The sequence below is a fragment of the Ciona robusta genome, chromosome 9 (assembly GCF_009617815.1).
Source record: "Ciona robusta chromosome 9, ASM961781v2".
Taxonomy (NCBI): Eukaryota; Metazoa; Chordata; class Ascidiacea; order Phlebobranchia; family Cionidae; genus Ciona; species Ciona robusta.
This window is the reverse complement of record NC_143243.1, coordinates 695571-1265012: the sequence shown is the minus strand read 5'-3', so window position 1 is coordinate 1265012 and position 569442 is coordinate 695571. Positions and strand designations below refer to the sequence as shown.

Sequence of the window (569442 nt, the reverse complement as noted above, 5' to 3'; positions counted from 1 at the left end):
ACATGCGTTGAACAATGTGTTCAGACTGCAGGAGACATTCTTGCCTTCAGATCTCTATGACATGACCAATATTCCTCTGGTAAAATATGAAATAAAAAGTGTAGTTATTATGTTATTACCTTATTATATGTGGTTGAGGTTTTGTTATGAACATTTTTTTGGATTTTGGCTATATTTATAGTTATTACTTTATTACTTATAATATATATATATAAAAGATTGCTAAACTTTATTGTCAGACCCAAACGCTTATGAATAAAGTGAATATGTGCTTTTAATCAAAATATATTTATAGCATATTAAAGTCATGAACTTTTAACTATTACATTTCTAATAAGCTATATTTGAACTCATAAGTTCTTAAAGTTTACAACAATTGTCATTTTGCTGCTAATTTCCTTCTCTTTCGCTGTTTTAATTAATCTGATCTTTGTAAAAGTAGAATTTAAAAAATGACTTGCTCTTTATTATAATGTTATGTGTTTCGTTTGTTTGGCTTTAAATTTTAAACCATGTTTTAGGTTCTTCAAGTTTTATCCTTACTTTCACAAACCCCAGCATCCCAGTATAAGTTCAGGTTTGTTGCTTTTCTATATTACATAAACTAACATAGGCTCAAGGCTGTATACAGTGGCGCAGCCAGAAAAAAAAAAGGGGGGGGTTAATCAAAAAATTGTTCACATTTTTTTTTTTTCATTTTTAAATAATTTTTTTTTTGTTTTAAAAGGGGGGGGGGTCACGACCCCCGAAACCCCCCTGGCTGCGCCACTGGCTGTATATATGGGATGCGGTAAAGGCTCGGTTTGCTGAATCAGCGATTTTATGCCATTTCGGTTTTCGTTTTTTTGGATTATATGAGCCGGTTTGGCAAAAGCTTTTTTATAATTCTGAAACAGATCTTCTAGCAATAGTTTGTTATTTTGGTTGTTATTGGTTCTTAAAAGATTGAAAAAAAACAAAACTATTTTCAGAAGGTCTATTTTAGAATTATAATACACCAGGCTTTAACAACCTATACACATTTTATTCTTGTTTACTTACTTCACCATACCAGTAATATTTCATGTTTTTCACTTGTTTAGAATTTGAAACTTGTGTTTTCTTAGATATCTTCAACGGTTTGTATTTCAATTTAATAAAAAAAGTATCTTTGTTGAAAAGTATCAAATTGGCTGTAGCTTTAACCTTTGGTAGATTTAAAGTATATATATATATACAAAATACAATATATATACATTTTAAAAATAAACCAAACTGTATGTAATGTAACACTGCATTGCAAATGCAAACGAGTTGTAGGATCAGTGACCGGTCTTTTGTTAAGATCATTTTCTCGTTCAAAACGAAAGTAGATTTTGTGCGCTCGGTCGTAATTTATAGATATTTCTTGGAAAAGCAGCAGTCCGGTTTATTTGTTAATAAATATACTAAATATTTGTACAGTATATAAACCAATCTTGTAACACACATGTGCATTGTTTACTCAGCTAATATCTGTTTCCTAATTTCCCTGTTTGTCTGATGTATTTATGGAACAAAAATGTATATATATATATATATATATATATATATATATATATATATGTGTGTGTGTATGTGGTATATATGTCTGTTGTTGTTTTTGCATGAATATCCATAAAGTCTCATATCTTAGCCTTTATTTGATTGGGACCACTTTCAAATATACTCATATACGTCCTACTCCCTAAAAAAATCCCCTAGATTTGTTTATTACGCCTGTTATATTATTCGTTTCTAAAAGTGCCAAAGTCATAAGCAGAGGTCTGCTTTTCTTCCACAATGTTCTGTCTTTTGTCTGTTATGACTTCCTTAAGAAACCACTGTGGTCAGTTAAAAAAAAACCTGTTTTGTCATCAGGAGTTTCAGTTTAGAACATAATTGTGATGATATAAACATGGAAACAACAAATATAATCGAGTTTTGTAACTCCTAAAAATTAAACCATTGCCCATTAACTCGTTCAGTCTTTAAGCACTAAACAACAAACACACCAATTTTCCTTTCTCCATAAAATAGTTTATAACATTGATTGGAACTTTGTTTTTATTTGAACGGTAGGGAACATTTACCGTTACGCTTTCAACTTCAATTAAATTGATACAAAATTTCAATTTAATGTAGAAAGGAAAACAATGACAGCCCTGTATATTATTGCTTGTGGCATACCATAGTTTAGTGTTAGGCACATTGTGTCATCTGAATGAGGAAGTCCTGTAACTGAATAGAGTTTCTTATTCTCATGTTATCATGTAATACACTTTGTATAATACACCATGTATGTGTAAACCTACCTTATGCCTCCTATTACAATAGGAGAAAATAAATAACATTTTTTCCTACTATGGATAAGTGCGGCTTCTGACATAGTTACAAAAGAAGTGTAAAGTGTGCTGTTATATGCTTGACACAATCATGTCTATAATGTTTGTTTGTAGGCATTACATAAGATCATTAGATCACTTTATTTTACCTAAGTATAAATGTAGATTAGCATAACAAGCATACTTATAAATGATGTGCTTAAATAAGTTGAGTAAGTTATACAAGCTCATTTTACTCTAAGTAAATATGCAACATATGAACATACCGCCGGAGATTCAAATACCTTATTGAAGACGCTTACAGTAATACTGTACTGAGTATACTTGTTTCCTTGAGCCTTTATTTTTAAGATACGTTAACTGCAAATGGGAATAAAAATAGAAATTTTTAAGAGATTTATTTCATTCTCAAGATTTCAAGAAAATATTATGATTAACAGAATTTGTTGAGAAATTGCATCACATTTAATGTTTGCTGAAAACTCAGCCAAAGGTTTGTCAGGGATAAAAAATGTTCTGAAAACAGTTTTAGCATAAAGTCACTGTGGTGTTTAATATTCTGCTCCTATGTTGCAAATGTTACGGAAAATTGAAACTGCTGAGAAATTTTATTTAATTTGAATATTTAGTTAAAATTAAATTTTTGGATAAAGTTTCAGTGTAAATATACAAGCTGGCGTGTGTTGTGGTCCCACACTGCAGCCTACACAAGGAAACACGCAATGAATCATTCTGTTGTGTCACAAACACCTTTCATTGAACTGCTGTATCTACTTACCTTAACATAAATAAGTTAAGTTCAGCTTTGTGAAGATTTCTTCACGCTGAAACACTTTAAACAGTTTTCCAGAAGATTAAATAAAAATTTAAAAATTGACGAAATCACAAAATTTGAATTCTGCAGTTGGTTGACTTAGTTTCATATCATAGTTGCTTTTATTGTATGCAGTTTAACCATTACACTAACAAAATTGTATGTTAAAATCAGATGTTGTGCAACATCCCATATACAGTTTATTCAAACAGTTTGTGACAGTAAAATATATTGTTTACTTATATAAGAACTCAATATTTTATATCTGTAGATTATAGACTGTAGCAATCTTACGGTTATTTATATGGGTGCTTATTGATTTCAAGGCATTTAAGTTTTACTGTGTATTAACTTGTACATTCACTCTAGTAAATTGAATGGAACAAAGCTTTAAAGCTTAGAACTAAAACCATATAAGTACACCACACATGATATGGTATAGCATAAGTGCCTATTAACTTGCATTCCAAGGTTTAAAGGACTTATAATTATAGTGTTTACGTAATCTGACTTTCATATAACTATTATAGGTTCACTAATACTCAGTTTAATTTTTAAAATTCCTTTTACACCAAGTTGGTGTATTGATCATGTGCCAGGTATTAACTAGGAAGTAATCATTATAATTTCATTGTAGTCTCCCCGCTTAATTTAGAAATGAGGTGATTTGTTGAATTTGCATATTACTGAGCAGTGTCACCGCATGAATCAATGTTCTTATAATGTAATTGACTTGTGGTAAAGCTTAAAGGGCCAACTGCGGTCTACATCTCAGGTCCCATGTTGCCGCAAAACCTCATTTATATAAATTAATAAATATATACATAATTGACTGTAATTGTTTTTGAAAAGTCTGTGCGATAAAGAAAAACCACACTGCTTAAAATATATCATGAAGTTTTTAAGTTAAAAGCTGTTGTTGTTGAACTTATACTAGTAATTGAGTTTTCTAAGTTACACAACTCAAAAAATAATATATAACTCCCAGTTGCCATTCTTAAACTGGCTCTTCCTGCCAGGCATATCATCTTAATAATTATTGATCTTTTGGATTTTTATTGTATAATACCCTTTGTCCTAATGTTTTAAGTTTTGAGGTCACACTATATATAGTTAAGCTTCCTAAGTAATTTCTATTTATCACATTAATCAATAAGGTTTCCTATGTTTGACAACTATGGGTTAAAATATCACCTCAGGTTTTACTAAACACTAAAAAACGGCTATTTGAGGTTTGAATACCGATTTAGATACAATTTAGCAACTTATATGTTCAGTTACCTGCCCACCAGTTTAAATATCCAACCTTTTAAAGATATTGAATTAGGTATGAGTCCGTATAACTGAATAAAATTTGCTATGACTAAAAAAAAAATTAAGTATAGGAGAATAAAGTTAGATATAAGTGAATAAAACTTCACCTATTTATTATACAGGCCATTCCCAGAAAGCCATGTTGGTCGTAAACAAATGTACAACCATGAAGAAGAAGAAGATATTTACAGTAACCTTGCTGATATGGCTAGGTGGGTTGTGTAATAAAATAAGAAAAAGAAACATAAAATAAGATTATTTGTTTCAGTAAGAACATTTTTCTTCCTTTTTTCTGATATTTTTGTCCATTCTTTCGCCAATTTCTTTATTCTCAATTAGACAATTACAAATATTTTTTTTACTTTTTTAATCTTTTTTTCATTAAACTTTGCATATATAGTAAGGTTGGGTAAGATGGGACACCTTTTCATTCTATCTTCTCATTCCATTTGGTGGGAAACATTCAAGGAATTATGAAAACGCTTTCTCACGGACTCCCATTTACTGTTGTTTATTGTTTAAAACAGGATCAGGATATTTTGATACTAAAGGTGTCCTATCTTCCCCCATCCTTACTTTTATGTTACCTAGTTACATTTTACCTTTTCTTGATTACAAACACTTTTCCACTTTTTTTAGATGTTTTTTTCATTAAACTTTACATCACTGAAACACATTTTTAACTTAGTGAGCATTGAAACTAACTTTAACTTTTCCCACCCTACTATATATCGACTATTCATATTTTACTTTACTCCAGTCAACGAGACCTTGCAGACGAGGAAGAGAATTTATACGACTCCGTACCCGAGGACGTTGATGAAGGGATCTATGGTTCGCTTATCGCTGTCAAACAAGCAACTGGAACCTTGAAGGTAAGTTGGGATGTTGTGGCTGTTAATGTTTTGATCTAAGTTCTGAGTTTTTTAAATAAACATACAATAACAAAAAAACAGATTATATATACATAAAAAAATAGGTACTACTGTTAAGTGTTATCCTAAGGTCTGACTTACACTACATTAAATTGCCCAAACTACAATGACATGATATTAAATTGCCCTTAAAGTAAGTTGAATTTAATACAAACTACTTGAGCTATACTTGTAGCAAAAAATTACATTTATATTTATGGTCGAGGTAAAACCAAATGAGGATTGAAACACACACACACATATTTTTTCAAAACACACACACACACATTTTTTCAAAGTGTCTTTTTTACAATTTTGCCTGTGGTAGGGCAGCGGACTCACTTTTGTAACGTTTGAGCAAAACTCAAAAATGTGAAATAAGCTGCTTTGGTTTTCCCTCAACGATATAAATATGTATATAATTATTATAGTAAAGTAAGAAATTTTTAATACATCTTTTATAAAGATTGTTACATCCAACAGGACAAACGAGGTTATTGCATCACTGAGATAATTGAGACAGAGAGAAACTACGTTCAACACCTAACTATGATGGTGGGAAAGTTCATTGAACCTTTCCGACAACACCAAGGGATTGATGAGAAAGATATAAGGGCAATCTTTATGAATATAGAGGTAGGTATCATGTGACTTAGTATCTTAGTTGGGCATGAAGGCATCATACAAGGTTGACTATTCAATGCCTACAGTTTAAAACAGGCGTGTCCAACCTTTTTTGACCCAAGATCTACTTTTCAACTAACCAATTGCACGCGGTCTACCAGCTAGCGTCAACGTATGCCGAAATATCTCTTGTATGCGTTTATTCCCTGTATAAGCAACTGCAGCGGTTCAATGAACCATGCTCATGGTTTTAACTTATCAAGAACAAAACTACTTTAATTACTACACAAATTTTAATGACTTCGTTACCAAAACTAACTGAAATGTAACAAACGAAAAAACGTCACACATACAATTGTTGCGTCACACGTCATCTTTAGCGGAGCTTATCAAAAGTCGGAAAGGATCAAAATTTTTTAAATATAGTCAAAAATACTTAGTTTGAAGCAGAGTTACTAGTGTACAAATCATGCAGACCAGGTTAAGGAAATTATTGTAAAATAATCGCTATTGTTCGGATTGTTACGTCATAGTAGTCGTCATTTTGGATATTTTGCCCGCTGCCATACAGGTACGCCCTCTTAACACGGTCCGTATTTTTTGTACAAAGTATTGATAAAATTAATGATTTGGCAATTATAACGCCACAGCAGTTTTTTTGATTTTTTTTATTACACCTGTCGCGGACTCGTGGTCGACCTGAGATAGGTCCGCGGACTACCGGTAGACCGCGGTCGACGGGTTGGGCATGCTTGGTTTAAAACCATTATTTATGTGTCTTAGTGTCTTAGTAGTTTCTATGTATTGGTAATGCTAGGTTGACTATTCAGTGTTTAAGGTTCAAAGCTTACAATTCCCTTAAAATTGAAGACTAGGTGTCAGTCTGATCTGACTTCGAAGCTAAAGCCTAAAAAGAGGACAAATTATTTCTGGTTTGCGTTATATTTTTAAGACTGTTTGCTGCAAAGTGGTAAATAAAATACCAGATCTGATGGTATTACAGTGGAGCAGGGTTTTTTTCAGTGTTAAATGTTCTAAAAGAGGGCCATGAACAATTAAAGGCTAAAAAAACATTGCCTTTGACCCTCTTAACATTTAACTTTCTAAATTTGTTGGCTTTAAAACTTTGTTTCAAAATACTGGAACAATCTTGCTGTACACAAGTTTCGCCACTTTCTATAGTATGTAACTAATTATATAAACCTTAACTATTAACTTCCTAAATTTGTGGCTTTAAAACCTGTTTAAAAATACCGAAATGATCATGTTGTACATGAGTTTCACCGCTTACTGTGGTATATAACTAAATAAATAAACCTACAGGATCTACTTCCAATTCATCAAGATTTTCTTCGTGAGTTGGAGAAAAGTTCAAGTGAAAGTCCCTCCACATTAAGCAGGCCGTTCCTTAAGTTTAAGGTTGTTTAGTTTTATATTTTTATGTACAAATCCGACCAATGTACAAATCCTGGCCCAAGTACCCTATGTTCAAGGCCCACCTACTGCAGTAGCGTGTGTTAAGATAAGCTAGAATAAAATCTAAAATTGTTGGAATACTTTTTTATTGTAAGAACACCTATACCTGCCTACTTCCTGGGGTTCCAGCACTGCAAGCATGGAAATTATAACAGAAATATTGTAATTTTCATGATGTTTCAATTTTAGGACCGTTTCCTCTTATATGGGTTATACTGCAGCAAGTTAATTGATGCTCAAGATCATTTAGAAGATGTGAAGAAAATGAACCCAAGGTCTGGTATGTTTGTTGAGGTAAGATGGGTGTTTCATGTGAATCCAAATTCCAAACATTGACCATCACCTCTGGGGGGTGGTATAATATATACTAAGCTGGTGAGGTTATATTGCTACGCACACAATGGGGTCTGAGGTTTAGGCCAGAGTTGGTTTATTACTCCAACACCCAGGGTGCTATAACCCACTAGTAACCACAAGGTTGAAGCAATTACTGTTGAGTGTATTGTCGAAGGACACAAGGACGCATACCTGCCATAGAACTCAGTATCTTTTGTTATAATGCAAGTACCTAGCCACAGCCAGACTGTGCTTAAACAAGGTAAACATTGACTATGACCTTTGAGTCTGTTATGTTACATGTAATATGAACTTGCAAAACTGGGATTGCATCTAGAACGTATATTCCTGTTAAAGACTGCTCGTTTTTGCGCTTTTCACATTCGTTTCTGTTTTCTTAAAGCACCAATGACATTGTGTTAAGCACTTTTTAGTGTTTTTCGAATGTAGACATTATTTATGTATAGGCCATGTACTGTATTTAACTTTGACAATAAAAGTCCATTAAAATTAAAGTGAAAGTAGTTGCTTAAGAACTTAACAACCATCTGTTTGATCTTGTTTAATGTACTTGTGTTTCTGTATTTGACTGTATGTAACTATGCATTAAAATAATCTTAACCCATACTTTACAATGTATGTACTTAACTTAGCAACACAACTTAACTTACCTTGGAGTTCATCTATGTAAATGACATTGTATATTACGTTGGGGGAAGATGGGACACCTTTTCATCCTATTTTTGCGTCCCATTTGGTAGTAAGCAAAGAAAATGCAAAGAATTATAAAACGAACCTTCATGACACCCAGAAGCTGTTGTTTATTGTTTAAAACACGATCAGTGTATTTGAATATTATGTGCTAAAGGTGTCCCATCTTACCCTACAGTACTATATTATAAAAGCAATGAGTTTGGCATAGGAAAGTGAAAGTATATGTCATAATATTACTACGGTACTTATACTTACAACTTATGTAAACATAAGAGCTCATATCAGACTTTCTGTTGCGTGTATGGTGGGTGTATTAACCTTACACAAAACACTGCCATACAGTTTATTTGCCATGTACTTTTACTGGCACTTATAGTATTTTGTTTGTGTAAAATATCCTAGTATGTGATATAGTATCTTTGTGCGTTTAGTAGGGTTGGGAAAAGGTGTCCCATTTTCCCCCACCCTTCTATATATAGAATCTTAGAATGTATATGTAATACCTTGGTATTGTATGTACTGTCTTATTGTATATAGTATGTTACAATGTATATAGTATGTGATATACCATCTAGGCATCATCCATACCTTATTATTACCGGTTTGTATATTATATCTTACTATTTGATATTAAACTTAACAAATACAAACTTCCAGGAATGTGAAGCAAGAGCCAGCCCAAGTAAATTCAAGTTACGCGAGTTACTATGTGTTCCTATGCAACGCATACTGAAGTATCAGTTGCTGGTTAAGGTGGGTGGGTTTATGTTATGTGTGTTGGAATATATTTAGTTTCCAGTACAAGCATACAATATGTGGGTGTTTGAAATATATACATGTTAGTATAATATACATGGACGCCAAACCTGTGGTGGCAGGGTAGGCATATCATGGAGTTTTTTACACTGCATTAGTCAAGGAACATAAAAACCAATAAGCATCACTGCTTCATCAGTGTTGTTAAAAGTTACGCACGCATGCGTATATAAATATTTTAAGACTAATCTAAGTTAATTAGTATTGGAAAAATGGTGTAGTTTAAATGAAGATAAAAGTACACAATTTATTTGTTGCTTTTTTCTATTTATTTGTAGGAATTAAACAAGCACATTATTTATTTGTAGGAATTAAACAAGCACACAATAGATAAGCATCCGGACAAAGGGGAGCTTGCTGGAGCCCTGGAGTCAATGCAGGTTGGTGAAAGTTTTAAACAAATGTTTTATTTGAAGCCATGTGTAAGTAACACAAGGATAAACATGCATGTCCTGCAACTAATTATAATACTCTATGACTCGATGTTATGTGAATGATATTGGCCTGGGTGTTGGGGTAATGGACCACACCTGGCATAAATCCCTGGTTCTTATTGACATGGTCCTCACCCTCAAAGAAAGGAATGGAATAAATGATATTGGTACATATATTATAGTAACGGGTTACTTATAAATTAAAGTAATAACTTCAACACATGGGGTTAGGAGAACCCTGGTTTCCAAAAGATAGGCCTATTGTTGAAAAATAGGCATGTTGAAGGCAAAATGAACTAACCTTGGCGAGGAAACAATGGCTCTTACCAAGATCTGAATCATTTATCCCAGATTTCCCAAAAGATTATGTCCCATAAGTCAAGCTTGTTAGCAATAGCAGTGAAAAGAAATAGAAAAAAGTCAATAAAATAAGAACCCATTCCATAAGTTCTATATAAAAATTCATGTCTGTCCAATGTTTTACTCCTTCATGGCTGTAGGCAGTTAACACAGCCCCATTAATAAGTGCATTGTATGCTTAACTTGGTATATTTTATTTATATTATTTTGGTTAATTATAAATATTATTTTAACACAGGAGTTATCTCATTATGTGAATGAAGTGAAAAGAGACAGTGAGATGTTGATCACAATCAACCAAGTCCAGTCTTGTCTAGTTGAATATTCAACAGTAAGTATTCGTATATAAACAGAATTATATCAGTTGACAGTTGATTGTGTTTCTTATTTAATGTAGTGGTTGTTAAACTATAAAGCAGTACCACTTCATAAATACAACTAAAATCCCTAAGAAAATGGTTAAGCCTTGTATGAGTACACACATGAATATTACTTTATAAAACAACAAAAAGGCACTTCCTACTAAAATCCCCACTACAATGGTTTAGTATATAGTGTACTATTGTCTGTATTATTTAGACCAGATAACTGTCTGATCTTTATTTTAAAATAAAAACAGCATGTCATAATGGTTTTATATTTTTACTCCCAATCTCTTACCCCCTATTGCACATAACCTTTTGTTTTGTTGTCTATGCATTGCCGGTCTTAAGTTCCAGGTTTTGAATAATTATTTTTCCATTCATTTTCAAAGAATCTTCGCTGATCAACAACGAATCATTATAAAGCTTATGACATCATAATACATGCACAAAACATGTTTTCATATATTTTTTTCTGGGTTTCGCAGCCATCCTTTTTTTGTCATTTTTTCTCAAATAGTTTTATGTCAAGTCCATAACACAGTGTTAATTATTTGTTAAACCCACACACTAGTTGTTAAATAACCAATTTCTTTGAATCATTGATCCTCGTGTAAACAATATCAAACCTGCAGCAAATACCATTGAACTCGTACGGACGACTGCAGAAAGATGGAGAACTTCGTATTAAAAGTACGATGGATAAAAAAGCAAAATCAAGAAACACATTCCTGTTTGATCAAGCACTTTTCATGACCAAAGAAGAGGTATATAGGCCTACCATAGATTTATGTGTATATGATGTGTATGAAGCAATAATAATATATATATATATATATATATAGGTACATGTTGTTCTAAAAATTAAACCCTGTTTCGATAGTTTATACGTATGTTTAGTGTCTTTAAAAATATAGATTATAAAAAATTTATCTAAATAAAATTAGGTCCTGGTTTTTTTTATACTGGCCTGCATGTTTTTCTAGTTGTAAAACACTGCTGTAAACCACAATCCTATTTAGAACGGGAATTACCATCTAAAAGATCTTCTTCGTTTGGAAGAATATAAACTCGAGGAAATTCAACAATCCAAGGGTGGAAAGGTATAATGTTTCTATGTTATATATTAATGCTATTTCTATTACTGTCTTGTTATATATTCAATTTCTATTATTTTCTTGTTTTGAACCAGTTAAGTATCAATTTATTCTATAATGTTGTAACTCCTAATAGAAATAATATACTTAGCATTCTAAAGGAATGAAGGTAAGAATAAAATTTGATTTCTATGTTTATGCTGTTTTATTTTGTTTTAGGAGGTTAGAATTAATTTTTAATCTAATTATTTAGTGGTGTATGGGCAAACTGTGGCCTGCACCCCAAACATCTTAGTAATTTGTACAAAGCTTTTACTTCAAGGAATAATACCGAATATAATTGGTCACATAATAATATTTTAAAAGTAAAATTTTCGGCATTACCATGTTTTTCAATCAAGATATTGTGATGCGTAAACACGCATTGTATGAATATATATATGTGTGTGATTCTACTATTTAAATTTAACAGTGGACATGGAACTGGTGTTTGTCAGCCACAAAGAATGGATGTAACTCATACATGTTGTATGCAAAGACAGCTATGGATAAAACTAAGTGGATCGAAAAACTCAAGGACTCATTGTAAGAATATCTACCATTATAACAGTGTATATTGGAGTGTTTATAACAGTGTATATTTTACTACAATTTATGCATTTATGTTCTAGATAAGTTTTTCTCAACCTTTTTAGCTTGCGGGCTGGTAAAATTTCGAAACAAATTTTGCGGACCAGTGTACTTTAACTCCGGCCTACATCTTAGTTCTTGATCGGTGTTTCTTAACCTTTTCAGCTCGCAGGTGGTAAAATTTCGAAACAAATTTTTTGGGCCGGTGAACCTTTAAAAATCAACCTAAAATGTAATTAAATCCAAAGTAGATCATGAACTCAATGTTCCGTCACAGTGCTGCAAATTACGGAAACTGGCGAAGTTCTGAATCAGTTTAAAATTTGATGTTTTATTTCTTTAATCAATGGACAAGACTTTACCATTTTTTATTTTGCAATTGAGATACAAAATTGTAATATATTTTGCGGCCCGGCAGGAAGGTTGACGCGGGCTGGTGGTTGAGAACCACTGTTCTAGATTGTAGACCCCACTCATATAGAATAAAATTCCAGTTTTATTTGGGGTTTGATTAAAGCGGCAAAGAATAAATAAAAATGATTAGCAGAAATATGAGTTAACCAATTGTAATAACTGAAAGATAAAAATATTTGGTGTTTAATTGGAAAATAGATTTTGTTAAACTAAATATTTAAAACCTCTGCTGTTGTAACATAATATTTAAACGACACCCTAAACCCCCCTGGCTGCGCCACTGCCTATGTTGTTGTGTCATAACTCCCACCATACTCCCATACAGTGACAACATCAGTCCACGAGAACTGAAGAACAAATCCCACAACTTCAAGATGCATTCATTCTCTGAGCCTACTTACTGCAACAATTGTAACAAGTTGTTACTGGGGACTTTCTACCAGGGATACTGGTGTCAAAGTGAGTTTCATGTTCACTGAATTTAACTTGCTTTATCCTCACATAAAAAAAACGACAGTCGTTATAACACGGGTGTTCTAATTCAGACACCTCGTGCCAGCTTACGAGTTACCACATATGTAACTTTGTGGGTGACACCATTTTTATTGGTTGGGTCTATTCTATTGTACTATCATGACTACATTTTTTTTATCATGACTACATTACATTAGGACCGGTGCCTTTGATCGATGGTTAGGAGTTTGCATTGTAACCAGGCGGGTTTGAAAATAATAATAAACCTATGTATCCTTGGGCAAGACCCTTTAAGACAATGCTTCAACCCAGTGGTCATTAATGTACCATGGAATGTAGCACCCTGGGTGTCAAAGTTAATAGGCCAAACCTCAGGTCCCATGGCACGCCTCACTGTAGTACCTCATCTAAATAGAACATCATCATTTACTCCATGTTGTTTAATATAAGGTACAAATGCTAAATGTCACAAACATTGCCTTGGAGAAATTCTAAAGAAACTCGATTCCAAAGCAGTTCGAGCTTCACGACTTTACCCGCCCAACGCAGGTAATTGTGATGTCATAGTTACATTATATGTGTCATAAGCACAAAAAGCACTTTTTTATTTTAAGCTAAATCTGTGGTGATATTATTAAATGTAGTTTTGTTCATGGTTGCAAATATAGGAAATCTCATTATTTAATGTTTTGAATATCGTATAATTAGCTCGGATTGTTTGTAGAACCACTTAACATCAGGTTAAATCTGTGTTAAGGTGTAAAACTGGAGTGCTAAAACATATAACGCCATCTTCATTTTAAAAATTAAAGCCTTCTCATATCTTTAAAGCCTTCTCATATTTTTAAAAATTAAAGCCTTTTCTTGTTCATTTCTTTGTGACTTTACACATACCACTGTGACATCATAATATTGATTGTCAGGTTCATCAGGACCTGAAGTTCCACAGCGAGGCAAAAGAACTCGTCCTTTTGATAAAGTAAGTTGTTATGTTATGTGGATTTCGTTTGTGTGTGCAGTGGCGCAGCCAGGGAGGTTCAGGGGGTCTGGAACCCCCCCCCCCGCCTTATAAACCAAAAAACATTTTAAAAAATTACAACAAATTTAAAACCACCCTCTTATTTTTTTTCTGGCTGCGCCACTGTGTGTGTGGTTCCATTTTTTAATTTTCAAAAAGTTGTTAATTAAATACCAGACATGGAAAAGTAATATATTCCTATTCCCAATATCATATGTGAATATTCTTGCTGCATATTGCAACAGGTAAGTTGCTAATAAGGCATCAATTAATAACTTGAATATATTTTCAAATAGAAACCCTGGTTTTTCAAAAGATAGGCGTCTCTATATCCAATAACATTATGATCTAGTATTAATAAACTCCACATACAACTCAAATAATTGCATTTCACATTTTCACAACAAGACTAACATGTTTTGGTTGAAAGTTTGTTTCTAATAGTGCGCGCATACACTATGTGTTCAATTTATTCGAACACCTGCTTTTTAACTATATTATGTTCATTATGAAGCAATTATTTTTTCTATTCAGCCTATTAAAGCTGGCTGCAAATAGGCTCGAGTTGCCCCTTTGTTATTTAAATAACATACATGGAAAGGCTCGGTGATTATTTTGTACTCGTGCTACACAGTTGGTTAGTGCAGCAAATGGAAGGAATATTTTAGTTTTTAATATTATTGTTAATAATAATTTAAAATAACAAGATGCAATTATGTTATTGTAAACATTTTTAGTTTAGATTTAATAAATGTGAGTTGAAGTTTAGAGACTAAGTTACAAAATTCAGTTTTTGAGGTTTTTTTCTTGTTAGAAACAGTTTTGAATGAAGGCAAAGTCGTTTCATTTACAACTTTACTTTTTTTACAACCTTTTATTCAGGTCACATGATAGATATTACTAAACAAGTTTGTTTTTCCAGAAACCCATGGAAGCACCAAGCATACCACCAAGTATACCCACTCAACCTTTAAAAGCTGGTGAGTTCGTTTCTTCACATGTTATTGGTATAAAAGAGAATTCAGGGGGGTCAAGAGGGTTTAAATTTCCCTCTTTTTTGTTAAAGGGGCATACCAACAAAATTTTGTGTATTGATAGATATGCTCAAATGTGATCTAAAGCTACCGTCAAAGTTTCAAAATACGAAACAGCTTTTGGAAAAATGTGTTATAAAACCAGCAGTAAAGAAAATCTAGCTTAAATCCTAAATCCTCAAGACCCCCCACCCCCTTTATAGAGTAATACTAACCCCACCTTCCCACCCCAGCAGCAGCAGTACCGCCCCCAACCATGTACCGGGCCCATCGTGACTATAACGGCAACCCCCGACCTCCCTTTCCAGGGGTAATGACAATTTCATTCTCGAGTCACGAGTACGTCATGGTGGATGAAGAAGTCAATTCTGATTGGTGGCTGGTAAGTATCATGTGACTTATAATCTCCAATCATAATCCTGAATCCTGATGTTTAGAAATATTAGAATTATATATTCTTTTTTTTTTTAGTTTTTATTATTGCTTACGGCTGATTTTTATACATTGTTGTATTTTTGGCAGCCATTCTCAAGATTTTTTTACTGTTACATTAAAATAAATGGTGTATACCAAAGGATCCCATTTATGTGATACATTTTGCCTGCTAGCAATAACAGTCTGCTGTGAAGCTTTTTTGAGCTTTGTGTTAATAATTGTGATATGAGACATGATGCTTGATGTCATAGACACCTTTGTTACATAACAGGGGCACACAACAACAGATCTCGATCGGAAAGGTTATTTCCCAGCTTCGTTTGTTAGTCCTGTGGTAAGTTGTCATGGAAATCTTAGTTTTTTTTAATTTATTCTTAAATTTTATTCGTTTTATAAGGTCTTACAACTAGGCATGCCATGTGGCCTGGGATTTGGTCCAAAGTTGGTCCATTATCCTATTATTTCATGAACAACAATTATTTTTCTGATTTTAATTTTTTTTTTTATTACAACATATTCTCCCATGATTTTTTCTTTAATTAATTTATCTGTCATGAACACACTAAATCTTGGTTAACCGAAGTTCATTTTTCCGAGGAGGTTATTTCTCAAATTTCATTATGCCTGGTATTAGATTAAATTTTAACAGCAGCTGCTTTTAATGAACTGCCATGACCATGACTGCAGTTGTAGCTCCTTTGTTTTACTTTCGCAGAAACAAGTAATTCATCCACTAAATTTTAACCACAAAGTTACATATATTGCCACTCGTAAGCGGGCACGAGGTGTATGAAACAGAACACCTGTGTTATAACTAAAAACGTTGCCATGCCATGCGAGGACAAGTAAGTTACAATTATTCAATCTTAATAAGTTACATTCAGTTGTTCACCAGTATCATGCCAAGATTAGCTCAAATAACTCCCTATAGTTAATAAATAAAGGCAGTGTTGAAGCTGTCTTAGACAATATCCACTTAATGTGGTTTATATTTTCTTTCAAGAAACAATGAATCAGTTTTAGCTTCAAGCTTCTCTGATTTTTGAAAGCTGCGTATCTAAATTCTTGTGATCCAAAATATAACTTGACTTGTGATCCATTTCTTAGTTTAATTTTTTTATTTCATTTTTTATTTAAGCAGTTTTTAATCATAATTTCTAAATTATCGCAAAACGAAAAATCAAAATTCATCATGAAAATTTGTAAAGCAAAGTTTAGTTAACTGCAATTTCAACCAAGTTTAGTTAAATGCAATTCCAACCAAAACATGGCAGACTACTAAATCATCACGGCCAGAACGCTCGAACAATTATATACAGAGCGTACCGGGTGAATTTCCAAGGCGATCCAATCACCCCCCAGTTACACCACCACAACAAGCAATACCATTGGAAGAGAATATCTGGTTTGTATTATTTAGGGGCTCCAAAACCACATTTTTGGGCATGGATTTGTGTTTTTTTTTGCATATAATTCTTTTTATTAGGATTTTTACACAAAACTATGCCTTTTTGTGCCATTTTTGCACAATTGTATTTATGATACCAATGATTTTAAGTTTGGTATTATGAATTTATTTTCAAAGTTTTGATCATAATTCTAATGACTATTTTCCCCGTTTTTTTTCAAACACAAACTTAAACACTACAAACACTTTCACTCATATTGAACTAAACCACAACACCCCACAACCCCACTAAACCACAACACCCCACAACCCCACTAAATCACAACACCCCAGAAACCCAGACATAGCAGACAATCTTCAACCGACTCCGGTTACAGCGTCGCTGAACCCATGCCTTCAACACCCCAACAACTTGAGCAGTTCTATTGGTATAATATGCGCATGGTATATTCATATTTCATGAGCCTTTATGAAACCCAATGCTTATCATGTAATTTCATAACTTCTCATGAAGTATATTGGTGTGAATGCATGGTTTTCCCATGATTTCATGAGTTATCATGAATTTCATGATGTCTCATGAAATTTGATGAGCAAGAGTGACTGTGAATGCATGATTTGTGAATTTTCTTGAAACATATTTTCGTGAGTGACTGTTTTATTCATGATGTATCACGTTAATTCACGAAGGGGCATTAATAGCCATGTAAAGTAAAACAATTTGAGATTGTAATGTATATGATGAAATATAACAAAGAATAAAGTAACATAGGAATAGAAACTTAAAGTAGAAAATTATCTTAGCCTAGATATGGGTCCACCTTTATAAATAAAACTAATTTTACATAAAAAATGTATACCTCGCACAAAACAGTAAACTGTAATTCTTTGCATGCCTTGTGTAGAAAATTCCAGGGTGGATTTGCCAACCTTGCCACCCAAGGTTTGGTGCCTATGATTGCCCCTATACATCCCATGTGTGTATCAGTTGTATGCTGTTGTGTGTGGTTGTGCATGGTGTTTGGTGTTGCACATCACTAATATAGAAATCATATAAATTCTAACACAGAAATCATATAAAAGCTAACTGTAGACACAAATCATGAAATACTTATTAAAATAAGTGTTTCATAACAATCAACATTGTTACATACCATTTACAAAACAATTAAATTAGTTTTAGTGTAGAAGTAATTTTAGTGAATAAATATTAAACTATACCAATAATTATAAAATACAAAATTACTTATAAAAGTTAAAGTTAATATTTTAAAATACAATCTGTTTAAATCACACAAAGTAAAATGCAAGACTATGTTAAAGGAACTGTTTTAAAAAGCGCAAAAATCTGTTTTATTGTTGCTATAAGTTAGTATAGTAACAGACTGCATACAGTTTTGTTATGACATCATAATAAGCATTATATCATAATACAAGGTATGCTGGAACAATGGACAGAGGTGAGGCTGAGAATTTGTTGCACGATAAACCTTCAGGAACCTTCCTAGTTAGAACCAGGGACGGACATCTGGCTATAAGTCTCATGTAAGATGTTTAGTTAACAATAGGTGAAGTTATATGCATGGTATCTGCATTGAAAAATGTTTTTTTGTTTGTTTGTTGTGTTATTTGAAAGGATAAGTAAAATTTATGTTGCGTCAATTTAAATAAGTAAAATTGTGTCATAATTCTAACTTACTCTTGTTAAATACCAAATAAAAACAATGGTTTTAATAAAATAGATAAACATCCAAAAGCATTATATAGACACTGTAAGAAACCCTATGCTACTCTTGCTTTTTGATCAATATTTTGATGTTTGGACATTTATGAACTCTTACTTTTGTGGTAAATTCAAATTACATGCAATATTAATAATGTTTTGTGCTTTACAGATATTCCAAAGAAATGAAACATATTCGTATAAATAGATCAAGTGAAGGATTGTATTTTGTTGCTGAGTGCAAGAATTTTAAATCTGTGCAGGTAATTTAATACAAACTTAATTAACACATTTTTACCTTATTCTGAAAAAAGTTTAACATTACAAACTTAAAACGTAACTAGATTATATCAGATTAACTAAAACAAAGAAGACAATAAAACTAGCTCATATCTGCTCCTTGTATTTATTTAATAAACATCTTGATAAAATTAACACATCGCTTCGAATACAATAAAAAAAATCAGATTAATTTATACAACGAAGAGAACTTCCCAAATCGCAGCAAACAGCTCTCAAGTAAACTAATTCATAAAATTATCTCTTTAAATTAAGTGAAAATCGGTCAGATTTATAAATACAACCAAGAGACGGGAATTACAGCAAAACAACAACTTTTAACTAAACTTAAACATCCTCCAGGAACTGATTCGATATTATCGTGAAAACTCCATGTCATCATCCTTCTTGGGGTTGGAAACCTCGCTACAAATTCCGTATCGTGACCCCAACTTCTTCCCAGGAATGCCGGGGCCCAACACGCGTAACTTCCCCCCACAACCCCAGGTCCCACGTCAAGGACATAGACCCAGTATACCCGGACCCCAACAAATAGGTGAGTGGATCTATAATTATAAATTAAACAATTATTAAAAGCAGGGAAGATATTGTTATTTAAACACACAATACTGAGCAGTGCGTCCATCCACAAATTGTTTATATATGACTATATATGGTTTACATCAATACAAGCAATCATATATAAATTGTTTGAAAAGCATCACATTCCCATGTTATTTGATGAGGTTCCCTATGTTTAAGAAATATGGGTGTACCTGCATTTTAACAATGTCACCCAAATTTTTCTAAAAGTTTAAAAGTGTAGCTTCTATAATCGCGAAAGGATCCGGTACAAATATGTAACAGATAAAAATCAATCATTTGTTTAATACAGCATTCTATATTTCTATGTTTTGACTTCCTCATACGCGCCTACTAACCCCACCCCCCCCACAGTTGCGGCGAACGGCACCCAATACGAAGTGATCAGCCGAGCCGTCGTTCTTTTCAACTTCAGTCCCCGAAGCCCCCAGGAGCTTGGGTTAAGAGAGGGGCAACCTGTTAACGTGATAAGCACAGCGGGAGATGCACATGGGTGGTGGAAAGGAGAGTCGGAAGGACAGGTGGTTATGATGTCATAGTTTGATAATATCATTGTTTGATGATGTCATAGTTTGATAATATTATGTTTGATGATGTCATAGTTTGATGAGGTTATTGAGTTCTGATGTCATAGTTTGATGACGTAGTATAAACTTAAGGCTTCTATAGGATAAAAAAAAATCAGATTTAATTCTTCCCTTTTTTATTATAACGTAATTTCTACGGAACTTCTAATGTAACAATATTTCCACCAGGTGGGGTACTTCCCAGCTACATTTGTTGAGGAGATTCGTCAGTGATGTTGATTGTGATGTCAGATATTTTAATTGTGTCAAATGGAGAGAACATGCTTTAGTTCTCAAAAGATTGTGACGTAACAAATATCACTGTATTCGATTCTTCACGCATCATGATGAAATTTTCTCAATTGTTGGAAATTCTTTATTTATTTGGATTTTCTTCGAATTTTTTACTTTTTATTCGCGCTGTGCAAGATTTTATGATTACCGCCACCCGTTCATATGATGCCCCCTTCACGTTTCGCACTTATATCCACTGATCACTAGCTTTCAATATAATCAGGACACTCAGCAGCACTCCTTGCATGATTGACCGCCGTGACGTCATCACGTTTGTGACGTCATTAAACTCGTGACGTCACCAAATATTATGTGACGTCATCTTAAATCAGCAAGAATCATAATCACTTGTAAATATACCCATTTTCGCCATGAGAGTTATCAGTCATATGACGTCATGTTTTACGTCATAGTAAGTTTAAAATGTGATTCGTTTTTTGGTTTTTAACGTAATTTGTTTTCGTTCTTTTAAAACGCCATTCCCAGAATTAATTTAAAAATCACCCAAATCCGTTTAAAAAAGCTGAAAGTTCCAGGACTTTTGTCTGCTAGGTTGAAATATGTTATTTGGTTTAAATTTTGGTGACAGACAACGGGCATCAGACACCCTCAATCTTGCCTCTTCGTTTCATTGTGTTGGTTGATAATGCTTCCTTCGACAGTATTTGAACCCGTACTCTTCCGTCTGCGTTGTATCCAAATATATTGTTTGGAATATGTATATCCACTTCTTGTTTGTGTGTTGTGGGTATAAGGTTCAAATCCTTGTTGGGGTAGTACTGCAATGAGTATTTAGGCAATCATTTGCGTTTAGGCACATTTTATGCCCTATTTATGTATATGTGTATATATATCTATTTATGACTGTTTGGTGTTCAGTCCCATATAGCCTATCGTAACCTTGCATGGTCTCAAAATATATCCTTGAAAGGTTGCGAACTGGCTTACAGTAGGCACGTGTCCGTTATGAACATGTATGCCATTGGGAAATATCTCCAGTCGATTGGTTGATAAATTCACACGTTAAATCGAGACCGGACACGAGATTGTATTGAATAAGATGTCCGTACTTTTAAAGAAATCTCTCTCTCTGAGAACGTCGCAAACAACCTGATGCATTGGTTTCCACACTGGGTGAATAGCAAAGGTGAGTGTAAACTACATAATCACCCACTAAGTAACATACATGGTAACTCGTAAGATGGTACCGGGTGTATAAACACCCATGTTTTCCGGCCACGCGAGGATAAAGTGAGTTACATTTATTCATAATGAACAGTGTATATGCAATACGAATAATCCATTTATTAGGCAATGTATGTAATGCGAAAACGGTTCAAAATTTAGATCCTTGTTTACGCCTGATTAAGTAGCTTTCGCTGTATGCAAGCGTTTTCTGATCCAAATCTCAAGGTATATAAATAATAAGGTGTGGCAGGGTAGAGGCAGTATCATAGCATAGTTATTTTAAAAAGTAACATCAGTTGGTTCGATCTGTTTTTAAGATAATATTTGTTTGCTGAAAAATAAGAAGAGAAAACATGTCCCATCTTACCCCAACAGAGTCTCTAGACATACTTCACACTGCCTTGTCTATGATTAAAATGGTTTGTTTATCTTATATAAACACATGGGGAGTTATAGCTTTGATACGAAACCTACTTTGGTCGTTACATTCCTACACGATTTACGGGGTGTGGTTAAAGAAAATGGCCCTGTCACGCTATAAACAATTACACACCCCTCCAGGCAAATGGGTAGGGTTGCCGCAACCTATGATAGCTTCGGGGTCGAGTTTCACATAATGATAACTACGTACTTGTTATAACATTATGCCGAATCTGTAATTTAAGCTTTGAGAACGGAAATGAAATACAGGTGTATAGAGTTGGCTGGGTGAGTAGTTCTCAACGTTCTATGGTATCGGGGTATATGCTACTTCGTTAGATGTGTTAGTGTTTTCTAACACACAAAATTTTACACGGCACATGCGTTGCAAATGAGTCGTTTGGTTCCATTTTTGGATCACTTAATAAGTATATAGACGTATTTAAACAAATCAACATAGTCGTTGCGTTACGAGAAAATCGACAAATATTTAGTCGAAAAGGTACACACACACACATATATATATATATATAAAATAACGTGTAAGCGAACTTGAGCTGTATGAAACAGAACACCTGGCAACGACAATATCGTTGCTCCGCTTTGCAAGGATCAATAAGTTTTATTATAGCCTTTAATGCCCTGCCTTTTACAAATGACTTTATTTATTGCTAGTTCTGTTTAACTTATAAACAAACGTTATTGACAAAGACGTTGGGTTTATTTATTGCCCTAAATTTATTGGTTCAATAATTTTTTTTCTATTTTGTTATTTTCAACGCAACAATTCAAAAACGCTGACTCGTTTTTTTTCACAAAATTTAAAACTTAATTAAAATTTTACACGATATTAGATTGGAAGAAAACAACGCACAATAATCGCAATGAACTTTACTGTATTAAATAATATGCGGCATATATGTGTGGTTGGATATATAGTTGGAATATGGCTTAGATGGTTTAGTTTTTTTATCGTCCCATTTGATAGTAAAAAATGAAAATTAATACATTTAAATAATCGTATCTTGACGACTTGAAACAGACTTATTAATGCTTACGAAAAATGGGATATTAATTCCTAATAAATAGTAGGGTGGGGAAAGATGGGACACCTTTACCACGTAATAACCAAATGTTTAGATCGTGTTTTAGGGAGGATACAGTTCTGTGATTATTTGAATTTTCTTTGTTTGCTACTAAATGTTAGGAGAAAATAGAATGAAAAGGTTTCCCATCTTTCCCCACCCCAATATAGTATCCATTTTACCCCCCAGCACTATACATTGTAGTTATATTTACTATAATTTAGACAACACCAAAAAAAACGTATATTTGAGGCAGCATATTTTGAAGTATAGCATTGAAAGTGAGCAGAAAGTTAAAGTTAAAGTTAAACAAATCAGACTTGATCATGACGTTGTATCTACGTCAATTGTACCTGTTAGCACAAGGCGCGAACCATACTTGTCGATAATAAATAACGATGTTAAAGAGAAAATTCAGAGTAAAAAAGCGCCAACAGAAAAAACGACACAAAGTCCAATAATATTATTTCATGATACCAAGTTCTATTTTCGCGTTTAATTAAAATAAAAATCTACGGTCGGAGACGGAAATTTAGCGATAAATATGATTTTTCGGAGAAATAAATATCGGCCTTGCAATAAAAGCATCTTTGCGGACGTTAATCGCTTTAATTAACTTAATTATCTTTATGTCCAGCATATATCATTAGCGAGAATTTTGGGCGGATATTTCTCTCCGCTATATTCTGACAATGGGTTGACTTTTGGTATCCTTTTGTACAGTACATGCTGTTTATGTTGTGTGACGTCATTAAATATGTCGTCACATATGACGTCACTATCCGGCAAACACACCGGAGAAGGCTCCACATCTGTACTTGTATCGACAGAAGAAGCACAGCACTAAAAATAAAGATAAAGCGGTCAAAAATAAGGATTCGACATTTAGCATATTAATACCTACTATACAACTTATTAAATTTCCAAAAAATTGTTATCCGAAAAATATTTGCTGGCTTAAAATTACGCTAGAAATTTTGCGAAAATCTGCAGATTTGATTTACTTTGAACCAAAGCGCATAGTTATACTGATAATCGTTGGACTTACAACATTTAGGTTTTAATTCTTTTTAATCCTGTTATTTAACACGCAAAGTTTTTCCATTTCCATTTTAATTTGGTTTATTCCGCAGCAACTACTATGAGTTTGCTGTACTAGCGGCCACGATTTCTGACACTTTTTCACTCTATTTTCTCGTCCCATTTGGTAGTAAACAAAGAAAATTCAAAGAATTATAAAACCCCATAGACCGTTGTTAATTGTTCAAAACTCGGTAAGGATATTTGGATATTATGTGCTAAAGATGTCCCATATTTTCCCATTCTACTACTATGTTTTCTGCACACAGAATTCATGACTTACTTCTCCGTCTCGATTGATGGCAACCCCCAATGAACTTCCTCGTTGTTAAACTCCAGTGGCAATATGAACTACATACAGTCTGTTGAAAAAGGTTAGAGGTAATTCTCGTATACTTTTTAAAGAGAGCATATTATTGCAAACTTGTCAACTGGTCTGAATGCTTTACTTACGCTATAACATAAATATTAATTGAAAAATCGACATAACAGAATGGGTTTAGAGCTCGGTTTGTGTAAAAACTGCCTATATTTCTTGTAAAATAATAGTTTGGTACAATTAGTAAATAAATAACTGACAGTAATAATATAAAGTTTTTCTTACTAAAAGTATAAAATATATCGTTTGTAACCTCAGTGCACAATAGACAATATACACCAACATGGCTCAAAAAGTTCGTATCTTTTCGTTCAAAACTCAATGACTCTGTTAAAACTTAACTTAATGATTATATTATCCAAATAAAATGAAATCACAAAAACAACAGACCGTTATACTTTTACGTTTGTTTACCTGCTACACTTTACCCTCACATGTAAGATACTGCTTGCCAACTTTTTGTAATAATTAGTGAATAGATGGAAGTTACCTTGACAGTTGGAGTAGATGCTACGTGTGTTCTTCTTCGTTGTGCTTCTGTTCTTCTGGTTGTTGTTGTTGTCGTCGTTGTTGCAGAGGCAGGTGTTGTGGTCGTTGTTGTTGGGACAGTTGTTGTTGTTGTTGGCTGTGTTGTAGTTGTTGTTGTAGGAACAGGTGTGGTAGTCGTAGTTGTTGTTGACTGTGTTGTAGTTTCCGTTGTTGTTGGCTGTGTTGTCGTCGTTGTTGTTACTGTAGTTGTGTTTGTAGGTGTAGTTATTCTATCCGTTGTTACTGTTATCTCAGTTCCGTTGTTGGTTTTTATCTTTTTCGTAACAACAACACGTCTTCTTGTTGTTACGGATTGTGTTGTCGCACACTTTGGTTTTTCAGTTGTGGCTACACTTGTTGGCAATACGTCAGTTATCCCGTTTTCCGAATCCAAGTTATTCCTGTTCACCATAGATATATGCGCACCTATGAAAAATAAAAAATATTAACTTTTTGAGAAAATGAAAAAAGATTAACATAATCATACTAAACAGCCGTATGGATTACTGGACAAAATATCTGATTATTAGATGACACAATAGTAACAGCGACGAGCCTTGAACTCGTACCACTAGGGTTAGAGGCAGGCGCGCCAACAAGTTAAAAGCAAAGATAGCGTTCGTATAACGTATGTAATTTAAATTACGAAAACGGAGAATCAAACAGTCACTAAAACTATTAATTTGCCAGGTTTGCACCAAATCCAATTTATAATATATATCTTACTATTATACATATACGTTAGGGATTAATTTTGTTTCTAAGAACTTATTGCTGTAGCAACATATGTTCAAAACATAAAATAATTGCAATATATTAAATCATATTCACCTGATGCACACGACACTAAACATATCGCGAGCAAAAATAAATTCATGTTTTTTTGTTTTAGCGTTTATTTTAACCTGAAACGAAATCACAGAGCTTTATAAACGAAAACAATATTCTTCAACGATGTTTCTATAATTTATATTTTGTCTAAAATCCCTCATCTGTTAAATGCCCGAGCACTTTCGATATTTCTTTTAAATTTTGCCACTGCTGTGCTCCATATACTGGCCTCTCTGTGCTACTAAAACAATCCAACTGGACGTTATATCGATCAGACCAGCTTATTTTAACCGCCCGTATAATGTTTTATAGCTTGCGGTGCCCAGGGGTATGCGGTACGACCTTTTTCGTGTGCACAAATTGTGACGAAGATTAATCATTTCAACGTTAACGACGGTACGTGACGTATGTATTAAAAAGTTATTTTAATTTGCTGGCAAAGCATTTCTCAAGTGGCCATTCAAGTTTCGGTTTTAACGTGAATTTTATTTTTCTATTCTAATACTATTTCATTCTATATATGGGAGCAGTTCTACAGCGGGGCACGCTAACAGACTTGGGATATTGGCCAAAATAGAGCCGTTGCCCCAAAATATAAGATGGCGAAGATAAAAAAAACAACCAAGAAAGAAAAAATAACAACAAAACCCGACAGCTGTTAAAACACGCTTCAGATAAAACCATATTAAGTAAAGTTATTAATTAAAAAGTGGGGTGCAAAACGTATTATACTTCCCTATGATGAAACGTTGTTTAATTTAAAAAGATCTCTCATATAACTAAGTGTCATGTTAAATTAAAACAGACCGTGGACTTATATTCAAGCGGTTTTGGGCAATAAATCAGATCATCGCCTTTACTAAGCATTTTCACAATTTTTTATACCAACGTTAAAAGGCTGGTAAGAAATGCTGACAAGAGCCATTGGTGTTTTGTCCAGCGTTATAAAACACAAATTAGTTTTTTTTGAAACATGAAACAGACAATTTTAACTTAATTCGCACTTTCGTACAACTTTCTGCTTAAACTTATAAAACGAACCTGTAATAACCTACATATCTCATCAATACGTAGCCTAAATGGTAATTATATAAAATAAGAATCAATTAGTGTTTTTTTATAACTTATAACAACCAATTTTGATTTTCTTTCCACGCTTTGTGGTTAACCTTTTAAAGTCCTAATATATCACATACCTGAACAATCCGTATCATAGATGGCAATTTGTAAACAAGAATCAGTTAGTGTTTTTGAATAACTTAAAATAAACAGTTTTAGGTTACCCCACTTTTGCTCTAACTTTGGGGTTAATCTTCAATGTCCAATGTAATGCATTCTTGGCACATAAATGGCTGGGATGCAAACCGCAACGTATTTGGCATTCAGTTCAAACCCATTGGCCAATATCATGCACCCTGGGGTGTATTTAGATTAGTGTAGGCGGTGCCAAAATTAGACATGCATTATTGGTTCTTGATTTTTCAAGTTGCAAATATTTTGCTGATCTTTCAAGTTTTGGTCGCATAAAAGGTCACAGGGCGCAAAAGTTTGCAAAAGCACAAATAGAACCCTGCTTTAAAACATATCAGGATAAAGGTTATTTACGTTTCATATAATATAGTAGGGTAGGGGGAGATGGGACACTTTTAGCACATAATATCCAAATATCCTGATCTTGTTTTAAACGATTAACAATGGTCTATGGGAGACGTGAGGATATAGTTTTATAATTCTTTGATTGTTCTTTGTTTACTACCAAATGGGACGAGAAAACAGAACGAAAGGGTGTCCCATCTTCCCCCACCCTACTATAATACGCTTCTATAATCTATTGTTATGTGCAGAGTCCGTATATAAACATAACATAAATGTTTATATACAAGCGTATTATAGTATAACATAAATGTTTATATACAGACTCTGGTTATGTGTATTGAAATTGTAACAATCCACCATGTACAGACTACAGTTTGTGCGTTTTTTTAATATAATTTGGAATTTTTCGATTATTTTTAAATGCATTAGTCTCCCTATTAACTCTTGCGCTAATATTTTTAATAGTCACCACTTTTAGAACGCTAATTATAACCAACAAGTCATTTTAAAGCGAAATCAAACGAAAACTTTTTTAATAGCGTCTTATATTTGTTCATACGTGACATAGGGCATGGGATGTTAAAAGTAATTGCTTTAAAATTGCGTGAAAGACGTAACCAGAAACCACAAACACAACAATTGACGTATAAACGGACATTTGATATTAGCATTAAAAATTTGTGGAATTTGGTTTCGAAAGTTTATTTATCCTTACAGTTATTTCGAAAAACATGAAGTCGACGACATAACAATGTCGTATTACGATGTGTGTTTACGGTTTCTGTATTTTTCGTGTATTATGGAGAAATGGGTCTTAATGTCGATGTCATAGTACTTCTTATGATGCGTCAATAGTAATAATTATGACACAGCAACACGTATTTTACCATATATGACGACGATCTGATGTCCAGTCAAATGAGGCAAAGTAATGACCTAATGATTCACTGTACTTTTTTGTGACGTAACCACCATGACGTCACAGCTACGTAGTACTACCAGGATCAAGCATTTATATAGCAATGCAATTTACGATAAAGCATTTATAACATCGTAGCAATTTCCCCATATGCAACTAATTAACGTATATAGGGCTGCAATTACAATTAATGACGGCACCAGCTGTATTTTATTGCTAGTTTAATTACGGTCGGGGTTTCCGATGTTTTCAAACATATGCATTCCTTTCAGTTGTAAAACTCTACGGCAAACATAGTAAACCCGTATAACCTTATGGAGAATGACTATAGTTTGTCCTCGTCAACACTTACATATGCACGCAAACAAAACTTAAACATTTAACATATTTAGGAAACTTGTTAAAATTCAATATTTTCTACCACTAAATTTGTTTTCCGTTTTTTCTTGAAACCTATGTTTCAATGTTTTAGATTTTAACCAGCTTTGCCAAACACGCCTTAACAAATTCACGCCCCATGAATCCCCTAAATTTTAAGAGCATTTATATAAGTCCTTACAATACTCATTTTATGTTATTATTTATAATGCACAAAGCTGACCGTTGTTAAACTAAACCTCCTATTTATTAAGTTCTACGCAGCAAATTAGGCAATACGTTAATAACCATTAGTTTAAAAACTGCTGCATTCCGAAATGAAGCGGCCAACATGTATGGACGTTCCTATAAGCATTACATGTGTAGCGGTTGAGTGGTAACTGTATCGCTCAATCATAAACATAGTTACGCCAGATGTAATAGTTACGCAACACGACTGTTTAATATTCGATCTTTATGCATTAAGTTAATTTGGAAAACTATGATATACATCTGTGCTCGAAACACACTCAACCGCTATACAAGTAAGCACGTTAACTTTTTAGTTTTTGTCTCATAATTTTTCCATTCGATGATTCCGTAAGCCCTTCATGAATTCAACTCCTCCGTGTAGTTGCTTGTAGTCAGATAATCGACCTACGAAACATTGGCATAATATTGTTATCGTGTTGTGGGGGAAGATGGGACATCTTTAGCACATAATATCTAAATATTCTGATCGTGTTTTAAACAATTAACAACGGTCTATGGGAGTCATGAGGATATTGTTTCATAATTATTGGAATGTTCTTTGTTTACTACTAAATGGGACGTGAAAATAGAATGAAAAGGTGTCCCATCTTCTCCAACCCTAAACTATATACCCCATTAGTTAATACATCCTCGCAATGTAAGCATATTTAGCTACCAATTAAGTGATAAATACAACATTATTTTGATACATTTCCCCCATTTGCAGCACTCAGTAAGTCTTTGCTGAATGAACAAGTTACCACTTGTAACAAGTCACCACTTGTAACTCTGTAGGTATTTTTTCTCAGTATGGCTGTCGTTGTATTTTTTTCATTGTATGGCTGACGATTTAGCCAACCCTTGCCACAAGCCATAAAGAAACAACGGGTTGGAGAAGTTGCTATCAATGTCTTAGGACACATATACCAACAACAGTAACGAGATCGAGTCTCGAACCGCTTCCCCTATGGCAATTTACTTTACACACACTATTCAGTAATGTACATTCGCGCATAGACCAGGTAACAGGTCGTACGATACCTTTCATATACCGATGCACGTCTTCCTCATTCAAGTCATTACCAACGCGAGCCACGATGAACGCTTTTGGGACTTCCCCCTCGTACCCTACTACACCTGTAACCCCTATAACCGCAACGTCATCGATTTGTGGATGCTTGTGAAGCTCAAACTCAAGCTCTGTCGGGATAACCTGTGAAGAATATACCTTAATATACCTTGTTTTAGTTTTAAGGAATGTAACTGATTATAATGCAGACAGTTTAACTTTAAACATTTATGGGTAACCACTGGGTTGGAGAAATTGTCTTTTTAGTGTCTTGCTAAAGAAACGTACACTTGTACTGGGAACAGCTTTTAACATCAAACTGTCAAACTCTGTGCTATCAGATGCAGGCGGTAAATATATTTACTCCATACCACTATTCCATTGTATTTAATAAGATGTTTAATCCTTCCTCTGACGTAAACATTGCCATCGTTGTCATAGCAACCATAGTCCCCTGTCCTCAACCAGTTGTCGTCATCGAATAAAGCTTTATTTGCTTCTTCGTTTCCAAGATATCCCTTTGAAATTATCTAAAACATACATGAGATATAGTGGGGTTGGGAAGATGGGACCCATTTTCATCCTGTTTTCTCGTCCCATTTGGTAGCACATAAGGAAGATTCAAAAAATATAAATTCGTACTCTCACGACTCCCATAGCCCGTTGTTAATTGTTCAAAGTACGGTCATGGTATTCCCCTACCTTACTATATATATTGTTGCCACCAGTCGTAATATATAAGTCTTTTTGCAATTGTTTGGCCTGCAAGATCAGCAAACAGTAAACAAGATACATCGCCCTAACCTTGACAAGGTGGAACACCTTTGGCACATAATATCTAAATATCTTGATCGTGTTTTAAACAATTAGTAACGGTCTATACAAGTCGTGAGGATATGGCTTTATAAATCTTTGAATGTTCTTTGTTTACTATCGAATGGGATGAGAAAAATGAATGAATAGTTGTTCCATCTTCCCCTCCCTAACTACGTTTACCTGCGGACCTTTGAAACGTAATTCTCCATACTGTCCTGGCCCCAAATTATTCCCGGTATCGCAATCCACCACCTGAAAACAAACATTAGTTGATTCTTATATGTCATCACTACGTCATCGCATGACATCACCTTCAACTTAGTGTTAGGAGCAACCAACCCGTGCGAGCCATCCACTAACAGAGCTTGGTTTGCAACCGTTAGAACATATGCTTCTGTCATTCCATATTCTGCGGGGATATCGTAAAAGTTACGCCATGGTTCTGTGATGATCATACACCCGGCGCCGTCACAATGATGGTTGATATATAGCGCCTGTCGGGTCGTTCGCGGCTCTAAGCTGCTATTATTGCAGGTTTGTTGTACCTGGACAAGAGACTACCCGGCAATTACTCTAACCCAGTTGTTCCGTTTCAGACATATAAACATTACAACAACGATAAAAAAATATGAAAGTTACACACATATAAACGGGCACGAGATGTATGAAACAGAACACCGTGTTATAACAACTGTCGTTGTCTTGCTACACGAGGATAAATGAGTTCATTTAAACATATAGTATTGTTACCATCAATAATGGAAGCATTTTGAAACTTTGTTTTTAAACGTGAAATCAATTCTTCCGCAAAGGAAGCACCAGATACTGAGATGTAATTCAAGGTTGTGAGGTCATAATCGTTTGCTACGTCACTGTTGATGACGTCAACTAGTATAGAGGGTATCCCAAATATGCTTGTTACCTAAGAACACAATGTTTAAACTGACAACTTTATGATATATAATATATAGTATATGTAATATATAAGAAAAGCAGAGAGAAATGGTCAGTCATATATAATAGGGTTTTAAGATGGTCCATGTTTTCATTTTCTTTTTTTCGTTCCATTTAGTAGCAAACAAAGAGTATTTTCAGAATTTTGTAACTGTAGGCTCTAAAAAAATGTTTTAATTGTTAAAAACTCGATCAGGAAATAGAGGTGTTAACGGGAACCCATCTTACCCCATAGAACCATATCAAGTTTTACCTTGTATTTTTCAATGGCAGCTAACATTGAATGAGCGGTAGGGTTGTGAGTGAAGACAAAGGTGGAACCTTGGATAAGATACTCAGGTATATTATGCAACATACTGATGTGATACATTGACCCCATTGAGTACAAGACGTTTGACCGGGACGGTTTGTACGATAATCTGAGAAAAAGAACAGAAAGGCTTTGATATTTCACAAGGATAAAAAATGTTAGAAAAGTTTCAAAGGAGAAGCAAAACCAAGTTGAATGTATGAATAAATGAGAATGAATGTAACTTATTTTATCCTTGCGTGGCGGGAAAACGACAGTCGTTATAACACGGGTTTAACACCTCGTGCCAGCTTACGAGTTACCATGTATGTTACTTTGTGGGTAATTATTTTTCGGGATTTTTTGTTTATTTTTTATATATTGCATTAGTGACCACTGGGTTGGAGCAATTGTCGTTAAGTGTCTTGCCCAAGGACACATACGCCCACAATGGTAGCAGCGACGAGCCTTGAACCCATTACCTCTGCGCTACAGGCAGGCGCGCTAACCACTTTGCCACGGCGCCGGTAGTTATACAGATTTATAAATTTTAGAAATTTAAATAGATGAATACCGTAAGCACATTATTATGTTTTATATTTCCTGATCGTGATTTTACAATTAACAACAGTCTTTTGGGAAGATACGGTTGTATAGTTATGTAAATATTCTTTGTTTTCTGCCAAATAGGATGGTAAAAAATGAAAATATGAACCATCTTACCCCAACCCACCATACAAAAACATGATACCGTTAGAAAATAAATTATGCAGAAATAGCAAACTTAAAAATTATCGAATCACTTTAGCATTGCCAAACTAGCTTCAACAGAATAACTGTTGATTTGAGTTATCTTCGGTGGGCCAGTAGTTCCACTAGAACAAGCTAGCATGATAATTGCATCTTCTGCGCTGGTAGATATTCTCGAAGCTTCTGCATGAATAGTTAAGCTTTGTGACGTCGCATCATTATGTCGTCATAACTTTGTGACGTAACAACTATGACGTAACTTACCGTCAAGTGATCCATTGTCAAGTAATACGTCTTGTGCTTGCTTGATTCACCTATGACGTATATCTGCGTAGAATGAAAACAAATGCATGAAGGAATAAATGCGAATATTTAATCCTCAAGTCGGGAGTCAACGACAGTCTTTTTATCCACATACACCCATTTAAAAGTTACCATATAAGTAACTTTTGACACATGCCTCCACAATGGTGGCAATCTTGAACCGTACCCTCTGGTCTGGTTCATAGATGAGGATCGGAGCTAACTATTATGCCACGGCGCCGCGGTCGATCTGTGTTTTTATTGAATGACGTCACCTACCTTATTGTCGGGTACTTCCCCTCTGACGTCATTCAGTATTTCAAAGCACCATGTATCGACAATGAATACATCTGGTTTCTGTATTTTGAACCGTCGTCGCAGTTCTTCTGCGAGGGGTAAATAACGCATCATAAGTTTAGCAGCCACGCTTTTTACCCTCGCCTGTTTTAACGGTTGTCGATTTGTTGCTAATTACATTCTCTTCGTTGTTGTATTCGAAGAGACAAGATTCATGTTATGTTACCAATAGTATAGACCCGGCCAAATACTTTTTTTATGATACTCATCATAATAATCGCTAATGGTTGGTTTAAAAGCTATGTGATTTTAACATAAGTTGCATGGGTTTATGTTTGTTTAGTGTAACCTATAGAACATGCTTTAATGTTTCATCATTTTTTTTTACTTTGATATATCGTACCTGCTGAAGACAGATAATTACAAGGGAACACCACCGCCCCGCAATACATGGCAGCAAGTATAAGAATTCTTTGCTCTGGTTTGTTCTTTCCCATCACAACAATCACGTCACCACGACGAACGCCATCTTTGTGAAACGAGTCGCTGCATTTTAAAACCGATTCACGAATCGTAGTAAATGAATAAACTTTTCCATCGTTGTCGTCGTCAATCTAAAATAAAGTAACCAGCGTTAAAGACAACGAAGTAACCACAAATAGTTAGCGTATCCGAATAAATCATAGGTTTTTCCAATAACCACACAAAATTACATATGGTGTTGTTACTCGTAAGCAGTTGTTAGATCAGGTCCCGTCGTACTCCTCTTCGCGCATACTAGATGATGTATCTCGTTCATTTAGGGATCGATTAGGGCCAGATCAACCCCCAATTAACTCTGACTCTTACAACAACTAACTTGACAGTGCCGCAACGATACGACAACGATATCAAAATTTAAGGTAGCTATACAAAGAATCCGTTTCGGTCCGTTTCCCTTCGTATATGCACATACCAGCACACTACGAAAATACAAACACAATGGCTGGGTATTGTGCATAGTTTACAAACAATGGCAGTCGCCACGAGCATTAATGAAGAAGCAGCTAGGAAATTGATTAGGAAAATGTGGCAGTTTTTCGTTATCATACAATCTCGGTGAATGTGGACTGACAAAGATAATGCTTTAATCGACAGCTTTCACACGTTACTACAAAAAGCCACGAGCTGTATATGAAAAAAAACGCGAGTTGCATTCATTCACCCATTTTTTAATTTATAAGTTACATTCTTTTTTCATTGATTCATTTATAAGTTACATTTAGGGATCCATTTATTTTATACTCTTGCCAAACACAGTAATGCCAAACATAATACCGCCTACCCAAGCCGCTGAACTTCCATATTCTTCAATTGTTTCCAAAATATACTTTACAAAGTTTCGTTTTGGTATTTCGATATCTTGGTACGAACTTTTTAATTCCATTTTTAATTTCTGCCTGAAGTCAAATTCCTATAGCAAGGTGGGACAACTTTTCGTTTTTTCTCGCACCGTTTGGTATACAGTAAACAATGAACATTCAAAAAATTATAAAACTGTATTCTCACAACTCACATAGACCGTTGTTAATTGTTTAAAATACGGTCACGATATTTGGATATTATGTTCTAGGGGTGTCCCATCTTCCCTCACACTACTATACCACCTGTTGCTAATAACTCTCTTGCAAAACCTTGTTGCGAGTAGCCGCCATAGTAGAATAGCGTGTTTGCTCAAAGTAGCATATCGAATGAATACTTTCTATACGAGTTATCCTTGCGTGACGAATAATGCCAGTCGGAATACTGTGATATTCTCATGGGATCACTATTTGAATAAATGTAAATTACCTTATCTTTAAATTCTGCCTGTGGTAAAATTCTTATATCTCCTTATTACTTCAATGTACAAGACGACTGACTCTCTTTTTACACCAAGCGCGAACGCGAACAAGTCACTAAATTGAATAATATTGCATGTTTGTACAGTACCAATGCTGTGGTGCCTATGGTGTTATTGTTTTCACCAATTGCTAGGCCCTGCTGTTGCGGCAATATCCTGTTCGTGTGTGTGTCAGGATTCAACATCGGGTACGCCTGTAGAGCAACTACATCACTGGATTGGAGTAATTGCCGTTAAATGTTTTTCCCTGCGATACGCACTCGCACAAATGCACTGGTAAGGGCTTCGAACTTGTTTGAATTTTTGGCTTCGAACATGGTATCCTCTGATCTAAAGGCGAACGCTGTTATCACTATGGGTCCATCATATATAACTACTATGGTTCCATGGAACAAAACAACTAAACATATTAACAGTCTGGATTCGCGTAAAAAGTACGGTTCGTCGGTAATGTTAATATTGTCGTTTTAGCGTTAATTTGTTGATCTAAGTTATTCTAAATTAACACAATCTTCGTTAGCGCGATTAAACATTATCGTAAATAATACAAGTCTATGTTATGTTTATGCGTCGTGCTTCGATGACTACGCCAAAATCTTGTCGAGATGAGGTGTCATCCATTTTAGTTGCTACTTGTCTATGTATTTTTTTGCGCGAGTATTTGTATTTACTGTTTTGTTGTAAGAGTCAAGTTTGTATGTTTTACCTTCAATTTACTCTAATATACCAAATAACCATTGATTTTAGATACATTTCATGCAGTTTAGCTATAAAATACCGCTTCAAGAGACTACTGTCGCTGTGACTGCACAAAATTAGGTGTTTATCTGTCATAGCGTTGTTAAAATGTGGTAAAATTAACTAATCGGTTAAACTCTGTATCAAAATGTTTACTTTACCTAAATGTTTTGTTGTGTACTGTTCTACTTTTAAAACGGTAAAATTTTTCTATATTTTGTTGGTGTAACAGTTTTAATGCTGGTATAACAGTTTTAATGCATTTGGTTGATTTGAATTTACAGTTGTTGCATAAAATGATAGAATTAAAGCAAAAAATGGAAAGTAGTGACACAGGTTGGGCCGGCAGCATCTTTAACGAGTTTAATTCTTCTAAAGAAGCCGTGAAAGATTATATTAATGAATGGGAGAAGGAAAATGGCGTCAAGTTCGTAACCTATACCAAGGATAAAAATTATGGAAACACAGGTATTTGGATTTGTAAGATATTGGGTGTTATGCCTATGTTATATGTGTTATGTTATGTGCAGAGTGATGTGAATGATCTATATACTAGTGTACAAACTTATTGTTAGGTATTTAGGATTTGAACGATATGGTGATTACGCCTGTGTTATGAGCAGTATATGATACAAAATACGCAATGCAGGCATACATATTACACTAGGTTCTATACTCAATATAAATTTACAAACATACTAAACCACCTGTTGTCTTGCAGATATGTTTATTATTGTAGAAACAAACTAAACTTACGGATAGGGATGCACATTACAGAATTTCGAATCTATGAGATTCGAATCCTTTTGTATTCGAATCTAATTACGGGATTCGGTATTCTGTTTAATGACGTCATCACTCGTCATCTCATACACTATATTAACAATTTTTGAAATTTAATAATTAAAAAAAAAAAATTTTTGTGTTTGTGGGACTTTCGAGAGTAAACGTTTTACAACGTCTTTTCATAGCCTGCTATACGTTTCATGACGCAAAAACTACCCAATAGTACAATTTTTGATAATTTTACAGCTCATGATCCAACAAGGCTGCTATGAAAGAGTCAATAAACTGACTTATGTGGGTAAAATTATTTTTTCCTATAAATACAAAAAGATTCGAAATTCTAGATTCGGAATTCTAGATTCGAAATAAAGTATTCTAGGATATCCTAGAATACCTAATTATTCTGTAATGTGCATCCCTACTTACGGACACTTGTTTAAACTGAGTTTGGTATAAATTGTTTTATACATTTATATATATACGCCTTTACTAATGAAGTCTTGTCGGATGGCAGATGAAATGTCGGAAATACACTACGTTTTTTCATGCTGTATAATGCCTGGTAGCCGAAGTAACAGAACACACACATATATATATAAAATTATATATTTTTATTCAAGTAAATGTATTTTGGTTTACATCAGATTGGAAGCCGAGTGCAAAAGAGCGAATATACTGGGAACACCCCCTACCAAATGGTTCAGTCAGTATTCCATTCGATGGTTTTCCATTTATGTTTGTGGGGAGGAAAGTTTTACTTTGTCAGTTTGGTAAAGACATGGAGAAAGATAGAAGAGACAAGAGATATAATGAGCTAGAACGATTAAGGGTAATGCTCTCATATTGCTTTGTTAGTTATATTACATATTTTGAGAAATTTCCTGTGTATTTATCATACAGTCTATATTTCCCCAACTTGTCCCAACAAACCCAAAATTTTCAATGACCCTGCACAGTTTTAATTTGATTTTTGGTATTACCTTAATTATGACATCACATTTAAAGTTTTAACATCATAATCATTACAGTCGGTGAATCCAGAAAATTATCCGAAGAAACGACGAAGAAAACAATCAATTAAAATCGGGTGTCCTGCTACTGTTAATCTTGTTCAAATTGCAAAGTTTCAAAGTTATAAATATCATGCAAGTATCAATACAAATATTATATAATTTGCAATATATCAAATTATTAGCTTATATAACCCTGTCTTTAACTCTGATGAATTCTGTGAATTTAACTCTGTTGTCTGTTCCTACGCTCATACAGTTGGACTTAAAGTGATACGAAATACGTAACAGGCAAAAATCAAGTTCAACATATAGTGTATAAGATCTAGTATGGTAACCCTACCAAGTTGATTGGTGCATTAGTCACCAGCTTTGGTTTGAGTTAAGCCATGCTTTAACAATTGATTTAACCGTATTATCCACACCAGGTTGCAAAGAATTCTAAACGACAAAGAAGAACGGCCGCCGATAAATTACGTCAAGATTTATTAAATGGAGCAGAAGTTGACGTTAAGATGATGTTTATCAAGAAAGCATCAGCACTGTCTGAACATGAGGGGCATCTTGTGTGTGTCGAGGTTGGTTGATCTTGAATGTACCTTGTATTGTAATAATGGAAACTAGGTTTGAATTTGTTATACGTGGCTGTGAGTGATGCATTGGTTCAATATGTAAAATATCAAACATAACAAAGATTTAATAGTTATATGTATATCGACAGTAGGTTTACTAAGTTTAGGGTACGAGGGTTCATGCTTTAGTTCTATTTTATCATCATACAGAGGTTATTAAACTGCTGTTTTCAATTGGAATTAGTAGTTGGGAAATAAACTGTATATCAAACTAACAATCAATGGTATATTAGTTAAAGTACCATGTATGATAATGGCTTAAAAACCATTAACAAATTTTAAATGTGATGTTGTAATACTTATTATTGCAAATTCACACATCACACTAGCAGTAGCAATCTCAACACTTTGTTGGTGTTAATATGAAAGTCTTTACAACAAGCCACACTTGACATACACTACTTGTATATTCATATGATAAATACCTAAATATATTAACTATAACTCCCAGAACACTCTCGCATCCGCACGAATCCAAGGCGACAGAAATATCCTTGCTTTTGATTGTTTACAAGAAACAGATGAGATGGAAGATCTGATCAAGGAAATCTATGATGAAAAGTATCTTACTGAGTTACTTGTAAGTTTTAGCACTTCTGCTCTGGGCCAAGTTTCGCGTCCCCAATTATGTTTTGCTGTAGGACCTCAACCATATAGAATAGTAGAGATTTTACAGGGTTGTTTTCATTTAATATTTTATACATGATCCTATACATGATACATGACTATTTAAAATGTAGTTTAATGTTGTTTTTGTCTGTAAATTATGGTTTTCTTATAATTAGACAACAGTAAATACTGATTATTTAACGCGTAAATATATTTAAAAATATAAATTATATATATATATATATATACAAACAAACTTATAGATTGAACTGCGGAGGTTTAAAACCTGCATCAAATCCTTTGTACACAACGCCCCTATCCTTCAACATGACCAATCAGATAGAAAACGTAAACTTCCCATGGAATTATTGGACAAAATAATGAAGTATCCGCGATTTTCACCTCCGGATAGGTAAAGCTGTTCATATAATGTTCGTTCAACTTTAGTAAAACTTGGGGTGACGTTGTTTAAAGGAGCATACCAATGAAAAATGAAAATTGTTATATGCATAGAGATGCCCAAATGTGATCTAAATTTCCCACCAAATTTACCAAAACTAAATGTTTTATACTTCTAGTCATTAAACATATAAAACCTCATTTATTTATATGGTAAAGTATTGCAATATGCTTTTCTACTTGTTCGTAAGTATAAACACAAAGTTGCAGAGTAAAAGCTGTTATAGGTATAAATTTGGGTTGCTAAATTTTACCAATACATAAATACTTTTAACAATATTTACCACAGAGACCTGATTAACAACCCTGGTGTATTTGGCCAAGATTTTGTTGTTCCTGACCCTCCTGAGGATGTTAAACCAACCACTACTGTATTTGTCACCATGGACCCTTCTAATGGTGATAGTAGGACAAGTGGACAATTACCAACTAAAGATGTTTCATCTGATGAGGAAGACTCAATTCCTGATGATAATGCACCTCTAGACCAGTCTGCATTAGACTATGCACAATTTGACCAAAGCCCGTTCCCAGATGCTCCTTTTGGTAGTCAGTCGCCTTTAAAAGACAATTCCGATGGTAATTCTGACTTAGAACCCGAGGCCTTATCTCATATTAACAGTGTTGACCAAATAAGTGATGTGTGTGGGGTGGGAGCTGTTATTGTTGATGTTGATAATGTAGTTTAGGCAACACTCGCCAAACAGTTGCTGAAGCTATTTTCAGCAAGTTTGCAAAAGCACACACGCTGGCACACCCTATAAATTGTTCTAACAGTTACATTGCCACAGAATATGACATTTATCTCTGGGAAAAAAGGGGTATTGTTCCTAAGATTTACAAAGTTGCCAGCAATGTGTTTCTCCTAAGACTAATAAATGAACATTCATTAGATCATGAATTTTGTTTTTCCGAAATTTAATAAATTGTTTTCTAGTTCTCTACGGAATAAATTATCGTTTCTGTTTGTCAGGCAGGTAAAATTTGTAACTTGCTTTATCCACGTGTGGCAAGAAAACGACTTTATACACCACGTGCCCGCTTACGAGTTACAACTTCTGTACACTTGCACATTATTTTTGATAAGGCCAAACAGCAAAGCATGCAATGGGATGCCAGAGTTACCCCACTATTCAAAAAGCAATATTTCAAATTGCTGTCATTTCGAAAGTCATACCATTTACTCCGGGAGACGTCAGAAAACCTGTAATTTTAACCCGAAACGTAGTTTAGTCAGACCAATCGGTTTCTCTTCCGAAGCACCTGTGAAGAGTCTTTGTTTCGAAAATATTTTCAAACGAATTCTACTCGAGTGTTTGATAAGAATTTTGAAGTGGTTTTAATTGAAATTTGAACGGTAGTTTGAGGGTGAAAGATTGAAGTTTACCATTGAAAAGTGAATTAAACTGCAAAAGAGTCGCGCTGTAATGTATCGGGTGTTGCCGAATTCTTTTTTCAATCTTGAGTGACATTTTGCTCTTTAATAGGCAGAGTTATTCGCTATAAAATATTTACTCGTCGGTACATACGAAGCTTTATTATTACTGTTAAAATGGGAGCGTATTTCCGGTCGCTGTTGTAGCTTATTAGGTACTTTTAGGCCAGCTGTTTTCAGATTTGACGCAAATCAAACACAGCGTAAATCGTTTATGAGACGTGCTAAAGATGACGTAAGTTTTTACGCAGCGCAGACGTTTTAACGTAAGGTTCACAGGTTAACGTAGCGGCATGACAACAAACGGCTACGCTATGTTCTTCAACGGAGCGTAACGGTAAATAAAGACAACGCGATCGCGCCGGTTTCAAATGATTTAAGTAACATTGTTGGAATGTTGCTAGCTGTAACAAGCCTTTTGAGCGGTTAGTTTTGTAAACAACGTCATTCAGCCGTCCCACTATTAAACTTTTGAAAACGGATAGCGGTTACAAGGGCACAGATTAAGAGATAAACTTATGTGTTAGGATGGCTCTCTGTACACCTTGTTGTGTTTATGGTCAGATTAATTTTTAAAGGTATTATGTATTTATGTGCATTTAAATAACAGCAAAAATTAATTTTTAAAATGTGCCATTTTATATATTTGTTGCAGTTCCATGTTTTGATGTTTATTGTTAAAAATGAATATTTATTATAAGAAGACACTTTTCATTTTATAAATCACAATACATAAGCACAGCAGTTGTATTAAGAATACCTCAACCAAGCCATAGAGATCATAACAATGAAACGAAGCAAGCACACGAGAGGTGGAAGCACAGACGACTCGTTTAGCACGGCCCAGAGGAAGTCGGCGACGCCAAGAAGCACGTCGGTCCCCTCATCCAGGATACCGTCACCTACTCGTGTTCCTGCTGCTGTTACAAGTCGTAGCAGCAGGGCATCTACACCTCAAAGGTTTTAGCTTAATATGCTATGAGCCTATATATGTATATTTACCCTTTATTGTGTTGGTGTTACTATCAGGAACAATGTAAATATGTAATATATATATACATATGTATTTGAAATTGCTCTTCTGGTAAAAACGTAACTGTTAGTCTGTTAATATAACTAACATCTTTTCTGATGGCAGACAAAACATTGGTCTAATAAATGTTTCACCCACATTGGTAGCATTGAGCCTTGAATCCCCAACCTTTGAGCTAAAGGCAGACTAACCACTATATATATATATATAGCTTTGTATTTAACATTTTATTCTTTCATCCTAGATCCCGATCCTCAAGCATGTCCCCAACAAGAGGTGGAGCTGTTAGCCCAACATATTCAGCTAAAAGTTTAGAAAATCTAAGTCCCATCCGTCCACCTCGTAATACACAACTGATGGATTCAGGTTGATTAATTAAGCCACTATTGCTAGCCTTATACCAATCCCACTTTTTTTAATGGGTATATAGGGTTTACCAGCTTACTCGTTGGTAGGTTATAGCATAATACACAACTGATGGATTCGGGTTAATTATATATATTAAATCTCTTTATAAATTACTAGCCTTATATTTGTGTTGTAATTATTAAACCCATCTTTTTTTGGGGGGGGGGGGCATAGGGTTTATTAGCTTACTCCTTAGCACAAAAATAAGTATACCAACTATTAATTATGCGTGATATACCAAATCAATTTGTAATCGTATCTAAGGAGTTCTGGTTTCAAAAGTTAGCTTGTAATTCTATTCTATATGGGTGTAGTCCTGCAGAGTAAAAGCCAAGGTACCTATGATGTAGATTAAGTTGGCACATTATTCTAGCTTGCAATCCATAGTGTGCATACTAGTAAACCACTGATTTAAAATACCTGTCAACTGTACAACAATTTAAAATACATGTAAACCATGTAAAGTCAAGAATGTGCATGCCACCGATTTTAAATACATACAAACTTTGTAATATTTCAGGTGGCTCTGGTAGAAACTTGGTCCGATACATAACACAAGACTTGATCAAAAGGTTGGCAAAGGAAGATGTTCTTGAACATATACAGCAACTTAATTTCACATTGACTGGTGAAAAAAGAGTCCGGGTAAGATAGTGTTGCCACTTTTACCCTGATAAAACAACCTGTATGTATAGGGCATCGAAACAAATCTGGTAATTTTATTATCACACATAATGCAAAGGAGCTTTTTTTTCGGTTGGTATATAAAACGTTTATTTCAATTTTTCACTGCCATTTAGAAAGACTTCATAGGATAATGGAATATAGCCTACCATTGAAAACTATGTATAATCTTAACTTGTTTATATTTGTTTCCCCAGTACATTGAGAATCTTGAAGGATTAAAAAACTTGAATTTATTGAACCTTGGTGGAAATGTAATTCAACGTATGGAGAAGCTCGACCACTTGACAAGACTACGACATTTAAATCTCTCACACAATAAGATAAGGTATTAAATATTGTGTGGTTTTCTATTTTATAATTACTGTCTTAACTATGTTGTATGGAGCTTTAAAACATTATAATACCGAAAAACTACAGGATACTGTTTGAATGAGACTAATATCTGATGATTTAGGCTAAGTTGGATACATAAATTTTAAAGTACACTGTTTGTTGGGTTTGATTTTTGTAAGTCTGTTATTTTGTAGCACTTGATTGAGTACAGCATATTATAATTGAGACTCTAATCAAACGGGAATTACCAGCTTGTTTATGCTTTACTTATGTTTTTTTGTACATGGGTACATTTTTGAACCACTGCGCTAATAAACAGATGTCTTATTATTTTTAATATTTAACTTTTGCAAACATGTGTCTGATTTCCTTAGGTGAATGAAATTTAATATAATGTTTCCCCCACAGTAAACTTGAAGGCATTGAGACATTGGTCCATCTACAAGTCCTCAACATTGAGTCAAATTATATAGAGAGGATTCCAACATGGCTTCCTAAGAAACTACGAGCGTTACGAACTATACGATTGGCTGAGAATAAAATTGAATCGGTAAGATTTTAAATTTTTGACGTATTAATGAAAAATATCTCTTTAGTATAAGGCTTAAAACTAAGTTCATTTTTTTTAATTATAGAAAGGTTGTTAAAAAGATTGGTTATGAACAAGTTTCATTACTGGTAACTTGTAAGTGCAGGCATGTATATGGCATTAACATGCTTGGTGCGCTTTATTATAAATAAACAATAAGCATGATGTGCATGAAATAACCATGTATAGCTGCAATAAGACATCATATCAAAACTTCTATACGTTTTTAAATATTTTATTTTTTAATAAATAATATTTCTGTCCAGTTAAGCGATGTAACACGTTTGCGTACTTTGCACGATCTTCACATTTTCACGATTGCTGGCAACGACCTCTGCGGGATTCCCCACCATAGACACTATATTATCTTTCACTTGAGGTCACTAGACCAACTTGATGGGAAAAACATTTCATCTTCGGAAAGAAACGAAGCTTCGTCGCGATTTTCACAAGGTAGTATATAATGTGGTATTTATATTTACCTAAAATTTTCTTATGTTTTTTGGTATGTCAAGGGTTTTAGCAACAATGGAAATAAGCAACCAGTGTGTCTATCTTAAAAGTGACATTAATGCATCACTATGTTAAGTGAGACTGTGGTGACCTGTTTTTTTAACAGCATTATATATGAGACAACACATTACAAATGGGTGTTTTACTGCGCCATAAGAGTACAGCATAGTCTTCTAGTAACACATTATCATGTTAAGTGAGCCTAAAGTGACCATGTCTCGTTTTTTTCACAGAGGAACTTGACAGGTTGTCGAAGGACCTCAATGACACCATGTATAAGTTGGAACAAAGCCAAGAAGGTCACAACCAGTCACTAGAGGAGATAGAGATCCTCGTTGCTAGGGAACGGGAGTCACATGATCGCGAGAACAGGGGGAAGGAGAGTAGGGAAGAGTTGGAAAGGGAACTCGACTCGAAAGATGATTTAGTGAGGCTTGTTGTAATATAAGACGGAAGGATTCTATTTGTTGTACGGGGCAGATGCGCCAAACCTGGGCTGGTAGTTTTCTGCATCGCAATATTAAGTATACATTGGTATAATAATCTTTGTTATGAATGCATGGTTACCTTTTCCTATGTGTGCCAATAGGTTACATTGTGTTTAATTATCCATTCCCCCCCCTACATTTATGGTTTGTCACCTATTTAATGATCAATTATAATATACTGTATAATCATTAAGAATATAAACATTTGATTTACAGCTAAAGAAGAAAGCAAAAGAATTACAGAAAGCCCAAGCCAAGCAGTACCAACTTGAACAGGAGCTTGCTTTTATTAAACTTGATGCAAAGTTCGAACCACTGAGTGTAAGTGTGTGGTTTGGTAACTAAAGGTTGTAGCACCATGGGTGTCAGGGTGATGGGTAACTTTAGCTTAAATCTCAGGTCCCATGGCGTGTCATGCTGTAGGAACTCATCCATGTATAATAGGGCTTGGTAGTACCAATCAAAATTAAATAAAATTTCGTTTTTATAAGAATCATTACAGTAAGTATTTGTGAAAGTGTATCTAGTGTACAATTCATGTGTTCTAACCACGTATTCTCAAAGTAAATATTACACAATTATAAATAAAGTTTTTCTCTGTTACATGCCTTTGACCCTGATTTTCAAGTATAATTGCTGTTTCGATTATCTCGGTTTATGAATTTGTTGATTTCCTATCTAGATTTGTTTAGTTCAGGCAATATATATATATATATATACATATATATTTTCACATGTTTATTTTTTAACATACATATATACATATATATATATATTTATTCTTTTCTTCTCCAGATGCCAATAGGTGAAAGTGATGGAGAAGGGGACAGTCCCTATATCGGGAAGTCTCGTTACAAACGAAATGAGATGGCGCTAGAGAGTGAGATGCAACCTTCCATGCATCAGGTTTGTGATGTCATTATGAACATTGTGTGTTCTATGTGGGCGATGGCTTTGTTCGGAACATCGGGGGAAATGGGATTTGGGCATGAGTTGGTCCATTACTTCAGTTACTCAAGTAACTAAAAGATAGCAGTTTAATGTTCTTGTTGCTACCAATGTGGTGGTATGTGTTTTTGACCCAGATTATTCTTATTACTACAAACCCAGTGGTCACTAATGAAGAATGGGTTGTATGAACTGCCAGCTATACACCAAAACCATGCATATGAATTGTGTTTTCAGATTAAACCATTAAACGATGAGAACCGTCGAAAACTTGATGGACAGATCGCTGAAAAGCAGAGACAACTGAACGAAGGTGAATGGCTGTTACGACTGTTTTATTTTTTATTTCATGTTTTAAAGTAAACTGTCTGTTCATTTATTCTACATGGGTGAGGTTCTCAGTAGGGCATGCCATGGTTCTAGGCCAGAGTTGCCCCATTACCCCTTTTGTTCGAGTAACTGTACACAGCAAAATATATTAATGCGAGTATGCACTCTGGTGTTAAACTGATTATACATAAACACAGCTGCGGAGAGGTTGGCGAGTTTACAACGCGAACTCCGTGAGACGCAGAACCAGGTTGTCACGGCAACACAGGAACTGCATCGACTCGAGCATGACACAAATGCACGAAAATTATCTGAAGCGGAAAAAATGAAAATTCGACAAAGATTAGCTGCAAAGATTAAGAAAATAAATGAGGTGAGGTATATTTGGTTCTATGGTAAAAATTACATTATTTTATTCCAACATTTCTAAACGTTTTTATTCCATTATGCCCGGTAGCAGAAGTGACAAATCAAAATAAATTTTAATCTAAACACGGATTTTAATGAATTATTTGTTTTTTAACTTTAGCTATTATACACTTGTTAAAGGCACGTATATAGTATTTATTTAATTTCTACATTTAAAGATAACAAGACATTTAACTTATTCTTTTTCATCCATAAAGATAAAAGATGAAGCTGAAAAGATGGAGGATTTGTTGAGTAGGGGTCGCGCAGAAGTTCAAAGGTCAAAGTTGGAATACGACCGAATACGAGCGAACCTTAAACATCTGGATCCAAACGCCCCTGAATTTGTGAGTTATTTTAGAAGGAAACTAATTTATTTTACTCCTAGTCCTTTTGTGTTTCAATAATTGGCGGTTTTTAAGTTAGTTGTTTTTTAGATAACAATGGTTTTCCTGATGAAAACTGTGAAAGTTTGTGTTACTACTTTTAATCATGCTACTTTCACACACATTGTAATTTGGCCAACTATATACATCATAACCACAAGAACAACAATAAAGCATACACCATCAACAAATATGCCCAAAGTAGCCAAAATATAACTTCAACATTGCCCTTGCATCACTATACAGAGCCAAGCCAAGTCTGACATGAAATCCAAGGAGCAACAAATCAAGGAGCTTACCCAACAAATCAAATCAAACGAAGCACATTTAGATCGGTTGTTGAAAAACATCGCAATCGACACGGAAGCTATTAAACAACTGGAGGAACATTTAGAAGGCGGTGAGTGGGGGTTGGTTTATTGAAACTTATACAACTGGTAGCCAGCAGCGTGGTAAGGGAAAATAAAGGTTAAGTCTCACTTTGGTTGGGTAAGCAAATTTGTGATACAACGTTAAAGCTATTTTATTTTACAAAAAATTGGAGAATACGCACAAAACATAATTATTTCAACTGGTGGTTCCTTATGGACTGTCTAAATTGCTCATACTCATGGTAACTCATTCAAACTGTTACCTTATCTTACCTGAATATAATTGAAGTTTTCTCTTATTGTATATGTTACTACAGTACCAAAATTAATATAAAAATTAAAATATGAAATTGTGCTCTAACAAACCACGTCACATGTCTAAGGAAATTATTTCACACTTTAACATATCAGGCACAGCAACATCTGATGATGCATTACGACAAGAACTTGAAGATATAGTTGGAGGCTTGCAAGATTATCTCATCAATGTCCGACGAAAAGCTGACGCGCAACGTAACGAGTTCGACGACCTTTTGCGCGACAAGGAACGACTTGTGCGACGACTTGCTGCGCTTGAACAAGAGAAGTCCATCTTAGCTGCAGATGTGGATGACTATGGTCAACTACAAGCACAGGTAGCTTCAATATCTTATTGTCATTCGCACTTATTATGCCAGTAAAATATTTTCCATATTTACCACTGAATGGTTCTAAAACCTAACCTAATTTTATAGTTTTATATTTATATATATATTGTTGTTGCTCCCAGGCATAGTGTTAGTCGGAAAGAGATCTTCTGACATTTATTTGTGATAAAGACATTTTTAGAGTTTTAATCAATACCTTAGTAATAGTATGTTTTAACCCTATTTTGTTTTTAGGTTTAAGTATTTTTAGTTTACTTTTCTTGAGTTTTTTCCTAGTTAATAAGAAGCAGTAAAGTTTGTTTTCAGGCTTAATTTTATATACAACACAACTATGTATAACTGCTTGCACTATACACATATTTTAAATATTATATAATTTACTCCACGAAACACGTCAAGTGCTTCAACATTATATCCAATGTACATTACCCACACAATACAATAAAACTTCCTTCAAACCCCCAAGATATCAGTACTTGGTGAGCTAAACGACTTGCTACAAGCCACACAAGATCTAAATGAATCAATACTTGGCGAGAGAGGGCAAGACCCTGTCCCCTCTGATATAACAACTGCTATAAGGGAAGGGATAGCTTCCCCCTTGCAAGTGGAGAAAGCAACCAGACTTACAGTAACTCACTTGGCCTTAGCTACAGCACTGTAGAGAAAGCATGGCTGTTAATAAAAACCTTAAAAAACTGTTCCGCTAAATAACTTTTAACTTTTATAATTCAAAATGAGATTTGCACTCACTTTAATGCCTGTAGTGGCCATTTTTTAAAAACATTATGAATTTAGATAAATACTTCAAATGACAGTATCACCTAGCTACAAATTCCTAAAAAGTTCCTTTTCTTGCATTGAGCTAACTATAAGCAGATACATGCAAACTGTTACTTCCCTATTAAGCCTATTAACGTTCTATAGCAAAAAGTCGCATACCTTTGAGTGCAAACTAGCCTATATAGCCCCATAATCACTTTATATCCTACAACATTTTAAACTGTACAAAGCACAATAGTAATTCGGCACCTATAAACCAATTATTCAAACCCAAAATTATTCACAATTTTGATTCTGCTATATACCAAGTTAATTTGCATATTTTGCTGAAGGACCTTACCTATATAGGATATATTTCTTTTTAGGCGATAATTATATTTTTAAAACAGCCAAAACAAAGTTGAGAGCAAGTATGTATGTATGTAAACATAGTGTATATGGGTATGGGTGGCCAGATTACATGATGGATATACTGAAGTGCATATTCATCAGCAATCTATGTTATATTGATTATTTACTGTATGCATAAAGTTCATTTTAGATAAAGGGGTTACAAGTTCATTTAATAATCAATCACCATAATATTTATATGCTCATATTTAGAATTAATTGCAGCAATAATTACACTTGTTAATTACTGCACAGATTAAACTTATTCTCACAGTAGAAACTATTGAAATCATCACAAATTTATCAAATGTAGTACGTTTGTTGCAATATTTTTCCTAAATCTGTTAAGAAATCTTTCAAAAATTTATTGAAAAACATTTAAAATAACAATCTTTAATGACTATATATACGTATAATAAACTAAATAGTTTGTCATAAAGCAAAAAATTATAAATAACAATGAGGTAATAAGATGCTCTATTTTTGTTAATCTGTTAAATAATCCCTAAAGTATGTTTAATATTAGTTACCCAGCCCTTACCCCATGTTTGGTCCCAGCTTGATGCTTTGAACAAATCAATGTCGGACATGAACAAACAGAACAGCGCCCTCCAGAGGGAGGCTAATGAACTTTCCGTTCATGAAGGAGATTTACAACGACAGCTGGAGGCAGCAGAGAGCAGAATCCAAGAGTAAGTTAATTCGCTAATGTTGCCAGGTCCAGGCATCATATATATATACCAAAACTATTTTTTAGCACAAAAACAAGCAAATTCTGGCCCAAACAATTTTTTTCAACAGAAAAAAATAGAAAAACATTGGTTTTTGCAGATTTTTCTATCAGTTTTTAAAATTTGCAATGCCCTGCCTTGTCTCTGTCCAGTCTTTAGTTTACAACATATTTTACATGTTTCATCATCCAGACTCCATGGAGCGATGCAGGATTCGGAGCATCGGGGCAAGGAGGGTCGGGAGAAGCTTGGGAAGCAGATGGAAGAGATTGCTCGCCTCCAAAATAAAGTTGGGGATCGTGAGGAGGAGGCGAGAGCTGTGAAGAAGGAGCTTAGTAGGATGAAGGTAAGCGTGCATATCATGTTATTATATCTTACCATTTTTTAAATAAAGACTAAGATATACGTCTATATAAAAAATCAACAAAATAAAATGCCATTGCATGGGGAAGTAGTTTACTCTGGCGTCTCAACCAGTGGCTTCCGTAACATCTGTAACATAACCATAGAATAGAAGCAGCTTTGACTGTAAAGTGTCTTGCTCCTTAATAATTTTTGCATGCTTCACTAAAAGGACATGTTTCAATAAATTTCAATTTTTTTGTCAGAACAAAAACCAGAATTTGGCGAAAGAGCTTGAAGCACGAAACTCCGAATTCAACGATACGATTGGTTCGTTACTTCAACCCGATGACGTGCTTGAGCGATTAAATGGAATGCAGGAAGCACTAAAGCGTGGTGATCGCTCAGCTGTGAAATTTGACAAAGATCCTGTCGGAAATGCTCTGGCAACACTGAACGAGGCTATATTTGATCGAGTTGGTGAGTATGGCAACACTGGTCCCATAATATCTGGCAACACTGGTGAATATGAGAAATAAATCTGACAACACTTGGGATAGGTCAGAAAAACTGACAACACTGGCCAACATTATAACTAAATATATTTAAACGTTGATTAAATACAGAACTCTAAAATATTTGGCCCATTTTTACCCTAAATCCCAGTTCCTTGACAAAAAATCTCACCCACGTAGTATAGAAGTACAAAATGTAAATCTCAAAAAAATGAGCCTTTTTTCCTGACTGTTGCGTAGAATTGTAAATATGTTACTTTTAATTAAAATAGCCTAATGCAAGAGCTAAGAAATGCCAGTTTGTTTCACTGTTTGATTTTCAATTTTAAACCGAAACATTTGAGATAAAAATCATAACATATATACGTAAGGTCATGTTTGTATTGAATTTTTTTGTCTTCAACAGACAAAGGCAACCAGGGTAAAGCTGAAGCTGAAAAGAAGTTAAATTCACTTGAGCAGCATATGTCTAACCTTAAGAAGAAACTAATGCAGGTGATGGTAATGGGGACAGCTTGGGGAACAATACTGTGTTCCAGACTCGATAGTCGATACTTATATTGATCGGCATTTGTATTCTTGGGCAAGACATTCCATGGTCGAAGCTCCAACTCCAGGTCACTAATGGGTTGTAGGATCATGGGTGTTTGGCCAACTCCAGCCTAAGTCTCAGGTTCCATGGCGTGCCTCGCTGTACCAACTTATATATATATAGAATGCAATAATCCCACTTGTAATTATAGATTAAACATAAGGGTAAGGGCCACACCGTGGGACTTCACCCACAAGGACTAAAATAGAATACAGACTTATGGAGAGTAAAACGTAGTTCTCTGGACTTCATTATTGAATCTCAATATTGATTATGACATCACAGGCACAACAAGAGTATCGTGAAACAATGGAAGCAGCCACGGCAGCGAAGATTGGAGCTGAGAACCATGCCCATGAGAGGGCGCTGAAGAGACTCGATGATGAAATGAAGAAAATGAAAGAAAAATTAATCGAGGTATTATGATGTCATTTTTGGTTTATTGTGATGTCATTATTGATTTATTGTAATGTCGTTATTGGTTCATTTGTATTCTTGGTAATAGAATTTTTTAATTTTTTGGATTGTGATTTTCTACTAAACATGTTATAAAAAAATTTACAAAGTTTCTACCAGTCCAAAATTGTAACAGCCTAGGAATGTCCTGCAAATTTTGAGTTGATAAAAAAAACGTGACATATCTGTTTATTATTTGTTTTTTCAACTTTCCCTTTTTCCTCCACACAGGCTGAAGATGATGTAGCGTTGATGAGAGCAGTTGCTCATAAAGAAAGAGAGAAACTGGAGGAGGATGTAAGAGCAAGGGAGGAGAGAGCAAGGTTAAGAGATGCAAGGTGGGGGGTAATCATTGAACAATTGTTTGCCAAACTTATATCCTGTTTTTCAGTTTCTTTTTTTTTAAATGTGTGTCGATTTTCCATTTATATCATAAGGTTTTAACTTTTTCAGACATACCTCTTTGTTGAAATCTGCAAAACCTCTACCCTATATAGCTCATACGGCAGTGGACCTTTTCGGCTTTTTATTTAAAAATTCTGATTTGTTTGTTTGTTGATTGAAAAATACTAAACGTATAACGTTTATAAACTCTTAACACAATTCATAGATTAATATGTGAGAGCCCCCCGTGTTGTAACTTGTAACTCATTATCATTATTCTTATCAAGGTTACAAGCCACACTGCGAGACATGGAACGTGAATTAAACGAAACAAAACGTAAATTACGTGAGAAGGAAAACGAGGCTGATCAAGAACTGAATGAAAAACAAGCATTGGTTGACACCCTTCATGATAAACTACATAAGATGGTAAGATGTGATTGGTATGGTACGGTGTGTTTAGTTAGTGTAATATAATAGGGTGGGGAAGATGGGAAACCTTTTCGTCCTACTTTCTAGTCTCATTTGGTAGTAAACAAAGAACATTCAAAGAATTATAAAACTGTATCCTCACAACCCCCAATGGAACGTCGTTAATTGTTCAAAACACTTTTAGGATATTTGGATATTATGTACTAAAGGTGTCCCATCTTTCCCAACCTACTATATAATACATGCTTATATGAACGTTCTTTATGAAACTATTCTATATGGATGAAGGTATTACCAGGGACCTGGGATGTTAGTCCGTTTTTACGATACTGGTTTAAAATAAAATATAGTCTTGGCAATTATATTTTCTGTTCGATCACGGCGAAACGACAATCGTTATAACACTTAGATAAAACTCACGAGTGAACGAACATAGCGGCAAATCCACAGTCGTTCAAGCGTTTACGCAACTTACTGGTTAACAATTATAGCAGACAACGTTTGGTGCTTGTATCTGTTTACAAATCGTTACAGTTTAAATTCTGCCGTTTAAAATGTTAATCAATAACTATATTGGAGGTCCGCCCGTACAGTAGTAACAAGTGCCACTCATACTATTGTTTAGCTTTTTTCCTTCACCCACCGACGCTCCTATAGCGCGCTCTGTTATTATTCGGTCCAGGATTTTTATGAAAGAAGTTTTAAACAATGGCGCGCGAAGTTCACGTACCGCGGTTCTAATTGTTTCCAATTGTGACGTAATAATAAGCGACAAGCGACGCCTATAAAGTGGGAACAGTTTTGGAGTTTAGTTGTTTTGAAAAAAAGACATGTCAGAGTTCTCGTACAGTTCAGGTGTGTCAGCTTGTTCAAGATCATCATATAAAAGAAACCTCCCGCATATCCGGTTTAAGGTTTGTGTATTTTGTGTTTCTTATTCTATTTGTTGGTTTAAGCAGAGATATAGTAGGGTGGGGGAAGATGGGACATATTTAGCACAAACTATCCAAATATCCTGATCGTGTTCTAAACAATTAACAATGGTCTATGGAAGTCGTAGGGATACGGTTTTATATTTCTTTGAATCTTCTCTGTTTACTACCAAATGGGACGAGTAAATAGATTGAAAAGGTGTCCCATATTCCCCCACACTACTATACATTGTTTAAGCGTTGTAGCGTACGTCGTATGGACAGAGGAGGCTAACATATAGAACTTCTAATAAATAATACCAAAACGTTGACAATTTTCGAGCGCCATACGTATACGTAACCCTCAGAGTAACATACATGGCAACTCGTAAGCTGGCACGAGGTGTTAAACCCGTCTGATATCGACTGTCGTTTTCCGGCCACACGAGGATAAAGTAAGTTACATTCATTCATTCATAAAACACCTATGTTATAGCAACCGTCGTTGCCGACTTTTATATTCCTTCGATCTCAATAACGAAGATTACATTATTTAAAACAACGGATATACGGGACTGAACATTAAACGACGTTTGTTACAACACCCTATGCATAAGCGCATTATGGTTAACATCTTTGTGGCTGTTTTACAGTATCTCGTAGGAAAATTGGTAGTGTTACATATTAAGTTTTAACGATTGTCGTTTTGCGGTTAATTTCCTTTTTTTGTGTCATTTGGTACGATCTTGGTTAGCGTGTTCGGAAAATCGAATAGGAGTAATGCGTTATCAGCGTATAAAAACAGCGACGTTCATTCTACTATCCCCTTTCACGAATTATATACGCGTTGTTACGCGCGCGACGATATAGCGATTAAAATAACATGCTATTCTTACCGAACAATCAAACGCTTTCGCGGTCTTTGGATCAGACGTTTATGTCGTCATAGAGAGATCGTAAATGTTCAAGAATTGATCTAAATAAACGCGGTTTGATCTAAAGCGATGCCAGTGTTGCAAGATACTAAACTTTAATGTTTCCAAGTTTGTTTTGTAACTATCAGTGTTAATAAATATATTTTAAGATTTAAAAACATTAGTGTTTCAAATAAATTTGATTCTTTTGGAACTTTAGTATTTTCCTAGAAAGTTTAACTCTGTAAGTAACATCTACAGTGTTTCCCCATACATTTGACTATATAGTAACTTCAGTGTTCCCAGATAAATTTTCGATTCTGTCAAAACTTCAGTGTTTCCAGTTAAATAATTTCAGTGTTGCCACAGGATGAGCGTTCCAGAGGTGATGTTCCAGGAAGAGCTCACAGGGAGCTTGCAAGAGCAGAGGAGGAGATTGCTGCTCTTCAAGAGCTGCTGCGTGCTCATGAGGGGGATGAGGTAGATTTATAGTGTGGGAAGAATTTGGGTTACTTACCTTTTTTATAATACTTACTCTTTGGAAATTTGGGAATAATTACTTTTTCTTTTCTTTTTGGGAAAAATTACTTTTTCTTTTCTTTTTGGGAAAAATTACTTTTTCTTTTCTTTTTGGAAACAATTACTTTTTCTTTTTGGAAACAATTACGTTGTATGGGTGCGTTCCAAGCAGGGCATGCTATGGGACCCTGAGATTTGGGCCAGGGTCCCATTACCTTATAACCCAGGGTGCTATTACCCATTTACTGATCAATGTGTTAGAGCAATGCTCGTTAAATACATACATATGTTTTGATTATATTTCTTGTGTTTACCATTTTTTTGTTGTGTATTTATTATGTTTCTTATAACTTTTTTGTGGCACCTACAGGGTGGCAGAGGTCGCGGCACAATGAAGAAACTCCGTGAAACCTTATCGTCACGCCAACGTGAAGTGGAACGACTGAAGAAAGCTTTGAGGTCGATTAAAGATGAAAACCAAGATGAGGTGAAAAGTTTTATTTATTTATTTTGAAGTATACACTATTTTTTTGTGTAAGAAAATCAGTTATGGAAAAGGTTTTTAAATAAAGTGATGTTTTTACCAATTACAATATATTTTCCAGGTTGATAGTTTACTTGCCGAGATAGATGCTTTACGCAGAGCTTTGGCTTCAAACAACCAACACATCAGGGGTTTGTGGCCGGGACAATGGATATTTACCCCAAACCAACCCCCTACCCAATCCATGAGACCCCCAGTGTACCCTGGTCCACCCCCACCTCCCCCACCTCAAGGGACTTTTGTACAAAGTAAGTAATAATAGAAATATAATATATGAATATAGCGTCGGAGTAAAACCTAAGCAGCTTATTTTACATTTTTGAGTTTTGCTCAAACATTGCTCAAATGTATCTTATGTCCCACCACATACAAAATTTAAAAAAAGACACCTTAGAAAAAATGTGACACAAGCTACTTTGGTTTTACCTTGACTATATGAATCATTTTTGTCAAGAGATTGTAAATGTTGGGCTTTCTATTTCGGACAATTTTGCGAATAATACTCAGTTTTTTTTTAAATGTTTCGCATGGAGGTTAAGATTTGTTTTATATTTTTTTTGTACATTTACACGATTTTTGCACCAACTTATCAATAGTTAATTTGATAGTATTGATTACAAACAACTTATGCACACATTTTGTCCTGTATTAAAATTTTTTGTTGGAACACCCATAATTTTTATCTTTTTTAATTTGGTTCCCAATCACTGACCATCACTGTTACCTTAATCTTCCAGATGTTGGAACCGCTGATCTTCAACCAGGAACCCCAGGTATGATCGCGCTACAGGAGGATGGGAGTTACATACTTGCTCCGTTTGAAGGTTTATTCTGTAACGTACCAGAACACCATCATCTGGAAGATGAAGTTGCCGAGTTACAAGTATGTGGAATGTTTGGAAATGGTGATAACTTTGAATAAATGTTACTTATTCAACTGTGGGTGGTTGTTCAAGGACCTAACATACAGTAACTATTGGTGAATTAATGATTGTGTTGATAAATGTGACTTCTTTATCCTCGAGTGGCAGAGCAACGACAATCGTTATAACAGGGAGTTCTGTTTCCTACTTTTTGTGCCCACTTATGAGTTGCTATGCATGTGATATTATAGGAACAACTGGGTAAATACTTTGTCTACGAACATACACTCTATTACTCCAGCGATGTTAGGGGTATCGAGCCTTAAACCCATAACCTGGTGGCCCACTGTTTTGTGCTTTTATAAACCTTAACATTGTTACATCACAACATAGGAAGCTCTAGAAAAATGTAGAGAAAAGAGAAAAAGTGATCAAGCGGAACTTGAGGAACTCCACAATCTGATTGGTCCGTTGGAAGAAGGCGGGGCAAGGCTGCATCATATGAAAGAAGTGATGAAGAATCATGAAGAGATGATTGAAAAGATGAGGAAGGATGAGGAGAGGATGTCTAAGGAGAGAGTGGAGGTGGCTAAGGAGTTGGCCGACCTGAAAGACACACTTGCTAAGAAACTTGATCGAAAGTAAGTGTTGTTGGGTGGTGGTTAATGTGTGGTTGGGTTCTGGTGGGGTATTTTGTGGTTTAATAGGTCGGTATAGTAGGCTTGAGTGTAATATGTAGTTATAGCTGCTTATGTGGTGTTATATGTTTTAGCAGTCCAAAATAGACATGTATGCCCAATATAGATGTTACTATTATGTGAGATGGCTGTACGAGTGGCCAAATGCATTAACTGGCACTTAAACACGATTACTGCCAGTCATATGTCAAAAACTGTTATTAGATCTTCTGTGTAATCTGTCAATCAAATACCATAAACTGTCATTAAAATGCGAAACTTGTCAATCAAATACAAAATATCAATAAATATAATTTCATTATTCCCTCCAGGCATCAACTTGAAGGCAGAGTTGAAGATCTTCTTGGTGAACTCCGGACTGAACAAGCTCTCCTCCAGCAAGATGAGATGCATGAGGAGTTGTCTTCCTTGGAGCGGATGTTGGGGAAGAGGAGAGGGGAGTTGAGGGAGGCCGATGTTTTGCTCCGTGAGTCCAGGGAGGAGGCAGAGAAAGCTGAAGAGAAGGTGAGAGGGAGGTGGGAGGTTATATGGGTTGGTGGGGAGAGGGTTAGGAGGATTGTGGGTTTAAGATCAACGGTGTAAAGTTATGGGTATCTTGTGAATGATTGGGGTCAAGTGATATAGAGTAGGTTTGGGTAAGATGGTTTTCATTTGGTCTTATGATCCCATAGTTATTCATTGTTAAAAACTCGATTAGGATATATGGGATATTACATGCTAATGTTATCTATCTTATCCAGCAGTAATATAAATCACAAAGTAAAGTTTTATTATCATTGGTTTCTGTCTTTTATAATGCTGAGTTGTAACTTTAGTGTGAGGCGATGACTAAGCGCTATGACATCACAAAAACTGCCCTCACTGAGGCGGAACAGGACGCTGAAGAGTTGGAGAGACAAGCAAGCGAAACGGGGGCAAAGTTGGTACGAGCTCGATCGGAACTCCGGATGTTGCAGGAGCAAGTGAAGGAGGCAGAGGGGAGGAAGATCAAGTTGGATGATCAGTGTAGACAACTTGCAAGGGTGAGTGTATAAGTGGGGCTTATCGGGTGTATAGGATTGTGGGGACAGTAGATAAGGAAGAGGGCCAAACCTGGCTTTAGTTTGAAACGCGTATTATGTTTACATTCTGCCAGAATATGCCTAACTGTTCTTGTAATGACCATAAACATCTTATAATATACTACAAGCATTTTATAATACCCATAAATATCTTATAATAATCCACAAACATCTTATACAGCTTGTAACGAACAAAGAAGCAGAATACACAGCATTGGAACAGAAGACAGGTCACATGACGGGGAATCTTGAGCGACTTCAATCGGAACTTATCCTCGCTGAGGAGAAAGAAGCCGAGAGATTAGGGGCGTTAAGGGAAAGTGAAAAGGTGGGTTGTGGGGGGTTATACTGGTTTGATTGCTTATGACTTTTAGGGGTTAACCTATTTGAAAGGTTGCCTTCTTTTTGTCGGATTTAAATGATTTACTCTGCTTTGATTGAATTTTACTTTGGTTTGGTTGCTTTAAAGAATGGAACCCCATTACAAGCCACTTTTTTATAGTAGCTAACAACGGAGTTTTATTTATATGATTAAGGTGAATTTAGAAAGAGAAACTTAGAATGCATTGTTTCAAACCTTTTTTTATTCTTTGTTCAGTTTTTAAGGGGGTTAAACCTGGATAGATTTACTGCATAATCCCGAATATAGATTTTGTTCATCACTAATCCTTCATACTTATCCCCCACCAGGTGTTAGCAGAGAGGCGAGAGGAGCTAAATAAGTTAAAGGACCAAGCTGTCAATCAAAGGGATGAATTGGAATCATTGGATCGATTGATGGGGAAGAAGAATACTGAGTTACAACTTCTACAGGTGAGGAGTCGCTTTAGTTGTTATACTTGGTCTCAAAACATACAGCATAACACAACTTCAATTTTATTTATATCCTGGAATATAGTAGCAAAGAACAAAATAACTATTTTAAATGTAGTAAAATAACTATGTTAAATGTAGTTTTCTATATTGGGTCGCCAAAGTTTGCATTAAATTGTGCTTAATATCTGTGTGGTGCCGTAAGCAAGCGCTGCCTAACACCTCAGTCATTTCAATCCACATTTTACTCCAGGAAAACATAGAACAACATCAGAACGAGCTATCCACTGTGTTGAAAGAAGGCAAAGCAGATGTGCAAGAGAAGCAGAAACAAATCAAACACCTGAGACACGAGGTGGATGATCTAACTTCATCCAGGAATGAACTTGATGCACAGGTAAGTTCTGCCCAATAGAATGTAGATACAATGTTGGGATAATTGGATAAATCCCAGCTCCAGGTTCTATGGCATGCCTTGCCAGAGAACTAAAGCCATGTAAAACATACTGTAAGTAATTCTTGGTACTTGCTATTCTGAAATATAATATATGGGCAAATTCTGGCTGCCAGGTTCCTGAAGTGTCTTGTAGAACCAGACCCATATAGAATAGAACTTTATAATAATTGTCTCTGTTTTTAATATAAAATTGTGCAGTACATGGCCATTTATTAGAGCTGTGCTCTCTTGTCACTCATGCTAACTTGTTCTTGTAATTCAGGTGATTCGAAAACGAGAAGAAGTTTCAGAAATTCGTGAAATGAGCGACAAAGCTTCTGAAGAACTACAGAACAAAATATCGGAAGTAAACAAGTAAGTACAGGGGGTAATGAGACAGCTCTGGTCTGCATGACTTCTGTTATAGATTTTTGAAGTGCAGTGCTTAAAAACACAAATTTTATAAGTTTTATTGGAGCGACATTATTTCTTATCTGACCGAATGTCGGCATAATGAACCCTTACATTTTTTCGGAATAGAAAAACCAAGTCAAAAATTAAAAAGCAGAATTTGATAGCCTCCTATAAAGGCAATTTTTAATAAAAAACAAACAATGTTTTGTAATACAGGCAGAAAACTGAGTTGAAACACGTGCTTGAAATGTTGGGTTTGGAACACCAAGAGTTGGAGAGTTTGCGAAGACAACACGACACAAAGTCATCGGAACTTGCTGAAGCTCAGCGTAGATTGTTGGAGGAGAAAGCAGAGTTGGAACGAATGACTTCGGATGCTCAGAGGAAGGAAGTCGACCTCGCTCGTATCAAACAGGTGGGTGGTTGTGTATATCTTGTTTTGTTTATATAGTCTTTCTATATAGATGAAATAATATGATTGAACTGGAGGAACCTTTTGGTAAATATAAAGTTGATTATCACTGTGTTTATGGTATAAAGATGCTTTTATGGGCTCCCTGGTATATGCAGTAGCTGGTTATTTGGGGACATGTAACATTCCTAATAGGGTATAATAAGGTGCCTACAACCTGTAGTATTTAGTTGGTAAAAACGAAATTGTTATATATGCTTTAAATGTTACTTACCTTAATGGAGCTGACTAGTTTTAATAAATTAAATTTGTGCTAATTATCCAACAGAATGTTGAAAAGCTTCGAAGTGATGTAGATTGTTTAACAATGGAGCGATCAACGTTAGAAGATACCGTCACCTCATTGGTCAAGGAGAAAGATATGTTGACGTCATGTGCGGTCAACCTTGATGATAAAATACAATCTGGAAAAAAGGTTTGTGATGTCATAGTTCATATTATGATGTAGTATTATTTTAAATTTTAATATTTTAAAAAATGTACTGTATAAATTAAATTATTTTTTTCTAACTTTAAGTAACTATTTTTTCTATAGAGTAGAAAAAGTTATCATTACATAAATTCCAATAAAGCTCTTCCAAGTTTCACTCAGGATTGCCCGCACGAAAGTAAATCTTCCACCAATTTGGTTTTCCCACCAAAACCAAAAGTCTAAAATTCCATTCTTTTACCTATTTTAAGTTTCAGTGTTGACCAATTTATTTTTAACTCAGTCCTTAATGGAGATACGAAGTGGAATCGATAAATCTGGGGCAACACTGGACCAACTTGAGCAGGAACTCAGCAAAGTTAGAAAAGAAGTTTTTGAATCAAACCAACAGAAGAATCAACTGAACAAAGAGGTTTGTTGCATAATAATGTATTTTGGATTGCTCGTACTAGAATATTTTAAACTTTGATAAGAATTAATTGCAGTATTTAAGTATCAAGTGCTTTAAAATAACAATAGAATCAAGTTTAACAAATAGAGTACTATACGAGATATATATTTGGCTGGCGCCGTGGTATAGTGGTTAGCACGCCTGCCTGTAACCCAGAGGTAATGGGTTCAAGGCTTGATGCTGCTACCATTGTGGGCGTATGTGTCCTTGGGCAAGACACTTGACGGCAATTGCTCCAACCCAGTGGCTAATGGGTTGTCTAAATTATCAGAAATACATAAAATCCCCCAAAAAAATCCCCCAAAAATAATTACCTAAAAAGTAACATACTTGGTAACTCGTAAGCTGGCACGAGGTGTTAAACCCGTGTGATAACGACTGTCGTTTTCCGGCCACGCGAGGATAAAGTAAGTTACATTCATTCATTCATTCATTAATTTCACTAAAAATAGCAAGTCTCTTATTCAAAAGAATTTAATTAGTAGTCTCCATACAACATAATAGATATAAATATACCTTTTGTTGTCACTCCAACAGATTGCATCTATGAGAGGATTGGCAAAGGATTTAAAATCTGATGTTTCAACTTTCAAAACAGAGTTAACCGACACCCAGGAACAACTACAGATACTTGAGCAAGTAAGTTGGGAATGTACAGAGTCACCATAAGTGGTATAAATCAAGACTCATACTGTTACATTGGCTTTACCTATTGGTTGGAGTGCAGTTTTTATCTTCAAAGGAGTGGGTGTCTAAGAACTTATGATGTTTAAGAACTTATAATGTTCATATAATACAGCAATTTTGCACTTTCGTGGTAGTCAAGAAATGTTCTGGGTAAAATGCTTCATTATTGGTTGATTTAATCGGTGGATACTACATATTTTTTAATTGTTTTTTTTTAATGTTACATTTTTGCTCCCCAGGATTTAAGATCTGTGTGCAAACATCGTGATGATGCGTCACTGGAGGCAGCAAAGATTAACGAAGAACTACGTGCCAGGAACCAACAGTGTGATGTCATAAATAGAGAAATAAAGAGGAGAAAGGAAGAAAATGAAAGAGAAGAAGAAGAGGCAAGAGCAAGGAGGGAGGAGGAGCAAGAGAAAGAGAAGGTGATTGTTTGTTAAACAATGGTAATATTTCTTTTGATTAAAATTTTATATTTGTTTGCAAGCTGCAACTAATTTGTCTGCAATGTTTTAAGGGATAAATGGTCAATTCTGGCCTACATCCAATGTCATGCTCCCTCCCTGTAGGTCATCACCTATAAAACAGAACAAAAGATTTTGAATACAATTATCCAAGGTAGTCTGTTCTGTCTTATAATGGTGAGATCTTACAGGGCACGAGAAATACGATGTTTTGTTTCAAGTAACAATATTGTTTATGACATCACATGTTTATGACATCACAGCAACTGCAGCGATTATCGCGCGAGATCGAGCGAGAAGAAGATCGTTTGTCGAGAGTGGTTGCTGAGCTCAACAGCGACATCCAGCGGTTAAATACGGAGCTAACGGAGAATCGAGACGAACTGGAAGCGATTGTCATCAAACGTGACGCAACAATGAGGGATATGGAAAGGTCGGTACATAGATTATTTACACTTTAATATTTGTTTTTCAAAGTTTTTGTTCGTACTATTCATAATTTGACTAAATATTTCCTTTAAGTAATAATATCTATTTTATTCCATGTGGATGAGGTCCTTCAGCATTGCACACCATAAGACCTGAGATTTAGGACAAGATTGATTTATTAGCCTGAAAAGCTTCTGCCAGTTTTTATCTTACACTGCAACTCTTTTTTAGGTTTATTGATTTTTTTAAATTCTTATTTCATTTTTTTCTCTTCAGACTTGGAAGAGTTGAATCTAAGTTCGAAGAAACGGAATCAAGAATCGACCAATTAGAATCAATGGTCGCTGACCGTGACCTCGAGGTCACTCGCTGTCGCCGTGAATGTTCGGACCTCAAGGGGGCGCTAGCAAGCACCGATGGAGAATTACGAGCAACAAAAGTTGAAAACGAGCACGACATGAAGCGAATACAACAACGGGTGAGTGGAAAAGTTTTCGAAATACTGAATGAAAGAATTTATCCATGTATGGCAACAACTACATTAATTATACAACATGGTTGTTCTATTTTATACACCTCAGAGACTGTACTGTTAAGCTAATAATTAGATTCTAATGATTCATACAAACATAACAGCCTATGTATATGACATATTTTTCTTCATTTTCAATTGTTTCGGTTTGAACAAACCATCTTCAGGTATGTTGGAAGTTAATGTAAACATTGTGAAGAATCTGACCAGAAAATTCTTGTGTATCTACAAAGGTTTAATTTTAATCTAACCATAATTTCCCAGACCCTTGAATTAAAAGAAGAAATGGAGCAGCAGAAGCAAAAAGATCGTGATGAGATATCTATGTTGGAACGAACAGCGCAAGATCATTGCGAACGTGCAGCTCGTCTTTCGAGGGAACTTAACCATTTGAGAGCAGACTTTATACAAGCGAAGAAAGAAGTCAAGTATGTTTTTCTATGTTTTATGGGTTTAACGAAATAATTGTTTAGAATTTTGGAAAGTTGTTTTTTTGTATAGGTTTAATGGCATGGTTGGTTATTAACTTAAACTAAGTTATTTCTTCTATTGTATATGGGTAAGATCCTGCGTCATAACACTCCTGGGCAACAGGGATTTGAACCCGTCACCCCAATACTTTATGTTGCTAAATCAAATTTTTTAGACGTGCAATTAAATCGAAAATATTTTTTAATTCAATCAAATTTTATTTTCACCTAAATTTCTTTTCTAAATTTAGTTTTCTGACGGAGGAGCGAGCCCGTCACACGATGGAGATGGAGAGGATGGCTCGTCGAATCAGAACGGAGGTTGACACCCGAGTATCCGAGGGAGTTGATCTTCTTAATGAATCTCACTCAGATGCGGTTGCGGAGATGAAGATGTTGTATAAAGAGAAAGAAACAGCGGGGAGGAAGTTACATACTTTAAAAGAGGTTTGCTCTACTGTGTTTTAAATATACTTTGAAAGAGGTTTGATCTACTGTGTTTTAAATATACTTTAAATAGATTTGCTCTAGTGTGATTTGTAGTTACTTTGAAAGAGGTTTTCAATACTGTGTTTTTAATGTACTTTGTTTTAAACGTTTGAAGTTTTATGATGGGTTTTGTTCAATTGGGGAAACGTTGGCACATATGACATTAGTGACCGCTGGGTTGCAGCATGTTCGTCACTGTTTTGTCCAAGGGTACATATGAATACACCCTTCAGTACCAAGCATTAAACCCAGTATCCTTCCCCAGTCATTGCACCAGGCCCAGCTTTTACAATTAATCAAAAATTCAATTTTCTTTCACAGATCCAACGGGGCAGGTCACCCCCCAGGTCGGGGATTCCCCATGTGACATCATCACCGTCACATGACTCAATGAGGGCGCTACAGAGCGAGTTACAAGCCAAGCAGGAAGAGATAGCAAACCAAATCCGAACCCAGGTGAGATTTTCATTAAAACAATTTTAAAAAACGAGGGACACTTAACCAAAAATAGCCCCAAACCTGATTGATGGGTTGTATAAATTGTCAGTCCACAATAAAAATTTTCAAAAATGAGATATATGAAACAGAACACAAATGTAATAATGAGATTACATGAGTTATCTTAAAGATGTCATAATGTGTTTATGATGTCACAGATGTCAAGACACAGAGAACAATGGAATGCTCGTAAAATACAATCGGAGGGAAAGCTCCGATCCTTGAGGAGGAAAGTTGATAATCTTGATGAACTGGTAAGTGGATGATAATAATACTTGGATTCACCGGGATCACGCCCCATTATGATATAAAGTTTTACAGCCAATCTACATAATCTATCGGTAAAAAAACAATTTATTTAAAGTTGATAAACTGGTAAGAGCATGATAATATTGCATGGTTCCACCTCTCTAAGTTTAACAGTCAATCTAGTAATCTTGATGAACTTGTAAGTGGGGGTTCACAGATTGTTTTTTATGATTTGTACTTTGGTCATTATGTAAATTGGTGTAAAAAACACTTTATTTTAAGTTGGAGTTGAACCAATTTTGAAATCCCAATGGTGTCTAGTTTTTTTAATGTTTAATTTTAATTAGAATTTTAATACAATAAAAACAAACTTACTTTTAGAATATGACAGGGGTATTTCAACTGCTATAACCATGCTGTTAAGCCAATTTTAAAGTTGAAATAAAATGATTTGTAATAACTGTTTACTTTAAATCACTAGGTGAGCAACACGTCAATGGACTCTCTATCGCACTCTAGAGGCCGTGAGCTCAATTTTGACGATTCCAGGATTTCATCAACAATTGAAGAAGAACGAGAAAACATTGTCCCTTAAGTGACGTAACAATGCTCATTGTTTACCTCCCTTCAATCCGTCCAATAGAAGGACCTGCACTCATGTTTTACAATTTTTAAATTTTTATCCACTTTTTCTAGAATTGCACTGTGCGTCATAAAGTCGATGCAGTAATCCATTGTTCCATTGTTCTTCTTCATGACGTGATAGTTACTTTTGTGACGTAATGTTACTGTTGCCGTGTGTTTTGCATAAACGGAAATATATTTTTATCTGTGTTTTATGGTATATCAAGTCATCAAACGCCAATTTTGACGTCATCAGCACTAGGTATGACGTAATTAACATTATTCATGACGTCATGCTTAACAGTTATGACGTCTACTGGAATTTGAGTGCATAGAGTTTTGATTACCTGCAAACGCTCACATGTTAGAGATAAGAAACGAAACAGCTCGTCCGATTAATATTCCCCATTGTGACGTTTCGGTGTTCTATTCAATAAACTGAATGAGACGACGAAACGTTATATGAGAATAGATTGCCGGAAGAGCTGCTTCCATTGTTATCCGACAGGTGTAATATATACGTCTGGGTGCAAATTTTATATATACGCAAACTAGAGGTAGACATAGCATTGTAATGTGTTAGCGATGACGCAGATTGTATAGGGTAGCATGCAATTGTTTGCTCACAAATACACATTGTATTTTTGTCTAGGCTACAGTCTTACACGTAAACCGAACTGCGACGCGTATTCCGGTATAATTTTTGTGCATTGTAATCTGCGCTTCGCTATTGCCTACGCAATATGACGAGTATAATGCACCAGAGTTTCCTATAAAGATAAAAGCAATCAGATTATATTATGAGGCGGCTGGTGTTTTTGCCGTTTACATTAGAATCAATAATATACTTGTACGAGAGGAAAAGACAGCGTATTAATGTAGTTTAGGAAGTGCAAAATATAACAAAACAACATGTATATAGATATGACTAACCCCAACACACATGTTTTACGCAGGTAAAAAATAACATTTTATAATATTTAACTTTATAAATGCGTCAAACCTTATTCAGCCCCAGGCTTTCACATTGACTTGTTTGGCCCATATAGTATGTGTCAGTGCGTACTATGTAGTGTCCATATATATATACACGATCTAATAGGTTTATATATGACTTTGTATTGTTTACCTTTTACCGACTTCACCTCACCGGCGAAATAAAGAGTCAAGTAAAGAATTACGGATAGCTGTTCCGTCTTTTTGCAGGAAATTCGCTATTAGGGCATAGTTTTTGTATTATCTATGATTACCGGATTGTTATTCCGTTTTTAAAACCCAGTAGAAACATGATGCAGCAAAGTACTTTACATATGTAAAGATTTGCAAAGAACATCTGCGTATAACGTAGGCTGTTACGGTTAGATAGCATGTGTTACGGTTCAACAGGAATTTTATCGAGCAGATTTTTCCCGTTTCCTATACAGCTGTTTTATTCCGGATATATAGTGAGTTAGGCTTTGCTGCTGCTGTAGCTTGTATTATGCAAAGGCAGTGCGTATATATCTGACTCGTGTACTCTTATTATTCAAGCGCACATCGCGCTATAGTGTTTGATGTATACAGTAGGTGTTAGCTTATTTTTAGATAATATACAAAGTTAAATAGGACTGTCGGTTGGTTTGCATTTATTCCGCGGGATCGTTAACCCGAGTTCCCGCGTAATATTACTGAATCGTCGGTGTTAGAATACGCATAAATGTTTGTGCTGGCTTTATAACCAGGGCACAGTAGCATTTGGTGCTAGTGAAGAATCCCCCGCTACATAGCGATAGCAGAATAGGCTGATGGAAAGTGTTAGAGGTTGGTGGTTAGTGGTTATAGGGGTTAGTAGTAAGGGGTTAGCAAATATCAGTGGGGGGAAGATTCTTCACTAGCACCGTGCCTGTGCAATTGTAATATGTTGCTAGAATTGTTAATTTTTATTTTAAAAGTAAAATGTTATGAACTAATACATTTTAATTACTGCTGACATGCAGTGAACAGTGCTTACAGTTACACAATATAAGCCTAGTTTTCATATTTTACATAATAGATGTAATGAAACCATCATGGCCTTCACATACGCTGTGTTTTCTGGTGTTTGTTCAAGTTCTGTATGTATCTGGACACCAGAAACCAAATATTTTATTAATTGTAGCTGACGACTTAGGATTTAATGACGTTGGTTATCACAATCCAGATATATATACACCAAACATTAACAAACTTGCTAAAGATGGTGTTATATTGGAAAGTTATTACGTTCAACCTATTTGTACACCAAGCCGCAGTCAGTTAATGACCGGCAGATACCAAATACACACCGGCCTCCAACATAGTGTTATATTTGCACCACAACCTAATTGCTTGCCAGTGGATGAGATTATTTTGCCACAGAAGCTGAAGGAAGCTGGATACACAACTCATGCTGTTGGGAAATGGCATCTTGGATTTTATAAGAAAGAATGCTTGCCTACAAGTCGAGGTTTTGACACTTTCTATGGTTACTACTGTGGGGCGGAAGATTATTATACAAAACAGGTCCATGCTAATTTTCACTTTGGCAACAAAACCAGAAGAGTTTCTGGCTTTGATTTCCATGATAATAGTAGAACTGCATGGGAGGCAAATGGAACGTACTCAAGCTATTTATACAGAGATAAAGCTGTAAGGATAATAAAATCTCACAACTCCTCTATACCTTTGTTTATGTACCTGCCATTCCAATCTGTTCATTTCCCATTGCAAGTGCCTGCAAAGTATATTAAGAGGTACCGGCATATTAAAGATAGGAAGAGAAGAACTTTTTCAGCAATGGTAACGGCTATGGATGAAGCTATTGGCTCAGTGGTTGATGCTTTGAAGTGGAAGGGGATATGGGAAGATACATTGGTGGTGTTTACTACTGATAATGGTGGGCAGACTTTATTCGGCGGTAATAACTGGCCTTTAAGGGGAAGGAAAGCATCTTTTTGGGAGGGTGGGGTAAGGGGGGTGGGGCTGGTGCGTGGGTATGGTATACGAGACAAGGGAAGGTCTAGTAATGAACTTGTTCATATTTCCGATTGGTTTCCTACATTGCTCTATATTGCTGGTGCAAATGCATCAGGCACTAAACCCTTGGACAGCTACAATGTATGGGATGCTATTGCAAATAAAGATGTGGTCTCACCACGTGTGGAACTTCTCCATAACATTGATCCATTATTTACACGACCTTATACACCAACACCTAAACTTATACCTTACCCAAATAAGCATGGGGTAAATACAACTAAAGGTCACGCTGCTTTACGTTACAAACATTGGAAGTTACATACAGGTGATCCAGGATATGATAAATGGGATTTACCGCCCACAAAATCATATTGTAACCTTAGTGGTATGCATACAAACACTAACAGTAAGTACAAGTCAACACATTTAGTACCGAGTGTCCATCTGTTTGACATCGAAAACGACCCACAAGAACGTAAAAATCTTGCCCAAATTTATCCAAAAGTTGTGGACTTACTGCTGGGAAAGATAGCAATGTACAATAAATCTGCTGTGCCAATAAATTTCCCACCTTATGACCCTAAAAGTAACCCATCTCTTCATGGAGGAGTTTGGAAACCCTGGGAATAAATATCTTGAACTGCCGTTTATCAGATTTAATGCAGTGATGAATCATTAAATCCTACACGAAAAATGTTGGGTTTTTCGAAAAATCAATTTTGCAAATTCGATTCAAAGTTTGCTAACATGTCATTTTTAATCAATACTGGTCCACCAAAATCTCACAAAATTTTAAACAAAAGACCATACAAAAAAATTATTTTCATTCCCATTAGGTGTTACATTGTGCAACACATTATGAATGTACTATATTAGGTCATTGCATTTTCCATGTTTTAAAATCAGTGTTTCTTCTATTTTTGTTTACATTACTACGCAACAGTGTCAGTGAGCATTCAGTTTTATTAATATGGTTGCCATTTTTATTCATTTGGTTACCAGAATAAAATATACATAACCAGTAACCACATAATACATCTAAGTTGCATTTGTTATGTTACATTTTCAGATATTCTGGTTTGGTGGTTAAGTTTGCATTGGATAAAATAATGCCTGCTTGTGATTGGACTGCACTGGTTGTAACATGCAAGACGAAAGATTATGCCGATGCTATCCAAGCACAGCTGGAAATGCGGCAAAAACTTGGGGAGTTATCCAAAGATCTCATGATTCTGTGTATAGAAGACCCACAGGAAGGGTTGGGTAGTGGAGGTGCCACTCTAAACGCACTGCTTGTTGTTACGGAGCTTCTTTCAGCAAAAAACAATTACACTGTTGTAACGTCAGACGTGCTGAAAGGAGCCAAGATTTTGATTTTACATTTTGGTCGTTACTTTCCCTACAATCCACTTGGCCGTGGGTTTGTATCTCTTGCATTGAACCCAGAGGTTGGTGAGTCTGATTGTTTAATGACCAATTTTGACGCTCTTTTCAAGACAGTGTCCACAAACCTTGCTCACAATTCACCACCAGGATTATGGGTGTGCAGCAGTGACATGCTGATTAGTTTTCCTCACAACTATGCAATAAATTGGGACAGTGTAAATATCAATGATGGAGCTGTATGTATATCTGTCCCCAGCACCAAGCAGTACGCCTCATATCATGGTGTGTATAAAATAGGGGCTGACAACAAAGTAAAAGATTTAATTTTTCGTGGTGATGACGCACAGGTCTCCGCTTGCACTATAAACTCAACTGATGGTGTTGTGCCTCTTACGACTGGTATTGTGTTTTTTTCCACTTTTGCTACTGAGCGTTTACTGACCACTCATAACACTCCACCTCTGGATGCTTGCACATATATGGGCATTGACAGTGGGATGGATCCATTGTGTTTATCTCTTTTCTTTGACATTCTTCTTCCTTTGGCTACAGACGTAAACGAGAAAGAGTTCATAAAAGGTCAACGATCTGGCGCTTTTGGTCAGGAAGATAAGAAACCGCTGGGAAAAGATAAGCAACTCATGCGAAATGCACGATCTGTTCTTTGGAAGCATTTACGCGACCTACCACTTACTGCAGTGCATATTGATGTAGGTTCACATTGTTATTTAGATATGTCAGAACCTCCGTCAAAGTACTGCGATGTTTTATTGAACCAGTGCCCTGAGATTAGTGGTTTTAAACCTTCAAAACAAGTGCATTCCTACGTTCATAGTAACAGTGTTATTGGAGATAAGGTTTTACTTATAAATAGCATTATCGATTCATGTGTGACCGTGGGATCGAACACAACCATAATTCATTCTCATATAACAGAAAATATGATCATCGGAAAGAATTGTTATTTATGTGGCATAGACAAGCAATCAAGCTTTGTTGTGCCTAATTCCAACATTCCCAGCAACAGTTCTATAATAGGAACTTATGTCAATTTACCTACTACCGCCCGTGTGTTTGTAAGCATGCATAGTCAAGGAAAACTTTTATCCGATAACGATAATGTGGAAGATGTAACCATCAACTCAATGGGTGAAATCATCTCCACACAAAGCAATGTCATAAAACCTGAAGTAGAACACGCCAAACTTCTGCCATTTAGTTACAGAAATGTTCTTGCCAAAGCAAGTTTCGATGAGCACAAATCAACTTTATTTATGGCTAAACTTGTTCCAATGCTACATTCCAATCAGGCTGTTAATATCTCTGACTCGATGGTCTTGCTTAAAAAGCACATCTCGAAAACAGAGTATGAAAAATGGCTTTCTAGTGTCCGATGTTCATTTTGTGAAGTTTTGGAAAACGTTAATCATATGAAAGAGTTTAAATACGGGATGAACATGTACTTTGATGTGGCGTGTAAAAAAGTCTCTGAGATCCTAATGCAGAACCATGATATCAGCCTTCTGCCTTTTTTCAAGATGTTTACAGTTAATGGGGAACACGGGAGGGTGTTGGAGTTATTGGATCAAATTGCTATTGACTCTGTAAGTGGGAATGTTGGATTGAAGAAGAGGCCAGATATATCTGCTCGTGCCTTTGCATGTATCGCAGATGTTCTGGGATTCATGGCCGGTGCAAAAGGTGGCTTGCGTAGTGGGCCTGCGTCTAACAAACAGTGGAAGCAACCGTTACATTACTTGGAAGAAGGCAGGATAGAGGAAGGTGTAAGAGCATTGGCAAACATCAGGAAATCTTGGATTAATCATCCTGACCAATTAACAAGGGCAGCAAGACATTATGAAGGTGCTGAACAGATTCTTATCCGGCACGCTGTTATGAGTGTTTCGTCCTTTGTGAAATTGGTTCCATCTGTACAAGCACAGAGCAATACATGGTACATAGCTGAGTGTCCGGCCAGGATTGATCTATCTGGTGGATGGACGGACACTCCACCAGTGTGTTATGAACATGGTGGCGCTGTTGTTAATGCTGCAATATTACTTGATGGTAAGCGACCTATCGGTGCAAGAATACGCAAGCTAGACACCCCTGTGGTTTTACTTACTCTGCTTGGACAAGATGACAGCTCAACTCAAATCATTGAGTGTACGTCAAAGGAGCAGTTCCTTGACTACTACCAGCCACAAGCCCCTGCTGCTTTACTTAAAGCTTGCTTTATATTAGCAAAGATAATTGACCTGGAGTCGGATGTGAGTCTTGAAAATCATCTTAAAGATGAATTCGGTGGTGGTTTTGAACTCCAGACGTGGTCCATGCTTCCCAGAGGTTCAGGACTTGGTACAAGTAGCATATTAGCCGGTGCTGTTATGAGTGTTTTGTACCGTGCAGCTGGGTACAGTGCAGATGCGGATGCCATCATTCACTCTGTGCTGCTTGTAGAACAAATGCTAACCACAGGGGGTGGTTGGCAAGATCAAGTGGGCGGGTGTATTGGTGGGGTGAAAATTGGTCGGTCGGAGAAAATTCTTCCCTTGCGTGTGACTGTTGAGATGCTCGTACTCACTGATGAACAAGCTGAAAAATTCAACAAACATCTGAAGCTTGTGTACACGGGGAAGACCAGATTGGCTCGCAATCTACTTCAGAATGTTTTACGTAACTGGTACGCAAGGAGGACTGAGATATTGGATATTTGTAAAGGGTTAAAGGAGAATGCAGAGGATTGTGCTGTGGCATTCAGTGAGGGCAGTGTTGAGCGTGTGGGAAAGTGTGTGGAGACTTATTGGAAGCAGAAGAAGATGATGGCTACTGGTTGTGAGCCAGAAGTGTGTGCGCGTATGATGGAAGCACTGAGACCTTACTGTTATGGCCAATCACTTTGTGGAGCTGGGGGTGGCGGCTTCATGTATGTTCTAATGAAAGAAGAACACCCAAATGACTTTATACGAGATATATTGAAAAATATTGAAGGAGCTCAAGATGCAGTTGTGTATAATGTTGAGATTGATAGACTTGGAATGGTCTGTCACAAATCCCCTATATCTTAATAGAGTCTAATAAACTGTACAGCATATGCTGCATATAACATTGTATCATGCACCCATGGTATCTAGAATGTAGCCAGAGTAGGCTTATTACCATTTTTAGCGCTAGCAGCATGTATGTTGTAATCATAATGAACTACATACTTTCAGCTTGCTTTTTAAATATCTTTATTGTTGTTCAGTAAATACCTATAAGACCAAAATATACAACAGTATTTTGACTTTATTTCCACATGTTCCCATCCATTGATTCACAATGCAATATTTTGTTATTTTGTAATGATAAATCTCTATGTTGAGATTATTGCTTATGCCTATTTAGTTTATTTAATTTACCAGTTCCCTGCTTCTGTCTAAACATTTAACAATCACCATATTTAATATTCCTTTCTTATAATTCATTCTTCTTTTGAAAAACAATTAATCCTTTATTTGTTTTAATTGTGATACCAGTTAAAGTACACCTTGCATTAGATGAGAAAGGGATTTTAGTGGCCCACACAGCCTTTTATTATTATTAGCCTATTATATATATATATATTAATATGTATATATATATATATATATATATATATTGTAATTGGTGATGTATTTTGGAAAGTTGTGTTGCTGAAGTTTTGGTATTTATTTATTTTTATTTGTGTTTCCCAAAAGAGTTGAGACGCACCAATGAAAACAATGTCTTAATAAATTCTTCAATCTATTTGTATGAAAATTTCATTTTTTATTTAACATTTGCAATACCTGATGTGAATATATATGGGCTACCTTGGTATATCCTGGTACTGTAATAGAATCATGTTTCTTGTGTTACAACCTAGGGCTAATTTTATATGCATGTCTTAGCACTTTTACAAATCCCTCTAGTCAACCTGCAAATGGGTAAAAGTTTTGTTTGTCATTTATTTGAAGCTTGTCTGTAAAATTGTGTTTCTGATTTTTCATTTGGGATTTTAAAAGAAATTTGTTGATTTCCAAGGAATTACCGTTTTACTGCATTTGCCTTTAATGAACCAATTTGTTGATTATTTTTAATCATTCTTAGATGTAATTTAGAATTAAGTTTACTTGTTATTATGACTTCTGTTGTGGCTCAAGGCCACCAGGAAAGCTTGGAGAAGAAGTTTTTTGATTTGGTTATTCAACCAAATAAATATGAAGTTCCAATTAAACCGGAACCGAACTCAAAAAAAGTCCCAACTTATTCGGATAAAGTAAAATCTTCTGTTCGTAAACAAAAGGCAGAAAACAACAAGGAAAATGCAATAAACCCGCCAATTGTGAGTTTTCTATATCTATTATTAAACCTTCTATAAAGTATATAGGTTTGTGTTGTATATTGTAGGCACACTACAACACGTGAATAAGATATTGGCAATTCATTCCAACCTTTGGAAAAATTTGTTTGCGCAATTATATACCAATACACTGGTATGCTGGGCCCACCCATGTTATAACAACTGACGTTGGCCCGCCATGCGATAATAAATAAGTCGCATATGTCTTGACTCTTAACTCAGAAACGGGGACGAGGTGTATGAAATAAATCACTCGTGTTATACCGACTGTAGTTTTCCTGCTATGCAAGTTAAAATAAATGTCATTCATTTATATTTATCCCTTTATTCGCTTACATGAAGTATTTCATCAGAACTTTATTATCATTACTACAATATACATATCAGTTAAAATATTTGGTCATGTTATTATTTTGCTAAATTAACCAGTTATATTTTTTCAGATTACCCCTGACATGTTGTTGAGTCCACTCCACATAACTATGGTTCCCAACCCTTCTACATCTATTCTACAATCTCGGGTTCAACAAGAGGTAAATACATGAACACTATGTAGCAAGTTACAACCATGTTTAGCCTTCATGTGGTTTATATTTAGCGACCCCCATCGCCATCAAACATTTTTAGACTTATTGAACAAACTCCATTTTTATTCCTGATTACAGGTGGCTGTACACAGTATCCGGCATACGAATTCGCTTGCGAAGTCGTATACAAACCCATTACCGAGTTCCGCATGCGGCAGCGAAATCGGGACAAAACAGACAAAACGGATGAATTCCGGATACTGTACACAGCCACCTTAACACAATGTAGCCAGCTGCATCTATGGTTTGATAAGCTTGGTGCAATTACTGTTTCAATCTTTATGCAGCACACCTGAATATTAAGCGGAATTTATATCAATGAAACTTTTGGTTTTCAAAGCTGCATTAACATAGCTTTTTTTGTTAATGCAACAAAGAGCGTTCAGCCTTATTCTAAATTAAAGACCTCTTGAAGTGCTGCAGCACCTCGTCCATTCACAAAACATTTTATCAAAAACTGAAACATTTTATCAAAAACTAAAACATTTTATTAGCAACCAAACCAAATACAACAAGAATGCTTTTTTTTATCATGACCCAGGGGTTGTGACAGTTTATGGCAACTGTAAATTCTATTTCTATTCATTATTAGATCATTTCCAACAAATAAAATTAATACAACTCCTACATTAGGTGAAAGATGCAGAACACAAAGCATTGCTGATCAGCAGAAACCATAAGATGATGGTTAAAGTTAAAAGTGATGATAATAGTGAGGTTGAAACCGAAGTAAAGCAAGTGTCTGTTCCACAGGTAATTGGGTGTGCAGGAATGTTGATGTTAAAATAAGCAGTGTAGCATCTAACCAGCGGTGCAGGCTGTTAATCTCCCATTACTTCTCAAACCATTTTGTTGTCTCCTATAAAACTCCAAAGGTGTCTATATGTTGTCCCTTTAAGTTGTATGTTTGTGTCCCATTTAAATTCCTTAACTCTGTCTGTATTGTTTTTTGTATATATGTTTTCCATGTTTTATTTTATAAGTATATAACCTAAGATTTGTGGGTTTTTTGGATCGTTACAATTATGTGCTGCTCATTACAATTATGTGCTGCTGGTGTCAACATCTTTTTGAACTGAGTGACCTTGAGACTTTCACAGGCAAAGGAATGGTTGAATATTCATACCATCTCATGTGTACTCCAATTTCCTTTTGTTAAAAGGTTCAATGAGTTGGAGCTGAATGCTGGCGTTGATATTATCATTGTGGTGTAACGGTAATCCAGGCGTGTTGGGAAGGGTTTTATGGTCACGTCAGTTTACTTTCATTGCCAAATTCATTTAAATTCATTGATACAAAACAAGTCTATTAGTTTTTGGGAATGGCTGGGCTACTAGATTGAGTGTAAGCAATAAGCAGTGATCAATATTAAGGGTATATGTCGAAAACTTCATGCAACTTTAGAGTTCTTTCTCTTTTCTATTAATTTTGTGCACTTGTTTTCCTTCCCTTGTGTTTCAAGCAACTCACAGAAACAAGGTTTAGATTTGTACCTCTATATAGCAGTGAGGCATACTGTTACATACATTTCTCCAAACCTTGCCTATTTTTAGATAGGGTAAACTGATGTTTCTGACAGCCAAATATATACAATCTCAAATATATAAAAATTGAAGAAGAATAACTTATCATGGCTGCACCACTATTATACTTCAGTAGATCAATGTTTAACTCCTATTACCACAGCTGCAGGCAGTGGCGCACCCAGGGGGGGGGGGTGGATTAGGGGGACCAGGCCCCCCCTTTTTGATATCAATAAATGGTTAACAAGCGTCACAGTGTAAAATTCGAGAATTCGTTGATGGGAACGCATCGGCTCGTGCACTCGTCTGCCTGAGTGTATGTGTGTGCGTGCGTGCGTGCGGGAGGTTACGTGTGTTTTGGCAGGCATGGAATCAGTTGGCGTTAAACGGCCGCGAACTCGTCCCTCGTTAAACTATGCTACATTACACGACCGCGAACTCGTCCTCCCATTAAACGACGCTACATTACACGTCCGTGAAATTGGCCCCCCCCTTTATTTCCGTCTGGGTGCGCCACTGGCTGCAGGGCAGATAATGTCCTATTTCTTATACATAGTAATACCTTAAATGCATTTCCCTTATATTTCCACAGGTTATTGAGCTTGGTTTGGTTGGTGTGTTTGAACTTATCCGCGAAACTTCCAGTCAACATAAGAAGTTATGTTGTAAGGCGCTTCGTGCATTGTTAAACATGCTACAGGAGCAACAACTTGGTGGAATGAGGAGCGAACCACGACAAGTTTTGGGTAAGAAGCTGTTAAACCAGCGTTTCTTAAACTGGGGTAAATTTACCCCTGGGGGTAAATTCCTCATATTTAGAGGGTAAATGAGCTACGAATCTAAATTCACATCAGTTGACGAGACAGAAAATTGAGCAAATTCTAGTACTTTAACAGATGAAAACACCTCGTTGCAAAAAAGCTATCGCATCCGTTGCATAATATACCTGATTTGATTAGCATTTGGTGCTTTTTAATAAATGAGCACCATGTTACATATTGTGGGTAAATCTGATAAGCATCTTTGTTGAAATGGTCAAGCATACAACGAAGTTTAAGAACCACTGTGTTAAATGAAGGTGTCAAGTTTTAACAAAATCAAGGGGAAAATAAAGTTTAACCCATGTTTAAGCCTGGGTTGTCATCGCTGAAATGCAGTGTAAATCATGTGGGATTTCTTAATGATTAATGTGGTGGATGCAATATACTTGGCTCTGCTTATTTGCAGATCATTTGCTTGTGTTTGTTCGTGTAAACTGCTTTCATTTTTGTTTTGCTTTTAAACATTCTCATTATTTATTTCACAATCCTAAAAAAGTCAATTTTGTTTCAAACCCATTTATTGACCTCAACGTAAGTTTATGTTTAATTTTTTTGCTCTAGAAAATTTGTTCACAATGCTGTTGGAGTTATCTCGTTTGCCTGATGATGATTTTGCGAAAGAAGAAGCGGAGAGCATTTTGTCTTCAACATCATTGCCGGGGATTGGACCTTACATGGACGGGATCAGTGGTATGCTGGGTTATGGGCGCCAAACTTGTTTATTTTAACAAAGTAGAATTTAATTTTATTTAATTTCTAGTTTTATTTTGTTTTATACTTGTCAATGTCACTTTTAAATTGGGAATTTTTCATGTTGCTCATTTTTACACTTTTTATCAGTGTTTCCTTATTTTAGTTGCAGATTCTATTCCTTCCCTTGCAAGTTCATGTCTTCTTAGTTTGGTATTTGCGTGGGGCAACACTGCAAAAATGATGACTGTTGTTTCTGTGTTTGTGGCTGAATGCTCAAACCAGAAATATCCTTTGCTTATTCAGGTCAATAAAGTTTTTACCAAAGTTTTGATGTTTTTGTAGTTTGTTTTTATCACAGTAACTTTACTATGATAGATAAAACTATTGATAAGCATATCCTGAAAGTGGAAATGAATAATCCATTTGCCGACAGACTTTTATCAAATATCTAATTCTTTTACATGAAAAAAACAAATTTGTTTTTCACGTTGGACTCAGTAGTTAAGAACTTGCTACAGAATAAAAATAGTTGAGTAAAAATGTTAAAAATAAGTGTGGCCGCTAAACCCCAAGTTTTTATCATCACTAATATTTATATACCTGTTCAAATCAGGTCCCCAGCAACTTTGTAGAGTTACAACGAACAGTATTGGCAGCTTCTTTGGGCAATATGAGCGTGCCTTCACCGCTACAGAACGGAATCAACAGAACTGCTGTGTTTGCTTCTTGGAAAATTGAAGGCACGTGGATCAGATTTCTACTTGTTTTGTTGCTTTGTTCAATCTATTTGACTTCAAAGTGTTAAGTTTTTGTATAACACTGGTTTGTTAAGGATATGTTGTAACTTGGATGTGGTCAAAAACAGTTTACAAAAACATAGTTTGAAAGAAGTTTGGTAACTTATACAAAGACATGAATATACATTTATAATAATATTTACATAGTAATCTGTGGAAGTGTTATTCTATTTCCTAGTGTGGTGGGGTAACTAAAGTCGATATAACACAGGTGTTCTGTTTCATAAACCTTTTGCCCGCTTATGAGTTGCCACGCAACTTAGTGTGCTCAATTATTTTAAGGGGATTGATTCCAGGGTTGGCCTATAATTCATCACCCAGTTGTAAGCACTTATTGCAACATGTCTATTGTCTAACACTCTTATTATATTTCCTTTCAGAACACACCAGACTTTTCCCTACAAGACCCACCCCCATATCAATCCAGTGTGACGGGGTATATTTATACTGCTTGTTTAGTGATGGGACCTTAGCCAAGATAGGCTCTGGTTACCAAACCACTCTACCTGGCAAAGTCTACAAGCTATCATGCTTGTTTAACTTGGAATCTTTTCCACAAGAACACCACATTCCAACCAAAATCTTCTATTTCAAGGTATGCCTCATATGCCCACTTATTCTTGCTTGTGTAAGTACCAAACCTGGAAGGCAGGGTGGGCAGACGTCTGCTAAAATATTTTGTAAAATTGTTTAAGCAAAAAAAAAAAACAAACAGAAAACTTTTGGAAAAAAAATGTTCGAAAGTGTAGTATTACCCAAGACACTTAATTAGTAATTACAATACTGTTTAAACCAGTTGGAACAAACAGTATAATCAATCAAATTTCATTTGATGAAGACAATTGTATGTCTAACTCTGCCTTCCTTCCTTTTATACCAGTTTGACAGCTATCCCTGCTTGCCGTATTATTTAATATTAAAACCTCCACCCACAGGGAGCCCTTCATGTGCTAACGATGGCTTCAAAATTATTTGTGATAAATCGTTCAACATTTGAATTGACTTTCCTGATGGATTTTCCACAAACTGGCTTGTGGTTTTGTGATAATGAAGGTCCATGTTCACTTCTGCCATTGCCGGATGAGGTAAAACTAAACTGAACAGTTTATGCAAATTTTCTGTGTAGGTTTTCTAAACTGTTGGCTGCGGTTTTCTAATTATTTTGGGAAAATTTAAAAGCACTAAGTTTATAAACAAGTTTTGACGTATTGTGTGAAATTATAAACTGTTAGTTTTCAAACTTGGTTTGCCATGTACAGATCCATATAGTCCTTGTTATAGTGGTTGAACAGCAAATACTTAAGCTTTAACCCACTGTATATATTAAGAGTGAAGAAAAGGTCTTGTGTAAACAACCTTTAATTGCATATTTTCCTTTGTGTTTAACTGTTATTCTAAAGTAAAATGAAATGTAGTGTTAACCAAAATATATATTACATAAATACACTGTGCTGAAAATCCACAACACTTTAAAAAATTAGTTTTAAAATTTCACAGAAAACATATTGCTTGTCATTAAACAATACATATGTCAAGAAATTATTTTCCCCATCGTGTTTTGACCGCTATTTGAAAGTAAAACGCACTGTTTTCTGTATGCTAATAAATAAATGGACTGTTTAATGCTAAAAATTCACAATAATGTATAATTTAATTAAGTCTCAATATTTTGTAGGACGCATATTGTTTGTTTTTCCATGAGTTGGATTCAAACCGAATAAACTTGAAATATCAAATCAAGACACATCCAACAAAGAAACATCTGATATCTATGGGTTCCCATCTAAGTTACAACCCTATACAAGATGCTGGCCATGGTAAATATATGTTTTGTAAAACAAGCATTGTCACGTTTAAGAGTGACGGATGGATTTCAGTTGGAATTAACTACCGAAAGTGTCTCGAAGCTGGTCCCGTTTATCACCATAGCTAAACTTCTTGCTTTTTCTTCTTACTCACAACCACGCGTAACTCAGTTCACTCTTGTATATCATATGCAGTGGCGCAGCCAGGGGGGTTTAGGGGGGCGCGACCCCCTCTCCATTTAAACCCCCCAAAAAATTAACAAAAACATTTTTTTGAAAATTTTCACTGATCATATGTATAAGGAATAGCAACACTTTACCCATAAGAGCATGAATTCGTGACAAGTATATGGCTGTGGCAAAGTTAACGTTTAACCAGTTAACCGAGCCTATTCAGTTAACTGCTAACAGAAAGTTCAAGTCGTTTACAGAATTACGACGTCATAGGACATACTTGTGTATTAATTTGTTTGACCTGGCAATTGATTACAACAATATAGCAATTTATAGGTGGATTGTTTGCTTCATAATTGCAATGCACACATTCATTATTTAGCCGGCAGGTGCTTTAAAACAGCCGGCAGGTGCTTTAAAACAAGTTGAATACGAATAAGAAAGCATTACTTTGACGTTAAGAACGTTTGCGCGAGTAATCATGGCATTGTAATTGTCCGTTGTAAAGTTGCCTTTAATTCGCGAAAGAAAAGCGATAAACAATACGCTTTTATTAGGAATACACTTGTATTGGTTAACCGGTTCAAACTGAACGGTTAAACAAAAGGTGGAAAAATCCACAGCTCTAGACAAGTATAATATTATATTACGACTGCTACCAGGCTTAATATAAATATCATTTTTCGGTTCATCTTGTTTGTAGAAAACTTTAATTGAGTTTCACGCTTGGTCTGCCATTCGGCAAGACACGGATCGCTGCCTGTCTGCACCTGCAACAAGTTTATATTATATATTCACATATATACTATAAATACATGTGCAGTTTATGTACTAATGTAATAGTTTTTAACTACAGTTTCAAAATGCTTTAAAAATCTTTTTAAGTGGTTGGTAGAATTGGTCAACTCTGGCTTGCATCCTCCCATTAAATATCATTTGACCTCACCTGTAAAGAAAAATAACAGTAAAATGATATTTCTATACTAATACAGTGGTAAAAATATGTAATTGCGATTTCTAATAAAAAATCTAAATAAATATATATGTATATTAAATATGGCAGTAAATATTTACTTGAATATTAAAATACCACCAATGTTTCAGACTCCAATGAAATAGTCGAGGTAAAGGTGGGTAAAGAGTTTTCTCTTTCCCTCAATAGTAAAGGTGAAGTGTTGTATGCTGGGAAGTCCGATGCTTTAGGAATGACTAAGGTCAGTGCTTGTTTGTTTTTAATTTATAGTAAAATATAAGTGGAAAGTGCTAAAGTTACACTCATAGTTGTCAAACATAGGGAAGTTATTGATTAATGTGGTGAATGCAATATACTTTGGCTCTGCTTGTATAGACACCTAACAGCAGAGTAAAATCTGGGGTGAAATTGTTGAAATACAGTTACACTCATAGTTATCAAACACTCATAGTTGTCGTACATAGGGAACCTCATTGATTAATGTGGTTTATACAATATACTTTAGCTCTGCTTGTTTGTATGGGCACTTAACAAAAGAGTAAAACCTATTTTAAGGTATAAAACTGGGTGCTAAAATATATGATGTTAAATGATATTCTTGCTATGGTTTTTTACTTGATTTGTAATCTTTAACTCCTTAGGGACGAGTAGTGCAAATATGCATTTTGAAACAGGTGTTCACATAAAAGTTCATAATTTTGTTTATAGTAGGTAAAATTTCTTACAGTTGGTTTTATTTGAAAGAGGAAGGAATTATCCACCAATATAACGTTTGAAAAAGGCATCATAGCATTTAAAAGTTTTTACCAAACTTAATTTGAAAACCGTAATGTATTTTTTAAGAAGATGGTCTATATTCTGCCCAAAAATCAAGGTTTTAACGTCATTCTGTCCAATAAAAGCGATTTTATTTGATCTCTATGTTGCTCTGGGGCTTCCCCGTCTAAGTTACCGGTTAAAAATGTGGTTTTGCGTAAAAACGGCTATGTCAGCTGTTTTTGCAAGTTTTTTAGGTATTCTGAAGCAATTTTTACATAAATTATGTTTTTGTGTGTATAATCTAACTTCATTTTGCTTCTGCATGTTGTTTCTACCTTTACATTCATAATAAATCGGGTTTGGCAAGTTTTGTTGCGATTTTAGCGAAAATGAACTTTCAAAAAATGACGTCATCAGGTTATAAGTGACGTAATTGACCCCTTTGACGTCACCAATTCAAACAATCATTTTAGTTAGGTAGTAAACAAACCAGGAATCAACTTTGCACTAGATTCCTTATGTATTTTTACCTAAAAACCCAAATTACACATAAATACAAGATTTCTGATGACGTCATTCAAAATTTGATGACGTCATCAAAAAAATCAAAATACAATCTTGTAGCAATTTTTCCAAAGAACAAAAGTCTAATTGATCTTATTTCGCCAGCACAAACACCTGTGTCGCTAGAGAGGAATATGTGACAGTCGGTCAAAAATGAAAATTTGTTAAAATATATCTCGTCCCCAAAGGGTTAAAAGGACCAACATTTCTTATGACAGACAACATATAATTCCTAAAAATGCAAATTCTCCTGTATAACTTCTACACATACCCCTCAGGGTCGTAGCAAGAAAGTTGGGTCACCTAAACCCCTCCCCTTACCTTCGTCACCCGTTATAACCCAGATCTCTGTGGCTCCAGACGGTGGCCATGCAGTGTTGATTTCGGAAAGTGGGTCGGTTTATTTTGTGGGGACGCCACAAAGGGGGGAAGATGGGGAAGCAGGTTTGTAAATTATAAAGGCTCTCTGTACTTGGCTGTTATTATGGCTGCGAACCTATGATGAGGTGTGCCAAGGGACTTGATATTTAGTTCAGTTGGAATTTGGTTTCTGGTTTTATTTATACACCATAACCTCTTTTTGGTTAAATCTTCTTGAATTTTTTGAAGTTCTTTTTATGGGTGAAACGACATGGCGAGGTAGGTTTTCAACGTCTGGTTCAAGGAACCTGAGGATCCCTGACCATCTTACAAAAACACAAAACCTGAATATACGAATCACACAATGCAGAAATGCACCCTCAGAATTAATTGCTGCAAAAAATGGTTTCTAACTTTCTACCCCTTGAATATGTTGCTCTGATTGCATTAGATATTATTTGTATCAAAACATCATTATATGTTTTTTTTGTTGCAGTTACAAGCAGACTGAGACAACCCGCACCTCAGAAACCCAAACTGATGAAATGTGTTGATGAGAAACACATAGTTAGTGGTTATTGTAATTCTGGTACGAGTGCCCTTGTATCAAAATCTGGAGAACTTTATTTATTTGGAAAAGATTCAACTCAGGCGGATAAATCTGGTTTGTACTGGTTTCAACTAGTTTGATCTAGATTTAACACTGCCTTGTTTAAAACTGTTGTTTTAGGATTAAATGTAAATTTTGTGCTGATTTTAACAACTTTTGTTTTGCTGCTAATCCCCTTATCTAAGCTGTTTTAATTAATCCGATTTCCGCTACTATATTCAAGGAGATGTATAAAATATATGTTATGTTCAGTTGTAGGAAAACATAATGATAAAAAAAACAAATAGCATAAGTAATAAGATAATGAGCCAACTCTGGCCTTTCCCAATTTCCACGGTCTCGGACCTCACTCAACCATATAAAATAGGGGGTGCCTTGGTGTTATGTTATACCAAACTTACTCCATGTATTTCCAGGTTTGGTGTCTTCACTGAGTGACATCCATGTTGTACAAGTATCCATGGGTAAAGCACATATTGTAGTTTTATCCAGAGATGGCAGAGTATGGACAGCAGGGGTGAATAATAAGGGACAATGTGGAAGACAAGAAGGTGTAATGTCTATTGCTCAGAGGATGGCAGAAGTGGAACAAGAAAAAGATGGTTAGATAGTTAAAATTGCTTTGTGGGATTTATACCATAGGGTTCTATTTAGGCCTAATTTAGTTATAATGTGTTGGTTGGTCAGTGGGACATATGCATTATTGAATCTCATGTTTTTGCGTCTGTTTATAGTTTACTAAAGATATTTATATAAGTTTTTATCATTCGTTTTCATATTTATTTATAAGATTATGTTTTTTTTGCCTGGAAAATGCACGACCTTTTTTAAGTAAAATCTAAATTCAAGCAACATTTAGTATTTCTCCATTTAAACCAATAATTAGCAATTAAAAGAAATTCTTTTTAAATAAGAGACTGAAGTTGCCATTTAGGCGAAATATATTTCTCAATTACTACTAGTGTTTCGAATCCTTTGGACTTGGTTTTTGTTTGTTACGTTTTGTAGCACCAGATCATTAAAATCGAGCCTGTTCGATTAAGAGCAATTGCAGCTCTACTGCAGCTTCAGCAGCTCACATTTCTATTTGTAGTAAGAAATTTAAAGTTACAGTAAGGAAGTGTTTTGTTTCATTTCCGCAAATGATTTCATATGTTTTTCAATGAAGTTGCAACTGTTGTTAAGTAGTCCTGTTTAAAGTAATATAACAACTCTGGCCCAAATTTTAGGTCCCATGGTATGTCTTATTGTGGGACTACACTTACAGAACAAAATATACTTGAGTTAACCATTAATATAATACAAACTAACACTCGGTTACTGTTTACGTATTACAAACATTTGGCCTTCCCTGTTTAATTTCACCCACACCTTAACCATTCATGTTAGGTTAAGTTTAATGTTAATGAAAAACACCCAAACCAAATCCAGCACATGCTTTGAGCCCTTTAAGTTTAATACACACTTTCACATGTAGTTTCCATATACCTTGATAAAGATGAACTAACACCCACCTAACTTCATTAGCTTAATACCCCACCAACCAGCTGCAATTGCAGTTTATAATTTGTCACCTTTACCTTTTCCCGTCTCCATTTTCCCATGCATACCGACACTATCTGTATTTAAAATTCACATTATACAGCAGAATGTGGGAGGATGGGACACCTTTTTATTCTATTTTCTTGTCCCATTTAGTAGTAAACAAAGAATATTTAAAGAAATTTGAAACTATATCCTCATGACTCCCAAAGACCGTTGTTAATTGTTTAATACACAGTCAGGATATTTGGATTTTATGCGCTAAAGGTGTCTCATCTTTCCCCACTGTACTATAAATGTCCCGCTCACACTTTACCAGTTGTGATTGCAGGTAGTTACTTAACTTAATTCGAAACCTGTTATTTTTTACTTTAGAAAATGCAGTTTTTTTATTGTGTTATTTTTCACATTCCTCCATACTATCTTTCCAGTGTCGATGCCTGAAGATAAATCCATGGATGATTTCCCCCTTGCTGCGGGGTTACGAGGGGATGCCCCTGTTGCCCCCATATGTTCACCCGACAAACATAAATGGAGGAAAGATGTATGTTTGGTGTGCGTGGTGTGTTGTGAGTGTACAGGGTACGGGTCAAGTTGCGTCAACTCAACTTTAGGTGGAAGGTATCCTGGAATGTAAGTATTAATAAGTCATACCTACTTTTCATGATATTTTATTGTTTAAATATAATTTCTTTTTTTTTATTCTATCTGGTTAAGGTGCAATAGCAGTATGCCTGGGTTTTTGAAATGTAACTTTTCATAACCAGGATTCTGTGATGTTTCATAATTTATAAATCTTTTGTTCTTATATATATGGTTAGGTTCCAATGGCAATGAACTCAGTACCCTATGTTAGAACTAGTTTCTATGATATTTATTTGCTTAATATAACTTTTTTTATTCTATTCTGTATAGTTGAGGTCTTATCGTGCAGAACGCTAGCGCTTTTGGAATATAAACTAAAATTATTAAGTCATCTTCTTTGATGGTTTTATTGTGCATCACCTCAGGAGACCTTGGGAGCAAAGTTGTCTCATTACATTTTTAACAAATGTTTGGACCTCTCCCATGTAGAAATACACTTAAAACCTATAGGCCATGTATTTATATAAATTTATAAAAACACCCTTATACAACAATTAGCATTAAACCCTGTGTATATACATTCATATACACCCATATATAAGTAGCACACATATACATATAACATTCCCACCCATCTATTGCATATTATCCCGCCACAGGACGTGTGGCTGTGGTGCCGGTTGGTCTGCTTGTACCGAGTGTGGTTGTTGTCTCACTTGTGCTGGGGAGTTTGACCTTATGCAAGGGGGGAAGAAGAAAGGTAAATATGAAGGAAAAAAAATAAATTATTGGGGGTGTAACTGTTTAATATTTTGCACCCTTATAAATTTGACTCTTTTTAAATTTTGTCTGATATTTTGAACTTGAGATTCATTTAATAGAAATGTTAAAAAATGGAAATATGAAACTTTAAAATGTTGCTTAAATAATATTTTATAAATCCAACAAACGAGTTTTTTTATTCCCAGATGACCTGGAGTTCAATTTACCCCAAGCAGAAGGGGAATTCCCGGGGCGTGCTGACCCATCTTCCCCCTTCTTAAACAAACTTGGTGCTTTATATCAACAAAGCAAAGCTTCAAAGAAGAGTGTTAGTCCATGTCTGAGGAAAAGTAAATTATCATCAAAAAGTAAGTGCGCTGCATTAGCAGGTGAAAATTCTGTTGTATTTTAAAAGTTCTGTTGTACTTTGAAATAATTGTTGTACTTCCCAACATGGAAACACAGAACTGATTTCTTTCTGCGTATACATTTAAAACTGCTTAAATATTCTAGTTTGTACCAAATTTCTTTAATATTAAAATAATGCTTTGAAATCAAATAAAAACTGTGGTACGTCAGTACGTCACAGGATCTTTAGATTTAGGCATGGGTAGAGTTAGAAACTGTTGGCTTTGAGCTAACAAGAAAGTAATTAAAAAAACAAACATATTGTTTAGATGTTCCAAGCAGATCCGACATTGTTAAAGAAAGAAACAAGATGTTTTTCTTACCACTACAACAACTTAAACTATCAGAAGATACAAGGAAAGCAATTCAGGTATTCTTATTTTGTTTCTGGAGTTTGTTGTTACAGACCTAAAAACATTTTAAAGCAGGTTCAAGATAGTTGTATTGTGATGTTATGCAACTGAAATTGACTGTTTATACAACCAAAAAAGGGTTTTAACTTTAAAACAAAAGGTAAAAAATTAATGTGTTGCAACCTTAAAATCAGCCTAAAATAACTTCAAAAAGATTTATTGTACCAATATTTTGTCTGTCATAAGATAAGACTTTATCAAAAATCTGTTATATTTCCTTCCAGATATCATGTGGGGCCCACCATACACTGGTGTTAATGGATGATGGATCAGTTTGTGCCTTCGGTCAAAACAACCATGGACAACTTGGTGTAAAAGGGTCAAGTATAAGGTAATGCCAGGTGTCTTGTTTTGTATTCTATGTGGGTAAGGTGTGGCACGGAATAGAACCTGAGATTTAGACCAGAATTGGCCCATAGGCCCAATATAAAGCGCCTTTTATTTTTATATGGGTGAGATCCTGCAGCTTGACATGGCATGGGACATGAGATTTAGACCAGAGTTTGCCCCATTGTTTGGACCTATTAAAGTATCTTACTTAACCAGGTTATTTTAAGATGGAATCATAAGCATTGCAAATATGTAACTTTTGTGAAAACTGTCTGATTTTTTTAAAATACATGGACTGTGCATATTCTTGCATTGTGATAAGCAAAATAATGTTGTTTGCACAAAGCCATCAAAGATATCCATTCAAATCTTTATTGACAGTTCCTGAACAAAATTTAAAAATATTTTACCAAAACAATTTCAAAATATTTCAAGAATTTTGTATTACATATGTAAAAAGGTTTAATTCTACTGGTAAACATTATTATCATATCAGTAATCTGTAACCAGTAGTCAGTATTCTATAATTAGTAATCGGAAATGTATTTGATAATCGGTTAATGGTTAAATTCTGTCCGTTTAATAATGTGGTTGCCTATGTCACCGAATGGTGACTGGTAGTGATTATTTATTTAATTTATATTCAAATATTTGTATTGCTGTGACATTTATTTAATGGTGTATGCAAATCATAAATTATAACACTTTGTAACGTACCTTGGTATAATATATTTGCTCTGCTCTGCTGTCACTATTGTTATTATGATTTATATAATACTGTGGGGTAACATATACTGTTACTACATAATACCCTATGTTTCCCAAAAATATTTTTACCAATCATCAAAATAAATGTGTTTTTTACAATTACTCTTTTAGAGTCATGAGGATATGGTTATAGTACATTTTATGTAGATCTTCTTTGTTTACTACTTACTACCAAACCGGATAATAAAGAAACAAAATAAAAACACAGACCATCTTACCCCAACCTACTATATAACATGTGCCATCTTACCCCAACCTACTATATAACATGTACCATCTTACCACAACCTACTATATAACATGTGCCATCTTACCCCGACCTAATATATAACATGAATACCCTAACCTAATATATACATGTACCATCTTACCCCAACCTACTATATACATGTACCATCTTACCCCAACCTACTATATAACATGTGCCATCTTACCCCATCCTAATATATAACATGAATACCCCAACCTAATATATACATGTACCATCTTACCCCAATCTCGAATAATAAAAATAGTTTTCACTTCAGAACAATTCCTACTTTCCTTGATATTGATTTAAAAGTTGTGAGGATCGCAACTGGAAGTTACCACTCGTTGTTTTTAACCGATCATGGAATATTGTTGGGGTGTGGTGGCAATGCTGTAAGTATATGGATGTAAAGTGTGTGTGCATGACTCATGAGGTGTACAATGTGTGTGTCTAGTCAGTGTATAAGAATACACTCAGGTTATAACTGGACAGTGAGCATGAGGTTTATAAATACACCGTGTGTGTCTTTTGTATAGGAAGACACTCATGTGGACATTGAGCATGAGGTGTATGAATACACCATGTGTGTCTGGTGTATAAGAATACACTCAGGTTATAACTGGACAGTGAGCATGAGGTTTATAAATACACCGTGTGTGTCTTTTGTATAGGAAGACACTCATGTGGACATTGAGCATGAGGTGTATGAATACACCATGTGTGTCTGGTGTATAAGACACCATGTGTGTCTTGTGTATAAGAAGACACCCATATTATAACTTGACAGTGAGCATGAGGTGTATGAATACACCATGTGTGTCTGGTGTATAAGAAGACACCCATGTTATAACTCGACAGTGAGCATGAGGTGTATGAATACACCATGTGTGTCTGGTGTATAAGAAGACACCCATGTTATAACTGGACAGTGAGCATGAGGTGTATGAATACACCATGTGTGCCTGGTGTATAAGAAGGCACCCATGTTATAACTCGACAGTGAGCATGAGGTGTATGAATACACCATGTGTGTGCTGTGTATAATAAGACACCTATGTTATAACTTGACAATGAGCATGAGGTGTATAAACACACCATGTGTGTCCGGTGTATAAGAAGACATCCATGTTATAACTCGACAGTGAGCATAAGGGTATAAATACACCATGTGTGTCTGGTGTATAAGAAGACACCCATGTTATAACTTGACAGCGAGCATGAGATGTATAAATACACCATGTGTGTCCGGTGTATACGAAGACATCCATGCAATAACTTGAACACCTATGCTATAAAGAGATTGAACACGCTAACCTTTATCTAGAAACCTTACTAAACACAACCCCACATTACAGGATGGCCAACTTGGCGATAATGTTGGTGCAGCTGATGTGTTGACACCTACAGTGATATTTTTATTCCAACAACACACCCCTAACACCTTGCACCACTACCGCCCTCGTGTGACGTGGATGGGAGCTTCACATAACAACACGTTCGTTAAATATGAAGAGGTAAAAAATCTTATGTGTGGTTGAGTGGTTCTAATCTATATGGGTGAGGTTTTTGCCAAAGACCTAGGATTTAGGAAATGCTTTACATTATTTAATACATTTCCCCCACTACACCCAGGCGAGAGTTTCAAATAAAAATTTTGGTTGCTAAACCGGAACCTCATTTTCAAGTTACAAAATATTGAATTACTTAAATTTTTTAACAATTTTTAAAATATTTTCCAGGTCTTGCTAGACTCCTCCCGGTTAGACGAGACAAAGGTGTTCGGCAACCAATCATATGTCGGTATTTCGTATTCATCGAATGAACCACAAAGTTCAACAGAGGTTTCTATGATATGATATTATGTTATATTGTTATATATGTTTGTATGACACGGTATAATATAATATAATCTCGTGTGGTAGGATATGGCGTGATTATGTTTGATGTTATATGCTTATCTAGTTATTGCTATAACTGGACCAACTTTTGATTACATCTGGAATCTACACATCTGTGATTTGTTTCTATATATGTTTAATGTTGTTATTTATTTAACAAATATGTTTTGGATAGTTAAATGTAAACAGTTTTTGCCCAACCTGTTCTATTGTATAGGGGGGGGGCTAACCTGAGATTTAGGCCCGAGTTGGCCTAATCCCACCCCCTACTATTAGTCATATTAATATTTTCAATTTCCTATTCTTTTCCACTATAGAGCATGCGGAAGTCAGACATGTTGCTGATAGAGAAACAGAGTGGAATCTGCCGACATTTTGATCAATCTTGTTCGATAGACACAAGTGGTGACATACAAGTGTGTATGGATGCTGCGCATGATGTTATATGGAGGTATGTGGGGATATAAAAAATGAAGTAAAAACGCTACAGATTAAAGTTTTTTTAATTTATTTTCCAAGTGGGTGAGGTCCTACAAAATTGCAAGTCATAGGACCTGAGATTTGAGCCAGAGTTGGCCCATTACTCCAACACCCAGGATGCTACAACCTATTAGTGACCACTTGGTTGAAGTAATGTCTGTTTTTTAAGGACTCATACTGTGTCAAAAGCATCATTATCGAACCCAGTAAACTAACCCTCCATAAGCTAATCAAAATTAAGTTTCAAAAATACTATGATAGGTTTTTTAAATCTATTTAATTCTTTTATTTGTTCTTTTATTTAAATTTAAACTTTTTAAAACTTTTTTGTTCATTGTTTTATCTATATTTCAACTTGATGCCTTAATGATGTTAAAGATTTTATATTTCCTTCATAGTATGAACCCCCACACATGGACAATATCAAGTCATATGTTGTCTGGATATCAAACAAACAATATGAGTGGGGATGCTATGTCTCCTTTTTCACCACAGGTTAGTTGGGTTTCAGTAAATGAACTTCTTAAAAAGGTTGTCTTGTATATAGCAACACCTATGGAAAATACACTACATTGTATATAGCAACACCTATGGAAAATACACTACATTGTATATAGCAACACCTATGGAAAATACACTAGAAAATACACTGATTGCCAATTTTTTAAACAGGAGTAATAAAATTCGGTTTAGCACTCCAATTTTAAATAAGCTTTTATCTTACAAAAACAATGAAATAAGCAGAGCCAAAGCATGTTGTATTCTTTACCTCATAAATCAATGAGGTTCTATTTGTTTGCAGACTGTAAGTGTAACTGTATTTTAACAATGTCAGTCTGGCAATGTGGCAAATATAAATGTAAGCAAAATTAATGTAAATCCACATTATAAGTTACAACCAACTATCAAGTAAAGCAAATTTAAAAATTTAAGCACTGACAAAATACAATTTTAATTTTGAATTTATACAATTGTGTAAGCAATGTAAGTTCAAATACATGTTTAGACATTAATTGTCATTAATCTCACAACACAGGTAGCTATCCCACTATCAAGTAAAGGTTACACCACACGTACATTAGCCGGGCTCAACCTACTCGCTTGTATTGATACTTTGGCCACTAGATGTCCTCATGGGATGGAAACGGACAACGAGGAAAATTCAACAGATGGGAGGTAATAATGGACACTGTGATGTCATAATGTATTAAAATGGCGTAGGCAATAAATCTAATTGCAGCAAGTGTTTAACAACACCTGTTGAAACTTGTTCAAGTTATTGCCAATTAGAGACAATTTTTTATGGCATATCTAAACCGTCTCACAGCACATTACTGTGCCAAGATACACATTTAGGAGCCTGTCTATTCTATTCTTTGTGGGTGAGGGCCCACAGCGTGGCACGCCATGGGTTTAGGAACAGGACAAGGTGTTCCTACACGGGGAATCGAACCCGGGCTGCCTGGTTTAAAGCCAGGTATCCTAACTAATAGACCATGTACAACAGAAGCATGTCACTCGTTTTACATGTGGTAGAATTAGGATTATTTCTAACATAGTTATCTAATATCCATTATTCTCCCTCCACAGTACAAACACATTGAACACAAAGGGTAAAGCTGACCAACATACTGCAGAGGAATACAGCATTGTCAACAGATTTAAAAGTAAGATTTTTATAAATTTGGCAGACTGTTTCACTTTAAGGTAAATTCAATTATTCAATGCAAAAACACAAATTTTCTGTCTTTTAGTTATGGCTAACTTTGAATTCACGAGACTCAAACTCGTATCATCTGGTTTAGAAGCAGGCGCACTAACCACTGTGCCATAGACAAATTTACTGCAAATAGTTTGTATACAAAGACATAGCATTGAATGTGAAAAATGGGGAAAAGACAAATTAATTCTCTAATAGCCAACTTTAAATTTACTGAGCAAAAAAATATCAGAGAATGCAAAAAATAACCTAAAATACGAAAAAGACAGATTGAGTCTGTAACAGCCAACTTTAAATTTAATAAACATATTTTAAACCCCTTTATTTTTAAAGGTCATGGTGGTGGGTGGGGTTATTCTGTCCATTCAACTGAAGCGATTCGTTTCATGTGTGACGCTGATGTCTTGCTTGGGGGTATCGGGGTGTTTGGGGGTCGGGGTGAATACTCGGTTACCGTGTGCGTGTATGAAGAAGTGGGGGACGCCGAAGCACCCGGGGACGGAGATGTTCTGGTGGAGACGGATAGGATTCCTTATGAATGTGGATCAAGGTGGGTTGGTTGGATTTATAAGTGTTATTAATTATTATTATGTTGACACTATTGGGTTTGGTCAAGGTGGTCTTATTATTATGTTGACACTATTGGGTTTGGCCAACCTCTGCCTCTGGTGAGGTTCATGCAGTAGCACGCTGGGTGCTGGGGTAATGAGCAAACCTAAATCTCAAGTCCTTGCACGCTTTCACAAATTTTGATATTTAATTTAAGTTATAACCATGAAGTAACTGTGGTCTCGTTATCCACAGAGAGAAATTCCATGCCATATTCAACGAGCCAATCCCGGTTACTGCTGGGCAATGGTACACGGTGACTGCCAAGGTAACTGGACCTTCAAGTGACTGTGGGTCACATGGGGAACAGAACGTTACAACTTCTGATAAGTAAGGACTGTTAAATTAAATTGGTAATAGTTTTTAAACTAGGTATGGCAACCGCTTTGGAAGTGAGTAAGATGTTATTGAATGATCTTTGGTTGGGAAACATTTTTTGTGAGAGACGTTTGAATTCACACAGGGGCTTGAGAAATGGGGTCATGGGCTGAATCTGGCTTAAATCCTAGGTCCCTAAAGTACCTCACCCATATAAAATAAAAAATAACAAACTGTTTTAGAAAGTATGGCTGCTGTCATGACTGAGTGTAAAGGATGGTGTCTCATATATTGTTAACATATTAAAAATACTAACATATGAAAAATACTGTATATAAAAATACTGTATATTTCACTTAACACTTATTTTTCCAACAGCATCAAATTTACATTCCGTCGATCAAAACGATCCAACAATGGCACAGATGTATCCGCTGGTCAAATACCTGAGTTGTTATATTGTTTACCTCCCCCTGTCACCAGCAATGAAACGGAGGTTGTAACTAAATCTACGTTCGGCACGCCGGTACAGGTTGTCACAAGGGATTTCTATATGTCTTTCACTGAGGTGAGGGTTTCTGTCTTCTGTGTTTAGTTATGTATAGTAGGTTGGGGAAGATCAATGTTTTTGTTTTTCTTTAATGCCCCATTTTGTAGTAAAGAAAGAATAATAATGTTCCATTTGAAAGTGAATAAATAATTGGTGGTAACCGAAATAACCAAAGGATATTGGGTTTAATGCTTGGTAACGATATGCGTATATGTCCTTGGGCAAGACACTAAACAGAGGGGTCGAGATAATGGGCCAACACCAGCCTATCTCTGGTCCCATAGTGTGTCACACTTGTGTAGCATGGAATATGGAACAAAACCTAATGTATATCAATCTCACACAAACAACCTTTGTTTTCCAGAGTGTGTTTGACAGCCTTCCCTACCTTATTGAATGGACACGAACCTCACTATTTGAAGACATCTCCAAGAAAGCTTCAAGATTCGAGAAAATCTCAAAAACTGATGAAACATCTTCCAACGCAGAGGAGGTGTTAACCACAGAAGTGATCCGAGATCTCGCCTTCGTGTTCGCTGTCTGTCTACGCTTGCTACGAATTACGATTTCCCAGACACTATCAATTAACAGTGAGTTTTATTAAAACAATCAAAGTGAAATTAAAATAAACACACAACATAGGTAACAGTAGGTTTAAATTAAAATACACATTAAGAGTAAATTAAATTGACATATAACATTACCTATATTCAACACCTTTCAAAATAAAACATTATTTATTTTCAACATGAAATAATTGTATTTGCGAATTCTTCTGCATTATAATTCCTGATTAAGAATTTGTTCGGCCATCTTTGCTCCCAATACCCCCATGTTCCCAGATAATGAGTCTGGCAACTTACCTGAGTTTATCACACAAGCAACATCACTCATAGAAATCATATTAACGGATGGTGAACTAGATGCAGCTATGGATGATGGTAAGAATGTGGATGAATGAATGTAACTTGTTTATCCTCACATGGTGGTGCAGTGTCCATAATTATAACACGAGTATTCTATTTCAAACACCTCGTTTCTCTGAGTTATTACCACATATATGTTTTGCACTTTTAAAGTATGCTTTATCTTGGCCTGGCACAACAGCAACAGAAATTATAAATATATACACTGTGGGGCTATGGCGGGCCTAAGTCGTTATAACACAAGTGTTCTGTTTGATAAACCTTGTGCCCACGTACGAGTTACCATAAATGTAGCTTTTTGATGACATGGGCCTTTAGGTGCATCCTATTTTAAACCAACTATATTGTCATTTACTAATAATCTTTATCACATTTACCATAAGTAGTTAAAGTTTGTTGTGAACAGTAAATTAAATCTTTAAAAACCTTACCAGTAGAATTAAAAATTATGTTTATATTGTAAAATAAAATTTCGATACCCACAGCCCAAGGTATGCCAGCGTTGGACAGAGATCTTGTGATGTCATCAGCTATTACCACGGTAACCGAGTGTCATCAAATAATGTTGGAATGCATTGAAACATTACAACCAACCCCACCAAGGAAATGGGCGTATCTACATCAAGCATTGGAGAGTTATAACATGGTGAGTGGATACTTGTAATGGTTTTCTGGTAATTCTGCTACTAGGCATAGTATAAATAATATATTAGTGGCTCATCTGATATAAAAACGTAGTTTATTTTCAACATTTGTCTGCCATACGGCGGGAATCTTTTCCTGATGAAGTCTCGCCGTATGGCAAACGAAACGTTAGATATACACTACGTTTTTATACCAGATGAGCTACTAATATATTACTTGTGTCGGTTGACCAGTAATTTTTGACCACTAGAACCTAATATGATTTAGTAATTTCAAATATATCAGATCAACATTGTCTACTCAAACAACCTTATCCCAAAGGGCGCTGTTTACATGTGTTCTTGATAAAAGTCAAACAACAATCTCTATACTTTACTATTGCTGTAATTATTGTTGTAATTGCCAAATAAAATAATGCTATGCCACATATACATGCTACATATATCATACTCTGATCTACATACTCTACACTCTATAAACATATCCACGAATAAACACCAGACATTAATTCATATAAATTATATAAATATCAATAATAACCCCCCATACAGGCGTCACCACAGCAGAAGACAAGACAAGCCCGCTTACTTGTCCTTGTGCTTGATGCTCTCTGCCAACCCTCAGTAGATCTGGTGCAGTGTTTACCGCTATTTCCACGAACGTTGTCAAACCTTGCCAGTGTTGCCTCAGCTGCTCAATCTCCTAATGTTGATGCAGGTGAAGCAGTTGTTCTGTAAATATTTAGGAAACACTAGTTTGTAAGCATCAATTAATATTTTGCATCAAACTAAGTAGGAATTCAAATTAAATTACTTTTGCCACCAGAAATAATGTAATATAGACTTTTTTGGCTACTCTGGTATATAACTTATTTCCAATCTGCAACCTGCAAACCCTATTAGGACATAAAAATAATATGTTTTTTAAAATGGAAAACAGGTAAAGGAAACAGTTTGATTTTTTTAAATATGACACAAAACGACATTAACCAGTATTTTTACACCCAGTGGACCACCACCCCACCCACATAGAGACTCCCGTGTCATCTGCTGCTGGTTTCTACGACGTAGCTCACTCATTGGTCGAAATAGCTTGCCTCTCCACCAATGAGAAGACAGAACAAAAAAGAAAAATTCCTTTACAGATTTCACCGAACAAAAAGGTTTGTTTTTAGTTTTCGGTACTTTTTTTCACATTGTGGGCAAGATACCTAGCCGCAATTGCTCCAATCCTTTATGGGTTGTCTTAATTGTTAACCAAACACTAAGAAAGAAACATCACCCACAAAGTTGCGTATGTGGTAACTTGTATATGGGCAAGAGATGTATGAAATAGAACACCTGTGTTATAATGACCTCACCCATATATAATATTTGATAAATAATATTATTTTATTTCCAGTTCAATCGATTGCTCCTTGATCCACACGAGGCAGTAGTGAGCAGCACATGTAAACTACTCGTCACCTTGACCTCTGACCTTTCATACAGAGCTGTTGAAACAAACAGTTCGTTATCGTTAACCGATGACACGTTTAAATCGGATAAATCAATATTCACAATATACAGGTAACAAATTTCAAATTTATCTTTTTTTAAAATATTATTTATAATGGTATGTCTGTTCAACGTCACTGTTGCATCGTAACCAATACCGGTGCTTTGTCCGGCGCAGCGGCAAAGTGGTTAGCGCTTGCCTGTAACCCAGAGCGCCAGAGGTAATGAGTTCAAGGTTCGACGCTGCTACCACTGTGGGCGTATGTGTCCTTGGGCAAGACACTTAACAACAATTGCTTCAACCAAGTGGTCACTAATGGGTTGTCTAAATTATCAACCATATAAAAAATTATTTAAAATAAATGGAATGCTGGCACAAGGTGTGTGAAAACCTGTGTTGTAACAACTGTCATTTTCTGGCCACGTTGGGATAAAGAAGGGTAAAGTTCACATTCGTTCATTCGTACTGATTAAGTTGGTATATGTATCATTGAACAAGACAGTTACGGAAATTGCTTCAGTAGTCCCTTATTGGTTATAGCCCTCTGGGTGTTTGGGTAATGGGCTTTTATGTTTGTATTGATACTGATCAAATCTTTTATATAAACCTTTACATATTATTGCTAACTTTGTATTTAGATTGGACCTTCATAGGTTTAACAAAGTTGGCCCATTACCACAACACTCAGGGTGCTACAACCCATTTAGTTGTCACTGGGTTGTAGCAATGTCTTTAAGTGTATTTAAGGACACATTCATCTACCCAATAATATGATGATTCAACTTTGTATTTAGATTCGACCACCCTCCTGTCCATCGTAACTGGAAGACAGGCAACGGAACACCTGATGCCATTTGTTTCAATGTAGAAGCCACAGGTGTTTATGTCGTTGGGTTTGGTGTGTACGGGGGTGGGCACGAGGATCATAGATATGAGATTGAACTTTTTGAACAGGTGGGTTGTGCAGCGATGTTTCTTCCAATTTGTATGAATTAGAATAGTTAGAATTTACAATTGCCTGTGCAAAACTATAAAGATAAAAAAAGAATAATTGTGAGTTTATAGACAAGATGCAAGAACGCGACAGTGTTTATGGAACACCTAATATGACTGACTAATTTGTATTCGCCACAGTGTCTTGATTTGTTTTATGTGATGTTTATTCTTAGTAGGGTTTATAGCATGTTATAATCGACAGTGAGCATAACTGTATGAATACATCATGTTTATAAAAAGATACCTATGTTAAAACTCAATAGTAAACAGGGTGTATTATTACACTCTTATTTTCAATACCTATTTTTATGCTTTAATCTCTTAAAATATTTATGAATTTGGTGAAAGTGTTTCCAAATTATTTGTTCACCTATTTATATTCATTGCAACCACCAGAATGGAAACGGTGGTTGGGAAACACTGGACCTCATGAAAGGAACTTATAGATCACATGATTATGGGAAGGATCACGTGATAAATGTGATGACAAATAAACCAATCAGCATCAAGGTAAGGGTTGGATGATACGATGTGGATGTCTATGGGTGTATAGGTGTCCGTTTGGGTATCTATGGGAAATAACATTACATTTTTAATTCGAATACAAATTAAAATTAAAAACTATTTTTTAAATACAATATTAAAGAAACTAGTAAAGTTAAAGGTTAAGAATTAACAGCAAAACGTCAGTTGTTAAAACATGATGTAGATCAAATATATATTATTCTTTTAAAGGGAAGAAAAAGTAAGATTATTGTTATATGTTTACTGAAGAGTATGTTCGTAGAGCAACATGAAAACATAATTATTGAATATTTTCCAAAAACATTTGCCACATTAAATGCAGCAAGCTTAAAAATTATTGCAGAAATCTCAGATATATTCGATAAGGCTTCGTAACTACGGCGGACGTACATGTAATGGGGTACATGGGAAAGCATCAGTGAAGGGGCCAGATGGGACAAAGTTTAATTTCACCCACTGCCCACAGTCAAGTAATGGAACAACTGTGAGAAGGGGGCAGTTACCTTCAATTCTATATCGCAGGTGAGTTTCTTTGTTAAGATAAAGTGTGAAAATATCATTCTAAATTGATTGATTGAATAAAGTTGACATCAGATATGGAATTATTGGTTTGTTGAAACCACGTTTATAAAGCGTGTTCAACTTCTAATTTTAAATATATTTCTATGTCTCCTAGTTTTCCATATTCTGTTTATGTTTCTTTAGTATAAAATTTGTTTTCTGAATAAAAACTTTTTACACCAACTCCTCAGAACTCCGTCAGATGATGAGCTCCCTGCCTCCCCCGGTGACAAGTGGGTTGGCACGGCAACCACCCCGGCAACAGCGGGATTAGCTTACCAACGACACGCGCTTAATATTCTCGCACTTGTCTCCGAATCAGCCATAGAAATCTTCAACACTGTTGGCTCGGAAGACGAGAACGAGATCGCTGAGCTCGAAAACGAGATTGAGAACTTGCAAGTTGATTCTGATTCTGATAATGATCTGGAGCTTAATCAGGATGCATTACATGGGTCCTCCGGAGCAATAGTGAAGAGGAACATCTCCACTGAGAAGATGACTTGCAAGAGAATGCTGGGTTCAAAGCTTGTGTCGTATCTTCTGCCAAATTTATTCTCAAATATAGGTATGTAGAATTGATAGTTATATATGCAGAATTTTTATATATTTGAATAGTTTCTGGTGTTTTGTTTTGCTACAATACTGTTTTTATATATTCTATTCTACCTTAGTGATTTAAGCTTGACCAATCACCCTGACACCTAGGGTCAAATGTAGGTATGTTTGGTAGAGGTTTCAATATATGGGTAATGTGCATGTGTTTGATTACTTTCTGTTGTTGCATTGTTACCAAAGTATTGCTTAAAATAACATAACACATACCAGGTCTCTATTTTCTTTTTTGTCCCTGAATTAATAAAAAGTGATTTTTAGTGGACGTAGAGTATTAAATCTTAAAATATCCGTATTATTTTCTATTCTGTATGAGTGAGGTCCGTGAGGACCTGGGATTTAGGCCAGACTTGGCCCATTACCCCAACACCCTTGTACGTCCAGAAGTGACGTGCTCGCGGTAGTGAAGTTCTTTCTTCATGTTCCGACTATAGTGTTCCGACCAAGTTCCGTTTTCCGTCCCGATTTCTGACTTGCGGGACCCCATCTGCGGACTATATCTTTTAACTCGTTCTCACACTATTCGCGAACATCAGTAGTATTATTTCAGTATTATTTGCAAAAAGTGTGCAAAAATTTGCAAAAAAATTTGCTCCTGGTTTAAAACAGTAATAAAATTGTATTAATATCAATTATTTATCCCCGCTATATCATCCAGGTGTCCTAGTGAGAAGGAACGCCCATTGCTCCGTTGAAGTCATGGATTTGATCCGCGATCTTCTCCCTCCTCTCATCAACATCCAGAGGACCGTTTCCGATGAAAAGAAGAAATCGGATCCCGAGAGTTTCACGTTGGTGGTTGAGAGCAAACATCCATACAAAGCTGCGTCTGTTATTGAGCATAGGGTGGGTTGTTATTGTTTGTGACTATTTGTATTCAAAGATTCTAACTATAAGATATCATTGTGTATGTTTATTGTTACTTATTTAATTTTTACTGGAACTTTTGCAACTGTAATTACTATTGCATATTTTTTTGTGACTTTAATATTTTATAGGTCTTTTGATAATCAAATATAGAAAAAGGAGTTAATTTTAAACAAAAGAATAATGATACGATTTGAGTGAAATATTTATCTAACATTTCATTAGATTTTATGAGCATTAGGTTCACAGAATTTATCACAGTTATTACAGTTGTAAAAACAAACCCCATATTGTACCCTAAACTAATGGTTTGTTTATTGTTACATGCACCATTTATTGTGAAATGTCACCTGAATCTAGATTTTACCAACCACTATTAAACATTAACCACTATCTATTTAACATTATTATTACCATAGACTAATAGTTTATTAGTTTGTTATTGTTGCATGAACATACATTGTGTTCTTTAACCTTAATTTAAATTCCATAATCCACTGCAATATTAACTCCTCAAACACTATATGCTAATACATTGTGTATTGTTGCATGCACCATATATTCCATAATGTTGCTTACCCTGTAATAACCCCCATGCACCCCAGGCCACCTTCCAACCGTGTGTAAGTTGGATGGTGCTGGAATTCAACAACCGGTGTCAAACTGGTCAACCAGAGGATTTTCTCCAACTATATTTACCACCATCCAACACTGAACATACATTGAATCCAGTGCTTAATAAAATGAGCCAGGATAAAAACTGGCCACAGAATTCAATTCTATTGCCAGGTATGGGGAAATGTACTCTGTTTTTGCATTATATTAAATAGTTTGTTAGAACCTCTTATACATTGTTTTAGGCCTAATTTATATATTATAACAGATAGTGAAGTTATAATATATAAACTAAATTAACAAATTATGTGTGGTTGAATGCTTTAAGTCTGTTAAATTATACCATAGATAAAGAATATATTCATTCAGCCCTTTGAAGCTTTTTTAAATTATAATTTATCAGCACTTTCTAATATTGGTTGTGTTTCACCTTTGTCTTATTTTCCCAGGGCATGAAGTTGTATTCAGGCTTGAAACAGCATCAGATTACACCAACTCTAGTGAACAGAAGCCCCACTTATTCTATGGCTTCAGATGTGTTATTACTGGTATGTGTGTTTAGATTTATATATTCTATTCTACAAAGCTAAGCAGCAACAGAAAATGCACCCAGGCATCTGGGGAACTTGGATAAAAGTTAATTGGCCTATTTTATTCTGTATGGGTAAGGTCCTTTTCAAGGACATGGGATTTAGACAAAATTTGGCCATTATTTCAAACACCCAGGAAGCTTATGTAAATCGTTCATTCGACCATTGTGACTCCGTTCGTGATCCCATCCATAACTCAGTTGCTCCCCATAAAATATAAAAATGGTTTAGAATAAGATTATCATAGTAAGTTTGGAAATTTTCAGCTACCCTACTAAGTATCAACCTAATGTCTCACCACACCCCAGGTTACCAGACCCTCCCTGATAGTTGTGCAGACGAAGGTTTATGTTTAGTGAGCGAGATGATCAACGTAGCAGGTTTTGCTTCCATTAACCTGATGAAGGTTCATTTCCAGCTGTGGGCAGGTGGGTGGGTTTGTGTTAAACAGGATATTTCGCAATGAAAGTTGTTATAACCATGCATATAGATAATTATTTTTATATATACAATAAGGTAACTAAAGGTGTTATCAAAAAAGCCACAGCTGTTAACAACACAAAAATAAGATGCTCTTATATACAATATACATTTCCTATTTTTTTTTATGATTTTGTTATGATTTTTTATGATTAAGGTGGAACTAGAATTTGTTTTAACTATGATGTCATAATAATCATTCACAGAGGATGAGAGTGAGAGCAATTTCTCCTCGCTCTCATTAGATGAGCAAGAGGACCGTCGTGAACACTTAAAGGCGATAGAGAGCACAGCATCCGTTACATTAGAACATCATCCATCGTTATTCTTACCTGGTTTGCATTTGGATAGTTTCCCTGGTGCATCAGAAGCTTTAACAGGTAACTTGGGGCATTATTTTATATGTCTACAACTACATTTATGTTTTAGAAAGAGTATTTTTGAATAATTTTAAAGATTAATTTATGAACCAACGACATTGCAAATATGACTTTTCTGAGTGTGAAGCACCCATTTTTAAATTTGTTGCTGTTGTTGCCAGAAATAATTTACATTTTTCCAACTATATAGGAAACCTCCCAATAAGCGAAGGATCCAAAGAACGAACTTTCCTTCTTGATTTTGTATCGGCAACACCTGAGACAAGTGGTGGAAGATTGGCAAGGTGAGGGGTTATATTGAGCTGGGGGGGTATATTGAGCTGGGGGGTTATATTGTGCTGGGGGGGGTATATTGAGCTGGGGGGAGGGGTTATATTGAGCTAGGGGGGGGGGGGTATATTGAGCTGGCTACTTGAAATTTGGTTAGTTTCACTTCCATGTAGTGTATGGTAGGGTGTTGGTATTTGGTTGGGTTATCTGCATTTTAACGAATGACATTTAATATTGGCTTGGTTTGGGTTTTATGTGTTGTGTATGTTATTACATAATATTCGTGTTAGCTAGAATACATCAATGATTTTCGGAAAAAATGTGAAAATTGTCTAATAACTCTTTACAAAATTTAAGGGTCCTTGCTTTTTTATGTTTAAAAAATATAAGGTATTGGTCAGCATATAACATTTTGACATTTTGTCGTTATATCAAAGTCAAAGTATTGTACTTGGTCTAACATTTACTTTGTTTTTCCATTCTGATAATAAAAATATTTATATATTTAACAACTTATATATTCCCCAATGTTTATATTAACTTGTAAAAATATGAATGTACATAAACTTGACCACTTACATCCAGATGGTTACAACCCGATTCTTACGTTGATCCTTCGAACTGTCTCCTTCGTTTGAACACCAAGACACTGATCCACACACTGCCAACATCTATTACTATTATTACAAGGGACCAATATGGAAAGTCAGTCCATGTACCAACACTTAAAGTTGAATTGTCAGCCAGACCACATTCGGCTGCTAATATGCACGCCAATGTTGGTGTAATTGGTGAGTTATGTGAAGCTGTGAAAAATATAAGTTCCACAACTTATTGTTGCCTGGCGGCCATTTTGTGTCAAAAATAACTTGGTGGGTATATGAAAAATGCATATTTTTGGTAAATTGAAAGAACAGTAAGACTTATTTATTTTAATGAATTCAAAGTATAAAAAAAGTTGTTTGTTATCTAGTGAAGCAAAAAATTAAAAACAAAATATAAAAGCCGTTATTTTATGACATTTTGGCTAGATAATAGTGGTAATTTTATACTTTTATGTAAAAAAATGTTGAAAAACATTATAAGCTTAGCTGTATTTTAACAATGTCACCAAAGATCTTACTTGGAACGTACAAACGTTTCATCTATGACTTCTTATAAATAACTCTTGTTTCTTCCTTTATATAAAAATGTTTGGAAAACTATGAACTGTATTATAGCAATATCATCCTATTTTTTTAATCAACAAGTCTAACTTTCTTATATTTTACTTTGTACAACAACTACACATAACCCAGGTCCCTTATACGCAGCCACCCCCGATATATCACCCACCACGCCGACCCCATCGTTTGAAGCGAGATATGAAGTCACAAAACACCGGGATTCCAAATATCATTCAATCACTATGATGAGAGCTTATAAGAAATATTCATTTGAAGAACTAAGGCTTGCGTACCCACTCAAGAAAACTTTGAAAACTGAGACAATACTTGTGGCTGGGGTGGGAGATGGTGGGTAGCTTGTTGTTGGTTTGTTTGTAGTTTTGGATGAAAATTAAACTGTTATTATTAGTAAACTGTTTTGCCCAGGCGCCGTGGAATAGTGGTTAGCGCGCCTGCATGTAACCCAGAGGTAATGGGTTCAAGGCCCGACCCTGCCACCAATGTGGGCGTTAGGGCGTTAGTGTCCTTGGGCAAGACACTTAACGGCAATTGCTCTAACACATTGGTCACTAATGGTTGTCCTAATTATCGGCTATACATAAAAATATTTTTAAATAATCCCCCTAAAAATAATCACTCACAAAGTAACATACATGGTAACTCGTAAGCTGGCACGAGGTGTAGTAGCACCGGTATTATAACGACTGTCATTTCCGGCCATGCAAGGGTAAAGTAAGTTACTTACATTTATTATGAGGATTTAGGCCACAGTTGGCTCTTCCAAAAAGTACTTCTTATAAGAAATGCTTAATTAAAAAAAGCTACAAAAAGGATAAGAGACTTTAATAACATTAAGTAATATAAGAGAAAAAGGGAGAAATCCCCCATATAGAATAGAAGGAAAACCGGATAGGGTAATAACATTCATAATGCGTGTGTACACAATACTAAAGCTACTATAAAATAAAGGGGTATTTGTAAGAACAAAGGAAAATATGAAAAAAAAGTGTAATACATTCAAAAGATGCTTGTACCACTAAAAACTTAACAAAATTTTCTTCTCACAGGTGTATAAAAAGTTGTAAATGTGCAAAATGCTTATTTGAATAAAACATTAAATGGTTTAGTTATAAAAGTCACTTTAATAACATTATATAATAAGAAAATTGATAATATTTAAAATGTATGTGTACAACATAAATCGATAGGCAATGGGGAGCTTTAATAACATATCTCACAGGTGTGTACCGCGCTACATGGATTCCATCCCTAGTATCAACATACACGTTACAAGTTACACTGGATCAAAAGTTGAAAGGTCCTCGTCATATAGTGGATGTTGTGGAAGCTCCTCATGGATGCACGGAACAACCTCGGTTACCTACCAACCACTTGGTGGAGGCATCAAGCACCAAGTTACGAAGGTTTGCGACGAGAAATAGTAGAGGATTGAGAATAAGAAGCAACCCTACTCTACAAAGCCCACAGGTGTTTAGTTCTGTTCTACATAAATATCGTAATTTTCACCTTTAGTATCTGTTTACATGGCTAAGGTCCCGCAGCGTGGCTTGCTATTTGTTCCATATGGTTAAAATCCCGCATCGTAGGATGTTATGGGTGCCTGGATTTAGGCCAGAATTGTCTCATTACCCCTGAATAGAATAGAATGGAATGCTATGGCTAAGATTGATAAGTGGATTAGTGTAAAATAAAGTAGTGTGAAAAGTAGCGAAAAGCAGTACATTGGTGAAAGTAGTGTGAAAATGCGAAAGTAGTGTGAAAGTAGTGAATTGCAATCTATAAATGTCATGTTTCTGTTAATAAATCTGGTGTAACATTGTTGGGATGTAGTTGCACTTGGTGTATATATATCTTCTGATATTCTTTGTATGTCTAATTTAGTATAATACAATGAGACAAGATAAATGCCCTTAGCACAAAACATTTCTTATTTACACAGCGTGTTTTAACAAAAAACTAATTAACCTAATATACCACATATAGTGTTACCCCTCCACCCCTCTTAACAGATTGGCTTGTTAAAATATGATGACATCATTGAGTTTACGGAAGAGATTCGTAACACCGATGGTTCGTGGGTTAAACTCGGCAAGGTAATTTATTACTAACATTATACTTTTTTGTATTTGCTGTTGCTGGCAAGCATTTTGTTAGTTCAAAAACGATTTTCTGGGATTTTTTGTTATTGTTGTCCCAAAGTTGCAAGCAATTTTTATGAAAATAAAAGGACAGTTGTTTCTACATCCTATTTTGATTGGACTAAACTTGACCACTGTGCTAGCGAAATGACCTTTAAGTGTCTTGCCTAAGGACACGTACACCAACAATGCACTTCTTGCTTTATCCCCAATTTCTTTTATTAATACAGTATATGCAACAATAACAATACAATACAGATATGAGAATATTAAAGGACTTGGCGGTAAACAAGATCTGAGTTGACCCAGTAACGGCTGATAAGCAAATACAGCTATACATAACACACAGTTTAAGAATTAACCCCAATTTCATTCCCCCCACCATTATACACAGGCAAGTTGTGATAAATACTGCAGTGATTCAACCATAGTAGACGCATGGTGTATCTCGCATCATAAACATAATGGGAGAACCTTCCTTGTGCCTGTTGAGAAATCAAGCCCAAAAATAGAAGAAGTCGATAAAAAAGATGATCCCACGAAACCTCCTATTGTAGTGGTGAGTATACGTTGTGGTTGTCATATATGCAGGTTCTATGCAGAGGCACTTATGAGGTCCAGGGATTTAGGCCAGAGTTGGCTTATTAACATAAACCATAGCATAGTTTATTGTATATGGGTGTAATCCTACAGCAAGCACACCATGAGACTGATATTTAGGCCTAAGTGGGTCCATTACTGAACTCCTAGAGTGTTACCACTTCACCAGATGCTTAAGTCTGTTTAAAGGGTTTTAAAGAGGTAGTGGAAAGGTGGCCGCCAATGGTAATTTTCAACACAAAAAAAATTACAAAATTTTAAAATTCAAAAATTTTAACTTTCAATCTGTACCTCCAGGATCAAGCTTCATCCGCCCAACAACATCCCTCCTTCAGCTCCTCTCTCTTCGGAGCATCTTCATCCACTCCATCCAAATCCTCCGATCTCTTCCCCACCCTTTTCAGCCCAACTGCTCCGAAGACAAAGGACTTCAGAGGATCAGGGGAATACCAAGTGATAAAGTGTGGGGTGGCGGGGCATAACATTCGATACAATCCTAATATTAAATCCCCACCAATAGGTAAGCACCTTTGATTTTTTGATCTGGATTGAAGCAATGCATAGAAAAATATGAAAAATATTGATACCTGAAGGTTCATAGGTGATAACTTGTAAGCGTGGTTTATTAAACAATAACGAAGTGTATTAAACAGAATACCCAACTTCTGAATTGCCCTGCCATGAAAGGACAAATAAGTTACGTTACATGATAACTTGTAAGCTATCACAGGTGTATAAACAGTACACCTGTGTTTAACTTCTAAATTACACAGCTAGGCCAGGATAAACAAGGCACATTTCATGGTCAATCTACATATTAATATATACCGCACGATATATATATACAACCAGTGGCGCAGCCAAAAAAAATAAGGGGGAGGGTTTTAATCAGAAAATTTTTCAAACAATTTTTTTTTTACATTTAAAAAAAATTTTTTTTTTTGGTTTAAAAGTGGGGAGTCACGACCCCCGAAACCCCCATGGCTGCGCCACTGCATACAACCATGTATATCATCCACAGGTAAACTTGTATCAGGGAATTCCTTCATGTCTGTTGATGTAACCACAGATAAAACAGGAATCTGGCTTCTTATGCATTCAACACAACTTACTAAGTAAGTTATAGATATCAATACTGTTAATAATACATTACATTGTTAACTGTGAACCTGGCATCTGTATTCCATGGTATGTGGTAAATAAGTAGCTTGTTTAAGTGTATTGTAACATCAAGTGTAATAATATGCAATGAAGTTCCAAATTTTATGGTAATTATTTAAGTAATATGAATGCACTTTATAAAAGATGATACGGTCAATTCCGACCTAAATATCAGGTCTCGTGGCACGCTGTAGGACCTCATCTATATAGTGGTTATGGTTACAGACTTAAGGGTTATAAGGGTTGTCTTGTGTAACTTTTTCTGGTCCCACCAGAATTCTTGGCTTTCCATCCACACAGTTTCCTAAAATTTCCACGTACTCCCAGGTTCTGTCTCGAAGCTCAAGAAGCTGGTCATGGCTGGACGCTCGCAGTCACGCATGACGGCACGCAGTACCTTCAGTCTGTTTCTCGCAAATCTAGATCTTCAACAAACCTCAACACCCCGGAAACAAGCGTGAACCTCAACGTTAACATGTCTAACGGATCATTGAGTGAATCAGCCATCAGAGGAGCAGCTCTTGCTAAACTTACCAACCCTTTCACTGATCCTCAGTCTAAAGATGGAGATGCAGTTGATCTTCTCCTCGCATCCAGTCCCAGCTTCAAGGATCATCCAGAGGAAGGGAGGAAGTTGGAGGTTGATGATCCTTCATCTCACTTAAAGGAGAAGATAAAGAAACATCATCGATCGTCTTCAGATTCGGAAGTCCAAAGATCGCTCAAGAGCAAAACTAATGGTAATTCAGACTGCTATTATTGTATTCTACTTGGGTAAGGTCCTGCAGTGGCCACTCCATGAAACTGTGATTTAGGCAGGCACATTATCCAAATTGGGGTTGTTAAGTTACTTTTTTATTAGTTGATAATGTATCTAAGTGGTTGCTCTTTCCAATCATTCTCCAATCTTTGCATACTAATACTATGCTAAGGAAAATAATAGCATAAAAATTTTAAATTAAAACATATAATGTTATTTAATGTCCCCTTGTTTCTAAAAATATGCCTTCTCAATTTTATATCTATGTCTAGGTTTTTTATATCCGACTTTTTTTTCTTTTTCCAGGTGAAAAGAAACTACCGGACCCTCTCTCGTCTCTTCGTGGTCGATCCTCCAGCGCAACTTCCAACACTAGGAGTCACTCTTCACCACGAACGAAGAAAACTTCCCACAATGCTCCGCTGCAACGAACTGCATCCTCGCAGAGGTTGGAGCGCGGGGGGCGTAAGTCGAGTTTAGGAAGACGTGATTCTGGGTCCTCCGATGGTGCAAAGAAGAAGACATTGAAGAAGTCTCCCACTAAGAAGACGACTGCATCCACATCAAAAGAAGTTGCAAAATCATTGAAGGATCATCCTAATGATGGGGCGAGATCGAAATCTATTCGTGGGGGAGTAAAAAAAGTTGAGGTAGCCCACATGAACGGTGGTGAGGATATCCCGTTCATTGATGATGTCGTAGACGTTGAAGGAAATATCTTATCTCCGAGTAAACAACCTGTCAATCAAACCAAGCTCTCTACTGCAGCTAGTGGTGCAATTCCTAAGAAGGAGAATCCACGTTCAAAGATGTTTCATTCACAGTAAGTAACAGGTTTTAAATTTTAGTAAAAGGGTGCTGTTATAAATATATATAAAATAGTGACTTATATATTCTGAAAAACTTGATAATATTTGTTTATTATTCACTTTTATTAAAAACTTTTAACTTTGTTTTCAGATTAAAGAAAGAAACTCCAGTCAAGTTGACGAACCAGCAGAAAACTTACCCTCATAAAATAAAGTAAGTAATAAATTTTTTTTCATAAATCCCAAAAAATGTTGTACTTGTAGTTATGTAACCCCAAATTACAGTCAAAATAGTTTAACTAAACTAAAAAATAAAATACTTAAGCCCAAATTAATGATTTTTTTAAAGATTTTTAAATTCTAAATTTTCCCAAAATACTTGAACCAAAATTCCTTACCAGTCGTTCGGAGACTAGTGAAGCTCTATCTCCCCTAGTGGCTGAATGTGCGAGAGCAGTATTTGCAGCGTTTGTATGGCACGAGGGAATTGTACACGACGCTATGGCTTGTTCATCATTCCTTAAATTCAACCGAACTCAGCGTTCACAAATCATGAAGCATGTTACTAATGGTAAGTTGTTGTAAGATCATAATTCTATATCATGAGAGATCATATGGTGTGACATGCAATGGAACCTGGGATCTAAGCCAGAGTTGGCCCAATACCCCACTGTGGGGTAGTTATGCTTTTCACAGGAATTCCCAATTTTTCATCTAATATAACCTTTCGATAGACACTATATCCTATTCTATATGAGTGAAGTCTTCGGCTAGCATTTTGACTAGTGTTGTTGCCTGTTACCTTTGTTTTAACAAGGTTTTACTGTAAAATAAACAATTTAAACTCCATTTTTGTTCCAGTTGTAACTGAAGGGACTTCAACTCCTCGTAGATCAAGTGATACGTCATCTAACACACAAGGTTCTACATTGTGAACTTAACAACCTATATTAAGATTTTTATTGTATTGGCACAGAAAAATTTTAAGTCCTTGTTATAATAATGCTGCTTCAGTTTGGCAGATAACTTATGTAAACAGTAGGCCATTATTACATTTTATCCAGGCTTTATTTTAAAGTATAGCATGGGTAATTTTAATATAATAACATGGTTAATATGTGTGTACAAAACAACCTCATTTTACCGAATATTATATAAATAAATAAAGCCTGTTTAAAACAACCTTACAGAAGGCTCATCAAATGAATGGAGTCAACCACCTGGTACACTGGTGTATCTTGCCATGATATGGGTCAGTCTGTCAGAAACCATCACTAAACTGGCTGTTCGAAACCAGGTAGATATTTATAAAATGTTTTCCGAAACAGCTCTCATGCTGTTTTTTATTCTACCTTTCTATAGCATATTCAGGTTGTCGTCTGAATGAATGTTGGGTCATAACTTGCATTAAGCAATAGACGTTCTGCTTTATACCCATTATGCCGCTTACTAGTTACCACACATTTAACTTTGTGGGTGTTTTTTTATGTTTTTAATGTATGGCGGACAATTTTAAAAAAATGAAAGCATCATCACACATAGGGCTAGATGCAGGTGCTAACCACTATGACATGCTGCCAAAGAACTAATATATAAATACGCTGATGAAGGCATTTTGAATTGGTCATCAAATTGTTGACGCAGTTTTGTCGCAATTACAACAACTTTTCGATCTTTCAGAATTAAATTAATAAACGTATTTGTTCCAGAACCTTCTACCCCCTGTCCCATCCACACACAACCTGAACAGCCAGAAAGACGCGACCACCCCCCCACCATCGAAAGCACCCAAGCGAAAACGAGCCAATATTGTTGCCAACGGTTTCAATGATTTAGAGGTATGAGGTGTAACAAGGGTGAAGTCGTATATTTGCACAATACAGGTATATGGGTCTGGGTATGGGTATAGGTTGGGTTGGGGTATTCTGACATACATCTTACGTCATAACTTACAGAATAAATAGGAATAGAATGTCTAAAATCTGCACACTTATTTTTTGCTTTAAAAAATGAAAAGGGATATAAAAAACCTTATAAAGACAAAATAAATAACAAGTTTTTTTATTTCCCCAAAAAATTTTTCTAAAAATTAACTATTTTCTAAAAAAGAATAAAAATCACTCCTAAACCACCAGTATGATGGTAAAACTGGGTCTCCCTCAGTAAATAGTAGGCATTTAACTTAAGAATAAGAAATACAAAGACATGATGAGATTCCATGATGTCACAATTCAACAGCTTCGTCAGAGAAGAAACAATCAACAACCACCAGCCATTCGTCCGTTTATGCCGTTCCCTACTGTACAAGGTAATGCATTTGATATTATACTGTGTGTTTATGTGTGAAAAATGAGTTTTTAAAACACGCTCTTGTCTGCATGCTGTAACTCGCTGTCCGTTCATGCCCTTTCCTACTGAACAAAGTGATATGTTAGAAAACATTGCACTTAAAGTGAATGTATATGATGGCTAAGGTGTTAGATTTCTCTTATAAAAAAAGCAATTGTCTGCATATTGTAACATACTGTCTATTTATCCCGTTTTCAACTCGCACAAGGTAATACATTAGTAGTTCTATAGCATTTAGATAAATAAATAAATGTATGGCAGCCAACGTTATTTTTGCCCTTATTTTTATGCTACATTAAATATACCAACATTTTTATTAAAATATTATTCTTAGACGGCAGAGGTGACCACTTCAAGGACATTGTGTGCGATCTATGCGACAAGATGCAGCCATACCCAGTTACTTATCATATGAAACAGGTGATTTACCTATTGTACAGTGTTAATTCCCTTTATGTAATTATTACTTTAATACCCATATATACTTAATGAGCGGTTGTATGGCATCGAAGCTTTACGTTTCATCTCATTTCTCTCCCTATACATATACATATATATATATATATATATGTATAGGACTATAGGTAATGGTCTTTTTCTGGTTCCTCTGATATATAAAATATTAAATTACTGTAGAAGCTGAAAAAATAATATTTGACGTAATGCCTGGTAGCAACAGAGTAATTTATATGTATATATATATATGTGTATGATAAGGGTTTATCGTTTATTTACATATGGAATAAAACACGCTAACAACAATCGTAATACTCACGATTCCCTGCATGTAATACATAGTGGAAACCAGGTACTTCCCCCTACCCCCCCATCTCCGCAATATATGTATATATATATATATGTGTTATCATTTATTTACATATATAGCATAAATATGATAGAAAAAAAAATCCTTATCATATATGTATATAAAAGATAAACCCTTTTGTTTCCCTGACAGAGTCACCCTGGTTGTGGGAAGTTCGCTGGAGGTCTTGGTTACAACAGCAGTGGTCATTATTGTGGGGGTTGGGCGGGTGATTGTGGAGATGGGGGGGTAGGGGGAAGTACCTGGTTTCTACTATGTATTACATGCAGGGAATCGTAAGTATTACGATTGTTGTTTGGCGTGTTTTATTCTGTTCTTGTTTAATTTTTCTTGGGTTTATATATTTAGTTGTATTAGTGTTGTTTCTTTGTTAGATTGTGTTCTTGTGTTTTTTTATTATGATAACATGTTCAGTGCTGTGACACAGTGGTTAGCAAGTCTTCCTCTACTCTAGAAGTTACGAGTTTGAGGCTTGCCGTTGCCGCTATGTGGGCATTAAAAAGAAATATATCCTAAAAGTAATCACGCACAATGTCACAAAGTTACATGCGTGATAACTCATAGGCGGCCACGAGGTGTATGAAACAGTAAACCCGTGTTACAACAACTGCCATTGCTCCGCCGTATAAGGATAAATAAGTTACATTTATTTTATGCCTCTTATATAAAACAGACATGAGACACCTGTATTATATTCACCATCTTAACCCAGATATTTGACCAATAAGAAATCAGCCACCTCACCCAGCACATCTAAGAACACCAATGTAAAGAAAGGTTCAAGTAATTGGGCAAATAAGCTGCACAAGTTGCTGCTACAACCAACAAGTGCCCATCAGGTAAGTAGATTTCATTCCTATTGTACATTTATAAAGTTGTACAAATCGATATGCCAGTGATGGGATGTCAGTCACAGTTAACTTGTAGCAAGAATTAGCCTAAAAAAGTTTTGGTTTTTTTTCAAAATTCCAATTTTTTTGGCTCATATCATCTGTAAAGTTCATAAGTTTAATAATGTAGGACTTTAATCATTTTAAATAGAACCATGTGTGTTTACTTTAATTTCACCGTTTAAATAAAGTATTGAATCACTTTAACCTCCCCCCTGTATACCATATAGTGCAGTATATCAACTTAACCGCCATACAGGTTATGAAAGACAATGCAATGTTTCTACTCAACCTTGTAAGTGCAGCACGTGGACCACATCGACTGTTTGAACACAAGAATAAGAATCTATTATCTGGTGAGTGAAATTTAAAGTAAACCACCTACCAACCATACTGAGATTTAAACTTCGTAATTTCTAGTTGGTTTCTAACGATTTTTTTGGCAATCTAATATTATATGCTTAGAGGTTAATACAGTTGTGTTCTGTATTTTGATGGTTTTGTGTGTTTATGTTTCCCCAATACACATATTCTATATGCTTGAAGCCCTACAGTCACGCCATGGAACCTGGGATTTAAACCAAAGTTGTCTCATTACCCCTGTGTTGTACACTCAGTTATATGCGTCAGTTTTATTTTTTCATAAGCTTTTACATTCCAGGCCATTCATCCACACAACAAGACAAATGGTTGGAAAATGTTGGGGCCAGTTTAAATGATGATGATATGTGGATAAAAACAGGTTTGATAAACTAAGTGTAAATATAACAGCATAGCAACAATATGTTAAGCAAAACACCATTTATATGAAACTTTCCTTAAGATGTTTTTACCTCTGCTAAAGTTTTACGACTGTTGTTTTTGCTTCTGATTTCCTTCTCTTCGTCGTTTTAATTACTTGGATTTTCGCTACTGTATTCAATGTGGTATATCAAATTGATGTTATGTGTGTTTCATATTGTATTATCCCACCATGTTTACCCCACAGAACAACCCACGATGAGCCTTGCACATTCCCCTTTCCCCAACCATCCTTGCGCTTACTTACAAACTAATGGGAAGGATACAGTTTCACCAATCACCAATACTATGTAAGTGGTGGCACTGTTTCAATACATATATGTTCTTAACAGCACCATGTACGTGGTAACATAACATATATCATAAAATATACATGTTGTGCAAACAAGCATGTGTTTACGTTTAAAATATAATTTTTTCATTAATATAAAACATCGCATTATTTAGAAAGGTGTATATTAAGATTTAACAGCATTTATAACTAAATTGAGGGCAATAGTTCGCTTGCCAAAATCTGTAGTCCTATATAAATGTTATATTTATTTTAACTATTCAACAAACAATAGTTATGATACTTTTGTCAATGATAGTTTTGGTCTTTTAAACTATATTACCCTCTTCATATTAACCTTTAAATAGCCCACCCATCTATACAAACAGTAGGAAACTGCACAGTGGAGCAGAATACAGGAGTCGTTCTTTATCCAACCAGCTGCAAACTTCAACCAAGTTTCTCAAACATTCAATCAATAGATTGTCAGTGACACCTGACAGCTCACCACAAAAGGTGAACAACTCCTGTCAGTAAAATATGTTGCTTTTTGTAAAACAACTTTTGGTGCTCAAAAGCATATACTGAAGATTATTTTTCTTTAAAGTTGTACAAATTCACAGACCAATGTTACAGGTTTATAGAGTAATGACTAATGATTAACTTCAGAACAGTTAAATTTTGTATAAATTCCTAAAATGACTTTGAAAGTACTCTATATAGTTAAGGTCAGTCCTGAGATTTATGCCAGAGTTGGCTTATTTCTCCACATGCTAAAAGTTTTTTCACATGACAGGGCCCTAAGTATAAGCCACTCTAATCAAATATTCTATCCTCACAGACCGAATCATCCATGTTTTTACGTCGTAATCGGTTAATGAGGTCGGTTTCAACTGGTTCGCAGCCGAATAAACCGGATCGCCATCGTATCAGCAGCAGTGGGGAGGCTTCTATTACAGGTTTGTATTTATTACGCCTATTTTATATTTAAACACACACTGGTAAACATAGAGTATTCTAATTTTATGCTAGACAAAATAAAAACATAACAGAGATGCATTCACAGTCTGACATAGTAGTAATTTGCTGCTTGCATAGTAACTTAACAGTACCGGTTAAACACGGAGTGCTTATACCATTACTGCTTGACGTATGCATCTTTGAAAAAAACACTTAACGGACAATGCTCCCAACACAGTGAATGAATGAATGTAACTTACTTTATCCTCGCGTTGCCGGAAAACGACAGTCGTTATCACACTGGTTTACCACCTCGTGCCAGCTTACGAGTTGCCATGTATGTTACTTTGTGGGTGATTGTTTTTTGGGGATTGTTTTATGTATGGCTGATAGTTTGGACAACTCATTAGTGACCACTGGGTTGGAGCAATTGTCGTTAAGTGTCTTGTCCAAGGACACATATGCCCACAATGGTAGCAGCGACAGGCCTTGAACCTATTACCTAATGGTTACAGGCAGGCGCGCTAATCACTACGCCACGGCGCCGGACACAGTGTTAACTAATGGAGTAATAAATTGTAAGCAATATCAAAAAATTCCCTTAAATCCTAGGCCTCTACAAAGACCTCACTCACATAGATTATAAAATGAACGGTCGTGATTTAACCAATGGAGTTAGCAATGTTACTTATAGATGCTTAGCAGTATGCACCCTATCTGATGCATAATACTCATCCTATACTGGTTTATACTGGTATTGGTATATAACATGTTACATATAGATGCTGTGTGATATATATTATTCATTCTCATACAACACCTCTATATATGAATATATAGAATAGTTGCTTAATGGTATGTACCAAACAGAACTCATACCAACCTATCTAATAACTAACCCTTTGCCCAACACATCACCTCCAGCCCAAGCCCTCACCCACATAGAATATTAATAGAATAGTATTTAAGCTTTAACACCTCCATCCCAGCCTCACCATCCGGAACGTTCCTCCTCCACCAACCTTCCGCATCCATGAAAAGATTGATGCGGGGAGGATCCGGGAACAATAATGACATCGCCGGGAGGGCGGTGCACGGGTCAAACGTTATATCATTTGTTACGCAACGTCATGATCTTAAGTCGTTGCAACTTACGCTACAGATGACACTGAGGAGAGCTGCATTGAGGGTTTATGTGTTGCAGGTTAGTGGGTGGTGTGTTTGGGGTTAATGTTGCGGTTGGATTGGATTAGGTTTAAGGGTGAGAGTGTGTTAGTGCCAAGCATCAAACCAGGTATCCTTTGGTTACAATGCATATGCCCAACTAATAAGGTTGAGCCATGAGGCCATGAGGCCACCTGTGTTTTTTTAGAGCGCTGTTTACATTTAAAAAAAAATACATTTAAATAGAAAAAAGAGGGCAGAACTCTTGTCTTAGGGCTATAAAACACAGGTGTTTTGATCAGTTTTAATACAAACAGCTCCAATAATACGTTAACATAGGTTTTGTATCTTAAGCTCTTTGATTTAAACTTGTCCGTAGTTAAAACAAACCTAATGTTAATTAATCTGCATCCATTTTTACTTGTATTTATCCCCAGGCACTGACATGGTTGCTACGTACAGTGATCACTGAATCAAGCATCCATAACATTCTGTGGTACTTTGTCTCAGCTCTTACTGAAGCCAACCAACACCCAGGGAAAGATGAAAGCAAGAATAAAATTAATGATGAAAACAATGATGATGAAATGGAGGTAAGATGACAGGCAGCATTTTTTTAAACTAAATCTCAAGTGACATTCTGTACACCTGAACTGGGTATCATGTTTTTAATTTATATAAAAATAGCAAAATTTCACCAAACATAGGAAACCTCATTGATTAATGTGGTTAATACAATATTTTGGCTCTTCTCGTTTGTGCAGACACTAAATGCAGGGTAAAAGCTGTTTAATAATGCTAAACAAATGAACTCCTGGTATCTCCAGACATCCCTCATGTTACGTTTGACAACAAACCTTTAAAAACAATACCTTATTTTTCTACCACGTTTTACAGCAAGAAACAAAACCCTTGTGTGAGCACCCCGTAAAAGATATGGCATTGGCCGGCATTGATTCAATGCAGCCACTGGTTGAAGCATTCCATGGATTTCTACAAACTGTATCCGATATTATGATGCATCTCCCTGCTAACAGTCCAGTTCAACTTATGGCGATTCGGTAAGTTAAGCATTGTTACATGAACTAAAAGATGTATATTATAATACAAGTCGATTAGCTAAAATAGGGGAAAACTGTAAATTTTCGTAACGTTGTAGTTACAACGCTTAACTTGTTACCACAAGGTACCGGGTTTAAGGCTCGATGCAGCTACCATGCAGGCAGGAGATTTATTAAATAAGACTCTTGTACACCTGTGTTATAACATCTATAGTTGCCCAGCCATGTGAGGATGATCTTTATAGGTAAAACTGAATCTATTATTTCATCGCATTAAACATGAAACCTGAGATTTAGGCCACAGTTTCCCCATTACCCTAACAAACAAGTAAAATGCATTCATAATGTTAAAAAGGCCTTTGAGAGAATAAAATAACTTGCCTGAGGATCTCTATCAGATTTAATCATTTATAATCCTGTAGCTCACAATAATGATGATCTTATCCCCCAGATGTTGGAGCTTGCGTGTTCTCCCATCAGATCATCAGTTCCTCCATCAAAGCCAGGTCTTCTCACATATCAGCCAAATATTATCCAAAGTAGATTGCAACGAAGAAAAACAAGCAAAGAGGAAGAAATTGATAAAAATTAAACCAGGGAACTCTGCCCCCAAAGAGGTACAATTTCCGAACTATGCATAAAAAAAATGTTAGTTGTTTGAAAATGTCTGTTTTTTTTTTATAATTTATAAAGGTAAGCTTGTAATATTAAAGGTAATAACCTAAAATAAGATATAACATGGTTTCTATGCAAACCTGGCAGCCCATATGTATGAGACGATTAATAACGTATTGTAGCGTTTATTCATGTGTGCGTGTGTGCGAAACGCCCCTTTTCATTTGCCTTCTTTTTCCAATCTCCTTCGTGTTTCGCGTGCGTTTAAAACTGAATCATTTCATTACAACCAGCAATAAGCATTGTCGCTACAGTATTGTATAAATAGCACCCAGATTTCCAAACGATAGACACCTATGTAACAAACCAATCCACACAGGTGGAAAACCCTGACGGTAAAGTAACGAACACCCGTGATATAACGACCCACATTCATATAAAGACATCAAGCCATCCTTCCATTGCTAACAGTTTAACTGATGGTTCAACTGAAACATTCTGGGAATCAGGTTTGTTTGTTTTTACTATCTTTATAAGTTATGTAAGGTTTTACACCTCATGCCCACTTTCTTTTTTTTCGTACCTACTTGCAAGAATCCACAAACATGCAACTTTATGAGTGGTTATAAGCTTATTGGTTGTGTAAAATAACCAAGTCTGGATCAAACGAAATATTCGGGAATTTGGTTAGTTTGTTATTCTATCTTTACATAAAGATATATTCTGTTACATTGAGGTAAAGTTTAGACCTTATGCTCACTTGCTAAGAATGAATGTAATTGTAACTTAAGTGTCTTGCCCAAAGACACATACAACCACAATGATAGCAGCGATGAGCCTTGAACCAGTAACCTCTGGGTTGGAAGCAGGTGCTCTAATTTACTTTATACAATAACACAAGTGTGATGTTTCATGGTGGCAGTATGAAGCATCAAACACATTGGTTTAGTTATGGTTTGAGCTTTCAAACCACTGTGCCATGGCGCCGACATTTTAAAAAGTTCAATACACGTTTTCTGCACCTGTAATGAAATGTATATGAACTTAATATACAATCCCACCCGATATAACAGGGGATGAGGATAAGAACAAAGTGAAGAGCATCACATTAAACATGGTGTGTGATAAAGATGGTAGAAAGAAGGAGATAAGAGATGTCTTACCTCATGCTCTGTATGTACATATTGATAACACACGAGATATACAGGTGACTTATATTCAATATTATGTCATTATTTTGGAGCAATGGTGCACCTACGACCTAGAGCTCAGATCCCATGGCATACTCTGCCATAGGTCCCTTTCCATACAGTATAGAATAGTATACCCTAGGTTTTTGTGGCAGTAGAACAACTCAATTTAAGTTAGGTAATAAATTAAATGCATGAAACTGAATTACCTACCTTCGGGGTAGTGGCCAACTTTACTTCTGGTAAACGCTTCATACTTACCAAACGAAAAAGTAACTTTGCTAATTTAACCATTATCAATTCATTTTTCATGATACTTTAAGTTTAAAATGTCAAAGCTACAAAGTACCATCGAAACTAACACTTCACATACTTTTATAGAAAAAAGTGACTTCGATTAGTTTTTCCTCGGAAATATTTGACGAAGATAAAAAGAAGAAATTACAAACTCGTGAATTGTCCTCACAATACGCAGGGTGGGTGCATTGCCCTTTGAATGAGGATATTAATGTAAGTATTTGATGCATGTGTTATCGTATGCTGTGTGACTTGGTACTTGCTATCTTGCATTCATCCTGTGTTTATTGAAAAATAACATTTATTGTGATAAAGGAATAAATGAAGGTATATGCTGTTTGTCAGGTCACAAGGTGTATTATAAATCTAAAACCATTTTTTATCAATTTTTATGTTTTTATGATCATTATTAAAGTTGGTTGTTTTGTTCACAAATATAAACATAATTAGGGTGTGCTGTTAGGTATCTTGTGAATAAATAATAATGTTACTTTTAAACCAATACTGTTGCATTAGATACTACAAGTTGAGTTACGTGGTCCCGATAACGGGCTTCGTGTGCGACAAATTAAGTTGCTTGGAATCCTTGTGGGTGAAGGTATGATGTCAATACAACAGCTACCATCTAACACACTACGTGCTCAAACTTGTGAAGCTGAGTTACTCAAAGTTTTCAAGTTGTTAACTGCAGAGGTATGGGTTGATACATAGCTTTGTATTTATAAGGCTGGGAATTGTCTTGTATTGTGTACACCTCATGCTCACTGTCAAGTTATAGAAAGGGTGTCCGTTATACAGCTTTTACCGTACTGTTAAGGTTAATTCAAAGGGGCCAGATCATGAGGTTTCCTAGTTTCGCGCTACGAATGTCACTGTACTTTAACAATGTCACCCCAGAACATATTTAAAAAACATGACGCCTATCAGTTTATTCATACACCCCAAGCTTACTGTCAGGTTATAACAAGGGTGCCCTCTCATACACAAACGGAATAAATCCACACACCTCATGCTCACTGTCAACCCCCAGGTATTCGGACAACTACTTTCCGAAACCACCCCAACCTCGAACAACGGTAGCCCCGCCATCACCCCACCAGATGAAGTGGGTGAGGGCGAAACATCAAAGGTGGCGGACCTCACCCCATCAAGCCCCAGGGACGTGGATCCCAACTTAAGGGAACATATGGTTGGGATCTTGTTCAGTAGAAGTAAACTAACCTCACTACAGAAGAAGGTATGTTGTAGGTTGGTTCTACTTTATAACAAAGTAGAGATTAATGGTTAAGCCTAATTTCCTACACAATTAACTGCTGGGCGATAAAAGGAAAATTATGTTTAGCTAGGATGTCTTATCGAGCTAACAGTTTTAGCATTTATAATGTTTGAAAAAAAATAAATATTATCACATGAAACTAAAATAGCCATAAAACGTATTGTAAAGCAAAGCTTTTTTTAGTAGGGTGGGGGAGTGGGGACACCTTTTCATTATATTTTTTCGTCCCATTTAGTGGTGAACAAAAAAAAATTCAAAGAATTATAAAACCTTATCCTCATGACCCCCATAGACCCTTGTTAATTGTTTAAAGCACGATCAGGATGTTTGGATATTATGTGCTAAAGTTGTCCCATCTTCCCCCACCCTACTATATATTATATTAGGAGATGCATTGTATATGTAAATGCATGGTGGTTTTACACATCCAGGTATTTGAACATACAGTGCATGCCATCCACACTGAAGCAGCCCATATAAGGAAGGTTTGGGAGAATAATCTACAAGTTACATCAGTTCAGGTAATGTTTATTGTATGTATAAGGTAATGTAGTGCTCTGTTGTTGATATGTAGAAATGGAAAAGTTGTATATTGTTCAGAGAATGTTTTAAACATAGGTGGTATAAATTCTATCTTACTTATAATAGTTATAAAGTATCTGATGTTTTGTGTACCGGATGTTTTGTGTTTTGCTGTCTGTGTGCAAATCTATACGTAAAAAGAAAAAGAAGAAAATTCAAAAAAAATTTGGCGATTATATCTGTCACGTATTTTACCTATAAGTATCTTTATCACACCCTAAACTAATTAATTGAACCATTTCCATCCCCAGTATTTATATAAAGACAAAGGTACCACACTCTTATCTATTTAACAAAACCGCTTCCATCCCCAGTGTGTTAAATCGGCAGAACAGAGTGATACTTACTGCTTTGAACTTCTTTCCATGATCCTTGCATTGAGTGGTTCAGATGTTGGATGTCATTATGTGGCTCAACAGAGTTTACTTGTACAAGATATTGTGTCCTTGCTACATACTGGAACACCAAGGGTGCAGAGACAGGTGAGATGTTTTGTAATTTTAAAGTAACTCTCCTAAGCATTGCAACACTTAACTTGTGCCAATAACATTGGAAACTTTTAGCTCTGTTTGTATCACCCAAATGTTTGTAAGGTAAAACAAAACTCTGTCTTTTTGTTTAAAAAATATTCAGACAACCTATTAAGAGTGTTTGGCACATCTAAGTCTGTTCTTTGACCCTCCTATGTCTTAATAAAAGTGTACAGTTTGTGCATTTTTTGGATGATTTTTAAGTTGTATTTTTTATTGTTTTGTGCTTGTTACCAACAATGCAGTTTATGACAAACACTCCCTGCAGGTCACTTTACTTTTACGGAGAATTTTATCAGAAGTCCCCCCCGATCGACTTGCATCAATTATATCTGCCAAGGTTCCAACACAAGATAAACTGAGGGAATCCATTACTGAGGTCAATATATGGGTTATGTGTTGTTGTATTTAAATATATCTTTATGGGTTGTGTGTGATACGCAGGCAACTAAAGACTCAGCCACGACAGCAGACAATAATTTAGAGGCAAAAAGAACAGGAAATGTATTTAACTAACAAAACATTGATTTAGAAGTGCCTCGCCTGGGAACAGATAAACTAAATTCACACAAAAAGACATTTCTAACACAAATGAACTATTTAGTATTTAATATATGAAACAAACTATTCCAACACAATCACCATTATCCCAATATTCAAACGAACCAATCACCATCCAGAGCTCCTCCTCCTCCTCATTTTCCTCCCAAGATGCTCCTCCCTCCATCCGAGTTCTCGATCCTTTCTTTGCTTGCATAGCTAAAGCTCTTCATGTACAAGTGAAAGGGGGTTCCCCACAACTGCAATCTGCTGACTCAGCAAATCAAGCCAAGAAAGCACGAGCTGTAGAACTGAAGACGGTGTTTTCTGGAAGGTAAAATAATTCACACCGCCTAAAAATACAGTTTAAAATGTTGACTAAACATTTTCAGCTATTAATTTTAAATTGTAAAAGACATGGCATTGGCCGGCATTGATTCAATGCAGCCACTGGTTGAAGCTTTCCATGGATTTCTACAAACAGTATCCGATATTATGATGCATCTCCCTGCTAACAGTCCAAATATATATAACCATTTGCGATGTATTTAAACATGTTTTTATTTTTAACTAATGTTAATATTAACAACAATACAGGCCAGAGAAAGACAGTCCAACGTGGTGGATGCATGGAACAATACAAGATAAATCTATTGTGGAGTCTGTTATCAAGTTACTTAAAGATATGTCTGCTGTAAGTATATACTGTATATCTACATTATAGTGTCAATGGCTAAATCTCATTAAATTTCAAATGTTAAAATACCTCGGTTTTAAAGTGATTGGGCTTAAGCCAATTCTTGTATAGTAATGAGGAAACTCTGACTTGAACCCAAGCTTCCATAGCTTAACTAACTCTTGGACTTACCCATGAAAAAAAAGAAAATTTGTGAACAACATGTTTAAAAGTATAAATGCACTCATAAACACTATATCTGTGAAAATAGCACTAGCACAGGTAGCACTTTATAAAAATGATAACTCATTAAATACACTATACTGTACAAAAGCTGCTGTGTATAAGTTATAACTATATAAAAAGTTTAACTATATAAAAGGCGTTGTATATAAGTTATAATTGTATAAAAGACTATCTATGATAAACAAGCTTCAACTTACAATAGGATTAAATTGGTTTAAACTGGGATAGCTCCTAAATAAACTGTAACGGTATATGGCACCGTTATAATTTATAAAAAGTTTAACTGTAGAAAAAGACAGTATAGCTGTGTTTGTGTACATAGAACTTTCAAACTCATTTTTTTAACAATGCTTTAACGTACAACAGGGTCAAATTGGTTTAAACTGGAGTTCGGTCACCAAGTGTGCGGTGTCCGAAGCCATTCTTCCTCTGACCAGATTATCGGAGATGGAACGTGAATCGGAGCATTGTCTCGCTACCCCCACCCTGTGGCAAGCACTAGGAGCCTTGTGTGCGTTGGACCATGACCATGTCGATAAGTTGTCGTCAGCTCGATCAAATCAACAGAAAAATAAGGTAGGATGCATTTTACAAAAATTGTTATTAAAACGACCAACACTAGTATAAGGTTGGCTTGTTTGTAATAAAAAAATGTTATAAAAAATCCATTATGAGTAGGAGTTGTTTTTTATTGTCTGTTGGTTTGTTTGTTACTGCTTGACAGTGGGCATAAGGTGTATAAATATGCCAGCACTTACTTTATAACTTAACAGGAATTATGGATGTACGTTTGTTGTAAAAATCGACTATCAGTAAAAAAGTTTTTTTTATTGTTTATTTATTTGGTGTTGTTTTTATAACTTGGCAGTGGGCATGAGGGGCGTATGAATACATCGCCACTCATTGTATAACTTAAAAAGGATCATAAGGTCTATCGTGTATGTTTTCCTATGCTAGCAACATTACTGCTAATTTAGTATGCATAGAAAATACATATCTAACATAAATTTAAAACATTTCGATATATCCTAACATATAATAATTTGTTTGACTTTCCATAGGGTTATATATATTGCTCAGTTATTGTAATCACTTGTCTGTTTTTAAAATGTTGGTTAATGCCAAAATTGTGCTTGGTTTTGACATTAAGTGATATGGATTGTAGCATACACGGTACAAACTGATGTATATGAATGTATAGTCTGTAATATCCACACTGATGGTTTGTATATGTGATTGTCAATGTTTTATAAACCCAAATTTGCTAGACTTTTTAATGCAAGAGTATGAATGGCTATATATTTTAACCATATATATTATGATAATGCTTTGAAATATTGCCACATTACAGCAGGGGACAGTGTTATGCGCTGTTCAAATATTATGGACAGTTATAAGTGTTTGTGAGTGTCCATGTTATTTACCTTATCCACTGCTGTGATATTCTGTGTTTTAAACAAGTCAGTTTGAATAGCTTTTAGCACAAACTTACTGAAGTGCTCTTGTAATGTTACATTGAATTGTTTCCACTTATCAAGTGATTGACATTAATATGGTGCTTACAATTAAATTAGATCTGCTTTTTAATGGCTATGGAATATTTAATTTAATTAGGTGTAGGTTTTCCGTATTTCGGCGACCGAAAAGTTGTTGAATGTACAATTTGTGCATGCAAGAACTGTGGTAGTGGTTTATATTATAATGAAGTACGTATATATAGCTATTACTGTGTTAGAAAAGGTTTTTAATTGCAAAGCAGTGTGAAGATAGTTAGTTAGCAGTAAACAATATTATTTAGGATGAAGATTTTCATTTTGTTGCAATCATACAGTATAAAAAAAACAGAACTTAAATATTTTGTTAAACACACCTTCATAGTGAGATTTTAGGACTAAATACAGTTACAATAAATTTTGGGCAGGTATGAGTTGTATGATTAAATATTTAAATACAGACTTCAAAAAGTTCCAGAGTTTAAATGTAAGTTTAGTTAATAAACCACAATGGCGCCTTGCATACAATTGCATCGGTTTCTTGCCCTGCAAGATAAAGAACGAACCCATATTTTTACGTTTATCGTTGAAAACCCGCAAGAAATCTCGAGTTTTGACGTTCGTTCCCGCGAGTTTCACTTTGCTGGACATCGATGGTACGTTTATACTGGGAAACCTAATAATGAATATTTCAGGTGAGTTAAACAAACAGTTCTCCATTTGTAATAAGATTTTTGTATCTGTTTGGAATTTATATAAGAAATTGTAGAGAAAATGCTTTTTTAGTAATTTTATTATTTTTTTAACAAAACAAGTTTTGGTATTTGTGTTTTTTTTTAATTTAAATTGTGAACTTTGTGTAAAATACCATTATCAACACAAATACACAATTTAATACTTATGTGGACATTTAAATATAAATCTAATATTAAGACAGAAATGCGCAAGTAAAATTTCCTTTTCTTTCAGTTTCTATCTTCGCATAGTAAATCTTGGCAAAGAGGTTCGGGTACACACCGTGTATTCGTTCAACGTTGTTAATCTTGTCAATCATCAGAATAATTATTCATATCATAGTCCCCCTAGTGGTCGGATGTTCTCACGTGACGAGGATGCTTTATCGTGGGGGTGGAAGGAATTTATTAGGAGGGAGGTGGGTTGAAGTGGTTGTGTTGGTTTATAATATGCTTGGAAAATATAGTGTATTTTGAACAGCAAAAAACTGTCTTTCTATTGACTGTTGTAAATAGAATGAATTTTTCTATGAAGCTGAATTTCTAAAATCCACGTTTATGTTTTTTTTGTATGTGGCAGCATAGAAAGATGTAGGTGTCTGGTATATATAAGTCACACATACTACACTCTCAAGGTAACAAGTGTACAAAAGTTAGAATTTCCGAACTTGGAACTTGTGCGGAACTAACCAGGCCTGTGCAAATTATCCTTTTATGCTAGCCTGACCTAAACATGTTTTCGTTTTTTTCCAAATTTGACGCAAGCCCAAACAGTTGCAAACCTGGTACAATGTATAAAGAGACACCCATGTTATTACCTTAAAATGGCCACATATTTCTTAGTGTATACAATTGGGTAAAAAAATGCTTGTTTCTTCCCAGACTTTATTAAAACCCAACGGAGGTTTTATATTCGATAGCAACAAAGTGTTGGTTGAGCTTGAATGTAAAACTTACAAGACAGTATTTGAAGACACTGTGCAACTGCCGGTAGTTTCACCCGACCATCCATTTCCAATGGTCCATACATCACCATTTAGTGTGGGGGGGTTTGCATGGCAGGTAAGATGCAACTATCTATGCAGTGGCGTAGCTAGGGGGGTGTTTAACAGGTTACAAGTCCTCTAAAATTAAAAAATTAAGAAAAAAATGTGTTGTTGGGCTGTAGAATTAACACGAAAAACTGACTTTTTTTATTACTAATATATAGTTATATTAGGTAAATATAAAGGGTTTTCGCTCTAAAAAATACAATTGTTTTTTAAAGCTAAGTAATTATATACCTTGTCAGATTCGTATTTTTCCTGATGGTCCAGATGAAGAAAACAAAGGGAACGTTGCGTTATTCTTGCACTGTACAACTTCTAACCATCTTGCTAAAGTGAGGGCAAGGTTTCTTATTGAGGGGCAGGTGGGTGGATCTTTTATATTAATAATATTGTATATTATTTATTCCACTTTTAAAGTTAACTCTTTTTATATACTTGAAATGAGAAGTGTTTTGACCCAAAGGTTTATATGTCTGTCACTGTTACAGAATAGTTGGGGTGTTTTCCTTTAGCCAAAAGGTTACGGATTAAGACTTGGTACCACTACCATTATTGGCGTTTGTGTCCTTGAGCAAAACACTTAATGGTAATTCCAACCCAGTGGTCACTATTGGGGTTGTCCAAATTATCAGCCATACAGAAAAACATTCACCCACAAATATAAATATGTGGTAACTCGTCAGCGGACACAAAGTGTATGAAACAGAACACCCATGTGTTAACGACTCTCAATGCCCCACCATGAAAAGATAACACTCATTTTTTTACACCCAGCCCTCCCCTGTAGTGTACGAACACACCTTCTCAGCGAACTGCATTAGTGAGATGCCAAGCGGTGTAGCTTTCCCTAATAAAGGAGAATTCATTAATTCATTGAAGGAAAACAAATTAAAAGTTGGGATTGAGTTCCAATCTGTTATTGAGGTGAACGGGAATATTTCTTTTATAGTGAATCTTGCATTAAAACATGTTTTATTGTTGTATTAATGTTATTATCGCAACATATTTTAAATTTTTTTGCTGAATTTGTTTTTATTATTCAATGTACTTTTATAAGGTTATTAAAGTATTATTATACTAACTTGGACCACAACTGTTTTTTGCATGGTTTTATACAAAGTTTATCTAACTTCCCCACTTATATTAACAGAGTGTTTTAAGCATTTATTCCAGAATAGTTTTTTCCATCATTATATCAATTTCAAGCATCTTTAGGTCTTGTATATCTTTACTAAACTAACAGCAAAATTCCAACTCATGTTAATTTATTTTAATTCCTAAATAAATAGCACCGAAGACTTTAAGGTAACGGCATTATTTAAACAATTTGATTAAACTAACACTACCACCAACCCAACAACAATATAAATTGCGTTTTAATGCAAAATTTACTGTAATGGCAAAATTGATGTTCTATGTATTATTCTACCATAACTAACCAACACAAGCCCCACCCAGGTAAATGAGGTTCATGTCACGTTATCGGAACCCAACTCATACCCCACTGTATGCGTCACACCATTCGAAGATCTAAATGGATGTCCATGGGTGTTGAAGACATTACAAGCTTCTAAACTTAAACTAAAGATGGATCAGAACGATAAAACTACATCCGGTAAAGTGTTTAACATTTCAGCATTTGGATTTACGTTTTTGTGATTATTTAGTAAGGTGTATTTAATGTATTGCAAGTACTCTGTCCTTTAGACAACCATAAAAACAGCCCATTCCTCTGTTTTGCAACGTTTAGGTCTTATAAACCCACATCAGATAATATTTCATATGGATTCATGTTTTTGTGATTATTATCAAAAATGTATTAAATAGAATAGTTTACTCTGGTTTTACATGACCACAAAAGCAGCTCCTTATTCTGTTTTGTAAGGGTGTGTTTTATAAAACTACATCGGGTATAATGCTTTAACATTTATGTTTTTTTTCTAATTATTTAGTGAAGTGTATTATATAGTGTAATGTACACTAGTCTTACATAACGATAAAATCAAACCCTTATTTTTATGCAAGGGTAAGAAAAACTACATGAGATTAAATGCTTTGACGTTCATGCATTAAATTTATGTTCTGTTTGTTTAGTCTTGGTACTACAGGGTTAATGGGAAACTCTGACCTAAACTCAAAATGTTTTGGTGCCATGACATGTCACTGCACCTTACATATGATATTAACTATATACATGTTCGGGTTTTAGGTTTAATGGAGTTTTACCATCGCCACATAATGTGGAACGCCACCCTCATATGCCCGGCATCTGAAGATGTTTCAATGAATGTCCCTCTCAATCCTAAGGGACCTTTGATTGGATATTTTGGTGAGAATTGGTCCGACGCTGATGTTATTAAGTCGGACCTTGCAGTAGAAGATCTTGCGTTAACGGACAACCCGTACAGAACGGACGTTGATGATGGATATGACAGGTTAGTTTGGTTTGCTTAATGTTAAATATGGTTGCAGTTGGTTATAGTGTTTTGGGGCATTACAGGCTGTGATTTAGTATGGAAGTAGAAAAAACGGCGGCAGTTTAATTTGTTGGGGGCGAACATGACTTCAGGTCCCGAAAATCTTAGGTTGTGAGCTTACCTGAAATTGTTTAGGTTTTGTCTTATACTAATGGTTGATGAATCTTCCCCCTCCCCAAAGCTGTAAGTTAAGCTCTTGGACAACCAAGCTGTTTTTCTGCTTTTCCTTTACATAGTAGAAGGTGACCCATGGCTACTAGTTAAACTCTAACCCAGTGCTCTTCAACCGGTGTGCACGGTGCACCCTAGGGTGCATCAAAATTTGCCAGGGGTGCACCAGTACAAAAGTGTATACAAGGGTGCATCACAAACTTCAACAATTTTCAGCAATAATACTCATTTCTGAATTTTTACAAATTTAGCCATTTTTCTACAGTTTTTTTTATATGAATTCTATATCTTGCATCACAGGGAATTGCGAAACGTCATTAGTTTTACGTTAAAGCAATCAGGGGTGCATAAGTTTGTCGCAACAACTTTAGGGGTTCACCAACCCAAAAAAGGTTGAAGAGCACTGGTCTAACCTGTTTAGCCATAAGTGTAGACATACTATATTTTTACTATATGTTGCTAATTGCATATTCACATAGCCCTTATAATAAGAGATATTTATGTTTTCAATCTCCAGATATTCTTATGTTTCCATCCATGTTGAAATTGTATCGAACCACCTCTTGTATAAAACTCCAGCACCTTCACCTACAGGGGATAGGGAGAGGAAGTTGTTGTATAATGCAAGGTAGGGGTTTAACATATATAATGTGCATGTAACATACAAAACCTCATTGGCCAATAAATTGGTATTTTGTTGAAGTAACCCTAAATTTCTTTTGTACTAATCACAAAAGTCTTGATACAATAAATCATCCACAAAGTTACATACGTGGTAACTCGTAAGCAGGCATGGGGTGTATGAAATAGAACACCCATGTTATTACGACGGTCGTTTTCCTGCCACGCTAGAATATATAAGTTACATTCGTTCATATTGATATTTTATTTCTTTTATAGAAAGGACCGATCCCAAATCTACAGTCGATACCAAGAACTACTGAAACAAAAAGTTACTTTGGAAAGCAAGTGTCAAAACCTCACAAGGGAACGAACGCGTCTGATTGGTCCAGAATCGGCCAATGACAGCTTTAGTCAGATTGTTCCGGGATTTTCAAAATTTTTATTTGACGTCATGAACGACTTGGCTGAGAGAGGGTCTTCGAAAAGTAAGTGTTTATATTTTATGTTTATATTTAATATTATAGTTTTTTTAGTTGCATAATTTTTTGGTTCCATAACTTTTTAATTACATAATTTTTTTGGTCACACAACTTTTATGTTCAGTTTATGTATAACCCATTCAGTGACCACTGTGTTAGAGCAATGTCTGTAGGTGTATTGTCCAGGGACACATACGTCATCATTATATTATTACGATAACATTATGTTTTTATATTGATCTAACTTCGTTATATTCAGGTAAATGGCAAATAGAGCAACGATCAGGACGACCGTATCGACCTTTACCCCAACCAACGGAGAATGAAAGAATAAAAAAGTTTACAAAGTACAGAGAAGACTTTAGTTTGTAAGAAAAACTTTCTGTTGTTTGTATTGATATGGCTATTGTATTGGATGCATTGGTTTGGGTATTTTGGGTATTTGGGTTAGATGCTTTTTGTAAGCTTATGTTTACCATTGCTGTGGCTCAATGGTTATAGCACCCTGCCTCTTAAGCAAAGGATATTGGGTTCGAAGCTCGGCGCTGCACCCATTATGTGCATGTGTGTTCATATGCAAGACACTTAACAGTAATTGCTTCAACTCAGTGGTCACTTATGGGTGTATAAATAATTACCTACAAGGCTACACACATGTTAACTTGTAAGTGGCCACGAGGTATATGAAACAGAACACCCGTGTTATAACTTTGTATATACTGAGTACATTGTTACTGTACAATCCCTGCACTTTCCCCATACTATTGCATCATGATTACATCACAATGCTATTATTACATCACAGGTTATTATCTGAAGCAAGACCCGACCCATCTGAACTAGCAACTGCTCATAAAGAAATAGATCAACTTAAAACAACTCTGTCCAAGTTTATTGAAGCTAAATCAGCAATAAGAGTCACCAATATGATAGTGGCAGGTGGGATAATATAAGTTTATACTTATTACTTTAAAGCTTGATCAGTATTGCACATAAATACATAAAATTTCTATAGAAGAGCTTTCAATGCCTTTAAACTGAAACATTTTCTTTCACTGTTGTAGCCGATTAATGTTGTAGCCAATTTGTTATACTAAGATAATACATTACTGCAGCTTCAACAACCTTCTCCTTACTGTAACATTTAGAGATATATGCAATATTCTAAACTAACAATTTATTAAATGTTTATGCTTAGATGGATTCAAACCAATTATCTCAATGCATTTTCCCACCCCAGGATCCCTTGGTACGAACACATTATGCAGCAACAGATGGGACGTTGACTTTGTTCTTATGACACCAGACCTGCCATACAATGGTCATATAATGTGGATGCCCTCATTTGTAGTTGCTTTGTGTAGGATGCTGGTGGATGGGGCAGAAGAAGGAAAACTGGAAGGTTGTACCGATTTTGTTTACAGGTAAATTCCACAAATGTACATTTTTAATCGTTTAAAAACCTCATTTCCGGTATTAAAAATGAAATCTTAATGTTAAAGTTGTTACATATTGAGATTTGGTTTGGTTATATAAATATTGTGCAGTTTCAAAGAATGAGCTGGGCCATTACTCCAACACCCATGTTAAAGTTAATAAAATAATCGCCCTTTTATTTATAAACGGTTTGCTTAACAAAATCATCTATATTTTTTGTATCCTTTCATATTCAAAGGCTTTAAAAAATTACTTAAATTTTACTTCTATAGTATTTCTGAATTTTTTTGTATTATCCCATACCCTTTTTAAATATTTCAGCTCGTATGCCGTACAGTTCATATTCAAAGGCAAAATCGAGGTTGATTTAATGACAAGTTACGATTGGCAACAAACTGGTGATAATGGATTCGATTCGTTGTATGATGAGTTGCTACGACAACGAACATCCGAGAATCTTACCTGGTTTTGCCCAGCAGCTGCTGAACGACAAATAATGTTTATCGAAGAACAACCTGATCAGGTTAGGGTTATTTTGTTATTTTGTGTTGAAAGTTTTGAAACTGACCAGAAACTTTAAAACCTTGTTATTTTGTGTTGAAAGTTTTAAACTAACCAGAAAATCTGCTGTTTTTGTACCTAGTTTTGACTTATTTTAAATTGACTACTGTTAATCTAATTTGATCATGAAAAATTAACTTTTTTTAAGCTTTTTTGGAGGTTAAAGATTAGGATTTTATCTAGTAGTCCTTATTTTATTTCACCTTTTTAACGTTATATGCAAAACGTTTACTCTTTCCCAACAACAGGTAAAAGACTTGATCAAGGTTGTGAAATATTGGCGCAATGCTGCAGATTGGAATGAGAAAAGATGGCGACCATCATCGTATCTCTTATCATTGTTGCTTATACGAGCATATGAGAACGCTTGTCATATTATTGAGGGAAGTTTACCAAGTAACAGGACAGTGCTAAAGTGTTTTGTTAAACTGGTGCTTTCAACTGCAAACAGCAAGTAATGAGTTCTTTAATGTGTGAAATAATTTGAAATAAGTAATATGTAAAATTGTATGTGGAAATTAGAAAATTAATCCGTGATATTTACAAAAGATAATACAGTACTGTGGGGTAAGATGGATACTGTTAACATGCAATATCGCATATTTCCTAATCGTGTTTTTCACAATCAACAATGTCCTTGTAAAAAGTCGTGAGAATACAGTTAAATAAATCTCTTTAAATACTTTGCTACTACCAATTGGGACAATAAAGTAAAATAAAACATGGATCATCTTACCCCAACCTACTATATATCAGAAAACTTACAACTTGTACTGTGTGAAATTATATTAACAATTTACAAAAAAGTAATATGTTAAAAATTTATGTAAAAATACTCCAAACATTTATCTTTTACAGGCCAGCTCCTGTCCGTATCTCCTGGAGCAGATTCTACGAACCCAAGGATTACAATATTGAATACAGCAGCTCAGGAAACACTGAGTGCCCGCCCATCATACAGGACCCTGCGAACCCTGCAAATAATGTGGCAGAACGTCCTGTATCGTGGCATCCATTTCATCAAATGTTGGAAGTTTGGGCTCATGATCTTGGAATGATGGAAGAAGGGACTTTGCTGCCGATAACAACTGGAAGAAGATGATTTTTTATGAAAAAACTTGTTTTGTTTTAGTTGTGAAAAATACAACTTTTTGTTTCTTTGCGATTTTTTTCTTAACACACTGGATGTAGTGCTTTATTGATTATCTGTACATGGTTTAATTAGAATTATACATTCTATACGGATGAGGGTCTAATACAGAAAAACACGCTAGGCATCCTATATGCTGTTTATTTTTGCCTGCAAATTGTATTTGCATTGTTTAGAAAAATGGTTATTAGAATTTTATTTTAGTTTCTCTCTATGTGAATATAAAATAAACTGGTGATCGCCTTGCACATGCGTCTTTGAACAAAAATATTGTATTTTTTATTTTTAATATTTATCAATCTAAAGCTGTTTTTGCAGTTTAATCTTTAAACCTACGTTTTGACTTTTTTTTGAGTCAATTTTGCCAAAGTAAACTGAAACTTGCTACTGCATATTTTTATATAAATTTATTTTCTAAATATATATACAATTTTTTTGTCAATATTTTTCAAATTGACATTTCGGCTTTGTAAAAGCTCTTATTCAGGTTTTTACTTTGCTTGTTAATTACATCAACAACACTATGTTAAATACCGAACCATCTAACCTCTCCTTACCCCACCTCTAGCTAACTTGTGCCAACCATGATGATGGAGTAACACAAGCCATCGTACAATGTAGTGATTGTGGCAACTTATGTTCAGAATGCGACCGATATTTACATTTGCATCGTCGCACACAAGATCACCAGAGACAGGTACGCATTATTTTTTTTAAGGAACAGATCCTTTTTACAAGTCGTTTTGTCTTTTTTGAAGAGATAGGTATTAAAAAACGTGTTTTCTTTTTTGAAAAAAATGTGTTTTTGAACATCACCAGACATAATTTGTATTATTTATAACTTTTTAAATGAAAATGAAATAAAAACAACCATTTAAATGAATTCCTGTAAATTAAAAGTTTAAGTCTTGTCAATCTGCTTTCCAAAGATATTAACTAAACTACAGTGATGAGATATAAAAATATTCCTTGTTCCTCCAGGTATTCAAGGAGGAAGAGGAATCGATCCGTGTTGATCTTCACGAAGGATGCGGGAGAATCAAACTCTTCTGGTTGATGGCACTCGCTGATTCAAACACGATGAAGGCAATCGTGGAATTTAAAGGAAGAACACCAGGTTTGGGAGGTTGGGTATTTTAACTGTTGGTATGTGGTAAATGAATTGTTGGTTTTTTATATACACAGATTTATATACAGAATATACATATTTGTTGGTTTGAACATATAAGCTGTTGCTGCCGGGTTAATGTTACAGTTGGCACTTTGCATTATACAACTTTATTATAGACCTAAAAATGTCCGAAAAAAATTCAAAAATGAATATAAGTTTTTTAGTTCATATGGTTATAGGGAATTGTTACGGCTTTTGAAGGTTAAGGTTTAACAAAAATTTGTGCATTGCTGGAATAATGACTGATTATCGTCAGTATAGAGCGTGCATTTCTAACTCCCTTATTTTAACCAAACTAGACCAGTATGTTCATATTTTTAACCAATGTAACATCTCATTAATCTACAGGTCAGCGACAACCAGCAAGCACAGGTGTTTGTAGATTCTGTGGCAGCACATCAGATAGTGGTCAACTTGCCATTAACAATGTTTGCCTGGATGAAGCTTGTCAAAGCCACGCTGCTATGGTGGGTGGTTGTTGTTTACCTTATATTTTAATTTATATTGGCCTGCCTGTAAGATGGATACCAGTGACATATAATATCCCATATTTCCTAATCAAGTTTTTAGCAATTAACAAACTCTTTTTAAAGTTCTGAGAATAAGGGTAATACATAATTCTTTGAATATTCTTTGTTTGCAACTAAATGTGGCGATAAATGAGAATGCATGTCCCATCTTGCCCCAACCTATTATAAAATATGAATCATCTTACCCCAATCTATTATATTCTATAAATTTGTCTCACCTTATAGTATACTATAACATCCACATAAGCATTCAACCATTACACTAAATATACTGGCGATACACAGGCATTTGGTGACGATATTATGAAAACACAACTATATATATAAACCTTACAAGCATTCAACCATTACACTAAATATACAGGCAATACACAGGCATTTAGTGACGATATAATGAAAACACAACTATATATATAAACCTTACAAGCATTCAACCATTACACTAAATATACAGGCGATACACAGGCATTTAGTGACGATATAATGAAAACACAACTATATATATAAACCTTACAAGCATTCAACCATTACACTAAATATACAGGCGATACACAGGCATTTGGTGACGATATAATGAAAACACAACTATATATATAAACCTTACAAGCATTCAACCATTACACTAAATATACAGACAATACACAGGCATTTAGTGACGATATAATGAAAACACAACCATATATATAAACCTTACAAGCGTTTAACTATTACACCTAACACACAGGCTTGCTCTAAGAGTCATAGTTGTGGTCATATGTGTGGTGGTGTTCGTGATGAAGATACATGTTTACCATGTTTACATACTTCATGTACACCTTCACTTAAACAAGATGGTGATGATATGTGTATGGTGTGTTTTACTGATGAACTATCCGCAGCACCAGCTATACAGGTTATCTAACAAAACAATGTTTATAACTGTATCTCGTTTCATGGTTTAGTTTATACGCTCATAACTGTACATTTTGAGATTCAATTATATTTTGCAGTTATAGTTATCATTGTTGCCCACTATATTCTATTCTACAAGGGTGAGGTCCTACAGCATAGCGCGCTGTACGGCTGTGGGACCTAAGAATTAGTCCAGAGTTAGCCCATTACCTTAACACTCATATTGTAATTTTTGCCTATTATCTGACATATTTTCAAATTTTCTTGCTGTTTTGACATTTAATCCTAGTTCGATTCATGTTAAATCAAAGTCAACTAATAAAACCATAAATTGGATAAACAGTCTGTAGCTGCAAAACGTCTGTCAAATCTGTTAAAGAGTTATTTATGATTTCAACTATACTCTTCATTCCAGTTGGAATGTGGTCATATATTTCATTATCATTGTTGTGAGATGCAACTTAAGAAACAATGGGCAGGACCAAGGATTACATTTGGTTTCATGTTGTGTTCAATTTGTAAGGTGAGAGCAGAGTTTTGGTTGCTATATATCGATCAATCATTATATTTGACCAATTTTGGCTCTAAAATATAACTAAATGTCTTTTCTGGTGTACTTATGTATTATGTTATCTCTGGTAACAGCCACAGTAGAATAATCACTATAAAAAGAATCACTCCCAAAGTTATGTCAGAACCTGTAAGCCGTCATGAGGTGTGTAAAACAAAACACTTGTGTTAAAAGGACTTCTGTTACCCCTTGGTGTATCAATTTAAAACCTCTTTTGTGGCATGTCTATCTTATGCTCAAAGTTTTGTAATATGTACACGCTGCATTAAGCTAACAATCTGTATTTGGGATTCTATCTATTTTTCCACAGACTGAAATAAAGCATTCGTCTTTGGCAAAATACCTGAATAAAATAGAAGACTTGATGAGCCAAGTTAAACGTAAAGCTTTGCAACGATTAGAATATGAAGGATTGAACGAATGTGAATCTATTACTGCTGTTGGGGGAAGATTTTACCAAAATCCCACTGGATTTGCATTGAATAAATATGCATATTACATGTGCTATAAATGCAATAAGGTAAGAGCTGCTAATCAAATTGAAAACTTATGGTAGGGCATGCCTGGCATTCCTTATAAGTAAAGTGTACCAGGCTTTTATCTATAAAGATTCTGTAATTATATTAGGCTCAGAAACATACCAATTTAAAGTTAACAATAGCTAAGCACCAGCAAGCTTCAATTTGTCTGAATACTATTTATCTTTTTCTTTATGTATAAAATTGTAAGCATAAAATGCCAGATTAACTTGAGTTTTAACCAGTTGCCTTAAACGAAGTTTAAATATCTGACACAACCAAAGTTTTTTTCTGACAAAAAAAATAAATTTTCTGACACCACACAATCCATGCAGGCATATTATGGAGGTGAGGTCCGTTGTGATGCAGAAGCAGGCGTGGAGGATTTATTCGATCCCAAGGAACTCATCTGTGGGGCTTGCTCTGATGTTGCATGCGCTCAAATTTGCCCAAAACATGGAACAGACTTTCTTGAGTATAAAGTGAGTGGTGACTGGTAATATTTTCATGAGAAAATGTACACTTTTCTTTGGTTATGTTCGGATTATAAGTTAATTTAAATAATAAAGAATAAAATAATATTGCAGTCTAGGATTACATTCAAACAAAATATTTATTAAGCTTCTGAATTGTTGTTTTATGGTATATTTGATTAATTGCTACAATTCTAAACTTCCCTACTAATGCAACATTATTTTTACAGTGTCGTTACTGTTGTTCCGTAGCCGTCTATTTCTGCTTTGGTACAACGCATTTCTGCCAGCCCTGTCATGATGATTTCCAGCGTATCACTGCCCTACAAAAATCTGCTTTGCCACATTGCCCTGCTGGACAAAAAGCCCAACAGTTAGAGGGAAAGGAATGTCCGTTGCATGTGGAGCATCCACCCACAGGGGAGGAGTTTGCATTAGGTTGTGGTGTGTGTAGAAATGCCCATACATTCTGATAGGTTTCCAAGCATGCATGTCAAGTTCCGGTGTTGTAACTGCTTACTCGTCGCTTTTTGTTGCAAAATTATGAATCCAAGTTAGATAATCCAACAACGGCAATTTTAAGACTTAAAATCAACAATTCTTTTTTTGTATTTCGATAAAAGAATGTTACACTGAATTTCATGGTATAGTAAAAATAAATATATAAAAACAAACAAAGTTATGTATTAAACAATTAGAATACAGGATACTCCAATAACCTAAAAAAACACTCTTCTGGCATAAAAATTAACGAGATTTTATTAAAATCAATATTTTATAGGCTGTTTGGCAGAACTTTAGCAGAGTTAACTGCCAGAAGATTAATTTTCACAAATCTATTCTAATTTTTCTGCCAAAAGATCAGTTTTTGTTTCCCGTAGAAAAAATAATATACAATATATAAATAACATTTCATTGCGAATATATTTGATTACAGAATCAATCATATTTCATTTCAATAATAAGTCAAATGCTGTTTTCCATCAGTTCCCAGCCTGTTGTATCATTTACTTCATTTTGTGAAGAAAACTTTATCTTTTTGTGCTTTCCTACGGCAATCTCTTCTAAAGACGTTTTCAGCTTCTGTTTGAATTGGTGGCTACTGTTAGAAGACATAAGTGTCATGCACGTCTCATTGAATGTACCATTGGTACTGTGGCATATGATGTCGAAAAGTGAATTAACAGTGTTTTCCACTGAAAGTGTTTTTCTTCTTTTCCTTTTCAGTTCTTTCCCACAAATCCAGGTCTTTTCTAAAGCACTCTGAAACGACTGGACGAAAGCTGTTTCGTTTTCAAGCAAGATTTCATTCAAGTTATCATGAAAAATATTTGAATTTTTAAGTTTTTTAGGCAACTGCACTTCTGGGGAGATTGCCTTTATCATAACAATGACCGTCACTTCAATTCGATTTGCGTTAGCAGATACAAGCTCCCATTTGCCATGAGGTTCAAGTAACGACACGTCTGTATGTGGTATATGCTTCACAATTTCAATGTCGTATTCGTCCCAATTAATACGCCGTACGATTTTATCAAGAGCACCGTGAACTACAGCATTGCGCCATACTGGTATATTATATGGGCCATATAGTATTACGGAAAGGCTTTCGAGAGAACTTGTTTTGTTAACTGATACAGCTAGATCAAGTTTCCAGTTCATATGGTTATAAGAAAGTGTTACGGCTTTTGAAGGTTTAAAATTCAAACTGATATCGTGTGAATTACTGGAATAATGATCGATTGACGTCAGTATCGGGCGTGTACATATTGTTTCAGTTTGCTCGTTCGGTAAAGCGAACGTCGTAGAATAAGAGGTTTCGTCGTCAAGAATATGGAATGACAGACGACATGTTTTGTGGAAGACATTGTACAAGTGGTGTAAATAATTCCTCAAAGCCAGGCTAATTTGGGTGTACGTAGATTCTATGGTTATGAATCGGTAATGTATACTGCTGGACTTAATTTCTTTGACGGGTCGTGTAACTATAGAGTACTGGCTTTCACTTAGACAGAAAAGAGATTCAGTAATACAATTTTCAAATGCGTCATTCCTAAAAATACTAAAGGCAGGTGTGTCAGAATATTTCCGTTGATATTCAAAACTTGTCGCAACTAGGTTGCGCTCTCCGCTTATAATTGCTTCAAGAGGCGGACAAGAACAAGAACTGAGGTTGAACCGTGCTTCGTATTCAAATAAAGCACCGACCTCTAACTTCTTTTCCACTGTTACTGTTATATCTCCTGAAACATCGCCTAAAAACAGCAGTTTTAATATTTTTGCAACGGAAAGCAGAACGATCTCACGGTCCGATACTTCGGAGGTATTTGACAAAATTTCAGAATCGACAAGTTTCTGTATTTTCGTTGTTTCGCCCATGATCAACAGAAAAGTTTCGAAACAGCAACGGTCAGAACACAATTTTTCAACATACAAGAATTTGAACACTTTCCCGCGTGACGTCACAAATTTTCTTTAAACAATATATAGGTGCAATTTTTAAAATAAATATATTTCAATTTTTGCTAAAATCATAGTAAATAAAATAAAAATATATTAAATTCCTATTTAAAATAGGTAAAAAATGATGCCGCAAATATCATTTGTGGAAACACTGCTTTATGTTTTGCAACTCAAGCATGACGATGTTTTTGTCTCCACGTGGTTTCGCGCTATTTTGTTATTTATGGTTCATTGCATTTTCGTAAGCGTTTTCATTGGTTAATGCAATATGAGCTTTGTACAAGCAAATTTTCAAGAGTGCAAGTCAGTTCCTGAAACTTTGCAATGGCATATCGCAGGGGAACCTGAAAAACACACTCTCTGCAGCAATGGGTATGCATATTGACATTTTTATAGTCCAATTAGTTAAACAATTCCTGTAATATTTTGAAGCCAAGCTAGCAGGACAGCTGTAAATACATAAACTTATCGCGTTTGCCACACTATATATTAACATCTTGTTTGAATACTGTCTTCTAGGTTTAATATTTGCATTAAATTATTATTTAAATATTTACAAATGAGGTCTGTAACCTCATACCCAGAACTATATATTCAAGACTTAATTAAAGTTAAATAAAAAAGGATAAACCTAATTATTCTTCTGTCTTTTTGAAAAATACTGAGTAATCTGGCTTTATTATTCAGAGAAAAACTGACCATATTCCAAGTCTTGTATGACTAAATTAAATTTCTTTCTGGCGCCGTAGCACAGTTGGTTAGCGCGCCTGCCTTTAACCCAGAGGTAATGTGTTCAAGGCTCATCGCTGCAGCCTGCAACCCTATTGGAGAGTATGTGTCCTTGAGCAAGCCCCTAACAGCAATTACTCCAACCCAGTGGTCACTAAAGGTGTTGTCCAAAATTTTAGCCAAACAAAAAATAAAGAAATTTCCCCCAAAAATAATCACCCACAAAGTAACTCATAAGCTGACACGAGGCATATAAAATAGTACACCCGTGTTATAGCGACTGCCGTTCTCGGGCCACACAAGGATAAAGTAAGTTACATTTATTCATTCCTTGTGTTAAAGGTTGGCTGTGGTTCCTGGTTTTGAAACTGACTTTTGGAAAAACACATATTATGATCCAGTGCTTCGGGCTCATAGTGGAAATGTTCTTGGATTGGAAACCGAAGAAAAAATGTTCCTTGCTGAAACACAATTTTCATTTGACCCAAAGGTTGGTTTTGGTTTGTGTGGTTTGCTGTGGCACTTGTTTATAACACACAACTATGAACTGCACCAAGGCACCTCTTTCACATTATGCGACACACAACATTAATGTTGAATGTATGTCTATGGTCTTTTATGGAACTGTGTATCGAATGCGTTCATGGCGGTGTAAATAGGTTGTTGTTGTCTACTCTTTATCTGTAGGTAATGACATGAGATATGTTCTGTACCATGCTGTAATATAACTTGATGTTGTGTGAAACGACAAAGATATGTTGTACCATAAGTAGGTATATTGTATAATTTGTATTTGTATATTGTCAGTTGTTTAGTAATTAGTCAGAGTGCTCAGACACATGGACTAGATTCCAAAATATGTTGTGCAGATGAAATTTGACCAAGCTGGTATCTTTATTGGCCAAGATGAAAAGACTTGGTTGAAAGCTGGTGTTGAATATGTAGATGGCAAAGCTTGGCAAAGTGTTGTTACTACTAGGGATGAGTTCTCTGATTGGTCAAAATCCACCGAGTCTTGGCCAGTAGGAAAAGATATCTATCTTCGTGTGTATAGGTTTGTGAAGTTGTATCTTCAGCATGCATTAATATCTGTTTATATTCTCCTAACAGTTCATTTCATAGCAACAGTTGATTCAGTAAAGACTGTTTATTATTCTGTAACCTAATTATAGCAATTGTGTAATGGAACTCGTAATTTTCTATCACGTCTGCCATGTGTTTAAATTAATTTGGCTTTCATGCATGTCTAGAATCTAGATATAGTTAAATATTGCAGTTTCAAACAAAGTTTGTACATTAGCTTTAAACGGTTATTTTAGGCAAGGGACCAGTTATGTTGTTGAAGTTAGCCAGGACGGCATCGACTACAAATTTGTTCGTATCTCCCACATGCCTACTAATGGCAAGGTGTTGGTCGGTATAATGGCGTGCCGACCATCCAAAAATGATGGTTCACAAACCAGTAAAGATCTCGCTGTTACATTCCGTTATTTCAGTTTGAAAGAGAATAAGGGCTATCATCATAATGCTGAATGAAAGTAGTTGTGTAATTAAAATTATTTGATTTAACTAACTCACTAATTATGCAGTAAACCTTTCATATACTTTGTTATGTAAACATAGTGCTACTAATCCCCTAATTTAGAACTTTAGGCTTAAGTTCAGTAATTAGTATTTCACAGCAATAGTTACTAGTTAGTGTTTGTTTTTATGGCTTACACGAATGATTTCTTTTGTGCTGAAGTGGTGCTTGAATTGCTATGGAAATATTTCTATAATTATCCACTAATGTCATAATCTCTAATTGCATTTCAGTGTATGAAATTAACAGTAATTAAAACAAAACATGTTTACATGGAACATATAATGAACTTTTAATGTGCATATTTCGACTTTGTTTAGTTAGTGGTATTTTTAAACTTTGTCCGTATCACGCCATGTGAAAGTCCCTTGTGTGGAATAAATGTATCCAAGCATCTAGTACCATTATTGTGGGTACGTGGCGTAAGTTGGGAAGTAGAATTAATGATATTTGCCTCATGCTTATAATGAAATCTATTATATTAACCTGCCTTGTATGTTGTGCAAATAGATAAAAGTTTTTAATTTTATCTCCACTGTTGTTTTGATGAAATACAACATAGAAAGCCAAATTTTACAGTTTTTACAGTTTATTGCTGAACAAAAATTCATTCTGAAGCTCTTGTTTAATGTTAAAGATTTAAGTGCTTTAAATAATGTAAAAAAATATCAATAAGAATTAAAAATGATTTGCTGTAATAAAAAAATAAAGTAAAAATATTAATATAAAAAAAAGTTGGCAGTTATATAAAAATTATTAAAATCTTAAGTGTTGTCCATTACATCTGTATCATATTATACACAGCATCACAGTGGGAAAATTATACATATAAAACATAGAGCACAGATATGCATTGAAAATAAAGTTGCTGAAAATATGATTGAAAGGTGGTAGCACTAAGATTAACATTTCACCAAGTTTTTGTGCAGTAACCCTCAGTTCTTATAACTAAGTCTGCTCGCCCGTTATTTGGGGGTTGTATTTCTTCATATGTTGGAACATAATCTTCAAGTTCACCGTTGTGTTTTGGAATTTTTGAACGCTTAATATGGTATAATACAAATATTACGGCTGCAGCAAAAAAAAGCAAAACAGTGCTGCCTCCAGCTATGTAGGGGTGGGGGAGACTTCGGTTGATGGATGGTGCAGTCAAGGGTATAGGGGAACCACCACAGTAGTGGTGAGAATAGTTCTTACTGCAGGCGGTTTGAAGTGTATATTGACAATGCAAGTCAACTTCCATAAGTGTCTTGCCTTCATGTTGGCTATTACAGTCTATTCGAAACTTTGTGTGCCATCTTTGTATTTTGATGAGTGGTTCTGTCTGTAGGTACTCCAAGAACGACTGTAATATAATATGATGTCTGTTAATTACCCACATAGTTATGATTTAGTATTTCTGCTAATGCTTGGGTTTGGTGCTGGAGGATTGTTTACTTCGTACAAGAAAGTAAAAAAAATATACATATACAGTAGAGGAATATCAGTTTTGGGAAAATAATGTATTATTTTTGCTGCTTATTTTAAAAAGCCTAATTTGTTAGTGCAATTTTGAGCATAAATGATGTATTTAGAGATAATTATTACTTGAAAATGTTTCAATTCTTGGTTGCATTGCCAGTCGTTGCCCGTTGTAAGCGCTAATGACGTAACAGAGCCCGGTAACTCTCCATTGTTGACCACGTTCTCGAACCATTCGGGGTGTGGCTTTGTTAACTTATTCATTCGAATGTCAAACGACACTAATTGGCTGTGAAATTGTGCAAACAAGTGTTAATTATAGAGGTACAACATAATTGTAAGGTAACCTGGGGTAAGATGGGGTAGTGTTGGCACCCAAATCCCATATTTCCGAAAGTGTTTTGTTTAATTAATAACGTTATTTAAAAGTCGTTAGAAAATAATTATTTATTTCTGTAAATCTAATTTGTTTACTACCAAATGTGAATAGAAGGGAGAATGAAAACATTTACCATCTTACCCCACCTTACTATATTGACTCTAGGCTTTTATATATGTTTATGGGCGTTGATAAGCAAATAAAAATGCGACCAATGGGTGACGAGTTTAGCTCGCGTGTCAAACAACGTAATAAAATCAGTTAGCTACGACATTGTGTATATGTTTCTAGGCTGTTACACGTTCATGACTTGACCTTGATCAAATTTAATATAATTCGTAACTGTGTAACTAATTGCTTTGTGTGCAGCTGGTGCAAACCCCACGTTAATTTGATACCATGTTGCTCTGCATTTCATTAATTATTGGTAACCTAGCTATCGTATAGGACTATCCGTCAACAAATTTGACACAGAAAATTTCAATGCGTGTTATAAGCACGCAACAGGACTTAAATGCGTGTTATAAGCACGCAACAAGACTATACACGCAACAGGACTTAAAGTAAATATTTTGAACGCGCATCCAAAGGGCGGGATTTCCGAGTGAAGGCAATTAAATCCAGTACAGACTAAATTTATTTGCATAAAAAAACTAAAAATATTAGCTCAACAAAGCAACTAAATCTAATGGTTTTAATGTGCCTCGCAAAAACTACCGACCCTTTATTTCGGCAAGCTTAAGATAAGTATTGACCCTGACGTTCATAATGGACTCCAGCCCTGCATATAAACATACTTACCATAATTCAAATACGATGTTTTTGTCCATCGTGGTGAGATAGTTCCTGCTTAAGTTTAGATCCATTAGTTGCCTGCATTGGATGAATGCATCGTAGTCCACTGTTGTAATTTCATTGTTACTAAGGTCCAGCTTTCTGTAGATACATAATATTTGCAGAGGTATATTTGCACTAGTGAACATTTACATATATGCGTGGCGCCAGGGTTGGCTCATAAAACGATAGGTAAACTAATAACTAATATATAAAAAGTGGGGAATTACGGCGCATGTTTTGGCCTAGAGTTGGCCTATAACCAAAACATGCACGTTTCGAAAGTTATTAACTACTTTCTGTGCAATATATAGATGCTTTTTACAATTACCCTTTCGACTTACAAATTACAACATTGACGTAGTTTATTTGTATCATCGGAAAACATATGTAGGTTTTATTCACTCTGCCAATATAAATACCATCTCACCTACCAATATAATAACCCATATTTCATGATCGTATTTTTATTAAGTATACCAACGCTCGTTTAGACTCGTGAAGATACGACTATATAATTCTATAAATATTATTTGTTTACTACCGAATAAACAGTAAAAGGGAATGAAAACATGAGTCATCTTACCCCAACCTACTACTATACCAATGTACTCACTGTATGTTTGGCATGTTTAATCTTTTCCATCGTGTGAGTTTATTTCCCCGTAGTCTCAAACTCAGCATGTTTTCATGGTCTGCCGTCCACTCTGCCAGGTTATTCCCCGCTAGGTTAAGCACCGAGAGTGTGGTCATGTAAGTGACGTCGATCCTTACGAGTTGGTTATCACTTAAGTTTAGTGTGTCCAGGTTTACTGTAGGTTTAAATATGCCGTCTGGTAGCCAGGTAATGTTATTCCCAGCCAAGTCTAACAGCGTAAGGTTGCTCAAACCTGTTAATACAAATAGCAAGGTTTGATTTAGTGAAGTAGAGTATTGTAAAGGTATTAAGCAATTCGTTTATAAGTATTCCCATGATAACAAGCTAAAAATGCAGTAACCCAGATGCGAACACCTCTGAACCAGGGAATTCTCGATGTGCGAGTTGTCAACAATACAGGAATAAAAAACAATCGCTAAGTTACATGCGTAGTAACTCGTTACCGGGCACGAGGTGTTAAAAACATTACATCTTGTATAACGACTGTCGTTTCCACGCGAGGATGAATAAGTCACTTATAGCCCTTCTATTTCAAGTATATTCGCGTTGGGTACATTGGGTACATATTATAGAGGAACCAATAACATTAATTACTTCTGTGTGCCATAGTGTCGCACAATATCTTTCGAAACTTGGCATATATAAACACGGAACTTTACTAATACTTCTGCTTCCCTACCTTCGAAAGCGCCATCGTCTACTGTATGTATATTGTTGTGGTTTAACAGAATGGTTCTCAATTTTGTATTGAAGTAAAAGATTCGGCTTTCGATGCGAGTGATGTAATTGTATTCGACGTTAAACCTTTCGATTTCAGTGTATTCTTTCAATTCTTCTGCAAAATATTCACTATAAAGCATTTCTACTAGACATTTACTAGCAAATATATTTTCCAAAAGATAAAATTCACCACAAGAGTTGCATAATCCTTGTTGTATTCCGAATAGCATTTGTTTACATCAAAGTTTCAAGACGTAGAAATATAACCTTTACTATATATTCGTGTTTGGTAACCTATATACAATGGGACGTATTCGCATAATAAGCCATTGTATTATACAGGGTATTGTTCGGCATTGGGTCATATCAGCTCTACATTCAAGGTCTTCCAGCCTACAATAACGCCGTAGTATCTCACTGATATAGAATAAAACACTATGTGTAGTGTTGATAAACTTACCTGCATTTATTCTTTTAACGCAACAATCGAATGCCCCCAATGTGTTCGAAGACCTAGGGCACCCAACGTAGGGAATAGAAGTTATATAACTCTTGAAGAACTTATTACAGTGATCAACTGTTTCCTCTATTCTATCATTCGCCTCACTGACTGATAGTTTTTGACAAGTTCGCTCTGCATCTCCAACTTTAAATGTATCTGCTGACCAATGTACAAAGCTGATAATGACAATGAAGCGAAATCGGTTGCAAAACATGCGCGATTGCAGTTGGCACAAAAGCGCAACGACTAGCATTGTGGATTACATTAAAATGCTTGTTTTGAGTTTTTCAGTTTTCGTAAGACAGTTTTGTTTTTTTCAGTCTTCGTAAAACGGTTCACAACATTCGGAATGTTCACAACAGATACGCGCTTCGCTAATATACGCTTGGATGGAAGACATGAGTCCCACCCTTTCTCTAATCCGCTTTCAGTCACCTGAAACTTGAGTCTCGCATGGCACATGTTTACGTGATTCTTTATTAATTTTTTAACGGCTTAGTTCATATTGTTGTGGCTGGATGCTTTCATATCGGATATTAACTTTGCGAGTGTTGTGTTTTTTTCATCTAATACGGGGCGGGTTAAGTGTGTGTTTATATATCCCGAGAACTAAATTGTAAAATACACACCAAATCATATATATAGTTAGGTTGGGGAAGATGGGACACTTTTATCACATAATATTTAAATATTCTGATCGTGTTTTAAACCATTAACAACGGTTTATGGAAGTCGTGAAAACATAGTTTTATAATTTGTTGAATTTTCTTTGATTTCTACTAAATAAGACAAAAAAAGAGAATAAACATATGTCCCATCTTCCCCCGCCTTACTATATGCCTATTGCTCCTTTATCATGCCTCTTTTACTAACCAAGCCACACATTGGCCTCGAATTTCTTCACCTTCGAGAATGCATAAAAAGTAAAGTAATATAGTAGGTTGGGGTAAGATGGTCCACGCTTTCATTCTCTTTTTGCTGGAAACAAAGAATATTTACAGAATTGTATAACCGTACGTAACCGCGCGACTCTAAATACCCAATTAGGATTTATACGAAGTTATTTGCGGTATCCATCTTCCCACATAATGCTATAAAATGTAGATTTTAGATTAATATTTTAAACCACGTTGTGTAAATTTGTTGATTCTCGTGTTTAGATGCGAATCTGCTTCTTATAAATCAAGGCCGGGTTTAAGCCATACATGTTTTTCCCTTTGTTTTCATGCTTAAGTGAAATTCACTCATCCATTCATGTGTTAAACATGATGCAACAGGGATGCAAACGTTGCGTTTTTTGTTATATGGTAAGGTGGGGAAGATGGAACACTTTTAGCACATAATATCCAATTATCCTGATCATTTTTAAAATAATTAACAACGGCCTTTGATGTTATTTGTTTTCGTTGATGTTATTTCGTTGATGTTATTTGTTTTCCACTACGTTCGTTGATGTTATTTCGTTAATGTTATTTGTTTTCGGTTCGTTGATAACGGTTCGTTGATGTTATTTGTTTTCCACTAAAGGGACGAGAAAATGAGTTCCTATCTCCCCCACCCTACTATATGTAAATTTTTCTTTAAGCCCGGGACGTTATTTGGTTCCCCCTGGTGACATTTCGACATTTTAAGGAAAAGATTTTTTAGTCAGTGATTGTATTGTAATTATGACCAATGTATCACATCAACCTTATTTTAAAGGTGAAATATAAAATCCGGGCACAAAAATCTTTATATAAATATGCATATAAAATAGGAGTTAAATCATAGAAATCTAAATTCATAGAAAGCCGACTGAGGGTTTGTTTACTCGTCATGCTTGAGCAATTATGCAAATACGGGTGGGTGATCTTGGTATAAACTATATAGTGCGGTCATTTTGGCGGTCAGTTTTAAAATGCTTGGCCCTTAATTTGCATATACCATCACAGTGTTGTGTACACAGTGCCTTCTTATTTGTCGCGCAAAGATCACGTTGTTTAGAGTTTCAGATCAGGATCAGGTCAGGATTACCAGGTTCTAAGCAGGCTTCATTTCCCCTTCACAAACTGTGCTATGACGTAACATACACAGACAGAAAACGTTATCTGGTGCAATGACTTTTAGAAATAACCCATGCCTCTTATTCAAGATTACCATTACACTTATCACTAAAGCTGTAAAGTCACGAGACGTATATTGACAATTGCCAACAAGACCAGACCTTCTGTGTAGATTGGAAGGTTGGAATAAATAGGTTCTTCTTTTTATTTTTTGTTATCATCCCATTTGGTAGTAAACAAAGAATATTCGCAGAATATTATACCCATATTCCACCACTCTTAAAGTGCGTTGTTAGTTGGTAAAAATACGATTAGAAAATATGGGATATTTTATGTGCCAATGGTATCCATCTTACCCTACAGTTCTATATAGGGACTTCACCACGGGGCAACATCCAGACGGTGTTAATACAAAAAAACATACATATTCTATAGTAGGATGGGGGAAGTTGGGACACATTTTAACTCTATTTTCTCGTCCCAAGTGGTTGTAAACAAAGAACATTCAAAAAATATAAAACTGTATGCTTACGACTTCCATAGACCGTTGTTAATTGTTTAAAACACGATCAGGATATTTGGATATCTATGTGCTAAAGGTGTCCCATCTTCCCCCACCCTACCATATATATAGCTTAAGCGAGAATGGAGTGGTAAACTTCAGTAGCGACGATAAAAATTCTTAGGCTTCATATTTTTCTTCTGTTTTCCATTTTTTTACTTTTGTAACTTTATATAAATAAGGCTGATAGTGCGCTATTAGAATATGGGGCGATGGACTAAGTCTGGCTCACATCCCAGGTCCCCTTGCGTGCTATGTAGTATTCTGTAGGTTCACTAAGTGGTAAAGTCTGCTATATTATTCTATATGGGTGAGTGAGGCATTAATAGTATGTATATCCCAGCTTGGAAATATCTCTTATATGTTTTATACATGATCAAACAACCTAACAAAATTACTGCATTTTGTGAACAAAGCAATTTATTAAAACGGCATCACAAATTTAATGCAACGCTAAATTGAAAAATATAAATCACAAAAACCTTGTGTTTTTATGTTTTATACGCCGTTAGTGTAAAAAGAAAATTCACGTAGAATCTGCGTCGTTAAGTGTCAGAAATGCCACCTGCATGTTTACACGTATTAATAATAAACCTGCATGTTTACACGTCTTTGTTCTGTATAAATATAACTTGCAACTTAACATTAACGCCGTTATAAAGAAGTATAGTACTGTGGGGGAAGATGGAACACTTTTATCTAATAATATTTAAATATTCTGATTGTGTTTTAAACAATTAACAACGGTTTATGGGAGTCGAGATGATACGGTTTTATAATATTTTGAAAGTTCTTTGTTTACTACCAACGGGGACTAGTAAATAGAATTAAAAGGTGTCCCATCTTTCCCCACCCCACTATATAGAAACAAATTGTATAGAAAGACATTTTCTTAAAAATGCTTTAAAAGTCGTATGAGACAAAAGTGCATGTTTTACATTTGCATAGATTATTAATATGAAGAGTGAACTCTATTCGTATAATAAGGTTATTCTGTCAGTGGTATTAAAGCATATTAAACATCACAGTACTTTAGAAACAGTTTCAACATCGGTTTGCTCTTGGAGCTGTACCGTCATGAAAGGGATATGTGCCCATGTCAAAACATACGTACGTACATAGGTATTACGTTACATTTGTCTGTGTTCCTAATCACCTTGTACGCGTGTATCATTATGTTTGTCAAAACATAAGTGCTGATATAAAGAAGTGGTACAATAGCGATCGTTCCACGACTATATACGATTGTTATTTTCCGTGTATATTGTACAATACCCAGGTTCCCGTATAACCCTAGACCCCAACTGATATTCGTCAGAAGGTAAATCGTATATGGGTTCCGGTTTCTCATATTTTTTCCTCCGCTTACATTGCCATAACCAAATGACACCCAGTAAGCAAACTATTGTTACCGTAGCTACCATTACACCAAACCCAATGCAACCAAAGGTTAAGATGCTGCATGTTTTGGTCAAAGGTATCGTTTCAACTTGACATTCTTGATCCAATGGTTCAGTTTCTTCGTTATCATTCTCGCTAGACGGCGCCCCCCACTCTATATCTTTTAGTTGAAACCCTTTATTTGTTCCAACGCAGTCAACACGTAATCGTTCCAACCAAGTAAATCTGTCACCGTCAAGTTTTAAAGCGTTTAAAAATGCCTGGGTGAAAATAGAAGCAGTGTAAGAATGAGAGCAATACGTTTATCGTCTTATTTCAGTAAAGATAGAATAAATGAAGTGGACTCTATTTATTTCTATGTAAAAGGGCAGTGACAGGCGTTATAACACAGGTACTCTGTTTCATACACCTCATGCCCGCTTACGAGTTACCATCTATGTAACTTTGTGGGTAATGCACTACTAATGTGGTGCTAACATTTTGTTAGTAAGTGCCGCTTGGTAAACGACTTGTTTACGTGTCACGCTTTTACCAGGATTGTTTCTACAAAGTAGGGTGGGGGGAAGATGGGACACCTTTAGCACCTAATATCCAAATATCCTAATTGTGTTTTGTACAATCAACAGCGGTCTATGGGAGTCGTGAGGATATAGTTTTGTAATTCTTTGAATGTTCTTTGTTTACCACTAAATGGAACGAGAAAACAGAATGAAAATGCGTCCCATCTCCCCTCACCCCACTATACAAAAGGTTTAAGTATACCCTTATTGTGTAAGACTCCACTTTTATATAAACACACCGTTTACCTCAACCTTCATATAAACAGCACACCGTTAAAATTCGGACAATCCATTAGTGACCGCTGGGTTGGAGCAATGTCCGTCAAGTGTCTTTCCCAAGGACACATATACTAGTTAAACGTATAATTCCTTTGTTAATACAAACCTTAAACGGCCTTGAGTTCACCGTGCATTCCCATTCGTTTCCCTTCAGTAACGGACGAGTTGCCGCAATATCGTTGTTCCTCACAACGTTTGTAAACCACTTGCGCTTTGGTATTGTTAGTTTGTTGCCACTCAAGTCCAATAGTTCTAACTTGCTGTGGAAACATAAATCACGATGAGAATTCGTATCTAAGATTCTACGCCATTTAAAGCCAACAATTTGAATTCAATAATCCCACCACCACCTAGTATACCCGCGACAGTCTATATATCTTAGCCCAGCATATTGTAGCCTGTAACCCCTATAATAGGCCTTTCCTTATTTATAGACCATGACGCCTACAGTGAGCACTTCATGGGATATGGGGTTTAGGCCAGAATTGTCCCAATACCCCAACATTTAAAATATGTTGGATTATTGCTTTCGAGTGAGCGAGGTCTTATATTATAGGACCTATAACGATGCACGCCATAGTGACTTGGGATTTGGGGCATAGTTGCCTCATTACCCTAATATTTAATCTTAAATACCATAGTTTTTCAAACGTTTCTTCTTCCAATTCATTTATAACATTGTCCCCAAGATCAAGTGAAACCAAATTTCTCATCCCATGAAATGTGGATTGGCTTACAGTCTTGATTGAGTTGTTGCATAATGCTAAACTCCTGTTTGATGGTACTGTTAAGTGTGGGTTGACGCTTACTATCGTAATTTTGATATATATATTGTAGGGAGGGGGAGATGGGAAACCTTTTCATTCTATTTTCTCGTCCCATTTGGTAGTAAATAAAGAACATTCAAAGAATTATGATCCCGTATCCCCACGACTTCTATAAACCGTTATTAATTGTTTAATTAAAACATTATCGGAAAACTATGTTATTATGTGCTAAAGGTGTCCCATCTCCCCCACCCTACTATGCATAAGTTATTATGCACGGTAGTAGACCTAGGACTTAGGCCAGTACTTGAACAAATTACCCCAAAGCAGTACTAGTCTTGTCGCATTTGTATAATTGGCTCACATGGTTAAAAATGTTCGCTTAAAATATCCCAAATTAAAAGCAACAAAACGTTCAATACCAAACCAAACAATCGGTACCAAAGCTTCTACAACTATACATGTATGGAAAAAAACACTTGCATTAAATATATACATAGGGAACACAAAAACACACGAAACAAATAGCAGAAATACGAGTTTCATAATATAGGTATTATCATTTAGACTACAGTAAGCGCATTATCTCATTGCGCCTGCGCACTCCTAGATAACACAATAACAAAACCCCCAAATTCACCTACTTTAAATTACGGTATTCTCCGTTTTGCCATTCCTGGATTTGGTTACTTGATAAGTCTAACGTCTCAAGTGTTTCCGTTTGTACCGCGAATCTTATGATCCTATTGTGGCCCAATCTAAGGCTTTTTAAACTCAAAAAGCTTCCCTCGAATACAGAAATCTGGTTATGGCTAAGATTAAGCTCCTGCAGCTGCGTGCAGCCATCAAACGTCCCTTGCGGTAAAGACTTGATGGAGTTTCCCGACAAGTCAATTCTCTTCAGTGCTTTTAAGCCTTTGGAATAGAAAGTAAATGTTATTGCTATTGTGTCAGTGTGTTGATTTTTGTTCAACTCAATGAATAGGTTTGTTTAACGCGTGGTTAAGGTGTTCCCTTTTTGTGCCATTGTGTTGATAAGTCAACAGTAATCAGACTTCTTTTGTGAGGAATAAGAGGTAAAATCCAATGCATTTTCGGTTATACTGTGGGGTAAAATAAAACATAATATCCCATATTCTCCATCCTGTTTTGAAAAATTACCAACACTCTTTTAGAACCATGTAGTTCTTAAACTTTCTTTGTTTACGACTAACTTAAAAGACGATAAAGTCGAATGAAAGGACCATCTTACCCCAACCTACTATATGGCTTATATATTAAACCACCTTGAAAGGTTCTTGGGTTTAGATTTGTAATGTTGTTTCCTCTGATAGAAAGATTGGCCAGCTTCTTATTATAATCAAACACACCATGCGGAAGTGAGCTGATGAAGTTGTAACTTAGGTCCAAATGCGTTAGTTCCTTGTAATACGACAGCTCGGCTGTAAAATGACGTTATAGTGTAAAAATAGTTGTAACAGTAATATCATTGTCGCCAGGGCAGTAGGGTCAGGTTTCCGGAACTATAAAGTTATTTAGATAAAAAATTCATTAAGTTTATTGCAATCTGGGTTCATAGTGCCTCGCAATAACAGGAACCTCGTTCCAGTAAACTTGAAATAGTTATTGAACTCTCGGAACCGCGTTCTAGTGGATTACGACTTGAATGTCGCTGTTGCGCAAACTACAAGTGTAACGCCAAGCAGAGTCACCAACGAAGAAACCATTGCTAGGTATTACTGCCGCTGGTGACCAGTGAAAATTTTGGTCTCAAAATGTTTCTTACGTCTTCCTGATACCCGCTGTAATTTTTTTTTTGAAAAAACTCTGGCGTTCGTGTGGAAAATTTACTTTGAAAATCCGCAAACTACAAGTGTTTCGTAAAACAAGTTTAGTTTCGCGAATCTTTCACTATTTAACAAAATTTTAGGACTTTTTGTGTAAAATTGAAAAAAATCATTCTTTGTATAAATTTAAAAAAAAATTTTTGATATTGTAAAGAATTTTTAATAAACTTGTCAGGCCGCAAACAGGCCAAGGGAATCCAAGCGTGACTTAACTCAAAACATTTTTAAACCCCGAGCTCTAGGTATTCAAACATAGATGACGTGATGTTAATTTACATATAACTTTTCGTCAAAACAGTCGTGTTGTATATGCAAATATAAAGTATTATGCGTACGCTTGTGTATTACACTTTTATACTGGTCGACGCGAATCTGCTTTAAGTTCATTTACATTACATATCGTAAAATACTACTGCTTTGTAAACGTAGTAACGATTTTTAGTTAGTACCATTGTGTATATATACCTGCCTAGTTAATAAGTTAAATATACGAAGAACTCTATGCTATACTGGCTTAGGTTCCGCTTTTATAATCGCTGCTAATCGTAATTTGGGACTCTGATTCATTAAAACCATTTACAGTATAAAGTAACCTGACAATAAAAACCGCGAATTTGAAGCTAGCAAACATTTTTATGTAGGGGAGCAGACCTATATGGTATGCTAATTGTCTTGTTTATTTTAGATGCTGATTGCTGCAAAGTGGTATAGAATAACATACACAGAAATGCTACGATAAATTCCGGGTATTTTAATAATAGAATAGGCCATGAGTGTTAGGTGTCTTTGAAAGATGCATTGAACCATAGATATGGAACATTTGTTAATGGGTACGAGGATTAACAGTTGTATTTGTATGCTTTATATATCTGGATGTAATATCTTTTCGAGTATCATGGCGTTCGCTATGACGAGTTACAAATTGCGCTAACATTAATATAGTACTGCGGGGCAAGATGAATACCGTTTAGCATTAACAACCAAGTCGCTAGAATACGGTTATATAATACTGTAACTTTTTTGTTTACTATCAAATGGGGGATAAAAGTAAATAAAAACCAGCTTACCCTAACCTACTATCCCACCACCCACCTGTTATTAGAACCTTCATACAACACATAACGATCCTTATTGTTGTTGAATTACGTGCACATGAAGCAGGCAACGACGTAACGTCTTGATTTAAGAATGTCTCGCATTCTGTATTTTCGAACCCTCTTCCAATGAGGCTTTCTATTTCTTCATTGCTCCAACATCCCTCGCTACCAATCGTGTTTACGATTAAAAAAAGAACTGCCACAATTATCAAGTCTGACATTTTCTTCTTTGCAAAACTCATATATTCGGAAAAGTCGTATATTCCGATTTGTGGATTGTAATTGCTTCTGAATACTAATCTCCGTTTGACTGCTTTCACCTTGTGCTTAATCAGGAACTAATCGGCTGTTTCGTGTCGAGTTCCGCTTCAAATCACTTTAGTGGTAAACCCCCCGTATCACTAATAAAGAGTACCATGAACTGTCGCCACAGTTGTAGCACCCAGAGCACCTAGAGTTGACCCTATACACCCTATATGGGGATTTCCTAAGTTTTTTTTTATCTTCGGCCCAATATTTTTGACAGTCACCTTACCACGTACAGAAAGTGAAAATAGTATTGTAAAGTAAGTTGGGGTAAGATGGTCCATGTTTTCAACCTTTTTTTCACGACATATTCGATATAGAGAAAAAATAATGTTTACAGAAATATTTAACCGTATTTTATAAACTCTAAAACAGCGTTGTTACTTATTAAAACACGATTAGATAATATATATGGGGTATTATATGCTAACGGTATTCATCTTGTCCCATTTATTCAAGTAGTTCCATTACTCATGTTCACAGGCCACACAGTCCTGGAAAATGTTGCCTTCGAGAAAAAGTTATAGAGGTAGAATTTTGTTTTAAAGGGTATCCATTGTTGCGGAAACCGCACGCGCACACACACACACACACACACATGCAGCAGTTGAAATGGTTTTGGGGGCGACACGGTGTTTCAAATTTCCCATGGGTTTCTCACCTAAACATTTGTAAAGGAGGTACGAATATAAAGGGAGAAAAGTTGGAAAAACCACCTTCGCTGTTCTGAAACGCTTGCTCTAAAAACACACACACCAAACCTTAACCAGCATAACAATGCAAATAACCTATGTTCTTGAACTACACGTAGGGTGGGGGTGACGGGATACCTTCAACACATAATATACAAACATTCGGATCGTGTTTAAACAATTGAATTACACCAACACAAATACGTATATTTGTTTTTTGCCTAAAGCTTAATTAAACAAGCAAAATACATTGAAACCTAATACACATATGACCTTCGTTAAACTCAAAATGACGCATATGCTTATTAGATACACCTGATTGACCTCATCGATATCTGTTTCCTCATTCAATGAACTAACTATATTGTATTACAAAACACCTTGTGTTCGCTACGATACCCCAGTCCCGCTTTTCAGTTGAAAAGTAACAACACGCACTACACATATAGCCATACTACGCTTGGATTACTACGCTATATATAAAGGGGTGACGCATCACGGTGACGAGCCAATGCCTTGCCGCAAGGGCTTTACCCATATAGAATACATTGCTATATACAAATGGAATTCGTTTACACTACAGTTTCCTTGTAAAAACAAAGCAACTATAAGTTTGGATATATGGCGTGTATAAAAACTTAAACTTTGTTTAATATTTATTCAATGTGATTTATTTTGTACACAAAGACGACTATGGTGCGTGGCTTTCGTGGCTTAAGTAAACTGTATAGTGTACCTATGAGATAAACGAGTTTTTTACGGCCATGCGAGTGTGCTAAAGCTGCAATGTACAGAATTCCCCAACCCCCAAATTTAACCAAATTTATGATTTATTTACGAAATAGTGACTGCTATCGTACTTTCGTGGTCTTGAAGTAAACTCTAATGAGTGTAAATTTTAGAATATTAGATATTTGCGAACATGGTGGGGGAAGATGGAACACCTTTTCTATCTATTATTTCGTCCCATTTAGTAGTAAACAAAGAAAATGCAAAGAATTATATAACCGTATCCTCGCGACTTCTATAGACCGTTGTCATTTGTTCAAAACACGATCAAGATATTTGGATATTATGAGCTAAAGGTGTCCCATCTTCCCCCATCCTACTATACTGGTAACAACAATCTTTTAAAGTATGATACGATTATATACTTCTTTAAATATATTATGTTTACTACCAAATAGGAGTAAATAAAATGTCTCAGCTTACCCCAACCTACTATAGTGCTGTGGGGTTAACTATACTGTTAACAACGATATCGTGAGGATACGATTAGATAATTCTGTGGAATATTTGTTTGCTACCTAATGTAAATAAAGTGGTGAAACGTAGTTTGTAGTATATGCACTTAACACATACGTGCTGGTATCTGTTTTAATACGCCGAGTCTAAGCTTTTCATTTTATTCACGATACGCAAAACAACAACGCATCAGTATACAGATACGTTTCATTATAAAGTATTTAAATTTCTACCGACTTAATGAACTTATATACACAAAAGCGGAATGTTTGCAATGAGAAAAAAGCAATGGTTAGTTTTGCAGTTGCTGGTCATTCTTTAATTTCCTTCAACGTTTTGGTTTTCTCTGTTAAAAGGAATCCAACAAAACATTATGGATGCAATAACATTAACATCTCATATCATAATATTAAGTTGTTATAAGATAGACTACATCAGTTTTTTAGGGGCGTTGGGTAATGGGCCAACTTTGGCCTTAAATCTGAGCATTGTCATGCCTCGCCGTAGGACCTCTCACAATTTCCATGGTCGCAACGGAAAACACAGATAAACACTTTAAGGGTGGAAGTTACCCTCCACGTCCATTAAAATGGTGGTACTTTCCACCATGACAATATATTTTCCACCATTTCAGTTTACAGTGTATATATAGAATAAACTGACAGTTGTATTTTGTGGTATCGAGGTACACACAGTAAGTCGCAACCAGTTGCGTATTCGGAAGCGGGTATTTTTAGACTGCTTAGCACTTAAGGCGTAAATAATTAACGTGTAATGCGAATATTATGCAATAAAGTATATGCGCAACTAAAAGACAAATAAATATAGTTGAACTATGTATATATGAACGCCTGTCATTAATTCGAAGTTTAAACAATACACTCTGCGTATGGATTTGAAAATAACTTGCGTATAAGTGCAGTATATATGCATATTATGTTTACGGTGCGATCTTTATGTTTAAAGGTCCAATACAAATGGTCGTCTTCTTGTGTCATCTGTGTCACTGGTTGGCGAAATTGTCCCGTTCTGCGTAAATTTTACGTCAAATTAAACTTTAGAACACTTTTTAACGGTGGCCATGCGAAAGAAATTAGCGGTGATCAGAACTTAATTTGTGCAACTTGTTTTTTGGGGTTTAGTGCCGATTCATAACAGCAAATCCAATGCCAATAACCTCCACACGCCCAAATTACGCCCCTATTTATTTGGTTGTATATAGTAGGTTGGGGGAAGATGGGACACATTTTCATTCTATTTTCTCGTCCCATTTGATAGTAAAAAAAGAACGTTCAAAGAATTATAAAACCGTATCCTTACTACTTCCATAGACTATTGGTAATTGTTTAAAACACGATCAAGACATTTGGATATTATGTGTTAAAGGTGTCCCATCTTCCCCACCCTACTAACCTTAGTCCCATACGTTTTGTTTGGGTGTCTAAAACGTTGGCTTTAAATTTGCTGAGTATAACATCCTATGGGCTTAACCCCCATAGAAGATCTATAACCTTTAACGTTGGTTGTTAGCCTTGAATTTGCTGACATGAATGGTCGAGACATTAGTTTTGTGCTCGTTCGCTTATAAGTGCTTGATTTCATGCGAGAAACGAATAAAATGTTTGTACTGTTTCTTGTTCATGCTGATGTGATTATTGGTTTTAAACTCGCATGCAAAATGTGGTTTTAAATCGGCGGTGTTGTTTTAATTGCTGCAATTTGTGTGCAATCAAACATTCGTTGGTGTATACCTTCAATATCGGCTCCTTTTGCGCGTAAGATCTGCGCTTAGCGCTTGGACTGGCAATTGGTGTAACCTTATAAGCATCGAAATTTGTTTAAAGCAACTAAAGCAGGAATTTTAAATTTGCGAAAATCAGTGCTAGTTCAATCAAATTCTATTCTACATAGGAGAGGTCCTTTGTCGAGCGATTTAGGCAAGATTTGCCCCATTACCCCACCATTAATCTACTTGGTCATTTAGATTAAAAACTCGTATGTAACAATTTATTCTGTTGCCACCACACAATCACAGATATTTTAGAAACTGCTCTCCTGGCAAAAAATAACAGAAGGCCGCCAATTAAATCTTTCCTCATGGCAGACTAAATGTTAGTTTTTGCCTAAAAAGCTGATACTAAAATATAATTTTGTTATTTTTAATATTTAATTGATAATACCTGGTAATCTAGTAGCAAACTACTGATTAAACTAAACTATATTTGCGTGATCAGTTTTTAAAATTTTGGAAATCGTGAACCAAACACAATTCTAGGTTTCAACCATTTTTTAAATTTAAATCACCCAATCAAAATCCTGATCGTCTAAACTCGCTCACCTGGAACCGAGTCCCTTGATCCGGTTGAACGGTCATCACCATTCGACTTCCACGCATAGTAATCGAACCGCGGACAGGCGAAGACCTGTCTAACTCGAACGCGCATTTAATCTCAGATACACGGGGAGAGATCTCCACTTTTTGTACCTGGGAATTGTAATGTTAAAGGTAGAATAAACAGCACTGATCGATGCATTTTGGATGTTTACTGCAGGGTAAAATGAGACACATTTACCACATAATATAGTGGGGTGGGGGAAGATGGGACACATTTTCATTCTCTTTTCTCGTCCCATATGGTGGTAAACAAAGAACTTCCAAGAAATTATAAACCGTATCCCTACGACTCCCATAGACCATTGTTAATTGTTTAAAACACGATCAGGATATTTGGATATCATATACTAAAGGTTTCCCATCTTCCCCTATCCTACTATATCCAAATATCCTGATTGTGTTTTTAAACAACTAACAACGGTAAATGGGTCCCTCGGTGTAAATAATCGTAAAACTTTACCCCTATGACATAGAATAGAACAAGTGGGCATATATGGTATTATGTCGTTATCACTGAAGGTGGTTTTAGTTTTTATACCGTAACGTCTGTAATAAAAATGGTACCATATAAATAGGCTGTCATGTTGTAATGTAAACTCGCATTTAAACACAACACACTTAAAAAGGTGTCAATATAGAAACCGAAACACATGGAGGATTTCAGGGGTTTCCACAAACAGGAGTGCGGTTTAACTTACTCCTTTCTCGGTTTCCACGATTTCTTCTTCTTTTTCTGTTTCAATACAATGTTCCATTATTACAACTTCTGACGTATGAGGTGGTTTCGTCACTGGCGACGTCATCGATCGTCTTTCGTCATCAAGATCTAATATAAAAGGACTTCGGTGTTAAAAAGTGATGATGACTTTACATGGTTAGCGTTAGAGGTTAGGAGCTTTATCTTTTATGATATTTGACGTTATTTCTGCCGTAATTCATTATGTTGCAAATGTGCAAATGCGCTCAAACATTTGGATTTCGTTGGCGTTTTACTTCCTACCCCTTAAATAGAATACTCACCTGACGTAATAGTCGAAGTGTCTGCGTCATAACCATGCTTTGTTTCCAAGTGTGACGAAACAAGAGAGCTGGTATCAGACTCAGAATCGTTATCTTTTGAACTTAAAACATCCGAAGCTACATCCGTCTTTTCTGAAGCTACTTCCGCCTTTTCCACCGTCCGTGTCTTATTATTTCCGCCCTCGCTTCCACTAAAGCTTTGTTGTGTACTTGTGACTCTTCGACTCAAACGTGGGGAAGGAGTTGGCTTTGCTTGGTTGCTGAACACAGACCTTCGTTCAGCAACCGATGGTAAAGCAACATATTCTGAATCTCCTGGTTCTTTAATCAAACTTTCGCCGCTCGCTGAGGTTTCAACGGATAATCTATGGAAAATATACCGGTTATTTAACACAAACAATTCCTAACCATTTAGTCACGGAAATCGCCAGTTAGTGACTAAGTATCGCATATCACATAAATGTCAGTATAGGGTGGTTTTGATACAATTTTAGGATATGGGTAAAGGGCAAACTCCTAAATCTCAATACTACATGCTTAATGGACTGTAGTACTTTGAATGTTATTGGGATAATCTGGCAATTCTTGCCGAATTTTTGTGTCCGGTGACGATCTTCGCTACAGGTCCTTAACCAAAAGAAAATAGAACACATTTTATTTTAAGTCACAATGGGCCAACTCTGGTTCAATTTTCAGATCACCCATACATTTAAATAGTTAAAACACAACATATTTAGTTGAAAAAAGCAATTCTACCGCTTGTTAAGTGGTTTCGCCAGCTTTAACAACAATGTAAAACCATAGTACACTGAAGTGTAGTATGATAAAAGTTTTGTTTCCCCCTCAATTAAATCAAGTTACCGTTTCTATTCATAGCAAACGCGAAAGTAAAGTAGCGCAGGGATTATGTCCCGAACTAGGGGTTTTTCCGCACAAACATCTTTCTTGTGCTTTGTCTGAATCTACAGACGTTGTAACTCGCCAAAGCACGAGAAATGGAAATTCAGACATTCCATGGCCTACTCAATGTATTGAGTAGGCCATGGACATTCTTATGTAAATGGCAAAGCAGAAGTTAAACTATTGTTACATTTGCATAAGATTTACCTCGATGTCTCTAATTCATCATCAGATTGTCTTTCTTCGTTTACTGTTATTCCTGCGTCTGCAATTTTGTACAGTGTGCTTACTTGTTCGGTATATGGATTAAAAATACACGGCACAGTTACAAAATGCAAGGTGTAGTTGTACAAAATAATTAAATATTGAAGGATATAGTTACAAAACATAGGTGTTCTTACAAATATATATATAGTAGGGTGGGGCAAGATGGGACATCCTTAGCACATATTATCCAAATATCCCGATCGTTTTTTAAACAATTAACAACGGTCTATATGACAATCGTAAGGATAAGGTTTTATAATTCTTTGAATGTTCTTTGTTTACTACCAAATGGGACGAGGAAATAGAATAAAAAGATGTCCCATCTTACCCCAGTCTACTATATATTAAAATGCACTGTATATTTACAAAATGTTTGGTGTAGACTGTAGTTACGAAATGTAAAGTGTGGTTTATAACGCGAAGGTTTAACTATAATTTGCTTTCAATAAGTTTACTTTTCGTCCCTAAATATCTTACCTTCTTCCGTAATAACCTCGGAAACTATCTTCGTCTCGTTGGTTGACTTGTATTTGCCTGGAACACAACGGGTTACTATATACTGTGTATGTTTAGTGGTCATTAATGAGTTGTAACATCCTGGGTGTTGAGATAATGGGCCAACCCTGGTTTAATCTGAGATCCCGTGGTTCTGTAAAACCCCACCCATGTAGCATATAATTAAGGTCTTTGAGACTAATATTTTGGGGTTAGGCTTATAGCTGTATAATTGGCATATCCCGCTATAGAAATAAGGCTTGTCGCTTACTTGGGTCAATAGTTATCCCACAACTTGTGGCCCATTCTAACGATTCATCTGGGGTTGCAGCTCGTATGGGTCCAGGGTCAGACACACGTGTTGTTTTGGTGGTTTCCTGTGGTTAAGGTTAAACTTATATTTAAAGATTAAAGGTCACGTGGTCATAAAAAGCTTCAACATAAATATAAGAGCCGATATAAATACATGGAACAATGTCTCCATTTTAATTTCCGACATTCTTAAGGACAGTTTTGAATTTTAAAACCGAAACGATTGAAAATGACGACAATTATGTCATATATGCTGTGTAATATTTAAATCTGTCAAAAAAAAACTATTTTTTATTAATCATTTTACAGCCAATATTCGTTTTGGTACATATCAAATTATTTGCATAGGTGGCACACAAACAGCGAGCCCGTCTGTTTATAGTTTACTACTATAGTGTAAACAAGTCAAGTTGTTGCGACAGCCACAAACGTATATAGTTGTGAAATACGTATGAAACACACATATAGTAACCCAGCGGTTATTAAATCAGTTATGAAAATCGCAAGGTTGTTTCTTATATATATAACTTTGTAGTAAAATAGGCTTCTACCATAGTATACTTAAGTGATTTGACACTTCAGTATACTTTGCTTCTACTACGAAGGTTTTTGTTTTATTACTCCCAAGGTGTTTGGGCACCTGTATACACGGCGATGCACGCCATGGAACTTGGTATGACACGGTTACACCATTTGTAGTTTTACGGCTTCGTCTTTGAAGTTAATTGATGTTTTATAAAAAAAACTTGCGTTAAAATTACAGCATATGTTGGGGTAAGATGGGACATGTTTAATTCTGTTTTATGTGCGAGTTAGTGTATTCAATTGTATTTTAATTAAACCTTTTTATTCAAAAGCGTATTAAATATATAAGTTGACATAGTAGGGTGGGAGGATGGGGAACTTTTTTATTCTATTTTGTCGTCCCGTTTGGTAGTAAACAAAGAATATTTACAGAATTATATAACCGTATCCTCACGATTCGGAAATATGGGATATTATGTGCTCAATAAATCCATCTTACCCCACTGTACTATATTAGAATTATTCACCTTGATTCTTGGTGCAGTTGGTTTTGTAGCCACTGAGTTTCTTTTAAAAGCTCCTTTTTCAACTTCCAGCCCAGCATTCTTTAACTCGGACACAATTTCGCTGATAGATTTGATCTGGTGAGAAAAATTTAGATTAGAATTTGTGTTTTTGTTGTCAAATTGTTGAAGTTAGGAAAAGAAACAATGTGACTTATTTATCCTCTCATGACAGGGCAAGTACGTCATAAGTTATAACATTAGTGTCATATTTAATACATCTCGTTGCCGCTTAATTACGAATTACTACGTTAATTGCAGTTTCTACGTAAGTTACAGTCAAAACGTTTCAGTTTAGTAACATATGTTATAACACGGATGTTCTATTTCACAAACATCGTACTAGAAGCGAATCTTTTACTTAACACACCAGAACCTAACTTCTATATTCGTATCGGATAGTTTATATGAACTACATCTGTATTATGGGGGAAGACGGGAAACTTTTAGCACATAATCTGCAAATATTCTGATCGTGTTTCAAGCAATTAACAACGGTCCATGGGAATCGTGGAGAAATGGTTTTACAATTGTTTGAATGTTCTTTGTTTACTACCAAATGGGACAAGAAAACAGAATAAAAACGTGTCCCATCTTCTCCCACCCTGCCATATATTTTTTTCATCTTGTTTCTTTATTCGACGTAACCGAGTGTTTATACACTTCTCTTTACACAATGTCTTTAATATTAGTTAGACCTGAATATTATAATAAATTTAGTTTTTATATGGCACAAAACAATTATATCATGCTGTATATTGGTGCGATGTCCTACGGCGAAGCATGCCAGATTGCCTAGGATAGGGCTAAAGTTAGATCATTTCCTTAAAATAATTACTAACTATCAGCATATAGCCTTCACGTGTGTAAATGCTATGCCACAAGGATCGGTTTCATACCTACCGGGTTGAACCAGTCGCTTTTCCTTAACTTAAATAGTCTAAACTTCCAAGATGGATTTTGTCGAAGTGGGACAATCCAGTCCAGCGCCTCACAGTCGTACAACTTGTTCATTCTAAAGACTTATACACTGTAGACTTATATATTCCTGAGCTGTGTATAAGCAGACCAGCTTAGCGAACAACATATCTGCGTCTGTATTTAAGTTTGTTATCTTTTTACATGTGTATGATAGGTTCGCATAATGTCTAATCTCTGTTTGTCTGATTCAGTTTAAATTCAAGTTGAATCACTGCTATATATGTTCGTGTGAATACATTGATGGTTCGCAAGTTCGGTTATATGTTGAATTCGCAATAGAGTTATAGACGTACAATGCTACGTACTTGTTCCTATACTGTCGTATATCATTGTAATATATAGTACTTTGGGGGAAGATGGGACACTTTTTACCATATTATATTCAAATACTCTGATTGTGTTTTAAACAATTAACAACGGGATAAGGTTTAATAATTCTTTGAATGTTCTTTGTTTACTACCTAATGCGACGAGAAAACAGAATGAAAAGGTGTCCCATCTTTCCCCACCCTACGATACCTACCAACCTTTCCTGTAAACTTAACTGATTCTATATTGTTGTTGCTACCAGACTAAAAATATGATCTTTTGGATTGGGTGTCTGGGGCAATGACCCCTCTGGTCTAAATCTCAGGTCCCATGGCGTCCCACGCTGTATAGAACATTAACCGGAGCCCCACTTACAGTATATTATGGAATGTTAGCCGTCCAGTAATGTAAGCCATGTCGTACCATACGCTACACCACAGCTGTCAATCAAACTCCCACCTGGAACCCTGGTTTCTTTTCCTCTTCTTCCTCTTGATTCGTTCCTCCATCGTATGATCTTTGACTTTGTTCATCTTCAATGTTTCGATGATCCTCCGATTGTATAGACACGTCATCTAATGCAACCTAAGCATATCCACATGTTAAAACATAAATTTTACTTTGTTTGCATTTAAAAAGATGCCTTAGTGAAAAATGTGACTTTTCGCTTTTAAATAAATGTTTTAACCCATTTGAGCCCCATTGTCCAAGCCCATTCTGACCAAGTTTACGTCATATCCCTCATACTGACTGTCGAGTATAACATTTACAGAGGGTTATTTATACCTCATGCCCGCCGTCAAACTTATTTCACAGGATTAGTGCCAATAACCAGGCTATATGCTATTTCACATGGACAAGCCCTACGGTGAGGCAAGCCAGGGAAGCTTAATTTACGCCGCACCGGCCGCAGTTCCCCAACACCCATACAGTACTACCACATATGGATCTGTTTCAGTTAAAAAAATGGAATTTTTTTTTATACGAGACAAAAACGAACCATAATTGCAGACCAATTCTATTGCAGAGTTAGCCAGAGTTAACATTACCCCATAAACAGTTAATTAACTAGTCTCACTTCAATATCGTGTTCCGTATACGATTCATCCGACGTTGAACTCCTTAAAGAAGTTTTCTCTTGTTTTTCTTCCAGCGATCCTTCCTTTATATATTTAGCTTTGATGTGAACTCTACAAACATCCTCCTGCGTTTAAAGATGCTTGTTAAATGTATATTTATATACTGTTGTGGGGAGGTGTGTATTGTAAGTGTAAAGAGATTTTGAGGTCTTTAAGATCACAAAACGCATTGTTGTCACAAGATTTTTTTCCACATTTTTAATAAAAAGTGTTATCTTACCACCACTATACAGTTACATATACTCGTTCTACGCGACCGGTGCGGTAGAACCCTGGGTGTTTGGGGTAAAAAAAGTTTCTCTGACCTAAATCTCGGGCCCCGCGGCTTGCTACGTTGTAAGACCCCACCCACGTAGAATCGAATAGAACACGTCTATACCATGTAAACAAAATCACTGCAAGTTACCTCCTCTACTTTGTATTCCCCTTTAACTGTTTCCACATCTTCATGATCATCGCGTTTGCTTGCTTGGTTCTCCTGTTCCGTCTTTGTCACCACAGTTATCGTATTCACGTTTACCTTCATATTAGTATATGGACTTTATCGATTAGAAGGCTTTAACTAGTTTAGCATATACAATTATACTGATAAGTTGATAACACCTTAGATATACTCGTATGTTTCACTCGATATGAGTCTTTTGTTCATCGAGTCACGTCAGGAGTGACATCAGGATTAATGGGCCATATATTTGGGCCTTTTTCCTGTCATATATTTATAAACATTCTACCTTTTCTTTGACTTCTATTTCTGTTTCTATGTCGCTATCATCTGATTCAGAACTAGATGAAACCTCTCCGTTATCATTTGCCTGGAACATGAAAACAATCATTTATGTTAATCTGTTAAAATTGACCAAGTCCTACGCCGTTCCTCAGTAATTAAGCGCTTACATCGTAACGGGAGGGTACTAATGGGTAATATGCAAACTCTAGCCTAGATTTTAGGTCCCACGGTATGCTATGTTATAGGACCACCCAACGTAGGATGGAATATAAAAAAGAAACGCAGCGCAAAACTTGCCATTTCCGAATTATTCCACTGCCGCGAGATGGCGTCGGAGAGTCGATCGCCGAAACTTAAGTCGTCTTTTAATATTTCTTCGTTTGATTTTAGTCGATAAAGCTGTTTTTCGTGATGACTTTTTCGTTTTTCGTCTTTTTCCGGGTAAAATAGACTTGATCTGTCAAAGTGAGATATATCAGTTTACTACACACAAGGCAAAATGTTGTGTTTAAAATATTAAACATTTTCAGTGGTAAATTGGGTTTGGATAAAACGATTTGGTAAATACCTTTGTTTGTGTGTTGACCGCATACTGCCATCTAGCGACGAGCTGCTTGAGAACGTGTCTGATTCAAATGTTTCGTTAAGGCGTGATCTGTAATAGGAATATGTCGTTAGTTTATTGAAGTTAATTGGAGAAATATGCCTATACAGGCCTTCATGTCCGATCACCCAGTAATACGTCACATACCGTATTGTTGCGTCACTTTCCGAGTTATAAGCTGAGTCCTGGGATCCATGTTTCTGCTTCGAAGCTCTGTTAAAAATCAAACGTATTTAATTGAGTTGGCGTTAACTAAAAAGGTATTTTCCTTTATCTCTTGGAAAATCACCACTGCGTATATAGTAGGGTGGGGTAAAGATGGGACACCTTTAGCTCATAATATCCAAATATCCTGATCGTGTTTTAAACAATTAACAACCGTCTATTACAGTCGTGAGGATACGGTTTTATAATTCATTGAATGTTCTTTGTTTACTACCAAGTGGGACGAGAAAATAATATGAAAAGGTGTCCCATCTTCCCCCTTACTATATTTACAATATCCCGTATTTCTTACCTGGAATTATTTCCCTGGAAAGCGGCCACTGCACTAGTTAGGGGAAGCACCTTCTGGTACATTTCTCTTGCGTTTCGATCAACGGCTACAACAGGTTCTTCTTCGATTAAAGGCAGTTGCGAAACTCGCTGATGCAAACGACAGTATTAACTTATTTTTAAGTATTCTATTTTATAAGCTCCTATATGGCAGGTACGCTGGGGGAGCTAAAAATCAAGCTAAAGTTTGCCCATTACCCGTGTGTTATAGGTTAGAATGGCAAGTAGCCTTTTTTAAACTCCGACATTACTAAAGTTGTTTTTAATTTTTAAACCGAAGCGTTCAAGATAAAAATCGTAAGACACCAAGAGACATGGCGTACTCAATGTGTTCAGTATATAGATAATACAAGAATTAATGTCATAATTCGCTTAGGTTAGACTTGGCCCATTACTACCGCAACACCAACAACTATGACGTCATAAATACCTCTTTCCGAACAAACGTTTTCGAACTTTCCAATTCACGGTTCATTGATTCGATTATTGCGTCATCAACATCTTCAATGCTCCTTTGTTTCCTAACAATTAGTAATCGTTCCGGATCGACGACTTCTCGACTTTCTGACCCAAGAGTTGGGGCCTCGCTAAAGTTTTTACTGAAGAAAATCCAAATTAATTAATGAGTTATTATCGTCGCGTGGCGTGGTCATAGGTTGTTATATTTCATAGGCCTTATGCCCGCTACCAGTTACTACGTATAGCTAAGTTTGTGTGTAAATGTGTCGTAGCCATGTAAAATGACGTCATGTTGGTATTTTTTTCTTACCTGACTTGTACAGGCCATATTTCATCCTCGTCAGCGCAATTGTCTACGTCACTATCGCTGTTGTTACCATTCACGTGATCGTAGGCGCTCGGCGAATCAGAAAGCGGCACGTAAGCGTTCGTTCTACCCGTCTGTGGAATAATGTTTATGAAATATTTACAGTGGGGTGGGAGAAGATGAGACACCTTTTAACTGTACTTTCTCGTCCCATTTATCAGTAAACAAAGAACATTCAAAGCATTATAAAACTATATCCCCACGACTCACATATACTGTTGTTAATTGTTTAAAACACGATCAGGATACTTGAATATTATGTGCTAAAGGTGTCCCATCTTTCCCCACTCCACTATATATCATACGCTTTATATGACAGCGTTTTATTGATATCCATGAACTATGGGGATATTATATCTTACTTTAGTTGTGTCTACGTTTCTTTACAGTATAGTGGGGTAAAAAATGGGACATTTTCGTTCTATTTATCGTCCCATTTGGTGGCAAACGAAGATTTCTACAGAATTATATAACTTCAGTCTCAAGACTTTGAAAGGGCGTTGTTAACTGTTAAAACACGATTTAAAAGCATGGGAAATTATGTGTTAACGGTATCCATCATACCTCACTCCACTATAACCGTATCATCACGTCTTTAAAAGCGTGTTGATAATTGTAAAAGCGCGATTTGGGAATATGAAATATAATGTGCTAATTATCTTAAAACGCAGTATCACACGAAGCATAGGTTTTACAACCCACCATGCACCTACCGCCATTATAGAGTTCATTTTCCTTGTTTTAGTCTTCGGTATTCTCATCCAGTTATCGTCCATGCTTTCATTGTATTTTTCATCGTTTGACGATTCACTCGTGTTGGAGTCGCGTCTTTCATGGTCTTGTGGTGACTTATCACCAAACGTTGTGCATTCTAGTTCGGTGGAAAATTCTTGTTCTTGTTCGTCGTTTGGGTTCGATTCTGTTTATAAGTGTATAAGATGCATAGGATCAGATTAAATTTAAATGCGCTTTGTATCCACGCAGAACAATATCTCAAAATATGTAGGACCCGTTCATTATGTCGTTTGTCGTAAACGCCCGCCTTGTTGTTTTTAATTGGTTGTTTTTTACTTGTTGTGGAGAAAATATTAAATTTACCTTATGGCAAATAAAGTGCAAAGCAAAGCAGTGTTTTATGTAATGCAGGAAAACGTGTATATGGCGATTCAGAGCAATATGGCAGTCAAATACGGTTCATATTGTGTGCAAATTGTTATGTCTTCTGTAAAGTTTAACTCGTAGGTCTGTAAACTGTCACTGCCATGTTGCAACCTCAACAATAAGCATATGCCGCCTTTACTGAAAGTGACCGCAGAAACACTGGTCTAAATCTCCGCGCCCATCTCGTGTCACGCTGGGACCTCATTAAAACGACAGAAAATATTAAATTAAATCGTTAAACTAACCTAATAACTGGGCAAACGTAGCGTCCACGTCAGCTTTAGCAATCATTTCGTCTTTCCTTGCCGCCCCATGTCCGTTCATTCGTTGCTCATGAACGGAAGGTCGCTGGTTCAAAGCCTCCCTTCGTGAGTCGGGGCTTAAATTTCGCATTCGCTCTGACAGTGGAGTTTTGTCTCTGCGTGATGAACGAGCAGATCCTGTTGAAAAATACAAACACATATAGTAGTCCCATCTTCCCCCACCCCACTAGATACTTTGCTCTTTGAGTGATGTGGAACGGCTAGATATGCTGTATATAAACCTGGGTATGTCAATTACCACCTTACAAACACTATCATTCGAATCATGAACCCAAAGTGATACCATTGTGGTTATCATAAAATTGCACAAAAAAGGATCTTCCATATATTAGCCAATACCAATTATGAGTCAGTCTACTATCATTACTAAACAAATACGTATAAGAATTAACCCAAACCAATGCCAACCTGAAAAAGAAAGCAAAGATTCCATTTCACTATCCGTGTTGTCTTCTGTCATCGTCTCCACGTCTCTTCTCAATGAACGAGAATCGTCCAAACTACTACGAGGAGATGCCTGCTGTAAAATATACAATGAACTGCATTGTTTTAAAGCTCTCGCCGGTGTAATAAGTTTCTGCTAAAAATTCCACTCAAAAAGATCTCTATTTAAAGAGCCAGGCGGAATTTGTAGTTGTCTTCTACAATATACTCTAGAGTCTATATGATCTAGGGGTAACTTGGATGTTGTATATGGGTGAGGTCCTACGGAGCAGTAAACCTCCGAACCTGGGGTGGGGTCATTACCCAAATCTAATAATATGTGAAAAAAATATGAAACCTCACTTAAGATTTCGATTAGGAATGGAGAATTACTTGAATTAAACAGCAAACAGTGCATTCCATTACTTGAAAACTTTGAACATGCAGACTATGTAAATGAAAAGTGAAGTCAGGGTTATAATACTGCAAACGTTTATAAGTATTATCATACACCATGCACCTGTAGTTTGCGAGCAAACCGCATCTTTATATTATGCTTGTGGTCTTGTAAATATCTACATAGAAGAGCATCATTCTCGTCTTCTACGTCATCAAACATTGCGTCATCACCAGAATACGTAGTCTTGAGTTAAATGCATGCAGTGAGCGCCAGATATGTGTTATATGTTGTAATACATGCAACCGTGACAATATTTCTGTATGTTTAAGGTCAGTCATTCAAACTATCGACCATTGACCACAGTGTGAGAACCACTGGTTTGCGATTTAGAAACCATTGCTATTTTTTGTATATTTTGGCTTTATATGGCTCAATGGGTCTATAGGCCGTATATAAGATATAATTCGTTTTGAATTGGAACGGAACCGTTGTCACGTATTTAATGTGGGAAGTAGATTGTAAATCGTGCAGATTAGAAAATGCATCGAACCAAGTATGGCGGGTTCGAATACCAGGTGGGGAAGTTAAAGTTGTGAAAAGAAACGGACATGCAAATATGCAAGGTATATAAAACCCAGTTACAGGAATATAAAGTCATTCTTACACAGTTGTGCATAATGCAACAATGACGTAACATGCAACATTCTGTCAATTTTCTTACTTTCATTTCCATTTGACGTAAGAATCTTTCTATTGTCTCTTCCGCCACCGACGCCGCGTCATTTTCGCTGTTTCTGGTCGATGATTGGTGCACTGGAATCAAAGCATGTATGACGTCACGATTTCAAACACAGTCTTCAAGTGACGTCACAATGCCTTCAACTAACGTCACAACAACTTCTACTGACGTCACAACGACTTATACTGACGTCACAACTTCAACATGCATTACGTCATAAATATAATTCAAAATATTGTCACTGTTTCAACATACACGACGAAGTTTTTATGACGTCTTATTTTGATGACGTCACTTACTTTCTTCCAAACGTGGCAACAACACAGCAGCGATCGCTTCTTCCAATTGTCTCTTCATATCTGATTGGAAGTTGGGCGGCACGTGATCCTGGCTTTCTGGAATTATGGACCAATCAGAACCCGTCTCAAAATTTAAAAAATTAGGCATAATTTAGGAATGTAAAATCTTTACTTCCGTCTGTGTCTGTAACTCCATTTTCGTCTATAGTTTGTACTGCGATTTCAATCTGGAAAATAGAAATAGGAAGTGCTATTGTATTTTAACAAAACGCCGCTCCAAATGCCGATCATTTTCAAATTTACTGGAAAATGTTTTATAGTAGTTGCGATACATTTTAAAGCCAGATGACAACAATTTATTGCTTTGTTTTTTAAATAACTTTAAGTTTCGGTAACTACAAATCCATTCCTGGTTAAAAGTGTGACGTCAACAGCAGTTTCGGAAAACCTTTTAAAAGCATTTGTATTTGTTGTGTTTACGTGTAGTTAAAACTACCAAATGTTTTCAGAAAGATTTTTTCCAAAACCTTTTACCCGTAGGTAAACTTAGTAAAACTGGGTTGTTATCCAGTCGTGTCTGGACACGACGCTTATTATCGAACAGTTACAACACTGTTTATGAGTCTTACGAAAGATTTATGATTTTTAAGTGTGCACGATCGGAATGCGGGTAAGATGGAACACTTTATCACATAATATCCCATATTTCTTGAACGTGTTTAAACAATTAACAAGGCTATTTTAGTGTCGCAGGGATACGGTTTTATAATTCTGTAAATATTCTTTGTTTACTACCAATTAGGACGAGAAAACAAAATGAAAATATAGCATTTTACTCCAACCCATACATGCATGTAGAACTTGCATAAACCTTATAAAAAATTACCTTATTATCTTGTGTTGAATTGTCGGTTTCTTTTTCGTTGGTATCTGATAGTAAAGTATATAATTACGTCGATATACAGGTTGCCAGTTGGAAATGCGTTCTATGCTAATTCTGTATTATCCATAGCAAGTTGTTATCCCTGCTGTTTTACATTTCTTCGCTGTTTTTAGGTAACTGTGTGCTGTTCTTTATACATGGTTTGTTGCGTATATATATATTAGTATGGGGGTAGATGAAACACCTTTTCAATCTTTTTTCCTGACCCAATTGAGGATAGACAAAGAAAATTCAAAGAACTATATAGTAGGGTGGGGGAAGATGGGACACCTTTAATACATAATATACAAATAGTCCGATCGTGTTTTAAACAATTAACAACGGTCTGTGGAAGTCGTGAGGATACGGTTTTATAATTCATTGAATGTTCTTTGTTTACTACCAAATGGAAAGAGAAAACTAAACGAAAAGTGTCCCATCTTCCCCCACCCTACTATATAACCATATTCACACTTCCATGGATTGCTGTTAATTGTTAAAACATATAAGTCAGCAAATATTTTTGAACATTATTTGCGGTGTCCCGTATTCCCCAACTATCTATATCACTCATAGGGTTATGGTGGTTCAGAAATGTAAAGCAACATTCACAGTGTCGTAGTGACCGAGTAAACTGTCCTATATGCTTTACCCTGTGATCCTATACCTTTATACACGCTCCACTCCAACCCAGTACATTATGCTTACCAGTAGCGGTTGATGTTGTTGTGAAAATACGAGGCGGTTTCTCCGGTGCTTCTTCTGTAGTTAAAATAAAAGCATAATAAGTAGGGGAATTTTTTCCAACTGGATGCTTGGCAATACATTTCTAAAGTTTCAGAATTGAAGCTGAGAGGCTCAGGAGTTTACCGAATCGTTAATGTGTATATTGTATATATATTGTAACCTCTATATTGTAACTGGTGTATAGTAGGGTGGGGGAGATGGGACACCGTTTCATTCTGTTTCTCGTCTCGTTTGGTTGTAAACACATTCAAAGAATTACAAAACCGTACTCTCACGACTCCCATAGATCGTTGGTAATTGTTTAAAACATGATTAGGATAATTGGATATTATGTGCTGAAGGTGTCCCATCTTTCCCAACAATTCTATAATTGAACTGGCGTATGCCAGAGTTACCACATGATATACAACACATCACCCACCGATATTTGGTATCTTTTTCTTCTTATAAAGTTCGCGAACGATCTTTGCTCCTCCGTGTCTTCGAAACTTTGATTTCAATTGAAGATAAAACCAATCAGCTGATTTTGACGTCACTTCCCTTGTAGAAAGATATTATTGCGTATTGTTTAAAGGAGGCATGAAGTCTTTAAAAGCTTGTGTTTACTGCAATGAATATATGTCGATTTTTGCTTGTAAGAAGGCAAAATGGGGCATGAATGATTTTTTATGTGTAGTTTTGTATTGTGTTCGAATTCTACAGCGAGCATTTGTTGTATATATATATGTACATGACTGTGACAACTCGACAGTGAGAATCAGGGGCGTGTAATTGAAAATGAGAAAAATACGGCTGCACCATAGCTGTAACTTCACGCTTACCTTTGTCTGTAGCAAAGCGAGCAAAACCATTTCTCATTTTCCTCAAGTCCACATTGATCATTGTTCTTACAAAAGTAAAATCTACACAGAAGACATTGCGCCTACATGACAAATAAATCCTATTTAACTTTCCAAGCTACGTCATATGTTGGTATTATATTTAAATGTCCATACAAACCTTGGGCCTGAACAACCAGACAAACCCATTTCCACACACGGCACAATTATCCAAGGTTTTCTCCTCGACAGACTCAGTTTCAGAAATTGTTTTTGAGAGTTCCCTAGAACATTGAAAAAATTAATTATAGTAGGGTGGGGGAATATGGGACACTATTCTATTTTCTCGTTCCATTTTGTAGTAAACAAAAAGCATTTAAAAAAGTATGAAACCCTATCATCACGACTTTTATATAAGACCTTTGTTAACTGTTTAAAACACGATTAGGATGTTTGGATATTATGTGCTAAAGGTGTTCCATCTTCCCCCACCCTACTAATCTACTATATTCATTTTTGTAATAGTTTTATGTCCTGTATTTCCTATTCGTATTTTTATGACGACGATACGTGTATACAATTCTGTAAATATTGTTCGAAATGCAATACGACGGTCCATAAGCACACGTATGCAATTGGTAGATGTGTTCTTTGATGCGTATAGACAACAAACGGTATAACCACTGGTGCGTAGGGCTGTATTATAAGTGGAAATGACTTGCAACTATAAGTCTTATAATAACCCAGTTCACAAAAAGCAATTAGGTGTGAATCAAACACAATGTTGAATTGATTACTTTGATAAATTGCCGGCTTTGTTAAAGTTAAGGTTTAGTTAACGCCAATACAAATAAAGTACAATCCAACAACCAAATTACCAAGTTTTATACCAAGCGTGCTACGTCATATAACGCACCAACTCGTTCGTTTACTTTTCGGGTTGGCCGCATATACAAACACGAGTGAAATACCAAAGACATATTAAATTATTTGGTCGAAGGAATGTTACTAGCGTGTTGTCATCCGCGTATCTTTCGCTTGTAAACTCTTCCTATTAACTTGGATAAGTTACGAGTTAACTATACATTGTATTTACTCAAGTCTTTAAACTACTCAAAACCACAAACGGAACCAAACGTTAACTTGCTTAAATTATTATGACTTTAATTCTATGCACGTATTACAAACAGGTCAAAGTCTGTATTCAAAACGTCTTTCTGTAATTTATTGTATACAGTTAATGCGATTGGGGTAATGTCAAATGGTTCGATTCTGGTATAAATCCCATCTTTAGTTACGTGTCTCGCAATAAACCCCATTCGCGGAGAATAGATGTTTTAATGCAATAACCAAAACACAGTATCATGCTTATAACTAAAATTATACCAGTAAAATTATACCACATATCACCTATATATAACCCACCCTATTCTTTCTGTTTCTTGTTTCCGGAGATCAAAATCCCTTTGAATAACTTCCAGAATCATCTTCTGCTCGTCATCGCTCAATTCATTCAACTCCAGTTTGCGCCCCATGTTTAAAGTATTTACAATATCTTTATATGACTAACATATTGCCCGGTCTGTGGTAAAACAAGAGCTTAAACTTAGGTACACTGCACACATATAACATTGCATCTTAAAACAGTGTGCTGCATATTAGCGTAATTATTGGTGAATTCTGGTTAACTTCAGATATCGTTATGCACCACGCCGTAAGACCTCGTCCATATAGAATATATGCACTCCATAAAAGGTTTTAACGTATTTTAAAACAAATAGCGCTCTGTATTAAATAGAATCGTCGATTTCTTTTTTATGCATATATATATATATGTATACTTTATATAGTAGATCGGGGGAAGATGGGACACCTTTTCATTCTATTTTCTCGTCACATTTGGTAGTAAACAAAGAACATTTAAAGAATTAGTCAACCGCATGCTCATGGCTCCGAAAGACCGTTGTTAATTGCTTAAAACGCGATCAGCATTTTGGGATATTATGTGCTAAAGGTGTCCCTTCTCCCCCCCACCCTACTATATATATATCTTAGGACCTGGATAACATTAACGGTTCTTTTATAGTTGTAATCTAGACCTACTAGAATGACATCACAGATTTCTACACCAATGTTGATGAAGCGAAACAAACCCAAGTAAACCAGGAATCCGCTTTCAGGATTATCCTCATAAATATCTGCTCTAAATCACGAGTTGCTCAAACCAGATCAGATCGGTTTAATTCAACTTATTGGTAAATAGAACTCGCGTATTATATTATCATTATATTACGATGATACGAGGTGTATATAGGAACACCCCTAATATTGGTGTAATTAGTTAAAATAAATCCGCTTACTATAACTGATAAGGTTGATTACGTCATGAATACGTCACCAATTACGTCACCACGTCTCGCCGCACCTTTATTGAGTTATTTCCTAAAACACACAACTTTATATAGTTCTTACTTCGACGCAAAAACGTTAATGACGTAACCTAATTTATTAGAAGTTATCAGGTTTTACCCATAGCTTGTTTTTATCGACTGTGGTTTTGCCACTAATTCTCTTCTCTTCGTTGTTTTAATTAATCTGATCTTCGGTACTGTATTCGCAGACTCGTAGAGGTAACAAAATATAACTGCTTATAGACGGATACACTTACCTACAATACCCTTATACCATACACAGCAAACACACACTACCCGACCAGACCTCATTCTCATTACATTGCACCACCACGTATATATTAACACAATATCTTAACTGTTACTCAATTATATTGTACACACGTAATACGCCATACACGGCTAGAAAGCATCGAACAAACAAAGACGGAAGGTCTGTGTAAACAAGACGCGCAAAGTAAGAAACGGTTAGACTTCCAATGTTGTATGAGAGAACAACCAGCCTTATGGTAAAGTTCCACGTTTACCCCTGCTTAAAATTTACCCGCGTGACCTTATATCCTGGTAGAGACTTACAGTCTACACTGTACACTCTGCAGGTCCCCACATTACAAGCTCACTTCTGCATGGCTAGTTATATCAAGGAAAACCACTGTTTGATATTACTAACTTGCTAAAAGTCGCGTACTATTACAGTTTATATTAATCTCCTTCATTTTCTATGAAATATCTGCGTTTGTATTCGTACGAATTGGGACTGCGACTGAAAATAACGCAAGTTGTAGACTCAACACGTTAGCGCGAAACTGATTTCCCAGGGCCAATTTTCCCCATAAAGACTAGAACAAACAACCTTATTAAAGTTACTTACTTGATAACAACATCCAAGCGCACTCTTGCGCTATAGCCTTTTTGTTGCCCTTATCGCGACTGCTTCTAATATGTTTGCGCTTGTCTTTATATGCGGTTTATAAAATCAGTCACCGACAGCACTGTACACTTTGCAGAATCTTAACTGTTGTATGGCGTATTACTTTATGTTTAACTAGTCATTACTTTCTATAAAACAAAGTAGGAATTTCCCAGCTTACTGGAAAATTAAAACTCGTATTCAATTTTTCTTTACTAACATAGTAAGCTTATAACTCTGAAACGCAATTCTGTGTTATACTGTAAAGTGTAAAGCCACTAACCGGTTGAATAGAATCGCAAAGTTTCCAACATTCTGCTCGTGCTATTATTTTACCGCAAGCACACGGCCGCTGTTGGTCACGGTAAAAAAAACGATAATGTGCGAGGTACATTGGACCTTATTCATCGTATTATTCACTTGGTTTAATTGAGCGCATGATTTAAACGTAACAGAACGCTATAGGATTGATAGCTTAATAAGCTCAAAGGCTTTACATCCACTATTTTGAATACATATTATGTGCTGTATCTCATGGTAAATTTCGTTTATAATACAATTGTTTTATATTTATAATATAGTAGGGTGCGGGAAGATGGGACACCTTTTCATTCTATTTTCGCGTTCCACTTGGTAGTAAACAAAGAACATTCAAAGAATTATCAAAATCTATCCTCTCGGCTCCCATGAACCGTTGTTATTTGTTTAAAAAACGATCAGGATATTTGGATATTATGTGCTAAAGGTGTCCCATCTTCCCCCACCCCACTTTATATTCCTTATTTACTAATTGCATTTTTAACAATTGCCAATGTTCTCTTGGGGTTGTGAGGATGTTTTTTTATTTAATTCTGTGAATATTCTTTGTTTATTACTAAATGGTACAAGAAAGAGAATATAAGCATGTACCATCTTACCCCAGAATAAATCGCTTAAATATAATATCTGCATCATATATCACTTATACCAATTACGAACCTTTTATTTCAGCAAGGACAAACAGAAGAAGAGGGGGATAAGTTAATGACACTCACGAAGTACACAGTACGATACCACAATACAAAATAAAGAGCTAACTTATGAAACCAAGAATCATATAGGCAGCAATGGTTGATACGATGAACTACATACTGATGATTCAAAAGGTTGCAACCTAATGTAGGCTTGATATTACACTTGTGGTTTAAGCAGCGGGTTCACAGCTTCATTGGAACATGAAGTGCTAGCGTGGTTTGGTAATAAGTTGATCTAAAATAAATGATTCTCAATATAAGACTTGGACCAGAGTTCGCCCATTTGGAGTCCTTTAGTACGACATGGCCGTGGAATTTAAGTCTGACTTGGTCCATCACCCCGAATTAAAAAATTACAGGCAGTTTCATCATCTTTCGTGCTCGATCAATGTCAAAACATTCGTTCCTTTCGCTACTGTCCCACCACTCTGATACGTCATCAACCACGTGACTAACCAAAGGCTCATGAAGTCTCTTGCAAAGTTTGCAAAACCCACTCGGTCTTGGTCTCAAAAACTTTTCGACAGCTTTACGTTCCTCTGCGCTGTAGGATTTTAAAATCTTTGCTGTCCTGTTGGTCGTTCTGTAGTTGCCGTTTTCGTCGAGCAGTCGTATCCATTTACGCCAGTGTAAATACTCTGCATAAGCTGTTGCGTTAGTATCAAGGTATTGAATGTACGTTGCTAGTTCACCAGCGCTGCTAAAATCTTCAGCGTGTATATATGACTTGGGCGGTAGCACAGCAGCGACATCTCGCGGATGTGGTCCGAACACTATCGGGACAGCGCCGCTATAAAGAGCATTGAACCAAAGCTTCTCTGTGATGTAGCCTTTACAATGGAAGCTGTTTTCAAACGAGAAGTAGAATTTGTATCTGTAAACAAAAGTATGAGATAATTCATGGGAAACCTGGGAAAGCAAAAAAGAAGATAAAAAGTGTTTCTCGCCTTGTGAGAATTATTGCGTTGTATGTTGTCGCATTGAATTATGTAGGTTATGTTCTCCAAATTGCTAAAGTGGTAAACACTGTATAGTAGGGTGGAGAAGATAGGACACCTTTAGCACATAATAACCAAATATCCTGATCGTGTTTTAAGCAATTAACAACGGTCTGTGGAAATCGTGAAGATACGGTTTTATAATTATTTGAATGTTTTTTGTTTACTACCAAATGGGACGAGAAAAAGGTATCTTATCTTCCCCTACCCTACTATATGTCAATTATATTTAGCCACACTGAACAAAACAAACATTCAAATCAACTTACTTTCCTAGAGTTTCGTAAAACAATGGGTCGAACCTCGATTCCACGGGAAAAGCCATTCCTTGGCAATTCCCGAACTGATCAACGTTTAGGCCTGCCCGTACCAACTGGTATGCGTAATAGTGACGCAATTCGCTTGAGATTGTGTTGGCGCAGTTGCTTACAACCCATGCCACTAATCTGCGGTGGAGGTGGTTGGTGGTTTAGATAAGAAAGATTTGGTTTATTCAATTTAAATATAAGTTTATAACACGGGTGTATTCCTATGCACCAGAGACACATGGTGTATTCATACACCTCACTGTCGAGTTATAACATGGGTGTCTCTTATACACCAGACACACATGGTGTATTCATACACCTCATGCTCACTGTCGAGTTATAACATGGGTGTCTTCTTATACACCAGACACACATGTTGTATTTATACACCTCATGCTCACTGTCGAGTTATAACATGGGTGTCTTCTTATACACCAGACACACATGTTGTATTTATACACCTCATGCTCACTGTAAGGTCAAAATTTTGTTATTCTAAAGACATAGACAGTGTTATACCTCACGGCAACCCACACTATAAACAACAAACACGTTGTATATTGGGAGAAAGTTAGATTACCCTACTGAACAGCTTTAGTCGTTTCAGCCGTCTAAAAAAGGTGTCCCATATTTCCCCAACATACTATATTATAAAATAGGCCAACTATGGCCTGATTCCACAACATACTACACCGTAGGACCTTGACCCACGTAGGACCTTGACCCATACCTTGACCCACGTAGGACCTTGACCCATACAGAACATAATACGATCTAACACAAGTAGTTGACGATCTAACCTGTTTTTCTTCTCCAGAACCTTCCTTACTTCTGGTGCGACTCCCTTGAGCACCGACATCTTTTTATTTGGTGCCGGCAAACTGTCTTCGATGTATTCAATGTCTGATGTTGGTGTCAAATAGATGTTCTTCATCACAGCGTGAGCTTTTATAATATCTTGGCCGTTTTCTTTGCTCCTAAAATCATATATAACGTAACTAAATTCGCCATGTTATACTATAGTAGGGTGGACGTAGACCGGATACCTCTAGCACATAAATATCTAAATATCCTGATCGTGTTTTAAACAATCAATAACGGTTTATGAAAGTCGTTAGGATACGGTTTTATAATTCTTCGAATGTTCTTTGTTTACTATTATCACGTGTGTAATTGATTGTACAATTTGTACAACCCAGAAGTCACCACTGGGTTATAACAATTATGGGTTAGAGTGATTTGTTCGTTGTATAACCTATTACAGTATATAGTAGGGTAGGAGAAGATGGAACACTTCCCCCCTATTTTCTCGAGTCACGATCGGGATATTATGTGCTGAAGGTGCCCATCTTTCCCCACAGTAATATATAACACGGGTATCCTTTTTCACATTTCTTGCTCCAATACCCAGCAGTATACAATTAACTTACCATAGCATTTTAAGCAGCCATTGAAACGTGCTGTAAGGAGTGTGTATGTTTGATGACCGTCTTACTGTCATAGTAAGATTGAAGTAATTTTCCAATCCGGTATATGCAGTGTCACGTGTTGTTGAACTACTTTCCGCCAACCACCAAACGTAAGACTGGGCAGCAGACCTAATAGAAGCAAAAATATCATAATCGCGTGGCCGGAAAACGACAGTCGTTATAACACGGATGTTTTGTTTCACACACAACTTGCCAACTTACGAGTTATATGCGTTTGTAGGTAATCATTTTTTCAGTATGATTGACAAATTTAGACAATCCATTAGTGACTACTGCGTTGAAGCACTTTCCTATAAGTGTATTACCCAAGGACACATACGCCCTCAAAGATAGCAGCGACTGGTCTTAAGTCTATTACCTCTGGGTTACAGGCCAGCGTGCTAACCACTTTGCCACAGCGCCGGACACATTGTGATAAAAGCGGCCTCATGCTCACTGTCGAGTTACAACATGGTTGTCTTCTTATACACCAGACACACATGGCGTGTTTATACACCTCATGCTCACTGTCAAGTTATAACATGGGTGTTTTCTTATACACCAGACACACATGGTGTATTCATACACCTCATGCTTACTGTCAAGTTATAACATGGGTGTTTTCTTATACACCAGACACACATGGTGCATTCATACACCTCATGCTCACTGTCAAGTTATAACATGGGTGTATTCTTATACACCAGACACACGTGGTGTATTCATACACCTCATGCTCACTGTCAAGTTATATATGGGTGTTTTCTTATACACCAGACACACGTGGTGTATTCATACACCTCATGCTCACTGTCGAGTTATAACATGGGTGTCTTCTTATACACCAGACACACATGGTGTATTCATACACCTCATGCTCACTGTCGATTTTTAACACGGATGTCTTGTCATGGTTAAAGAAGTCTACCAAGAATCATGTCAATTGGTCTAATCACGTTCGCGATTCAGTAATTGGGCCTTTGAAAATTGAGTGATTTTTAAAGATTTTTTTCAATGTTTTACAGTGGATTCCAATTTGTAGTTTCAAAAATGATTTGAAGCCGCTGCTAAATATCGATTAAACAACAGCGGGGCGTGCGTCATAAATTGCTTTTGTTTATAAATGATTATTATTGTCTGCTTGCCAATATTCTCCGCATTAAGTAATCAATAATCAACACAAATAAAACATTCACAAAACGTGATTGAAATAAATGCACAGTCAGCCTTTTAACTAAACTATGAAACGTGATACAGTAGGGTGGGGAAGCTGGGAAACATTTTCATGTTGTTTTTGGTCCCATTTGGCAGTACAAAAAAAACATTCAAAGAATTATAAACCCGCATCCTCACGACTTCCATAGACCGTTGTAAATTAATTAAAAGACGATCAGGATATTTGGATATAACGTGCTAAACATGCGCTTGAAATAACTTTGGTGAATATACTGCAGAGCGTTTTTGTCATTTTTGCAATTTAAACTATTATAGTTTTACGTTTGCCAATATTTTTGGATTCAAACGCATTACATAATTGAAGTAACAATCTCACCGTGTCATAGGGTTGGGCAGGTCATCGTCTTGAACTTGAATGGCATGGAATACAACAGCATCACTCTTTCCTATATATTTACGGTCGTAGATGATCTTACAGCGACCGCAGTAAGGTTCGTCGATGATAATTCTGAAACATATAAGAATTCAAAAAAATACCCAAATTGTACAAATCTTGCTTAATTTCCGGGTCGCTAGGCGTAAGATCTTGCCTTTTTAGAATAGAATAGGGGTATGTAGATGTAATGCGATTTAAATAAGACATTAAAACGTCGATTTGCAAATTATATTTGCATGGGAGCTTCATTGAACGACAGCATGCGTGACAAATACAGAATGTATCTTATTTGGTATTGGTTGCGGGATATTTAGTCTGCGTTTATAGACGGCACGATCTTTTATGGCACCTCATAACTTCTAGAATATTAAACTATATAAAGCAATAAAGCAACTTCAAACAAATGGTTGCAGCGTATTGGCTTGTAAATACATTGGAATGGTCGAAATTTGCAGCCATTCATATTAATCACACACAAAGTTACATATATGAACTCGTAAGCGTGTATGAGGTGTATAAAAAAACACCCGTGTTACAACAGCTGTCGTTGGCCCACCACACCAGGATATAGAAATTACAATCATCCTTTCATGAAATGCAAGCGCATGTCGACACGGTCCTCGAATAACAATGTAGCCTTACATTTTGCTGTGCAAGTGTTTCAAGCTTGCCTTGTTATAAGGTCAGTGCCCTTATATCAGATATACTGCGCTGGGATCATAAATTATTTAACGCCCGGACCAGACTCTAGGTTCTAGCGCTAACTCGTCAATCGTTATGGGGAAAATGTTCTGATTAAAGCGTAAAATATATACGAGCATTACATGGGTCTTATGTTATGCGAATTACATGAATATTTTACAACTGTATTGACAGGTATGCCGCATACGCTTTGTTTGGGACTTTAAGTGTATTGATTGAACAATACGGTATAACATTAATGTTTATTTTTTCACGCACTATATATAGTGTGGTGGGGAAGATGGGACATTCTTTTATTCTATTTTCTCATCTCATTTGGCAGTAGACAAAGAACATTCAAAGAAATATAAAACCGTATTCTCACGACTCACATATAGAACGTTGTTAATTGTTTAAAACAAGATCAGGATATTTGGATATCATGTGCTAAAGGTGTCCCATCCTCCCCCACACTGCTATACCATTGGTTTTAAATAACTTTTCCTTGCGTGGCGGGGAAACGACAGTCGTTATATAACACAAGCTTTCTTCCCCTATATGATAACTATAGTTAGGTGCCATTGGAAAATAGAAACGCATGTAACTATATATATTTCTTTTTTTGTAGAATTTAGGGATTTACACCAGATTTTATATGGTAACTTATAGGGTGGTAAAGACACTTATAGGGTGGTAAAGACACTATAGGGTGGTAAAGACGGGACACCCTTAGCACAAAACATCCAACTATCCTGAGCTTGTTTTACACAACGGTCTATGCCTTATGGGAGTCGTGTGAGTACGGTTTTATGATTCTTTGAATGTTCTAAGTTTACGACCATATGGAACGAGAAAACAGAATGAAAAGGTAGCCCATCTTCCCCCGGGTTATATAGATAAATCTTAGCTCACCCGTTAGGTGTAGTCGTCCATTTTTCGTTGATAAACTCCGCTGCTACTGTTTTGTCGTCAAAAGGGATGTACCAAAATAATATAGTTTTAGTACGAGCGGATTTTCCCTTGTTTGACGTTTCGTCCAAACCCGTTGGCACTTGTGACCGGGTAGTACCAGCACGTTCAGGCTGCATTTTAGTTGTCACTGCATGGGTCTGACTCGTACCTGTCTCATCTTTCGCGACATTGATGAACGACGGCAAATTTAAGCTGATATAATTGCGCCTTTGTTTTCGTCCTGGATCACGGAAAAACATTCGTGATTCTAACGTTAGATTAAAGTTTATGTCCTCGCTTGGCTTCGGTGGACGCGGTGGTGGTATAGTCGTCGTCGTCGTCGCGGCTTTGGTTGTGGTTCTCAAGAGTGGCCAAGATTTCGCTTTTGGCGTATGCGTGGTTTCTGAAGTGAAGTTCCAATGTAGATGCGCGTGCTCTCTCTCGGCTTCTCTGTTGTTACAAATCGTCGCTTTAATTAAACTAGTAACTGTAAATTACACAGCAGGGGATAAATGCATAGGTTATGGGATAAGGTGTTTCAGTTTTTTCTATCTATTGTCGACCCCTTTTGTAGTAAACAAAGAATATTTACAGAACTATAACCGTAGCCGTGCGACTCTAAAAGAGCGTCATTGCTTCTTAAAAACAAGATTGGGAAATATGGGATATCAAGTGCTAACGGTATTCATTATACACCGCGACAATGTATGCCATTTTAGAGTCGTGAGGATACGGCTATATAATTCTGTGAATATTCTTTGTATTAAATATGACGATAAAAGAGAATAAAAACATGGTTCATCCTAACCAAACCTTACTGTATGACATATGCTATGCCTTTGCCCGCCGCATAATTTATAGTCAGCACTTTTTACCAAGACGTCTTTCGTCTTGCCATATAAGCCAGGTTAATGTTTATGGAGGCCTTGGGTAAGTGTGTTGGCACAATACACCAGCACTATAACAAAGTACTGGTCTGTCTTTGATGCGCATAAAGACGACGTTTCATCTTAACGTGATCGCACCCATGTTAGCATTGACACTTATGTGTTAATGTTGTACGTATGGTGGGGTTTAGCCGGTATAGAATTCGTCTTGCAACAAAAATATGATTATTAGAAAATCTTGTCTTTTTTTTACCTTGCCTTCATCAGTTTAAACTTTTGATGGAAGATTTTTTTCATAACGGTTGCGGACCTCGTCGAAGTTTCATAGTCACGTGAGTAATACGTCACGGAATAGAGAGAGATCAAAGACGATAACGTCAAAATTAGAAATCCAAGCAAAAGTTTTCTTAAACGTAGTGCTGGTGTTTTGAACATTAGTGAATTTCCGTTGCATTCCCTCATGTTTTCTTACTTCAGTTTAAGCGTCAAGTTTCACATCCTTGCTTGGCCTTGGTTAATCAGTCCTACATTATTTATGCTGTAAACAAAACCAGACGTGAGCGCTCTGAATAAACACATCACTGAAATGCAAGGCAGACACGGTCGTGCGCTAAAGAGAAACACCTTTGGTATCCTTGCATGAACTGCGCTTATCTAGCTTTGCTCCTTTCTTGGGTAACTTGCTACTAAATAGTGCTGACTTGTTTATGTATTCCAAAGCCAGTTGTAAACGCCGGTACGTCGATAAAGTCGGTTCTGAAACTGTTACGATCTGGTACGGAAGTGTGTCATTCAAATACTTCAAACATTTGGGACAACTTGCGCCCCTAATGCAGCTGTCGTTGATGAAATTCGTGTCGTTTTTCCCACCCGTCACTGCGACACCCATACTCTTTCCACTATTCCTTACGTAAGCGTTTATATTTCGTTACCCATTGTTTAAAACTTGCCGGAATAGACATTCTGAACCTTCACGCGTGAATAGCAAGCTTTTTACCCATTTCAGCAATCGAAACAACAATTCCTTCAAGACCTGAATGGTTGTGAGCCTTTCGCTTTAGTAGCTTGTCTCGCTTCAGTAGTAACTGGAGCGCGCACACACATTTTCTTCTCTGCCAAGCCTTTGTGTGTGCGCGTAACACCGGAGAAAGTTTCACCTACTGGCGTTTTCGAGAATTGAAAAAACAAGGGCCGTTGTGGATTGCTGATATATGTTAAGTTCTTTGGTCAATCAACATATAATGGTAACATGGGCGGACTGCTTGAGTTATTGTTTCGCTGCGCTGAGAAATATAACATTCGTTTATATTTAACGTGTTCCTGAAGTTCGACTTTACTGCTATACGTTTGCTTTTTTGTGAAAGGGTAAAGTTTTTGCCCCTTTGATGTTGTGGCAATCCTATATGAATGAGGTCGTGCGGCGAGAAATCCCAGGGGACCTAGGATTATAGATCAGGCGTTGGCCCATTACCACACACGGTATAGAGACACCTAATGCATATCAGGTATTTAAACCAAACCGCAACTTGTGACAAACTGATACTTTACTTGGTAGTTTCCTTTTGTAAAGTCAAATATCGAACTAAGTAACAACCAAGAGAATCAGGTCACCACAGAATAAAAAATGTCCGCCACAAATCTACATTAACACATGTCAGCGCTTTTATTTTTCTTTATAGATCTTTTCACTATGTGGGCAGATGCCGTCATGTAAACGCCTGACGGGAGCATCTATCCTGGGCCGAGCTGTCAGTGGGGATCTCCCATCTATTACTATTAAGCCCTTCCTAAACTATTCGGGAAGTAGCAGGCTTCAACATTTGAGGTCTAAAGGCTGCACACTGGGTGTTAGGGTAAGGGCAAACTATGACGTAAATATCTGTCATCTTGGCTTGCTTTGCCGTGGGACTTAATGGTTTAGGAAATTGAAAACGCTTATTTCGCTGAATTGACTAGCTCACTGGAAGTATAACTACAAACTGGTAAAACGGAAACGGCGAATAATGATCTACCGTAGAATTGGAAAGTTAAATCGAATTGTTCGTGCGCGTGTAGTAACATTTCAATGGCAGAAAATTTCCGGATTGGAGGCCCTTATCGATATACGTTCCCCATTCACAGTGATTGGTATAGATTTAGGTATAAGAGTAAATGTAGCGGCAGGACTACGTTTTCTATATTTTATTTCGCGAGGTCCCGGTCCCACCGTGAGGAACACCTGGACCTTGGATGTAGGTTTAGGTTGCCTGTAGAGTTTAGCGCCATCTGACAAAACTGCAACATCAATCCAAAAAGCGTTACCTTTTAAAGAAGTATTATACATACACAGTTTTACATATTTCACAACCTGGTATTGTTACTTGCAATTTTGAGCAATAAGAAGAATCTCTTTGTGTACATCGTTTGGCTGTACATGATTTACAAAAGAACTTTTATTAATTACGGAAATATATTGAAATTAAATGTCATAACTTTAGGTTAAAACCTTGTCAATACTTGCATCGTCTAAAATTTCTGTGAACACTTAATTATTGTCACTTGACTGGACAGCATTTTACGCAGCATCCTTCGAGAATTTTCCAAATATTTTCACATTGGTTCAAACAGTTATTGATTTTATTAAGTACTTTGGGAATATATACCTGTTTAAATATTAAAAATTATTTCTTTTTTGTATTGTAAATAACAGACTAACTTTCAAGGGAAATTATTATAACTATATTTTTAATCAATTTCTACTTCAAACCTGTTCAAAGTTTGTAATTTTATAAAAAAGTGTGTTTTTGCATTAACCGTTGTGAAATTAAAAGAACACGATTTCCTCGTTTGCCGCGTTTTGTTCCCCTTTGCAAAGAACCTAGTTCTGAACTGCAGTATTTTCATTTCGCTGATCAAGAAGGACTTCTAAAAAATCATGGCCAATCCAAGAGTCTTCTTCGATATTACCATCGGTGGTTCACCAGCTGGGCGAGTTATAATGACCCTCAGAGCCGATGTCGTGCCAAAAACAGTGGAGAACTTCCGTGCTTTGTGCACCGGCGAAAAAGGAATTAGTTACAAAGGATCTGCATTCCATCGTGTTATCCCTGATTTTATGTGCCAAGGAGGCGATTTCACCCGCGGAGACGGCACTGGTGGTAAGAGCATCTACGGAGAGAAGTTCCGTGACGAAAACTTTACTCTCAAGCACACTGGCCCAGGAGTTTTGTCGATGGCTAACGCTGGACCCCATACGAACGGATCTCAATTCTTCTTGTGCACAGCCAAAACCGCCTGGCTTGATGGAAAGCATGTTGTTTTTGGTAATGTAACCGAAGGTTATGAAGTAGTGAAAAAAGTTGAGGGTGTTGGCTCCCAAAGTGGTACAACCTCTAAAAAAGTTGTGATCGCCGATTGCGGCGAACTTTAGAATGGTTTAGCTTCAGGACCCTGCAAAAAAAACGTCAACTAACACATGTAATTGTTGGAACTGGTTATATAAAATATACATGACTTATATTTTTTGAAAATGTGTGACCAACAAATTTAAAATGTATGTGTTAAAAGTTTCTGTAAAGTTCAGTGATTTAATATTCAATCATGTTGCATTTCAAAATTATTTGTGCTAGTTCCATTCGAAATGACTTCATTTGTTTTATGGTGCAAATTGAAAGTGAAGCTGCTTGTAATTGTAATCCTGGCTAAATTTTATATTTACACAACCTTGTACAATAAACTGAAGTGCACAAAATATGTTGGCAGGATTTTCAACTAGTATAGTTAGGTGTCGAATTTGATTTATTTAAAATTAAAACTGGTAAATGGCATGTGAAATTATGACGGAACCTACAACATTAAGTAGTGCAGATCCAATGCCAATGGATACTGATGATGTGGAAGTAGTCGACGTTTTTAGGTAAAAACGGGTGAAGTTTGAAACTAATAGGTTTTTGATTAATATGCTTGAAGGTTGTTTTTCTATTATAGTTGAAAATGTTTAGATTCGGCTGTATTTGGTGTAAAAATTAAAAGTTTAGGTTTTGGTTCATAGCATGACCAAGTTAATTGTCAGCCATACAAAACTAAATCACAAAGTTACATGTGTGGTAACTCGTAAGTGGGGTGAGGTTTATGAAAACTCAAGTTGTAACGACCTATCCCTGCCACATGTGGATAAAGTAAGTTACATTCATTTAAATTAATGTTCATTTTTTATTTAAAATACAGCTTATCTGAAAAAGCAAAAGATGATGGAAATAAGTGTTATAAATCAAAAGATTATTACGATGCTATAAAACACTACTCCAAAGCTATTGGTAGGTTTATGTTACCGAGTATTTTTGATGCCATTTTTGTATATATTTGTATGTATATTGTTTTAACGTGTTTAGTAATAAACAGATCCAAAATTGTATCAGCTTCAAATTGGTTGAATTTTAAATAAATGTTTTGTTATTTGACAGAAACTGCCTGTAAACACCCTGAAAAAAAAACTGACCAAATTTCACATAAAACATATGTACACGTAGTTTTTAAATTTCTTTTTTCTTCCTTTGTTAGTTTTAGTACGAGTTCAAATCCAGATTGGAAAAAGTAGTTGTTTCTAATTAAAATTCAAGTTTTGTATAAAATGGATTTGGGCTTAACATTTTCTGAGAATTAAATTCTTGTGAACAGCGTTAGTTTTGTGTTCGATGTTACTGAACTTGTTCAGGTTTTGGCTCAAATCTAAAACCAGCCATTATTTATAATTTGGATTTCGATTAGGTTTTAGCACATTTTCTCTCCCTATGAAAAAATACCACATGTCAAAGTGATATTTCTGTCAGAGTATTCTCCGAAAGTGGCGAGCTATTATAGCAATCGTTGTGCTGCACGCATGATGTTACAAAAATATAAAGAAGCTTTGGAAGATGCCCAAACTGCCATCAAAGTTGATAATACATTTGCTAAGGTAGCTTTTAATTTTTATTAAATATTTGCAGGTTATATAATGTCCTTATGCTTAAGTAAACTTTGGAACAATAGGAAATTCTTGTAGAATATATAGCCAAATTGTTAGGTTTTATTATTTTTTGTGTTTTCTTCACTTTTTCCACTTATTTTTACCTAATAGTAGATTGGGATAATACGGTCCATGTTTTCATTCTATTTTATTGTCCCAATTGGCAGTAAACTAATATTAATCTACCAGAACTGTATAACTGATCCTAACACGATGTGAATCTCACTTGTAAAAGGGAGTTGTTAATTTTTAAAAAGGGTTTAAAATATGGGATATTATGTGCTGAAAGTATCCAACTTACGCTACAGTACTATAATTAAATAATATGGTGGTTTCAACAACAAAGCCAATATGTTGTTTCATTCACAGGCTTACATACGAGAAGCAAAATGTCACATTGCACTTGGAAATGCACAAGCTGCACTTTTATCTTTACAAAAAGCTAAGGACCTTGATCCTAGTTGTGACCATGCAGTAATGGCTGAGGTTGGTGCTCTAAGTATTTTTTAAAGTTCTGTATATTTTATATTGCTTAGATTATCCATAAACTTTAAAGTCTTTATATATTGCCTAATTGTGAAGAAATTAATCAGATTGGGTTATAAAGTCGTCTTTAGTTTTCTATAGCTGCAATAGGTAATAAATATAACTAATGAGAGTGACTGTCTAACAAAACACAATATATACATAATACATTATAGTTTTAAAGCTTCAATATTAATGCTATTGTCAATTGGTAAGCATTTTTTGCTTTAAGATTTGGTTATTTTACCTAGTGAAGCTAAAGCAACAAACCTATAAAGAACAGTGTTTTATAAATATCAGCCAGGTCCATAGATCACTAAAAGAATTTTCTAATTTATTCCAAATTTAATGGTGTCATGGTAGACAGGGGTTACCTTAGAAATAATTTTAAAACTATAAATAGAAGGCGATAGAGGTCAATTTGGGCTACAACTTTCAAATGCATTGTAAATCCTATAAACATTTGTAGTAGACTGTTCACCCTTCATGTTCAGTTTGATCTTAATTTTGTTGTCACCGTAATTGAAGTTTGTTTATAAGCCAAGATTAGATCAAATTTCTTTTATTCTTATTGTGTGGTTTTGTAATCTTGTCATCCTAATTCGGCAATTTAATTGCGATGATGTAGGCTCTTGCTACTTACCATTAAGTGGTTAAAAGGAAATACGTAATTCTCCAACCTAATATAAAGTCTACGTGAGGCACAATAATGAGGAAGTAATAGTTGTTTGTATGTTATTGAATTTTTCTGTTCCTATATAGGTGAGGCACATTAGCCAACCTTGGATATTGGCCAGATGCCAGGGTTGGTCCATTACCCCAAACTCTTGATTGATACTGTTTAAATTCCTACATGTGCCTTTTAATCATGGAGAAGTTGTTTATGTTAGAAGCTTAGGTCTAGGCTGATTACATAGACAGTGACATTGGCTTACCATTTAACCAATATACGTATGTACTTTGTGGACTAATGTGGTCATATTTAGATGATAAGGAAATCTCATTATACATTTATTAAGGTGTTAACAAATGTTTACAGTCTGTAAAGACGGTTAAGATAAAAATAAGCGAAACATGTAAACTGAACGAGTGATGTAACAATCGACTCATTCTATAGTTTGTCATGCATGAACGGTGGCAAAACAATAGGTGACATGAATATACGTGTACGATGACTGTAAACACAATATCATCTAATATTAGTCATTTAATCTTTCCTTTCCATCTTTTTAACTTACTGTATCAAGTATTTAACCCACCTTTTCTTACTTTAACTAAAAAAACTTCTTATTGTTGATGTATAAGTGGTAGGAAAATCTCCATGGTTGTGTAACAAATAACAATAAGTGACAAATATATCAAAAAAACGATAAACTGATAACCTATAAATATATGTACATTCTCTTATATCGTGAATATGTACACATGTAATTGTAAAGTATCCTCTAAAGTGAACATATATATGCATTTTTCCATATATCAGTGGATATTTGTATTGTACATTGTCCTCTAAAGTGAATATATTATGTAATTATGTTTATGTACATTGTCCCCTAATGTCAAATTAGTGATGTATTCTACTATTGGATGAGACAGATGGTAGAATGGGAGTCATCCTTGCCTCCTTCCTCTGAAGAGATGCTTCGTCAAGTTAAAGATGTTGTTTCTGACGGACTTTGTTCCATGATGTCGGTAATTGGGAACGAGATTGAAAAAGATTTCCGCGAACGTGAAGAACGAGCCACACGAGGAAAACAAGCGAGCGAAAGTTTGTCGAAAAACGGAGTCAAAAAGAAGTGGATTCGTTGCAAAGATGGAAGATATAGAAACCCAGATGATTTGGAAACTTGAAATTGAAAAACAAATTTGCAAACATAAACTCTTGCATGATTTTGACAGAATATATACTATGGATAGGGATGCACATTACAGAAGAGGCGCGTAAGAATATATACTATGGATAGGGATGCACATTACAGAACAGAAGGGATGCACATTACAGAAAGAATCTAATTACGGGATTCGGTATTCTTTTTAATGGCGTAATCACACGTCATCTCATATACTATATTACCAATTTTTTAAACTTATTAATTTTGAAAAAAAAATTGTGTTTGTGGGACTTTCGAGAGTAAACGTTTCGTAACGTCTTTTCATAGCCTGCTATACGTTTCATGACGCAAAAACTAGATTCGGAATTCTAGATTCGAAATAAAGTATTCTAGGATATCCTAGAATACCTAATTATTCTGTAATGTGCATCCCTAACTAGGGATATACCGTTTTCAAGCTATTTGTCATTTTTATTTGCAAAATTGCAGTATTTATGTGCCATTGTGACAGGCAACTGTGCTACCTTTATTTGCAGTGTTATTGTGGCACTTATATTTGTTATCTTATGGTTACTAAAGAAAACTTCTTTTTATAGCCATCATTTATGTGCTGTGTTACACTGTTACTATATTGTTCTTTATGATTCTTTGGTTTGCTCAATAAAACTTCTTTCTATACAAAAAAAAATGGAAAAATATTTCTCAATGCAGTATTTAGATAGGTGAGGTTTAGGTATTTAAATGTTTTGCAATATTGATGCCCAAATTGCAGGACTTTATCATGTTTATCTTACAGGTACGGCATGCCAGTACACTCGCAGAATTTGAGAAGCAAGCAGAACAAGCATCCAACCAAAAAGATTATCGGCAGGTATGTATATTTGTGTTTTTAAAATTCAAAATGTGAAAAAGCAAAATTTATTGTTAAAAACGCAGATATGTGAACCTCTGTAAAAACATATATACTGTTTATTTTTAAAATTTGTATAATGTGCAAATTCTTAAACTTCAAGGTAAATGCTGATAAAATATAAATGGTTTGAGGTTTTTAAGTATGTGTTGTGTATCAGTGTCTGGGCTGATGGAATGTTACTGACATCTATTTTTAGTCGGCTCAAAACTACAGTGCATTTTACATGCTTGAATTGGTTTTGCTCCAACATACATTATTGTCTACCTACCTACCGACCATGGAACTCCCCTTTGTTTGGTGTGTAATCAAATCTACTGAAGCTACATCAGCTATCATTATGGTGTGTTCAATAAGCGAGACAAATATGACTTTGAATTACAGGTGGTTTATTGCATGCGGCGTGCTTCGGAAATATCCCCCGCTTGTGTTCGATTTCAGCTCACTAAAGCTGAAAACCTTGCACTGATGGGAAAGTATGGGGAAGCACAAGATATTGCTGTGTAAGAATGTGTTTTAACCACTTCATGTTATTATATCCAAGAATTTAACTTCTGTCTTGAAAAAAAGTTAATTTTAATAATGTTCCCATGTCTATGTAAAAAGACTTTTTCAGGGCTATAGTTGTAATTTTTCTCCCGGAAAAACAATTCTTACATATTATATTGTGTTTGGTAGCAATGACAGGCAAATTATACTTTTATTTGCAACATAACTCTATACAAAATATATAAACTCCAATATCCATACAAAACAGTTTCATGCATGCATTCATTCATTCATACTTCATGTTTAGTCACTATCTGCCCGTCCGTGTGTAGAGTATATCAGATCCATGATCCGTATCTAGTTATGTATGCTGTTTGTAACATTAACATACATTGTACTCTTACAGGGCAATATTACGTGCCGACAAAATGAATGCAGATGCTGTTTATATACGAGGTATTTGTCTTTACTATGATGACAACATAGATAGAGCCGTCACCTTCTTTACCCATGCCCTTAAACTGTCACCAGACCATCATAATGCAAGGCTTAACTTAAAGGTGAGAATATTAGTTATTTTGGTCAAGGGTAAAAGTGACAAACTTTTGTAAACGCAGGGAAGGTACGGATAGTTATACACACAGTCACACAATCCTGTTAACGAAATCTCACTTGATTAGTTGTACTGTTTAATGAATAATATTTAATTAAATAGAGCCATCCTTTTTTGACTACTGAAACATGGTTCAATGTAGACTAATAAAAATGTTGTCCAAAGTTCATTTATTAATTTTTTGACCATTTTTGATTATACTGGTGAGCTGTCAGATTTTTCGTTATATTTTTTAATCTTATGTTTTTTCACTTTTCTAATGTCTATATTAAAAATTTTCTAAAAATTTGTTTTTATTTTCCAGAAATGCAAATTACTGGCGAGTAAAAAAGCTGAGGGAAACGAAGCTTTCAAAGCGAGTAAGTTTGAAGAAGCTTACACGGTATACAGCGAGGCTCTTGAAGTTGATCCAAAGAACAGAAAGACAAACGCAAAGTTACATTGTAACAGAGCTCTTGTGGAAAGCAAAGTAAGAAATGTTTTGTGCAATCAATAAAGTGAATGTGGGCAGTTAAGTTTAAACCTAAACATTTTGCAATTTTGAATATAAGATATTGCAGTACTTTCTTATTAAATATCCCCGTTCAAGCTTTGTTAGGCCAAGGCCCAAAATTACATTATTTATGCCTTTTTTGTAGTTCTGAATAAGTAAAAATTAGTCATACAAACAATAAAGTGAATGCGAATTGTTTAAATTTATTTGCTTATTTATAATTTTGTAGTTTTGTTTAAAGGGCAATGCTTCTTAACCTTTTTTAGTTGTAGCATAAAAAATTAATCCTAAATTAATATTAAAGTTTGGCTATTTAATTCATCTGGTTTGGTGAAACCAATTAAACTCTTTAAATCTATTTATTAAAGTAAAATGATGTTTTTATGATATGCAAAATTAAAAATGCATCTGCGCTCCACCTGTTTGTAGATAGGAAAGTTAAAGGAAGCCGTGATTGATTGCACAAAAGCTTTAGAACTTGATGAAAACTACACTAAAGCATTGCATAGGAGAGCTAAATGGTGAGCATGGGTGTTGTGGTGTGGCTTAGTTGTAATTGTGTGCGTTCGTGTCCTTGTGCAAGAGAATCCCCACATATGTGCTATTCCATGAGTGGGATGAGGTGTATGAAACATGGGTGGTGTGGTGTGGGGTGTCTGGTGGTGTGACTCGGTTGTTAGTGGCGCAGCCAGGGGGTTTAGGGTGTCGCAACCCCCTCTTTTAAACAAAAAAAAATATATATTTTTGGAAATATTTTGATTAAAACCCCCCCCAAAATTTTTTTCTGGCTGCGCCACTGGTTGTAATTGTTTGTGTCCTTGTGCAAGAGAATCCCCACATATATGCTATTCCATGACCGCACACGAGGTGTATGAAACAAAACATAACATGTTATAACGACTGTCAATCTGATAATAAATCAGTCATTATGGTTTGACTTTGAATTGTAATGAATGAGATTTAATGCTCATTGCTACCACTGTTGAAGTGTGTGTGTCCTTCACCCATACTGTGTATTAACCCTATGATCACTATTAGGTTGTACAAATTATTGGCATAAAATATAACATATATAGCGTATAGGTGTAAAGGCAATAACTGGTATAGGGCACAAGGTGTATGAAACAAGACCCTGCTGTTATAACGGTTGTTGTTGCCCCACTACATGAGAATAAATATTTTTTTTTTTTTTAAATGGTATTTTATTTCCCAAGCCACACAGATTTAGAAAACTACAGCGAGGCAGTGTACGACTATCAGAAGATATACCAAATGGACCGAACGAGAGGTGAGATGGAATTATATGCATAATGTGTGTGTGTAGTGTATAAAGTATCATTTTCCATTTTATATGATGAAGGTCCTACAGGAAACACTTGATTAGAGAAGGCCAACTCTGGATAGAGGAGGTCAACTCTTATAGTGTATTTTGCAGATATGAAATGTGTATAGTGCATAAAGTGTCCAATTTTTATTCTATGTGGTTTGAAGGTCATACACATTTAGAGAGCCATGGGAACCAGGCAATATTACTTCTACTATATGTATTGAACCATGGCTTGAATTCTTACCAACTTACTGAAGCCTAAGGTTTTGTTTAGTCCTAACAACTGGTGTTTTGAAATTTTATTTGTGTCTGTTTCAACAGCTTGACTTTGAATTATTATTCTTTTAAGCAACTTACTTTACTTACGTGTTTTTATTCCCAGAAAACAAGCGAATATTAAGCGAGGCTGAAGCTGCGTTGAAGCGAAGTAAAAAGAAGGATTATTATAAAATACTTGGTGTTAGTAAAGATGCCACAGATGACCAAATAAAGAAAGCTTATCGCAAACAGGCTTTGAAACATCACCCAGGTATTAAATCAATTAGTCCGGCGCCGTGGCGTAGTGGTTAGCGCGCCTGCCTGTAACCATTAGGTAAAAGGCCTGTCGCTGCTACCATTGTGGGCGTATGTGTCCTTGGGCAAGACACTTAACGACAATTGCTCCAACCCAGTGGTCACTAATGGGTTGTCAAAATTATCAGCCATACAAAAAAAAAATAAAAAAATCCCAAAAAAATAATCACCCACAAAGTAACATACAAGGTAACTCGTAAGCTGGCACGAGGTGTTAAACCCGTGTGATAACGACTGCCGCTTTCCGGCCACGCGAGGATAAAGTAAGTTACATTCATCATTTATTCATTCAATTGGTTCAAACTGCTTGTTTGTACATACACTTGGCAGGGTAAAAATCATTGATCACCGAAGTCACTTTTGTTTTCAATGGCTGATTACAGCTTGATAAATATTGCTTTATTCAAACCAATATCGATATTTTACAAAATTTAGTTGCTGTCTTGCTGATAATATCGACCACTTTGTGTTTGCTGACAATCGACAAATCACTAAAAATACGTCCGATATAAATCAATAATCAGTCGTGCTCTAGGGTTGATATATATTGGTTATCCTTAGCATCTGTAATGTTATGTCTATGCTATAGATCGCCACGCACACGCCACCGATGCAGAGAAAGCAGCGACCGAACACGAGTTTAAAGAAGTCGGTGAAGCTTATGCTGTTCTTAGTGACCAGAAAAAGAGGTAACTTATCATAAAAGAAACTTACAGCATGGTTCAGGTTTTTTAAATACATGACAATATACTGGCAGGAGGTGTATGAAGCAAGACACCTGTGTTATAACGACTGTCGCCCGCCATGCGAGGATAAATATTTAATACAGTTACCGCAATTTCTCCAACTAAGTAGTACCTCGAACAGCTTGCAGAATTATCAAAAATATCTTAAAAGTTATCAAAATTACCCTTCTCCACAGAGGGAGGTTTGATCGCGGTGAAGACTTAGACGGGCCTTCCATGCAAGACTTCGACCCAAATAATATCTTCCAGATGTTCTTTGGTGGTGGAGGCATGGGAGGTGGCATGGGAGGGGGCATGGGAGGAGGAATGGGAGGGGGCAATCCATTTGGTAAGTTTATGTTTAAACTATTGTTCTCTCTACTACTGTAGAACATAGGCATCAGGTCATTTGTACATTTGAAATAAATAACAGGAAGTAGTTAGATAGCTCAAAGAAGTAACAGCAACAGCAGATATTTAAACCTGGGCACTTTAAGGTGTGTGTCTCATGGAATAAGTTAATAAGCAATTGCTCTAGCTCGGTGGTCACTAACAGACTGTCAATCACCCATAGAGTTACATACATGGTAACTTGTAAGCTGTCGTAGCGTGTATAAAAACGGAACACCAGTTTTATACCAACTGTGGTTACCCCACTAGCCAGAGTAAATAGGTTACGTTCATTTATATTGAATCACAAACACACCTGTTTCTACAGGGGGTGGCGGCCACAACGAAGGGTTTCCTGGCGGGTTTTCATTTCAATTTGGTTGAAATATTTTTCTATTCATTTATTTTCACTCTTTCTATCAAAGCTCCTCTCCAAAGCTTGAGACAAGATGACCAGAGGTTTATTCCTAATTATTTATTCTCAATGTCCTTAAACCATCTCCTAGCAGTAGATACAAATATTCAAAGCTTTTAAAGCACATTTCTTCGTGCCTGTTTTGTTAAACCATTTGAATCTTAACAAATTTGGTCATTTTGTTATTGTTTTTGAAACCCAATTCTGATAATTTACAATTAAATTATTTTGCCTTTTTCTTTAGCATGTGTTTGCTTGAAAATATGTGTACCTCTAGGAATATGCAATGTTTCTTTTACCCTGATAGCATTGTATAATCAAAAGTAGTTAAAATTTGAAAATAAACTTTTCTTTTTGAGCATTTTTTTATGAATGCACCAACAACAACAACAGTAAACAAACCCCACAAATAAAGAGAAAGTGCAATACTTTAATATAAACACATACTCATCATCCCAAAAAATCTGATAAATTTTGAAGACACTCTGGCGTCATATACACATGTGCCAAAACAACCAGCATACCGGTTCATAAAGCGGGCGTATCTACTATACAGTAGTGTGGATGAAGATGGGACATCTTTAACACATAATTTCCAAATATCCCAATCGTGTTTTAAACAACTAACAACGGTCTATGGAAGTCGTGAAGATATGGTTTTATAATTCTTTGAATGTTCTTCGTTTACTACCAAATTGGACTAGAAAATAGATTGAAAAGATGTCCCATCTTCCCCCACCCTACTATATATTAACAATTGTAGGCCAGCATATTTCATGTTATTCAAAGCAGTGGTTCTTAACCTACATTAAGGTTTTCCAGGTGGTACCCGAGCATCTTTTACTAATCAAACAAATTAGAAATTACCATTAAACACATGTCTTACACAAGTTTAAGAACCACAAAATTGAGTGTTTATTTTAAACACCAAGAAGTCTCTCTATTAGGTAAAACATGTATTTAAAGTTTTTTATGTCTTTTAAAAGTTCAAACACATGTCCCACACAAGTTTAAGAACCACTGTTTTAAAACATTACAGTGAGTGTTTATTTTAAATAGCAAGAAAATAGCACAACAAATATTTTTTTTAGGTTAAACATGTCTCCAAGGTTTATTATCTGTCCTTTAAAGGTTCCATATCATTGAGTGGAATTTCTTCCACCGTTTGTTTTTTCTTCACATATTTTCCACCCTAGGAACATGTTAAGTTTAATCTAAATCTACTTGAACCTTTTGAGACATGATGGAACTAAAACGATCTATTTTGGTTCAAAGTTGTTTAATAGAAACATAATTTTCTTCAGAAATAACCCCTTTACAAATATGCGCATAAAGTCATTGGAAAACGCATTCAAAATTTAGAGGTAGAAAAATTAAAGGTAACCGAGGGTTAACCAATTTATATTACTACTTTCACGTTTAAACATTTTGCACCTTGCCAAATTTATTGTAGAGATATAATTCCTATTGGGGTGGGGGCAACCACTAACCAGCCTTGTTTGTACACCCGATGTATGTACATGTGTGCACCACTACTTTACCTGGTATCCAATGACAGTCCCCGTCACTCCAGCCATTGCCACACCACCAGTTATACTTCCAACTTTCATGCCTGCCACAAACCCAATGGGGCCTCCTACTGCACCACCTATAACAGCACCCAGTACAGGAAACATAGCGGCCTGTTGTTTTAAGAAAACTTGTTTAGATTTTGGTTATTGCTTAAAGAGGAAAAAAATATTTAGAACATGGCTGTCTAGTGGAGAAAAAAATTGTTTAGTCTTGTTTTGTGCTGGATCACAGATTTGCACAAAATATTGTTCATTGGCAAAAACTTTCCTTTTTATATGGGGAATTCACATCTGAAAAAATATTCGGGGAATTCACATCTGAAAAAATATTCTTATAACTAAATGAACAATATTTGTAAAAATCTGTAATGCAAACAGAGACAGCTTTCTTGAGCTGTTATTTTTCCTATTCCCGAATATTTTGTTTATTACCAATAGTGTTACAAATTGGGTATTTATTATTTACAAATTAAAAAATGTGTGAGAACTAAATACAATACTTTTAAAAGTGTAGCTTTCTTGAGCTGTTGTTTTCCTATCTCCACATTGTCGGAAGCATCTTCTATATGTTCAGCTATTGTATCTACAGTTTCACCTTGACTGTGTACAGCTGTGTGCAAGTCATTCATCAGTGCATGGAGTTCCATTAAGTCCTGTAGACAGGAAAGGTCAACACTGAGCATTGTTTTTTGCTCGAGTACACCATGTTACACAGAACAATTTTTGACGGTAATGCCAAAGTACAACTTTACTTTTTAAATTTGTAACATAGTCTTGTTGTATAAAAATGGCATAAAACAACTCTCTAGTCTCTACTGTCTCTTCACTTAAAACACAAGTGTCTTTAAGATACTAACAAAGTTATTACCTGGTTTAACCTTTCAACAGCTTCAATATTTATTCCATCATCATTTAAATGCAAAACTTCCATAGTATCTTGCTCTGGTATTGCAATATCAATGTCAGCTGTTAAAAAATCAAAATTTTAAATTAAAAATCACTGAAACTGGAAGTACATTAGTAATACACTAATTGTGATATATATATATTATAAGACAAACTTAGCTAATTTTTTTCCCAACCCATTAGAATATCATACTGGTAGCTTGACTTCTGGTAGTTGCGAAACACTTTAAACCAACATTAGTAGTTGTGAATCACTGTACACCAATATTGAGATTTAATTGCTTGTTAACTGAATACAGTTTCGGAAACTCTGGTCTTGGAAAATCCAGTCTTAGTTATTAAGATACCAATAGCTTTACTGAACTTACACATTTCAGTAAAAGAGGTTGTTTGTACTTCACTGCATTGTTCATTATCCGATGACAAAAAACTCATTAAGTCTCTTGCATTGGGAGACCTACAGTGTGTAGCATTATACGTGACATGGTTTGTGTCCATGTTAACTGGCTTGGTTTTGCTGCTTTTCATAAAATCCACAATCGCTTGTCGGACTTTTATCTTTGCTGGATGAACTCTGAGATCAAAGTCATCAATCTCTTCCTCCAAGAGGAGAACTCGGACTCTTTCAACATCCATGACTTTTTTACGAAGACACTGAAAACAAGAGGAAAATAAAATGGTATTTCTTAAGCTTTTTCATTATTTTTTGGTATTAAACTTTGTTTTTGGGGTATGTATTCTATTTTATATGGTTAATGTCTCAAGGTGTGTTAGATTTGCTGTTGAGAGTCCCACAAATAGGCTGGTCTGGGATTTAGTGCTTTAACCCCTTTAAAAATACATAAATTTAATTAATCAAAAAATAACTCTTAGATGTAACAATAAAATAATAGTAATGTTTAATATTTTATTGCAACTAAATTACAAACAAATCATAATTTGTACATACTTGTACTATTTCATCTGCTTCTGAGTATTTGCAGCCGAGTTCTTCATTATTTTCTAAACGGTGAGCAGTCTTTATTTCATTACTTATCCTAAAAATGATATAAAATGTAGTGCTAGTAAAGAATCTAACCCCTATATAACCACCAACTACTAACCCCTATATAACCACCAACTACTAACCCCTATATAACCACTAACTACTAACCCCCTAACCTAGGGGTTAGTGGTTAGCAAATAAGGTGGGGGGGAAGACTCTTCACTAGCACCTAAAATGTAAATAACAGAACAATTTTTTTAAATGTTACAAACCTGTATAAATCGTCCAGTTTCTCCGGCACAAAAACTTCAATAAAGTCATCAACAAAATGTTCAACTTTTTCAAACGACAGTTTAGTGTTGTTGGTAATCTTTACGTTTAATCCATTTATATCGAAACATTCTTGGTCCTTCTTGTTTGATCTCCATAAAACATTTGATATCGTTTGCCTAACTGGCGGTAAACGCACAGAAGGGACAAAATCAGGAATTCCAAACCATTTCTTTTTGTCTTCGCCCATATCTTAACTTATGTATATAATACTACGATAGCATAAACATTACTTTGCATTGTGACAATGCATGTTTTGTAAACAAAGCTTACAGCGGAACCTTTGTAAACACTCTGCTGCCTGTGCTCTTTGTGTCCGTTGTGCAGTGAGTGTGCCCAGTGTGCGATTTTATTAACACAAGTATAAGTCTTTTAAAATGTATAGTAATATTTGATCATGTGAATCCAAATCCACGCCACAAATTGTAGGACGGGACCATATTTATGACCGTTTGGAACTACATGGACAAACTTGGTTAGAACCAAAGAGATTAAAACCAATCTCTTTGGTTAGAATGGTTTTAATCTCTTTGGTTAGAACAACATACCAAAGCTGTAATGAATAAGCATGTATTACAGTGTATATGACACGGTCAAACAACTTTGCCTAACATTTAAGGTATAACTATATTAAACACAAATATAATGTATTTAGTTGATTTATTAACTTTGTTAATGATTTTAAAATAAGTAGCAGCGTCGGACAAAACTTAAGCAAAAGATAAATTATTATTATTGTCAAAAAATGAGGAAAAACATCGTCGAAAATGAGATAAAACATGGGTAAAACATTGGTAAAAATATAAAAATGAGTTAAGACATGGCAGAAAATGGGAAATATAGACAAAAAAATGGAAAAAAAAAACAAGACAAATAATAGATAAAACATGGATAAAACATTGAAAATATGTAGACAAAACATGGTTAAATATTGGCTAAAAATAAAAATTTGGACAAAACATGAGCAGAAAATGGGCAAGAAACCGACGAGGTGCCTGAAGACGGTATAAAAATGTCATATTTCCGACCCTATTATATTGTTTTTAAAAGAGGTACATGTTTTTATAAGACAACTTTATTACCTAATGTCCAAACATTGTGATCGTGTTTTAAACAATTAACAACGTTTTACGGTAGTCGTGGGCATATGGTTTTATAATTCTTAAAATGTTTTTGTTAACTACCAAATTGGACAAGAAAATAAAATGAAAAAGGTGTCCCATCTTTCCCCACACTACTATAAAACAGAATTTGGATAAGTAACACAATATAGTTGCAATTTAATTTGCAGATGACTTGGGTTTGACCACGATTCATAACATGAATCGTCATCCCCGCATCGGCGCGTCCGTTCAATCTTTCTTTAACAATACATGTATAATGACGTCACGAAAGAATCTCACGAACGAACTGAAATTGGTTGAAATGAAAATGACGAAACAATGAGTTATTTCCTTAATTATGACATTAAAACTCGAGTAAACATTACAGTACACACTGGGACTACATGTGTTTTATTATGCATGCCACTGCACATTAATTTTGCGTTGATTTATTTTTCTTAAATTTTAATTAATATAAAAGTCAATAAAACTAACATTTTAAGTAACATCGCGTTATCTACAATGTATTTTAACAGTTTTGTATTAGACACTGTTATATAAAGTGTTTTATTTTCAAAATTCTATAGTATTAACAGCTAAACATAAATATACTAAAATTAATGTCTTGTGATTATTTTATTTGATCTATACACAATACTACCAAACATTTTTTGCACGTGAGAGAACTTTATGTTTCACATGGGCGAAGTCTTTCAACGAGAACAATAAGGGCCTTGGAAGTAGGTCTTAAAAAGATGCTACCACTCGAAATTTGATACCAATATTGTTTACCACAACTACTGTTGTATTTTAAAACGCTCAATATCAAATAAGATTAATACAGGTTCAATCAGTTTATTCACATTGATAACGCTTATTCAGTTACTGTTTGTATTAAAATATCAATTTCGTGTCATAGTTTCATATGCCAGGCTATTAGTGTTGTACATTTAACAATTTACAACCACAATTTTAATATTAAACCAAAACACTACAACTATATACGTTTTAAGCTTTGTGCGCATTAATTGTTATATGACGATTCAATACACAAACGTTCGTATTTCGGTATGTGTCTTATTTGCATGTAACGAGTAACATAGTAGTCATGTCACTTTTGTTGCTCATGGAACTCGTCAAAGTGGCGGGCGTTAAAATTGTAGAATGTACTGGCTATATATGTTTGACCAACATGGATTTAGATCAGCTTTACTGGCCTGTAAAACGCGTAGTTGTACAATGGTAGTGGTCTTGTTAAAAACGCTGTATGTGGCTAAGTATATATTATAGGATGGGGTAAGATGGTAGGCTATATATTTTTATTCTCTTTTATCATTCAATTTGGTAATAAACAAAGAATATTTTTGAAGTTGTATAACCGTATTTCACGGCAGAGGTTATTTACGAATTTATGCAACCGAAATTTTACAACTATACAAGAGCGTTGTTTAAAACACGATAAGGAAATATCGAATATCAGATGTTAGATATAGAGGATGGGGCACCTTTTCGTTCTATTTTTTCGTCTCTTTTGGTAGTAAACAAAGAACATTTAAAGAATTATAAAACGGTATCCCCATAACTACTGTAGACCATTGTTAATTGTTTAAAACACGATCAGGATATTTGGATATTAAGTGCTAAAGGTGTCCCATCTTCCCCCACAGTAGCCTACTATATATCCACCCCGATCCTACCGCTACATCCTATAGGATAAAATTATTTATGCGAGTCGCGAGAACACGGTTTTATAGTTCTTTGAATTTACTTAAGTAAAATAAATGAAACAATCTGCTACTTTTGAAAGGAATTATAATATAGTAGGGTGGGGGAAGATGGGACACCTTTTAATTTTTTTTCCGTCTCATTTGGTAGTAAACAAAAAAACTTGCAAAGAATTATAAAACCATATCCTCAGGACTCCCAAAGACCGTGGTTAATTGTTTTAACCACGATCAAGATATTTTGCTATTATGTGTCAAAGGTGTCCCATCTTCCCCCACCCTACTATATTATTTAACTCTCCCGTTTATCATCCAGTAGAATTTAGACGTAGAAATCGTGTGGTAAAATCGAATGACAATGTCTTCTGCCTGCTTGGTTGTTGTGCTCTGTTTAATTGGCTTTCACTGCTCGGGTAAGTGACAAACTTGTATTACGTGTTGTATATAGTACACTCATTATAAAACGTCAAAGGGAGATACCCTTCATGGAAGCAATATTTAAGGGGGGAATCCCCGACAACGAATACGATAATTGAATATAAACATAAAACGGTGAAACGGGTGTGGAATGTCTGTAAAATAGGTGGGTTATTCATAAACTGGTGTGAAGTGTCACTAAAATAGATAGGTTATTCATAAACTGATGTAAAGTGTCTGTAAAATAGGGGGGTTAATCATAAACTGGTGTGAAGTGTCTGTAAAATAGGGGGGTTAATCATAAACTGGTGTGAAGTGTCTGTAAAATAGGGGGGTTAATCATAAACTGGTGTGAAGTGTCTGTAAAATAGATGGGTTAATTCATAAACTGGTGTGAAGTGTCTGTAAAATAGGGGGGTTAATCATAAACTGGTGTGAAGTGTCTGTAAAATAGGGGGGTTAATCATAAACTGGTGTGAAGTGTCTGTAAAATAGGGGGGTTATTCATAAACTGGTGTGAAGTGTCTGTAAAATAGGGGGTTAATCATAAACTGGTGTGTAGTGTCTGTAAAATAGGGGGGTTAATCATAAACTGGTGTGAAGTGTCTGTAAAATAGGGGGGTTATTCATAAACTGGTGTGAAGTGTCTGTAAAATAGGGGGTTATTTATAAACTGGTGTGGAGTGTCTGTAAAATAGATGGGTTAATTCATAAACTGGTGTGAAGTGTCTGTAAAATAGGGGGGTTAATCATAAACTGGTGTGAAGTGTCTGTAAAATAGGGGGTTATTTATAAACTGGTGTGGAGTGTCTGTAAAATAGATGGGTTAATTCATAAACTGGTGTGAAGTGTCTGTAAAATAGGGGGGTTAATCATAAACTGGTGTGAAGTGTCTGTAAAAAAGGGGGTTATTTATAAACTGGTGTGGAGTGTCTGTAAAATAGATGGGTTAATTCATAAACTGGTGTGAAGTGTCTGTAAAATAGGGGGTTAATCGTAAACAGGTGTGAAGTGTCTGTAAAATAGGGGGTTATTCATAAACTGGTGTGAAGTGTCTGTAAAATAAGGGGGTTAATCCTAAACTGGTGTTAAGTGTCTCTAAAATAGGGAGTTATTCGTAAACTGGTGTGGAGTGTCTCTAAAATGGGGGTTTATTCATAAACTGGTGTGAAGTGTCTGTAAAATAGGGGGGTTAATCATAAACTGGTGTGAAGTGTCTGTAAAATAGGGGGTTATTTATAAACTGGTGTGAAGTGTCTGTAAACAAGGGGGGTTATTCATAAACTGGTGTGAAGTGTCTGTAAAATAGGGGGTTATTCATAAACTGGTGTGAAGTGTCTGTAAAATAGGGGGTTATTTATAAACTGGTGTGAAGTGTCTGTAAAATAGGGGGGTTATTCATAAACTGGTGTGAAGTGTCTGTAAAATAGGGGGTTGTTCATAAACTGGTGTGAAGTGTCTGTAAAATAGGGGGTTATTCATAAACTGGTGTGAAGTGTCTGTAAAATAGGGGGGTTAATCATAAACTGGTGTGAAGTGTCTGTAAAATAGGGGGTTATTCATAAACTGGTGTGAAGTGTCTGTAAAATAGGGGGTTAATCATAAACTGGTGTGTAGTGTCTGTAAAATAGGGGGGTTATTCATAAACTGGTGTGAAGTGTCTGTAAAATAGGGGGGTTATTCATAAACTGGTGTGAAGTGTCTGTAAAATAGGGGGTTATTCATAAACTGGTGTGTAGTGTCTGTAAAATAGGGGGGTTATTCATAAACTGGTGTGAAGTGTCTGTAAAATAGGGGGTTATTCATAAACTAGTGTGAAGTGTCTGTAAAATAGGGGGTTATTCATAAACTGGTGTGAAGTGTCTGTAAAATAGGGGGTTATTCATAAACTGGTGTGAAGTGTCTGTAAAATAGGGGGTTAATCATAAATGGGTGTTAAGTGTCTCTAAAATAGGGTGGTTAATCATAAACTGGTGTGAAGTGTCTGTAAAATAGGGGGCTATTCATAAACTGGTGTGAAGTGTCTGTAAAATAGGGGGTTATTCATAAACTGGTGTGAAGTGTCTGTAAAATAGGGGGCTATTCATAAACTGGTGTGAAGTGTCTGTAAAATAGGGGGTTATTCATAAACTGGTGTGAAGTGTCTGTAAAATAGGGGGGTTAATCATAAACTGGTGTGTAGTGTCTGTAAAATAGGGGGTTATTCATAAACTGGTGTGAAGTGTCTGTAAAATAGGGGGGTTAATCATAAACTGGTGTGAAGTGTCTGTAAAATAGGGGGGTTAATCATAAACTGGTGTGAAGTGTCTCTAAAATAGGGGGGTTAATCATAAACTGGTGTGAAGTGTCTCTAAAATGGGGGGTTATTTATAAACTGGTGTGAAGTGTCTGTAAAATAGGGGGTTATTCATAAACTGGTGTGAAGTGTCTCTAAAATGGGGGGTTATTCATAAATGGGTGTTTTACCACATACGACTTTTACCATTGACCACATTTCGACACTATGTTACATCTTAAATGGAGAAATAATAAATTTCATCAACCAGTACCACGGTTAGTTTGTAGTATTGCTCTAATCTAGTGGTCACCAATGGGTTGTGCAAATTATGAGACATACATTAAAAAATACAGATCCTCAAAGTATTGAAGTGAAAGAAACAGAACACCCGTGTTATAACAACTGCTGTTTTCCCGTCACATAAGGATAAACAAGTTACAATCATTAGTTAAAATGCATAATTACAGGTTGAAATGACATTGTCGCACTTAACCTTTTTCCAGGGTCGTTGAGTTATGATCCGGACCAACTTTATCCAGACATTGCTGTTGCCAACATCTCTGAATATTTTTCGAACAACAACGAAACTACCATTGATTATAACTATGGTATTGGTTTGTTATTGTAAAATATTACAAGTTACAAAACATTTCCTTTACATTATTAATATACTATTATAAATAGGACAATATAATTGTCTGTTCCACATAAATGATACAATACTTTGCCTCTAACCCAAAAGTTATAAATTCAAGGCTTGTTGTTGCTACCATTGTGGGCATATTCTTTGTGTGCTTGAGCAAAACATCTAATGGTAATTTCTCCAACCCGGTGGTCACCAATCAGTTGTCTAAATTGTCAGTCCTTCAAAAAATCACCAACAAAGTTACATATGTGGTAACTAGTCAGTGGGCACGAGGTGTATGAAACAGAACACCTGTGTTATAACATTATAACCACCAAAGAATAAGCAAATTACGTCCATGGCTGCACCACTGACCACTTCATATGATCCAAAAATTACTGTTTTCTGACACAGATGGGGAATGCGGGACAAACTTGACAGCAAGATCTTATGCCCAAGCGTTTTATTCCCCTGATTGGCCCCTTGGTTACAGCAAAGGTTTGAGGTGTGAATGGAGCATTAATGCAGAACCTGGAGAAAGAGTTGAATTAACCTTTGAATATTACAACATGGAACTGTGCTGTGACCATATTAACGTAAGTGTTTGATTTGTTTAGCGCTGACACAATGGTTACCATACCTGTAACCCAGAGGTTGTGAGTTCAAGGCTTATAGCTGCTACTTCAAGATCTTCTAGATCTGTTTTTTGCAAACTTTTTTTAATTTTTTTTTATACAAATGTATAGTAAAAATTAAAAACAACTTACGCCAAAACTTTTTATAAATGCTTTGGCAATGGACCTGTTTCATTACTTATGTTTCTAATTTGCATGTAACGAGTAAACAAATCAGTCATATACTTTAAAACTTTCACCCATGTCCAAGTTTTCATGTCACTTTCGGGCGTACAAGGGTGTTTGGGGTAATGAGCCAAATATTGCCTAAATCCTAGGTCCTCAAGTACCTCTCTCGTGAAAGCGGCAGACATTAGAATATTAGAATATCATTATTGACCCACATGTTACTGGGATATATATGTGGTGTATGCAGAATACAGTTACATGTAAATACACACCTTTTCCATTCCCTACAGATATATGACGGGGATAATATAGAACAAATCAGTGGTGAAGGGACACAATATACACTTGTTTCAAGATCAAGAAATCTACGTATTGTGCTCACTACTACAAACCAAGATCTCGTTTATTCTTACTTCTTCTTCAATTCCAACCAATCCCAAAACACTTTATTTAGATTCAATGCAACCTATAAATGTAAGTAACAATTGGTATTTTTAAACATAATAGATATTAAACTATGTTAGATCAGGAGTTCTGATACCTTTTCGATGCAATGCATTTAGAAAAATTTGTTTGTCTGCCAATATTTTTTCTTTAACAACTTTATTATTAAACCAAAAACATTCAATCAGCGTTTAATAAATAAAACTGTAAAATACCTTTTTTTTCTTCCATAATATCTGGACATACAGCATAATATTTTTTCATACAAAGTTATCTATAAAAATAAAGTTTTATATAGTAATGTGGAGAGGATGGGACACCTTTAGTACATAATTTATTATTTAAATATTCTGATCATGTTTTAAACAATTACCAATATTCTATGAAAGTGATTTTATATATGATTTTATATTTCTTTGACTGTTCTTTTTTTACTGCCAATCAGTCGAGAAAATAGTTTGAAAAGGTGTCTCATCTTTCCCCAACTTACTATATGTATATGTTATAACAAACATGTACATAATATTTTAGCTATCAATGCAACTTCACTGGACATAACAACAACACCAATAACAACAACAACAGCAACAATAGCAACAATAACGACAGTGGACGACAGTGAAGACCAAACAATCTACCCTGGTATTTATGTTTAAAATATGAATAAGTTTCCCAAGACGTGGGCTTATTAACGTCTAGAAAAGTATGTTTAGTCATGGGTATGACGTTTACTATTATCATTATTACCCAATTTATCATTATTAACAACTTTTTATTCAAACAAAAACATTAAAATTACTCGTCATATTTTCCTTATATCAAATATTTATAAATGTAAACTTGAAAAACAAAAAGTGGTCAATATTGTTAATCTTAAATTACCAGACTGTGGGTGGCATTTTGCAACAAGACAACCACAAACAATGGACTTCTATTATAATTCCTGTGAATGGCAAATACTATCAAGCGTGGGAACCCAAGTTCAGTTGCAATTACACAACTACAACATGTCGTTGTGCTGCAGTGTTCTGCAAGTAAGTCTATTAATAATTTTTTTTAGAATTCAAGTTTAAGCTACAATATAAGCTATATTGTATAGTTCAGTCAATGTCCACAGTTATTTGAATGTTGAAAGGTTGTCTGCAAACAGGATACCCATAGGCGCCTAACATGGGTATGCACGGTATACATGTAAACCCTGAAAAAATCAGGGTACCAATGAATACTGAGTATAAATGCATAATCGATTTAATGTCTTAAATGCATGTCTTAAAATAAAGTAATATATCAGACTATTTTCCAATTGAAAGCCAATAATGTGACATCTAACAAATAACTTCAATAAAGTTCCGCATAAACAAAAATGTTTATATTTTGACCGGCATAAATTTTATCAGTACTCTGACTTTTTAAAACCCGATCAGAATACCTAAATTATAACCTTTTTTATTTTTTATTTATGTATGGCTGACAATTTGGACAACCTATCAGTGACCAGTAGGTTGGAGCAATTCATTTATTCATGTTCTGATAGGTTTATGAAGGCACCAATTTACTGGGTGAAGTTCGAGGACAGGGAAGAGGGGTGACCTTTACTTCAACAGGCACAAACTTAACTGTGAAGTTCAAATATTATCCAGATTTTTTTATTATTGCCACATACAAAGGTATTGTGCCTTAACATGAATCAATTTAACTATTTAACAATGTCAGTCAAAAAGAGATAGATTTTTAAAACTAATGTAAAAAAAGACAACTTTTAGTTTTAATGTGTAAAAAAAACAGAAAGATTTACAGTAATAATGTAAAAAAAGAGATAGATTTTTAGAACCAATGTAAAAATTTAAAAAATGAATTAATTTTTAGCACTAATGTGAAAAACTGTAATATCTTGTTCAGAAATTGATTGCTCCTGTTCAAGTGATCAAACACCCGCACCAATGACAACAACAGACTTAAATGAAGCATGGAACTACAATGAAGAAACAACAACACCAGAACCAGTGATAACAACAGACCATCAAGGTTGCAAATTTATTAACAAATGTTTGAGACAATATTACTACATGATTACGGCATATTTTAATGAACACAGTTTCTCAAGCTTTCTTAGACCACGTGTCATCTTGAAATGCAATAGAATTTTACAACCAATTTTTGTGTTAATAATAATTACAAATGTCACATCCTCTTAGCATTAGTTACATTACGACTTAAACAGGCTTTACCATAATTTTAGCAAATTCTTTCGCATAGCAAAATATTAGGGATGTGCCGAGCCGAGCCCGAACTCAAAAGCTCGTGCCCGAGCGTCTCCTTTTTTGACGCTCGGCGCTCGGCTGAAAACTGGGCCGAGCGCCGAGCCTTATGCTATAATGTTGCACGCGAGAGCGTAAAATATTAAAAATGAAAAAAGTGAAGCTACTAAGAGATAACGAGACTAGTCAGCGTAGCTTTCTCTTTAATTATTTTTCGTTCGTTGTGAATTTGCTCTCTCGCAAGTAACGAATCGCAACGTCAGCGAATTTGCCCGTATCGAATTACAGCAGGTGTCGAATTACACGAGCGCCCAATGTTTTCGTATCAGATTTTAAATAAAAAGCCAAAAACTCTTAAACTTTTTTATAATGAAATAATATAAATTGCTGCAACCACGGTTTTGCAACCACAGGGTTTTGCAACCCCTAAGCCACCTTTACCGCAGACACGCACGCAGCCAGAAAGTGCTAAGACGCACACACACGCGTTGCATTCAATATAACATTCCTTCGCTTGGAATTAGAACAATTTTTCATTGAATTGTTACGTCACGTGTCCTATCGCAACGTAACTATTAATTATGACGTTTCATAATATAACAATCGGGAGGAATGTGCCCACTGCCCAAGTTGGCAGCCCAATCAACCACGAGATTAAAACATCGTGTATCAGCGTCACATTTTTACACTCTGCGCCGGCGTATGAAATAAAGGAAGACGCATGCGGTAGCATACATTCCACACGTAACAAACGAAGCAATCGTTGTGAATTTATTCTCGTGAAAAATGACGTAATGAAACTCTGGTTCTCGTGCGGTGCCATCAAACGATGTTTTTTGGCTTCTGTCCAAGCTCGACCGGGACGATACTTTGTAATATCATATTACAATTTATGTTGGTTCCAATTTACTGATAGCGTCGCTCCTCGCTCTTATATTTGCACCAATTAAAATTCACATAATCGCGATTTACCTGCATTAAACTAATCATCAGAAACAAAAATTATACACCAACTACAGATCGTATGGAAGCGAATAAAACACGATTGTTTTCCAACAATCTTGTTTGTGATGTAACGATCGTAAAGGTTTATTCTGACGTAAATAATCGTTACATTATCCAAGATGAACATGCGTAGAAACTTGCTAGTTGTGCCACTGGCTGTAACAGTTATAAATAATTTTTTAATTAAATATTTTTTGTATGAATTTTACATTTTGCAACAGTAGAAATTATGAAAAGCGAGACGCGTCTTTAACCGCAAACCACGTGTTCTGTATTATTTTGATTAGCGGCGCTTTTCGGCTGAATAGGAACGCATTCTCGTACGCCTTTCTCCTTGATGACGTCATAGGTGCTCGGGCTCGGGCTCGTGCCGAGCTTTTCGTTGAAGCTCGGCGCTCGGCGAACCCGAGCTTTTTCAACTTCAGCACATCCCTACAAAATATCAAAGTAAATTTAGAGGCCCAACATTAGGGGTAAAATTATTCAAAGTAAAACAGTTACACCTATTACACCTGTTACCTTTATGTCTTTATATATAATATATATTATATAACTTTAATAATGGTTACCCTTATGCTCTTTTATTCTATAATTTTATTATTATTTCTTTTTTTCTCACAACACAACTTTCTCACAACAAGGACCTGCAAGAGAACCGCGACCATTAATACCTATTTTTACAAATGGTAAGAGACATATAAACATATAGGTTGCCTTTAGTCAAAGACACCTTTATTTAATTGGTACATTATCACCAGTTTACCAAGACTTATATACTTTATACAAAGTAACCTTAAGCTGTCTCAAGGAACATACATGTACATTTAATAAAATGTGGCAGCCAAATTTTATTTTTACTTAAAAACATTTCCTCTGACAAAAAGCACATTATTATTTTCCCTAGTTTTAGTCTGGCAGATCCTGTTTAAATGTAGTTTAATTCTGAAACCCAATAGTATGTTACTTGGTATTATTATAAGATTTACACTACCTGTTAAATTGAACATAAAACCTGGCCCTGTTACAGTTAACAAAAAACATTAAATCTGTCTATACACAGTCCCTGTATATGCATCCATTTCCCAAGCTTTCCTCAGGAAATAAAAATAACAATGAACATCAATATATATATTTTTTATACAGGGAAATGTGGCTTCCATGTCCAAGCAAACAAGTCACGCCAGCAAATTAATTCACCCGGTTATGAATCCAACAGTTATTCCAACAACCTTGACTGTGAATGGATAATAACAACCAACCCCAAAAAACCTGTCCGACTTGTAATTGAGGATTTCTCAACAGAGTCTTGCTGTGATTATTTACAGGCAAATATTTTAACATAGGACCTTCTGGAAATCAGGGTACAAAAGATGAATAAACTACCATGTTTTGAGCAACACTAATGTATTACAAACTATATATTCTAATGCATTTATTTTTACCAGATCCTAGATGGAAATACAGTAACAGATACTTTGCGAGGACTTTACCCCCATAGATCAGTATACACTTCTACAGATGGGATCTTAAAGCTTCGCTTTTATTCTGATGGATCTGTAGTTAGACAAGGTTTTATGGGAGTATTTTATGGTAAGAAGTTAAGAAAAAAAAAAATATAAATATTTGGCACAGGTGGTGAACAAACCAAAGCTTTAGGAAAAGGTGCAATCAAGTAATCGCTACTTTTGTATTTAATAATTGTAAATTTAGTGTTTTTGTTTTTTATTGAAAGTCCAAAATTTGATGCTGGTGTTTCAGCTTAATACATCCAGCGTGAGAAGCGGGCAGCTGATTTTATGGTAACTTAAAATTAAAGTGTGTAAAAATATTTTAAATGTATGTAAATAGTTGTTGTACTTGTATCTCAAATTCTTAATGATAATAGTAATTAAAGTAGCGATATTCGTAATGACTTATTTAATGTTTAGAGGTCCAGACTCCTTCACCAAATGATGACAGAGAAACTACTCAATACATAAATGGTAATTTAAGTTGGTTTTAAAAGCTTGGTAGAGCTAAGTTGAAAAACATTTTAAATACAGAATCTAATGTTCTTCCTGTGTTAAAACACTTTAGCGATATTTGTAAGTTTTTGCCTATGTCAATGCATTTTATTCAATTGGTTTACATTTGAGTTGGTCGCCTAGTCGCTTACTACATTGATTCCCAAAGCCATTTGGCTTCAATTTTTAAATTTTAAAATATATTTTAAAAAATTAGGTCACCAAAGTTTCGTTATTAATTTATGGGGCAAATATATAATTTTTTTGTTGAACTACCTACATTTTAGCTACTTGTGGGTTTAATGCAACAGCCACCGCCACCCCACAAACACTAAATTCTCCTGGGTATCCTGAAAAGTACGAGAACAACATGTATTGTACATGGAGGCTTACAGCACAAGAAGGAAAGCAAGTTAAACTAACAGTGGGAAGATTCATTACAGAACGTGTTGATGTTCTTTCAGTAAGCAATTAAAAATTACACAAAACACAAAAGGGTTACACAGCCAATTTGAAATCTTCAATTTTCAAAGAAAAACATCACCTTGTATTATTGAACAGACAACTTAAAAATAAAAAACTTACAAGTCTTCAAAATTTAGACAATATTTTTTCACAACAGTCTATATCTAACTTTTCTTTCAATTAGATTGTTTAACTTGAAAAAAAAATAAACACAAATGGCTTGCTTGTTGGCTAGGCGTAGCAACCATGCTTATTTTTAACCATAAATATAAATTATGTTTTTAACTGTAAGCCTGCTTTTACAACTTTTGTTGTATCGTAATATCCTGTCTTTTCATTTTAAATATTTCTAAATTTACGCTACCGTAATTAAAGAGAAATATAAAGTTTTTAATAATATATTTTTTAGATTTATGATGGAAATACTTTAATCCAAACACTAAGTGGAACTCACCTTCAATGGCTTCAGCATTTTTATTCAACAACTAGGGAACTGATTGTTGTTTTCAGATCTAATCCTTATCTTACTTTCACTGGATTTAGTGCATCTTTTATAGGTAATTTAAACAATAGTACATAGTCTAATTCGGCAAAACGTTGAGCAAGAAACTTAAACATACAACACTGATTGCTGGGTATTTTAATTCCGTAATGAACAGAATCTGATCATGAACTTCGGCAAATCTTATTTTGCCAGAAACAGTAATGTTTATCTATTAATTTTAATACGTTTTATTGCTTTTACAGAAATTGATGAATAAGGTTTCACTACACAAAACTGACAGAGGATTATTTTTCTTATTTTATCATGTACAAAGCATATAATAAATTACTGCATCATAAAAATACGTTGCAAACGATTCGCTACGTCTAAAATAGCTACTACTTCGCACTCGTGCAGGCTTGCTATGTTTGAATTTGCGGGGGAAAGTAATGGTGGCGACAAAGAGCTAAATCTACGAAATTAATTGGGGATTATAATTACAGGTATTTAAAGTGAATTAATACACAGAATAATCAGCAGTTTGGCGAGTATCCAAGCTTGTCCATTTCCCTGGACAGTTGGCACATTGCACAAGGTAGGCACAAGCAGTTCATGACGTAATGATCGTCGCATATGCTTCCCTATAAGCAAAAGTAAACAAAGTGCTAAAACGTCTTGGCGAAAGACACACAAACCACAATGGTTGCACCATGTCATGTTTATTGTGGCGGCTAGGTTCGGTTTTAACGCCCCGAAAATAACTTTATTTATTTTACCCTATATATTACAGTATACCCTAAATAACTTTATCGTGGCAGTAAATAACCTATGGATGAATGAATGCTACTTATTTATTCTCGCGTGACAGGGCAGCGACAGTTATAACACGGTTGTTCTGATTCAGACAACTCATCTCCTCTTACTAGTCACCGCGTGTGCAACTTGGTCGACATTTTTTTTGGAGAGATTTTATGCATAGTCTGTAGCAAACCTGTATTCCGTGCGAAGCTCTAAACTTTGCCCGCATCGCTAAATGCCCGCCAGGCACACACCCATAACTGTAGCCGGAGCATCCAACACAACAGTTCTCCCCCATACGAGTAGAAATGCTAGCGTAATAGAAGCTTCCGAAGCAAAATGCACACATGCCTGGAAAGTATAATGAAAATGGATGGCTCACGCCGTGTAACATGAAGTAAATGAAACTTATAGTAGGGTGGGAATGTTGGGACACATTTTAACTCTATTTTCTCGTCCAATGTGGTAGTAAACAATGAACTTTTAAAGAATTATATGCTCAAGACTTCCATAGACCGTTGTTAACTGTTTAAAACACGATCAGGATATTCGGATATTATGCGCCGAAGGTATCCCATCTTCCCCCATCCTACTATATGAACCTTTAGCATAAAATATCCAATGATTTGATGGTTTTTTAAACAATTACCATTAACGGTCTATGGGAATCGTGAGAATTTGGTTTGACAATTCTTTGAATGTTCCTTGTTTACTTCTACCATATAAGGCGGGAAAATAGAATGAAAAGTCCCGCCTTCCCTCGTGCTACTATAAAGAGCCATTGTGTAAAATGACTTATAGTTCGGGAATAACTAAACACATATATATTATGTTATAATATAATACTTACAGCTTTTCATATCACTACAACAGTCACATAGTCCACTACTCCAACCCCGCATAGGCGCGCCAATCACTTGGCTTGTTACAGCAGTGGTCATCACCACAGGGCCAGGCTGCTGTATGATGATTGGGTTCTGCAAGGCTGCAGGCTGGTAACTCACGTTCGGCTGCTGAGAACTTGGTGGATAGTAGTTTTCTTTCTATAAAGTTATCTTTACCCACTTTGAATGTGATTTTACACTATATGGGTGAGGTAAACCACGAAGAGGCATAGAATTGACGATTTAAATCAGCGAGCCTAGGATTTAAGCCAGGATTGGCCCATCACCCCAAAATATACAATACCGAAAATCAAATTATTAATTAGACTAACAAATATAAGGCAATTAGAAATGGCAGTCGTTAAAATCTGTTATAGATAAATCACTATACCGTATATTCCAACAGACGCTAAAATAGCGTTGATTGTTTAATACAGGACTATTAAATTTGGGATATTTCAGTTAACATATCCCATCTTACCCCACCGTACTATATACAGCATTAGGTACACTGTATACTTACACTCATGCTTGCTGTTTTATCTTGGTAATATAGATCGCCAATATACGTTTAAACACTAAGCTACAGCAGGTGTTTATAACGTCAAGATAATTTCTAAGATTGGATTTGTTATTTGCGAACAAGTGAATATGCTACAACGTGTAAGTCAGGCAACGAATTAGTTATAGTAGGGTGGGGGAAGATGGGACGCCTGTTCAATTTTCTCGTCTAATTTGATAGTAAACAAAGAACTTCCAAGAAATTATATAACCGCATCCTCACGACTCCCATAGACCGTTGTTAATTGTTTAAAACACGATCAGGATATTTTGATATTATGTGCTAAAGGTGTCCCATCTTTCCCCACCGTACTATATAATAAAACTATATTCTTAATGTATTAAAAACTTTAGTTTGTCTCTTCGATTACAGCAAAAAATAGGTTAAACGAGAAGTGAGGATATAACGACAACACATCAGTTGTTAAAACAACTTTTTGAATAAAACACATCGCATTTAATTTGAAGAAAAAAAAACGCGCAGTCAAACAACGAACCTATTACGTTTAATTATTTTAAGTTAAACTAACGAAAATAAAAGTAGTCAAAAAGACGCGACCCATTCAAAAGCTATGCAGTATAACTACATTATACAGAAGTCACTTCAGTATGCAATAACTATACGTCCAAACCCTCAGTCCCTAAACGAGACTAAAGTAGATTGGCTCGAAGTAAATATTTTTCACTATGAGATTTTGCTAACACCTTCAAGTTATATTTAAGATCGGCTTGTTAACGGTAGTTGTGAATTTAAAATTGCACCCCTATGTTTGCACAATGTATATATATATTGGAAACGTAATATGTTTTTTACGGCGGCAGGCATACTGTAAAGCAAACACTTTATAAGACAGTTTTTGAAGCAGACGCCTGTAACACTTTATGGGCGTATTGTACAACATAATAGCATAAAGTGAGGAATTTTCCTATAAGCTATAACTAACGCCCCAAACGTGTAATAAAACACACCCTATATTCTTCATATTTCAATAGCGCTTTCACTTGGCTTCTAAAATTCAAATTAAACCATTCAAATAATTTGCAATACCGTAACCAGTCTAATTTAAAATATGCTTAAAATAGGCACATATTAAGGGCATATTTTATTTTTAACGGAGTGTTAATTAAATGTAATAAACCAAGGTGGGAACAATCTACGTTGTTGGAAAAAATAAGCGGCCAACGTGGTTTGTGTCGTCACAATAAGAATAATTGACGTAATTAACCTGTAATAAACCATGGTGGGAACAATCTACGTTGTTGGAAAAAATAAGCGGCCAACGTGGTTTGTGTCGTCACAATAAGAATAACTGACGTCATGAACCGAAAACAAAAATTGATTTTACGTTTCAAATAAATGAGTTTATTAAAATCTGCTCTGGTTAGTTTTATTTTACGTTGATGTTGTTATACTCGTTTGAAACCGAACAGGGCAAGACTTGGCATATCAAACTGCTGATATAATCCATTTGTAAGGTTACTAAAGCTGACAAGAGCCCCGTTCTGAACTTCTAGATTACTTTGGCCAATCGTGCAGGGGAATTCCCCACCTACGTCAGAGACAAAGTCTTAAAGGGCCTAAACACACCCCACGTCACTTTTATTTTTTATGGTAAATTCATAAAGCGACCGTTTTATTGATTCCAAAAATACTTTGCTTATTAAAATTGGTCCAGTATAGGCGGAGATATTCGTGCTCAAACAGTGATCTCTAGCGCTATCTTTTTTTTACTACGAGCTCCGTGATTGTGACGTAGGAACGTACTAGTCACGTGACTGATTCATTCGTAAAAGCGAAACCTGCGTTTTTTTTTGTGCTTTTCTGCGTTTTTTTTTGTTCTCTCGTTTTTCGCTGAAAACACTGCCTCTCGCCTTTCTGAATAAGAGCGACCACGCTTCAACAATTTTGTTACGTGTTTGTCACGTGGGTAGTACACTTCTCAATTTTTTTCGCCACGCAACTTTCAAATCAGTTTTTTGAATTTCACGGTGTTTGAGCTGGAATATCTTTGGTTATACAGAACCGATTAAAACAAGTAAGGTGTCGTTGGAATTAGAAAAACACACTCTATCGATTAAAGCGAAGTACATTTGGGGTGTGTTTGGGCCCTTTAAAAAAACTTATATAAAATGAAACACCTATAAATGAAACTTATTTATCCTGGCGTGTCTTATCCAAGGCCACTTAACCAATAGCCATAAACACGTAAACTCTGGATCAGAGGCATGCATACTAACTGCCGTGCCTCTGTTTAAACATAGGATAAACATGACTACATGGTACAGAGTTCAAAACCGGTCAAGCTAGGGAAGCTACCAGCATTTTTAACAAAATGCTTCACCCTGGGACTTCGCCCATACAGAATACAGTATTATTGTTGACTACAAAATATGAAACAGCATAAATTGCCATCTTACCAAGAAAAGTAAGCTTCAGATATCCATCGCTTATGAAACTTAAGCCAACAGTTTTGAATTGAGAATCTGGAACATCTGGATTGGTCATTTTTAAAGTTGATAATGAATGTGATGTCACTTCTGATGTCACATTCCATCTTTGCACATTGTCAATCTCATAAAGCCCGGTGTATTTGTGAACGTAACCTGGTGCTCCTGTCAACGCTACTGGGACTCTGTGGAAAAATATTCCAGCTTACGAGTTACCATGTATGTTACTTTGTGGGTGATTATTTCCATGTATGTTACTTTGTGGGTGATTATTTTTGGGAGATTTTTTATATATGGCTGAAAATTTAGACAACCCAATAAGAACCATAGGGTTAGAGCAATTTCCGTTAAGTGTCTTGCCCAAGAACACTAACGCCCTAACGCCAACATTGGTAGCAGCGACAAGGCTTGAACCCATTACCTCTGGGTTACAGACAGGCGCGCTAACCAGTTTGACACCGGACACAGAATGAGGATTTAAGCTCAACCGATAACTTAGGTGGACATTACCACACAAAGCTGTGTGAATGGTAACATGAGTAGGATGCGCAATAGTAAACCTATGTTAATACTAGGCCAATGTGTATAATTTTTCAAGCGATTTCTTTTTCCGTGGAGCGAGCAATTTAGAAAACCCTTTATTGACCAGATTGGAGCAATGTTCACTAAAAAAAAACATAAATACATTGCTTACTTTCGTAAGATGCCCCGAAATGCTGGTATAATCTTCTCCATTACTTTAGCTGCAACATTCTCAGGTCTAGAACCACTCATTAGAATATTGAAGGACAATTTCATATCAGGGACTATTGTAAGAGTGGAGGAATAACCATAAATGTCTCCGTCTTTTTGGGCAACCTGGAATTACAATGCATAGTATAGTAATGTTTATCCTGTTGTAAGTTAACATATGTAAGTCAAAGTGTGTTTTGGGGACGATACGTGAATGGAAATGGCTTCAACCCATAAATTTTCAGTCATATGTCAAAAAAAGCAAAAAAAAATTGACCCAAAATAATTGCCTACAATATTTTTGTAACTTGTAAACGGACACGAGGTGTATAAAACAGAACACTGTTGTTATAATGACTGTCGTTCTTCCTTTACATAAATATAAATAAGTCTTATTTATTCAGCAACGATTCTACTTACCAGATATGAATTATGTTCATTCATCTCCCATGGGGAACCAGTTTGCTCGGCAATGTACTCAAACCCACACGTTGCCACTGGCTTAAACATTTCATTCAATGTATCATTGCTTAGTATTGGGTTATATTGCATGCCCATTAAGTTCATTGCAAGATATGCCAGGTCCTCTAAAATAAGATAAGTTAATACATATGATTTACTAGAGATATAGTAGGATGGGGAAATATAGGGCAACTTTTTATTTTGTTTCTTTATCCCATTCCATAGTAAAAAAAAAAAAAACATTAAAACAATTTTTAAACCACATCCTCACAAGACCATTGGTATTTGTTTAAAACACATTCAGGATATTTGGATACTATGTGCTAAAGGTGTCCCATCTTCCCCTCACCCTAGCCTACTATATATTCCTGAAAGGAATAGTTATTATTCTGGTGTGTGATTTTTATATAAATATATTGTCTAACAGATAATTCACTATTCTACTGGCAAAAAATAAAGTTAAGTATATTAACACTTAGCATAATCGATCTCTGAGAAAAGTGTAAAAAAGTTCAAATTAATTCAAACGGCTAAAATATTTTTTTTAGAAAAACCAGGGTCAACAAAAACCTGCTATGGGTGAAAAATACTTAGGAATCTTGAATAAAGTATGTCTGTTAAACTCACTACGACACTGATGAATAGTTTGACATAAAATGAGAGTTCATCAAAGTAATGTAGAAATTTGATCATGTTTAATTTATCAACATTTCACCTGCACTTGAATAATAGTTGCCCGCTGGTCTAAACCAGTTCAAGTCAACTAATGGAGCGACCGATCCATCAGGCATGTAACCTGTGGCCATCTTCTTCTCTACTTGCTTGGTTATTACAAAACCTAGGATTTAATATAGCTGTTGTTGTTTTATATTAGGTGGTAATACTCACTGTTAAGTTTGTGAGTTAAAATAGCCATATTCTTATACACCAGACACACGTGGTGTATTCATACACTTCATACTCACTGTCGAGTTATGACATGGGTGTCTTCTTATACACCAGACACACATGGTGTATTCATACACTTCATACTCACTGTCGAGTTATGACATTGGTGTCTTCTTATACACCAGACACGCATGGTGTATTCATACACCGCATGCTCACTGTCGAGTTATGACATGGGTGTCTTCTTATACACCAGACACGCATGGTGTATTCATACACCGCATGCTCACTGTCGAGTTATGACATGGGTGTCTTCTTATACACCAGACACACATGGTGTATTCATACACCAGACACACATGGTGTATTCATACACCTCATGCTCACTGTCGAGTTATGACATGGGTGTCTTATTATACACCAGACACACATGGTGTATTCATGTGGTGTATGAACATGTGGTGTATTCATACACCACATGCTCACTGTTGAGTTACAACATGGGTGTCTTCTTATACACCAGACACACTTGGTGTATTCATACACCTCATGCTCACTGTCGAGTTATGACATGGGTGTCTTCTTATACACTGGACACACATGGTGTATTCATACACTTCATACTCACTGTTGAGTTATAACATGGGTGTCTTCTTATACTCCAGACACACATGGTGTATTCATACATCTCATGCTCACTGTCGAGTTACAACATGGGTGTCTTCTTATACACCAGACACACATGGTGTATTCATACATCTCATGCTCACTGTCGAGTTACAACATGGGTGTCTTCTTATACACCAGGCACACATGGTGTATTCATACACCTCATGCTCACTGTCGAGTTACAACATGGGTGTCTTCTTATACACCAGACACACATGGTGTATTCATACATCTCATGCTCACTGTCGAGTTACAACATTGGTGTCTTCTTATACACCAGGCACACATGGTGTATTCATACACCTCATGCTCACTGTCAGGTAATACCATGGGTGTCTTCTTATACTCCAAACACACATGGTGTATTCATAAACCTCATGCTCAAATTCAAGCTATAAAATGACCATTTACATATACACCTGTATTATTCATTCCAACTCTTTCCACCACATGTCTTTGACACCAACCCTCAAAGTTCTTATCAACCAAATACTTGTCAGAAAGAATATCCGCCAACAATGCGAATGCCATGTTACTGAAATTTACATAAACACAATAATCTTACAATATGTAGGGGTACTGGGCCAACCCTGGCCTCCATCCTAGGTCCCATTTACTATACTGTAATAAGGACCATAACCCAATAAAGCGGAAGAATGCCAATATATGCTTTTTTAACAGAATTATTTGTTTTTTTCTTTGCATCCTTACAAACTATAACATTGGTATTCACTTTTATTACTTTTAAACATATTGCATTGTTTTGGGAAAAAAGTTTTAAAATGACTGCTTTAAATTTGATCTTATACTTCAAAGCTGTAAGCAGAAGTTTCTGAAATCTAAAGTAAAAGCTATAAAATAAGGGAGTGAACAACAAACCTGTAATGGCATTTTGTTTTAGGCGGGAACACTAGTGATTGGTTGTTGAGATAATCAAGAGTTTCGTTCAAAGTTCCATTCCAATCAAAAAAATTCAACTTTGTGATGTCAAAAGGAAAGAAACTGTGACAACACAGAAGTCATTGTTAAGTCATTAATGTCCTAATTTGTGGAGGATGTTTTTACAATTTGAACAACAAATTACAGACCACTGGGTTGGAGCAATTGCCATTGCGACTTTTTAGATTTACAAAAACACATCCACAAGGATAAAGGAATTATTGTTGAGCCCACCGTATTACAGTACAAATCCAATTCCAAAATTTTAAAATCCTTATTAAAATTTAATCCAAGCTAAAACAAAGTACAGTCTTAACTTTTATTATTGAAAACAATAGACACATGTCAGCCGTATTTGTTCACAATGATATAAAACACAAACAAACCTTGGTAGTCCAGAGTATTGACTTGCCATGTCACGTAATGTAACTTTTTCCTCAGATTGCCGCAGGTATGGCCTTTTAATATTGAATCTTCCATTAATGGATCTAATGTCTGCGTTTAAATCTAACAACCCAGAATCTTTGAGCGAAAACAGTAGCAGAGTTGGGAAGAGTTTTGATACGCTTGCAATTCTGTAAATAGATGAATATAAATTGCTTTATCCTTGTGTGGCCAGAAAACAATGACAAGCCTTGAATCCTTTACCTCTGGGTTGGAGGCGGGCGTGCTAACTACTTTGCCAAATAACTGGTGTTAAATGAATTGTGTTTTTTATTTATATAGATGAAAAAAACAAAGTGCAAACAAATCAGCTTTTAAACACATACTCTAATACCAATGGTTCTAAAAATATAATTATGTTAAATGAATGAACATCTTCACTTATATAAATAAAAAAAATAAGGCTCATAAATACAGTAATTAAAATGCACAATCTTTAAATGCTGTAATTCCAAATCAGATAACGAAATATCTTTTAAAGCTTCAGTATATAAACAAGAGTCAATATATTAGGAACGTTTGCCTAACTGTGCCTCTAATAACTTTGTCTAAAAACCATTTGTTTATAAATGTTGGGGGCGCCCCACTAGGGGATTTTCAGTTGGTAACATATTCGGGACTTTCCCATTTCAAAGGTTTTTATATATTTAGATATCTGTGGTTCTAGTTTCTCTAAACTGTCTTTTGATACTTTGTATTTTTTATACCGTCAACCACGGTAATTTTCGATAGTTTTTTTTGTGAAATACAGACTACCACAAAACGTAATAGACCTCGTTTAAGGATAGGAAACGGACCATCATTTTTTGCCATATTTTGTGTTTGGTTGAGTGACAACTTTGACATTTTTCGTTTGAGCTGCCCGTATTGCATATATAGTAGGATGGGGGAAGATGGGACACTTTTGACTGTATTTACTCGTACCATTTAGTAGTAAACAAAAAACATTCAAAGAATTATTAAACCGTATCCTCACGACTCCCATGGACCGGTGTTAACTGTTTAAAACACGTTCAGGATATTTGATTATTTTGTGTTAAAGGTGTCCCATCTTCCCCCACCCTACTGTATAACAAATTAAAAAATCCCAAACCTGTATATTGTGTTTTCATTCGGTGGGACGTTTGTACTTTTATTTAATCTTCCGTAATTTCCCCTCCATATTATATGATCTCTATAAACCAGATTGGCAGAAATAGCAGGCCGTGTGACGTCATCAACCAAACTTTTTCTATGACGTCAGAATGATTTGCAAGAGAAGCGGTTCTATGACGTCAGAATGATTTGCAAAATCTGCAAATTACATAAAACCACGATTAGACTTTTACCCAATAAATGAAAACAGCGCAACGTACTAATTTCTTGCGGTTCCGGGTGGTAGGGACAGTCATTAGTCTCTTCTGTCGTTGTATTTTCGTCAATGCGGATTTTATTGAGCGTTACAACAGCTTCGCATGTGAGTAAAGCTGCTAAGTAAAACAAGACGCAATATTTCATATTGTACATTCGAAAACTAAAGCTTCTATAATGCACGAAAATTGAAGCGCTTGAAAAACTCGTGACACAAAACAGTAATAGTAAACAATACGCACTGTCTGTTAGTTAATAAACGACTTGTTTGTGACGTAACACTCAAACACGCTATGCAGCCCGCGTAAACGTAAATCCCCACTGTGTGACTTAATTCCAAAAACAAATTAAAAGTTGACACTTTCCGTTACGAGTTCTGCGTCTTAAAAGTTTTCTTTTAGCAAGATTACATCTCTATTGTGTTCTGTATTATAGCGTTAACGTGTTGGAAATAAACGATCGAGAATTAGAAGATTAACACACTTCGTTATCGAATCAAACCTACAGCTTAATTGTTGTTTGTCTTTTCTATTGTGTTGCGCGGGTTTTCCTTGTTTTGAGAAAAAGGACCAGTCTATTTATAAAACATAATTCAACAGGTGGAATAATAAGTTGTCGACGAACGAAGTTATGCGAGGTAAACTATGTGTTTTACAAGCCGACTTTTTGTGCAAAATAACAGAGATGAACATGAATCTTAAGTTGAATAATTTTGAATATTGACATAATCGCTCTTCTCTTGCAGTCTATGTTAATACGTCATGATAACGTCAAATTATACCCGACGATGACATTAAACATACGTCACGATGACGTCGCAACATACGTAATAATAATGTCATAATATACGTTACTCTGATATATTAACATACGTCACTATGACATCATATCATATACGTCACCCGCCTATAATTTACAGGTCAAATACGCATCGTCATCACCGCATCTTACAACAAAGCGACTTTGGTCGTGATGGGAATCAGAGGCATATCAACGGTTAGGTATTCTAGTATTTATATGAAGGTAAGTAAGATAATATGGTGATGTGGTCAATATCAGGTCTTCCGTGTATCAGCCATGTTTACTCGTGGTCCTTGCAATGCGCATTTGTTGTGAGCTAATTTCAGCGGCTTTTATGTGTTTATGTTTGTAGGTTTTCTGTTTGACTTTTGAAGTATTCTTTATGTGCGTTTTAAGATTGTTTTATCGTGTTTATTTATTGTTCGTTTAGTAAACACCTTAGTGATCTTATACCTTGAATTCCAGTCTCATATTGGCAGTTCATCCGTTTCACACAAAAGCGAACTCATTCCGATGACGTCACACAACTTGATTCTGCACGAATGCATTACTTTGTAAGTTCTGTAACAAAGTATAGAATTAAAGAAATGACGGAGAAGATCTTTTTATTATATTTCTCGTCCCATTTCGTATTAAACAAAGAATATATCGTATATATCCATTACAACGCTATATAAGAGCGTTGGTATTTGATATAAACAAAATCTCGAAATATGGGATTTAGATGCCACCAGAAAGTAAAAGCCCTGGTATTATGGACCACGGAGCCTTAATCAGCAGGCACCTGTTTTTATTTTAAGTCTGCCGCTGCCAACGCGATCTAAAAGTGGCTACGAAACGTAACAATGTTATTTTTACCATTTGCCTTTCACCAGAAAGTAACGGGGTCGACGCTGCTATTTTTAGAGACTCGGTGCTGTTATTGCAAAAAAAACGACAGCGAATAACAATTTACATTTCCAGTGACGTTAACCGAATCTCAAGCAGGCGACGCATTGTGGTATCGGTTTGGGGAAATCACCGACGCACTGGCAAACTCGAACCAATAGGTCGAATAAGTTTTGAAATCAGAAATATTAGAGGAAAACAGGTAATTATATGCTTACTTAGGTCATATAGGTATGGGTTCGAGGCTCATGGCTGCTACCATTTGGGTGCGAGTGTTTCCTCGGGCAAGACACTTCACTACATCAGCTGCTCCAAACCAGTGGTCACTGTACTGGGTTATTGATAACCATACATTAAGAACCATCGCAAAATTAAACAAATAAGTTACACCCCTTCATCATTAACAACAATTGTTATACTATACTAAGGATGTCACATTTCATACTTCTAATGAAGAGACAAATTTGAAATCACCATTCTTTCAGGTTCTACACGGCTGGTACAGGTTGCGACCTGAAAGAATAAGTTCCAAAACCCACCGAAGATCACCAGGTTAGTCCATGAACTATAAGTTATATTGTTTTCTATAACATAGTGACGTGGGATTCGGACTCCAAACGCCTAACTTGAAGCACCCAGATGGTAGCTCGTAGGCGGCTACGAGCTGTGGGAAACAGAACCCCGTGTTTGCGACTGACGTTGTCCTGCCACGGGAGGATAAATGTGATACGATTATTCATTTAATCATTCATTTAACTCCAGCAGCTAATTTCGGGAATAACTGGAGACACGTCATGAAGCACATTATGATACCATACAAGGCTGTTATCCATACAAACAAAATAACCCACAAAGTTACATACGTGGTAACTCGTAGGGACATGAAACAGAACAACCGTGTTAAAACCACCTGCCACGCCAGGAGAAACGACTCATACTCATTTGACATCCAACATAAGGCATGAGTGATATCGCTCATTATTTTACCAGCGGGCCAAATAAGCCGCATAGTGTTATTTTGGAGGTAATCAATGTAAATAAATCGCAAAAAATAAACGGCTGCCTCCCCATTAAAGTAAACATACAGGAAATTGCTATATTTAAAGGTTTGTGAACTGTTAAGAAAAATAATATAGAAAAGTGGGGTAAGGCGGAACAAGTTTTCATACAATTTTAATTATTCAAAACACGACAAAGAAATACGGATTTAGGTGCCAACGGTATCCCATCTTACCCCACAGTGATTGTGAGCTGTCTATCATTGTAACTAAAAGCTGTTTAAATGTCTAGTTTTACGAGCGTGTTTATGTAGCGTGTATTAAAGTCTCTTTTTAGGCAAGTTCTCATTAAATAATATAATTACGGATTTACAGGTGATGGTATATATACATTATATAGTTTCGGATGATATGCAATCTATAGTTACGTATGGTGGTACAGTAGGATGGGGGAAGATAGGACACCTTTTCATTATATTTTCTCGTCCCATTTGCTAGTAAACAAAGAACATTTAAAATATTATAAAATCGTATCTTCATGACTCGCATTTACCGTTGTTAATTGCTTAAAACGCGATCAGCATTTTTGGATATTATGTGCTAAAGGTGTTTCATCTTCCCCCACCCTACTATATATATACATCATATAGTTACGGATATATAGGAGGAATTTATATACATTACGTAGTTACCAATGGTGGTATTACAGTGTTACCCTTTTATAAACAGGCGCAAAAACGCCTTTTCCAAACCGCGTATCAACACCCGCAAGCCAGTTACCACCCCAAACAACTACTTTCCCTCATGCCTTCCATCAAGAATATGAAGACGCGTCTTATTATGAGGTGGGGTGTACCTTTATATTATTACCCGGAGTAGGATTAGATTTCAGACGCCTGTTGTGTGCGAATATCGGAAACATAAAATAATATAAACTTAATTTATCTCTTCGTACACATTCACACGGAAAGGAGGTGTAATTGCCGCTTTTTTGTTTAACAAATTGTCAAATGTTTTTAGTTTATTGAAACGACGTAGTGATAGCTGCGAGACTTTTAAATACATACTGCTTTTAACTTATAGTTTTTGTAGATCTGGTCCTTATCCACCTCTCATTTATGGTTGTAATCCACCTCTCATTTATGGTTGTAAAGACATCATAAAACCTATCAAAGAATAATAATCTTTTGATAAATAACATGATTGGTCGCAGTCTTTTGGGTCGTCATTATTTATTTGTGACGGTTAATTATGTCATTGTGTAACACAGGTTGTGAATATCACAACCAGACACAAAGTTATTTATACTAGGGTGGGGGGAGATGAGACACCGCTTATCATTTTTTATCGTCCTATTTGCTAGTAAATTAAGAATTATAAAACCGTATTCTCACGACTCCAATATACCGTCGTTAAATGTTTAAAATACGATTAGGATACTTGGATTTTATGTGCTAAAGATGCCCCGTTTTTCCCATCCTATACTGCGTATACGCGGTAACTGGTAAACCGCCAAAAAGTGCAAAAACAGAAAGCTCACGTTATAAAGAACTGCCTTTGCCTGCCACAAGGGAATAAACAAGTGATATTTGTTTATTCTAATCACAATATATTGTGGTTTACGCTATCTATACGCGTTTGGTATTTTTGATGCATATTCTTTACCTTAACCCGTCAGCCGATAGAGGGGGCTAGGTTTACGTAGGAGCGCCTATAGTAACGTATAAGATTGAGCGAATTTTAGGTTTATTGGCCCCATAAGAGACATATGTGAAATTCTAAGTTACACAACAGACTGCGCGCACAAGGAAAACAATGGATTAAGGACATCAGATTGTAATTTATTAATTGTCTGGCGGTTCTGTCTGTTTGGCAAATACTTCTGTAAAAGAGACTGTGTGTCTGAAGTGTGAAAAACTCAAGCTTACGCAAATACCAGCCTTATGTAAGATGTAAATGAATGAAAAAGGAATCACTTTAAATATAACAGCAGAATATCGAAAACAAAATTACATAGATTCTACTCTATACAAGTCACGTACACTAAATTTTAAAAAATCGATCTATTTGGAACGGCTGGTAGCATTCAAATATTACGGACGTTGGTCCAATCAGTTTAATGGCATGAAGAAAAAAGGCCGCACTTTTCGCATTTTATGTAACACCATCACGAGCAAGTAGAAAAGCCCGGTCCGCGAGTATTTTAGCTCAGTTGGTTTCGACAGCAAGCAATACAGACTGCCGTTGCAGACCGGAGATAAATGGGTAAAAGAGAGGAATTTATTCTAAAGTGATGAGGTCTTAATATGAGAGGCTCGAAGGGATCTGAGATGTAGGCCAGAGTTGGCCCATTACCCGACCCTAGAGTGGCCCATTACCCGACCCTAATGAGCGTGTCCAACCTTATATTTTAAATGGGTGATATCTTATTAAAGTACGCCAAAGGTATTTTAGGCCTGGGCGCATTACTTAAATATGAGTTTATATATATATAAAACTGCGCGGTGAATTTTTAATAATGTTATTCATAGCGTGTCTCAGCGACTATCGTTTACCCGTCAACGCATCTTTTTATATTTTAATTATTATGATCATTATCTTGAACGATAAATAATTTATATTTATGTGAAAATCATCCTTTATATTTTGTTTTAACTATTTTGTATTTTCAGGTTAGCGAAAGGGAATCTTCGTCTAAGAAACAAATATTAAAACCTGAAATCGGAAACGTTGCAGTTTCAGTAGCAAGGCGAGCAGAGATAATGAGCAACCAGATATCTCCGCTGTCCCCTATAAAAATAGTATGTTCACCAGTCGTTGTGAAGCGAATTGTGAAGTTAGCTGTGGAGCGTCGGGCATGCGAAGTTGTTGGTGATAGAAAATACCTTTCCGTGCCGAAAACACCGACAGGACGAAGACATTTGCGCCCGAAGAACTACACCCCGGATGAAATAATGACATCACGAAAAAGTTACGCAAAACACGAGAACAGTTATGACGTACAATCAACGCCTTTGTTGCAAAAACAAACGCCATTCACACCATTCGATGACATCACAGATGACATAAGAAGTACGTCACCATCGTCGGACCGTGGTTACCACAGCAACAGCGATCAAGACTTTTCAGTGTTGCCATTGAAAATTGATTTCAACAGTGATGCAGAGTCCAGTGTTCCCAAACAAAAGGTTGAGGAAACCTCACGCCGCCCCTTAAGCAGACGATTGTCCCTTGACAGCTTGATGCAATTCCGTCACGAGATGGCGGTAAAGATGCCGTTGGGGGAACTCGGGGTAAAAGGAAACTCACAGAGAGACTGGAACGAAAATGGAAGGAGCACAAAATCAAAAACGATGTAAGTAAAGCAAGCTAAGCTTATACTAGCAGGCCGACACATGCTTGATTTTGTCGGAGGTCTGATTGCTGCAAAGTGTTCAATGAAATAACAATCGTAGACCAGCCATGAGCAAAGCCATTTTATTTTATTAGGAGAACAGGTGGCTCTCTTAAAGAAACCAGGAACTATAACAGAAAGCCATTTTATTACAAGTTATCCGACTACGATATTTTCATTATAGATATATTTAATTGTTTCAGGTCTTACGCTGTGGAACTTGGGTTTAATGCTATAACTTTATCAAATTAAAATAAAACGTTGTTTCTTTACCTTCCAGATCCAACCTTATGACATGGTTTCAACAGCGAAAAATGCCCGAAACAGAGAAGAAGCATTCGGGGAAAACGGGACATTCCTGTCGAAACTCGACCCCAAGAAAAGAAACAAATAGATGTCGATTTCGAAGAAGTTTAAGCATCAGAAAATCAAAAAAGTAATTCAACCTTTATTTATGAACTTTACCCGCGTTGGTAAACTCAGTACTCAGAACTTTACCTTGTCCTCGCTTACGAACTACCGCGTATGTAACTTGAATGAATGAATGTAATTTATTTTATCCTCGCGTTATAACACCATTAACACAGGTGTACTGTTTCATGCACCTCGTGCCAGCTTACGAGTTACCATAAGTGTTAACTATTGGGCGTGATTGGTTTGTATTGTTTTTTTACTTATATATGTGTACACGTATAGCTCTGTATACTAACGTCAAACATTTCTTACAGAAAAGCCTTAACAAATGAAGCAACCATAACAGCGATTACTCTTACAGACGTTTTATCAAATAAAGGTAAGAACGTATTCCATTCCATGTTGGTATGATCACACAGGGTGTGGTAAACAAATAACATTTGAAGAACTATACAATCGTATACCATGATTTTAAAAGGGCGTTGATAATTGTTAAAAAATCATGAACAGAAATATGCTATTAGAGTGGTAGCAGAACTGTCTCATCTTACCCCACAGTTCTATTTAGGATCACTCAATAAAATTTCAAAACCGTTTCATTTTTCAGGAAGCACAAACTCCTTCCGCGAGTTCCTTCTTGGTGAGTTCAGCGTAGAAAACTTAGACTTCTGGCTTCAATGCGAAGAATATAAATTCCAGAAACCAAGCAAGCTCAAGAAGTTGGCTAAATGCATACACATGGAGTATATCGTTTCGGGATCTAAGAGTGAGGTAACTTTATGACAGACTGAATGTACAAAGTATGAGGTGTAAAAGATGGCATTTATATGTTACAACTGGACAGTGAACATGAGATGTATGTATACACCATGTGTGTCTGGTGTATAAGAAGACACCCATGTTACAACTGGACAGTGAGCATGAGATGTATGTATACACCATGTGTGTCTGGTGTATAAGAAGACATTCATGTTATAACTGGACAGTGAACATGAGGTGTATGAATACACCATGTGATGTGTCTTGTATATAGTTAAGAAGACACCCGTGTTATAATTCTACACTAAACACTAGAGGTGTATAATACAGTCCATTTCTCAACCATGTAGTGCAGGTGGATCGCGATAATGTATGCTCCACATGCATTTAGTAAACAATAGCTTTCTCTCTTACAGGTAAACCTCGACGCACAAACAAAAAAGGCGATCGCGTCCAGACTTCATAGCCCAACAAATCAAACTTTTGAAGCCGCTCAATTGCGAATATTTGAACTAATGCAAAAAGATTCCTTTCCAAGATACCGAAAACTTTGTAACATATAATGTAAATGTATTCGGGGAAGTTTTTAAGTTCCAAGTAATAAATTCTTTACATTTTAAATTGTCTGAACGTTTTTTTGTGTCCCGAGATTTGGGTTATAGTTTGTTTCAATCATTTTTTAACACGAATCGGCCTTATACAGAAAACCAATTGGTAGGCTATACTCCTAAATCCAAACGAGATTTTGCCCCACATTGGCAACTGGCTGCAACGGAATTATTCAAATGTAGAGGCGGAAATGTGGCTTAGGAAAGCTAGGACAAGGTTTAATTATGTTTGGCGTCCAATTACTGCGTTTTGTAGCAGAGTTACGGCTTTTTTACCACGGCGGCCACTCAAACAAATCCTAACCGGATTTCGCATCAAAACAAGCAAACAAAGGTGCCTAAATAACTTACATAATTACGAATTAGCCAATTTTATAAATGAGTGAATCAAAAATTATGGTGCTGACTGGTTTAAACAGCTGACATACAAGCCTTTAAATATTCCTATAACTATACAGAACTTATTTAGTTATCAAAGAAAACCATATTTAGTAAAATACAATACCTCCACCCGCAGTGGGATGCATTAGCCAGACTTCAATATTCTGGTGGTTTGGATTCCAGGTGACCATGGTTTTATTATTTCACTTGTGGCTTTCCTCACTTCATGTGCTTTCTAAAAAAATGAATGGATGATTGCAAGTGGGCGCCATGGTATAGTGGTTAGCGCGCCTGCCTGTAACCCAGAGGTAATGGGTTCAAGGCTCGACGTTGCTACCATTGTGGGCGTATGTGTTCTTTGGCAAGACACTTCACGGCAATTGCTCCAGCCCAGTGGTCACTAATGGGTTGTCCAAATTATCAGCCATATACATGAAAAATCCAAAAAAATAATCACCCACAAAGTAACATACATGGCAACTCGTAAGCTGGCACGAGATGTTAAACCCGTGTGATAACGACTGTCGTTTCCCGGTTACGTGAGGATAAAGTAAGTTAATGTAAGTTATTTTAAGTTACAAGTGTTCCAATCTCGCGTGGCGGGGCAACGACAGTCGGCTTAATAAAACCATAATACGAATATATATTTGTGGGAAGTACGGTAACTTGGCGATGTGCTCTTCACGTTTAATCCGAGCACACCTTATCTGAATTGCATTTGGCGATGTAGGCCTACAGCAGAGTAACGGACATACGACAATAAACCATAAATTATCGTGTTTTAGTAATATAAATTATAAAAATAATTACTGGCGTCTTTCATGCACAAAATATGGTACCAACAAAAACATTATAATTGGCCGCAATGTGCTTAAAAGTAGAAACCACTTCGGTTTTGTATATTCGCAAGTCTGGACTGAAGTTGTAGTTTTTTATTGTTTCGACACGTATGTGCTGCGTGTTAGAAAAGATACTCTGTGAGCTCGTTTTACCCAGAGCCATAGAAAGGTGTTTATACGACTCTGGTTTTACCCATTCAAGTAAAATGTATAAATACATCAAAACGATAGAATTTAAAGAATAAAAAACTTTAAATATGCCCAATATTAGTTTGAATATCAATAAAATGTTCTAATTTATGTTATGTACCGTTTTAGCTTTAAAATGTTTAAACTGTAAACCTAGCGGTCATGCATTTTTAAGATGTTATGATGCAGTAACTGCCATGTCAGAGTCATGTGTGAAAATGTAAGCTGGATTTATTTCGTATATGAACATTTTAATTGAAACAAAAAGATAATCAGCTTAGGCATATATGCTATGTCTAGTATATGCTTAACTTGGATACTATGGTAAGCGGTTTAGCATTGTAAATAAAGCTATTTCGATTAACACCCCTGTTATCGTTTATCGTAACCCGACGAGCACGTTAGTTGGGTAAAATCCTTTTTTATTATTTGCATAAAAGGGGTGCTAGTGAAGAGGCTTCCCCCACCTTATTTGCAAACCACTAACCCCTATAACCAATAACTACGAACCCCTATAACCACTAACCCCCTAACCATCAACACCTAACCCCCTAACCTAGGCAAATAGGGTGGGGGGAAGATTCTTCACTAACACCAAAAAAGAATATATTAGTTAAAATGGAAAAGCTTTTTAATATTGTATTATTTATCTGAAAATAATTAAGCAGACAACATTTTTATGTCTTATCTTATGCAGATCTTCACAGTATGCAACTGTAGATACAAATGCATCTCTAAGTAAAAAAATTTAACTTGTAAAGAAAAAGGGTTTTCTGGTTTGATTTGTCAAAACCATGAAGGCCAGTGCAGTTTTTAAGACATTGGTCTGCTGCCTCTGCTTCAAGGTTTGCCAACTTGCAGCACCTGAGCAAGGTATATACAAGAGAACTCTGACCAAGACTGACAACTCTTTATACATCGTAAAAACTCTCTACAGAGATTCGATTGTAAAAGTTGCCATCGTTGGCAAAGATAAGAAATGTGCCAGCACAGAAGCCATTGAGGTGTTTTGGCAGGTGAGAAGTTCTTCTTGTTTTGGGGCGTTTTCGGCTCCTTCTTCAGAATGGCAAAGTACGTTTATAAATCATATTACATACACACCACAATACCAATCTGAAAATGTAAGAGGAGAATATGTACTTAACTATGTCATAAACGGGAATCAACACACAACAGATGATAGAATATATTGTGATAAAAACAGCATATTGCATTGCCATAATGACTGGAAGAACATAACAGTCGAACCAACTACTAAACCACCAACAACTGAAGCAAAACCAGACGAGAAGAAAAACACTCAGAAGCGGGAAGTTGGTGATCCACCTGCAGTAAATGAACCAAGTGAAAGTTCAGACACAGAAGATAATGTGGCCTCAGAAAATGCCGTTACTGCTGCACCAGATGTTGAAAATACTGCCACAAGTAATAGTGATACACCAGCTAAAGAAAGCCAGAATGATGAAGCAAATCCTGGAGAACAGAACGCTGAAGAGACTGATGCGGGCAGTGACAAAAGTGTTGATGCAACAGATAAGTCTAAGTGTCCTGCTCCTAAAGACGCCAAACATGTTGTAGCAGTTGTACCTGAGCGCTCATATTATCTTTTCTATCTTTTTACAACAAATATACATAGTGATGATGCTTATGAAGTTACCATTGAACTAAAGAGCCCTGTTGGATATTTGTCTGCACATGAATACCCCCTGCTTACTTTCTATATGTGTATGTGTATTGCATACATCATATATGCTCTGCTATGGCTGGTAATGTGTGCTTGCAACTATAGAGATCTACTTAGAGTTCAGTTCTGGATTGGTGGTGTCATCTTGCTAGGCATGATTGAAAAGGCCGTGTTCTACTCGGAATTTCTCAGCGTGGATCAGACTGGGATATCTGTTATAGGGGCAGCAAAGTTTGCGGAAATTGTTTCTGCTCTAAAGCGAACCCTTGCTAGAATGCTGGTTATTATTGTCAGCTTGGGATTTGGAATTGTTAAGCCCAGACTTGGTCCAATGCTGCATCGTATTATAGTTGTTGGAGGATTGTACTTTGTACTTGCAGTTGTTGAAGCCATGATTCGTAATGATTCATCTCTGCATGATCCCAATAATCGAGCAGTGATTCTTGCATTCATACCACTTGCTATATTAGATGCTGTGATATGCTGGTGGGTCTTCATGAGTTTATTGCAGACGATGAAGACGCTTCGCTTGAGAAGAAACACGACAAAACTTTCCCTTTACCGACATTTTTCCAACGCAATTATATTCTGTGTTCTTGCATCAATAATTATGATTATTTGGTCATGGAGAGTTCACAGTGTTCGTTGTATGGTGGACTGGCCTCAGTTATGGATGGAAACAGCATTCTGGCATCTTCTGTTCTCTGTTATCCTGTTTGTTATTATGATTCTATGGAGACCGACGGCAAATAATCAGCGGTACGCTTATTCTCCAATGGTGGATGGGAATGACTCGGATGAGGACGAGGAGCCGATGTTGTCGGGAGGAGCAAGAGAGACGGTGAAGATGCGGGGAGGGAAGAAGTTTGAGAGATCAGGAGGTGATAAAACAGAGGAGGACTTGAAATGGATCGAGGAGAATATTCCTCAAACAATCGCGGATGTTGCGCTTCCGATATTGGAGTCGGATGATGAGGATGAGATCACGACGAAGTACGAGATGAGCAAGATGGAGTGAAAGTTGTCGCAATCTATGTTTGATGAATGCTGTCTCAAAGTGAATGCAATCGGAACAACTTATTTAAGTCTGTAAATCTTTGTTGTGTTTGCCACTGCAGTGATACTGCTTACAATATATATATTGGCCTAAATATATCCGGAGTTGCTTAGCTTTATATATATATAACTTCTTTTCTAGATGCATTGTATACTGACTGGTGGCCCAACACAGGATACTGGCTATACCAACAAATCATCTATGAAAATGTACTATTAAGTAAAGTTTGCATTGCCTGTAATATTGGCTACTGCATAATGAATATTAAACTGTTGTTTCCATTGCACAGATCACAACCCAAAATGCTGAATGAAGTGTCTGAAATAAATTAAGTTTTCCGCTTTACAATTTAATTCTCTTCTGTACGAGTGCGGTCCAAATGACGATATTACATGAGGACATGTGATGTAGGCCAGTGTTTGCCCATTAATCCAATTTAATAATAACTATTGACACTTAGGTTTGGTTTAAATCTGGGCTCAGAATTACGTAGAATTACACAGTCCTACAAAACAACAGTTGTTTAAGCTAAATTGGACAACTTGGAAACCTTTTACTTTTGCAGAATTTTGCATGTTATACCATAGTGGGTTTTGAACATACTTTTACAATTCTTAATAACAATTTTTTTGTTGGTTTTGAAAATATATAAAGTCTAAATAAAAGTATGTTGAAGCTGTTTAACAATATTTATTTATGAATTATTCCTATACCATGCTTGGATAGCTTTTAAACTAAAACTGAACTGTGTTTGTGGAGAAAATACAAATGTACCACAAGAACTTGGTTGTTTAAAATATGGAAAACGCTAAACTTTAAACAAAGTTTAAACTTAAAGGTACCTTTAAGTTTAAAGTAAAGGGTCAATCAATTTTGTAAAATGAAATTGCTAAATGACATCTTGGTAGAAATCATAGGCACCAAACCTGGGGTGTCAGAGTAGGCAGGACTATCTTGGGATTTAGAACTAAACGTCTAACTATTCTTGTATTCCCTGCACTTTAAAACTTTGGCCTTATGGTTGAAATCACGAAATTTTTTTAAAAGAATTTTTAGGGCAACCCAAAAGAATATTAATAGAGACAAGCTTATAACAATGACACAGCTTTAGCTCCCAATTTCCACAGCTATATTACACATTACTATTTATAAACATACAATAAACATTACTCTGCAAGTCTGGGATTCGATTATATCAATGGGCCATACATTTATCTATCACAGGGTAAAGAAGACGTTGATGGGTAATGTGTAGCTATACAACCATATAATAAACATTTAAAAGCAAGCCAATGGAATCAATCAATCATTTCAGTTTGGTTAGGATAATATTAATTTGTTAGCAATATAATTAAATAAATCACATAATTACCTTGCAAGTCCTATTGTATTTTTTTCCGAGACTTCCCAGCTTGATCTGTAGGTCATCTATGTTTCTAAGCAGGTTCTACGGAACTTTTGACTTGATACAGAACATCTAGAAATTGTATTAGTGGTGCTGTGATGTTCATGCACATATAATCAATGAATGTGTGATTCCATCCACACATCTGATCAATGTGTGTGAAATATGTACTGGTGTTATGGCATATTTAATAGTTGTGCAAACTGCAAATTGTAATATGTGGCCAATACACTATGCATAACAACACACTGTGCTGCATTAAAAGGTAGGCTTACCGTTATATTTTCCAGTGCCTATGCATATTGAATGTAATTTAAACAGCAAACGTGGTATATCAAATAGGTTTACATCATTAAATCCAGTTTTGTGCATATTTTCACTTAAAATACTAACAGTGCAAAATGTTATCGGCAAGCAATTAATAATAACCAGCAATAATTCAGTGATCCAACACGCATACGGCATTGTTGTGTATTTGTGTACATATATACAGATTTCATTTAAACGTTCAAAGCATGCTTCAAAAAACACAAAGTTCCTGAAAGGTTTAACTTAAAGTAGAAATACAGACCTGGAGAAATAGCAATTGTCACAAATTAGCCCTTGGTTTGACACAACTTATTTACATGGTACAGGCCGGTGGCATTTGCCATGGAAATTTTAGGATACCACAGCATTTAGTGCCATGTAATTTCATAAAACGGAAGATGTAATAGTTTAAGAAAAGATAGTCCAGGTTTCAATTTTCTAACTCTATTTGATAGTAACTATTTACAGAATTATATATTCCTATTTTCATACTTGAAAAGAGCTGTTGGTTCTTAAAATGTGAATTCTTCAAAACACGATTAGGAAATTTGAGATATTATGTGTTAAAGGTATCCATCTTACTATACAGTATTATATATTGCACATATAGTACAGTTAGTACAGTTTAGTTATTGAACACTTTAAGTGTTTGGTGCAGCACAAACTCAAAAAGATCTAACAGACTTTAAATTGAGTATTTGTAAAGATTGAATGCGTCGCTTCCTACATCTGTTAACAATGAACTGAATTGGTCTGTTTCCTGAGGATAAATCCGGTCTCCAAACAATCTGAAGCTGGCGGCGTATCGACCAGGTTGCTGAAATCGTAAGTTTAGATTAATTTCAAGATTTTAACACAACTTTAACAAAGTAAATATCATATTTATCTTCACAGGTTGGGCAACGAAAGTCCTTATAACAAGGATTCTTTATTTCATAAGCAAGCTTACAAGTTACCATGTAAGTAACTTTGTGGGTAATTTTTTAGTAATTTATGACCCAAACTACTTAACCCATTAGTGACCATCAATTTGGAAGTTACTCGCAGAAATGCACATTGGTGGCAGCATTGAGCTTCAAACCCAGTATCCCCAAGTTCTAAATAATCTACTTATAGTAACTACAAGTTGAACGAATGAATGTAACTTTGCTTTATACACGCATGGCTGGAAAACAACAGTCAATTCAAGGCCAGGTTCTGTTTTATACACCCTGTGCCAGCTTATAAGTTACCACGTATGTTACGTTACTTATTTACCCTCGCATAACGGTGCAACAACAGCCATTATTACCAGTGTTTTGTTTTACACATGTCTTACTAGTTTACAAGTTACCATGTATGTTGCTTTGTGGGTGATTACAGTTATAACTAATATACATATTTAACCCCAACTTTACCAATGCAAGATATGTCAATTCCACAACAGGGACATCAACATTGATACGATTGATCCAATTAAACTGAGATTTGATTCCTATCATTGCATTTTCAATTTTCTTTAATGTTGTATCAAGACGCAGAAGTAAAAACAATTTTTTCTTGTAATCTTGCATGTTTTCCCTCACTGCTGTACAATCTGTAATTAAGGTGTTGGGAAGTCATTTTAATACAATATTATATTCTATTTAAGTGAGGTCTAACAGTATCCTACAACCAATTAGTGTAAATTGTAAATGACATTTCTTGTTCCCACTTGTGTGTGATATTAACACACCCTTAAACTTTGTTTAAACTTTAGCGTTTTCCATATTTTAAACAACCAAGTTCTCGTGGTACATTTGTATTTTCTCCACAAACACAGTTCAGTTTTAGTTTAAAAGCTATCCAAGCATGTTATAGGAATAATGGCTGTAATAGTTAATGTCAAAGGAAAAGCTTCTATTACATTCCTTCCTGTAGTCATAAATTATATTGTTATGTCATAGGAAGTGTAGTGAGTCATTAGTTATAATGGGACCCACTAGTTAAGTTTGCAGCATTGTAAGAAGGTGGCAAATCCTTTAATACATTGTGTTGGCAGCTTATAACTTAACAAAGTTAAAGGTTGTTTGAGTAGAAATTTAATTTTGTTTTTAAAAAGACGGGTTATTCAGCCTATGGCAGCTGTACATATATTTTTTAAAACTTTGCTGTTATATACACCACAACAAGATTGCTACAACATGTTAGGAACCACTGGGTTGGAGTAATGCCTGCTCCGTTTCTTAGGAACACATACACCTATCAATACCTAGCATGAAACAATATTCTTTGGTTTAATGTAACTTATTTATTCTCACATGGCGGGGGCAATGACAGTCGTTATAACACGGGTGTTCTGTTTCATACACCTCGTGCCCGCTTACGAGTTACCATGTATGTTACTTTGTGGATGATTATTATTTAATCTTGTTACGATGCAAGTGCCCAACAAAAGCAGTGTAAGGCACCACACTTAAATTTTATACCAAACGAAAAGTTTGAACTAATGTAATACAGTTAGTCACTGACAATATTAAAGCAAACATCTAATTCTACCTTGGTGTATATAGCGGTTGCAGGTACGTGTCCTCCATAAAATATCAAGGCATTTATCTATCAGCGAAGATGCTCTAAAATCAGAATGATAAGAAAATAATTAAAAAGCAAACTAGTTTTACTTTAAAATACATAATGTCAAACAGTCTAGCTTTGATAAACAAACAGTTTAGTTTGACACTATTAGTTGTCAACAGTAATAGTATGCGAAGGTTGTTGTGTTGAGTATGAATGTAGTACCTTATAATTACGTTATATATATTGTGCGCTTTGTGTATTTAACGTTGTGTGCGTTTGCAGATGCAGTCCAATAAAGCCTATATTATTTGAAGCTTGTAATTAGGTTATGACTCCATTTAAATATGATCGACGATGCCAAATAGGCAAAATATATATCTCAGTTTTCACAATTTGTTAAACTTTATTTTTGACTGTTCTGTTTTTCGTTACACAAGAATTGTTCTCATATGTAGGTTGCAGCTGAAACACTAATCCAAAAGCTACATAAATATTTAAAGTTTTTTTGGAACAGCGTTCCAGTAGTTGCAAGACACTTTAAACACAGATTGCAATAAATTTAATTTCTTGGTTATCTGAATTAACTTATATTTATGTAAGGTCTTAGGCAAAGGCTAGGTGACTGGTTTTAGATTTTAAACAAACTAAACCCCCTACCTTCTATGTCTTCTTCCCATTCTGCTCATCCAATATGGTTTGTTGGGCAATGTTGGGCTATAATATACATTGTTATATCACAAACACAAGTATGTGTCATAAATACTTACAAAGCAGTAAATGAGGGAAATTGATATCTTATTGGTTGGGCATGGAAACTGCTGTAAACATGTTGATATTCTGGCAACACTGGGTCTGGCAACACTGGGTTTGGCAACACTGGGTCTGGCAACACTGGGTCTGGCAACACTGGGTTGGGCAATATTTGGTCTGGCAACACTGGTGGGTAGAAGTATGTCGGGAAGAATTTGTTTCTGCATGTCAATATATACAGGTTAAATAATGTAATTGGCATGCAGCAGCAGGCGTTACAATAAGGTGTTATGTTTCATACAACTTGTGCTTGCTTGCCTTTAAGTTTTTAAACTAATGACGGACATCCACAATGGTAGCAATGCCTGGCCTTGAACCCAATTCTCTGGGCTAAGATAGTCGATATAACACAGGTTTTTTGTTCTCACACCTTATGTCTATTGCATATACATGAGTTTGTAACTTTGTTGGTGATTTTTTTGTCTGACTGATGATTTAGTCAAAAAATTGGTAACCTCTGGGCTGAAGCATTTAAACTCTGATATTGACACCTAAATATAAATTTAACAAAATTGCGCACATGCTAAAAAAAACATTGAAAAGTGTTTAAACGAAACCTGTTGCGTTCTTTTCTGGTTACATCTCTCCAAGGTTGGAATATAGGAGCAGGTTGTCTGTGTGAGATTACAAGGTAATAAACAATTGTTGAGCCCAATTCTATGATTTTTAAACTATGGGGTTACCTGCACTTGTGTAAAAACTGAAGCAATTAAATATGAGTCTTACTGTAGATTTAGTGGAGCATATATTACTGATATTATAGGATACCCTTTTATTCTATATGAACAAATCTTGCAGAAGAGCATGTTAGCAGTTTTATAATTTAGGCCACAGTTGGAGCATTACATTACCAGCTAGAGTGCTACCACATAGACCCCACTATAAGATAGCAATGGCAAACTAATAAATGATACCAGAAATATAAAACTACACCCAAAGTTGCCATATTAACCTTGAACTCTTGATTATAAATAAGTCATGTCACCCATTCATTCAAACTTACACTTTAAGTTGTAATTTTTCATTTACCTTACACCAGATTTTGAATCAGTCATATATATTTTATCACTTATCACTTTAGTCCTACATTTAAATACAAATAATTTCTTTATCTTTATATTTAACTTACACTTGAACAGGCGCTACAGGCGGGTCAGGAATTGGCTGAACTTGTGGTGGTTTGTATGTAGGGGGGGTTGGTAGTGGGTTTAGGGGGAAAGATGGGATAGCTGGGAAAGATGGGAAAGCTGGATACATGGTTTGTTGTTGTTGGGAATATGATGATTGAGACTGACCCATGGTTTCACTGAATGGTATCTTTAAACATAGAAAATATACATCTTGAACTTACTGTTTGATTAAAGGTTTTAAGATTTTAACAGATTAAAGTATAGGCTGTTACTTCTGGGCAAATTATAAATCTTAAACAGCTCTTACAACAGTTTAGAGATTTATAGATGGAAAATATACCTTTATGGCTGTTATTGTCACTAGAAATAAGAAAATAAAGGTGGTTGTACACAGTATCCGGAATTCCTCCGTTTTGTCCCAGAATTCGCTGCCACATGCGGAATTGGACACGGGTTTGCATACGACTTGGCAAGCGAATTTGCACACCAGATACTGTGTACAGCCACCTTGAGGCTGCTAATACTGTTATTGCTGGTTAAAGGTTTTAACAAAAAGTTAGTTACATTTATTTTTAACGACAGAAAAGACTGCGTCAAGTGTTACTGCCTGCTATAGTATCATTATTATACCACTGCCATACATAATATATATATTAATAGCTCTTACAACGTTTTATTTCTGGTATATCAGGGATTTTGTCCAGTTAGTTCATGCATTATCCCTTTAACATGCATTTAATAATACAAAAATAAAAAAAATGATTTATTGAAATAACTTACATCTGCATTGCTTTTAGTTTAACAGAGAGTAATGTTATATTATCTGCAGTGGTAGCAAAAATTTATGCTATGTGTTGTGTACACCAAAACCCATAAAACATAGACAACTCCCACTCTGTTGTATGGGGATATATAAGTATGGGTGTATGTATTTGTAAAACATAAACTTACAAAATATGGCCATCCATGGATTCTGTGTCTTCTCGTGTTTTTAATTCTCATTGCTGATTGTTGCCACCCGTTGTTGCGAAGGTAGTCGTGATAATCTTGCTTAGACGTAAAGTGATGAGTTCCACTCCCGTCTGTTACAGTGGCTGAAAACTGGAAATACCAAAGTTGTAACATTCAGATTTTAATCAAAATATCAAACCTTTTTCGGTTAAAATTTTTTCGGGTCACATTTATGTTTTAAATATTATATCATCTTTATTTAAAGGTTGATTTTTAAATAACATTAGGTTTTAATTAAACTATCACACTTGTGCAGGTTATAATTTTTCAGGTAACACTCATGTTTTAATCAAGATTTCACTCATCTAACAGAGATATCTTTTTTTAATTTTGGGTCTAAAAACAGATTTTTTGTGAATTGGGAGGTTTTTAAGAGGGGGGTTAGTGGGTGTAAGGAGTTAATAAGTACAATAAGAATCATTTTGTTAGATATCTGAGAACGAAATGCATGGCTACTAAACCTATGATACAACATAAATTTAAACGCTTCGGCTCCATTGGTGCTGTAAGTGGTAATCCTTTAGCTGGTGGCCACCTGAAATTTTGGTTTCAAAATGTTCCTTAGGTCTCACTGATACCCACTGTATAACTTTTTTTGAAAAACTCGGGCGTTCGTGTCGAAAAATTAACTTTAAAAATGCGCGAAATCATGCTTCGTCACCGTAAATTTGCGTAAGGTTAATGATTTATTACGTCACAATAGTGGTATATTACATATGTTATAGCCTTGTGTTTTCCCACTGTTTTAACGTAGGAATCAAACTCAACAATACGCATTCTATGACGTAATAATCCAACCTTGGTTTAATTCGTAACGGCTGGTGTGAAAAATACGGTAACGGAGCACGATTTCGCGCACTTTCAAGTTAATTTTGGACACGAACGCCCGAGTTTTTTCAAAAAAAAATATACAGTGGGTATCAGTGAGACCTAAGGAACATTTTGAACCCAAAATTTCAGGTGGCCACCAGCTAAAGGATTACCGCTGTAAGTTAGGCCTTGGTATTCATAAAAGCACTTGAATAAAAAGGATTTAAATATCTAATACTCACTACAGTAGTTTCTTCTACTGGCAGTGGTCGTCTTTGTTGGGAAGGAAAAAACAAAGGGGGAACTTCCGGAAAAGTGTTTCTGAATTTAAATTTAGTTAGCCAGTCGTATTTCAGGTAAATAAAAAAACTTGGTTGTTTTGGTTTAGTGCTAACACCATATGAATATAGTGAATATAAACTATACCAGTGCAACACTGGTCATCCTGCAAAGGAAATATGATATGAGTATTTAATTGTGTCTGTAATAATAGGACATGAACATGGTTTTCAATGGTAGCTACTTAGTGGGCACATTCTATTCTATATGGGTAAGATCTCACAGTGAGGAATGCCATTGGGCCAAAAATTTAGGTCAGAGTTGCTCCATTACCCCAATATTGTATATTCAAATTCAATTCTATATGGGTGAGGTTCTACAGTGAGGCACGCCATGGGACCTGGGATTTAGACCAGAGTTGGTCCATCACCCCGACATTGTATATGCACATTCTATCCTATATGGGTGAGGTCCTACAGTGAGGCACGCCATAGGACCTGCGATTTAGGCCAGATTTAGGCTATTATCCCAACATTGTATATTCAAATTCAATTCTACATGAGTGAGGGCCCACAGAGAGGCACGCCATGGGACCTGGGATTTATACCAGACTTGGCCTTTAACCCCAACATTGTATATTCAAATTCAATTCTATATGAGTGAGGTCCTACAGTGAGGCACGCCATGGGACCTGGGATTTAAGCCAGATTTGGCCCTTAACCCCAACATTGTATATTCAAATTCAATTCTATATGAGTAAGGTCCTACAGTGAGGCACGCCATGGGACCTGGGATTTAAGCCAGATTTGGCCCTTTACCCCAACATTGTATATTCAAATTCAATTCTATATGAGTGAGGTCCTACAGTGAGGCACGCCATGGGACCTGGGATTTAAGCCAGATTTGGCCCTTTACCCCAACATTGTATATTCAAATTCAATTCTATATGAGTGAGGTCCTACAGTGAGGCACGCCATGGGACCTGGGATTTAAGCCAGATTTGGCCCTTTACCCCAACATTGTATATTCAAATTCAATTCTATATGAGTGAGGTCCTACAGTGAGGCACGCCATGGGACCTGGGATTTAAGCCAGATTTGGCCCTTTCTATTCTATATAGGTGAAGTTCTACAGTGGAATATAATATTACGCAAACAACATCAAACATCACCTTTCTAGGCTTCCGTTGCCTTCTGTTTCACCAATGGGTTGCAACATTATGGGAGAACCCAACATTTGCTGAGGAAAAATACAAGTCAAATGTTTCATATTAGCTTTTTCTTCTGGACATGTAAGAAGTCTAATAAAGTTCTTCTGACAGTTAATTATTTTTAGAATCAATATTTTCAAGTTCCCTTAAACCAGGACAGTAGTTGACTTATGTTTATGTCTTTTTGTTTTGCAGGACTCCTAAATAGAGGACATTGATAAAGCTTGGTACATTTATTCATTCAAAATAAAAACTTGTGTTATATTTTCTAGAGTTGTTTTTGTACACAAGACAATAAACCAAAAGGATACTCCTGCAGAAGCTTTTAATTAAAGATAATATAAGCAACTTAAACCTGTGCATTAGTTCTGTTCCTCATATATTCCAACCAGTGAGTTTTATTCGTAAAATTCCTTGCGACGCTGTTGTCGTTAAGAGTTGCGAAAAACTAACAAATGTAAATTGTTAAACAGCAAATAAAAAGAAAAAACTTATAAGAAAAAATATTGTATAAAAAAACAAAATTTATAAAAAAAAATAATCTATAAAAAGAGAAAAAAATTAATGGAAAAAATAATGTAAAAAAAAAAATTGACAAAACAATTTTAAAAAAGAATAAATCATCTAAAACTAGACAGGAATAAATTACCTTATTAAGGGTTGTTTGGCTTCCATTAAAAGGATTGTAATTTATCCATGAGGACGAATAAGTTCGGTAAGAACTGTAAAAAATATGAAAAAAACATATAATTAAAAAATATAAAAAAATGTAAAAAAGATAATTCCTGATATGTTTTAAATTTACCTTTACTTAAATTAATTCATTTTTCATGTTTATAGTTTTTTTTTTATGTTTATGGTTTTGTTTAAAACTATAAGATTTTATAATAATATAAGCTTATATTTATGACTACCGAGCGTTTTCATCATCTTTTCTCAATGTTATAAAAATATTGTAGTTACCTGCGAGGTGGGGATCAATAAAGTTCATTCATTCATTCATTCATTCATTCATTCATTCAATTATTCATTCATTCATTCATTCATTCATTCATTCATTCATTCATTCATTCATTTATTCATTCATTCATTTATTTATTCATTCATTTATTTATTCATTCATTTATTCAACTATTCATTATTAAAGGCCTAGCCTATATTAAGTTAGGTTCATTTGATCATTCATTTATTTATAAATGCATGGTCTTTCACAAGAACACAGTTTATTACATAAACAATAACCATTGTTACCTGGATTGTCGTTTCTTTCTTCGAAGGTGAAGATCTTGTCTTGCTAAGAACCTTTGAAACCAGTTGCTAAAAAACAGTGCAGCTATAAACAATCTGCCTTCACCATAAAACAATGTAAATGTTTTAGAAATTGCTGTCTGGGTATAAAAAACGCAAGGTTTTTGTACCAAAAATTTGTCTGCCACATGACGATACATTTTGATAAAATGTTTTACAATTAGGCGTTCATTTTATAACAAAATATCATTTTCAAAAACTGTATTATGTCTCGTAGCAACAATAGAATAAAACTAAATAAAAAGTAATTTAAATTTAACATATTTATCTCTTGGCAATGACATTTCACATAAAACTTCGAAACGCTACAAATTAAAACTCATTTTACGCAAAACAAAATACTTACGTTCTGTTTGCAAGAGATGGGCCATTATTATCAATCTGAAAGAAAATCAAGGTTTAATTCTTCTATGACTTTTAAGTTGGCAGACAAAAATTTGGGAGAAATATCACAAAAACTATTGAATGTAAAATGTAAATGTACATGGCTGGAAAAGGACTTGTTTTTTTTTATGGAGCAAACGCCAGTAAGTGTATTGCAGATGGACACATATACTATAATAGCAACATCAAGTCTTGAACCTATAACCTCTGGTTAGGCGTGCTAACCACCGTGCCACAACACGTTAAACCTTATTTGTTTATTAATCACAGTAAGATTAGGAACTCACCTGGTTGGTTTGGTTATTTCTTTCTTCTCTTCTGCTTAAAAGAATTTCCAGTTTTTGTTGGAGTCTCGACAATTTCCGAAGGTTGTTGTCAAAAAACTGTGTATACTGAAATGTACGTTGTATATCAAATTATTTTAAAAAGTTAGGGGTTGCTTGTATAACCATGCATGTATTTAGTGGGTGATTGTGTTTTTTATTTTTTTTTTCTATTCTATATATCTGACAATTTTTGACAACCAATTTATGACCACTGCTTTGGATGTCTATTAACTGTATCATCCAAGAACACACGCCAACAATGCTGGCGGAGCCTCGAACTGGATCTTTTGGTTCAGGGGCTCGCATTCTATCTACTTTGCCACAACCCAATATATTAAGAAAATATTTTTAGCAGAAAATCTGTCATAAAAATAAGCTGTATTTGTCTCTTCAATTACAGTAGCGAAGATTAAAAAATATATAAAACAAAAAGACAGGATACAACGACAAAACAACAGTTCTTAAAACAAGCTTATAATTAAAAACATATCCACATTTTATTGGAACAAAATCCATTATACCCCTAAAGATTGTCTCTTCAGTTTATTCCATAACTTTTGGAACCTCGGGCTTAGAAACATCCCAAATCCAGCAGGTGGGAATCCCACACTGGTATCCGGCACATTGTAGCTTTTTCTGCTAAATATACTCGTCTTTATTGCTAAATTTCGAAGCAATTGCGTTAAAATTGAAACAGTTCTGTAAAAATGTATAAACCTACTAAAAAAATGTCATATGAACCTATAAATTCTATTTATAAAGTTCTCTGTATACTACCAACCCATTTGACTTTCTGTTTAAATATTCTGTTTCTCCAGAACACAACTGATTAAAATCTTCCCTGCAGTTTTCCCATAATTCATTCCTTGTGATATTACAATCAATCTCTATGTCAGCTTCAACCAATGTGAGGTTTTGGTACAAATCTTGAAATTGTTTCAAATATTCTAAAAATTATTTAAAATTAAAAAAAAAGTTTATTTAAAGAAAACAGAATAAAATGGTGTCCCATCTTCCCCCGCATAATTACTGTTTTTTAAAAGCTGAAGCATCTGCTGCACTTCAACAATATTTCTCCGTTCCCTTTCACACAAGTCAAGAATTTCATTTTGCAATTCACTTTGAATTACATTTCGCAGTTCTGTATCTGTAAACAAAAAATTAGTAAACCGAAATTTAAACACTATAAATTTTTATAGGATAGACTCTATTGAGAAGTTGAAAATGCAAAACACATTAAATGGTCTATGTACAATAACATAAATTTAAATATGATATTTTGATTACGTTTTAGGGTGCCCAGGTTTTTTTTCATTAACAGACTTATGTGCATGAATACTTTAAAAAGAAACTGTTACAAAGTGATGAATTAAATAACAAACACAGTAGCATTATTTCTGGGTTACTTTACTTAAAAAAGAGAATTTAATGCAATTACAAACAAAAGATACAAATTATAAAATGATCAACTATTGTTACTTATTAATTACAATAATAGAAGTCCAGTTACTTGTTAACTGTCTATAGAACATAAAGTCACAACAAAAAATATATTTTGTTAATGCTAAAATAAAGACAAAGTTAACTTACTTTCAATGCTCTCATCTGTCTCTGAAAAGACAAATTTATGAACCTCATTTTGGCCGTGTACGAACCAAAGAAAGGAAAAAATGAAGACAAGTTTGACATAAAACATCCTAAATTCTGGTTTCTATTACAAATAAACCTTAGTGCGGTTTGTAATGTTAGAAAGCTATAGTGAATTTTGTAAAATGAGCAAAATTTGTGCCAAATTCCAGCTCATAGAGGAAGTAGTTAAAGCAATAGGTAACATAACAACAAACTGAAATAGTTTTGTGCTTCCTGATCGTACAAATTATTAAACGATCTGTGTTTCTGGGAAAAGCTAGAGAGAAAAGTTGGAAAGTGTAAATTGTTGGAAAACAACCATGTGAATATAAAGTAGATATTTCATTCTCATTCAATCCATAAACATGCAGAAAAATGTTTAACCCATTTAAAGCAAGGTTTCTCGAACTTTTTTTTACCAAACTTTCACCAATTAACAACACTTTATAAAAGATTTTGTTGGCGGAGTGTACAGGTTAAAATGGTTTGTTTTTATAATTAAAGTGTTCAAAAATTGATCCAGAGAATCAAAGTGTAATGTGATCAAAAAGGTTTGAAAACCATGAACTTTAAGTTTCCTTTAACATAATCTTTGTATTTAAACAACTCATTAAAAAAACAATCTTGTTTTACCAAAACTAGTTGTTTAGGTTTTGTATGTATCAACAAAAGAGATTTAAACCTCTGCCCACAAGCTCAGCATATCAATTTTTATCAAAATGCATTCATGAATAGTTTTATTAAACATTTCTTGGCAGTGTTGCACAATACAAAATAGCAGTCAACTTTTTTCTAGTGTTGCGCAATACAAAATAGCAGTCAACTTTTTTCTAGTGTTGCGCAATACAAAATAGCAGTCAACTTTTTTCTAGTGTTGCGCAATACAAAATAGTAGTCAACTTTTTTCTAGTGTTGCGCAATACAAAACAGAAGTGAACTTTTAACACAGTGTTTTACAAATCCTGTTTTTTGGTAGCAACGCAAAAGTTTGACAAGCATTGGTGTTATACCATAGAAATCATATAACAAAGTCAGGCAGGGAGCCACCAAGTTGGACGTCAAGTCTCTTAAATTCTGCTGCGTGTTCGTTACGTAATGACAAGAAATTATCTTTAGTGTCGCAGTTTCCTCCAACACGATGCAATTTGTCATAAAATCTAAAATTTATAATTTCTTAATTCATGGTAAAAGTAAAGGTACATTAATAACTATGTGCTTTATTTTTTTTAATTTTTCAAAATCGTTTTTTTAATATAGTAGGGTGGGGAAAGATGGGACACTCTTAGCACAGAATATCCAAATATTCTGGTCCTGTTTTAAACAATTAATGACAGTCTATGGGAGACGTGGGGATGCGGTTTTATAATTCTTTAAATTTTCTTGGTTTACTACCAAATGGGACGAGAAAATAGAGTAAAAGGTGTCCCATCTTCCCCCACCCTACTGTACATATTATTATTTTTATAAAAAAAAAAAAATTAAAACAGGAATAAAACAAGAAGAACATACTTTGCCAACAGGAACACGACATCTCTTTTCCTACAAACGTCGTAAGTGATTTCACAATCATGATATATTTCATTCAATATTGGGATATAAGACTCAATTTCTGCAATAAATGTACCAACTACAGTAAATATAACAGTGAAAAGTTATTTCATAACTTTTTTTTACACTATATAATCTTTAAAAGTATATGTATCTTATTTCATAACTAAATCTGCAAGTATAACTGCTTATACTCTTCTTATATAATTTATATATGAGTATATAAAACTTATTACATAAAAATGTAACTATTTAAACTATATAACTTCTCACAACACATTTATAACTTTTTTATTCTTCCTTATAATTTCATTTTATAACCCAGAACTCAAAATATTATAAAAATATAACTTCTTTCTTTTTTACCTGAAAAAAGTAGCTGTGTTCTAAAAAGCTACAAATAGTTTTGATCAAAAACAAAAGGAACTGCCTTTTAAACTTAAACCTAGCTAACTGAACAGACAATAAACTAATGGGCTGTGACTTATTAGCTTTACTTAGCAGTTAGATTTAACTGTTTATATATTTTAATCCTAAGTTAATTATAGTAATAGTAATGTGGTGTAAGATGGGTATTGTTGGCATATAAAGCCTTCATTTCATAACCACAACGATTGTTATACCACAAACGGGATGTATAAATATATTGTACTGTGGGAGTGTGGGGTTGTATAGATAGCGTTAGCATAGAATATCCCATATTTCTTAACTGTTTTAACTGTAGTTATTTAGCTCTAAAACTATAATACACGAGGCCAAATATTTATATGTGTGTTTGTTGTAATGGGCAATCTGTAGTTTCTTAGCTTTAAAAATATAATACATGAGAATAAGCATATATATATAAACAATCACCTTAATAATAACCAAATATTAATATCATGAACCATATTCCCCCAACCTGCAATATAACATAAACAACAATCCATCCCCAATACCTTTGGCTGTTATGCTGTTTTTAACATGAATAGTGACCTACTATATATATAGTACTGTGGGGGAAGATGGGACACCTTTAGCACCTAATATTCAAACATCCTGATCAAGTTTTAAACCATAAACAACGGTTTTATAATTCTATGAATGTTCTTTGCTAACCACCAAATGGGACAAGAAAATAGAATAAAAAGGTGTCCCATCTTCCCCCACCCTACTGTATAACAAGACCCATTTTACCATAATATAAATAAACCCTTACCTTTAACTGTTATGTTGTTATTAATACGAATCAAGCATTGGATTGCAACAAGTAAGTATCGACACCTTGTGTGTAACGTAGAGTTTGCGACGCATTCGTTGGAGATGGAAGTCAATAGTTTAAAGCAATGGTGCGGGGAATCTGAGTTTAACTGTGGATGAAATTCATTGTTACTTATTCACGTAGTTGGATAACTTAACATTCATACACCTTATGCTCACTGTCGAGTTATAACATGGGTGTCTTCTTATACACCAGACACACATGGTGTATTCATACACCTCATGCTCACTGTCGGGTTATACCATGGGTGTCTTCTTATACACCATACACACATGGTGTATTCATACACCTCATGCTCACTGTCGGGTTATACCATGGGTGTCTTCTTATACACCAGACACACATGGTGTATTCATACACCTCATGCTCACTGTCGGGTTATACCATGGGTGTCTTCTTATACACCAGACACACATGGTGTATTCATACACCTCATGCTCACTGTCGGGTTATACCATGGGTGTCTTCTTATACAACAGACACACATGGTATATTCATACACCTCATGCTCACTGTCGGGTTATACCATGGGTGTCTTCTTATACACCAGACACACATGGTGTATTCATACACCTCATGCTCACTGTCGGGTTATACCATGGGTGTCTTCTTATACAACAGACACACATGGTGTATTCATACAGCTCATGCTCACTGTCAAGTTATAACATGGGTGCCTTCTTATACACCAGACACACATGGTGTATTCATACACCTCATGCTCACTATCAAGTTATAACATGGGTGCCTTCTTATACACCAGACACACATGGTGTATTCATACACCTCATGCTCACTGTTCAGTTATAACATGGGTGTCTTCTTATACACCAGACACACATGGTGTATTGATACACCTCATGCTCACTGTCGAGTTATAACATGGGTGTCTTCTTATACACCAGACACACATGGTGTATTCATACACCTCATGCTCACTGTCAAGTTATAACATGGGTGCCTTCTTATACACCAGACACACATGGTGTATTCATACACCTCATGCTCACTATCAAGTTATAACATGGGTGCCTTCTTATACACCAGACACACATGGTGTATTCATACACCTCATGCTCACTGTCCAGTTATAACATGGGTGTCTTCTTATACACCAGACACACATGGTGTATTCATACACCTCATGCTCACTGTCGAGTTATAACATGGGTGTCTTCTTATACACCAGACACACATGGTGTATTCATACACCTCATGCTCACTGTCAAGTTATAATAAGAATTGTTTTACCATATACCCAGCATAGTAGCTTCAAATGACTCATGCTAGCAAATTTATCAGAAAGTTTCCAAAAAACGTTAAATTTGCATTTTTACGAAGACAAATATAGTTGTTAAACAGAAAGCCAAAATTTTATCAAAATACACTTTGGACAAAGTAGAAACAAATCTTACGTGTAATTGCGCAATTTTCAGATTTATTTCCACCAAGTGACTGTGTAGATGACACTTAGTGGCAATAGAGAGACCTTGTAATAAATATTTCAACGAGGCCGAATGTTCGCTGCGGTTCTTGGAGAATAAATCACCGAGTAGAATAAGAACCTAAAGTATTGGGTCGAATGTGAGGGTTAATAATGGTGTGGGTGAACTACAGTGCGTGGAGTTAGGTCTGGCATCACGGCAAAGCGGCCATCACGCCTGCTTGTAACCCAAGTTTAAATCAACAGTCTCCTATGATTAGTCCAAACTATCAGCCATACAATAAAAAAATCCATAGTAATATTCACCCACAAAGTTACACAAGCAGACACAAGGTGTATGAAGATAAAAAAATTATACATTTTCGAAAATATGTTGTTTCTATGACAACCAACCTTGCATTTGACTTCCATTGTGACATCATCATCGTTGCTACGGAGAATCTCGACAAGTACGGAATGCGCCGACGATAATTCACCTCGTTTTAAAAATCGTTCTGCTTCACTGGTTTCACCATAAAAACATTGTTTTGGGTTAATTTAGTTTCACAATTTTTTAAATACATGACTTTCTGCATTATCTGATCTTGTTTAAAATATAATTTAAAAAAATTGATCATTTAAACACAACTGTTTAAAAAAAAAAAAAAATTAGAAATAAACATATAAATTAAATAACAAATGAAGAATTGTAATTAAAAGAAAAGTTAAATTACAAAACTACCAGATCTTGGCAAGCAAAGGGTCAATAGCGAGAAGTTTTTGTTCGGCAACCAAAGCATCTGAATATCTGCATAACCTCGTTGCTGTTGTGTGTTCAAGTAAGGCTTCACTTCGTCTCCAATACTGAGTTATATATGTTCTTCAATTAATAAGGTGGTTTTGTTATGATTAGCAGATGCAGATGGTGTATGAATGCTCACTGTCAAGTTATAACATGGGTGTCTTCTTATACACCAGACACACATGGTGTATTCATACACCTCATGCTCACTGTCAAGTTATAACATGGGTGTCTTTTATACACAAGACACACATGGTGTATTCATACACCTCATGCTCACTGTTGAGTTATAACATGGGTGTCTTCTTATACACAAGACACACATGGTGTATTCATACACCTCATGCTCACTGTCAAGTTATAACATGGGTGTCTTTTATACACAAGACACACATGGTGTATTCATACACCTCATGCTCACTGTTGAGTTATAACATGGGTGTCTTCTTATACACAAGACACACATGGTGTATTCATACACCTCATGCTCACTGTCGAGTTATAACATGGGTGCCTTCTTATACACCAGACACACATGGTGTATTCATACACCTCATGTTCACTGTCGAGTTATAACATGGGTGTCTTCTTATACACCAGACACACATGATGTATTCATACACCTCATGCTCACTGTTGAGTTATAACAAGGGTGTCTTCTTATACACCAAACACACATGGCGGATTCATACACCTCATGCTCACTGTCGAGTTATAACATGTGTGTCTTCTTATACACCAGGCACACATGATGTATTCATACACCTCATGCTCACTGTCGAGTTATAACATGGGTGTCTTCTTATACACCAGACACACATGGTGTATTTAATGCGCCTCATGCTCACTGTCAAGTTATACCATGTGTGTATGCATAAACATCATACTCACTGGTAAATCCTAACACAGAGTAAATAATAAACCAATGCTATTGCGCATTGGCTACATCACTTGCCTCTGGAGCTACAGGTTCAATGCCCCATAATACCACTGTAAGCCGTGGCCCCAACGTGAGGATAAATATGTTACATTCATTCCCACAGTAACAATTGAAAAATAAATACAGCACATGTGTTATAAGGTGTGACTCACATGGGAATGTTTTGTATTTGAAGGAAATCTGACTTTAGTGTGAGAAAGAAGGTCCTTGCTTGCCGCTGTCATTCCCTCCTTTAATGAAATAACAACGTTAGAAACTTAGGTAAGGATCTGGTGTTATGAAAATGTTACAGACAAAAATCAAGTCCAATCTGTTTAATAATAGATATACAGTAGGGTGGGGAAAGATGGGACACTTTTTAGCTCTATTTTCTCGTCCCATTTAGTAGTAAACGAAGAACATTCAAAGAATTATAAAACTATATCCTCACGACTCCCATAGACCACCGTTAGTTGTTTTAAACACAATCAGGATACTTAGATATTATGTGCTAAAGGTGTCCCATCTTCCCCCACCCTACTATATATATTTCGCTTAAATGGCATCATCAGTCTCTTATTCAAATAGAAATTTAGAAGCTTGTGGTTGGAACAGGTTGACGTTAATAACTTCCAATTGTATTACAAGTTGGAACAAAATTTGCATATTAGGAGTATTTAAAGTTTTGAAACTACTTGTTTGATTTTATTGTTTCCTTATTAATTGGTAGAATTGAAACTATGACATCACAATACACAAAATGTTACACAATAAACAGTTTGTGATCTAATTGTGACCTAAAATCGCAACAGTATAAAAACATATTATTTTTTACTGTTTTTTTTTTACATCATAGAAATAATAAATAGTATGAATATTTAAACGCAGTTCGAAACAACCAAAATATTGACCATAAATTAATAAAAAGCTTTGACGACCTTATTTGCAATATTGTATTTTAAATAACTACTTGTAAGCACTAAGCATACAATAAAAAGATTTGACTTTTACCAAATCAGTCAAAAGATTTTGTAATCCACTGGTTACCTAACGTAATCAAATATTTTTAATGATAAAATTTATGTCAAGGAAGCACTGACTTTTTGCTAAACCTAACCAGGTGGGTGGGTAAAATCAAGACATCAATAACACACCCACCTCATTCAGTAGTTCAATCATGTGACTTATACATAATACCACATCCTTGGTGTCAATGGGGGTTGTAAGAGATTTGCGACTAGGTGACCGCTGCATTGACAGTGCCACTTGACAGCATAAAAGTGACATCCTCCTGTGAAACATTTTCATTGAATTTCCTAATATTTGATACAGATAACTTGAACGAATTATATGTATTTCTTTTTTTGATTACACCATCAGATTAATTAAAACAACGAAAAAGGGTGATAAGCAACAAAGCAACAGTGGTGAAAACCATGCTACAAAAACTACTGGAGTTATTTATCAAACAAAGCATGGCTGCTAAACCCATGATACAGTTTAAAGAACAATTTGCAAATATCATGTTTAAAAAAGCAGCACAACGTGATAAAACAAAACACCCTGTAATAATGGCTATCATTCCCGCCAGGCTAAGATGAAACTTTTACAATTATCAACCTTTTCCCATACATTCTCCACAGTGAAGCTTTATGAGTTACGCTTGTCATTGAAAAGTAGGTCAATGGTTTGGAACATTGCAGCACATCTGATGCCGTTAGATTACGAAATAACTTATCAGGTTTACCATTGTGTAGCCCCTCACTCTTGGTGTAAGCTTGAGTTGCGTTAAAAGCAAGTTCCTGTGGAACAACGTTGTTATATACGCAGTATATACAGTTAAATCTGTTATATACGTGTTATAAACAGTTAAATCTGTTATATACGTGTTATAAACAGTTAAATCTGTTATATACGTGTTATAAACAGTTAAATCTTGTTATATATGTTGTTATATACAGTTAAATCTTGTTATATACGTGTTATAAACAGTTAAATCTGTTATATACGTGTTATAAACAGTTAAATCTTGTTATATACGCGTTATAAACAGTTAAATCTGTTATATATGTTGTTATATACAGTTAAATCTTATTATATATGTTGTTATATATGTTGTTATATATGTTGTTATATACAGTTAAATCTTATTATATATGTTGTTATATATGTTGTTATATACAGTTAAATCTTATTATATATGTTGTTATATATGTTGTTATATATGTTGTTATATATGTTGTTATATACAGTTAAATCTGTTATATATGTTGTTATATACAGTTAAATCTTATTATATATGTTGTTATATATGTTGTTATATATGTTGTTATATACAGTTAAATCTGTTATATATGTTGTTATATATGTTGTTATATACAGTTAAATCTGTTATATATGTTGTTATATACAGTTAAATCTTATTATATATGTTCATAGGCGCCGAGTTTTGAAATGTAGTGCAGAGGCGGAGCCTATTATGACGTAACACAATCGTGACGTCATAACACTTCGGCGTTTATTTGACGTTATTTTACGCTTGCTCAACGCTGGACGTCAGTGTTACGCGTTGATCCTTTCCCCGTGCGTATTTGCAAGATTGACCGATATATAAATTGTTATATACAGTTAAATCTGTTATATATGTTGTTATATATGTTGTTATATATGTTGTTATATACAGTTAAATCTTATTATATATGTTGTTATATATGTTGTTATATACAGTTAAATCTTATTATATATGTTGTTATATACAGTTAAATCTTATTATATATGTTGTTATATATGTTGTTATATACAGTTAAATCTTATTATATATGTTGTTATATACAGTTAAATCTTATTATATATGTTGTTATATATGTTGTTATATACAGTTAAATCTTATTATATATGTTGTTATATACAGTTAAATCTGTTATATATGTTGTTATATACAGTTAAATCTTATTATATATGTTGTTATATATGTTGTTATATACAGTTAAATCTGTTATATATGTTGTTATATACAGTTAAATCTTATTATATATGTTGTTATATATGTTGTTATATACAGTTAAATCTTATTATATATGTTGTTATATACAGTTAAATCTTATTATATATGTTGTTATATATGTTGTTATATACAGTTAAATCTGTTATATATGTTGTTATATACAGTTAAATCTTATTATATATGTTGTTATATATGTTGTTATATATGTTGTTATATATGTTGTTATATACAGTTAAATCTGTTATATATGTTGTTATATACAGTTAAATCTGTTATATATGTTGTTATATATGTTGTTATATATGTTGTTATAAACAGTTAAATCTGTTATATATGTTGTTATATACAGTTAAATCTTATTATATATGTTGTTATATATGTTGTTATATACAGTTAAATCTTATTATATATGTTGTTATATATGTTGTTATATATGTTGTTATATACAGTTAAATCTTATTATATATGTTGTTATATATGTTGTTATATACAGTTAAATCTGTTATATATGTTGTTATATACAGTTAAATCTTATTATATATGTTGTTATATATGTTGTTATATACAGTTAAATCTTATTATATATGTTGTTATATATGTTGTTATATATGTTGTTATATACAGTTAAATCTGTTATATATGTTGTTATATATGTTGTTATATACAGTTAAATCTGTTATATATGTTGTTATATACAGTTAAATCTTATTATATATGTTGTTATATATGTTGTTATATATGTTGTTATAAACAGTTAAATCTTATTATATATGTTGTTATATATGTTGTTATATACAGTTAAATCTGTTATATATGTTGTTATATACAGTTAAATCTTATTATATATGTTGTTATATACAGTTAAATCTTATTATATATGTTGTTATATATGTTGTTATATACAGTTAAATCTGTTATATATGTTGTTATATATGTTGTTATAAACAGTTAAATCTTATTATATATGTTGTTATATATGTTGTTATATACAGTTAAATCTTATTATATATGTTGTTATATACAGTTAAATCTGTTATATATGTTGTTATATACAGTTAAATCTTATTATATATGTTGTTATATATGTTGTTATATATGTTGTTATATATGTTGTTATATACAGTTAAATCTTATTATATATGTTGTTATATACAGTTAAATCTGTTATATATGTTGTTATATACAGTTAAATCTGTTATATATGTTGTTATATACAGTTAAATCTGTTATATATGTTGTTATATACAGTTAAATCTGTTATATATGTTGTTATATACAGTTAAATCTGTTATATATGTTGTTATATATGTTGTTATATACAGTTAAATCTGTTATATATGTTGTTATATATGTTGTTATATACAGTTAAATCTGTTATATATGTTGTTATATACAGTTAAATCTGTTATATATGTTGTTATATATGTTGTTATATACAGTTAAATCTGTTATATATGTTGTTATATACAGTTAAATCTGTTATATATGTTGTTATATACAGTTAAATCTGTTATATATGTTGTTATATATGTTGTTATAAACAGTTAAATCTGTTATATATGTTGTTATATACAGTTAAATCTGTTATATATGTTTTGTTATATAAATCTTATTATATATGTTTTGTTATATAAATGTTGTTATATATGTTATATACAGTTTATGCAGTCGGTTTATTTAAAGCGCAAAAATGTCACTAACACAAGTAACCCAGCATATTATTCCTATGATCCAGATGACTTTATACATTATGATAGGAGTGCTAAGGAATAATATATCAGCATATTTGCACCCCATGACCAAGCTGTTGCAGTATGTGGACAAACATACAAAATGTGACCAAGTTATTCTTTAATTGTTCTCCCCCCCCCCACAGTCAAAATACTGAAGCTATTTTAGAATGTGTGTAGCAACATTAAGAACCACTCCAAACAATATCATTTTTATCTTCTCGTACCAAAACTTATAATCTGTTATGAGTGCTGATAGATAATAGATATACATTTGATAAAGTATATTATCCTTATATTGTGCAAACATAACTACAGTTATAATACTTAACATATTTAAAAGTGTGTGTATAGGCAGCTAAAACATACCAGTAAAAACACACGAGTTAAAAAGTAGATTTTGTCAAAATGGCCGACTTTTGGAGACCATACCGCGTCACTCAATGTAGCATTCAATGCATGGGAAAACGCAACCAATTTGAAAAGTAATTCAACAAATCAATAAGAAGACCAAAGCCCCAACACAGGTATTGAGCGAGTAAATGAGTTTATTCCATATTTAGAAACAGACCAGCTTGAACTTAGAAGTTTTGCCAAATATGCATCGAACGCTTCCGTGCGTGCAACCACGTTTAGCGGAAATTGTTGAAAACTACGCAATGAGATTCTGTTCTAAATTACGCTGATAAGGTTCTACATGACAAGCCATGCGACCTGAGATGACCCCCAACAGCGTGTGATCGAATGTATTTTGCTAAACGATAATAAAATAAACCTATTTGGAACATAGTGTCTAGTGAGGCTTGGGATTTTTATTAAAAGAAAGTGGATCATTGGTCAAAAAGATTAAAAACCAATGTCCTAAAATTGAGCAAACTTACCCAAAATCCACCTAAATTGCTTAAAACTCAACCATTCAGCCCACACTCCATGTTTCTTGGCTGGTTTGTAATGAGACCAACCTCTTTAAGATAAAGATAATGAGATAAACCTCTTTGAGCATTTAAATAAATAATTTGTTTCTACAAAAGCAGGCCAGTTTTAAAATTGCCCACTCACCGCCAAGCCATGTTTCTTGGCAGGTTTAATAACTTCTTCTGCCATTTGTTGGCGACTTGATTTCGGTTGCAGGTGGTGTAGAAGGGCCTGGGTGATATGATGTCATAATAACTTAATTATTACGGCATAGCGTTAATGCAAATGTAACGACTGACAATAAAGACAGATACACTATAACTCCACAAACGCCTTAAACAGCCTTTCCAATATTGTTTTAAGAAACAATCAGTTTGCAAAGGCCAATTTATTAAAACCCAAACGTAGTTATATAAATTGGTTTTATTAGAAATAATTTTAGGAAATTTCGGCAACTGTATCTCCTTTATATATTTTAGGCTGTATTATGACATTGAACACAATATAATAAGTTACAGACATTCATACATTAAGCCAGCCATTATGATATCAAACACATATAATAAGTTAGATTCATTCATATAATATAACTCACCATGGAATGTTGTAAACACATGGGGTCATTAGAAAGATGCGCCAAGTTTATCGATTCCTTCGTTGCTGCCAATGCTGCCTCCGTGTGGCCGAAACGTAAATGTAGCAAAGCGAGGTTAAGGGTCGCGTACCTGGGTCAAAGGTCACATATAAACAGGTACTTTATAGAAAAAGGCAAAATTGACAATAAAAACAATGAACAATTTAAAATAATAAAACAGGATCATTTTGAAATCCAAATTTCAATTAACTTTTTTTATCTTCAAAAATCTTAAAACAATTTTGTTCATGAAAATGTTAAAAAAAGAACTTTCTTACTGTTTGCATGAAATTTAAAGAGTGCCTTGTATTGCTCACCTTTGGTTTTTATTCAAATTCTCATCATCAAGTTTAGGAAAAAGTGGGAAACTTTTCCAATTATGTCGAATCATAAACATTAGTAGGCTGTCCATTGCTCCACAGAATTCACCCAATCTTAAACTGTTCAAGTAACTTAAGAAATGCTGGGGATGGAAAGGGTTTAATTTAGTTACGCAAAAAAGGAAGAGTAATTTTTTTTTAACTTAATTTAAATTTGAAAACAATCAATGCAGATCTGGTGAGGACAATAGGTAGCACTCCAATGACGTCCCACACCATATGACCTCACTAATGTAATATGAATTAACAGAATTAACATTTAAGTCAGATGTCTCTCTAAAAACAACTTAAGAAAGATTGGTAAAATAAAAAACAACGCATACACCATAGGCAATCTATAATAATTTTATTTTGCTTTTTTTGCATCCCAAGCAAAAGAGCCCCTACTCTGTACTCATACTATACTACAACATAATAATTAACTTACTGCTTGTGTTAACTCTGGGTTGGTTTTAAGAAACTGTCGGATTCTTTGTTGCAAAATAACGGGAGGCAACGCATTAGCCTCGTTGTGTTCCAATAGCATGGCTTGGTGTTTGAAAAAGTTGTCTGCTTGTTGGCGCGAAAAATAATCAGGGGAATCAAACTCTTCGCATCTGCGTGGGGGGGTAAGTTTGGGGTTAATGTTATTTCTTTTTGCGGTAGCGTCATTTTATAAAATACCAAGAGTTGCGATAAGAAAATGTGTTGAACAGCTTTGGATTTCTGTAAATACTGAATAGCTTTGGAATTTTAAAGGATACTATTTTAGATTAGTTGCATTTACCATTGGAAATCCAGGAATGGCTGCAACCTCTGCAAAATTCTCAAGATGGGCCTGCATATTCTGCACCATATAAATCAACACTGCTGTTTTCCTGCACACCACAGGCAGATATTGTGTATACACCATGCTCACTGCTAAGTTGTTTTTTATATTATACACCACACAAACATACTACATGCACACTTCACTTACTTCTCAGTTTTTAGATCAGATGCTTTGAGTTCGGTATCAATAGAATCCCTGCTACTCTTGCTATCCATCTCACTCTGACATTCCAACTCCATGTCATCTACTTTATTGCTGTCCATGGCAACTGCAGTGTTGCCAGATTCATCAGGGCTCCCATTCTGACTAAGAGGATCGGATAGTGGCTAAAAAATAATGAGCAACATCGTTAGAAAAATGATGCGCAACAGGCAACACTATTAAAGTTAATGCAAAGTTATTTCAAAGTTAAAAAAGTTAATATACACAACGCTTTACACAACAACAAAATATTAGACTAAATGAGTTTGCAATATCAATGCACAATGTATTACACGGGGGTATATAATTTCCAATGCTGGCAGCAACACCCATTTTATCATACATTTCACACATTCGTTAAAAACATATAAAAATCAAATCTGAAATAAAAACTTTTAGCCTAAGTATCAACAAATTAAAACCAAACAAACCGGATTTAAATATATAGAGAACTGACTTAATAACAACATTTTGACTTCAGGAACACCTTTGTATAATCTTAACATAATGTAACTTACCTTATCCATTGGAACATTAGGTGCACAATATTTAATAAAGGAATCAAATAAAGGTTGAAGTTCACAGAACGCGAGACGCTCGTAATAAATCAACATTCTGCGACAGAATAAACCTGGAGGAAACATAGACATCATATATAAACCATTCTGGTACTTCTGTTAACAGGCATAAAGTAATATAGACTTTTCGGGACTTATGAAAACGTAAATTTATTCTACTGTTTTTTCTATCAATTGGCTCTTTACATTTGGGTCATAAATTTTTTCAACTTTACCAATCAAGTCACAGAAAATTCATCCTTAACTGAAGCGTAAAAGAGCGATTTGATTGATTATAAAAAAGATGGCATATCAGACTGTATTTTAGACATTGGCCCATAGTGGAACATGCATGGTAGAAAACAGTAGAACATGCACAGTAAACCGTACATAAGATAGCATACAATAGAACACACATACCTAGCAAACATTTTTGAAGCGTTGAATCAGAATCGTTCGATTGAAACAACGAATAACCGAGGTTGGAGAAAAAGTTTTCAAGATTTTCGATGCTTTCAAAATTACAAATGGCGTCCAGCATTGATTTAAACGACTCGTGTAAAACTTTGGAACATAAACCAACGGTGCGTATCATTTCCTAATAAATATATATAATCTTTATGGTTATTAAGGTAATGTTTTAAATTGTACCTTGTTAGGCATACAGTAATGGAGCACATTTCAAATTTCCAAGTTGACTGTTGTGCATAGGATTTTTTCAATGTAGAACAGACCTTGGTTAGGGAAATGTTGTAACCTGACATGTACATACACAATTGCTCTTGTCCAATCAAAGACTCATACTACACATAGTAATACAGATTCATGATTTAAACTGATATTTTATCCGTTTCTTAACCTGTGTCTTATACTTCAGTGTTTATTGGAGGAATAAACAGATCCCTGCTTATAGACCTGTTTGTTTTAGAGTTCAACTTTTGCAAAGTAGTTTTGCATTAAAATAACAGCCATAAATAAACAAATTTAGGTTATTTTATTGAAGCAGGGGTTAAGTGTTTCAGAAAGGGGTCGCGAATCATAAAAGGTTGAAAAACATCAGTTTAGTTCAAGATATATTTCTTACTTTAAGCGATCCGTTTGATTGTTGAAGCCAAGTAAGAATAGAACGATCTAATAGTCGCTTGCTTGCAAAGTCTGAGAATGCATAACAATGAAATTAAACTTGATAAGCGTGAAAGGAATCTTCTAGATTTTTGCCTTAGGAAACTATGATATTTGGGTCGTTATGAATATGAACCTCAAGACAGTGCTACCATACATACTTGACAAGATACTTAACTCTTTAACTGCCCAAGGCGACTAAAGTCGCTCTGGGACCACACGTCACTTAAACGGCGATTCTGTGGTCATTTCTCCATTATCGATCCCAAATTTGGTTTCATTTGAAAGAGGAAGCAATTTCCTTTTGATTTCAGCAATAAAAAATATATCAACGTATTCAAACATTTTGAGTATTGTTTTGTCAAAGTTTTTGAAGATTTTTAGCCAAATTTAGCCATTTTCCTTTAGTTATGTCCCCAATTTTGCTGTAATCTCCTGTTCGCGCCAATTCGGAGTTGCAGTAGGGGATTCCCCTTGTATTCAAGCGTTGTTTAGGCTTCGCAAAGCATTTTTAGCTTTGAAAACTCATTGTAGGGGTACTAGAACTTGCATTTTCTTTGCTTTTATTTGTTGAATGAGCTGGTATTACTCTAATTAGTGTGGTTTATATGTCCAAAATAAGCAAATCTGTTTGGAGATTAAAAATTTCAAAAATTTATGACTATTTTGCCTGACTACTTTTTATGATATTTGTACTAAAGTTTATGGGTAAAAAAAATATACATATTATGTTTTGAACGAGATTTGATGTTGTATTCAGCAGGAATAGGACCTATAGGATATTCAAGTGAAGAAACTTTACTTCCTTTCAATGAAAATCAAGGGAATCATCCTGAGGACATTTCAAACTATGTTTGATGTTTCAAAGCTTTGTTATTTACTTTGTTTTGTCATTGAATTTGTGTTTTCTAGAGCCTCATTGATGAATACAACAGACCACAATTTACTATATTCACTGAAAACAATAAGTTTGTCAACAGCACCAATAGCACCATCATTAGGAGGTTCGAAAGTATGACGCCAATGGCTCTTTATGAGATTTTTACCTGTATGAACATGCTAGAAGTACATTTTATACATCCAAAGAAAGATAATTTGATACTTACCAAGTTTGCAATGCATTACTTTTGGATATTTTTGTTCATTCCTGAAATATTCTATATTGAAAAATTCATTATGACGTCATCGTTATTTTGATGACGTCATCAAAAAATTAAAAATATGAAGTTAAAGAGAATTTTATACTCTTCAAACTTTCTATAGCATGTTTTGCTCTAACTGCTATAGTTTGGCTACAAAATCCAATTAGATGATACCTGGTCAAAAATTAAAAATTTTGAAAAAATAGGCGGCAGTTAAAGGGTTAATATGCAATGATAAATAAGATTTATTCATTCATACATAAGTTTTATTATGTTAGAACAAAGAAATTTAATAACTTGTTTATTCATTCCTAAGCAAGTTTGAATTGGAAGCTTGCAAACACAGTTACAGACACAATGTGTTTAGTATAACAGGAGATAACAGACTTACCATCTTGCCACACCATCCGTGTGTAATCGGCATGTTTCCCATCACATATATCCGCATAGTTTTTAATCAAAATCAGCAAACTTAACCTATGTGGGGTAATTTGATCACGGGCAAATTTATCCCCATGTTGTGTGAACATTGTGGCCTAACTACTAATGTTCCTGCAGATAAATAATGAAGTTGAGAAATAAGCCATAGCTTTACACATACTACACCAATGAACAAATCAACGTGTAATGGTTTTGATGGGTTGGGAGTTTAGTGTCCAACAAATGGGACTTGGGTTAAAAAGATTAAGAACCGCTGGTTCAAACATTAATGCATTAACAGCAATCAAAGCAACAAAATTAACTTCAGGAAAGAATCTTTTTAGAAGCTTTAAGACTCAAGTTCACATTCAAAAAACAGTGCCTGATATAAATAGAATCAAAATAAAATCTTACCAAGAGTCTAACAAAAATATGACTTTATATTTAGCGAAACATTTTGAAAACAAAGTCTAAAGTTTTGGTAAGTTTATACCTAAGACAAATTATTGACATAGTCTGTAAAATGATGCTAACTTTTGCGTCACTATTTTAATGGTTAAGCTTTGCACAATAATAAACAAAAATCAAAACATTCATATATTTATAACAAGATAATAATATATAGGAATAACAAATAAGAGGATTGCACATCAATCATGGCGTGATAGATTCATATGATCATATCACTGATGCATCACAACAATTTTTCATATGATAACACCATCACTATTGTAACAATGCACCATAACATGTAAACAGCATATAAAAATGTCTAAATTTGTTAAAGTTTTTGTCTATTATCAAAAATGGTACTCATGTTGTTTAAATTGTTATAGTTGCCAAACCTGGGGTGGCAGGGTCACATAAGCCAGATATGTTTCACAGGTTTGTGTGCCTAACTTCCCTCCCACCTGCATTTTAAAAATTCTGGCGCTTAATACTTAATACTACATGGAAGGTGTATGTAAGTCATACATTTAGTTTGGTAAAGTGTTACAGTGCCGCATATATTAAACCCACTGTTTATAAAGTCAATCAAGCATCTACTGTGCCAATGCAATGTCAGAGAAATAATTCAAAACGTCATCGATTGTGAATTCCAACTTGATCTGACTTCCAGCGTAACATTTCGCGATTAAATCTTCAAAGTCTTTGTATTGACGAATAAACTCTTTCTGCATGTCCTGCCATACAACCTGGGGTGTAGTAGGTTGGGGTAAGATGGTACATGTTATATATTAGGTTGGGGTAAGATGGTACATGCTATATAATAGGTTGGGGTAAGATGGTACATGTATATATTAGGTTGGGGTAAGATGATACATGTTGTATAGTAGGTTGGGGTAAGATGGTACATGTTATATAGTAGGTTGGGGTAAGATGGTACATGTTATATAGTAGGTTGGGGTAAGATGGTACATGTTATATAGTAGGTTGGGGTAAGATGGTACATGCCATATATTAGGTTGGGGTAGGATGGTACGTGTTATATATTAGGTTGGAGTAAGATGGTACACGGTTGGGGTAAGATGGTACATGTTATATAGTAGGTTGGGGTATTAGGGTATATAGCCAGGTGGGACTTGAGCTGTAGGTCTAATAACACAAACAACAATCCACTGGGTGCTACTATCAGGACCCCATGGAATCACTAAATCAAAGCATACATATAGATGGTTGGGGTAAGATGGCTGTGTGAGATCTTTAAGTATTATAACTTATAAAAGGTTGGGGTAGGATAGTAGTTGTAACCAAGGATTTTGGAAGTAATTAAAATATATTTTAATATTCATATAATCATATTCTCAAAACTCTAAAATAGCATTTATAATTTATTAGCTTTATGTGCCAACGTCATCCATCTTATATTAAATACAAACAACAAACATACCCTTAACAACATATGGTCGGCTTCCGATGTATGTTTGACGATTTTATGATAAACAGATTCCAGTCCCTTCTTCACTTCTTTACCACTATATTCCTTGATGCATTTACGCAACTCCTGCTTGCTGTATTTAAGCTGAAACCCGACTTCTTCGGGGCGAAGTCCACCATCTATTACTTGCTTGACTCCTTCGAAGAAATTCTAAACACAAGTTAAATGTTTGGTTGGTGGTAATAATGTTTGTATGTATGATACAATCTGGTGTCACACCAAGCTATGTATATTGTCTTCGTTTGTGCCAGACACATATTAATACACATCATGCTCACTGTCAAGCTATAACATGAATGTTTTCCTAGCATGCACCATTCACATTCAATTATAGTCAAAAAACAAACAGCACAAACCCTAAACTTAGTTAAATATCATAATACTTACATATGTTTAAAGGAAAATGAGATGAACATTATAATAGTATGTACGATAACTCTAGCACTTAAAACTTATTTCTTCAAAGATAAAAGTCACATTGCATCCAAACCATATACATTCAACTACTATAACAAACAAACCAATGAGACTTCCACTTAACAAATTATATGTATACAGCATACTTGTAGTATTGCTTGTATATTTATACTTACACTTAGTTTCTCCAATGGCCTCCCCAGCATAGTTGTAACGTAACTATTAAAGTTCTCATTGTATCGAACTCGGACTTGCTTCTTCTCGTTTTCAAGCGCAGCAATCTTTAAACTCGACAAACAGTTTAGTAAATGATGATAATTCTCGAACATTACAACTTCTGCCGGTGTTTTCTGGCTGTCACCGGATACTCTCTCAACTGTAAAGAAAAAAGGAAAAATTGTTGTTGCAACTGACTAGTAGGCAATTGTAAGTGGAGATTAACATAGGTGTATTGTTATGGGATGCCTGTCTGCCTGCTACCTAACTTTGGAACAGAGGTGACATCCAATGTTTTAGCACTGCAGTTTTGAGGGTAAGTGATATTTTTCGCTGCTGTTATATATCTATACAAACAAGCAGTATATTCCATTTGCCACATTAATTAATGAGGTTCCCTATGTTTGACAATTATAAGTGTAACAGTATTTATTTACCAATAACAATATACAAACACACCTAACAAAAGCAGGTTTATAATTAGCCAAGCGACCTATTACAAATATCTTCACTCCCAATAACCTCATACAAGCAAGCCACACCAACACCCACATAACATACTTGTTTCAAACACGGCCCAAATAAGGGTGCTGTAAGCTTTATCGATGTCCGTTCTCCTCCCAGAGTCGCGGAAGATGCTTTCAGCGAGTCCAACAAAGTCCTCAAAATCCTGAACAAAGGGGAGGATGCCGCACTTCTTCCCTTTGCTAACGTGGCTCTCTTGAACCATCCGGACTTTGTTTTTCTAAAGAGACAAAAACCTCACCAATAAAAAGGGATATATCAAAGTATTTCTATTTCAATATACAAACAGGTTTTACACAGCTCATACATTTTAAGATGAAAGTCTTAGCATAATTTAATCCAGGATAGGCATGTGCTTATATATATTTTAAGTTGTGTTGAAAACTTACGATGAAATTGTCAAAATTTCTTTTCACTTCAATCAAACAATTCCCGAGCATCTTGGCAAGAAACGATCCATCGTTGACCTGCATGTGGTTTGGAAATGTAATTAATATCAATGGTTATCTAAGATGAATTGGCATTGGACGGGAGTTTATGTTATCATGTAGAAAAGGCTTGGTGATATAATATCATAAGATAGCTCTACTGTGTGAATCTGTTACTTGTGTAAAAAAATAAAAAATTATGTCACAATTTTAGTGAGCATAACGTGTCTGAAAACACAATGTCTGCACTGTCTGGTGTATAACAAGACACCTATCATACAATATGACTCAACCCCCTGAAAAAGTATCTGTAAGGGTACTCGACAGTAAACAGGTGGTGTACGGATACACCATGTGTGGTGGTATTTAACAAAACACCCATGTTATAATATGCAACCAACCCCACTCCTTTAAAACACACACCTGCTGAGCTTGAGAAACCCTTTGTCCGATAACCACCAACATATTAAGTGAATTCAATGGATCAAGGTCTTCACCAAACGCTACCAATGATAATAACTCAGATTCAACAACAGAGAAGATTTCAGTCATCATTCTCCTGTTCGTGACAACTTAGTTGAAATTAGAATGACAACATACCATTACTATATTATGTATATATATATATATATAAGTCCTAACCAACAAAAAGGTCCAAAACTCTGATCTATATAGGTAAGGTCATGCACATCAGGTGCAATATGTCAGGTTGGGCCCTCACTCCAACACCCTGGGAAAGTCGCTGTCACACAGACATCATAAGTATTAAAAGCAATGGCAATAGATATAGGTTCTTGGCCTAGTCCCAAACAAAAAATTTCAAATTCACTTAAATTGTGTTTTCTTTAGATTGTTAATATTTCAGGTAACCGCAATTCCAGGGCAATGGGGCAAATTACGTCCCAAAAACCCTGGTTTGCCTACAAATCATTACATTTTTAAGTAATAATAGATTAAACTTTTATCATATTAAGTTAACATGTTTAGTAGATGTACTTAGATTTAAAGGACTTACTAAATTAAAATATTAATAGGAAAAATAAAACAAGATTTTTAAACTGTTATAAGATCTTGAATCATATAATTACATGGAATGTCACTGCTTAAAATTTACGCAAAATTGGTTAAAATAATTAAACAGTTGTGAGATAATTGCCATAGATTGCAGTGCGCTTATTGTTTAATATTACTTTACTAAAAATACGGAGTCTGTTTTAGTCAAAGAATATGTTTAAGTATAATAAGAACTTTCACTAAGTATCTGAAGTCAAGAATAATTTGTTTAGTTTTAAAATAAAAAGGATAAGAAATTAGAGCATCATAAAGATAGAACTTATATTTCTATGTTTAATTTGTGTTGAATCAATCAGTGTGACTTTAAGAGCATGCAGGGAAAGTAAACCAACTATAATAATTTCAACTTTGTTTATAATAAACGAGGCAATATTTCAAAACATATTATACCATGCCTGTCTTAGAAATCAACCCTTTGCATTAAAACATGTTTGTTATTATTTTCCCATGCATGGATACCAAACTATACATGTAGAGTAGCACCATAGGTGTCTAATATCCTAACTATTGGAACAGGGGAGATATCATAGGTTTAGCACCCCAGTTTAAACTAAAACAGATTTTACCCTGCTGTTAGGTGTCTACAAACAAACAGAACTAAAGTATATTGCATTCACCACATTAATCAATGAGGTTCCCTATGTTTGACAACTATGAGTGTAACTGTATTTTAACAATGTCACCCCAGATTTTACCCTGCTGTTGGGTGTCTATACAAACAAGCAGAGCCAAAGTATATTGCATTCATCACAATAATCAATGAGGTTCCCTATGTTTGACAACTATGAATGTAACTGCATTTTAACAATGTCACCCCAGATTTTACCCTGTTGTTTGATGTCTATACAAACAACAGTTATTGCATTCATCACATTAATCAATGAGGTTCCCTATGTTTGAAAACTATGAATGTAACTGCATTTTAACAATGTCACCCAAGATTTTTTTGAAACATGAAAATGTGACCCCCATATCCATAGTACAGTATAACCTAACCATTGCACCAATAATTTAATAGAAAGCAAAATAAATGAAATATATTCCACACATTATTGCAAAGTTACAGAAATGATAAGTCGCCACACAAAAACGGACATGAAATGAAAAATTTTGCAAGAAAAATGCAAATTATTGGCTTTCTAAAGGATGCAGACTTACCACACAATGTTGGCTGGCCTAGAGAGAGTTAGTAAAGTTGCATTTCAAATGCAACAACATTTATCTACTAATCCAGTAGTACAAAGTAATAACTAATTAAAAATAATGATAATATGTCAAATCATACGTTTCCGTATGCTTAAAATTGGCATAAGTTTAGGTGACTAATTTCCTTATTCAATATTTTGGTTAGTTATGAATATATTTGATATAAATTAACATGGTTAATTTTAACAAAAATGTATTATTGTAATGCCATTCCTCATGAAAGTTTTTAATGCTACATTATTTTAACATAATGTTAATGTTATACAAAAAACATTGGTGTTATGCAATAAAGTCTATGTAAATTACTTTAACAGTATTCTACAACTAACGGCTAAACTAAACATCTGCAGACTAAATTACATAGTACAGTGGGGTAAGATGGGTTCCTGTTAATTCATACAATCCCATATTTTCTTAACAATTCACAACTCTCTTTTATAGCAGTAAGACCAGAAATAAATATTTCAGTAAATAGTTTTTTGTTAACTACCAAGTGATAAAATATATTGGTAACATGAACCATCTTACCCCAATCTACTATATCAAGGTTAATACCCAATATAGAATAGAAATAATCTAAACATTGACTCACCGAATTTCCTTTGTTACTTGTGCCCTGCGTAATCAAGTGGAAAAGTTAATATTAAAGGGAATTTTGTAGTTTTGTAGTATATGCTAAAGGTTTTAGTGCTGTGTTGCACTGATGTCCATGATAAAGATGCTTAACTTATCCATTCTGACGATGCCATTTAATGGAAATATGTCTCTTATATTATACAATTTGTTAAACTTAACTTTACTGGTATTTACCAAAACAATACAGAAGTTTCTAACACTGATATTTCAACAAAGGAAGCCACTAGATCCAAACTTACTCCTGATACTTCTTCCGACTTGCGATTCCTTGATCCGTGTCATCTTCCTCATCATCTGACCCTCCCTGTGGGATTAATTTAATGTAATATATACCATACACTGTACGTATAATGTACAACATACATATACAATGTAATATACACCATACAAAGTACGTATATACCCTTTTTACAAGGTAAAAAGTTAATGCGAAAAGGATCCGCATTAACTCGTCATATGATAACTCGCTAACGGCGATATTTTGCATGGTCATTGGTTTAAAAATAATACCCAAAAAAGGTTAATCTCTTAAAAGTAAAACTGTACTTCCACCATAGTTTTCTTTACTCGCATAATCGAGTAACAACCAACCTTCTACAGCAGATGACACGCTTATGACGTTATGTGTGTTAACTTTGTTTTTGCGAATAAACATGCGAGTACTTACGCGCATAAAAGTGACCATGCAAAAAGGGTAATAGAGTATAACATCACCAACATGCATATCCAATGTATATATAATACACTGTATGTAGAATGTACAACATATATATACAATGTATATATAATGTACTTCAATAATATAACTAGGATTAATGCAAAACTTCCTATTAAAGCCTATACGCCTCAACTTTATTATTCTGTTGTTAAATTTCTTTAAATTAACATTTTTGAATAAAAGATCAAGAGTTATAATTATAACAATTTTTAGTTCATATACATGTATGAAAAAATAGTGAACCTCAGAGCACCCAATAACCCAAGGCTCTATGTCACAGCAAACACTTTATACACAATATACAAATTAGAATTGCCAAAACAGCTGTTCAGTAGTTAATACAACATGTTAATATTATGACATTTTAAAATTTATAATGCGAATCATGTTGGTGTGAAATGATATGCACCTTTAGAACTGCATATGTAAAAATGAGATACATCACCTTATTTTTTAGGCACACCCTGTTGCCGATATTAATATTCAGTCGCAGTTTAGCTTTTATGTGTTTAATATTTTGTGCACATATATTTTTATTACTGATCAAGCATTGACACCAGCATCCATCACAACTACATGTACATACACTTTATACGCGATACACAGGTACACACACAACAGACACATCAAGCATTACATACCGGCATCATGGTATCGGCACTCTCAACATTAAGATGGAAGAACTTGGTGAGGAAAACTTCTTCATCCTGGCATGTTGGTTCAAGTTCGTTTAATACTTCACGAAAAGTCTGGAATGTTTTAACTTTTATATTCATTATGTCTATGTCTTGTATGTGTGATGTTTAATATAGGTTTATGAGGTAAATAAATAGAACCTGTTTATTAAATTATCATACATATGATATTACATATTTTTAATAATAAACAACAAAAACCATTGCGTCATGGCACAGTTGCTAGCGCACATATCTGTGGCCCAGTGGATACCGTCATACCAGTTAAGGCTTTACGCTGCTAGCATTGCAGACGAATGTGTTCTTACTCAACAGCAAGCCCTAGTGGTGTCTTGCCCCAAGACATTGGCCCCTTAGTTTAGTTAGACCACAAAAAACAAACGTGCCAGGAGATTTCTTTTTAAAGTGGCTGTACACAGTATCCGGCGTGCGAATTCGCGTGCGAAGTCATATGCAAACCCATTTCGAGTTCCGCATGCAGCAGCGAAATCTGGACAAAACGGACGAATTCCGGATACTGTGTACAGCCACCATTATACTTATGCTAAACACATATACCACACAACAATGAGCTCACCGAACTAAACTTCTCCCTATCTGATAATTCAAAATCTGAGGTTGCCAATGACTCTCTACTTCCACCTAGTGTTCTTTTCTTATGCCCAAATCGAAGCTTTTTCCCGACAGCTACAAAAGAGAAAACAACTAGATTTGATCGGGCTACAAACCCCTAACCCCTCTAAAGTCCCAGAGATGTGAATTGTTTTTGCTAAGGTGTATTTTTCTGTAACTTATTATTACTAGTTTTGTTTTAACATATGAATAAATGAATGTGACTTATTTAACCTTCTGTGTTAGAGCAACAACCGTCGTTATAACACCATAACACAGGGGGGTTGTGTTTTTATACACTTGGTAGAAAAATCATGAGAAACGCTTGCTTTAGACCCTAGGGTAGTCGATAGACATAGACAAAACCTTTAATAACGACCTTTAATAACGACCTTCAAAGTTACCTTTTATGAGGTAATCTGACAGGTTGTACCTAGTTTTAATTAATTTTTTTAAACGCCTTTTTTAAAGTCGAATGTATTTTCCTCCGGCTTTATTTTGAACACAAACTTTTCTACTGTGACCCTAGTTAAGATTCACATGCATCACCTTTCACAGCCAAACTCTGTGTTGATCCAAATATTTTCCGTTTTTCTTTCGACAAGCTTTGTTGGGATCCCGATAAATTGCGGATACTTGAGCTTAGTTCTAAAACAAATAAACTATGACATCACAAAGAAGAGATTGTGAACATAAAATAGTAATAATTGTGAAAACAATAATATAATATATATAGTCATGTAGGAATACACGAGTACATGACTATGGACTATTATGCCATAAAATAAACATTCACTTATTATGACATAACAGTTAAACTTTATTAACATATTATGAATAAACACAAAGTCTTAAGCAGCAATTAAACACTTAGAGATTTCCAGAAAGTGTTTTGACAAATTAACTGAAATAATAATGAAATGAAAACACAGCTTTAACTGGGAAGACAGGAAAAGGGTGACTAAAAACTCTCGAAACAAACCTTGCGTTTATTTAGGTAAAGATGCCAAATTAATCTTTTCGATTGTTTAAAGTGTAAAAGCACTAACATTTAATATAAACACCTTGTACACCCAACATACAAACTATGGTTGTTGAATATTTGCTACAATTTCAACATAGCATGCTTAGTTAATATTGATTGAGCAGGTTTAACACACGAAATTCACAGTGGCTTTTGGCAAATGCAATAACCTTAATGCCAATACACACCAGTTAAAGCTACATATAGCAGAGGTTATTGGCATCTGCCACTAGCTTTTGGTTTTCAATGGCATTTGCATACCACAAACTTTTCAGGTGAATTTTATTGGTTAAAATGAAATCACTACTTCTACCAATCCACCACATACTCAGTACAACATGCTGTGTGATTATAGAGATCTATAATATGTGTTGACGCATTATACTGTATCTTATTGTATATGGGTGAGATCCTAAGTGACATGCTAGCCAACCTAAGATACAGGCCAGAGTTGGCGCGTTACGCCATAATAAGTTATAAACAAAAGTCTGCAATTTATTCCGTAAGGGTGAGCTCCTATGTAAAGGCACTCCAGGGAGCTGGAATGTAGGCCAGGGTTGACTTATTACCATATGAAACTGTTGCTGGTATTTGTGGTGAAAGGAAAAATGAATTATGTTTCAAAGTGGGTGCCGTAATTAAGAAAGTGGTGAATCTAGTTTGCTAGTTTGCTACCACACCAGAATAAGCAGGATATCTTGCTCCAAGATATCCAAGCCAAGCAAGCTAATGTGAGTTAGTGTCAAGCTACTATCTACTTTTGCTTAATGTCTTTTGTCTTGATTTTTGTTCACTGGACATTGGAACAGCGAGTGACAACGTTGAACGTGAGGTTGATTGTAAAGAACCTGAACCACTGTTCACATCTAGTATGGCTGAGGAGGTTGTAACATTAACTACAACTACAAGACTCTGTTACATTAAGTGGCAAGTGGAAACTGTCATGACTGATAGAATACGGTTAATGGAAAAAAAAAACAAGTGGTTTATATGGTTTAACTTTCATACATATCACTTCTATTCTGTATGGGGAAGATCCTCAAGGGACCCAGAGGTTTCTGGTAGTTGTGAGTGTTGGCCTATTACCTATTTATCGAAATAAAAACTCAATTCACTACGGTACAAAAAAACAAAACAATAAGTTTCTGTAAAAAGGTTCTGTAGGATAAGGTTTAGTAATTACGCATGTTCAATAACTGGATTGGAGATTAGATTGTCTTATGGGGGTTTGTAATAAAGACTAATACTTGCTGATCATAGTAGATAGAAGTTACAAGTTTTATATTCTGTAATATTGAACAGAATCATAACTGTATGTTACGGTGATTTTGAAACAAAAACACCTTATGATACGAATGAAGAAAAATATGGGACAATAATAAAGGAATGAGATATAAAAGAATCAGAAAATGCAAAACATGAACGAATTAAACATTTTTAACCTTGTGACGTAAAGACATTTTTTTTAACATAGGTGTTCTGTCTCGTACACCTGTGCTCCCTTACAAGTTACCACCTTTGTGGGTGATTGTTTTTTCGGTACAGAAATAAAACTCTAAAACAGATCTTCTGGCTACTTATTTTTATACTGACTAAAAAACTCTTCAAAACAAATAAAAAAAGATGTGTCAAAAAGGTTCAAAATATTATAATTTAGTAGGAAGACTATTATACCTTGTTGAATGAATCTTTGTTTTGCTGTTGCCATGAAATCTTTAATTTCTTGTGTATAGAGCTTGTTTAAACTTTGAGTGTAAGTCTATATGATAGGAATGTGTAATATTATTGGATTTTGGCAAGTTTTGAACTTTATGTAAGTCTCAGCCCTCCGGTGTTTTTGTTAAATTAAAATTACACTCATAGTTATAGTTAAACTAATGATGCAATATTTAAAAGTGATAGAATTGAAAAGGATAAAGCTATTAATAAATTTATTATAAAAATGAACTAAAAAACAAAAGCTACCGTAGACAGCTGCGTATATTTAGTTTTATCAGCAACTTTGAGCCAAAGTATAAGTTGTCGATAAGGTAGAAGATCTCTATGGTAGGGAAAGTGTTTGGGTAACTTTAAACCACTTGCTTGCTTCGCTAACGAGGCACCAGGTTGATCACTGCCCTGTGTGAAAGATAGACTTGTTATGTTGGAACATTGGTAAGGTGCCGTGGCAAAGTAGTATGAACCACAGGTTATGGGTTCAAGGCCCGACACTGCTACAATTGTGGAGGCGAATGTGTCCTTGGAAAAGACATTTAACATTCATTGCTACGATTCAGTGGTCTTTTATAGGTATCTAAATTGTCAGGCATTCATAAATTTTATCACCCACAAAGTTACATACGTGGTAACTTGTAAGCGGGCATGAGGTGTACGACAGAACAACCGTGTTATAACAACTGTTGTTGCCTACGATAAATAAATTTAATACACTTATTTATAGTCGATAAGTACTGTTATATAAAAATGTGCGGACTATAAGATAAAGGACTGCAAGATAACATAATACATTGCTACCAACCTGTCTTACGAAGACATTATTGAGATGTTCAAATATGCGAGCAGCGAACTTTTGTCGCAAGTCATGAAATAACTTCTGTTGTTCTTTTACGGCATTCAGCTTTGAGAGACCTGTGAAACAATACAAGTTGTGATGTAATTTAGAAAAAAGTATTATAATATATATGAAAATAAACAATATTGTACATAACAGATGTAATATGCCTGGAAGAGTTTATAAATCGAACAGAAACCATTCCTTTAACTATTTTTAACATTTGCTATAAAACTGTACTTCTACCTCAAGCAGACTTTTACATTTTGACTTTCAACTGTACACAAACTGTTATAAACTGGTACAATTAAATTTAATCCACCTTTGGGCAATTCAACCTCCATAGCTTCCTGCAAAGCTTCAGCAGCGCTCGTACACGCTTCTATACCACTGTCGGTACGTAAGTCCGATTCACGAAGTGCTTTTACATGACCTTTGGAGAGATCTAGTTGTACCTGAAGGTAAGTACGATTGGGAGAGGTTGTATTGGTAGAAAGTATTATACTACATGCTTTACTCAGGTATTTAATAGAGTTAAGGATTGGTACGATGAGTTGTATTTGTGAGTATATATAACTTAAAGTCAGGTATTTTATAAATTCATTCCCAAATTGTTGTCTGCAACCATCTAAAACTTTATGAAAAACTAAATGCACCTAGCTTCTATTACTTGTTCTTTTTTATTTGGAGGGAAAAGGAATAATCTTACTCTTCATGGTGAGGTAGTACAATGAGGCATGCCATAGAACCTGAGATTTATGCCAGAATGTCCCATTACTCCAACACCCACTGTGCTACAACCCATCAGTGACCACTGGGTTAGAGTAATTTCCGTTGGGGGTTTACCCAAGAACACGTACCCCTTCATACTGAGAACCAAACTTGGTATCCTTCGGTTACAATGCAAGAACCCTAAGCACTAAGCTACAGTGCTGGATTAAACAAAAGAATAATTATAACTTACCACCAAGGTATCTAGTTGTTCCAACAACCTTGTGTGGTTTTTGTTGGTGATTTGAATAAATGATTCTTGGTTTTTCATTTGTCCCATCTGCGTTGCTATACCCCCAACCATGTGATCGTATTCATCCAACCGTGACTCGATCTGGGAAACTTCAGCGAGAGCGTTGTCCAGTAATACCATGAGTGAGTTCACCTGGGTTGCAACATTTAAACACAGGGTTACGCAGGGTAAACCTCTGTCATTTGAAACTAGGGTGCTATTTAGGACGCACATGCTATCACCTATTTACCTTACTATGACCGGGGTTTATATTGCTTATTTAAACACAGGAATAGGTAGGGTATACTTGAACCTATATATTTTTGGAAATTAGAGTATTATTTAGGACAACATATTTTCTTTAAATTAATGCAGTAATACTAAGTGTACCAGGTTTCAAAAACAGTATTCTTACGAGTTTTTGATTGAGTTATGTTACATGTTTTTGCTGGTATAGGAAACAGCAAAATCTATGCCAAACCACCGGTCCCAAGATCAGTTAAAAACCATATTATTACAACTGGTTACAACAGTAGCAGAACGAGAAGTAGTGTAGTACTAGTTGTTTTAAATTAAAAGATATACCAATGCCCAGCTAATTAGCTATCTCCTCTAACCTGAGCCTCAGAACCCATTATTGAATGAATGTTTTGTCCGTCAAGAACCGATAAATCTTTGGACAGCGAGTTTGTAAAAGCTTCTGCATCGCTGATGGCAAAATCACACTCAGTGATCATTCGCTCAAGGTCGGTTTCCTCTTGTTCAGTCAATGCCTGTGAAGATAAGGGACATCAGTTGTGTAAAACAGGAGGTGCGGTTTATCCTGAATTGGTATGAAGGTGCATAATAATGGGATCTGAAGGTTTCAGTGCAAAAAAGGGGTCCAAGATAAAACAAAAAATTGTAAAAGGTTAAAAGTTTAAAGCTAAAAGGGATATGAAATAAGAAGAAGTGGATAAAATAAAGAATAAGGTTTTTAGTGGCACAAGGGAAAAAATGAAGTTAAAGTGTGCATATACTGGAAAGGCTATCAGAAAAACTTCAAATTAATCTTCTAGCCTGGATAACAGTGTCAAGGTTTATGTAAAGCTTTCCACTGGAGCATGATTAAAGCCTCATACCTAAACGAAGATGGTATTTAAAGTCCAACAAACCTGATAATCTTCAAGAGAATCATCTTCGACTCCTGCTGTTGAACCCCCTCGTGTGGTGTCGCCCCCGGCAACCGACACTAACCAACATAAACATCTTATTTACACTCAGGTTAACAAGAACATATATAGTAATTTATGGAAACAACCAAGAAATGCCAAATATTTCAACTATAAATATAAATAAAATAAAATAAATGGCAAGCTCCTACCTTCCAAGATGCTTTGAGGAACATTAGAAAATGCTGGTTTCTGTTGGCGGGGTAAATACCGATGGCAGAGCTGGAATAAAGAATATTCTTATAATATACAACATAACTTATATACAAAAGTGGAGTTCAAATTAATTGAAACAATTTGGAGAAGCGGAATTACCAGCAAAACGGCATTAGTTAAAACACACTAGGCTATGGTTAAAAATTACTCGATGAAAAATAAAAACCAAATAATAAACTTTACCTTCCACAAACATGATAAGAAGTTATGTTTCTCCCCAACACTTGTGGCTGACCATTTGAAGTTCTTCTCAAACTGAAGGTCAAATTCAGTGGATTCCTGACGAAACAAGCAGGACCATGTAAATTGGTTAATTCATATGAGAATACATATAATATAACATGATATAGAATAATTGTGCCTTACAAATTTTAAGGTAGTGACAAAAGTTATTTAATTCATGGACCGGGTGCCTACATACAGGTATTAGGTGTCTTTAAAAATAGTTTAAAAACACTGCCCTTAAGCAGTTCAGTAGCAATAAAGTTTATAATAATTTTAAAAATTTGGCACTAGTACAGAATCCTCTGGTACGTTGCAGTTTAAGCTGGTGGGAAGTGTTAGAGGTTGGTATTTAGGGGTTAGTGGTCAGCAGATAACATAGTGATACTTTTAGTTGGTTTGCTAACCTAACTATATTCTTACAGTAATTGAATAACAGAGTTACAATAAAACAAGTTCCACTACTTACTTTTCCCCCAATTTCTTTCCCATTCACCACTTTAAGTTCCTTGAGATGCCAAACCTTTTGCTTTTTATAAGTATCGCCTTTCTCCGCTCTTTTAATCTTGCTGATGAAAACTTCGACTGGTCGTTCAGTGGTTACTGTGGGATGAAGAGTTATTGTGAAAACAGTAAAAAATACAATAAAGAAAAGCTGTATACCAGCAGGGCAATAATGATAAAATGGTGCACCTTGTGGTAATCCTTTAGCTGGTGGCCACCTAAAATTTTGGTCTCAAAATGTTCCTTAGGTCTCACTGATACCCACTGTATATTTTTTTTTGAAAAAACTTGGGCGTTCCTGTCGAAAATTAAATTTGAAAATGCCCGAAATCGTGCTGTGTCAACGTATTTTCCACACCAGCCGTTATGAATTAAACCAAGGTTGGATTATTACGTCATAGAATGCGTATTGTTAAGTTTGATTCCTACGTTAAAACAATGCGAAAAAAACAGGCTATAACGTCTTGTAACGTATGTAATATACCACTATTGTGACGTAACAAATCGTCAACCTTACGCAAATCAGACACGAACGCCCAAGTTTTTTCAAAAAAAGTTATACAGTGGGTATCGGTGAGACCTAAGGAACATTTTGAAACCAAAATTTCAGGTGGCCACCAGCTAAAGGATTACCGCACCTTGTTACCCAAAATAGTCATGTGAGCCAGTCTGCAAAGTATGGCAGTTCCTGACGAGATCTCGCGCGTGCAAGACGGTTATTTTTCGCGTTCGCGCGTGCTACCATTAAAAATCTGCGTGCAAAGCATGTACATTTTCAAGCCACAATAGGAAATCTTACTTAATTTAATACGTATTTTTTTCTTTGTTTAATTAATTGGCGTGCGTAGGACAAATTGTGGCGTGCATAACCGAAAGTCTGTAAAAAATTCGCGCGTGCACCTGCCATACTCTGCAGTCTGGCATGTGAGCAGTGAGCTGTACGAGAATAAGGAAGTTGGTTTTACATTATTTATAAACACTATATAACATGTGCACTGTCATTTTAAATAGACACATATTAGCCCTATTTTTATGTGTATGGCCTATGACATACTGCATCAAAAAGAATCATTTTTAATTGATTACACAATTAATGTATTGCCCAATTTGTAACGTCACGGAAGACTGTTGATGAGTGTACGTTTAATAAACAGCAAGCCACACAAAAAAATCCATATAGAATAGCTTAAATACACATTGTACAAATTATTCATTTTCATTCTTACCTGACGCGCATAAAATCGCTTTCTTTTTCTTTCCACCAGCCTTACCAATATGGACGACACCCAAAAGTCGTTCGTCTTGTGGGGTGAAAAGATCACGTTGTAATGCGTGTTTTATTGCTGTCATTGTTTACCTAAATTTACAATTCTAGTATTGCTTAAAATCAAAACAATAATAAAAAAAATTTGAGCGCGGATTTGCGGTCGTAATATTTGCGGCGCATGATCTAGAATGGCAAGTGACACCGGATCTTTTATAGGGGAGTGTAAGTACCGGTATGGTATGAACCAGACTTTAACAAAAAATAAATGCACGTATGTACAGTAAACTAATCCCCTTTACATACGATTGTTTATGTACGGACCCTGATCCACAGAAAGAATGAAAATTTGCATATAATACGGAATTCGTTTATATGAGTGTTGTATTCGTAATGGCTGACAATTTGGACAGCACAGTACAGAAGAGACTACTATACTAAATAAATCTCTTGCCAAACATGCCCACAGCCCTTTTGTAACCACTGTGCTGCGATTGCGGACAAAAATTTGTGTCTTTGTAGCGAATTACGTGTTGGGTACGTAAAACAAGTTTTAAGTACAAAGACTCGTATTTGCCGTGAAAGTTTATAATAAAAAAACTTTTAATCGCTGTATTTGGCATTGAAAGGGTTTAAAAAGGTAAGTCTGTTTTTTGCGGGGGGGGGAGTAGAATATTATTTCATCACTAATGCAATAATGGTAGGTAGGTTTAAACCCTTTGGTTAAAACTGTGTGACGTGTTCAGGGTGAGAAAAGATAGGACACATTTTTATTCTATTTTCTCGTCCCATTTGATAGTATATAAAAACATTCAAAGAATTATAAAACCGTATCCTCATGACTTCCATAGACCGTTGTTATTTGTTTAAAACACGGTCAGGATATTTGGATATTATGTGCTAAAGGTGTTCCATCTTCTCCCGCCCCTAATATACAAGCAGTATATGAGGAACAACTGGTCACTAACTTACCCATAGGACATGCATGCTTTTATCATGTCCCTTGTTTGTGGTTCAATACACCGGGTGCTTTCCCACGTAACGAGAATCTGAATCCAACGAAGTGTAAAACTTTTCGGCGCGAAGGTAAAGCTATAAAGCACGCGACAGATAATGTTAGGTCTGTGACGTTGGTATTGTGTAGAAGGTAGGAGATATATTGTGACTATTGAAGATATAAGTTTGAGGCAAAATGAAGTTTAAATTAGCAATTGTAATTACAGCAGTTTTAATTCGAGGCGCTATCTACGTAATTGAAAACCGCGGTCAAATATCTAAAGCAATTCCTGCTCTTAAACCAGTGTTCACATTGATTGAACCCAATCCAGTTCGCCAAAGGTAAGTGAAGTTTCAATACGAGTGAAATTTAAATTCCAATCTTTATAGGCGCCGATACATTACCTTTTTCTTTATTTTTGTTTATAATGGGTTGGGGTAAAATAGTTCATGTTTCATTTCATTTTATCGACCAATTTGGTAGTAAAGAAACAATGTACAGAATTATACAACCGTGATATAATTGTTAAAAACACAACAAGGGAGGGTAGAGGGAAGATGGAACACATTTTAACTGTATTTTCTCGTCCCTTTTATTAGAAAACAAGGAACACTTAAAAAAATATAAAACTATATCCTATTTTAATATTCCGTGCTGAAAGTGTCCCATCTTCCCCACCCTACTATAATAAGAAATATGGGATACTATGTGCCAATGGCATCCATCTTACCCCACAACACTACATTACCTTTTTTGGGCAAATTAGGGAACCTAAAATTGTTTCGCCACCTGTAGGGTGTGAGGAACCGAAATTTGAAACTCTACCGTGGTAAATAGGCTATGGTTGGCGAGGTGCGCTTTATATTCATGGCGCAATAATTCCTAAAAGAGGAACTATAGACTCGATTATATGGGGCTGAAGGCGTTGAAAGCTGTTTATTCTGTACAGATTCGTCGAGAAACAAAGTGAGACTATTTCTAAACGAAGTACAAGCGACACAAAGGTAAAGTAATAAAGATAAAAATAATGGATCGTGTAACTGTGTTATTATAATACAAGGTTATAAAATTCATCTTAATTATAACAAAGGAATTATCGCTGTTACATCCGTATAGGTTACAAGTATTTTGTCACCAACGCCTATTAATTGCAAAAATATTGGACGTCCTACCAGATAAAGCGATTCCATATCGTATAGGATTGGTTAACTCACTTTAATTCTGACTTGTGTGGACAACAAATGTACAACGTTTATTAAAAACTTGGTCAAAGTAGATAAAAGAGTGGGGGAGATGGGACACCTTTTTATTCTATTTTCTCATCCCATTTGGTAGTAAACAAAAAACATTTAAAGAATTATAAAACCGTATCTTCACGACTCCCATAGATTGTTGTTAATTGTTTAAAACACGATCAGGATATTTGAATATTCTGTGCTAAATGTGTATCGTCTACTTTCCCACTCTACTATATGTATTACCACAACGCTCCCGGCCGTTATTATAAAACAGACCAAGCGATTGTAGGCACTTTACTTTGGCCGCTCTATTCATTATGTGGGCAATGTACAAATACTATGGGTTGAATTCATTGTCATGTAAAGTCATATAGCAGGATACACGAGATTCTGAATAGCGGGGGAAGTTCGTGGTAAACAAACACCCACATTCAAAGCAACGCAGAACCATGGCAGCTTTTGAATTTGATGTATAGCATATTGAAACTAAAACGACCTATACTTGTATATTATTGCTATAAAGGCAATAGTTAAACTAACCATTATTAACCTGCGTTTATACAGAAGGCAAATATGGAAGACTCGAAGCAAGATAGTAAGAAGACAAAAGTTGAAGGTATTTTGTGTTTAATGGTTGTCTAAAATGTCAGCCATATATATTACACTAAAAACCCACTCCAAAATGAATCACCTACTAATTTACACAAGCGGGCACGGGGTGTCTAATACAGGACATTCAAGTTATAACGACTGTCATTGCCCGTTATATGTGAGGATAAATAACTTCCAATCAAATTTATTGATGTTTGCTGAATGGTAATAAAAGTATATACTTACTACACACACAAAACAAACAGTTACTAAATAGAGCGGTACACAATTAGTTATTGATTTACTGAATTAAGCAAGATGTTTGTCAAAACATGGTTCACTTTTACAGTCAATTTGTGAATTAGGAATTGTTATTCCATGTTTTTACGAGTTCCTATAACTGTAGTAGTGTTTCACTGAATAGGTAACATCATGTGTGTATTATTGGTAGCACAGAGCTTCGTTATGAAGCCTATAGTATAGTAGGGTGGGGGAAGATTGGACACATTTTCAATTATTTTTTCGTCTTATTTGGTTGTAAACAAAAATCATTTAAAGAATAATAAAAAATTATCCCCACGACTCCCATAGACCGTTGTTAATTGTTTAAAACACGATCAGGATACTTGAATATTATGTGCTAAATGTGTCCCATCTTCCCCCACCCTACTATATATCTAAATAGTATAAGGTTGTATTATAAACTTTGTTTAACAGAAATACCAAAAGAAAAGAAGGCTGACCTGTTTGAAGACGTCTGCGGGAAAAGTGAGGTGACAGCCCCGCAAAATTTATCTCTTGATATGCTTCTGGATGGCGCCGACAAATTGACCAGTCATGGAGAGCAGAATGTCGTTACTTTTATGCAAAGATCAATGTTCTTATCAGCTGGAAGAAGTTTAAGTGGTAATCAAGGTGTAGAAGCAGAGAGAATGAATGAAAGGTTAAATGCTCTTGGTCAGGAAGTGGTCTTGTCATGTAATGGAGCAGATGGCAACGTCCTTAATGCGATAGAAAAAGTGAAAACGCTTCATATAAAACTTGTTCGGGAGGCGGAGGGTTCACTTCCAGCACCTATGCTCGGTAAGTACAGTTCTGAAGACCAGAACGAAGAGAATGAGAAGAAAAAGGTTGAAGAAATGAGAGAATTGAATGAACGACTGAACAAGGCATATTACGGCATGCTCTCTTGTGCTGCTGGGGAAGTGGAGACAATGCTTGGTTCTGCGCCTTGTCCATTCGCTCATGTAGATACCGGGCATCCAGCACTAGGTGACGCAAATCCACAGAATGCATTCAACAGTTTCTTATTGTTAGATCAAAAGAATAACGTTGAGGGGGTACGAAAATACTTCCAATGCTACGGTACACTGTTCAATGTAATCATGATGAACATAGGCCAGACTCAGTTGGTTGAAAATGCGAAAGAAGAGTCGACAAACTTTAACCTTCTTGATGTAGCTACTGATTGGAAGGCTTTTGCTCCAAATGGTTTGCAATTTAAAATTACTGAGCGATTTGTGGAAAAATTACACTTTGGTGACCAATTTGTTAAATTCCTTGATGATACAACAACCTCTCTATCCGAGGAAACAGAAGAAGCATTGGTGCAACAAGAATTACTTGCTAGAGTTAAATTTGTGTTCGGAGACACTTCTAATTTTAAGAAGAAAATTGAAACGACCACTTCCGGTTTGCAAAAATATTATAAGTCTAATGTTGGGTTATGTAGAAGTAAACTGCAACAGGACCTTGCGCAATTTGGAGTGTCCATCGCCCAAGAAAACCTTGGTTCTCCTGAGATCTTGAAGCGTTCCTTGTTTCATTCAATTCCAATGCTAATTCCACATCTTAAGATGTTAAGCGGTGACGTCGGAGAAGCTCTGACGTCATCAGCTGAGATATTGGGAGAATTTTCAAGCAAGGCGGTTCACAACTTACGCTACGCGGAGTCGCTTGTAAAAGAAGCAAAGTTAAAGCTGTATTTAAGAAGCGACGCCATCTCTGTACTTAGTAAGCTCACGGCTCAACCTATTATAGACGCAATTGGTAAGCAAGGGATTTTAGATTTCTTTCAGATTGGAATTGGCTTAAAAAGAGCACTGGAAGCATTTGTGCAAGGTGATGGTGAATCTAATCCTTCAGCAATCAATGCTTACTTGGAATCACGGTTTGACTGGCATTTGCATGGGGAAATATCATTCTTTCTGCAAGATTTCGAAGGAGCACGAGAATGCTTGAAAAGGGCCTTGAAAAGTACAACGGACAATCGAAAGTTGGCGGCTAGCAATGAACTGCTGGGAAAATCGTGGGTGCATTCGCTCAAATTCAGCAGCGCAAGCCGATGGTACGAAGAGGCCGTGAAACATCGCAGACAAGTGTTGGGTAAAGACCCAACAATCCGGTTAGAGCTGGCACAGTCTCTAAGTCTTCACGCTCAATGCTTAATTGAAATTAATACAGCAGAAGCAAAATCAAGGCTTAATGACGCGGTTAAAATCTATGAGGATCTGAAAGGAACATTGCCACAAGAGTGCTTAAAGGGTTTGGCAGATATAAAAGACTCGGAAGGCTGGATGTTTTACAAGGAAGGCCATTACGAAGCCTCCCTTGCGAGTTATCAAGAATCCAGGGATCACTACGATGGCTTCTACAAATCAGCCATCAACCATGATACAATAAAAGTCAGGAACGGGATGGCTTTATGCTACAAGAACTTGAAAAAGTAAGTACGATATGCTTACTTTAATCTAGCGCCGTTGTGCAGTACTTAGGCGCTTAATTGCATTGAACTTGTACGATGATTGGCGAATCCTTACCGATACATAGCGTGTGTATTCGTGGGCAAGACAACAAATATTGTATTTACCTGGTAAGAACGGCTGAACAGAAAAGTATAAAAACTCACTAAACCAAAACAACTTTTTCATTAGCTCGTTTTGTTACAGTTTCAAAGATGCATTGGAAACATACGAAGAGGTTTTGAAAATGAAAAGAGCATTGATAGGACGACAAGTAAGTAAAGTTTAAATCTATATCTTTTAGGCCTAATTATACGTTAATGTTTCGATATATATGACACTGATCCACAGCTTGGTTATATTTCTGGCCACGAAGGGAGAGTATATGTTTATATAAACGTGTTTGTCAAACGAAAATTAAATAAATTAAAACAGCAAAAAACGAATAGGTAACTAAACGGCAATTGTTTAAACCCGCTATGAATAAAACCAGACAAAATATACAAAGTTGAAAACACCAACATTTTTAGACACCTGACATTTATTTTTGCAAGTTACTTATTTTTATTTTTAACCACATTTTATTTACAGACTGCAGATGTGAACATAGCTTCGTACCTCCGGTTTATGGGAGATTGTAATAAGGAGCTTGGTAAGTATGAAGAAGCAGAAGCAAAATACAAGGAGTCGATTTCTGTTAGGAAATGTGCGCTGGGGTCGGATGGAGAGAAACGATGCAGTGTCGCAACAACCATGTGTAAGAAAGCATAGGAACTTGGGCAAGATATAACGCCGTGTGTGTTTGTATATAGCATTGCCAGCAGTCTGGGAGCTGGGAATAATATGTTGTTGGTATGTTGCATAGACGAAACTTCTGGGTTATAGCACTGGTATACCGCACCCCAACTGAACGAGGTGCATAAAATATGACCTCGTGGTATAAAGACTAATGTCGTTGCCCCGAAATGTTTCTCGCGGATAAATATACGTATAGTGGGGTGGGGGAAGATGGGACACCTTTAGCACAAAATATATAAATATCCTGGTCGTGATTTAAACAACGGTCTATAAAAGTCGCGAAGACAAGGGTTTATAATTTCTTGAATGTTCTTTATTTACTATCAAAGTGTACGGTAAAATAGAATGAAAAGGTGTCCTATCTTCCCCCATCCTACTATAATATAATTTCATTGCTCTATTATAAAGTAAACTGTATTAAACAGGCAAACTCTCCGATTTGTACATAAGAACAAGGGAGTGGGTACAAGCAGCCAGAACAGCCATGAAAGCGTTCAACCTCGCAAAGGGGGCATTTGTATTCAGGAATGGCCCGATTCTTATGGGCGATTCTGCCAAGCTGATGGTCAAGTCAGCGAACCGTGTAATGGAGACAAGTGATACAGGTAAACAGCGGCAAGTTAGTGTTGGAAACCTATAACGAAATCGCTTAATACAAAACAAAGTACGCGTCATTGGGCAAGTCACTTAACGGTGATTATTTGACCCAGTGGTCACTATAAGGTTCTCCAAATGGTCAGCCATTCATTTAAAAACTCCTCCGAAACATACACTCACAAAGTTACATACGTGGTAACTTATAAGCGGACACAAGATGTGTGAAACAGGACATAGGCATGGTATAGCTGTCGGGTAATCCTTTAGCTGGTGGCCACCTGAAATTTTGGTTTCAAAATGTTCCTTAGGTCTCACTGGTACTCATTGTATATTTTTTTTTTGAAAAAACTCGGGCGTTCGTGTCCAAAATTAACTTTGAAAGTGCGCGAAATCGTGCTGCGTCACCGTATTTTCCACATCAGCCGTTATGAATTAAACCAAGGTTGGATTATTACGTCATAGAATGCGTATTGTTACGTTTGATTCCTACGTTAAAACAGTGGGGAAAAACAAGGCTATACCGTCTTATAACGTATGTAATATACCACTATTGTGACGTAACAGACCGCGATTGTGACGTAATAAATCGTTAACCTTACGCAAATCAGACGAATTACGGTGACACAGCATGTTTTTGCGCATTTTTAAAGTTAATTTTCGACACGAACGCCCGACTTTTTTGAAAAAAAAATTAGACAGCAGGTATCAGTGAGGGCTATAGAACATTTTGAAACCAAAATTTCAGGTGGCCACCAGCTAAAGGATTACCTAGCTGTTGTTGGCCGTCACGCGAGGATATACGTTACGCTATTCTTATTCGTTCGTCGATAGCGCGTTTTAACCACTATATGTGGTAAACCAATTATGGTATAGTGTAGTGGTAGAAGAATTAATACTTTGAATGTTCTTTGTCTATACTACCAAATGGAACGAGAAATAGTATAAATACATGTCGCATCTATCCCCGCCCTACTATATATATGTTGGAATCATCTTGTATTTTTTGACACAGATGAGGCAGACGGTTTGGAAATGGAGGCAGTTTTAGAAATTCTCAAAGAAACGAAGATTGAGCTGGAAAAAGAAGAAGGGTTTGCGGAAGTTTTAACTCAACTTAAAGAAGCGGAGAATTCGCTTCAACAACGTTTTGCTGAACCCATGCAACAGTAAACGTTGTGGACGTTTTCGTCAAAGACTGACCACCATTTGCGGTGGTTATCAAACAATTTAAAGTCACAATATATACACATGTAGCTGTTGTACTGCCTGTGGGCGGAGTTCATTGAATGGATAAATGTTACTTATTTACCTTCGCATGGCGGGGTTTCCACAATAAATATGTAGCTTTGTCATTGACTTTTTTATGCTTTGCGTTAATAAGACTGACAATTTGGACAACCAGAAGGCCATAATACGCCTTAGACAGCATTGCATATTTTCATTAGAACAAATGCTATTGTTCTTTGAACTATAAGGGTGGGCTTTAATTATACAAAACACCTATAACCTGGTGCCGCAAAGTTAAGATTAGTTTAGTTTCGTCTCGTAGATGTATGGTGTACTATAAACTGTTAGAAATTGCTTACAGTTTTAAATCCTTTAAACGTAGGAATCTATATAACATGCTAAAATAAAGTGGGTTTACAAAGCAAAACCCTTCGACCATGGTACGTAATTAGAGTGTCTTTTAAGTTGACGGGGAATTCTATTCTATACAAAGAAAAATCCAAAACCCTATGTGGATTTAGTTTAGGAGTTACAATGAGGACCAACGCGGGAGGTATTGCCGTATATTGCACCACATTTCAGTTCACTCGAACGTGACATATGCCGACTACTCGACTAGAGTGAAAAAGGGAAACATAAAAACCTTTAGAAAAGAACGCCACTGGACTAGAACGTTATTGTGGGTGGGTGGGATAACGACAGTGTCGTGTTCCTGTTTACAGATTCAGGTTAAGGTAGATGTATGTCTCGCATATAGAAAAGAAAACGAATAGTTAGAGTATTTGTATTGCAGAAAACAAGTGTAAGTATTATATGTTAGTAGGCTTTAACGTGAATGCAATGTATTAAGAACTTTCACAGTATACTACTACGATATATGTTTTTGTTTGTGGCAAATGTATTTGTGTGAATGCTGGCAAGTTTTTAATTTAACTTGTGGCCTATCAATCACGGGCCTTTAATTGTCAAGTCGACATGCTGCGTACAAATAACCAAAACAATGAACATTAAATACGTTGTCAATTGTGTATGATTTCTTATAATTCCCTTTTAGCAGGGTTACATAATACATACGTTTATTCTATCGCAGACAGAAAGGGAACCAACACAGTGGGCGCCCGGTCCTATTATAGAACATTGATTCTTCACGTTTTGGCGCGGTGTATGTATATGAGCATGAGTTAGTATTGCGGAGATCGTTTGTTAATATACTCGGGAAAAGGCAAACCCACGCTATTCATGACACGGGTGTCTTGATTCATACACCTCGTGCCCGCTTATTTGCTGATAGTTTACAACATTCAGTCTACTGTAGTTAAAATGTCTAACAAGCATATTATATAGCAGGGTTGGGAAAGACGGGACACCATCAGCAAATAATATCCACATATCCTGACCGTGTTTTAAACAATTAACAACGTAAGTCGTTATGATTGGGTTTTGTATTTCTTTGAATGTTCTTGGTTTAATAACAAATAGAACGAGAAAATAGAATGAAAATGTGTCCTAACTTCCCAATCTTACTATATCTAATTCGCCAATTCAAACGTCCACTATAGCTCTATCGTTTCAGTTTTAACGATCCCGTTATAAATGTACAGATTCCTCTTATAATGACGGAAGCATCACAAAACACACAACCTTCAACGTCGGCCCGAGATAATACTAACCGCAGGTTGGCTTACAAGTTAACTAGGTTATACTTTAATTATAATACGTCGCCACGACCAATTGAGTATATAGTTAGCCATAACGTTGCAAATGTACCCCATTTATATTTCCAGTACCTTCGTTGTTTTATATATAGTAGGGTGGGGGAGACGGGACACCTAAATATCAAGATCTTGTTTAATATATAGTGGGGTGGGGGAAGATGGGACACCTTTAGCAAATAATTTCCAAGTATCCTGATAGTGTTTTAAACAATTAACAATGGTCTATGGGAGTCGTGGGGATATAGTTTTATAAATATTTGAATGTTCTTTGTTTACTGATAAATGGGACGAGAATATACAGTTAAAAGGTGTCCCATCTTTCCCCACCTTACTGTACATTAACATTACGGTCTATGGGAGTCGTGAAGATACGGTTTTACGATACTTTAAATGTTCTTTGTTTACTAACAAATGGGACGCGAAAATAGAATAAAAAGATGTCTCATCTTCAACTATTCTACATGGATGCAATCGTCTTTGGCGTACACGAACAGATTTAACCAACTAATAAAATATATATCGCGTTCCTGTAGAGCCTTTTACGCAATGCGAAAATAAAGCTTATATGCTACAGTATATCTGAAACGTAAACACTGTAATGGAATACCCCCACAATCGTATGCACTTTTTGACCGATATCGGCGCCTGTAAAAAAACCTAGCGATTTGCCACTTCAAACCTTTTATTTCACAGAAATGAAACACAATCAGGAATTGAAATGGATGTTCAAACTGGAGAAACCGTTTCCAGAATTACAGCGCAAGATGTTCATATTCATAATTACCAACGATCCAATGCTGTACCAGTTATACCACCATCTCCAGGTAGTTATTCCTAAAAACAAATAAATTTGACTACCGAAACCTAAAAGGTGAAGGTGTTTGAAGATAGGAATATTAATCTCTTAAGAATAGAGGAATTCAAAAATAGAAATTACGTCACATCAACATTATTAATTTGTTTTACCCAGTTATGACACCAGAAGAAGCAATAAGAAGGGTAATGGAAAACAATAGAAATCATATTGAAGGGGCATTAGATGTGATTGACAAGCACAATGTTGATCTAAGCCAAATACCAGTAGTTCACCCTTTGATAGAAAATACTTGGTTCTTTGGTGGTGAAGCTGCATTGGCTGATGAGGAATATAATCCATCTACATTCAATCGATATGTGCAAGCAAATATTCGTTTTGATCAGCTGCTTGAACAGAGGCATGAGTTTAAAAGAATGGCCATTATTGGTTACCCTGGCTCTGGCAAAACAACCTGTTCTCGTAGACTTGCTGAGAATGGTTCACTTTATTGCTTCCATTTAAAGTTCATGGATATGAACTACACTGAGAAATTGACTCTACAACAACTGCTGATAGACAACCAACACCCTGAGTTAACTCGTGAGGTATGTGACCTCGCATTTAGGTGGATATTAGACAACCAGGAGCAATGTGTCTTCATATTTGATGGTTATGATCAAGTAAGATGGTCAATTACAAATGCACCGCCTAAATGTCGCATTACAGATAAGCTTGAAGTTTCTGTTATTGTTGGGAATTTGTTTCAGAAACGTTTCCTTCAGCATTCAATGGTGATATTCACTTCCCGGCCCCACAGCTTGGTATCTCTTCACAAAAGTGTATGGCCTGATTTAACTGTGCATTTGTGGGAGTTTTCATATGATGACATGAAAAGGTTGTTCCGTGCTTTCGCTGGACACCGTGCTGAAGATATTTGGAACACGCTTGAATCATCTGCCCCACAATTAATTGGAATATGCCACAACCCACTCATGTTGCAATACACAATCATGGCTTGTTTAAACCCCTCCAGGCATGTGGGAGACATCATCACTATTACAAGAGTATTTTCCACTGTACTAGAAAACCTTGCACATTCTGAATACTCAAAGGCAGACAACAATATCTATGAAATAAGGGACCAGCTGTCTGTTATCGCTTACAAAGCAACAAGTGAAAAGAAGGTTGTAATAAGTCATGAAGATCTCTTAACACAAGATCTGGATATCAAAAAGGTTCAAGATTTAGTGATTGTCACACCTGGATACAAAGGCATTGGAAGCAGAATATTCGAAGGCGAGTTAAAGGTTTACTTCACGCATCAGTGCACACAGGTTCATAAACTTTGGCTACCTTATTTAAAACTAACTTTTTTTTAATGTCTATGCCTGTCTTTACTTACTTCACTATACTGTCAATAAAACATGGTTATTTAAACAGAAAACTATAATGCCTATATAATTTCGCCCACTGGTAAATAAAAACATTAATTTATATATTATATTACGCCTGGTAGCATGAGCAGCAGAATAAAAAGTTATGAATTACTGGTTTTAACAAGCTATTCCGATATATAGGAGTATTTGACAGCGTGGTACATTAAATATCACATGGGAGTTGAAGAGTTTTCTGAATTCTGTCAAAACAAACTATTTACTGGACACTGGTCAACTGTTCGCAGATTCCTCTGTGGGTTGTTGGTTGACGATCAAACAACAACTCATAGGACAGGTACACTAACTTTTACATACTATATGATAAGTAATGATATAGCAATATATATGTATAAACTATAAAAACACGGTCTTTACCTCAAACTCAATAACAGTTAAACTTTACAGGCGGTTTGTCAGTTGCAGATATTGCACGAAAACGCCAGGTATTATTGGAGAAGCTTATACCCCAAACAACAATGAACACAGACGACTTGCAAAATCCAGGTTTCATATAAATAAACAGTCCTATAGTTATATCTAGAGTTAGAGGACTCTGGTCATATCTAATCTTACCTTTAACTTGCACATAGCCAGCACTTCTAACGCAGCAGTAACGTTTCTTTATTCCAGGTCATTATCAAATTGTTAATCACAATGTTCGAGAACGATTCACTCTTTTCAAATCACAATTGGGCGACGTTCGGGAATGCAACAATGATAACGTCACAGAGCAGGCGGTTCGCGAATTTCCCGCCCACCTTATTTTCACAGGGATTCGATTCACAACTAGCGAAGCATTTGCGTTGGGGTACGTTATGAAAAAAGTCAGAAAAACTATAACACGCCTTGAGCTACATACATGTTACTTGACGTCAGACCAATTTCGCCATATTGCTGATGGAATTAAAGCTATGCCTGGATCTGTAAGTACATACAAAGCTTAGGAATGTCAAGGACCTTTTTAATACGTGTTTGAATATAATTATAGATCGAGACTTTGATTTTAATCAGCAACACGTTAGCTTTCAATGCTGTCGATGCAATTTGTGGAATTCTACCAAAAATTACAAAATACTTTAAAATGTGGGAAGCGTTTATTGACGATGACCAAGAACCTGCAGATTTGTATGGTGACGATATAAGTCGGGTGCAGGACGCTCTGGATGCCATTCCGAATACGGTAGGTTTTATGTGTGTTGTGAATTTAAAATGTCCATAATTAAACAAATCTCTTTACGTAAGTTTAGATCGTTAAATTAAACAAATATAAGCAAGTTTGCTGCTTTCCCGTAAATGCTTCTCTGAATAGTTTAATGTTTAGATGGAACGTGGAAACTGACTTGGTCATATAGGTCGCATACGTCATCATCACTATACGTCACGTCGCCGCATATTTACAATGATGATTTGAACTTACTGATACTTTAACAACTATTACCGCTATTAGTTATAAACGTTTTCTAATTTACAGAACTTAAAAATCTACACTTCACGAGACAGGATCTTACAGAAGCAAAATACATCGACGTCTACCTAAGTCACAGCCTATTAGAAGATATTGCAATCACTGCTTTTAATGTAATGTTACGAAGACTTACCTTTTGTTAACACTTGAACGTGTCTAAATATTACCTTGCGATTACCTATATGCATTTGGATTAAGCGAACAAATAGTATGTATGAACACACAGTTTGTATGACGTGTTGAATGAATGTAACTTATTTATCCTCGCGCTGCGGGGCAACAACGGTTGTTAGAGCACGTGTGTTCTGTTTCATATACGCCCACTTATAAGTCACCACGTATATACCTGATTTGCATTTTCTGAATGATTAACAATTTGGACAAGCCATTCGTTACCACTGTTTTGTTGTCTTAAACTCGTCCCCAAAGAACATACGTTGATCGTAGTGGTAGCACCGAGGCTTGAATCTCATACCCTTTGGTTAATAGGTCAGCACTGTAACCACTGTACTAAACCAAACCACCAACGCAGTTTTGCCTATTCTGTTGTAATCATATTTAACACGCGAGTTTATTCAGATTGTACCTGGTAAAATACAAAGACACAATATAAAACAACTGTAATAATCTGTCTTATATACAACACTACAAGTTTCTAAAGAATCATGAATTTTTGGTGTTGCCACCAAATTTACAAACTTTATAAAAAATACTTAAAAATATGGGCAACACTGTTTACCACCCCACCAGCTTATGAGGTTGGTATGAACTGTTCAACTCTCTCTAGCAGTGCTTCCGAGTAACCAGGACTGTAGTAACGAACAATTTCCTCAGGGAAGCAGTTGTTAATAGAGCTGATATATTCATGAAGTGCAGAGCCAGGGTCACATTTGATTTCTTGGACCTTCTTGAGACCACCGCTTGTAACGAAGATACGCCGAGCCTTGCTGTCATGGGGAAGTACCTAACATAGGAACAAGAAATGGTACAACGCTAAAGATGAAGTCATTTTTTTTTGCAAAACAAGAATCGGAGTTTGCGAAATCTTGTTTTATATTACAACACAAGATCTGACCTCTGTTACAGATTGTAATTTTAGTTGAAAATCTATCTCTAGCTCGCTTAAGACTTATTATGTGCATATATTATTTCTCCTCGGGTGACTGAGCAACAACAGTCTTTATAACACAAGTGTTTTGTTTCATACACCTTGTGCCCGCTTAGAAGTTACCACTTATGTAACTTATTTATCCTCGCCTGGCTGGGCAACGCTAGTAGTTATACCATGGTCCATGGGTGTTGTGTTTCATGCCCACTTACGAGTTACCAGACTTGCACCTGTGGATAATTATAACAACCCTCACCTTGCTGTATTGCCCAACAACATGTTTCAATACATTAGCAGGAGCATCGTGTAATAGTGGCTCAAGTGCTTGAAGATGAACGCATTTTTGAAGGATGTTCTTCAAGGCTTTCTTGGACTAAAACAAGCATAATTGTTACTGAGGTAAAGTGACTTTTTACAAGCAAGGGAAAATTATATTTAGAATGTTGGATACGAATAAAAAACAAAGTAAATCTATACTACTGTATTATGAACGGATTGAGGATAATGAGCCAACTGAACCTGATCCCAGGTCCCTAGTGTATGTCAGTTTAGGTCCTGAAGTTTAGGACTTAGAGAAAAATAAAAAAAATTGCAGACAAGAGTTTGCCATGTCTGTATTATATAAGCTTTAATTTAGTTTACATTTAGCGTTTAGTGTACAGCTTTACTTTACTTGATTTAGTGTACGCTTAATTCAATGTAAAGCTTAGTTACAATTACTAGTATAATAATGTCCTTGGTTTCCCCCTAATTAACTGTACAGCTTAGTTGTAACTATTACCTTAATTTGGAGATCTTCGGAGCTACTTGCAGCCAAGTAAAGTTGTAGAAGTCTAGGCAAAACATTAGCCACAGCAACTGCCTTTGCATGCTCAGGGGTATGACGACCTATTTGTCCCAAGGACCAACCAACAGCGGCCTTAATGTGATCCTCGCTCTCTTCAGCAAGAGTTATAGCAAGTTGATTTACTCCCTGAAGTTATAAGTTTACTTTATAAGCAAATAAAATAAAACTTTTTTTGCCAAGAGATGGGCATAGCATGTTGTATTGACTTCTAAAAAGCTGTTGCAGCAACTTGTTTAGTAAAAACATTTTGATGTCTCCATGATAAAGTTGACAATGTCAAAACATTGCTCTAAATAGGATTGTGGCAAGATTTTATTGGATGTACATGGCCATGGTGCATGATTTTCAATAAAATATCCTGTTATTCTGTTACCCTACTAGATCAGGGTCAGTTTCACAGAGTTTATCACATTAACTACAAGACTTACCTTTGAAACAATAACAGCCATAGCCAAGTTATCTGAGTGAGCAGCAATGTAACCAAGTGTCATGACACCAGGTAGACGAACATTACCCTTCGATTCACCAACGTAATCTACAATGGCTGCCACTCCACCAGCGTTTACTATGAGCTGTGCAAGCTGTGGAACAACAAGATGTGTCATGACTTAACTGTAAGTGGTTTAAAATATAAATTATGGCAATCAAAAGCAAAAGATTGGTAGTAAATTAACTAAGCTATCTTTAACGAGGAGACAGCATTTTGTTGTGGGTTGGAGCAATTATTGTTAAGGGCAAACACACTCACAATGGTTGCAGCGTTAAGCCTTGAATATGTAACCTCTTGGCTAAGGGCAGAGGCACGAACCACTATGCTACAGTGCACTAGAATTAACAGCTACAGTTACCTATATATTGTGTCACAGTTCTCTATAATTTTATATTGGAAACTCGTAAGCTGGCATGAGGTGTATGAAACAGAACACTCATTTAACGATTGTTGTTTTCCGGCCATGCGAGGATAAAGTAAGTTACATTCATTCATTCAGAGGTAAAACATTATAGGCTCCTCACCTCTGGTGTATGTTTAGCGATCTCCCTGATCAAAGTGGCGACATTCTTCCTCACATATTCATCTGGATCCCTGAGACAAGTAAGGACGGCTGGGAAGATCTCGGCTTCAACCACCATCTCTGACAGATCCACTGAATGCTTCGAGATTTGGCTCAATGCTGAGAACACTTGACGCTGGTCGGGAAAGTTAGGTTTTAATGATGATATCTCCCATTAAAGTTGCAAAGAACAAGTTAATGTTATAAAAAGAGAAAATTCAAAAAAAGATTAACAGGCCAGAACCAAACACAATTTTTTCTACGGATTTAAATCCGAGTTGACCTATTATCTGTGACACTTTTATTACTTAAAGTTTAGCAATAGGTTGTTAGAGTTTAGGATTTAAAACCATCGGCTTGGAACATGAACTATGTCATTCACTAATCTTATGTGCTCATTTATTACAGCTATGTTCTTAATACCTTAAGTTTAGCATCAGGGTTAAGAATCATCTGAGCAAGATGTGCGATGGCTCCCGCATCCACAACAGTTTGTGCAAGCTCCGGACTATGTTTGCACACGTCACTAAGGGCTGACGCTGAGATTCTTTTTAAAGATAACTCCGGTTCTTGAATACAAAGCACAAGCAAAGGGACGGCCCCGGCGTCCACAACAGCTTGTGATAATTCTGGAAACAAATAAAGTATTCTGTATTGTGGACCACCTTTACTACAACGCATTTTGCGTGTTTTTCAAACCGACTTCTAGCTAATACGTTTTATGTCGCAACCCCTACATTTTTATAAAATCGACGCCACTGATTGTGGGAATGACTTTGTTGCCAGAATCAGTGGTATAACAGTTGTGATAAATGCAAGCTTAACAAAAAAGTTGTGCACGGACATAGTTGTCAAACTTTCGTAAACATAGGGAAGCTTGTGATACTTAAATACACAATCTTTTAGCCAAGATAATGTCATCTCTATAACTGGTAATTCTACAGGCCTATATCTTTCTTGTTACGAGGCATAAACTTAAGCCGGACTTCCTAGCGACCTAGCATGTGGGCAATAACAATAAAGATCCAAACTTGTTTAGTCACAAGAAATAAAGATCCTTAATGATGTAACAACCTGCATTATGACGCGCAATATAACCAAGTGCCCATGCTGCTGATTCCTTTACACCGGGATCAAACTCTTCAAGACAGATAACCAAGGCATCCAGGGCTCCACAATCAACCACTGATTGTGCAAGTTGTGGGGAGTGTTTGGCTACAGCTCGAAGAACAAACGCGGCAGCTTTCTTGTAGAATCTCTGTGGAGAAAAGTACATTTTAATGAGACAATTTAAAGTTAAGAGTAATAAGTTGTCATTTAAAAAAAATATTAAAAATTATGCAATGTTAGTTAAACCTGAGGACAATAACACGTAAAAACGCAATAACGTGTAAAATGGAAAGTTTTGATCATGAAATGACAAAATAGGAGAGGTACTTTTTGTTTTAAGGCAATTTTACAAATCCATTTGCAAATAAAAAAATAGGTAAAACATCTGAAAAAGGGTGGCTCTGATAAATCATATACATTAATTCTATAAAGATATTGGGCCATGCAGAAATTGTAGGTGGTAAAAGGCTGTTAGCAAGCAGGTGTATGTTAGAAACAATTGAGACATCTTACATTTTGTTCGGCCAATGAGTAAACCAATTGCGGTAGAATATCTCCTTTGACTACAGCTTCTGCCAAGTCATCATTATAATTAGCAAGTCGTCCTAAAGCGAGGGCTGCCGTTTGTTGTACAGTTGGTACCACATCAAGGAGAAGTGGTCTCAATAATGACATAACACCTTCAAGTATAAAATGTGGTTTGTTAAGCTGTGTATGTTGGTTAACTTAAAATATGGTAATATGTAAACTTTGGCCTACATCCAAGGTCTCAGACATTGCCTGAACTGTGGGACCTCACACGTATGAAATATCTGGCTTACCATAGAATTATTTAGTAGAAATAATATATTAACTGTTTTTATTTTTCAGTCGTTTTGGTTGTTGTATTTACCTGCATTTTGTAAAGTTTCAATATTCTGAGGTCTGGTGGACAACTCTGCAATTGTTTGAACGAATTGAGTTCTGGACTTCTGGTATTGCTCAAACACTGTTAAAATTAAGATAATGTTATTGTTTTACAAAATATAAAATTTTCTATTTTTGTCTTAATTTTTTTTTCAAATTTTATTGTTTCTGCAGTTTGTACAAAACATTTGCTTCGTAAATTGACATAAAAAAATACAAACACTTACCTTGTAAAACTTGCCGTTGGCTCATCTTGGCAGTTTAAATGTAATCTTAAAATAATATGCCTGTCGGCTTACAAAATGTTCTAGCGTTCTCAGAAATTTCGTTTCGCAGGACTCAAAATACATAGGTGGTTACCTAGCAACAAGCTTAAAGGGAGACCTTCGTTTTAAAAGGGTAATAGAGATAACATATACAGAATAATATTTTAAATTTGTTTTTTGTTTATACATAGATACTCTAATGGTTTATAAACTTAACCAGAACATATTTTTTTTTAAAAAAAACAAGTTACTAGTCAAGTTGCTATAATGTGCTTAAACAAATTGGTCCTGGCCAAAATATTTGGCGTCATTGTTGGGTGAGTCGCCAGCAGTCTTTATTATGTATTTACTTAAAACAAAGTAGATTAAAAAAAACACAGCTTTGATTGTTCGAAACTATTATTCAACTATGGTAAACAAAAATGTTTATTATAGTATAGTAAACAACACTTGACAGGTACAAGTTCCTGGCCCAGTAATTGCAGCGGAGCTAAATAAAAATATCGTTTCATTCATTCATTCATTCATTCATTCATTCATTCATTCATTCATTCATTCATTCATTCATCGTGTATGTTTTTCAAACGGACTGTAGAATTGTGGTTTATAATCTTTTTTGATGTATGCGGTATGTCCAAAGCAGACTATTCGTGCTGTTTACCAACGTTCTGGCTGTGCGGCTGGTAACATTTCTCTGCGTTGAACCTCGTCGGCCGGTTAGCTCAGTTGGTTAGAGCGTCGTGCTAATAACGCGAATGTCGCGGGTTCGATCCCCGTACTGGCCATTTCTGCCTCGATAGCTCAGTTGGGAGAGCGTTAGACTGAAGATCTAAAGGTCCCTGGTTCAATCCCGGGTCGAGGCAATGTATTTTGCCGTAAATATATAACGAGTTCATTAAATATTCTAATATTCATTTTGCATGCGCCGAAATTCCACAAAATTACGGGTTGGAGTGTTGGGTACGTTGATAAACATCATAACGAACTGGAGTTGACATTATTGCAGACGACTGATTCAACCCGTTACTTGTACCAGCAACCACGAAGCACAAAGTAAAGTATATAGGGGGGCGAATGCCGGTGAAATTAAGATCTTATCATAACCGAGTTACGAGACTTAACTCATATAAAGCAGAGGTTTAAGAAACACGATACTAAGCCTCGCCCAAGTTATGTACCAGACATCTGGTTAACTAATTTAATTTCTCACGCATTCGCGTGCAAATGAAGCAATTTGCGATATTGTGACGTCAATTTGAGATCTTATCGATAACGTCACAAAGATGCAAGGGACAATAACGTATTATGACGAAAATTCTGGAACTCGATTTAAGATTGACAGCGAAACCTTGTAGGGTTAAAAAATGTGAATTTGGCTGTTTTGAACTTGACTTATTTATCCTCGCGTGGCAGGAGAACGAGCGTCGTTATAGCACGGGTGTTCTGTTTCATACACCTCGTATACCCGTTTATTTACCACGTATGTAATTTTGTGGTTGATTGTTTTCTTTTCCTTTTCATAATTAACCCATGTATAACAGCAACTACCGGGGCAAAAACAGATTATATTTACTATAAACAAAACTTCGATAGTAGTACCATTGAAAATGTATAACCTTTCAAGTATAGGCTTAATGAAATACTTGTTTAGATTATCGCGTGACCAAGAGCTGGTGCAGAATATTAATTTTACCAGAATATCAAAGACTGATAAGGTCTTGAACCCTGATGCTGCTTTTAGAAAATACCGACGTGGAAAAGAATAACCGCCTATGAGTATTTAGAAGGAAAAGTAATCCAATAACGTTTAATCTTTTAGCACGAAATTTATAAAATCTTTCTCTATAAAAGAATTCACGTTTCAGGGTCAAAATCTGACCAATAATCTTGTCTTAGCCTTTCTACAAATGTCGCTATGAGTGCCACGCTATCTCCTGTCAAAACCTTCCGTTTTAGTTCACTGCAAGGTCGTATATATAATCCCCACGCCCAATAAAGCAGGCAGGTGTTTTAAACATACATGGAATATCCGCTGACGCCATTGAACTAAACTTAAACTGAAATTAAAACGTTTCCCAAATACACATATAGTAAGGTGGGAAAAGATGAGACACCTTTTCATTCTTTTTCTCGTCCCATTTGGTAGTAAACAAAGAACATTCAAAGAAAAACCATATCCTCGCGACTCACATGGACCGTTGTTAATTGTTTAAAACAGGCTCAGGATATTTTATCGATTAAGAAATATAGGATATTATGTGCTAAAGGTATCCATACTACCCCACAGTACTATAACTGTCTCTTCGTGATTTAAAGGGCGTTGTTAATTGTTAAAACACGATTCGGAAATATTGGGTATATGAGGGTGGAAGATGGGACACCTTTAGTACATAATATCTAAATATCCTGATCGTGTTTTAAACAATTAACAACGGTATTTGGGAATCGTGAAGATAGGGTTTTATAATTCTTTGGATGTTTTTGTTTACTACCAAATGGGACGAAAAATAAAATGAATATGTGTCACATCTTCCTCCGCCCTACTATATTACGTGTTAACGGTATCCATCTTTCCCACAGCAGTATCTACATATAGTAGGGTGGGAGAAGATGGGACACCGCTTTATTCTATTTTCTCGTCCCATTTGGTAGTAAACAAAGAACATTTAAAGAATTAGTCAACCGTATGCTTATGACTCCGAAAGACCGTTGGTATTTGTTTAAAACACGATCATGATATTTGGATGTTATGTGTTAAAGGTGTCCCATCTTCCCCCACTCTACTATATTGAACATTAAGGCTGTCGGATTGCGTGCAAGGACGAGATACGAAACTGGAACTCGTGCGTGAAGCTCTGGCTATCGTGTATAAGCTAATGGTGTGAACGCTATAACATTGTGAAGATATTGTATATATGGGAAACCTAACACCGCCATGACATTCACCTTTGTAGGTGAGAGGTCACGAGCAGTACTAGTGACGTCATAGTATAGGTGTTTCGTTTAAAACAGCAAAAATATCGCGGATACCCCAATTTTGGAGTGGGTAAAACAAGCTATTGCGGTTTGAGTAAGGTTAAACGTTTGTCATTGAAATACCGAGAACGGTAAATAATAAGCTTTATTTAAACGAAACTAGGTCAGGAATTTTGAGGTCATTGAATAAAATACGATTTGTTGTCATAGAACATTTTTATCGCAACTATGTCTATACACAGTGTACGGTTGATGTACAGGTTCCAAACTTTGAAACGTTATATTTATTACAAAATAATCGTTTTAAAGACAATGCGATAAACATTTTTGTTGGAGGCGTAAGCATATACGGTTATGTGAACGCTGTAAATGTTTTTTGTTTTCTACCAAATGGGCCAAGAAAAAAAAACTAAAACACGAACCATCTTACCCGAACTTAATATAATTAAACTTAAATGCAATATATCTGTGCCATAAGCCTTTACAATCCATGTTCCAACATTCCGCAAAATCCTAATATTTCTTCGTGTAGGTTTCACGCAATGTTATATTATAGTAAAAACACCTGTGTCATACAACAGACCTTGCCGTTCAAAATCGCGTTAAAGTTACAAGCAATATAACTCTGCTATCAAATAGAAATCATACGCATTTGTTTGTCACGCGTTTTAAACCGAGGCAGCGTGAAACTTTGAGACATTCGACCATCTGGCCCCGGAACGTAAATTTGCAATAAACCAGATTTTTGACATTATTTTATCAAATGAGACGTCAGTCTTTATAAGCAGATACGGTTAAATACAAACATTACATCTGAACGTCTGATTTATTTGTCACAACTATATGGATTGATATCATAACATATAGTTATTTAAACATTTATTGTGCTGTCATCCTTTATTTGGTGTTTTAAAACCCACGTCCAAACTAACACTCGTGATGTGCCACAACAGTTTTTAACGGGTAAGTTTTTCGCCCAGAATATACGGGTTCTATAGTCACGACATTGGCACCATTACTGGCGTACGTGTCCATTGGCATGGCACTTTATCGGCATTTTTTGTCATATATGTACATATATGTATATATATATATATGTATGTATAGTAGGGTGGGAGAAGACGGGACACCTTTAGCACACAATAGCAAATATTCTGATCGTGTTTTTAACAATTAACAACGGTCTATGAGAGTCGTGAGATACGGTTTTATAATTCTTTGACTGTTCTTTGTTTGTCATCACTTGGGACAAGAAAATAAAAAAGTGTCCCATCTTCCCCAACCCTACTATATATGGATGACAAGAAATTGTATATAAACGAAAAAAAAAACAGAAATCGCTCACGATGCGACCACACACATGGTTAAATTCGGAAGCGGGCACGCTGTATGTGTTTACTGGGTTCGGCTATAGGCCGCTAAGGAAACAAAATAGTTTAACTTGTGTTCGTGCGTGAAAGAAAACCGCAGTTATATTACAATACACAAGTATGGCCAGATGTTACAGGTAAATACAAGTGTCGTGTTGCACGATCGACGTAATTCCTACAAGAGTGTCTGTTGAGTGTTGTCAGGTGGATGGACAGATGCTGCAAACGATAAGATGAAAGAAATGCAGTTTTGGTTTGCCGATTCGCGTGCACAAAACGCGTGTAATTCAAGTGTGATTTTATTAGCAGCAGATACAGTTTGTGTTCTACAAAATACTATTTTTTAAGGATAAGAATAAAAACTACAATTTTTATTAGTTTATATTTTCTTTGGCAAATGTTAACACCATTCCTTTTAAATATGGTAATTCTAAATCAATGGGCATTAACATTGTAGGTTTAATTGTGGGCATTATACAAGCTACAGATAGTGCGCGTATTAAATATTTTTTGCAGTTAAAAAAAAGTGAAAATTAAAATTTTTAAATGTTCACGCCAAGACAAAACGTTTGGTAACCACTACTAACTAGAAACCACCGCATGCCCAACGTATAACAACAAGCTTGCGTTATTGGTTTCGAGGGGAAAAAGTGGCAACTGCATGCACCGCGTGCGAAGAAGTTTGGGTAAAATTAAAACGACATGTCGTGGACGTGATCGATCATACGGGTGATGGACAAGCATGTAACAGAGGGAAAATGTGGGGAACTGTTTTGTACAAGTAAGCTTATATTCTATATAGGTAAACTGTAAAAATGGCACGCCTGCTGGGGTTTAAGCCAGAATCGGCTATAGTTACTCGAAGTTTCAATTCATTTATTTGTTTTTTTGGGGGGATAAAAAACTTTTCAGTAATTTTTCGCAAGTATACAATCGGTAAAATTATATGGATAAAATTAGGGTACCGGTTTAAAAAGGCGACGCTGATAATCCGAACTGTGCTGGACTATAGCCTACTCAAAGAGATTAAAACCATCTCTTTGGCCTACTATATATTTAACTTATTTAATCAGACGTGACTAAACGTTTTAGGTCATTAACACTAGCACGCAATGGAAAAATACTTTTAAACCTTTAGGTATTTTATATTTAAAAGCAAGTTATATTTTTTTACGAGTTTGATTGGTCGTTTTGTTTGTGAATACAGATTGTATTGAAGCGATAACGCGAGCTTTGAATTCGTTCTTTCTAATGGGGCAAAACTAAGTAAATTCATTAGTGTCGTAACTTTTATTTGCGGCTTACCGGACGCCCTATGGACACCTGGTGTGATTCGGTGGCGTGACTATAGGAAGCTCGCGCAATGGGAAAGACAAAAAATAATAGGCGTTCAGGGTGTAGTCGCTTTGACTATTTATTGTGATTTTTTTTTACTTATCCACCGTATTGAAATTGTATATTTTGTTTCGTTTATTTTCCGTTGAGATTGAAAATTATTTGAGTCGCAAACCGCAGGTATGACAAACAGGTATAGATAGAACATAGAACAACCGGGCCACAGGAGGTCTGTTATACCGAGCACGGCAGTCTGTTAGCGGGCTTTCCGCCAGCCCAGAAGATACAGGTTCCGGACTCAACGCTGCTTCCCTTGCTATCGTTGGCTCGCAACGCGACAATAAACAAGTTACGCGTTTATTGATCTATTCATTATTTTACACCCTGTACACTTACATTACAGGGAGGCGCTTTTTGTTAATAAATAAATAAAATGCTTATTTTTTTGTTTCAGATTGATTTGCTAGAATTTGTTTTGTCATAATTAATCATGTATGACGTCATAATAGTTTGCGTCATATCCGCAATAGCTGTTGTCGCAGCAAGCTGGCTGAAACAAAATGGGTCAAAGAAGTTTCCCCCGGGGTCAAGGGGGTTACCCTTTCTCGGGAGTGTACCCTTCGTTCTGGGTAGCCTAGAGCGCACCCTAGCGGTTTGGGGGTGGCAAAACTACGGCCCCGTTTTCTTCTTTACTCGGGGGAATACCCGCACAGTCGTGCTCAACACTTACGAAGCTGCAAGCGAAGGGTTCGTGAAACAGGGGAACCACCTGTCGGGGAGATTCATCGACGCCAACCACAACGAACTGTTCGCGGATTATTCTCCACAGTGGCAGGAACAGCGGAAACTTCGCGTTAAAACGCTCAAAGGGTTCGGGAAAGTGAATACAGAAGAGATTATGACGTCAGAATGCAAGAAAATGATTTGTAGAATACGGGAAACAAAGGGATCGTTCGAGGCGGGTTACTATCTCGCTGTACCAACGTTTAATATCGTAAAGAGCATTATTTACGGTGAGTGGGGATTTCGTATTATATTGATATATCTTTGGCTTTCCCACTAATGTAGTGTAATATATGTGATTTGGTGGTTAGACCGCCCACAACGTAATCAAAGGATATCGGTTTCGATGCACGACACTACTACACGCGTGTTACAAATAGCATAAATAGATGCGTTACGCGAGAATAGATAGGTCTCATTCATTCGCTTTGAGAATAAGATGAATTTGATAATTTATACGTTTATCTTCGTTGCAGGAGAGCCTTCTGAAGGTATGAACAAACAAGATGAAGTAAATCTGTCAAAGGTATTGGCAGATCCCGTTTATAAAGCTGGTAATGGTTTTATGGAGTTCATGGCTGGTATGTTCCCACAAATTCGGTCATCGGTTGCATACGAGAGAATGCTGGAGAAGAAGGGAAAGGAGAGAGTCCGGCAAGTGAAAGAAAAAATGACAGGGAGCAAAAAATTGATCGAAGGGATGCTGCAGAATCTTCAGGATTGGGAAACCGGCGAAGTTTACAACAATCAACAGCTCTCTTGTTACTTGACCGACCTATTTATGGCGGGAACCGATACCATGGCAACCACGGTTCATTGGTCGCTTGTATTTCTCGCCCAAAATCCTCAAGTTCAAGAAAAAATGGCGGCAGAGGTGAAAAGTGTAGCTGGCAATGACGTCATCACTACGTCAATGATGGATTCTATGCCATACACAAGAGCTGTCATGCATGAATCGTCACGTCTGAGGCCGGTGTTTCCCCTTTCGTTACGTCATCAAGCCACAAGTGACGTCACGGTTAAAGATTACGTCATACCAACCGGTACGAGCGTAGTAGCCAACTTGTGGGCAATACAGAACGACCCAAAATGGTGGAAGCAGCCGTCAGAATTCCGTCCGGAGCGACACGTCACTGAGGATGGGGGATTCACCAAAAGCGAGAAGATCGTCCCGTTTTCTGTCGGGCCTCGATATTGCCTGGGAAGTCAGATAGCGATCTACCAGCAGTTTATATTCCTAACTAACCTAGTGCGGGGATTCCGGTTTCGGTTCGATCAAGCCAAGGTAGAACCGGATCTGACAGGTTTGATGACGTCAGTACTAGCACCTGTCAACGTTCACTTGGTGGCAGAGGAGCGCTAATTGTATTGACATAGAAACAATATGTTATTGCACCGTACGATGATGACGTTTGTGAAAGATGGAACTTGTATTTAATTTGTGACAACTTGAAACTGTCCCACTTTTTACGTTACTTGAACCAGTGTGTAGATAGCTGTCAATAAAATTGCTCACCCATGTTTGGTCTTCTTTTAGGGGAATTACCCAAGCGTCGATCTTCTTTGACGTCACAATAGATAAAGTGCATCATGAATTACATAAACAACACAACACCTTGTGACATCACAATGATACATTCTACTATAGGATGGATGAAGTATTATGATGTCACTTCCTATTGGTGAGGTCATCAATTAATGACATCATGCGTTGTTTTGTTTTCCTGTTTGAACTTGACGAGGTGTATGTTGCAGCCGAACAAGAGAGCAAAGCTGTCAGTTGTTTATGGTTGTACTCGGTATGATTATTCATCCATTGGTGCAGGTCAGTCTCAGTGAGGTAATAAGCCTTAATGTAAGACTCTACATATTCACGGTTAGGGATTGGCCTGGAAAGAAAGGGGGATTAATGTGGGGTAATGAAGTGGTTTATTGCAGCTTTTTGTTTGATAGAGGATAAGGTAACATACATGGTAACTCGTAGCTGGCACGAGATGCAACAACACTTGTGTTATAACATTCTGTTACTTCTGCTACCAGGCATAGTATAAACAATAAATCAATGGCTCATCTGGTATAAAAAACGTATAGTGTATTTCCAACGTTTCGTCTGCCATACGGCGAGACTTCATCAGGGAATAAAACGCAACAGTTACTACAAGCGAAAAGCAGAAAAGGTGAGAAAAAGGCGATATTAACGTGATAAGGGCACTGTAAGGAAGAGACGGTGGAAGGGCAAACGCACAACGGCAGTCACGTGAAAAATCGGAAACAGAAAAATTTTTTATATCAGGTTGTTGTAAACTGTGGGGAAATAGGTGCATTGTTCTTTGTTGTTGACACATTCTCGGTGTTTGTGAATGTGTAGAGTCTCTAAAAACAATCGTTTGGTCAAGTCGGTCTCCCGTTCGAGAATTTGAACGTTCTCAAACGCCACTCGGTGACTACATACAGTTGAGTGCTTGGACAGAGCCGTCTTGCTCGCGTCCTTTGCTGCGACATCTCGGCGATGTTCTTTCAAGCGCGTTTTTAGAGCTCTGCCCGTTTCTCCGATGTACACACCCTCACAGTCACCACAGGGAATCAAATACACAACCCCCTTGGGCTCAGTTGCCTGATTCTCAACGGGGTGAGATAACAGGCTGCGAAGCGTTGTGTGCGGCTTTGAATAAACCTTAATACCGTGATCGGTAAGCATTCTCCTTAAAGTGTCGGATAGGCCTGGGACATACGGGGAGGATCACAGTAGCAATAGTAGGTGTTACTTCTTTGGGTTTCTGTGTTGGCTTCCATTTTACCATCCACGGCGGGTATGAGTTGTACCGAAGCCCGTCTTTAATGAATTTCATTTCATCTTGTAGACGTAGTGGATCGGACACCAAAGCCTCTGCTCTGTGTTTTAGGGACCTTACTACCGCTTTTTTATGTTCGATCGGATGAGCTGACCAAAAAGATAGATAGCGATTAGTGTGGGTAGGTTTCCTGTACACATTGGTTTTCATTCCTCCTTCTTTGTCCCGACTCACCTCAACATCTAAGAACGCTATTTTCCCTTCGTTCTCTCTTTCTAGGGTAAACTGGATGGACTCCTCTATTCCGTTTAAGTGATCCAGAAAAGGGTGAAGTTGTTCCGCCGCAATGATGGCAAAAGTGTCGTCAACGTAGCGCTTCCAGTATCGAGGAGGATGCATGAAAGTAGCGAGGGCCTCCTCTTCAATAGTCTCCATAACGACGTTTGCAATGACGACAGAGATGGGCGAACCCATCGCTGTACCGAACACTTGTTGGTAGAATGCACCCTGAAACGCAAAACATGTAGCGTTAAGACACAACCGGAGACCCTCTTCAATGTCTTCACAAGACAGGAGGGTGCGATCTTCCAAATTATCCGTTCTTAATCGTGTCATGACCGCCAACATCGCCAGGGTTATCGGGACGTTGGTGAATAAGGAAACCACATCAAAGGAAACTAAACACTCACCATCTGCAATTGTCATGTCTCTTACCTTGGCCGCGAACTCATGTGAATTCCTGACGTGGTGACTATTATTTCCAATCAAGGGGGCAACGATTTTGGCGAGAAACTTAGCCAACATATAGCTAGGCGAACCAATAAAAGAAACAATCGGTCGTAACGGGATACCTGGTTTATGGACCTTCGGGAGTCCATACAGTTGGGGTGTCCTCCCATCCGTACAGTGTAGCTGCCGAAATTCACTGTACGATAGAACCTCACGTTCCCTGTGAAGACGTCGAACATAATTATTCACCTTACGTTCTAAGGAAGGAGTCGGATTCCGAGCCAGCTTCTTGTAGGTTCTGGCGTCTTTCAGGAGTTCCAAAAGTTTCGCTGTGTAATCCGTTCGGTTCATAACCACCGTACGATTTCCCTTATCCGCCGATAATATAACAATCGAACGGTCTTTTTGTAGTTCCCGTATAGCGGCTAAGTATGATTTAGGCACGTTGGTGGTTGTGGTCTTATGGCTACGAATGCATCCCACCAACTTGCTTTGTAAAAGTGACTTTATGTGCAGGGGTTGTCCGACGAGGCCCTTCTCTATGGACGCTACGACCTGCTTCCACGGTACATTATCGGGCGATACGGCGAAATTCAATCCTAAAGATAATACGGCACACTGCGTGGGTGTAAGTTCTTTATCGGACATATTCATGACCCAATCCTTGTTAGAGTGTTTCACCAGTGGAACTTTCAATTTGCCACGCCATCTTTCAATGTTGTCATCACACTTTTTCACTCCCAGTGCAACGATTCGAGTTGATCCTCTCCTTACATGACAGACAAGCGACGTCAGAAGGCTATGGTTCAACACTTTCTCCAACCTTGCAACGACCTCCTTTAACTCAAAAGTGTGGTTGTTAATGCGCATATGTGCCTCCTTTATACGCAGTCGCAAAAAACGAACCCCACACGATTTCATTATGGCTCTACCTTCTGCCGAAGCGATAGGTGACCTAAATTTCAGACTGGGAGGTAGAACTCCTTCTCGTACGCATGAGTGGTTGTTATGTAGATGTACCTTGCCCTTCCACCGTCTCTGTAGATGTACCTTTGCCCTTCCACCGTCTCTTCCTTACAGTGCCCTTATCACGTTAATATCGCCTTTTTCTCACCTTTTCTGCTTTTCGCTTGTAGTAACTGTTGCGTTTTATTCCCTGATGAAGTCTCGCCGTATGGCAGACGAAACGTTGGAAATACACTATACGTTTTTTATACCAGATGAGCCATTGATTTATTGTGTTATAAGGACTGTCGTTTCCGGCCACGCGAGGATAAAGTTACATACAAGTTTAAAGTTACAAGGTCTTTTGGCCAAACCGGAAGCAAAACATGTGTGTATTTAACAGTGGGCAAGAAGTAAGTATTGTGATTGGTGACAGCCATCCATATAATGGTGAATTTGACAACTACACTTCATGTCTTTCTTTCCAAAGACACACACCTATCAAAAACTATTACTACAATCAATATAATATGACAACTCACCTGATATTTGTGAGTTTTTCTAGTTTCATAAGGAATTGTTGATAATCAAGTTGCATCAGCGCTCTGCCCTCGTTGCTGCATTTCTTTACATTCGAAAATCTATGAAAATATTTGGATGTTAATTTTGTATAAGCTAAAGCTAAAAAAGGTCCAATTCTTGAGATAGATAAAATATTTGGTATTCCCCCAATTTTAAACCAGATATTTAAAAGCTTGTCAAGCAATAGAAACTCTACAGAATATCTGGGTCTTAAGATGGATTTTAACTTAAAAAAACTATATGAAAAACTGTCAGAAAGTTAATCAGAACATTAACATAGGGTAGGGGTTACGGGTTGTAAATTGTGGATGTAAAGTTCTGATATTGAATTGTTGTCGAATCAAAAGTTACGCTGGGTTAAACGATGATACAATAAAGTTAATATGAGTTCATGATAATAATATTGTAATGGTATCTTACCCTTCTACAAACGCTTGGTTGCATATTGTTATACAGTGTTGCCAGATAACTTTCACTACTTCATCAGGAAGACGAACACTTCTGTAATATACAAAATATGGAAGCACTGGTGAAGATAAAACACTTTAATAATTCGAAAGTAAAACCCACAGTTACTGTTTCATTACACACGAAACTTGTTACATATATTTACAAAACATTATATTAAAGCTAAATATAGTAGAGTGGGGGCTAGATGTTAATATGTCATAATACTAAATCATGTTTTTTTACAATTAAAGCACGAGGGATGCACTTACATAATTCTGTAAATATTCTTTTTTTACTAGCAAATGGGATAAGAGTGAATGGAAACCCATACTACATTATAGAATTAGATACATACCTCACTGAGCCAAACAAAGTGATTCTAAAATTAGAAAGATCATTTAAGAGTAAATCCACGTAGTTGTTATGTTGCGACATTATTTCACGCACGTCCCAATTCACCATAGACATCCTATTAACAGTGGTTGCCACGTCAACCGAGTGGATTGCGATGCCAAGGTAGGAAGGGTAGCGGACATCAGTTGTTGCACGGACCGTCTGAGATATAACATGTAGTTTATTCTCATCTTCTTTGCTCCAACCCAGTGGTCACTAACAGGTTGTCCAAATTATCAGGCATACATTAAAAAAAATGAAAAAACCAAAAAAAAAATAATCACCCACAAAGTTACATACGTGGTAACTAAGCTGATACGAGGTGTATAAAACAGAACAATTGTGTTATCACAACTGTCCTTTTCCAGCCACGCGCGGATAAAGTAACTCATTTGTCATGATATACAGGGGGGACTTATGTATTCAGGCACCGCATGCTCGCTGTCAATACCGGTTATGATATAATTTGATATAATGTTGTGACCGCTGTGATATAATCTGATTGCAGATTACATAAAATATTTATTGTTTATAAACTTCCATACAAACCTGTGAATAGAATTGTTGCAGAAAAGCTTTCTTAGAAGAAGGAATCATTTCTTCTAAGTTTTTATGAAGCAATTCAAACTGGCTGGCAAGACAAATTCTGAAATACAAAGTAATAAATCAAGCGTTTGCAAACCATAGATGAACTGTCCCAAATCCCCTGGCTTGACTTATCGAAGGACATTGCCCTGCCCATATATAATAAAAATTTTGCAAATTAAACATGTAATATTCATGTAGCACCACTATACCTTGCATTCATTTGGATATATCATTACCATACAGTATTTGAATTTAAAAATATTTTCAACCTATACGGTGCCAATGCTGGGCACATTAGGAAGTTTGATAAAAGCCCCTTTTATTCTTTAATTGTATAGTACCAGCGTTTTGACATCCTTTACAGGTTATGACCACTCCATAGGAGATATTTCATATAGTTTCAAACTCACAGTGATTCAGTTGCAACAATGCGTTCAGTGATTCCATAATACGAGCTGGGTTGGTTTAAATCAACAGCAGGGGAAAGGGTAGGGACGGATATTTGAGGCATCTCCTGTTATTTGATAAGGATGTTTATTGAGCCATAACTTGGATTATAACATTGTAAAGGAATGAGTCCAGAGACACCAAGCTGAATGGGGTGGCAAAGAAGGTAGGCCTACCCGGGAATTTTCTACACTGCATTAATCAGCAAAAATGGAACCAAAAAGTTAGTTTTGTTTTGGAGATAATACACCTAACTATCCCTGTTAAAAAAAGTAAATGTTTACCTGCTGAGCGTTGGGTGCTTTTCCGTTAACCTCAGGAGTAAATAATGTTGTTTCTATGTGGGTTACGGTCGATTGAAGACGATCAAGTCGACATCGATGCTTTTCCTTCGAATAAAACATGGTTTAGATATCTACCATAGATATGATCAATTAATATTGGTATGCATGACCTGGAATAAACTATAATAACTAATGTAAATGGTCTGTGAATACATTGCATTGTAGTAATAACAACGACTGGGCACAGTCTAACAAGGGTTCCCATAAGATATGATAACTTTGGCATTTGAGCAAAATATATTTTCTCTGACAAGTTATTGTATCCAAAATTGCATGGTATCACAGTAACAGCAGAAACGCATAAACTAAACAATGTTTACCTCATCAGTTGAGAAGAATGCATACACAGCATAGAAGTAAAGATCAAACAACTGAGACATACAAATCACAACATCTAATGCAATTGGTTGCAACACATCACACATTTTAAGGTAACTGTGGATTGAAAACATAATTTTAAAATCTTAGATTTTAAGATCTATCGCAGCAGAGTGTATTGTTGTGATTTTCTAAATTTTTATTTTACTAAAAGTAAATTTATTTTCATAAAGCACCTGATTTCTAAACAAATGTATATTTTAATAAAAGATATTTTTATTTTTAGCAGAAGAGTAATTTCCACATTATAGTATTTCTGGTGGCAACAGCAAATGGATAACATATTGCAAACATTTTTGAATAAATTCTAAAGAAAGTTAAATACAGGTTACTGCTTAATGGCTTGGAACTCCAATACCAAACCAAAGCTTCCATACCTCCCACATAACCTAAGCACATGCAGAGCTGTATTGGTCAGCACAGGACCATGAGGGTGGCTTGGACTCTTTAATGACTGAGTGGATGATGACCTGTGTGGAAGATAGCCATGTAGTTTTGATGATATATAGTAGGGTGGGGGAAGATGGGACACATTTTCATTCTATTTGCTCGTCCCATTTGTTAGTAAACAAAGAACATTCAAAGAATTATAAAACTGTATCCCTACGATTCCTATACACCGTTGTTAATTGTTTAAAACACATTTTATTGGATATGTAAATATAATGTGCTAAAGGTATCCCATCTTCCCCCACCCTACTATATAGAAAATAGGTAATCGCCCCCACCCTATATAGATACTATATAGAAAATAGGAAATTGGTGTAATTAACGTAATGTGTAAGATAATTGTTTATTACTTAATTCAACAATATTTTCCTTTTTTCCCCTAATCATTTAAAAAACTGTATAATTTGATTCTTTAAATTACTATCTGTGTAATAATTTTACTATTCCAAGCAATCAAGAGTAATACTTAAACTTATGACTTGAAAGCATTTTTAAAAATAAAGTAATTAAGTTATATACAAGTAAGAGCTTACCCCGACATTGGAGATTCTCCTGTCTTTTCATCAACATAATCTAGTGATAGTTCATGATCAATATCATCTTCGTCATCACTGTTTTCATATGAATCATATCGTGGCTGTGAAATTCATGAAATTTAGTGATATTAACAACTTTATGTGGGTGAGTCCCTACACAGCACACCATTGGATCGGAGATTTAGGTCAGTTTACTCATTACTCTGATACCTTGGGAGCTACAATCCATTAGTTACAACTGGGTAAGAGAACACACCGCCAAAGAATTGAAGTCTGCAGAATATTAATAGCAAAGTACTCCACTGCAAACTTGGTGATAGTATTCATCACAGACGTGGTATTTGTCTCAGTGGTGTTAACAACTTTTATCAGTTGAACTTCCAGGGTTAATAGAAGCAGTACATCAATACATACAACATAGATACTGCTACTTAAACCTAACTATTTTGGGGAAAACAAAAACTTAGTGATGTAACAATAACCTTTGGCTTGTTAGAATCAGGATCTTGAGAAGACTTTTGAAGGTCCGAAAAAGGATGACCCTCGCTGTTAAAGGGGTCAAAGTATCTTGACCCTGGGTCAAGGGTCGTGACCTCAGTATTGGGATCATCTTTTGGGGTCAATTGGTAAGTTTGATTTAAAAACTTGAATTCCTAAAAAGTAAATACTAAGAGTTAGATAAACAACAGTAGGAACAGCAGTTTATTCTAAATACACTTGGTAATTGATTACACCAAGTGCTACTAAACATGCAGCAAACATCAGGTTTAACTAATGGTGTAGCAAATATAAATATCTATAGTATATACATATAATGGTCCTTTTTCATAAACACCAGAGAAGCCAGTTAATATACTAAACTGTTCCAGCACATCATTCTTTTAAGTTTTATTTTAAGTTTCTAATATTTGACAACAATGGGTGTGTAACTACGTTTTAACAAAGTCACATCAGATTTCAGATAAAATTTAAACAAATAAGACATCTATGTACTTATACTGTGAATTCTATACAGCAACTTACATCCATTCCAAACACAGTAAATGAAGATCTAACCGGGCACGGTTGCCACGCCTCATTCTCGAGGAACATTAGGAGTTCATCCAACCTTGTACGATGGTGAGAGTGGAAATATGAAAGGGTTTGCTGCCTCAGGGGTTCAGTTAAACTATCTATCGGTTGCTCATTGCTGGAGGGGTCGGTTATAAAGTCTTCACCAACTTCTATAAACCTGAGGGGTAATGTGAAGGTGTGAAAATAGTGTTGGATCATGCAGGGTAGGGTATAAAAATACTAGAATAGTGTTAATGGTACAGGGTGTTAAAACTAGGCAGGATTTGTGACAAATAATTACCTTTTTGGTAAAATTTTTAAAATTTACCATTCATAGCAGCTTTTAGATCCTTGCTTCTATTATTTAAAAAAAAATTATATGACAAAGTGTTTTGGGCTTTATGTTTTTGCTCCAGCTAAAATATCAAAGTGTGGATTAATGCTATATATACAACTATTAACCCAAGACAGGAAATAACTGTTAATGTTGTAAGTTCAAAGATCTTTACCTTTTCACAATATCCAGAATCATAATAAAGTCATCGTATTTGAACCCGTTTAGTTCCGAAGATAAAATAAAAGTTTTGATTCTCGATTGGGCATCACTCCACACACGGTGGCGACCATGAGCTAACTTGCCGTTCACGTAACTTTTAATATCGTCTGGAATATTAATGAAGTCAAAAGAATGATGCAGGTAGGACTTAAAATAGGTCTTATGCTGACTATCCACAAATAACATAGGAAGACCACATATGAATGTCTCAATTGGGTTTATGCAGGCTTTATTACCACATATAGACTTTAGCTATTAAAGTAAGTCTTCTTATACACCAAATACTACAGTATATACAAACACTGAAAGTGTCTACTGTTTTCTTATTGACCAAACAGCCATGGTATGTACATACATGCTTACTATACTAAGATACACAAGAACCTAACATACACATTCTTACCATCAGTAAGTTGACCTTGGTTCTTATGATGCCACTTAGAAGCATTATGGTAACACAACATGATTGACCAAACACCTTTACACAGCTCAAGTAAGCACGGAATGTAAAAGTCTTTGTTGATAAGCTAAAACATTAGGTTGGCTGGTTAGTTAGAATAAGTGGTCTAGAATCATATATTTCATCAGAGTGATAAAGACTAAAGATTAGCTAACTAAATGGATATGTAGTTGCAATTTTTGGAATAAATTTGTATGAATTATTAATAAGTAGAAGTGTTGTGCTCAATTTTGATAGCACACCTGTAGAATAATGGCCTACAAAGTCAAACTAACTTCTACTGCTAGGCCAGCCCTACTAAATATGTAACAATAGGTAGCATTAATTTTGAAACTTAATGTAAACATTAGCTGATTAATCATAAACAATCAACAGAAAACTGGTTGAATTAAATAACAATAAACATTTTTTCGAAAACAAATTTGGTCTACTTACCAAATAAAACGGTGAACAATGAGCCACCCTTGATATTTTAAGAAAAACTGGGGTCTATCTAAAATCCACTATTAGATAAGTACCCTTGAAATTAATTGAGCCCAAAATAGATAAATGCACATTCTTACTGAACAGATGTCTTTGTATTGTTTCTTTTGTAGGTTGCTTTCACATTTCGATAGCTCAGCAAATCCGAATACAATTTGGAACGCAGTGTTATGAATAGAGGCCGTGTAATGCATCAGTAACTGGTCCACTGCTGACTATATTATAACAAAGAATATGTTAATTGATTTAATGGGAAGATGAACTACAGTAATAAACAGTTAGCTTAAACTATGAGTATACATGTCATGTTTGCCTATTTGATCTAAGTGCCATTAACATTCCAGTGATTTTAAGGGATAAACTTCTATATCTATGCAGATGTTTTATGTTGGAGTTTCAAAGTCTTTGCATATACAAGTAGAAAGCTATGCAGCATATTCGGTATGTACCACAAGGCACACACTTCGGTTTCATATAAATGGCACAGTCAGACATTGCAAGGCTTAATGTAAACACCTGAGTTTTTCCAAGAAGTTGATATCCTTGCTGCAACTTGGTGTAAACAGTTGGATCAAATAAACGACAAGTCTTTGATAATGCTACGTCTATCTGTTCCTCTATTAACTCCAGTGTGTCCTGTGGAAACGGTACGGTATTATTTGGAATGAATACATAAAGGTTTAATAATAAACTGTATGAGTTTGGAACACGTTTTAAAGGTATCACGAACCTCATGGTCATAGGCCATAGCTAATTTTGACAGTAATTCTACTCCACATTTCTCAATAGGTGGTAAAATACTTTTATACCAGACACCCAGTACTTTACCACATTATTTGTCCCTGTTACATATGAGAATTAAAGTTAAATACAATACTTTACCAAACAATATCAGCCACAAAAAAATTACCATTTGTCCCCCAGAGTATGATAAAAAACAAAAAAATTTGCTTTGTGTGCCTATGTATCATGTAAAATTAGACAGAAGTAATACCCCAAGTTCTATACCAGTCACTATAAGATTACCATTACCTGTAACTTTGTACTGAGATCTTTAATACAATGATAATGCTTGTAAGTGGCTGCAGCATGTTGACATTCCAAACAGAGTTGAATTGCACCAGCATAATCCTCATCCTAAAATATTTAGATAGGTTTTTAACTTATCTATGAGTTTATATAGGAAATGCTGGTGGGGGCTACAGGTTACATGTATAGAAATAAACAATGGAAGAACACAGGGCAGTATGTGGTCTTGAAATCAAAATTTGATTCTATTGAAGCAGTTAAGTTAGGGTATACTGATAGGCCTATATGTCTTTTGACAAGACACTTAACAGACATTTCCACAACCCTGTGATCTGTCACTAATGTTTTTTATAGCACTCTGGGTGTCAAAGGAACAGGCCGATTCTTGCCTAAAGCCGATGTCCTATGCTGTAGTGTAAGACCACACCCACATAGAAAACAATTCTCGACAACAACATTCTATTTACCTCCATTAGCTCTGATAACCTGACATCTGAATGTTGAAGTGTTTTTATAGTTTGCAGAGCTTCCCATAAGGTTAAAAGGGATTCACGTTTTTGTTGATTTGAAAGTAAAGACAAACTCGCAGTGCTACACCTCACACCAACAGACATTAAGGCTCTGAAACCAAAAAAATAATTCTACATTTATATGTATTATTTTTAGGTATTCACAGGAGGATCACGGCATACTTTAGCAAAGCATTTTTAAATTTCATTTTGTAAACCAGCCTATACAAAGGTGAAGATGTAGTTACAGAAACACCTTAAGTTGGCATATTAAAGAAACATAATAACCAGGTCGTTCGATAAAACTGAAGTAAGAATACAGAACATGAATATTTAAAACAGGACATCCATATAAATCTTACCTTCTACCATTACTACATATAACAAATGCATTATGCAGGCTCCGTTGTAACTCCTGCACTTCTTTCAATTCCTGAAATCAATAAACTGTTTTAACATTGGTGCCTTATGCAGGGACGTATCCATGATTTAGGGGTGTAACTCTATTTTGAACATTACTTTTCGCTACTTGCTTTATAGCCTTATAATACACACTACACACATCCCAGGTGATAGCATGGGTGGTCACCCCCAAATAAAATATATTTTTCTAAAAAAAGGCAAACGCAGCAATTGTTAATATGCAAAAGTAATGGAACAAATTGGTTTCATCACTCCCCCTTCCCCTCCACCCCCAAACCATTCACTTTTAATTTCGCTCTCTGCTAATATAATAACCTTAAAAGTAACAATTCACAGAGGGTAATATTGGCACCAGTTCACTAGTAACAACGTATACCTTTATATAAGATGGCTGGTTGTGTAAAATAACATCTGATAACTTTTTGGAAACAGCATTCTGTTGACGTTGAAGACTTTCCCTTCTAGCTTCTATGAACTCCAAAGTTGAGTTATCCGGCATTGCCTGAAATATTAGTCATATTACTAACTACTGGTGTTGAGACATGGACCAACTAGTAAATTTCATCTGCCAGATTACACATTGTATTTTTAGGTTGGTAAAATACTTTATGGCAAACTGATGTGCCTAGCCAAAGATGGAATGACATGTTAGCGATGTTACCCCAACTTTTAAAGAAGAGGTGATATTATTAGCACCCAGGTTTTAAACATAAACCTGCTTTTACCCTGCTGTTAGGTGTATATAGAAACATTAAGCAGAGCAAAAGTGCATTCACATTCACCACATTAATCAATGAAGTCCTTATGTTCGAGGACCATGAGTGTAACTGCATAATAAAAATGTCCTCTCAGAGTTTATGCTTGTCTCATGTAAACAATAAAGTAATACCTCAAGTTCTAGTTGATCCGGGTCTGTAGTTGTTACAAAGAAAGCCTCATTTATGCTGGCGATTGTATCTCTATCGACTTGGGGGTTTCGGATCCTGTTAACTTCTTTGTAGACATAATGTGGGACTTGGATTGCACTCGTGTCTATTCTGTCTTGTTTCAAAACCTGTATTTTATTGCAACATGATTACAATAAATGTATGTTTCTTATTGTTCTTCCCCTGCACAAGAACATATCAGGAAAGGTAGAAGTGCCAAAACTTGAACCCAGTATCCTTGAGTGTCAAAACAACTTCTGTTACGTGCCATTGCACTAGTCCACTATAGATACTATGGCAGCTTGGCTTATTTAACATGTTAAGTATAAAGGCAGCCACTACCACTAAATATAGTGCAGTTTACTTTAGTGCCTATACCTGATTTGATACACAGACACTGTACATAATGAAAGTCTAGGTATACCAACCCAATGTTAAATCACATATGTTACAATAAAAGTCACACGACTTACCGTTGGTTTTCCAACTTGATCAATTAGTTCCTTTAACTTCTTCATGATTAACAATGTTAAAACTAACTAGCTAAAACTGTTTCTTCAATATGTAGACCTAAACTTGCTATATACTGACTTTAAACCACTAGTTATGTGACATACATAACATCAAGCTCTTGGCCTATGAGTATATTATGAATCGTTATAGTTTACATATATTCCGTCATACTCGGACGGAAAATACGCAAAGCAAATGTAAACATTCATTTAGCACCGTTTTACAGCCCGGTTGCGGAATACGCGTAATCTTCTTAAAAAGGCGGATTACGCTTTTAGTTCGGGGTAGAATTTTATACATTCTGCTTTTTTTTCACGTAAAAAGTAAACTTATACACTTTTGTGTATATAGTAGATAATGGGGTAGTTTATACGCGTCGCCGAAAGCCAAGCAGTGTGCAACACCGCTCCCGATGAGCATAGTTACCGTACCGATTTTTTTGCGTCCGATTACTAGCCGTACCGTTGCCGCATTTAATCGGCTATATTTAGGCGCGGAGACGCCTTTGCGCTTGTGTAGTGACAACCCAGGGTTGCCTTAATTCTTTGCCGTAAAAAAATAACTTTAAAAATAATCACCCACAAAGTTACATAGGCGGTAACTCTAAAGCGGGTGCGAGATGGGTATGAAACAAAACATCGGTGTTTTAGCGACTGCTATTGCCCCGTCCCGCGAGAATAATCATGTTACATTTATATTGCATATTAGTGTTTACACCAAGGCAGTGTATGCTACATACACTACATTATTGAGACAAAACCATACCAAACTCGTAGAATACGTCGTTCATTGTTCAACTGATAATGGTGTTTGTTGCTTCACTGATGCCAACATTGTTGCTAATGTTCACTGAAGGGTCACATCGTTAATTAAAAATACCTTTAAAAAATAAATAAATGTAACTCACTTTATCCTCGCGTGGCCGGAAAACGACAGTCTTTATAACACGAGTGTTTTTGTTTCGTGCACCTCGTGCCAGCTTATGAGTTACCATGTGTGTTACTTAGTAGGTGATATTTAAACCACTTGCATTTTTAGGCTATATAGCAACGCAATATCTAAATAATCACTATACGACTGTAAAATACGTAATTTACGCTTACACTATGATACGCGCAGGTAACGTATTGTGCACTTACCAGTTGAAATCTCAGCTAAGATTACATTTTTCGTTGCAACCCCACTGCTTGAAAAAAATAGTTCTAGAACTAAGAACCAAGTCAAAACCATTTTTGAAATTGCATTTTGGTCTATGATTGGTCAATTTTAATTCTAGAATTTTACTATTTGTGACGTCACAATGCTGTAAAGAGAATGTAATAAAGGTATGCATTCTAAAATTTCCGTTTTATATTGCATCAGAATCAAAACGTATCGATTTAGATACGAACTGTGCTACGTATGGGCGTCCATACAACATACGCGATCGTACCAACACAAACAATAATACATATTTATTTGGACATTCCTTTTTTGCAAACAGATTGATTTGTATTTTACCCCGAGGATGTACATTGTACACATATCCGGTGTCCCTTTTGTATGACACTGCGTCTGGTGAAGTTTTCAATATTTTATGTTTTATTATATTTCATAAGCCCTGATAAAATATTATCATTACCTTATTATCAAATGTGCAAGAGGGACGCGGAAGTAGTATTTTCAATTGGGACGCGGAAGTAGAACTTTTCGTATCTCTTTACTCCCCAAAACGTATTAATTGCGTTCACGCAGCTGCCCAATGTCAAAAGTCGTGATGCTGACGTAACAAAAGCACGTGACCGAATCATCCAATCAAATTGCCGACCGTTGATCACGGGATTCGTGAATTTAGTCTCACTGCAGCCATTTTCCACAAGTGAGAAAGAAGGGCGAAGGCTTCTAAGTTGTTGGTCTGTTTTGCGCATATTTGTTGCAATTTAGAACTGTGTATACCGGTTTTTGTACTTTTTAAAACTAAGTTAACGTTATTGGCACGGGAAACGTAGTGTAAAGTTTGGTTTGAAGTAGTATTATTGAAAAAAATACGTGTACAAAGTTGTAAGGTTTCAAAATGGTGACGGACAAGCCAGAAGTGAAATTACCTCAATCTTCTTCTGTAAACTATATTTGATTCTAATATTGAATTGTGTTTGCGTTAATAAATTGAAACGATGCTAATAAACTGTATATTTTGTCTCCTTGTTTTATATAGTTTATATTTTGTGTGTTATATGCCTTTCGAAAAAAAAACGTGTAAGTTTCGCTCACATTAGGTTACTTAAGTTTCCCTGTATTCCATATTTAGTTTATCTAGTATAACATTCAAAGCCAACATAAGCTACCGAATGTAGGTGTAAAATTTAATTTCAAGTCTGGTAGTTTGCCAAACACGTATTTTCACTAAATAATCATCCGTTTAATATTGTGTATGCCAACATTCTATAATACTGCTCCTGGTACTTTATTACAGTGGTATAGCAAATTAGATTCCATGATTTTTAAAATATGTGAACGTAAAACCGGATTGTGATGGATTTTCCCACTTGATTGCAATGTGACAGCGGTTCTCAAAAGATGGGAGATCAAAACTGCTGCATGATCTTGCCCAAGGTAAGTTTTGCTTTGTTTTAATAAGGTTGCATATAAAATGTCATTCCAATGTTTAAATAGGTTACTTTGTTGTTAAGTGTGTAACTGTTCAATATTGTGTTCTTGAAGCCTCCGTTGAAGATTACCAAAATATCTGCTTTTATTATATATATTACTTAACAATATACTTTTATAGGTACTTTTTTGGAGGTTGGTTACCTATTATTTGTAACTGAAAATGTTTTATGTCCAGTTGTATCATTTTGAGTGTTTATAATGCAAATTCCTATTGAAACATTTAATATTATGTTTTTGTGTAATTCCTCAGTGGGTTATATGTAAAAAGCGGTAATCTTATATAAAAAGATTTTGTAAAAAGCTGTAATCTTATATAAAAAAGATTTTGTAAAAAGTGGTAATCTTATATATATATATATAAAAAAGTAACTTTTTGTTTGGGAAGAATATGTTGTAATATTAAAAGACTTGCTCTGTAGCCTAATGCTGGTTATGAGCGTAACTTTTCTTTTTATTGGCCTTTTATCAAACATACAAAGCTATTTCAACTGCATGTTCAATACTTGTATGTAGAAATTACTTTGTTTTCTTATTACAAATGATGCAGGCTTCAATAAAAATTTTTTTTTTTCTGGAACCTATATTTCAATTACCTCTTTGGTTTAATGATTCTATCATGGGTAGACTGAAATATCTAAAACTGTTATAGAAATGCGAACCCCTTTAGTTTTGAGTATTCAAATAGAGGTTTTTTATGATTAAGTACTGTTCAAAAAATTTCTATTTCCTTTTTGTTCAATTCTCCACTTTATATACATTAATCTTTGTGCTAGCTTTACATATTTGATTTAGTCTTGTAAGTTGTAATATTGTGTTTTTTGTGTCAAACATTGCAAACCAGATAACAGTAATGGGATTTTTCATGTTTTCTTGGTGTAAATTTGCCACTAAAATTAATTGTTGTGTCTTGCTTTTCCTGAAAACCATAAACAGAAAATTAAATTTGTTGGCAAATACAATACCTTTACACGCTGACGCTGTTAACAGTTACAAGATTACCACTGAACCCATGGGCCATGTTTTATCCAAAATTCTTTTAGAAAAATGTTTTTTAAGTAAATGCAATATTTAAAACAGTATAACTATATAGCTTATGTTTCTTTGCAGATTGTAGCATTGAATGTTTAAAAATTACAAAGGCAAAAGCTCAAATTGCCTACAGTGGTGTAAATATTCCATAAAACTTCATTACTTATTAAGAATTATTTCCAAAACAAATTAAACACTATTGTAAGTCCAAAAAAATCGTTAATGCAATGGCAGATTTGCTGGTTAAAGTTTCAAAAGTATTTTAGAAAGCCTAAATGTATACTTGGCATTGTTGGCATAAAGTCCTCTTCATAAAACTGAAAATGTTTCATTCACATAAACTAGTTTGTTTAATGCTCTAACCCTGAAGCTTTAAATGAATAAACATAGCTTATTTATCCTCGTGAGGCAGGGCAGCGACAGTGCTTATAGCGTGGGTTTTCTATTTCGAACACCTCATGGTGCCCTTTTTTCTATGTATTTGACTGTGTGAAAATATTTTTTGTTTTACGTACAGGAAAGATATGAGTACATGGATTAAATCAATTGTCTTTTTCAGGTGTGAAACAATTTATACAATGAAGACAACAGTTGGTCGCAATGATTAATCAAACTCATTCGTCCTGAGTCTGCATTAGTGAAATGAAGTTCAATTTACATTTATAGAATGTCGTCTCTGAAAATTTAAACATAATTCTTATTGAAAATTTAAGAACATAAATCATATGTATCTTGCAATCTAACAAAGTGTTATACACATACTTGACAACATTGTGATAATATGCAAGTTCTAACAGTTTAAAGCAGTCAATAATAGCTACGTTAATATCAAATGGCAAGATCCTATGGTGATTAGTTGTGGCGTAACTCTTAAGTGGAATGCATTTAATTGAAAATACAGCTGTGATGAACAATTTATTATTAAGAGTAGTGGAACCGATTGGTTCTCTAAACAACCTAGAAATAACGGACGGACTTAAGACAATGATTTCTGAAATACAGTTTGTTAAAGTGGAGTGATTTGGAAGACCAGGTATTTTTTGGAATAAATGATTTATTTATTTTACTCCACACGTATGGTGGTTTTAGATGGTTGCTCTGGTCTGTGTTTTCTGTCAGCGGAAATGGTGGATGGCTTTTTTTATCATTAATTCGGGTGCCAGTATCGTCGTTTGACGCCTTTGTTTCGAGCCAGATGTATCACTGTATCAGCGATAAGTTACAATGTTGTTTACTCAACTGCGTTTCGGGGCTAGTCATCAATACGTTATCACCAAAGGAACGTTGTTTATTCTGCCTGGTTGGCAGATAATCTTTGCACCGTAGCGTTACCAGCTGCTATTTCTGCACCCTGCGTTGTAACGCGACTTTTGAGAAGAAGGCAAAACGAAGAAGGGCCGCGAGCTAGGTGACGTCACCATCCGTCTGATCTACTTTCTCTTACAAGCAAGCAAGAGAAGCGTCTGCTTTGCCGCTATACGATTTTGCCTGTTTTCTGCATGCGATTGATGGGAGTTCACACTCGGCTATTATAAGAAGGATTTTCAGGAAAAATACAAGTAAAATTCACAAGGTGGTTTCTTTTGGTGATCGTTGGAGATTTCTGAGCAATCTGAAAATCCGAAGTTTTTTGCGGAGAATCTGTGACGTAACATCGCGTCGTCATAAGTGTGACGTCATCGTAATGTGAGGTGACCATGTACTTAAATTAAATATCGTGTTACTGTTTTAACACAAAATTCACTGTTTACAATGCAGTTACATGTACGATTGTTTTCATTACTTTGCATTCTAATATTTGTGCATTTTAAGCTTTAAATCTGTTATTTTTACATTAATAATGGTAAACGTTTTTTTCCTTTTAGGTCATAAAAACATGAATACAAAAAGATCTACATTATTATGAAACATGCTATTGACATCGTGTGGTCAGAGCAGAAAACTCGTACACTTATAATAATCGACACTTGATTAAAGCAATACTTTAAATTGTATTGCCCCAGCACATTTGGTGCTGTGAATTAAAGTGGTTAGGCGCTTGCATCGTAATTATAACTGGTTTAATGCTTAACACTGAAAGGCGTATCGCTTATGTCTACTAGAACAAGACACCTTAAAATACATTACACTAACATAGTGGTCACTAAACGGTTGAAGCTTCATGGGTGTTGAGCTTAAGCTATTGGGCCAATGCTGCTCAATGCTTGGGTCCCTTAGCATCCCATGCTACAAAACCTTATGGAATAACCCAAGTATATTTTCACTGACTGTACTCCACTATCTTGAATGAACTAACTAATATTTTTTATCAATGACAAACAAATAATCATCATGATTACCACTAATGTTGTGTATTGACAATAGAGTTATAGAAGTTAAACCTTGAAGAAAGTCCAATGTCAACTCAATGATAAATGTCAAATTATGACAAAGAAGCAAAACAATAAATGCCCTCCTAACATCTTACTAATAAAACTTAACATTAACCTCTTAAATTCTTATTTTATACCTTGTCCTAAATTTAAAGTGGATAACCTCACCAAATCTGATCATTTACACCCCCAATGACCCACTTTAGTTTAAGGTTATGTAGAAGTAGTATCTGGGAATTAACTCTCTAATTTCTGTAAATTTAATAAATTAATTAGCTTATCGGTTAATTACATATGTGGTGACAAAATGGGGTAATGAGACCATGGCTTGGTCCCCTGACATGAATTCAATCAGTCTTAATATAAGCATAACGCAGAGTTACTTGGCTCGCTCTCTCTACTTGTATCTGCCTACTTTTTTTCATTCTTTTGTACCATTTATTTTTGATCGATAAAGTGGTGCAAAAAATGAGACATTTTTTCAATATATTGGTGTATGTCCAGCATATATAAACGGTAGACTGGATTATCTATACTTTGGCTGTGCTGTCAAGGGAAGATCTATCTATTACCATTAAAGCCTTTGTCCCCCACCTTCAGAAAAGCGATATGCTTTACCAACTGGTGTGGTTCATGTGGTAGTACCCTGGGTGCAGGGATAAAAGGCCAACTCTGGCTTAAATTCCTGTTACTATGGTGTGCCATGCTGTATGGCCTCACCTGCGTAAAATATTGTACAGTAGCACAAAAATTCAAGGTTTAATTTATGTCTGTTTGTTTGAAATCCAATAAATCTTTGAGTTGCTTTTGTATACCACATGAAAAGCCTTATGCATAACAAGTGGTACACATAGCTCAGTTCGGAAACTATATTGAACAGTTATATAAACTACAACAAAGAGTTAAGTGTAACATGCAAGTTAATACTAATCAGCATTTATAGTTACTTCACTGTAAACTTTGCGGTAGTTTTGTTGGTAGATCATTTGTAAATGCTAATTTCTCTAAACAAAGTTTTATTCCAAGTTTAACAGAAGTTGTTCTGTTGTTACAGATTGTAGATATATATTAGGTGTTAGATTTATCACTGAAAGTGTTATAACCTGTAAAGAAAGTGCTTAAGCCCATGTATGTTAAGGTGAGATAACTTTTACTTCCTTTTATTTATTGTTTCTTTTGTAAGTGTGTATTATTCTTTGTTTTTTCTCTTTAATACTTGATTTTTCTGTGGTTTTTAAATCTTGTATACCCCTATCTTTCATCACAATTTTCTTGGCTAGTGTTTATGGGAAGTTCTATTGAATATTTGGATTGAGAACACTTTTCTCTATAAATGACATATCTAATCACCCAGAAAGTTACATACATCGTAACCAAACTCGTAATCGGTCACAAGGTGTTTGCAATAGAACACTCTCGTTATAACAACTAATTACTCTGTCACACAGCGTAAAATAATTACATACGTTCATTTATGGGTAATATGCTGAAGCCTACAGCAAGCTCTGTTACTGACAGTAATAGCTCGATACAAGTAGTCCCTTTACTTAACATTACATGTTCTATACAGATGGGGCAACCTGTAGACCCTCTTACCCTCCTCAAAGCCTTGTCTCCAATGCTGGATGTCACTGGTGCTGTTATTGGTGGAGAGGAAATGCAAAATATTGTCAAGTGAGTTTGATTTACCAAGAAAGCGCTACAATCCTGATATGAATTTAAAAAAAAACTAAAAAAAAAACTTATATTGTTAGCACATATTCTCATTTTTTCTCTATTTTCCTTTTTGTGTCTTACATGGGTTTGGTAATTTAGATTCAATAAACAGCTTGGCACCAGCCTTTAATATTAACATACAATCATTAATCCACTCTCGTTATTCTCCTTTTGTAAAACGATCTTCGTTCTGTGACCAAATTCATTCAGTCATATATAACGCCAATTTTTGCCCAGATTAATGAAAGATGCAACAAAGCTGGTAAGTCGGTGTGTCTACCTGAACATTCTACGCGTTACTGAATCGACCGAGGTTCTTGAGCAATTCCTTGCTTATGGTGGTTGGTCTGTGATGAATGCGTGGCTGGCAGACGCTAAGTCATCAGAGAATATGGCTCTTATACTTGAAGTTATGAAGGTAAGATCTCTCGTTTAATTTTTATGCTGTCATAGCATAGATATATAATACCATGGAATGAAGAAAGTCTGATATGTGGTATGGCTACTGAAACATGCAGACATTTACTTAGTAAAGCTTATTAAAATAGTTTTAACTAAAATCAGGTCACACCAATTTATACCTTTCATTTTATTAATTAAAAAAAATTGTAATATATATAACAGAAAAGAAATAAAAATTGTTATTTCTTGAACGCTTATTCGATTCGTGACACAAATTTTAAAAATTGTTAATATTTCCAGTTGTTGCAAAGACTCCCTTTAAGAATTGATCATTTAAAGCAAAACAACACGCCAAAGATCGTGAAGTCACTTTCTAAATCCGCTACCTGCACCAGTAAGTAACATGAATTAACCAAGTTTAATTTCTTTACAAATTTTGATTTTGAGAAGTATAATTTCTCTGAATGTTTGTAAACCTTGCAGTTATGTTTTTAAAGCTCTGTGCGTGTTTATTGTTAACCACATAGGTAACATTGTTAGGTTTTCATTAATTAATTTAACTTTTTTATACCATAATATTACTGCATTGTGACCTAACAATCCACCTTTAATGTAATATTCCAGAAGTGAAATCCACAGCTGCCAACCTGATGTCAACGTGGTTGAATATCATTCGAAACGCATCAGCCAATCCTTCAAGTAAGTTTATATTGTTTCTATGAGATGTGTTGTTAATTTGAATTATAAAAGCAGGCTATGTTTTCAATTCTGTATATGCAAGGTAAAAAATCTAAATATATAAAAATTATGTATAGCATGTACTGTGAGGCAAGTCATAAGAATTGTGTTTTAGGCCAGAGTTGGCTTATTACTGCAACGCCAACACCCAAGTATTCAGGCCAGGTTGCCCATTAAACCCAACATCCAGGGTGGTACCATATCCCATCTCACCAGATTATTATCTTTCAAGCTTTGTGTGTTTCAAGTCCGACTTGCTGTAGCTCACAATTTACAAATTGATGTATTTGCTTTTGACAGACTCCAAACCTAAAAAAGAAACCAAAGTAAAACCAAAATTGGATAAAATTCCAAAGAAAGAGAAAAAGGAAGACAAAAAAGTTCCCGTAGTTCGAGCTCCTTCATTTGCAAAGATAAGGAGAACTGGTAAAGTCTCACTTTTACATTTCATGCATTTTTGCTTATATAAAAGTTGGGCTGAGGTTTTTTGAGGAAGTTATAATTTATTTGTTAAAACCAGGATTAGGGGTTACGAAGTACGTAACATACAAAAATAAAATAGTAGACAACGCGTAGGTTACTAGAGATTTGTTTTCAATTGGATTTTTTCAAAAAAAAAATTTTTTTAAATATTTGTTTTTTAATTTTTAATATTTTGCAAAAAAATTATATTATGATGTCACTGCTACCTTTCTAACACAACAATGGGTTAGGTCTTGAAGAACCTGAGATGAAGAAAAGTCAGCCAAAGAAAATCAACAACAAGCGATCAAGTATCGAGAATGATGATAACGTACCGGATAAAAAATTTAAAACTGATCCTAAGCATCAAAAGAAAAGTGAGAATCTTGTTTATCATTCAACTATAACATAAGAGTGCTTGTGGGAGATTTTATGCTGTGTAACTGTTTGATATTATTAGGAAATGTTGACAGACATTACATTTTCAAACTTTTAATTTATAAATTTTTGTACATTGTCATTTTATAATTGAATTTAAGATGATGAAGCTCATACAGTCGTAGTCTATATCCAAAGCACTGAATTTACAATATGTGAATAAACACAATGGCTGGCTCTGCCATTAAAGTTTTAATTAACATTAATATCATTCATAAAAATCCCTTTCAATCTACTATAGTAACAATATCAGCTGGTTTTATGGATGCCTTGAACTCTGTACCCACTGTTGTTAAACGCCCAGTTAAAAGGAGGCCAACAAAGTCCCCGAAAACAAATTCTTCAAATGATAAACACAGCCCTTCTCATACAATGTCGGTGTCAGGAGAAGGTAAGATTGTTATGATTTTTTAACAAAATATGCTTAAATACAGTTACACTCATACAATCATAGTTGTCAAAACTCATTGATTAATGTAGTAAATGCAATACTTTAGTTCTGATTGTTTGTCTAAAAACTTAATAGTGTTTACTAAGATATATGCAGGCACTTCGGTCTTCTAATTAGGTCTTCTAGTTAGAAGTAAACTTTCAGAATATATCTATTAGGATTATAGTATGGCGTCAGCAATAGCATATACAATTCTAATCATTAAGGTGGTAGAAATTATGGCAACAACCAAAAAATACTAACGAAATATGGCGACAACAATCAAATCTAATTCCCCCCTCCCCCCAGCTGCTGACTTTGGTGAACCAATGGACCACGACCGAACCCCATCTCCCGTTCCCTCACCCACCCCCAGCAAGCCCCGTATGAACAAGTGGGGCAAACCAATGAAGAGTGTTCGATGGATGGATGACTCGAGGTTGGAGACGATCCGATACTTCGAGTGCGAAGAAGGAGAGAGAGGTGGCCGCACTGTTCTTCTCGCGTTTCTCTTTTTTTCCTTTTTACTCTTTAGGTTTACCCAGGTAAGGTTATTTCGCGGTGGTGGTTACGACGTCGTACGTTGGTGACGTCATAGGTAATGACGTCATTGAGATGTTTTTTAACTAACAAAGTCAGTGTCTTAGATTTGTGGTCTCTGTTACTGACGTCAGAAGGAATTACGTCACGGACAGTGGCGTCACGAATATTATGTCAGTTAACGTTTTTTTGAGAGTTTTCAGGTCGTCTGACGATGCTGTCGGATTCAAGATGGCGTCTTAACTTTGTACTGATATTTTGTTATGTTTGAAATGTTTTGTACGTGTGTTTGCGTGCAATCCGCCGCCGTGACATGCGTGCAAATAAACCTACAGTGTTGCCGAGAAGCAGTGATTCCAGATCAAGAGTTTTTCAAGAGATGGTTCTTGTTTAGATAAGTAGTCAGCTTCTATTGGTTGATGTGTATCACGTGAGTTAAACGAGTGATTCAATTGGTTAAATAAATAACTTTGATATTTCAAACAAAACTACTATGATACCGACGAAACAAAAAAATCTACGGCGAACGTTATAAAACGTTGTGTTTTATGGAAGATTGTAAAAAAATGGAAGAAAAACAGTTCAAGATTTCGTGTCGCTGATTCGATAAGGTTAAGCTTTCTCGGTGCCTGCCTGCCGTGGAACCTTACCCATATAAAATCTGGCTATCGTTGGCTCCTTGACGGACCGACTTTTGGTGTGAAGTCTAATTTGAATCGTGCCGAGACATTGAATTTTACGATTAAGAATTTGTATAACTAATGAGAAGGCTAAATTACTACGCTTAGTTTGATCTCCCGAACTTTGCAGCAACAGCAAAACAACTGGTGCACAGTTGGCTAACACGAAGTCTTTTCACAGAGTAATAAAACACCATACAGTATATGGTTTTTACGCCCAACTTGTTTCGTATACATTTTAATACGAAGTTGATGGCTGGTTACACACAGTTTCCCATTCGCAAGACAGTTTTAGGCACGGCCCGAGTGCAATGAAATGCTTTACCCATACCGTTAGAGTAATACCACTCATATAGGTATAAATCTAGAATGTACACACGTTATATATTTTGCTGCATATATAAAACAATTCTTTGTCTTTTCATACTTCTTTTCCCTTTGTTTCTGATTCGCTCAGTTAAGTTACGAACGTAGCGTATGCCACACAATGATCTCATTTTTCTTTACGCATGTAACAGTTTCTCCTCATTGCTGTTTTAATGTTCTAATATGGATATATTTCATGTACACAATTTAACGACTTCATTAGTAATGTTTATTCTCAGTTTTAAATCAACCGTTTTCTTTTCGAACGCACGGCGTGAATCAATTTGGTCATGATACAACATATTTTTATACGGCGAGAAGTTTATATGTAAAACTAGCTTCGGTGCACCTTAGTTTAAAACACATGTACCAACACACAAAACGTCTGGTTCACGAGTTTAGAATCTTAAAAGTTAAATGAATGTAACTAATTTATTCTCCCGTGGCGTGGCAACTACCGTTGTTCTAATGCAGGTGTTCTGTTTTATTATGTGCCAAAAATAGCAAGCTTAATTGATGCAGCAACTGCCCATATGTTATAGTTAGACTGTTGCCTGAACCTGCGGAAGCAGTTGACAGATTCAGAAGCAGTTAGATCACTTACTCCAGTATCCGTATACATACGAAAGCTTATATCGAGTGTTGTGCGTGTGCGATTATCGTTATTTTCCAACCCTGCACTCTTTCTCTTCAAACAACGCCCTTTCACCCTTTTTCTCGAATTCTCTTCCCATTGTTGCAATGAACATTGTATTGTGACGTAATACGAGCCGGTCGCCCTACATTGTGAGCTCATAACCTCTTACCAACACGATTTAAGCAACTGGTTTCAGAATAAAACTTGCACAATTCTTTACTATAAATACCAAACAAGGCCATATCAAAATGCTTCAGGCTACCTCTTTAAAACTTCTTTTACGTACATGTTTTTGTTTAATGGTGTTATCGTGACGTCACATAGTTATTTCTTTCAAAAACCAGAACTTTTGATATTGTCTCATTCTGATGACGTCATTTTAGTGACGTAACAGTATTACTGGTAAATATTTGGTAAGGTATTTTATTTATTTCAATTCCACCACCCACCACCGCGATATAACCTCTACCGTGTTCTAGAATAGCGATTTCTTTTCAATATTACGTCATACACACAAATCTAACCGGGTCATGTGTTCCGCAGTGAATGTGACGTCACAAAACTTCAAAGACGCGATGCAACGCGACCGAATGTCGGAGCGAGAGAAGTTGGGCGACTTCCACCATAAAGGCGACAATAGTTGGAAGAAACCACAACTTATCGACTTGCCAGCATCGCTGGTGGAACCTGGAAGTAACAGGTACTTGGTTGTGATGTGTATTATCCTGGCCACCTAGCTGAATAACTGGCCAAACACAATATTAAACAAACATGTAATGGGTCTGTTTAAAATGGCTTGCTGTTTTACTGATTACAAACAATTTACTTGTCTGACTAAACCATATTAGTTCTTTTACTTCCCATTATTCCCATTATACAATTTACTTGTCTGAATAAGCCAGAGCTGTTTGGTTGTTTAAACGTGCAGGTGAAATTGACAAATACTTTGCAATAAAAAAAATGTTCTAAGAAATATATTTTCAATTTGCCCAAGTCTCCTAAATAAGATACCCATGTAAAGGCACTGCTGATAATAATAACACTGTTCCCCACCCCCAGTATTGAGAAAGACATCCAGAAAGAACGAGAGAAAACTGTCCTCCAGGAAATCTTCCTCTCTATCGAGATGGTGCCCGATTCACCTGCCGAACCTGACCCTGAACCTTACGAGATGGTTCCTCCTAAAGTTATCCCTATTGATGATGTAAGTCTTGTTTATATGGCTAAGAACATGGTTTTTCTACATTTTATGGTTCATGGCTTATAGGAACATCATTGCCCCTTTGATATTAAAAATAACTTCGAATTAGTTGTTATTTTGTTTACCAAACTGCAGTATTTTGTTTACCAAACTGCAGTAAACGCTCTTGAGCAGCAGCGGCAAGCTTTAAACCTAATGTTATCTTACTAAAAACAAGCACATCTTTATGGCACAATCTAGTTATAGACAATCCATAATTAATGTTAAATACAGGCACACCTACCTTTCCGCAGCCCCTGTTATAAATACAGCATATTCAACCACATATTTTCCTCCCAGCCGAACGACCCAGGTCCCACCCCCTCACGATCACCGTCCCCAGTAACAGGAGATAGTGTTGTATTGAAGAATATGTTGAACAGTGTGATGGGGAATACTGATACCAATGCTCCAGATATTAAAGACAAACTTAGGGAAATACTCCAAACTGCTACAGGTTGGTCTATATTTTATTACTGTAATATATTCTATATCTATTCTAAATGGGTAGGCTATGTCAGTATTCCTCGAATTTTTCCCAGACGGATTTATTTCAAAACACTTCTATTATAAAACAGCTTTGAGTGTAAAACACTTTTTTTGGCATCATTCGTTGGCAAAACTTTTTACACTTTAAAAAAATAATAAAAAAATTAAAATTTTCGTTTATAAAAGTTTAAACTGGTAACACTGTTTTCAGCAAACAACGGTTCAAATGGCAACACTGGTAAAGCACAAGACGACAACCAGCAGAACACACAATATCCTCCTCCAATAAACAATGGTATTGAACCCAACATGATGTATCCTCCCCCTAACATGATGAATGGGTTCTATCCCATGATGCCCCCGCCTGGGATGCCACCACCCAATGTGCCCCCACCTAATATTATGAACAATAATGAACATTACTCAATGGACTGGTCGGGTCCTCCGAGGCCAATGGGTCCCAGGATGGGTCCCGGATCTAATGGTCCCTTCCAAGGCCAGTTTGGTCCCAATGAACAATGGAGGCATCGGCAACCTTGGAACAACGGACCCCCTCGTCGTGGCGGTAAGTTATCATAATAATAAACCTAGTTATCATGGTCATATGATGGATGCATGTATCTTTTTTTATGAGTAACTCATGCCCACTTTATCATGTATGTAACTTTGTGGGTGATTGTTTTGGATGTAAACTTTAAACAACCTATCAGTGACCCTTTGGTTTAAGCAATAGCCACTCTCAGAAAACATACAGCACCTCCAATAATAGCAACAACAAGTCTTGAGAATCCATCTAGCTTTAACTACTAAACCACGTTGCCAGAGATTGCAATATTCTTCTTTTATGTTGACGTTCTATTAATATTCACTTTATATCCACACAGAGTTCAGAGGTCGTTGGCAAGGCGACCGTGGTCGATATCGTCGGTGATTGGTCTATTGTTTTTGCTCTCTATCGCTCTCATGTGGAAGTTGTTCCAACCACAAGATGACAGCAAAGCGTCAAGTGCCTAAGTTGGTTTCGTTGCAAATCAAGATTCTCTTCGTTCAATATCGTTTCTTTTCTCACTGTGACGTCATATTATCGCTTGTGTGTCATATGACGCGTATTTATTGTGCTGCTCACTGCCGAAGGTGAAGAAATCAAAATTTTAAATTTAACACAAGTGTGTTTGGACGAGGGTTTAAAGGGGAAGTCCCTAGCCCAGGAACAGGAATGGGCACGTAAGGAAGTTAATGGTGAATGTTAATTAATCGCCTGAAAAAGCAGTTTGAAATTCGGTATGTCGTCAATATGTGTGGTAATCGATGGGGTATTTACTGCTCGATTACTTGACGACTGTGACGTATATAGTCATTCTTTGAAATAAGTTTTGTGGGGAAACTTATTACTAATGATCAAGAGGTGGTTTCATAATATGCGAACTACTACAGAAGCCTTTACAGTGATTGGAGTGCGAGTGTGGTCCTTGATCCCAGTACCCTTTGTTTGCGGAAGACATTTGTTGTTTATATTGTCATTTATTTCCTTTCATCAATTTGTTGCGAATAATTCTACAATGTGATGCAACTTTTGTGGATATGACGTCATTAAGAAAAGAAAACTGTTATGCTAATGACGTCATTGGAAAACTAAAAGCGAGTTTTGTTCTTGTATTTTTCATGTACCTGAAATAAAAATTTTCTTTTCAAGATGGGATCACGAAATCTCTGTTAGTGAGTGTTTACTTAAAAGTATTTTTCTGTAAATATTTTTTTCTCGTGTGGTGGAGAAACGGCAGCCAGAAGGCCCACTAAGTCACTACGAAAATAAATAAGCGACCACTGAAATTTAGCAGTGTATTCTAGCCATCAATGAATACAAACTTGTCCGCAATTGTAGAAACATCAATCGTTGGACACAGCTTATATTTAATTTGCGCAGTATGGCCGACACTTTGCAATCTACAAACCTATATCCATTTTCTCTCCTTCTAATTTAGCACGTTGCCAAAGTTTCCTTGCGTTGCATCGCATGTAGTTTGACCAGTAATCGTTTTTCAACACATGTAAGACTGGTGGGTGATGATTTTACTGTATTGTTGCAAACCGTATTCCAATAGGATATGATTTGAGACAGCATTGGAGAACGTTCAGTACATTTTAATGTCAATTTAACGAGTATTACAAATCATATATATGTAGTTAGTGTATATCAGATAAACGACGATTCTTGATAAAAAAATTAAAATGGCTGTTTTTTGGGTTTGCTTCTTGTTTACTTCTTCCCGAAAGACTTCACCCAGATATCTAAAGTTTCGCAATTGACTCTTTGTGGTCAAACTGGCCGTTCGTATATTCGTACCCCACGTCGTTCCTGTGAAGAAATACATCACCAACTTATTCTATCCGTTCTGCTTGGGCGAGGTCCTATACAGCGTATCACGCCATGGGACCTGATATTTAGGCCAGAGTTGACCCGAAACTCAAGGTGCTACAACCCATTAGTGACCACTAGGTTGAGGAAATGTCAGTTAAGTGTCTTGCCCAACGACACCTACACGCCTAGTAGCATTGGAATCGATGTCCCTTTCAATGCAAGCGCTTGGTCACCAAACCCCGATTTACTTTGGATGTTTGAAGAAACACAATATTTTATAACCGGGACATGTTGTTTTTATTTAAACATCTCCCAAAGCAAGTTTTTGTTCTAGTCGTATAGTTCTTACTTTTCCGTTAAAACAAGTTGATTCTTTATTGTTTTTCCATTGTAAAACCTCTCCGCCTCTTCAATTGTTTCCATCATATCTATTCCTTTGGTTTCAGGTAGCGTATAAGATAACAGGGCAGCAGCTGCGGCAGCCACACCGAATATAACATTAGGGAGCCATTTTAGATATGCTTGTAGCGCAAGAATGAACGGAGCAAGGATGCTACCGAACCTGGCGAAGGTGGATCCAACTCCGACCCCGTTTGTTCTGTTTGTGCATTAGAAATATACAATTTGCTTATAAAGTGGGGTGGGGGAGATGGGACACTTTTAGCACATATTATTTAAATGTCCTGATCGTGTTTTAAACAATTAACAAGGGTCAATGGGGGTCGTGAGGATACAGTTTTATAATTCTTTGAATGTTTTTTGTTTACTCCTAAATAGGACGAGAAAATATAATGAAAAGGTGTCCCATCTCCCCCACCCTACTATATATCAGGTTGGGGTAAAATGGGACGATAAAAGGTGTTGTATTAGACCGACGCTTACCTGACTACAGTAGGGTAAAGTTCAGAGGTGAAATTATAGACCACAGCGTATGAACCAGAAATCCCAACTTTAGCGGCGAATGCAAAAACTACTCCCAAGGTAATGAGACCTGTGATGTAATATACCGAGTTTAAGATATATTTCTGGAACGTGGCGGTTAAACGGGGTGGAATTGTAACACTGTTCACAGTGGCTGCACGCACCTCATGTTACTATCGAGGTATAACATGGTACAGTGTATTGGGCACCCACTTCTTATATATCAAGAGGATATAGGGTTCGAATCTCGATGCTGCTACTATTGCGGACATGTGTATATACGTTTATAAACGGTCATTGCTCCAACTCAGTAAACACCAAAGGGTTATGGTTGTCACCCACAAAGCTACATTCATAATTCGTAAGCGAGCACTATATAAGGTGTATGAAACAAAACACCCGTGTTGTAACGAATATCGTTGCCCCGCCACTCGAGGAAGAATGAGTTACATGTAGATTCATATAAACACATGTAAGCCTATACAAGTGTATATATCTCGTGTATTACCTTGATCCTCGTATGCATATTCGTTCACAATAGTGCTGCATATAAGTGAAGCTGATGCCAAAACCAACATGGCGGTCAACATGAACCTTCTTCCCGTGATATCCATGAAAGCAATCACGATCACATAAGCTGCTATCTCCATCACGCCGTCTATGATGAAACAAACAGCTCGGTTATTCCTTTGTGGCGTCGGTGAGGCAAGCCATTTGAAATTTAAACAAAGTTTTCCCGCTATAGGCAACAAGAAATCCTATGTGCTTGCATATTAGGGTGGGGGAAGATGGGACACCTTTAGCACATATTATCCAAATATCCTGATCGTGTTTTAAACAATTAACAACGGTATATAGGAGTCGTGAGGATACGGTTTGATAATACTTTTGATGTTCTTTGTTTACTATTAAATGGGATAAGAAAATAAAATAAAAAGGTGTCCTATCTTCCCCCACCCCCTGTATAGGTTTAAACTTGTTCGTTTCAAAAAGGTTTAAAATATATTTTATAACTTAGGTTTAAACTTCATACTTAGTGCGTTGTTTACGAAGATGTCTCCAGCCAAAGCTCCTGCGTTCAAAGATATCCCATAGTACACCATACTGTTCACGAACCTAGGTAATAATCTATAGTAGGGCGGGGTAAGATGGAACACCTTTGCCACTTTAAATCCCAATATCCTGATCGCGTTTTAAACAATTAACAAGGGTCTATGGGAGTCGTGAGGATACGATTTAATAATTCTTTAAATGTTCTTTGTTTATTTCCAAATGAGAAGAGAAAATAGAATGAAAGGTGTCCCATCTTCCCCACCCTACTATATGTTATAATTCATGGTACACTATATAACATGAGTACTTACCAGCTTAATATAAGTTTGAACGTCACCCATCGTATGGCTGGTGTTCTGAACAGATCAATTGAAGAATAAGTGGCCTTTGCTGTCTCGTTTGCGGATTTCTGTAAATGCAACATATCACTCTCAATTATAAATATATGAATGAAAGCCTAAGTCTCTTATGGGTGCATACTGAAATCATAGTGCTTACACTTGTTATCACTAATTACGTCACGAGTGACGTCACTAACCTGTGACGTATCGGTGTCGGCTTCGTTCCAGATATCTGGTTCATCCAGAGTTACTTTGTTGTATTTAGCAAACCGTCGTGTAATCTGTATATAAAGGAGGAAATTATTTACTCCCCGGTTCGCTGTTAAGGGGAATTACCTTCTTAGCTTCTTCTTCCCTCCCGTTAGAGAAAAGCCACCTCGGAGATTCCGGAATAAAGAAGAGAAATAAAGCGTAAGGAACGCTAACGATGGACATTGCTATCTGGAAGCAAAAAGAACGGCATAAGTTTTTAAGTGACAAGCAATGGTCTTCTCATTTTGTCTCTTAGATACGACGGTCAAACTATATACACGTTAATGTGGGCTAACGGGAAATGAATAGTCGATATGGCATTTATATCTCTCTACTGCACCAGTCTGCATGATTTACGCAGTGTGTATCATAGTGTGCATACCCCACTTACATATACCGGTCTTACGAACAAAATGTTTCTTAACCACAACTCGATTAAAAGATGTGTTTACTTCACCCAAACGCGTTACCATTCATTCAAATGAATAAAATCTCCTTCAATATAGACGTGGCCGTTTAACCCAATTGCGTGACCGTTGCATTCACCCAACATACGAACCTCCATATCATGCCAATTACTCCATTGATAAGCAACACCTGATAATATCATGTACCCAATTGCGAACCCAAGTTGGAAACTCACACCGAGTAGTGTTCGCCATTTGTTACTTGTGATTTCAAGCACTGAAACGTTGTGAAATTAAGCATAAAGTTGTTTCTATGAGTACTCTATACAGAAGGTGTTAAGTATTAGGTAGAAACATAAGTGTTTTATAAGAGCAAGCAGGGTATTTATGCTAAACGGCAATTTCAAGGTTTTACCTTGTGGGAAAGCGGCAACATAGAATCATCCATTTTGCGGGTGCTGGTATATTTTTAAAATGTACGTAAATCCACAATATGCCACTATAACTGTATCCACTAAGTCATTTTTTAAAAACCAAGCTATTATATGCATTAAATACTCACAGTACACAAAGTTACTGATAAATGTCCCGAAGCCGAAAAAAGCAACGAAAACTCGTGAAACAACGAATAAAGTAAAGTTGTGAACGAAGGCGCAACCAAGTAGTCCAGCAAAGCAAAGAACGGAAGTTACTATCATAGTTATCTTGCGACCGAATCTAGGGAGAAAAAATAATTGGTTTAAAAGTCAATGAATGTGTAACTTGTTTATCTTCGCGGGGTAACAAACAGTCGTTATAACACGGATGTTTTGTTTCATATATCTTGTGCCCGCTTACGAGTTACCATATATATAATAGGGTAGGGAAAGATGGGACACCTTTGACACAAATAACCAAATATCCTGAGCGTGTTTTAAAAAATTGACAACGGCCAATGGGAGTCGTGAGGATAAAGTTTTATAAAAAAAATCGTTGAATGTTTGTTTACTACCAAATTAGAGGAGAAAATAGATTGAAAAAGTGTCCCATCTTCCCCCACCCTACTATATATATAACTTAACGGGTGTTTAGCTTAATTCCGCATTCTCCAATCGTTTGGATCTTTTCAAAAATATTTTCTTGCATGACGATGCAGATATTGTGTATTTGCCGGTTCGCTGATTCAGCTATTATAAACACACGACTGTTTACCCGACCGTTGCGTTCAATTAAACATTAATTTTAATCAGGAAAATATTTGTTTTGCCGTGTTTAATTACAAGAGGTATAATTGACTCTGATTATGTTTGATTTAATTTTGTGGTGGTGTAACAGGACAGTCTATTTGATCAGTATGTGGTCAGGTGTGGTTGAATTAGGTTGACTTTGCTTATATTCAACTGATGAAGAGAAACGTTATTTCTGTACCTTGTTTGGAATTCTACATGTGTGGCTTAGAATGCTTTTGTTTATGCCTATTTTGTAACGACAAACGACGGCATTGCCCCGCCACGCGAAAATAATTTTTATCCATTCTTGAAACGCCGTATGTTTGAAACGCCATGCATTAAACGTGTTGAAACTGGACATAAATCACGAGGTGTTTGAAAACTAAGCGAACGCATCTGGTGCAGCCAGTCATCTCATGTCGACTGGATTTAAAAATACACAATGTTAAAATCTTTCAATTTCTCACCTGTCTGAAATATTTCCAAATATAAGCGATCCCAGCAAAACACCGATCATATAAAGCGAAGTAGCAAGCGCATCAAGATACTTGTTGTCGCATACGAGGTCAAACTGGGAAGTAAGTTAAAAGATTACATTTATCCTTGCAAGTGGTGGTTATATAGTAGGGTGAGGGAAGATGGAACACCTTTAGCACATAATATACAAAATATTCTGATCGCGTTTTAAACAAATGACAACGATTTATGGGAGTCGTGAAGATACGGTTTTATAATTCTTCGAATGTTTTTGTTTACTACCAAATGAGACGAGAAAATGGAATGAAAATGTGTCCCGCATTTCCCCACCCTATACTATAGCTGTTAGAATTGAATATAGTGCGATTTTATACCTCAGTGATTACAGTTTCAGGGAAGATAGATCTATCATAATGGTAACCTTGGTCGCATGGGATCTTAGCAGCAGATTTATTCACACAGTCGAGACTTCCCTCCATGCAGTAACTTGCGTTGTAGTCGTATCTACGATATATGAAGCACGCGTTTATAAAGCAGAGACATATTGTTTTAATTTGTGGAATAGTTGGCTTCCATTCTGACGTCTATAATTTGGTGTAAGTGACAGAAGAGTATATTTCAAGTGATCGCGACTAGCTTTTACCACAGTTCCAATATTTAAAGGTCTGTTTAGGTATAGTAGGATGGGGGAAGATGGGACACCTTTTCATTCGATTTTCTCGTACATTTTGGTAGTAAACAAAGAACATTCAAGGAATTATAAAACCTTGTCCTCGCGACTTTCACAGCCCGTTGTTAATTGTTTAAAACACGACCAGGGCATTTATATATTTTGTACTAAAGGTGTCCCATCTTCCCCCACCCCACTATATTAATACGTGTAGAATCCACAGTGACTTACAAAGTAGGATGAAAAGCAGGCAGAACACAGGAAATCAAATTATTCATTTTTAAGACATAGTAATACATAAATTTTGGTAACCTTTGCCGATAAGATAACCGACACAAAGTTACACAAAGTTACGCAAAGTTACGCAAAGTTACGCAAAGTTACGCAAAGTTACGCAAAGTTACACAAAACGAGGAATGGAAAAAACGTTCATTTCGTTGCCTGTAACAAGTGTCGTATTTTCCATTCTTATCCAAAGGAGTCGTCAGGTTCAATATTTCGTTTTCAGTAAGGTTTGTATAATATGGGTTGGTATCGAATTGTGGAACGGAACACCTGTAGTTTAATGTAATACATTGTAGATACCAGCGCTGTTATAGCACGGTTGTCTGATCGCTTACAAGGATAGCGGGTTCATCACTCAAAGCTGTTACACAAGGCATAACGGTAACGGATAACGGTACATTGCTCCAACCCAATGGTCACTGATGGGTTGTCTAAAAAGTAGCCCTACATAAAACAATCACCACAAATTTACATATACGTGGTAATTCGTAAGCGGGCACGAGGTGCGAATCAATACACCTGTGTTATAACTTTGGTCTGTCACGCGATGATTTTCAAATTACCTAAAAGCTGGTGTGTAGTTTATGAATACCGGCGCCAACGAGTTAATCCCAGCTGGTATACTGTAATAACCAACCAGGAAAATTAAGATGATTTGAAATCTTCCCAAACCCCCAATATGTTTCAATATGATGTCAAAGTCAATCATTTTTAAACCTAAGCTAATTCCCTATCAATTTATATAATGCCTGGTTAATATATAAAACACATTATTGTGGGGTAGATGGACACCGTTAGCCCATAATATGTATTCTACTTTGGTGCAATTGTAATGTATTTAACACAAATCATAAAAACACTTCCACTGCCAACATTAACTGGGGAACATTACAAAAAACACGACGTTAGATATATATAAGTTCCATTTATATACTCGAATACGATAACAATAATCAAATTAATTAACGCAGCAAATATTGGAGTAATTAAAACAAGCTACGGGTAAAAACTACAATACTTTTAGTGCATGGTTGCGATATTAACCGGAAAATACAACTCAAAACCTACAACATTCTTTTTAAAATGCATTGCACTACACTAAAATACAATGCAACCTTATGTAACTACCAAACAAAGGCTACATAGCTGTCAATTTAACTGCGTTCTCGACTTACTGACAATAAAATACCCGCAATTGCCAACGTGTAGATATCAGGTTAATGATTAAGTTATTTTGTGGCGTGTTATCATAGGTTTACTTTAGCACGAACAGCATCTACTTAACCTGCATGCTATGCTAACAAAGCTGGTATAAGGTCACTGCTGGGTCTCAGGGGGGGCGGGCTGCAGCAAAGTGACGTATGCGAGTCGTTCGTAAATATGACGTATATGCTGGGTCGTTTGTATATGCGACGTATTATACATGGTTCATTGGTGGGCGTTTATATCTATTAGGATAATTTGTATATGCGACGTATACATAAATGGATTGTTTGTATAACACATCAGAATGTTCTTATATGTTGGGGCAAGATGCTCCATATATGGCAAAGAGAGTTTTCTTCCCCCACTATATAGCTTGTTGCAGATGCGGTAAAGCAGCAACTTCGCTCGGTCATGTAGACTGACATTTAAACTTGTTCTTGTCCAATTTACTACAAAAGCCCTTTGTGTTGCATTAAAAATCTACTACGTTGTGCAGAAATCGGGAACTAATTCACTGCCTATCTGTTCTGTAAGTACATCCAAATAAGTTCCAAACTCACACAGCATCTGGAAAAGCTTTGATTTTTGCCCAACACGCTCCACGTGTTGTAGGGTAAAAAACTGCTATTGTGTTAAATTAAAAAAGACCGCGTCTGTTTTGAAACGTAAAGTTTCAAGAGTCCTTCAGTTAGCAAACAGCAGTGTCCTTGCTAAAAGCAGAGCATAAAACTGGTTCACCTACGGCGCCGTGTCCAAGTGTTTTGGAGCTCACCTCTAAACTATTGGATACTACGTTCGATGCTTCTACCATTGTGGGTATGTGCCATTGGTCGAATAATAAACTAAAGTTGTCTCTGCCCAGTTTTCACTTTTGACTCACCTTCAAGCTATTGGAAACCGTGTTTAATGCTGCCCTGCGACCAAGAGCGTTTGTGTCCTTGGGTAAGACACTTGTTGTTTTAGCCCAGTGGTCACTCATGGATTGTCAGAGCAAAGCGTAGGCTGCTGGTATGACTCTGGTCTAGATTTATTGTCAGCGAAAAAAAGATAGACAATGCAAGAAGAACTATAATTCACAAAGTTACATTCGTAGTAACAGATAGCGGGGGAGTATTGCTAAGGTTTATTTTAATAAATATGTTATGTATCATTCGTATGGTTTTCTTGTCCCTGTCAACATCAGAGCCATAGGTGTTTCCATGACTCTTGTTAACATTAAAGAAATTACAAGTTTCTATGTCTAAAGAAATAAATAGATTTCTATGCTAACAGCGGGTATTCCCCATTTAAAAAAATAAAAAGTCAGTTTGTTTCGTTCAAGCATAAGTTTTTGTGTGCGCAAAGTCTGACCTAAATCCCAAGCTCCATGGCGTGCTACACTGTATAGAAAAAAAAGGTTTGTGATTAAAACCGATAAGCACGTGTTGTTGTTGTACAAGCTGAATATTTTAGACGTCGTGAGTAATGTTATTTTAGTTTTTCGTTTGTCGTTGTACAGTGCTAGTGAAGACTATTGCCCCCCCACCTTTATTGCTAGCCACTGACCCTTAACTACTAACTCCCTAACCATCAACCCCTGACCCCGTAACCTCTAACGGGGATTCTTCACCAGTGCCAAAAAGTGTATTATAAAACTATAACGTTACATATTAGGCTGGTAGAAAATATTAGAGGTTGAGGTTGGTAGCTAGGAATTATTAGTTAGGGCTTGGGTTTTTAGAGGTTAGTGGTTGGTTGTTACATTTAGGAGCTGGGGGATAACATGGGGTATGGTTCCTTACTAACACCAAATAAAAAGGCAATTACAACTTCCCGTTGTTTATAAACAGGTGGAATGTTTATTAGGAAGAAAACCTGTTCTAAGGTTTTCGTTATCACTGTAATTTTTTTAGCCTTACTTGCCTTTTATTTTCTGCATTCAAACCACAAGCCTCTACTGTATGAAGATTATTTAACGCCGTTATCGCAGTCTTACCTCAAACTACACCATTGCATGTTTGGTACAAAAAAATGGAGATTATACTACCCTGAACTTAAGTTGATTTTGGAGTCAATTGAATCAGGGAAATTAAAATGGCCGCTCCCACCTGTGAATACTACTTCAGCTTACTACAGCCATCTAGTGGTCAGCAAAAAGCAAAATTATGTCGTTGGAGATAAATTAGTGATGACCATAATAGCAAAAGATGGAAATGGGAAAAGGAAAACTCATGGGGGGGATTATTTCTTCGCAAGGTATAATATAAATAATGGATGTTTATCTGTTTAAATAAGGTTTAACTGTAAGCTGGTCTATTTGTGACAGTAGTAATACTATTCAAGATTTACTAAATCAAAAAATTAAATAAAGTGTATAAAAAAAGATGTGGCATCTTTTTAAAATTGTAATCTTAATATTCCTAAGTTCATAATAAAATGTCAAAAGTTTCCTTTCAAGCTTATATGTGTTTGGCAGCAACAACTTATATATCATATATAAAACAATATGTTCCTTTACAGACTTATGCATGCTGAAAGTCGCAACAAACCATATCAAGATGGGATCGCATGCGATATAGAAGACCATGGTGATGGGACATACAGTGTGTCTGCCCCTCTGCTAATCCCCGGTACATCCTCTCTCTTCATTGATCTTGTGCATCCCAGTGAAGCAGTAGTTGCTCTTGTTCTAGAAGCAAGTGGAACATCTGGTTCAGGAATCTACTTTGTAGCAACTTATCCTTCATTGGAAGAAGTGGTGTGTAATGTCAGTCTCTCACAATCAAGGTATTGTTGGGATGTTATTGATGAATGCACTTTGTTTTATTCTCGCGTACAAAACTGCAATAGTTGTTACAATGCGGGTGTTCTGTTTCATATACCTTGTACTTTACGAGTTAAGAATTATCCTGTAAATTTATAAATCCAACCTTTATGGAATTAATGTATTTATAGACACCTATTAATGTGGTAACTTCTAGTCATAGAAATTATCGAAATGCAAAAGTAACCATACAATTTGGTTTTGCCTAAGTAACAAATTTGGACTTATCTAAAATTTGTGTTTTATTACTTTTTAGCCCCATCAAAGTTTGCAACTTCTCCCAACCAACCAAAGGTTTCTCCTGGTTTTGTGATTACCCCAAGAAATCATCACATTGCCCCAAAGTTTTAAACTACACCAAAGTTTCATACAAAGAGTCGGATGTCTTCTTGCTTGGAAAACAAAGTTACTTCAAGCAAAATTCAAACTGGAAGGTTCCAATTCAAGGCTCAGGGTTTTCTGTTGAAGTTTTAGATTCAAGTTTCATGATTGATTATGTCAAGTCTCTCCCTGAATGTTCTGTTCCTGTTGGTATGTCACAGTTGGCTTATGATCGTAACCTTGGTAGACATAGTGGTTTGTACCTCGATGACAAATGGCAGTCACTACAATGTAATAATAAGATTACAATGTACAAACAATGGACATGCTTGCGCAACAAAGTGCTTTATTTAATTGGTGATTCAACAATGAGACAATGGTATGAACAATTTGAAACAATTTTAAACTTGAACACATCAACCAAGTTACTAGACCATCCAGAAATTTGGCAAAAATCCCGCAACGGTACAAATGCAGAACACAACATAACAGTAAACTACAGATCCCATGGCTTGCCCCTGCATAACCCAGGACCTGCAGAATCTCACCCTTTTATTGTGGATACTTTGAACAATATCCCTGCTACAAGTGAACCAAGCACTATCATTGTAATCAACTTTGCTCTGCATTTTTGCCTCATAGACCCAAAGTTTTATCTTTATCGAGTACAAGCCGTAAAAAGGTCAGTAATTTCTTTAATGAAACGATCACCAGGTGTTGAAGTTTTTATTCGCGGCTGCATTCGACACCGAAACACTCGTAAAGTTGTTCCAACTGAATGGTATAGTTTCAGACATTGTAAAATACTAAGGGCCGAGTTTGCAGAAGTTCCCGGAGTTGGTTTCATTGACACTTGGCAGATGACGACTGTGCGAACCAATCATATCAATATTCATCCAGATGTAGAAATTGTGGCCGACCAAATAAATTTGTTTCTATCTTACGTTTGCTAGATAATATAATAGTCAGTTACTTTTGTTATTGGACTAGGCCTATAGAAATATAAAATTAATCGTGCATTTTTTTATTAGAAAAAATCTTGTTTTCTATAAAATTAACTTAATGTTAATTTCAGGGTGTACAACATATTTAAACGTACAGGCATATTTAATTGTACCAGCATATTAATTTTTTTTCTTCTTGTTCCTGGTTAGTTGTTTTACTTATGCGTACTTAGGTATTCCAATCTTGATTCAGGCCTCAGTTTTTTCAACATATATAAAATGAAATTATTGTATAAATATAAATAATATCATTTGTTTACAATTTTACAGGGGTTGCCATGCTTAAATAGATTCATATTTTGTTACATAGCTATTAGCTAATGATTATTTAATACCTCCTTTTATTTAAAGTAAAAATTTAATATTTCTTTCATTGTGTACAACGTAAAGACAATTTTTAGGCTACAAACTACTTTGCAAAAATTGTTCATTCAACCATTTGAATTTAATCAGGTAGTTTTACATTTTCAGTTAAAATATTTGTTTTGTCCAATTTTTTTTAGCAACTGTACAGTTTAATGCACTGTTAACAATCTTGTTACTAAACCATTCTAGTAAATTTAATATTACAGCCCTAACTGAAACATTCCTCATGTATTTCCTCATGAACCATTCCTCATGTATTTCCTCATGAACCATTCCTCATGTATTTCCTCATGAACCATTCCTCATGTATTTCCTCATGAAACATTCCTCATGTATTTCCTCATGAAACATTCCTCATGTATTTCCTCATGAACCATTCCTCATGTATTTCCTCATGAAACATTCCTCATGTACTGTTTAAGGTACTGATTCTGACAGGGATTATCGTCCACACTGTTTAACAAATATTTTCATATCGCATTATATATAAATTAAATCAGGTATTTTACATTTTCAGTTAAAAGTTTTTTAATAATTTTGTCCAAATTTGTTTAACAACTGTACATTTTAATGCAAAGTTAACTATATTGTTCCTTAACTAGTAAACCATTCCAGTAAATGTAATGTTGTAAGTATAAAGATACCTCATACGCACTTTAAGGTTCGGACTCTGACAGGGATTATCATTGTACAACAAATGCTTCTTCATGTGTTCCATGTTTAACCTGTTATAACTATTGTTGTTTTGCTGTTAATTCCCATCTCTTTACTATAATGATTATTATTCCTCGTAACTATTCAGGTTTGTTTATTTAACCAAGATTTTTATTTAGAATTTTAAAAGTGTAGGGTGAAATATTTCACAAGGTTTGTGCATGACAGCAACAGACACAGATGATTTAACAACCTTAGATTTAAAGTTTCTAAAAGAAAGATACCAGGTATACCATGGTTGTTGCTTAACAATCCTAATTGTGATGTAATTGTGCCTTTTTTATTCAAATTTTATCATACTGTATGGGCAGAAAACTCTATTTTGAATTTACGTTTTATAGTTTTTACTATCACTGTCTTCCACGCCCATTATTTCTTATTGTAGTGATATGATTTCATGTATTTAATACTACCACCATTGTGGGCATGTGTGTTCTATTTTAATCCTTCTGAGATCCAGATAAACCCCCATTTTAACCCTAATTTTGGAACTTTTATATTCCTTAGGACACATCTTTACAAGTGTGGAAAAGAAATCAACTTAAAGCAAATTCAACGAATACAATCAATTTGAAACGAAATCCAAGCAAAACGTAAGTTGTAGCTTTTTAAATTGACATTTTTTTATAAATGAACATTAACCTAATGTTAATTGTAGTATGTATAAAGTACTTTGAGTTCCTACAGTTTTTAATTTGCAAGGTTATACAATACTTCTGGTGAAACTATTTAAAATTATCAAAACAGTTGCCTCAATTTGAATTTTGTAATGCGTTATAAAATCTTAGAAAATACCAAAGCAAAACCTTATAATTGAATAGGTTTCACAAAGGTTCTAGATTTGACCAACATGTACTACTATCCGTTAAAATGCCATGGTTTTTATTTAACCCAAGCTATAACATCTCCACAGTTATACTTCACACGGGAATAAAGAAGTTATCGTGCCTGATAACACTGAGTTGCCACCAAAACCTGACAACCCCAGGTCTAAGGTTTGCAATATATTATGATGATCAGTCTAAGGAGGGGAATCCCCTTAATGAATACCATGGCAAGGTCACATGGGCTGGTTGCCGTAGCAACAAGAAACTCAACAACAGCAACGCAGGAGATGAATCCAAATACTCAACACAAAAGGGTTTGTAATTTAAAACTTTTTTACTTCGCTTTCCAGCTATAAATATATATTTTATCAGCAGTACCATATTATGATCACTGTCATGTTGTGTTTATCCTTTGGCAAAATATTTGGTCTTTTATGGGTTGTCAGAATTAGTAGCCATACAAGAAAAAAACGAAAAACAGCAGCCAACAGGTGTAGGAAATAAGAACACAAGTGTTATAACTTTAACAATTGAACGCGTGGATAAGTAAGTTACATACATTCGTATGTAAAATATTTCAATAACATTCTTTATTAAAAAGACACTTTGTTTTGTCAATATCTTTAATAATTACCAAATATATATTTAACATTTAATTACCAATCAATCAATTAACGCAACCACCATCCACAGCCGAGTAAATCGTTTGCAAGTTTGTTACGAAACTCTCCGTTTGTTCATCTTTCTGCACAAACCAACCCAAAGGTGGTTGGTCGGATTATTAAGGTGGGTCGTATTTTGTTTGTTTCACCATAAATGATAACATCAGCGCCTTGGCAAAGGGGTTAGCGCGACTGTCTCGAACCCAGAGGTAATGGGTTCAAGGCTTGTTGCTGCTACCATTGTGGGCGTATGAGCAAGACACAGCAATTGCAAAAATTCATTACCCACAAAGTAACATACATGGTTATTCATAAGTTGGCACGAGGTGTATGAAACAGAACACTCATGTTATAACGACTATCGTTTTCTGGCCTCACCAAGATAAAACAAGTTACATTACATTCATTTATTCAACATAAACTAGGTCTAGGATATTAAACGTGTTAATCTATTCCGGCAATTTTTTTTTGTAAACCAAATGAAGAGATATTTTATTCTATTTGTAATCCTATTTAAAATTTGTGCAAACTATTCCTACTTTTTTATAATAACTTATATTTTATATGACAAGGTCATTGTAAAACAAATCTTAATCCAGTGGTTCCTAATCTTTACAGATGTAATTGATCAATAGATTAAAATTCCATTTGCTTAATCCCAATAATTGATGTTTTGTGTTTAATATTGATTCCTCCCAATGTGTTGTACATACTTCAAGGTTTCATTTATTCTGTTATGAATGCATATCATAAAGTCCCTCCCATGCACAGATACACGATGATAACTTGTACATTGATATCGGCACGAAGTTCCACTGTGTTTGCCCCATGCCTCATGATGACGATGGTAAATATGTGGAAGGTGGAAAAGTCTGTGTTTTGGTTAAAGACTTCGAACTTTCAGCAAGGTGAGAGTTGTTGGCAGTGGCGAAGCCAGGGGGGTTACGATATCGCGACCCCCCCCCCTCCATTTTAAACCAAAAAAAATAAATAATAAAAAATTTTAAAAAAATATTTAAAAATTTTTTTGATTAAAACCCCCCCTTGATTGTTTATCTGGCTGCGCCACTGGTTGTTGGTATATGAATAAATTACATTCAAAGTATGGGGTTTAGGGTTTACAAGATGGGGTTGTTGGTACACAAGAATGAAAATATTACATTTGTGTATTCATTTATGTGTATTGATAGTATAGGGTTGACATATTACTTACAAGTAGCAACTTCTGTACTAACAAGGTCATTAGATAACATGCTTACTCTAGTCTTGAGGTGTGTAGTGCTGTGGGACCTAACCCATATACAATACAATCAATCCAACAACATGCATGTGTCCTATAGCAAAGGTGCGGCGGGCTACACCAATATAAAATGTTATGAAGTAGCGTAGGTGTGAAAACATCTTGTGGCAATTGTTTGTTTTGTGATATTTTTAAAGGAAAGGTCTTTCACATTTAAAACAATTGCCAGAAGATCTCAGTTTTTACACCTTTAATACAACAAAATATAGAATACTTATAACTTGTATAACTTACACTTATAGTACAACAAAATTTAGGTAACATGCATATAAAACTTATTAACTTAATGTACCCACAAGGCCACAACCCACATAACTATTAATACAACACCCACAGGTTCCTTGGTTCGACCACTGACACTACATTACTTGAAGCTGATGCTGTATTACTTGGCCCTGTGGCATGAACTTAATGTAGATGTAGCTGAATGTTCGAACTGAACCCAAAGGTGCTTTTGTTGTTGATATTATATCAATGTAAGATCATTTTTAGATCCACCATTTTGTTCACCAAGATTCACCATCTTGGATTCTTGTTTATTTTTTGAACATGAAACTAAACGAAAAAAACAACGATTTTGTGGAAAATGAAACTGAGATATATTACATCACAATAATAGTGTATGACGTCATCATGAGTTCATATAAGGAAAAAATATGCATGGTGGTCACAAACCTATTAAATGCAGAGGAGGCAGAAATAGTTAGGACGCACAATCATGTGAAAAAATTTCAACTTATTGTTTTTTATTTATGGATTAAAGCGATACAGAAAGTTCCAGGGTAAGCCCACCCTGCTTATTGTTGGTTATGACCATGCATCGCGTGTGGTTGGCGTTGTCGTTATCGGGGTAGTAGTTTGGGGATTTACTCTTTTTTCGTTATTATTCGTAGCTGGAGCAACTTTGTGCCTAAACCTCATAAAGTTACGAGCTACGTAACACTGCGTTACGCTACGCTTAGCATCGCGTAGAGTACGACGCACCGATAACCGTAACGGTCGGTTCAAGACTGCGTAAACGACGATAGAGAAAATTCTGCCCCCCATGGCCAACCCTGTGATAAAATATGACGCAGATTCATTGAAGCTTGACGGGGCTTCTGTGACGTAGTAATTATTGCACTCTATGATGTAATAAACGAAATACGGAGTCCAAGTAAGAAAAAATAGGAGAACCACTGTCAGGAAAGTTCGCGTCGCTTTTCGACGGCTTACGCGGGTTTTCTGCATTCGCTGCCACGCACGAAGCGGGTTCGTGTATTCAAAAAGCATTTGTGAAATCGTCACCACTTCAGCGACATCTTGCGGCTGCTTTTCGTCGTTTAAAACGAGATTATCATTTGATGACGTAGGCTCCGAGGTCACTGATGGCCTTATCAAGGTGCTTTGTATGTCTCGCACTTGTTTGTATGCAGTTCTGGTAACGAGCAGGTAGAATATGAACAGCAGTATCAGAGGTATAATGTAGAAACATATCATTACAGCTATGAAGTAACCTGGTATCTCTCGCCAGTTGGGGGCGCACAAGAGGGCATTGCCCGAGTTCGCTGTTATAAATGTGACGTCATAATACATTTGTGTATTGTTTGTGACGTCGGTTGATTGCTGGCTCATAAAAAGTTGAAGATTTGAATTATACAAATTGGAATCTCCATCATTGTTGATGTTTCTTTGCGTAACAAAGGAATTGTTTGTGACGTTTGTAATATTACCAACGTCATTATGTCGTAACGGAAGTCCGATTCCAGCATTCACGAGAATGGCTACTATGACGTAGAAACTGATGACGTATACCCACAATGTCACTTGGCCGACTAGCAACCAACAATTTGTTGGTCTGACGTCACTGCGAAATGGATACGTCACGATGACGTAGCGAGTAATAGAAAGCATGGCGGATAGACATGACGAAGCAGACATGAAGAATATACTCAGGTAACCAAAGCCCTCGCACCATGGACTGTAACTCTAGAGGAAAAATTGAAATTTATATTACCATCTTCTGAAGCAGGGGCTGTAAGAAATTAGATAACAGTTTTTATATCTTTATTCTATATGGGTAAGGTCCTACGGCAAAGGGCATCAAAAAACTGGGATTTCGGCTAGAGTTGCCCATTAGCAAAAAACGAAAAAGTGTATGTAGCCTGTATGGGACAAAACGACAGTCTCTAAAACGTATTTTTAGGATGTTGAAGCAAAAAGCCAAATGCCATGACCTACCATAGCTGCTCACCCAATAAAATACAAGACACACCATAGCTCTAATTATCTCAGTCGCTAAATCTACGAGACTCACATTTGCTGGCACGTTTATCATTGCTTGTTGTTCTTTACCCGCTGATAAAAGTGTGGGGAAGGTTCCGCAAATAGCTGTTCCTGCCCCGCAGATGGTCATGCAACTCAACACTATCTGTTCGTTTAAGTTCATTTTATATAAACGTCGATACCGTAGCAGTGCGAATAGAGTGATAACATTTATAAGTATCCCGATGATGAATGTACCAGCTGACACCAATACATATTCAGGTTTCATGCTTTGGAATCTTTCATCTATAGATATAATATAAACCCTTTATAAGGTATGTAACTTTGCGATTTTGAGAAAACGAAAATCTAACGTATTGTAAGGGGGTAAGATGGGAAACGTTGTGGCACATAATGTCCCATATTTCCCCAAGTCGCGGGGTTACGGTTATATAATTTGTAAATACTCTTTGTTTACTACTAATTGGTGCATAAAAAATGGCTGAAAACATGTGCCAGCTTACCCCAGCCTATAAAACGTTTATCTTTTCGAATACAGAAGCTAAAATTAAATTAGTTAAACGGGAGAAGAGAACAAATTAGGAGCAAACACAGTTATAGTTAAAACATGCTACCATGGTAAAAACTACTTGAGGAAAAGTAACAAAAAACATGGCTGCCAAAACTAAAGCATTGCATCACCACAGTTTTAATCTCCTTGCAATTTATCCTACGTATACTTAATTCTAAACCTCCTTATAGCTAGAAAGCAATTCATTATGCATGCACTTGTCGTATTCTAATTCGGTATTATCTATAAACCTATCTGCCGCATACAAATGCCCGTATATTTGGCAAGTTACCGCACCTTACATCACTCCACAAAACTCGTATATTTATCCCTTCATAAAGTTAAACTCTTACGTCAATGGACCTCTAACAAATACGACCCGTTCCCAAAATATCGTTAAATTTCATTCCACTGCAAACAACACAGACGACCACTTGTGTGCATAACTTAATCGTAAAATCATTACAGCTTATCACATGTTGGCTGCTGCAGCTTCACTAAAGGCACGGGAGCTCTTCAAACAAATTAAGATGTAATTTCAACTTTGAAGAGACCAAATTGACGCAGTATTTGTTTATTTTTTACTATAAGTGTAGGTGTGGTGGGGTGGCGATAGTTAAGTGGGAATTTATAAAATGAATGTTACCTCTCGCTTTGTTTGGCAACAATGGTCGTTAACACGAGTGTTCTGTTTCATGCATCTCGTGGCCGCTTATTATATATGAGTTACCACGTATGTATACTATTGTTTTTGTTTTTTTGTAAGAAAATACACGCCCACAATGGTGGCGGCATCGAGCACCGAACCCGTATCTTCTGCTAAGCGATCGTATCCCTGTATTCGGCACCGAGTTCGTTCTATCCCTATTCCAACTTCGGGCCAATAAGACTCTTTTAAATTGTATTACACCGCTATATCTAACATGGATTTTCTTCGAATCCTAAAGCATTGCTCGTAATAGGTGCTTAGCTTTTTTATATCTCGTTCGGGTAATTGGCCATAACATTAAACTTAAATACACGGAGAACATGAACTTCAGTAACACACATAAATAGGTCGTATCACATAAATCGATTATACTAAATAGCCTATAAACTACCTAAAGTATATTTGTTTAGGCCTTAGATGATTGTATGCGTTTACAGAAAACTATTCACGCACCTCATACTCACTGTCGAATTATGTTGAGTTTCCTCTTATATAGGAGGGTGGGGAAAGATGGAACACCCTTTTATTTTGCTTTTTCGTCCCATTTAGTAGTAAACAAAGACCATTCAGTATACGATTTTATAATTCTGTAAATTTTGGGCTGTTTATTACCAAAGGGGCGATAAAAGAGCATGAAAATATGCCCCATCTTACCCCAACATAACTATTAACTTTTTACCACAAATATAAAGAATCCACGCTTTTCTTGCCCATACGAAAACTACCCATCGTAACTCAGTGATTTAACCGCCAAGTTGTCAATGCAATACCGTATTAGTAGCAACATTGGTTATTGTGTAGCGGTCAACTTTATTCGTATAACTTACGCAAGCAAAGAGAATAATAAAATACGTTATTTTAATCAAGTCTTCAAAATGATGTGCTTGTGAGAGACTACTACCTACTTGTTCTTTTTGTTCAGCCTTTGCATGTTACTTATTTTAATAGTCAGTGCAACGACAGTCATTATATCACGGGTGTTCCATTTTTATCACGACATATACCGTATGTCCACTTACAAGTTACCACGTATGTAACTTTGTAGGCGATGGTTTTCTTGTATGACTGACAATTAGAGCGCTCCAGCCACTCCGCCAGTGTCGACTTAAATGAAATTTCACATAATAATAAAAAATGTTTCATTCTAAGTGAGTTTTAGTCAGTATAAGAAACACAACTTACTAAACGCAAAGTGAATTTTATTTTGCTGATTATTCTAAATTGCAAAAACCACATTAAGTTACACCATGATTGCAACTACATTCTCTAAGTGGTGTAAATATGTAAATAAAGTTATAAATTAGAAGATAAATCCACTTAGTGCTAAAACACCCGTTTAGTGCAAAGTAATTGAACAGTTTCAGTTGATTGTGTATATCTAGTGGTTGGTAAAGTATATTTGTTGTTATTATTAATTAAATGTGTATGCGGTGTTCTTCATGATGGTTGTTCAAACACTTCTTACTTTCCAGCACTCTGAAAAAAGGAAGAGATAGATTTATCGTCCATACTTATTTATCCTTGTGTGGCGGGACTTTTTGGGAGTTATAACATGGATGTCTTCTTATACACCAGACACACATGGTGTATTCATACACCTCATGCTCACTGTTGAGTTATAACATGGGTGTCTTCTTATACACCAGTCACACATGGTGTATTCATATACCTCATGCTCACTGTCGAGTTATAACATGGGTGTCTTCTTATACACCAGACACACATGGTGTATTCAAATACCTCATGCTCACTGTCGAGTTATAGCATGGGTGTCTTCTTATACACCAGACACACATGGTGTATTCATATACCTCATGCTCACTGTCGAGTTATAACATGGGTGTCTTCTTATACACCAGTCACACATGGTGTATTTATACACCTCATGCTCACTGTCGACTTACATAACAAAGGTATCTTATACAAACCAGGGTTGCAGTTTAACTAGCGCTCGTACGTCGTACCCACTTTCGAGTTACCAAGTTAAATATAGGTGCAACGCTTCTTATTATCCTTGCATGACAGGACATCAGGTATTATAACATAACCACATAGATTTCCTATAATGTCTAAATCAGCCATTGTCCTTAACAATTGAATTAAAACCTAAGAATCCTCGCATGGCAGCGTAGCGACAAGTATTACACTCCAAGTGCTCTAAAGTGTCTAAATTGTCTAAGTCATACACGCAATACAGCCAACTGTACATAGTGATTAACACACCAAACACTTACAGCAAGTTTCATTGCTTGATCAAGGTCAGCAATCAAGTCTTCCACATTCTCCAAACCAACAGAGATTCGAATAAAGTTGTCTCCAATCCCGAGGACCTCACGTTGAGCTGCCGGCACAGACGCGTGGGTCATGATGGCTCTGGTTGTAATGTAATTTAATATTAATACAAAAATCTATTAGGTCTGGTTGGCTTCATGGTACATGGTTAAGTGCTGCAGGAGGACAGTAAGTTACAATGCATTGACTAATAACCATTGAGAAATAGTTTTAGTATCTACTGTTTTATAATTGCAGTTGAAGGGCTGAAGAAGTTGGTATTGAACTAAAGTCAAGTAAGTATGCGGCAAATACCAACTTTACTTCAAATTGCCCACAGCCAATTTATGGCAAAAAAGGGCAGTTGTCTGTGTGGCCACGTTACATTTAAATACCACAGCATAGTAAATAGGTACATGGCAAATACCTGACAGCATGACTTATATAGTATGTTTAAGCCAAGTGAAAAACTACTGTAGTATTGACACGTGACAGAATGTAACTTTCTCACGACCAATTCATGGTAATGGCAACGTCAGTGGTTTGAACTGTTGTAGTCACAAGTCACATTAAACTACACGAGTTTGTGGTAAAAGCTAAGTGGAAAACTATCGTAGCATTAACATGTAAGATGAAACACACTTTAACTCCCCCTACTGTGAATGACAGTGAATTTTAAGGTCTACCCTTTTATACCACAGTAAAGTCGAAGTCTGTAACATCTGCCATAATGTAACTGTTTACATAAGCTCAGTGGCAAATTACTGTTGCATTAAAACCCCTTTTTCATAACGTTTGCAAAAAAAGTTTTAAATTCTGTAACTGAGTCGTAGGATTAGGTCATGTTCATTGCATTCACAGTAAAAGAGTAAATTTCAAGATATGTATGAACAATAAAGCAACAAACTTATAACTCACGGATGTTCCGCTAAACTCTCATATCCTCCCAAACTTTCAGCAAGAATGAAAACTTTAAGAGATTGCAGGAAAGTTTTGGCGGTTTGTAAATCGCCCTTTAACCAGAAAGCTATCATTCCAGAGCAACCGGTGGCCTGTGTAAAAAGGGGCGTGGTTATATTGTTATTTTAGCAATGTTTGCATTACGTGCTAAGTATGTTTAATGACGCATATTGTGTAAAATAGAAATACATTCGTTATCAGCAATATCTATATATGTTATTACCGTTTTGCCCCTATTTTCCGAGTTTTTTTTTTTACATGAATATTATTTTACCATGGCAATCAAAAAGACAGCTATTTGTAAAATATACATTGATATTTTAAAACTAAGGCTTGTATAAAGCAAAATAGCCATTGAGGTGCTGCTGTAACAGGGCAAGATATACTTTACTGGTTATAAGAAAAGACAATTATAATTCACTTGCTATTGAAGTCAATTGCGTTTAAACCTTGATTGAATAGAGTGTGTGTTAGCATACAAACTTGAATGGGGAAGATTTGGTTGGTTAAACATGAACAACACGTGTGTATGCACGAGTGGCTATGAATGGATAAAATGTGACACACCCATATTGAGTTGTTGACTTATGTCAGCTATTTACATTACTTGAATATAAGGTCTGTAGTGAAGATCGAGAATATTTTATTGGAATCTTGTAATTACCTGTTTATTCTCATAATAACTTAACATTTTAAAAAGTGTAAGTTGCAAACTACAGTGGCTTCATACAACTCATGCTCGCTGTCCAGCTATAACACGTGTACCATACTGCACACCATATATGGTGTATATACACCTAAAGCTCACTGTCGGGTTATACCATGGGTGTCTTTTTATAAACCAGACACACATGGTGTATTCATACACCTCATGCTCACTGTCGAGTTATAACATGGGTGTCTTTTTATAAACCAGACACACATGGTGTATTCATACACCTCATGCTCACTGTTGAGTTGTAACATGGGTGTCTTCTTATACACCAGACACACATGGTGTATTCATACACCTCATGCTCACTGTTGAGTTGTAACATGGGTGTCTTTTTATAAACCAGACACACATGGTGTATTCATACACCTCATGCTCACTGTCGAGTTATAACATGGGTGTCTTTTTATAAACCAGACACACATGGTGTATTCATACACCTCATGCTCACTGTAGAGTTCTAACATGGGTGTCTTCTTATACACCAGACACACATGGTGTATTCATACACCTCATGCTCACTGTCGAGTTATAACATGGGTGTCTTTTTATAAACCAGACACACATGGTGTATTCATACACCTCATGCTCACTGTTGAGTTGTAACATGGGTGCCTTCTTATACACCAGACACACATGGTGTATTCATACACCTCATGCTCACTGTTGAGTTGTAACATGGGTGTCTTTTTATAAACCAGACACACATGGTGTATTCATACACCTCATGCTCACTGTCGAGTTATAACATGGGTGTCTTTTTATAAACCAGACACACATGGTGTATTCATACACCTCATGCTCACTGTTGAGTTGTAACATGGGTGTCTTCTTATACACCAGACACACATGGAGTATTCATACACCTCATGCTCACTGTTGAGTTGTAACATGGGTGTCTTCTTATACACCAGACACACATGGTGTATTCAAACACCTCATGCTCACTGTCGAGTTATAACATGGGTGTCTTTTTATACACCAGACACACATGGTGTATTCATACACCTCATGCTCACTGTCGAGTTATAACATGGGTGTCTTTTTATAAACCAGACACACATGGTGTAGTCATACACCTCATGCTCACTGTCGAGTTATAACATGGGTGTCTTCTTATAAACCAGACACACATGGTGTATTCATACACCTCATGCTCACCACCAAATTATAACATGGGTGTCTTTTTATACACCAGACACCCATGGTGTATTCATACACCTCATGCTCACTGTCGAGTTATAACATGGGTGTCTTTTTATACACCAGACACACATGGTGTATTCATACACCTCATGCTCACTGTTGAGTTGTAACATGGGTGTCTTCTTATACACCAGACACACATGGTGTATTCAAACACCTCATGCTCACCGCAAAATTATAACATTGGTGTCTTGGTGAATATTAAAAAATAGGGGTTGTTTCATACAACTGGCCTTATAGCCATGCTTCTGAATTACCAAGTATTGGCTACATGCAACATCTAAAGTTTAAACACATCCTTTACCTGTTTCTTCATGATTTCATATTGTGGGTGTGAAGGCAGACCAGGATAGTTGACCTTTTCAACCCCACTGTGACCTTGAAGCCACGTGGCAACTTTTATCGCGTTCTTCTGATGTTGCTCCATTCGTAACGCGAGAGTTTTAATTCCACGATTGACGAGATAACAATCGAAAGCTGAAGGAACGGGTCCGGTAGCTGGTGAGGAAAGTATTTAAAATCTTGTGTTTGTATGTTTCAATATATAATAAAGAACATATTAATTAAAATTACAAAGTGATCAGGGATTGTAAATAATGGCTTCAAGTATCACATTATAAATAAAAATCTATATGATGTATTGTCAATTAATTGTGGCTGTTTGGCCTAGCAGTGGCAGACATCTAAGCAGACACGTTTTCCATGTTCATGCTATTATAGAGATCCCATACAATTTAGGCAAAATCATCTGTACTGTGTTTAAATATTAACGAATCAAGTACATGGCACCAAAACAATGTTATTCCTGAGCATTGTATATTGGTTATGTGATTTTTAACAATTTATTGACTCGGGCTGTCGCACTTAACATGGTGCAAGAAACTAAACAACAATTTCTCCATTGCCCGCCACTCGATGATAATAAGTTACTTTAATTCAAGTCATTTAACTGAATCCAGAACACGCAGTTGTTACCATATTGTAAGAACTGAAGTTTTTTATAAAGTTCATCATTGCTTGTAGTAATAAGTCCCATTACTACATCACTATGACCATTCATGTACTTTGTGGCTGAATGATAAGCAATGTCAGCACCATGGAGCAACGGACGCTGGAATAAGGAATAGTTTTAAATTGGTAAATTGTACCATTGTTTATATGCCAAACACTTAACCTTGAAAATTGCTGGCTATTTTTTTTATTGTTTCGGGATTTTTTAATGTATTGCTAGCCTAATAAGCAGCCTATAAGTGACTACTGGGTTGATAAGTGTCTTGCAACTCTTGCCCCAGGACACAGACGCTCAAAATGAAGGCATCGGCAAGCCTCATAACTAGTGGTTAAAACAGTCATTAAATTGGCCTTTATATCTTTACATATCTTGTCTTTGTTTTAAAAATATATTTTTAATCTTTGCTATCGTCGTCGAGGAGACAAATAAAAGTCAATATTAGTACATGAGATCACTGGGTTGGAATTGCAATTAGTGTCTTGCCCAAGCCACACACGCCCACAATAGTAGCTTTGTAACTATTGGTTAAAAGAGTCATGCCTCCGTATCGTATATTTACATAAGGCTTAACACAGACTTAATGATCTACACACCTGAAAATATGAAGACATAAAAGTATTATCCACCACTATAATACATTCACTGGGTTTCTCAAGGTCTGCCACCGCTCGTATGTCGGTTACTTTCATGGTGGGGTTGGTGGGTGTTTCAACCCAAAGTATCTGTTGGAATAATAGTTGTGTAATCCTAGATAAATGATCAAATATAGGGGGGAATATGGAATTATGCCAAAACATGTATTATATATATATGAATGTAACTTACTTTATCCTCGCGTGGCCGAAAAAACGACAGTCGTTATCACACGGGTTTAACACCTCGTGCCAGCTTACGAGTTACCATGTATGTTACTTTGTGGGTGATTATTTTTTGGGGATTTTTTCATTTTTTTTATGTATGGCTGATAATTTGGACAACCCATTAGTGGCCACTGGGTTGGAGCAATTGCCGTTAAGTGTCTTGCCCAAGGACACATACGCCCACAATGGTAGCAGCGACGAGCCTTGAACCCATTACCTAATGGTTACAGGCAGGAGCACTAACCACTACGCCACGGCGCCGGAACTATAGTAAATACACATATATCTAAAGTAAATACACAGTAGCGAAGAAAAAATTAGTTAAAACAACAAAGAGAAAGGAATTAGCAACAAAATGACAGTTGTTTAGTTGTTGTTATATTCGCTGTAAGTTATAATGCGAAGTCAATGTTATTTCTTAATTATATAATTTAAATTACCAGTTAAGAACATTGTAATTTGCCCATGGCCAAGTTATCTAATTCCATTGTTGCCAGTAATCAACGATGGAGTTTCTAATACAAGTCACTAGTATCAAGAAACATGATAAGCCATAGTGGTTAAAGGTTCCCATGTGGGTTTTATTTCCCATGACTGAACTGTCACTCATGGTTTACGTTACCATCAGTCATCACTGTATGCTATATAGGGGGAGGTCTTATGGTAGACATGGAATGGCCAAGAGGAGCTGACATTTAAGCCAGAGTTGGCTTAGTGGCAATAAGATATTAAAGAAATAGATCTGTGTGTTTACCACAAGCCCATGTTAGATTATGATAAACATTATCACCTTAGTGTTTGGTTTAATTGCAGCTTTCACATTATCAAGATTTGTAAAATCTACAAAGCTGAATTCGAGCCCAAACTTTGCAGCAACCTTTTGAAAGTACCTGAAAAATCATTATTTAAATTTCGAATTATTATATACCTGGGCTTTTTTATCATGTTTTTAACAGCAAACTACATGTTAAAGTAAATGTATTCGTTGTGCATGTATTCGTACATGTAACATAGGAAAAGTACATGTATTCGTAGTTATACCCATTGGGGAGATAGAATAAAGGATAGTTTTCTCTTTCCCTATGTTTTCACACATGTTGTAAGTAACAACTATTTTTGCTCCCACGACACAGGATAAATAAGTTACATTTATTTAAATAGAAAGTCTAACCTGTTAGTTCCTCCGTATACATCATCGGTTGATATAACATGATCTCCTGCCTTCAATGTATTGATGATTGTCATTGTTGCAGCGAGGCCACTTGAATATGCTAGAGCTGCATTTGAAATAACAAGTTTGTATAGTAAGTTTAAATAAGCAGGGAAATGCATCTGATATGAAAGCATGTGTTTGGGATTAATGCAGAAATTAACCTATGAAATTCACCCAAAATATGTGTAATATAATTGAAAAACCTAAATTCTGTGCTTAATGTCACCAGCCCTTTACTATTTAACTTATAGGAATTACATTTTAAAATATTGAAATGTTTTGGGCTTTATACCATAAACATATTGGTTGCAAAATTATAAGTGCAATAAAAATTCTATATTATGCCTTTATCCAAGAACTGACAGCTGCTTACATTGGGGGCTTATGTATCCTACTGTCCTTAAGCATGAAACATAACAACATTTACATTCATAAATACCCCGTACCATATTTAGCACCCTCAAGACCAGCAACACACTTTTCCAAACAACGTCTTGTGGGATTTCCACCACGACTGTAATCATAACCCTGGGAACAAATAAATGATAAGATTATTATCAAGCTCATTTTACTTTAGAACAAGACACTTCAGGTTACTGGGAAATTATAAAAAATTTGGACCATTATTTCATAAATGCAAGGGTTAAACATGTTTAAATGTAATTGGTCAAAAGAAGCATGGTCGCTACACCAAGCAGACAAACAACGAGCCATTTATGTTTATATGGATAATTTAGACTTCTAATTTAAGACTTCTAGTAAGAAGAAAAAGTGGGCATAAAGTAGATGAAATTGGGGGTTGATTCTACACTGTGAAAAAATCTTACATCAGTCAGTACATTGCATGATAATGTACAGGGGATTGTTGGAAGTTAGATCTATGTTATACAAATGTTAATGTACTATGTGTAAAGTTATCTTATTCAAAATATTCTCAACGGTGATCTTACATCAGTTAGTACACCAGGTGAAACTTGTTTAAACGTGGTTGATGGTGTAATGGGAGGAACCACCATCATGGAACTCCATTGTTCAGGATCTTGACCGTTGTGGATTGCAGTTGTTGCAAATCTAGGGAAATATAGAAATGTCATTTGTGTTTAATGTGTAGTATATTTATACACATTGTACCAGCTTACAAGTTACTACTTGTGTAACTTTGTTGGTGATTATTTTGTATGTTGATTGGTGTTAAGACTGTTTTTAATACAAGCATTGCCTATAAACACATTTAAGACACTTATAAAGTACTTGCATTGTTGCATATGTCAATTAGTTGGACACACATGTTATTAAATTAAAAGTATCCAAATGTTATAATATAACTAATAAACATAGTTAAAATGGTCAAATATTAGATGGCATGTCTAAATAAATATATATGATAGTTATGTACACCATGGCCAAAGCGTGTGCGGCGCTTCAACGCGTACACTATACTCGAGTTATATGTTACTTGTGTATCAAAAATAATGTAAACAAAACTTACCCGCTAAAGGGGGTTCCCCAGCTTGATGAACATTCCTTGTTTTCTGCCATTTTTAATTTTATGGAAACTTTTGCTAACGACGTATCCTAGCTTCTGCGAAAATAAAAATTCCAGTTATAAATCACAGAGCGACCTGAAATCTGTTTCTTTACTACCAATCGAAAAAATCGTGCAGTGACTTGGGAGTATTTCTAAGTATATTTGCGACCGTGTGTTCCCAGTCGTAATATAAATATACGCTAGCACTGCCTGTGACTTAATCCCCCGAACAGATACACCTGTATCTAGCGCAGCTTATTCGAATGCTATACGTTTCCGCATGTTACTATACGTTATAAGATGATGGATATCAACGTCACCATGACGTGGCATATTTCAGCTTACGAAATGCACCGTCATCATTGTCGGCAATATTTCGTCATGCTTACTTACGATGTACCTAACGGACTAAATATAAATACTGGACCGGGGAACAAGTGGACAAGAGCACTTTCGTCATTCTATTATGCTAATCCAACTTACTTCTTAAATTTAAAACGTGTAAAAACCGCTAAAATGATGCCTTGGGGGCAAAAAGTGCAACTGCACATGCATAAGTGTTTAATTCACAACGTTTAAAGTTGCAGGATAACCGAAGGCATTCATTTGTAACAAATCACAAACGTGCAATAGTCTACGGTTGTTGTAAACGTCATATTTTGTTAACAAATCTAAAAACTTTCATAACACAGCAGACTATTTCCTATTTTTTCATAGAACTAAACGATACGTAAAGTATCGTATGTTTTACACCATTGTAGAATAGTATTTTGGTTATTTTTGTAGTTTTATGAAACGAATTTTCTAAGAATTTTAAAGGAAAACCATTTGTAACCTTACGAACCAATTTCAAGCAGCAGCACCTAGCGGTGAAGATTATTTGTATCAACTGACCGTCAGGTGGCGCTGCCGAGTAAATTGCTGGTTCGATTTCCTGTTGTTGAACAAATCTGAAGTAAATGTTGGAAAAACAATTTTATGAAGCGCGTAGTGACATGGCATATAGTTATAGCAGTGCGTATAGATTGTAACTTAGCATAGACGTGTTCAATTTTGACTAAAATAACTCAGTTTTTTTTTAATACAAGTTTGTTTATTATATACACACTGTCTGTTTGTACATCTGTGTAGCGCACGGTAGTTAAAAGTAGACGTAATTTTGTGGCACGCGTTAAAATAGCGATTACATCAACATAAATCAAAATAGTGAAAACACGTTCATGTAAACAAAGTAAAAAATGACGTTGGAAAGCACCATAACTGTGATAAATGCTTTTTTATCTGCGAAACTGTTGTATAACGTCACTTTGCGGCTTGGTTTCTGGAAATTTCGTCAGTTTACGGGGAAAGCCAATCTCCCGTACCGTGCGTGTGTAGAATGATCAATGCTGTTGTACAGACTGGGGTTAATTATTTATTGGGGGCGGAACTTGTTTAACAAACCAACTTAAACTGTTTGTTTAGACAGGGGGGGGGTTTGAACTGTTGTGTGAATAAACATTGAAATGTTTTCTTCTAAATATATTCGGTCAACAGTTCAAAGTTTTATGTATGTTTATGATTTAATTGTATGTTTTATGGTTTTACTTTGCTTTTCTAATGAATTATCATATGTTTATTAAGTTTGTTGTGGTTTTTGTAATGAAAACGATAATTCTTTTATGTTTTCTGTTAGTATATTGAATCAACAGTTTAAATTTTCTTGTGTGATAATAATTAATTGTATGTTTGTGAATTTATATCCCATTTTCTATTGAATTAACATATATCCATATTTCTTGTATTTTATCATGTATTATAAAAGACATGGATTTGTTGCCCAGTTGTTTTTGTCAGCCATCGCATGCAATTAACTGCAGTTTGAGTAGCAGTCATTGATTTAGTGTCATGCATGTCTATGACTTTGTGGAAGGCTACCATTATGTTGAAATATTTAACTATAAGATAAATAAAATGGATTATACTATAGCAACCTCATTTTAGATTAAAAAGCTCTATTTAACAACTTGGAGAGCAAACAGATACCTCCCTGTGGTTGATGTGGTCTTATCTGTTAAACAGTAACCATAAATATTCGGTTGTCAATAACCTTTCATAATTAGTATTAAAATACTCGGGCAACATTGTTTGTTTCCAGAATTTGACCTAATTCACCTTCAGCTGCAGGTTGTGGCCATCTATTCCGTCTTTCACAGCTGTTAGTGAATCAACACAATGTGTTTGCTGATAAATTAATATCTAACCAGACAACCAGCACTGTTCAGTTGACTGGACGTTCATTAATTAGTTTCTTTAATTTTATGAAGCAAGAAAACTTTTTTCCAACACCTTCAAGACGACGCATAGCGCCGAGAATATTAAGGTCTTAATGCTGTTCTCACCTGGGTCAGAGTCCTCTTTACTTTTGCTAGAAGGTGAGTAGAAGATGATTAGATGATTAGACATAGTTAACTGGCTACTGTTGGCTTAATTATAGTCTAGTATCATGGTTGATTTATAATAGAGTTATAGCTATACTTTCAGTATAGTTAGATTAATTATATCATTGAATAAATGTTAGCTATATATATATGGTTTGACTATGCTGTATGAATGAATGACTTTACTATATTATAGTTGAATAAATGTTATTTATATGTTTATATTCTTGAGTGGAAAATTAGGAAGATAATAACACAGGTGTTCTTTTAATACACCTATTGCTATTACCTTATAATGTCAGTGATGTCACTTTTTTATTTTTAAAATGTTTTTAATTTTCTTGGTATAAATATATGGTAACTTGTTAATTTTATAAAGACGCAAAATATATTTATAAACCAATTTGGTTTTAGAAACCAATTGTAACCTATTTAAGGCTGAAATTATTATGGTTTTGGTAAATAATTTTACTTTGTTTTATCGCTACATTATCGACATGTGTTTAGTTTTATGACATCACAGTGTGGGTTGTTAGCGATGAACTGAGTTTTTTATTGCCAGTTTACGGATTGTTGTGATGTAATTACCTCATAGTTGACAATTGTTATCTATTTATGATGATCTTATAACATGGTTTCTATCTAAAAAAAAACTGAAAAAGATAAATATTATGTAGTAACATAATTTGTATTTAAAAAAATCAATATCGTAATATAGAAATAATATGAATTTGAATATTAAACTTTAATACCAAGCTATTCCTGGCTTAACAAAAAAAAGCCATAAAAATTTTTAATAAACAATTTTACCCTCCCAATTTAAATGTACACCATGTTGAAATGTTTACATGGAACCAATATGTTGTATTCTGTTCTGGCAACAGCAGCCACATACCTGGCTTAAAGGTCATGTCTGGTCTCCTGTTCTATCCATATCACCTTTTGTATTATCATTCACCAGCCCATGCGAGAATTGTGATCATATCATCAAATCTAGCTTCTCATTTCTACTTGAAACAGCTTGTTCTGTTAAAATTATTTAAATACTTATGTATGTTATATATTTGATATTCTTACCCAAACTTATATACAAATCTAAGTTATACAATATATACATATAGTCTATAATATAGCCTATGTATTACTATAGATTTTTATCTATACCTGCATGGCCTACAGATACAATTAAAAGTTTGATTGTTATTTTAGATTTTTATCAATTTACACTTGTTTTCATATGCAATATTTTTTTTAATATTTCAAGTTCTACAACACAGTGAACGCACCACACGGTCCACACATACAAATCACAAATGTCTTTTTCAGTTTCTTACAAACACTTACATAGCCTACAAATACAATTATCTATTTTTAATTTTATTTTTGTAGATTCTTACGACTTTGTCTGTAGTGCAACTATCCTCATAAGGTTACTCAGCCTTTCTAACTGGAACAGCCTGGAGTGCTGCGGGCCTAAGCATTATTTTGAAGACGTAGAAAATGGCTAGTGGAATTGACGGTGCGTATTCTTAAATTAATTTTAATTGGATTTTGATATTTTAATGAATTTAATATAAAAATAGCCAGACTGTGTATTCTTAAAATTAATTTAATGTTTTGTTTTATTTAAAAGGCTTTTGGGGCATTTTTTGCCTCAGTTTATTTAAACATAACATCCATGATTTTTATTACCCCCTTAAATACACTAATGAATCATAACCACTAACCAGATTATTTTAAACGATAAAAATAAGTAAATGGCAGCAAAACCCGATTAGGTAAAACAACCCATATTAGAATAAGCCTAGAGACCTTAGCAACCATTTTGGAAAGAACTTAACAATTTGCTTTTGGTTTTGGGTAGTGTAATAATAAAGTGGGTTTAATGCAAACAAATTCAATATTTGTAGAAACTAGTTTTAGCTCAGCAGCTACATTGTAATATTATGTTCAAAAGGTAATTTCTTCACAATTTCAGAGTTAAATAAATATTTGAATTCGGATTACCTGGAAATAGTGTGTGCATAAGTTAACTGTGTGTGGTCTAATTTTCGTGGAAACTTTTTGTTCAATTATATTTCAAACAACTGTTTGACCGAAAAACAAACTTGGTTCAAGGAGTTCCCATTTAAGTTACATAATAAACCAAAGGCAGGAAACTGAATTGCAGTTACTGAGTTACCTAACTTCTGGGAAGCGACGGGCTTCAGCATCTGGTGAGGTTCATGCGGTAGCACCCTGGGTGAATAATAGGCAAACTTTAGGTTACATCTCAAATCCCTTGGTGTACCTTTCCATAGGACCTCGCCATTGTCACCAATATAGAATAGATAAAACTAAATTGTGAATACAAAATGGTACCTTGACAATTTGACATTAATATTGCGATATACCGAATTACAATATTTAATTATACAAAGTGTACTCTTGGCTTTAAAGTCTATTTTTAAGACGTAATGTTTTTATGCACTAAACAGAAAACGCACAGATTTTTTTCGGCTAATAAATGTATAATATACTTTAACAACCATACTGGAAAATAATACAGTTTCTGTTTTTTATGTATCCTAAACCAATAGGCCAGCGGTAACCCCCTTACAAGTTTACAATCTTAACATTTGTATTTAACCGCAGGTCCTGGGAATCTACAAGACAAAACTGATGACTCCTCGACTCCTAAGTTAGAAGCGCGAGTTGATTTATTTGTTGATTCTCCCGTCCCTATTGCTGCTTCCACTCCGAATGTTCAACCTAATATTCCTGGAAATGGTAAGTTTATATTTTATACAAAAACATTAAGTGGGGAACATTCAGGGAGGTGTTAAATGGATTTTTAAAATTATTAATTGGCCCAAATTCTAAAAGCGAGATCAAAACTACTTGGTTTCCAACTTCATAATTTTTGGTTTTTTTAGTTACTGTTTTATAATAAAAATTACTTTTTATAATAAATCTTATAAATATATATATATTATAATATATCCATCATTATGAGGCATGTATGTGGCCCATTAATCATTATTTTGTTGTGCAAGAATTTTAGTTGATATTTTGGTTTGGTTTTAAACTATCAACCATATTCAATGTTACTTTTTTTCCAGGAAATTTTTTTTTCAACATCTTTGAAACAGTTTTAGTATCCCTAAGCGTTTAAATAGGTAGCAATACAGGTTAAACGAGGTCGGCCAGTTATTGCCTAAATATCATTTCCTTTTCAATGGAAGCAATTTGAATGCAGTCGTCCGATACCAATGTTTCCTTATATCCCTGCCTATCTACATCACAGTGTAATTAATGTGCGACAATGTTGTAAATTCCTTGAGGTATTAACGGGTGCTACCCCTCAATTGATATTTATAATACGTTCTAGGATTTGTTTACATTAATATACATTGTAATAAGTATAACCATAAAAGATATATAGCTTATATAATGAAATTAACAATTTAAATATATTTTTAACATTATTACAACCATGATTTCTAACCACACTAAACTTGTTTTAAGATACTTTTCCCATCTTAGTAATTCACTAAGATGGGAAAAGTATCCCATCTTAGTTTTTAAAAGCATTTTTAATTTTTAATGTGATTTTTTGACATCAAATCTTTTCCATTAATTTAACATTAATGGTAGAAGCACAAACTTCTCTTGCTGACATTGGTTAGCGTATTATAACATAGTTGTGGTATATATATTAGATGAAGAGTTAAAATATTTGCTGTTAATTTACCAATAATAGTAAAGTACTATCTTTGCAGCGTTGCTTATCCTATTATAGCATAGTTAACCTTGTTGTGGTAAATATTTTAGATGAAGCTTTAGAGAAGCGCCCACCACAAGAGATAGAACGTGGTGACAGCCATCTAAGCTTTGCTGGGCTAATGCAGAGGCAACATAACAATCCTGAAGAACCAGCCAGTGATGCCAGGGTGAGTTTTTTATTCGTCAACACTGGGCTTCGTAGATTAGGTTAAATTTTTGCATAAGGTTTTTATTGGAAAACACCTGCTTTTTGTCTTATTACTGTAATTTAAAATTAGATTAATTTTTTTGGTGAAAATCTTTCTTGTTTTTATTGGGAAACACTGAAGGTTTAATTGTTCATGGGCAAACCTGGGAAAGATCTTGTGGTTTTGGTTTGGCATCACTTGTATAAAAACCAACCTTGTGTTATTGTGGAATTTTGTTTCATTTAATTTAAACGACCACACAGCTTGATTTTCGGCAGAACATTGCAGATGCTATGTTGTATTGCCTTTGGGAAAAGGCCAAATAAAACTTACTTTTATTACGGTGTTCCCCACAAAGTAAGCTGCACTTACTCACATAGACAAGTCTTATCTCTTAAGAACCACAGGTGGTCTGGTAGCCAAAGCAACCTCATTAGTTGCTGCCACAACAATACCCACATTAATCTACATCTTGTGCTGTATAAGCCCATAGAAACATATTAGAATTATGTTAAGTTGTCAATCCCGTGCAATAATCTCATTTCAAAGTGAAGTAAATTTAATTTCAATAAGCCATTTATTACTTACATTTAAAACACTCATAAAAGTCACCGCATTGTTTAAATATATTCCTCTCTGATGTCATAAATAGGTTTGATGACTAATAATTAACTCCACATATAGCATTATGACATTGTATGTTCCATGAATGTCACAGTAGATAACAACGAACACATTTTAAGGTTACCATGAACCAGATTTGACTTTTGTTGTCATGTTACTTAATTACTTTGGCACACATATATACTTAGATAACCTTCAGCTTTTGTTTATATTGTAAACAGATCACATTCCACACCTATGCCATGTGTGCTTGATAAATACCTCACAGGATAAATAAACTTACGAGTTTAAATTACTTAAGAATTTAAAACTAAGGTAAAAAGAGTTCAGAATAAAAAAATAGGAATTAAAAAAAATGTTTGATAAATAAACATGGGGGTTTAAATTGCCACCACATTAGTAAACAGCTTGGATGTTTGTTGAAATAACTTTGGTTATCTAAATATTATTATACCGACATCAAGGTACAATATCAATGTAATTAGAGGTGAAACCAATTCAAATCACTATTGTTACTTTTGATAATTTGCCCCTTTGTGAATTAGAGGGTTTTGATAAAATATATTATACTTATAAGAAATTATATTATACTTATAAGAAACTGCCATTGATAGTACAGATGATATGACATTATTTCTTTATAACATTCTCAATGTGGTATATTGTATCAACCTAACTATAAGTGCTTCCAGCTATTTAATTCACATTTTTGAAGCCATGTTTAACTGTGAAAAATTTGAAATTTAAAATTTAATTGGAAACACTGGAGGTTTAGTCATTTGTAACATTGTATATATTGATTGTGAATAATAATGGCCTATTAACAAAACAACTATCATTATCACGAACACAATAGCACAATAACAACCTGTCAATCACGCAGTTAATCTTACAGACAGCACTTACGCGTAGATAAACATGCTAAATGATCACCTCAGTGGTTCCCAAACCCATGGTAGGCATTCCACTTGTAGTACACGGGGGTTTTCCAACTTATTTAGTGTTAGTAGTCAAACAAATTACTGATAAATGAAGTTAAAATCACAAATTATGTTCTCGACACTGTAGTTTTAAATACGTGGTACCAGTAGACCTCTCTATAAGAAATGATTTTTTGCCATGCAATGAATGTTGTATTTTTGATAATTGTTGTCACAAAAACTCTGTTTTAAGTAGATAATGTGTTTTAATGACTGTCGTTCTTTTGCGACTAATTCCATTCTTCTCGTTGTTTTAATTAATTTGATCTTCAATACTAAATTCAAAGAGATAAATAAAATCCTATTAAGTTATGTAATGTGCGCGCGCATAAAAGTTTGGCGCTACTGATTTTATGGAAGTTATCACGTGTGATGAATTACCAATTTCCTTCCCATGATAATAAATAATGATCTTTCATTGCTGCACAACTGCAGTGCATAAAGTTTTAGTGGTCACTGTTTTACTTGATTGAGTTATGCAATGCTATGCTTTTTTTTACTTTTATCGTTTTTTGTGGTCCCTATTTGATTTGGTTGGGTCACCCATTACAACAGTTTAATATTTTTCGCACCCCCTTCCAAGTCAAACACAACCCTTTAAGGGGACTTGACCCCCAGTTAAAGAATCCCTGCTTTGTATGGATAAGTTCCTTTAACAGTCTACTCCATGGGTCTAGGGGTTTAGACTAAAGTTGTTTAACCCTACATTTTATCATAAACATTCAAAAACAAAAAAGTCCAGTTTTTAAAGTTGATACACCAATAAAAATGACCCCAGTACGCAACTATACTTGGCAAAAAGGTGACAAATTATAAAAATGTTAACATTTGTAAAACCTAATTCATTCCCTCCAAAGCCCATATCTCTGTTGTATCTTATGGAACTTTTTTACCTCATCAAAAGCAATGATATGTCAATATATAACTTTGTTAACCACAATTATATTGGCTGAAATGTTCATTATTTGCCCTTTTGATTGTTGTTTGTATTTGTTCACCAAACTTCACACCTCGTAAAACAAAGAAACACATCATCTTACTATAACTACACAAGTTCCCACTGCTTAAATATTTGTTGCTGACACTTATCACTGTTTGAACATATTTGGGGAGACTTTATCGTATCTAGTCATACCCATATATAACCTATTGTCTTGGTTGATCTATCCATTGTATGGCACATTTGCTTCTATTGATTGCATTATTATTTATGTGGTGGTATTATATACAGAATATTCTAGAAGATTTTATATTATTTTTATAGAGCTGTAGAATTAAAAGTTTTTGTTTAATTCTTTGGTTTATGTTTTATAAATAAATTCTTTATGTTCTATAGTAAAGGGACTATGGCATGGCAGTAGACCTGAGATGTAGGCCAGAGTTTTCTCATTACCCCAATAACTAAATAATTAAACTTGGTATCTATTTAAAAATGCGGTAATGAGCCAACTCTCTACTGTGGCCCCATGGCGTGCCACACTGTAGGACTTCACCTGCACACAAATGAATAAAACGAGTTTAGAAATTTGGTCAGCTTATGACATCATAACCTGACCATTGTTGTGATTGTTATGTAGAGAATGAACGTTTATGATGCTGGATACGAACGTGGGAGACAAGGGTATCATCCAACCCTGCAGGAAGATACTTCACTTAACGAAGAAATGGAAAAAGTATTTCAAGATAGTAAGTAATTACTTTTGTTATCCTTCAAATTAAAAGCTAACTGAATAATGTTGCTGAGAGCTAGGGGTTGTGGATTTAAGGTGTTATTAAAGGGTTGTGCGTTTAGAAAATGCTGCTTTAAATTGCTAGCAGACCAATATAAGTACATTTTGTATAAGTACAGTGTGATACACCCATGTTGTATTTTGTATACATTGTGTGGTTTAGTTTGGGTTGCCACTACATGTTTTAGACAGTTTTAAAGTATTGAGTGTAAAATCAATTTCACAACATTCATATATTCACGTAGTCAAGTATGGGGTTCGGTATATGGGGCAACGGGTATAGATTTAACCCTATGTTTAGTACAGTGTGTTGGGTATAAATACAACTTTATATTTCACACAATAACCCTGACTATTATCACAGAACCTTACAGGCTTGAGATGGATTTTTCACGACCTGCCGCATCAAGCGAAGTTCAAACTTATCCCGACCAAAAGTATTCGGAAACTGACTATTCAAGTTAGTTTTGTATGGCTAAAATATTTTAAACAACAATTAGTAATATCTGCTTTAATTTGGAATGAAATTTAATGCATTGAATGTATGTTGGGCCCTATAATACTGAAAAGGCAGCAATTTATAAAAGCTGCCATAACTGCAGTAATGACAGTTTTGGAGCTGCCATACATTTCATATACTATGCTGCAATAGAGGACTTATATATGTGGCGCATACAGTGAAGATCCTACAGCAAAGTAGGCTATAGGATTCTGGATTCAGCCAGAGTTGGCCCATAACCTCACAAATGTTGCCAAAGCATGTCAGTTCAAAATAGATGATGTGATTTTACTTTCAAAAAGCTTTTGGCAGCTGTATTTGTTGAATTTTTGAAACCGAATATCCAAAATTTCATAAATTGTATTATGACTTCTGTATGAAATAATCTTCAGGATATTTATTCGAATTAATTTTCAGGATATTTATTCACAAAATTAATTTTCATTATATTTTTTCACATGAACTAAGGTCGTCGACGAAGCCAGGTGAATATGTATCAACCAATGAAAACTCATCTTTCATCTCATGAATTAAGTGCTATCCAATCAGCTCATGGCTCATCTATCCCGGGAGCTCCTGACAGGTGAGATTCACGTGAATGTCTCATGAGATTCAGTTCATGTGAATAGGTGCCAAACCTGGGGTGGTAGGGGGTGCAGGCCAACCCTGGAGTTTTCTGCATTTATTAATTAGTAAACATTACAACCAATAAGTTGTATTTATTTCATAGGATTGTGTGTCTAACTATCCCTGCCTCCTTTGAATTTTAAATTTTTGTCACCTATTTATAATCAGGTGACCCCCATTATAAAATCACATGATCTATCTTTTGAAAGTTCACACCTCGTGACCAATAGAATGAAAATGTTGACTTTCCAGTCATCGTTTACACTTCAATTTTAAAAGTTTTTCTGCCATGGTTGTAAAACTTGATTGTTTAGTTTTATTTGATCATAATGAGTCATATGGAGAAACACAATGCTCTCATGTGATGTCATATTGTATAATCAGTGTGACTCTAGAGTCAGCAGTTTTTATTGTCAGTGATGTAATAATGCTTTATATATTACATCATTTGCTTGTCTGACGCCTAAGAGATAGTTAATATTTTAAGATTTTGGACATTTTTCCCTTAAATAGAAACAGTTTGCAAAAAACACAACTGCATACCCAGTGAAGTTGTATTTTCCGAATGAGCTTTAGTAATATAAAAAAAACTTTTTAGAAAATGTCCCGCTAAAATACCCTAATCAGTTTAGACTGTATTTTGAAACTTTAATTATAATAAGTCTTACATTATAATTACATTTATTTTTTACCACAAACAATTTCAAAAATGATAATACACTTGGTAGAAACAGCAGCAGGAATATAGCCATTATTTGAGCTCGAAAAGTAATGTTTTATCTGGTTACAAACTTCTGTTTGATGTATTTAATTAAATCTATGAATCCAAATAAAGTGTAATATTTGATTGACACCTCTATGTTTATTGTCACACATTAAATATTGTCCTATATGACATCATGTATGAATTATATGTTTGAACTTTTACTTTGTACTGCTTGAATGTTTGAACTTTTTATGAGAAGCAAATGTTTGGTGTTCGAAAGTTTATAAATTATGTAATGTGTTTTATGTTTCGGTATGCTTTATACAAAACTATAAATTATGTAATATACAGTCAAGCTATACTCTTTGTACAAAACATGGGATATTTTTAGAATGCATTACCATATAAAGTTGACCTGTGTACATACAAGTGTGTAATTTCACAGTTCAACTGTATCTTGCTATAAATGGTCTAAAACACTATGGAATATTACTATTAGTATATGCTGTGTTTATGTAGAATTAGAGTTTGTTGCCAAACACTGCTCTAAACCTTCATTTTTTATGCATAAGATAATCTCCATCACAGCTAGTTTTCCAATCAATAATGAGTCCCATCGTTCCATGGTATATTGATTAAATATGTTTCATATGCAAACCAATATTTTGATAATACTATTAATATCCCATGCTCACTATCAAGCACCAAATATATTGACATGTTTAAAACATTAACAAGGGATAACTTTGGAATCTCACCATTCAAAACTTTAATCTATGACCTTAAATAACCCTGTCATATTTCCTTAGTATATGACAATACAACCTCTAGTAACCCCTCCGTATGATCTCTAGTAACCTCGATATATGACCTCTAGTAACCCCCACATAGTCTCATTGTATGACCTGACACCCACACTATAATACCTAAAACATACCAACAAATCTTGCCATATATTATCAAAACATAGGCCTTAATACTAATAACCCCACCTTGCCCTCTAATTAACCCCATTTTCACCCCAGCACAAAAAGGAGACGTCACCGTTCTTCTTCCTCATCATCTGGATCTCATGGATCATCGAAAGTGACGACCAAACCTAACGTGCCAGATGAAAAACGACAACGGAAGAAGAACAAGAAACAAAAGAAGGTAATGACGATGGTTTACTTTTGCATTGTTTCAACTGTGTTTTATTGCAACAGTTTTTTAAAGGTGGAAAAGTAGTCACTTTCACTTTTCATATGCTACAAAACCTACAATTAAAAGGTTTTGCTGACGCAGTTAGTTGATGCTATGCCAGTCGCAATCGAATTTCCAGTGTACGGAGTTTTTGGTTAAAAAAAAACAACTCTAGCCTGAACCTCAGGTTCCTTGGTGGGCTTTGCCATAGGATCTCACCCATAACATATCAACACATATTAATTAAAAAACTGTAATCCATCATTAGAATATATCAACTTCTGTATTAAACACTTTTTTTACCACAAATAATGTTTGATATATGTTTTATACCCTTTTCCTTATAAAATAAACACCCTCTGCATCACATTTATTATTTGTTCATCCCCCCGATCCAGAACAAGCGGAAGTCGTTAACAGCGAAAGTTCGTCATCGAACGCTCAGCATCCCTGAGGAGGACGAGGAGCAAAGTGAGAGCGAGGATTCTGAGGATGAAGATGATGATGAGTTGATTGGGGAGGAAAAGATTCAAGAGAGGTTTATATTGTTTCTATGTTTGTAGTTTTTGGCAGAAATTTCTTGCACAGTGTTACTAAAACTTCTTGGTTCGAATAACTTAAAACACTTCCATATCTGTCAAGTTCTGGTTATGAGCCAGCCTTGGGGTGTTGCGTAATAGATCTTTAGATAAATAAATACAAAAAATGAATCTAGTTTTGTTTTTACAGTAAAGCAGTGCAACTGATTTGTCATTTCTACTTTTCTGTTGTTTTAAATTGAAATATATATTAAACAGGAAAGACGACGATGCCGACGACAGCGAAGGAGGTCGACCAATCAGAGACAGCGATTTTGGTGATGATGCAACAATAGATAAACAAAGAAAGGTGTGATGTCATAATCAGTGTTGCTGCATTGGTTGTTAAGCAATTATTCACAAAGTTACATACATGAACTCGTAAGCTAGCACGGTGTGTATGAAACAAAACACCCATGTTTTAACGTCCGTCGTTGCCCCGCCATTGAGGATAAAAAAGTTACTTCATGCTAACAGTTTTTAGGAAACCGAATACATTGTGAAAGTTGTACGCAACTACGCATATAAACTGTTGATCCCAAACATGAAGAATAAAGTCAAACTATGTTTCCATCATTTACAGAACCAGAATCCCCCCATAGATCAACGTAGTGGTAAAGATGGTGCATGCAATGATGAAGTTGGGTTGGTGGAAGACTTCCCAACCAATGTTACCATTGATAAGGATTCTGTAAGTGCATGTACAATGTATTAGTGGGGTATCTTACATAAGAACCATGAAATATATGTTTTATATAAAATCTCTGCTAAATTTAGATGTCAGTTAGTACTTTTGTATTGGGCTCTAAAGGGTATGACTCTTTGTAATGTAAATATATTTTTTTGTAAATATAGTTTATAATATATAGTACACACTGTAAGACTCTCTCATAGAATGGATAGTCACTATGTATTTCCGTATTGATTCTATACGAGTGAGATCTTACAGCAAGACCTATATCATGTATACTTTGGTTATAAACAATAGTTTGCACATCACTATATACATCCCTATAAACATAACTGTTAAATATATTCCAGGTTTTGTTCACACTTGGTGCAGAGGATGGTCCGAAACCTTCAGGAGCCCCAGGTAAAGTTCAAATAGTTTACTCTCTATCTTCACCTAGTGTCAAAAATACTGGTACAGGTACAATCAATCATATAGTAGAGTGGGGAAGATGGGACACCTTTTCATACTATTTTCTTGTCCCATTTGGTAACAATTAAATAAAATTCAAAGAATTATAAAACCGTATCGTCACAACTCCCATAGACAACTGTTAAACATTTAAAACCCGATCAGACGCTTGGATATTATGTGCTAAAGGTGTCCCATCTTCCTTTATCCTACTATATAAAATTAATACCATTTAGTAATATTGCCGATTAAAAGCCCACTTTCCACACCCCACCCACTACCAAAAAGATGGGTACAGACTACAAAACTCACCATTTCATATATGATATTATCATATATATCCTCAACTCCCTAATTAATTCCAACCAACCACCCTCCACCCCCACCTAGTGACACTCCCAGGAGACGACGCATCCACAAAGAGTTTGCCTCGATCACGATCATCCTCATCATCATCGTCGTCGTCTTCTTCGTCCGAGTCGGAAACTGAAACTCAATCTGAGGTTCCAGAGATCAGGTGTCCATTGCTATGGTGATGTCGTGATGATGTCATTTTTATGCACAAAATGTAGTTTTATTCTGTAATGCTTAGTCCTGTAGTATGCTATGTGTATAGCTTGGGGTTAATGATAGTATTCTAAGTATAAATATTCATAATATACATTATCAGGTTTAACGAATTGTATGCTCCGATGGTAAACATTTACCTCTAAAACCCTTTTTGCTGGTAAAACTGTATGATCAAGCCCTACGGGTGTGTTGTACATCCGTATATCTACATATGTCCTCACCAGACTAATAACAATGGTAACATTTACAAATTATTTTCCCAGTGTTCCCGAATCGAGTAAAACAGCTACTGAAAGCCACAAGAAACGTCACAAACGGCATCACAACCATCATCATAAACATAAACGAAGGCACAAACATGAGGATGCATTGCAACGTAGAATGTCCGGCAATAAAGTCAAGGTAAGTATTGTGTAATACTTGGTGCAGATATGTGGTTACATGTGTATTGGAACTGAAGTATACCAGGTTCAATGTTTGGCTCCGATGCTATTGACTGTGTATGTGCCTTAGGGCAAGACACTTACAGCAGATTTGCTCCAACCCAGTGGTCACTAAACAGGTTCTATCACCCTGGGTGTTGAAGTAATAAATGAACTCCGGCCTAATACTCAAGTCATTATTGCGTGCCACGCTGTGGAACTTCACCCACCAAGAATAGAACGCAATATGGAAAAAAAATATCTCATTTATTTAACAATATATGCCTTTTAGATCACAAATTCTAGTCTTCATATATATGCCTCCAATAGTTACCAATGGGTTGTAGCACCCTAAGTGTAATGCGCCAATTCTGGCCTAAATCTCTGGTCCTAGGCATGCCTCACTGTGAGACTTTACCAACATTTATTTAACATTACATGCATGCGATTCGCCACTTATAGTTTTAGTTTATAGCGGATGCATATTGTTGTATTGCGAGCAGTAAACTAATAGGGCCAATGAACACAAGACGTGGTATTTATACAGCAGATAAAAGAAAAAGGCACCCTACCCTTGTATGCTTTGGCGCACACACACGTGACGGGCCGCCACAATTTATATATATACAGTTGTAGTAGCTTATATTATATATTGTAGGAAATGGATAGTTTCAAAGTTCCTAAGATTGTAATCGGAGATGATGATGAAGATTTAGGAGGAGCCGCCATGGATGAGATTAAGAGTAAGCTGTGTGGGGTTGTATGTTCCCCAGCATGCCAGGTGCCGGCCTCACCCATGTAGAACTGAAAACATACACAAAAACACTTATGATCTGGTTCTATGAAAACGTAACCAACAAAAATCAAGTCCAACCATAAGTAGTAATAAATATATTTCTCCTAAATGGCATCGTCAGTCTCTGCAAAAGAGGCGTATAAAAATACAGCAACACTTAAATTTTTAAATAGAGTAGTCACCATATCTGGGTATAAAACATAAATGTTCCTTTGCCAGGCCTCGAACCCGAAAGCTGTGTGGGGTTATTGGTTGCATCTGGTCTAAATCTTGTATTACATCCTATGTTGTAGGACTTAAAATAGAAGCTTAAAATACATGCATAAAAGTAATATGGGGTAGATTTTAAAAGGTTGCATGGAATATAGCTTTTTTTGGTTTTCTACTTTTTATGAAATTTAAATTTGGTCTAAATTTCACTCTTGTTCCTAATTGGTTGGTTGGAATCTTGTTGCTAAGCAAGGCATAAACGCAGGTCACCGATTGGAGGACCAACCTGGGATCCGGAAACATCTTTTGCATCGACCAGTGAAGAAGAGGAGAGTCAGGGAGGAAGTTAAGAAGAAGTATGATAATAATCCTCATGAGGTATAGCGGTGTCTAGATGTATTGATTATTAATATTAAACAGCTACCATTGTGATCGTGTGGGCTTGGGGAAGACACTTATCAGTAATTGCTCCAACCCAGTAGTCACTAATGGGCTGTTTAATTTGTCAGCCATACAGAAAAACAATCACCTACAAAGTTACATACGTGGTAACTTGTAAGCGGGCACCGGCATATGAAACAGAACACACATGTTATAACGAATGTCCTTGCCCCACCAAAGCAATTATTTTTATTCATTAACATAACCGACATCCAGGTATTTGTTGAACTGTATGTGTTAGTATTAGTTTACAAACTTGCGTATTAACAAAACCTTTCACCACCACACAAGAATATGAATGGTGGCAACATCAGTAGAACATATACACCATGTATACAGTCTAATGCATATATGTATAAAACTTAATATTAATCCAACCTCTAGGTATTTGTTGAGCTCGATGAATTAGTATCTGGTGAATCACATTAGTTTTACTTCATGCACTTTCATATTACAACACATTCTTTGTGCGTACATTTATTCATCCACCCCTCCCCTCCAGGTATTTGTTGAGCTTGACGAGTTAGTATCTGGTGAATGGAAGGAGACGGCTCGTTGGATCAAGTTTGAGGAGGATGTGGAAGAATCGCAGATGTGGGGAAAACCTAGGGTGGCCTCGCTATCTTTTCATAGTTTGTTGGAACTTAGAAAAACTATTGAAAAAGGTGGGTTGGGTGGCTTAATTGTTCTGTATATAACTTGTATTGTATATGTAATAGTGCAGCGGTTGCAGAATGTTGTATTGCAAGCGGTAAACTAAGAGGGCGAATGAAAAAGACGCGGTATTTATATGGCAGATAAACGTGAGAAGCGGCAATCATGTACGTGTCGGCACACACACACGTGGCAGGCCGCCACAATAGTTTCATTACAACAAGTTTGTTGTTCCTTTAAACCAATTGCGAGAGATTTGGGTTGGAATAAAGTTCTTTATATTTCTCTTTGAACCTGTCAATATTAGTTTTATTTTGTTTTAAGACTAGTATCACCACGCCAAGGAGGTTAATAAACCAATTCTAAACTTCATGTGCCTCACCCTTATAAAATAGAATCTCTATTATTGAGTGTGTATAAACTGCCTCAGTGGGGTCTAGATGGTAGCACACTGGGTGTTGGGGTAATAGACCTACACCCCAGGTCTCAGGTGTGTCTCACTGAAGACCTCACCCTTATAGAATAGAATCTCTATTATTTGGTGTCTATAAACTGCCTCAGTGGGGTCTAGATGGTAGCACCCTGGGTGTTTGGGTAATATACCCAAATCCCAGTTGTCAGGACCATACCTCACTATAGTACCCATGAATAACAGTCACTACAACAATACTTAACCACATTAAACACAGGAGCTGTAATGTTGGATGTTGATCGCGACAACTTGACTGATGTAGCGAATGATGTGGTGGCCGGTATGGTGGAGACGGGGCAGATAAGAGCCGAGGATCAAGGAAATGTGTTGAAGGTGTTGCTGTCCAAGCATAAGTAAGTGACTGGTGTGTTTGTGTGTTATTTTGGTGAATTTTATGCCAGAGATTTTATTCTATAAAAATGATGTCTTCGGTGAGGCACACCTGAGACCTGGGATGTAGAATACATGCCCCTAATGCAACATTCTAAAAAGCCGGGATAGAGAATAAAATTGTGTAAGGGGTCAGTTCTGCTAAAATTATCAGATCCTGGGTGTGCCTTTGAGACTTAAACCCACGTGTAAAATAATTGATAAAGTGATAAAATTTGGTTGTAGCCCTGGTTTTAATAATCGATTAGATTTACATAAATACTCCATAAAAGCGACAAAATATTATTATTTCACCCGTGATACAGCTACCAGGAGGATACCCATCGTAGCAACAGGAAAGACAAAAGGTTCAAGGCATGCTTTTACTTTGCAAGCTTATCTACTTGCATTTATAACCTATTCCCATCATAGTATTGGCTTGAGGCTTTTCAATGAATCTTCAATGAGATTATGTCGTAACCTTGTGATTATGACATCATAACTTTGTATTGTTGATTGTTTTTATGATATAACAATATAAACTAATTGTTCATTAGTTTCAAAACAGTCAATATATTCTGCCTGCCTGCCCAGATTTTTTGAATAGTTTTTCAAAAAGATCAGATAACTAAAACAATTCTACTATGAAAGCAAAGTATTCAAAAAAATTAAAACCATTTGTACTAAAAATAGAAACATGTTCTTTGATTTTCACTTTATAATATATCATCATTTTAATATAAAGCTCATTGCTACTTGTTAAATCAAACATGTCTGATTGATTTGTGTTAGCAGCATTTAAATATTAACAACAAAACAGCAAATACACATGTGTGGACTAATGTAATGTAGTGTAGTGTGGGTTTAGATGCTTTTAGTGTTTTTATAGTTTAATCAATATGCTTGGTATTAGGTAGTTATTTTTTTTACTGAAATGTATTTAATGTTAGATGAGACTAGAGTGAGTTATATAGTAGGGTGGTGGGAAGATGGGACACCTTTAGCACATAATTTCCAAATATTCTAATCTTGTTTTGAACAACCAACAACGGTTTATGGGAGTCATGAGGATACGGTTTGATAATTCTTTAAATGTTGTTTGTTTACTACCAAATAGGACGTGAAAATAGATTGAAAAGGTGTCCCATCTTTTCCCACCCTACTATATAAAGACCAGCTTGGTACTTGTCACACTCACTCTTGTCTCATCTATGATGGTTAAAGTTGATAAAATTGTAGTTTATGATGAAATAGTAATATCTTTGTGATGATTTAATGCATCTTCGTTTGTGCTCTAGTTGCTTTTGCACTCTATGTACAATTGTAAACACCAATCAAATGCCTGCGTTTAGTCACATGACAACCTTGACATGGTTGCCTTAAATGCATGTCGAGCTATGACGTCGAATGGGTTGCATATTTAGGAACTTATATGTTTAGGTTTATAAATTTAGTTAAACCCACATAAACACAATGTTATGTGGGTCCAACTATAATATCAATCATTTTGCAATAGTTCATTGTGTTTTTTTAACATTAATGTGTCCAACTATCCATGATAAAAAAGTCATCTCGTTCAATTAAACTTCCAAACTTTATCATTTATTTAACTCACAATTTTCAACTGTTTATAATATTTATGAGTTCCAACAAAACAAATACAGCAACCATGGTTATGCTTACATGTTTCATTTATTTCAACAAAATATTTATTTTCTAATTCCCTTCATAAAATATCATAAAACATGATTCATGTTAACAATAATATTATCATTTAATCTATTAATTCTAATTCAACCTGTAGTGTGCAAAGCATTCAAACCAGAGGTGCAAACCTTTGTAACTCTGTCTAAACACAATTGTTGTAACATAACTTTAGACAACAAAGTGCTAAACCAAGTTTTTTTTTCAGAAATACAAAAGTATAGTTTTTTAACATTATGAGACTTCCCATTATAGTTGACAATATATCCATATATTTTTAGACATCTTACTTCTAACTATTTACAATGGGCCAAATTATGTGCTCTTCTTGTCAAATAAAACATAACCACATATTAAAAATAGCATTATCCTCCAGACACCTCGCCCCACAAACCACGTTCCCGTACAATCTCTCACAAGCAAGTTTCAGTAGTTTCTTCAACCCGAGTTATGGCTCAAAGTTGAACACCGCCGGTCACTCTGGTGAAACATTGGATGTCTCGGAACCGCTGATAAGATCTCACAGCGACATGGAGGCAGGAGGATGTTTTAATAATAAATCTTATTGACTTTAATATTAAACTGCAAAACTGTATTTAATCACAATCATGTTAAAAGCATTAAATTGAAACTGAAAAAAAATCCATTGAATTAGAATTACATGAAAATGCATCAAAACTTTAGCTTGACCAATTTGAGGAACGTTGTATTAAAGTTAAATCTATTATGTAATAATACACTAAAGTTTAAGTCTAGAAAGTTTTTAAACAGTTTACAAAACTAAATTTAATTAGTAACAAGCCCACTCAGATGCGTTTGGGGTGGGCCGTCACCCAAATTATTTATCAAAAACTAGGATGGCGTAGGAGAATTGAACAAAAGCCATGTTATCTGAATTAACTTATACTTTCAGAAGCCCTTGGTCTTAAAATCCAGCCCTGTCTCCTACAGTGTTTAACAACTTATCATTTTTCCTGCACGCTTCATAACCTTGTATTTGTATATTTGATAAGCACTGATTCGTAAAACCTAGCTACAACATTATTCAATAACTTCTCATTTTCTCCCTTTTAACTTATTCTTGAAACCCACTTAACAGAAAGGGGTCCACAGCAGTGCAAGTCATGGTGGCAACATATCAAGCATACCAAGTGGACCATCAGCAAAGGAACTTAAGATTATGAAGAAGATTCCAGAAGGAGCAGAGGCTACTGCTGTGTTAGTTGGTGAGTTATGTGTTGGTTGGTGAGTTGTTGGTTGCAGAGTCGAATAAACACCAAGTGGTCCAACTGCCGTCTTTGTGTGTCCAAATTAGAGCAAAAGCGGTGACTTTTTTGGAAAAAATATGTGAATTTAGCCGCATTAAATGACTAAAATGTCACAAATCAACCGCTTCTAATATTATTTTTTTACTTTTTTTGATACAGAAAACAAATATCACATGATTTTTACATTTTTCAACCTTCAAATTTGTTTTTGGGCCCAAGTTTTTCCGTAATTTACCGAAAAACAGACATTTTTCCTATACCGACTGTGTTATTTTGAACCCAAATTGCCGTTCAATTTGTGTTTTACGTAACAATGGGTTGGACTACTCGGTATTTCTATGGCCATGGTTGGTTGTATATGCGTTGGTTTGATATAGGGGTCTTGCTGATAGTTACACTCATATTATTTTTATAGCCATCTTTACTCGTGAATAACGAATAATAGACTAAATTTTGCTTGTATATCACTTACATTAATGTTACCTAAAATATGAAAACAAATATTTCAAAACAAACCTTTGCTTGTATTTGATAAATGATGATGTTTTCTTGTACTTACACTAATCTTACTTAAACTGCTTATGCAGACATCTTTCCATTATCCCCTAATTAAACACCACTTCATCCATTAAATTTTAATTGTAAGGTTATCTACTTACTTGACCACAGTGTTAAAACAAGTTTTACAATTTATTAAAAAAGTATAATAACATTTTGTTGCCAATTGGAAACCTAATCATAAAAGTATTAAAACCATTATACAAAGTTTTTAATTATGACATCACAACCAGGTTGTGTTGAATATCTGGAACAACCAACAATGGCCTTTGTGAGGTTGGCTCAAGGAACAAAGCTTGAAAATGTTGTTTCTCTTCCAATCCCCGTTCGTTTTATCTTTGTGCTGTTGGGCCCAAGTAAGATTGATTATAATTATCATGAAATCGGACGATCTATCTCAACGCTAATGGCAGATGAGGTGAGTTATGGGGGTTTTCACACAGACAAACTGTAGCACACTGATAAGTGCTAGTACTTCTAACCCAGAGGTTATGGGTTCAAGGTTTGACACTGCTGTCTAAATTGCCAGCCATACCTTACATAAATCCCCAGAAATTATCACCCACAAAGTTACATATGTGGTAACGCGTAAGTGAGCACGAGGTGTATGAAACAGAACACCCCTGTTATAACCAGGATAAAGTAGTTCATTCATTCATTCAAGTTAGATCATTACAACAATCTAGAGGGACAATATACCCAAACAAAAGGCTTCCCAAATAAGGACCATATGTAAATGACCCTCGTCCTTTGCCAATAATAATAAACAATCAACTGAATAACCTGTCACACCTCTAAGAGCGTGGAATTTGCCCAGAAAGCTAATTTCGATCTTTTATGAGCCATGGCCTTAGACCAAATATTGACATAAACTTATGTTGCGACATTTCCCCTCCAGGAGTTCCATGTAATGGCATACGGAGCTGAGAGTCGTGTTGATCTTCTACGGGCGATAAATGAGTTCCTCGATGATTCGATCGTGCTCCCACCTGGACAGATGGAGAACCCGGATCTATTAAGGAATATCATCCGGTATCAGAAGGGACTCGCGCAGAGGGAGAAGAAGAAGAAAACGATTACTGATGGTGGGTTGGGGGTTAATTATCATTTTAATCGTGCTAATAAAGAACAAAACAACAAATGATGGAGGATTATAAGCAATAACAGTCGTTAAAATGAAAGATTTATAATATGATAGTGGTTTCATATGCTTTTGCTGGATGAGCAATTTCAAGCGTTGCATTATGTCTGGTAACAACAAGAGAGCAATCCTAGGTATATTGTCAAGCTTGCAGTAAGACCTTACCCATATAGAATACCAAGAGCAATAATAATAATCAATCTTAAATCTTCCAGAGAAGAAAGAGCCGCCTCCACCTCCAGATGAGGATCCATTGAAACGATCCGGACGACCTTTCGGAGGATTCATCAAAGATGTGAAGAACCGGTACCCAAAGTATCTTAGTGACATCACAGATGCCATTAACCTCCAGTGTTTGGCCTCAATCATCTTTATCTACTTTGCTGCGTTGTCACCTGCTATTACTTTTGGTGGTTTGTTGGGTAAGTTTGTATTCTATATATATATATGTACATAATGACACTGTATTTGTGTCCTTGAGCAAGACACTTAACGACAATTGCTCTAACCCAGTGGTCACTATTGGATTTTCCAAATTATCAGCCATACATAAAAATAATCATCTACAAAGTTACATATGTGGCAACTTAAAAGCGGGCATGAGGTGTATGAAACAGAACACCCGTGTTATAATGACTGTCATTGCCCCGCCATGTGGGGGTAAATAAGTCACATTCATTTATGTTTTACATAGTCTGGGTGTTGAAGTTATGGGTCAATTTATACGCCCTCTAACCATGACCTCACTTATGCAGAATAGTTTGGGCAATATAAAATGGCTACAAGATAAAGTGTTGTCAGTTTATTGATTCTCTTAATTTAAATGGAACATAGACTGTTAACGGGCAAAATTCAGCGTCCTCCAACCTTATTCATGTAGAGTAGGATATTCATAGTTTATTACTCATTCCATTTACAAATAGAACATAGCATAACATCCCTCCACCCCACACAGGTGAGAAGACGAATGGATGGATGGGAGTTTCCGAGATGATTCTCGGATGTTGCGTTTGTGGTTGTATGTTCGGACTCATCTCCGGACAACCCCTCCTAGTGGTGGGATCTACAGGTCCGCTGCTCGTGTTTGAGGAAGCTGTGTATAACGTGAGTCGTGATGTGGTTGGGTGGTTCTTATATAGACTGAGACACCGGTATGGCATGTACAAATGTAATCTATGTGGGTCCTGTTTGGTGTGGTTTAAACTGAAGTAATTCACCTGAATAAGTGTAATAAACTAAGACATTGTAAACTAACTTAAAATATGTATTCTGTTTGGTTGAAGTCATTTGTAAATGCAAGGTAGACCGTTAAGTTTTGGCCGAAGTTTGCTTATGACTTTAACTGTTATATTTATAAGTTCAGATAGCTCTTATAATCTAATCTAAATGGATCCATATGTGTTGCTGGGGGTGTTGGGGTAATGGGCCAACTTTTGCCCAAATCCCATTTCCCTTTACACGTTAAAATGTGAAGGCTCACCAACATAGAATACAATATACTATGTAAGTTATACTGGGATAGTTTTTACAACCAACCCATATTATCCACAGTTCTGTATGTCGAATGGTCTCCCTTTCCTTGCCACTCGCGTCTGGATCGGGGTTTGGATCTTCGTGATAAGTTTCGTGACCGTGGCTTTTGAAGGATCATTCCTCGTGAGATTTGTATCACGATTCACGCAGGAGATATTCACGGCACTCATATCACTGATTTTCATATATGAGACATTTAATAAGCTGGGGAAGGTAAGATTATGAACTAATAATTGTATTGTTGTTTCATGACTTAACAATCAGATTTATTACTTTAACAATGAACAATGTTATCTATTACATTATTTTTATGTAGATCCAAGTTTTACATGTTAGTGGTAAATTATCCAAGTAATTAAATATTTAAACATCATGTTTTCATCCTCGCTTTCCAAACAGGATGATATTGAATACCCAACGTAATGATTATCGTTTCTCTTTTATCGACCAATTGGTTGTAAACAAAGAATAATTACAGAATCATAAAACAAAATCTTCATGGATCTAAGACAGTTTCATTAATTGTTAAAAAATCGATTAAAAAGTTTAATTCTTGTCTTTAAGATGCACCATATTTAAAACCAATGCCAAATAATTGTTGTTGTTTTTTAAGCCATACTGTACATAACTATTTATTCACTCTTATGACATCATAAACCTTTCTATGACAGACATTCCAACAACATCCATTACAAGCCTTCTACCCTTACCCCATAAACACCAGTGTTATACTTAGTGAATATAATTGCTCATATGTGGAATCCATCAATATCACTAATGCTACTATTGGGAATATTACAGATGCTGTGCAAGGTATAGTTAAACTAATATGTGATGGATTGTGTGTAAAGTATATGTGGTGTATTGACAGTAAGCATGAGGTGTATGGACACACCATGTGTGTCTGGTGTATAAGAAGACACTCATGTTATAACTCGACAGTGAGCATGAGGTGTATGGACACACCATGTGTGTCTGGTGTATAAGAAGACACCCATGGTATAACCCGACAGTGAGCATGAGGTGTATGAATAGTGAATACACCATGTGTGTCTGGTGTATAAGAAGACACCCATGTCATAACTCGACAGTGAGCATGAGGTGTATGAATACACCATGTGTGTATGGTGTATAAGAAGACACCCATGTTGTAACTCGACAGCGAGCACAAGGTCCAACTAACCCACCTTCCACCACAGATACAGAAATACGAAACCAACCAAACACGGCCCTCCTTTCAACCCTCCTCATGTTCGGAACTTTCATCATCGCTTATTTCCTTCGCCAGTTCAAGTGAGTGTTAACTTCAAAACAAACATGACAGTTGACAGCAACATCGCTGCTTCTATTACAAAGCTTTTTTCAACCAATGAGCTGCAGCTAGTAGGGGGCTGAACATTTTGCCGATAATTGTTAAATTTTGCCCAAAACAGTTTTAAAATACTTAAAAGGATGTAAATAAATATTAAATTATGGGAAAATGTCTTTTTGTTCTTTAAGAGAAACTATTTACCATTGTATTCGAGTGCAGTCGAAGACGAGGCATATTATCCCATCTATAATGTTTTTCTCCACCACAGAAATAGCAAATTTTTACGAAGTTCCGTCCGTCGTACAATTGGAGACTTTGGGGTCCCCATTGCTATATTTGCAATGGTTTTATTGGATGTTTTGATTCAAGATACTTATACACAGGTAGGTGTGTAAGAATAATATGAGGTGCTAGGATTGGGCAAATTAGGACCACTTTACTGTGTATTGTTTGTTGTGGTAATTGTTAATTGGTCAAACCTGGTCTAAATCCTGGGAGCCCTAACAAGGACATCAACTTATAATGTGATAATGTGAGATACTGTTAGTTTGTGAGTTCTTTCTATGGTTTTGTTCTCTTAATGAGCCAACTCTGGCCTATATTTTATGTTCCCTGGTATCCCTGTTGCAGATTACAAACACACGGTTGACAACATTGTTAAATACAAAACTCTTGCTTTTGTTTCTAATTTTTTATTTTGTTCCAGAAACTAAACGTGCCTAAGGGTATTTCCCCCACGGACCCAAGTTTACGGGGCTGGTTCATCAACCCCTTTGGAACTCCAGATAACCCCATGCCAGTATGGATGATATTTGCTGGCATTCTTCCAGCTTTCCTTGTGTTTATTCTCATCTTCATGGAGTCGCATATTACTGAGTGAGTTGACAGTGTTGTCCTTTCTAATGTATTCAAACCTTTGAGCAACTACCACTGTTGTAATAATGCATGGGTCTCCATATAGCATTGACTTGCATTGTTGCATTTAACAAAGCATCATGGTAACGTAAAAAACCTGTTACAAATTTTGTTTCCATAATTCAGTTGTAAAAACGTTTTGGCGTTTTGTGTAAACATATTTTTCACAGGATTGTCCACCCCCCTTGCATTTATAATGGTTTGCGACTATGCCTTCACATTGACCATGTAAATTGTAAACCAATATAGTAGGGTGGGGGAAGATGGGACACCCTTAACACTTAATATCAAAATATCCTGATTGTGTTTTAAACAATTAACAATGGTTTATGGGAGTTGTAGGGATATGGTTTTGTAGTTCTTTGAAAGATCTTTGTTTGGAATAAAAGTGTCCCATCTTCCCTCACCCTACTATATTAATTACAGTTATGAATATTAAACAAACATAACACACATAACCCTCACCACAGAATGATAATCAGCAACAAGGAACGTAACTTAAAGAAAGGCACCGGTTTCCATCTTAACTTGATGGTGCTTGGGATGCTTAATGTATTGGTGTCGTTCTTTGGAATGCCTTGGGTGTGTTGTGCTGCTGTAAGATCTATCACACATACTAACAGGTGGGTTGTGTGGCAGATGGTAAATACAAACTATTGGGGCTCAAAATATCGAATATCTCTACAAAACATTGATTGATTTACAATAAGAATCTGCCGAAAGAGTGATAAATATTTTTACAATATGCCCAGCAACTTATTTCAAATCAAAATTTGCAATTTTGAAAAGTTCTTTTTTATTATGGGAGCCCGCAGCCTGTGTTATAATGCTGAACCAATAAATAAAACATATTCATTATTTTAGCTTTAATTGGCATTGAAATTTTATCCCAAATCCTATAACATTTCTTGTCTAAAATCTAGCAGTGTTCCCAGTTTAAAACCATTATAGCTACCTGTTAAAAACTATACCACCAGTGTTCCCAGTTTAAAACCAACAGTGTTACCAGATATTTCTTTCCAGTTTAACAGTGATGAGCAAAACCCAAGCCCCCGGAGATAAACCGAAGATTGAGGGAACGAAGGAACAGCGTGTCACCGTGTTTGTGGTCAACGCTTGTTTAGGTACGTTACAACTTCTTATGTTTTGTGCTTGCAATGCTTAATGTTGAATTAATATGGCTTTAATGAAAGGCTTTAACATATGGGTGTATTAAAAGTAGCAATGCTTGTATGAATCTATTTACTTTATTTCACTTTGTTACACCACGTAAAGTATAAAATAGGACACCTATATTTTACCTTTACAGTGAGCATGAGGTGAATAAATAACTGAATACACGGCCCTACTTAATAAATTGAAGGCTGAATGTATTTGGCTTTTTATGTGATATATTAAAGGCATAAATAATATGGCTTTAACATATGAGTGTACTTAATATGAAGTTACAACAGGTGCATGACAGACCATAGTTGGTATGACTGTGTTGCACATGTATGCGTGTATGGAATGGAACACCCATGTTATAGTTCAACTGTGAGCATGAGGTGTATGAATACACCATGTGTGTCTGGTGTACAAGAAGACACTCATGTTATAACTCGACAGTGAGCATGAGGTGTATAAATACACCATGCATGGTGTGCAGTAGCATACCTGATATCCAAGTTAAAGCTATTAATTTTACCATCATGCAAGGATAAATAAATTCACAATATTGATTATAATTACCACCCATCCACATACCAATACAACCCTCCACCTTACACACAGGACTTTCCATCCTGATGCAACCTGTGTTGAGTGAGATACCACTCGCTGTATTGTTTGGTATATTCCTATATATGGGCGTGACATCATTAACCGGGGTTCAATTCATCGATCGAATTGAAATGTTGTTCATGCCATCAAAGCATTATCCGGATTTCAGCTACGTGGAAGTGGTAAGTCATACTAAGGCTAATTCTAATAACCCAGATGGCCTACTTCACCATGGTACCTAACCTATATTAAATAAATATTACTTTGATTATTTTATGAACTACTTCATGCATGGTTAGATTGACATGTGTTCGTTAGATATTGAAAAATAAATTGTGAAGAGCTGTATTAGGCCTCTATTATAGTTCTATTGCCTTCTATCTTGGGGTGAAAAATAAATTGTGAGAAGAACTTTATCGGGCCTAAGATCTACTATGATTGGGTGATCTATTGGTATCATTTATATGCATAAGCTACAATGATCAGAATAAACCTAAAAGATTTTACGTCATTCTCTTGTTGAATACCAAAACATCCTCTCCCACAGGTTCGTCACATGAAGATTCACATCTTCACTTTCATTCAAATCATCTGCCTCGCAATTCTATGGATCGTAAAATCAACCGCGGCACAAATCGCGTTCCCGTTCTTTCTAGTGATGACCATCCCACTAAGATATTTTGTGTTGCCCAAGTTTTTCACTCCCAAAGAAATTGCTGAGGTAACCATAGCTATGCACAAGTTTCATTTATTATTGCGCATCACTGTACTGTAATTACTTTATCTTTATTGTAAAGTAACTTTATGTAAATTCCTACTTTTTTTGGCAACACTGTCTTTTGTTATTCCACAACATTGCCTTTTTTAACTGGCAATACTTTTTATCTTTCCTACTTTTAACCTGGAAGCACTGGTATGGCATCACTACTGCTGATGTAATAATGAGCTTGATTGCGTAACAAAGGTGTAACAATCGGCATGTAAGAGAATCTAGATTAACAAAGTTTAATCAGATAACAATGTTTAACTAGTTGTGTGGATACTGCATGGGTTCGTTGTTAAAACACCAATGTATTCCATACTCGCCCATCTTTAAAAATTTCATCAACTTAGCAATTAAAGGTTGTTTGGCAAAAGTTGGGTTTCCCAGCTTTATAGTTAAAATGCTTGCAGTACCCAAGTATGCCAGGTTCAATGCTAGACGTTGCTACCATGGTGGGCATATGTGTGCTTTGGATAGGACATAAAACATGAATTGTCCCAAACCATTTCTCACTTATGGGTTGTCTACAATGTCAGTCATATGAAAAAATCCAATCGCTGAAGTTTAAATAGGCGTAAGATGTTTGAAACAGAACACACGTGTTCCTGTCATTCGAGGATAAAAAAGCCGTATTCACTCATTTCAATAAAGCGTTAGTGTTTTACAAACTACCAGCTTTCATCTAACACGAGCCACAACTTTCGCTTCCAAATAACATTTCTTTCATCCGATCAGCTTGACAGTTCTGAAACGAAAACGAGCGTTACGAGTCGAAACATGGATGAATACAACGATGCTAATATGCCTGAATAATATTTATACCCACTGTAGATTACATTGTATCGATTATTCTTCATGAGTAGTAGACTAACGCTGCCAAAAACGTGATTTTAACGTTTTAAATCGTATTTTGTTCTTAAAGTACAGAAGTTTGTATTAAACAAAGTCTACACTTGCAAGTGTATGAACTGCCACTACTTTGTACAAGATAACAAAAAGATCCAGAGGTTTTAAAACATTTTCATTATTCGTATGCTTATGAATGAATTTTCTAACAAAGTTATTGCACTTTCAGTCTGCACCACATAACCAGTATACGTACTTAAGCAACTGTCAGTTTCTCACTAACACTGTTTTTGTTTTATGTCCAAAACACCAACAGCTTGACGGGTAGATCAATGGTAACAGTTTGTTTTGCAGTGTCTGGTTAACATTATCATTCCATATAATTGTGTGCAGTGAATTACTACTTAACTTCTTCTTACAAAGCTTCTGCATGGTTCCTAACTGACAATGAATTAATCGGTATCTTATAAACGTTTTCAAGTTCCTGTTTGGTGTTTATTGCAAATTTGTGTTTTTTGTAATTTTTTCAAACCTTTTTCCCCAACACACTTGTGTACCAAATCTTTACATTTCTATATCATGCGTTTATATATACGAATTATTATTAGTGTTCCTGTACTCTTATGCTTTGGTGAAATGAATTGCATTTATAACTTCAACCAAAATAAACATAATTCTGCCATAATCCTGATACCCCAGTGTTCCCCTGCGGTTTGCATTACATTCGTATAATTTTCAGTGTTGCACAGAAATTTAAAATGTAGTGCAAACACAGGACAACACTGGTCTCTTTGCAAACCCAGAAACCTCCACAAAATAATAAATTATTACTTGGCAACAATATTTGAACTGGGTTTTTACCTCTAGCCCTCATATTGCAAATTATACACAAAAGTTATGAAAATGTTGCATTTCCGCTTTCAATATTTATGGTTTTTGTAATTAAAAAGTTCTTGCTTGCTTGAAATATATTAAATTTTGCATTCTACTGACTTGTGTTTAATAAGAAAAGGGTTCAGATATTTTAAATTTATTGTGAACTGTTGCAAAGGCACCACAAACCAAAGATCATTTTAAAGAAACATACTAGATAATTTAAACAACAAGCACAATATACATCAATAGTGCAGAACAAATAAAATCAAGGTAGACAAGTTCAAGTATGCTGTAAAATTTCATGCAAGTTAAATATGGATATATAGTAAACAGTCTGGAGTTTGTATTAGGACAATTTTTAAGGCCGTATTATTGCATTAGGTACAGCGCGTATAGGCTTAGTAGTTCTGATGTTCAGGGTAAAGTACAATTTAAAAAAAACTGGCACTTTTGACTTAACAAGTTAATTTCATTATAGGTTTTGTTTAATTTACATTGTTATTGGTAGTTTTGTGTTAGAGGATTTTTTAAGTGAACTGTAAAAACGAAAACAATATTAAATAATAAACTGTTAATATTTACATGTTTGTGAAAATTGTGTTTTAACAAAAACAAAACTACTCTAAAACGCAAGGTCTTTAAATAAAGGTCTATATAAACCATGGGACATGTCTGATTGTTTTACCCTTACTATCCGGTATATTGTAATATAGTTTTTGGTTCCCGCGGTATATTATGTTAAACCTAGAATGCAATAAATTGAAATGTTGTGCACAGGCCGAAAGTTAACAATTTTTGGACCAGGGGTGTTATTAGCAAGATAATTTAACACCACAAAATAGTTTTTACCCTACTGTTAGTCGTCTACAAACAAGTAGAGCCAAAGTACATTACAATATGATTAATCAATGAGGTTCCCAATGTTTAATGACCATGAGTTTAACTGCATTTTGGCAATGTCACACTAGATTTCACTAAAATTTTAAAAACACATAACACATGCAAAAAAGTATCTCATATAAAGAATCCATGTAACTTGCTCAGCAGTTGCTTCAGCTAGGAATAAATAAGTTTGTGAAGTAAATATCAGTTGAACCTTCCTGGATTAAATGCTTCAATATTTATCTTTTCATCTTCGTTGCAACCAGTGATAAGTTGTGCGAGTGATTTGCCTGTAGCTGCTGAATTGAGAATCCCCCAACACCCGTGTCCTGCAGCTACATATACATTCTCAGTTTGGGGGACTTTCCCAATGATAGGAAGACCATCATGAGTTAGAGGTAAGTGGCAAGCTTGAGATGTTAGAACTTCACCCTCGCATAAAATGTCCGACACTTTACCAGCGATATCTTTAAGTTTTTCGCACGAGTTTTCGGTCGGTTTAATGGTACCTGGTAAAGGTAAATCATTTGATGGGAGAGGGTTTTCCGTTACGCCACAAACATAGACCTGACCATCTGGGCGAGGGTAAATCTCGGGGGAAAATTGACCCCCAAGTTCCATAAATACAGCCTCACCTGGCAGTTCAGTTTTAGGCAAAATAACAATCGAATGTCCCTTCTGTCCATAACATGATGGTAAACTATCAAACCATTCAATTGCCGCACCAGTCCACGGCCCCATACATAAAACTAAAACGTCGCATTTAAGTTCGGTTTGGTTGCTCAGTTTTACTCCTACAGCTTTTGCTTTCTCAGTTTTAACTGAAACAACAGCAGTATCTTCCAGAACTTTAATCCCTCTTGATAAATTGTATTCAGCAATAGTGTCCACGAACTTATACGGGTGTAATTGCGCTACATTTTCGTTGGTACCAATACTGTGGCAACTTTTGGCAACTATGTTTGGGCCGTTAAACCATTTCAAATGTTCGCGTTTAGAATCCAATTCTGTACCCGATTTCTTTAAATCAGCGTCGTAACTCGCAGAAAACGCTTCTAATCTCCGGTAATCGTAAGATGCTTTACCGTCAAATTTAGTCGCAAGCTCTTGGTGCAAAGCAAAACTTGTTTTTGCGAAAATATCCAACTGTCTGCATTCGCAACACCAATCTCGCGCTAAAAACCCGCCAGCTTTTCCAGAAGCCGCATTCGCCAGTTTGTCCCTTTCCACAACAGTAATATCGGTTATACCGCTTTCACCCAAGTAATAAGCCACACAATTGCCGATAATTCCACCCCCACAAATTACAACTTTCATTTTGCATTTGTATCTGTAGGGGATTCACCATGCTGCATTACAGAAATCACAAATAATATATATTTATAATTTTCGGGGAGCTTCAATCAGATGTATATGTTTGGTGTACAAGTTCTCGGTCATTTTTTAACTATGCAACTTAACAGTAAGAAATAGACATGCGCAGGAACTTGTAAACTGGCACGAGGTGTGTTAAACAGATCTGTTATAACGACTGTCGTTGCAAAAATAAATAATAATAAATAGCTTACAGTCTTTCAATGGTACGAATAGACGTCGCGCCTGGTGTATTAAAAGATACCTATCTTGTAACTCGACAGTGAGCATGAGGAAGAGGAATATTACGCTGGCAGAATCGTAACATTTAACTTCAAATTATTTCTGTATTGATATCATTGCACCCGTAAGCGAAAAAGAAATAACGAGACATTTTGCGCAAAACGATAAATATTGATCTACGCTTAAGTACAGTGGGTAGTTATCAATTTTAAATGCGTTTTATAGTGGGTTGGGGCAAGGTACTTTTTCCATGCTTTTTGATCGTTCTATTTAGCAGTAAACAAAGAATATTCACAGGATTATATTTAACCGTTTTTTTACGACTTTGAAGGAGCATTGTTTAAACCGTTAAAAACTTGAGTAGGAAACCTGGAATACTATGCGCTGACGGTATCCATCTTACCCCCTACACTATATATATATATATAATAGGGGGTGGAGATGGGACACCGTTTAATTCCATTCTGTCGTCCCATTTGGTAGTAAAAAACACTCAAAGAATTATAAACCGTATCCTTAAAACTGCAATTGACCGTTGTTGATTGTTTAAACACGATCAGAGTATTTCGATATTATGTGATGAAGTGTTCCATCTCTCCCCACACTATATATACAAATGGTTTAACGAAGCCTTGAGTTCTTTTTGATACCAGTTATCAGTTCATACACTGGGCTATCATAGGGATGAGACTCGGATCTTCGGTTGTGTTTTATAACACTCGATAAAGTTGAATCTTCCGAATATAAAAACGATAAACTCGTTGCAAACAACTGCATTTCTAGCAAGGATATTAACTCGTTCTCAGTTGGCCGGATTGACCCGCACACCTCAGGAGGATACTCCGTGTCCACGAACGCTTTTAGGTCCTTAGGTAGAAATATTTTCGGAGATTTTTCTTTAAGTAAGCTCGCAATTTCCTCCGATACTTTCCCCACAAAACCCTCCAGGTCCCCGGGCGCAGCTATATAGATCGGAAGATACGAATCCAAGTTTTTCTCTTTTTTTATTTCTAAAGCTTTCTTTGCTATAGCATCTGCCATCTCTTTAGGTTGGATTGTTCTACCACAAACTCTTCCGCGCGGTTGTATATTCCACAGTTTTTCCAAGTCGCAGTTCACCGAAATTAGGTTCCAATTGTAACTAAGAACATTATACCCAAATCAGTATATTTTCAAATCGTAACTATACGCATTTTATTCGATTTCTATGCTACATTGGTGCGATTTATGACGAGGCACCGGGGTTAACCCATAGTTTGGTCTATTCCAGTCATGATTTTGCATTCATCATATAAATAAATCAGACCATTAGGTAATAAACAACGAATATTTACGCAATTATCTACCAGTATTCTTACGACTCTAAAAGCGTTGGTATTTGTTAAAATATTGATCAGGAAATATGGGATATTATGTGATATAATGGTATCCATATTTGTGATATTATGATATATAGTAGGGTGGGGGAAGATGGGACACCTTGCCATTCTATTTTTCGCCCCATTTGGTAGTAAACAAAGAATATTCAATGAATTATAAAACCGTATCCTCACGACCCCCATGAACCGTTGTTAACTGATTAAAATACGATCAGGATATTCTGTGCTAAAGGTGACCCATCTTCCCCCATCCTACTGTGTAAGTGGTATCCATATTACTCCACAGCATACTATACACGTAACAATTAGGAATATTTTGTAACACAGCAGCGTCTATATTTAGTTTATGTTATAAAATACTTACCGCCAATGTACAGCCATGTAGTCTGAAGTTATAATTTTCTTCACGAAATCCGCCGCTATATAAACAGCATATGGGGGCCTTTTAATCGAATAAGTCGCAAAATCCATAATGATATTAGCTGGTGATTTCAAAATTTCCTCCTCGGTCAGTTTGTTTATCGTATTGAACGGTTGTGAGGCGAAACCTTCTGCTGGGGATAAACTTAGCGATTGAAAAGGATTTACTATCATGGCTGTGCGAAGATCTGTCCTGTAAAGAAATGTAAACTTTAAACATAGTTAGGTGGGGTAACATGGGACATCTTTAGCACATAATATAGTAGGGTGGGGGAAGATGGGACACCTATTCATTTCATTCTTTTGTCGCATTTGGTGGTAAGCAAAGATTATTCATATGGTTATAAAATCGTATCCTCACGACTCCCATAAACCGTTGTTATTTGTTTAAAACACGATCAGGAAATTTGGGTATTATGTGCTAAAGGTGTCGCGTCTTCCCCCACACTGCTATATCTAATATCTTGATGGCGGTCGCGGGAATGTGGTTTTATAATTCATTAAATATATGGCGGTCGTGGGAATGTGGTTTTATAATTCATTAAATGCTCTGCGTTTATACTAAATGGGACGAGAAAATATAGAACGAAAAGGTGTGCCATCTTTCCCCACCCTACACTTCGAGTCGGTGATTTGAAATTACCCTATAGTGCGTTTATAACCAAATCGCTCTGGTTACGCTTTGCTTGGGAGATATTTTCTGCGCCTTGATTAGTATATAGTAGGGTGGGGGAAGATGGGACACCTTTAGAACATAATATCCGATTATTTTGATCGTGTTTTAAACAATTAACAACGGTCTATGGGAGTCGGTTTTGTAATTCTTTAGAACCAATTATAACAAGAAAATAAAATGAAAAGGTGTCCCATTTTCCCCCCATTATACTATATACAGTACTTTTTAACGTGCGTCTCATAGAAATACATTGTCACCAAAGCGTAACATAACGATTTAGTTGGTTAAAAAGACATAGCCGCATTTCAGTGTGCATTATAAATAAGCACCCCGTCACCTCAAGTTTAAGTTTCATCCATTCAACACACGCAACCTACTTGTACGTCTTCGGTAGATCGTCGATATCAAGCTCGCCCACTTGATTCTCTACCTCCCACCCAGGCATCATGCGACCTTTGGGAAACTCAGAGTCTCGAATCACTCTAACTCCCAATTTGTTTTCGCCAGTAAGAATACCTGACGAGACTGCTTCGGTGACTTTGGTCTGTGATAACATAATATACTATTTAAAATGTGTCTGTTTTTTTCCGTGAGTAAGTGAATGAATGAATGAATGGATGGATGGATGAATAAATGAATGTAAGTGAATTCATTCATTCAATAATGAATGAATGAATGAATGAATGAATGGTACAGCAATGCAGTACTTTTAATACAACGTCACCTGAAACACAACGTCCACTGATCCGCCAGTTATTTTCTTAAAACGGTCGAGGTCAATAATAGAAATAGCATGAGCCAAATATAAGATGTCTATCCGATTTAGGGCAGAAGTCAAACTGTTCATTCCACCATCCGATGAATGTTTGAAAAACAAGGGGATGACAAGGGTTCTGTGGAGGTAAAATAGTGGTATCTTATATTCTATATCTTTAGTCATACAGAAAAAAAATCAATAATCACCCACAAAGTTACATAGGTGGTAACTGAAGAGGTGTATAAAACAGAACAACCGTGTTATAACGACTGTTGTTGCCCCGCCATGCGAGGATAAATAAGTTACATACGTGGTAACTTGTAAGCGGGCACGAGGTGTATAAAACAGAATACCCGTTTTATTACTAATGTTGTTGCCTCGCTATGCGAGTTTTGACAAGTATCCTATATAGTACTGTGGGGAAAGATGAGACACCTTTAGTACATCATATACAGACAACTTGTTCGCGTTTTAAACAATTAATAACGGTCTATAGTGGTCGTGGAATCAAAATCCCTTCATACCTTTACCGGCGCCGTGGCATGGTGGTTAGTGCGCCTGCCTGTAAACCAGAGGTAATAGGTTCAAGGCTCGTCGCTGCTACCACTGTTGGCGTATGTGTCCTTGGGCAAGACACTTAACGGCAATTGCTCCAACCCAGTGGTCACTTATTCCAAATTGCCAGCCATACATAAAAAATAATAGAAAAAATCCCCCAAAAAATAATCACCCACAAAGTAACATGCATGGTAACTCGTAAGCTGGCACGAGGTGTTAAACCCGTGTTATAACGACTGTCGTTTTCCGGCCACGCGAGGATAAAGTAAGTTACATTCATTCATTCATACCTGTTTAGTTTAATTGCCACAACGATTGAATCCAAAAACCCCAAGAGTTGGTTGTTTGGTCCCCAAACTAAAGAGGGGAGTAAAAACTTGTTTGGGTTTAATTTAATCCTCGGTTGGATTGAACTAATATCGTTGTAATCTTGTACACGACATTTATCTTCTTTAGAAGGTTCTGTTTTCCCGGTTGTTTTTAATGAAACTTCTTCAGTTGTTTTTTTGTTTTCTTCCTGCTAGAAATTTACTTGAATGTAACTAATTTATCCTCCCGTGTCGAAGCAATGACAATCGGTGTAACCCCGGGATTGTAGATTAATGTTCGATATAGTAGAGGAAGACGGGACACTTTTTCATTTTATTTTCTCGTTCAGTTTGGTAGTAAATAAAGAAAATTTAAAGAATTATTAAGTCGTATCTTCACAACTCATATAGACCGTTGTTAATTGTTTAAAATACGATCAGGAAATTTAGATATAGTACTGTGGGGGAAGACGGGACACCTTTAGCACGTAATATCCAAATATCCTGATCGTGTTTTAAACATTTAAAAACAGTCAAAGGAAGTCGTGAGGATACGGTTTTATAATTTTTTGAATGTTCTTTGTTTACTACCAATAGAGACGAGAAAATGAAACGAAAAGGTGTCCCATCTTCCCCCACCCTACTATATTACGTGCTAAAGATGATATTTTGTGCCAAATCTTCCCACATCCCACTATATAACATTAACCTACAACCGAACCCAACATACCGTCCGCCCCGTAGCCGATGCATCATCCTCTTCCGTCGTTTCTCCACCATTTGCACCAGCGGTTCTTGTAAACTCCTTTTCCGTCATTCCTTTTTTTACAGCGGCAACTTGGCTTTGAATGTTTTCAATGCGATTTTTATGTATGTGATAAATAACGCCCAGTAATAAAACCACGGCCACACAAACCCAAAAGTTTGTCTTTCTAATGATCCTCATGTTCCAAACCTTTGTGGTTTCTGAAATTTAACCATATACCACGTTCTATTATAGCATTGTGGGGTAAGATGGGATACAGTTAGTACAAAATATCCCACATTCCCCAATTCTGTTTTTAACAACTAACAACGCTCTTTTGACTCGTAAGGATACGGTTATATAGTGTTGTAAAGTTCTATGAATCTTTGTATCTTACCAAATAGGACTCTTAATAAAAAAGATCTGTTAAAGTTTGTATTTTGTCTTTTCGGTTACACTAGTCTGACAATTGTATAACTATATAGTTGTGTGGGGGAAGATAGAGCGCATTTCATTCTATTTTCTCGTCTCGTTTAGTTGTAAACAAAGAACATTTACCAGATTATAAAACCGTATCCTTACGACTACAGTTGACCCTTGGTAATTTTTTAACATGATTAGGGTATTTGAATATTATATGAGCTAAAGCTGCCCCGTCTCCCCATCCTACTATGGTAATTAGAGTTAGAAAAATATATAATAACGTAATAGCTCAGCTGTTATCCTGAATTATTTTCATGACTGCCACGCCGTATATCAAACTTCACCCATCATAGAAAGAATATTGCTATTATCAATAACTTATTATATCGCATTCTATATGGCAATGGTTCCCAAACTACATCTACTCGCGTACCATAGTTTGGGAATCACAGCTACATGGTATACTATGCTATCTCGTATCTAAGTGTTCATATAGGCGTCACTTTATACTATAAGTATTCAATACGAAAGACAACCTCAATCATTACCTTGTCAGTAAAGATCGTAATGTATATTGAGCGCCACGTTTTATACTGCAACACACATGTTCTATAAACTCGTATGCATATGCCATGTAATACCAACTGTCTGTGTACTAACAGCATTTCACACGATATGCTCATTCTTATTATACTAGATGCGTAATGCTAATGCTGATGGTATAATGCTAACCGGATATTTGTTTGACACAATTGATATATCCTTACCTATTGTATTCGCGTCTGACAAATGGCAGTATTTATAATAAAGCATTCTACCACAAAGTCCTTGAAACGTATTTAAAACAAAGCATTCTACCAAACGGAGTCTTTTAAAACATATTCCTACTAACACAGTCTATACAAAATAACCAACCAAACAAAATTAATAAAAATCCACCGTTCATATATAGTTTGTTGAATTTAACTAAGGAGTTACCAAACACTCTACATCTGCGTATAGTGTAACCGGCCGTTGTCGTTATCTTGTTACTTTCACGATTTTGACCAGATATGCTGATATAGGATTAAAATAAATGAAATTAAAAAAACCTGCCACTCGTTTACGATATCGTTTACAACAAGAAAACGGAGATTGATTTGTTTGGTTAAAATGAGAGTTTTATTATACCGACATTGGTTAAAATAAGTTCAAAGCATAATTATCTAGACGAATACTATTAGCCATTAGTGTAACATAATGATTTTATGCTATATCCACAAGCAGTTTTTGCAAGAGGGGCTTTACAATTCGGGAGACGCTTTTATTTCAAACTTTTAATCGGGGACTGCGTTTATAACATATGGTCACTGGAGGCGCTGTATAAAGCTTTTCCATAAAATGATAAAAAGATTTTATTTTTTGTGACTTTTGGACATTTTTTGCACGAACTGCCTGCAAATTAAAGTCGTAATGCAAAATATTTGTTGTAGTAAAACCGTAATATTACAGTGTGTTCTATAACGCTTATACATGGCAACTGAAAATAAAATGTATGCTTTTTTCAACTGCAGACGTAAATTAATATTGTAGCTGCATTTTATGTTTTGTTGTTTCTAGAGACAATGGCTGCTATACAAGTTTTGTAAGGTTAACGTGTTGTACATTTCTTAATGCTGTATATATTACTGTGCGACAAGCAAGTTTGATATTGGATTAGTTAAACTGGAAACCAAAATGTCAAGTACTGCCCCGGAAAGTCAGGTGAAAATCGTCACAACTCATGGCTTGTTTTAAACTGTTTGTAAAATATCTTTAAAGTTTGGGAAATTTAAATTATGTTGCTTGGTTTATTAGGTTTTGTTTGTAAAACTTTAGGAGGGTTGTGTTAACTGTGTTTTTTGCTAATTATTATTTCTTTGTTTTCCTAAATTTAGTTGAATTTCTGGTGCTAGTGAAGAATCTCCCCCCCACCTTATTTGCTAACCACTAACTAGGTGTTGATGGTTAGTGGTAATAGGGGTTAGTGGTTATAGGGGTTAGTGGTTAGGGGTTAGCAAATAAGGTGGGGGGGAGACTCTTCACTAGCACTGAATCTTTTATATTATTTAAATCCAAACCAATACATTTTACGTTCCAATTGAAACACTGCACTATTGGTCAATCAGCATAGGTATCCAGTCTATATATTATGTAACCTTGAAGTTACATACGTGGTAACTCGTTAGTGGGCACGAGGTGCATCAAACAGAACACCTGTTTTATTAAAGACCGCCTTTTCCTGCCACATGAGGAAAAATAAGTTACATTCATTCAACTTTCACATACACATGTTTTATTGACAAATATACAAGAAAATCGTATTAAGATTTACCAACCTTTGAAATATTCATTACCAAGTAACAGCAACATATTTATAACAGGACCCAACCAAAGGTGGGCTTGGTGCAAAGGGGATGCGAGTACAAGGTTTCAAGGGATTTAAACTGAAAGTGAACAGCCAGATCTTATTCAAAACCTCAGGTCTTAAACCCAATCCAATAAAAACCCCGGAAAAACTTCCTCAGCCGCATATAACCTCTCCCAGACAGAACCCACTAAAGTCACCCACCCTCAAGTCACCGCCGCATAAATCACCGCTGAAGAATCGTAAGAATGAGAACCAGCATACACCGAATAAATCGAACATATTTGAAATAATGGCAGGCAAAGCAGACATTGGCCCCCCCATCCCCCAGCAACCTCATGCTCCCAAACTCACCTCGCCAGTCAAGAAATCCGACTTGACACTTGATAAAAGCAGGTCAATTATTCCAACGAATGTAAAAAGTGATGATAAGAAATCAAGGTCTTCAGATGTTTCTTCCAAAGAAATTCAATCAAATGTTCGAACCAGCAGAGCCAGGTGAGATAGACTGTAAACTTTTCAAGCTACCAAATACTGGATATATATATTGTGATAATGGTATTCAAAATCACCCAAAGTCATCAAGTTCTGCATTTATTAATTGGCTGATTATTTAACAATTGTTCAAGTTTTTACCTTTAAATTTTATTTAGTCAAATTTGCTGTAATTCTACTTCTATATATTCACATGATAACTGACATCATATTCACAGATCACGATCGACTTCCCGTGATCGGAGTCGACAACGTTGGTCACATGATGAGGAACGAACCAATCTTAGCCGGACGCCAAAACGCAGCCGAAGATCAAGAAGTAGAGATCGATCGTACAGGAGAAGGTAAGTTAGCGTTTGTTTGAAAACTAGGAAGTTTAAAAACTAAATTATGATTGATAGCAGTCACAAATCATAAGCGTTAAACTTGCAGTGAACGCATGATTAGTTCGATGAGCATTTCTCTGGAACAAATATCTTTTCATACAATTTTAAAAACTAACATCACTGAAGATGGTTCAGTTTTAAACTCAAACCTTTGAAATAAAGACAAATGGTGAATTGTGTCATATAGACTATAACAGCTGTAATGTTTGTATCAAGGCAGAGTAAAAATGCGTGTTTGATCCACCTTTTCATACAACTGTTATTAATGTTTAATAACCCTTAAACTTCCATCCACTAGAGAGCCTCGGAGATCACGAGAATTCGTTCGAAGTTCATTCGATTCACGAAAGTCATCGAACACAAATTCAAATGAAAGGTTTAAATAAGTCTGTTTATTATTGGGTTGTGGACAAATACATTATTCATGTGTGTTGTGTATCATATGTTAGCAAACACTATGTTCCATGGGAGATATCAAACCAGTTTATTGGGACGTGTCTCCGTTTTACTCGATGTATTACAGCACATAATTACACCTACTATATTGTTTATAAATGGTAATGAATAGAGCTCAGAGATAAAGCTGTTTTAAATGTTTGCAAATATATTTTTATACTTAGCTTAGATCTTGGCCATTTTTTTTTAACTTATTTTTAATTTTCTTTTTTCTTTTTTTCTACCTCCCCCACAAAGTTCGTGCAAATGTTTGTGTGTATTTGTATGCTTGTGCTATATTTTAAAAATCATTTTCAAATTGTTATCCCCCCTTAGGTCGCACACGAACCGCAAACGTCATGTGACCTCTTCCGATTCGTCAGATGATGACATCACAATGAGAAGAATGAGGGAGCGAAGGTCGGGGAAATCCCCACTGAAATATTCATCCAAGAAAAAGGTGGGGGTTAATGGTACTAAGGTAATCGAGAGTTTTTCAGTTTGCGCAAAATTTGCTCATAAGCAATTAACCGCTGTCTATTTATAATAAATACCAGGTTAAATCATAAATGCTCATCATTATTAGCATTAAAGTTGTAATTGTTGTAGCCCAGTGGTCATCAATTGTTTATAGCATCTTGGGTGTTAGAACTAATAGGCTCACTTTTGCCTAAATCTTAAGTCCAATGACAAGCCTTAAAGTAGCATTTTTGTTTTTTTGTGTTGTTCCCTTTAAGTTTATACTGAAAAAACTGTGAAGCACACACTGGAACATACATTAAATTTTAATATCAGAGCTGTGTTTAACATTTTACTTCGCAGGTAAAACATGAATCCCATGAAGACAAAAAAACGGACAAAACAAGAAAGAAATCTCCAGTCAAAGTTGATACAAATGTTCAAAAGAAAGATAGAATTGTTGAACTAGGTAGATATATTACTAACAAAGTGTATATCTACAAAAGTAAGGCTATCTCTACACTTTGTGTTTGTTTTGCTTAGAAATTATAACGAAGGCTTTAAATTTGTTCATGACGAATTAGATGCATGATTTTGAACTGTGTGTATAGAAGGGTGGGGTAAAATAGTTCATGTTTTTATTTTGTTTTTTGTCCTACCCGGCAATAAACAAAGAATATTTACTGAGTTATATAATCAAAAAGTCCTGACATTACGTTGGGCTGTGTGTGGTATTGAAATGTAACGTTAATGTATAGCCAACAATAGATGTTTGAGGCTTTTGCATTCTTACGATTATACCACCAACATGAAAACCAGTTCCAGCTATTTCAAATAAAAGTCAAAAAACTTTATATCCCAAAATTAGCGTGAATTTCCTCAAAATTAGTGTGAATGCACAGTATAGGCTGATGCTGTTTTCATACTTGCATTGCATTTATATCAAACCATTATCTTATAAACAAGTCACCAGTTATTATAAATAAAAGTCAATAAACTTTATTTCCCCTCCAGGTGTAAGAAAGTCAAGTAGTGAGAAACCAAACAAGAATGAAGTGAAAACAACAAAACCTCAGGTTGGTGGAATATAATGTTGGTTGGTTGGTTGGTTGTGGTGTAAAACAAGTTTTGTATTGCTACCTGTTTAGACAGTATATATATATATATATATATATATATATATATATGGGGGGGGGGGAAGATGGGACACCTTTAGCACATAATATACAAATATCCTGATTGTGCTACCTGTTTAGACAGTGTATATATATATATATAGGGTGGGGGAAGATGGGACACCTTTAGTACATAATATATAAATATCCTAATCGTATTTTTAACAATTAACAACGGTTTATGGAAGTCGTGAGGATATAGTTTCATGATATTTTGAAAGTTCTTTGTTTACTAACGTAACAAACAAAATTCAAATCCAACCAATTGTATCATATGACATGAGGTATATTTTGACTTTTAAATGGCATCGTCAGTCTCTTATTTAAGTACAATGAATAATATAAAAGAGGGTAAGGGGAAGATGGGACACCATTTTATTTTATTTACTCAACCTATTTAGTGGTAAACAAAAAATTATTAAACCATGTCGTCATGACTCCCATAGACCGTTGTTAATTGTTTAAAACATGATCAGGATATTTCGCTACTATGCGCTAAAGGTGTCCCATCTTCCCCCCCACCCTACTGTAAAATAGTAGTGGTTTTGAGATTGCTACTATTACTAGGTTTGCCTGGTTTGTTTTATATTTGTACAGCTATACCTTGCATTTTAGGAATTTTGTCTGTTTTGCAAGGCCAATTTTTTGTGGTTATAGATATCTGAATGTTAAAAGTCATTGCTTGAATGTTCTTTTCTTTCTAGACCATATTTCACCAGTTTCATGTAGTATGGGTTTTGTTCTATTCTTACATGAATCAATATTCGTAAGACATTAAATGTATTCCCTATGGTAGAAATACATTGATTGGTATATATGAGTATGGGTAGAAAAGAATTGTTTAACAAACTGATAAATATTGTTCGTATGTCAGTTTTATAATATTTGCCTGTTGCTGTAATCCTTGTTAATATAATTTAAATAACTATAAATATATATAATATTATATATAGTAGGGTGGGGGAAGATGGGACACTTTTAGCACATAGATATCGAAATATCCTGATCGTGTTTTAAACAATTAACAGCGGTCTATGGGAATCGTGAAGATATGGTTTTATAATTCCTTGTTTATTACTAAATAGGACGAGAAAATAGAGTTAAAAGGGGTCCCATCTTCCCCCACCCTACTTTATATTATTAAAGTGAGTCGCCTTGGTATATGTCATCACCTTTATTATTATATTTTGTTACAACTTTTATTATGTTTAATAGGGTATGGTTGTATGAACATCTGCGTTAATATATATCCAATATTCATTCTACTTAAATAAGAGACTGACGATGCCATTTAAAAGTCGAAATATACCTCATATGACACAATTGGTTGGATTTGAATTTTGTTTGTTATGTTAAGTAGAACAAGATCCTATTATCTATTGCTGTTGACTTTCTATATTGGTTTGAAAACTTTATATTGCCGCTCACATATTAATATATATTTGATTACTTAACATCTAAATTTGTGCCTTTATTCGTTTCTATGTCTGTTATAAAATGTTACTTCTATTAATAGCAACATATTAACTTAGTTAACTTGGTATATTAAAATTAACGCTTTTCTTAATTTAATGAAGACACTACTCTCTAGTTTATATACTACACTGTACTTAGAAAAAGAATAATAAAGTACATCCCCCCCAGTTAAAGAGCGTCATACCAATATATTGTATGTTGTGATTTCTAACTTAAACCAACATTACATTATTTTATATTTACATTATACCTTGTAGCAACAGCAGAATATTAACCCAGTTACTTCACTGCCAGGAGAAGAGCGTTTAACTTCTGTTATGATTCCCCCCCCAGTTAAAGAGTGCTATACCAATATAATGTATATTGTGATTCCTAACTTAAACCAATATTACATATTAACACCATGCATGGTAACAAAATAATATTAATCATCCTCTCTCCTCCCAGTTAAAGAGCGTTGTACCACTAGCTAGCATCGGATGTTGGTTGGAAGACGAGGACGACGAGGAAGAACAACCCAGTGATGAAAAGGTTGGTTTTAGTGGTTGCTTGTGTTTGTTCCTAATATACATCAGTGCATTGATAAGCATTTCCACTAACTTTGAAGCGGAGGTGACATCAGATGTTTGAATACCCCAGTTTTGAATATAAATCATTTTTTTCCCTGCTGTTTGGTGTCTATACAAAAAAGCAGAGCCAAAGTATATTGCATTCACCACATTAATCAATGAGGTTCCCTTATTAATATGAATGTAGCTCAGCTGTATACCAATTTGAATACCCACAATTATAGTTAACAACTTGCATAAACCATACATAATTAATATTTTCCAGAACGAACGAAATGTTTTTGATTCTCTGCTTGTTGTGACATCACAATCGAAACAAACCAACCATGACAATGAAATTTTATTACATCACAATGAAGATCAATCACATCATAATCAAGACAACAATGAACATTTACCAACAGACAACGAAACAGAAAATATTCCAAGTTTTTCCTCTACTTTAAATAACCCCACTGTGAAGGGAAACCCCCCTGTTTCACCCACCCACCTTACCCCACAAGATGACCCACCCGTCGAGAGAAACCTAGAAACCTTAAAAACTCCAAAAAACAAGAATCTTGAAACCGAACCCCCCTCTCCCCAACCTAATCTACACGATCAAGTTCATATTGATGATGAAACAATAGAAGGTATGACATCACAAGCAAATGATAATGATGATTCAACCTCTCAAACACTTTATATAAACAATAACAGTTTAATAAACGGAGATATTGGCAATTATACGTCAGATGAAGATAGCGATGACAAGAATACTGTTGTTGGCCATCAAGATACTAGGGTTAATATGAAAGATCCATCTAATGAGGATACATTGTGCAAAGCTGGTATGATGGATAATGAAGGTCCTCATTCACCTGATGTTAATTATCAAGAAGAAAGTTGTTTACATGGTGGGGCTAATGTGGATGGTGATGTCATAAGGGAAATTCCCCCTCCACCCAGTGATGTCATAAGGGAAATTCCCCCTCCACCCAGTGATGTCATAGGGGAAATCCCCCCTTCACCAAATAGCATAACAGAGGACACACCCAAAGCACTCAGCACGGCGAAAGAAAATCAGGATCAAACTTCTTACAAAGAACCCCCTATTTCACCCTCTAATCCCATTAATGATGTGCCCCCATCACCCACGTTACAATCCCAAGATAACACCGTTACCCCCACACCCCCAATCACCAACCCCACCCCACCCACTATAGAAACATCAGACACACCAGATGAAACGTCCGAACACCGCCGTTCCTTCTCCTGCTCTTTACTCCCCGCTAAGAAACGATGGTTCAAAGCTCTTGCTGAACAAGAAGCCAAACTAGAGGCTGCATCAATTGAACAAGACACAAACCAAGATAAACCGACCAAACTACCAAGTCCCCCAAACATACAAGAACCGAACGAAGACTTCCCCCGTTTAAAATCACCTGATTTCTCAACAAGGGACATTATGACAGCCAATGTAAAACAGTCTCACCCTACTTCGCTACCCAACCATGAGTTTATCCCCAAGCCCCCGGATTTCCCCCCTAACCCCCACGAGCCCCCAAAATACGCCCCAAGCTCCCCAGAATCTCCTTTATTCTCCCCTGGGTCTGAGAGCCCGTGCATTGCCCCGCAAATGACGGCGTTTGATGACGCAAGCTCTGGTACGGACGAAATGTGCGACCCAATATCAATAAGAATACCCGTGGATGATCATGGTAGAGTAAACGACACAAACCAGGTAAAGTTCTTTCTATAAAATGTCATTAACAAATATCATACCAGATTTTAAACTTCTCAAAGCACATTCCTTTAACGTTATCTAAATAATCTGCACCATTGACTTTTTGCTAATAATTCTAAAAATATAAGTTTAAAAAACAGTAAAAAAGACAAAACACACATAGTCCACATTTTTTATGGAGGTTTTTAACAAGGTTTGAGTATAGTAAACTGTATTTACACAAAATGCTTTAACACTTCTTCCAATCTAGAATACTGAACTTGAAGTAACTGGGAGTAAAATGGAATTGGATGTTACTTTAACACAAGATAATCAAGATGCTGTCAATGATAAACAAGCCAATAATACAGGTAGATTGTAATAACTTCTATATTGTTTAAAGCTTCTGAAAGTGTGTTCTCTGTCACAAAAACAAGGCAAAAACAAGGTATTGGTCTAAAGCACTGCCCTAACTTAACTATCAAAAATGTTGGTTACTTTAATTATTAAATTGCCATATGGGCTGTTTTCTGAATGTTATATGCCTAACAACAGCACTTTTTATAACCTATCTTACCTACTATTGGTTCCTTTGCTTCAACCCAGTGGTCACTGATAGGTTGAAGTATTGTAGCAGTGTAGCACCCTTGGATGTCGGAATAATGGGCAGCTCTGGCCCAATTTTAAGGTCCTATGATATCCCATGTAAGACCTCATCTATATAGAATACAACAGTTTATATAAATGCATTAGATACACTGTATAACACATCATATTAAACAGAACCCACCATAGATTCAGTGTCTGATGCTTCAAACTCTGCTGTGGATGAAACTGCTGAAGGTGATTTATCTTCTACATTAAAATAGATATTAACTGATAACACTAACTATATATTGGATGCTGTGCATGTGTTTTGTTCTTATTGTGTTTTACGAATTTTATTCTGTTCAAATTTTGATTATATAAGTTTTTAATTAAGTTCGAAAAGAAAAGACTATTGTTCTTGTAATTCAGGTTAAAGTTGACTAATTTTTTTTGATTATTTGTCCCATTATGTTAACTTGTTATACTCTTAGTCTTAATGCAGGTAAAGCCATTTTGAATTGTATATTTTAAACATGTTTCACAATGCTTATATTGCTTTTAAATGTCGTATTTATGGGAATTGTAGTCATGTTTATTGCCTTCCATTTGTTGTACTGGAAATTTATGGCAACATTATTTTATTTATAATAGATTTTCTGTAAAATATTGAAATATTTTGAATATTGTTGCCATGTTACACAAAGTACCCTTAGTCACCAAACCTGGGGTGGCAGGGTGGGCGAGCTTTCCCCAGAATTTTCTACACTTCATCAATCAGTAAACATTACAAATTACAACCAATAAGTTAGATTTGTTTCACAGGATAGTGTGTCCAGCTACCCCTGCCTCCCCTGTGTTTTATAAAGTTTGTCGCCTATGTATGTATGTGTTAATAGAATTGTAACATTAAATGTTTTAAAGGAGTTGTAACAATATAAACCATACAGGTCGGCGACGATCGGCACGCATTATGACGAAGATGCAGAAACGTAAATCGCGATGGTCGTCCCGTCCACAAGGAGTGGATTCACCAACTCCTGAAGTTTGCTTTGTTCATTTATATTTGTAAAACTTTTCCTAGTTTTTTATTCTGATTTTTTCAATTTTTGTTTTAATTATTATGTTTTTGGTAATTGTTATTTTTCCGAATGACATTTTTCAACGCAACATTTTAATGTGAATTTTCCAGTTAGCTTTTCCAAGATAGCTGTACAAATTTATTTGCCAACAGCAGAATATATTATTTGAATTTTTCCCATTTTAATATTTTCTTTTTATACAGATTCAAAGCAAAACTGAAAACATGGATTTATTATTTGACCAACAACAACAACAACAACAACAACAACAAGAAGAAGAAGAAGATAAAGTAAAGACAGTTGGTGAAAAGTAAGTAATATCATCCTGGTATAAAACAGTGAGTAAAATCAACATGTTTTTGCATTTGATATTTTTATCCTGGACAGAACAATTTTTTCTTTTCTATCTTTCGCGTTTCTATCTTTCGACCTACCATGTCAGCCGAACCTTTATTTATCAATGCTAAACTAAAACCAATTATGAAATATTATGATTCTTATAATTTTGGCCAGAATTTTCCCTTTTTTAACTTTGCCATTATTTGTGTTGCCTAATTAGTTTTATATTTGTTAACACTGTGTTACTTTTAGTGCATTGAGCAACACTGCAAGTCCTTCATTTGAAGCTATCAGCGATAATATTTATCTTTGTGAAAAGTAAGGCGACTCCACACACTGTGTGTTTATAACTTATAAAGTCTGTTATAGCCGTACCCCTGCAGCACTTTAGCGATGCTTAAGCGTGTGGTATGCCAATATAATGTTAATGTAAACATTAGCATTTGTATTACTTGTATTGGATTATCATAGATTATGTAAGTTACCACAAGGGTGAAACATATATTAGCTTTCTAATTTAAACATTTGACTTCCCAAAAAAATACACACACACACACACATATATATATATATATATTACAGTGGGGTAAGATGGTATATGTTTTCATTTATCGTTTCATTTGGTAGTAAACAAAGAATATTTACAGAATTTTATAACCCAATCCACGATTAGGAAATACGGGATATTATATGCTAATGGTATCCATCTTACCCCACCCTATTATATCTTATTTCAGCATGTACACCACTATAGGCAGTTTCAGCTTAGTTTATTGCTTGTTGTAAATTATATTCTTGAGCCAAGAGATTGTGAGATTCTGTTTTATTTTGTTTTGCCAGAATTTTGCACCGAAGTTTTTGCTGTATGTATGTTTCTGTGTTTATTGGTAACATGTTGTGTATTTTGATATAATTTCTAAATTCACTGTTTATATACTTGTTCCTACTGTTGAGCATATCGGTGCCTTTTATTGTTTGACCATGAAAATTCACTTTGGCAATTTAGTAAATGACTTGAAATTACCACGAAAAACAATTTTATCTACGATTAGCTAGTGGCAGAAAACGTAAAAATCTGTTAAAAATTTTAAGTCTACTCTGGAATTTATGATATATTAATGTGACATTGTGCGGGTCAACGCATGTGCAATAGATCTCTTGTGGAAAATTTGTAGCATTTGCCAAACGCCATGGTGAATTTCTGAGGTCATTTTTTAATCACTGTGGTTTATTTGTGCAATAAATAAAAGGTGCTTCATATTAGGTGTTAAATTATATACAATGTGATGATATTTATAACAATGTCTTATAGTTCCTACTATGCAATTGTTTTGTTTCAAATAAAATTTAAAAATACGACTTGTGATTTGATAAAAAGTTTAAAAAATAGAAACAAAATTCAGTATAGTAGCTTCGTATAAAAAATAGCTGAAAAATATTTATATACAGACACGGTCACAGGATAAGTCTTTTCCTGTAGCAGTAAATGGGATATAAAGATTAGATGGTGAGGTTTTAGCTAAATAAAGTAAGAATTGTCACAGAAACTTGGGTGTACATGCTCATACACACAACCTCTAACTAAAACATTCATGTACTTATTCAAAACTATATATTTCTTTAAGTAACTTTCTATTTTTTTACAGGAAAAAGTCGCGAGTTCGGAAAGAAATTCGCCGAATGGTTTGTGAATGTGACAACAATGAAGATGGGACACCGTGTGGAAGCGATTGCTTAAATCGACTTCTAATGATCGAGTGTTCGGCACGTTGCCCACTTGGTGAGCAATGTCAGAATAAAAGGTGAGAGTGCTGTGTTGGTGTGGTGGTTGTATGTGTTTTGAATAGGGGTCATTTCGTACACTTCATGTGTGTTGTTAAGTTATAATATAAGTGTCTTTTTATACACAAGACACACATGGTGTATTCATACACCTCATGCTCACTGTCGAGTTATAACATGGGTGTCTTCTTATACACCAGACGCACATGGTGTATTCATACACCTCATGCTCACTGTCGAGATATAACATGGGTGTCTTCTTATACACCAGACACACATGGTGTATTCATACACTTTATGCTTCCTGTTGAGTTATAAAAAAATCTTTTTATAAAATAAACATATGTAATGTACAAATAAGAACATAGGTATCAAACCTTTCTTAGCAAGTCTTATGTCTAAGATCATGCACTTGTCTTTGAGTTTATCAAAATATTGCTAAATTTATATATTCAACACCAGGTTCCAGAGGAAGCAATACGTACCGACCGAAGTCTTCCAGACTAAATGGAAGGGCTGGGGAATCCGCGCTACGGAGAATTTATCACCTGGAATGTTGGTGATGGAATATTGTGGGGAGGTGTTGGACCTCCAGGAGTTTGGACGACGCTCGTTGTTGTATTCGAGGGGAAATCAACAGCATTTTTACTTCATGGCTTTGTCTCAGGATGAGGTTTGTAGAAATGTTTATTTTGGAAATTTCTTGTGGTATAAACAGTAGAAAAAACTTATCTTAATCTGTATGCTGTCATTTTTCGGAAATTTTTCTTTATTTTTCAAAAATATGCTTATAGGTTATGTTTTACTAATGGGTTGTCGTACCCTGTTTATGATGTGCTACTCTGCAGAACTTCACTCTATAAGAATAAAACATAAATCAGATTTTTTGCATTGGAAAAATTATAAAAATATAAGTTGTAAAATAGATCAAATCTAGAAAAAGCTAATGCAAAAAAACTATATAAATTCAAATAGATTTTAACATACACATATTTTTTACGCATAAGCTATTACGAGCTGCTTACTTTGTATGCGTATTAATGTCTTGTAAGGTCTGTAACAATCCTCATTATTAGATCATAGACGCCACAACCAAGGGCAACACGTCACGTTTCATCAACCATAGTTGCGACCCAAATTGTGAGACGCAGAAGTGGACGGTGAACGGAAGATTGAGGGTCGGATTCTTTACTATGAGGGATATTAATAAAGGGGAGGAAATAACTTTCGATTATCAGTTTCAACGATACGGGTTAGTGGGGGTTCATAAAACGGTTTCTGCTAGTGTAGCATATTTCTTAATACTGTGAAACATTTCTGTTTTTTATCCCCACACGACGGAGCAATTGCAGTCGTTGTTGCATGGGTGTATTATTTTGTCTACTGTATTCCCCCATACAAGTTACCACGTATATAACTTTGTGGGTAATTGTTTTTTTGTACAGCTGACAATTTGGACAACCTATTAGGCACCCCGTAGGATTCATGCCCACATTGGTAACAGCTGAGAGCCTTGAATTTCTAAACTCTGGCCTTGTGGCAGACGGGCCAATCACTACGCCACGCTGCAATAATAATCCTGAAAATATTAACAGCAAAGAAGCGCAAGCTTGCTACTGTGGGTCGAGTAACTGTCGGGGTTATTTGGGGAAAGCCCCTGATGAGGATGATGATGTCATAGCTGATGATGTCATAGCTAATGATGTCACATGTGTTGATGATGTCAGCAAGTTTGAAGATAACTCAGCGGTTATTACATCGGTTGCCACGGAAACAGGAAGGAAAAAGAAAAGGAAACGAACTTTTAAAGATGATCCGGTAATATATGCTTAGTGAGGAACTAATTTACTTAATGGTAAAACAAAGTAACGAACTTTTTATGCCTATAAAGCACATAAGAATTGGGTACTCGGGTGAAGAATGGTTTGTCAGTAAAATACACACAGGGATTTTTATCCTTTACAAATATATATATACATTGCAGAATATTTGAAAAAATTACTTAATGTTTATATTCTTTACAGCTTGAAAGTGAAATATCTGGTTTAAAATCTGGTTTGCAATCGAATAAAGAGGTTCTTGTGTTGTCACGGTCGATGGTTAAATGCGAAACAACAGCCCACCGGTTGCTTTGTCTCAATGTGTTGAGGAAAACTGACAACCAGGGTTGTTTAAGGTGGGTGGGTTAAAGGATGTAATAAGAAATATTATTAAAGGGGAGGAAATAACTTTTGATTATCAGTTCCAAAGATAGGGGTTAGTGGGTGTGCTCAAGCTTTTTCTACTAGCGAAGAATTTGCTTCTATAATGTTGTTTTGTCGCTTATTATTTTTAACAGCCACAGTGCTGATCAAAATACCTGTTATTTTGTAAATATAGGTTTTAGTGTTGTGTTCATTAATCACTTAAAATTCACATGAAATGCGAAAATGTGTGAGTGTTTATCCACTACACTTAAACTAGGTAAAAGTTTATGATGAATGCCACTAATCTATATTATGGCAGCAATGCCACAGAATTCACTTTTCAAAGTCTTAGATTGAGTAACAACACGGGTTTCCTAATTCTTTGACTGTGATATCCCCAGTATATTAACTGTTTCATTCATTTCACAACGTTTTTCCCTAATTTCTGTATTTTTATATTTTTGAGGAAAAATTAATATAAACAATATATATATACGTTTTTTCTCCCATCCAGATCCTTCCTTCAGTTCCACGGCCTTCCATTACTTTGGAGTTGGATGGTGGATCTTACTTCGTCATCATCCGATGTTAACTCATCTTATTTCAAGCTTAAGATGGAAATATTAAACGTATTATCCATGCTACCCATCAGTAACCTTAACATGCTACAAGACAGCAAAGTTATCTCAATGGTGAGAAGGTGGGCTGAGGAAGGTATGTCTGGAAACACTGCAGCTTTTTAACTGGCATCACTTTTTATAAACATAATTTTTTTTATTGGGTGCTCTAAGTAACTTGAATAGGTGCTAAACTTGGATGAAGTCTTGCCAAATGGTAAATATTGGAATAAAGGTGGCTGTACACAGTATCCGGCATGCGAGTTCGCTTGGGAAGTCGTATGCAAACCCATTACCGAGTTCCACATGCGGCAGCGAAATCCGGACAAAACAGACAAAACGGACGAATTCCGGATACTATGTAAAGCCACCTTTAAAGTAACCGATTACACAAAGTTTTCATATTGACCTAATTGGCAACACTTTTTACAAACACCACGTTTTTTGTTGTACGAGACATTCCTAAGCTATTTTTAATTATGATCCCAAAGGACAAAATGGTGGGACATCTTCAGTTCTTTAAGATTACAATCATAGAATTGCCACAATTTTTCTATTTCTTTAATATGGCTGGCAGCAACATCAAATATTTAAACTACTGGTTTAAAGCACAAGTGTTGAATTTTCAGTTCATGCAATTCAACTCTCATTATTTTGTAAGATAAGTCGATGAGAAACAGTTTATGTCGTTTTGCATCTTGATCTTGATTTTATGTAATATTGTCAAATTTTCCTTGGTTTTTCTTGAAAGATCTGGTTGTAAAAGACGAATGTTGGAACAGTAACTTTAAAACACATTTGGCAACACTATTTTTAATGTTTGGCATCACTGGGTTTAACCGAAGTATATTTAATACAGAGCTACCCACAGTAGTTCCAACGGAAAGCGAATCTGAACGAGAAACGTCCAAACCCGATGTTCTTACTTCAGGGGAATCCCCAACACAAACATCCGATAAACTTGACGTGAATAATTGTGAAAATAAGGATGAGCTGGAGGTGGCTGGTGAACAACAGACATCAAATATAGAGGTTTGATATTTATGTATTTTGTTTTCTGTGTAATATGGCACTTTAGGGGTCTGGGGTTTAAGTCAGAGTTTGTCCATTAAGCAAAATTTAAATAACTGAATCAATTGGTAAGAATGCTTGTGTTTTAAATAAAGATTACTTAGCCTTCTTCTGTAATACACGTTTATATTTAAATGTAACTTCGTTATCCTTGCATGTCTGGGTAACGACAGTCCTAATAACAGGAGACACGGGTGTTCTGTTATTGCTTAAATATTTATTCTTCACAGACAACCAACACTAATGTTGAGAATCCTCCAGAAAGTTTGACGGACCTAAATTCACAAATCGTGAGCAGCGCTGAGAACCTTCTTTATTCCTGGAAGGATTTGAAAGAAATCTACAGGTTTGTGATGTCATACTTTTAGGTTAAACATTATAATTGAAGTCTGACATCACATAGAAATTTCAACATGACATCATAATTATATAATTAAATTTATTTTTTTTCGCAGGTTTCATTATTTTATAGAAATTTTACAAGTTTTAATCATTTTCCGATTTTATTTTGATAATTTTTTTTATAACTAAATAATTTATTTTCAATAATTAATAATATTTCTATTCCATCCAGAATACCGAAGCGACAACAGAGCGTGGACGCACCACAAGGTGGGGAAAGTGAGCGCAGCGTTGAAGAACGATCAAGCTCGCAAGCATCCTCTCCCAGTGTTGTTAATCATGACGGCAACACTGGCCATCATTATGATGAATATTATGACAGGGATAGAGACAGAAGGTAGATTGTGATGTCATCATTAAACTTATTTTCTCATTGACAACATTTTTTGTCATGTTTTCTAACTTTCGAGTCATGGTTCCATTATTTTACACCATAATAAACACTCAACAGCTTTGCTAAATGATTTTTTTAACAAATACTAAATTCCCAGCAAACATAAATCAATGCACACCGATGGTGTAGCAAGGAGATTTATATTTGCCATTATCTTAACTATAGTTTACTCCATGCTATCATTTAGTTAAACACGGCGGGTAGTATTGAGATTTAATAATGCTTAGCAATTACTCTGAACAATATGAGTGCTAGATCATGGCCAATCCATAGTTGTCTTACGATGTTATCTTCCTATTCTTTGTGGTTGAGGTTCTGCAGCGTGGCATGCTATGGGTTCTGGGACTTGGGCTAGGATTGGCCCATTTCCTTAAATACAATGTTATGTAACAGTCAGCAATATCTTCTTATAATTCATTTACATAAAACTTTTTATAGAAGTCGTGAACCTGACCGGGATCGGTCAAGAAGGTCACCACTAAGGGGCAGAAGAGACAATGAGTCCAGACCAAACCGACAAAGTTCGAATGAAAACGGTATTTTGTGTTTTTATTCATGCTGTAATAAACATGGTGTATAAAATAAGCCATAACATGGGTGTTTTCTTATACACCAGACACACATGGTGTATTTATACACCTCATGCTCACTGTCGAATTATAACATGGGTGTCTACTGTCTTCTGATACACCAGACACATATGGTGTATTCATACACCTCATATTCACTGTCAATTAACACAACCCTCCACACAGGTGGTAAGTACGCATGGTTAAACGCGTCTTCAGAAAAATCGAGCAAATTATCGCGAGAGGAACACCGGCGACAGTTTGAGCGCGACGTTCGTCACCGAGAAGACAGATCGTCACGCAAACGTTGGGATGTCAAGTCCACGACTGCAAGCCAAGGAATATGGCCGCTACCTGCGCCTACTGTCACTACTTTGTATGTATAGTTATTATTTATTACTAGGGGGATAATGGGACAACTCTAACCCAAATAGAACGTTTGCAGAAACTGGTGGTTTGTGTATAAACTACCAACAGAACATACCTCTATTGTTGAATGTTTTTAAATAAATAGCCCTTCCGCCAATATATTATAAAAATATCATATTGTGTTTCAATATTTATTTGTAAAGATGCCATATTTTAGGTTTCATATTATCAAAATAAATTTTAATCCATTTTATTTTTAGGGGAATGTCAAAGGTGCCCCTCCCACCCCCCCAAGTTCTCCACCAAACCCCGATCCTATCCACACCCCCTATCACCACCCCCACACCCCAAACCTCAAGCACCTTTACCCCTAGTGGGTACTCGGGCAACCTTATTCAAATAAACCCCCAGCCCCCTCCTGTCAATCAAACAAACCCAATTTACACGGGATTCCCCCAAGCCACTCCAACTGCAGGAAAAGGGTTACTTCCGGTAATTTCCCTGTTTAGATACTATTCTGTATAAAGGATAACTTCTATGTTGGGACTGTGTTCCGAGACCTTGGATTTAGGCTAGAATTGGCCCATTACCGAAATACCCAGACTGCTTATATGAATATATATGAATGAAACATGCTTCATATGTGATTTAAATTATTAGTTGAATATAAATGTTAAAGATAGTAAGTTACTCCTCATATATATATATATATATGTTTTAATTCCAAAATTATTTTTAGACTCCATTAATGCTCCCAACAAACAGTGTTAACCAGGGACCTTCAGTTGGTGTTTTAGCTTCCCAACCCCAGGTAATTAAACGTGTATTTATTTCATATAAAATATTTATTTAGTGGGAAATATTCTTTAAAAGCTTTTAAATAACTTCAAAATGCAATATAACTTGTCAATGGACAAGGTCTTGGATTTAAATTTTATCCATTGACATCAAGTTAATGAACAGATTCTAAAATGGTCCATTGCCATTTTGGCCCATTGCCATTAAGTTAATGAACAGATTCTAAAATCAATGCAAAGAAAATAAGAAGTCCGAGATTAACATCATACTAACTTTCGTTCATTATTTGAAAACAGCAACAAGCCCAGGCCCAAGGAAACTTTTCCCAACAAACGATTACTCAGCAAATTATTCAGCCTCAACAAACAATGACTCAGCAGATAGTTCAACAGCCTCAAACTGCTCCAAACCCGGTAATTTTGTGTTTAATATTATGGATTTATTTGTTAATATGTGAAGACATAAATTCTGATGATTGAATGCACATCAACCTTTAAAATTCCTCCTGAAATTGAATGTCTGTCTGTGGCTTGCAAATGTAACAAAAATCCAGAATATATGGCAAAGGCCACCAAACAAACTGTTACATTTGTTCATTATGTTTATTATATAAATATATTTATTTCATATTATCAATGCTTATGTCATCATGTTATAACACAGGGTGTTACTATACTTGGCTCACAAGGTGGACAAGCTATTGTACTTCTAACAGCAGAGCAACTGCAACAGGTATGCATATGTAAAAAAAGAATAATAATTACCCACAAAGTAACATACATGGTAACTTGTAAGCTGGCACGGGGTGTATGAAACAGAACACCCGTGTTATAACGACTGTCGTTATCCGGCCACGCGAAGATAAAGTAAGTTGCATTCAATTCAATATATTTTGCATTCAAGTTGTGCTTTACCTACTACAACGTACAATATTGTAGGGGTTGGCAAATTGTAACTTTGTGCCAGAGTGGCATTTTATTCTGATTCAACAGATATTACAAACTATTGATTTACCTTTACTCATATTTCTGCCACCCATTTGTAAAACTACATAACTTACATTGCCATAAACCTATCAATTTACCAATAAACCAACTCTCGTCTTTGCCACTGCTACTACTTGAGGTGGCTGTACACAGTATCCAGCATGCGTGGTCGTGTGCAAACCCATTACCGAGTTCCGCATGCGGCAGCGAAATCCGGACAAAACAGACAAAACGGACGAATTCCGGATACTGTGTACAGTCAGGTTTGTAGCGACCCAATTACAAATTAAACTTTTATTTCCAGCTAACTGGTCAAAATACTTCAAGCCAGCCATCCACCCAACCACAAGCCACACAACCTCAACAAATACAAAACCAAATGCAGCAGTTACAATTACAACAACAGATCCTACAAGAACAAAACCTAATTCAACAACAAATGCTGCAGAACCAGCTCCAACCTTTAACATTACAAACCCAACTTGCACAGCAGAATCTACAGATTCGATTACAACAACTACAATTGCAGCAACAAGCTTTGCAGGTACATTGGGATGGTGCTTAAATACCTAAGGGAACTTTTGTATATGGGTAATGTCCTATGTTAAGGCACGTTAGGGCACCTGGTATGTAGGCCAGAGTTTGCACATTAACCACAAAATGCCCTCATATAAAATACAATCGAATAGAGATTCATTGCTCATTATGAGGGTTTAAGTTCAGTTACCATGTTTGCTTTATTACTTGTGTTATTACTATTTACCATAATATGGCAAAACACTGGCTAAATTTAAACATAGAATAAACTAAATTTATATTAACTTGGTTTATTATTATTAACAATACAATATAACCACAGCAACAATCCACCCAACCCCAAGCACTTCAGCAAGTGATACAACCAAGTCAACCCATCATAGATGCCCCAACACCCGCAGCCCAATCTGCATTTAACCCCCCTACAGCAAGCCCCCCATACGAGGTACAGCCCCCTGCCAAACCCGCCTCACCCCCACGAGACCCGAGACCCCCACGTTTACCCAGGAATTGGAAATCAGCTACGGACGCCGAAGGGAGCGTTTATTATTATCATGTTATTACAAGGTATATGCCAGCATTAATGTTCTTTACACTATGTAGATATGAAAATGTGTGTTATAATGGAACGGTGCTGGAGTGGTGGGATTTGTGATTAAAATGGTACTAGTCTCAATTATCGAAAAACAGCATTTTTCAGTTACAATGGAAGTGCCCACCACTAAGTCACATTGCCGGACTTAAATGTAGTTAAGCTAATGTGTTTATATGTAAGTGTTCCAGGTTTACAGCTGAATATGGTTAGTACTGAAAATCCATAGTTGACAAAAAAAACAAGAAAACAAGGGTTGGAGGCATTTTAAGAGTTATAGGGGTCATGAGCTTGTGACTTTTATATTGAGATATAAAGCATCTAGCCTTCATATTCTCCAACCACAGGAAGACACAATGGGAAGCTCCATCCTGGGACGCTGTGGATGACGAGGAAACTCTGGTGAAGAAACCGAGTGAAGCCACCAATAGTGTTAATGATGGGAAACAAAAGGTGGGGGCTGTGACAAATCAAACATTGTTGGGAATAAGTGTAAAAAATAACAGTTATAAAGATCAACACTGATTATCTGTTTTACTGCTAAATGGTACAAAGTGGTAGCGGTTGGCATGGGCACAGTTTGTGTATAAGCCAAGAGGTCACCATTCTAGGCTGCCTGATACTAAATTAAGCCCATGTCCGCTTGAAGTGAAATTTATTGTAGTTTAAGGATCTTCTGGCAAACATTAATTTGCACATTGATGAAATTATAAAGTTCCAGAGATACGTAACTTTGCATCTCATTAACACAAGTTTCAATTCCACCTTAGCCGAGTGAGAACGCAGCTGGGTCGATCACTGAAGAAGCAAAGAAAGCTCGCGAAGCTTTTCGAAGCAAGATGTCCCAACATATCGTGTATTGTTTGAATTCATATCGGAAGCCTGAATGTAAGATCGGACGAATCACTTCAACTGAAGATTTTAAACGACTTGCAAGAAAGGTTAGTGGATTTTAAGTTTTTGTTGTTTTGTGGTGTGTTTTATTTATTTCTATGAAAATGCTACATCATTAATTCAAGTATTTCAACACATTATATATTTATTATACTTGATATGGCAGTTATTTTCTGGTTTATATTCAAATAAGTTTGTGTGTTATCCAAGATAGAATGTATGACCTTTTAGGGAAAATAATAAAACACGACTTAGGTAATTTAGGATGTTTAATGTGGTATAGAAAATCTAGGGTAGGCTATTGTTTTAATAAACATAGAAGCATATTCTATGGAAAGCGGTTTATGAATTCTCTCTTTTCAGCTCACCCACAATGTCCTGATGAAAGAGATTAAACAAGTAATAGTTTGGGAGGACTTAGAATATAATGCCAATGTAAAACATAAGGCAAAAGAATATGTTAAGAAATACATGGCGAAAATGGGGCCAATTTATAAAGCAAGAGATGATGATGAAAAAACTGAAAGATAACATCGAATACTGCCAAAGTTTTAGTTGGAAATCTGTTTAAAAGAATGAGCTGCTGGAACTGTGGAAGGTCCGGGGTTAAAATACTCTCGGCGTTTCTGGCTGTATGGTGTAATCGATTAGCTGCTAATGGATAATTACATCTGAAATCAAGTTTAGTATTTTCAAAATACATAGTTTATATTAACAGCTAAATAGCTACAAGTGGTATCAAATTGGCCTACAGCTACATTCTGTTCTTTTCCAATATTTCTTGCAACGTTTCCTATTTTTGTGCCATTACGTTCGTAATTATGGTTGTTCGACCTTAATTAAAAGTTAGACTTTTTCTACACCAATTTTACAAATGTGTTTTGGTTTGTTAGTGTAGGTACAGGATACACAATGTATTTAAAGTGCAAAGTTTTTAAATCGTTCATTTCGAGAAAACGAAATGCATAGTGGAGACTATGTATTAAAGGAAGAGTACAAATTAACCAAACAATGGTGTAAATGCATTGAAAATAAATACAAAGTTTCAAGCAACAACTCCCCTTGCACGTAAAAATATTCCCGCGTTTTCAAAATTTAAATTAAGCTAAACCGGATATTTGCAAACCCCTCGTGTTGCACATAATGTTGATTTATGCTAATTTTTTGGAAATTTAAGTGTATAAGTTGTCATATCATATATATATATTAATTAACACGATGCATAACAGCTAAAAATAATGGATTCGGTTCACTTTAATGCAAAAAAATCATCAAAAACTAGCCTAGGGTTTGAAAAAAGATTGTTCTAAATTTGCGGTTATACTAGCTTGTATCTGGTCCAGTTACTGTGATTCGTTGTTTGGTCGGTTGTGAAGGCAATATTTTGAATCTCGCATCCAAGAACAAGAACAAGCGACGATTTGTGTTTGCTACTAAATTCGGCTAAATTAATGCTAATGTACCTATTGTTATATATGCTTATTATCGTATGCTATATTTATAGGCTACTGTTGTTTTCTAGGTCTATTACTAAATACATTTAATCTAATTTATCTGTAAGCCGCCTTAGTTACTAAGTAAACATTCGGTAACTGTTGGAACCGTGGTCGTGTTTAGTTAATTAAGTACCAAGACGAGTTAAACTTTAGGGAACGATATATTGAGTATATGCTAAAGAAAGAAAGCTTAGAAGTGGAGATTTTTGAAATGGTGCAGATTTTTTCTTAAAATTTTAAATACATCTTTTTAGTTCAGATTTGTAAAAGTCCAAACTGCAGTACCAACAGAAATATATAATATAGAAATGTCAGCAGAAAGTGGTGACTACATGAAACCAGCTTCACAAATTCCTGGGTTGTCCGACATCATGCCAGAGGATGAAAGCGAAAAGTAAGTTATCTGGCAATTTGCAATCGTTTGTATTTTATCACATTTTTGTATGTGTCGAATTGTTAGATTGTTTGTGCCTTAGTTGTCTCGTTTATATTGGATTTTTGTGCAATATTTCTTTTTTTCATATTGGTGATTTTATCCTGTATGTTTCATTCTTTCGCATGTTTCTTTTTCTCCGTTTTCCTCAAATGAATAACTGTATTTCAACCAGAATAAAATATTTAACTGCCTTGTACAAAAAAGTCTTACACGAAAAAACTTTCTAATCTTGCTATATATACATCATGCATGTCACTTTTTCCTTTCTGGTATTCTTTTTTTGATTTTGTTTGCCTTTTGTAAAAAGTTATCATTGTACTTGTACTGTATATTATCATTGTAACTCTTCCCAACCCCCCATGCACACAGGAGGAAGAATTACATCAAGTCCACGGATTCTGATTACGTGAAGCTATCCAAGCAAGGAGGAGCCAAGGATTTGCTTACTATTAACTCAGTAAGTAAAATAAATAAAAATGTTTTGACTGGATAAACAATATTGCATTTTAATTGAATAAGAAAAGTTAAGATTTTGCTGAGAAAGCCAGAAGAAGCTTTTTGTTCTAAAAAATGACCCGGTTAAGTAATTTTCAATGAGATCAGTTTTATTTTATTAAAAAAAAACTGTGTTTGTAGTTTGAAAGAGCTCCTAGTTTTTTTAATTTTTTCATCGTTTACAATAGCGAAAAATTAAAAAATAGTTTAAGAAAACAGGATAGTAAGGATACAGTATCAAAAGGACAGTCGTTCAAACACGCTTATTGTCGAAAACATTATTTGGAAGAAAGAAGCAAGGTTGCCACACCTTGAATTTATTATATATATATAATCGAAATTGAGACAATTATATAAATAAAAGTTACACCAGTTCCTAAACAATACTTTAAAAAAAATTGCTACAGAATGCAAGTTACATAGGTTTCTAAATATAAAACAAATTGTTCACAGAATGTAAAGAACGACGCTCCAGTTGATTATCCAAAGTCTGAATGGTTCGGTCACCATGGGATGGACGACCAGGAGCAGCAAAAAACGTAAATATCCCGTCGAGAAATAACTTTATCTCCAAACTTTATGTTTAGGAGGGTATGTAATTAATATTCATTTCAACATTTTGTCACATATGCGTATGCGGCACTTTATGTAGTAAAGAATTAAGATTAATGCATAGTTCTGTGAATTTCACCTCATTTTGGTGTTATGTTTACTGATTCATGCATATTACATTGATTACAATGCTAAACATAGGGGGTTGGCCTGCAACCCTGCAACCCTGGGTTTGGCACCTAAGACCTCCTGTTTTCAATAATTTAAACGTTTCATAACATTTTATATATTTTGTCTGTCACTTTGTACTAGCCGACAAGCTGGCAGATGGTGCTAGGTACTTTGTTTGCGCACTTAGTATATAACAGTTTGCTCTGTTTTGTTTAACCATAACCTCACACACACCAAACTCTACAGCAGTTAACATTAGTTTAAATAAAACTTAACTAAAATAGCAACTAATGCAAGGGTCAATGTGATATTTTATGCCAAGTTTCTCAAACTGTTTGGTTTAGTTATTCCAACTGTATTCAAAATCCTAGGCTGGCTGAGCGTCAATGGAAAGCACCAGATTACATGGTTTATTCACAAGATGCCAAACCATCATCTGGGAATCGTGGTGCTGTAGTTGATGCGGAGAAGCCACGTGCGCTGACAGCTCGCGAAGAGCGATTGTTGATACAAGCCAAATATCAAGGAACATCTGTGCCATACCAGTCTGATAATTTATCCTACTGGGAAAGGAAAGAAGAACCTCCATTAAGGAGCAGACGTCATAAGTAGATTATGACGTAACAAACAAATTGTGATAAGGCAAACGCCTTCAAGTCTAAGATTGCACAACAACAGGATATTTTATCATTTTTAATTCGGTTTCTGAGCCATGAACGCCTGGTGCATGTGTTACATTCCTTGTCTAACAGAGACACTGTGTTTTCTTTAAGCGCGTGTTACCTACTACAACACATTACAAGATTTCTTTACTTTAATGCGGCAAAAGCCAGCGAGCATCGGTTTTATGACGTCATATATCTTAACGTCTTCAGCATTCATATAAATATTTAGTGACGTCATTTGTGTGACGTATGTCTCGTGTTGGTTCTTTTAGTTGATTGTTTGAGTTGATTATCTTCAGTTGCTAATGTACAAAGCAACGAATAAAGTTTCTTCAATTTTGACGAATGTATGAATGAAACTTATTTATCCACGCGTGGTGGGGAAACGGTAGTTATAACACTTCGTTATAAGAAACGGTCGTTATGTCTGTAACTTATTTATCCACGCGTTGCAGGGAACAGACAGTCATTATAAGTTTATAACACGGGTGTTCCGTTTCATACATTTTTCATACCACATATATAACTTTGCGGGTAACTGTTTTCAAGTTTTGCTGTATCCAAAGGGTCTAAAACGTTTGTGTATTCGTCTTACAATGAACTCCATTTAAAAGCACCGACAATTGAACCGTAGGCACGCAAGAGCACTTGGTACCACTTCAAAATCCAGCTGGTACGATATGTATTTAATAACATTGGGATTTCAAATCTAAATCACGGTCTTTATTCCGTTGGGAAGAATTCTTTATCATGAATGGTCACGTGCTTCTCACCTTGTTACGAAATAAACGGTCGATTGAAGATTCAAACGTAACAATAGGCATTGTGATCAAGCAGTGACTTGTTTATTTTTAAAACCCTTTTGCTTTGGCGCCTTTGAAAACGTGTTTCACAATGAAAATCCTATGGAATTACATTTTCCCATCGTTATATGCTGTTTATATTCACCGGTACTATCTGGATTAGCTGAGTTTTTTCAAGCTGCTAACCTGGTTGCATCTAGCAATGGAATTGCAGCCCTAACCTTTTACAGTTATTAGTAACTTTGTAGAGATAAACCAAACATTTTGTGAAAACATTTTTAGCGGTTTTATTGTTTTTCGTCGTGTCAAAACTTGTTCATATTGTGCACGTAATTCCCCCGGAGACATACTTTCTTGTAACAGATGCAGCGTTAACGTGGCGCGGTAATATTGCGGTTTTATCGCTAACACCTGTGTCTAATGGTTATGGTTCATGATCCAACACACGGTAAGAATGCTGTCCGTCTTCATAGCTGTTTAAAGGCTACAGTCGTGGCTATGTGACTTCTAAGATTTGACTGTCATCTAAAAATGTGTGTTTTCAGGGAAAATATTTTGAAATATCGAGAATTGTATTACCTTTTGTGATGGTTCCATTTACTAGGATTGTATTTGCAGTGTTTTATTTTACTGCAGCATGGCTCTCGTAACCGTGCATCAAACTATAACCTACCTTTTTTTCATAATTCGTACCCTTACTTATAGAATAGCCAAATATTTAGTCCAACGCCGTGGCTTAGTGGTTCGGTAGTTGCATCTTGTAAACGTTATGCTGCTATACAAAGGTTAGGGTGGGAGAGGACGGGACACCTTTAGAACATCATATATCCAAATAAACTGATCGAGTTACAAACAATAATAACGGTCTGTAGAAGTCGTGAGGATACGGTTTTACAATTCTTTAAATGTTTACACAGTTTACTACCAAATAGGACGAGAAAATAAAGTATAAAGTGCCCCCATCCTACTGTATTTCCTAATACCTTGGTGTACGATTGACAAGTTGGAAGGCTCTTAAAGGATAAACGCTGGTTTAAAAGTCATCTCGTCATGACGAGTGCAATAATATTGGCAAAAAATCCGCTTTTGAATATTTTATGCAACAATTAAAGTGATACCAGCATGATGTCCTACCGGTTGCTGGTTCTAGGATTACATGCGGTACATCCATCATGAGCAAAATCCAACCCTTTGTCCTGTATTAATATTTAATGAACTTTTGACAAGAGGTGCTTGTTTTCATTGTTAACGAGGTAGAATAGATATTTACTGAAAACATATCTCTTGTTTTATCACGGAAGCTCATGTTCTGGAGGATTCTCTTTACCAAATTACGTATACTCGATAATCAAGGCAGGGGCGGCTGTTGTTATATGATTAAAAAGTAAAACTCGTTAGGGCATCAAATCGGAGAATTGAGCTGCCGAATTGTCACCACATATAATAAAACAACTTTCTCCAAACCTATATAACATACAAGCAAGCACGAAGCGTATGAAACCCAATACCTGTGTTAGAACAGTCGTTTATCCACCACGAGGGAATAAATAAATTAAAATCAATCAAGAATACCGGTGCATACGTATTGGGCGATGTTTATAGAGTAGGGTAGGGAAAGATGGGACACCTTTTACCTCTATTTTCTCGTCCCATTTGATAGTAAACAAATAACATTCAAAGAATTATAAAACCGTATCCTCACTACTCCCATAGACTGGTGTTAAGTGTTTTAAACACGCTCAGGATATTTGGATATTATGTGCTAAAGGTGTCCCATCTCCCCCCACCCTACTATATGTATTTTCCATGAAATTATGCGCATCAGAAACAACCTTTACAAACTGCCACCTTGGTTTAAAAAAACTTTAAATGATTTGAGTAAAATTATCTCCTCCCCCCTTTAAGTATTCGACCCTTTTCCATAGTTATTTCTCCAAGATAAGTTCGTAAGCTACCAAGAAATTAATTTCGCTGCAGGATAATGACATCACAAATTGTTTTATCGATTCTCCATATTGTTACGTCACGATGCGCGAATAATGCTCTTGTGGTGACGTAGTTACCAATAACATCGACTTTTGAAATTCCTTTTGGGACAACAAATGTAGAAGGTCACAATATCATTTACGTCATTGATGTGGTAAAACAGTGGGTCATCTCATCCGAGCAACGGGAGTCAGTTCAGATCGTTTGCTTGCGGCATGGGGTAGTTTTGTTCGGTTTGTTTGTGCATTTTCTGCCCGTCTGCGTCTCACTGGCACCGCAATAAAATTTAAAATGCATGAAAGGCGAGCGTATAATTGGAGTCCCGTGTAAAACTATATAAGCACAAACTGCAACCCAGTTAGAATATCTGCATACAGAGAGTGTTGCAAATAGGCGACTTTTCGTAAATTCGGGGTTGCATATTTTGTTCGTGAGTAATATAATTAGACCAGTTTCTCGGTTAGGCAGAGTTATCGGTATAACGGTCTTCTGAATAAAATCCGCCTTTTTGTTTTAAAATAAGTTTGCGTAGTGATTTTGCTATAAACTTGTCTTGTTGTTTGTGGTGGTTTGATTCCTGTATAGCGGTCTGAGGAATATTGCTAACTATGTGTCGTAACATGTCGTTACATACTGTGGGGTGAGATGGGATACCTTTATCACCTGAATCCGGAATTACCTAATCGTGTTTTAAACAATAAATAACGCTCTTTCAAAGTCGTTAGGAACGGGTTATACAGTTCGATAAATATTTTTTGTTTAACTTCCAAATTGTACGAGAAAAAAGAATGAAAACACGAAGCATCTTACTCCACCCCACTATATAGATTATCGGACCCCGAAAAAGATGCTTAACGCAAACTAAGCGGGACTAAGATACTATACCCTTATCCATTTCAATATTAAAATATTAGGTTTTCTAAGCGCTTTTATTTATTTCGTTAAGATTTCATTCTTTTTAATATCGGGTTTAGTTGTGACAGATGTTGGTTTATTAAAGATAAAGATTTGTTAAAGCTCGATACGTTGCCATTGCATTAGTTTATTGCGATTGCTTTTAAGAATAAAAGTCGAATTAAAAGTGAATATGAGTTAGTTGGATGTGCTGGGCATGTGGTATAAGCAGTGTGTTTGAATTTAAAATAAAGATTAGGAGATGTTCTGGTAAATTTTGCGCGTAACAATGCATTACTGTGGGGTAATGCGGGGACAAATCTGGCCCACGTCCCAGGTCCCATTGTATAACTCGTCGAATAAAAGAAAAAACTATAGCCAACAAAGTTCGCAGAATAGCTTATACATAAATTAAAGTATGGGTGGCAGCAACAGCATATAATAAACCATCGTTAGTCATTCCAGTTTGTAGAAATCCAACTACTGGTCAATTTGTATTAACAAGAGTTTCAATTTATTTTTCGAATTTCTCTTCTAGAGAGATAACGTAACAATGACGTCATTAGTGATCTGCATATTATCTTTGTTTGTTTTTCTTCACGTTGCTCAGTGCCATGTTCTTCGCAACCAGGAAGCGCTTGGTAGCTTCGATTGGGACGAGGAAAATCCCGAAGTTCGGCCGGATTTTGAGGACGAATTGCCCGCCGAGTCATTCCAAAATCTTCCTTCTAACAACGAGGAGCGGCGTCAGCATTGGTCTTATGCTTTATCACCAGGAGGAAAGCGGCAACACTGGTCGCTTGCGTTGTCCCCAGGCGGTAAAAGACAACACTGGTCGAACCAACTTACCCCAGGCGGCAAAAGGGTGATTCCCCGAATGCGGGAGCAGAAGAAAGCGGATTTTGATGAAATAAATTATACCAAGATCTACAATTTATTACGGCAATATTTAGAGGTAAAATCAGGTTCAAATTAAACTTTTAAACAACATTCACACAATCGAGTATTTATTGTTTTAAACAGGGAAGCAAATTAAGCTGTGCATGTACACCAAGACACTAATAAACTCATACTAACTTTTAATCGCTTTATAATTTCGCCCACGCTACTCAACGTCATCGTAGTAACCCAATTTTTTAAACAGCGTTTACAAATTAAATTTCGTCCGAAAGATATTAATTTATCGGTCCTATCATCTTATCCATTTAAAATAATTCTTCACAGGCAGCGGCCGAATACGAGAAAGGTGACTTCGGTCGCTACAAGGGAAATCAACGCAATCAACTTGAAACTATAAAGGTAATGTATTTAAACGTGTATGTTTCAAAGAAAATCAAGCATTAATAATTAGAGAATGATACCGGTATAATTCAATCGCTGTATGACGTCACACGTGACGTAACGAGCGCATGACGTCATGCTGATCATTTTCTTCTGGCAGGACGACATTATGACCGAATGAATCTAAATGTGACGTCATATTCAAACCATGGACACGCCATTTGTATTTTTGTTGGAAATTCTTCACAAACTTCAACATTTGTCAAATTTATGTTTCAATTGTCGTTGTATATTATGAGAGTATCGTTTATGGTACTGTGGGGTAAGATGAATACCGTAAGCACATAATGTCCCATATTTCCTGATCGTGTTTTTATTAATTAACAACGCTATTTTGGAGTCGTGGGGAAAATGTTATATAATTCTGTAAATATTCTTTGTTTACTACCAGATGGGACAATATATAAAAATAAAAACTTGAACCACCTTACCCCAACTTACTTTATGCCATGTTAATAAACAAACTACAAAATGACGTAACAGTGTGTCATGACGTATATATTGTACTTTCGCGGTATATTAGAAATAAAAGGCAATATTGAGAAACGAAGTGTCATATACGGCGCAGTAGCACAGGCGGTGGACGTAAGCATAATTGTACCAGATACTTTAATGTCATAAAAAATGGACGTCCAACTGCGCAGATGGTAACTTATTAGTGGGCATGTCGTTTTGTAACAACTCATGCCCTGCCACGCAACGGTAAAGTTTCGTTCCAAGAAAACCATTTGTATATTGTGTATAATTTGTATGATTGTAATGATAATGCATTACTTACTTTAAATTAGACTTCACACATGCTACTTTGTAATATTGTAGCTTTAGGGTGAAGGTTGGTTTCACCGCGTATGAATATCTTAGTTCGGATCTGATCAGATAACTCACAGAACGACCGTGGGCATGAATATTTAAACTTTAGAAAAACTCTTTTTTGTTATGTTTGATACGATATAACAGAACAAAGGTACGGGTATAGGAAAGATAAGGTCCGTAACTATGTTCGTTTTAGTTATCTTGCTCAGATAATCTATGGTTTAAACCTTATTAGGGAATTGTAATGTTCGAACTCAGTGTCACTATTGGGTTGTACAAATTTGCAGCCTTGCAGAAAAATAATCGCCCACAAAGTTACATATGCATAACTCGTAAGCTGACACGAGATGTATAAAACAAAACACCCGTGTTATACCGTTCGTGGTCGTTGCCTCGCCACATGATAAGAATAAGTAGGATGGGGGAAGATGAGACACCTTTTCATTTTATTTTCTTGTCCCATTTAGTAGTGAACAAATAACATTCAAAGAATTATAAACTGTATCCTCACGACCGTTGTTAATTGTTCAAAACACGATCAGAATATTTGGATATTATGGGCTAAAGGTGTCCCATCTTCCCCCACCTTACTATATATAACTCATTTCAATCCAACGCAACGGTATTGTGTTATGTGTTGGTGATTACGTCGAATTCTTGCCTCGACATCAACTGGTATAATTGGCCTGCTGGTTCGTACCCACACTTTCATGCCACAGGTCCGCATGCGTGTGGCTTATTACACTTCGTGCGCATTACGTTAATTACTTGATTGTATACATGAAAAGATTTGCGTAACTTTGCTTTGTTTAAATGAACGATTGCAGGCTTGCTGTACAGTGTACACAGTGTATACATGTAGCGGTCATTGTAGTAATAACAATACATAGTGTCCTAAAGTTGGGTAGTTAGATTGGTAATAATATACAGTATATAGTAGGGCGGGGAAGATGGGACACATTTTTATTCTATTTTCTCGTCCTATTTAGTAGTAAACAAAGAACGTTCAATGAATTATAAAACCGTATCCTCGCGACTCCCAAAGACTGTTGTTAATTGTTTAAAACACGATCAGGATATTTGGATAATATGTGCTAAAGGTGTCCTATCTCCCCCACCTAACTATACCATATTTAAGAAGAATATTAATACACAGTATACAGAATCAAGGAGAATTGGAAAATACTCGGTAAGTGTTTGGCTTATGGTGAATTAGGTTTTAAAGGGAAATTAAGTATTGCGTATTATGGAACCGTTTGTATGCTGGTTATAAGATTGTCTAGCGAAATTGCTTATAGTTGGCTAAGTTGTGCTAAGTGTCTGTTTAGACTTGTAATTGGACTAAAATAGACATGGTCTAACATTATATATACCTATTATTTACCCTCGTGTGTCGGGGCAACGACAGTCGTTATACCGCGGGCTTTCTGTTTCATACACTTTGTGCTCGTCTACTAGTTACCACGTGTGTGACAACATATATAGGACTATATGGGTGTTTTTTTTTGTTTTTGTGTTTTTTTCAAGTTAAACCCGCCTTTAAAGTCCTCGCATTTCCCTTAATTTCACGCTAATGTTTACCCGACCCAATGAATCATCTGTGAAACCGGTTTTCGTAATTGGGCAAACTAATTGTAACTAATTAAGCTGAACGAATGACCTTAATATCCGGTTAGTTTGGCACAAATACTAAAACTTGTTGTGACTTAACTTTGTATAAACCCAAGTGCATATACACGCTGAGTCACGTGAGCTGTTTACGAAACAAAGGCTTATTGAAACGTCACAGTTACATTTTACGTTTACGTTTTTTGCGTAAGTTGCGTGCATGTATTGATGATACAAATAGATTATAAAAGTTAGTTTTATTTTCTAACAAGTTTTACAACTTATGATTTATGGATGTATTTTTATAACGTTGTTTAATGATGTTCGTTGGGATTTAACGGCCGTCGTTTTGCAGTAAATTTATATTTATTTGCAGTTTTAATTAACTTTAACCAGGCAAGTACTTGTAAATGTATTCTATACAATATGACAGCCCTGGTTAACCGATACTTGTGTACATATATATATATATAATTTAGTAACACGTGTTTCAACGACCGCAAAAGTCCAAGGCCCATGCTATTTTGATCTATGTTTGATGTTTTGACATGTATCTATTTGCGTATTTGCGTAATTTTATTAAACACCAACGTTTCGTTCAGCATGTAGCCAGTTATTAAGGTTATAGTAGATTGGGGTAAGATGGTTCACGTGCTTATTCTCTATTATCGTCCGAATTGATAGTTAAAATGAATATTGATAGAATTATACAACTAGATCTTTGCGATTGTGAAATAACGTTGTTAATTGTTCAAAAAAAGATTAGGAAATATGGGATATTATAGTAGGGTGGGAGAAGATGAAACACCTTTAGCACATTATGTCCAAATATCCTGATCGTGTTTTGAACAATAATAACGGTCTACTTTGAATGTTTTTCGTTTGCTACCAAATTGGAGTAAATAATATAAAAGCGTGTCCCATTTTCCCATACCCTCACTACACATTGTTGGTAATTCTGTAACATCAGAATATTAATTTCTTTTCTTGTATTTGGTGCACAGTTTTTAGCAAACTCATGAGTCAGAATTATATTTGTTTATTTACTCTTTCTATCCGCATACGTTGTTGTTCGCAGTGCCGGATAAATTGCTAAGATTAAACTTCGGCAAGCAACTCTAACCTTTTTGCGGTTGGTGGCAATGATGAGAGCGATTGGCTCCAAGAGTTTGGTACCTGGCAGTGTACGCTTGTACCTGCAAGAACTCAATGCTTGGTATGCCAATATGTTGTAATCGCATTAGCGGTCGTTTTACATTGGCGCTGTTGTGTGAAAAGCAATTAGATGATAATAGGTTTGAAGACATGTGTGCCAGGTAGAGATATGTACAGACGGCATGGATATATTTGTACCCACAACCAATATAACATGATTTAATTTAAAATCTGAGTAGACTTTGTGAAAGAATTTAATTAAATATTGACAACAAAACATGGTAAAACAACGTGTTTTAATCATCAAGACAAACAGTAAAAATACCAGTTACAACAGTACATTAAAACCACACAATTGTGTAAAAAGCATAAAAAATATAGATCCATGTTAACGAACATAAACTATTTTAAGGGGGAATAAAAACCTTCAATGTAAAATCTACTACCAAAAAAACGCTATAAAAGCTACGATTTAAACGTGTTTAGTTTCTGACTTCTAAGCGTTGAAGTCAAATTACAAATTTACAAAAAAGTTTAAATAAATGGAGAAGTTCATTTCCCAACAAACGCTGACGGGTGTGGGCATCTGGTTGTAGAGTTTCTCAGCAAGACGTCAAACCTACATGCGTCTTTTACCCACACTGACTCGCACTCGGGATGAACGTTCACTGGGTAGCCGTACCTGTTAAAACAATTTGTTATACATACAACGAGAGCAAGGTCGGGGCTCTATTCTAATACGATAGAAAAACGAAATTAATTAAAACAACGAAGAGAAGGGAATTGGGTACAAAAGTTTAGTCGGTAAAACCGCACTTTAAACAGATTGTATGTAAAAAAAGCATCAGATAAAAAGTTGTGGTTGTATAGAGTCCAAACATATGGTGAACTCACGTTAACTCTTGTGTCTTATTCATCTTTGAAAGATTAACGAAAGATAAATAGATATTTGACAACTGTGGTCTCGTTGCTAATTCGTCCTATTCGCTGTTTTAATTAACTTTTTTGTTGTAGGGAAAGATGAGACACCTTTTTATTCAGTTTTCTCGTCTCATTTGGTAGTAAACATAAAACATTTAAAGAATTATAAAACCATATTCCCACGACTCCTGTTGACTGTTGTTATTTGTTTAAAACACGATCAGGATATTTGGATATTATGTGCTATAAAGGTGTCCCGTATTCCCCTAATTCCCCCACTCTAATATATATAAGTTTGTATTTATCCGAGTATAATAGCGAAGATCAAATTAATACAGAGAAGAGAATGGAACCAGCAACAAAATGGCAGTCGTTAAAACACAATAAAAACCACACAGCCAGCAGAATTATTAATTCAAAATCGTGATTTAGAACCAAACATACAACAATGCCTATTTCTCGCTTTGCTTTTTTATACCAAAGTAATTCAACTTACATAGTACAACATCCCATTCCGTTCACCTCCATCACGTACTTAACAGTTTTAAACCTTGGGATCAAAAACGAGCCTGAGTTTTCTTGTGTGTTTTGAAGATCAGGGCAAACGAATGAGTTGGCTTCTTCCATTGGCACCACCACAATTTCGGGAGTGTTTTGTCGTCTCTTAATAGCAGTTTCCGATACAAGGCGAACGGTGAAAACACTGGATTTCCTGAACTTTGGACTGAATGAGTAATCGTCGCCAAGTGTTGGACCATCGTCGATCACGAGGCAAGTTTTCTGTGAAAAGAAATGATTTGAATTTAAATATGGAGTTCTTGCATATTAAGTTGATTTTAAAAACAAAACCTCTTTTCTTGTTCCCCAAATTATCCTATATTTCTCTGAAACTAAAAATTAAATGGAAGAAAAAACATTAACTCTTAAATTTGCATATAAGTGGTAACTCATAAGCTGATTGTTGTCCCGCCACGCGAGGATAAATAAGTTACATTTAATCACAGAGATATAGCCAACGGCGGTCCATGGAAACCGAAATGCCCTCAAAACATGCGACCTGCGGAATATATGTTTGTGTATTGAAAACGCAGCTAACTAGTCTCAAACTTGAATCTTGTGTTTTTCGACAAAAACGCCACTCGTGGTCTTAAAATAGGCACAGAGTTTTCGATTTTCTTTTGTAAGAAAGTATGGTCCTATACCACGTGGCGTGCCATGGGACCATGGGATTCATGCCAGAGTTGGTCTATTAAACTTTCGTTTCGACTTCCTAAACAAATATAAGAAGAGATCGAATCTTACCAGCAATATCTGTCTCGCCCAACAAGTACAACGTTCGCAGTTTTCCGTTTCCCAGATATCTCCGCTTCGATGTGTTATATTGGTCGTTGTATCTACGCAGTCCATTGCTATGGAACAAGACGATTCGACAAGAGGAACGAAGCGTGCCGAGAACGCCAACATGAAAACCAAAGGCAACAAGATCTGCGGATAAGAATGTATTTAGAAATGAGGAAACCGTATTAATAAGCCATAGGCGAGATACAATAAAATAACGACAGTCGGTGAACGCACTATAGATAACATGTATAAATAAGTTTACAAATGCGCGACAGCACACAAAGTGTTAATTATAACGGTATGGAATATGAATGAATGAATGAATGAATGAATGAATGAATGAATGAATGAATGTATTTATCCTTATATGTGGCGGGGCAAGGACAGTCTTTATAACACTGTGATTCTGTTTTATACACCTCATGCCGTCTTACTATAGTCACCACATATAAAACTTTATTGGTTTTTTGTTTTTAGGAATATTTTAAATAAAAATCGTTTAGAATTGAAATTGCGTCACAGGCCGAACTGAATGTAGTTTAAAGGAGATTTTGTTGTCGCATAAATAATTGATGTAATAGGTATTGCCTAAATTACAATATTTTTATTGTACGTTATTGGGACCCCCATGAATATTGGGACCCAAAAACCTAATTTACTTCTAATTTGTTAGATAATACTTTAAAAAACACGCAAGTTATTTCCACCATATAACAATTTAACAAAATTCTGTGGGGTAAGATGGGATATCAATATATAGCACATATTATCCCGTATTTCCTCATCATGTCTTTAACAAATAACAAGTTGCCATGAAGCGGTTATATAGTTCTGTAAATATTCTTTGTTTATTACCAAACGGAACGATAACAGTAATTTAAAACATGTCCCATCTTACCCCAACCTACTAAAGTTTATAAAATTGTCTCACCTTTTGAATTGATTCCATTTCAAAAGTTTCCGAGTCTATAAATCAACGAATGCTGTTATTGCTTTGGTTGAAACGATTGTTGTAGCGTTGCCGTCTTCGCTTAAACTGCCTAACTTAGTCGCTAACCTGCGAGATTTAAACTCTGATTGTGACGAAGAAGGCGCATTGTGAGGTCGTATGATGTCATCAATCACGTGACATGCTGCGGAATTTTCGCACTTTTTGCATCACAGTGAGCTTTACATGGAACAATGGGAGAAACACGCGTCATAAATCGAAATTAAGACGTCACAGTGACGTAATAATAGGCGCATAATACTTGTGATTGTCATTCTTATTAAGCGCTTTGTTTACACTTGTCAAAAACGTCCGTTTACAGATTTATGGAGATTTATGTTAATATGTAACTTATTTATAAACAAAACGCTAAGGTTTAAAATGTTTAAAGTCGATTCTTTAGATTTAAATGGGTAACGTAAAGTAACCGTTTATCTTATAGCGTGGAGTATATAGCAACGACAGTCGATATTACACGGTTGTTCTGTTTCACGTATGTACCTCTTGTAGGTGATATTTTACTGTAAAGCTGACACATTGAACAATCCATTAGCGACCACCAGTTTAGTGAATCTTTTACAACAAACTTAAAAAGCATTGCATTTTCGCTGAGCTGCACATTTTGCCTACAGGTTTAAAATTCCATCGAATATTAAAGACCTATTTAACTCGTTTCCGGAGCAGGGGATTCCCCGCGTAATGACGTGTTATTGAAATACGATGGTCGGTAAATTAATCTGGCGACTTTCATCCGATTTTGATATTAAATATTCTTAATACTTTGGTCTCACTTTCACACGCATCAAACGTTAAAACAAAAATTTGATTCGAAGATTTTCTCGGGTATAAAATTCCTTGGTAAACGAAAGTTTTTATACTGGATTTTTCCGGAAAAAACAAGATTTCTGTTATAAAGCGATAATTGTTTATTGTGACGTGTATGTTAACTATTATGACATTATAGAATCAGCTACTTTAATTGTAAATAGTTGTTTGTCAATTATACTTTAACATTCAGCATAGGTGCCGGATTTTTGTTTAACATTTAACTGCTTTCAACTTGTTGTTTTTGCAAAGGTTTTGACAAAAAATATAATTGATCAGTTAAACAAAACAATAAAAGTTTTTTTCTAACTAAAAACATGTTAATCTTTGTATAGTTAAGATTAACGATAAACAATGTTTGACCAAAAACGCCGCTTTAAAATTCATAAATCTAGTTTTAGAAAAATATTAGTTTGTTTAGGAACTAACTTTGGATTAAAAGTTAAACAACGGTTAGCTAAGCCAGATGTTTTCTTATGTAAAACATGTCTTACTACAAACGTCTCTTGAACCGGTTTCCTACGTTTTCTCAACATACATACGAACGCCTACACGCTACAACACATGTGATGTACATGAAATATGAACACTCATATTTAAATCTAATCTAACTTTAGTAATTTAAACCACATAAAGTTCGTTAATAAACCAATACTGCATAACTATATCCAAATATTAGTCACTTGTGGCCGCCCGGCTAAAATGAGTAATACGGCGACCATTCCGCTTTAATGTATTGCGGGTTTTTAAACCGATTTATCGTCTGTTTTTATCACGAAGAGCAAATACAAGATAACCTGACATGACACTGTCGTGCACCAACTTGGCACGTCATATTTATCATTCTTTTGTCGAATTTCGGGGCAAATTTCTCGAAATAAAAAATAAATAGTTTCCAAACACCTGAACTGCGTTGTCATAGTGACGTAACAATAAGGGTTTATGTATTGGAATTTTACAACAATGTCATCCATTGTTCATGCAGATGCTATCTGCGTATGAGTGGCACTTTATTACGTCATAAAGTGCATAATCGAGTCATAGATGCAATCTATGTTTCATTCCAGAAGTTATTTGACGCCGTAAAAAACAACAAATTGAAACTTAACAAGACTTTGTAATCTTGGTTAAAACGCGCTTATAAAAGACTGTCTAACAGTCGTGTAGGCCAACGTCGTGTAGGCCAATATGGCGCAGGCAACAACAGTATGTGTACAGTTGGTACAAGTAATTGCTGGCGTATGTCGAAATAGTACTGTGGGGTAAGACAGATAACGTTAGAACATAATATCCCATGTTTCGTAATCCTGTTTTCAACAATTAACAAAGTTCATTTCGAGTCCTGTGGGTACGGCTATATAACTTCTTACCCCAACCTGGTGCGCAACATAAAACTATATCTGCATAAGACTTTGACTCGAGCTTATGTTCATGTAAGAGTAAAGTGAAAGGTTTATACAAAAGTATAACGGATTTCTATTCTATGGGTGAGGTCGTATACATCGACGCATCCTAAAGTTAATATTACTGAGTTGATGTTGCAGGTTGAAAAAGATAAGACACTTTTCCATTCTATTTTTTCGTCCCATTTAGTAGTCAACAAAAACATTCAAAGAATTATAAAACCGTATTCTCACGACTCCCATTGACCGTTGTTATCAGTTGTTTAAAACATGAACACGATATTTTGTGCTGAGTGTGTTCTGTCTTCCCTGTCTTATATAACTCACCTTACATACACAGAAGTATATACGTGGCAATTCCCAACCACAACCACTATAACTGCAAAACAATCCACGTTCGAACTTCACCCAGCCAAACCAAAGCCATAAGTTGTTTTGTATGCCTTGCTTAGAGTTAAATAAGGTGGTTCCCAACTTTAATTAAGCTTCGCAAGGAAGTCGTTTCAACAATTAAACTTTTGCTAGCGATGAAACACGGTACAGTATTGACCCAAAACCGCATGCACCAAGTATATAAACGCCGCTGTTGTTGTTTGGTATTTAAAGCTAGTTTGACGCAATCATGGTCAACTATATGATGTTTCGTAAAGGTTTCAATACAAATAAATGAATGCAACTTATTCATCCTCGCAAGGCGGGGCAGCCACAGTCGTTATAACACAGGTTTCTGTTACATACGCCTCCTGCCCGCTTACGAGTTACCGCGTATGTAACTTTGTGGGTAATTATGTTTTTGCAACTATATTGCGGGGTGAGGGAAGATGAAACACCTTTTCTTTAAAATACGATCAAGATATTTGAATATTACAATTTGAAAGTGTCCCATCTTACCCCACGGTATTTAATATCAAAGATTCGGTTACCATTACACAGCACAATTTTATACGAGTAGGGGTGTAGCTTTTGTTCTCTTTTATTTAACTTTTAACGGTTGACAGTTCGCCAAATATACGATACAACTTGGAATCCAACACCGTCTTCATTCGTTCACTCGTTGCGTCCATTTCCCGCAAGATTCTTCGCTGTCTTAACTGTAAAGTATAAAAAGTAACCTAAGTTAACTATGGCGAAACTTTCCTTTATATAAAATTATTAATTCGCGCACTCAGTGACTTATAGGTCCGAAAACATGTTTTAATTTGCACGTTTGCAATAAACGCTTTGGCATCAGCCTAAAATCGCCAAACCTCGCGATCATTGATGTTCTATGTAAATGTAATGTTTTAGTTTTAAGTACGGACCGATTCGATGTTGTTTCTGTTCGCTTCTCTGATTTCATTCAATCTTTGCCTTCGTTCAAAAGCTTTCCGTCTTTTCCGTTCCATAACGTCATATGACGCGTTAGGGGTTACTCCAGGTCGACTTGCCTCGATGTCATAGCTCTCCAAAGTAGGGGCTCCCGTGTAAAAATGGTCGGTCGGTGAATTTCGGTTGGCTGATGACGTCATGTGTTCGTTTTGTTCCCATTTGGCGAATCCCGCCTTTAAAGTAGGATTGCATGTTGGGGTAAGATGGTTCATACTTTTTTTCTTTTTTTATCGTCCAATTTAGTGGTAAATAAAGAATATTATATTCCGAATTATATAACCATATCCCCACGCCTCTAAGTTAGAGTTGTTAATTGTTTAAACACGATTAGGAAATATTGGATATTGTCTGTTAGATATTGTCTATATATGGATATTGTCTGTTAGCAGCATTTATTTTTCCCTACCTGAAAATATAAACTCATTGGGGTAACTATATTTATATTTTCCAACTGAATAATAACTTTAAACAAAAATGAAAACAGCTTAAACAAGGCATTGATAAGTAATGTTTAATTAGAAATAATATAAACCAAACCTGATCAAATTTCCGATAAAAATAATCTTTCTTGAGATTGTTTTTATTCTCAGCAGATATTTGTTCATTATAAAGTTGATATTGTTGTTTCGCAACCTCGTTGTTTGGGCAGTGTTGCCGCGTCCAGTGTTGCACGTCATGATTCTGTTTTAAAGATTCACGCTTTTTGCGATTTAACCTGTGACGTAATACCATTAATGACGTCAGTATTGTAACTTGTAGGCAATGACGTCACGTTGGTGTACAAGAAGATAATGACGAACGAATTACGTCAGTGAGATGCTCTTTAATGTAATGGTACTTGATGACGTAACACGTGATGACGTAGTAACGACATACTTAGCGAATTGATAAGATTGACATCTTGGCATCGTCACTCGGTTGCTTCTGGGGGTGTGGCCTGCCACGCCCACATCCAGCTCAGGAGTAAGGTAGTTTAGGTTGCAGCTTCTACCGCTATGTGGCGCATCAGAGCACTTATCATACGTGTAGTAATCTGTAGGATTGCAAACCAGGGAATCTCCATAGACACCATACACAGGGTCAAAGCGTTTGGGTGGGCTCGATTTCGTTGGTTGATCCTTTATGTTCTGTTGGTAATTGCAATTTGGTTAGGTCGCGGAAGTGATATTGGTGCATACGTCCACAAGACGCCATGGCATTTAGATCGCCAGCGTTATGGGTCCAAGGCTCGACGATGCTACCGTGATGGGTAAACATGTTATGGGCCAAGACAGTTAACGGAAATTACTTCAACCTAATGATCACTTATGGGTTGTTCAAATTGCCATGTTATAACGTCTGCCGTTGCCCCACCAAGCGAAAATAAGTGAAATTTATTTATTTCGAAATTGATTTTTGTTGAAGACAAACATAATAAACTCACGCTAGTGAAATTCTTCCCAAATATTGGGATTTTAATTTTTTCTTCTCTCGCGCTGGGCATCTCTTCAATGGCGGGTTTACTTTCATTTATTGTTATTCGTTCTCCTAAAATATTAAATATACCAACATATATATACATATATATATATAACAGTGTAACATTAACATTACCTTGTATGTTACCTAGGTTTCGCTTTATATGCAAATTACGAAAAACGACTCAAACGTCACCCGGCAAACGTCATAGAAGTACGTCATAATAGCAGCTCATACGTCATATAAGCTTTAAAAACACAAATACAACTACACTCCCCACTTTTATCTCTTGTTGCCTCCTCCATGCCGCCATCTAGCGGTGCTTGTATCCGCGGTAACGTCACATTCGATTTTCTCTTCTTTGTAATAATGACCTTTATTGACCCCTCCTTGGCTGATGACGTCACTAGATCTAGTAAACTTGGCTCTTTACGACGTCGATATCGTTTCAACGCGTTATAGTGGTCGGGGTTCTTAGAGGACCGTTGTTTGGTTATGTTTGTTTCTGTGTGGGTAAAGATAGCTGAATGAATGAATTTAACTTATTTATCATCGCATGGCGGGGAAACGACAGTCGTTATAACAGGGGTGTTCTCGTTCATACACTTCGTATCCGCTTACAAGTTACCGCATAAGTAATTTTTTGGGTGACTGTTTTTATGTATGACTAACAACTTATACAAGCCATCGGTGACCACCTGGTAAATTCAACTAAAGCGACTAAATATAAGAAACCATTGCAGTTTATTAAACAAACCTGAATCCTGTAATTGTAATCTTTCCCCAGTCTGTACCAAACTTTGAATAATATGTCTCGATATATCTCGATGATACCAGTTACGTGGGTTGGTCACGTGCTTCATGACGTCATCGGGTGTTAGGGTGGTGACGTCAAAGTTTTCGGTAGTGACGTCAACTTGTACAAACCTATAGAAAAGATATTTGTGTCGTAGGCTGACATAAACGCGTTACTTTAATTATGTTCAGGTTTTAAAACCTTCTTACGCAACTATGTTTGTCATGGAAGCATTATATATAGTAGGATGGGGGAAGATGGGACGCATTTTCATTCTATTTTCTCGTACATTTTAGTAGTAAACAAAGAACATTTGAAGAATTATAAAACCTTGTCCTCGCGACTTTTATAGACCGCTGTTAATTGTTTAAAACACGATCAGGTTATTTATACATTTTGTGCTAAAGGTGTCCCATCTTCCCCCACCCTACTATATTATAATTAAATATATAGTTAAGAGTTGTAAGGTACAGATGTATTATTATTAAAATAAACATGTTGCTTTCCAAAACTGCTTTGTTTGATTTAGATCACTAAAATGTCACTCAAAGGGCAAATTACACTTAAGCGACTGTTTCTGTTTTTTACTGAAACAAATTCTTTCCGTTCTTTAACATACTTACGCTGTCTCCATACTTTTGCTTAATATTTACTTCAACTTATAAGTTTCTTGGATTCTAAACAAACACACCATTCGTGTTCCAGTCACTTCAACGTATATAGTTACACACATATATATACCAACAACTGGTATTATAATATCGATGTGTTACCTTTAATTCTGTGTCCCAACCCTTTACTTGATTCTCTTTGTAACCCAATGGCACTCGAGAACTTAATTAGATTAAAGTTTCGAATTCACAAATTACGCTCTTGATTAAAATACAAACAAGCAACTATTTGCCCTTTAAACTAAATAACCTTTGTTATATTAGTAAGGTCGCTTTAGTTGGTTGGGGTAAGATGGTTATTATTTTCATGATCTTTTTTTTTCCATTTGGTGGTAAACAAAAAAAATGTACAGAATCGTATAACCGAATTCTCAGAACTCTATAAAGGAGATATATAGACAGACTGCATTGCCAAAATAAGCTATTTTTCAATGGTATAATCTTTGCCCCACAAAATACACTACTTTCATAAAGCTTTTAAACAGTGAACCTATACGCTGAATTAATCGTTTAATAAAAGACTGCATTTCCTGATATAAAGCTATAGACCACTGTTAAATAACTAGACCCGTTTAAATCAATGAATCCATCCAACAAGAGCAAAAGCCACAAGCGTGAAACAAAAGTCCCCACTACTCAAAACCAAACACATGACGTCAGTAGTGTTTTAAAGTGCGGTTTAAGATTTTGAAACTTTTGTGGGATTTCCTTCAAGTGCTGTCAACGACACACTCAAGATCGGGTTTACTTTTGTTTGTTTCTCATTTCCCTACAATACAAACATAGACCATGCTACCTGGTTGTACGGTGATTGGGTTTTACAGCCACGGTTTTATTTGATATTTTTCCTTCTACAGTTTTTACTTATTTTTGATCTCTTTTTATATAGCTATATATAAAAAAGAAACATTACATTTTTTCCTTTTACGATGCTTTTATAATAATCATTAAATTGAATATTTATAGAAACAAATTTATTGAAATAATTTATATTTACACAACATGAAACCTGCAACTCATAATGCTGAAACTTTGAAAGGTAAAACTCACACGTGTGTAATCGTACACGAAACATTAAAATGGGACATTGAACAAAAAAGCAACAGTTTTACTAAAAGAATTGGACTAATACGAACTAAAGTGGTTATGTTAATTATTGGTCAAACAAATTTTAAGGTGTATTTTATGGTTTGAACCCCAGTTGTTTCTTGGTTAAACGTTTTAACAGCGTTTGAATCTGTTAGAAATGGTGGTTAATGTTATGTTACATATGCACAACTATTGCGTAAGAAAATGTAGAAACATATTTGTAATCGTTTGCACGCAGTATACGCGTCAAGAATTATCTTGAATTTTAGCGGATTTTATTTTACACGTGAAGTGAACCAGTAAATCTTTTTTGGTGTATTTTTGTCGAGATGTAAAACTTTTTTAAAAGTTATTTTCATTTTCCTCGAGTGAAAAATGTCTGTAAGCACAATTTTAAACCGTTTTAAAGTACTTCGCTGCATACGGGAATGCCCTATAAGAAGACAATCGTTGTTGTGCGACGGCGTAAGATGCGTTTATTGCAAGTGATGGTAGGCAAACAGTAGGAACGAAATTGTTGGTAGAATTTTGGTTTTGTAAAGTTATTTAAAAGTGACGTGAGTGATAAACGTAGCGGATCTCTATTTTAAACTGTTTCAATTAAAACCAACTTAGATATATACGGTGTGTACCGTAAGACATAGTTAGTTGCCACAGAACAACTCTAGTGTTATGTTTGCCATCAAGTTGGAACAATTTTATAAACAAAAAGTTGTGGAATGTATTTTGGTCCTGGTTGATGGCGAAACCTGTTTTATGCTGTTGCTTTTTTAACTTCCATAACTTAAGAGTTTAGAACAAATTACCCGATCCCTCCACCTTTATTACATTTTACTTTCATCAAGACCCCCATTTCCGCCCCCTATCACGTCACCACCACTATTCGGCGCACTTGGGGTGATGCTGACGTCATGATTGACTTGTGAGAACCCGTTCGTTAACTTCCCACTTTCCGCTGAATCTTCCTCATTGGTTGATCTACCAATATAACTACGGATGCGTTTCGCTATCTTGAAAGGGACTTTCCCAAATTTGCCAGTCTTCTCTTCCCTTGACGGTAAATCCCCTGAAACGAAAATCAACCAGCGTTATTGGAAACAAAATCTGTTATAATAAATGTTAACTCACCGATGGTGCTTTCCATATTGGAGTTCCCCTGTGACGGTTGGGAAGTCCCCGCAGATTCTTGAGCATATTCTTTACCACTCGGGTTCTAAACAAGTAATTAGTTAAAAATGTCAGATTTAAATATGTTAAAAACACGTTTTGTATTTCCTTTGATCTTGAACATTTAGCGATTTAGTGATTTTCTGATAAGCCCAAACCGGACTCGGTACCTATACACCATTTTCTTGCGTGCTTTTTTTTAACGAAGAAAGGATCCATATTTGTTTTAAACGAAATTATTTGTCTCTGTCAAAAAATATTCGTTTTCAAAAAATCACGTTTGGAAAATTAAAACGTAGTTTCCCCATTACCAAGTATTTATACTCTACCTTTGTGTCTGTCTTCTTATCCGTCGACTTGCGGATACTCGGAAGGTTCTTCTTGCTATCTTTCCCTCTCCTGCTTCCACTACCATCGGTGCTGGTCTCATCCACTCTACGGGCGCATGGGCAAAGGTATCTCCGCATGCGGGGAATACGGGCGGCGTAGATCAATGGGTTGCATAGGGAGTTGAGAACAGCAGGCATCTAAAGATAGCAATGTTCAATTTATCGTTGTTACATACGCCCACAATGTTGGAAGCGCCAAGCCTTGAACTCGTAACTCTTTGTCTAAATATGGAGACATCAACCACTATAGAACGCCTGTGTTGTGGCTCGCGAAGTATAGTAGGCTGGGGGAGATGGGACGCCTTTTCATTCTGTTTTCTCGTCTAATTTAATAGTAAACAAAGAACATTCAAGAAATTATAAAACCGTATTCCCGCGACTCCCATAGACCGCATTTAATTGTTTAAAACACGACCAGCAAATTTGAATGTTATGTGGCACAGGTGTCCAGTCTTCCCTCACCTTATTATATATTTGATAAGTCAGTAGTGCTAAAATGGCGACAGGAAACACACGGTGGGTAACAATAGAAACAAACAGAACACGTTGGTCTCTATGGAGACATAGTCGCATTTTATTACTATGGGGAATATTTGCACCAAAAATACAATTTCCCTGCAACACCCCAAACCCCCTACCAGTATAGCCAACGCCACTGTTTCACTGATGACGACATCGGATGACGCGTAATCGATGACGTAGAGCAACATGGGAGGCGACCAACAGAAGAAGAATGCTGCCACCACCATACCAAGGGTTCGGGCTAATTTGAATTCTCGTTTCATGCGGTTGGTTTTGCCACGTGACCCGTCTGTGAGGTCACGAACACGATTTGCATGACGCTTCACCTGGTGTGACGTAATAAATAAGTGGAAGATACTTGTTTATTCTCGCATGTCGGGCTACTTTACGAGTTATAACACGGGTGTTTTATTTCATACACCTCGTTTCCGCTTACAATTTACTACGTATGTGTAACTTTGTGGGTGATTGTTTTTGTGTATAGCTGATAATTTGGACAACCCATTAATGACCACTGGGTTGGAGCAATTACCGAAGTGTCTTACAACGGTTAATGTTGCGCAATGATGTTGGATGAATAAGACTAACAACAGGCGTCGCAGTCATCAATATCCTTTAAGTAATGACGTTTAATGGTAATCACACGGGTGTAACATTGCGCGCCATACATGATGTCTTCAAACACCTCGTGCATATTGTTCAGTTACAATACATGTGTCATATCTACGCATTTGACTTTACCCGCAATGCTGTTATACCATGCAAAGGAGCGATTTAACCGCAACAATCATATATTTCAGGTTTTATTTCGTTATTTATATATCTGGTAACAATCGTTAGACTTTAGCTTTCGGTTTCGTTCTCTATCGTCTTTACAAGTTAAAATTACAACTCTCCGATGTGTGGGCGATTTTACTTTACTGGGGCAATTAGGTACAGTGTTCATATGTATCGCCCCCCGCGGATGTTATTCATATAGAGTTAGAAATATAACGGTATTGTGACGTCATTTCATTTCCGGCAAATGTTTCAGCGAAGAACGACGATGACGTCATAAATACCCAGAAACACCTACCTTCCAAAACAATATAAGATAAACACTGCCGATCGACACCAACATTCCCAGGAAATAAAAGAACAAACCGAACAGGAACTGCTTTGTAAGACCTGCGAAACATAAACATCATATATTTCGTATCACATAAGGGGACATATTTTCCTAAAATATTTGCAGCACAATTCGAGCAGGTTAAGCATATTATATTGTTATGTGTAATGTTTATACTTATGTGGATAATGAGGTTTCTATTTAAGTGTATGTTTCATTTGTGTATGCATTTACACAGCAGTTGTGTTTTATTTGTAAATTGAATCGAATTGCTTCGTTGTTGTCATATAGTTTACAACATGTTTTGCTACAGGTTTGTAACAGGAGTTGTGTATGTTCTTATAAACAAACTGTTACAAACAAGGTTACCGGCCACATAACATTCTGTATTTTAACATTAACAACGGTCTTTTAAGAGTCGCGGGTCTATGGTTATATAATTCTATGGGAGTCGCGGGTCTATGGTTTTATAATTCTGTGAATATTCTTTGTTTACTACTAAATGGGACGATAAACGAGAACAAAGCGTGTACCATTTCACCCCATCTTAATATATAGTGGGGAGGGGGAAGATGGGACACCTTTATAGCACATAATATCCAAATATGCTAATCGTGTTTTCAACAATTAACAACGGTCTATGAAAGTTGTGTCGATACGGTTTTATAATTCTTTGACTATTCTTTGTTTTCTACCAAATGGGATGGGAAATTAGAAAGAAAAGGTTTTCCATCTCCCCCCACCTTACTATATACTGAGTTTTTGCGATAGAGAAAATAAAGTTTATGTTGTGTTCATGACACTTATACGGTTGAAAATATCCTATTATACTTAATATAGCTTTGCGGCCACTATGGCTGTTCAGTCCTACCTTTCACAACCCTGGAGCACAAGGGGTGATCGCACACCATTCGTTTGCCCGCCTGACATAGACAATATTTCGCACACGACCCAACTTGCCCCACAAACAGGGGAAACACCGGGATAAGAGCTACAACCCAACAGAGAACGATCAGCGCGATTACTCTCCGTTTCGTCATCGCTTTTCGGTAGCTGAAAGTTGAAAGGTTATGTTAGGGTGTATGTTTCATGCTCGCTGTCGAGTTATAACATGGGTGTCTTCTTATACACCAGACACACATGGTGTATTCATACACCTCATGCTCACTCTCAAGTTATAACATGGATGTCTTCTTATACACCAGACACACATGGTGTATTCATACACCTCATGCTCACTGTCGAGTTATAACATGAGTGTCTTCTTATACACCAGACACACATGGTGTATTCATACACCTCATGCTCACTGTCTAGTTACTCTAGTAATTACGCATTTAAACGTTTGTAAATACGTCATTGATATCACGTGTTATAGTACAATCATATTTATGACGCCATAGGCAGATCTATAAATGATAACAGTTGACTTTAAAAGTGGGAAAGTTACTTTTCCGTTCTATATCGGTAAGGTCTTGTGTCAAAGAACGCCAACGCCCTCTAATGTAGGTCAGAGTTGGTCTTTTATTCCGAAGGATTCGTCAATATGTATGTTACAAACGGGTACCCAACCATTCCCGTTTATAACCAATCACATCACCCTGTTACGCTTAGAGGTTAAACGTAAGTTACAATAGGAGTTCGAGTTATTTTTCGCGACTTGATTTTAGTGTGTGTACGTGTGTCTTGTATAGAAATACATTGTTACCGAAGCGTAATAGAGCGGATTGTTTGGTGGATGCCTGCGTATCAGTTTTTAATATGGATAATAGGATTTGGGAAGAGTGGACACCTTTTCATTCCATTTTCTCATCTCATTTGGTTTTAAACAAAACATATTCAAAGAATCTTAAAATCGCATCCCCACGACTTTCATTTAGACTGTTGTTAATTGTTTAAAACACGAACAAGATATGAGGATATTATGTGCTAAAGGTGTCCCATCTTTCCCCACGCTACTATACATAGGCGTACCGCTCTGTATTTTAGAAATTGGCTGACAGGTTTGGGTAATTTATTAAACCAACTCTGGCCAAGAGATGGTTGCGTGTCAGTCTATGTTTTGAACAAGGCCACCGGTTATTATGGGGAAGTTCCCTAAACAAGAACCAAACCGATATCCTAAATTCAAATTCCCCACCTTCTGTTGTAGCCAATGAAAAGCAAGCGATCCAAAGCGACAACCAATAGGAAGTTAACAGAAGCGTTGAAACAGATGCTGGTGATCGCTGTCAGGACCACCCACGCATCCGCATGAAGTTGGTACCTCCCTACAGCAACTGCAGTGGAAGCCAATAATGTGAGTGCTAACAACATGTCAGTTGTTGCTAGACCTCCAATGAACACAAATGCAGGTTTCCTGTACGTTTTCTTAGGCCCTGTTTAAACGTAGCGATGATATTAATGGTTATGTATATACAAGGTATTTAATTGGTGAGTACATTCATTTATGCTCGCATAGCGTATAGGGTCGTCTATAACATGTTTGTTTTGGTTAGTATATGGGTAATAACCCATCGTAACCACGTCTTGTCCAAGCCAAGGTCCAAGCATTTAAAAAAACACAAGTAGGTTTTATTAACGAAAAGACAGTCTTACTAACCCACTAAGGGTAAAATAAACAAAAACCCTCGGTTATAAGGTTTAAGGTGTATATTACAAGTTTGCCTTTACCTGTGTAAATGACCGTTACAACGATGCTGTTAAGTACAACAATAACAAGCGCCAATATTAGTTGTGACGCAACAGTAGCGGCGCTATTGTCAAAGTTAAAACAAGTTCCGTTTATTGCGGTCGCGACAGTTGCTTGTGACGTCATAAGCGTCGATTCTGTTGAAACAAACGTTAAACAATGAATTGTTTGCAAATAATTAAACGAAAATACCTGTCGTCGTGAGCATGTTCTGGAGCAGATTATTCGCTTGTGACGTCACAGAGACATTCATTATGAGTGAGTTCTAGTTTTGTAGCAACGCATACGTCACTTTTTATTCAAGCGTTTCTAACGAAAAAAAAGACAAATTTAAGTCGGTCGTTTATAAACTGTAATAGTAAAGCAACTAGTTGTTAAACACCCTTTACAAAATGATAAAACAGCTTTCTTGTACTAAATGAAGTTGTATAGTTCTACTTGACATGGGGTTCGAGCCCATGGCCTAACATTCTGCCGTGAAGCCCTTTTTTATATGTTTAAATTCACTCGTGTTTGCAAACCGCATTCAAAGCTTGCAATATTTAAGCATAGGCTGTTATACCACATGAGTGTTGGTACAGACTTATATTACTGTGGGGTAAGATGGAACACCTTTAGCACATATTATCCAAATATCCTGATCGTGTTTTAAACAATTAACAACGGCCTTTGGGAGTCGCGAGGATACGGTTTTATAATTCTTTGAATGTTCTTTTTTTACTAACTAATAGAACGAGCAAATAGAATGAAAATGTGTCCTATCTCCCCCACCCTACTATATACAAAGTTTTTCAATATGACGAGTATTCTATTACATTTAAATCCACTATCCACTTAACGCATATATCTAAGTGCGACGACTCCGCTTCTTTTGACCAAATAATTAAACAATTGCTTTTAACCGTAACCTTATATTAACGACTGTCGTTATATCGCTTGATCTTTTCTAGTTTTAAATCCATTAACTAATCTCCGCTACCAACACCGAAGAGACAAATAAGTTATTATTGTTATTATTATCTCAACATATACATATATACACACACAGCTACATCTTACAGCGTTATAAGGTTTACCATATATATTATAGACATCGACATAACATAAACCGTCAAACAGTTTCCGAAAACCCGAACGCGCATTACGTCCTGTGTAGCGTCTTGCACTGTGTCGTCATAATTAAGCGATTGTTGTTTTGATATTTCGTTTGTGACGTTGTCGTGTCAGGAAATTCCTTTGTTTCCTTGTTCAAATCTATCTGTGACGTAACAATTAGTGACAAACCAAAAGAGATGAGTGTCGTTATGTTGAAAAACACGACATAATTCGTATATACTCTGAACCCTCGAAGTCTAAACCTTTCGTAATGTGTCTATTCGCATAATAGACTGATAGTGCTAATGCAGTTGGCTGAAGGGTGGGGTAAGACGGGTTATCTTTCTTTTTTTTCTCGTCCCATTTGGTACCAAACAAAGAATATTTACAGAATTTTATAACCGTATTCTCACGTCTCTAAAAAGCATTGCCAACTGTTTAAACACGATTAAGAAATATGAAAAATTATGTGCAAACGGTATCCATCTTGCCCCACAGTATTATATATAGGTATATAGTATATATTATGTCATCCTTTAAATCGGCCACGAAAATAAATAGAACGCGGTTGAACCCCATTTCCACCTACAACTCTACAACAAAGGAAAATCCTATTTTTTATTAGAATTATTTCCCCAACATCACCACGCAATATCCGATGTATACCGGTGTGTCTACACTCATGTACACGGCTATACAGCATTGGTGTTCAACGTATATGTTTGTAGTTCGTATATATAGATCCTATTTAGAAGACCCACCCATCTGACTTAACTGGAACACGTTACCTGGTATTTAATTAAATTTGTTTAAGACTTTCTCTCAATCTAATTGAAACATAAGAATAAGTGCAACTTATTTATCTTCGCATGGCGGGCAACGAGCCGTTATAACACTTTGCTGCATAAATTAATTTCTCTTTTTTCATTTTAACATAATAGCGGCGATTCAACTTGGTAATGAAATGCGCCATATTTTATACACCTTGTGCTTGCTTAGAGTAGTATTCGCAACAAAATGATGTTAATTATTCAAGTTTATTCAAATTCATGACGCAAATTGTAACTTTTATGACGCAAATGGAAAATGACGTAATGTAATGAATTGGGCGTAGTATAAAGCTTGTAGTAGTGTGATATCACATGTTAACAAATATATAGTGTAGGCTGGGAAAGACGGACACCTTTAGCACATAATATCCAAATATACCGATCGTGTTTTAAACAATCAACAACAGTCTATGGAAGTCGTGAGGATACGGTTTTATAATTCTTTGAGTGTTCTTTGTTTACTATCAAGTAAGACAAAAAAATCGAATGAAAATGTGTTTCATCTCGCCCCAATCTACTGTATATAACGGTTGATGTTGCAAGGTGGTATTGTTGGTACAATGTATAGAGGGTTCACTTGAAGACCGCAGGGTAGGGGCTTGAAGCTCGATGCTGCCAACATCGTGGTCAAATATGTTAAGACAATTAGCGGTGTCACTGATGGGTTATCTAAATAAAACACCCAAAAGTTGCAAACGTTGGGCTCTGTAATGTTTACCTATTATATTCATCGTTATAAAAAGACACAAAATGGTTAAAAAGAATAAATATGATTTATACTTTATAGTATTTGCATTCGATAAATTGCAAAGCCAATATCTTATATTCATACAAAGCCGTTGTAAAATGCAAAGGATATGTTCCAAAACTTTCCGGAATAAATCGATGTAATGTTATAGTATAGTTTAAACTCCAGATTACTCATTACGAGATTTTAGTTCATATTTCACTTTCACCAAAAGTAAAGCAACGTTAAACCTTAATCGTCTTTAATGATAATAACAGAAGTCAAATAAAATGGGTCCCAGTGTTCACGGGTACACTTCCATACCTATACGCAGGAACACAAAGCGCGAATGGAGACTAAAGGTCTGGAAACACTGCTGTACAGCAAGAGAAAGGCGTTATACAAGTTGTCAACAGCCGTGTCTTGATTTGGTCGTCACAATCTTGTGGAGTGCTGAGTAGGAGCATCGTCGCTTCAACGACCAGAAGTTCCAAAGGTGAGAAAGTGAAAGTTTTTTGTTAATGTTGACATAGAAAGAACCTAGTTTAATATAATACAGTGATATAGCAATTAAAATCTCATAATTTCTGATACTTTTTTTACCAATTAAAAACACTCTTTTAAAAGAGTCGTGTAGAGGATACGATTAGACAATTATGTAAAATACTCTTTGTTTACAACCAAATGGAACGATAAATAAATGAAAAATTAATTCATGTTACCCCAACCTATACTATATATACAAAATAAGTGTGACGCTACTTTTAAATGCGCTTCTAGTTAACAAAAATATTATGCGATGAATTGTCTAGTCTACTATTTACTTACACAACATTTAATGGCGGACAACTACAAACTACGCTCGATATTCACTTCACCGGATGCACTTTCATAAAAAAGTCTACAACAACTATATAAAGTAGGGCGGAGGAATATTTATTCAGACACTTTATTCAATTTTCTTGACCTATTTGGTGGTAAACAAAAAACATTTAAAAAAAATTAAAACTGCATCCTCACAATTCCCATAGACTGTTGTTAATTGTTTGAAACACGATGGATGTTTGAATATTATGTGTTAAAGGTGTCCCATCTTCCCCACCAGTACTGTATATATATTTGGAAAGCTCTTCTGGCATGAACGTAACCTACTCACATATAGGTTAAAACCAAAATGTACCAAAAATATCGCGTTAGATAAATTAAGCATACTTAGGTTGATTTAAAAGACGCAAAGTCTTTATAGTGCTCTAAAACATTGCATTTTGGCTTTGGCACCATTAGTTTATTGCGCCTATAAAATTAATAAAATACGTAGTATCTTTACCTAATTTAATTATTTATTTTTTTAGTTTTAAGTTTTTTTTTACCATCCTTATTAGTTTGATTGCAAACTTTTAATATTTTTTGTTTTTTTACATGAATCGTTATTCCAGCAATCACCATAGCTGCGGTATTACTTGTTACGTCATGTTTTCGTCATTGGAGCACGTTGAGTCAGCCTCCTTCGATCCTTGCACTTCGGGTTCTTCCGGAAATCTTCGGAGAATTTCGGATTCCCCGCTTCATCTTCAGGATGCTGCAGAACTATCCGACTTAGGGAATTTTCGGAGCGTTTCGGATTCGATCTCCGAAACTTCTCGTTCGTCGGAAAACTTTGATGAGTCACTACAAAACCACCCGAATCACGATGACGAAATATCTTTTCTACCGTGGGAAAATATAAACCCGGAAGTATTTCGAAATGACCAAATCGAAATAAGCGAGCCTGATCCTAATAATGCTGTTTATGACGCAACAAACTTTGACAATGGCCACTGTTCCACTCAATTCGACACCCTTATACGTCACAACAGCGATTGTTACGTGTCAACGCGTGAATTATCACCAAACAATGAATTCAACAATGAGGTTTTGGGATGTGATAATGACGTCATAAACGATGGACGCTTCGATGATTGGAAATCTGGAATTCAAGTGAACGAATGGAACGAACCGCGAGATGACTCAAAGTAAGCGACTATTTCTGAGTTAATATCACATAAAATAGATCGGGTAAAAGGGTTAGTGCGATCAGATGTGCATTGTTTATTTCCATTTTGATACGGCCAGCTACACCATACAATATTCAACAAAATTATATATTCGCGGTAACTTATAAGCGAACGTCTGTCATTGCTACGCCATGCGAGGATAAACAAGTTATATCATGGCCTACTCAAAACAATTGAGTTTAGGCCATGGTTATTTTCAAATACAAAATGCTATTCCTTTAACATTAACTCTTCCCTAAACCTATCGTTCATTGGTTTCCATACTTACAGTATCGAATACGACTATGCGGTCCTGTTATAACAATAACTGTACACCAATACAAAATCACCATCTTTTGATTTAATTCTATTCTTACATCTTTTCATCTTCTTCCCTCCAGCATTGCTTCTGCCCCACTTCCGCTCGCCCAAGGTTCGTAACTTCTTGCTTTCATTTCTTTATAAACATAGTTAATATGAACACACTTTACGTTTAAACTATGAGCAGAACGGAGACCCGCAATAAGATAAGGCTCACAATTGCGCACCTATGGTATAACTTGAACGTTTACTCTCTGAGCATATAGTACTGTGGGGTAAGATGGGACACCTTTAGCATATATTATATCCAATTCCCTGACTGTGTTGTAAACATTTAACAAACGTCTATGGGGTCGTTAGAATACGGTTATAAAAAATGTTATTTGTTGACCTCAAACGCGACCAGAAAGAACAAGTAGGTGTCCCATCTTCCCCACCCTACTTCAACACGTAGATAAAACTACAAAATCCACATAGAAAATTGTTTATGTCACTAATTACATCATCAATGACGTCACCGTTTAAACCATCATTGACGTCATTATTTTCTCAGATCCTCACCCACCAATCATAGACCTTACTCACTCCCCACGTAACCACAGCACTGACCGCACGGAGGCGCCACAGAGCAGCATTCCCAGCAGCTACCACCTTTTATCATTGATGAATGGATTTTCATGCAGCCAACCCCCAAACTACCCACCTATCCCAACAAACCACCAACCACACTTTCTACCGTTCAATCAACCAATCAACCACCCCGGTATTAACCACAACACTGCGCCACCGCAAGACCTAGAAAACTTTTACATCCACAACCAACCTAACCAACACCATACTAGTCATAACAACCATTATATTCAAGATAACGAAACAAAATGGCCGCCAAATATAGGCAAGTACATACAGAGGGAAATTATAAGATTTCCTTTATTAGAGTTTTTGTCCTCGTCTAAAATGAAAACCATTTTAAATACTTTTGTTTAAATGTTATAGCTTGACAGTAAGCATGAGGTGTGTGAATACACCATGTGTGTCTGGTGTATACGATGACACTCATGTTATAACTTGACAGTGGGCATGAGGTGTGTGAATACACCATGTGTGTCTAGTGTATAAGAAGACACATATGTTAACTCTACAGTGAGCATGAGGTGTATGAATACACCGTGTGTGTCTGGTGTATAAGAAGACACCCATGTTATAACTCGACAGTGAGCATGAGGTGTATGAATACACCATGTGTGTCTGGTGTATAAGAAGACACCCATGTTATAACTTGACGGTGAGCATGAGGTGTATGAATACACCATGTGCGTCTGGTGTATAAGAAGACATCCATGTTATAACTTGAGAGTGAGCATGAGGTGTATGAATACACCATGTGCGTCTGGTGTATAAGAAGACATCCATGTTATAACTCGACAGTGAGCATGAGGTGTAAGGATACACCATGTGTGTCTGGTGTATAAGAAGACATCCATGTTATAACTTGACGGTGAGCATGAGGTGTATGAATACACCATGTGTGTCTGGTGTATAAGAAGACACCCATGTTATAACTCGACAGTGAGCATGAGGTGTATGAATACACCATGTGTGTCTGGTGTATAAGAAGACACCCATGTTATAACTTGACGGTGAGCATGAGGTGTATGAATACACCATGTGTGTCTGGTGTGTAAGAAGACACCCATGTTATAACTCGACAGTGAGCATGAGGTGTATGAATACACCATGTGTGTCTGGTGTATAAGAAGACACCCATGTTATAACTTGACGGTGAGCATGAGGTGTATGAATACACCATGTGTGTCTGGTGTGTAAGAAGACACCCATGTTATAACTCGACAGTGAGCATGAGGTGTATGAATACACCATGTGTGTCTGGTGTATAAGAGACACCCATGTTATAACTCGACAGTGAGCATGAGGTGTATGAATACACCATGTGTGTCTGGTGTATAAGAAGACACCCATGTTATAACTTGACGGTGAGCATGAGGTGTATGAATACACCATGTGTGTCTGGTGTGTAAGAAGACACCCATGTTATAACTCGACAGTGAGCATGAGGTGTATGAATACACCATGTGTGTCTGGTGTATAAGAAGACACCCATGTTATAACTTGACGGTGAGCATGAGGTGTATGAATACACCATGTGTGTCTGGTGTGTAAGAAGACACCCATGTTATAACTCGACAGTGAGCATGAGGTGTATGAATACACCATGTGTGTCTGGTGTATAAGAGACACCCATGTTATAACTCGACAGTGAGCATGAGGTGTATGAATACACCATGTGTGTCTGGTGTATAAGAAGACACCCATATTATAACTTGACAGTGAGCATGAGGTATATGAATACACCATGTGTGTCTGGTGTATAAGAAGACACCCATGTAGTAGCCAGACTTCTTATACATACATATACTACAGCACACAAATCGGATCAAATCTCAATCGACCTCGTAAATAAAGAACTTTGGCGAAAATTTCACGAAATTGGGACCGAGATGATCATTACCAAGGCTGGCAGGTATACGTCATAAATATATTCCAGAACAATCAGTATTACGTAACAATATATACTTTTATTCTCTGTTACGTTTGTCTAATATCAATGTATACTGTATGTACAGTAGGGTGGGGGAAGACGGGACAGCTTTAGAACATAATATCCATATATCCTGATAGATTTTAATCAATTAACAACAGTTTTTGGAGTCGTTAGGATACAGATTTGTAATTCTTTAAATGTTTTTTGTTTACCACCGGATTGGGCAAGAAAATAAAATAAAAAAGTGTCCCATATTCCCCCACCCCATTAAATAGACAAATCATTTAAAATGCATTGGTCGCCACATTGATCAACTGCCTAACTTAGCTGCTTAAACTTGGCATGACGTTATTTCAAGTTAAAGTTTACAATATAGAAAAATACACTAGTCCATCATGCATACAACTATAACCACGGGCAGCACCTGTTCTTTCCCTAAAGTAGATGGGATTTTTTAAAAAGCTTTCGTAACCCACACGCAAGACACATCACGTATTTTTATTTGGGGAACTGACCTGAAAATTAAGTTTTCTTCTGTTTATTTCAGACGAATGTTCCCATCCATCAAACTGAACTTCAAAGGGTTGGACCCAACGTCTATGTACATCCTAGCTATTGATATATTGCCAGTAGATAACAACAGATACAGGTAAGATAGAATATTGAACTAAAACTACGGTGTTTATAAAACCTATTTACACTAACACTATAGCCTACCGCCAACCCTGAGCGTGAATGGGTAACGGATTCAGATTTGATAGAGTGGGCGAAGACGGGACCATTTTAGCACATATAATATCCAAATACCCTGATCATATTTTAAACAATGAACAACGCTCTGTGGAAGTTGTGATGAAACGGTTTTATGATTCATTGAATGTTCTTTGTTTACTACCAAATGAAAAGAGTAAACTAAACGAAAAGGTGTCCCATCTTTCCCCACCCTACTATATATATCCCAGGCCGTCTGTTCTACGTCCTGCTTTATAGGACCTCAGTGTGTGTTTGTTAATTTTCCAAGGTTCGAAGACCCTTTAAATAAAAAACTAAGGCCATGAACAAACGTGTGCTTGTAGTTCCCTAATAAACAACTTGTGCCGCTACCGGTTAAGTAGCAGTGCTAACCACTAGCCCACCCCATGCACCAGGTACGTCTACCATAGCTCCCAATGGATGGCAGCAGGCACCACAGAAGCAAGCACCCCACCTCGAACTTACGTGCATCCTGATTCGCCAGCGTCTGGTGACGTATGGATGAAACAGCCAATCACATTCGACAAATTAAAACTGACCAATAACGAACAGAACAACAAGGGTCACGTGAGTACCATTATTATGATGTAACAAAAAACCAGTACGGTAGGGTAATGGTTGGGGCGCTTGCAATGAAGCTGGAGGGTACACGTTCTAAATTCGACACTGATGCTACCACTGAGCAGGGTATGTGTCCCTGGGCAAGACACTTAACGTCAATTTCTCCAACAAAGTGGTCACTGATGGGTTGTTGTAAACATCCACAAAGTTACATATACGTGGTAACTCGTAAGCGGACATCAGGTTTATGAAACAGAACACCCGTGGTGTAACGAATGTGGTTTATAGCTATCACGCGAGGATTAATAAGTTACATTTATTTATCACCAGTTGATCCTGCACTCGATGCATAAATACCAACCTCGTATTCATCTCATATCGTGCGGCAAATTCCCCAAGTATGACGTCATCAGTTACGTACCCGCCGTCGGGAGGATCGATGACGTCATTCGTGATGACGTCATGACGTTTGTGTTTCCCGAATGCGCCTTCACGACCGTGACAGCTTACCAGAACCAACAGATCACACAACTTAAAATTGACAGGAACCCTTTCGCTAAAGGTGACGTTTAAACTTGTTTTTAGATGTCTTAAGCCCAGCTGTGTGTTTTAATGATAATAAACCAACTCTGGCCGAAATCCCCCCAACCCCTTGCTTCTTTCGCCATGTATGAACCTTTCGTTGTATTTCGTTTGACATTGTCATTTTCAATTAATGCTGTTACCTCTTTTAAACGGCAATGTTATTTTTCCACAGGTTTCAGAGACAGCAACAAATCTTGGAAACCTCGAAGCAGCAGCAATAATGAAAGACAAACGGCCACAAAGCGGCAGTGGAGAGTTAAAACTACGTCACAATCACCTGTGATGACGTCAAACACAACTGATCATATAGGTAAAACTCTCATAACTTTAGTCCAGAGGTTCGAAGTTTAACGCTGCTAAAAATTCCTCAAAAAATAACACAAGTTAAAAAAAATCCTCAAAAAAATAACAGAGTTAAATATACTGAAACTCGTAAACAAGCACGAGGTGTATGAAACAGAACATCCGTGTTATAATGACTGTTGTTGCCCCGCCATGCAAGGATAAATAAGTTACATACGTGGTAACTTGTAAGTGAGCACGAGGTATATGAAACAGAACACCTGTGTTATAACGACTGTCGTTGCCCCACCATTCGAGGATAAATAAGTTACATATGTGGTAACTTGTAAGCGGGCACGAGGTGTATAAAACAGAACATCCGTGTTACAACGACTGTCGTTGCCCACCACACAAGGGTAAAACAGTTTCAATAACCAAATTCTTTTTACTCTTAGTTTCCCCAATCCACCCGATGATCAACATGTCATCCCACCCTCCTATAAAGAGGAACAAACTTCATTTAGAGCAAGCATTCAACGAACCGGTAATCTTTGCATAACTAAGCATACGTGTATTTATATCATAGCCCTGACCTAACTATGATACAGACTTAGATAATGTAGCCTTTTAAACCAATGAATAGTAAATTGTGTTTCGCAAAAAAAAGCGACGCTAAAAAACCAACGTTTCGTGCCCATTTATTGGTCCCACTTTCTCACTATTATCTTTTCCCAATTTCTTTCAAACTTTTCTCTTATTCTTCTTTTCTTTTCAGGACTTTGTCTTTCCTTCCATCTCGCCCGATTATTGCGTCACAAATCTTGACAATGACGTCACATGCAGTGAACTCCCTTACCAGAGAAATCCCGATGACGTCATTAAACCTTCGGATTCCGGCTATGACACATGTCTGACGTCACAATCGTTTTTGAGGCCGTTCGATGTAAACGCTTTTAACCCGTTACAGGGGGATTTACCCCAAACTGAGAATGCAGCTTCGTTTATTGACGATTTTGAGTTGGAACTCAGTACTAACGGAACAAATAGTGACGTCAAGCATAACGAGAGCGAGTATTACGTCATTTCAACGTCACATTCCGAAAATGACGTCACGGCAAACCTGACGTCAAATAATTTAGAATAATCGAAGTTTCTATTTTCCGCTTTGTTTCCATGCACATCTTTATTTTAAATATGAGAATACAAACTGTCTCAACAATTGGTAGTTATGTATTACAGCTGGCCATGGCAGTCTTAAAACATGCAGATGTTAGATAATTAGCGACTGGACGCCATCATTGTGGACATGCGTGTCCTTCGGCAAGACATTTAGCCTGGAACGTCACGCACTTGTTAACTAACTCGTTAGCGGGCACGAGGTTTATGAAACCGAATACTCGTGCTGTAACGACTGTTGTTTCCCAGCCATGCGAGGATATATAAACTATATTGACATCACTATAAACGAGTCTTCTTTTTATTCCGGCACCCTTAACTATTTTAAGCACAAAACCAATTAACAGTGAAAATTTATACAAATTAAAGTGAATTAAATGTACCACGCAATAACTATATGTACTACTGATGCGGGTGAAAAGGAGATACTGTTAGCGCCCAAATCCGATTAACGCCTCTTTAGAATCGCGAGGACGGTTATATAATTCTATAAATACTCTTTGTTTACTACCAAATGGGCGGATAAAAAAGAATGAAAACATGTCCCATTTTACCCCGCCCCATCATACGTCAAACGTTTAAACCAGTTGAAACGTAAACATTTGACTTGCAACATGAATAAGAGTCGAGGGTTCCATAACGTTAGGTTTAATGTTGTTGTATTACGTAGTTTAGTTTGCTCATAGTAATATTAGCGCCACAAATTACAACCGCCACATTCTTTCCTACGTATTCTTTTTGTAGCTTCAAGAACGACGCAAGGGCGACACCTGCCGACCCTTCCACCACCTTATTATGTTGTGACAACATCATGTACATTGCGTTTGATATCTCGTCCTCGCTTACTGTTACCCAACGGTCAACAACTTTCTGGCATAGCGGGAACGTAGGAGACCCAGCTTCAACACCGCCAGCAGAGGCGTCAGAGAGCGTTTCCAACGACTCCATCTCTATAATACGACCCGCCTTAACAGACTCCATCATAACGGGAGAATTCTTAGGCAGACACCCGATTATTTCGACGCCACTACGTTGCGATTTGATGTAGCTACCAACACCTGAAATGAGCCCACCGCCCCCAACTGTTATAAACACAGCATCAACTTCAGGAAGATCTCGAAGGATTTCAACTCCGATAGTTCCTTGGCCCGCAATGACCCCCAAGTCCGCGTAAGGCGAAATATAGGTAGCGCCAGTTTCCTCTGCAACAGACCGAGCCTTTACCTCAGTCTCCACACAGTCTTCACCGTGCTGTTTAATCTCAACGTTATACAACTTCATTCGCTCTTGTTTTGCAGCTGAAGCATTCGTCGGCACAAAAACTGTTCCAACTCGTCCCAGTGTTTTGCATGCGAGAGCGAAAGCCATTCCGTGATTCCCAGTAGATGCAGTGACATATTTTTCTTCTATATTCTCTCCAAAACTTAATATCTTATGATAAGCCCCTCTTACTTTAAAAGACCCGGTAACCTGCTCTGATTCAAGCTTAAGAAAGACATTCGCGCCCGTTTTAGACGATATATAAGGCGAATGCAGCAACGGTGTGTGAAGAATATACTTCTCAATTGTAGTGTACGCCTTTTCAACTGAGTCAGCGACATCCTGAACGCCAGGGTCTTTGTTTAACGCCATTGCTATGTAATTACCTGCAAGTTAAAAAATAATACACCATAAAACGAATCGGCACTCGTGCGTTTAAACCCGAGAACGCAATACGAGTTAAAAATACGCTGAAAACGCAAAACGTCTGCACTCGCTCGACTGTAAAACGGTCTACTTAAATATTTGCCAAGTTGCTGTAATACTAAAGTACACCGACGTATGTTCAATTCACTTTACTGCGCTGCATGGCATATCTGAGTAATAAGTATTAGGCATTAGGTAATGCTTTCAATATACGATTAAGCCATAGATATCTAAACATATAGATAGGAAACTAAGGTCACGTGACAAGTGATTTTTGCACTTTAACTGCTAATTTCCGAAATATTATTATTTAAAAAGAAACAATTTACGTTAATATCAATATTTTTCTTTATATTTGAAAGTTTCACGTTATAATATAGTACTTTGTTTGAATTATCAACGAAAAACCAGTTTCAGACGCTTCACGCTTGACTGGATCTGGTATAAACAGATCGAACGCATTAAATCAGTCCAGTCTGCAGAGTATGACACGTCGCACGTGTATGCGCAAACTTTTAGTTTTGAACAATATCTTATATATTCTGCAGACTGGAATTTATTTACGTTGCTTCAATGTGTCAAATGGCTTACATTAAATATTAAGCAAATATTCTCAAACAGATACATAGAATATAACAGGAAATTTAAATTTCATAATGTGCAGCAATTTAAAGGAAGTCAGAGAAGCGTTGCTTGAGCTTGAGCAAGTTCGTGTCACATTCACCTGTGAAAATTGTAGTGCTTCATTTTATGATCCATACGATTTAACCATTCACAAAGAGAGTCACAACAAAGTTGATACTACAGACGACGAAATAAGATTGATATACCAGGCAGCCCTTACAGCATCCACTTCTATAGGTATTGTAATTCCAGAAAAGTATTATTCAATGCCACAGCAGTCATACAAAACCATCAAAGATTTAGTTGGAAACTACAAACAGCATCAGAATTGTAAAAAATTGTACATGGAGTATAACAAGCTTTGTATGAATGCAGATGAAAATCTAGGAATGCCACAACACTTGGCTGCTCAAATTTTAATAAAAATTCTGGATGCAATCGCAAACCAAAAAAACAAAAACACACAACATACCAATGCTGCTGGTTACAATATCGAGAACATAGGCGAACGTGATCTAGGTATGTATATAAAACTCTAAAATTTTCATTTGTTTTCGGAGCTGTGAGTTTAATAAATAATTATATTTCAGAAATACTTGAATATATTAGTGGATTCTTAATTAAAAAGGCCATACAACATTACAAAACCCATCACCAAATCATTCTTTAAACATTCTGTCAAGATGAGCCAAGTTATAAATTTGTTTCTGCAATGAGAAAATCGGAAAATGCATTACACTGTCCTAATTCTATTTTTAAAACATTCATGAATAAAGTTTTTATGTTGTATGAGGTAGAGACATCCAAGCAACCAGATAATATCAATTTGTCACGTGTTATAGATTTTGTAAAAAGGGATCAGGAATATCATGCTTTTGTGGATTCTTTATTTAATAAATGGGAACAAGACTATGATGCCCTTATTCAGGTCATAAACTTCATGCTCCACTTATTCTTAAAACTTTTAGGTCACAACTTGGCTAAATGCATGTTTAGGAACAAGCGCTCTGTACGTTCTTGTATATCAAAGGGGATTAGGAGTGATCTGAAACAGATGTGCAAAAATACCTAATTCTGTTTTGTGTGTTTATATACATAGTGTCCCAGAAGGTGCCTCCATGTAGATTTTGTTTCTATAAATACTTGTGTGCTCTTTGACCTAAATTTGGATCTCGGGGAAGCGCCTCTGTCCTGCTTTAACAAAAAAAACCTCGAGAAGTGATAAATTTGGGTAGAGCAGCAGGTCAGATCGGGTATCTCAAGCACCCCGAGCTAAAAGGCTGTTGCTTGTTAATAATCACTGTGTATGTGTTTGTTGTAAACTTTGCAAATATAATTTGTACACCAGTTCATTTTAAGTTTTGACATTTTTATTTAAGAAACCTAATTGAAACTTAAGGCAACAGAAAAAAAGAAATTCAAAGTGTAGGAAAACAGTGTAAACAATAGAAGGGATTAGTGTAGGAAAGAACCCCCACATCTGTCTTTTCATTCTTTATGGGCACTTCACATGGTAACCGCTAAGTATTATTAGATGAGAATCCTTAAAGTAAGAGATGTGCAACATACTTAATTGATCCTGTTAAGTTTTCAGGCATGTGTAGTGTTGGAATTGATCCTAATTTTAATGTTTTAGATTTTGAGTGCACTGTGAAATCATTTTCCGTAAAATGTGCTTCACAGATAGATGCCCTATAGAAATAATAAATATAAATAAACAATTCATAACCAGCAAAGTAAGTATTATATAAAAATGTGTGAGTTCTTCATTATCAATTAGAAGAAACATTACGTAAACTATATTAAAACCTACATTTCTCTATGCAGCATGTCTTTTATCTTGTCACCCTTAGTTGGATCACGGATAGACAAGATGCTCTGCACCAAACTTTCCCGATGATTCCGTTCTTCTTCGGACTTTGCAAACTCCGGACGTAATATTTTAAAAAGAGACCGTTTTATAATTGCATTTTTGTACACATATGTACAGCCAGGAATGCAGCAATGACTCATTGTAATATATATATTAATATTATTACTTCAATATTGGTGCACTGATAGAGTAAATTAGTAGGATTAGGTATATCGGTATTACAATAAATATCGATTAACGAAATGGGCGTATGCACGTGCGTGTTAGTTATACAGTGTACAAAAGTTTTAAGCAGCCAAAACATTTTACGTATAAGGTACCAAACACAATCTTAAAACAATTAAACATTTACCTGCCTCACAACTGCAATGCGGTTTCAGAAGATACATTAAACTTACTATCCGAGTTTTAACATCATTGACTTCGATTCACGTGATTGCCGCGAATCAACTTTTTACCAGACCCATCGAAGCGTGACGCGTCTGAACGATTTCGCTAGTTTCCTATCTATATGTTTAGATATCTATGATTAAGCAACCGATATTTGTCAAAATATTACATTACAAAATCGTGACGTATTTGACCACAGTAGGACACCTGTTGAATTTAGTAATTCAAAAAACGTGTTTTTAAACGATAAAGTGGGATGAAACTGATTTTAAACATTAAGTTGATACTACGTCAAACCTACTTTTTAATTTTCTACATTTCCGTTTAGTTTAAACCACTTATTTTATTTTGGGCACAGTTACATTTGTAAACGTTTCCAAACTGTACTTCATCCTTTTTGGAATTCATAAAAATCTTATATCTGCCAAAATGTAAACAAAATATATTTACAAATTGTCCCGCCATAAAAACTTACTTTTACAACGTGTGTTTTGTTGTTTATAATAGATTTTATTAGGTTTTGTTCAAGTAGTGTGGTATAGGATTTAGATTGATAATATTTAAGGGAAATGGCGGAAGAAGACGATTCGTTTCCTCCCGAAACGCAGAAAACTGTAAGTTCGGATTACTAGCTGGTAATATAAAACCTAAAATTAGTTCGTGACTAAATCCCTTAGTGTATTTGTATTAGATTTTACGGATATTTAGAGTTTTGTTAACCAACACAAAGTCGCGTTCTTGCAATAGACATGAGAAGTAGGGAGCTTAGCATACCAACAATTTAACCTCCAATCTATTTTCCCGTCCGTGTAATAGGGCTCTTCACTAGTGAAAATGCCTCTCGTACTTTACATTTTAGGTCGGTGTAATTGTTAGTGTTTGGTTGTCAGAGGTCATTACTATTAGTTAGTGGTTATGTTTTATGTCTGGGTTCGTGAAGCGTGATGAGTAAGTAATGTAGGGGGGAGAAGATTCTTAACCAGTACCTTACAAAACTTCAAGTACTCATGAACTAGGCGATAATATACATAATGAACTTGTTTCAGCCAAAGGAATTCCAGTTTCGTGAGTTTGGCCAAATATCATTTGGTGCGACTGCTACAGAAGACTTTATCTGCCCCAAATCTCGGACATCGCTTGTAGCTGTTGCAAACCAATATGGGCTGCTGTTCACTGGCTCTACTGATGGGTTTAAGGTGATTTAAAAGAATAGCGACTCATACAAGTCTGTGTATTTACCCCAGTCTGCAGAGTATAGCGGGTGGCCAGGGGCACAAGCGAATTTGTTTACAAACTTTTGGTGGTGCACCCCTAATTTGTCCCATGCACGCTAATTAATTAAACAATGAAAAAAATATGTAACAAATTAAGTAGAATTTTCTAATGTGGCTTGGAAATGTATGTGCTTTGCACAACGATTTTTAATGATAGCATGCGCGAACATGAAAAATAACCCTTTTGCATACACGAGATCTTGTCAGGAACTGCCATACTCTGCAGACTGGTTTGCACCCGAAGCCACATATAAGATTTTTCTCTTTTTCTTGTAATGCTTATTTTCCTATTTTATTGTTTTTCATACACCACCTCCAATTCAATGCTACTGGCAGTGAGAGTGATTCAGCAGTGTTTTGTGCTTAGGTTTGGTTTATGCATTAACATATTACACCTAGCAAACTTTCTTGCAACATATATATATAATTATATATACATTAATAATTTATTATATATTAAAATCTATATAACGATCAACTCTTCAAAGGTTCTCTCAGTCTCAAGTTTGGTAACTGCCGCAAAAGATGAGCAAACCACAACAGAACCCCTCGTGTCTGTTGCCCTGCGCGCACCGCCAAGCTGGATCGCTGTCAGTTCCGATAACTTGACCCTTGCTGTATGCAGTAGCAGTGACAAGGGACTTCAAATATTATTCTTTGACGTCAGGAATCTTATGAACAAGGTTGGTTTAGTAATGAAAGCTAAAGTTGTTGCAAAGCTTTTAAAATGGTCTAAAAGTAAAGATATTATAGCATGTTTTAATGCACAAGGCTGTTTTTGTCAGGCCTAAAAATTTAGGGATGCTCGAAGTTGGAGCTTGTATAGTAAATTAGAAAAGCATTTTGACATCCCTTCAATTAGCACATGACATAACTTAAGTGTTCTTCTGTGCATGGTATTTCTTATAAGATTTCATACAAATAGTGTAAGGTTATTGGTCTCAAAATTGCTACACCCTGTGTGAAAATTAAGATCGATAAATATTTTAGAACAAACCGACCAAGACGCCATTCTCAATGTTTATGTTGAGCAAATCTGTGGAACATTCAGTTGTCGATCTGCAGTGGAACCCGGGATCAGAAATGGTGGGACATATCACAATGTAAGTTCAAGAGTGGTGGTAAACCTGGGTAGGCCTAATTTGGAGTTTTGCATTAATTAGTAAATATTGGTAGGCAATAAGTTGGATTTGTTTCACAGGAATATGTGATCAACGATCTCTGCCTTTCCTATATTTTAAAAGACTTGAGATTTAGGCGATTGTTGGCCTGTTATTATAAAATAAATGGCATCAACGTAGCACTTTGTTAATGAGTTGTATCAACTTGTATGTACCATGAACTACCATGGTATGAGACATCACAGTTAATAAATCTCCCTTTGGTATCTTGCCCAGTAAGCAGTTCATAAAAAACTTTGTTTTGCTTGAAATCTTTACTGTAACAAACTGATGTTCTTTAGCTTATAAATTACAAGTGATTGAATTTTCTTGTTTAATGTTTCATCTGACCCATTATTGTTTACAGTTGCGTTTCAAACTTTCATTTACATTTAGCGTTTTGGTTCACATACCAGTTATTGCTATTATAACATTACAGTTGCGTTTCAAACGGTTCGTTTCATGTTCTGTCAGTTAAAGACACTGTTGCCGAAGTTGCCAAAAAATCTGAAGATTTCAACGCATTGTCAGGTGATTAAGATGTAACAATACAGTTGTAAGTTGTAATATTTTTATGCAATAATGAAATGTTAGTATTGCAAAGTTTTGGAATTTATGATAAAATAATAAAACCACTTTGCAATTAGTTTCTGTGAATTATATTAAACTTTTTATAATATTTTAATATTCATTTTTCATATGTTTTCTATGAATAAAATATATTTGATACGTTACATTATTTCTATGTTGTTGTTTAGTATGTTGGAGTCCAAAAGGCAAACAAATGATGATTGGGAAGAAAGATGGTTCTATACAACAGTTTACACCGGTACGTCTTTAATCTAACTACTTAACTAGTTTAATTAGTTTCTAGAAAAAGACTTAAGGTGGCTGTACACAGTATCCGGCATGCGAATTCGCTTGCGAAGTCGTATGCAAACCCGTGTCTAATTCCGCATGCCGCAGCGAAATCCGGACAAAACAGACAAAATTCCGAATACTGTGTACAGCCACCTTTACTGTCCTGTAAGTTGTAGCTGTACATGTATTCCTAAGCAAAAAAATGATTCTTAGTTCTTTACATATCAATATCGTAAAGAGTGGTGTGTCACTAAAGAGGACTCTTGTTATAAAAATGCAAAAGGCAGAGAGCTGGTTTCTAGGAAAAATTTTTTTAAGAAACCAGTGCAGTCTAAAAAAGTTAAATACACGAAAAAAAACCCTACAATAGCTATAATTTATGTAAATTGCTGTCATAGTTTAAGAACCATTTTTACAAATAGACATAAACATTCAATATAAACAGACGATGGAAATACGACGTGTGGTTCCTCCTTGCCCCTTCATTGATCGAAAAGTAAAAGCATCGAACGTAACGTGGCTCTCGACGCTCCAAGTGGCCGTTACGTACACCGTTGCCCCCGACAACAATGAGGATGAAACAGCTCTACCTAGTGGTGGACCTACAGTGTTTGTTGCCACGTTACCGCATTCTAAGGATCAAAACAAAGCTATATCGTGGAGGAATTATGAGGATCCTTGTTATAGTAAGGATTTATGTAGCAAGATTGAACCTATAATGCTTTATGGCAGTGCTCTTCAACCGGTGTGCACAGTGCACCCTAGGGTGCACCAAAATATGCCAGGGGTGCACCAGTGCAAAAAGGTATACAAGGGTGCATCACAAACTTCAACAATTTTCAGCAATATTTTTTCATTTTAAACTTTTTTAACCAATTTAGCCACTTTCGTACATTTTTTTATATGAATTCTATATCTTGCATCACTGGGAATTGTGAAACTTTTTTTACGTTAAAGCAATCAGGGGTGCATGAGTTCGACGCAACAACTTTAGGGGTTCACCAACCCATAAAAGGTTGAAGAGCACTGCTTTATGGTGTCAAAAAAACATCCTAATCATAACCATGGCTATACATTGCGAACCCTCTGAAACTGCTGTACAGACCCTAGTTTGGCAACCACTAAGCAAGAAGATCTGTGTCGTAAAACAGATGTGTATTCGTTCCCCAAACCTGGTGTATGTATACCAAAGTCTGTTATACGTTCTCTATGGGTGAGGTCTTATGGAGATGTATTGCAGTTGGCCCATTAACCAAAGTGTTAGGTCATGTTTCTACTTTTAGTATTGTAATTGTTATTCCTGTTTACCCACCACAGGCGAAGGTCCCAGACCGACCCAATACGTCACGTTATTCATGGACAAATGGGAGTTGATGTTGTTGTGTTCAACTAATGCTGCCGAAGCTGCTGTTATTGGGAAAGATAAAGCTAAGGTTGGTTGGAATAAAACACAAGTCAATACAAATAAGATGTTTTTACTCATTCAGTTTACCCAAGTATGGGTGGCATTCGTCCAAACTAGTCACCGCCTAAATTCTATCAACTAAATTTAGTTGTTAAATTATAACGGACTGTTTTCTGTAATAAGCTAAGCACAGAAATTATTAGTTGGTTGACTAAAAATGTGGTAACTAAAAGTAAAAATAATTAATAATAACAATAAGTGTTCCTTTATAATGAGGTCACATACGCTGATCAGTATAAGTATAGTACTGCCGTCGAGCATGGAACTGGAGCCACTTTAGTTTCGACGCAGGCGCCGAAACCACTAGGCCACAGCGCCAGACCATGCACACATATATCAGTGACACCCAAATTTTATAACAACAATTGGTTACCCAGGGAATGTGGGAGATTTGGGATTTGGATGATTCATGTCGAGCTCAACTTCAAATGGTTTCGCAGGATATTGAACCTTCCCCACTAGGAGGGGCTATAATCACTACCATGAAAGATCGGTTGATAATCGGTAAGTGTGATGTCATATTCATGTCATGTGATGCCATAATCATTAATCATATTTGTAAGTGATGTCATAATAAGCTTGTATTCTGCCTGTTTGGCACATTGTTTGGCGTGCATCCTTGTAGGACCTCACCTATATCAAATTGAAAGAAACCACTTCCCGTGTACATTTCCTGCTGTTTTTATAACTGGCGAAGTTGAAATATACTGATAATTGATAATTAATATTTATTGCATAATAAATTATGACAAAATCTATATGGGCGAGGTTCTGCAGTGAGGCAGAAGTTCTGAGACTCGGCCAAAGTTTTAAAACCCATTGCCGCAAGTCATGACAACTATAAAACATATATTAATCCATATAGATGATTCGCAAGATTGCGAACCGATGCCGGTTCTCTGCCTTCTGTCAAACTCGCTCCAACTTTCGTTGTTTCATATCATTAATCTACAAGGGGGTTACCCTAACTTGATAACAGAAGCCAAGGAATTAACACTGGATGGAGAAAGAACATTGGTGCCTACAGTGAGTATTGTATAGATTAACGTATTGAAGCGGTTAATGCTTATTGTGAGCAATGAATTTAACAGGCAAATGAATACAAAATGCAAGGTTTATACATGTTAGGAAAAAGACACCCTTGTGCACAAACATGGTGAATCGCCATGGATCAACATATAATATTACTGTTAAGTTATCACTGATATTTGTTGATAACGAATCTAAGTAGTTCTCCACATTTATCTATGTTAACTATGGCCTTCCTGGTCTTGGGCTTGTCCCATTATAAAAGGATAGGACCTGTATAGAATATAATGTACATACACAACGTTGGGGTAAAGGGCCAACTCTGGCATAAATCCCAGGTCCCATGGTGTGCCTCACTGTGAGATCTCACCTATATAGAATAGAATGTGCATTTACAATGTTGTGGTTATGGGCCAACTGTGGAGTAAGCTTTAGGCATGCCTCTGTAAAACCTCACCCATATATAAAACATAGAATTCAAGTTAAATTCTGTATATGTTAAAATACAAAACCCTCAAATGCCTAAACCCCAGGTATATTCATTCATACAATTTAGGTCCTACAGTATTGTGTCCCATATATCCTATATAGGACACAATACTTTACGACCTAACCTGCATACAATAAAAAAAACTCCCTCTTCCAAGGTTGGACAAGCAGAATCCACCTCCACCACGGCCACACTTGGTGGGAAACCCAAACTATCAAGCAAACCATCATTGTTGGTGACTACAAGCACCCCGAGGTCAGGGTTGCAACCAAGGCCTATCAATGCTAATGAATCTTTGATGGTAAGTTTCAATTGATTGGAATTGTTTTTCATTGTTTAAATGAAACTGATGAATTCTCCTGCCCTTGTTGTATAACCAAGCACATATTTTCCTCTGATTATTGTAATTCTAGTGTTCGTTATGTTCAGCTATTAAGTTTGTACGACACAATAACAGTCTTCTCGTGCCCGCTTATTAGTTACCATATGTAACTTTGTGGGTGATTTTTTTCTAAAGGAATAGTCAAGTAACTTACAAAACTAACACTTTAAGCTCCCCATTATTCCTAGTACAAATCTAAACTGACTTGAAATAGTAGGCTGATACTTATCACACTAAAGTACATATAATAATAAGTAAGGAGACCACTTTATCTGGTCCCAGGTTTCACCACTACAACCACGTATTGACAACCAACCAAAGAAAGAAGCTCCTTTGTCACAAAAAGCTCTCATTTCATCCTTCACTAACTTAGCTCCAAAGGCAACAGTAAGATATTAAAACCAATGGTTTATTTTCCAAATGTTAGTTGTATTATATTTTTAGCTATTTTTCAGCTATTTTTAGTAGGTCACATATAGTGCATTTTGCATGTCTATGAATAAAGTGGTAAATTAATACAACAATGATTACAATGCATTTTTCATGCCTATATAATTTTTTTCTTATGGCCGCTAATTAAAATCTATACAGTTTAAAGGTTGTAACCTCAACAAAATAAATAGATTATGGGATTCTGTTTGGCGGGCCAAGGGTTCTAATATGCGTTGGTTGGAGGTTGTTTTAGAAATTGGTTTAAATAAATAATCAAAATAACCAGGAATGTTTTTCACCAGACACCGCCTGTTGGAAAATCTCCAAGTGTTGTAGAGTCAAAGCAAGAAACTAGGGGGTGAGGTTTTACTAAAAAAAAATCATTTTCAATTTTTCATTTCACATTTTCTTTTTATATAATAAATTTCATATTGATACAAATTGTTTCAGCTTTCCAATAATTCAGGATTTGTCTACGAACGTATCTATACACTCTATTAACTTTCAGTTTGAAAATTTTATCTCGGACCGACAGTTTGAACGTTGGAAAGGGAATTCCCCAACCTGAGAAGTCAGTGCCTCCCGTTGAATCACTGAAGCATAACGTTAAACCTGCGTTCACTGGTGCGACTAATATCAAAGGTGGGGTTTGCTCTCTTGTTTTTAAGTTTTTTGTTCTGAAACATTTTTTATTTTGTTTTACTAATTTTTTTCGTTTTTTTTTTCCTATGTCAAATAATGCAGACAGTATTTACCTCACAAACACATTATGACATCATAATCATTATTATCCAGGTATATCATCAACAATCAATCCAGCTGAAGTTGGTTTAAAAAGAACCCCCGTGTTGAACAAAGCAAGAGGTATAAACATAAATATGTCAGTATGGCATCTATTATGTGTATAATGTGCAAATCAAACAGGTGTTCTGTTTCATAAACCCTACAAAACTTACAAGTTACCATGTTATGTCACTTTGTGAATGGTTGTTTATGTATGGCTGACAATTTGGACAACCAATTAGTGGCCACTGGGTTAAAGCAACTCAATGACGTACATCCCTTTAACACATAGAAACACCATTAACAGAGCGAATGAGTTCGTACTCCGGCCCCGAAGGCGACTCCTTAGCTGACAGTTTGTTTAACGAGGTGAATGATTTCGAAAACGAAATGAAAAACTTTTTCTCTGATTTTAAAATGACGGATTCTGAGATTTCATCACTTGGTGGTGCTGAAGAGAAGATCGCTCTAAAACAGGTGACAATGGGAACTTAATTTTTGCAGTGTTTCCAATGGTTTAACAATAATGTTGATAATTTTTAGCAGTGTCACCATCAATTTTTGCTTTTGTTTATATTTTTATTTTTCTTCTGGGTTATTACATTTATGTTAACCCTGTTTTCCGTCTAAGTTTTTAGTGTTTAATGCTTTACATTATATTTCCGGTAATATTCTATTTTTTCCAATGTTTATTGTTTGCATTTATTTTCACAGGGAATTGAATCTTTGTCATTATTCCGCAACGAGATTGCGAAAACCACATTAGAACAACATGAAGAAATAAATGCAACGAGAACATTATGCGTTGAATCCTACGCTGCGTTACAACACGCACAAACTCGTGACCAAAGAGCTAAAAATCCGTCGTACAGAGACGCACTTGTGTCGAGACCACTGGATTTATCGGACCAAAGGAAAATGAAGGTGAGTGATGGGGTTGCTTGTATAATAGGAAGATGTAACGACCAGATCTATATGGTTGCACGGGTTCCTAATAAAACTACAGGTTGCAAACACTTGCAGATATTTTGGTTATTTCGAACAAAAACACTACGCGGCCTCATCTAATAGATGTCAAATGACCATACGAGTTTAACAAACCAACTTTTGGTTCGATACCTCGAATGGTTTTTACATCCCAGGTCTCAGGTGTGCCTCACTGAAGACCTCATTCTTATAGAACATAATCTCTATTATTGAGTGTCTATAAACCGCCTCAGTGGGGTTTAGATGGTAGCACCCTGGGTTTTGGGGTAATAGACCTACATCCCAGGTCTCGGGTGTGCCTCTCTGAAGACCTCACCCTTATAGAATAGAATCTAAATTATTGAGTGTCTATAATCTGCCTTAGTGGGGTCTAGATGGTAGCACCCTGGGTGTTGGGGTAATAAACTCACTAAACACCTTACCCTAATACAATCTCTTCCATGCTCCCAGGAGATCCGTTTCTTGCATCAGTATGTCCGGGATGCAATCCTTGAAGTGGATGTTGCTCTTAATGATCAATGGAGGAAATCCCGTGAGAAATCTTCGTCATCTGCCAAGAAGACAGAGAGGAGAATAGAAGTGAAAAATTATTTTAAATTTTGTCGAAATATTTTTTTCCTTTAAATGTTAAAAATATAGGAAAAATATTTTAAAAATATGAAATAAGTTAAACTGGTTCAAATTTTAAAACAAATACAAAACTATAATCTTTTGATTGCCAATGATTTCTTACCAAGCTTTTTATATGATTCCATGATACATCATATGATCCCATGATACATCATATGATTATATGATACATCATATAATTGCATGATACATCTAATGATCCCATGATACATCATATGAATACAGATGGATGAACGAAACTCCATCATGAAAGCAATCACGAACCAAACAACAATCTTACACCAGCAAGAATTACAAATCACATTGTTGGGTCAACAAATGGATAAGTATGTTGCGTAACAATTAAATATAATGATGTAATAATGCAATTGTTTTCTCACAGTCTAAGATTGTTAAACACGGTGTGTACGAATTATTCACCGATGGGAAAAACGAGAAACACAACCGCTGGCGATGGGTAAGCACATTAGTGACAAACTAAATAATAATTATTTGCATAAAACATGAATTTATGGTCGGTTTCAACACAAACAGACAGCATAAATATAGAATACTTTTTGCATCCACATCGGTGTTTTTTATCAAAGTGATTAAATTGTTCACATAACAGTTTCTTAAAAAATATTTTACAAAAAGAACTGCAAAATATGATTGAATCTCTGTAGAGTCCGGAGCGTTTTAACTAAACAATGAAATGAGATACACCTTTTCATTCCCGTGAATTAATACCCATTTATGGGAACCCCAGGTTTGGTGTCCAATTTAATGGTTTATATTATTTCTATTCTAGTGATTTACCCACCATGGCAAACTCGTTGATCCGTAACCAAGATTCCCCGGGTGGTGACCCCAATTTGACCCCAATTGCCCCCAAAATATCACCCAAGAAAATGAGCCAACTCAGTCATTTGTTGTCATCGAGGAAAACGACTCCAGTTCGATCTATGCTAGCAGGTTTGTTCGGTATTATATTCTATATGGGTGAGGCCCTACAAGGAAGTATGCCATGGGATCTGGGATTTAAGGCCAGATTGAGCCCACTAGGGCCACTACCATAACATTATATATTCTATTCTATATGGGTGAGGTTTTACCGTAAGGCATCCCATGAGATCGTAAATTTTTGCCAAACTTGCCCATTACCCCACGCATTCTATTTTGCGATGCTGCAGTAAAATATAGCGTGTGGTTTGCATTCGCTGCCCGGTGCATATACTTTGGTGGTCGATTTTATTAAGTGTTTTTGAACTTCTTGGAATACACATTATGTTTGTCATTGTTAGCAAACAAGTCTCGTATTATTGCCCCAACAATGCCATCAATGAAACAACAACGTCCATCAATCAGCACACGAACAATTTCAACTGAAAGTAAATCAACAGAATGTACAACAGAGACATCGACTGATTATTCAGGTAAGTTTAGTCTTTTTTTTACATTTCTTTATTTTTATAAAAAATAAACAATGCAATAAACAAAACATTTTTTTATGACAAGGTTAAATTTGGAAATATGTATTTTTTGGTCGATATTAAATTAATAAATAAATGTAACTTATTTATCCTTGCATAGTGGGACATTGACAGTCATTATAACATGGGTGTTTTGGTTCTTACACCTCAAACCCGGTTACAAAAATATAAATATCTTATATTTTTAGAATCCAGCTCTCCTGTGCCCTCTGATGGTGGTGCAATGCCTTTGTGGGGTATCAAAGGTTGGTTGTGATGTCATAATCAAGTTTTTAATTCAAATGTATATTGTAATAATAAGCTACCTATATAGCAGTATGAATGTTTATTTCACTTTATAACAGTCTAAATTTTTTATGATAAATTACCAGTTATTTACATTAGAAAAATAAGATTTTGTCCTTTTTTTCTAGGTGTTAAAAATATATACGTGAGTTAGAGTCACTACATGGAAAACAAATTGTTTTATTTAATTTTTTTTTCAAGCTGCTGGTAAAACCTTCACTCAACCACTCAAAGTAGCAACAAAACAACCAATACAACCATATTTGCAACCAGTAGAACAACCATCCCATACACCACAAACCAACCAACCACCCTTCCAACCATTTGCTGGTAAGTATTTGTTTTTTAAATGAATGTATTTACCTTATTTATTTTTGCGTGGCCGGCAATGGTGGTCGTTATAAAACGGGCGTTCTGTTTCATACACCTAATGCCTGCTTATGAGTTACCATGTATATTACTTGTATTACTAAGTTTAGGACAGTATGTGACTTAGTATCATTTGGTAATTTGCGCCAATAAAAATAGAAAAAGTTTCTAGTGTTTACCAGTTACTTTTGAACAGTGTTGCACAATAAGTTAAAAAGATTTTTATCGTTTACAAATTAATTTTTAACAGTGTTGCGCAATCATTTTACATTGTTATTTGTTATGCGACAATATTTAACAACAGTGTTGCCAAATAAATTCCTAAAACACAATTTATTCAAGTAAAACACTTCGAACTGTGAAATTTGAAATCCAATTTAGTTTTTCATTTTTTTGGAATTAATGTTTTTATTTTTTGTGCAGCAACTACAGGAAACAAAGCTTTTCAAACGAACCAATCAGAACCCGCTACCTTTGAACCATTACTTCAAGGTCAGTCAACCTTGACGTATGGTGCGCCATCCGGTGTTGGAAGCACGAGCGAGACACGACGAACAGAGATCCCGATTCACCACAAGGAGGCAGCATCTAACCTCAACAACCCACCAATGGTTTATATAATTTCTATTATTAATTATCATTCTATGATATGTGACAACTTGCGTCAGGATTGTGTTATTTCTATTGCAAGAACTTATTGGTTTTTTATTATTTCTATCTTTTACATGAATTGTTTTGGTTTCGAGAGTAAATTTTTAAGTTTCTATTATATATATATATAGTTGGTGTCTTATAGCAAGACACCATGGTATAGTTGCCCCATCACCCCTACATGATATCTTACACATAAACTTCAAGTAAAACCTCCCCATAACCATATCTATTATCAGGTTGTTAACATCAAGGAGCTGAAGGAACCAACTGAATCTTTGATTCCAAAGTTTGAAGCAAAGTTTGAAGCAAAGTAAGATTTCTATGTAATATAATGTTCCTACAGCGAGGTCTGACATTGGACATGTCCGGGATTTAGGCAAAGTTGACCCATTAGTCATTACCCCAACATTGTATATGCACATTCCATTCTATATGGGTAAGGTCCTACAGTAAGGCACGCCATGGGACCTGGGGTTTAGACCAGAGTTGGCTCATTATCCCAACATTGTATATGCACATTCTATTCTATGTGGGTGAGGTCCTACAGTGAGGCATGTCATGGGTTTTATGTTAAGTTGTCTCATTACAGAATGTAACAGTATTGTCATCTCCTGATGTTAAAGCCTTTTATAAGAAATACATAAAACTAAAATTTATACAGACGATATATGCAAAACTATCGTTGAAAAATGTAGATTTTACCTGGATGTTTTTTTTTTATTGCCGATAATGTGATAAAAAATTATTCAACCCAATTAAAAATCATTCCTCTGTTTTATAATTTCAAAATTAATTTCCAGGACGGACGTACCACCGGGTGCTGCTGCTGAGGTGCAGAAAGTTTTGAACACCGTCCTCGCTGAAACGCAACAACAACAATCTGTTTCATCCATGCTGATGAAACCTACACCAAGCAATAACGGTGGGAAAACCATGTTTATGCAGCTCAATAAAAATATGAAGAAAATGTATTTATATAAGTTTATATAAGTTATAAAAAATGTAACTCACATGCAATTCATAATGTATCTCACAGCAACAAAGGTGGGGAAGCCATGTTTGTTTATATAGCTCATAAAATGGACCTTTATAAAATTATGAAAAAAAAGAAGATATGTTTATGTAATTAAATAAAAAGTTTATGTAACTCATAAAAAAACTCTTTTATGCAGCTCAATAAAAATATAAAAAAAACTATGTATATTTATGTATGTAACTTACTTAAAGTTTATATAACTCATAAAAAATGTAACTTACATGCAATTCAAAATGTAATTTTATAAAAATATGAAAAAAAAGAAGATATGTTTATGTAACTAAATAAAAAGTTTATGTAACTCATAAAAAATGTAACTCACATGTAAAAAACTCACAGCAGTAAAGTGAGGGGGTTGTTTATGTATGTTATGTGGTGCATTCTAATTGTATATTTGTTATGTGTGTACGAAAGGTACAGATTAATATGTAGTTTATTAATTTTAATCTACTAACACAATACACAGCAACATTAAGTAGTAATGGTGGGGTGGTCATATTTCCCCTCGTTTTCCTAGTCTTATTCTATACTACAGTATGTAAACATTAAACAAAACATTGCTCTGTTTTCATTAGTTATTATTGTATGTTTACCAGCACAACTAACGTTACGATATAAAAGTGCTCATATGATTCCATGAATAATAATACAGCTATTATAGCGTCTGTTTCGGATGTTTGAGACTTAATATCAGATTGCATGCAATAAAACTAACTATTCCCTTGTTAATAATATGGAATACAACATAGGGGCCAAACCTGGGGTGGCAGGGTGGGCAGGCCAACCATGGAATTTTCTGCACTGCAATAATCAGTAAACATTACAATAATGTATGTTAGATTTGTTTCACAGGATTGTGTGTCCAACTATCCCTGCCTCCCCTGAACTTGTAAATATTTGGCACTTATGCATACATACCTGGTCAATACAACATTTTACTAAACTGACTTCAGTCTATTTATAAAACTATAGCCCCAGCTCCAGTGGACAACCCCCCACCAACTACTAGTAAACCAGTGTTTCCAAATCTAACATCAAAACCTGGATTCTCATTGTCAACTTCACCTAAGATGGGATCAACAGGTAACACTTGGTTTTCTTATCATTTTAATTCAATATCTTTTTTTCTACCAATCGTTTTATGCACGTGATCACACAACCAAGGCCAAGGGGATGTCACTCATCAAAATTATGCAATCGATTCTTAAATACACACCGGTTCACGCAAAAGATCAACAACATGAATATATAATAACAGCGAAGTATCTTAGGATCGCATTATTTACAGAAGAGGTTCGGCAACCTTTTTCATTGCACGGGCCAAATCACAGATTTATATTCGTTGCGGGGGCCGCACATGGAAAACTTCCCTGTTTTAACAACAATTTATTAACAACTGAGAATAAAAACACAAACACCAACTGCGCAAATTCCTCTAAGATATCAAACATAGAAGTAATGCCTCTTACAAATATGGCAAGCTGTAAAGTTTCTTTCGCATCTACCTTAGGAACATTAACCGTCCAAAGCTTTCTAAAGTGAACCTGTGACGTTGAGGTGTTACTAGTTTTATCAACATGCAAAATAATTTTTTTTAATAGTTTGAAAATAAAGATCGCGAAACAAACAATGACCAAAAGATCTCTTTTACAATTAAAATAAAAATCCTCAGACTATTTGAGGAAAACTGCAGGTTAAGAAATTATCAAAGTCACTCGTTAACATGAAAGTATATGAACCACTTGTTTAACCTTGATTGACATTCAGGTAACTTGTTTTCACAACCTTCCATTTTGAAGTCGGGAAGTTTATCTGATGTGACTTCGATGCAGAAACAATCACCATTGGCAGGTAATAATGGGGTTGATAGAATAATGAAACTTATTGTGTTGTAAAAATTACATTTAAGTGTTCTATTCCATATGGATGGGATCTTGCAGTGTGGCATTTCATGGGTCATAGGATTAAGGCTTGGATTGGCACATTACCCCAAAATACGACTGTTAGTAAAAAAAGAGACTTCTGTTGGCATTAAAATGGAATCTTGGTGCTACAACAATTATATGTTTGTATTTGAGTATTGAGTTATCAGCCAAACAACAAAAGAACAAAGTTACATACGTGGTAACTTGTAAGATGGCTTGAGGTGTATGAAACAAAACACCCGTGTTATAACGACTGTTGTTGCCCTGCAATGCGAGGATAAAAAAGTTACAATAAATATTTTTTTCTTCTAGAACTGTTAAAACCCAGTGTTGACCAATCAAATAAAACTTCACAATCGGCAACACTGCAAACTGGCAACACTGGATCAAACAAACAGTCATTTGTGATTTCACCATTTGGCAATTCATCGGTAACAATGATAATTCATATAATATTTCATGCACTTTGTAAAAACAGTTATCTGCAAAATTATTTTATAAAAATTATTTAATCTTCCTCAAATTTTTTTTTATTATTTTTCGTTATATCACTGCTCTTTTATGTGCGCTTTTGGTTCATGCTTTCTTTTACACAGTGTATTTTAACATCCAATATAACTAAAAAGTTTTAGTTTTAAATATAAACTTTGGTAAGTGTGTCGTATATATATATTAAGTTTTAATATTTGTGATTTATTTCCAGGCAAAACCAAACTTTGGATTTTCATTCGCTCCAAAAACTTCTGAAGTTTCGATCAAAACAAACCACGCGAAGAGTAGTTCATTGTCCACAGGTCTGTGCTGATATACGCTTAATTGTTTGGGTTAAATTAACAAAAAATTCAGGAACTTTTGGGTAAAAAGTGTTTTATTTGTGCCGAGTTTGACCTCTGTTGTTGTTGGCGATACTTGTGATGGAGCAGGGACCACAATGGTTGGGTAACAGATAGGAAATGGGCCATAAAATACTAAAGTGTGGAAACTTTCTGGTATATAAAATATTGGATGTAAATATAAAATATCGAATGTAAATATATATTTATAGTGTTGAGTGTCTGTGAAGGGGGTCACAGACCACTAAAGTTTAAGCACTATGAGTATAAAATGTAGACTTTGTAGGCCAGATGGTCCTGCATTCATTACAAATCACATTTGTAATTTGAAATTAATATTTTCAAAGATTTGGCATCTGGTGAAAAATCCTCCTCAGTAATGAGGTCATCAAGTGCCAGTGCCGGGTTGTTTGGCTCCCATGGCATGGCTTCTAATACCACAACAGGTGGCATGGCTTCTAACACCGTGACAGGTGCCGTGACAAGCGCAGTGTCAAGCAAGTCGGCTTCCACGGAATCGGTGTCAAGCGAACCGGGCGCGTTGTTGTTGGGAGGGCCTAACGTTGCGTCAGTAGAAGGCGGTAGTAAGCCCCGTCATCGCTTGTTACCACAACCACACGAGGTTGCTAGCAAGCCAACTCAAGATGCCACCCCAACACCACCACCACCAGATGTCAGTAGCAAGTCAACACCAGATGTCGCTAACACCCCTCCACCGGACACCCCCGCTACCCAACCCACCACCCCCCCTATACATGATAAACCAGCAACACTCGTGACCACAACTGCCCCCCAACCAACACAAGAAGATACAAACGCACCCGAAACATCAACTAAAACAGGATTTTCATTCTCGATCCCAAGCACAACCACTATTGCTCCGACCTCATCAGTTGGGTTCGGAGCAGCAACCACAACTTCATCATTTTCATCTCCGTTTCCGGGACTTTTCAGCTCCAATAAAGATGCAAAAAGTAAGTTTGTTTTACATACCTCACCCATATATAATAGAATATATTACTGAGTGTTTGTAAACTGAATTAGTGATGTCTGGATGGCAGCAAACATATTTATATATTATGCGTGATGTTAAATTTAAATGCATGCCCTGTTTTGCACTTTATACATTTTAATTTTATATACCTTGTACTTACTGCTCCCTGGACCCTGTCAAGTTATAACACAAATCTCCTCACCCTAATAGAATCTCTATTATTAAGTGTCTATAAACTCTACCAGTGGGGTCTAGAAGACCTTTTACAGCTCCTGACAACTATTCCAATATTTTCCCCAGGCACGTTCGGCCAAACCACGCCATCAAGTGTTGGGGTTTTTGGTTCCTCCAGCAAAAGTGAAGCCCCCGACACACAGGGTGTTGGGTCTAATGTTAATATTTCATCCGAACCTGAGAGTATTGCCGTGTCAAGCGCTCCTGCTACTGGCTTTGGGTTAGTTGCGTTAAAATGTACGATAGTAATTTCTTCTCAATCCCCCCCCCCTTATAAACCAAAAAAGATAATAATAATAATTTTTTAAAAAAATGAAATTTTTTTGAATAAAACTCCCTCCCCCCCCCCCTTTTTTTCTAGCTGCGCCGCTGGATATGGATATAGCATTTGTATAGATTTTTCTCAACTGCCTACAAATTTATAAACATTGCATTGTAGTGTTAGTATTGTTATATTGGGTGTAAATTCAAATATCCATGGTGTGTCACACTTTAGGGTCTCACTCAATTAGAAGAACATGATTGTACTTAAACACTTTTTCACTTTTTCCTCCAGAGCTGCCCCATCGTTTGGTGGGGGTGGGGGGTTCTTTAGTGGATTAGGTTCGACACCAAAACAACCTTCCAATGTCAATCCATTTGCTTCACCTGTTTCTACTACAGATGCTACATCAAGTTAGTTGGCTTCTATTACAAGAAGCCCTTTTCCTAAATTATTTTTTTTTTTTTAAAAGCTATGTCACAAACAGATCTAGAGATCAAAGTGTGGAGTGACTCTAAACTTCAAATTCCAACTAATTAGATACATTTACTAAATAAATCGAAATAGAAAACATTTCTCATATTCAATTTATCAATTTAAAAAAAATTTTTTTTTTTTAATATTGTAATTTCATTGGTCAACACTTTTCAGCTACAGAAACGAAATCTTTGTTTGGCAACACTGGCTCAACTTTTTCCGCTTTCGGACAATCTTCGGGGTTCGGCAAACCAAGCTCGTTTGGCTCTGTGACATCACAGTCACAGAACAATGCCTTCTCAACCACGACACCTGGCGGTGAGATTGAAATTATTTATGATTTCTATTTTATCCGTGGTAGCGAGGTGCAAGGCTGTTCCATTGACCATCCATGGTGGTTTTATACCACGCATATACTGTATGTAACGTAGTTTAAAATGAAACACCTCAAGGTCAAACACGTTCCCGTTGACATACACAACACAGGTGTTCATTTCCATACACCTGGTGCCCATTTACAAGTTACTATATATGTGACTTTGTGGTGATTGTTTTTTTGTTTGGACAACCTATTAGTTAGTAACCGATAGGTTGAAGCAATATTTAAGTGTCTTCCCCAAGAACACATACGCCCACAATGGTAGCAACGCTGAGCTACGAAATAGTTTACTATAGTTTCAGCATTTACTTTTAACACTATGCCAGGAACTTATATATAGCAGCTACAAACTTCCTCATACCTGGTTTACTAACATAGTTTTATTCAGCTCCCAAATCCTTCTTTGTATTTCGACAACCGAGGATTAAAAATTTAAACCTTTGAACATTTGGTAAAATTTATCTCTTCCTTATTAGTAAACCTCTATGTATTAAACCATGCATTGCAACCACCCAGACCCAAATATTGACCCCTATTGTTTACCCCATTAATACTTAAATTAAAAGCCCCCTAATAATTACCCCAATATAATTACCCAACATTACCCCAAATATTACCCATTGTTGTTTACCCCATTAATACTGATAGAAATTAAAAGCCCCCTAAAAATTACCCACATTAACCCAAACATTTCCCCCCAGGTTTCGGTTCCCCTCCCGTGTTTGGTAGCGGGTCAGCTTTTGGGGCCAAACCTACTTTCGGGTCCCCCCCAAGTTTTGGGGGTTTTGGGTCGGCTGCTTCACCTGGGTTCGGCTCATCAGCGGCACCGAGTGAAAAACCTTTTGGTTCCGCTGGAGGATTTTCATCGTAAGAATTTTTATGATTTTTATTGGGGAGATGGAAAATCTTTATAACGTGTTAGTAAACCTAATATAACTTGAGTGTCAAGTTATTGGGTCAACTCTGGTCTAAATCCCAGATACTATGGCATGCCTCGCTGTAGGACCTCACCCATATAGAATAGAATGTGCATATACAATGTTGGGGTAACGGGTCAACCCTGGTCTAAATCCCAGGTCCCATGGTGTGCCTCACTGTAGGACCTCACCCATACAGAATAGAATGTGCATATACAATGTTGGGGTAACGGGTCAACCCTGGTCTAAATCCCAGGTCCCATGGCATGCCTCACTGTAGTACCTCACCCATATAGAATAGAATGTGCATATACAATGTTGGGGGAATGGCCAACCCTTGTCCCAATTCCCAGGTTCCATGGCGTGCCTTGATGTTGGACTCTTTAATAGGAAGTTATGATAAATTTTACACCAAATCTTAAAAAAACTACTCATTCTAATTAATAAAATGTAACTAGTTTATTTAGTGTTGGTTTTTAATTTATTTGTTTTAAAATAATATAAAAATAATTCTTAGATTCGCAAATTCTGATACCCCTGGGTTTGGCTCCTTGGCTGGAAACACTGGAGGTTTTGGATCTGGAAACACTGGAGGTTTTGGATCTGGAAACACTGGAGGTTTTGGATCTGGAAGCACTGGAGGTTTCGGATCTGGAAACGCTGGAGCTTTTGGATCTGGAAACACTGAAGGTTTCGGATCTGGAAACACTGGTACTTTTGGGTCTGGAAACACTAGTGGTTTCGGATCTGGAAACACTGGAGCTTTTGGATCTGGAAACACTGGAGCTTTTGGATCTGGAAACACTGGAGCTTTTGGGTCTGGAAACACTGGTGGTTTTGGTTCGTCTGCTGCCCCTTCTTTTGGTTCAAACCAGCCAAGTTTTGGTTCATTTGGTTCACAACAACAACAACAGCCACCAGGCCAACCAAGGTGAATTATTTATATTTATACATAGGTGGTCACACAGTGATTTCATGTCATGATAAGTGTTGTGGCATTGTGTATGCACAGCTTCTATATTGCTTCTGAATCAATTTAACTTATCCTCGCATGACGGGAAACGATAGTCTTTATAACACGATGAGTGTTCTGTTACGTACACCTCGTGCCCACTTACAGGTTACCACGTATGTAACTTATTTATCCTCGCATGGCAGGGCAAAGACAATCATTATAGCGCGCGTGTTAAGTTTCATACACCTTGTGCCTGCTTATTAGTTACCACGTATGTAACTTTGTGGGTTATTGTTTTTCTGCATTGCTGTCATAGTTTGGACAACCCTTAATAATCCATCATGTTGAAGCAATTACGTTAAGTGTCTTGGTCAAACACCACCCCACATGATGGCAGCATCGGGCCGTGGTTACCATGGCTACCTTTCTACCACTGCGTGTAATGTACAAGCACTAGATAAGTTGTCACCACAATATTGTAGTTGTCTCCACTTGTTTGCATATTTTCCGACTCGCAATGCTAGTGATTTGATGAATGTATCAGACATATATATTCAATAATTATAACATATTAAACAAAACGTAACAAACAAAAATCAAGTCCAAGCAATTGTATAATAAAAGATATATATGTTTCGCCTAAATGGCATCGTCAGTCACGTATTTACTGTAGCTCTATATGTACAGTAACAATAATTAGTATTTGTATTTCTGCATCTGAACATTAAGTTTGTTATATTGCAGCAAACCCTCATTTTCTGGATGGAGGTAAAGATTCAACGCAAACCAAGAATTTATGTAATTACCGAACATAACTGCTATTTCGAAATAAAACAATTGTAAAGGGAAATTGTTTGTCTTAATTACCGGAAAATTATTTGAAAAAAATAATGTTTTGTCCGAGTATTGTCCAATTTCTCTTCATGTTTTGCAATATATTAAAATATTAATGTTTTTACAAAACACGCTAAAACTTTCTATAACTTGTCAATTAGCGCACAAATTGCCAACATCCGAGACGTTTTTACAACTCAAAGTTACAGTAGCTGGTTCTATATTGACAACTCCTAATTTAAATGTAACAAAACAATACAGTGAATATACAAGATTACTCTAAAGTTAACATTAACATGTTGTCCTAGTGCAGCAAGCTGTTTCAAATCTCTCAAAACAAGATTTTTTTAATATTTTAAAACAAAAAAACACACGATTTTTTAAAGAGAAAAATAATTGATAAATAATATTTTTTATTAAAATAATCTTGATAAAATACATCAATAAAACTATTTTACCCCATTAATACTAATGCAGAGGTGTATAATATTTTTTATCAATAATATTTTTAATTAATTATGTTTTTTATGAATAATATTTTATATTAATATTATTTATTATTAATGTTTTTTATCAGTAATATTTTCAATTAATAATGTTTTTTATTAATATTATTTTTTTAATAATAATATTTTTTTAATAATAATATTTTTAATCAATAATATTTTTAATTAATTATGTTTTTATAAATAGTGATTTTTTATCGATAATATTTTTAACAATATGTTTTTTATTAATAATATTTGTTATCAATATTTTTTTTTTATTAATAGTATTTTTATTATTAATACTTTTAAATAACAATATTTTTAATTTATTATATTTTTATTAATAATATTTTTAATTAATAATATTTTTATTAATAATATTTTTTATCAATAATTTTTTTTTATTAATAATTTTTTATCAATAAAATTTTAAATTTATTATGTTTTTTTATAAATAATATTTTTTAATAATTATATATTTAATCAATAATATTTTAATTTAATCATGCTTTTTATACATAATAGTTTTTATCAATAATATTTGTATCAAAAATATTTTTATTTAACATTATTTTTTTAATAATTATGTTTTTATTAATAATTTTTTTAATAATATTATGTTTATTAATAATATTTTTTTATCAATAATTGTTTTAATATTAATGTTTTTTTTAATAATATTTTCTATTAATAATGTTTTTTTATCAATAGTATTTTTTTCAATTATTTTTTTTTATTAATAATATTTTTACTTTAATCAATAATGTTTTTTTATCAAAAATATTTTTATTAATAATAATTTTTATGAATAATATTTTTATCAATAATATTTTTATCAATAAAATTTTTTATCGACAATATTTTTTTATTAATAATGTTTTTAATAATATTATTTTTATTAATAATGTTTTTAATAATATTATTTTTATTAATAATATTTTTTTATCAATAATTGTTTTAATATTAATGTTTTTTTTAATAATATATTTTATTAATAATGTTTTTTTATCAATAATTGTTTTAATATTAATGTTTTTTTTAATAATATATTTTATTAATAATGTTTTTTTATCAAAACTATTTTTATTAATAATAATTTTTATTCCATAATATTTTTTAATTAATAATAATTTTAAATAATAATATTTTTAATTAATAATATTTTTAATTAATAATATTTTTTATCAGTAATATTTGTTTATAAATCATTTTTTATTATTAATATTTGTATTAATAATGTTTTTTATCAAAAATATTTTTTTAATAATAATTTTTTTATTAATAATATTTTTAATCCATAATGTTTTTAATTAATTATGATTTTTATTAATAATGTTTTTATTAATAAAATTTTAAATTTATTATGTTTTTTATAAATAATATTTTTTATCGATAATATTTTTAATAATAATATTTTTTATCAATAATATTTTTATTAATAATGTTTTTATCAGTAATATTTGTAAAAATAATGTTTTTTATCAAAAATATTTTTTTAATAATAATTTTTTTATTAATAATGTTTTTAATAATATTATTTTTATTAATAATATTTTTATTAATAATGTTTTTTTTTAATTATATATTTAATCAATAATATTTTTATTTAATTATGTTTTTTATAAATAATATATTTATCAATAATGTTTTTATTAATATTATGTTTATAAATAATATTTTTTATCGATAATATTTTTAATAATAATATTTTTTATCAATAATATTTTTATTAATAATGTTTTTTATTTTATCAACATTATTTTTTTATTAATAATGTTTTTTTATCAAAACTATTTTTTTAATAATACCATTTTTATTAAGAATAACTTTTATGAATAATATTTTCATCAATAATATTTTTATCAATAATTTGTTTTATTAATAATGTTTTTATTCTATAATATTTTTATTTAATTATGTTTTTTATTAATAATAATTTTATCAATAATATTTTTTTCAATAATTTTTTTTTTTAATAATATTTTATTAATAATATTTTTATTTCAATCAAATATGTTTTTTATTAATAAAATTTTTATCAATAATAATTTTTATAAAAAATATTTTTTTATCAATAATATTTTTATTAATAATAATTTTAATTAATAATATTTTTAATTAATAATATTTTTAATTAATAATATTTTTAATTAATAATATTTTAAATTAATTATGTTTTTTATCGACAATATTTTGTATTAATAATTTTTTTATTAATAATATTTTTTATCAATAATATTTTTAAAAATAATGTTTATTATCAATAAAATTTTTACTATTAATGTTTTTTTAAATTAATTATATTTTTATTTATATTATTATTATCAATAATATTTTTAAAAATAATGTTTATTATCAATAAAATTTTTACTATTAATGTTTTTTTAAATTAATTATATTTTTATTTATATTATTATTATCAATAATATTTTTAAAAATAATGTTTATTATCAATAATATTTTTAAAAATAATGTTTATTATCAATAAAATTTTTACTATTAATGTTTTTTTAAATTAATTATATTTTTATTTATAATATTTTTATCAATAATATTTTTTTTAGTAAAATTTTTAATAATAATATATTTTTTAAAACACAGTTATTTAAACAAAACAATAAAAAACATAATTAATGAAAAACATCATTGATAAAAAAGATCAGTAATAAAAAATATTATAAAAAATTTGTCCTGGAAGTAACAGTTGTTAAAACCTGGGTGTTTTGTTTTAAAACTATGTGCCGGCTTACAAGTAACCACATGTGTAACTTTGTGAGGGATTGTTTTGATCGTTAGTTTAATGAATGTGACATATTTTTCCTCTCAGATCAGGGTACGATAGTCTTTATATACACCTTATGCTATGTTTCTAATAATTATAAATTTTCTAAATTTCTTTCGTTTAAAGAAATAGGCGACAATTTAAAAACACTTTTAAAATCATATTTTTTACCCCCAGAAAATACTTTTGGAAATGTTTTTACACTTCTCGTTTAAAAGCAAAATTCCCCCAATAAATAAACATGACAAACTTACATCTTTCTTGCTATCATCATAATATTTCGTCCTAGTAAGGCATTTTACCCCAATGTAAGAAAGTGAAAAAATATAAATGTCAAATAATTTCCTTTCACATTTTATTATGGCGACCACAAACCAAAACACCATTTTGGAACCATCTTTCTGGCCACCAAACTATAGGATTGCACATCATAAATACATTGCCTATCGTCTACACCAACAATATATTCCGCACAAATCTGAAATATGTTCGAGTTTGCAACTTTTTAAACAGAGCGACTATTTTGGGTAAATTGCTTCAATTACTGGAGAATAAATATTCACTATGCAGTTATATACAAAGCAGCAATTAGATAATGATTGCATTTGCTTAAGTTACTCACAGTTGAACAACTTGGCTTATATAACCTCGGTTGTTTCTTTGCAATAAATACGTTCTGTTACATCACAATTACTTTACACACTGGTAAAATCTATCACAAATGAGAAACACTGGAATTTTTCGTCTGGCATCACTTGTCGCCTTCCTAAAGTTTTATATCTGGCAACACTGGTCACCTTCCAGTGTTGACCGGTGGTGGTGCGAAAATATTCGGGCTCGATTTAAATTGGCTTGGATTGAAAAACATAGTTGGTGCGGCCTGTGTGATAAAGTTTGGTCAACACTGACATTTCTTGGTAATCATGGATATTTACACCAGACAACAACTCCTGCTTTGAATTAACTTTAATAAAAATAATTAGGTATTGCCAAGACAGAACTATAAAAACATTAATATTTTTGTTTGCGACGCACTCAATGTTAAAATATAAATGCTTATTGAATTTTACAAAACACGCTAAAACTTTCTATAACTTATTGTCAATTAGCGCACATTTTGCGAAAATCTGAGACATTTTTACAACTCAAAGCTGGTTCTATATGGACAATACTTCATTTAAATGTAACAAAACATTTCAAACTGTCTATTTTTTTTGGTCTAAAAATCACATCCCTAGCAATTTTTAAAAAATAATTAAATTTGACTTACTTGTTGTGGGGTTTCTGCCGGTGGAGCTTCGTTTTGGGGGTTAGGATGAGACTGAGGTGGATTGGGGTGGCCCTGGGGTGCTTGGGGGTTAAATGGGGTAAACTGGGGGTTCCCCTGAGACATAGGAGGGTTGAATTGGGGTAAATGTTGGTTTTCCTGGGGTGCTTGGGGGTTTCCCATCGGTATTTGGGGATTACCCTGTGACATCTGGGTGTTTCCCATTGGTATTTGGGGGTTTCCCTGTGACATCTGGGGGTTTCCCATCGGTATTTGGGGATTACCCTGTGGCATCTGGGGGTTTCCCATAAGTATTTGGGGGTTTCCCTGTGACATCTGGGGGTTTCCCATTGGTATTTGGGGATTACCCTGTGACATATGTGGGTTATTATGGGGTTGAAAGTGTTGGGTGTGGTTGGGTTGTGGAGGGTCATATTGTGGGAAGGTGGGTAACATGGGTGGGGTGGCATGGGGAAGTCCCTCTTTACCCATCATTGGAACCAGGTTTGGATCGTTTTGGTTTTGGGCATGAGGTTGATCCGGCTGTGGTGAAAAAATATTTGTTTAGTTTTTAAATATTTTAAATTTGAGTGAATTCTAATCGAAAGTGTAAACTGAAAAAAATTAATGTGTTTTTTAGGAGTTTCTGGTCTAAGAATATATACACTATCAATGGTAGCAGTATCGAGCATTGAACCCAGTATCCCTCGGTTACGATGCAAGCACCCAACCACTCAGCGGACCATAGTGTCAGACCAAACAATTACCTGGTTTTGTGGAACTTGATCGTTTGGTTGATCCTCATTCATTGAACCTGGGTGTTTATATTGAATTAATCAATTTATGGAACTAAATTATGCAGAAAATTATTGTTCAAGTATTGGTTTTAAACTAATTTTGGTGAGGCCATTGAGGTAGCACAATAAGTGTTTGGGTAACGGCGTACCTCAGCCAAAATCTCAAATCATGCAGTAGGATTTCACCCACTTAAAATAAAATGTATTGAAATTTTAAACTAACTTGTTTTTTTTTATTTCGTTATAACACTGATTTTTCTTTTTTATACAATGTAGGGGTGACGTGTGAACTCTAATTTAAATCCCAGGTCCTATACGAACCTCAACCAAAATAAAATACTAGAACACTTTTTCATACCCAACAACTTTACATTAGACATCACCCATGTAGAAGAAATTAGCTGAATGTTATTCACCTGGTGTTGGGGTGAACAGGTTGGGTGTCATCGTAAGTTGAGGAACAACTGGAGCAGGCATGGGGTTTGAAACAGGGGTCGTGGTTGACTTGAACGCATCTTTGTACATCGAACGATTATCTGGAAAATTAATATTTAAGGCTTAAAAACTTAGTTTTTTTTCGGAAAATCTCTTTTTTGGGGGGTTTTTATCCCTTAATTAGAATCTTTATTTATTTCATGAAAATTGAAAATGAAATGGATGTTTGGTTGCCTCTGCTTGTATATTCCCATAATTTACTTAATTTAACCAAAAAAGTCTCGCCATACAGCAGGCAGAAATCAGTTTTTCACCATTATTGGTCAAAAATTTAATTCTTAGGAAAATAACTTCCACAATATTTTGGTAAAAAAACAATTTTGATAAAAAAAATATTATTGATAAAAAACGTTCTTGGGCAAGACACCTAACGGCAATTGCTTTAACCCAGTGGTCACTAATGGGTTGTCTAAATTATCAGCCATACATAAACAAAATAAAAAAAATCACCAAAACTTTCAAAACTTACTCAAACTTTTGAGCGAGAATTTATTCTTCGTCATCCCTGGTTGTGAGGTGGGTGCAGGAAGTGATGTCATAGTGACATCATCAGTAGGGGGTGGGGGTGGAGGGGCGAGGTCTTCCTCAGTAGCGTTCGCATCAACCCAACGTTTCTTGTCCGCGTCCCAGTATATCTGGGGGTGAATGTAAAGGTGAATCAAAAGGTTAAGGAGTGCAATATGAGAAGCAGAACGCAAGGAATACTTTCGATAGTGATTTAACCTCGTGCCCGCTTTCGAGTTACCACGTATGTAACTTATTTATCCTCGCATGGCGGGGCAACAACAGTCGTTATAACACGGGTGTTCTGTTTCATACACCTCGTGCCCACTTACAATAGTAATGAATAGATTATGTAAATATTGAAAAATGCAAAGGGTGGATAGGTGAGGAATGACCTAAGGAATAAATATTAAGTTTATAAGAAAAAAGGTTTGTATATAAGACACACAGGGTGTATTTGTAGCCAGTATGAATAAATGTAACTTATTTATCCAAGTGTGTTTTGTTTCATACACCTAATTCTAGCTTGATAAAAAACACAACTTTTTAACATTTCTTAAAAGTTTTGAAACAATTCAATGACAGTTTAACTCAAACCGCTTAAAAAATTTTTTCACCAAAATATCTGGTTTCGTGGTTTAGAATATTTCACACTTTCTATATAAAAGCAAATCCCCAATAAACGATAAACATGATGAATGACACACTTACATCCTTCTTACTATCATCTGGTAAATAAACTTGGTTTTTCTTCTTTTTTGCTCCGCTGGAAAACCAGTTGAAGAACCAGCCTTTCTTATTGCCCTGGGGAGAAGATAACAACATTACACAAGTACTTTATGCAGATTCTTTATAATGATTCAGTGGCACAACCAGGAAAATAAATAAAAATGCAAAAACATTGCAAACTCTTAACAAAACAAAAAAAAACAATTTTATTTTATTTTTTGCACACAACTACCAATACTTAACAAAATAATGACAACAGAATAAAAGACGTATATTGTGAGATACCGTACTCCCAAACCTATCCAACTAACCAAACAAACCATCAGTGTAAAAAGATGACATTACAATGCCTGATTGCTGCTACAAAACAAAACACCTAACCAACCAATAACCGTATTAAGACGGGTAATGGGTCAACGGTGGATACTGTTAAGTGGATACATCTTAACAGTATGAATGAGTAATCAACACCTTTATAATACGCATACCATTAGGGATGCACATTACAGAATTTCGAATCCATGAGATTCGAATCCTTTTGTATTCAATCTAATTACGGGATTCGGTATTCTGTTTATTGACGTCATTACACGTCACCTCATATACTACATTAACAAATTTTGAAACTTATTAATTTTGAAAAAAAATATTTTTGTGTTTGTGGGACTTTCGAGAGTAAACGTTTCGTAACGTCTTTTCATAGCTTGCTATACGTTTCATGACGCAAAAACTACCCAATGGTACAATTTTTGATCATTTTACAGCTCGTGATCCAACAAGGCTGCTATGATAGAGTCAATAAACTGACTTTTGTGGGTAAAATATTTTTTCCTATAAATATAAAAAGATTCGAAATTCTAGATTCGGAATTCTAGATTCGAAATAAAGTATTCTAGGATATCCTAGAATACCTAATTATTCTGGTAATGTGCATCCCTACATACCATTGTATATAACTACAGTGGTGTTGTTTCACTCCTTTATTCACTGTCCGCTCTTATTGTTTATTTTCTTCAATCTATAAAACTTTTTTTGTGTTTTTGATTACACATCAGCCACTCACCATTTCTCCCTCCTCCTCTTTCTTCTCCTTCCTCCTCATCTTTTCACTCTCATTGCTCGTGCTTCGTGATCGACTCCGATGCGAGTTCTCTGATGTGGTTCGCGACCTCCGCACTGAACGAGGAATACTCGCGTGTGATTGGTTCGAGGTTTGAGACGTCGTGCGGATTCTTGAGTGCTGGAAAAGTGAAGGTTTTGTTAAAAATTAGAACAAAATCTAAGTTATTAATTAAAACATCTTTGAAAAAAATAAATTAATCAAAATATTTTTACTTAAAAGTTTTATTACTCAAAAATTAAAACTGTTTTAATGTCTAAAAGTAATAATTAATTAATTAAAAACAAAAAAAAGTTCCAATATTAAATTTATTAATTTAAAAAATTAAAAAGGTAAAGCACAACCACAACCAACTAACTAGGCAGCTACCATCATACACCACAGCTTACAAACAAAGAGAAAAAAGCACCAACATTTGTATATTGTACGTCATAACCCATATATACCTTATTTACCCACAAATACAAACGTATGATCTTACTTGTGGAGCAACTTGATCATAGAAATCTGGTTTTGATTTTGGTTGAGCAGAGGATTGAAACTGATGTTGTTCGACTGGGTTTGGTTGAAATTGTGGAGGTTCGTGTTGATTTTGTTGATTGTCGGCATAATGTTGGCCATGGTCTGCGTTTTGTGGCTGGAAGTGTTGGTTTTCTTGAAATTTTTGATTTTGTTGAAATTGTTGGTTTGGTTGATTTTGTTGAAATTGTTGATTTTGTTGATATTGTTGATTTTGTTGCTGATCACCACTGATTTGTTGATAATCCATTTGTGATGGGCCAGACAGCTGTTGTTGATTTTGTTGATGGTTGTTAAAATTCTGGTTCAACGGGTTTGATTGATACAACATACTGTCCCCGATCTATTGAAATGTGTTCGTTGTAAAGTAAAATATAATATGGGTGGCAACAGAGCAGGCATAACACTGGAGGTGCATAAAGCATCATATGTTTTAGCACCCCAGTCTTAATTGAACAACAGATTTTACCCTGCTGTTAGGTGTCTATACAAACAAGCAGAGCCAGGGTATATTGCATTCACCACATTAATCAATGAGGTTCCCTATGTTTGACAACTATGAATATAACTGTATTTCAACAATGTCACCCCAGATTTTACCCTGCTGTTAGGTGTCTATACAAACAAGCAGAGCCAAAGTATATTGCATTCACCATATTAATCAACGAGGTTCCCTATGTTTGACAACTATGAGTGTAACTGTATTTTAACAATGTCACCCCAGATTTTACCCTGCTGTTAGGTGTCTATACAAACAAGCAGAGCCAAAGTATATTGCATTCACCATATTAATCAACGAGGTTCCCTATGTTTGACAACTATGAGTGTAACTGTATTTTAACAATGTCACCCCAGATTTTACCCTGCTGTTAGGTGTCTATACAAACAAGCAGAGCCAAAGTATATTGCATTCACCATATTAATCAACGAGGTTCCCTATGTTTGACAACTATGAGTGTAACTGTATTTTAACAATGTCACCCCAGATTTTACCCTGCTGTTAGGTGTTTATACAAACAAGCAGAGCCAAAGTATATTGCATTCACCACATTAATCAATGAGGTTCCCTATGTTTGACAACTATGAGTGTAACTGTATTTTAACAATGTCACCCCAGATTTTACCCTGCTGTTAGGTGTCTATACAAACAAGCAGAGCCAAAGTATATTGCATTCACCATATTAATCAACGAGGTACCCTATGTTTGACAACTATGAGTGTAACTGTATTTTAACAATGTCACCCCAGATTTTACCCTGCTGTTAGGTGTTTATACAAACAAGCAGAGCCAAAGTATATTGCATTCACCGCATTAATCAATGAGGTTCCTTATGTTTGATAACTATGAGTGTAACTGTCTTTTAACAACGTCAACCCAGATTTTACCCTGTTGTTAGGTGTCTATACAAGTGAAGAAACAATAGGAATGTACAAGCAGTGGTGTTCGTGGCAATACAGTGCTACTTTGTTTTTCATTTACCCATTTAAAAACAGAAATCTTAACAGAAAAAATGAACGTTTTTTGTCCAAGAAGCAAATTTATATATATATTGAAGATATGTTTTATATTATTCCTGGTAGGAAAAGCAGAACACGAACCTGGAACGGAACTTGATTTTCAACTCCTTGATGTTGGTAACCACCTATTGTGGAGCAAACAAACATGATAGTGATGTCATAATGGTATTCTAGTATTCACATAATTACATTCATTAAAAAAATGGTTTTACAATTTTATGCAATATATGTTTGTTCATAAATATTAATTCTTTTTAAAGGTTAAACCAACATGGGGACTTTATTTACTACCTTACAGTAATCTGCATTGTAAACAAATAAGGCCATAAGCAGAAATCACGGTTTTACTAAATACCGCACAAGTTCTTACAATAGTTTTATTGATTCGCATGTGCTCTACAATAGGGCTTGTTACATCATATAACACGGTTTTACTTTTAAATACCGCACAATATTGGTTTACTTTTAGTAAGAAGCACAGTCGCAATCAAGTAAAGAAAACAACGCTGTAAATAATATTCCCATGCATATTGTGTGATTGTTGTAATACTGACACTGGTTAAGAAACCTTTGATATATTATGAACAAACTTACTTGAGGGTGGGGGGTTGGTTTGGTAAAGTTGGGGGGTGTGGGTGACAGGGGGGTTATGCTCGTACTGTAATAAAAAGGGGGTTACTGGTAATCATAAATTATATTTTGTTTATAAACAACTTTAATAATAAACTTATTTTAGTAAATCTCTATAAAATGTCCGGCGGCATGGCATAGTTGTTAGCGCCCCTGCCTGTAACCCAGAGGTAATGGGTTTAAGGCTCGGCACTGCTACCTTTGTATTTGCTCCAAGCCAGTGGTCACTAATGGGTTGTCTAAATTATCAGCCATAAATAAAAAATCCCCCAAAAAAACAATCACCCATAAAGTAACATACATGGCAACTCGTAAGCTGGCACGAGGTGTTAGACCCGTGTGATAACGACTGTCGTTTTCCGGCCACGCAAGGATAAAGTAAGTTACATTCATTCTCTTTTAATGTAACTAATGGGTAATCTAACTTTTCAGTTCAAAAAAAAAAAAAACAATCATCCCCAAAGTTAGTGGGCGGTCGTATTTACCCCCACATACAAAACAATATAACACACGTTCCGCACACAACACTGCGTGTGCTCGTTTTAACACACGAAAGCCATGTGGGGACGACTGAGACCCGCAGTAACTTTGTGACTCCATTGAGGTGTGTGAAACAGAACATAGTCGTTATAACATGGGCCTTGTATTTTTACTTCAGTATATATATATATAGGTAACATAAAACGCACCTCATTAGGTGTTGGACTTCTAGTACTGGATGCGCTGTCGGAATCGATGGTTGAAGGAGCTATGGATGGTGAAGTGGTCGGGAGGATTGAACCAGTCTGTATATAAAGGGGGTATAGGTGGTTATCTACTTGTAATATTGCGAAACTATAACTAGACCAGTTGTTGCCTCGGTAAAAGGGCCCTGTATTCACACTGTTGTCGTAACAGTACCATTAATATTAATTAATAACCCAACAAAGTGTAGATAGGTTTTGTGAATGTACCTTTAAACTGGACAGAATACACCAAGTTTTACTAAATAAAAACAAAAGTCCAACTAATAGTTTACGAAAGAGATATTTTCGCCAATAACCATTATTCGAACAAAAGGTAAGCAACAATCAATATATATGACATCACAATACCAACATACCATCATCCGATCTGCCATATTGTTTAACACATTTATCCATTGGAGGTCACCATCGAGCGTCACGCCTGCTTGCATCCTGGCGTCATGAAAACGCATGTAATCAACGATGCGCGACAGTTGTGTTACCAAGGTTACGGAGTACGAGGTGGGAGAACGACAAATTACTTTCGCAAGATTCTCGCAGTAATGGAACGCCTGAGAAGTAAGAATTGTTGTTTGTTCTATTCTATATTGGTAAGGTCTTTGTGAGAACCTAGGATTTGGCCCATTAATTCCACAGTATTTGTGATGCTGTTGGGGTGCTACCATCCGGGCCCCACTGAGGCAGTTTATACACACTCAATAATAGAGATTCTATTCTATAAGGGTGAGGTCTTCAGTGAGGCACACCTGAGACCTAGGATGTAGATTTATTACCCCAACACCCAGGGTGCCACCATCTAGACCAGCGGTTCCCAAAGTATGGGTCGCGACCCAAACATGGGTCGCACAGGGTTGTAGAATGGGTCGCGCCAAGGTGATGATTCAAATTTATTAAAACGAGTTTTTTTCTTTTTAAGCGTTCGGGTTAGGTTTGCGCTGTAGTTCAGCCTTATATTTACCATGTTTTTCTTAGCCAGGTGGGCTGTTTGTTACGAAATAGTAGGCATTCACACGTGGATTCATTGCATCATAATAGCGATTGTTTAACCTGGCAATTAATTACGACATAATAGCAATTCACACGTCGAATATTTGCGTCATAATAGGGATTGACACGTAAATCATTAGGCATGTAGGAGGTTTAAAGCAGGCTTGAATGTTAAAGAGGCACATGCATCGTATTTTAGCCTTTTTTTCAATAATACATTGAAAGATCCACACAAACAGTTGAAGATTTAAAAAACTCGGGCGTTTGTGTTGATAAATAACTTTGAAAATGTGCGAAATCGTGCTGCGTAACCGTATTTTCCACACGAGCCGTTATGAATTAAACAGAGGTTAGATTATTACGTCATAGAATGCGTATTGTTACGTTTGATCTACGTTACAGATTACATAATTCGTTAGGGTTTATTGGCTGGGAATTAGGGGTTTAAGGTTTTTACTGCCATAAAACAGTACGAAAACAAGTCTATAACGTCCCTTAACTTACGTAATACATCACTATTGTGACAGAACATAATACTATTGTGACGTAATAAATCGTTAACCTTATACGCAAGTCAAGCGAATTACGCTGCCGCAGCATGTTTATCGCGCATTTTCAAAGTTAATTTGAACATTTTGAACCCAAAATTTTGGGTGGCCACCAGCTAAAGGATTATCTATGGGTCGTGAGATGTTTATAAAACTCTGATTTGGGTCGCGCTAAAAAAACTTTGGGAACCACTGATCTAGACCCACTGAGGCAGTTTATAGACACTCAATAATAGAGATTCTGTTCTATAAGGGTGAGGTCTTAAGTGAGGCTCACCTGAGGCCTGGGATGTAGGTCTATTACCCCAACACCCAGGGTGCTACCATCTAGACCCCACTGAGACAGTTTATACACAATCAATAATAGAGATTCTGTTCTATACATTTTCCCTTTTTTACCTTAGTAAACATACCAAATACATTTTGCCCACCCGTAATATAGAACACATATAACATATTCACCTGAGCTACCATCCCATGCTCCATCAATCTACAAGCGTATATGAACTTGTACAACTGGAAGGATGGTAATAATGGTGTTTTACTTCGCTCATGGTTGGAACTTAATGATATCGCGTATTCGTAAGCTTCGGTTCGTTGGATTGAATCGTTTCGCACAAAGTATTTGAATGGAAGACTGTGGGAAGAATTAAGTTGTTTAAAAGCTGGTTTCTGCCGTCACAAACAATTGGGGGTGAAATAGTTAAAGTTAGTGTTAGCAGGAAAAATGGAAGTATTTTGCAAAACTCATCTTTCTGCATAAAAATTACCCTAGATTTATATAAAACTAATGTTGTTTCTGCATGTTGCCAGACTTTTAGGAGACCGGAGTTTAAAATAAAAAGTATTTCTTACAATTTTAAAAATGGTTCACACATTTATAGATTTTTAATAACATAGTCAAATACTGATATGTGATTGGCTCCCAGCAGCACAAGTTTTCCTTGCCATGCAAAGATAAGTAAGTTACATTCATTCAATCAGATTATTTTTAACACCAATAAATTCTTACTTTTTAATGAAAAAGCTAATATTATATCAAAAAATAACCTAAGCAAAAAATTAAATATTTTTATTCATTTGGTTGAATACTGACGTGTGATTGGCTCCCAGAAGAACGAGTTTGCTTGATCGTCGCGTGTAATATCCGATGGGTGTCGATGCCATTAGGTAGCAGAAGTGAGCAGCAGTAAGAAGCCCATTAGCGATAAGCGAATCTCCCATCACCATGACGACCTTGGTGTCAAGTGAAATATTCAACGTAGCGTTGGATAATATCATGGCCAGGTGAGGGCGCCAATCACCCCAGCCCTCGTCCGATACACACTGAAATAATATAAAATGAAATAAGTCAGGTAGTATATTGATAATGAAATAATTGGAGAACTTTGTTGGTTAATAAAACAATACATGAAATAAAAATAGAAATTAAAAAGTAAAACTTTCGGATATAGTAAAACACCCAATCAAATTATTGAGAGATATTATTAAACATATTATTTCAAAATTTATTATGTCAATTGTTTAACTGCAGTCAGTAACCAGGGGTACTGAGTTCAAATACAAGGTAAGTAAGTTATGACTCACAGTAGCAGCAGCAGGTTGTCTCCCTGACATGAGTTGGTATAACGTTTGTAGAGGGTCGTTTATTGAAAGAGAGTTTGCGAATCTAAGCATTACATTTGCATGCGTCCGTGCGTCTGTTTTGCTTGCAAGTAACAATGCGTGGCCCCATAAGTGAGTCTTCATTGCCCATTCTAATGCATCCTGTTAGTGGGAGGTATATATGGTGTGCTATTATATGGGTGAAGTTTCATAGCACAGTAAATTGCTCCTAGTGGTCACTAATGGGTTGTCCAAATTATCAGCCACACATAAAAAATGAAAAAATCCCCTAAAATAATCATCCAGAAAGTAAGATATACATAATTCATAAGCGAACACGAGGTGCACCAACACAACACCCATGTTATAACGACTGTAGTTTTTCCGGCCACTCGAGAATAAAGTAAGTTACATTCATTCATTCAGCATACAGATGATCATGGGATATTATGGAAGAGTTGTACATTTACTACAACCCTAAATATATTTATGACTTAAAGGGTATTTATTTGCGATAACTTTAAAAGTAAAAACAAGGGTATACTGTTTCATACACCTAGTGCGCGCTTACAAGTTACCACGTATGTAACTTTGTGGGTGATTATTTTTTGTATGGCTGATAATTTGTTACCAACTAATTAATAACCACTGGGTTGAAAGAATGTAAATTTCTTTAAACATTAATAAACATTATGACATCACAATCACCTTTTTCCTCCCATACAAAAGCAATTCTCTGAATCGATTAGATGATGCTGATTCATCATTTATCAGCAATTCTTCAGATGCACCTTTGTATAATATTTCTATAAAAAACTCAAATATATTGGGTAGCAACGGTCGCCACCAAATAAAAATAATATATAAATATATTATATAAAAAATATATATTGTTTTTGCTATCCAAGCCCATAGACCCACCAATATCAAGAGGTTTACGTTCAGCATCAGGCGACCCCATCAACTGAAAGTCACCGCTATGTTCCTTCATTAACAACTCAGCTATGTCCGTGCCAAGGACTGACTGTGGATAATATGGGGTTAATCAAGTTTGTGTTAAATATTGTTCCGTACCACAGAACAAGACACACATAAACTTTATAATGTTATCTTTTTACTTAACAATTTTATAAAGTGTTGTTAATTAGTGGAAGTATGGCCACATAGTTTAAAACACTCTGATAGAAAGGTAAACTGTAGTAAAATGGGGAGCCTATGCAGCATGCTTGGGGACACAGTTTTAAGAACTATGTGCACTGATACAAATTGTTTTAAAGTATTTCATTTTCCACAGCAGGTAAGGAATATTGCATATTGAAGTTTTGGAATACATTACATATTCCAACCTATTATTATACCTATGTCCCAACTTACCCCATTTTTACATATAAGTCCCAACTTACCCCATTCTGTCGCACCAGCAAACCTAGGAACTCCCAAATAAGGGCGTCCGAGCTCCTGTCAATCAAATCAATATTACGAAGGCAGGTCGTTGCTTGGAGGGCGGTGAAGCGTAACACGTCGTTCTTGTGCGTCTCTTCCCTAAATAGAAATCATATAATAACCATAGAAACCATATAATAACCATAGAAATCATATATTAACCATAAAAAATGCAATATAAAATATAACAATTCGATTTAAAATATAAAATCAAAAACTTAGAAAATTGAAAATTTTACAAAATAAATAATATATATATATTTTAATTAGCGATTAAGGATCATATTCCAACCATAGATATCATATATAAATCATGTATATAGACATCATATTAATCTTACTTAGACAATGGTCCAGGAAAAGCATTTAATTCTTTTGCTTCCTCTGTATTTTGTAGCAAGGTCTGTGAACAATAAAGTTAATGGTTAAGTTCACATTAATGGTTAAGTCCACATTAATGGTTAAGTTCACATTAATGGTTAAGTCCACATTAATGGTTAAGTTCACATTAATGGTTAAGTCCACATTATTTTATTACAATAATGGTTAATGTTTAGAAAAGAAAACATGACATGTTAAGTTTCTTTGGTTTAAATTAGAAAGTTTGAACATTCCAAGGTATAGTGGGGTTCCTAATAATATTGCATTCTGATTCACCACATTGATCAATGAGGTTCCCTATGTTTGACAACTATGAGTGTAACTGCATTTCAACAATGTCACCCCAGATTTGACCCTGCTGTTAGGTGTCTATACAAACAAGCAGAGCCAAAGTATATTGCATTCACCACATTAATTAATGAGGTTCCCTATGTTTGACAACTATGAGTGTAACTGTATTTAACAATGTCACCCCAGATTTTTCCCTGCTGTTTGGTGTCTACACAAACAAGCAGAGCCAAAGTATATTGCATTCACCACATTAATCAATGAGGTTCCCCATGTTTGACAACTATGAGTGTAACTCTAATTCAACAATGTCACCCCAGATTTGACCCTGCTGTTAGGTGTCTACACAAACAAGCAGAGCCAAAGTATATTGCATTCACCACATTATTCAATGAGGTTCCCCATGTTTGACAACTATGAGTGTAACTGTATTTTAACAATGTCACCCCAGTTTTTTCCCTGCTGTTTGGTGTCTACACAAACAAGCAGAGCCAAAGTATATTGCATTCACCACATTAATCAATGAGGTTCCCTATGTTTGACAACTATGAGTATAACTGTAATTCAACAATGTCACCCCAGATTTGACCCTGCTGTTAGGTGTCTACACAAACAAGCAGAGCCAAAGTATATTGCATTCACCACATTAATCAATGAGGGTCCCTATGTTTTACAACTATAAGTGTAACTGTATTTTAACAATGTCACCCCAGATTTTACCCTGCTGTTTGGTGTCTATGCAAACAAGCAGAGCCAAAGTATATTGCATTCACCACATTAATCAATGAAGTTCCCTATGTTTGACAACTATGAGCGTAACTGTAATTTAACAATGTCACCCCAGATTTTACCCTGCTGTTAGGTGTCTATGCAAACAAGCAGAGCCAAAGTATATTGTATTCACCACATTAATCAATGAAGTTCCCTATGTTTGACAACTATGAGTGTAACTTTATTTTAACAATGTCACCCCAGAGTTTACCCTGCTGTTAGGTGTCTATGCAAAAGTATATTGCAATTACAACATTAATTAATTAATCATCTTATGTTTGAAACTATATGAACCCTTGTTGTAGATTTCTAGAGAACCAACTTATAATACAGACCTCAACAGAATGTATCTCCACAGTGGCTGGTTGGTTTTCACTTGGTAGATGAGGTAACACATGTATAAGATGGCCCCCTGCACCAAACCGAACCACTGGGTGTGCGCTGCCGAACTTTGCTGGGGTTTGACGTGCTGGGACGGCTATAGAAGAAAAAGATTATCCTGAAATAATGCTTTAAACTATTTAAAAAATGAATTATTAAATTTCAATTAATCCTTAAAATTCTACAAGAAAAATAAGCTTTTAAACAAAAACATTTAAAATTAAAATAAATATGTTTAACTTATGATAAAATTAAATAAAACTGAAACTTTAAAAATGGTTGTGATGTTTTTATTAAACTTATCCAAAAATCGACGTTTTTATATCTACATAAAAATATACACTTATCACTATGTGCTTATTTTAAAGTGGATAAAAGTAAAACAAAACAAGACCATGAGCAAAGGTCTGTTCAGGGCCCTAAAATAAGCAGCTTATAGACTGTTTACTTCATATGTTTTATTATATACAGGTTACAAACCACTGTTAATATTATATGAACACACCTGGTAACTTCTCGTAAGTAACTTCATTGTAGGTGTTTGTATAAGTTGATTCATTCATTGTTTGGTCACCATAATATTGCTGCTCGTATGCGTAACTGTGGATGGGTGGTTGGTATGGGTTAAACCAGAGTTGGCCCATTACCCTAACATTGTATATGCACATTCTATTCTATATGGGTGAGGTCCTACAGTGAGGCACAGCATGGGCCTGGGGTTTAGACCAAAGTTGGTCCATTACCCTACTTAAAAAGGGTTAAGTTTTCTGAGCGTTTGTATGCCACCGACTTTGCAGTTTGGTTTAAATTGAAAAAAATAATGCTTAAAGTTTATATGATTTGAAGGTAAATATAACCTGGTCAGTTATTCTATTTAAGTAAAAATAGCCTTAAAACAAGAATATACTAAATAACCAAGCACAAATAAGCTTCTTAATAACGCAACGCCACGTCACTGACATAAATATTTAGTTTCTAGCATGGCAAGCACAAGTTGTCACATAAACATACCCACCTCTGATTATACTGATCATTATAACCCCTATCATCGTATTGTGCGGATCGTTCACTATGAATACTCCTCCTGTCATCTTCATCGTGATAATATCCTCGGTCGTAGCGATCCTGGGGTTGCTGGTAGTAACCCTGGCCACTAGGGATGGAATAAATGAAACCTACTTGTTACTTTGTGGCTGAATATTTTTTTAGAGGGATTGTTTTATTTTTTTGTATGGCTGACACATTAGACAACCCATTAGTGAGCAATTGTCGTTATGTGTCTTACCCAAGGACACATACGCCCACAATGGTAGCATGGATGACCCTTGAACCCATTACCTCTGGGTTACAGGCAGGCGCGCTATGCCACGGCGCCGAACTAATGGTTAAAATAACAGTTTCTTTCATTCTATTTTAGAAGAGATATTTTCTTTTAGATTTAGGCCAGAGTTACCCCATTATTATTGATAATGTTTACTGAACACTGCTGTGCAGAAAGGAATGAAGACATGAAATAAATATATAGTAGGGTGGGGGAAGACGGGAGACCTTAAGCACTTAATATCTAAATACCTTGACCATGTTTTAAACAATTAACAACAGTCTATGGGAGTCTTGAGGATATAGTTTTATGAATATTTAAAATTTGTTTGTTTACTACCAAACGGGACAACAAAACAGAATAAAAATGTGTCCCATCTTCCCCCATCGTACTATACGTTCAATGCCCAATACTTAAATTACAATTTAGCATTTCTGTGACACGCTTATAAACATTAGTTGTGTCAAAGTAATGTGTATATTGTTCATGAAAACATAAACAAGCTACTGGGGAGGTACATAGAATACACGCATTAAACCTCAACCTGTATTCGCCAACCCAAGGTCTACAACATTCAAGTTATTGCTAAAATTGTTTTTTAGCGATATTCATTTAAAATTGTTTTACGGTACAACGTAATACTAAATTAACCGACAGCTTTTCCAAGTATACAGCTAGACAGGTACGTATAATACGACAGGTATGTATAATACGACAGGTACGTATAATACGACAGGTACGTATAATACGACAGGTACGTATAATACGACAGGTACGTATAATACGACAGGTACGTATAATACGACAGGTACGTATAATACGACAGGTCTGTATAATACGACAGGTACGTATAATACGACAGGTACGTATAATACGACAGGTACGTATAATACGACAGGTCTGTATAATACGACAGGTACGTATAATACGACAGGTCTGTATAATACGACAGGTACGTATAATACGACAGGTCTGTATAATACGACAGGTACGTATAATACGACAGGTACGTATAATACGACAGGTACGTATAATACGACAGGTCTGTATAATACGACAGGTACGTATAATACGACAGGTACGTATAATACGACAGGTCTGTATAATACGACAGGTACGTATAATACGACAGGTACGTATAATACGACAGGTACGTATAATACGACAGGTCTGTATAATACGACAGGTCTGTATAATACGACAGGTCTGTATAATACGACAGGTACGTATAATACGACAGGTACGTATAATACGACAGGTACGTATAATATGACAGGTACGTATAATACGACAGGTCTGTATAATACGACAGGTACGTATAATATGACAGGTACGTATAATACGACAGGTACGTATAATACGACAGGTCTGTATAATACGACAGGTACGTATAATACGACAGGTATGTATAATACGACAGGTACGTATAATACGACAGGTCTGTATAATACGACAGGTACGTATAATACGACAGGTATGTATAATACGACAGGTACGTATAATACGACAGGTCTGTATAATACGACAGGTACGTATAATACGACAGGTCTGTATAATACGACAGGTACGTATAATACGACAGGTATGTATAATACGACAGGTACGTATAATACGACAGGTCTGTATAATACGACAGGTACGTATAATACGACAGGTATGTATAATACGACAGGTACGTATAATACGACAGGTCTGTATAATACGACAGGTACGTATAATACGACAGGTACGTATAATACGACAGGTATGTATAATATGACAGGTACGTATAATACGACAGGTACGTATAATACGACAGGTACGTATAATACGACAGGTACGTATAATACGACAGGTACGTATAATACGACAGGTACGTATAATACGACAGGTACGTATAATACGACAGGTCTGTATAATACGACAGGTATGTATAATACGACAGGTACGTATAATACGACAGGTACGTATAATACGACAGGTCTGTATAATACGACAGGTACGTATAACACAAATATAAAGGCGATGCGGGGACTAAAACAACAGCAATAAACTACAAAATAAACAACATGTATCCGGGTTACGTGTTGTTAGGAATAGGATTTGGTTGGAAATTTGTGGAAAAGAAAGGTTAGTTTAAAATGGGGAAATGAAATCAACTATATCTAACATAAACCAGGTTTTTAAAATAAAACTAAAGGCTTTTAATAAAACCAATTCAAGGTTATTAATTTGTTTGCACTTTGTAAAACTATATATGAAAAATAGTGAAGTATCAAGAATAATGTAAACAATAATTAGAATATGATATTTATTACAAAGTAACTGCTTTTCACACTTTTAAACCACCTAAAAACTGTTTTAAGCTAAAACTGAGGTGTTTAAAAAAATGATATCACCCCTGTTAAAAAGCTTAAGTTTACACTATTTCTATGTATGCACGGATAATAGCCAAGAAAGTTGGAATACCTTTGCCTTCTATAATATTCATCATGTGCACGATAATCCCTTCTTCTGTAATAATCGTCATAATATTGTTGTTGGGAATAATAGTCTCCATAACCTGGTTAAATATTGTTCCATGAGGAAGTAGTACTATAATAATAAATACCAGATACTGGTATGTGAAGATACACATAGGAGTTTAATGCATTACCTTACAGCTTGGAAATTTATTTGAGCAATTCTTGTTGATTTTTTAAATTTACAGACGATATATAATTATGTCTATGTTTCAGACAGCTATGTACGCGACAAGTCCACAAAAGCTGATGGCAATTGCCACCTTAGGTGTCGTGGCATCTTAGTGCCACTAACTTAAATGCAAATTTAATGATTTAAACACATGGACCTTTAATAAATGAATGAATTACTTAAGTTGTCTCTTCGTTAATAGTAAAAAGGTTGTAGTAATACAAAACAAAAAGACGGGGAGTAATGGTAAAATTACAGTTGTATAACGATACCTATATTATAATACAGTGAATAACACCTAAATAATTATAAGAAATGAAGATTTTATTAAAACATATTTTACACCATTTACCTTGGTAATCATAATATCCGCGACTTTTTCTCCTTCTATCATAATCGTAATAGTGATGCCCTCCCTCTCTTTGTGCATTGTATGATCTATCATAACCTTGCCTGTGAATTTTACATTGGTCAACACTGGAACTTAACTATACAGAAATTTGCCATTTTTATAAACTTTTTTTAAAGTTGGGTCACCAAATCTTCGGATTTATTTTATGTTTAAAATTTGTGTCTTTAAAAACAGATGAAGTAAAAATAAATTGAAATGTTTTGACATAACCTGAATTGGGAAAATTTTTTAAGAACTGGTAATAACTCTGACAAAAACTCGTTACATAATACGCAGACAAAATAGTGGTTTAAAAAAAACAGTTTCAGACATTTTTAATCATCTTGCCAAAGGACAAATTCGGCCACAATGGCAGAGTCTTAGGGTTGGTAGACACAGGTAAGCTAACCATCGTACATTCATTTAAGGTGGCTGTACACAGTATCCAAAATTCGTCTGTTTTGTCTGTTTGTCCGGATTTCGCTGCCGCATGCGGAATTAGACAAGGGTTTGCATACGACTTCGCAAGCAAACTCGCATGCCGGATACTGTGTACAGCCACTTTAAGCCTCGTAGCCAACTACAGTTCAACATAAATAATATCCGTACCTCGATGATGGGCGTTGATAATATCGTTCGTCGTATTCACTTCTTGCTGAGTCATTATGTGATGCGTAATATGATGACTCGGCATCAGCATTTCGAGAAGGGGGTCGTTGGGGGTTTCTATTTTAATATCATTATTGTATGGTTATTATGTCACTGTGCAACATAAACTGTTCCTGTCAGGCATATTATATTTGTTTCCTAAAATAGTTCTTCTAGAAATTTGATTGCATGCTGACATTTTAACTTACTATACAGCTATCTTTATCAGGGTAAATTCAACCAGTAGAAATTTAGTATATTTATATTATGTCTGGGAACCATAGGCGCCAAACTTTTCTAAATGTAGGGGAGGCTGTGATAGTTAGATATATATTTATTGATTAATGTATAGAAAGGATTGGCCTGCCTACCCTGTCACCCCAGGTTTGGCGCCTATACCACTATCCTAGTGGCAATAGTTAATGAAACATTATTTATCTCCAAGACCTAACCTGTCATAGCCTTGTCTTCTGGTTGGTGAACCAGTAGAATAACCATAATCCAGTTGATGGTGTTTATAGTAACCAGATGTGGGTTGTGAGTAAGTTGATGGTTGTTGATGGTGGTGGGTTGGTTCGTGGTGGGGTCGCTGGTCTGTTTATGGTTGCATTGTAAAGTATGGTGATATGTCTGGTGTGTAACTCATAAGTGTAACATAGAGGGACTGGAGGTGTAACTTAACTTATATATAGTAGGGTGGGGGAAGATGGGACACTTTTAGCCCTGAATATCCAAATATCCTGATCATGTTTTAAACAATTAACATCGGTCCATGGGAGTCGTGAGGATACGGTTTTATAATTCTTTGAATGTTCTTTGTTTACTGCCATATAGGACGAGAAAATAGAATAAAAAAGTGTCCCATCTTCACCCACCCTACTATATTTCACTTCAAAAGTTAGATGAAATATCGATCAAATACAACTTTCATAAACAGTTAAAATTCGTGGTTATTGTTTTTATGACACTTTGCAAAACTACCTGGCTACCAAAATCTTCAATCAGTTTATAGTATGGTCCATAGCGAAAAAGTTTTATATTTGCACTGTTTAAATGAGTTTTTTTTTTGTATTTTCCCTTTAACACCAGATAAATAGAATGTTTATTCTCACCTTGGTTAAAGCTGCTGCTATGTTGTGGGTATGCGGGATTGCTTGAATAGTTGTGAACTTGATGGTGGCTAACTGGTTGGGACTGTTAAGAATTCAAGTGTTATTTAGTACAATAAATACAGTAGCAAAAAAATTGTTTTTTTCGCCTAAAATTTCATAAAGTTTTTCCGAATAATGATGTGAACATAATTTTACAACCCGTGCTTTTTTATACACCTGCAAGCTGAAACATTTGTGAAACTGGCTTTACAGTAATTAATTACATGCTTAAGGGCTCAATGTTGCTACCATTGTGGGCATATAGTCCTAGGCAAAACATTTGGTGGCAACTGGTCCAATCCAAGTGGGCAGTGGTCACTGATGGGTTGTCCAAATTGTCAACAGTCCACTAACACCTCCCCAAGCAAAGGTAAAAAAGTTTCATTCATTTAAATGTAAATACCTGGTTAGAAATTGGAGGTGTTGCTGCAATTGGTGGGTGAGGTTGGTTGGGTTGGTATGATGGTTCACTATGGGGTTGTGGGTGGTAGTGGGGTTCAGTTACTGGTTGTTCTGGTTGTTTAGGAACCATCTGGGGTTGGTTGGGTGGTTCGTAATGGTGTTCTGGCTGTGTCTGGTTTGCTGGTTCAGTATGGTGATGATGGTCTATAGGTTGGTCTATTTTTTGTGGTGGTTTTTGCTGGGGGTGAACTGGTTGCACTGGTGTGGGGTAAGATGGTTGTTTTAGGGTCGCTGGTTGTTTCTCAGAGCTCTGTTGCGATGAGCTAGCATGCATTTCATTGCAAGCGTATGGTTGTGGAGCACTCGTTGATGGTTGAAGGTAATTCTCGGGTGTTTTATCAACATTTTGGTTCGTTTTTGAAACCATCATCTGGCTGTGTAATGAATGGTTGGTGGATGGTTCTTGTGGGTGGGACGGGAGTTGGGGGGTGGTGGGGTCCAAACTAACGTACGATGAGTGCATTGCGTTGATTTCTATGGGAGTAACATAGAAATCATTCAAAAGTAAGAAAGATTTAATCAAAAAAATAAAAATTATATAAAGATTGTGACAAACTTCTGAAGCGAATAATGAAATCATTCATACTATATTTAAATACTTTTTTATATGTTGTTTCTGCAAGGAAATGAAGGCATATTGTCTGAAAAAGATCTTGTGGCAAATTGCAATTGTGGTTTTATTGTCGCTATCATTGCTACCATTGTGAGCGTTATGTATCTTTCTTTGCAACTTGACAATTAAACAGGAAACCCTGATGGTGTGTCATCGTATGGCAGACAAAACTCGATTCTTTAAAATGCCACATCAAAATTTGCTACAAGATCTCTTTTACATATAATATCAACTATTGGCATAGATAACCCACCCATAGGGTTCTGGTGCGCAGTTGGTGCCCCTCTTATTGCATCTTCTGGTTCAGAGTTGCTTGGATTCGATGGTTGTTTTAAAACTTCAATTGATTTCTGTGACCCCGAGGAAGCGGTGCTACCATTACGTGCGTGGCCGCTTAGTTGTTTGGTATCTGGTACATTAATGGTGTCTACTTCTGGTTGTAGGAATGATGGTGCACTAGTTGCCACATAAACACCACCAATGTTGAATGGTTCTTGGGGTGGTTGAACCATCCTATCAGCTTCTGGCAGGTTTTCTGCAAAATGGTGTTTTATTGTATAATTTCTTCGTTGTAATAATTAAATATGGTCTTTGTTACAACAATCGAAAGAACAAATTTTTCGATAATGGAGAAATGGCCGCAAAATCGCCGTTTAAGTGACATGTGGTCCCTTGGCCACTGGAGTCGCCGTCGGCAGTTAAGGGGTTAACAATTATTTCATGTTCTACGAAGATTATTTTAACCATTAAAAGCACATTTAAATGAAACCCATTACTTATATTTATAGACCACCATGATGTAAAGATAATATAAATACAACAAACCCACCTTCAATATTATCAACTTGTAACCCAACAACATTACCTTCCTCTATTTCATCCTGTTGTAAATATATTATTAACTATGACTTACATGTTAATTCAGATATGGGTAATATAACACAAGCTTAATGGAATATATCAACATGTTTGAGCGCAAGGTATGGAATAGATATTAAATAATATTATTATTGGTAGCAATGTTGTTGTGGATAATTCATATACTGCATATTCTAAAGAATGTCATGATTTAGTCTTTAATATTCTAGTATTTTTACAGTAACTAAATATACAAAGATTGTGTTTTAAGTACCTTAACTGGTTCTTGAACCTGGTTCTCCTTGATCTCCACCGGGTTTAAATCCGTGGACGAAGCATCGTCTGCTTCTTGGGTGTCCGGGTTTATGTTTAGTTGCTGAAACTAAAGGGGGGTGTTAAAGTTATGATATGTTAAAATGGGTGCCAAACCTGGTGTGGCAAGGTAGGCAAATCACGAAATCAGTATACATTACAACCAATAAAATAACTTGTTTTATAGAATTGTCTAACTATCCTCCTGTGCATTTTAAAATCTTTGGAGCCTATGTTTAATAATTATTATAATTTTTGGCCCGAAGTTGTGAAGAACCTAAATAAATTTTTATAAAACTGTCCGAAACGTGAATTTTTCCACGTAAACCTACCGTCTGTATCAATTTCACTTGATGCCTGTAAGCTGCTGCTACAAGATGTCACAAATCCGACATGAAACAGTTTATTACAAGACAATGGCCAATTTAAAACACATTTTTATTTTAATACCTTGTAACAAATATGTTGTTTAGAGATAAAGCCTTATATTTGTAACATATAAAACTAAGGGTCTTGAGGGTAGATATGGTAATACCATAACACATAATATCCCATATTTCCTAATTGTGGTTGACAATTAACAACGCTCTTTTACAGTCATTGGGATAAAAGTATATAAATATGTAAATATTCTTTACCAACAAATGGAACGGTAAAAATGAATGAAAACATGGACCATCTTACCCCAACCTGTTGTATTTAAAGCTTAGTATATTTCAATAACATAAACAAATTACCTGGTTTGCAACATTCTGTTGATCATGTTCTGGATCATTTGAGACATCCAGGTTGTTAATCTGATTGGTCGGTAAAGGGGGCGGGGCAAGGTCACCCGAGGTCACTCCCTCTTCATTCAATACAACAGGTATTATCATGTTAGGGGGTGGCCCTAGACCTATGGAAATGTAAATTTTGTTTATGAAACAAAAACTATGGAACAGAAGCATAGAGGGAAAGATGGGGGTGCCCAGTTTTTAGAACAGCAAACTTTGGAAAACATTATTACTGTGACAAATTAATATCACAAAGCAATTTGCTATGAAATTATGTGTATGTAGAGTAGAAGCTAGTTGAGGTGAATTTTATTTGGGTTTTGAAATAATGTTTAATGCTATGATATCATAATGACGTTTATGACCTCACCTATCTCAACAGGAGGTACTGGGACATAAGGTTCATCCTCTACATAATGTCCACCACCACGTAATGCGTTGCTTGTATTCATGGATCCCTGGGTATTAACATATGTGTTTAGTTGGTTACAACTCTTAGGTTAAGCCAATTTATTTTGCAAAGTGTAAAATAAATTGTACTTTATTTATTTACAAATTATTTTACAAGTTAGGGGAACAATGAATATAAACTTGATGTAGAAAGAACCTATAAAGTTTAAAACAAGAGCCTTATTGTAAATGTGAACCATACAGATATGAAACGTTTATTTAAAATGTAAGTGGGACTCACATACCAGGACACCAGGTACCTTATATGTAAGCATGTAGAATAATAGGGATACTTTCACATAAAAAACATCAAACTTGTAATAATTTAGGTCGAAACATAAGCTTTTTATGTGATATTCAACAGTGTTAGTAGTGTTATATTATACAGATACTATTAATCATATACATAGATTATCACAGACAAATTAAATATAATAGAACTGTGATTTAACAATGCAGTCATTATTATGATTCATACCGGAACGTTTAACAATCGAACCTGTGAATGCAGCATTTCACCATAGTGGCCTGCGATAGGTATATTGTTTCTATGTAGATGGTCCGTGGATACAAGGTTCATATTATTGTTGGGTTGAAACAGATGAGGTTCGTGCATAATGTCCGCGTGTGCATCGTATAGTAATGGGGGTTGGTTGGTGGTTGATACGTTCATGTAACCTCCATATCCATGGGGTGGGGTCTCGCTCTGTAAGAGGGGTTAATGGGTGATATAGTGAATGCAAGTTTCTAATAGTGCTTCAATATAACAATATCTAATGAATTATCTTGTAAATGTAAAATAGGGTTTAAGGGTTACAATATATCACATTAACTCTTGTAATTTACCATGGTTGGCAAATTTATGATTTCTTTGTGGGTGGGGACTGAGGATCTGTAATGACTATGATATAAACTTTACCAGTTGGCATTCATTGAGACCAAACCTGGGGTGGCAGGGTATTCAAGCCAACCCTGAGATTGTTTACACTGTATTAATAAGTAAACATTCCAACCAATAAAGTTTTGGTGCATCGTTATTTGTCTACCAACTAAACATCTTGTGTGGCCTAAATCTATCTCTATGTAATACTTCAGCTTGTTTAGTCACCTATTTATACGGCTGATGTTTTGGCACAGTGTTGGTAGTGTTAGCTAACTATCACTGCCTCTCCAGCATAAACACTGTGAACTCATATGCAATGCAATAACTTTAACAACTCGATTGTGGGCATGAGAAGGTGGTTATTATGACTGTAGTAATTGGCCAATTCTGGCTTAACCTCCAGGTCCCATAGCATGTCATTTTAATATTTTATAGAGCCTCACTATTTAAGAGCAACTTGCAACCATGAATAAATGACAAAACCAACCAAAATATCACATAGCCTGGTTCCATACAATACTTCAGTTGGTTTAGTGACTTATTTATAAATCTGAAGAATTGCAACCATGATTAAATTAGCAAAAACTTCAATGATTCGAGTGTGAACATGGATTGAAAAGTTTTTACGCCAGCTCAATTTATTGCATGGCCTATATGTAACTCTTTATGCAGTATGGTTTATTAACTTTTTCATTTATTCATGTTTATATAGTTAAAATAATACATGACACATTCAAAATTGAATATAAATCCTCACCTTAAGTTCCCCATGGCTTAGTGGAGCTTGTGGTAGCATGTAAGGGTTGGGGGGAACCACGTTGCTGTAGACGGTGAACGGGCTCGATGAATCAGGGACTTTTGGTGCTTCAGCGCCCACTAATGGAGATAAAACAACAAAATCATCTGACGAGTCGTCTGCACGTGCATGAGGGTCGTTCTCAGTCACTGGAATGAAACTAATGTTGTGGGACATGCAAATCTAGTGAACTTGCATGGCACAAAGTAGGTGAAAGTGCAAATGTTTAAATGCAGGTTATGTATAATAGTGGTTGGTGGGACATCCAATGTAAACATGTTAAATGAAAGTTTTGCAAAAAGTGAATTCTTATATACCAGGCAGTTAGGCTGGTAATACTGTATTGGACTTGTTTGGTTTGTTAAAGTTTAAAACAAGTTTTAATAATCATGGTAGTAATTAATTCTTCTATTTTATATAAATAAGGTTATATAGCGATACCCCAACACCCTGGAACTTAATGCCTGGTAAACAATCTATTTCATATAAATTTGTGAACACTACATCAATGGTTTGAAAGTTATCATTGAGATTTATTTAATATATAATTTGTAAACGAATGAAACTTAACTATGAATGTAAACAGTTCAATAATTCAGGTTAGATTAATTCTCAATACATGCTACTGCTAGGAAACATGTTATTTTTAAAAACACAAAAGAAATGGTAAAAGGCTGATGTTGGTGTGGTCAATACATGCTGCTGGTTGCTGCATTTATAACATTCCAGATGCCATGCAAGGTTTAAATGAAATATAACAGCCATGTTTTTACCAATTTGTTCGTTATCCTGTAAAGCATGAGGAGCATTGGAAGCCTCATCTAAACCCTCCATGTCAGCATTGTTACAAAACATTGAAGGGTTTAAGTTCTGTGTCTCTCCATGGGAACTTCCAGCCAAGTAAGATTCAGGGTCAATCCTGTGGAAAAAACACGAAATGCATTAAAACATTTAATGTAAATATTGCGATAATTAAACACTTAGTGCTTCGGCTACCGGACATAATATTTTTTTACACAAAATAATTCGGACAAAGTTTCTTCGCATGGAAAGCCTGTTTTAAATCTATGTAAATTTCTCATAGTTTGTGGATGATGATATTTCCTTTGGTGGAACATTGCAGCCCATATATTGATGACACCCATATATATATTGATCTTCGTTTTAACTTAATAACAATCCAAGATTTTATGGGAAATTTAAATCTAAAGTTATCCCGATTGTTTTCGATGGTAAAGAATAGCAACTTTAAATTTTAACTTACACAGCTTCCATTGTGACATCACCATTGATATTGTTTGAACTTGAAGGTGTATGGGGACCTGTGTAAAGTAAAATATAATAAGAATATTGTACGATGCCAGTAAGAGTCATATAAGAACATGTGAAGACTTTATTTATTTACTACAAAACCTTCAAAGAATAGGCCTATGATTTTTTAATAGAGAACAATGTCCATAAACAAACCCCTAATAAAAATTAAGATGTGACGTTCAATAAGGAACAACCCAAAACGCAATAAACAACCCCTAACCATGATCCGCTAACCGGTAACCCCTAACAAATTGCTTTTATAGGTCTCTTGTTTTTTAAGATAATGTTGCATGTGCATTGCACACTAACACTTAAATATCTAATCTAGACCCCATTTTTTTTAACAATCTACTACATATACAGCAAACTATTCTCAAACTTTTAAAAATATCCAAACAAATAAACATCATACCATCAAAATACGACTCTTTTTCATCCTTTTGTTCAGACGAAGCCATATCTAAGTTTAATCTTCATAAATTCAATATAACTCAATAAACATAAACTGAATCCACCAAATGATCTTCATATATTGCTAATCTGTTGCAATAAAATGTAAAATAACATGTTTTACTGTTTATTCTTATATTTGCGAAAATTGTACCAATTATTGACATAAAAACTAATTATTTAAACATTTTAACAACTTCAACTGACCTATTCTGCGTCTAATATAAAGCACGTTAATGTAAATAACATTTAGTACACTTTCAGGCCTTCGTGCTAAACTAGGAGCTAAAATACGCTACCCACTTAAATTATAATGTTAAAACCGAACACTCGTGCAAAAACTAAGCGGGTCTGTTATTTTACCATTAATGACTTCTTACGCGCGTAATAAGCTTCTTACGTTGTATATTACTCATATACAGTTGGCAGCTTAGCAAACAACGTAACATACTGCCAAATTTACTACACAACACGTAACAGATTTAAAAGTGTATTCGGCAAAGTACACGTTGTCCTTTTCGACAAAATGAAAAAATTCCTGAAGTATATCATTGACGTGCCCATTTCTGCGTTTTAAATGATAGAATACAACTTGAATAAATCATTTTTTGTGTATTAATTTCAGAAAACAGTTTAAAAGACTACAAAACTAACAACAATGTGTATAAAATTTAAAATTTATAACAACAACATTAAATTGGAACATTTCACAGTGTTATCGTATAAACGTATCAATATCACAATAGTTTTAAACGAAATCGTCGAAAAGAATCGCTTTCCATTAACTTAAAGATGCGGGTTTGGGCTTGATTAAAGATTTCTATGTTCGGGTTGGACAGATTTGCTTTAACGGTGTCACGTGTTCTTGCATCCACGTTTATCTGAGGGAACATTTTAAGATTAATTCAAAATAAATTAAAACATAATTTTACGCCATTCCTTGGTTTAACAGTATCAGTATAGGCCGTAGGATAACTCGGAATAGAATTTAATTGAATGCAATTTACTTATCCCCGCGTGACGAGCAACGACAGTCGTTATAATATGGGTGTTCTGTTTCATACACCTCGCTCCCGTTTATGGGTTAAATGAAGCATTGGAATGTTCGTAAAACAACGGTCGTTAAATTAAACCTTAACATAAACATATTAAAGTTCACAATCTTGACTAGAATTTACCTCATTCGAAGAACCAACTGCTAAATATTGCTCGTAGATCTTTACCGCCGTCTTGCGGATCTTGTTTTGTTTGGTTTGTTTATAATTTTCACATTCCAACCAAAAGTTAAGATTCTCTTCGCTGAACTCGCTCTGAAGAAACGAACGAAAGGCGGCAACTTCGTCTGGAATTCAAGGATTGTTTAGAATGGAATAAACACCGATTGTTTTTTATAACAAACATGACTTTAAAGTTTTGGAATATACTTTAAGAAGTAACTTTTATTAAGTAACTTTGACCATTTTAAAATGAGCCATATGTGTGTTAGGCTGCGAAGGACGCGTGTAATTTTTTGTTGTCGTCATTGTATGATCTACAGAAACCACACGATAGTAGCATTATAACAGAACACCGGTGTTAAAACGATGCATGTTGTAACCATTGTCCCGCTACGTGGGGACAAACAAATACATTAATTAACTAAAAAAAAATATATAAACCATAGAGAACCAACCTTTCCTAGTTAACAAGAGAGCAAGCGACGAAGAAGGTTGGTTTATTTCATTCGTTGGATTTCTTTTCGAGCGACGAATCGTCAAACTTCGTCGGAATTTCTTTCGTTCGAAATCCGCCCTCTTCGTATGGTCGTCCTCTTTCAAACTTTTACACGGTTTTGCTTCGTCATGCTTACGTTGCATCGGTAACCAACTTTTCAAACCAAACCTGAAATTTACGTCACAATTAGTATTGTAAATACGGTAGGTTATTGTTACGTCACAAACATCCAACTTACAATGCGTTTGGTTTCGATTTGAAGCGCTCTTCGAGTTTGACGTCATTTTCATGTATTACGTCACAAACCTTAAGCAGATTGTCGATTGTTTTGTTTCCAATAAACGGCGATTTTAACAAAGAATCAAGAGACAATCGTCTTTGTTTCGTCATAATTGGGGTAGCAGTGTTTCCCGATGATTTCTCTTCACTGTTGACCGGTGGATTAAAATTATATTCGGTTGCGTCATTAAAATCGTCTTCATGTTGCGCTGTGACGTCAGGAATGACATCGATTGAGGTTTCCGGGTTTATAATTGGTGACTTCACAGAAGCTTCCGTTTCAAATACGTCATCATCGACGTCATAATCTACGCAGTAGTTAAGTCTGGATATCATGACGTCATTAGGGGAATAATCCTTTCTTCGAATATTTCGTCGCCCAGTCGGAGTTTTTCCTACTCTGGTGACGTCATGGTTCGTGACGTCACGAGACCTTCGCTCTAGCGCCACCACTACTTTCGGGACAAATAATCCATTCACGTGATGGTTGTCACGGCAACCGACAGCGACGGCTTTTGATTGGTTAATACTCGGTCGTTTAAATTCTTCAAATCCATTTGAAATTCTTCTTCTTTTCTTTAGTGACGTCACGCGGTTGACGTCATCGTGACGTATATCGTATCTACGCGGTGTGTTCCTTGCAACTTTGGTTCGATACAAACTGCTGGACAATGAACTGTTGCTGCTGTCCGATCGAGCGGAACGCCTTCTGTTCATTCTATCACGTGACTTCGATCGTCTGCACGGATCCTGACGTCCTAAGATGACGTCATCATTAATAAATGTTGATGACGTATTAATATAGATGAACTTACTTGCAGGTTTGGTGAACTTAAACTTAAGGTGTTTACTTCGGCCAAGCGATTCTTTCAGAAGGTAATACCATCCTTGTGTTATCTACGAATAATACGTATTATGACGTCATGTATACACATAGAAATCAACGAGTATGACGTAATAATTACCTCCTGTGACGTCACAATACTCCGAACACCGAAGCTCATACACCCGAGTAGAAATGTTCGTTCGTTGTTTTTCATCCAAACTGAAACTAAAACTCGTCTGTTTGAATCTCTCCGACAGATGTCGCTGTAGAGAAACAAAAATAAGTTTTCCAGATTTAATGACGTCATCAACAAACTTACAATGAAAACGTCTCGTGCATGGCAATAGATTCTTCTGTGACGTCATAAGTCGAAGTTTTGTGACGTAATTGCGATTCGAACTCCGGTGACAATGACATCTGAAAAACAAATTCATCCAAAGTTACATCCGATGTTAAGTTGTGACGACAGATAATCCAAAGTAGTAACCAATGCAAAGTTCCCACCTTGACGTAAACTTGGTTATTATTGGAAGAAGTGTTGGGAAGAGATCGTAGACCAAGAATGGTGACTGTGATTTTATTCGTAGATCCGCATACCACCAGTTTCAACTGACCTGGAAATTGATTAACATTAATTATCTCAATTAATTAACATTCTTCCACCTTTACCTCTCAATTTAAGACCAACTCTATCCTCAATTCTCATGGCTACCACACAAGCTACAACAAACCAACCAAACGAAGACAACGAAAAGATTGAAGGTCTGAGTTTCAAACACGACAGCGAGTCCCTTTTTAACTCGGCTCGTATTTGCCTTTCTCCTTACAACACTTCTTTCCCACCGTAGAAACAAAGCGACAAGCACGGCGCTGGTAGCTCCCGCAGTAATTAAGGACTCGGACACTTTCACAGACTACAACACTTAACCTACCTCGCTAACACTCGTGATATCAAAGCTTTCACTTTTCTATTGAAGTTAGTTGAACAATTTTATTGCCTTTCATATAGCGAGGTCAAAGTCAAAAGTCTGGACTACAAGCGTGTAATTAAACACAGCAGACAAACTAAGCGACGAAAGTCATGTTTCTACACAACGCTGGTTTACTTTTCTATTGAAGTTTAACAACTTTATTGCCCTAACAAGGTTAATTCGCAAACTAAGTATAATTAAAATGTTTTATATAATGTGTAAAACGTTCATATCACAGTCAGAAAGTCTCTAGCAACTCCACTTTGATCAAACCTAATTGGTTATGCTACTTTCTTTAATATATTTGTTATACTATATTTTTCCAATTACATTTAGAATTTTGCCTTTTATATAGCGGGGTCAAAGTCAAAAGTTTGGACTATAAGCGTGTAATTAAACACAGCAAACCCACTGACCGGCCATAAAATATTAGATTGGGGTAAGATGGTTCGGGGTAAGATGGTTCATGTTTTTAATCTGTTTTTACTGCTCATTTGGTAGTAAGCAGAGAATATTTACCCAGTTATACAACCGTATTTAGTCTCACTTTAACTTTAGTGCGAAATAAACTGTTTTTGATTAATATTAACATTTGATTCGGTAGTTTTGTATATAATAAGACGCCTACTATAACTTACCCTCTCCCCCCCGAACCATCAACTTAACCCACCCCCCTTTAACTATGTGGATTTTCCCCAATATACCTAATATGCCACCCTTAATGCATTTCCGCATCCATATAGATTGGTCTACTTTGCATTATTTGATTCTCACGAGTCATACAGGGTAGTGATGTCATAGTGCGAAGTGACGTCAAACTGTGACGTCGACAATTACGTAGGTGAGCCTGATCAAAACAAACACAGCGAAAGGAAACAGATCCAGGTTACCGATGGTGATGTCACAATGTCACTCTACGTCACAATAAGACGTTTTATTGTTATAAAATTTAAAATATTTAAAACCAAATGCGCGCCTAATTATGATCAAGGGCCTATACGTTATAAAAGACAAGATACCAAAATATTATATCGATTTTTACACAGCAATGTTACACTGTGATTTAACTGTGAATTAGCATTTACAAGTACCAGAGAAAAGAGTCTATAGGCTCTTGGCTATTTTAAGTGCTTTGAATTTATTCCCTAAAACTTTATCTATGCATTAATATGGTGTACAAAGGTAATAAGGACCCGTTAGCGACCAAACCGCATAATGATTAACAGGCGCAAGTTTCACAATAAACCATTATTTTGTCACCACTGACGTAAGCAGTGCTGACGTCACCCCTGATAGGAGAGAACTAACCAGGGCTTGAAGCTCAGGTCGTAAAGTCAACTCTATAATCCTTCCTACTTGCAAGTCTGTGTTCAAATGCAAACAACTCAAGGCTTTGGTTGCGAGTTCCCATTAATCGGTAATTGCTGCTCTGATTTCAAATTCAAATACAGCTAGTGGCGAACTTGTAGATTATAAATGACTGACATTGCAGTTTGCACTTTTGCGCAATTATAGATTATTTTATATGTGTTAAAGCTACCACCAATGCAAGCGCTTTATAATGTATATAGGATTCGATAAATCATCACAAAAGTAAAACATATAGCATTAGACACTTGCTGACAAAATTTAGAGACAGTTGGAGCCATGGATGCTTAAACACCAAGATATATCAAAAATGCCATCCTTTCTAAACATCACGCACCACGCAACAGCAATTGCCAAAGTCATACTTAAACTATATACGTCCAAAGACAGCTACATCTTTTTTGGTTATCTCTCTAATACTAAACTCATATTTTGGATTTCTTTGCTGTTTGACAGATGCAAAATAAGTCTCTAGAAAGATGTCATCGCATAAAGACATAAAAACCTGTCGTTTTTCGGACGATTAACTTCTAAAGCGAAATCGCCGACTTAATGTTTTGTTCGAGCAATGCAAGCGCTAATTATTGGGACAAAAGTTCGTTTACGGTCATCAAACATGCTTTGCCTACTTTCAAACTTACAACTAACGTCATCATTACGTCATAACGTAATCTTTATCAAAAACAAAAAGTTCAATTGACCAAGAATAGAAATAATTAAAAAGAAAGACCAAGAATAGAAATAATTAAAAAAAATTTCAAGATTTTTAAATATTTGAATTCATTAAAACGTCACAAACGCATTTTCCCACCAACATGCTGCGTCACAATAACTGATTAAGGCGACGTCATAATACATCACACTGTGACGTCATCCATTATCAGCAGCAGTGACGTAACAATGGACAAACACATGTACAACAATGAGCTGGTGCATGCGTAACAATGAAGTCGGGCATGCGTAACAATAGTTTATCCATTATTACGTCATATAAGCCTGTCTTCCGTTGTAAACCAAACCCGACCAAACACCAGCATACGTCACCATGTATGACGTCATTATATCCATGATGACAAAATATTCAACTTACTTTTACTCCCAAGAGCTTCTGTCTTTGTTAAACGCTCCTTAGCGACACCTCGCGGTTGGAAATTCTCGCTTTGTTTCAAGTTGGAATTTAAATTATTTCGTGTCGTCACTTGACAATAGCGAGTTCGCTTCTGGTTCATGACGTCATAATCGGAATAACAATCGCTTTCGTCGGAACACGATTCGGGGTCAATCAAGTTCATCCTAGAATTCAATTTCTTTCAATTTAATTTCAAACGAACTCAATCAAACTTTTACCTTTTTCGAATTCTTGCGCGTATTTCTCTTCTTGTGACATCATCATCGTCCGACGTACTTGACGTAGAGCTATACGTCATACCTCGTTTCCAAGCGACCTCCATCAAAATCTGTTTTTCACTTTTTTCATCTTTTAAATTTTTCTTTAGATTTTTTCCACCAAACATTTTGTTTAAAGTTTTTATCCTTAAGTTTGATCGGTCATGACGTTTGTTCGGTGCTGTGATGTAACAATGCTGATCTCTCTTCGTCATAGATACATTTGTAACGGTTCCCGATTTGTTGGTCAAGTCAGAAAACGGTTTTCTTTCAATCAACATTTTGAAATTTTCCAACTAACAATAAAATATCTGGAAACAAAATAAAGTCAGCGATCTGGTCGTGGCACCCGTTAATGATAAATCGTATCCAACGTTCGCTATCACTTTATATTGTATTACATTGTTTACGTAACAATCTTACAATAAATAACCATTGTTTTTATTATTTCTTAGCGCATCTCTGTCTTTCAAGTTATGACGTAACAAACTACTGCTGAAATAACAAAGATTTAGAACGAATTCGAATCTCTATCGCGTTGTTACTCGTTTAAAATGATTCTAAAACTTGTTCGAAACTTCGTATATGAAGCTGACGAGTTGTCAACTTTTAGAACCGACGTCACCACTGACGTCACCTCCGACTTCCGAACAAACAAAGCGAGGATTGAAACCTCTGCGTGACGTCAGCAAGTGTTAATTTCAACCTGCTTTAATACTAGAAAGATATTTCTTTTACGTCTATGCAGACATTACAGACTTGAACTGATCATCAAAGATTCTTTAATTAAAGAACGGAAAGATTTACTTTGTGATGTCACGCGTACCATTGTTTGTGAACAATGGAAGAACAATAATGAACTTTCAAAGACACCGAAACTTCCCAATTATAAACCAACACTTTTTAAACAGTTATATGAACTACATATTTTATACATCTGATCTTAAGGCAGGTATCAATGGAAAAAGATATGTTTATTAAAACCATATACCAAGAAGCGTTTTCTCCATTTCAAACTATTTCGGCAAATGTTATATATATTTGCTTTTTTTAGATTTAGATAATAAAAAACCAAACTTATATTTCCAACACATATATTGTTTTTTAACCTATACATTTAATGTCTAATGATATTGTAGAGGTTATGTCGTTTTTCTGGTTAACAGGGCACATAGACGCGATTTTAAAAACATCCACGCGTGTTTATATTAACTCGCTCTTTTAGATACGTTATATATAGTAGGGTGGGGGAAGATGGGACACCTTTAACACATAATAGCAAAATATCCTGATTATGTTTTAAACAATTAACAACATTCTTTGGGAGTCGTAAGGATATGGTTTTATAATTCTTTGAAAGTTTTTTTGTTTACTACCAAATTGGACGGGAAAATAGAATGAAAAGGTGTCCCATCTTCCCCCACCCTACTATATATCAATCTGTAATTATTCATTGTTTACTACCAAATATAAAGATAACAAGAAATATAACATAGGCCATTTTATTCCAACCTAATATGTACATAAACAGCACTTTTGGTCATTATATTTATACATATATACGCGCTTGAACACCACATACCCTATATAATAAAGCAATCTATTTCCAAAACTGTGTCGAAAGTATTGATTTACCTCGTTTACCCAGCAGTGTAATACAGTAATTACAGATCATATCGTTTTTAAGTGAATGTATTTATTTATCTATTACCAATTCTAATGAATGTTTATGTCAATACAAAAAGGCGTGAAACGGTTTTCGGCCTCTTTGAAACCTCATTGTTGTGTGTCTATTATTCACGAACAATGGTACGCGTGACATCACAAAGTAAATCTTTCCGTTCTTTAATTAAAGAATCTTTGATGATCAGTTCAAGTCTGTAATGTCTGCATAGACGTAAAAAAAATATCTTCCAAGTATTAAAGCAGGTTGAAATTAACACTTGCTGACGTCACGCAGAGGTTTCAATCCTCGCTTTGTTTGTTCGGAAGTCTGAGGTGACGTCAGTGGTGACGTCGGTTCTAAGAGTTGACAACTTGTCAGCTACATATACGAAGTTTTGAACAAGTTTTAGAATCATTTTAAACGAGTAACAACGCGATAGAGATTCGAATTCGTTCTAAATCTTTGTTATTTCAGCAGTAGTTTGTTACGTCATAACTTGAAAGTCAGAGATGCGCTAAGAAATAATAAAAACAATGATTATTTATTGTAAGATTGTTACGTAAACAATGCAATACAATATAAAGTGATAGCGAACGTTGGATACGATTTATTATTAACGAGTGCCACGACCAGATCGCTGACTTTATTTTGTTTCCAGATATTTTATTGTTAGCTGGAGAATTTCAAAATGTTGATTGAAAGAAAACCATTTTCTGACTTGACCAACAAATCGGGAACCGTTACAAGTGTATCTATGACGAAGAGAGATCAGCATTGTTACATCACAGCACCTAACAAACGTCATGACCGATCAAACTTAAGGATAAAAACTTTAAACAAAATGTTCGGTGGAAAAAATCTAAAGAAAAATTTAAAAGATGAAAAAAGTGAAAAACAAATTCTGATGGAAGTCGCTTGGAAACGTGGTATGACGTATGGCTCTACGTCAAGTACATCAGATGATGATGACGTCACAAGAAGGGAAATACGCGCACGGATTCGAAAAAGGTAAAAGTTTGATTGAGTTTGTTTGAAGTTGACTTTAACATAATTGAATTCTAGAATGAACTTGATTGACCCCGAATCGTGTTCCGACGAAAGCGATTGTTATTCCGATTATGGCGTCATGAAACAGAAGCGATCGCGCTTTTGTCAAGTGACGTCACGAAACAATTTGAATTCTAACTTAAAACAAAGCGAGAATTTCCAACCGCGAGATGTCGCTAAGGAGCGTTTAACAAAGACAGAAGCTCTTGGGAGTAAAAGTAAGTTGGATATTTTGTCATCATAGATATAATGACGTCACAAGTGGTAACGTATGCTAGTGTTAGGTCGGGTTTGGTTTACAACGGAAGAATGGCTTATATGACGTAATAATGGATGAACTATTGTTACGCATGCGCGACTTCATTGTTACGCATGCACCAGCTCATTGTTGTACATGTGTTTGTCCATTGTTACGTCACTGCTGCTGATAATGGATGACGTCACAGTGTGATGTATTATGACGTCGCCTCAATCGGTTATTGTGACGCAGCATGTTGGTGGGAAAATGCGTTTGTGACGTTTCAATGAATTCAAATATTTAAAAATCTTGAAATTTTCAAACTTTTCGATGAGTTTTCATTCTTGGTCTACATGACTCAATGGCGTTTGTTGTCTAACAAGATTACGTTATGTCGCAATGATGACGTCAGTTGTAAGTTTGAAAGTAGGCAAAGCATGTTTGATGACCGTAAACGAACTTTTGTCCCAATAATTAGCGCTTGCATTGCTCGAACAAAACATTAAGTCGGCGATTTCGCTTTAGAAGTTAATCGTCCGAAAAACGACAGGTTTTTATGTCTTTATGCGATGACATCTTTCTAGACACTTTTTTTGCATCTGTGGGCTTATAGATTTTGCCAATTTTCTGCTCAACGCGTATTTTAAAATACCGATCAAGATGTTAGGAAATTCCTTTCAGTTCCTAAATTACTTAACACTGGCGACGTATACATATTTGGTGGGTTATATTACGATACGTACACCATAGACATTGATGTAATGGGCCAAGTTCCCTCATCACAGCCATACGACTTCACTCGTACAGAATACAATTAACAGCGCTGGTCAGGTGTTTGCGATGGGCAGTAGTTATTTCACACGTCAGACAACGAAGAGCTAACGCGATGATTATTTGTTTATTTTGTTGTTGGATCTTGTTAAAGATTAGGAGACTTAAGCAACACCTCTGGCGAACCAGGTGAACATGTGTTGGTTTTGGAGCAATTATTGCTCCAACTATGAAAAAGTGTTAAAATGTATAATGGTGTGGTTTGTAATGGGTTGAATAGATGAATGTCGTCAATATAACTAAGCGCTTCAACATTGGTTCCATCTCTAAACAAGGCGCAACGATAAGTTTGTATACAAATTGTTTTAGCTAATATCGGAGTCATTTAAACGACAAGTTTAGGACCATTACAAAAAACATTCGTAAACGCGTATTGGTCTCTGACGTATTTGAGAATTGAAACGGTTTCGTCCAATTGTATCTTAAACACGATTCTTTAAATCAGCAAAAACTCTAAATATAACTGGAAAAATATAGCATAAATGTCAGTAAATTGGCTAACAAATATATTAAAGAAAGTAGCATAACCAATTAGGTTTGATCAAAGTGGAGTTGCTAGAGACTTTCTGGCTGTGATATGAACGTTTTACACATTATATAAAACATTTTAATTATACTTAGTTTGCGAATTAACCTTGTTAGGGCAATAAAGTTGTTAAACTTCAATAGAAAAGTAAACCAGCGTTGTGTAGAAACATGACTTTCGTCGCTTAGTTTGTCTGCTGTGTTTAATTACACGCTTATAGTCCAGACTTTTAACTTTGACCTCGCTATATGAAAGGCAATAAAATTGTTCAACTAACTTCAATAGAAAAGTGAAAGCTTTAATATCCCGAGTGTTAACGAGGTAGGTTAAGTGTTGTAGTCTGTGAAAGTGTCCGAGTCCTTAATTACTGCGGGAGCTACCAGCGCCGTGCTTGTCGCTTTGTTTCTACGGTGGGAAAGAAGTGTTGTAAGGAGAAAGGCAAATACGAGCCGAGTTAAAAAGGGACTCGCTCTTGTGTTTGAAACTCAGAATTTTTTCGTTGTCTTCGTTTGGTTGGTTTGTTGTAGCTTGTGTGGTAGCCATGAGAATTGAGGATAGAGTTGGTCTTAAATTGAGAGGTAAAGGTGGAAGAATGTTATTTAATTGAGATAATTAATGTTAATCAATTTCCAGGTCAGTTGAAACTGGTGGTATGTGGATCTACGAATAAAATCACAGTCACCATTCTTGGTCTACGATCTCTTCCCAACACTTCTTCCAATAATAACCAAGTTTACGTCAAGGTGGGAACTTTGCATTGGTTACTACTTTGGATTATTTGTCGTCACAACATAACATCGGATGTAACTTTGGATGAATTTGTTTTACAGATGTCATTGTCACCGGAGTTCGAATCGCGATTACGTCACAAAACTTTGACTTATGACGTCACAGAAGAATCTATTGCCATGCACGAGACGTTTTCATTGTAAGTTTGTTGATGACGTCATTAAATCTGGAAACTCATTTTTGTTTCTCTACAGCGACATCTGTCGGAGGGATTCAAACAGACGAGTTTTAGTTTCAGTTTGGATGAAAAACAACGAACGAACATTTCTACTCGGGTGTATGAGCTTCGGTGTTCGGAGTATTGTGACGTCACAGGAGGTAATTATTACGTCATACTCATTGATTTCTATGTGTATAGATGATGTCATAATACATAATGTTCGTAGATAACACAAGGTTGGTATTACCTTCTGAAAGAATCGCTTGGCCGAAGTAAACACCTTAAGTTTAAGTTCACCAAACCTGCAAGTAAGTTCATCTATATTATTACATCATCAACATTTATTAATGATGACGTCATCTTAGGACGTCAGGATCCGTGCAGACGATCGAAGTCACGTGATAGAATGAACAGAAGGCGTTCCGCTCGATCGGACAGCAGCAACAGTTCATTGTCCAGCAGTTTGTATCGAACCAAAGTTGCAAGGAACACACCGCGTAGATACGATATACGTCACGATAACGTCAACCACGTGACGTCACTAAAGAAAAGAAGAAGAATTTCAAATGGATTTGAAGAATTTAAACGACCGAGTATTAACCAATCAAAAGCCGTCGCTGTCGGTTGCCGTGACAACCATCACGTGAATGGATTATTTGTCCCGAAAGTAGTGGTGGCGCTGGAGAAAAAGTCTCGTGACGTCACCAACCATGACGTCACTAAAGTAGGAAAAACTCCGACTGGGCGACGAAATATTCGAAGAAAGGATTATTCTCCTGATGACGTCATGATATCCAGACTTAACTACTGCGTGGATTATGACGTCGATGATGACGTATTTGAAACGGAAGCTTCACCAGTTATAAACCCGGAACCCACAATCGATGTCATTCCTGACGTCACAGTGCAACATGAAGACGATTTTAATGACGCAACCGAATATAATTTTAATCCACCGGTCAACACTGAAGAGAAATTATCGGGAAATACTGCTACCCCAATTATGACGAAACAAAGACGATTGTCTCTTGATTCTTTGTTAAAATCGCCGTTTATTGGAAACAAAACAATCGACAATCTTCTTAAGGTTTGTGACGTAATACATGAAAATGACGTCAAACTCGAAGAGCGCTTCAAATCGAAACCAAACGCATTGTAAGTTGGATGATTGTGACGTAACAATAACCTACCGTATTTACAATACTAATTGTGACGTAACTTTCAGGTTTGGTTTGAAAAGTTGGTTACCGATGCAACGTAAGCATGACGAAGCAAAACCGTGTAAAAGTTTGAAAGAGGACGAGCATACGAAGAAATTCCGACGAAGTTTGACGATTCGTCGCTCGAAAAGAAATCCAACGAATGAAATAAATCAACCTTCTTCGTCGCTTGCTCTCTTGTTAACTAGGAAAGGTATAATCCTACGGTATATACTGTTTCTATGCCTCGATAAGCATTTAAACATAGACTCGGTTTGATTTGTCCAGCGCCACAGTGCGACTGCCTTTAGCCCGGAGGATATGGGTTTGAGGTTCGATGTTGCTATAAATGTGGCTGTTTTGTTGGACAAGACACTTAATGCAGTTGTTTGTGATCATTTATTATAGCCATATTTTATTTCCAGATGAAGTCGCTTCTTTCCGTTCGTTTCTTCAAAGCGAATTCAGCGAAGAAAATCTTAACTTTTGGTTGGAATGTGAAAATTATAAACAAACCAAACAAAACAAGATCCGCAAGACGGCGGTAAAGATCTACGAGCAATATTTAGCAGTTGGTTCTTCGAATGAGGTAAATTCTAGTCAAGATTGTGAACTTTAATATGTTTATGTTAAGGTTTAATTTAACGACCGTTGTTTTACGAACATTCCAATGCTTCATTTAACCCATAAACGGGAGCGAGGTGTATGAAACAGAACACCCATACCATAACGACTGTCGTTGCCTGTAACGTGGGGAAAAGTAAATTGCATTCAATTAAATTCTATTCCGAGTTATCCAACGGCCTATACTGATACTTTTAAACCAAGGAATGGCGTAAAATTATGTTTTACTTTATTTTAAATTAATCTTAAAATGTTTCCTCAGATAAACGTGGATGCAAGAACACGTGACACCGTTAAAGCAAATCTGTCCAACCCGAACATAGAAATCTTTAATCAAGCCCAAACCCGCATCTTTAAGTTAATGGAAAGCGATTCTTTTCGACGATTTCGTTTAAAACTATCGTAATATTGATGCGTTTATACGATAACACTGTGAAATGTTCCAATTTTGAGTTGTTGTAATAAATTTTATATGTTATATATTTTTATTTAATTACATATTAAAAACTACAAGCTGCTTAGTCTATGGCATAGTGTTTAGCGCGCCTGCCTCTAACCCAGAGGTAATGGGTTCAAGGCTCGTTATTGCCACCGTTCTGAGCGTATGTGTCCATGGGGAAAACACCTAACGGCAATTGCTCCAACCCAGTCATTGACTCTTATTTGGACAACCGTAGTGACCACTGGGTTGGAGCAATTGGTCCAAATTATCAGCCATACATAAAAAATCTCCCCTCCAAAATAATTACCCACAAAGTAACATTCAACTTATAAGCTGGCAGAAGGTGTATGAAACTGAACGCCCGTGTGTCGTATTTCAGTCACGCGAGGATAAAGTAAGTTACATTTATTCGTTCTTGTAAAATAGAATCGAGTTTAGAAAGCCCCCTAAGTTTAAAAAATGTTGTATAAGATTTCTATTCGACGTCGCTAGGCAACAAGTAAAACAGCTGCAGACGCGAGATTCTAGATTTTGTAAACAACGTTATGTTTTTATGTTTGCTTGATAGTAAAACATAACCCTTTTTACACACGTGTTCTTTGAAACGCTTGCGTGTAATTCGAGAAAATAGTGGGTGAGGTCTAACAGTGCGGCATAAATCGAGAAACGAGTGTTCTTTGCGTATGTTTGTATTAAATTTTCAGCACTAGTGAAGAATCTTCCGGTAAATAGCAGAATGGGCTGGTGGAAAGTGTTAGTGGTTAGGTGGTTAGGTGTTGATGGTTAGGGGGTTATTGGTTAGTGGATAGCAAACAAGGTGGGGGAAGACTCTTCACTAGCACCGAATTTTCTACTATTTTAGATACATACACAAAACTTCTTTAAACACAATCTAACTCACGTTTAAACTTGAATCGTCCACAATGCAAGCGAAGGGTGGAGGGCAGGAGTGGTTCTACCATGCTCCTTCACAGAGGAGGATCCAGGATAAGATGCCGGTTCCTCCCGCATCCCAGATCCCGGGTCTTTCAGCTGATGATCAAGAAGCTTTTGAGAGAGAAACTGGAACAAAGTAAAGTTTGTTAAATTTTATGTATGAAGCAGAAGTTTTTTAAGTTTCTGCTTGTTACAGAAGTTTTGAAGGGATCTTAAAACGTGGTTAGATTTATTAGGCATTTAAAAGGATTCAAGTTTTTTAACAAAAAAAGCGAAACAGTGGAAATACATCTTATTTTAGTTTTAAAACAAAAACTAATAAAGAACAATAAATATGATCAACCAGGATTTAAGTTAATTGCATTCATTAGATTTTACATCCACCATTAAAAGTTGTATTTTACAGCAAAAGAAATTGGGTTCGCGACACTGATTCGAAATATATTCAACTCGCCAAACAAGGGGGAAGAAAAAGTCTCCTCACATTTAATGTAAAGGTAAATGATTGTGTGTGATATATATAGTGTTGTGGCGACGTGTGTGTGCTGAAGCGTACACAAGTGCCTTTTTCATACAGTTATCTGCCGTATTAATATCACATCTTGTGTTTATTTACCCTCTTAGTTTACCGCTCACAATAAACCATTATGCATCCGTTACATTGGTAACCTCGACGTTGAAACGTAGAAAAGTTAAATGAGTGATGATGCTATTGCCCACTCACAAGTTACCACATATGTAACTTTGTATTTGCTTTTTTGTACGGCTAACAATTTGAACAACCCATTAGTTGAAGTAATGTTGGTTGGTTAGGTCTATGCTAACTGGTCATCTTTGTGTATGAAACAGACCGCCCATGTTATAACTACTGTCGTTTCCTTGCCACACAAAGATAAAAAATGTTGCATAAATTCATGAAAACAATACCCACCAGGAACTCAACCCGGACCCGAAATCCTATCCCCGAGTTGATTGGTTCGACCACGTTCCCATGACAATAGAAGATGAAAAGAAAATGTAAGATTTCTATTTTAAGAAACATGATATTACTTTCCATTTTTAATGCATTAAGAATGATAAACTAGTAGTTAAATGATTGAAGATTATATTTAAGCTACCACAACAACAATAAATCAGTCAAATAATAAACTTTGCAACTAAATGCTTTAATTGTAGGATGTCCATTTTCTGTGTAAGGACAAAGGAGTGACTCACTAATCATATAAGTTATAAATAATATGTGTTTTAAGCTAGAATTTATGGAATAAAACATTTTAACAACTGCTTCTGCTGCTAGTGTTGTTGCCTTTTTCCCATGTTTTCTTTTTTATATAATGAATTCGTAATTAATCCAAACCCCAACCCAGATTAGCAGAGCGACAATGGAATCCACCTGAATACATGGTGCATGACGCGATCATTGAACCAGAACCAGTGTCACGCATCAGTGAAGTCGAACTCGGCGAAGCGCGAAAGATCGGACGAGGTATCCAAGAGAAGTACGAGGGAAGGGGAATCCCCTATCATACAGATTATTCATCAGTGGCTTATGGGAAGGTGGGGTTGCGTGTAGCTATGGAGTAATGTTGGTTTTGTTTATCTTGGTACCCTTGCATTGTACCCGAAAGATACCAGGTTAAATGCTCGATACTGCTACCATTGGAAATGTGTTCAACAATATTGATGATACACAAATTAGGCATTAACTTAAATCATATTTTACAGAATCCACAAGGACAGAATGGAGAATTAAAACTTCCTAAAATAAAGTGAGTCTGTCAGCCATGCAAAGTTACCTACAATAAGAGAAATAACATAATTTGAGCCACAACCTGGAAAAGTACTGGTTAAAGATAAAACTATGAACCCAGTGTAGTTAAACAAACAATCGTGGCAAGCAATGAAGTAGGGAGATTAGACACCTAATCCTGTGAAACAAATCTTACTTATTGGTTGTAATGTTTACTGATTAATGTAGTGCAAAAAATAATCCTGGGTTGGTCTGTCCACCCAGCCACCCCAGGTTTGGTGCCTGTATGCGATAATTTACCAAATTTTAACACAAGTGATATTACCACAGTAACCCAGAAGTAATGGGTTCAAGGCTTGACGTTGCTACCATTGTTGGCGTATGTGTCCTTGTGCAAGACACTTAACGGCAATTGCTCCCACCCAGTAGTCACTAATGGGTTGTCCAAATTATCAACCATACATAAAAAAATCCAAAAAATAAACAATTACCCAGAAAATAACATACATGGTAACTCGTAAGCTGGCACAAGGTGTTAAACCCGTGTGATAACGACAGTCATTTTCGGCCCACGCGAGGGTAAAGTAAGTTACATTCATTCATTCATTCACAGAACTAACCAAGGCACAGCAAGGGAGGTTGAATTCCAGAAGCTTCTAAGTGGAGGATATGGCATTGATTGGGTGAAACAAAGGAGGGAAAATGAAAGAAGTTTCAAACGGAAAGAAAAACAAGGATCAAAGAAACAATGTAGGGGGATTTATGTAATGGGTTTAATACATGGGTTACGTGTTATATATTATGTATAAATTACACCTTATTCTTACTTGGTTATAACAGATAAGCATTATATAGATATATTAGATGTTTTTATAATGCATGGCGCCAATTTAATAGAATACTTATATTTTAATAAAAATAATATTATATTGACAATTTAAATTGTTACATTTATTCACACAAATAACTAAAAAATATTTGAGTCTGACCGTTTTAACTAAATGAAGAAATGTAATACAATAAAATTTTTCTATTTTAACTCAATTTTTTGTTAAGCCTAAAATAAATTTTCGCAGCAATTTTCAACATGACAGAATATCAACAAAGTATTTCAAGAAAAGAAATCCCGAAACAGAAATTGAAACCAATTTATTTCCCATCTCAAAAAAGAGAAGAAATTGTTAAAGCTCCTTTCAAATTAAGCAAGTGAGTACAATTAGAATCATTGTGAAAAACCATCTTCCTCCTGCTAACTATTCACCTGCAACATTTGATACGGTCGTTTACTGAGACGTTACAGCTGTAATCTGTATTAGTTGTTAGACACTTAAAACCCATTGCAATTAATTTAATTGCTTTGTTATCTAAATTAAGGTACAGTTCTGGAAACGGTTTTATAAATCCAGTCCTACTTTAAAGCCGTTAGAAATGCCTGTACTAACAGTATTGTAACATTTTCCTTTTTATACATCACCAAATTGAATCTATCTAATTGACACTATATAAGGTTTGCTGTTGTGACTTCTGATTTCTAACCATTGCCATAATGTGAAGATACATGCTTGTAGCCTAAAAGTTACAAATCCAAAAAATCGACTTCTTCATCCTCTTACATAAGGTCGATCCATTAAAGCTATGCTCTCTTGTTATTGTTAAACATCACCAACATAGAAGTCTTACTTTCCAGATTTTCCAACGTCAGTTCAAAACTTGCCACTGGAGGGCTTAAGTCTTGAGAGTAGCAGTTAATAATCGAGAATTTTTAACAAATGTTTTTTAAACTTTTTGTGCCTTTACCGTCACTGTGGGCTTCTATTACGCGACTCTAACAGAAAGTATAAAGTTAAATACTTTTAAATATTAGTTTTGAAACAATTTTTAGTTTGTGTCTAATTTGCTGGACCAAATAAATATATTCTAATATTGTTTGTATTAGATTATAACATAACTAGAGTATAAAGGGTTCAAAGCTTATAGCTGCTACTATTGTGGGGTGCATATGTCCTTGGGCAAGACAAAAACAGATGCTACAAGCCAGGTGGTTACTAATAGGTTTCCTAAACTGTCAGCCATGCAAAAACAGTAATACTAGGTTACATACTTAGCTACTTGTAAGCGAGGGGTGTATGAAACAAAACACCCGTGTTATAACGACTGTCGTTGCCCCGCCATGCGAGAATAAATAAGTTACATATGCGGTAACTCGTAAGCTGGCACGAGGTGTATAAAACAAAAAACTCGTGTTATAACGACTGTTATTACCCCGCCACACGCAGGTAATTCTTTACATAGATTTTACTTTACCATTTCCCATATTAGATAGACCAATAAATGTAGATAAAAGCCCCTATACCGAGACACACAAATAATAGAAATGTTAGAAATATTTTTGTTTTAGGGTTTTGTTTCAATGAAGATTGATAGGTTGTTGTGTCTTGCTCGCTCAGTGTCGGTTTAGGGGATTCCCCAATGCCACAGATAAAATTCAAACAGGTCTTCATACATGGATGAGCACAACAACCTGAAAGTTACATATGGTGTAATTTTTACATACGATGTAATTTGTAAGCCGGCACGAGGTGTATGAAACAGAACGCCCATGTTACAATGAATGTTGTTGCCCCGCCATACAAGGATAAATAAGTTACATATGTGGTAAATTAAAGTGGACGCCAGATGTATGAAACAGAACACTCATATTATCAAGAATACGTTAAGCTTATTATTTAATTTGTCGGCGCCGTGGCATAGTGGTTAGCGCGCCTGCCTGTAACCCAGAGGTAATGGGTTCAAGGCTCGACGTTGCTACCATTGTGGGCGTATGTGTCCTTGGGCAAGACAGTTAACGACAATTGCTCCAACCCAGTGGTCACTAATGGGTTGTCCAAATTATCAGCAATACATAAAAAAATCCAAAAAAATAATCACCCACAAAGTAACGTACATGGTAACTCGTAAGCTGGCACGAGGTGCTAAACCTGTGTGATAACGACTGTCGTTTTCCGGCCACGCGAGGATAAAGTAAGTTACATTCATTCATTCATTTATTCAATAAAAGGAACATAACAGTGCAATATTAAAAGGAAAGTGACGTCATAATTAAAACAAATAAATTGACAGTTTGTACAGATAAGAATAATAAAAAAAACAACATATAAACCTCATATAAAATATACAACCCATATATTACCATTGCTTTTTATTGTTTCCACATTTTGGGGATTTCCCTTACACTCTATGACATCATCATCGCAATCACTGAAAACAAAAAAATTGATAAAAAATGAAAGTAACATATGTGGTATTTGGTAAGCTGACACAAGGTATATGAAACACGTGTTGTAGCGTCCTTTGTTGTATCTTTTGTAACAGCCCTATCATGTGAGGATAAATAAGTTACATACACTCAACCCAATACCTTTGATCTGAATTCATTTTTTGCAACTCAGTTTCATGTGAGATATTTTCCTCGTTGTTTCTCGTCCAGTAAGTAAGTGGAGCAATCTAATAAGAAAAAGATTTAATGAAAAAAACTTTTATGGAATATATGTTCCCATTAAATTTATTGGAAATTGATCAAACATAAATTTAAAGGTTTTACTTTCATTTTAAAAAATTCTAGTGTTTCCAAATTATTTTCCAAACTATAAAGGATTGATCAACACTGTCTTTGTATAGTAGCAGTAATACTCATGTTTAACAAAATAAAATATTTTAAAAACCTTACATTTTAAGGTGTAAGATGTGGCTGGAATTATATTCGACCAACTGGTATGTAATAACCTTATTTTATTGTTTATTTGTACAGATACTCTTAACAGTTAACAGTGGGGATATAAACAGATTTCAAACAACTTACATTGTTAGTTGTTGGTTCTGTGAAGCAGCTTACAACAATAGCAACCACCAGTGAAGTAAAGAACAGAACGGCTGCATAATACATATAATGCATGCTTGTTATAAGGTAGGGTCTTGTGTCTGCTTCACCACATCTTGGGGGTTGAAACACAAAGATCGTGATCAAACGTGCGAGACCGAGCAAACTTCCAACTAACCCCCCATAGAAAGCTCCCTGGCACAACAACAAAAAACTTGGTATAACAGTTACTGGGTTTGAACAACTGCTACGGGTAGCACTGGTGGCATCAAGTGTAAAACTCAATATACCTTAGTCGGGAAACGATGATTCTAACCAGCGCCAGTCAACAAAAGTACAAAACAAACTCAATTTGGAATAGAATAACAAATAAACCAGTAAGCTACATGTAAATATGTTTTTAACTGTAAGCGTGTTTTAACAACTGTAGTTTTGTCGCTATATCCTGTCTTTGCGTTTAAAATATTTCTAAATCTTAAAAGGTATTGTTATTCACAAATAAAAGGTATTGTTATTAATAATAAACTAAACATGTAAAACTTAAAAATTCAGTGAACAAAAAATGTACAAAATCCTTACAGAAGTGAGCTAGTGTTTTTTGAACCACTTTATTTACAAACCTTTTCATTACATTTTCTCCAAAGTAGTGCAGCGACAAAGATAGCTGCTTTTGGTGGTGATATATAGTTGGTGACTTCTTGTATGTAGAAGTAAAGTTGGCCGTTTTGGAATTGAAGGATAATTGGAACCCAAGCAATACTGATGCCAATCATGACAATGATGAATAATCTAACAATCATAATTTCCCAGTTACTCGAGTTCTTTCTCAACCTCTGCCACAAATCAAGGGTAAACAAAGTACTTCCACTGTTAAATATGGAGTCCAGGTCACTCATTAAAGCGGCCACCATAACTGCCATCATCAGGCCTCTGGCACCTTCATTGTGACATCATAAACATGTTTTATTAGCCATGACCAAAATATGATGAAACGAATGTTCTTGCTTGATTTATGAGATCAACATTTGCAATAACAAACTTTTAACTTGCAGGCAAGATAAGAATATACATTGGAAAAACAAACACCTCAAAGTTAGACATGTAATATGCTATCCTGAAAAGTATTTAATATTTGTGTAAGCCAGGGTAGGCAGGTTTTGGCTTAGAAGATAAGAAGATATATTGAAAAAAAACACAAACTGTAAAAGTTACATACCTGGTAACTCGTAAGCGGGCAAAAGGTGTATGAAACAGAACGCCTGTGTTATAACGACTGACGTTGCCCCGCCACCCGAGGATAAATAAATTACATTTACTTTACCTGACGGTAATATCCCAAGCACAATTTTAGGAAATGCAAGATTAGAACATTCAACGTTACTTTCACAAACCTTCATACAGTGTTCACCAGGTACACAGGATAAATCATCTGTGTATAAAATATTAAGTTTATATCTTAACATAATTTTATTTAAACCATTTATGTAGAATTTACAATGAATGTTTGTCAGGCTATTTCAACCACGTGGTTGATATAAGTTATTTAAATAGTTATCCATACAAGATTCTTTTACAAATAATTAACAAACAAAGTTACAAACGTAATAACTTGTAACAAACATGAGGTGTATGGAACAGAACACCTATGATATAACAACTGTCGATTGACTCGTTTCCCAGCCATGTGAGAATAAATAAATCACATACGTGGTAACTTGTAACAAACAAGAGGTGTATGAAACATAACACCCGTGATATAACAAATGTCGTTGCCCGCCAAGTGAGGGTAAATAAGTTACATATGTGGTAACTGGTAAGCGGGCACGAGGTGTATGGAACAGAACACCTATGTTATAACTGTCGTTGCCCCGCCACACGAAAACAGGGAAGTTATATTTACTTATTTCTTATTATTTCTCACCTGTATATAAGATCCTAGCAATTAAACCAGGAACCAACATGAAGAAAACACTCAATGTTTTTAACAAAGCAGCCAAGATTGTCCCACCTTGGGCGTGAGATAAGTTCCTGGCTGCCAGTGTTCTCTGGACTATAACCTATGGTGGGTGATGCAATTATATTCAAAGAAATTCACAAAATACCGCAACACTGGATTTGGGTTAATGAGCAACTTGCATTTAAATATCATAATGTTCAATGTTCTATATGGGTGAGGTCTTACTTTCAACAGTAAGGAACTTCACCTGGGGATTTATACCAACTGTAACCTATTACAGCCTAAGCATCAGAAAATAACAGCTGTAGCTTCAAGCAATCCTGCATTTTGAGGCCTGATAATCATAGGCGTAAAGTTTTACTAAACGTTAGGGTTGCAAAAACCAGAAAAAAAAGGAAGTCTTTGCAACCCTTTGTTTTCGGTTTGCAACCGTTTAAATATGTGCTTTTTAAACGCTCATACAAACGTAAACGTTTTCAGAAATACTTAGGGATGAGACAAATTAAAATTACGCGGGTTCGGCGAGTCCGTGTAATGAGAAACGGTCAAATCCGATTGCCCGGCCAGTGACGTCACAGTTGCTATGTCGCATGCGCCTTTCGTCAAGCCCACACGAGTGTGCGGTTATCTTACAAACGTAGACCCGTCCATCGGAAATAGTAGGTTTCTAGAACGAAATATCGCAGAAATAAACTGCCTAAATCGTTTCCAACACTGCTTTTTATTTATATACAATGTTTTCCTCAGCCAAGCAGCATATTTATTACGAATTAGTAGGGATTTACACGTGGATTCATTGCATCATAATAGCGGTTGTTTGAACCTGGCAATTGATTACGACATAATAGCAATTCACACGTTGATTATTGACTTCATAATAGCGATTCACACGTGAATTATTTAGCAAACAGGAGTTTAAATACCAGTTGAACGCATTTGTGTCGTGAATGACGCATCGGTATTGACATATTTTAACGAACGTAAACGAAGTTTGTTCGCAGTAATAATGGCGTCTTTGTTTGGTCGAACGTAATTCCTTACGCATTATTAATCTGGAGAAAATCAAAGGGTTGCCAGGCAACTCTGCAACCCCGTAACTTTACGCCAGTGCTGATAATAAATAAAAAAATCACCTGATCTGCGCACCAGTACCATACAGAGGAAGGAGTTTGCCCAAATATAAAACCAAGCAGTGGAACATTATCATCATTAATCCCCTGGAATGAAACAATATATTGTTAAGGCTATAACCTTTACAACATGTATAGCTAGTATTTACTTCTTTGCAACCTAAATATAAAGCAACTGTAGCTCTGTTCGACCTTGATGCATGTAGGTGATTTGGAATGTAGGCATAGATGGCCCAGTAACCAAAAACCAAGGAAAAATTGACTACTTACTCTTAAAAGTTTGAATGCTTGTGGGTTTGGGTATCTTATGCATTCATTTGTTGAGTTGATGGTAATGTTGTAGACAGCTTCAATGCGTGTAAGGTTGGGTGATGACATCATGTATTTATCCTTCATACTTTGGTAGCCTCCAACTTGTAAAAAACCTAAACAACATAACTGTTTATCAGATATAAATATTAGAAGTGGTCTGCTATGTTTGACACCGTGGTTCGGTCTTCAGAATGGCTCTAAACCAGGACCGGGTTCAAGGCTCAAACTACATTAAAATATTTACTATAAAGATCAAAAAAAATATTAACCCACATCCACAAAGTTACATGTCTGGTAACTTGTCAGCCAGCACAAGGTGTATGGAACAGTCTGTTTATTCATTCCATATAAAACTCGGTATGATTATTATCACAGGCTAGAATTAATACTATATTGAAAAAATGAGGCGCCCCCATAAACATTACCCAATACCAGCGCATACATCTTAAAGCGTTTATAAAAACATTAATAAATACCTTGTGCAGTTAATACAACGGACCCAACTAGCATGAGAACAGCTTGGAAAGAATCAGTATACATCACAACTGTAAGACCCCCTGAAAATAAATATAATCAAAGACATTTAATTGAAGAAACAGGAAAATATATTTAAAACCATATGCAGTCCTATATGACCTAAACAGATGAATGCTAAAGCCAATTGATTTTTAAAGCCTAATGTATAAACACCATGTTTATTGTGGGGATATCTGCACATTGGTAAAACACATTCCTAATCAAATATTAAAGTAAACTCTTTCACTGGGATTAAGTTTTGTTGTATGTTAGATATCATAAATCGAAAGCTGTATCATGCACCATCTATGTAAGAATATTACCTGTTACTGTCAACACCCCTGTTATACAAATTAACAGGGTGATAGAAATATAAAGATTCCAACCCATCGACTCTTGAATGAATAAAGCACCAGCATATAAGTTGACCTAAAATAAATAAACATCATGGTTGTCAAGTTATAACATGGATGTCTTCTTATACACCAGACACACATGGTGTATTTATACACCTCATGCTCACTGTCGAGTTATAACATGGATGTATTCTTATACACCAGACACACATGGTGTATTTATACACCTCATGCTCACTGTCAAGTTATAACATGGATGTCTTCTTATACACCAGACACACATGGTGTATTTATACACCTCATGTTCACTGTCGAGTTATAACAGGGGTGTCTTCTCATACACCAGACACACATGGTGTATTTATACACCTCATGCTCACTGTCAAGTTATAACATGGATGTCTTCTTATACACCAGACACACATGGTGTATTTATACACCTCAGGCTCACTGTCGAGTTATAACATGGGTGTCTTCTCATACAACAGACACACATGGTGCATTCATACACCTCATGCTCACTGTCAAGTTATAACATGGGTGTCTTCTAATACACCAGACTCACATGGTGAATATACATCTAATGCTTGTTATACCATTCAGATACAAGCAGCCCTAGCCATACAACTCACCGATAACTTAGTGAGACAATACAACACAAGACTTAGCACCGCCAGATAAATACGAAGTCGTTTTCCACCGAATCGTTTCTCGAGGTACTCGGGCATCGTGGAGGTCTGTAAAACATGTATGTTTTTTTTGTGCATTTGAAACTTGGGGCATATTTATCTTTACAATACAGATTTGTGTGTGCGTGTGAAAAAAAACAGTGTTAATATTTATGCAAAAAAACATTACACAATTGTTTTATTAAGCGACAAAAAAGCAAAATTATTTGAAATTACGTAATGAAACATCCCCACATTTTGGCGGGAAATTATAGTCACAACGTTTGAAGCAGTTAAGAATATTTTTAATTGGGGCGTTCAAAACCTAAAGTGTTTCTCTGCCTTTCGCTGATAATAAAATTAATTTGAATTCAAGTGAGCAGTCCTTAGGAAAATGGCAGCATAAACGAGTGCTATTTCGTAGGTAATTGTTGGATTGTATGCTGGACAATTTATACAACCCATTACTGAATATTGCCCAAGACCAAGCTCCCGCAATAGTATAGCAGCGTCGACCCTCGAACAACTCTGGCTACAAGCATGGGGGCTATCTCCTTTGCCACAGCGTTAGTTTATTTACTTTCAAGTCTCACTTACCTTCGATGCGATATACACAGGAACGAACACCCATCCCAACAGCTGGAGGAGAAAAGGTGGATTCAAAGCCAAAGAAGCCGCTCCTATCCCATTAAGAGCACCAGATCCCGCGAGGCCGATGAAATGCTCGCTACCTACGTTGCTGACGAAAAGGGAAGTCCCCACCTATGTGAATAGACAATGGTCATTCGTACATTACACTCCTTCCAAGTCAATATCAAAGGCTTATATCTGAAACTTGTAAACACCAACCAAGAGTGCGGAGAGTTGTTACAGGCAAGTATGGTAGTAAGTTGCGGTGGTATAATGTTTAAATCGTTATGTGAGGGAAACCAAAGGGTTCCATGTGCGCGTGTTAAACCATACGCGGTGACTTCATAGGCCTATCGTGTTCACTGTCTAGTTATAACATAGGTCTTCTTAAATAGACTTTGCGCTTGCTACTCTATTAGTATACTTTAAATTTTATGTGAAAACCAACGGTTTATTACACAGGCGTTACTTGCATAACTTACATGGTGGCTTTATATACCTTATGCTTGAAATGTTTATCAAGATATTGGAACGGAGTTTATATGGGTGTCAGCTAAAATACAACATTTTTTTGGTGCTCATATACTGCAGTGATTTATAAACTATAGAAGCGAGGTCCAACAGTGAGACAATAATTCGTAATCTATATTTGCGAGGTCAACAGGCATGATCAAACACCCATTATACCGGTACCACAAATGCAATCTTACCAAGAACCAATTCATGTTTCGTCCGGCCAAGAAATATCCCTGGATTGTTGTTCGTTTTGATCTGCAGCTCGCCTATATAACAAACTCTGGATGTAAGTAAAATTTATTTCCTGATAAATAACGTAAATTTTATTCAGTGCAAGGCCTCGAACCCGTATCATCCGGTCTTAAGCGCTCCAACAACTGTGCCGAGCCTCCGGACACTTATTAAAAATACTTGGATCGCTCATAAAAATATGATACGCAGTAATATTGTGCAATAAAAAGGAACAATATATAGTAGGGTGGGGGAAGATGGGACACCTTTTCATTTTATTTTCTCCTCCCATTTGGTCGTAAACAAAGAAAATGCAAAGATTTATAAAACCATACCCTTATGACTCCCATAGTCCGTTATTTTTTATTTAAAACACGATTAAGATATTTGGATATTATGTCCTAAAGGCGTCCCATCTTCCCCCACCCTACTATAACTTACCAATATTCCAACTGCGAGTATGATTGCAAAATAGACAAGTACGACGATCATATCCACAGTGTTCAGCATTCTTACGTTTAATATTCTTTACCTTTCTATCTGAAATTAAATTAACAATTAACCGGTAATAGAATACAGAAAGTTTAATTATATTATCTTGTCCCATTTAGTAGAAAAAAAAGAATGTTTACAGAACTAAATAACCGTATTCCCACGATTCTAAACCGAACTAGCGTATAACAGGAAACACAAGTCGAAGTAATCATGACCACATATACGTAATATTATATGCAATACAAATGTGTATAATATAGATACCTAAACACACTGCAGTAAAAAATGCAATAATAGATCGGGGTTACGCGTGTTGGAGACGTGAAACAAAAAATGTCCTCTTAGAGCCAAAGACACTTTTTACATAACGTTAATTTTAAAGCTTTTAGGCATTTTTACACGTCTCAAGTTGCAGTAACGAAAACTACTTCGTTCTAATTTAACATAAAAAAATTATAATATAGTTCTATGGGGTAAGATGGGACACCTTTAGCACGTAATATGCAAATATCCTGGTCGTGTTTTAAACAATTAACAACGGTCTATGGAAGTCGTAAGGATACGGTTTTATAATTCTCTTAGTTTATACTACCAACTGGGACGATAAAATAGAATGAAAAAGTGTCCCATTTCCACCCACTCCACTATAACAATACGACTTTATTATACAACAGTGGAGCTTTTGAGCTGTGTTTCCGTGATTTGTCGCTGATATTGTTTCAGTTTAAATCCTAATGTTAGTAAACCCCAATATATACAGTAGGGTGGGGAAGATTGGACACCTTTTACCTCTATTTTCTCGCCCCGTTTAGTAGTAAACAAAGAACTTTCAAGAAATTATAAAACTACGTGCCCATGACTCCCATTGACCGTCAGTAATTGTTTAAAACACGATCAGAATATTTAGATATTATGTGCTAAAAGTGTCCCATCTTCCTATTACGATATAACCGCCAGATCTTATAGACAAATGGGTTTACTTGAAAAAGGAAAAGCCAAATATCCGTATTGGTGAACAGTCAGCCCTTACTCACTGAAGTAAATCTATATTTCTTCAAATGACTGTTCCATTCAAAACACGCGTTACCTTGCGTATGTTCTTACTTGTCGCTGAAATAAAGTATTAACAATTAACCGGTAATAGAATATAAAAAGTTCCATTTTCTTTTCTTGTCCAATTTGTCAGAAAACAAAGAATATTTACAGAAGTACATAACCGTATTCCCCTTATTTTACAGATTTACACCCATATCGTTTGTGGTGGAAGCCTAAGCTTTCATTGCCGCAGTTGGGCAGAAGTAATTTACGTTTTTTTTTATTGGCGCAAATGATTATGAATTGAATATTAATTGGTGGTTTTAGCGCTACATGTATAAACGTTTTAATAATACATTTCATACACCTCGTGCCCGCTTACGAGTTACCACGTATGTAACTTTGTGGGTGATTTTATATATGGCTCAAAATTGTAACAAACCATCAGTGCTGACCACCTGGTTGGAGCAATGACCGTTACGTTTTTTGCTTCGCCCAAAGAAATAAATATCATTTACAATGGCAGCAGCATCGAGCCTCGAACCCAATATCCTGCGTTACAGCGCCAAGCGTTATATTTATTTCCGTTTCTCTCCAGTTGTTTTTGGACGTTTGTTTTTACCAGTAGCGTGTTTGATGCAACAAAACATTTGTTCTATTTTAAACTCTTATTGTTGACAGTTACAATCGTAATTGTTACGTCACATATCGTTTTGTATCCAATAGTAATCGTTGTAAAACTAGAACGAAAACGATTATGACGTGAAAGTCATGCTCAGTAAAGAAACTTCCATTCTTACGTCATAGTAGCAGACAGCTGCCGTCTTTATGATTTCACAACTCCCAGGCGACTGTTCGGTAGCGCCAACATGCGGTTTTAAAACAATAAATGAAACCTGGAAATCTTAAATTAATATTCCAGAATCGAATACAGATATCGCATTCTGCATCGATATTGACACCTATTGTTGAATAAACAATAAATTTAAATAACCGCGGAGTTCTAGAACTTATGACAATACCACAGATCGTCAATTAAGTAGACTAGACCGTTTCATCGCCCTGTGACGTCACAGAAGCTGTCATTCGCTTATCGCGTCCATAAATAGGCCTTGCATCGATGCTAATTCGAAAAGGAAGAAGTTTAGAAGACCACAAGCCTTATAAAAGCAACAGGGCTGTCTAAGTTAAGTATTCCTGGTTGGTGAAGTTATAACAAGGTAAGAGTTTGTGTTTGTTGCTATAAAATTACCAGCCCATTCTACTTTTATAAAGCTATATATGATTGTGGGTTGTGATTGGGCTCAAACAGTCTCTAGAAGCATTCATTAATTAACAATATTAATGAACTTATTTAATGTTTTGTGTTATATTATGTTTAATACAGGGGTAGTAATGTTCTACAACAGAGACATTGAGTTCTTATAAAAAGATCGGTTAAAGTATATGCCGCAAAACTTTCACTAATTTAAAAAATAATTTATGAAAAAGTGTAGACAGTGGTGGTGCGAAGTATAAGACTTATTTATTTTGGTGCACCAGTCTTTTAGCATAATGATTAAAACATTAAGCTTTTAGTGTTCGTTAATTTTTGACCGGGTGTTACTGTCATGTATTACAGCGCTATAAAATTTAAATATAGGATAGTTATAAAAAATACACGTTTGGTAGTGCTAAGGTTTTGAATATTGTCCGTATAATAGTTCATGTCTGTACCATAACTCGGACTATTTATTTTAAAGTTTATAAAATTTTAAGATAACCTCAAGATGGCGCAAAGGAGCAGCAGAAAAACAACGGAAGAACGTAGCTCAAGCTACAAACGACACTTTGGTGAAGGCCCGGCCAGATTCACTTATTCAAGCAAGTCATCTCCCGGCCGATCCCAGTCCGCAACACGATCGTACAGGTGAAATACTGTAGAGTGTTAGTGTTTAGTGTTGGTAGGTTTGGTCATTTATAAACTATTGGGTAGAAACAAGGGTTTTACAAGTGACGTGTTCCAGGTACTCAAGCAGCAGCGGTGGCGGTGGCGGTGGCGGAGCTGCTATGGCCGGTGGTGCCATGGGCGGCGGTATGGGCATGGGTGCTGGCATGGGCATGGGAGGAGGCATGGGCGCTTCTATGGGTGGCGAAAGGATCAGAATGACCCGAGCAGCACCAGTGAGCAGTGGAATCTCAATGCGAGACATCAACTTAATGTCGGATGCTCTGGGACCAGATTTCGAGAGGATGAGGATCAACGAAAAAGAAGAACTCCAAGTCCTTAATACTAGATTCGCTGGTTACATCCAAAAGGTAATGACGTGGCAATAGATATTGTGATCTACAAGAACGGTTGCTACTAAACAATCAGAACGCCGTTTTTTTCAGTACGTTATTTGGATTTATATGATCTTCGAAGTTTCTTATTTAGCCCGAGTAAAACATCTTGCTTCCATTATGTGTCTCACTGAAGACCTCGTCCTTATGAATATAGTTTCATTAAAAAGTGTCTATAAACTGCCTCAGTTGGAAAATGCCTAAAATTTTATGTTTTTGGGCGATTAGAATATACTCCAAGCAATAAGTTTCCTAAACACCCCAGGTTCGAGCACTTGAACAAGCCAACAAGATCTTGGAAGTTCAACTTGAACAACTAAGCGCCCAACAACCCGGTCGTGTTGCTGATATGTACGAAGATGAATTGGCAAGGTACATTTGCTAATTCATCTATGTGGGTTGAGATTGGATTATTTAGGTTTCCTCAAAGCTCTTTGTGTTGCTTGTTTATTCTCGCGTCAAAAAGTAACTAAAAATTTATAGCACCTGCGCCTCGTGCCCGCTTGTGAGTTTAAAGACTATTGATCCAACTTAGTGGGCAATAATAGGTTGGTTATGCTGTTAGCTTCAGAAAAACAATTATCAAGCGCTACTCACTTTGTTTACTTGTATTTTTCAAGTATTTTCGCCTTAAATCTTACGTTAATTCATTTTTTCGTCACTTTCAGACTCCGTCGAGAAGTCGACCAGATCACCAAGGAAAAGGCGAACATCCTGATGCAGTTGGAAAACGCAGCATTGGAAGCAAACAATTGGAAAGACAAGTAAGATAGTTATAACTTGACTATCAAATATAGTGAAACTGTCTACTGATACATATACAAAAGAAAATGAAAACAATTTAAATAAAATATATTGCTTTATACCAAAACAAAACCAGGCGAACTTGGAAGACTTACGGTTATACCTTCAATATGTGATGTATTGTATAGAAGTATAGCACTTTGAAATATATATCGTCATCCAGCTTAGGCGCATTGTAAATAAGTAGAAGTTATTCATGTATTTGTTAATCTAGCAACTGTCACCCTACTTTCGCTCAACCGCAGATACGAAGAAGAAGCAATCAGCAAACGAGAACTCGAAGACGATCTCAACTCCATGCGAAAAGATTGCGATGACGCAACTTTGGTTCGTCTTGACCTTGAACGCAGACTGGAAACACTGCAAGAAGAAATTGAGTTCCTTAAGAGAACTCATGACCAGGTTTGAAAGTTGTTTGGATTTAAACTTTTTTGAATTTATAGTTTTTTTGTGGAAAAGCTGTTTACATTGTTTACACTCTCCCAGCGAAATGTTTTTTGTAGAGACATTTAGACGTCTTATAAGAGCTTCAATAGTGTAAAATACGTTCAGGACACGTAATTAATTAGTAAGGTAAAAACAGAAGAATAGTATGTGTGTTCCCTCTGCAATTTATTACGAAGATAGGATGTTCGAACGTTTTTAGAATTACCAAGAAGAAGTTTGACAGGTTATATCAGCGGTTCGTTTAGTTAAAAGGGATTGCTTATGTATTTAAAGGTGTCGGATTAGTATTGCAAGGACAAATCGCAGTATTGTGTATAGCGGCAAGTTACCATTCTCAGTGTTATAGATGATGAGACAAGTGAGTGTTACATTACAATTCTATAGACATAAAACGAATTGTAACCCAGATTAAAACATCATGTATTACATACAAAGCTTAGATTCCGTTTAGCGATATATAACCATACACGGTAGCAACATTGGCGACGTTTAAGGTTTAGTTACAGCAGCAACCGGCGCCCCTGGTACTAAAGTAGACCTGGGAATAGTCCAAGTCAATACACCGCAATGCATCGTATCTACCACACAGTTGCTGCCCAGGTCTTTAAATAAACTGCAGCCTTTCCATTATAAAAATAGGGGTTGCGTCACATATGATGGCAGGCATGTACGTATCACAGTCGGCAGTTATAAGCGTTACTATATGAGGGTAATAGAGTTAGAAAATATGATAACAGTTCATACCGTTTATCGCATTAAGTCACACCTGCTTCAGATAATGTACATTATAAACATTAAATTTTACGACCAAGTCTATGACACAATTTGTCTATGCGCATACATACGGGTATAGTAGGCTGGGGGAAGATGGGACACTTTGACACATAATATCCACATATCCTGATCATGTTTTAAACAATAACAACGGTCTATGGGAGTCGTGGGGATCTGGTTTTATAACTCTTTGAATGTTCTTTGTTTACTACCAAATGGGACAAGAAAATAGAATAAAAAGGTGTCCTATCTTTCCGAATCCTACTATAGGCTACTTAACATAACTAAGTCATGCTTACCTTATGATACGTCATAATGCTCCGCGTAACTTCAAGTGCAGCAACTGATATTACTTACTATTTCACACTTAACTACAGCGAACCCTTGAAAATAATCTGAACCTAAACCTCGCAAAACACAATACCAACGATCCGTTTAATACACAACACATTGATACACTAACACAGTGAACCTGCTACAAGTTTGTATTGCTTCCCTGATTGCCGCAGCGGAGGTTCCAAGTTAAACGGCGCTTTGCTGGGAATTATTAACGAGAATCTTGATTAAAATCGTTTCAACGCAGACGTGCCGTGAGCAATGAAGCCTGGGAAACGCTTTTTCGCGTGCGATTATAACCAAATATTACTGGCACTAAAGTTAAATGAATGAATGTCGCTTATATCTGCGCGCATACCCATGTGCATAGATTTCGGGCGAGACTTTTTTCTGTGTGGCTGACAATTTATACCGTCCATTAGTGACCACTGAACTGGAACAATGACTGGTACATGTATTTTCCAGAAACACATTTCCCTTTAACTTTAAAAAGGTAAACATACAAAACGGTAGCAGCATCGGGCCTCGAACCTGTACTACATAATGATACGTGCGCCGACAATAAGATCATTAGCCGTGTCTTCTTCGTCCTCCAGGAAGTTGCTGAGCTCATGGAACAAGTCAGGAAGACGGAGGTAAAGATCGAGATGGCTCCCGGACCTGATCTGGAGGAACTCGTTGAAGACATGAGGAAACAATACGAGAAACTCGCATCCAAGAACCGAGCTGATGCTGAGGAATGGTACACTGAGAAGGTATGGTGTTTGGTGGTGGTACATGTATGTAACGCTGTACGTGGTATATGGTGGTTTAGGTACAACAATGCACTTGTGTTGTATGGTGCAGTGAGAAGGTAAGGGGGTTTGGTGGTGTTTTATTCGTATGGTAATGTATAGTCCTACATAGTGTATGGTGTACGTACAGTATCGATTATAAGTCTTTTATGATTGCAATATTGTGCAGGTGTAAGTAAAGTATGTTGTAAGTACAATACTATACATTGCGTGATGTAAATATGCAACAAATTTTAGAAAAAATTACCTATAATGGTGAAACCTCACTCTTTTACAATACGAATTATACTTTTATCAGTGATGCAAATGGTTTAACTGTATGTCGTGTTCAGGTATCCACCCTCCAAGACCAAGCCGTCAAGAACGACGACCTAGTACGTAACGTTCGAAGTGAATTGAGCGAATACAGGAAGAGCGTCCAGACCTTGAATATGGAGATTGACTCATTGAGAGGAACAGTAAGTTTAACATAGCTGTTTAAGTTCGGGATACAAACTTAATAAAGTCGGTGGAATAAACCAATGAATGAATGAATATAACTTAGTTATCCTCATGTGGAAGGAAACAACAGTCGTTATAACACGAATGTTTTGTTTCATACACCTTGTACCCTCTTACAAGTTACGGCGCATGTAACTTTGTGAGTGTTTGTTTTTCTGTATTGTTAAATTTAGACAACCCATAAGTGACTGCTGGTTGGAGAAACTATCGATTAGTGTCTAACCCAAGGACACATACGGCCACAATACAGGCAGCAACGAGTCTTGAACCCATTAACCCCTGAGCTAACATATTGTGTCCACGCAGAACGACTCCCTTCAACGAGCAATGGGAGAACTTGAAGAGAGGTACAACAGAGATACCTCCGACTACCAAGACACCATTATGAACTTACAGGTGTGTATAAACATGGGGGCTCCATGATACAGATACAATGAGTAGGGGTTAGGGGTAACTTTATAAGATATGTTGATTAGGTATAAAGGTGAAATAGTAAACTGTATACACCTCATTCTCACTATCTAGTTATAACAGTTGGTCTTATACACCAGACACACATGGTGTATTCATACACCTTATTCTCACTGTCGGGTTATAACATGGGTGTCTTCTTATACACCAGACACACATGGTGTATTTAAACACCTCATGCTCACTGTCGGGTTATAACATAGGTGTCTTCTTATACACCAGATACACATGGTGTATTCATACACCTTATGCTCACTGTTGAGTTATAACATGGGTGTCTTCTTATACACCAGACACACATGGTGTATTCATACACCTCATGCTCACTCTCAAGTTATAACATGGGTGTCTTCTTATACACCAGACACACATGGTGTATTCATACACCTCATGCTCACTCTCAAGTTATAACATGGGTGTCTTCTTATACACCAGACACACATGGTGTATTTAAACACCTCATGCTCACTGTCGGGTTATAACATAGGTGTCTTCTTATACACCAGATACGCATGGTGTATTCATACACCTCATGCTCACTCTCAAGTTATAACATGGGTGTCTTCTTATACACCAGACACACATGGTGTATTCATACACCTCATTCTCACTGTCGGGTTATAACATAGGTGTCTTCTTATACACCAGATACACATGGTGTATTCATACACCTCATGCTCACTCTCAAGTTATAACATGGGTGTCTTCTTAAACACCAGACACACATGGTGTATTTAAACACCTCATGCTCACTGTCATATAAATACAGTTATATATAAATACGGATCTTACGCATTCATCTTTGTTGCTACTTATAACAATGCTCCGTACCCTCCAGGCTGAATGTGACGACCTGAAGACACAGATGGCACAACATCTCCGTCAATACCAAGAACTCATGGACGTCAAGATGGCTTTGGACATCGAGATCGCTACTTACAGGAAGCTGTTGGAAGGAGAGGAATCAAGGTAACGGGGACGAAATAATTAATGTCAAAATAAACATCTATGCTCATGTCATCTGTTGTCCAAATGGGATGCCATACAGAAAAACTCTAAGTTAATTATCACCCACAAAGTTAAATACGTGGTAACTAGTAAGCGAGCACGAGGTGCATGAAACAGAACACCCCGTTGCCAAGCCACGTTATAGGATAAATAAATTACATTCATTTATTCATTTATGTCATTTCATCTCATACACAGAGTGGAAGCGATGGAAGGAAACAGGTAATGACGTCATTTCATTTCATTTCAATTCATTCTAGTGAGTACGTACAAGTCCAAGTCACTACGGCTTGTGTACTACACGCTTTAACTCAGTGGTCTTAATAGATAAACATGCTAAATGATCAAACCATTTATGATTCAAGTAACGCATTGGGTACCAACCTATGGTAGGCGTACCACTTGTGGTATATGAAGGTATTCTAGGTGGTACGTGGGTGGCTTATTTAGGTTTACTAATCAGACAAATTAACAGTAAATAAAACGAAAGTAGTGGCCGATACTGTAAAGACACGATTTCACTGCAGCTTTTTGTAAAAATATTAGTATGATATATTTGTATAACAATTTTAAAATACACGTCAGTAGAAATATACACTTGCACCGTGTCCTAAGAACGCGTAATGCAAACTACGGCATCATCATGGACAATTACACGTAAAGCCCCGCATACAAATTAAATAAGTTGCAATTACATGTATATTCATATGTAGGTTACATCTGTTTAAACAAGGTTAATTAAATTACAGGCTTGCTGAACGCCTACGAACCTCGGGCGGCGGTAGCTCCCGTTTCGTCACAACCACATCGAGATCAGGTAAGATTAAAATAACCATCGTCATTATGACGCCATAGTGGTGTGTCTGCCAAAGATCGCGGGACAGCCGGCATCGTCTCTAGGGCGACGATTGTCACGTCATATATGGAAGGCGCGATAACGCGGGTGGCGATGACATTCGAAACGAATGTTGGATAAGATAACGAACCGAAGCAAACAAGACAGCTAACGTGTATTACACTGTTAAGTCTATTGGCAGTTTAATATAGGCTGGACTAAGATGGTCTATTTTTTTATTTAATCGTCCCATTTGGTAGCAAACCAAGACTATTTACAGAATTATATATCTGTATTATAAAACTCCAACGGAGCTTCGTTAATTGCTTAAAACACGATCAGGAAATATGGGATTTGTGTGCTAACGGTGTTCATCTTAACTACTATGGTACTCACAGCTAACCAAGTGTATTGTACATAACAATGTTCCTGGCAGCAACAACATAATACTGTGGGGTATAAGATGGATACCGTTAGCTCATAATATAAATTTAGAAATGAGAATGAAAACATGTGTACACTGAACAGTTTATAGTTTGAAGGTAAATTCTAACTGTATTAAACTCAGCAGGAGGATTTTCATCTGGCCGAGGAGGAGCAAGTGACGTCATGGGAAGTGATGACGTAGAAACCGTCACAACAAAAAAAGTTGTTGTCAAGACAATTGAAACAAAGGACGGAAAGGTGAAATGAGATTTCTATGTATATGCGACTAAGACCAGAGCTTGCTAAACAAATGTAAATTCAGATAAAAACCTTTTATATATGTTTGAACTAAGTGACATGTCACAAGTAATTTCTATTATTGCCTCGACTGCAGCCGCGAATATTTTAATTAAATAAAACAAGTGAAGATTATGCAGGAAAAATGGAGCTTACACACTACCTTTTTACCATTGTGGTTACATGCCGGCACCAACTATTTATTTGAAACTATAGCAATAATATGGAACTTGTGATGACTAACTCGTGATTATTATCACGGCAGGTCGTGAGCCAAACCGAGGACGTTCGTGAGCAATCGTCTGGTGATCATGATGACAACGCTCACGCCACCTTGTGAGCAACAATGGCTGTTATTTAAAAAAGTTTATAATCGTTACGTAATCAATTCAATGAAAAAAAGTTTATAATCCCCAGTTATTACGTAATAAAGCCGTTTGTTTGAATTTCGCGTGTACCGAGTATGACGTAATCGCTTTGTTTGTGACGTTGCTATGACGTGTGATCTAACAGATCTGTATTGTTGACAAAGGTTGCTGCTGTGACGTAATGTGTGACGTCAAATACATGGAAGCTTGGTTTATGAGATAACAGGTGTGGTTTGTGACGTAACAATGGTATAGAGATGACATTACTATCGTACATAACGTCATAATGCGAATGTACACGTAATAAACGGAATGTTTATTCGTCATAATAAACTTTGTTTGTTCAATAATTGCGGTTGTCAAAAGTAATGGAAACAAATAAGCTGGAATTAATTTTAATCGCGGTAAACTTTTAACTCTAAATGTCAAATAAAGGGACATAGTTACGTCAGAATATCACCCTTTATGTCCAAACAATCGATGAATTATTCTAGAAATCTTAAAATTCTAGAATCCAGTGATCGATTCTAACAAACGTATGATTATGACGTCACAATACATTCTTACAATCTCGAAAGTGTTTCGCGATCGCGACTTTCGGACCAATCAGGAATCGCGGATCCCGGAAAACAAACATGTGACGTCACAATGAATCTCGAATAACTTGTTTACCATCTTGTTTGTTACGTCATAGATTAATAACAATGTAAAACAAATTAAACAATCGCTTCCTATTGTTGGATGACAATCAGCTATTGTTTACGAACACAGGTTAATGTCTGTGACGTAATAAATCAATTGTGATCAAACAATGGTGATGGTCATCAAACAATAAGACGCGATCCGTCGCGGTTCGTCGCGTTCCGGAATAAAAACTCGTCCCACGGCGATTTTCCAAAGTGTATCAACCGCTGTAATCGCGTCCAAAACAACGCCGTGTATGACGTCATAATGAGCGTAGTGAGGTGCACAGTTACAATTATTACAGAGATTAAGTTACGTAAACAATGAGGTTTCAGAACTGAAAGTTTAAACAAAGGAAAGAACAAGAAAAATGTAGAACCGAATAGTGTGGTGGGTGGGGTAAGATGGATACCGTTGGCACATACAGCGGTGCGGTTTATAGCTCTCTAAATATTCTTTGTATTTAACCAAATTGGACGATAATAATATGAAAATATGGAGCATCTTGTCTAATTCCGCATGCGGCAGCGAAACCCGGACAAAACAGACAAAACGGACGAATTCCGGATACTGTAAACAGCCCACCCTACTATATTTTCGCATTCTACCTTTGTCATCGACAAGGAAAGCAACCATGTTCGATTTCACAACTTAACATTACTGGAGATGGTTTTACAAACAAAGTTAGTTTAATCGGAGTGGTGTGAGGTATTCGTATATGCTTTTGACTTTTACAATAAAACTCCGGCCTAAAACTACAGCAAGCGAACTATTGTGAAAGCTACTATGCGAGAATTACTATAGAGGCCTGCTGTGTTCAACTTAATATTCAATACCTAGCCCGTAAGTCTTTGGGGGACTTTTCTTGGCAATAAAACATTAATGTTGTTAAGTTAAATAGTTTGTTCCTTTGCATTGCTTGTAGAGCTTTTAAACTCGTTTATCCATAAGCGTAACGATTAACGACTATCGCTTTACCGTTACTTCTCGTTTTTACGATGTTGTAAACTACTATCGGCCTAAGTTATCATGACCGAAGAAACAAACTAAAGTTATTCATTCGTCAAATCATGTA

General features: G+C 35.7%; 55 protein-coding genes, 3 long non-coding RNA genes and 2 other non-coding genes across 116 annotated transcripts in view; 31 read left to right on the top strand and 29 right to left on the bottom strand.

The window, feature by feature from the left end:
• Window positions 1-21202, top strand: part of LOC149730616 (guanine nucleotide exchange factor VAV2-like) — a 22539-nt gene extending 1337 nt beyond the window's left edge. The window contains exons 2-27 of one of the 6 annotated variants that reach the window (XM_089885592.1): window positions 1-79; window positions 522-577; window positions 4593-4682; window positions 5231-5345; window positions 5868-6020; window positions 7332-7427; window positions 7674-7778; window positions 9192-9287; window positions 9659-9730; window positions 10383-10475; window positions 11142-11273; window positions 11529-11609; window positions 11755-11772; window positions 12076-12188; window positions 12973-13106; window positions 13572-13670; window positions 14045-14100; window positions 15062-15119; window positions 15410-15555; window positions 15880-15942; window positions 16883-17013; window positions 18454-18561; window positions 18912-19002; window positions 19382-19574; window positions 19976-20142; window positions 20377-21202. The exon at window positions 1-79 is cut by the window's left edge and continues 32 nt beyond it. In XM_089885592.1, coding sequence (XP_089741718.1) covers window positions 1-79; window positions 522-577; window positions 4593-4682; window positions 5231-5345; window positions 5868-6020; window positions 7332-7427; window positions 7674-7778; window positions 9192-9287; window positions 9659-9730; window positions 10383-10475; window positions 11142-11273; window positions 11529-11609; window positions 11755-11772; window positions 12076-12188; window positions 12973-13106; window positions 13572-13670; window positions 14045-14100; window positions 15062-15119; window positions 15410-15555; window positions 15880-15942; window positions 16883-17013; window positions 18454-18561; window positions 18912-19002; window positions 19382-19574; window positions 19976-20142; window positions 20377-20421 — 2590 coding nt within the window. In that variant the 3' untranslated portion in view covers window positions 20422-21202. Of the gene's footprint in view, window positions 80-521; window positions 578-4592; window positions 4683-5230; window positions 5346-5867; window positions 6021-7331; window positions 7428-7673; window positions 7779-9191; window positions 9288-9658; window positions 9731-10382; window positions 10476-11141; window positions 11274-11528; window positions 11610-11754; window positions 11773-12075; window positions 12189-12972; window positions 13107-13571; window positions 13671-14044; window positions 14101-15061; window positions 15120-15406; window positions 15556-15879; window positions 15943-16882; window positions 17014-17349; window positions 17445-18453; window positions 18562-18911; window positions 19003-19381; window positions 19575-19975; window positions 20143-20376 lie in introns of all 6 variants that reach the window. The other 5 variants (XM_089885595.1, XM_089885596.1, XM_089885591.1 and 2 more) reach the window with 5 other exon arrangements.
• Window positions 20979-26271, bottom strand: LOC149730615 (uncharacterized). Of its 2 annotated transcripts, none has more exons than XM_089885651.1 (4): window positions 25993-26271; window positions 25124-25587; window positions 24538-24616; window positions 20979-21260 (listed from the first exon to the last, which is right to left on the bottom strand). In XM_089885651.1, the coding sequence occupies exons 1-4, from the start codon at window positions 26036-26038 to the stop codon at window positions 21091-21093; spliced, it is 759 nt and encodes a 252-aa protein (XP_089741777.1). In that variant the 5' UTR covers window positions 26039-26271; the 3' UTR covers window positions 20979-21090. The 2 variants fall into 2 exon arrangements, with proteins under 2 accessions (XP_089741777.1, XP_089741778.1); XM_089885652.1 differs by lacking the exon at window positions 20979-21260 and adding an exon at window positions 22809-24017 and having other exon boundaries at window positions 25993-26263.
• Window positions 26272-29116: 2845 nt separating this feature from the next.
• Window positions 29117-33653, bottom strand: LOC149730614 (uncharacterized). The gene is made up of 10 exons (XM_089885649.1): window positions 33577-33653; window positions 33259-33321; window positions 33048-33177; window positions 32209-32374; window positions 31752-31923; window positions 31313-31410; window positions 31182-31253; window positions 30557-30715; window positions 30158-30329; window positions 29117-29521 (listed from the first exon to the last, which is right to left on the bottom strand). The coding sequence occupies exons 3-10, from the start codon at window positions 33134-33136 to the stop codon at window positions 29439-29441; spliced, it is 1011 nt and encodes a 336-aa protein (XP_089741775.1). The 5' UTR covers window positions 33137-33177; window positions 33259-33321; window positions 33577-33653; the 3' UTR covers window positions 29117-29438.
• A 2457-nt stretch (window positions 33654-36110) lies between these two features.
• Window positions 36111-40693, top strand: LOC149730613 (uncharacterized). The gene is made up of 7 exons (XM_089885643.1): window positions 36111-36682; window positions 37645-37829; window positions 38029-38145; window positions 38439-38588; window positions 39094-39222; window positions 39515-39663; window positions 40000-40693. Exons 1-7 carry the CDS (start codon window positions 36472-36474, stop codon window positions 40397-40399), a joined length of 1341 nt encoding a protein of 446 aa, XP_089741769.1. The 5' UTR covers window positions 36111-36471; the 3' UTR covers window positions 40400-40693.
• Window positions 40694-41780: 1087 nt separating this feature from the next.
• Window positions 41781-66086, top strand: LOC149730612 (uncharacterized). The gene is made up of 44 exons (XM_089885578.1): window positions 41781-42105; window positions 42423-42544; window positions 43107-43231; window positions 43468-43598; window positions 44015-44156; window positions 44462-44648; window positions 44942-45135; window positions 45413-45517; window positions 45992-46102; window positions 46382-46457; window positions 46672-46847; window positions 47101-47229; window positions 47515-47668; window positions 48051-48274; window positions 50018-50151; window positions 50383-50536; window positions 50799-51012; window positions 51454-51542; window positions 51925-52056; window positions 52327-52433; window positions 52767-52908; window positions 55106-55216; window positions 55626-55742; window positions 55861-56047; window positions 56537-56682; window positions 57056-57303; window positions 57672-57864; window positions 58176-58382; window positions 58603-58749; window positions 59112-59234; window positions 59488-59631; window positions 59954-60045; window positions 60301-60499; window positions 60825-60971; window positions 61270-61398; window positions 61975-62076; window positions 62364-62552; window positions 62855-63024; window positions 63297-63498; window positions 63817-63980; window positions 64274-64469; window positions 64833-64967; window positions 65168-65263; window positions 65740-66086. The coding sequence occupies exons 1-44, from the start codon at window positions 41933-41935 to the stop codon at window positions 65851-65853; spliced, it is 6579 nt and encodes a 2192-aa protein (XP_089741704.1). The 5' UTR covers window positions 41781-41932; the 3' UTR covers window positions 65854-66086.
• A 771-nt stretch (window positions 66087-66857) lies between these two features.
• Window positions 66858-69928, top strand: LOC149730611 (arylsulfatase B-like). Its single transcript, XM_089885631.1, has one exon. The coding sequence runs from the start codon at window positions 67920-67922 to the stop codon at window positions 69486-69488; it is 1569 nt and encodes a 522-aa protein (XP_089741757.1). The 5' UTR covers window positions 66858-67919; the 3' UTR covers window positions 69489-69928.
• Window positions 69929-69967: 39 nt separating this feature from the next.
• LOC149730610 (L-fucose kinase-like) lies at window positions 69968-74355 on the top strand. The gene has a single exon (XM_089885590.1). The coding sequence runs from the start codon at window positions 69968-69970 to the stop codon at window positions 73310-73312; it is 3345 nt and encodes a 1114-aa protein (XP_089741716.1). The 3' UTR covers window positions 73313-74355.
• Window positions 74356-74368: 13 nt separating this feature from the next.
• On the top strand, window positions 74369-139809 carry LOC149730608 (E3 ubiquitin-protein ligase MYCBP2-like). 7 transcript variants are annotated; one of them, XM_089885577.1, is made up of 91 exons: window positions 74369-74589; window positions 75051-75140; window positions 75828-75947; window positions 77310-77463; window positions 78100-78228; window positions 78395-78534; window positions 78845-78971; window positions 79409-79623; window positions 79964-80113; window positions 80704-80845; window positions 82112-82221; window positions 83582-83747; window positions 84160-84327; window positions 84690-84875; window positions 86247-86448; window positions 87060-87160; window positions 87369-87530; window positions 87840-87940; window positions 88208-88314; window positions 89609-89723; window positions 90687-90845; window positions 91071-91172; window positions 91547-91680; window positions 92108-92204; window positions 92746-92885; window positions 93300-93376; window positions 93763-93979; window positions 94234-94368; window positions 94735-94924; window positions 95271-95496; window positions 95749-95847; window positions 96318-96478; window positions 97029-97194; window positions 97485-97639; window positions 97879-98045; window positions 98769-98928; window positions 99367-99480; window positions 99839-100017; window positions 100248-100624; window positions 101330-101517; window positions 102144-102327; window positions 102603-102701; window positions 103052-103171; window positions 103430-103603; window positions 103794-103887; window positions 104459-104664; window positions 105187-105387; window positions 106280-106527; window positions 107070-107153; window positions 107593-107757; window positions 108096-108318; window positions 108820-108913; window positions 109287-109699; window positions 110026-110542; window positions 110680-110742; window positions 110930-111099; window positions 111390-111449; window positions 111719-111825; window positions 112238-112366; window positions 112716-112836; window positions 113212-113297; window positions 113836-113978; window positions 114416-114542; window positions 114853-114949; window positions 115255-115335; window positions 115582-115684; window positions 116034-116181; window positions 116507-116624; window positions 117615-117829; window positions 118227-118382; window positions 118687-118850; window positions 119302-119467; window positions 119845-119974; window positions 120539-120672; window positions 121037-121165; window positions 121469-121645; window positions 121983-122189; window positions 122660-122749; window positions 123125-123292; window positions 123609-123719; window positions 124021-124214; window positions 124478-124574; window positions 125169-125378; window positions 135546-135674; window positions 135959-136094; window positions 136497-136615; window positions 137403-137570; window positions 137985-138092; window positions 138451-138660; window positions 138994-139140; window positions 139362-139809. In XM_089885577.1, exons 1-91 carry the CDS (start codon window positions 74386-74388, stop codon window positions 139602-139604), a joined length of 14115 nt encoding a protein of 4704 aa, XP_089741703.1. In that variant the 5' UTR covers window positions 74369-74385; the 3' UTR covers window positions 139605-139809. The 7 variants fall into 7 exon arrangements, with proteins under 7 accessions (XP_089741703.1, XP_089741698.1, XP_089741702.1 ...); XM_089885572.1 differs by having other exon boundaries at window positions 135959-136103; XM_089885576.1 differs by having other exon boundaries at window positions 105172-105387; window positions 112767-112836; window positions 135959-136103.
• LOC149730609 (uncharacterized) lies at window positions 125385-135545 on the top strand. Of its 2 annotated transcripts, none has more exons than XM_089885606.1 (15): window positions 125385-126990; window positions 127265-127448; window positions 127912-128091; window positions 128321-128440; window positions 128853-129002; window positions 129537-129693; window positions 130288-130513; window positions 131244-131354; window positions 131627-131835; window positions 132089-132197; window positions 132635-132768; window positions 133070-133253; window positions 133588-133789; window positions 134076-134281; window positions 134686-135545. In XM_089885606.1, exons 1-15 carry the CDS (start codon window positions 126806-126808, stop codon window positions 134927-134929), a joined length of 2601 nt encoding a protein of 866 aa, XP_089741732.1. In that variant the 5' UTR covers window positions 125385-126805; the 3' UTR covers window positions 134930-135545. The 2 variants fall into 2 exon arrangements, with proteins under 2 accessions (XP_089741732.1, XP_089741731.1); XM_089885605.1 differs by having other exon boundaries at window positions 133028-133253.
• A 1964-nt stretch (window positions 139810-141773) lies between the features above and the next one.
• Window positions 141774-144306, top strand: LOC149730607 (uncharacterized). Its single transcript, XM_089885654.1, has 4 exons — window positions 141774-141966; window positions 142666-142813; window positions 143193-143377; window positions 143643-144306. The coding sequence occupies exons 1-4, from the start codon at window positions 141863-141865 to the stop codon at window positions 143857-143859; spliced, it is 654 nt and encodes a 217-aa protein (XP_089741780.1). The 5' UTR covers window positions 141774-141862; the 3' UTR covers window positions 143860-144306.
• Window positions 144307-144476: 170 nt separating this feature from the next.
• On the bottom strand, window positions 144477-148821 carry LOC149730606 (uncharacterized). 2 transcript variants are annotated; one of them, XM_089885638.1, is made up of 6 exons: window positions 148418-148821; window positions 147917-148072; window positions 147196-147469; window positions 146547-146681; window positions 145493-145655; window positions 144477-145250 (listed from the first exon to the last, which is right to left on the bottom strand). In XM_089885638.1, exons 1-6 carry the CDS (start codon window positions 148710-148712, stop codon window positions 144816-144818), a joined length of 1458 nt encoding a protein of 485 aa, XP_089741764.1. In that variant the 5' UTR covers window positions 148713-148821; the 3' UTR covers window positions 144477-144815. The 2 variants fall into 2 exon arrangements, with proteins under 2 accessions (XP_089741764.1, XP_089741765.1); XM_089885639.1 differs by having other exon boundaries at window positions 147917-148069; window positions 148418-148800.
• Window positions 148822-151461: 2640 nt separating this feature from the next.
• LOC149730605 (uncharacterized) lies at window positions 151462-157573 on the bottom strand. Its single transcript, XM_089885642.1, has 6 exons — window positions 157010-157573; window positions 155357-155512; window positions 154715-154985; window positions 153940-154074; window positions 153410-153563; window positions 151462-152724 (listed from the first exon to the last, which is right to left on the bottom strand). The coding sequence occupies exons 1-6, from the start codon at window positions 157254-157256 to the stop codon at window positions 152299-152301; spliced, it is 1389 nt and encodes a 462-aa protein (XP_089741768.1). The 5' UTR covers window positions 157257-157573; the 3' UTR covers window positions 151462-152298.
• A 1829-nt stretch (window positions 157574-159402) lies between these two features.
• On the bottom strand, window positions 159403-178267 carry LOC149730604 (uncharacterized). Of its 7 annotated transcripts, XM_089885584.1 has the most exons (32): window positions 178133-178267; window positions 176889-176991; window positions 176711-176811; window positions 176311-176429; window positions 175851-175904; window positions 175107-175150; window positions 174393-174447; window positions 174221-174316; window positions 173904-173995; window positions 173303-173425; window positions 172768-172879; window positions 172282-172476; window positions 171589-171794; window positions 170819-170949; window positions 170480-170648; window positions 170012-170139; window positions 169642-169707; window positions 169459-169545; window positions 169188-169347; window positions 168895-168975; window positions 168570-168683; window positions 168103-168228; window positions 167484-167609; window positions 165699-165812; window positions 164606-164711; window positions 164317-164373; window positions 163780-163837; window positions 162673-163037; window positions 162351-162478; window positions 161596-161742; window positions 161009-161074; window positions 159403-160286 (listed from the first exon to the last, which is right to left on the bottom strand). In XM_089885584.1, the coding sequence occupies exons 1-32, from the start codon at window positions 178240-178242 to the stop codon at window positions 160218-160220; spliced, it is 3708 nt and encodes a 1235-aa protein (XP_089741710.1). In that variant the 5' UTR covers window positions 178243-178267; the 3' UTR covers window positions 159403-160217. The 7 variants fall into 7 exon arrangements, with proteins under 7 accessions (XP_089741710.1, XP_089741711.1, XP_089741714.1 ...); XM_089885585.1 differs by lacking the exon at window positions 161009-161074; XM_089885588.1 differs by lacking the exon at window positions 161009-161074 and having other exon boundaries at window positions 159403-159603.
• A 2722-nt stretch (window positions 178268-180989) lies between these two features.
• On the bottom strand, window positions 180990-188659 carry LOC149730603 (lewis-type alpha-(1,3)-fucosyltransferase-like). Its single transcript, XM_089885624.1, has 7 exons — window positions 188201-188659; window positions 187022-187510; window positions 185369-185500; window positions 183778-183945; window positions 183148-183324; window positions 182309-182485; window positions 180990-181915 (listed from the first exon to the last, which is right to left on the bottom strand). Exons 1-7 carry the CDS (start codon window positions 188407-188409, stop codon window positions 181387-181389), a joined length of 1881 nt encoding a protein of 626 aa, XP_089741750.1. The 5' UTR covers window positions 188410-188659; the 3' UTR covers window positions 180990-181386.
• Window positions 188660-190185: 1526 nt separating this feature from the next.
• LOC149730602 (peptidyl-prolyl cis-trans isomerase-like) lies at window positions 190186-191688 on the top strand. The gene has a single exon (XM_089885656.1). The coding sequence runs from the start codon at window positions 190862-190864 to the stop codon at window positions 191354-191356; it is 495 nt and encodes a 164-aa protein (XP_089741782.1). The 5' UTR covers window positions 190186-190861; the 3' UTR covers window positions 191357-191688.
• LOC149730601 (dnaJ homolog subfamily C member 7-like) lies at window positions 191687-201584 on the top strand. 2 transcript variants are annotated; one of them, XM_089885632.1, is made up of 14 exons: window positions 191687-191842; window positions 192154-192242; window positions 192756-192880; window positions 193301-193417; window positions 196085-196159; window positions 196583-196701; window positions 197094-197247; window positions 197605-197769; window positions 198223-198314; window positions 199008-199081; window positions 199503-199649; window positions 200283-200382; window positions 200616-200767; window positions 201137-201584. In XM_089885632.1, exons 1-14 carry the CDS (start codon window positions 191748-191750, stop codon window positions 201190-201192), a joined length of 1560 nt encoding a protein of 519 aa, XP_089741758.1. In that variant the 5' UTR covers window positions 191687-191747; the 3' UTR covers window positions 201193-201584. The 2 variants fall into 2 exon arrangements, with proteins under 2 accessions (XP_089741758.1, XP_089741759.1); XM_089885633.1 differs by lacking the exon at window positions 191687-191842 and having other exon boundaries at window positions 192694-192880.
• LOC149730600 (syntaxin-17-like) lies at window positions 201570-205347 on the bottom strand. Its single transcript, XM_089885647.1, has 7 exons — window positions 204958-205347; window positions 204650-204737; window positions 204069-204354; window positions 203663-203760; window positions 203295-203447; window positions 202765-202905; window positions 201570-202415 (listed from the first exon to the last, which is right to left on the bottom strand). The coding sequence occupies exons 1-7, from the start codon at window positions 205203-205205 to the stop codon at window positions 202338-202340; spliced, it is 1092 nt and encodes a 363-aa protein (XP_089741773.1). The 5' UTR covers window positions 205206-205347; the 3' UTR covers window positions 201570-202337.
• A 2808-nt stretch (window positions 205348-208155) lies between these two features.
• On the top strand, window positions 208156-218988 carry LOC149730598 (CUB and sushi domain-containing protein 3-like). The gene is made up of 15 exons (XM_089885626.1): window positions 208156-208255; window positions 211041-211145; window positions 211577-211758; window positions 212256-212439; window positions 212941-213051; window positions 213295-213443; window positions 213944-214076; window positions 214309-214434; window positions 216314-216358; window positions 216816-216997; window positions 217118-217262; window positions 217601-217654; window positions 217963-218138; window positions 218550-218697; window positions 218888-218988. Exons 1-15 carry the CDS (start codon window positions 208195-208197, stop codon window positions 218899-218901), a joined length of 1815 nt encoding a protein of 604 aa, XP_089741752.1. The 5' UTR covers window positions 208156-208194; the 3' UTR covers window positions 218902-218988.
• On the bottom strand, window positions 208260-212374 carry LOC149730599 (uncharacterized). Its single transcript, XR_016385745.1, has 3 exons — window positions 212238-212374; window positions 211803-211861; window positions 208260-211693 (listed from the first exon to the last, which is right to left on the bottom strand). It is a non-coding gene; the product is annotated as an uncharacterized LOC149730599 (long non-coding RNA).
• Window positions 215413-220962, bottom strand: LOC149730597 (cornifelin homolog B-like). Of its 3 annotated transcripts, XM_089885658.1 has the most exons (6): window positions 220830-220962; window positions 220273-220465; window positions 219616-219773; window positions 218595-219265; window positions 217956-218025; window positions 215413-217226 (listed from the first exon to the last, which is right to left on the bottom strand). In XM_089885658.1, exons 1-4 carry the CDS (start codon window positions 220833-220835, stop codon window positions 219158-219160), a joined length of 465 nt encoding a protein of 154 aa, XP_089741784.1. In that variant the 5' UTR covers window positions 220836-220962; the 3' UTR covers window positions 215413-217226; window positions 217956-218025; window positions 218595-219157. The 3 variants fall into 3 exon arrangements, with proteins under 3 accessions (XP_089741784.1, XP_089741783.1, XP_089741785.1); XM_089885657.1 differs by having other exon boundaries at window positions 217956-219265; XM_089885659.1 differs by lacking the exon at window positions 217956-218025.
• LOC149730596 (beta-lactamase-like protein 1) lies at window positions 220830-229030 on the bottom strand. Its single transcript, XM_089885648.1, has 10 exons — window positions 228805-229030; window positions 228543-228742; window positions 227392-227580; window positions 226946-227068; window positions 226486-226601; window positions 225225-225347; window positions 224468-224634; window positions 224010-224173; window positions 223286-223500; window positions 220830-222417 (listed from the first exon to the last, which is right to left on the bottom strand). Exons 3-10 carry the CDS (start codon window positions 227418-227420, stop codon window positions 222275-222277), a joined length of 1080 nt encoding a protein of 359 aa, XP_089741774.1. The 5' UTR covers window positions 227421-227580; window positions 228543-228742; window positions 228805-229030; the 3' UTR covers window positions 220830-222274.
• Window positions 229031-229197: 167 nt separating this feature from the next.
• Window positions 229198-236674, top strand: LOC149730595 (uncharacterized). The gene is made up of 11 exons (XM_089885627.1): window positions 229198-229436; window positions 229719-229822; window positions 230066-230154; window positions 230564-230690; window positions 230974-231040; window positions 232216-232331; window positions 234159-234841; window positions 235161-235316; window positions 235609-235673; window positions 235902-236065; window positions 236470-236674. The coding sequence occupies exons 1-11, from the start codon at window positions 229430-229432 to the stop codon at window positions 236614-236616; spliced, it is 1725 nt and encodes a 574-aa protein (XP_089741753.1). The 5' UTR covers window positions 229198-229429; the 3' UTR covers window positions 236617-236674.
• Window positions 236675-238740: 2066 nt separating this feature from the next.
• On the top strand, window positions 238741-241593 carry LOC149730594 (Golgi-pH regulating cation channel-like). Its single transcript, XM_089885622.1, has one exon. The coding sequence runs from the start codon at window positions 238865-238867 to the stop codon at window positions 240770-240772; it is 1908 nt and encodes a 635-aa protein (XP_089741748.1). The 5' UTR covers window positions 238741-238864; the 3' UTR covers window positions 240773-241593.
• Window positions 241594-242671: 1078 nt separating this feature from the next.
• Window positions 242672-254314, bottom strand: LOC149730593 (uncharacterized). Of its 3 annotated transcripts, none has more exons than XM_089885619.1 (19): window positions 253919-254314; window positions 253359-253475; window positions 253110-253275; window positions 252850-253027; window positions 252290-252394; window positions 251965-251999; window positions 251562-251627; window positions 250960-251032; window positions 250666-250758; window positions 250272-250339; window positions 249064-249142; window positions 247952-248101; window positions 247000-247187; window positions 246428-246484; window positions 245828-246031; window positions 245718-245774; window positions 245043-245116; window positions 243923-244101; window positions 242672-243342 (listed from the first exon to the last, which is right to left on the bottom strand). In XM_089885619.1, exons 1-19 carry the CDS (start codon window positions 254022-254024, stop codon window positions 243211-243213), a joined length of 2127 nt encoding a protein of 708 aa, XP_089741745.1. In that variant the 5' UTR covers window positions 254025-254314; the 3' UTR covers window positions 242672-243210. The 3 variants fall into 3 exon arrangements, with proteins under 3 accessions (XP_089741745.1, XP_089741747.1, XP_089741746.1); XM_089885621.1 differs by having other exon boundaries at window positions 252850-252964; window positions 253919-254207; XM_089885620.1 differs by having other exon boundaries at window positions 252850-252967; window positions 253919-254201.
• Window positions 254315-254677: 363 nt separating this feature from the next.
• On the bottom strand, window positions 254678-270956 carry LOC149730592 (anaphase-promoting complex subunit 5-like). The gene is made up of 18 exons (XM_089885608.1): window positions 270798-270956; window positions 269227-269297; window positions 268563-268740; window positions 268104-268216; window positions 267532-267710; window positions 267001-267169; window positions 266511-266656; window positions 266155-266284; window positions 265704-265790; window positions 261531-261712; window positions 261069-261201; window positions 260084-260161; window positions 258932-259053; window positions 258604-258712; window positions 258182-258331; window positions 256704-256854; window positions 255467-255566; window positions 254678-255114 (listed from the first exon to the last, which is right to left on the bottom strand). Exons 1-18 carry the CDS (start codon window positions 270934-270936, stop codon window positions 254976-254978), a joined length of 2376 nt encoding a protein of 791 aa, XP_089741734.1. The 5' UTR covers window positions 270937-270956; the 3' UTR covers window positions 254678-254975.
• Window positions 270956-300130, bottom strand: LOC149730590 (exocyst complex component 1-like). 4 transcript variants are annotated; one of them, XM_089885599.1, is made up of 26 exons: window positions 299997-300123; window positions 288260-288379; window positions 287250-287380; window positions 285989-286122; window positions 285481-285576; window positions 285234-285303; window positions 285025-285101; window positions 284488-284643; window positions 283832-284023; window positions 283190-283322; window positions 282835-282944; window positions 282282-282434; window positions 281991-282075; window positions 281075-281191; window positions 279842-279940; window positions 279258-279367; window positions 278627-278734; window positions 277507-277571; window positions 277224-277247; window positions 276584-276601; window positions 274775-274910; window positions 274313-274390; window positions 273960-274143; window positions 273359-273558; window positions 272718-272915; window positions 270956-272022 (listed from the first exon to the last, which is right to left on the bottom strand). In XM_089885599.1, the coding sequence occupies exons 3-26, from the start codon at window positions 287371-287373 to the stop codon at window positions 271870-271872; spliced, it is 2820 nt and encodes a 939-aa protein (XP_089741725.1). In that variant the 5' UTR covers window positions 287374-287380; window positions 288260-288379; window positions 299997-300123; the 3' UTR covers window positions 270956-271869. The 4 variants fall into 4 exon arrangements, with proteins under 4 accessions (XP_089741725.1, XP_089741726.1, XP_089741727.1 ...); XM_089885600.1 differs by lacking the exon at window positions 288260-288379 and having other exon boundaries at window positions 299997-300130; XM_089885601.1 differs by lacking the exons at window positions 276584-276601; window positions 288260-288379; window positions 299997-300123 and having other exon boundaries at window positions 287250-287448.
• On the top strand, window positions 288364-295601 carry LOC149730591 (uncharacterized). Of its 2 annotated transcripts, XM_089885598.1 has the most exons (9): window positions 288364-288434; window positions 288511-288625; window positions 289234-289288; window positions 290087-290138; window positions 290831-292838; window positions 293062-293128; window positions 293446-293611; window positions 294078-294257; window positions 295262-295601. In XM_089885598.1, exons 4-9 carry the CDS (start codon window positions 290096-290098, stop codon window positions 295417-295419), a joined length of 2622 nt encoding a protein of 873 aa, XP_089741724.1. In that variant the 5' UTR covers window positions 288364-288434; window positions 288511-288625; window positions 289234-289288; window positions 290087-290095; the 3' UTR covers window positions 295420-295601. The 2 variants fall into 2 exon arrangements, with proteins under 2 accessions (XP_089741724.1, XP_089741723.1); XM_089885597.1 differs by having other exon boundaries at window positions 288370-288625.
• On the top strand, window positions 295854-301506 carry LOC149730589 (uncharacterized). 8 transcript variants are annotated; one of them, XM_089885617.1, is made up of 11 exons: window positions 295854-296278; window positions 296567-296638; window positions 296821-296895; window positions 297078-297151; window positions 297885-298015; window positions 298162-299321; window positions 299565-299718; window positions 299841-299927; window positions 300054-300346; window positions 300412-300603; window positions 300895-301506. In XM_089885617.1, the coding sequence occupies exons 4-11, from the start codon at window positions 297090-297092 to the stop codon at window positions 300958-300960; spliced, it is 2145 nt and encodes a 714-aa protein (XP_089741743.1). In that variant the 5' UTR covers window positions 295854-296278; window positions 296567-296638; window positions 296821-296895; window positions 297078-297089; the 3' UTR covers window positions 300961-301506. The 8 variants fall into 8 exon arrangements, with proteins under 8 accessions (XP_089741743.1, XP_089741741.1, XP_089741740.1 ...); XM_089885610.1 differs by having other exon boundaries at window positions 296095-296278; window positions 296824-296895; window positions 299829-299927; XM_089885609.1 differs by having other exon boundaries at window positions 296095-296278; window positions 299829-299927.
• On the bottom strand, window positions 297856-306298 carry LOC149730588 (sperm-associated antigen 6). The gene is made up of 11 exons (XM_089885636.1): window positions 306139-306298; window positions 305898-305993; window positions 305519-305685; window positions 304970-305153; window positions 304319-304524; window positions 303858-304031; window positions 303272-303424; window positions 302778-302969; window positions 302253-302369; window positions 299997-301852; window positions 297856-298025 (listed from the first exon to the last, which is right to left on the bottom strand). The coding sequence occupies exons 1-10, from the start codon at window positions 306161-306163 to the stop codon at window positions 301640-301642; spliced, it is 1527 nt and encodes a 508-aa protein (XP_089741762.1). The 5' UTR covers window positions 306164-306298; the 3' UTR covers window positions 297856-298025; window positions 299997-301639.
• Window positions 306299-306888: 590 nt separating this feature from the next.
• On the top strand, window positions 306889-306962 carry Trnai-aau (transfer RNA isoleucine (anticodon AAU)). The gene has a single exon. It is a non-coding gene; the product is annotated as a tRNA-Ile (tRNA).
• Window positions 306963-306967: 5 nt separating this feature from the next.
• On the top strand, window positions 306968-307040 carry Trnaf-gaa (transfer RNA phenylalanine (anticodon GAA)). Its single transcript has one exon. It is a non-coding gene; the product is annotated as a tRNA-Phe (tRNA).
• Window positions 307041-311184: 4144 nt separating this feature from the next.
• LOC149730585 (cytochrome P450 2J4-like) lies at window positions 311185-314161 on the top strand. Its single transcript, XM_089885640.1, has 2 exons — window positions 311185-312871; window positions 313118-314161. Exons 1-2 carry the CDS (start codon window positions 312349-312351, stop codon window positions 314002-314004), a joined length of 1410 nt encoding a protein of 469 aa, XP_089741766.1. The 5' UTR covers window positions 311185-312348; the 3' UTR covers window positions 314005-314161.
• LOC149730583 (syndetin-like) lies at window positions 313983-327444 on the bottom strand. The gene is made up of 22 exons (XM_089885604.1): window positions 327188-327444; window positions 326678-326842; window positions 326165-326290; window positions 325728-325798; window positions 325324-325477; window positions 324860-324964; window positions 324344-324463; window positions 323908-324042; window positions 323288-323411; window positions 322838-322991; window positions 322299-322506; window positions 321758-321928; window positions 321273-321376; window positions 320667-320759; window positions 320232-320346; window positions 319852-319956; window positions 319531-319634; window positions 319082-319178; window positions 318495-318694; window positions 318110-318190; window positions 317650-317748; window positions 313983-314530 (listed from the first exon to the last, which is right to left on the bottom strand). Exons 1-22 carry the CDS (start codon window positions 327230-327232, stop codon window positions 314311-314313), a joined length of 2796 nt encoding a protein of 931 aa, XP_089741730.1. The 5' UTR covers window positions 327233-327444; the 3' UTR covers window positions 313983-314310.
• Window positions 314719-317643, bottom strand: LOC149730584 (uncharacterized). Its single transcript, XM_089885618.1, is given in 2 exon segments — window positions 314719-315381; window positions 315383-317643. Coding segments are annotated over 2 exon segments (2157 nt in total). The 5' UTR covers window positions 317084-317643; the 3' UTR covers window positions 314719-314925.
• A 3487-nt stretch (window positions 327445-330931) lies between the features above and the next one.
• On the bottom strand, window positions 330932-333421 carry LOC149730582 (uncharacterized). The gene is made up of 2 exons (XR_016385746.1): window positions 333287-333421; window positions 330932-333140 (listed from the first exon to the last, which is right to left on the bottom strand). It is a non-coding gene; the product is annotated as an uncharacterized LOC149730582 (long non-coding RNA).
• Window positions 333422-333787: 366 nt separating this feature from the next.
• Window positions 333788-343112, top strand: LOC149730581 (serine/threonine-protein phosphatase 1 regulatory subunit 10-like). Its single transcript, XM_089885623.1, has 14 exons — window positions 333788-334415; window positions 334848-334951; window positions 335231-335411; window positions 335696-335789; window positions 336020-336094; window positions 336434-336559; window positions 336847-336972; window positions 337275-337424; window positions 337773-337946; window positions 340230-340386; window positions 340746-340890; window positions 341227-341383; window positions 341627-341980; window positions 342300-343112. Exons 1-14 carry the CDS (start codon window positions 334404-334406, stop codon window positions 342344-342346), a joined length of 1902 nt encoding a protein of 633 aa, XP_089741749.1. The 5' UTR covers window positions 333788-334403; the 3' UTR covers window positions 342347-343112.
• Window positions 343113-343536: 424 nt separating this feature from the next.
• Window positions 343537-351268, bottom strand: LOC149730580 (organic cation transporter protein-like). Its single transcript, XM_089885662.1, has 14 exons — window positions 349952-351268; window positions 349545-349658; window positions 348808-348937; window positions 348424-348527; window positions 347311-347465; window positions 346901-347025; window positions 346426-346530; window positions 346287-346370; window positions 346060-346157; window positions 345729-345811; window positions 345204-345353; window positions 344657-344765; window positions 344124-344372; window positions 343537-343771 (listed from the first exon to the last, which is right to left on the bottom strand). The coding sequence occupies exons 1-14, from the start codon at window positions 350095-350097 to the stop codon at window positions 343705-343707; spliced, it is 1719 nt and encodes a 572-aa protein (XP_089741788.1). The 5' UTR covers window positions 350098-351268; the 3' UTR covers window positions 343537-343704.
• Window positions 351269-351899: 631 nt separating this feature from the next.
• On the top strand, window positions 351900-355923 carry LOC149730579 (NXPE family member 3-like). Its single transcript, XM_089885628.1, has 3 exons — window positions 351900-352829; window positions 353094-353360; window positions 353654-355923. The coding sequence occupies exons 1-3, from the start codon at window positions 352429-352431 to the stop codon at window positions 354669-354671; spliced, it is 1686 nt and encodes a 561-aa protein (XP_089741754.1). The 5' UTR covers window positions 351900-352428; the 3' UTR covers window positions 354672-355923.
• On the top strand, window positions 355142-359212 carry LOC149730578 (small ribosomal subunit protein bS1m-like). Its single transcript, XM_089885661.1, has 6 exons — window positions 355142-356029; window positions 356310-356395; window positions 356716-356943; window positions 357323-357415; window positions 358063-358199; window positions 358928-359212. Exons 3-6 carry the CDS (start codon window positions 356812-356814, stop codon window positions 358995-358997), a joined length of 432 nt encoding a protein of 143 aa, XP_089741787.1. The 5' UTR covers window positions 355142-356029; window positions 356310-356395; window positions 356716-356811; the 3' UTR covers window positions 358998-359212.
• Window positions 359044-361245, bottom strand: LOC149730577 (uncharacterized). Its single transcript, XM_089885641.1, has 2 exons — window positions 360888-361245; window positions 359044-360559 (listed from the first exon to the last, which is right to left on the bottom strand). Exons 1-2 carry the CDS (start codon window positions 361122-361124, stop codon window positions 359399-359401), a joined length of 1398 nt encoding a protein of 465 aa, XP_089741767.1. The 5' UTR covers window positions 361125-361245; the 3' UTR covers window positions 359044-359398.
• A 2052-nt stretch (window positions 361246-363297) lies between these two features.
• On the bottom strand, window positions 363298-371998 carry LOC149730576 (cystathionine gamma-lyase-like). The gene is made up of 11 exons (XM_089885644.1): window positions 371839-371998; window positions 371300-371420; window positions 370796-370877; window positions 370308-370413; window positions 369927-370026; window positions 368870-368998; window positions 368240-368375; window positions 367569-367762; window positions 365305-365438; window positions 364350-364488; window positions 363298-363591 (listed from the first exon to the last, which is right to left on the bottom strand). Exons 1-11 carry the CDS (start codon window positions 371886-371888, stop codon window positions 363577-363579), a joined length of 1206 nt encoding a protein of 401 aa, XP_089741770.1. The 5' UTR covers window positions 371889-371998; the 3' UTR covers window positions 363298-363576.
• Window positions 371999-372871: 873 nt separating this feature from the next.
• On the top strand, window positions 372872-403040 carry LOC149730575 (band 3 anion transport protein-like). Of its 3 annotated transcripts, XM_089885579.1 has the most exons (35): window positions 372872-374291; window positions 375687-375816; window positions 376932-377066; window positions 378111-378229; window positions 381432-381540; window positions 381949-382044; window positions 382552-382666; window positions 384442-384568; window positions 384997-385136; window positions 385396-385486; window positions 385760-385867; window positions 386218-386269; window positions 386708-386834; window positions 387151-387289; window positions 387968-388052; window positions 388581-388693; window positions 389259-389421; window positions 390100-390235; window positions 390578-390619; window positions 392332-392491; window positions 393055-393181; window positions 394015-394199; window positions 394680-394866; window positions 395138-395344; window positions 395878-396026; window positions 396474-396668; window positions 397127-397268; window positions 397655-397748; window positions 398036-398150; window positions 398474-398643; window positions 399153-399305; window positions 399706-399806; window positions 400456-400625; window positions 400991-401164; window positions 401942-403040. In XM_089885579.1, exons 2-35 carry the CDS (start codon window positions 375798-375800, stop codon window positions 402017-402019), a joined length of 4323 nt encoding a protein of 1440 aa, XP_089741705.1. In that variant the 5' UTR covers window positions 372872-374291; window positions 375687-375797; the 3' UTR covers window positions 402020-403040. The 3 variants fall into 3 exon arrangements, with proteins under 3 accessions (XP_089741705.1, XP_089741706.1, XP_089741707.1); XM_089885580.1 differs by lacking the exon at window positions 390578-390619 and having other exon boundaries at window positions 372873-374291; XM_089885581.1 differs by lacking the exons at window positions 372872-374291; window positions 375687-375816 and adding an exon at window positions 377456-377620 and having other exon boundaries at window positions 376931-377066.
• Window positions 403041-403066: 26 nt separating this feature from the next.
• LOC149730574 (uncharacterized) lies at window positions 403067-405164 on the bottom strand. The gene has a single exon (XM_089885646.1). The coding sequence runs from the start codon at window positions 405125-405127 to the stop codon at window positions 404015-404017; it is 1113 nt and encodes a 370-aa protein (XP_089741772.1). The 5' UTR covers window positions 405128-405164; the 3' UTR covers window positions 403067-404014.
• A 326-nt stretch (window positions 405165-405490) lies between these two features.
• On the bottom strand, window positions 405491-411266 carry LOC149730573 (uncharacterized). Of its 2 annotated transcripts, none has more exons than XM_089885634.1 (6): window positions 410235-411266; window positions 409487-409716; window positions 408606-408774; window positions 408259-408425; window positions 407150-407398; window positions 405491-406547 (listed from the first exon to the last, which is right to left on the bottom strand). In XM_089885634.1, the coding sequence occupies exons 1-6, from the start codon at window positions 410448-410450 to the stop codon at window positions 406028-406030; spliced, it is 1551 nt and encodes a 516-aa protein (XP_089741760.1). In that variant the 5' UTR covers window positions 410451-411266; the 3' UTR covers window positions 405491-406027. The 2 variants fall into 2 exon arrangements, with proteins under 2 accessions (XP_089741760.1, XP_089741761.1); XM_089885635.1 differs by having other exon boundaries at window positions 409487-409713.
• Window positions 411267-412234: 968 nt separating this feature from the next.
• On the top strand, window positions 412235-433827 carry LOC149730572 (uncharacterized). 2 transcript variants are annotated; one of them, XM_089885316.1, is made up of 34 exons: window positions 412235-412415; window positions 413075-413556; window positions 413772-413897; window positions 414238-414315; window positions 414711-414855; window positions 415197-415302; window positions 415848-415909; window positions 417932-418015; window positions 418319-419776; window positions 420030-420129; window positions 420542-420601; window positions 421294-421388; window positions 421629-421735; window positions 422017-422082; window positions 423411-423566; window positions 424009-424219; window positions 424623-424798; window positions 425142-425364; window positions 425571-425722; window positions 426247-426446; window positions 427209-427381; window positions 427651-427766; window positions 427995-428159; window positions 428655-428752; window positions 428972-429161; window positions 429415-429646; window positions 429894-429965; window positions 430249-430365; window positions 430616-430684; window positions 431243-431482; window positions 431798-432042; window positions 432415-432520; window positions 432838-433008; window positions 433325-433827. In XM_089885316.1, the coding sequence occupies exons 1-34, from the start codon at window positions 412389-412391 to the stop codon at window positions 433490-433492; spliced, it is 6276 nt and encodes a 2091-aa protein (XP_089741442.1). In that variant the 5' UTR covers window positions 412235-412388; the 3' UTR covers window positions 433493-433827. The 2 variants fall into 2 exon arrangements, with proteins under 2 accessions (XP_089741442.1, XP_089741443.1); XM_089885317.1 differs by having other exon boundaries at window positions 412236-412415; window positions 414711-414834.
• Window positions 433828-434353: 526 nt separating this feature from the next.
• LOC149730571 (uncharacterized protein C7orf57 homolog) lies at window positions 434354-437118 on the top strand. Its single transcript, XM_089885323.1, has 4 exons — window positions 434354-434851; window positions 435263-435350; window positions 435842-435927; window positions 436483-437118. Exons 1-4 carry the CDS (start codon window positions 434766-434768, stop codon window positions 436721-436723), a joined length of 501 nt encoding a protein of 166 aa, XP_089741449.1. The 5' UTR covers window positions 434354-434765; the 3' UTR covers window positions 436724-437118.
• Window positions 437119-440966: 3848 nt separating this feature from the next.
• On the top strand, window positions 440967-442346 carry LOC149730570 (uncharacterized). Its single transcript, XM_089885324.1, has 3 exons — window positions 440967-441414; window positions 441684-441758; window positions 441901-442346. Exons 1-3 carry the CDS (start codon window positions 441013-441015, stop codon window positions 441919-441921), a joined length of 498 nt encoding a protein of 165 aa, XP_089741450.1. The 5' UTR covers window positions 440967-441012; the 3' UTR covers window positions 441922-442346.
• Window positions 442347-445653: 3307 nt separating this feature from the next.
• Window positions 445654-451200, bottom strand: LOC149730569 (uncharacterized). The gene is made up of 5 exons (XM_089885322.1): window positions 451182-451200; window positions 448570-448695; window positions 447600-447782; window positions 446794-447077; window positions 445654-446058 (listed from the first exon to the last, which is right to left on the bottom strand). The coding sequence occupies exons 2-5, from the start codon at window positions 448585-448587 to the stop codon at window positions 445929-445931; spliced, it is 615 nt and encodes a 204-aa protein (XP_089741448.1). The 5' UTR covers window positions 448588-448695; window positions 451182-451200; the 3' UTR covers window positions 445654-445928.
• A 611-nt stretch (window positions 451201-451811) lies between these two features.
• On the bottom strand, window positions 451812-455725 carry LOC149730568 (uncharacterized). 2 transcript variants are annotated; one of them, XM_089885321.1, is made up of 8 exons: window positions 455250-455725; window positions 454438-454607; window positions 453961-454185; window positions 453646-453749; window positions 453099-453349; window positions 452760-452937; window positions 452156-452395; window positions 451812-451945 (listed from the first exon to the last, which is right to left on the bottom strand). In XM_089885321.1, the coding sequence occupies exons 2-8, from the start codon at window positions 454541-454543 to the stop codon at window positions 451832-451834; spliced, it is 1218 nt and encodes a 405-aa protein (XP_089741447.1). In that variant the 5' UTR covers window positions 454544-454607; window positions 455250-455725; the 3' UTR covers window positions 451812-451831. The 2 variants fall into 2 exon arrangements, with proteins under 2 accessions (XP_089741447.1, XP_089741446.1); XM_089885320.1 differs by lacking the exon at window positions 455250-455725 and adding an exon at window positions 455100-455242.
• Window positions 455726-456538: 813 nt separating this feature from the next.
• Window positions 456539-462452, bottom strand: LOC149730567 (adenosine receptor A3-like). Its single transcript, XM_089885318.1, has 9 exons — window positions 462307-462452; window positions 462096-462251; window positions 461563-461800; window positions 460294-460475; window positions 459390-459481; window positions 458431-458640; window positions 457733-457930; window positions 457365-457449; window positions 456539-457302 (listed from the first exon to the last, which is right to left on the bottom strand). The coding sequence occupies exons 1-9, from the start codon at window positions 462365-462367 to the stop codon at window positions 457061-457063; spliced, it is 1464 nt and encodes a 487-aa protein (XP_089741444.1). The 5' UTR covers window positions 462368-462452; the 3' UTR covers window positions 456539-457060.
• Window positions 462453-464227: 1775 nt separating this feature from the next.
• On the bottom strand, window positions 464228-465234 carry LOC149730566 (uncharacterized). The gene is made up of 2 exons (XR_016385737.1): window positions 465091-465234; window positions 464228-464708 (listed from the first exon to the last, which is right to left on the bottom strand). It is a non-coding gene; the product is annotated as an uncharacterized LOC149730566 (long non-coding RNA).
• LOC149730565 (uncharacterized) lies at window positions 465139-473083 on the top strand. 2 transcript variants are annotated; one of them, XM_089885344.1, is made up of 11 exons: window positions 465139-465262; window positions 466203-466778; window positions 467201-467232; window positions 467674-468015; window positions 469563-469662; window positions 470231-470332; window positions 470832-471003; window positions 471328-471559; window positions 471755-471892; window positions 472320-472408; window positions 472640-473083. In XM_089885344.1, the coding sequence occupies exons 2-11, from the start codon at window positions 466237-466239 to the stop codon at window positions 473006-473008; spliced, it is 2118 nt and encodes a 705-aa protein (XP_089741470.1). In that variant the 5' UTR covers window positions 465139-465262; window positions 466203-466236; the 3' UTR covers window positions 473009-473083. The 2 variants fall into 2 exon arrangements, with proteins under 2 accessions (XP_089741470.1, XP_089741469.1); XM_089885343.1 differs by lacking the exon at window positions 465139-465262 and having other exon boundaries at window positions 466046-466778.
• A 2299-nt stretch (window positions 473084-475382) lies between these two features.
• On the top strand, window positions 475383-477388 carry LOC149730564 (uncharacterized). Of its 2 annotated transcripts, none has more exons than XM_089885346.1 (2): window positions 475383-475869; window positions 477178-477388. In XM_089885346.1, the coding sequence occupies exons 1-2, from the start codon at window positions 475383-475385 to the stop codon at window positions 477201-477203; spliced, it is 513 nt and encodes a 170-aa protein (XP_089741472.1). In that variant the 3' UTR covers window positions 477204-477388. The 2 variants fall into 2 exon arrangements, with proteins under 2 accessions (XP_089741472.1, XP_089741471.1); XM_089885345.1 differs by lacking the exon at window positions 477178-477388 and adding an exon at window positions 475941-476262.
• A 680-nt stretch (window positions 477389-478068) lies between these two features.
• Window positions 478069-498748, top strand: LOC149730563 (uncharacterized). 3 transcript variants are annotated; one of them, XM_089885342.1, is made up of 38 exons: window positions 478069-478227; window positions 478660-478809; window positions 479376-479570; window positions 479878-479990; window positions 480487-480578; window positions 480806-480876; window positions 481354-481594; window positions 482226-482341; window positions 482751-482877; window positions 483239-483399; window positions 484050-484193; window positions 484557-484661; window positions 485009-485064; window positions 485242-485348; window positions 485502-485570; window positions 485782-485966; window positions 486204-486413; window positions 486927-487055; window positions 487332-487432; window positions 487489-487563; window positions 487897-488060; window positions 488390-488521; window positions 488767-488823; window positions 489065-489193; window positions 489656-489843; window positions 490123-490196; window positions 490687-490808; window positions 491895-492005; window positions 492690-492773; window positions 493160-493278; window positions 493551-493641; window positions 494028-494654; window positions 494975-495128; window positions 495465-495583; window positions 495822-495965; window positions 496728-496893; window positions 497461-497874; window positions 498643-498748. In XM_089885342.1, exons 1-38 carry the CDS (start codon window positions 478183-478185, stop codon window positions 498668-498670), a joined length of 5415 nt encoding a protein of 1804 aa, XP_089741468.1. In that variant the 5' UTR covers window positions 478069-478182; the 3' UTR covers window positions 498671-498748. The 3 variants fall into 3 exon arrangements, with proteins under 3 accessions (XP_089741468.1, XP_089741467.1, XP_089741466.1); XM_089885341.1 differs by having other exon boundaries at window positions 485215-485348; window positions 485797-485966; XM_089885340.1 differs by having other exon boundaries at window positions 485215-485348.
• A 3592-nt stretch (window positions 498749-502340) lies between these two features.
• LOC149730562 (uncharacterized) lies at window positions 502341-529947 on the bottom strand. Of its 3 annotated transcripts, none has more exons than XM_089885505.1 (38): window positions 529789-529947; window positions 529327-529384; window positions 528836-528981; window positions 528024-528211; window positions 526883-527089; window positions 526304-526391; window positions 525898-526055; window positions 525123-525230; window positions 524820-524871; window positions 524244-524525; window positions 523319-523851; window positions 522877-522958; window positions 522217-522358; window positions 521726-521842; window positions 521078-521178; window positions 520501-520594; window positions 517747-517884; window positions 517237-517331; window positions 516686-516828; window positions 515252-515313; window positions 514871-515009; window positions 514389-514491; window positions 514176-514258; window positions 513450-513629; window positions 512959-513188; window positions 512325-512499; window positions 510684-510878; window positions 510271-510366; window positions 509546-509609; window positions 509033-509076; window positions 507396-507776; window positions 506858-507034; window positions 505777-505869; window positions 505031-505196; window positions 504483-504602; window positions 504037-504083; window positions 503273-503812; window positions 502341-502882 (listed from the first exon to the last, which is right to left on the bottom strand). In XM_089885505.1, exons 1-38 carry the CDS (start codon window positions 529832-529834, stop codon window positions 502796-502798), a joined length of 5760 nt encoding a protein of 1919 aa, XP_089741631.1. In that variant the 5' UTR covers window positions 529835-529947; the 3' UTR covers window positions 502341-502795. The 3 variants fall into 3 exon arrangements, with proteins under 3 accessions (XP_089741631.1, XP_089741632.1, XP_089741633.1); XM_089885506.1 differs by having other exon boundaries at window positions 528024-528142; XM_089885507.1 differs by lacking the exon at window positions 521726-521842.
• A 353-nt stretch (window positions 529948-530300) lies between these two features.
• Window positions 530301-536720, bottom strand: LOC149730561 (uncharacterized). 3 transcript variants are annotated; one of them, XM_089885509.1, is made up of 10 exons: window positions 536331-536714; window positions 536074-536276; window positions 533149-533258; window positions 532964-533061; window positions 532784-532907; window positions 532634-532715; window positions 531778-532576; window positions 531499-531707; window positions 531005-531168; window positions 530301-530707 (listed from the first exon to the last, which is right to left on the bottom strand). In XM_089885509.1, the coding sequence occupies exons 1-10, from the start codon at window positions 536648-536650 to the stop codon at window positions 530564-530566; spliced, it is 2253 nt and encodes a 750-aa protein (XP_089741635.1). In that variant the 5' UTR covers window positions 536651-536714; the 3' UTR covers window positions 530301-530563. The 3 variants fall into 3 exon arrangements, with proteins under 3 accessions (XP_089741635.1, XP_089741634.1, XP_089741637.1); XM_089885508.1 differs by having other exon boundaries at window positions 531778-532715; window positions 536331-536720; XM_089885511.1 differs by lacking the exons at window positions 536074-536276; window positions 536331-536714 and adding an exon at window positions 533314-535420.
• A 1944-nt stretch (window positions 536721-538664) lies between these two features.
• Window positions 538665-543927, top strand: LOC149730560 (uncharacterized). 3 transcript variants are annotated; one of them, XM_089884646.1, is made up of 10 exons: window positions 538668-539043; window positions 539098-539300; window positions 541311-541420; window positions 541508-541605; window positions 541661-541784; window positions 541853-541934; window positions 541992-542781; window positions 542852-543039; window positions 543251-543414; window positions 543712-543927. In XM_089884646.1, the coding sequence occupies exons 1-10, from the start codon at window positions 538724-538726 to the stop codon at window positions 543853-543855; spliced, it is 2223 nt and encodes a 740-aa protein (XP_089740772.1). In that variant the 5' UTR covers window positions 538668-538723; the 3' UTR covers window positions 543856-543927. The 3 variants fall into 3 exon arrangements, with proteins under 3 accessions (XP_089740771.1, XP_089740772.1, XP_089740773.1); XM_089884645.1 differs by having other exon boundaries at window positions 538665-539043; window positions 541853-542781; XM_089884647.1 differs by lacking the exons at window positions 538668-539043; window positions 539098-539300 and adding an exon at window positions 540764-541255.
• Window positions 543928-544457: 530 nt separating this feature from the next.
• LOC149730559 (uncharacterized protein C7orf57 homolog) lies at window positions 544458-548503 on the top strand. The gene is made up of 8 exons (XM_089884678.1): window positions 544458-544963; window positions 545234-545324; window positions 545762-545844; window positions 546195-546384; window positions 546553-546596; window positions 547191-547327; window positions 547654-547783; window positions 548265-548503. Exons 1-8 carry the CDS (start codon window positions 544815-544817, stop codon window positions 548311-548313), a joined length of 873 nt encoding a protein of 290 aa, XP_089740804.1. The 5' UTR covers window positions 544458-544814; the 3' UTR covers window positions 548314-548503.
• A 357-nt stretch (window positions 548504-548860) lies between these two features.
• Window positions 548861-563580, bottom strand: LOC149730558 (sodium/myo-inositol cotransporter-like). 2 transcript variants are annotated; one of them, XM_089884659.1, is made up of 17 exons: window positions 562947-563580; window positions 558300-558375; window positions 557212-557310; window positions 556734-556805; window positions 555991-556155; window positions 555358-555462; window positions 554693-554798; window positions 554330-554410; window positions 553812-553966; window positions 553545-553628; window positions 552376-552511; window positions 551776-551883; window positions 551075-551391; window positions 550437-550649; window positions 549996-550081; window positions 549768-549835; window positions 548861-549098 (listed from the first exon to the last, which is right to left on the bottom strand). In XM_089884659.1, the coding sequence occupies exons 3-17, from the start codon at window positions 557278-557280 to the stop codon at window positions 548893-548895; spliced, it is 1971 nt and encodes a 656-aa protein (XP_089740785.1). In that variant the 5' UTR covers window positions 557281-557310; window positions 558300-558375; window positions 562947-563580; the 3' UTR covers window positions 548861-548892. The 2 variants fall into 2 exon arrangements, with proteins under 2 accessions (XP_089740785.1, XP_089740786.1); XM_089884660.1 differs by lacking the exon at window positions 558300-558375.
• Window positions 559371-567906, top strand: LOC149730557 (vimentin-like). 5 transcript variants are annotated; one of them, XM_089884664.1, is made up of 14 exons: window positions 559371-559520; window positions 560059-560209; window positions 560307-560598; window positions 560888-560994; window positions 561291-561386; window positions 561672-561828; window positions 563580-563738; window positions 564110-564235; window positions 564585-564674; window positions 565588-565718; window positions 565956-565979; window positions 566507-566574; window positions 567164-567276; window positions 567581-567906. In XM_089884664.1, the coding sequence occupies exons 2-14, from the start codon at window positions 560070-560072 to the stop codon at window positions 567653-567655; spliced, it is 1578 nt and encodes a 525-aa protein (XP_089740790.1). In that variant the 5' UTR covers window positions 559371-559520; window positions 560059-560069; the 3' UTR covers window positions 567656-567906. The 5 variants fall into 5 exon arrangements, with proteins under 5 accessions (XP_089740790.1, XP_089740788.1, XP_089740793.1 ...); XM_089884662.1 differs by having other exon boundaries at window positions 567161-567276; XM_089884663.1 differs by lacking the exon at window positions 559371-559520 and adding an exon at window positions 559693-559742 and having other exon boundaries at window positions 567161-567276.
• Window positions 567907-569442: the final 1536 nt, after the last annotated feature.

Excerpts from the sequence above, each read along its gene's own strand:
- LOC149730615 (XM_089885651.1), bottom strand. The coding sequence starts at position 26,038 with ATGAATTTATTTTTGCTCGCGATATGTTTAGTGTCGTGTGCATCAG. Across the intron at positions 25,588-25,992 it reads TTTAGTGTCGTGTGCATCAG|GTGCGCATATATCTATGGTG; the intron begins GTGAATATGATT and ends TATTTTTCATAG. Across the intron at positions 21,261-24,537 it reads CCATCAATCGAGACGGAGAA|TACTACCCCAACAAGGATTT; the intron begins GTAAGTCATGAA and ends TACTCATTGCAG.
- LOC149730614 (XM_089885649.1), bottom strand. The coding sequence starts at position 33,136 with ATGCTAGCTTGTTCTAGTGGAACTACTGGCCCACCGAAGATAACTCAA. Across the intron at positions 31,411-31,751 it reads AAATGCTTCCATTATTGATG|AATATGGAATGACAGAAGCA; the intron begins GTAACAATACTA and ends ATATCCCCGCAG. Across the intron at positions 30,716-31,181 it reads TACGTTTCAAAGGTCCGCAG|ATAATTTCAAAGGGATATCT; the intron begins GTAAACGTAGTT and ends TGTATGTTTTAG.
- LOC149730613 (XM_089885643.1), top strand. The coding sequence starts at position 36,472 with ATGCATTTGGTTGATTTGAATTTACAGTTGTTGCATAAAATGATAGAA. Across the intron at positions 38,589-39,093 it reads GGCATCTTGTGTGTGTCGAG|AACACTCTCGCATCCGCACG; the intron begins GTTGGTTGATCT and ends TATAACTCCCAG. Across the intron at positions 39,223-39,514 it reads AGTATCTTACTGAGTTACTT|ATTGAACTGCGGAGGTTTAA; the intron begins GTAAGTTTTAGC and ends ACAAACTTATAG.
- LOC149730612 (XM_089885578.1), top strand. The coding sequence starts at position 41,933 with ATGAAACGAAGCAAGCACACGAGAGGTGGAAGCACAGACGACTCGTTT. Across the intron at positions 42,545-43,106 it reads TACACAACTGATGGATTCAG|GTGGCTCTGGTAGAAACTTG; the intron begins GTTGATTAATTA and ends GTAATATTTCAG. Across the intron at positions 58,750-59,111 it reads CGTTAAGGGAAAGTGAAAAG|GTGTTAGCAGAGAGGCGAGA; the intron begins GTGGGTTGTGGG and ends ATCCCCCACCAG.
- LOC149730611 (XM_089885631.1), top strand. The coding sequence starts at position 67,920 with ATGAAACCATCATGGCCTTCACATACGCTGTGTTTTCTGGTGTTTGTT.
- LOC149730610 (XM_089885590.1), top strand. The coding sequence starts at position 69,968 with ATGCCTGCTTGTGATTGGACTGCACTGGTTGTAACATGCAAGACGAAA.
- LOC149730608 (XM_089885570.1), top strand. The coding sequence starts at position 74,386 with ATGACTTCTGTTGTGGCTCAAGGCCACCAGGAAAGCTTGGAGAAGAAG. Across the intron at positions 92,886-93,299 it reads GAAAATTCAACAGATGGGAG|TACAAACACATTGAACACAA; the intron begins GTAATAATGGAC and ends CTCCCTCCACAG. Across the intron at positions 114,950-115,254 it reads GAATAAGAATCTATTATCTG|GCCATTCATCCACACAACAA; the intron begins GTGAGTGAAATT and ends TTTACATTCCAG.
- LOC149730609 (XM_089885605.1), top strand. The coding sequence starts at position 126,806 with ATGGCGCCTTGCATACAATTGCATCGGTTTCTTGCCCTGCAAGATAAA. Across the intron at positions 128,441-128,852 it reads GGTTTCTTATTGAGGGGCAG|CCCTCCCCTGTAGTGTACGA; the intron begins GTGGGTGGATCT and ends TTTTACACCCAG. Across the intron at positions 131,355-131,626 it reads AAGTTGTTGTATAATGCAAG|AAAGGACCGATCCCAAATCT; the intron begins GTAGGGGTTTAA and ends TTTCTTTTATAG.
- LOC149730607 (XM_089885654.1), top strand. The coding sequence starts at position 141,863 with ATGAGCTTTGTACAAGCAAATTTTCAAGAGTGCAAGTCAGTTCCTGAA. Across the intron at positions 141,967-142,665 it reads CACACTCTCTGCAGCAATGG|GTTGGCTGTGGTTCCTGGTT; the intron begins GTATGCATATTG and ends CTTGTGTTAAAG. Across the intron at positions 142,814-143,192 it reads AATTTTCATTTGACCCAAAG|ATGAAATTTGACCAAGCTGG; the intron begins GTTGGTTTTGGT and ends TATGTTGTGCAG.
- LOC149730606 (XM_089885638.1), bottom strand. The coding sequence starts at position 148,712 with ATGCTAGTCGTTGCGCTTTTGTGCCAACTGCAATCGCGCATGTTTTGC. Across the intron at positions 148,073-148,417 it reads CGTTAAAAGAATAAATGCAG|AAGAATTGAAAGAATACACT; the intron begins GTAAGTTTATCA and ends AATATTTTGCAG. Across the intron at positions 145,251-145,492 it reads AAGAATTGAAACATTTTCAA|TCGTTCTTGGAGTACCTACA; the intron begins GTAATAATTATC and ends ATTATATTACAG.
- LOC149730605 (XM_089885642.1), bottom strand. The coding sequence starts at position 157,256 with ATGAGTTTTGCAAAGAAGAAAATGTCAGACTTGATAATTGTGGCAGTT. Across the intron at positions 154,986-155,356 it reads AAACCCAAGAACCTTTCAAG|GCTTAAAAGCACTGAAGAGA; the intron begins GTGGTTTAATAT and ends TCTATTCCAAAG. Across the intron at positions 153,564-153,939 it reads GAAACGTTTGAAAAACTATG|CAAGTTAGAACTATTGGACT; the intron begins GTATTTAAGATT and ends ATGTTTCCACAG.
- LOC149730604 (XM_089885582.1), bottom strand. The coding sequence starts at position 178,242 with ATGGGGCGCAAACTGGAGTTGAATGAATTGAGCGATGACGAGCAGAAG. Across the intron at positions 171,795-172,281 it reads TACGTTTGCCCAGTTATTAG|AATCGAACCCAAACGACGAA; the intron begins GTTAGTTTAACG and ends ACTTATAAACAG. Across the intron at positions 170,140-170,479 it reads AAACGTTTGTTCGGAAAGAG|CGAGTTTCGCAACTGCCTTT; the intron begins GTATTTATGACG and ends CGTTTGCATCAG.
- LOC149730603 (XM_089885624.1), bottom strand. The coding sequence starts at position 188,409 with ATGAGGGAATGCAACGGAAATTCACTAATGTTCAAAACACCAGCACTA. Across the intron at positions 183,946-185,368 it reads CTGCCCAACCCTATGACACG|GTCTGCTGCCCAGTCTTACG; the intron begins GTGAGATTGTTA and ends TGCTTCTATTAG. Across the intron at positions 182,486-183,147 it reads GTTCTGGAGAAGAAAAACAG|ATTAGTGGCATGGGTTGTAA; the intron begins GTTAGATCGTCA and ends CCTCCACCGCAG.
- LOC149730602 (XM_089885656.1), top strand. The coding sequence starts at position 190,862 with ATGGCCAATCCAAGAGTCTTCTTCGATATTACCATCGGTGGTTCACCA.
- LOC149730601 (XM_089885632.1), top strand. The coding sequence starts at position 191,748 with ATGGCATGTGAAATTATGACGGAACCTACAACATTAAGTAGTGCAGAT. Across the intron at positions 191,843-192,153 it reads GAAGTAGTCGACGTTTTTAG|CTTATCTGAAAAAGCAAAAG; the intron begins GTAAAAACGGGT and ends TTTAAAATACAG. Across the intron at positions 199,082-199,502 it reads CCAAATGGACCGAACGAGAG|AAAACAAGCGAATATTAAGC; the intron begins GTGAGATGGAAT and ends TTTTATTCCCAG.
- LOC149730600 (XM_089885647.1), bottom strand. The coding sequence starts at position 205,205 with ATGGGCGAAGACAAAAAGAAATGGTTTGGAATTCCTGATTTTGTCCCT. Across the intron at positions 204,738-204,957 it reads AAACTGGACGATTTATACAG|GATAAGTAATGAAATAAAGA; the intron begins GTTTGTAACATT and ends TATCATTTTTAG. Across the intron at positions 202,416-202,764 it reads GGACTGTCATTGGATACCAG|GGTGGAAAATATGTGAAGAA; the intron begins GTAAAGTAGTGG and ends ACATGTTCCTAG.
- LOC149730598 (XM_089885626.1), top strand. The coding sequence starts at position 208,195 with ATGACAATGTCTTCTGCCTGCTTGGTTGTTGTGCTCTGTTTAATTGGC. Across the intron at positions 214,077-214,308 it reads TATTATTGCCACATACAAAG|AAATTGATTGCTCCTGTTCA; the intron begins GTATTGTGCCTT and ends TATCTTGTTCAG. Across the intron at positions 216,998-217,117 it reads CTTGCTGTGATTATTTACAG|ATCCTAGATGGAAATACAGT; the intron begins GCAAATATTTTA and ends TATTTTTACCAG.
- LOC149730597 (XM_089885657.1), bottom strand. Across the intron at positions 219,774-220,272 it reads TTGTAGTGATATGAAAAGCT|GCATGTGTGCATTTTGCTTC; the intron begins GTAAGTATTATA and ends TATACTTTCCAG. Across the intron at positions 219,266-219,615 it reads GAGCTTCGCACGGAATACAG|GGAAGCATATGCGACGATCA; the intron begins GTTTGCTACAGA and ends TTTTGCTTATAG.
- LOC149730596 (XM_089885648.1), bottom strand. The coding sequence starts at position 227,420 with ATGGCAAGTCAATACTCTGGACTACCAAG. Across the intron at positions 224,174-224,467 it reads ATGAACATAATTCATATCTG|GTTGCCCAAAAAGACGGAGA; the intron begins GTAAGTAGAATC and ends TTGTAATTCCAG. Across the intron at positions 223,501-224,009 it reads TTTCGGGGCATCTTACGAAA|AGTCCCAGTAGCGTTGACAG; the intron begins GTAAGCAATGTA and ends ATTTTTCCACAG.
- LOC149730595 (XM_089885627.1), top strand. Across the intron at positions 231,041-232,215 it reads AACCCACCGAAGATCACCAG|GCGCAAAAACGCCTTTTCCA; the intron begins GTTAGTCCATGA and ends TTTTATAAACAG. Across the intron at positions 232,332-234,158 it reads AAGACGCGTCTTATTATGAG|GTTAGCGAAAGGGAATCTTC; the intron begins GTGGGGTGTACC and ends TTGTATTTTCAG.
- LOC149730594 (XM_089885622.1), top strand. The coding sequence starts at position 238,865 with ATGAAGGCCAGTGCAGTTTTTAAGACATTGGTCTGCTGCCTCTGCTTC.
- LOC149730593 (XM_089885619.1), bottom strand. The coding sequence starts at position 254,024 with ATGTTTTATGTCAAACTTGTCTTCATTTTTTCCTTTCTTTGGTTCGTA. Across the intron at positions 247,188-247,951 it reads TCCATGGATGGCCATATTTT|ATACCATTCAGTGAAACCAT; the intron begins GTAAGTTTATGT and ends CTATGTTTAAAG. Across the intron at positions 246,032-246,427 it reads ACCAGAAAAGAACGCAACAG|AAACAAATTCTTCCCGACAT; the intron begins GTTTCGTTTAAA and ends ATTGACATGCAG.
- LOC149730592 (XM_089885608.1), bottom strand. The coding sequence starts at position 270,936 with ATGTTCACACAACATGGGGATAAATTTGCCCGTGATCAAATTACCCCA. Across the intron at positions 260,162-261,068 it reads TGATTGAACTACTGAATGAG|GAGGGAATGACAGCGGCAAG; the intron begins GTGGGTGTGTTA and ends ATTTCATTAAAG. Across the intron at positions 256,855-258,181 it reads TGAAAATTGCGCAATTACAC|TTAAACTCAGATTCCCCGCA; the intron begins GTAAGATTTGTT and ends TTTCATCCACAG.
- LOC149730590 (XM_089885600.1), bottom strand. The coding sequence starts at position 287,373 with ATGACAGCAATAAAACACGCATTACAACGTGATCTTTTCACCCCACAA. Across the intron at positions 282,435-282,834 it reads ATAATGTCTTCGTAAGACAG|GGCAGTGATCAACCTGGTGC; the intron begins GTTGGTAGCAAT and ends TCTTTCACACAG. Across the intron at positions 278,735-279,257 it reads ATAGGGAGAAGTTTAGTTCG|ACTTTTCGTGAAGTATTAAA; the intron begins GTGAGCTCATTG and ends AAAACATTCCAG.
- LOC149730591 (XM_089885597.1), top strand. The coding sequence starts at position 288,480 with ATGAAGTTTAAATTAGCAATTGTAATTACAGCAGTTTTAATTCGAGGC. Across the intron at positions 288,626-289,233 it reads CCCAATCCAGTTCGCCAAAG|ATTCGTCGAGAAACAAAGTG; the intron begins GTAAGTGAAGTT and ends TATTCTGTACAG. Across the intron at positions 290,139-290,830 it reads TAAGAAGACAAAAGTTGAAG|AAATACCAAAAGAAAAGAAG; the intron begins GTATTTTGTGTT and ends TTTGTTTAACAG.
- LOC149730589 (XM_089885615.1), top strand. The coding sequence starts at position 297,090 with ATGACGGAAGCATCACAAAACACACAACCTTCAACGTCGGCCCGAGAT. Across the intron at positions 298,016-298,161 it reads AGTTATACCACCATCTCCAG|TTATGACACCAGAAGAAGCA; the intron begins GTAGTTATTCCT and ends TGTTTTACCCAG. Across the intron at positions 299,719-299,828 it reads AACAACAACTCATAGGACAG|GCGGTTTGTCAGTTGCAGAT; the intron begins GTACACTAACTT and ends TAAACTTTACAG.
- LOC149730588 (XM_089885636.1), bottom strand. The coding sequence starts at position 306,163 with ATGAGCCAACGGCAAGTTTTACAAG. Across the intron at positions 305,686-305,897 it reads TGAAACTTTACAAAATGCAG|GTGTTATGTCATTATTGAGA; the intron begins GTAAATACAACA and ends TTATACTTGAAG. Across the intron at positions 302,370-302,777 it reads CCGAAGATCTCCAAATTAAG|TCCAAGAAAGCCTTGAAGAA; the intron begins GTAATAGTTACA and ends TGCTTGTTTTAG.
- LOC149730585 (XM_089885640.1), top strand. The coding sequence starts at position 312,349 with ATGTATGACGTCATAATAGTTTGCGTCATATCCGCAATAGCTGTTGTC. Across the intron at positions 312,872-313,117 it reads CGTAAAGAGCATTATTTACG|GAGAGCCTTCTGAAGGTATG; the intron begins GTGAGTGGGGAT and ends TCTTCGTTGCAG.
- LOC149730583 (XM_089885604.1), bottom strand. The coding sequence starts at position 327,232 with ATGAAGAAGTTAAAGGAACTAATTGATCAAGTTGGAAAACCAACG. Across the intron at positions 322,507-322,837 it reads ATTCTGGATATTGTGAAAAG|GTTTATAGAAGTTGGTGAAG; the intron begins GTAAAGATCTTT and ends ATTACCCCTCAG. Across the intron at positions 320,760-321,272 it reads GGAGAATCTCCAATGTCGGG|GTCATCATCCACTCAGTCAT; the intron begins GTAAGCTCTTAC and ends TCTTCCACACAG.
- LOC149730581 (XM_089885623.1), top strand. Across the intron at positions 336,560-336,846 it reads TGCAAAGATAAGGAGAACTG|GTCTTGAAGAACCTGAGATG; the intron begins GTAAAGTCTCAC and ends ACAATGGGTTAG. Across the intron at positions 341,981-342,299 it reads CGGACCCCCTCGTCGTGGCG|AGTTCAGAGGTCGTTGGCAA; the intron begins GTAAGTTATCAT and ends ATATCCACACAG.
- LOC149730580 (XM_089885662.1), bottom strand. The coding sequence starts at position 350,097 with ATGATTGACTTTGACATCATATTGAAACATATTGGGGGTTTGGGAAGA. Across the intron at positions 345,812-346,059 it reads TTCAAACTTATATTAAGCTG|GTTCGTGAACAGTATGGTGT; the intron begins GTAAGTACTCAT and ends ATTATTACCTAG. Across the intron at positions 344,766-345,203 it reads ATATGCATACGAGGATCAAG|GTCTCATTACCTTGGGAGTA; the intron begins GTAATACACGAG and ends ATTACATCACAG.
- LOC149730579 (XM_089885628.1), top strand. The coding sequence starts at position 352,429 with ATGTTTATTAGGAAGAAAACCTGTTCTAAGGTTTTCGTTATCACTGTA. Across the intron at positions 352,830-353,093 it reads GGGGATTATTTCTTCGCAAG|ACTTATGCATGCTGAAAGTC; the intron begins GTATAATATAAA and ends GTTCCTTTACAG. Across the intron at positions 353,361-353,653 it reads GTCAGTCTCTCACAATCAAG|CCCCATCAAAGTTTGCAACT; the intron begins GTATTGTTGGGA and ends ATTACTTTTTAG.
- LOC149730578 (XM_089885661.1), top strand. The coding sequence starts at position 356,812 with ATGATGATCAGTCTAAGGAGGGGAATCCCCTTAATGAATACCATGGCA. Across the intron at positions 357,416-358,062 it reads TGGTTGGTCGGATTATTAAG|ATACACGATGATAACTTGTA; the intron begins GTGGGTCGTATT and ends TCCCATGCACAG. Across the intron at positions 358,200-358,927 it reads GACTTCGAACTTTCAGCAAG|GTTCCTTGGTTCGACCACTG; the intron begins GTGAGAGTTGTT and ends CAACACCCACAG.
- LOC149730577 (XM_089885641.1), bottom strand. The coding sequence starts at position 361,124 with ATGAAACCTGAATATGTATTGGTGTCAGCTGGTACATTCATCATCGGG. Across the intron at positions 360,560-360,887 it reads TGATAAACGTGCCAGCAAAT|AGTTACAGTCCATGGTGCGA; the intron begins GTGAGTCTCGTA and ends TTTTTCCTCTAG.
- LOC149730576 (XM_089885644.1), bottom strand. The coding sequence starts at position 371,888 with ATGGCAGAAAACAAGGAATGTTCATCAAGCTGGGGAACCCCCTTTAGC. Across the intron at positions 370,027-370,307 it reads GTATACGGAGGAACTAACAG|GTACTTTCAAAAGGTTGCTG; the intron begins GTTAGACTTTCT and ends ATGATTTTTCAG. Across the intron at positions 367,763-368,239 it reads ACTTCAGTTCTTACAATATG|CTACCGGACCCGTTCCTTCA; the intron begins GTAACAACTGCG and ends TTTCCTCACCAG.
- LOC149730575 (XM_089885579.1), top strand. Across the intron at positions 396,027-396,473 it reads TTGAGGAAGCTGTGTATAAC|TTCTGTATGTCGAATGGTCT; the intron begins GTGAGTCGTGAT and ends TATTATCCACAG. Across the intron at positions 396,669-397,126 it reads CATTTAATAAGCTGGGGAAG|ACATTCCAACAACATCCATT; the intron begins GTAAGATTATGA and ends TTTCTATGACAG.
- LOC149730574 (XM_089885646.1), bottom strand. The coding sequence starts at position 405,127 with ATGAAAGTTGTAATTTGTGGGGGTGGAATTATCGGCAATTGTGTGGCT.
- LOC149730573 (XM_089885634.1), bottom strand. The coding sequence starts at position 410,450 with ATGAGGATCATTAGAAAGACAAACTTTTGGGTTTGTGTGGCCGTGGTT. Across the intron at positions 408,426-408,605 it reads CAGTGGACGTTGTGTTTCAG|ACCAAAGTCACCGAAGCAGT; the intron begins GTGACGTTGTAT and ends ATGTTATCACAG. Across the intron at positions 407,399-408,258 it reads GATCTACCGAAGACGTACAA|GACAGATCTTCGCACAGCCA; the intron begins GTAGGTTGCGTG and ends ATTTCTTTACAG.
- LOC149730572 (XM_089885316.1), top strand. The coding sequence starts at position 412,389 with ATGTCAAGTACTGCCCCGGAAAGTCAG. Across the intron at positions 414,856-415,196 it reads TGGGGGTTAATGGTACTAAG|GTAAAACATGAATCCCATGA; the intron begins GTAATCGAGAGT and ends TTTACTTCGCAG. Across the intron at positions 430,685-431,242 it reads CAGCAGAGCAACTGCAACAG|CTAACTGGTCAAAATACTTC; the intron begins GTATGCATATGT and ends TTTTATTTCCAG.
- LOC149730571 (XM_089885323.1), top strand. The coding sequence starts at position 434,766 with ATGTCAGCAGAAAGTGGTGACTACATGAAACCAGCTTCACAAATTCCT. Across the intron at positions 435,351-435,841 it reads ATTTGCTTACTATTAACTCA|AATGTAAAGAACGACGCTCC; the intron begins GTAAGTAAAATA and ends AATTGTTCACAG. Across the intron at positions 435,928-436,482 it reads GACCAGGAGCAGCAAAAAAC|GCTGGCTGAGCGTCAATGGA; the intron begins GTAAATATCCCG and ends TCAAAATCCTAG.
- LOC149730570 (XM_089885324.1), top strand. The coding sequence starts at position 441,013 with ATGACGTCATTAGTGATCTGCATATTATCTTTGTTTGTTTTTCTTCAC. Across the intron at positions 441,415-441,683 it reads TATTACGGCAATATTTAGAG|GCAGCGGCCGAATACGAGAA; the intron begins GTAAAATCAGGT and ends AATTCTTCACAG. Across the intron at positions 441,759-441,900 it reads ATCAACTTGAAACTATAAAG|GACGACATTATGACCGAATG; the intron begins GTAATGTATTTA and ends TTCTTCTGGCAG.
- LOC149730569 (XM_089885322.1), bottom strand. Across the intron at positions 447,078-447,599 it reads GGGCGAGACAGATATTGCTG|AAAACTTGCCTCGTGATCGA; the intron begins GTAAGATTCGAT and ends TTCTTTTCACAG. Across the intron at positions 446,059-446,793 it reads GGAATGGGATGTTGTACTAT|GTACGGCTACCCAGTGAACG; the intron begins GTAAGTTGAATT and ends TTGTTTTAACAG.
- LOC149730568 (XM_089885320.1), bottom strand. Across the intron at positions 453,350-453,645 it reads TTGGGAAGAATTTCACTAGC|AACATAAAGGATCAACCAAC; the intron begins GTGAGTTTATTA and ends AATTACCAACAG. Across the intron at positions 452,938-453,098 it reads CAATCTTATCAATTCGCTAA|GTTAAATCGCAAAAAGCGTG; the intron begins GTATGTCGTTAC and ends ATTACGTCACAG.
- LOC149730567 (XM_089885318.1), bottom strand. The coding sequence starts at position 462,367 with ATGAATGTCTCTGTGACGTCACAAGCGAATAATCTGCTCCAGAACATG. Across the intron at positions 460,476-461,562 it reads TTCATTGGCTACAACAGAAG|CTACCGAAAAGCGATGACGA; the intron begins GTGGGGAATTTG and ends TTCAACTTTCAG. Across the intron at positions 458,641-459,389 it reads ATCTTATATTGTTTTGGAAG|GTGAAGCGTCATGCAAATCG; the intron begins GTAGGTGTTTCT and ends ACGTCACACCAG.
- LOC149730565 (XM_089885343.1), top strand. The coding sequence starts at position 466,186 with ATGAATCGTTATTCCAGCAATCACCATAGCTGCGGTATTACTTGTTAC. Across the intron at positions 471,004-471,327 it reads AACAGAACAACAAGGGTCAC|TTGATCCTGCACTCGATGCA; the intron begins GTGAGTACCATT and ends ATTTATCACCAG. Across the intron at positions 472,409-472,639 it reads AGCAAGCATTCAACGAACCG|GACTTTGTCTTTCCTTCCAT; the intron begins GTAATCTTTGCA and ends TTTTCTTTTCAG.
- LOC149730564 (XM_089885345.1), top strand. The coding sequence starts at position 475,383 with ATGTGCAGCAATTTAAAGGAAGTCAGAGAAGCGTTGCTTGAGCTTGAG. Across the intron at positions 475,870-475,940 it reads CATAGGCGAACGTGATCTAG|AAATACTTGAATATATTAGT; the intron begins GTATGTATATAA and ends ATTATATTTCAG.
- LOC149730563 (XM_089885340.1), top strand. The coding sequence starts at position 478,183 with ATGGCGGAAGAAGACGATTCGTTTCCTCCCGAAACGCAGAAAACT. Across the intron at positions 481,595-482,225 it reads TTATGAGGATCCTTGTTATA|GCGAAGGTCCCAGACCGACC; the intron begins GTAAGGATTTAT and ends TACCCACCACAG. Across the intron at positions 490,809-491,894 it reads ACCTACACCAAGCAATAACG|CCCCAGCTCCAGTGGACAAC; the intron begins GTGGGAAAACCA and ends ATAAAACTATAG.
- LOC149730562 (XM_089885505.1), bottom strand. The coding sequence starts at position 529,834 with ATGGCTTCGTCTGAACAAAAGGATGAAAAAGAGTCGTATTTTGATG. Across the intron at positions 516,829-517,236 it reads TACTTACGAGAAGTTACCAG|CCGTCCCAGCACGTCAAACC; the intron begins GTGTGTTCATAT and ends TTTCTTCTATAG. Across the intron at positions 502,883-503,272 it reads CGGCAGAAACCCCACAACAA|GCCGCACCAACTATGTTTTT; the intron begins GTAAGTCAAATT and ends TTTATCACACAG.
- LOC149730561 (XM_089885508.1), bottom strand. The coding sequence starts at position 536,650 with ATGTTGATTGAAAGAAAACCGTTTTCTGACTTGACCAACAAATCGGGA. Across the intron at positions 536,277-536,330 it reads CGCGCAAGAATTCGAAAAAG|GATGAACTTGATTGACCCCG; the intron begins GTAAAAGTTTGA and ends ATTGAATTCTAG. Across the intron at positions 532,908-532,963 it reads ATGCACGAGACGTTTTCATT|CGACATCTGTCGGAGAGATT; the intron begins GTAAGTTTGTTG and ends GTTTCTCTACAG.
- LOC149730560 (XM_089884645.1), top strand. The coding sequence starts at position 538,724 with ATGTTGATTGAAAGAAAACCATTTTCTGACTTGACCAACAAATCGGGA. Across the intron at positions 541,421-541,507 it reads ATAACCAAGTTTACGTCAAG|ATGTCATTGTCACCGGAGTT; the intron begins GTGGGAACTTTG and ends TTTGTTTTACAG. Across the intron at positions 541,785-541,852 it reads GTATTGTGACGTCACAGGAG|ATAACACAAGGTTGGTATTA; the intron begins GTAATTATTACG and ends TAATGTTCGTAG.
- LOC149730559 (XM_089884678.1), top strand. The coding sequence starts at position 544,815 with ATGCAAGCGAAGGGTGGAGGGCAGGAGTGGTTCTACCATGCTCCTTCA. Across the intron at positions 544,964-545,233 it reads GAGAGAGAAACTGGAACAAA|CAAAAGAAATTGGGTTCGCG; the intron begins GTAAAGTTTGTT and ends TGTATTTTACAG. Across the intron at positions 547,784-548,264 it reads GCTCCTTTCAAATTAAGCAA|ATTTTCCAACGTCAGTTCAA; the intron begins GTGAGTACAATT and ends CTTACTTTCCAG.
- LOC149730558 (XM_089884659.1), bottom strand. The coding sequence starts at position 557,280 with ATGCTGAACACTGTGGATATGATCGTCGTACTTGTCTATTTTGCAATC. Across the intron at positions 556,806-557,211 it reads TACTCGCAGTTGGAATATTG|GCGAGCTGCAGATCAAAACG; the intron begins GTAAGTTATAGT and ends TTTGTTATATAG. Across the intron at positions 551,884-552,375 it reads TGCTAGGATCTTATATACAG|ATGATTTATCCTGTGTACCT; the intron begins GTGAGAAATAAT and ends TTTTATACACAG.
- LOC149730557 (XM_089884662.1), top strand. The coding sequence starts at position 560,070 with ATGGCGCAAAGGAGCAGCAGAAAAACAACGGAAGAACGTAGCTCAAGC. Across the intron at positions 560,599-560,887 it reads TCGCTGGTTACATCCAAAAG|GTTCGAGCACTTGAACAAGC; the intron begins GTAATGACGTGG and ends TAAACACCCCAG. Across the intron at positions 564,675-565,587 it reads ACACCATTATGAACTTACAG|GCTGAATGTGACGACCTGAA; the intron begins GTGTGTATAAAC and ends CGTACCCTCCAG.